The sequence below is a fragment of the Cupressus sempervirens genome, chromosome 1 (genome assembly GCF_028749045.1).
Source record: "Cupressus sempervirens isolate cs-2001-9-10 chromosome 1, ASM2874904v1, whole genome shotgun sequence".
Taxonomy (NCBI): Eukaryota; Viridiplantae; Streptophyta; class Pinopsida; order Cupressales; family Cupressaceae; genus Cupressus; species Cupressus sempervirens.
The window spans coordinates 160,208,716-160,785,431 of NC_143118.1; the positions used below are offsets into that span (position 1 = coordinate 160,208,716).

General features: G+C 35.5%; 1 protein-coding gene across 2 annotated transcripts; it reads left to right on the forward strand.

The window, feature by feature from the left end:
- The first annotated feature begins 207,700 nt into the window (after positions 1-207,700).
- On the forward strand, positions 207,701-446,868 carry LOC149576641 (uncharacterized). 2 transcript variants are annotated; one of them, XM_089818690.1, is made up of 14 exons: positions 207,703-207,982; positions 208,128-208,190; positions 208,625-208,795; positions 241,621-241,755; positions 269,052-269,191; positions 314,561-314,647; positions 315,305-315,430; positions 319,238-319,390; positions 319,541-319,606; positions 365,656-365,757; positions 398,795-398,965; positions 410,265-410,297; positions 433,705-433,784; positions 446,283-446,868. In XM_089818690.1, the coding sequence occupies exons 1-14, from the start codon at positions 207,937-207,939 to the stop codon at positions 446,323-446,325; spliced, it is 1,416 nt and encodes a 471-aa protein (XP_089674816.1). In that variant the 5' UTR covers positions 207,703-207,936; the 3' UTR covers positions 446,326-446,868. The 2 variants fall into 2 exon arrangements, with proteins under 2 accessions (XP_089674825.1, XP_089674816.1); XM_089818699.1 differs by lacking the exon at positions 410,265-410,297 and having other exon boundaries at positions 207,701-207,982.
- Positions 446,869-576,716: the final 129,848 nt, after the last annotated feature.

Genomic DNA, 576,716 nt, shown 5'->3' on the forward strand with positions numbered 1-576,716 from the left:
CATGAATCTAGCCCATTGAAGATCTCTTAGATCAATTATCAGTGATGGGCTAAATGGGGGGCAAAAATGGCCAACATTCTTGGTGACTCAGAGGGGATGCTTGTCTACTAAGCATAGATCAATGGCCTTAAGTAGTCCATTAGGCATAAATTCACCAAAAATAATGAGACATCATTCCACCTGAAACTTCACAAAAAATCTATCTCTACAACTATCAAAATTACAAAAATTGTTATATTCAAGAAGGAATAGTTGTGCTCATGCACTTCTTGGAAAGTAGAAAATGCCTACTCTACCATGTATAGGTATTTAAAAATAAAAATGATCAAACAAATCCATTGACTATCTTATTGAAATAGTTTCCCTTCCTTATGAGTTGATTTCTCCTTCCATGTATGCGGGTAGCTTAAAATAGCAACAAGCACACTACTGCATGGAGTTCCTTTCCAATGCTGAAAACAAAGAAGCTCTCTAGTACTAGGACATCTTGAGCTTGAGAAAGGAAAACTTGCTCCTCCTTTTACTCTTCACCCTCATGCTCTAGAATGAGCATGATTGAGGAAAACATGTATTATTGTAGAGCTAGATGGCTAATTAGGCATCCTCTTGATGGCACTAGGTCTAAGGAATCATCCTTGATCACATTGTGCTCTACAACCTCCAAATCTTTATGGCCAATAGGGGTTGGCTCTAATGGTGTGACTAGTGGTGTCTATGTTTCTTCATGTTTTGGTTGCAACATATGTTCCTCCTCTAACCCATGTGAATCCTTGAAAACAAGGGGTTTCACCTCCTTCACTTGTGTAGGCTCTTGTGATGTGGAAGAAAGAGTTGGATGTGCCTCTTTTGATGTCTTTATTATAGAAGAAACATTCTCATTAGGTTAACTTGTAGTTCTTTCTCACACTTTTCTTTTTTATAGCCAACTCCCTTGCAAGAATTACTTCATGCTCTTGTTGTTGGGATTCCAACTGCTTTGCAAGCTCTCCTTCAAACTACCTTCATTTTTCTTCTAACTACTACAACAATATTTCTCCCTCTGGAGTATGTGTTGGCTCATGAGTAGCAACTTGTACTTCATGTACTTGGGGAAGTCTAGGAAATTTTTCTTTCTCTACCGTATCATGGGAGACCTCCTACTACAACACATGGTCTAACTTTTCTTCCTTTTGCAATAGGCCCTCAAGTTCCACCCTAGGCTCAAAAGCCAAATTTCATTCCTCAAGAATAGGAACAACCTCATTGTATTTTCCCTCCATGGCCCCTTATTGTAACACATGCTCCACAATTTTAAGCCTCTTTTGGTATCTCTAATGTGGGCAGAGGTATGTCCACTTCATCAATGATGAAGAAGGGACAATAATTATTTGGGGTCTCAATATCATTTACATGTGGAGGTGTCTAAAGCATAGGCTAAGGGTCAGAATAGCTTAAAGTAGAAATCCTAGGAGGGCTACTTTGTCTAAAGCTAGAAAATTTTCTCCTTTGAGGCTCTTGTGCTTCAACTTCTTGCATTTGGGAAAACATAATCCTTGCCTCCTCTTCATATTTATTTTTTCTTAACTCTTTCTCTTAATGCCAAATAATGAGGGCTTGGTGAGCCTCATTAAAAATATCAAGAGCTTCAAACACCATACTTCAAACATGAGGATCATTCTTCCAAATCTCCTTCTCATTATGTAAATCATTAAGTTAAGAAGTCATAATGAGCATAACATAAGTAGAATTTCCATAGTCTATATCCTCATAAGGATTATGAATATATGTGAAAATCTTATGTATATCAAAAAATCCAAGGCCCAAATTAATTATGTGATTAGAAATCTCTCCTACCTTGGCCTTGGGATCATTATAGGGTTCTATGGAAGACTCAGTAGGTTGATCGTTTGAAGTTGCAGGGGAGACTAGACCTAAGGAAGGACCAACATATGGGCTTGATTTATTTGTCCTCTCTTATTTCTCTTGAAACTCATGGACTAATATAAACTTGCAAGGGGGAATCTTAACAAATTCATATCCAAAAATAATATGAAGATTTGGGGTAAAACTAGCATCATGCTATAGGGGAAAGTGGGAGGGATTTCTATGAATTGGGTTTATGATAAAGCATTTAAACAAAAAACTTCATAGAAATTTGGAAGAAACATAAAAAACTTGAAAATCATACTAGCACTTGGTCTATTGAACTAGTGGATGCATAGAGTTGCCATCATGTTTGATGAATTACTCCAAAGGCTTATGATATTGAGAAAAACATGCAATCTCCCAATGAATAAATATCAATTGGCTAACCAACAGACTTATGAAGTTGAATCTATGTCCCACCGAGTCTACCAAAAACTATTGACATAAAAATCTACACCTTTTCTTGAGGTATGACCCTAAAGTGACCTTGTGTAACATGGAAAAAACTTCCAACCATGGGACTTGCACTCAAAGGTTGAATCTCTGGAGAAGGCTGGCTTTCTCACAATCTGGGGTGCACCTAACTAAGACTTAAGAGGAAAAGGGGGAGAGATACACAAAGTAAATGTTGAATAGAAAGGGGGGTGATGCACCAAGATTGAATTGCGATCACAAATCTCCCTAAAAATGCACAAAACATACATGCAAAGCCCAAATACATAGATCTCGACTCTATTTATCTCTCAAAACTCACACATGGGTCAAGATTGATGAGACGATACAAAGGGAAATGACTTTCACAATGTAACATTCATGGGAAAATTGACACAACATGTAAACTAGGAAGAAAAAAGGAGAGCATTCAACATAAGGTAAGATGTTTTTATATGCAATTGAATGTGAGAGAAGGTAAGAAACTGAGTTTTCCATTCATGAAAGGAAACAAATACAGAGCCTAGGGCTACTGTCATGAACTAGAGAAGACAAAGAAGAACCCAAGAAACATATTTACAACTACCTTTATAGAGTTTAGGCATAACTGTGATTTAATAGTAGAATTCAAACCCCAACCAAGACAAAATTTAGTTGTAGAGGAAGAAATAAATAATAATCAAAAGATAATCTAATCATGAAGTGCAATTGCTGATGGAAGTGATAGGAAGAGAAAAATGATGCATCCAGTCATAAGAGGTAAAATCCCCAAGGATTTGATCATTTCATGCATTAAAGAGGCATGGAGTGCATTTGCATCATGGAAGCAAGGCCCAATAAGTTATTTTTCATTGAGGAACTAGACCTGATGGCATTCCATAGATAAATAAAACCATAGGGAAGGATATTAGACGTGTTATCTACCTGCAACATCTAGGGTTGACTGTGGGGGGGATTTGGTTTTCCCCAAAAATGAACATTTCCCATCAATGAAGACCTTCCATTGAAATGGAAGATTGAGAAGCCATAGGAAATCTCCCAATGAGACAAATCTAATGGGTGTCATGCAATTTATGGCTTCAAAGCCTCACAAAGGCTTTACAATGTGAAGAAACATCGTAATGGTGATGTGTGGTAGCATAAGCCCACCCGAGACTGCACACTTGGAAACATCTCACACTTTGTCATTTGAAAAGATAGATGGTGATCTTTTAATCCTTCATTGAATCTTGGTCATAGATTTTTTCATGTGCATATTGGGTTAACTTAAACCCTAGAGGTGGAACCCTCCACCGCATGGCACAATTCTAGGTTCTGGAGCCTTGAAAAAGATTTGCAATATGAGAAAGCATTGGAATGGTAATGCGTAGAAACATCTTGTGTTATTCCAAGATTTAAAGCTTCATAAAGACTCCCTAGTGTCAAGAAATACTAGAATGGTGACATGCGGCAGCATCTTTGGATTTCGGGAAGATGGGCAGATAGCCCATGAAAACATGAGAGCTGTTAGATCTTCTCTGCATGGGTCAACCTAACCAAGAATAAATTGAGTACACTCAGTCAATAAAGAAATTATAATTTGGTTAATGAAGGGGTTGAGCTAACACAAAATGTTAGCCACCAATCTTAGTGGGTTAACCCAGAAGAAGAATCAAGCCCATTAAAGATCTCTCAGATTCATTATCAATGATGGGCTGAATGGGGGAAAAAATGGCCAATAGTCACCTAGAAAGCTAATAACCTTAGATGAGGTCATTTCATAACTAAATTTGATATTACTAATCTAATGTTTGAACATATGTAAATTTTCCAAGGTATGTTAGCAAGAAAGACTAAATAGGAATAAATGAGGAGAGAGATACAACAAAGGCAAGTGCTATGAGAGATAAAGGATATTTTCCTTAAATCATTTGATGTGGAAAATCTTTATGATAATGCTCCTATAATAGCTAAATTGATTCATATTATGGAGAAGATCAATAAAGATGATGTGGATGCAAATGAAAATTTGATTGACTAGAGTTCAAAAAAAATTGAGAAGTCATTGAAAAGGTCTCCACTAAGATTGTAATAAGACAAGTACATTTGTCAAGTTTAATAAATATTATGGAGGATGTTATATAGAACATTCTTTCTTTGTATAAAAATTTTTCTGATGTTGAATTATTTACAAAGGAGAATCAAGGTTTTATTGATAAACAATAAGAAAATTTGCAAGCATCACCAAATTCATTAAACATAGACCCAAGTTTTAGTTTAAATTATTTCAACAAATTAATGGTTTCCCAAGGTAGATTAGTCAAGCTAGTGGCTAATGATGGAAGAATAGGGGCTAAGCTTTTCTTTATTCAGATAATTGTGTTACCTCATTTAGAGGTTAGCAGAGAGAGTTTATACTAGCCAAGGAAGTAGTAGAGAGATCCAAACCTTTGAACCACTAAAATTTTAATTGATCTACCTATTATTAATCACATGACAAGATATATTGTCAATTAATGTCAAAATACTTGGTCATAATGAAAATATAGTTACAACTAAGTCACTAGTATGTAGTGTTAATAAAGCTCACAAAGGATCCAAGAAAAAAAGTTAACCTTGTAGAAAGTTTCAGTGTCAACCGAGTTGATAGTTCACACCAAGCTCTAGTGTCAACTGAGTTGAATGTGTCTACCAAGCTCCAATGTGAACTGAGATAGCATAGAAGTCTTGTTCCATGGTAATAATCAAGATGGCAGAATAGTACAAGACAAGTCAAAAGCATCTACTGAGTGATCAGTGTGAACCGATCACCCATCATCTACCAAGTGCTACAGCTAGCCAAGGAGATAGTGGTGACCAAGTGTTTCTAGTATAGCTTGAGTATGACATTGACTCAAGTTATTGCACAGAGCCAACCTAGTGATTATTTTTGGAACTATTCATATTGTAGCTGACCTATGTCACAACTATTTGGATGGATATAACTATGAGATATATTTTTTATCCACAGTGTATTATTCAATTATATCATCATTCAAGCATTAGTGAGTATGAAAGGGCAAATTGTCTAGAAGGCTTCAAGTGCCACAAAAAAAGGAAGAGAGTCAACTATCATATTTAAGTGATTAGTTTACATCAAAAGATCTACATCAGCAATCAAGCTTCATTTTAGAGATCAATCCACTAATTCATCCTAACAGGTGCACAAGTCCCAAATCCTTTAATAGGATGGACCTAACAGTCCTTGTAGAAACTCCTAACATAGTACATACTTTATTGTATTGTATAAATCCTTTCAAAAGGTGGACCTTTTAGTCCTTATTACTCCTAATAAGGTAAGATCACCAGAATTGATCATATGTAAGCCTTAACTAGAAAACTTTATTACTATAGTAGTGAAGCATTGTGGGTGTCATCAGAACCTAGTTATAACTTCTACTTGGAGGGTTTATGGGTTACTAAATATTATTTTACGGTGTTATTACTTTAATATTTTAATGTTTCATGCATGCAACTAGATTAGAAAATATAACATAGTGGTTGAAGTTTAAGAAGTTTATGTCAAAGGGGGAGATTTGTTATCCCTATATTTTTTTGTCTATTAGTGTCAAACACCTCTTCATTTATTTGGAAGTGTTTTTGAGTCATCACTATGACTGAGTCATCCTACTATGGTCAAGCAATGTATTTAGAATTGTTCATATTTTAATTAAGATGAAGAAATCATTATTGCTGAGAAAATTTTATGGTCATCAAGTCCTCCTATTCATGTCTAGTAAGATAGAAATTTGTTTGTGCCAAGCAACATAAAGTTAGTTCATGCTAGGTTATCCAATGAATGTCCAACATTCAAAAGCTAAGGGACAACATGAAGAACTAGTCATGACTGAGCATCAGAGTGTTGATGTGCTAAGTGAACCAATTTTGATATATTAGTTTAGAATTGCACAAATACTGAGGTAGATATATTTTGGCTAACTTATTGCATGATTTAATGATCAAGAAGTAATTTAAGGAGTTGATTATGCATTTTGAGATGGATCATTAATCCCTATGCAAGGTGTGTAACCAATCAAAAAAATAAAAATTTTAAGTGGAAAAAGGGAGAAATATGGATCATTGATCTTGATCTATAACCATCTCTTGTTGTTTATATAAGGTGGATCCAAACCCTAATTTAAGAAAGGAGAATATATGTCTGAGAAGCAAAGTTTGGATGCTTAAGAAAATTTTGAAGATGAAGAAAAGGAGAGTGACCATGAAAATAAGTGAAGTATAGAACAAGGTTATATCAGAACAAAGAAGGATTAGATAGTGAAAAGAGGAGATTTATAATCAAGTATTATAGTGCTAACCAAAGGATCAAGTACTGATGCATTTTAGCGGAGTGAAGAAGGCTAAATCTCTTAATAGATTTTTCTTAGCAAGCCTATGTAAATCTCCTAATGTAAGTTTTAAATCCTTTAATCAAGGTAGATTGAATAATCATTTTAAGCTCTTAGCAAGGTAAACCCCTCATAGGGTAGATCATCAAGAGTGATCAAAATTATAGCCCTAATAAACAAACTTTGTTACTGTAGTAGTGAAGATTTATGGGTCTCATCTCCACCCTATTTTTACCTTCACCTTGAAGGGTTTCTGAGAAACCAAATATTTGTGTTATGTGTTGATTATATACTTTTATGTTTATGGTTGTGATCAATAGAATAGATCTAATACATCATTGCAATATATGTTTATGTGATCTACGATATAAATGGGATAAGGTTTAGCATTGAAAAGATATTAGTTTGATCATTGTTAAGAAGGTTAAAATTTTATATATCCTAAGTCACCACACCCACCCCACCCCCCCCCCCCCCCCCCCCCCCGGCCCCTGCCCCCCCAACTCTCAATATCTCACTTTCCCAATAAACTTCCATCATATAATAATTTCATCTTTTGAATGACTACACCATGTTAAAATTATCTAATATGCTATTAGGATTATCTACAACCTTGTTGAAGACTACTCGATTAAGATATGTAATCCCACTTATATAGTGTTCACCCAATTAACAGATTTACAATAAGTTCTAACATAGAGCTCCTATGTCTTATTAAAGAATACCTTGTTAAAGGATTTGACAATCGTGTTGAGACACTCTTAAGGATAAAACAACAAGAGACTTCACCTATGATCACCTTTCTTTAAAGCTTGATAGGTCCTTTATACTCCCTTGTTGTTCTTCCACCTTAGTTTTACTACTCACTCCTTTCCAATAATAGCATTAGCTCATTTATTCCTCTACTCCAACTTCAATAACTTACTCCTATTTCTTCATTTATTTCATTTATAATCTTACTTAACATAATTTTTCTCTAGTTTCTTCACCTAATTAGGGTTTCATAAAACTTCATGAATATTTTATAAACCATTTTGGACTTTTTTCTTAGCATTTCCAATAATCATTTCTATATTCCAATAATTTTGTATTTGGCTAGATAGAGTGCTTCCTAGTTTCTAATAGTACCTCCTATTTATGATAGCTCCACTTGTTTGTCAATAACAACTCCACTAAGTTATTAACATTATTTTTCCAACAATGACAACCTTCAAAATGAAAACCAATTATGTGTGAGATTGATTTTTTCAAAAATGTCCCCCTTTGGGATTGATGTCAAAACCTTCAAAATGTCAAAAAAGTATTATGCTCACCCCTCATTCCCTTTGTTTGTATTTCTAAAATGATCCTCATATTTTCCACTTCTTCTCTAGTTACTGACTCTCTCCCGTTTGACTAACTTCTGCCCCTTTGACTAAACTTGTCCACCTTTGACAGAAATGCCAAAGGCAAGGAAAAATATATTATCTATTAGGGTATTAACTAGCATCTTCTCTTTGTTGACTATGTCTCTTTTTATTTCCAACCTTCACCAAATTTTTATTCCATTCTTCTCTTAATTTTTTTATGTTATTGATATGACCTTTGATTTGTATTATGTTGTCAATAGTGTCCTCTTGTCATGCCCAAAATATCGGGGAAAAAACACACAAAAAATTTCTTTTAAAAAGTTAATTAATCCACTATGTTATTACAAACTACACTAAATAGGTTATGGAAATTTGAAAAAGGATTAAAAGTGAATTTCATCTATTTTCAATAAGATGCAGAGTAGACATTCTGACCATAATATATAGGTTCAGAACACCCAAGTCAAGGTGTTATAGGAACATTGAGTTTGGGTTGGATAAACCATAATTATTGACTAATTCAACCTTAATTTGACTACTTATCATTTCACATTATTAATTTTATAAAGTATCATAAGTTCTATTAGGTTATCAAGTTCTTTCATATTCATTTGGTGTGTTGATTCAATCTACTTGCTGAACCGGTTTCATTATTTCAAAAAAAAATTCTAATTACCTTAATACTATGTTTCTATTATTTAAATAACTTTTAAACTAGTTAAAATCCTTAAATTTTGATTTATTAAATTATACATTACATTAGTTTCCTCCTTACATCATATTTCTAACCATTGTCAGGTTATCAACCTAAGGTTTTTTAAATGACCCTTTAGTTCGATAACCCTCAGAATTTGAATTAAAAAAACTATGGAATAAAAGTATAAAAAAATTAAAATTCCATATTTAATTACTTTTTGAACCTTATAATTTCATTTTATAAGTTATTCCAATGTGTTAAAACAAATCATCCTTGAGACACAATCACCTAGCAAAACTTTTGAGTTATATCAGTACCTCAATTTAACAAAGCTAATATTAACCCTAAGAACTAAAGTTTGCAATCCCTTAATAAATATATTATAATTAAGAATGTAAATTTCATCCCCAACACATTAAAAATATTTTTAATGGAATAATAAAACTAACTTAAAATATTTTACTTCCTATCCATTCACCTTTCAATATTAATCTAAACCTTACTTAAACCTAAACTTGATTTCTCTACTATGCCTTATTACTAAACAACTAAACTTAATTATTAAAGTTCTCACATTTACCTTTATGTAATTCTAAAACAACTATTAATTAAATCAACTAATCTAAATTAATATTAACATATTTAAATCATTTCCTAACTACTAAGTAACCCATCATGACCATCCCTATCACCTAAGGCCACTTGGCCACAAAACTCTTTCCCATGACATGGGTGGTCCCTAGTGTCTTGCACATGACCCTAGACCTATGTTTTGCAGCCAAAGGTATAGATTTGGTCTCCTTTTTTGAGGGTATGTATGGAACCATGAATTTGGTAGCTTTAAATTTCCATTGTTTCGATTGGAGGAAGGAGTTCAGTGTTCCATTTCAATGCATTCAAAAACCTTTATTCCCCCTTCCACACCTTCACATGCATCACATGGATTAAGAGGGGATGCTACCCCATGCTTTACATGCTATCCCAAAAATTTAATTCAGACTTACCCCTCCCTTCCACTTGTTTGAACATGACTTTAAGTTTGGAAGGAATACGGGATGTGGGAGTAAAAAGGTAAAGTTGGAGTTTGAAAAAATAAATCTATCAATCAATGCCTTGGTTTATTTTTAATTTAGTACATCCCACATCATCAAGATAGTATGCATGTGGAGGTGGAGTGCTCAAATGTCAAAATTACAAGTGGGAAGAGAGTAAACTTTTGAGAGGGGGGGTGAATCAGGAGTTTAAACGTGTACCCATAAAGCTTTCACCATTCATACATCACATGCATTAATATATTGAAATAATATGTAAAGAAAATGCATCTAAATCATATAAAAATGCAATCAAACACACACATAACACCAAATATGATCACCCAGAAACCCTTCAAGTGAGAAGGTAAAATTGGGGTGGGGATTACACCCACAAATCTTCACTACTACAATAATAAAGTGTATCCAATGAAGGTTATAATGATTTGATCATGAATCATGATCTTCCCTATGAAAGGCCTACCCTGTTAAAGGCTTACAAAGACTGTTAAGTCCCACCTTGTTAGAGGATTTTAACACCTTATTAGAAGTGTTCCTAGTTAGAGGACCTTAACTTACGATAAATATTTATGGACCTCCATCATGATTTTAAGAGTTGCATCCCAATTTTCACATGCAATATTTAATGACTTGATTTGGATAGCAATCTTGGCAGCAAGGTTTATTAGGCCATCTAAGGTAGAAATATTGGGGTCTTCCTTTAGTAGAGTCTCATCATAATGTAGTTCCTTATGTAGTATCTCCATATGTGGGATAAGGGATGCATGTATACATGTCAATTTAGCTCTTATGCTAGTCCCTTTTTTTGTTAACATAGCTAATTGAATTTGTGTCTAAAGCAATGTATGAAAATGCTTCTCACTCTAAGTAGGGTTTTGAGGTAACCTTATACCTAATATATTGAGATTTCTCTCCAGACTCAGAATATGATGTCTACTCTCCTGGGTGAAGAGTGTAGGGTCACACAATTTGGTGTACAATGAGAATATATTCTCAAGTACCTTCTTCACATCCTCAACCATTGTTGCCAATGCAACTTGAGTGAGTGTTATATCACCAGATATCGTTTCATTTACCTTGCTCTGGAATTTCTTTTCAAACCATTCTAAGAGTTCAACATTACTATTAATGTCTTCATTATTGACGTTTTTCATTATATATGATAGTTTTTCTAGTAGTGGCTTGGTCTCTTTAGGATTTGGTAGATTAAATGCATCCAAAAATATGTCTTTAATGTCTTGAAGTGCTTGCTTCTTCCTATGTTCTCTCTTAAGCATTTCTTGATGCTTTTTATTTTCTAAGGCTTGCTGAAAAATGCCTATTTGGTCTAATGTCATTGTATGATAATCAAAATTAGGTATACTATCTCTTCATCAAGAGTGATATGTCCATAGTGAGTTACCTTTTCAATGTTTGAAGAGCTAGAGCCTAGCACTGGTTGCAATGGTATAGCTTATGTGCTCAACTTCTAAAGAGTCTGTATAGGTAGAGTGCTAGATGTTGGTAGAGTTACCAATTCTTGGATGGATTCTTTCTCCTTTACCTTAGGTGCTTGCTCACTCTCTTCAAATTTGCTCATTTCTATCACAATGACATGACTAGCACATTGTCCTTGTGCTTTAGGTACAACTGAATCTATATGTCTTGCTTCCTATTATCTAGTAGTAGTGTCTTTCTCTTCTACAGTCTACTTCTGCTCAACTATATCAATTTTAACAAATGTATCAACCTTAGTAGATGTATCTATTGTTATTTGAGTCAAAGGTTGTGTTAGGATAAACCACGGACAGAAATAAAAACTACATACAAATATAACCAATAACAGAAAATAATAGAACACACAGAAATGAACACAAGGCACCAAGATTTAACATGGTTCACCCAATCCTTGGGCTACGTCCACCAAACAGCAAGTTTGACCTTATCAGTCACCACAATCTAACAATCTCCCACTTGGGGACTGATCAGACTCCACACTAAACAACAATCTCCCACTTGGAGACTGATCCTGTAGCAATACAACTACCACATAGGGCTCCCACTGGATCAAACCACTCTGGACTCTGTTGTTCTTTTATTCACATTTAGTCTAAAAGACCAACTGAAGCTGAAGAGGAGTTCAGCTTCTCTCGTGTTACAACCTTTGTCAACATATCTACTGGATTTTCATTGGTATGTATCTTCTCCAGCTTTAACTGGCCAACCTCCAAAACTGATCGAATGAAATGGTACCGCAACTATATGTGTTTGGTCTTAGAATGCAGAGCTGAATTCTTAGCAAGATGAATGGCACTCTGACTATCTGTGAACAAATAATTATCTTTCTGAGGATGTCCCAATTCTTCCAAGAAGAACTGAAGCCATATCATCTCTTTGGCTACCTCTGTAGTAGCAACATACTCTGCCTCTGTAGTGGAGAGAGCATTAATCTTCTGTAGCCTAGAAACCCAGCTCATGGCTGCCCCACCAACAGTAAAGACATAACCTGTAGTACTTCGCCTGGTATCAATATCCCCAGCCAAATCTGAGTCAACATAGCCCTGTAAATCAATAGTAGAGCCCCCAAAGTGTAAACACTTATTGGATGTTCCTCTCAAATATCTGAGAATCCACTTGACAGCATTCCAATAATCAAATCCTGGATGACTCATATACCTGCTAATGACTCCCACTGCATGTGCAATATCTGGCCTAGTGCATACCATAGCATACATCAAACTTCCTACAGCTGAAGCATAGGGTACCTTGGACATCTTATCCTCCTCTTCCTGTGTCTTGGGACACATCTCCTTAGTCAATTTCAAATGACCAGGTAAAGGTGTGCTGACAGCTTTAGCATTCTCCATAGAGAAACGTTGCAACACCTTCTCAACATAATCAGCTTGAGATAGCGTCAATGTTTTGTTCTTCCTATCTCTGCAAATCTTCATACCAAGGATTTTTTTTTTTGCCCCCAAATCCTTCATAGCAAATGCATGTGCTAATTGGCATTTCAGCCCCTTAATATGATCCATGTTAGACCCAGCTATAAGCATATCATCAACATATAAACATAAAATAATGTAGCTATCATCATCCAACCTCTTAAAATAAACACAGTAATATGAATGACACCTATTATATCCATGCTCATGCATAAAACTGTCAAATTTCAGATACCATTGCCGAGGTGCTTGCTTCAAGCCATATAAACTTTTCTTCAATTTGCACACTAAGTTCTCCTTACCTTTGACCTCAAAACCCTGTGGCTGAGCCATATATATTTCTTCATCCAAATCACCATGAAGAAAGGTTGTTTTAACATCCATCTGCTCTAAATGCAAATCTTTAGTAGCCACAAGACTTAAAACAGTACGAATAGAAGTCATTTTAACAACAGGAGAAAATATCTCATCAAAATCAATTCCCTTTTTCTGTGCAAATCCTTTTACAACTAACCTGGCCTTAAATATTTTCTTACCTCCTTCCTCTTCTTTCAACTTGTAAACCCATTTATTCTGTAAAGCCTTTTTACCTGCAGGAAACTTGCACAAATCCCATGTCTTATTTTTCAGCAAAGAGTCCATTTCATCTTTCATTGCAGACTCCCACTGAATCTTAGTATCCACCTGCACAACTTCATCATAACTTTCAGGTTCACCAACATCAGTAAGTAAAATAGAATACAAAGAGGGAGAAAACCTTTATGGAGGTCTAATTGGCATTGTTGACCATCTAACATTCACTAGTGTGTGTGGTATTTGTTGTTGCAGTTGTTGCACATCATGAGGAATCGCTGGAACATCAGCTTTTGGAGTATCATCCAGAACTACATAATCATCTTCTTTCTTCTCATGTTGCTGCAATAGATCTTTGTACAACACTTTTTCATTGAATATGACATCTCGGCTTCTTATAATTTTATGATTTTCAAAATCCCAAAGCCTATAGCCAAATTCATTAATGCCATATCCAACAAAGACACATTTCTTTGATTTAGCTTCTAGCTTGGTTCTATTTTCAGAGTCTATATGAACAAAAGCTTCACAACCAAAGGTCTTGAGAAAAGAATAACTCACCTTCTTACCAGTCCATGCTTCCTCTGGAATACCACAGCCCAAAGGAGTAGAGGGTACTCTATTAATCAAATATATTGCAATATTTACAGCCTCCGCCCACATGTGTAAGGGAAACCCAACATGCAACCTCATGCTCCTTGCGCGCTCCATTATACTCCTGTTCATGCGTTCAACCACTCCATTTTCCTGTGGAGTCCTTGGAACAGTTTTTTGTCTACAAATACCATTAGTGGAGCAATAACCTTCAAATTCATGATTGCAATACTCACCACCATTATCAGATCTGAGACATTTTAATTTCTTACCAGTCTCATTTTCAACCAAGCATTTCCATTTCTTAAAAGTTTGAAATACATCAGATTTTTGTCTAAGGAAATAAACCCATACTTTTCTAGTTGCATCATCAATAAATGTAACATAATAATGAGAGCCACCAAGGGAAGATACCTCAACCGGTCCCCATACATCTATATGCACAAGCTCTAATTTCTCCTTTTTGTTTTCCTTTCCAGTCTTTACAAAACTCACTCTCTTTTGTTTTCCATACACACAACTTTCACAGAAATCCATATTCACACATTTTAGACCTGGTAAAACTTTCCTTGAATGAAGTACTTTCATACCTTTCTCACTCATGTGCCCAAGTCTATTGTGCCACAACGTTGTATCAGAATCTACAGCAGCTATTTGTTCTCCCTGCTCAACTGTAGTAATTGTTCCTGAATATTCATTTTTCTCTGAATCAATCAAAGTAGAAGGAACAATATGACCTGTGCAAAGATATAAGGTGCCTACTTTCACACCTTTTGCTACTACAAGGGAACCTTTTGAAACCTTCCAATTTTTATCATTAAAAGTAACTACACAACCCTCATCACCAAGTTGCCCTACTAAAATTAAATTCCTACTCAGCTTTGGAACATGTCTTACCTCATGTAGTAGCCAATGATTCCCATTCTGCAACTTAATCTTAATTTTTCCCTTTCCAACAATCTGACAGGGTTCATTATCCCCCAAATAAACAAGCCCAAAATCCCCTTGGACATAATCAATGAAATAACCTCTATGAGGTGTAGCATGAAAAGAAGCACCAGAATCTAAAACCCATGAATCATCAACACTCTCTAAAGACAGAAGCAAAGCATCCTCTTTGGATTTGTTACTTACCACATTTGCCTCTTTGTCTCCATCTGATTTATCTCCTTCATTTTTCTTTCGAGTCCAGCAATCTTTCTTTTTGTGCCCTGGTTTCCCACAGTACCAGCAATCATTTGGTCCTCTCGATTGAGACCTCCTCCCCTTTGACTTTCCTCTTGATTTCCCATGATTTCCAGAGTTACTTCCTCTTTTAGTCATTCTGCCCTTGCTTTGTGCATTTAAAGCACTTCCTGATGTAGATCCACCTAAGGATTTTCTACGAGTTTCCTCACTTAAAATAACACCAATCACATCATCATATTTTAGGGTACTAGATCTAGGAATAGAATTACTCACCGCCATTACCAAGCCATTCCAGCTTTCAGGCAAAGAACACAAAATCAAGAGAGCCCTAATTTCTTCATCAAAATTGATACCCACAGAAGATAATTGACTAGTAATAGTATTAAACTCATTTAAATGATCTGCAACAGATCCACCTTCTGCCATTTTCATATTAAATAAATGCTTCATGAGAAATACCTTATTTGAAGCGGAGGGTATTTCATACAGTGTCGCTAGGGTTTTCATCAAATCTTCTGTCATCTTTTCTTTTGTAATATTAAATGCCACCGATGGTGCCAAGCATAACCAAATGCTTTCGAGTGCCTTTCTATCTAAAAGATCCCATTCAGCCTCTGACATAGTTCCCTGATTCTTGGCTTTTCCTTCCAACGGCTTCCATAAATCCTTCTGATATAAATAGTCTTCCATTTGCATCTTCCATAACTAGAAGTTCTACCCATTAAACCTATCAACCCTCAACTTACCCTCATCTGCCATTGCTCCCACTCAACTGTGAGACTCCCACTTAACCGTGAGACTTTCCTGCAGAGGATAACTGAAAGACAACCTTGCTCTGATACCACTTCTTAGGATAAACCACAGACAGAAATAAAAACTACATGCAAATATAACCAATAAAAAAAATAATAGAACACACAGAAATGAACACAAGGCACAAGATTTAATGTGGTTCACCCAATCCCTGGGCTACGTCCACCAAACAGCAAGTCCGACCTTATTACAATCCAGTGATTACAACCTGATTACAATTCGTAATCCCTTACAACTCAATACCGCCGCAAGAACCAATTTCATATCACCACATATGAAAAATACCCAACCCTAAGCCCTTTTTATACAAGTATTAAACCACTTTAGGGTTATAACATGTCGGCCATATGTCGGCCATAATATGTCGGCTACTTCCCAAAAATAAAATTACTATTTATGAAGTATGTACAGTACTTTCCTGATCAGTCACCACAATCTAACAGGTTGTACTTGAGTAACTAAAGGGATGACAAAAGGTGGTTCTTACATATTCACCTTGTCCCTTGTGATATCAGTTACTGCCTTTTGGAGCTCATATATACTAAACAAAATTGGATTATCACATAGCTTAGCTTGTAGTGTAGATTGGTCTAATATCTTCTTATATCTTCTTTAATTCTTCTACAGTCAAGGGATTTATGTTCTAATCTAAAACATCATAAACATCCCTAACAATAATAGTTTCAGTAGACTTAACTATGTCATGTGGGGGACTGACACTCAGCACTTGTGTGTCTTGCATACTCTATTCATCTTGTTGTTGTTCAGTTGTTTCCTTGTCATCAATTTATTTTTTAGTTTCCTCCCCAACTATATTTTAGTTTCCTCCCCAACTATATTATCTTTCTTATCATCTTCTTTCTTTTCATCATGCTTTTCCTCATCTTTACCTTCAAAGGGATCAACTTCTCCTTGTTTAACAATGGTTAACCCATAGATAATTTTCTATATTTGGGTTGATTTCTTGACCACATATTCAATAATATTTTGAAGAATGTTGAAGGCTCTATATTTAGGTGTAAACCTAACAACATATCTTTTGATAGCCTTAGAAATCTATCCCTTTGTTAGCTCTACCATCAGTTGAGCTAAAGTTGTTTCCCTAATCTACTTTTCTAAATTTAAATAGTAATGCCACTTTTTCTCAACAATGTCATATAAACCTTTTGGTATAATGTTTGCAAACTCTAGTGGAGTATTCTTAAACTTAGATATCATGGCATATAATGCCTCTTCTACTTGATTCTTTTCTTCTTTCCCAAGTTTCTCTAAATCAATATGCTTTAAACCAAATAAACCTACATTACTCTCGACATTTTTAGACAAATTTTCAAGATCAGGGAGTGGTTTGTGACTTACTACTTTGAATGGCTTATACCATTTGATTTTTTTCTTTCTTCATTTGAATCTAGTTGAGCCAAATTTTTTCTTCATTTTTTCTTTTGCACTTGGCCACCTTGCTCTATTTTCTTGGACTTCTCCTTGGCATTCTATGTTGTGGCTTGTGTGCTAGCTCAGGTGGTAGGTGCGTTTGGCTTGGCTTGGCTAGGTTTGATAATTTTCTTTTCCTTAGTCATTGGTTATGCCTTAGCCTTCATTTTCTTTGGCTTAGCATGAGTAGGTGCTTCCTTGGCTTATTCTCCCTCAGCACCTTCTATTTCCTCCTCTTCCTTATCCTCTCCCATGCCTTGAGTCAATGTAAGAGGTTCTTGAGTTTGTTCGTATTCTTCCTTTTCACCCTCTTCTTCCTCATCTACACCCTCATAAAATTTGGCCTTTAGCTTCTTTAATAGCTTATCTTTCTTCTTAAGTGTCGAGGTAGTTTTCAACTCCATGGTAATCTTTGATCTTACCATTTCATAGTTGCCAAATATCTTTGCATTTTTATCAATTTCTTGTACTAGGAGTGTAGTGATGGCTACTAAAGCTTCATCAACATTAATCTCATACCCAAGTGGCCTTAACCATCTAACCCTTGGTGTGGTAGCTTGCACAAAAGTGTAATCAACATCAACAAGAAAGCATATATCATTATAATGTTTCTCAACCAACGAAATGGGTATCCTCATTCTTTATTTCATTGATTTCTTAATGTCTTCAAAATAATGTGTAATCAATGATTCAAAATTTTCTCCCATCTGTTCAATATACTCATTGATCTATAATAGAATTAACCTTCTTTTTTTCCAATTTATAGTACCAAAAGAGGGAAATTTATTCTGCACATAAAAGAATATACAGACAAGTATTGAACCAAATTTTCATTGAGCACTCTTGGTCTTCCTGATTGCTCCAAGATTTTCCATTGATTGTTGTAGTTGAAGCTCAACTAGATCATAAGTATGATCTTTCTTCACAATCTTGTGGCTTTTTAACATAGGTTTCTCTGATGGCTTTTGAATATATAGGTACTTCCTTGATTGCATCAAGCAAGGGAATTTTTACCGTCATTTGCTTGAGTTTCTCAAGCAAATCTAGTGCAGCTTGATTTTCACTTGGCAGTATTTGCTCTGTTAACCTACTAGGAAATGGTGGTGTTTTGGCTATAGGAGAAATAGTGGTGGCAAGTTCTTGAACTGACTCAGCATTTGTATCATCTATTTCTATTATAATGTTCTAAGGTGAGGCAAGCATTATTCTAGATCTTAGATGGATATCATTCAGGGTGATGGAATAACTTTGTTGCTAGGCGGAAGGTTTTGCACTATTAGGATTAGGTACAGGTTGTGCAGGCAACTATGGTTGTTTTGGAAGGGCTATATTGGCTACAAGAGGCATTAAGGCTTGCTGTTGAGGAGATTGAGTAAAAGCTAGTTGATGCTAGTGTTGCTGCTAATTCTGGGTTTGTTGCCAACCCTGCTAAGGTTGGTGCCAACCTTGGTTAGGCTATTGCCATCCTTGGTTGGTCTGCGGCCAACCTTGGTTAGGCTACTGCCACCCTTGGTTAGGTTGCTGCCAATAATTATAATTACCATGTTGTTGTTGCCATTGACTATTACCACCATAATTATGGAGTGGGTCTTGAGGAATACTTGATCTTGGAGCCCATGGCCTTTGTTGAGCAACATAGAGGACTTCCCCATCTTCATCAATTTCCTTGAACTCAGTAGGCACATGCTGTTCCAAGCTATCAATAGGCTAACATTGGTAGTTGCATTTCTTTTCTTTGCAATGGGGGCAATATTCTGCCAACATACTATCAGCATCCTCCTTCTTCCTTAGTGCTTGCATGGTATCCAATTGTGTAGCAACATCATTAATGATGTCTTGCTTGAAATATAACAAGAGGTTTGACAATTCTGTCTTAGATACTCCTGCCCCAGGAGTCTTTTGGAGTAAATCCCTCAAACCTCATCTGTTGCTCTAGAATAGTTCAAACAGATATTCCAAATTCTAGCCCACATCTTCTGTGTAATGTCACCTCCAACCATTAAGTCTAAAGCTTCCATACTCATGTCATGTACTCCTTTTAGAAAGATATGCTTTTGAGACTCCTCATTCAGCTGATGTTGTGTGTTGCATTATAGGTTAAACATGAACTGGGCAATATAGTCCTCCAAAGTGTCATCCTCCTTTTGTGACATTTTAAAAATGCCATCTCCTTTCAAATCATGGCCTCTGCAATATTCCTTATATTTAATAAGGAATAGGTTACTCATAGTTGGCCAATCTGTCATAGCATTGGCACCTAAACTCATGAACCATCTCAAAGCAGCTTCTTTGAGAGTTGATGGAAACAATTTCAGCTTATGGTCATCAGTTGTGTAGTCATAACTTCGACAAAGGATGTCAAACTCAAAGAGAAAAGTTTTTGGATCTTCAATAATAAGGCCATAGAATTTAGGCAGGGCAGCTGAGGGTATATTTTTCAAATTTTGATTACCCTGCTAAGGAGGAATTGGAAAGGGAAAGGTAGGCTGAGTTGCTACCATTTGTAGATGTCCCAGTGGTGGCTAATAAATGACTAGAGCTAATGGATTATCTTGATATTCTAGCTCAGCAAAAAGATTATTCAAATGAAAAGATTCTTTAGATGTGGTCGATGATTGTACTTGTTTTGGTACTTCTACAAATATGTTCTCAAACAGTTCTTCTTCTCTCTCTTCCCTTTCTTCAAGGTCAGGATAAAAAGGATCTTCTTGATTGAAGTTGGGAAGAAATCTTCCAAGGTGATCTCTTCTTCTATGCATGCAAGAATGCTAAAAATGAAACTAAATGACTAAATAGTAAATACTCGACTGACACCATCCCCGGCAATGGCGCCAAAAATATGTCTAATCAATATAACACCCTTTTAGTTGTAGGATTGGACATCCCTTACCACCAAAGTACTATGCTGATTTTCATTAAATGTCAATCCGAGAGCGTGAACTTGAGATGATGTCTACAAAGTATATGCTCTAGTTTTCACTAAAAGTCACTACTACTTTGAATACAATAACCATTAAGAAAATCTAGTTTATCCAAAGGAAAGACAACTATCGAATACTTGGAAGGAAATTCTAATTATTTAGCCATACATCTATGCACCTACTGTTGTAGGAACAGTGACTAGTTCTATTTCCAGTGGTTGCAAGAACAGCAGTTCTAACCTTAATTTAGAAAACTGACTCTAACTCCTACTTACTAAAGAAAACTCCACCTTCTACGTGGGCCCCCATGGAAGAATGAAGGAAAGAAAAACTCAAATAAAAGTGTAGAAACTCAGCAAATTCATGTATTCATCCAATATGCATTATTACAATAAATTGGAAAAATGATAAGATGTCTATCAACTCTGTCTATCTACTCACTACTTAGCCTCATAGATATAGACGAGGTCTTATTTATAGAGAAGAACAACAAACTCCTAAAATTACGACTTCCTAATGAAGGAAAGTTAGTTACAACTTAAGACTACAAACATGCAATCTGAAAGACGTTAATTATCCCTTAAATTTCCCACAAATATAGATCATAGAAAATGCTAGATTTTCTCTTTTCTCTGTCTTCAAACAACTTTCCAAGAATCCAGGTATCGTGCGTTGCATGTTTAACTAATTGCTTTGATGCTTGCTTCCTTGCTCAGCCACTTTATCAAGTCCTTCTTTGTTATTCATTAAAATAGGTCCCTTCTAACTTTGCCACCAAGTCTTCTAGCTGCAACGGTGTCATAAGGCTTCTCCTTAATGTCATCAATGCCTTAGCGCTATTCCTTCATAGTTTGTTTAACTCCCGCTCAGCTTGTATCCTGCAATCAACATTTAATACACACAAGACTTCCCGTAAACATTTATTTAATTTATTATTTTTTTAGGAAAGCATGTTATTTCAATTTTCAAAATTTGCAATCTTTACAGTCTGGTGGAACCCAGTCTCTGCTAGTTTGGGGGGAGGGAAAATCAAAATCATGAATGCAAAATCAAGGAAATCTTAAGTTGGCATATAGGATGTACGGGGAAGGGTCATTTCAGTAATGAGTTGGCACACCTTTGTACTTTTGAAATGTGTGAAATAATGTAAAGAAGGCTAACTATTAAATCATGATTTTGCATAACTCCTCATTAATATGGTGTATACTTTTTAGCATGATCTTTATCCTCATTATGGTTTGGTGATTAAAATGTCATCATGAAGTACTAAAGGATCTAATGTTGGAAAGTATTGAAGTATTGTAATTTCCCTTTGTTGAAACCCATGTAGGTATCACTGCCCATACTCTCAAAATCATTTGTAGTGAATTTGCTTGTACTGGCATATATTTTTTTTCAAAAATATGAGTGGAGAACCTCAGCGGCATGAACCAGCAGATCATAGAGTCTTACTGGTAGACCCAATGACATGTAGTTTGTTTCAGCAATGAGGATGACTATCTTATTGTCTCAGTTTGAAGCAGTTTGATCAGGAAATTGTGCTCCAATTTCATAATACATTGAGGGATGGATGTGCAATTGTTAAGGGCATTCGGGTAGAATTCACCGAAGAAGTGGTGAAAAAAATTTTGGGTTACCCACAAATGGAGAACGTTGGATAGAGGACATGGTTGCATGACAAGCAAAAGAGAAATTCTCAGTACTGGGAGATCCTCAGCTAGAGGAAAACAAAAAGAAAGGTACATTACAGTTATCTCTCCCTCTGCAGTTCATCCACCTTGCCAAATTTATCATAAGATATTTTACCTGTGAAGGAAGATATTCCTATTTGCATGTTGTTCATTTCAAAATTCTAAGTGGTTTGCGGCATGGGGATTGTCCTATAAATCTTTCAAGTTTCCTTTATAATATTATCAAAAGGCAAGCTACCTATGTACAGCAAGGCAAAACCCAATTGGTATCCCACCATTGCTTGATTAGGGCTATAATTGAAAATAAATTGACTAGGCAGCACTTGGGAACATGGGATGATTTTGTAAAGCTAAGGTTAGAGGGACCTAAAATGGGTGGACCTAAAGGGCAAGGAGTAGGGACAAGAGAGAAAATTTTTGTAGGAGTCAAGAAAGTAGTATATAGAATGGCTCAAGAAGCTTCGGCTTCTGCTTCTACAACTACACAGAGGAAAACTTTGACCATAGAAGCCTCAACTTCTAGGAAGAGAAAATCACGCACAGTTGCCACAGAGGAAGGTTTAGAAGAAGTATCTCCAATATCACAAGAACCTGCACTTAACCCAAATAAAGGGAAATCTGTTGATAAGGGCAAGAAACCAATTTCTACTCCATGGAAAGTCACCAAAATGTCAGGGGTAAATTTAAGAACTGAACCTCCTGCACCACCTACTGAGCCTCCTATACCACCTATTGATATTGAAACTCTAATACCTACACCTGCATAGTCACCAAAGCACACAGCACCTACTCCTGAACATGAAAATGACCTTGAAGAAATTCTCACAAAACCAAATACCCCTATTAATGTTGATAGTGACATAGAATCCTCAAAAGAAATAGTGTCAGGATTTGAACAACCAGCAGAGGAAACTGATAATCTACCACCAGAGGAATATCCATCTGTTGCACAAGAAATGGTTTAGGAAATTGTTGAAACATTTCAAGTTAAAATGACTATTGTACCCTATCCTACAGTTGTTGCCCCTTCAGAAAAAGTTGATAACACTGTTGCCTGTCAAAATAAAAGCTTTGTTGAATGTCAACATTCTCAGGATGACAACAATGTTGACCACCATCATCCTGAGCACCACCTTGAAGATTATAGACCTATTGTCTATCATCATACACCATCAGACATTTACACTCCGTTAATAGCTAGCTTTAGTTTATACCAACAGTTTCAATGGGAAAAGCAAACTAGGATTTAGAAAGGAAACAATTGTTCAGAACTATCAGGGAACAAGCACAGCAAATTGAAGAAAAGGATAATGAAATTATGATCCTATAGCAATGTGTCACAAAAATTACAAAGCTCATTCTAGAGCTTGTAAATTGCAGGTCCCCATCTCCAGTTTACACACTATTCCTAAAGGAGAAAATGATTAATTTTTAGTTGTCTTGAATTACTCGAGGGTTGAACCCTTCCTTACACACTCCCCAAGAATTTTATGCAACATTTAATTCAGTCCTAATGACTCTACAGAATCTCCTCTGTGATTTATATGTTCATAATCTTGCTATATCAGGTGATAAAGATTGGAATTCATTGTTATATGTGGGAGATGTACAGTTTAGGGTCGCTATGTCATGGATGCAGAATGAGATCAGTCAAGAGAACCAGGCTACTCCCTATAGGTAAAAAGAAATGTTTGAACCATTTTACATTTAGCCAGAAGTACAAAACACTTGCAGAGTATTCTTCAATTGGCTATTCATTAACAATAATCGAAGTGCTACTGCCAAAATCCACCCTGTCCACAAATAGGCATTTCTGGATTGGGAGCAGCATTGTTCTGCAAATGCCTCTGATGCTATACAAGCCTCTCTTCAAAGATGGATTCGATTTCTAGAAGACCTAAAAACAAGGGATTTGCACTCTCCCTAAAATTTGGAATTAGTCATCAGCAGGATGCCAAAGTATCTGACGTTGGGAAGAAATCAAAAAAATTATTGGGTACCTCTTCGTTTCCAACCGCCAATACTCTTGCATCCTATGCTTGGAAAATATAATTTGTTTGTTGAACATAACATGACTGTTGAAGATAGAAATGGGAAAGGTTGAAACAAAATCATGGATATTTTAATTACAGAGCTCATGAATCAGGGGAGAAAATTGGTAATGACCTTAGACTGTGGATGAGGATCAGAAACCTATAGATGCTAAAGAGACTAGCCTCAGGACGGTTGGGGGGGAAAATGATGAAATGAAGAAATAGAAGTTTTATTAGCCGTTTTCGTGAACATTTTTCTATAACATACTAAACTTTATCATCCTTTAGTATAAATTTTTTGAACTTTTGATGTATAAAGTATGGACATAGGGCATAAAATGATAATCAAAATTATATTTAAAAAGGGGTTCATTTTGTGGTAAAAATCTTTCTTCATGAATGTTTGATATGGGTAGATCTTCCTACAGCTGAAGAGATTGCAAAAACTATTAGTTGAATAATTAATGCCTTTTCTTTATAAACTAATAAATGAAAATAAATGTTTGCAGGAAGTCTTGTGTGTATTAAATGTTGATCGTAGGATACAAGCTGAGTGGGAGTTAAACAAACTACAAAGGAATAGCTCTAAGGCATTGATGACATTAAGGAGAAGCGTTATGACACCGTTGCAGCTAGAAGACTTGGCGGTAAAGTCAGAAGGGACCTATTTTAATGAATAACAAAGTAAGACCTGATAAAGTGGCTGAGCAAGGAAGCAAGCATCAAAGCAATCAGTTAAACATGCAACGCACAATACCTGGATTCCTGGAAAGCTGTTTGAAGACAAATAAAATAGAAAATCTAACATTTGTTATGATCTATATTTGTGGGAAATTTAAGGGATAATTAATGTCTTTCAAATTGCATGTTTGCAGTCTTAAGTTGTAACTGAGTTTCCTTCATGAGAAAGTTGTAGTTTTAGGAGTTTTTTGTTCTTCCCTATAAAGAAGACATCATCTTTATCTATGAGGCTAAGTAGTGAGTAAACAGGCAGAGTTGATAGACATCTTATCATTTTTCCAAGTTATTGTAATACTGCATATTAGATGAATACATGCCTTTGCTGAGTTTCTACACTTTTATTTGAGTTTGTCTTTCCTTAATTCTTCCATGGGGGCCCATGCAAAAGGTGGATTTTTCTTTACTAAGTAGGAGTTAGACTCAATTTTCTAAGTTAAGGTTAGAACTATTGTTCCTGCAGCCACTGGAAATAGAACTAGTCATTGTTCCTGTAGTAGTAGGTGCATAGATGTATGGCTAAATAATTAGAATTTCCTTCCAAGTATTTGATAGTTGTCTTTCCTTTGGATAAACTAGATTTCCTTAATGGCTATTCCATTCAAAGTAGTAGTGACTTTTAGTGAAAACTAGAGCATATACTTTGTAGACATCATCTCAAGTTCACACTCCTGGATTGACATTTAATGAAAATTAGCATAGTACTTTGGTGGTAAGGGATGTCCAATCCTACAAGTAAAAGGGTGTTATATTGATTAGACACAAGGTACACTATTTGATCTACTAGATTGATAGAATTTATGAGAAATTACCTTTACGAAAAAGTTCAACAATGGATCATCAATAGTATCTATTGTCATGCCTCTCTTATTCCATTTTGCTCCAATGTGTTTCTCTATTACTTCCTTCGAATCACTCCTTGGAGTCTTGGGCCAATCTAGGGTTGGGTAGCTAGTAACCCTATGAATTATTTTTTTGGTAATCTTAATCGGTCCACCTTCCAACCATAATGATCCATCATGTATTCAACTTAACACAATTTTAATCCATTTAGTTTTAAATACAATAGGATAATATAAAGCATGTGTTAAACCCTTCTCAATGATTTTATACTCCTCCTTTAGAACACTATTCTCACACAATTTGTCATATACATATCTAATTTCCATGTCTCTTATACCTCCAATTTTATAATTGTAACATCTCCTTACATCTTGCACCATTATTACATTTGGCAGGATCATGGATAAAGTGCTAGAAGGATCTTGTTTGTAAGCTATGTTAGGAATAGCCTTAAACACAGGTTGTTTGAATTCATTACTGACAAGCTAAACATTTAAACCTCTTTCCCTTATCTATTCTTTGAACTAGATTATATATGTCAAACTAGGGTTTATGCAAAGTAAAACTATGTAGCTTGTCTTGTGATAAATACCTTGTGAAATTTGTTGCTGAAGTGAAATATTTGCTAGATTTTCTACAAATGCTTTGGATAGGTTTTTGAATCTCTGTCAACTTTTCTTTCTCTTTCTTGAATTTTTAATGATGAATAATGAATAGAAATTGATCATATACCCTTTAAAAACCTTGCATTTAATGCTTAGTGCTTGTATAGTTGTAAGCTTGGCATCAACTCAATTTTAGAATCACTTGGCATCTATAGATATTACCATCACTCGACAGCTACTATAGGCTCAACATCAAATGGCTAATCTAGTAGCTTGGCATCAACTAGCATTCTACTCAGCATACACAGAAAACATTTCATGCTCAAAAACAACATGAAAAACTTAAAGATTTAACTTGAATTTTTCAACATCTTGCATCTTTATTCATGCTAATGTAGTCTTTTCATTACTATCTCCTTTGGAATTGATGCATCTTTATTCATGCTAATGTAGTCTTTTCATTACTATCTCCTTTGGAATTGATGTATGATATAACACTTGAATATTAGTCCCACATACTTCTTATTTGTTCAGTTTGATGAGGTGTGATCACCTGACCTATTAGGTGAAGTGATCCATTCTTCATTTGATGTACTACAAGCATCTTTCTTTTTCCATTTCTTTTTCATCTCACCTCTGATGTGTTCAACATCTACCTTGCTTTTACCTTTATCAAATTCACAACTTGGTGCCTTTGACCTAGTTGGACAATGCTTGTTGATGTGGCCAGTCTTTAAATAGTTAATACATGTAGTTTGAATCAACTACCTTTTGTAGTTTCCATTGAAGTGTGTTCTAATACAATTCTTAGAAATATGTCCATATTCTTGACAATAGTGATAGCTATATCTTGTATTGTAATCCCAATTATAAAAGTTTACATAGCTTCTTACCTTTGCTAGCTTGTTTGATGACCACATGAATTTAGATCTACATTCAAAAGCTTTATGTCCATACTTCTAATCGTTGTAGAAATATCCTTCAAATCATTGTTTATGCATGGTCCTAGTTCTACATTCATGTGCCTGATGACCTTGCTTGTTGCACTTATGACAATGAGTCATGTTTTTAGGCTTGACATTTTCATTTGTATTCTTTCTCCTACACACATTAGCAGTATGTTCTTTCTTTCCAAAATTATGACAAGTAGGTTTGGAGTTCTTACCTTTGATGTTCCTTTCTTCAGCAAATTTGGTTGATTCTCCTTCTTTAGTGCTTGTGCAACCCAATGCTGATGTATCTTTGGTTGATCTAGGGGATCTCAATAATTGCTCAAAGTATTTAATGGCTCCATTTGGCTTGTTGAGACTTTCAACAAATTCCTTTTCTCTTTTTAGGTCACTCTACAATTTTTCATTATGGAACTTCAATGTAGTTATCTCAATGTCTTTAACATTTGGTTTATAGTTGGCATTCATCATTTTACTTAGAGTATCCAATTGCATGTTGGAAATATTGGTTAACTCTGTTGACTTCTCTTCTAATCTATTTGCCAAAATTATTTTGTCTTCTTCAATCATGGCTTTGTCTTCCATGGCTTTCTTCTTTTTTTTAGCCACCTCACATAGTAGTATAGCTTGTGATTCTTGCTCTAGCTTGAGATTTCCAATTTTCTCAGCTTGGATTATATTCTTTTCCATTAGATCTAAAACTACTACATCAAATTCATTGGTGTTACCATATACAAATAGCTTGGTGGTGTCTATCTATTTGTATAGTGTGTCATTCTCTACAATAGCAATTTCTTTCCTTCTCTTCAAGGATTTCTTTAGTTCCTCTCTTGCCTCATTCAATTGATGTAGTATGAGATGTATTTCAATCTCTTAGTTCTCAATATTCTTTCCCAGCTTATAGACTTCCATTTCAAGATCTTTGCTCTAAGTTGCAAAGCTTCTTTTTTAGAGAACAAGGCTCTGATACCAATTGTTCAAATTACAAGTGGGAAGAGAGTAAACTTTTTGTGGGGGTGAATTAGGAGTTTAAACTTGTACCCATAAAACTTTCACCATTCATACATCACATTCATTAATATACTGAAATAACATGTAAAGTAAATGCATCTAAATCATATAAACCTGTAATCAAACACACACATAACACTAGATATGATCACCCAGAAATCCTCCAAGTGAGAAGGTAAAATTGGGGTGGAGATGACACCCACAAATCTTCATTATTGTAGCAATAAAGTGTATCCATTGAAGGTTACAATGATTTGACCATCAATCATGATCTACCCTACGAAAGGCATGCCCTGTTAAAGGCTTACAAAGACTGTTAAGTCTCACCTTGTTAGAGGATTTCAACACCCTATTAGAAGTGTGTCTGGTTAGAGGACTTTAACTTACAATTAAGTAAGCACCCTGTTAAAGGATTTAATATAGCCTATTACGACTACTTTGTTAAGAGATTTAAATAAAATCACTATTAAAATGTCTTAGCATAGATCCTGCAATTGGCACTTTATTACCTAATAATAGATCACCTCTATACAATGTCCAATTGATAATTCATGATCTAATGTCTCTAATGTTGTATCATTTTCCATCCTTTGTTCTTCTCTAACTAATTTTGCAATTCAATCTTACTTTTGAGTCACCTTGAATGCTCTACAAACTATCTTGTTTGCTCTTCCAATTTGATCATTCACCCCTTGTACACTGTTAAAGAGTTTAGGGCTTCATCCTCCTTAAGAACACTCTAGTGCCTTAGGGTTAGGTATGAATTTGTAGCTAAGATTCATCCATTTTGTCACTTAAACCTTCCCATTTTCTGATTGGTTGCATGCAATTACATAAGGAATTTGCATATAGATTTTTCCTTATCTCCAAAAGATCATAATCTATCATTAAGTTGACTTAAAAATGGTTTACATAGTTGTTTGTGCTATTACAAACAAATATGTCAAAATTGTGTCACTTGGCATATGAAGTCATTGATGCTCATCATGCACTATATTTTTGCTTCTAACTCAACACCTGCACTACTCAACATCCATTATTTACTTAGCACTTGAATTCACTTGGTATGGTCTATCTGTTTGGCACTTGAATTCACTCAGCATGGTCTATCTATTCGGCACTTGAGTGACTCGACATATGAGTGACTCGGTACTCATTGCAACTTAGTATGGTCTAAAATGTACATGTTGTGCTCAGCATGTATTACTAGTTCAGCATGAACTAAGTAAATGGTTTAAGTGTGTTGACACTCACTTGTCAAAATCAATCTGAGATCAACATCAAACACATTGGTGAGTGAGTTATGTTTTAAAGTTTAATGGGTGAGGGGAGTAAGGTTAAGATAGGATAGACATAGCTTTTTTTTAATTTTTTTAATTTTAAAAACTTATATATTTCTTGTTTAAAAATGGTGTCAATAGGATTTTATTTAAAAATAATCTTTGAAGAATATCCCCTGTTATCAAAAGGGAATTAAAACTCTTCCCATATAAATTCTAGAGAGCATTTTTGCTCCAAAATAGATGAAATTTTTAAGGTTTATTTTTCTTGTCAAGTGTTAGGTTTCCTTATAGAATTTATAACATGACAAGGTATACTAGTGTTAAATTCATTATCTTGGATGGAATATAGGAACAGTTTTTTATGTTATATTTTACATTCAAATAGGAGTGTTTTTCAATAGTTACTAACAATGCAATATAAAGTAACATTCATTTGAATCAAATTTCCTCTAGTGCATAATCATAATTAAATCTAACAACTTTGTGTAACATAATTATATATAATTGCAATTGATCATTTGCATATGGAATGAACTTTCAGGAATGCAAGGAATGTCATAAGAAATGAATTGCTCTTTTTCTTTTTCTAAACATAATTGGGCTAGCTATGTCTTATATATTTTATTAAAAACTTGATTCAAAGACTCAATTGGGAAAGAATCAGGGAGAAAAACTCAATATTATTATCATTACAAATATAAAGTTAGCAATGAATTGTGAAACACTACATTTCTGCATTCATCCAAACCAATCTATTTTCAAGGGATTTATCATGAAATCTATTTAATAGGTTCTCATTTATAATATCAAATTTTATTATGACCATATTTCCCTAGGAGAAGTCTCCATAAAAATGGACTCAAGAACACCAAAAAACTTTGAATCTAGTTTTGCTCCATATCAAGGTATCAACTAAGCAATTTGCAAATTTACATAAAGACAATCATGGATAACCAAAATTGACTAGGTGACAATCAAATCCAATCACGTTGTCACACTCAAAAACTAATTCCATCCAATGCTTGCACAAAAAGTTCCATATTGAACAAAGACTAGGGAGAAGGTGGATTTTTCTAGGGTAGGAGATGTCAATCACAAACACCAAGCATATGCCTCTTTTGAGGCTAATAAGCACAAACAACTTTCATTCTTTCTCTCCTTATCTCCCCAAAAAAAAACCAATTTGTATTGACAAGTAAGGGACCATAACACCTTACTTTCTCCATCTCCTCATCATGAGGAGAGACTTTGCACTGACCTAGAGTCTAATTAAGGTTCTCCTCCCATACATGGCCATTTCTATCCTATCCATGGGTGAGTAATGTCAACACACCCTTAGTAGTTTTCCACACAAAGAAAAAAGGAAAAACATGATGGAAAAAAAATAGAAAACCCACAAATACCCATCTCTCACATGTTTTATCACAAACATGAAATACACACATGCAAGAGATTTACATAAGCAAACAAAGAACAATGCATGAAGAACAAGGTTGAAGAATCCTACCTTCATAAAGGTTATGGCAATGGATTTTTTGAGAAGAGATAATTATTCTTCCTCTTCAATTCCAAGCTTAACTCTCTCTAAATGTAGAGAATGGGTGAACACCCTTCAATCCTCAAAATGGAAACTAAATAGGCTTCTAAACTCACCCACCTAAAATGGCAATAACTCTATACTTGACTTAAGCCTTCTAGGTGTTGATCTAAGATTGATTTTGAAAAATGAGTGTCTATACACTTAAGTCATTTACTTAGTTTACACCAAACAAGTAACATATTCTCAACATAATATATAAGATAGAGCATGTTGAGTAAGCAGTGAGTGTTGCATCACTCAGATGCCAAGCATGTATTATGTGCCAAGTGATTCAAGTCTTGAGCAAGTAGTACATGTCAATTCATTCAAACGTCAAGTGACAACATCGACGTTATAGTTAGTTTCAAGCACCAAAGACTTTAGATTTCAAGTAATACAATTTTAACATAGTTATTTGTATTGGCACAAACTACTATGCAAATCATTTTTGAGCTCGCTTAAGTATTGTTTTATGATCTTTTGTTGATAAGGAAAAATATTAATTGTGAATCCCTATCCATTACATGCATATAATTAGAAAAAGGGAAGGTTTAAGTGGAAATATGGATGAATCACTACCATTGATTCATACCTAACACTAAATCACCTAGGTCTTCTTAAGGAAGATAAACCCTAAACTCTCTATGAAAAAAAAGAATGATAAGGAGAATTGAAGAGAATTTGCATGCACAAACAAAGAATTCATGTTGATTAAGGTGTTATGAATTTACTTACTTTGTAGAATCAATTGAAGGAGAATAGAGGAAAGGAATCAGATAATAGTAAAGGTACATCTAATTAGAAAGAATCAAGTACACATTAGTATAGAGGTGATCTAACATCAAGAAATAGAATGCTAATTGAAGGATCATTGCTAAGACATTTTAATAGTTGAATCAATTAAATCTCTTAATAGAATAGTCCTGGCAATATATTGTAAATTCTTTAATAGGGTGCTTACTTTATTGTAAGTTAAAGTCCTCTTACCAAGCACACTTTTAGTAGGGTGTTTATATCCTTTAATAAGGTAAGATATAACAATCTTGTAAGCCTTTAACAGGGAAGACCTTTCACATGGTAGATCATGTTTCATGGTCAAACATTGTAACCTTCATTTGATATACTTTATTACTACAGTAGTGAAGATTTGTGGGTGTCATCCCCACCCCAGTTTTACCTTCTCCTTGGAGGGTTTCTGGGTAACCAAATATCTTGTGTCATACATGTATTAAATATTTACTTTCATGCTATAGATGTATATGTTTAATTTGGTATTTCAGCTTATATGCATAGATTGTGAGATGGATGTGTGGTGAATAGTTTTAGAGGATAAAAGTTTTAAGTTTTGATTCACACCCCCCACCCCCACCCTGCTCTCATAGTTTACTTTCTTATTGTATTTCCAACACTAGGGTCTTCTTACTTGATCCTACCATTAAGATAACCTTTTAGGAGAAGTGTAAACTTGGCAAACCTCAAGGAGATGTTCATTTTCGCACTAAAGGGAAAATGGGATATTTAGGGGGTCATAAAAGTTAACAAAAGGATCTAGAAGGGTGGAAAATGTCCCCAACCCATACACATACCACTTAGGCACTTGTATTGCAATAATTTTAGTTGCTAGGATCATTTTAGGACCTATATAATTAGCTTAAAATATTTGAACTCGTTAAAACCCTAGGAATGAGAACTTTCTATTAAACCTTAATTAGGTTAATTATTTAGGCTACCAACTAATTAGTCTTAGATTAGTAACTTAATCAAGCTTTAGGTAATAGGTTACTCTACTGACTCTAATTAACATGTTGATACACATATATGAATTACGAGTGTCAAGTGACACCATAAGATTCATTGTTACGTAACATTCAACACCTTATTAAATACATAATGATACACACATTTAGATTATGATACAAATAAAATACAAAAAAATGAGGTTTACATCTTTTAATTAGACTGAACCTTAGTTTCACAGATTGAACATAGGGTCGATTATCGATTCTCTGATAAATTCCATGGTTAATAATCCTACACACTCAATTCGTACATCAGTAGTTCGATAACATCATATTCATATATTTCAACCAAATTGAAAAATCACATTGATCAAAATATCAAACTTCCATTTAAATAACCTTTTTCTCATTTATGGACACATATTTGATCATCACAAATTTCATAATTGAAGTGTTTAACATATCTATAATTTTGAATCATTTACTGTAATACACCATCATTATGCATGCTTATAAAATATCAAATAGCATGATTAAGCATTTTTAAAGTAAAGCATCAGAAGACATAAAATAATATAATAATGTCTAGTCCATTAGATAATGCCTCAACATATCAAGTCATAATGTGTCAAAATAAAATGTATTGGATGTGCTATGATGGATTGGGGTGAGGCCTCACACCTCTTCAACATTTGGTTCCAATGTAGTTAGTAAAACTATGTTTGTTTTATCTGCTTCTACATTATATCTATATACAATGATAACTGACATGATTTCTCTATTGATGTTGTACCTATTACAAAAAAAAATTATCTATTTTAGATTTTTCAATCAGTAATTCTCTTATTTCTTTCTATTTCTCTAATAATGTCCTAATATTGTCTACTAGTTTTCCATATGTAATCCTTTTTGTAGCTTTTCCTCTAACTATATATATATATATATATATATATATATATATATATATATATATATATATATATACACACACACACACACATGCACAATTATGTTATACTTTATTTTGACTTATCAATCTCAATTTCTAGTAGAAAAATTGAACATGCTTTAATAGTCTTATTTACAATATTTTCCCTTTGTTTCTCTTTCAACTATCTCTCAACTTATATTCTTTCCTTGAGTCTCTCTCCATATATTTTATGATCATCGTAACTCAATTTTGTCAGAATCTTCTTTAGTATTGAAAATTCATGTCTAGTGTCTAGATCTTCTTCATCATTGGTATTTGATTCTCTTTTTCTTTTATTTTGTGCTATTTTAATTAATTTCATGAATAGTAGTGTCCTTGCAACTTGAGTTTCTTCAAATTCTACACTAGGCTCCATAACCCATTTTGTGTCCTTAAGTTGCTCACTTATTATTGTTGTGTCTACTATTCCATTGATAGGGAAGTTCTTATCAATAGACTATTTATATTTTTCTATCTCAATTATAGTTTCTTGAACATATTTCTATTCTAATTTCTCTTCTTCCTTATCATTAGCATCTTCATTAAATCCATCATTTATGTCTATTTTTTGTCTATCATACTCCCTATCAGAACTTGTAGGGCTTTCTTCTCCAATCAAATCAATGGTCTACTTTGTTCTGATTTCTCATTCAATTCATACATTGCACCAACCTATATATTTTCTTTTGATTCTTATATTTCTACATTAGAAATTATTTTCTTCTTTCTCAAATCTTCAGTTTCAACATTTTCTTGCATGATTTCCATTATTCTAGCGGTTATGTTCTTAGTAGAAAATCTATTTTCATATTTCTTTATTAGTTGATTAACTTTTTCAACGCATATTTATGGATTTGTAAGTATTAGGAATCTTTCTCCTCCTTGTCTTTCTTGTTCCTCTTTTATTCGATCTCACTATGATTTTGTCAAGTAACTTCTCTACAATATTATTCTTTGGTTGACTTGGGAATGGTGATAATTTGTGAAGTGAGAATGCAATTTCATCTTAGATTACTTTCATTTCCTCTTCTAACCATTTTCTATATTTTGATTCATGTATATATATGATAGTGCCAAGATATCTTATACCTTTTTTATAGTAGTTGATGGACTTATAACCCTTGATCTCAATGGCTCCACTATTGGTTCAAGTTTTTCTCTCTTTCTTTGTATTCTTGAGCTTCCTTCTATTATATTTTGACTCCTTATTCTCCTTCTTGTAAATGATTGTGTTATTTTGGATCATGATTATTGTTAGATAACTAGGGGTGGATTAGTTATGTCTAGTTATCCTACAATCCCTTCAAACACTTTAGTACCAATTCAAAATTCATAAAAATAAATAGTAAACACTCAATGATCTCGTTCAAATTATCAATTAATTCTTTCAAATAATTTACCTTATACTATTAATTTACTATTCTTTGCATTACCAATTATCAGTATATTATCTTAGTTATAACCTAGCTTTTACCTTGCATTTACCAAGTTGTAGGAAAATATTAAAATATGTAAATTAACTTGCAATGAAAATAACATTCACATCTGACACCAATGTTTTTAACATGGAAACCCTATAAAGGGAAAAACCACCTAGGATTGAGAATCCAAAATTTTCACTATTCTAAAGTGAGCTCTTCTAGGAGCCAACCTTGTTAAAGGTTTACATACACATTGTTAATGTGACCTTCTAAGATGATTCTAACCAATAGATCATCTAGACCTTTATAACTCATTGATCATGTCTAAAGAGTGGCTTGATCTAAAGGACTTACAAACATCAATAATCAATGTTACCATATAGGACTTCACAAACTTGTTAGGTCTACTCAATTTTTGATATTTTCTACTAAAATGGTTAGAAATAAATAGAAAAAATGATCGATTAAATATAGAAACTGCCTTTTCTTGTTTAGATCTTTGTTCTTGCTCCTCCTTTCTGATCTCTTACTGGTTGATTTACACTTTCACTTTCACCAATTTTTCTTTGATCTTTCCTCTACTCTAGTTGGTTCACCTTTCTCTACTCTTCTTCTCAAACTCCTTCAATATTTTTCATTCATATCAATAACATTCAACCAGAAACCTCATCAGCAACATCAAAATCCAAAAAGTGTCTTGATAATCTCCTAAAATAGGAGTCTCCTTGCTTCCATATTCTTCCATTTATTGACACTTAATCAAAATCATCAATCTTAGATTCATAATACATACAATGAATTTAGTCAATTGGAAAATAGAACTTTCATAGAAATTTGTGATCATTTTTAAGTACTAGAATTTGCACCCTATACTAAACTGAAAGAGTTCAGTAATTTTGGCATAACATGGGAATCACTTCTTAGTGAGACATACAATCAAAGTGAAACCTTCGATTTCTAGGTCAGCTACTATTGAATGATAGGTGAAATTTCCATGAGTCTAGTCTAAACTTGTGGGAAAAAGGATAGAGATTACTAAAAATAATCCTAAAAACATACAGTCTAAACTAAAGAGATAGGTGATACACCAAAAGTGATATAAAAGTTTGAACATAAATGATAAAGAAGGATTATTCAATTACTTGAGTAGATACAAAATACTCCATTCCTGTAAATACTTGCATAAATAATTTGTAAGAAGGTTTGAAGAATGAACTTGCAAAATGAGGAATACAAATGCCTCTCTCCTATCAGTTTCACTTTCTAAAAACATAGATTACAACCTACAAATAAACTTACTCCTCTACAACCACGTGTTTGAGTGAGACAAAACAACAAGGAATAATAACAATTCACTAATTGTTCTTATCAAATCACTTTGACAATACACACAGAGTTGCAGAAAGAAAAGAAGGTTCAAAAATGGACTCAAATAACATAGACTCAACTGTTGTCACCTGTATTTAACTTTCAAAAATGAATTACTAATTTCTGAAAATAAAATGTTAAGGACTCAAAAGTCACAAAAACCTTTCTCTACATAATCAAAACCCCCTCTACAACCAGTTCAAAACTCACTAAATACAATTCCCAGCTCTTGGGTCGAATGCCAAAAAATAGCCTAGAAATGAGGACTTAATGACTCATGAAATAAAGTCTTATCCCTGAAAAAGCTCCACTAACTCATTATGAACCCCATGACTCACACAAAACTGCCCAAAAAATACTCTAACAATCAATAAAGAGCCCTTAAATGCCAGAGTAAAGTCAAATTTGACTTATGAGTCATATATCCTCTCCACATGTTTCCAAACCACTTCCAAAAAGCTCATAAAGACTTCTCCATCTTCTGACAAATGTTGCTTTTCACCAATAAGCATAGAGTTATGACTTTCTATACATATTTGTATTCTTATAATAATAATATAGCATAAAATAACTTATAAATGTTATTTTAGCTAATATTATTTTATAATGTTTAAAAAGAATACAAAAAACAAAAGGACTTGGAAACATTAAAACACAAACCTAGGAAATAAAAAAATACAAACCTAGGTAAAAACCCCTTAAATGACATAAATATTTACACTTCCAAAAGGAAATAAATCCCATGGAAAAGCATGAAGATTTCAAAAAAAAATGGAAAAGGAAATAGGGCATGATATAGTTTGATAACCCTAAAACAATTTTCATTCTACATTTTCATTGTGAACATTCCGCGGTGAAGGAAGAAATAGGGTTTGCTAGTTTTTGTTTGTTCCTATGGCTTCCATTGTGGACTCACTAGTTTTCAATGATGGAAGGTAGTAAAACTTTGGAGCCTCCATGGACTTTCATGAAAACTATGACTGGAAGCTGCCATTATATTGATATTCACTATGCCAAGAGCTAGGTTTTGTAATGGATATTTAGGTAAGTGTATTTGCTTGTCACAATAGTTGTTATTTTTCTGTAGTTACTCTTGCATTCTTCTAGGTTTTATGCAAATTTCCATTTCTAAATAGATACTATTTGAACCACCTACAAGGGTTTTTCTTTTCTTTTATTTTTTACAATTTCCCTCTAGTGCTCTTGGACCTTCAATGATGAGTACTTATACCATTCAGAGTCTACTGTATGAGGACACATAATGGCAAGGGAAATTCTAGTGCACTCAAAATGGTAACGATGTACCACCTATTCATTTTTCAAGATAGATGAATATACTTTCCCAATTTAGCTTAGTGCCATGGGTTCATTCTTTAAATCTTTTCCTCTACTCAGTATTTGATTCCTTACTTGAAAATGAGTTCAACATGTATGTTATAAAGAGAAGTTCTTAATTTCTATTTCCTTTGACAGCTGTTGGATTGCACATTTTCTAGCAACACATAGAGGTTAACCATTATGGGCTCAAACTACATATTGTGTTTAGAAATCTACTCCCATACCTACTCCAAGATTTTTGTTATGCTACTTTCTACCTACTTTAACCATGCATCTAGTTTACTACTATGGTGCTCTCCAAATTGAATGGCCAATAAAGAAAATTCAAGAGACTTTGATATATGATGTTTGGCAACCCATATGGCTTTTAAGGCTTCAGCCACCCTCTTTCAATTTATGATCTCACTATGTTGAACAAAGGTCATTTCCTTTGCAACTTTCACTGCCTTGTCTTTAGAATTCCATCGCAAAGAAGTCTTAAATAACTCCTGATGTCTTTTTTGCGTTCCACTCATAAAATCCTTAGTCTCTAATATGCAAAATTTAATCAAGTTTTGACACAAAAAATAATATGTATTGTTCCAATTATTGAGACCCTTCTCAAAAAAATCATTTGTCCAGAAAAATGGTTCACATCATTATGTTGTGTTCTCTATGCTTGAATTCTCTCTGTAGATTTTGCTCTAACTTTTTCAAAGAATCTCTTCTTTTCTAATAGTTACAAGGTTAGACCAGGCAATTTCGGGTTATATTCATTACTTATGTTATTGTTTGTCTCTCCTCCTTCCTATCCAAGACTCATGAGAAAATTATCAGGCTTTATATCTCGATGAAGGAAATTCTTGTTGTAGACATATTCCATCCTTTTAATTAGCTGATTAGAAGGCATCAATACGATTTTAAATGAGAGTTTTTTGTTACAGTAATTAAATTAGTCTTCAAGGCTTGGCCCAAGTAGATCAAGTACCATAACATTGTAATCACCATCAACACCAAACCATCTTATATTTGGTACTCCACCTTCTACTCCTCCACCGTGCAACATTCTGTACACTTTGGACTCATACAATAATTGAAGATACTTTGTCTTCACACTTTCTAGTTTAATGCCAACTTCCTCGTGATGACCATCAAGATTACTATTATTATCAACCATGCTAGATAAACCATTTTTGGGAGCTTAAATAATTGTTGAGTCACTCAAGCTTAGTTCATCTTGTTTTTCCTGTTGATTTGGACATTGATTTTTGTGTGAGTCACGGCAGTGATAATGATGTTTAATGTGATAATGATAATAATGATTGCATAGGTTGTTTCTTGATATTTGAAAAAATTATTTCATGAGGTTTGAACATGGGCTCATGACACTCATGAAACTACTCTCCTATGATCTGCACTTGTTTCTTGTGAAATCAACATGCTTGTTCTGGATTATAATGAAAGGTTTCATATCAAAATTAATATGTCCCTTTAACATTATATTTTCTATTTTTTGTCATTTGAGCACTTAGAATACACTTTATTTTTTTATATATATATTCAGAATAGGAAAAATATTGCATGTGTGGGTACATAGTTGTAGGTATTTAGTCATTTCTTAGATCTTTCAAGATCTAACCCTACTTTTTTCCTATGTAGGAGGATGAAGCCCTAGAACTGTCAAACCAAGAGCTCGACTAGGAGTGGCATCAAAGAATATCTAAACTAAAAGGCAATGACTGATTACCTCTAACTCTACCTTCCTATGTTATATTTTTCTTCATTCTCAATATGTATGAAAGACAGTAGTTAGACTCATAGCTTGTGTGAGATTCTTCATTTCCAACATTTTCTATACATTCCATACTTTGGAAAACTAAAAATTGTACATATCAGTTGATGACTTATACAATGAACATTGAACCTCCTTTTGCTCATGATTTCTATATGATTACAAAATTATGAAATGTAGATGAATAGAAAATGAATGATTTGAATGATTTCTTTTGCAATGTTACTATTAAGGTAAAATTCCAACATATGTAGAATTTTAGTAACATTTTTGGCGATCTCTATTGTATGTTTGCTTGCTAGATATTTGACTAGTTTGCTTTATCCATTGGGCATAGAGTCTAAAATTATGCATTTGTAGCACCTAGACCTGATGAAACTTATAAAGTTGTTGGTTTAGCTTTGAATGCATGCACATGAGCTTAATAGGACTCAAGACTCTTATTGGGTTGATGGATATGCATGATCAAACTCAAGTATCAACTTTTAGAAGTCAAAACCTTCATAGTCGACTATTTTGGTTATGTGTGGATGAATGAATGGATTTGAATGGATGCATGCACATGGTAAATATACGAAAATGCATATATGTATGGTTAGCAACCAGACCTATATAGCTACAATGGTATGTATATGCATATGTATGTGTATACTAGGTACAAGTAAATGTTCAAACACATACATTGATGCATGCATAAATGAGATGGGTGGAATATGATAGCTTAACAACATAAACCAGCAACTTGACTATCCTAAAACTACAAAACAAGACAAGAAACTAACCTAGGATAGAAGACAACACCTAAAAACTTAACTAAAATATAGACGCACTTATTGAAAACATGAAAACTAACCTAGTATATATAAGATAGGATTGAAACTCATACCTCAAAATAGGGTTTGAGGTGAATGCCATTTAGAAGGATTGGTAAAACGTCTCCTTCCATTGTGGTCAACTAGAAAGTATTATGTTCCTTACATTCAGCAATCAGAAATGGCCCAGCCCACATGTGATCAAACTTAGTATGATGGCCTAGCTTTATTTTAAGAACATCCCATTTCAGCACAATATCACCCACACTAAATTCTCTGGCTTTTGCCTTCCTATCAAAGCTTCACTTGACTTACATCTGCTAAAACTCCATAGTTTGCATAGCTTTTCTTCTACTTTCTTCTAACTCCATTAACTATACACATCGCACTAGAATAGGATCACCTTCTTCAAAAAGAACCAATTGAGTGGCAAGATCAAGTGCTAGCAACTCTATTTCAATAGACAATCGAGCTTCTTTTCCATACACTAACTGATAGGGTGAATTTCTAATAATCTATTTTGGAGTGATTCTATCTACCCATAAGGCAGCCTTCAATTCAGAGTGCCAATCTCATTGATTCTCCTACAGAGTTCTTTTAATAATCCTTATCAAATTCTTATTGGAGGATTTTGCTAACCCATTACCTTGTGCATAATAATTGGAACTAGTACTAAGATAAATTCCATGCTTGAATGCCCAATCAGTCACGTTTAATCCAATGAAAGCAAGTGCATTATCAAAAATGATAGAATTAGGTACCCCAAATCTATTCACAATATCATCATAAAAATTAAGGATTGTTGTCTCATTATCCTCTTTTAGTTCTACTGCTTCTATCCAACGTGTGAAGTAATCAGTAGTAGTAATTATCCATTTGTGTCCTACACTTGATGGAGGGTTGATAGGCCCTATAAAGTCAACACCCCATTTTTGAAAAGGTTGTTCTATTTTAATTGGCTATAAAGGCAAAGCTAGCAGCCTTTCTTTTCCTGCAAATATGGCACACTTGATACATTTTCTAACATATATATGGTTGTCTTTAAAAATATTAGGCCAATAATATCCACCTCAAATAATCTTATATGTTGTTGTTCTGGGGGGAAATGTCCTCTTGAATGACCATCATGGAATTCATGCAAAATATTTGTAACTTGATCTGAATCAACACATTTGAGAAGGACACCATTGTGATCTTTTCTATATAAAACATCATTAATTAGGATGAAGGGAATACATTGTAACCAATAATACCTCCATTTTTCCTTGTTCAAATTTGCTAGACACTCACTGGTCTTTAAGAAATGAACCATATCCTATAACCAGCTTTCTGGTCTGTCATTGTTTTCTACGGTACCAATCAACAAAAATGGTGTTTTCTTGCCCTCGAAGTTCTAAAACTTCTTTATCAAAAATTTTTTCACACAAGCCTTTGCCTCTCACCATCTTGGTTATCTAAATATCCACATCATACTCCATGACCCATGTTATCCAGCTAGCTCATTTTTCATTCAAATCTTTACCCAAAAGAAATTCCTTAACACTTGGATGAGCCACATGCAAAATTACTTTATTATGTGTCAACAAGTGCCAAAAATTTTTAAGGCTCTTAACAATAGAAAGTACATGTTTCTCAACAAAACAATACCTTTGCTCATAGTCTTCAAGTTCTTTGCTGAAAAAATTGATTGGCTATTCCAATCCTTCCAAATTATTTTGTACTAGCATAGCAAAAATAACATCAAAGCCACCATATGCATAAAGAATAAAATCTTTACTAAAATTGGGATCTATCAACACTGGGGCTGCTGCTAAAGCATCTTTAATTGCCTGAAATTTTTCCTTTGCCTCTTTAGTCCATGAAAAAATAGTTTTTTTCTTGAGCATAGTTGTTAGTGGCTTAAGCAATGCTGCAATATTAGGTAGAAACCTTCTCACAAAATTTATACAGCCAATGAAACTTTGAAGACCCTTTTTATGCTAAGGTAAAGGCAACTCCAAAATTGTTGCAACTTGTTCAAGATCCATAGTAATACCTTCTTTTGATACAACATATCCAAGAAATTTACCTTCATGGACAGAAAAAATGCACTTTTTTGGATTTAATGAGATACCAAATTCCCTACAATGCTCAAAGATCTACTTCAAGTGGTTAATATGATCTACCACTTTTTGAGAATAAATAGTGATGTCATCAGGATATACTAAAACAAACTTATACATCAAAATTGCTGAAAGCCATCTCCATTGCTTTCTAAAAAGTTGCTCCAGCATTGAACAGTCCAAATGGCATTCTTTTATATGCCATTGTTCCCCACTTCGTAGTAAATGTTGTTTTGAATTGGTCTTCTTTCTTCACCAAAATTTGATTATAGCCTAAATATCCATCTAGCAAGGAAAACCATTAAGCTCCTGATACGTACTATAACATTTTCTCCATTGATAGAAGTGGATGTTTATCTTTTAACAAAACTCTATTCAAGTTTCTAAAATCCACACACAATCTTAGTTCTCCATTCTTTTTCCTTACAGGGACCAAATTAGCAACCCAGCTTGTATGCTTAATGGGAAAAATTATTTTTCTTTCAATTAGTCTAAAAACCTCCTTTTTCATTAAAGGCTCCAATCTAGGATTAATTGGCCTTTGTTTCTATTGAACAGATTTAGCTGTTGATTCTAGCTCTATGGTGTGTTGTGCAAGCAGTAGATCAAAACCTTTCAAATCACTATATTCCCATGCAAAAACATTACTAAATTCCTGAAATAAATGAAGTAAAAATTATTTTTCTTCAATAGAATTAACTTTACCAAATTTAAGACATTTTTTAGGTGCAATTTCCAAGCCTTCATACTGATTTTGTTTTACCAATAGATTTGCTTTACAAGCTTTTACTTGGTCATCTGAATTAAAAACATTTTCCAGCATTAATAACCCTTTAGGAAACTTATTATTCTTTAGCTACAACACTTTATCTCCATATTGATCTTTATACCTCTGTTGGTTTGAATTAGCAAAAATATCCTCTTCAAACAAGAATTGCAAAATTTGTTCATCACTTTCAAAAACTTGCCAATTCACATTATTATCAGGTACTAAAGGCCTAGTAATAATTTTTATATGTTGTTGATAAAATTGTGCTTTAATGTTGTTTACAATATCATACTGAGCACCTACAGCTGCTAACCTATCAGCATGTTGATTTTTACTTCTGGAAATAGCAAGTATGTTAAAGGCATCAAAATTCTCAAGAAGATCCCACACTCTATGCCTATAAGATTTGAGAACATCATTTTTAACAACATTTAGGCCTCTTACTTGGTTTACTATTAATTCACTATCACCATATACCTTTAAACATTTGATGTCATGCTTTTGCGCCCATTCCAACCCATGAATCAAACCCTCATACTCAATTGTATTATTTGTGCATGAAAAATTGAATCTGAAAGTAGCATAATATTTTTCATTTTTAGGTGAAACTAATGTAACACCCCCACTAGCACCTTGTTTACCCCTTGAACTATCAAAAAACATACTCCATAACTGATTTTGTGATTCTTCCAACTGATTTTTTGGTTTAACTAAATTGGGAATAACTACATCTTTCTCATGTATGACATAAGTCTCTAAATCAGCATGTTTCAAATCATAAAAATGATTTTTAGAAGTTTGACTTAACCCCCATTCATCAAGGAGGATATCTGGAACATCATCTAGTTGGGTTCTAGCTTTAGTAGTTATATCATGCTCTTCTTCATCAAATGAAAGAAAATTTGCATTCAAGGCACTAGGTACATATGGCTCTATATGATTTCTTGCAAGTAATTTAGACTTAATTGTTACCTTAGTACCATATCTAGTCCTAAAAAGTATGTGAGACGAGTCAAATAATAAATAGCCCCCAATTTTTGTAGTAGAGTCTCTAGATGAATAGATGGAAAAATATGGAGGTAAGTCTATTACATAAATATCTTGTTGAATGGAAAAATTAGGACAGGCATGAAGAGTAAGATTTGCATCCTTGATTAGACCTGTAGTAACAATAGATGTTCCATCAAGTTGAATAACACCTCTTTCAATGGCCTAATATTTTAATCCTAACTGGTCAGCTACCTTTTTGGGCATAACCAAGCTTGTAGCCCCACTATTAATCATACAGTTATGAACTAAGTTATCACTAATAATTAATGAAAGATAGAAAGAAGGAGGTTTAATTATCTTACTTGATTCACTGGCAATTTTATCACTATCCTCTTACTTCTCATCATCATTCATCAATACAGCCTTTTCTAGTTCATCCATAGTTCCCTTAAGATCTCCCTCATCAAATAAATCTTTTTACAAAATATCAGTTTGGCCTGGAATAGCCAATGTCTCCCACATTGACATGGACACATTCATCTTCTTTATATTCTCCACAATATTAAAAGGTATAGTAACATGTGACTTTTGATGTGTTTTAGCAACAACATGTTATGCTTGCTTGTGAAAATTGTCCTTGGTGACAGGGACATGAGTATCTTCCATAGTATTTGTGGAACATAATGGTTTAACTGTATCAAGTGCTTTACTTTTATTTGCCATCTACTTTGTTTCAAGAGCCCTTTTCTTAGCTTGAGTATTGGCTGATATAGGTGAATCATTATTTGTTGTGCAAAACTAATCTCTTTTCCAGTTAAGGAAAGTAATTTCAGCAGTATGTGAATCATCTTGCTATTCAGGTGCATCATTCATTGCATTCTACTATCCTATAGCTATTTTTTGTACCATCAATGCCTGATTAATCACTCCATTGGTGCAAGTAGCCTAATTCTATGGTTCATTGTAGAGATAACACCATTCAAAATTGGTTGCAAGGTTATTTTGCATAGGCACAATGTCTTTCATTGGATTAACAACATTAAGAGGGGTCAGGTTATAAGGTCAAAAAGGTCTTTGATTGTTATTTTTCCTATAACCCATTGCATTACCCTGATATGGTTGTCTATTTTCATAGGCTTGGCCTTGGTTTTACTGGTGGTAAGATGGATTTACAACTTGATTTTGTTGTTGATAAGGTGGTCTAGCCTAAAATTGTTGTTTTTTCAAATTTACCAGCTCATTGCTAAATGTTTGCATCATATTCTCAATTTTGAGTTGACTATTTTTTATCTCCTATAGCTCTTGTGAAGGACTTGCTACAGAAATTTCTTAAATAGGAACAGTAGGTAAAGGATTAAAAGGTGGGATTGATAATGGCATATTTGACTAAATATCTGGAAAAATAGGCATTAGAGGCCTAGCAGCTATTTTTCCTGCTTGGATAAGGCTATTTTTAGCTCTAATAGAAATATCATATGCTTGAGGCAATCAAACACCTCCCATTGATTGAATCATTATAGAAATATCACTATTTAAGTTTTTCAAGAAATATAGAAAAGCATGGTCTACTAAAGGTCTTACCGAGATAGGTATTCTAGTCCAAGTCCTTTGAAACAAATTGTTGAAATCCATCATTTTCTCTTGGGGAGCACAATTTATAGTTGTGAGCTACTCTACTAGAGAAAAATAATCTGACTTATCTTCACAATGCCTTGTCAAAGCAAGACCCAAAGCATCCCATGAATTGATTGAACCAATACCCAAACTTCTAAACCATTGAAGCACCTTTCCTTTAAGAGATGTTGCAAGTAACTTGGAAATGACATCTTCCTTTGTAACATGATGAACACTACACAATGTAGCAACATCTCTAATATGTTCATATCCTATAGTTTGAGTCTCTCCAATGAAATCTGGTAAACTTTTTAAAGCAGCTAGAGGTATATCATGATGCTAGGCAAAATTTAAAGGGTTCCCGATTCCCCTAATTGAATGGCACAAAAGAAAATGCTCTTGCCATTAGAGGAGGTAATGATACTTGCTGTTGTGGTATTGAAATTTGGATAGGAATAGGTTGTGTAACTAATACACTATGTTTCAACAAAAAAATTGTATTTGTTATAGTTGTTGTTATGAAGCTAGTACTTGTTGTAGTTACAGTTAAAGCAGTAGAAATATTAGTTTCAAATGATTTAGTTCTCAATGTTGGACTTCTTGAATGCCTAAATTTTCCTTGACATGATTAATTTCTTCTACCATACACATGAATATCAAGGGCTAAAAGTTTCCTTCTTGATGTTGGCTTAGTTCTGGCAAGAGTTCTTTCATGCCTTTTTGGAGTTTCCAGCTATAAATATTCAAAAGAAGTACAACTTCTTGTCTAAATCTTTATCATAAATTTATTGAACTTTGTTGGCTAGTTGAAATATGGCTATCTATTGTATCAGTATAGTTGATATTTTTTTGAAAAATGTGCTCGTGTCCCATCGGGCATGCCAAAATTGTTAAGTACAAGAATTTGCACCCTATACTAAACTAAAGGAGTTTAGTAATTCTGGCATAACATGGGAATCACTTCTTGGTGAGACATACAATCAAAGTGAAACCTCTAGTTTCTAGGGTGGCTCCTATTTAATGATTAGTGAAATTTCAATGAATCTAATCTAAACTTGTGGGAAAAAGGATAGAGATTACTGAAAGTAATCCTAAAAACATACAGTCTAAACTAAAGAGACTGGTGATACACCAAAATTAATATGAAAGTTTGAACATAAATGATAAAGATGGATTATTTAGTTGAGTAGATACAAAACACTCCCTTCCTATAAAGACTTGCATAAATAATTTGTAATAAGGTTTAAAGAATGAACTTGCAAAATGAGGAATACAAATGCCTCTCTCCTATCAATTTCACTTTCTAAAAACATAGATTACAACCTACAAATAAACTTTCTCCTCTACAACTAGGTGTTTAAGTGAGACAAAACAACAAGGAATAATAACAGTTCACTAATTGTTCTTATCAAATCACTCTGACAATACACAGAGTTGTAGAAAGAAAACAAGGTTCAAAAATGGACTCAAATAACATGGACTCAACTATTGTCACCTATATTTAACTTTCAAAAATGAATTACTAATTTCTACAAACAAAATGCTAAGGACTCAAAAGTCACAAAAACCTTTCTCTGCATAATCAAAACCCCCTCTACAACCAGTTCAAAAATCATTAAATACAATGCCCAGCTCTTGGATCAAATGCCAAAAAATAGCCCAAAAATGAGGGCTTAATGACTCCTGAAATAAAGTCCTATCCCTAAAAAAACTCCACTAACTCATTATGAACCCCATCACTCACACAAAACTACCTAGAAAATACTCTAATAGTCAATAAAGAGCCCTTGAATGCCAAGGCAAATTCAAATTTGACTCATGAGTCCTATATTCTCTATGTTTCCAAACCACTTCTAAAAATCTCATAAAGACTTCTCCATCTTATGACAAATGTTTCTTTTCACCAATAAGCATAGAGTTATGACTTTCTATACATATTTGTATTCTTATAATAATAATATAATGTAAAATAACTTATAAATGTTAATTATTTTAGCAAATATTATTTTACAATGTTTAAAAAGAATACAAAAAACAAAAGGACTTGGAAACATTAAAACACAAACCTAGGTAAAAAACCCTTTCACGACATAAATACTTACACTTCCAAAAGGAAATAATCCCATGGAAAAGTATGCAGACTTCAAAAAAAATGAAAAAGCAAATAGGGCACGATATATTTTGATAACCCTAAAACAATTTTCATTCTGCATTTTTACAGTGAACATCTGTGGTGAAGGAAGAAATAGGGTTTGTTGGTTTTTGTTTGTTCCTGTGGCCACCATTGTGGACTCACTAGTCTTTGATGATGGAAGGTAGTAAAACTTTGGAACCACCATGGACTTTCATGAAAACTGTGACTAGAAGCTACTATTATATTGATATTCACTCTGTTGAGAGTTGGGTTTTGCAATGGATATTTAGGTAACTTTATTTGATTGTCACAATAGCTATTCTTTTTTTGTAGTTACTCTTGCATTCTTCTAGGGTTTTTGCAAATGTCCATTGTTGAATAGATACTATTTGAGCTAACTACAAGGGTTTTGCTCTTCTTTCTTTTTTTTTACAATTTCCCTCTAGTGCTCCTAGACCTTCAATGATGCGTACTTATACCATTCAAACTCTACTATAGGAGGACACATAATGGAAAGGGTAATTATTGTACACTCAAAATGGAAATGTTATACCCCTTATTCATTTTTCAAGATAGATGAATATACCTTCCCAATTCGGCTTAGTGCCATGGTTTCATTCTTTAAATCTTTTCCTCTACTCAGTATTTGATTCCTTTCTTGAAAATGAGTTCAACATGCATGTTATAAAGAGAAGTTCTTAATTTCTATTTCCTTTGATAGCTGTCAGACTACACATTTTCTAGCAATACATAGAGCTCAACCATTATGGGCTCAAACTACATATTGTGTTTAGAAATCTGCTCACTTACCTACTCAAAGATTTGTGTTATGTTGTCTTCTGACTGCTTTAACCATGTGTCTAGTTTACTACCTGTTAGTTATCCAATGAGTTGCCATATTTAAAAATCTTTCCTTAAATTTTTGCCCATACAGCTAACAGAGTCCTTCTTCTGTTGCTCCATGTATTTGTTATCATTCGAAGTGTTGTACAAAGTTCCTGAACACTTCCCATCATTTTCTCTTCATTTGAACCACTTTGAAAAACTTTGAACTCCAGTTTGAAGTAGTTCAAAGTAGTTCAATCAAAGGATTTTTGCTATAACAATTTTCTTGCAGGAAATGCATGCCAAAGCAATGAGGACTTCTTTTAAATCACTTTGAATCACTTTGAACCTCAGTTCAAAGTAGTTCAAAGTTGTTCAATCATAAAGGCTTCTTGGTGAAAGTGGACCATGTTGTACAAATGAGTTGTCATCTCAAAAGGAACTAATTACAGTGTCAAAGAATAATAATTAAAAAGGTGTTTTAATTCCCAATGTGAAGAATCATCATTATGATTGAAAGTAGAAAATATTTTTCTGAAAAGGGGATTGGATATCACAATGAGGCTAATCATTATTGATATAGCTGCAAAGGGAGTCATTAAATAAGATGGTTATGTAAGAAGGCCTTCAAATGTGTGAACCTTAATGTAAGTGATTTGTCATGAATACCTCATAATGAGGTTGTACTTTCACACATAAGTACTCTTTCCTTCTTAAAATGAGCTCAACTTTCCCTTTTTGTTTTTCATGTGAAGAATTAAGAATTTGAAGAAGAAGCTATTAAGGAGAAAAGAAAGGGAAAACTATTGTTTTTTTATAGATTACAGGTGAGAAACATAGAAATTCTTGTTTTTTTTATGTAATCTATGTGTTTTCAAAGATAATTAGTTTGAAGCCTTACTGTATTTGATTTAAAGATGAAATCTATGTTACATTTCTTTGGTAACATTTCAAGTTTAGAATGTAAGAAGCTTTTCATATGTGAAACCAACCTAAAGGGTGTTAAGTTGGAGAAATTGCAAAAAAAAATTCTTGAGCATGTTGATGAATCAAATGGGTGTATGGAAATTTTGACCAGTGGTCTAGTTGAAGCTGCAGCTTTTCCCCTAGCCCTTCTGAGTCCTGAATTGCTTCAAATTTGTATTGATCACTATGATGTAAGGAGTAAAAGTATTGTAAACAAGGATGGTGAACTAGTTTTATCAATTTCAATGGAAACTATTGCCTCTATAATGTGTCTACCTGATGCATGATGCTCTTGATGGGGACACAACAGAAAAACAGAATGGACACAATAGAAAAGGGAAATTATATTAACTGAGAAAATAAGCTAGTACAAATAGTACAAAGAAAATAAACTTCAAAACATGCCCTAAGGGCTTACAATAGCATAAATTTGGAGAATATTTCTCCTTTTAGCACCTCCTCTCAAACTCCACTCTAAACTGCCTTTTACAATGCTAGAAATCTCCTTAAATAGACCCCAGAGGGTTAAGGACTAGGAGTACATTCTAGAAAGTGCTAGTAGGCATCCACCGACCAAATAGAAGGTTCCAAAAGCTGTGTTAGAAGTCGGTGCAATTCTAGAAGAATCCAGAAACAGTAACCAAACTTTCGGGAGGCATAACTTTTGAACCGTAGCTCTGATTGACAAACCGTTTACATTTTTGGAAAGCTCTCAAAGTGCTCTATAGCCCTATGGACAAGCTTGGCTTGTCCCCCATTTTTTGTCCCTTTTCAAGGTCATTTAATTCCCCTAACCTAACTTTGAAGCATTCTCAGGGGGTCTCCAAAACTCAAAAAACTACAATAACTTTCAAACCGTGGGGCCTTTTGACCTGATTCTTTTTCTGGAATGCTCTAAATCACAATTACATTCATCTGGTCAATTCACACATTCTAGGTCACCAAAATGATGGCCAAATTGCATGCTCCTATTTTTTTAGGATTTTCAAATGCACTGATAGTGGAACTGTGAGAGTTGGAACCTTTATTTGACCCAAATGGGTATCCAAAAATGTAAAGACATGAAACAGAAACTAAGTCTAAGTACATTTTTTTGGGTGACACAGGATTGCCCTTATACCTCTGGATGCTCCTGCATCAGACACCCAGGGTAGATTGAAAAGTGACCCTGTCACTTTATGGATGGTAGAGGAAATCCCAAATGGAAAACCTCAGCTACTGAAATCCAAGTTGAGTCCTCGATCAATCATCCTTTCCATTTGACCAAATACTCTTCATACTGCCTATTTCTAGTACTCCTACCCACACGATGATCTAGAATGTCTTCTATCTCCTCCTTCTTAGAAGTAGGAATTGGACATGGCTCTAACACCAGCTCATCATCTGCACCATCATCATGATACTCTGTTAAATCTGCAATGTTGAAAATGGGAGAAATGTGAATACCATCTGGCAACTCCACTTCATATGCATTTCCTGAGTCATGTTTCTTCAGAATTTTGCAGGGGCCAAATTTCTTCATTTTCAGCTTGTTGTAAGTACCGGCTGGAAATCTTTCTTTTCGTAAGTGCACCATGACTAAATCTCCTACTTGGAATTCCTTATGTCTTCTCCTTTGATCAACCCTAGCTTTATACTCTTGATTCATCTTGGTAATGTGTGCTTGAACCTCCTCATGTAGACGCTTGATATGTTCAGCAAATTCCTCAACTTCAGCACTTGTCCTCTCCCCTTGTTCTATCTTCCTCAATTCTGGTGTAGTCCTTGGGCTATTCCCGTATACAATTTGGAATGGTGATTTTCTAGTACTCCTATTTATAGAGTTATTGTATGCAAACTCTGCTTGTGGTAGAATCAAATCCCATCCCTTGGGCTTATCCCCAACTAAACATCTTAGCAAATTACCCAGACTTCTGTTTACCACTTCTGTGTGGTCGTCAGTTTGTGGGTGATCCGTGGAACTGAATTTCAAGTCTGTTCTCAACTTTTTCCATAATGTCCTTCAGAAATACCCCACAAATTTAGTATCTCTATCAGAAACTATACTCCTTGGAAGACCATGTAGTCTTACCACCTCTTTGAAAAACAAGTCTGCAATATGGACAGCATCATGAGTTTTGTGGCATGGAATGAAATGTGCCATTTTGGAGAACCTATCAACCACCACAAATACTAAGTCATTACCCCTTTGTGTCCTTGGCAATCCAAGAACAAAATCCATACTTATGTCCTCCCATGGCCTTGATGGAACAGGCAATGGCTGATATAGACCAGTATTGTGACTAAACCCCTTGGCAACTTGACAAACCTGGCAACTTTTTATGAACTTCTTCACATCCTGTGAAATTTGAGGCCAAAAATAATATTCTCTAAGAATGGCAATGGTCTTATCTCAACCAAAATGTCCTGCCATCCCTCCACTGTGTTTCTCCTTAATCAGATTTTCCCTCATGGAACTCCTTGGAATGCACAATTGACTACCTTTGAACAACATGCCATCCTGAATCAAATAATCTAACCACTTGGTTCTATCTACAGCAACAGGCTCTTTACAAGCTTTCCATGCTTCAGCAAAATCAAGATCCTCGGGTTACAAATTCTTGAGTTCATCAAACCCAACTACTTCAACCTGCATTGTTGTAAGCAGTGACTGTCTCCTACTTAGTGCATCTGCAACCCTATTAGATATTCCACTTCTATGCTTCAACACAAATGTATAACTCTGCAAGAATTCTACCCACTTCATATGCCTCTGATTCAATTTACCTTGGCTATTTAGGTACTGCAATGCCTGATGATCAATATACAAAACAAATTCCTTTGCTAATAAATAGTGCCTCCATTTCTTTAAGGCCTAAACTATTGCATAGAACTCTTGATCATAAACAGAATACTTCTTCTTTGCATCATTCAATTTTTCACTAAAATATGCAATAGGCTTACCTTCTTGGCTTAATACAGCCCCAATAGCACTGCCACTAGCATCACAATCCACCTGGAACACTTTTCTAAAATCTGGAAGTGCCAACACAGGCTGTTCTGTCACCTTCTTCTTCAGCAATTCAAAACTTCTCACAGTTGTTGCAGTCCATTTGAACTCTTTTCTATCCCCTCTTATTGTATCAGTTAGGGGTGCACATATGCCACTGAAATTTTTAATAAACTTCCTGTAAAAACTAACCAGACCATGAAATGATCTTACCTCAGTAGCAGACCTCGGAGTAGGCCATTCCAAGATGGCTTTTACCTTCTTTGGATCCATTTTGAGACCTTCGGGTGATATAACAAACCCCAAATAGACTAACTCCCTTTTTGCAAAGACACACTTCTTTAGATTAATTAACAGTTTATCTTCCCTTAGCCTTTCAAGGACACTACGAATATGCAGTAAATGTTCTTCCAAAGTCTTGCTGAAAATTAAAATATCATCCAAATAGACAATAACAAATTTTCCCAAGAATTTCTTAAGTACCTCATTCATGAGCCGCATGAAGGTGCTTGGGGTGTTCATCAATCCAAAGGGCATGACTAACCACTCATAAAGACCCTCCTTGGTCTTGAAGGTTGTTTTCCACTCATATCCTTCTCAAATCCATATCTGATGATAGCCACTCTTCAGATCTATCTTTGTGAAGTACTGAGCTCCACTCAAGCAGTCCATAAGATCATCCATCCTTGGTAAAGGAAACCGGTACTTGATGGTTATCCTATTTATAGCTTGAGAATCTGTACACATCCTCCACTCTCCATCCTTTTTTGGTGCAAGTACTGAAGGTATTGCACATGGACTCAGGCTCTCTCGAATCAAGCCCTTCCTCAACAGCTCCTGAACCTGTCTATTTAGCTCCTCTGTTTCAGTAGGATTCATCCTGTGAGCAGCCTTGTTAGGCAAACTAGCTTCTGGAATCAGATCTATCTGATGATTGATTTTCCTTACTAGTGGCAATCCATCTGGAACATTATCAGAGATAATATCTCCAAATTCCCCTAGTAAATCTGAAACATCATGTATTGCATGTCTATCAAACTGCCATGGTCTACCCAACAATAGATGGCAAACATCCATCGAAATAACGTCACAGAGAACTTCATCATGGTAACTCCCAATTTTGAATTTTACTAAACATTGTTCACTTACCAGGACCTTATGATCATCTTTTACCAAAGAAATCCGATAGGGCTGGGGATGTTTCTCCCTCTTGAGCTTTAGCTTAGAGACCATCTCTTCTGATACCAAGTTATCAGTGCTACCACCATCAATGATCACATCACAACATTTATCCTCACACTTGCATCTGGTACGGAACAAACTCCTCCATTGTCCTAGTTCATTCTCACCACTTAGTAGGACTCTTTCATTTACCAAGGTCTCTCCTCTTTCTGCATCCTTTGAATGTGATGATTGTGCATCCTCATCCACATGAGCAACCCTAGCTTGGCCCTCAGCTCTCCTATCTGTCCTTCCTTGTCATTGAGGGCATTCAAAGGCACGATGACCTTCTTCATTGCAATGGAAATAGGTACCACGGAAGCCTCCTCTTCCTTGTCCACGTCCTCTACCTCTTCCTCTTTGATTTCCAAAGTCTTGATCATGGGAACGGTTGAAACCCTCATTCCTTTGGTTTCTGCTAGTACCCACATCTTCATTTTTCTTTTGGGTTTCATTACGGCCTCCAAATGATCTACCGCTTCCCCTTCCTCCTTGACCACGCCCTCTTTGTCTTCCTTCAAACCTTTTACTCAGCTTCTCTTCAACTCGTAGGGCAAACTGGTATGCTTCTTCAACGCTGGTCATTCTTACCAGACTTAATTCCTCCTGGATGCTAGGTCGCAACCCACTAATATAACGAGCAACCTTCTCCTTATTTGCTTCTACATGCCCCGCTCTAATCAAGAGTTGGTAAAACTCCTCTGTATATTCTTGGACTAATCTTCCTGCTTGCTTTAACCCATGCATCTTCTTAAACAGATCAAGCTCGTAGTCCACAGGAATGAACTGCTTCTTCAATTTGTCCACCATGCAATCCCATCTTGTGATCTTCTCCTTTCCTCTTCTAAGTCTTTCCAGTTGAACCTCTTGCCACCAGATTTTGGCATGGCCTTTCAGTTTGGCCTTTGCAAACTTAACTCTATCTGGGTCCCTTATATCCTCATACTCAAAGTATTCTTTTAGTTCATTGATCCAATCGATCAACTCATCTGGTTTTCGATTTCCTGAAAATATACCCACTTCAATTGTAGGTCTTTTCCCAAACTTAGTAATGGCCCTAAAAGGCCTTTCCTCTATAGGATTTAGAACTTCCCCATCAACTTCCTCTTCTGGTCCCATTACTTCCTCTTCATTGTCATCCTCACTATTGTCACCTACGGCAACATTTGCTCCTCTACAAAGCTCCTCTTGCAATGCTTGTACCTGCCTCTGGAGGGCTCTAACCTCCTCAGGATCAATAGCTCTGGCCCTTCCACCATGCTCTCTTCATGGAGGCATCTTCTAACTCAAACCCACAACCACACAGTCTTGGTGCAAACTACCTCACAGTCGGCGCTCTGTCTACACACTCAGGAAAACCCACTCTGATACCACTTGATGGGGACACAACAGAAGAACAGAATGGACACAACAGAAAAGGGAAATTATATTAACTGAGAAAATAAGCTAGTACAAATAGTACAGAGAAAATAAACTTTAGAACATGCCCTAAGGGCTTACAATAGCATAAATCTGGAGAATATTTCTCCTTTTAGCACCTCCTCTCAAACTCCACTCCGAACTACCTTTTACAATGCCAGAAATCTCCTTAAATAGACCCCAGAGGGTTAAGGACTAGGAGTACATTCTAGAAAGTGTTAGTAGGCATCCACTGACCAAATAGAAGGTTCTGGAAGCTGCATTAGAAGTCGGTGCAATTCTAGAAGAATCCAGAAATGGTAACCGAACTTTCGGGAGGCATAACTTTTGAACCGTAGCTCTGATTGACGAACCATTTACATTTTTGGAAAGCTCTCACAACCAAAATCACAACAAGATGGAGATAGAGAGATAACAAAAATGCTTCATAAAGCATCCATTAATACTGGAAATTCATTACAATATCCTCCAAATGAAAGGACTCCAAATTCTTACAATATAAGAGATATTTGCTCACTAAGAGCTTCTACTTCCCCAAACTTCTACTTCTCAAGCTTCCTTAAAAGAGATTACATTCGAAGAGCTTCTATTTCCCCAACTTGATTACAAATGATAATAAGCCTTGCTTAAATAGGCACTTCTAACCCAAGACATTACAAACACAACCAATGTGGGATAAAAGGTAAATACAACTACCTTTAAATAAATATTAAATTCCCACCCCAAATACAACTAAGCACCAAACAAATATTAAATACATGATTTAAGGAGCTTTCCACAAACTTCTAAATTGCCACCTATACACCTCGATTAATGGAATGACAACTATTTTTATTATTTTCTATTTATGCCACCCATGCACCTTGAAAATAGAAATTCCTCTTTTCTCCATTTTTCCTATTTTCTATTTTTTATTATTTTCCTTCCATTTTTGTCACTTTCTCTCTCCTCCACAAATTTATTTATTATTTTTTTTAAAAAAAATTTCTGATGCAGGAGCATCTTGCATGGGAAAACTAAATTATTAGAGAAAAAAAAAAGGAAAAAAAAAAAATTTGTGGAGAGAGAAAGTGACGAAAATAGAAAAATAATAATAAAAAAAGGAAAATAGGAAAAAACAAGAAAGAGGAATTTCTATTTTCAAGGTGCATGGGTGGCATAAAAAGAAAAATAATAAAAATAGTTATCATTCCATTAATCGAGGTGTGTACGTGGCATCTTAGACGTTTGTGGAAAGTTCCTTAAATCATGTATTTAATATTTGTTGGGTGCTTAGTTGTATTTGGGTGGGAATTTAATATTTATTTAAATGTAGTTGTATTTACCTTTTATCCCACATTGCTTGTGTTTGTAATGTCTTGGGTTAGAAGTGCCTATTTAAGCAAGGCTTATTATCATTTGTAATGAAGTTCGGAAATAGAAGCTCTTCGAATGTAATCTCTTGTAAGAAAGCTTGAGAAGTAGAAGTTTGGGAAGTAGAAGCTCTTAGTGAGGAATCTCTCTTATATTTGAAGAATTTGGAGTCCTTTCATTTGGAGGATATTGTAATGAATTTCCAGTATTAATGGATGCTTTATGAAGCATTTTTGTTATCTCTCTATCTCCATCTTGTTGTGATTTTGGTTGTGAGTTGGTAAGGGTGGTGTGGCCCTTCATCAGTGGTATCAGAGTAGGAGTTCCTGAGTGTGCAGATGGACAGATCGTCGAACCTGAGGCAGTTTGCACTAGGACCTTGAGTTGGGTGAAGTTTGTGAAGAAGTTCTTGATTGTGTAGACAGATCGCCGACTGTGAGGCAGTTTGCACAAGGTTCTTGTTTTGGATGAGATTTGTCTTCTGAAGACTTGATTATGGAGAAGAGAAAGAAGAAGATGAATTTTTTGATTGGATGGATTCTAAGGATTCCTCGACTTGAGAAATTTAGAGCAAGAAATCAACAATCATTGCTAGTTGATTTGCAGAAGCAAGTGAATGAATTAGAAGCTGAGTTGCGGAAATGAAGAGCATGTCACTAGAAAAGAGATGTTGATAATTCCTTGGATGTGGAAAAGGAAGATGATCCAGTGGAAGAGCAAGTGGATGAAGAGAAAATTATTTGCGAACCAAAAGTTGAAGAAGATGAAAGAGAAGAGGAAGAGCATGAAGATAACCAGATTTGTATGCCAAAAGTAGATGAAGGTGATTGGAAGACTAAAACAATGGAGGAAGAGTATAGTACCTTAGTTGGAGATCAAGCAAGTGGAGTAGTTATGTGCATTGTTGACAACATAAAAGAGGCAAGCGAAGATGAAGATGTCAAACAGGTAAATTCTTATGAATCATGGGATGTTGTCTTTGATATGAGTTTAAAAGATATTGATGATGGTTTGCATGAGGATCTTGTTAGTCATGTGTGGTATGCAAAGGAAGATTAGTATGGTGTTGCTAGGTTTATTACAGGTGTGATTAATTCAACAAGATTGGATGAGGATGAGAGTTATATTTGGATAGAGTTCATTGCGAAGGAGCATTTTCAGCAGCAAACAATTGTTCCAACTAAGTGTTGGAAAAGAAGAAAGAAGGAAATATATTGGCACCGGATACTTGTTTCAGCTATGTGTTGGAGGAAGAGAAAAAAAAATGTCAACAGTGCTACTTCATTTTGTGAATCCATACTCACAAAATTTTTCCTACCATGGGAGTCGGATGCAGGAGCATCATGCATCAGCAAAAAAAAAATGTGGAAGATTTGTATGTTGGTTTTCTTGTCCCTATTGACGTGGAAGCTTGTGGTGAAGATGAAGATGGTTCTATATCTTTCTTTTGACATCAAAGTGTGGGACACACTTTTCTATCTAACAAGGGAGTCTGATGCAGGAGCATCTTGCATGGGAAAACTAAATTATTAGAGGAAAAAAAAAAGGAAAAAAAAAAAAAAATTGTGGAGAGAGAAAGTGACAAAAATAGAAAAAAATAATAAAAAAAGGAAAATAGGAAAAAAAAAAAGAAAGAGGAATTTCTATTTTCAAGGTGCATGGGTGGCATAAAAAGAAAAATAATAAAAATAGTTGTCATTCCATTAATCAAGGTGTGTATGTGGCATCTTAGACGTTTGTGGAAAGTTCCTTAAATCATGTATTTAATATTTGTTGGGTGCTTAGTTGTATTTGGGTGGGAATTTAATATTTATTTAAATGTAGTTGTATTTACCTTTTATCCCACATTGCTTGTGTTTGTAATGTCTTGGGTTAGAAGTGCCTATTTAAGCAAGGCTTATTATCATTTGTAATGAAGTTCGGAAATAGAAGCTCTTCGAATGTAATCTCTTGTAAGAAAGCTTGAGAAGTAGAAGTTTGGGAAGTAGAAGCTCTTAGTGAGGAATCTCTCTTATATTTTAAGAATTTGGAGTCGTTTCATTTGGAGAATATTGTAATGAATTTTCAAGTATTAATGGATGCTTAATGAAGCATTTTTGTCATCTCTCTATCTCCATCTTGTTGTGATTTTGGTTGTGAGTTGGTAAGGGTGGTGTGGCCCTTCATCACTACCAAAAAATACATTTTCTGAATTTTCTCCCATTCAAGCCTTAGCTGAATACTAGAAAACTCCAAACCAATACTGCAATATTCTAGCTAGGAAATGGACTAAAACTAACTATGGTAGAGGTCCTAGGTTACATAAGATAGTCACCAAGGATAATCTTAAGCCTCATATTCACAACCTTGTAGTGTTGTTACATTGAGTTAAGGGTTTGGCTAGTGTTTTCCTCTTTGAAGAATGAATGTATCGTTATGTAGAAATCATTTTGAAAGGAGATCAATGGATGCACTAGGCTAAAATTATTGCTAATTCATTGAGGACGCAACTAAAACATGCCAAAGAATCTAGGGAAAGTTTCTACATGGCCTCATATTTGAAAAAATGCATTTCTTGCGTTAGTAATCTTTCTCCTCTCCCTCATGAAGTTTGGAATGAAGATATAATAGTATATCAATATTTCCCCTGCTGCAAAAAAATAGAGTGCTGGAGAATTTTAGAAAGGTTCATGATGTATTGATTGAAAACATGCATGTATTGTTGAACCAATCTCTGAGGAACCAATAAATCTTCCATGATATGCATTGGATTGTTTTGTTTTAGCTGAAACTTGCCGACATTTATTCTCTGTTATCAAAGATAACATACCACAGGAGAATTGCGAGATATTTTTCCCTATCAAACTTGGTTCCTTCATTTGCAATAGTATGATTAATGCTTTGATTATAGGAAGTAATTTTCTCGGGTTTAGTTTTGGTTCTTACCATAGAAGAAAAAAATTTGATAGGGAAGGCTTTGTAGTTCAAATTCTTGGTCTTAAAGGTCACCCATCAACAACTCCTCAATTAGAAGATTTATGACAAGACTATAAAGATGAGGAAGAAGTATTGCGAAGGGATCATTCAAGATTGAAATTGCAACAAATCAATTCCCTAAAACTAAAATTTCAAATAGAAGCGATAATTGAGGATGGCTTAGACATGATTGAACCAAGCTAGGAAGAATCTAATGAATTGAAATCACTGGAAGTAGACCGGAATCAAGATGAGGAAGAGGATATAAATCTAAGCGCTAGATTTATAGTCACTTACACAGATGATTTCCTAAAGAAATAGAGAAAGAAAGTTGTCAATGAACCCTCTTCAAGGGTGGTTTCTTTTCCTGAACCATCGACATCTAACACCCAACTTTCATCTCTTGTTGCAGGTAGTGTGTTGGCTCAAGGTAAGTAGAAGAGGATGCCAATCCATATACAAAATACGGCTCCTAAAACTAGGTTTAAAGCTAAATCTGAGGCCCTTAAGTAGCATGAGGTTCAAAAAGAAAGGATGTCAATTCAGGGACAAGATTCAACTGATGGTCTCAACCTCTCAGATGGTGCTAATGGTGATGTGCAATTCATCGAAGCCCCCAAAGTAGATTAGCCAAGGTTCATGACTCCCACCAAAGATGCTTAGGAAATCTCTATAAGCCTAGCTATCCTATCCTAGTTATCCAATACAATCAGTAAGAAAAGAAATTTGCAGCCACTTTCAACATCTATAAAGGATATTGTAACCAAGTATGCAACTCAAGGTTCAAAAGTTAAGAAATTGAAAACAAATGCCCATCTAACTAAAGATCCAGTGACTGGAAAGATAATAGCTGAAGTAGCCACTTACAAGTAGAAGATAGATTCCAAGGAAATTGATAGTGAGAGTTTCAAAGTCACTTCAATCAAACTGGGAACCATTAATAGGAGCACAAGCAATCACTTTTTCAAGTTTTCTGATAACCATATGTTAACTCAATCTGAAAAAGATAGCAGGGAGAAAAAGGAACATAAAGGTTTAGTGATGACTATGGCCACTTATATTGATTCTTTGATAAATCTTGGAGCTCTACCAATTGTTCAAGCCCCTCAATCCTTCAACCCAAACTCTATAGATAGCTAGCAATTGGTAAAGAAAATGCAAAGAGGGAAGTAGCTATCAGATGTTATGAAAGATTGGGTGGATGTTATCATCAAGGAGGGTAATAAGTTTATTCTAGAATTCACCACTGTATATGCTAAAGGAGAAACACTTTTGGGAGAAATTCAATCTCTGATTCTAGGATGGAAAACTGAACAGAGCTGGTGCCAAGCGGTTGTATTCCTGGTAACTAAAGTTGAGAAATTTGAAGTACTCAAGTTTCTAAATGAAAATCCAATGAAGAATGCAGATCCCTACATGTTATTCATCATGAAAAACAACATGGGTTGGAAAGAATTAGTTTATAAGGAAGAAATCAAAGAAATACAAGCCATCAAAAGAAAAATTGTTGGGATGCATGAGGAAATCCTTAAAGACATGAATATAGTAAACCTTACAGGGATTCTACAGTTTGATGATGGGAACGTGGATTCTAAAACATTGAATAAAAGCTTTAATAAAGCCATTGAGAAGATTAGGGATAATGAATCACCTATTGCTAATGATTTCACTACACTAGAAAATATCGAATCCATGCTATGTCTCAACAAAAACCTCATGCCATGTCAGACCCTGAAGATCAAGGAGTTCAAATGGAAAAAGGACACATGTAGGGATAGGTTACTGAGTTTAAAGAATCTACATTCCCATGAAATGCAAGAGTTCATGAATGCCTTCAGAAGCTGGAAGTTGGTGCGACAAACCGTGGGCGAAGAAGAAAAAATCAATGACAAGGCTTGAAAAAGATACTACTTTGGGTTATGTTTTGACACCTATTTTTGTAACTATTTTCTTGTTCATTATTGTTTCTTTTTTAAACCAAAATGGTTAGGTTTTGATGGAGGCCTTGTAGATCTATAATGAAACCATAAACACTAGGGCATTGAACTAATTAGGATATATAGAAATAGATAGATACAAATTTTGATAGATAGATACTTTAAAATAGTAATTGAAAGATAACATATAGATGTTTAATTTTTGAATGATTGTGTGCATGAAGGAAGTTTAACATATATATATATATATATATATATATATATATATATATATATATATATATATATATATATATATATATATATATATATATATATATATATATATATATATATATATATATATATATATACATATACGTATATTATATATATATATATATACATATATGTATATTATATATACATATACGTATATGTATATACATATACGTATATGTATATATACATATACGTATATGTATATATACATATACGTATATTATATATACATATACGTATATGTATATATATGTATATGTATATATATGCGTATATATATATATATATGTATATATGTATATGTATATATAAATGTATACATATATATATACATACATACATATATATACATACATAGATATACATATATATTTGTATATATATGTATGTATATATCTATATATCTATATATATGTATGTATATATGTATATATATGTATGTATATATGTATATATATGTATGTATATACATATATATACATACATATATATATAAATACATATATATACATATATATGTATATACATATATATATAAATACATATATATACATATATATGTATATACATATATATATATACATACATATATATACACATACATATGTATATATATGTATGTATATATATATATATGTATATATATATATATACATACATATATATATATACATACATATATATACACATACATATGTATATATATGTATGTATATATATATATGTATATACATATATACATACATATATATACATATATATGTATGTGTGTATATATATATATACATATATGTATGTGTGTGTATATATACATATATATATGTATATATACATATATATGTATATACATTTACATATATATATACATATATATACATATGTGTATATATATATATAGATATGTATACACATATGTATATATATCTATATCTATATATGTATGTATACATATGTGTATACATATCTATATATATACACATATGTATATATATATGTATATATATATCATCTTGGATTTGGCTTAGAAACTTGGCGTTTGAAGTATTTAAATCATGGTTACTTTGTGTGCTCTAATTTATTGATTCAAGATATCTATTGTTGTTCCTACTGTAAGTTCATTTAAATTAGGTTTCTTGAGTGGTTGATATCAAGTTGTGGTATTATTCATTTCTTTAAATAGATGTTTTGTGGAAGTAGAGTTTGATAAATTTCCTCTTTATTGTTTAAATGAATGCTTACCTCAGTACCTAGGACTATGTGAGACAACGTTATGTGCTTTCTGGTAAAATTGTGAAGATAATCTTTGAATTTATTGAAAATTCTACAAGGAAGTTGTACCTTTAAAATGTAGAGAGAAAACCAAATAATATGAAGTTTTCTCAATTGTTGTGAACATTTTTGTGTTTTCCAATACCTTGGGCATAGAGTGATTTTATTAAATAATTGAAAAGACAATCGGTTCACTAACAAATTTTTGGTGACTCTACTGGGGAAGAGTCCCTTTGGAAAAGAACCTGGTTTTTGAAAACTATGAATAAAAATGGTTCTTCCACATAATGATGTTTTCCCTGTGCTACAACCTAATCTCATATTTGAAGATACACAGGAAGATATAATCTCAGACTTGACTTCAACCGCCTAGACATTGCACTGAAGTAATCAACAATTTCAACAATTTTTGAATATTCTGGAAAGAGAAGAAGAAAGGGCAGAGTTATTAAGAGGGGTTCTCAAAGTTCAAGAAGAGGTAGTTGTTAATAGACTTGCTCAAGCACCTACAAGACCTTGAACCTAGAAGTGGGAAATAGAGTTGGCTGCTCGAAGATATATAAAGGGAGAAAGAGAAAAGGTGATCCTAGATGAAAATTTTGAGCCAGTAAAGAACCTAAAATTATTATTGGATTTCAATGATCCCAAAAAGAAGAAGATCAAGTCCTAAAGTAGACCTAGTTCACAACCAAAGCAATCCTCTCTTTCACCATTAGTACAATCCTTGCTTCCATTAAAAGCTCTTGTCCCTACTCATTTAAATATCCAACGTTTGCAAATTGTACCACTAAACATGGCTATTAACAAACCATTGGGAAAAACATAGGGCCATTAAATATAGGTGTTAACCTTATAGTATTACCAAACAGAGCCTCCAAAATTTTACCTAAGTTTAGTGGAGATGTAAAGTTTCAACAAATAATCATTTTAGTGCCTTTCATACAACTTGTGGTGTCATAAGTGTTCCCACTCAAGAAGTTGCTATGAGACTATTTGTCCAAACATTAATTGATGTTGCTACTAATTAGTTCAATCACCTACCCCATCATTCCATCACCGTTTGGAATGATATGAAAAATGCATTTGAAGATAGATTCAAAGCTTCTGAAAATGAATGTTCTCTATTACTTCAACTTAGTCAAATGAAAAAGAAAATGCACAAACCTATGAGAGAATTCATTGCTAAATTTAATAGGTTGGTTCAAAGAATTCTTGTAACATCTAGACCTAATGTAGAAAACCAAAAAACATTCTTTATCAATGTTGTCCCTCTAGATATAATTTTTCATCTCATTAAAGATGGATGTGTTGATTTGGCTACTACCCAGAGACTATCTATTCAATTAGAAGATGCCTTTATCAATGCTGGTAAATGGAAAAGAGAAGTTCAAACACTTGGAATTGCTTCATCCTCTGCCTCTACAGACCCTATTATATAGAAGTTGATGAATGACGTAACAATGATAAAAAGATAACAAAATAAAACCCACGGCCCTTATCAAACCCCTTATCAAGATATTCATAGGTGATAATAGCCTCAAAAAATTTCTAAAACTCCCACATTGACTGCCCCTCAAACAAGATTACTAATTGAAGAAGCCCCTAAAGAGGCAATGTGTTCTTTTCATATGACTTCAGATCATGATGAACAAACTTGTCCCAATTGGCTAAATTGTGTTCAACTAGTTAAAAATGCTCTTGCAGTAGAAAAAACACCTGAAAATGAGAAGGTAGAGGATGGAGATGCAGGTACTTATTTTCTTGAGTATGAACCTAATTCAAAAAGGGGAGGTAATGTTTTCATGACACTTCAAGACCCTACTTGCACAATGATGACCAGAGGTCAAAGAAATCAAAAACCTTATATAGGGGCTAGTCCAAACATGTCAACTCCTAAAGGAAAGGAACATATACATGTTGATTCAATAAAAACTATAGAATCAAGAATTCTATCCAGAACAGAATCAGTAGCTAGTACGTTAGCTTTTGATATTGTAGAATTTTGTAAATCTTCTTCTATATCTATTTCCCTAGCCAAATATTTGAGACTTAATCCTAAGAAATTAGACAAGTTAGTTCAATATGAAAAAGGAGGCTCTACTACTAATGCGCAATTTGCTGATGGTATCACTAAAAACTCAAAGGTTGTAAATGAACCTATTTTTGTGTCTAAAAAATGTAGAATAGATACCCTTTACAAAGAAATAGCTGCTAACTCTATTGAAAAGGAAATGGAAGATAAAAAGCCCAATTTGTTTTATATATCATAATTATTAAATGGATAGAAACTCAGAAACTATATCATTGATTCTGGAGCATCAGATAATATTCTGCCCATGCCTGTTGCAAAAGCCCTTGGTCTGGATCTCATAAAAACCTTTGGATGTTGCTATTTTATGGATAGGAAGCAACTAACTCTAGTTGGTCAAGTGAAATATGTACAGGCTATCCTCTATGCATGTCCAAAGAAAAGATTGAAGCTTACCATCCTTGTAGTTGATATACTAGCCAGCTATGGAATGTTGCTCAGTAGAACTTTATATAAGGATATGGGTGGGGAAATTAAAATGGATTGGTTTGAAGCCTATATTCTAGTAGGGAAGAAGAAGATAAAGTTGGAGCCTAAGCCAAAGAATAAATACGTAGTCATGCCATCAAATAATCCTAAAGCACAAATACTATATGAGGAATGTCAGTTTGGAAACTATGTTATATTGCCTGAGGAACAATGTAAGGGAAGTGAGATAGTAAGCTGTGAAAAAGCCCTTTGGACTTTAGAATTTGATTGAATTTTTTCTAATTCAAATTCAAGTGTGTGTGCTATTCTCATCTTACCTTCAAGAGACATTTTTCCCTTCTCTTTTAAATTAGATTTCCATAATACCAATAACACTATAGAGTATGAAGCATTGCTTCTCAGTCTGCAAGAAGCCAAAGCAAAAGGAGTGAAGCAGTTAAGGGTGAAAGGTGATACTAAACTTATTGTGAAGTAGGTAAGGAAGCAATTTTCCATAAAAAATGATAAGCTAAAGCATTATAGAAATTTGATTTGGGATGAAATTGAGTCTTTTGAAGCTTTTTCTATTGAATTCATACCTCGCTCTCAAAACACTAAAGCTGATTCTTTAGTTGTTTTAGCATCCTTTTTGTTACCACACGCTGAGTTTAAAAATGATACCTACAAGATTGAAATGATTTATAGGCCTAGAGTCCTAAATAATGTAAATCACTAGCAAGTTTTTAATGATGACAACACAATTGAAAGAGTTCATTGAATGTTCTAGCAATTTTGCTGAAACTTTCTTTGATGGGTCTAACCATGATGGTAAATCAATCGGAGAAGAAACAGATGAATTAGGAGAAATTGTTCAACTAAATGGTAATCAGATTCCTAAGGGATTGATTTCTTGGGAACACTTGTTTGGAAGAAAGAATGACGGTGCCTTAAAAAGAAAAGTTGATTCTGATAAAAATGTAGAAGAACATGATAAAATCAATATCAGAAATGAGGAAAATCCCATATGGATTTCTATTGGTAGTACCTATTCTGAGAGGGAGAAACATAAGCTAACTAAACTTCTTATTCAATATCAGGATGTCTTTGCTTGGGGGTATGAAGACTTAAAGAACTTCATAAATGGAGAATTTGTACATCATATACCTTTGAAACTAGAAGCAACTACTTTCAGTCAAAAGCTCAAAAATTATAATCCTAAGCTATCTGAGGCTATTTTTAGAGAAGTTGAGAAAATGCTAAAGTCTCACATAATATACCCAATTCATCATTCAATGTGGGTAGCGAACATTGTTCTTGTGAGAAAGAAAAATGGTGAAATAAGAATTTGTGTAGATTTTAGAAACTTGAACCAAGCAAGTCTCAAAAATAATTATGCACTTCCCACTATGGATCATATTTTGTAGACAGTTCTTGGATACAAGGTCATGTCAATGCTTGATGGATTTTCAGGATACAATCAAATCAATGTTGCACCAAAGGAACAACATAAAATAGTCTTCATTACTCCATGGGGTACCTTTACTTATAATTGGATGCCATTCAGTTTAATTAATGTAGGAGAAACCTTTCAAAGAGCAATGAATTCATCCTTTAAGGATTTGAGGGATAGAAAATTATGATATATCTTGATGATTTGACTATTTACTCTAAGAGAAGGAAAAACCACTAGAGGGATTTGGGAATGGTGTTGGACCAATGTAGGAAACATGGTATATCCCTCAACCCCAAAAAAATTGTGTTCTTCATTGAAGAAGGCAAATTTCTCAAACATATCATTTCTAAGGATGGCATAAAGATTGATCTAGAAAGAGTGAAGGAAATACAAAAACTAACTTTACCCACCAACAGAAGTGATTTGAAGTCCTTTTTTGGTCAAATCAACTTCTTAAGAAGTTTTGTTCCTGAATTCTCTTAAAAGGTGAGACATATGTTAAATATGATGAGTGAAAAATATCCCTTCAAATGGAAAGAGGAAGGTTGAAAAGCTTTTGAAGATATTAAAATAGTTATTTCAAATGCTCCCATGCTAGTGAGCCCAAATTTTGAAAAAGACTTCATCATTTACTACTATGCTTCAAAGCATTCTTTGTCTAGCATTTTGAATCAAAAGGATGATTAGGATAATGAAGCTCCAATTACCTTCATGAGTGTCCCACTAAAGAAGCATGACTTAAATTATACTCAAACAGAGAAACATGCATTTTTTGTGGTGAAAGCATTGAAGCAATTTAGGTATTACATTCTAATTCCCATTCAGTTGTATATGTGCCAAAGAATGTAGTTAAAAGTATATTAACTTAGCAAGAAGTTGAGATGAATAAAAGAGTTGTATGGGTAACTAAAGTTTAGGAATATGACTTAACCATTAAGCCTACTTCTTTGGTGAGAGGGCATGGTTTATGCAAATTGATAGCTAAAAGAAAAGATTCATCTCTTGACAATGCTAAAGAAACACCTACTATTTTGTTAGTTAGCCTTACAAACCCCTGGTTCTCTAATATCACATATCCTTTAACATATGGTGAATTCCCCCCAAACATGAGCTATAAGGAAAAGTGAAATCTTAGACTAAAGGCTACTAAATATATGATTTCTAATGGTATCTTATATAAGAGAGGGATAGACAGAACCTTTTTGAGGTGTGTAGATGCAAAGCAGCAAGAAAAGTTGCTAAAGGAATATCATTCAAAGGTATGTGGAGGAAATTTTTCATCTACCATGACAGCCTTTAAAATCCTAAGGAATTTCTTCTATTGGCCAGGTATGTTCAAAGATGCCTACAAGTTTGTAAAGAATTGTGAGAAATGTCAACTTTTTACTCGGTGTCCTCAATCAGCAGCATTACCCTTCAGACCAGTAGTGATTGATGAACCCTTTTGTCAATAGGGAAATGATTTTATTGGACCTATGAGTCCCCCATCTAGCATTGGGCATTTATACATATTAATGGCTACTGATTACTTCACCAAATGGGTGGAGGCTATCACAACCAAGAAGGCCAATTCCCAAGTGGTATGTGACTTCTTATTGGAATATATTTTTGTTAGGTTTGGAATTCCCCGAAAGATAGTCTTAGACAATGCAACTTATTTTTCATTTAAGGAAATATCTCTCTTTAGCTATGAATGTGGCATATCACTAGCCCATTCCTTAGATTATTTTCCCCAAGGGAATGGATAGGTAAAGTCCAACAACAAGAACCTGATTGCCATAATTAAAAAATTGGTTTCTAATAATCCCTAGGATTGGCATAAGAAATTGTATGAAGCATTATGGGCCAACAGGATTACCCCTAAGAGAGCTATAGGCATGGCTCCATTTGAATTGGTGTATGGAATTGGCACTCAAGTGTCCTTGCCTCTAGAGATATCCACTACCAAATTACAATATATAATTGAAGATAATTTTTTTAAAGATTCTCTGGAGAAAAGGATAATGTATTTACAAAAGCTGGAAGATGAAAGGGATAAACTTGTTGACCATATTACTGGACATTAGATGAAAGTGAAATAAATCTTTGACATGAGAGCCAGACCTCGTGGTTTCTTTAAAAATGATGAAGTTCTTTTGTGGGACAAAAGAAAAGAACCAAAGGGAGCACATGGTAAATTGGATTCTCTCTGGAAGGGTCCATTTATCATTTCAAAAGTCATTGGCCCAAATACCTTTCATCTGAGTTACTCGGATGGCACAGTTCTGCCCTTTACCTACAATTGGTAGGATTTGAAGTTAACCAAGGTCTGAGTATCTTGAAGTTCCCAATCATGTACATATCTTTTTGTTTTGTGTGTGTGTGTGTGTTTCCTATTTTCCTTTCTTGATGTTTTCCTTTTGTGTTAGGTTAATTCCTATTTTTAGCTTTCTAAGTTCTCTGTGTACTCCACATACCCAATCCCTAGTCAGAGCCCATGTTAGTTATCTAATGAGTTGCCATATTTAAAAATCTTTCCTTAAATTTTTGTCCATCCAACTGCCAAAGTCCTTCTGTCGCTCCATGTATTTTTTATCATTCAAAGTGTTGTACAAAGTTCCCAAACACTTCTCTTCATTTGAACCACTTTGAACAACTTTATACTCCAGTTCAAAGTAGTTCAAAGTAGTTCAATCAAAGGATTTTTTCTCTAATTATTTTATTGCAAGAAACACATGCCAAAGTAATGAGGTGTTCTTTTGAATCACTTTGACTCACTTTGAACCTCGTTTCAAAGTAGTTCAAAGTCATTCAATGATAAAGGCTTCTTGGTGAAAGTGGATCATGTTGTACAAATGAGCTGTCATCTCACAAGGAATTAATTGCAGTGTCAGAGAATAATAATTAAAAAGGTTTTTTAATTCCCAATGCAAGGAATCTTCATTATGATTGAAAGTGGAAATTCTTTTGCCGAAAAGGGGATTGGATATCACAATGAGAATAATCATTATTGATATAGCCATAAAGGGATTCATTAAATAAGAGAGTTATGTTATAAGGCCTTCAAAAATGTGAACCTTAATGTAAGTGATTTTTCATGAATGCCTCATAATGAGGCTATACTTTTGCATAGAAGTACTCTTTCCTTCTTAAAATGAGCTCAACTTTCCCTTTTTATTTTTCATGCAAAGAATTAAAAATTTGAAGAAGAAGTTGTTAAGGAGGAAAGAAAGGGAAAACTATTGTGTTTCGACAGATTATAGGTGAGAAACATAGAAATTCTTGTTTCTGTTCTACAATCTCTGTGTTTTCCAAGATAATCAATTTGAAGCCTTGCTGTATTTGATTTAAAGATGAAATCTATGTTACATTTCTTTGGTAACATTTAAAGTTTAGAATGTAAGAAGCCTATCATATGTGATACCAACCTAAAGGGTGTTAAGTTGGAGAAATTGCAAACAAATTTTCTTGAGCATGCTGATGAATCAAATGGGTGTATGAAAATTCTAATCGGCGGTCTAGTTGAAGCCATTGCTTTTCCCCCAGCCCTTCTGAGTCTTGAATTGCTTCAAATTTGTATTGATCACTATGATGTAAGGAGTAAAAGTATTATAAACAAGGATGGTGAACCAATGTTATCAATTTCAAGGGAGACTATTGCCTCTATACTGTGTCTACCAGAAAATACATTTGTCGCATTTTTTCCCATTCAAGGTCTGGCTGAATACCTAGAAACTCCAAACCAATACCATAGTATTCTAGCTAGGAAATGGACTAAAAATAACTGTGGTGGAAGTTCTAGGTTACCTAAGATAGTCACCAAGGATCATTGTAAGTTTCATATTCATGACCTTATAGTGTTGTTACATTGAGTTAAGGGTTTGGCTAGTGTTTTCCTCTTTGAAGAATGGATGTATCGTTATGTAGAAATCATTTTAAAGGGAGAACAATGGATGGACTAGGCTGAAATTATTGCTAATTCATTGAGGACGTAGCTAAAACATGCCAAAGAATCTAGGGAAAGTTTCTACATGGCCTCATATTTGACATACTACATTGCCTACGTTAGTAATCTTTCTCCTCTCCCTCATAAAGTCTAAAATGAAGAAATAATAGTATATCAATATTACCCCCTACTGCAAAAAGACAGAATGCTAGAGAATTTTAGAAAGGTTCGTGATATATTGATTGAAAACATACATGTATCTTTAAAAAAAAACCCATGTCCAGATTGTCTGATGAAGCTCAGAGATTGGTTCAACAATATGGAAGCTATTTCATACAATTTCCCAAATTCAACTATTTGAGAATAGGTGGATTCGAAAAGGAACCAATAAAGCTTCCACGATATGCATTTGATTATTTTTTTTTTAGCTAAAACTTTCATATAGTTATTCTCTGTTATCAAAGATAACATACCACAGGAGATTTGGGAGACATTTTTCCCTATCAAACTTGGTTCCTTAGTTTGCAATAGTATGATTAATGCTTTTGTGATGCAAGAGCATCCAGAGGTATAAGGGCAATCCTGTGTCACCAAAAAAAATGTACTTAGACTTAGTTTTTGTTTCATGTTTTTTCATTTTTGGATACCCATTTGGGTCAAATAAAGGTTCCAACTATCATAGTTCCACTATTAGTGTTCTGGGTTAGCATTTTTAATCACCTTGGGATATGTGTAAATGTCAGAAAAATAGGAGTATGTAACTAAGCCATCATTTTGGTGAACTAGAAGGTGTAAATTGGTCGGATAATTGTAATTATAATTTAGAGCATTCTAGAAAAAGAATTAGGTCAAAAGGCCCCATGGTTTGAAAGTTATTGTAGTTTTTCAGTTTTTGGAGACCTCCTAAGAATGCTTCAAAGTCAGGTTAGGGGCATTAAATGACCTTGAATAGGACCAAAAAATGGGGGACAAAAAATCTGGTCCATAGGGCTATAGATCCCTTCGAGAGCTTTCCAAAAATGTAAATTGTTTGTCAATCGGAGCTACTGTTCAAAAGTTATGCCTCTCAAAAGTTCGGTTACCATTTTTGGATTCTTCTAATTTTGTGCCGACTTCTAATGTGACTTCTAGAACCTTCTATTTGGTCAATGAATGCCAACTAGCACTTTATAGAATATATTCCTAATCCTTAACCCTTCGGGGTCTATTTAAGAACATGTTTGGCATTGTAAAAGGCAGTTCAGAGTGGAGTTTGAGAGAAGGTACTGGAAGAAGAATTTATCTCCAGATTTATGCTATTGTAAGCCCATAGGGCATGTTTTGGAGTCTGTTTCTCTACACTAAGTGTACTAGCATATTTTTACAGTTAATAAAATTTTCCCTTTCCTATTGAGTCCATTCTATGCTTGGGTTGTGTCCCCATCATTTTGTTATCAAATCCATGCTATGTCTCAACAAAAGCCTCATGCCATGTCAAAGCCTGAAGATCAAGGAGTTCAAATGGAAAAAGGACATGTGTAGGGCTAGGCTATTGAGTTTAAAGAATCTACATTCCCATGCAATGCAAGAGTTCATGAATGCCTTCAAAAGCTAGAAGTTGGTGTGACAGAGCGTGGGCAAAGAAGAGAAAACCAGCGATGAGGCTTGAAAGAGATAGTTACTTGGGGTTATGTTTTGACACCTATTTTTGTAACTATTTTCTTGTTCATTACTATTTATTGTTCAAATTGAAATGGTTGGGTTTTGATGGAGGCTTTTTGGATCTGCAATGAAACTATAAATGTTGGGGCATTGAACTAATTAGGATATATAGAAATAGATAGCTAGAAATTCTGATAGATAGATGCTTTAAAATAGTAATCGAAAGATAACATATAGTTGTTTACTTTTTGAATGACTATGTGCATGAAGGAAGTTTTACATATGTATATATGTATATATATATATATATGTATATATATATGTATATATGTATATGTATATATATATATATATGTATATGTATATATATATGTATATGTATATGTATATATATGTATATGCATATGTATGTATATATGTATATGTATATGTATATATGTATATGTATATATATATACATATACATATACATATATACATACATATGCATATACATATATATACATATACATATACATATATATATATACATATATATGTATATGTATATATATATATGTATATATATATATATATGTATATATATATGTACATATATATATATATGTACATATACATATTTATGTACATATAGATATACATATATATCTATATGTATATATATACATATATATGTATATATATGTACATATATATATACATATACATATATGTATATGTACATATATATATATATATATATCATCTTGGATTTGGCTTAGAAACTTGGTGTTTGAAGTATTTAAATCATGGTTACTTTGTGAGCTCTGATTTATTGATTCAAGATATCTATTCCTGTTCCTACTGTAAGTTTGTTTAAATTAGGTTTCTTGAGTGGTTAATATCAAGTTGTGGTATTATTCATTTCTTTGAATAGATATTCTGCAGAAGTAGAGTTTGATAAATTTCCTCTTTATTGTTTAAATGAATTCTTACCTCACTACCTAGGAGTATGTGAGAGAACATTATGTGCTTTCTAGTAAAAGTGTGAAGATAATCTTTGAATTCATTGAAAATTTGACAACAAAGTTGTACCTTTAAAATGCAAAGAGAAAACTAAATTATATGAAGTTTTCTCAACTGTTGTGAACATTTTTGGGTTTTCCAATACCTTGGGCATAGAGTGATTTTTTAAAATAATTGAAAAGACAATCTGTTCACTAACACTATCGTGGTGCTCTCCAAATTGAATGGCCAATATAAAAAATTCAAGAGGCTTTGATATATGATTTTTGGTAGCCCATATGGCTTTTAAGGTTTAGCCCCCCTCTTTTAATTTATGATCTCACTATGTTGAACAAATGCCATTTCCTTTGCAACTTTCACTACCTTGTCTTTAGAATTCCATATCAAAGAAGTCTTAAACAACTCTTGATGTCATTTTTGCCTTCCACTCATAAAATCTTTAGTCTCTAATATGCAAGATTTAATCAAGTTTAGACTCAACAAATAATATGTGTTGTTCCTGTTATTGGGACCCTTCTCAGAAAATTTCATTTTTCCAGAAAGATGGTTCACATCATTGTGTTGTGTTCTTTATGCTTGCATTATCTCTGTAGATTTTGCTCTGACTTTTTCAAAGAATCTCTTATTTGCTAATAGTTACAAGGTTAGACCCAACAATTTTGGGTTATATTCACTACTTATTATGTTGTTTGTCTCTCCTCCTTCCTATCCAAGACTCATGAGAAAATTGTCGGGCTTTATATGTCGATGAAGGAAATTCTTGCTTTGGACATTCAATCCTTTTAATTAGATGATCGACAATCATCAATACAGTTTTTAATGAGAGCTTTCTGTTATAGTAATTAAATAAGTCTTCAAGACTTGGCCCAAGTAGATCAAGTACCATAACATTGCAATCATCTTCAACACCAAACCATCTTATATTTGGTACTACACCTTCTACTCCTCCACCTTGCAGTACTGTGTACACTTTGGACTCATAGAATAATTGAAGATGCTTAGCCTTCACACTCTCTAGTTTGATGCCAACTTCCTCATGATGACCATCAAGAGTACCATTATTATCAACCAGGCTAGACAAACCATTTATGGGAGCATCAATAATTTTTGAGTCATTCAAGTTGTCATGCCCAAATTTTACAAGATAAAACTCAACCAACAATTTTTTTTTCTTTTTTTGTCAGGTGAACTTAATGGTAAAATATATAAATCTATACTTGTTATGAACATTCTAATGACTGGTGAGAAAATCACTTTAACCTATTTTAACGAATTTTAGCTTAACCTTAGATCTATCATTTAACATGTACCCACATATTAGACTTAGACACTTCCTTGATATAATTACAATAAAATAAAAATAAAATAAAACTTAAGTCATCATTCATAATTCAAAAAAATATAAAATTTACAAAGGAACAAATCTTAATATTATCCCACATAATTTGATAGTTTAAAACTTTTAAGTTAAAACTTGAATTTATTTGACATTATGACATACTAATTTTATTATTATTATTTATTCATTTTTTTAAAACATTTTAAAATTAGATTAATGTTACTTGTTTTATAAAAGTATTACAATGTTTATTATATCATGATTATTAATCAACACACCTCTCTCAAATTCTAACTGCAATATTTAATCTTCTAGTTAATAATAACATCATTACCTTATAGTAATTAAGATTGCCTTTTAAAATTTATAACTTATAGAAAATCAACCCACTTAATATTACTTGCTAATCTACTGCAACTATTTAACCCACATTTTAAAATTTAATATTTCCCTTCAATATCACCCCATCTTACTATATTTTAGAAGTTTCTATATTTTAAGTGACCTTTTGGGAGAAAACTTGTTAGAAACATTCTAAAAGCATTCTCAATGATCTTCAAGAAAACAAAAGTGTGAAGGGCAACTCTATTTCATAATCTTCATTAAGATATAGAAAACCTACAACCTAATTAGTGTTAGAATTCTTTAGAATAAGGGGGGGGTGGGGTGAATCAGTTATCCAAGGTCCAAATGCCCTATTAATACTTTTTCACTACTTTTAATGAATCCATACACTTTTCATCCATCCAAACTTTAAATCAACCATATTAGCAAGTTACAGTAAATCAACATGCAAAGATAAAACATGCAAGATCAACACATGACATAATGATTTACGTGGAAACCCAATTTGGGAAAAACCACCAGTAACATGCTACTTGATTCTCACTCTTCTGAAGTGATGCCCTGTTAAAAGCTTGCCCTGTTAAAGGCTTACAGCACACTGTTAAATGTGACCTTGTTATATGATTTCACCAAACTATTAGGAATGGGCCTCGTTAAAGGACTTTAGAACATTCACTTGGAATGTCACCCTGTTAAAGGATTTATCTCATGGCTATTAAACCAACCTAAGTCCATAGGATTTAAACTTTACTGTTACAATTGCTAGAAAGTAACGATAATGGTCTTTTGATCTGATATAACTTACAACATACTTTGCATATTTTAGATCACACTTTCAGTTCAATCCTAATGCTTGGCTTCAATCACTTCAACTCTGACTGTTTGACTTCTTCTCAAGCTTCATCTCCTTGAGTCTTCTAACTCATTGTACCAATGCATCCATATCAGGGGTCTTCTTACTGAAACAGAGTCACTATGCTCTCTTATCTCCTTAGCACCTCCTTCAGCATTTCATGCTTTCATGCTTGACCGCCTCTCTCTCTGTTTTCATTAACTTATGACTCCTTAAATAGAAATCTGATTTGCCTTTGCCACTCATTTCTTGCTTTCCAATTTTAGGTTTTCGAATGGATTAGGTAGGATACAATGCATCTACCTCATATCTTGTTCTTATCTTCAAACTTCGTCAGTTGTATCCTTAAAATGTTTTACATGGTGTTCTGTGCCACCAGCTCATCATTCTTATCTTTCATTTTAATTCACAAACTTCTAGATAACAACCTTGTTGGCTTAGATTTGGTGAATCTTCAATTTTCAAAATAATGCAGCAACTCGGCATTATTGATTTACTGGTTCTCGGCATCTCTGTGTTACTCAGCACTATTGGTTTTACTAGTGCTCGGCATCTCTGTGTTACTCGACACTCAATATCACTCGACACTTGAACTTTCTCGGCACTTGAAGTTTACTCAGCACTTGAACTTTCTCGGCATTTGAAGTTTACTCGAAACTTGAACTTGCTCGGCACTTGAAGTTTACTCGGCACTTACTAGGAATTTTCTCGGCACATACTAGCTTGCTTGGCTCCTTCTCTCTAATGAACTTAGTTGAGCTTTACAAATGTCTTAGCTAAAACCTTACATCTTTGATATGTTTCAGTGTGTCCATTCTCTATATCTTATAGTATGTCATCAAATACACTTTTTCATCAATGGCTTAGTTGATCCTTGTACTTCATTACAACATCATAACTTCAACCTTTCTCTAGGTGTTCTAGTTACATCTTATTGATTTCCTCCTCCTTGACAATAAACTAATTGATAGTATTTGGATCACTAAAGCAATTGTAATTCCTGCAAGTAGCAAGTTTGACATCAATGATAAAACAATGATTGAGAACATTCTTTACCAGTTCCATATATCATTCCAACAACTTTTCTTATGATCATTTCAATCATTTCCAACAATTAGGTTTCTTTTTCAATTTGTTTTTTTGAAAGTTTCTTATTTCTCTTCTCATCTTTTTTTATGTGCTTAATAGCTAGCCTGATATTTTTTTTTTCTTGTATGTTCTTTCTTATTTGGTTTGCCTTGTGTTGCAGATTTTATAGAGTGCTAGAAAGTGGAGGATGCAACCCTTATTTTTTGTTTTGTTCTTCTTCTTTTTTCTTTTAAATAGGATCTTAAATCATTATGGCTTTCCTTCTGTTACTTGATGCAGGTTGAAAGTGGGGCTTTAATGGAGGATTAATGGTATTGAACATCTATATTAGAGAGCCATGCTTGTCCATGCATGCACTCTCTTTTACCCCCCTTTTTAAAAAAAATTCATGGCATCATGATGCCTATATTTTTATTGCTGATTGGTATGCATGTTTGTAGGAGGGATTTTAATGGTTAAAATGTAAGGTTATTTATTTATTTATTTATTTGATTTTGTTTTCAATTAATTTTCTATTAATTAATTAATTATTCATTATTACCAATATCCCCAATGAAAGAATAAGTCGATATATTTAAATAAATTTTTTTAAAATTTAGTATGACATGTCATAAAAAGGACACAAAATTTAAGGTTTAGCATTGCTAACTATCATTTTTTTATTCATTTAATTAAAATCTTAACCATCCTAATTAAAATAAATACATTCCCATTTAATAAAAAAAATCCTCTCTTAACACAACAAATTACTACTACCTACCACTATATTACCTACCCTTAATAATCACCTACACATACCAACATCCCAAATAATCTCTATTCCCAAAGTTTGCCCCTTTCGACATCGAATTCCTATGTTGTGGCACCATGTGCCCACTCTGTCTTCCCACTAATGGTGAATAGTCATAGGTCCCATTGACCTTTCCCAATGCACTAGTTTCTTAAAATAAATTTACAAGTGTGATCCCAAAGCACATCACTGACATGTGTTCCCATCATCCACCTATACCTCATGTTTCCCTAAACTCCTATCTCCTCCCTAGGTGTGGAGTGTTGGTTATATGTGCCTTACCATATTTCTTTTCAAGTGTGTTTAGGCATCCAAAGCAAGAGTATGCTTTCTGACTTTTGTCAGAACTATGACTAGGTTTGCTTTTTTTAATCCTTTTTAACTTTACTTACTCCTAGGAAGATGAGCGCCTTGTTATGTAGTGGGTAAATATACATTTTTTTTAAAGCTTGATTCTTTTATTATTATTAGTTTATCACCCTAAGATATACCCTCTATGTTTATAGGTTGCCCTCTAGTAGCTTCAAGGATATCCTCCTAATATTTTATTGCTCTGTATTCTTGGCAAAACTTTATTTCTTCCTTCCACACATTTTCCAGAGAGAAAATGTGCACATTCAGGTTTAGAGCTCTAGTGGTGAGTTTCATCATAAAGTTATTAGATTTAATTTTCTTTCCATTTAAATCATAATTTGGTAATTAGCTTAATATCATTATCAACCACGCATGTGAATATACTAAGTTAACAATTCTGTTAAGATTACTTGAAAACATGGAAGCATAAGCTTGCATCCTAAGTTTATTTATACATGAAAATTTCAAGACTACATCTATCCTATCTATTACTTTTAAATAAGATCCATTTAAAACACATCTGTTAGATCAATTCCTTATATTAAAACTTTAGATGAATTTACTTGACCAACTTATCTACACAATGGAGCTTTATTTTTTTTGTAGAGCAATCATAATTGAGTGCATTTTTCATCTGTGACTCAAGAATGAACATTATTTAACAATACCTAACATTTTCTAGGAGGATTATACAGTAAACTACTTATTGAAATGGATTAACTTGTAATGCAATTATGTCATCAAATACATTCATCTCTTCATGTCATTACATATGAATTATCATCTTAACATAATGACCCAAGATATACTTTCACAAGCTTTACATTTCTAATATGAAATAATACTTCAACGAAACAAATAAGATGTAGGTTTCTCCTTACAATGAAAAGCACAATGTCAACTTTTCTTTTCTCCTTCAAGCACAAGTTCAACAAGATGATCATTCCAAGCTCTTTTCCATTTCTCCCTTGAACACAAATCTGTAAATGCATCACAACTAAACAAGGACCATGGGTGCTTTCCACCCAACCATAGGCCTCCAAAGAGACCACCCCCATGCTAGGGGAACAAGGATTGAACTAGGTTACACACATACATCACAAAATTTTGCATGAATACACAACACAAAACACAATCAACACCCTCCCATGGCTTGTACAATGATTCACCATTGGAATCATAAAACGTTGGGTGAAGGTGGGCTCTTCAAAGAGGAGATATTATAACAACATAAATAACATTTTTCCAAGACATTTTGCCTCTCAAGGCCAACATATAACAACATATTGCCATTGTAATTGCCTCTCAAGGCCTTCAACAAATCATCTCCTCCTCATTCACCAAAACCTCCTTGTACCTCCCAACAACACCTCTTTGTACCTCCCAAACAAACAAGATTCATGGCCTTAATGGAGCCCATACTCCATGATATTAAAAATCCTCATCATGAGGTAATTTTTTTCTCAATTGCAATGTCAAGCCCAACTTATGCCCTTCACCCAAGGCTTCTCTTCCCTCCCAAGGGTGAGTGAAGCCTTCACACCCATAAGCACATTCAACACTTACATTCAATCAAGAAATAAAAGAGAAGTAACAAGAAAAGAAAAAACCAAGAAGAAATCTCCAAGATCATATCACATTCTCATAATGCCACATCAAAATATCAAAATCCATAATGCAACAAGAACACGACATATTCTCACAATCCACAACACAACATCAATCCAAGATGCAAGACTCCCACTATAATGCATACTCCCTTGACACATTACTCATACTTGCAGATCTACTTTACAATACTAAAGAATGAGAATGAAACATGGATTTGGAACACTAACCTTGGTCCAAGCTAGGGTAAATATAGTTGTAGTAGAGCTCCCTTTTTCCTTCCAAAGTCTAGCTGTCTCTAAAATTACAGAGTGGGTGAACACCCCACTAGTTTGTCCAAAACCCTCTAATAAAGCCTTCTCACTAACTTATTTTAGCAAAAACACTAAGCCACTACTTCTTACAAACTTGTCTCCTCTAACTTTTCTATTTTTGACTAAGTGGGAACATGGAAGGAACACATGTGACAAGTCCATTTTCGAATTGGTGGAAGAATGTATGGATAAAGGGGCCCTCTAGGCTATCTGGGCACTCACATGGTCAAAATAGGTTCCTAACTTGATATACTATCACATGGCTATCTCATTTTCACATAAAAGACACTTTGGGACCACCTAATGACCCCTAAAAACCTAGCCAAGTCTAGATTCGAATTTCCTTTGATTGAGACTCCTCATGGCATTTTTCTATGTGAGGTTAACTTGGGTACTACATTGGGGTTAGGTTTAGGTTAGGTTACTTCTTGCCAAACCCTCAATGACATGGCATTTCCACATGGACAACACAAGTGTCAAGTGACACACACAACACAACATATTACATTAAAAATGACTTGTCTACAATAATACATGAACTAGACTACTACATACAAATTCACATATACGAAGTAAAACACATTACAATGAGGTTTGAATCTTTTCCACTGATTCAACCTTGGCTATGTCATGTTTGTAGTAGTTTGAGCCTTAATTCCCCTTTAAACCCATGGTCAAATTCCTACACACTAAACTCGAGCATCAGTAGTCCAAGAAAATCATATAAGCATATGTAAAATAAATCATTATCTCATTCAACATTAGGCTTGCATACATTTCATCATCTCAAATTAACTTTCCCTTTCTTAATCATTTCAAATATAACCTTCAAATATTAAAATATCAAAACTTAAATATGACATTCGACATTTGAGTTCCATACTTCATTCTTTTTAATTTAAATTACTTTTTCTAATGATTTCCATGTAAAATGCTCAAAATACTATAACATCAAACTTTACTTGTCAACATAACATGGTCAAATTAATATTCTGAATAATTTCATAGTCTATTTTTTTTTATCATTGCAACAAGATGCTGAATTTCACAACTATTGAATCCCTAGATATGTGGGTTAGGTCTTAACACATAACACAATCTATCTTTTAACTCTAATTTCCACTTAAACATTACATTCTTACATTACAAGCATTTCTACCATTCAATTTTTATTAAAGCAATGTCAATAATTTAGAACATGGAACAGAATCATTAAATACATCAATTAGGTCATTATATGCAGAGGTAAGTGTAGATAATCAAAATGCATATATTAAAATAACATAACCCTACAATCTCAAAAGTGTATTAAAACATCAAATTAGAAGTGCCATATTGCAATTATGCCATCTATACCATGGCAGATCAGGTGAGGCCTCACACAAGCTTAGTTCATCTTGTTTTGTCTGTTGATTTGGACATTGATTTTTGTGTGAGTTACAGCAGTGATAATGATATTCAATGTGATAATGATAATGATGATTGCATAGGTTGTTACTTGATATTTGAAAAAAGTATTTCATGAGGTTTGAGCATGGGCTTGTGACACTCATGAAACTACTCTCATGTGATCTACACATATTTCTTGTGAAATCAACATACTTGTTATTGATTATAATGAAAAGGTTTCATATAAGAATTAAAATGTCCCTTTAACATTATATTTTCTACTTTTTGTCATTTGAGCAATTAGAATACACTTTATTTTTTTTTTTTATGTATTTAGAATAGGAAAAACATTGCATGTGTGGGTAAACAGTTGTAGGTATTTAGTCATTGCTTAGATCTTTCAAGATCGAACTCTACTTTTTCCTATGCAGGAGGATGAAGACCTAGAACTGTCAGACTAAGAGCTAGACCAAAAGTGGCATCAAAGAATATCTAACCATTCAAACGCTAAAAAGGCAATGACTAGTTGCCTCTAACTCTACCTTCCTATGTTATATTTTTCTTCATTCTCAATATGTATGAAAGACAGTAGTTAGACTCACGGCTTGTGTGAGATTCTTCATTTCCAACATCTTTTATTCATTCCATACTTTATAAAACTAACAATTGTACATATCAGTTGATGACTTATACAATGAACATTTGATGCAGGAGCATCCAGAGGTATAAGGGCAATCCTATGTCACCCGAAAAAGAAAAAGAAAAAAAAGTACTTAGACTTAGTTTTTGTTTCATGTGTTTTCATTTCTGGATACCCATTTGGGTCAAATAAAGGTTCCAACTCTTACAGTTCCACTATTAGTGTTCTAGGATAGAGTATTTGAACACCTTGGAATACATGTAAATGCTAAAAAAAATAGGAGTATGTAATTGAGCCATCATTTTGGTGAACAAGAAGGTCTAAATTGGTTGGATGAATGTAATTGTAATTTAGAGCATTCCAAAAAAAGAATCAGGTCAAAAGGCCCCACAATTTGAAAGTTATTACAATTTTTCAATTTTTGGAGACCTCCTAAGAATGCTTCAAAGTCATGTTAGGGGCATTAAATGACCTCAAAAAGGGCCAAAAAATGGGGGATGAGAAAATCTGGTCCAGAGGGCTATAGAGCGCTCTGAGAACTTTTTGAAAATGTAAACGGTTTGTTAATCGGAGATACAATTAAAAAGTTATGCCTCTCAAAAGTTCGGTTACCATTTTTGGATTCATCTAGATTTGTACCAACTTCTAACATGGTTTCTGGAGCCTTCTACTTGGCCATTGGATGCCTACTAGCACTTTCTAGAATGTACTCCTAGTCCTTAACCCTCTGGGGTCTATTTAAGGACATTACTGGCATTGTAAAAGGCAGTTTGGAGTGGAGTTTGAGAGGAGGTACCAAAAGGAGAAATTATCTCTAGTTTTCTGCTATTGTAAGCCCTTAGGGCATGTTTTGAAGTCTATTATCTCTATACTAAATGTACTAGCTTATTTTCACAGTTAATACAATTTCCCTTTTCCCATTGTGTTCATTCTATGCTTGGGTTGTGTCCCCATCAAGTGGTATCAGAGCTGGTTTTCCTGAGTGTGTAGACAGAGCACCGACTATGAGGCAGTTTGCACTAGGACTGTGTGGTTGTGGGTTTGAGTTAAGAAGATGCCTCCACGAAGAGAGCGTGATGGAAGGGTCAAAGATGTTAATCTTGAGGAGGCTGGAGCCCTCCAAAGGCAGGTACAAGCATTGCAGGAGGAGCTCCGTAGAGGAACAAATGTTACCGCAGGTGACAACAGTGAGGATGACAATGAAGAAGAAGAAATTGGACCAGAAGAGGAATTTGACTGGGAAGTTCTAAATCAGGTAGAGGAAAGGCTTTTTAGGGCCATTACTAAATTTGGGAAAAGATCTACAATTGATGTGGATGTATTTTCAAGAAATCTAAAACCAGATGAGTTCATCGACTGGATCAATGAAATGAAAGAATATTTTGAGTATGAGGATATTAGGGACCCAGATAGGGTTAAGTTTGCAAAGGCCAAACTGAAAGGCCATGCCAAAATCTAGTGGCAAGAGGTTCAATTAGAAAGAAATAGAAGAGGAAAGGAGAAGATCACAAGGTGGGATTGCATGGTGGACAAATTGAAGAAGCAGTTCATTCCTGTGGACTACGAGCTTGATTTGTTTAAGAAGATGCATGGGCTAAAGCAAGCAGGAAGATCAGTCCAAGAATATATAGAGGAGTTTTATCAACTTTTGATTAGAGCAGGACATGTAGAAGCAAATAAGGAGAAGGTTGCTCATTATATCAGTGGGTTGCGACCTAACATCCAAGAGGAATTAAGTCTGGTAAGAATGACCAACATTGAAGAGGCATCCTACGAGTTGAAGAGAAGCTAAATAAGAGGTTTGAAGGGAGACAAAGAGGGCATGGTCAAGGAGGAAGAGGAAGCTGTAGGTCATCTGGAGGCCGAAATGAAACCCAAAAGAAAAATGAAGATGTGTGTACTAGCAGGAACCAGAGGAATGAGGGTTTCAACCACTCCCATGATCAAGAATTTGGAAATTAGAGAGGAAGAGGTAGAGGACATGGACAAGGAAGAGGAGGCTTCCATGGTACCTATTTCCATTGCAATGAAGAAGGTCATCATGCCTTTGAATTCCCTCAACAATAAGGAAGGATAGATAGGAGAGCTGAGGTTCAAGCTAGGGTTGCTCATGTGGATGAGGATGCACAGTCATCACATTCAGAGGATGCAGAGAGAGGAGAGACCTTAGTAAATGAAAGGGTCCTACTAAGTGGTGAGATTGAACTAGGACAAAGGAGGAGTTTGTTCCATACTAGATTCAAGTGTGAGGATAAATGTTGTGATGTGATCATTGATGGTGGTAGCACTAATAACTTGGTATCAGAGGAGATGGTCTCTAAGCTGAAGCTCAAGAGGGAGAAACATCCCCAGCCCTATCGGATTGCTTGGGTGAAAGATGATCATAAGGTCCTGGTAAGTGAACAATGTCTCGTGAAATTCAAAATTGGGAGTTAACATGATGAAGTTCTCTATGATGTTATTCCAATGGATGTTTGCCATCTATTGTTGGGTAGACTGTGGCAGTTTGATAGGCATGTAGTACATGATGGTCATGCAAACACATACTCTCTAACAAAAGATGGAGTTCGCCACAAACTAAAGCCCATGAAAAAGAAAGGTGAAAAGGTATGTAGCAGTGCTAGGATTTGTCTTGTTGATGGAAGAAAGTTTTTAGATGGAATGAAACATCAGCGTATGTGCTATGCTTTGATTCCTAGGAAAGATAAAGAAGGTAGTAGTGAAATACCACTTGAAGTTTCAGATTTACTAGGTGAGTTTGGAGATATTATCTCTGATAATGTTCTAGAAGGATTGCCACCAGTAAGGCAAATTAGTCATCAAATAGATTTAATCCCAAAAGCTAGTTTTCCTAATAAGGCTACTCACAAGATGACTCCTACTGAAATTGAGGAGCTAAATAGACAGGTTCAGGAACTATTGAGGAAGGGCTTGATTCAAAAGAGCCTGAGTCCATGTGCAATACCTGCAGTACTAGCACCAAAGAAGGATGAAGAGTGGAGGATGTGTACAGACTCTTGAGCTATAAATAGGATAACCATCAAATATTGATTTCCTTTGCCAAGAATGGATGATCTTATGGACTGCTTGAGTGGAGCTCAGTACTCCACAAAGATAGATCTCAATTGTGGTTATCACCAGATATAGATTCGAGAAGGAGATGAGTGGAAAATAGCCTTCAAGACCAAGGAGGGTATTTATGAGTGGTTAGTCATGCCCTTTGGATTGACAAACGCCCCAAGCACCTTCATGCGGCTTATGAATGAGGTACTTAAGAAGTTCTTGGGAAAATTTGTTATTTTCTATTTGGATGATATTTTAATTTTTAGCAAGACTTTGGAAGAACATTTATTGCATATTCGTAGTGTCCTTGAAAGGTTAAGGGAAGAGAAACTGTTAATTAATTTGAAGAAGTGTATCTTTGCAAAAAGGGAGTTAGTCTATTTGGGGTTTGTTATATCACTTGAAGGTCTCAATATGGATCCAGAGAAGGTAAAAGCCATCTTGGAATGGCCTACTCCAAGGTTTACTACAGAGGTAAGATCATTTCATGGTCTGGTTAGTTTTTATAGGAAGTTTATTAAGAATTTCAGTGGTATATGTGCACCCCTAACTGACACAATAAGAGGGGATAGAAAACAGTTCAAATGGACTGCAGCAAATGTGAGAAGTTTTGAATTGCTGAAGAAGAAGGTGATAGAACAACCTGTGTTGGCACTTCCAAATTTTAGAAAGGTGTTCCAGGTGGATTGTGATGCTAGTGGTAGTGCTATTGGGGTTGTATTAAGCCAAGAAGGTAAGCCTATTGCATATTTTAGTGAAAAATTGAATGATGCAAAGAAGAAGTATTCTATTTATGATCAAGAGTTCTATGCAATAGTTCAGGCCTTAAAGAAATGGAGGCATTATTTATTACCAAAGGAATTTGTTTTGTATACTGATCATCAAGCATTACAGTACCTAAATAGCCAAGGTAAATTGAATCAGAGGCATATGAAGAGGGTAAAGTTCTTGCAGAGATATACATTATTGTTGAAACATAGAAGTGGAAAATCTAACAGGGTTGCAGATGCACTAAACAGGAGACAGTTGTTGCTTACAGTAATGCAGGTTGAACTAGTTGGGTTTGATGAACTCAAGAATCTATACCCTGAAGATCCTGATTTTGTTGAAGTGTGGAAAGCTTGTAAAGAGCCTATTGCTGTAGATAGAACTAAGTGGTTAGACTATCTAATTCAGGATGGTATGTTATTCAAGGGTAGCCAATTGTGAATTCCAAGGAGTTCCATGAGGGAAAATCTAATTAAAGAGAAACACAGTGGAGGGATGGCAGGATATTTTGGTTGAGATAAGACCATTTCCATTCTTAGAGAACATTATTTTTGGCCTTAGATTTCACAAGATGTGAAGAAGTTTGTACAGAGTTGCCAGGTTTGTCAAGTTGCCAAGGGATTTAGCCACAATACTAGACTATATCAGCCATTGCCTATTCCATCAAAGCCATGGGAGGACATAAGTATGGATTTTGTTCTTGGATTGCCGAGGACACAAAGGGGTAGTGACTTAGTATTTGTGGTGGTTGATAGGTTCTCCAAAATGGCACATTTCATTCCATGCCACAAAACTCATGATGCTATCCATATTGCAGACTTGTTTTTTAGAGAGGTGGTAAGACTACATGGTCTTCCAAGGAGTATAGTTTTTGATAGAGACACTAAATTTGTGGGGCATTTCTAGAGAACATTGTGGAAAATTTTGAGAATAGATTTGAAATTCAGTTCCACACATCACCCACAAACTGATGGCCAAACAGAAGTGGTAAACAGAAGTTTGGGCAATTTGTTGAGATGTTTAGTTGGGGATAAGCCCAAGGGGTGGGATTATATTCTACCACAAGTCAAGTTTTCTTACAATAACTCTGTAAATAGGAGTACTGGTAGATCACCATTCCAAATTGTATATGGAAGTAGCCCAAGGACTGCACCAGAATTGAGGAAGATAGAGCAAGGGGAGAGGACAAGTGTTGAAGCTGAAGAATTTGCTAAACATATCAAGCATCTACATGAGGAGGTTCAAACACACATTACCAAGATGAATCAAGAGTATAAAGCTAGGGCTGATCAAAGGAGAAGACATAAGGAATTCCAAGTAGGGTATCTAGTCATGGTACACTTACGAAAAGAAAGATTTCCAGACGACACTTACAACAAGCTGAAAATGAAGAAATTTGGCCCCTGCAAAATTCTGAAGAAACATGACTCAGGAAATGCATATGAAGTGGTGTTGCCAGATGGTATTCACATTTCTCTCATTTTCAACATTGTAGATTTAACAGAGTATCATGATGATGGTGTAGATGATGAGCTGGTGTTAGAGCCATGTCCAATTCTTGCTTCTAAGAAGGAGGAGATAGAAGACATTCTAGATCATCGTGTGGGTAGGAGTACTAGAAATAGGCAGTATGAAGAGTATTTGGTCAAATGGAAAGGACGACTGATCGAGGACTCAACTTGGATTTCAGCAGCTGAGGTTTCCCATTTGGGATATTGAAATATCCCTTACTATAAAGGGCACTAAATCCCAATATTGTACTGTGGCAATTCGTCAAATAATTTGCAAACACGCTCTGATACCACTGAGATAACCCTTACTAGTAATCAATTAAAATGAACTCAAAAACTTTTCAAATACTAGGGATGTCACTGTGAAATAGACTTATCATGGTCCAAACAATTTATCACCTAAAATGTAATGATAACAGAAACACCAAGACTTGTCATAATTTTGTATTCCGAGCTTTAACAATATTGATAATGGTTTAAGAAAATGCATAATAATTCACTAAATGAAATATACTGCCTCCTTGAACAAGAGCATATAATAATCCTTCATTACCACTCTCCAACATGGGCCTCATTAGTCATAGAAAATGAATGTAATTGTAAAACTTTCACTCATACTCACCTTATAAGGTGTAGGGTTTAACTCACACATGTGATTAGGACGTATTTCAGCTAATTGTTCTGAACACCATTTTCTAATCGACTACAATGTTGGCAATGGTTCGCTTCTGTACCTGAAATGCCCGAACAGTAGTTCTTGTAAAGTTCCTCCACTTTTTTTGGTACAATATATGCTCTTAGATTCTACACAAAATCCATTCTCCTTCCTGGAGTTACTGCCGCTCCCATAATTGCCATAGTATGAAGATGGCATTTCTCCTACTGATAAGTTTGGTGGAGACGAATCTACTTTTTGTCTGTAGACTTAAGCTAGCTGAGTCTTCATGCTATCATGGTCTCTGCCCATCCTGGATCTGATTGCTATTATTGCGGCGAGTTGGAATGGATGGTTACTTCCAGACTAAAACCCGAATCAGAATCAAACTAGCCGAATATCCACCTTAAATTGTGTAGGGTTCGGAACCGTGGTAAGCTGCGCGATACAGTTGCCACCGTGTGGAGTCACCCGTGCGAAATGTCCCAACTGTGGTCGGAAAGAATGATGGCGAGAATGTCGGCTTAAACAATCCAGTCGCATAAGTATTACCCAAGTCGTGTGACAGGTTAATTCTCGTTCTGGCCCTAAATCTCCTTTGATCCTCCGCAAGGAAACGATACATACACTATTTTAAAATCCCTGCGATAGTCTCTGACCTTTGATCAATGACTGAAATGTATGAGAAGTAAGGCGCCTGAATTATACATGGCAAGAATGCTCTTCCGCTCATTTTCTCTCAATCCCGTGTGATGCAGATTGATGGATACGAGTTACCTCTATCTGCTACCTTTCCCAAGATCGCCCTCTAGCGTTGATACCTGTTGCCGACTGTAGGAGATAACTTAATCCAAGTCTGTTGTAGTCAGAGCCGTCTAGGTTCAGGAATGACCTTGCAACAAATTGGCTGCCACTCCAGCCGGATATGGAAATTAGTGATCACCAACGTATTTCTAATCCCCTTCGAGTTTTTCCTCAATTAGACAATAGTTAGCTGCCTCCTCCAATGTCAAAAAATCATATAATTCGGCTTAAAGCCACAGATCGCCCCGGATGAAATGACTGAATGTCACCTCCAATCTGCAATAATTTGGATGATATTTCACACCCTCAAAATTGCGTACCAATTGAGAGTTATCGTTCTCAATGGCCAACTGTGACAATTGCGAAAACCCTAGGTTCCACAATGCACCTGTGATTAAATCACAATCTGAAATCAGAGAGATAAAAAAACTGCTTGATTCGAATGGAGCCCCGGGGTGCCTATTTATTCTTTTCTCTCCATCCTCTCCAGAGGCTTCTAGAACATTTTTGATCTTATCCCTCAAGTGACTTTATTAAATATTTTTATAATCCAAGTCACTTTATTAAATATAAAGTTATCTTTTAATATTTATTTATTTAATTAAAATAATTAATTAGTCGTCCTTGGACAACCAGATTAATTAAATTAATTAAATCGAACTGTCACCAAAAATTGGGGACATGACAGTCCGCCCTTCCTGAAATTGCTTGTCCCCAAGCAATGGCTGAACCATAAACCAATCAGTATGCCTGGGTCCCAAATGTAAATCTGTATGTCATCCCAATCCTCATCATACTCCCGTGGAGAAATCATCAATACCAGTATCTGAGAAATTGTACTCAACATCCAAACAACTAACAACTCTGATGAAATCATCTGAAAACCAACTGTAAATGTCGGTAGAAGAAAACATTCTGCGAAACTCAAGCCAACTGAAACATCAACTCTATCAAAACTCAAACCCCTGTCAAAATGACACCTGCACCCAACTGCACTATAGATATGACAACAGCCATAGGTACTTGAATCACTGCCATCAAATCCAATCTCTGAAAAACTGCTCCGGGTGTGTCGATGCTGCAGGCTAAGTAACTTGCTACTACCAATTTTATTTTCAAAAGATGGTGCCAATCTATCCCTTAATGGATGGTAAGAAACTGGAGCCAATCTACATCTGCATGAAATAAAATCTTCTATCTCTATGTCAAAATAAAAATGATGAGCGTACCCTACCGCATAACGCTAATAAGAACCTCCAACCTCTGCTGTTGGCTCATCTTCACTAGATTGGGAATCAACAGATGGCTCCATTTTCTGACTTCGAGTGACTGTAGGCTGGATAGGATCCCATGCATTCTACTCAACAAACCCTTCCTCGAGATCCTTGTGAGGTAGCATAGTAGCAAGGACCCCTATAATCTTCTCAACCAATCTGCAAATAACACTAATATCTTGGATGAGAACACCTTCTATCACTTTATGCGAGTCCAAATGAACACATGCACTATCCAACAAATACTCCATGAATGGTTCAGTGTAGTAAAAATTATATGAGAAAACATTAACATACTCCCCTTTACACCACAATTGACCCTCCTGCAAGGGTGGCATTTTCAACTGAACCACACTGTCATCTATCTGAGAAGAATCAATCGACTCTACTGATATCCCGAACTCATTAGGCCTAGCTACTACCAAATCTTGAATATGTGTGTCATCCTCAACAATATGCTCCTTAGTAGCAACTGTGGTAGTGCACTTACCATCGTCCACCTCAATAGTCAAATGAACTGGATCTGGGGCTGGTTTTGACCGCAAATGCTCCAACTCCACAGTCACCTTCTTTAACTGAAGTTGCGACTTTTGTAGATCTCGTTGTGTGTCCTCTAAAGCCTCAGTAGTCACTATGAGCTCTTGGGAAAGCTCGCTCACCTCTTCTTCACGATCCAAGAGTGCCTCATAGGTTGTACTCCCCCACTCAACCAAGTGATCACGGTCGGCTACCAATCGTAAGTAATCCTGCTTCAAAATCCGAACAGCTTCACGCAAGGCATGAATCTCTGCCAAGGAAAAATAACCACCGCTGGACTCATCTATCATAGAAGTACCCCAACCAGTAACGGCCAACAACTGATGAGCAGTATCAAAATGCTCACAAGTGATAGCAATGTCTCGCTTACTAACTTTCAACTGCCTAGTCACATGATGGCTCTGGCTAGACTGTCTTCTATAAACTCCCTCTAACGCATTGCCTAAAGGATTATCTTCAAAGATACTGGTCTCTGGATTATTACCATCCATATTTTTCGAATCAACTTCAAAACTCATATCAACATCTAGAGTGTCAAAATCTGTAGTTCTGCTGTCAAGCTCTTCTGTACCCCAAGAAATCGTCAAAGAAGCTGTGTCTTCAAAACTGTCCATTTCATCCTCCTAGATGTCATCAAGGCCAAAATGATCCTGGGGCTCATCCGTACACATTGCCAAATATGAAAAATCTTCAACACCTTCTAGCAAGAACGGTCGTCTACATATATAAACCAAGCCCAATACCGGTGTATAAAAACTAATACCAACATCGGATGTTCTATTGGCACAAGGAAAGACAACACCGTATACTCTGCTAATCAAATCCATGATAGCACTCAGACAATCATTGCTACCATTAAGTGTTAAAGATCTCCAGTTAACTGAATCCCAAATGCTGCTGAAACGTTCTCGAGTCCATATTTGTAAACAAGAAACAGCTGGTAACTCAAGCAAACTCCTTACCTGAGTAATGTGACCAATACCAACTAACTTCACATACCTGTCTGCCATTGTCCTTGTATCTTGGATGTGAAAGCAAGATGAACTCGTAACATTATCAGGTACCATATATGATCCGTTTGCTGCAGGGAGCTGAATTTCAGGCATGTAAGATGAAACTAAGCCCAACTCCATGCCATGCTCATTTCCATGTCTCTCCCAATCTTGTAATGCCAAAGTTGCTCGAGTGTCCTCAAGCTCACAAGAAAGCTTGACAACTTCCTCCTCCTTCCTCCTCAAGGCATCTGAATAGTCTTTGGCAAGGCTTAGAAGATGGTCACGATCTGATAGAAGATGTAAATAGCTCAACTTCATCGTCCCCATTCCTTCACCAATTGCATGTAAGTCACAGCAGGAAGAATTTGCCTGAACTCCCTTATATCTTCCTCGTAACTGAATCATCTGGATGTGCTTTTCTAACATCTCCCGCATCCTTTCATGATGAGATAAAGAAGCCACAATACTATCTTTGCTTACCTTCAACTGGCTGGACAAATCATGTGAAGTACTGCCATTCTCATCCTCATGTGACGAAGCATCTAACTGAGCCTGGTACTCTCTCTCAGAAAAATCATGAATACTCAGTGTACCTGGTACCTCACCATCAACATCCTTATCATCATCTGAACTCACTTCACTGTAAACATTGACTGTCGGAGCCAAACCACTTTGAGTATCTGAGACATCACCCTTGGGAAACCTATATACAACTGTCTCAATTGAAGTATCAAGTTGACAGTTACTATCCATCAGCGTAATATCCTTCACCACTTCTTCCTGTGACCGAACTGAAGCCTCTGACTAGTTGCACACTTGTTTCTCGAACTCCTCATTAGGGTTCCTAGTAACATCACCCACTGTATCAGCTAGTGCTTTGCGAGAAGATTTTCTGAATTGAAATCCAGTTGACTTATTCACCTTAGTTGGGTCGGATAGCCTGTCAATCATACGGCGGTGCTTAACCATCAGTTCAGACATGTTATGTCTGATTTTTCTGAGCTCATCCTGAATGCTTGAATAGTCCTCCTTTCCACAATTTTGACTCTGAATACTGTGTTTATTACTTGTCCGAGATTGTGTCCTTGGAGACTTTGTGCTGTACTTGTACATCTTGGTTGAAGTCGAGTGCTAATTGCTCATGTAAGTCGATTCTCACCCCACAGGATGGCAAGAAAACCGCTCTGATACCACTGAAATATCCCTTACTATAAAGGGCACTAAATCCCAATATTGTACTATGGCAATTCGTCAAATAATTTGCAAACACGCTCTGATACCACTGAGATAACCCTTACTAGTAATCAATTAAAATGAACTCAAAAACTTTTCAAATACTAGGGATGTCACTGTGAAATAGACTTATCATGGTCCAAACAATTTATCACCTAAAATGTAATGATAACAGAAACACCAAGACTTGTCGTAATTTTGTATTCCGAGCTTTAACAATATTGATAATGGTTTAAGAAAATGCATAATAATTCACTAAATGAAATATACTACCTCCTTGAACAAGAGCATATAATAATCCTTCATTACCACTCTCCAACATGGGCCTCATTAGTCACAGAAAATGAATGTAATTGTAAAACTTTCACTCATACTCACCTTATAAGGTGTAGGGTTTAACTCATGCATGTGATTAGGACGTATTTCAGCCAATTATTCTGAACACCATTTTCTAATCGACTACAATGTTGGCAATGGTTCGCTTCTATACCTGAAATGCCCGAACAGTAGTTCTTGTAAAGTTCCTCCACTTGTTTTGGAACAATATATGCTCTTAGATTCTGCACAAAATCCATTCTCCTTCCTGGAGTTACTGCCGCTCCCATAATTGCCATAGTATGAAGATGGCGTTTCTCCTGCTGATAAGTTTGGTGGAGACGAATCTACTTTTTGTCTGTAGACTTAAGCTAGCTGAGTCTTCATGCTATCATGGTCTCTGCCCATCCTGGATCTGATTGCTATTACTGCGGCGAGTTGGAATGGATGGTTACTTCCAGACTAAAACCCGAATCAAAATCAAACTAGCCGAATATCCACCTTAAATTGTGTAGGGTTCAGAACCGTGGTAAGCTGCGCGATACAGTTGCCACCGTGTGGAGTCACCCGTGCGAAATGTCCCAACTGTGGTCGGAAAGAATGATGGCGAGAATGTCAGCTTAAACAATCCAGTCGCATAAGTATTACCCAAGTCGCGTGACAGGTTAATTCTCGTTCTGGCCCTAAATCTCCTTTGATCCTCCGCAAGGAAACGATACATACACTTTTTTAAAATCCCTGCGATAGTCTCTGACCTTCGATCAATGACTGAAATGTATGAGAAGTAAGGTGCCTGAATTATACATGGCAAGAATGCTCTTCCGCCCATTTTCTCTCAATCCCGTGTGATGCAAATTGATGGATACGAGTTACCTCTATCTGCTACCTTTCCCAAGACCGCCCTCTAGCGTTGATACCTGTTGCCGACTGTAGGAGATAACTTAATCCAAGTCTGCTGTAGTCAGAGCCGTCTAGGTTCAGGAATGACCTTGCAACAAATTGGCTGCCACTCCAGCCAGATATGGAAATTAGTGATCACCAACGTATTTCTAATCCCCTTCGAGTTTTTCCTCAATTCGACAATAGTTAGCTGCCTCCTCCAATGTCAACAAATCATATAATTCGGCTTAAAGCCACAGATCGCCCCGGATGAAATGACTGAATGTCACCTCCAATCTACAATAATTCAGATGATATTTCACACCCTCAAAATTGCGTACCAATTGAGAGTTATCGTTCTCAATGGCCAACTGTGACAATTGTGAAAACCCTAGGTTTCACAATGCACCTGTGATTAAATCACAATCTGAAATCAGAGAGATAAAAAAACTGCTTGATTCGAATGGAGCCCCGGGGTGCCTATTTATTCTTTCCTCTCCATCCTCTCCAGAGGCTTCTAGAAAATTTTTGATCTTATCCCTCAAGTGACTTTATTAAATATTTTTATAATCCAAGTCACTTTATTAAATATAAAGTTATCTTTTAATATTTATTTATTTAATTAAAATAATTAATTAGTCGTCCTTGGACAACCAGATTAATTAAATTAATTAAATCGAACTATCACCAAAAATTGGGGACATGACAGATATCCTCTACCATCCATAAAGTGACAGGGTCACTTTTCAATCTACCCTGGGTGTCTGATGCAGGAGCATCCAGAGGTATAAGGGCAATCCTGTGTCACCCAAAAAAAAAATTTACTTAGACTTAGTTTCTGTTTCATGTGTTTTCATTTTTGGATACCCATTTGGGTCAAATAAAGGTTCCAACTCTCACAGTTCCACTATCAGTGTTCTAGGATAGAGTATTTGAACACCTTGGGATACGTGTAAATGTGAAAAAAATAGGAGTATGTAATTGAGCCATCATTTTGGTGAACTAGAAGGTGTAAATTGGTTGGATGAATGTAATTGTAATTTAGAGCATTCCAGAAAAAGAATCAGGTCAAAAGGCCCCACGGTTTGAAAGTTATTGCAGTTTTTCAGTTTTTGGAGACCTCCTAAGAATGCTTTAAAGTCAGGTTAAGGGCATTAAATGACCTCAAAAAGGGCTAAAAAATGGGGGACGAGCGAAGCTGGTCCATAAGGCTAGAGAGCGCTTTGAGATCTTTTCAAAAATGTAAATGATTCGTCAGTCAGAGCTACAGCTCAAAAGTTATGCCTCCCAAAAGTTCGGTTACCATTTTTGGATTTTTCTAGATTTGTACCAACTTCTAACATAGCTTCTAGAGCCTTCTACTTGGCCGGTGGATGCCTACTAGCACTTTCTAAAATGTACTCCTAGTCCTTAACCCTCCGAGGTCTATTTAAGGACATTACTAGCATTGTAAAAGGCAGTTCCGAGTGGAGTTTGAGAGGAGGTACCAAAAGGAGAAATTATCTCCAGTTTTGTGCTATTGTAAGCCCTTAGGGCATGTTTTGAAGTCTATTATCTCTGTACTGAATGTACTAGCTTATTTTCACAGTTAATACAATTTCCCTTTTCCCATTGTGTCCATTCTATGCTTGGGTTGTGTCCCCATCAACATTGTACCTCCTTTTGCTCATGATTTCTATATGATTACAAAATTATGAAATTTAGATAAATAGAAAATGAAAATTTTGGATGATTTCTTCTACAGTGTTACTATTAAGGTAAAATTACAGCATGTGTAGAATTTTAGTAACAATCATCCTTATCATTCCTTAATCTTCATCATTAGATCTTCATTATATTTCCCCACCCTTGGATCTTGCAACAAACTTTGACTTTAGCCTTTGAACATCTTAAATATTCATAATTTCTATCATAAGTTGGCCTTAGATTCTATTTTCTAAAGTTGTTATTCCAATTTTTACTTGTTGAACATAACATTTCACTTTGGAAATACATCAGGCAATACATCACTCGAGTAACACTAGACTTGCTTAGGTAACACTAAACTTTAACTACTCAGTAACAACTACAGTCACTCAATAAATAATTTTTTCCTTCTTTTAGCTAGTTACTCAATATATCTTGTATAGATCATTTCATTACAAGATTACATGATTGTAAAACAATAAAACCAAAATTACACTATTAATGTCCAACTCATTCAAGTTTCCATTGAATACCATACATATCCACTATGTAACTCATCAACATACTTTCTTGAAGTCCTCTTCATCAATTCCATGGTATGGCACTCTACTAAATTATCATAATATCTAATCAACTAATACTTCACATCATTGATAACATTGTTAGAAACAATAGTCCACCAAGATAACTGGGGGGGTGAATCAGTTATCCAATAATTAAAACATTTATCTTCCTTAGATAAACTTAACCATTCAACCAAAGTAAACAACAACCATAATAAGATTCACATATACAATTACACCAAATATGTTAACTAGGGAAACCCTTGATCAAAGGGAAAACCCTAGTGGGAATGATGCCCACAAGATGATGTACTAACATAAATATTCCTTGTTAGAGGATGGACCCTATTAGGAATCTATTACAAAATTTAGTACATATGAGTCCCTATTAGGAGACGCGTTAGGAGATTCCAACCCTATTAGGAGTTGTGGTACAATGAATGTAAGAAGAACCACTACCCAAACATGCAATTTCAATTACAAGAAGAGCTCACTGCCCAAACAAGTAATTTACTATTAATTTCCTCTTTCCACTATTCTATCAATCAAACCAATCACTAGTAGACCTTGTAGACTAAGTCATGAACCTGGATCCAAATATCAAACCCTGGATCACACAATAGAACCTTAGCAATGAAGTTTTCTTCACTTCTACTCTACTCTTCTCAACTTCACTTTCCGCTGTACTCTACTACTTAAAATTACTTTGTATTCACACAATTCCATTTCATATGATAGAAGAAAATTTCCTTCCTTTATGCCAAGTTCATAAAACAATTTCTTGAGTTGGTATTCAAACCTTCTCAATTAATTATTATAGGATCACATTAAGAACATGTTACACTTAGCAATACCATTAAACTTCCACCTTGTAACTTGAATATCATTTTGTATACATAACATTATAATAGGAAAACTTAGTCACATCATCACCAACATGTTTTCTTCACATCCTCAACCTCAATTCTTAGAATAACAACTATGTTAAGAGATATAACAAGTTTACCATAAGATGCCTCTGTAAACTCTACCTCAGAACAAACATCACCAAAACTTGCATAACTTCTTCCAGAATTAACATTTCTTCATCTGACATTAACTGCATATACTAGATACTCAAAATTATCTCTCATAACCTTGGATAGTGAGAATACTCAACTAGCCATCTGTACCAACTTAATCTTTCCACTATTATTATGTCAGATACCATAGAAAACTACTATGTTGACATCAATGACAAACACAGTCATGAATGTAGCATATCATGATAGTAACATATCTACAATACTCCCCCATAGGAATATCATGAAAATTTATGCTTCTAACAATCTCCCCCTTTGGCATTGATGGGAACATAGATGGAAAACATCTAGTTCCAAGAATACCAACAAAAGCTTGTAAAACTTTCTTTTCAAATCCTCTTCATCAATCATTCACCCCCATTGATATACCTCAATGTGCTTTCTATTTTTTCATGTTGTACTTCTCTTGAATATGTTGTACTTGTTGTTGCTTATTTTTGCTTCTCCCCATGATGTTTTTCCTCATAATTTTTTACTTCTTCCCCATGATGTTTTTCATGTCATACTTCTCCCCCATTGACATCAATGTCAAAGGTTTTAGCAATCATCAAACTCTACAACAATTGTTTCTTACTAGCTCACGTGTCCAAATACAATATTGAAAACAACATCCAACAAGATTCCTAGATGACTTTGTCCATCACAGATACTCCCCCATACATGAAGCATCAACATTTAGTCTAGAAAACAATAGTTCTATGTTACACTAAATAGATGCACTCTTGCATCATCTACTCTGATGTAGGAAGGGGCATAACCCCTAGCATACCTCACAAGTAATCAAAAGTCTCTTTGGGAAGAGGCTTAGTGAAGATATCTACAATCTTCTCTTTAGTACTTACATACTCCAATCTAATTTCATTTTCTACAACTTTTTCTCTCAACATGTGATACTTAATAGAAATATCCTTGGTCTTAGAATGCAACACTATATTCTTAGAAATATTTATTGTGCTTGTGTTGTCACAATGTATGACAACAAGTTTACTAAATTTTATCCTTATATCCTTTAGCATCTACTTCATCCAAATAACTTGATTACAATTGTTTGTTGATGCAATATATTTTGCTTCCATTGTACTTTGTGAGCTATAATCCTACTTCTTAAGTTTAACCAAGAAACTAATATTCCTCCAAGAAATAATACTCCACCACTAGTGTTTTTCCTATCATCCATATTACCTGCCCAATCAGTATTACTATAAGCACTTAGTGTGAAATCATTAGACTTATCATACCACAATCTAAACTCGGGTGTTCCTTTTAGGTATCTAAATATCCTTTTGACTACTCCATAATGTGTTTCTCTAGGATCAACTTGAAATCTTGCAACAATTCTAATTGCATTTTTTATATTGGGCCTTGTGTGAATCAGATATTGCAATCCTCTAATCATAGATTTGTACTTCTTTTTCTCAATAGCAGGTGTCTCATCCTTTGTAAATAACTTATGTCCAATTACCATAGATGTTCCAATAGGTTTACATGTTTCTAAACCAAACCTTTTTATTAAATCTTTCAAATAATTAGTCTAAGAAATAAAGATTCCTTCTTTATCCTACACAATTTGTAATCCTAGAAAATATTTCAACTCTCCTATCATGCTCATTTCAAATTTTTTCTTCATTTCTATTGCAAACTTATCACTTTCATCATCATTTCCTCCAAATATGATATCATCAACAAATATTACCAAAATCATCAATCCATCATCAATTTCTTTCCAATAGAGATTAATATTTCCATACCTTTGCTATATCCAAGCTTTGTCAAATGCTTGTCCAACCTTGCATACTAGGTTTTGGGTGCTTGCTTCAAGCCATGCAATACTTTCTTCAATCTACATACTATGTCCTTGTCATCTATCAAAGAACAACCTTTAGGTTGTTCTATGTACACCTCTTGTTCAAATTCTCTATTCAAAAATACTAACTTGACATCCATCTAATACACTTTGAATTTATTATATGTTGCATATGCTAAGAATACCTTACTACTTATATTCTTGCCACAAGAGCATATGTCTCATCATAGCCTATTCCTTCTTACTGTGAGTAGCCTTTACATACTAGTTTTGCTTTGTTCCTTACAACTTCACCTTGCTCATTCATCTTATTTCTGAATACCCATTTGGTTCCTATCACATTCTTTTCTGTTGGTTTGGGAACTAATTCCCATGTCTCATTCTTTACTATCTAATCCAATTCCTCTTTTATCGCTTGTTTCCAATAGTCATCTTTACATGCTTCATCTACATTCTTAGGTTCAACTTGAGATATCAAGCCTAGTTCTTCATTGACTCTACTTCTTTTCATCACACCTTTATCTATGATTTTGATGATCTATTTAGGTGGATGATTCTTTATCATATTCTTAATTGAAGTAGGAGTTGCTATCTCAACTCTTAGCTTTGCTAAAAGTTATGATCTTTGTTCGTACCTTGGCTCTCCTTCATTCTACAAATCATTGTTAGTCTTAAAGAATACTTCATCATTCCTTGGTTTAGTAACAACATTCTCATCATCTAAATTGTAATGAACTATTCTTTCTTGTATCCTAAATTTCTCATCAACTCTCACATTAGCACTTTTCATAATAGTCTCCAAAATTGTTTCTTCTATTACTTGCTCTTCATTGACCAATCTAGACTTATTATCATAGTCCTTCAAGGATCTTTCCATTCTCTAAATTCTTCAACATTATCAAAAAGTAATTTATTTCTATTTTTTCTTTCTCTCTTAGGAAATCTAGTTGAAAAATGATCAAATTCTTTACATTTCCAACAAACAAAAATTTTTATATCTTCTGGCTCTCTCTTTATAAGTAGGTCAATAACTTCCTTTATCTTTATGTCTTCTTTAGATTTGAATCTATCCTTGCTTTTACTTATGTTCCCTTGTATACAATAGAAGGATTCTAGATCTAAAAACTCAATACTCTACTCTTTACACAAATCTAATAACTCACCAAGAATTTCTATTATTTGAGTGTCAAAATTTCCTCTATCGAATGTAGGACTTGTTGACATTTCAGTCAAGTTTGTTTATTAGTGACACACACACTTATTTGGATGGTTGGTATCTACCAAGCTTATTGTACATTTAACAATGTTAACCAAGTAATTCAGGCTCTACCAAGTTCTACAATTAATACTGAGTATCAAGAATAAGTATTCAATTTGTGTCGAGCAGTTTCTACCAAGTTGGTAATTATCACAGTAAACTGAGCTTCTTAGTGTTTACCAAGTTTCTTAGTGCAAACTAAGTTGTGTAGTTCTTACTAAGTTCATATCTTCAATGATGTAAATCTAGTATTGACTGAGTTACACAATGTCAACCAAGTGATTCAGTTTATACCGAGCTCATAGTAATAGCATTGATAGAGCTATGCAATGTGAATCAAGTGATTCAATTTATATGTTCAATTTCATAGTATTAACCAAGTCACTAGATTAGACTAAGTTTAGACTACTTGGAAGTGATCACTATGGACTAAGCTTCTATGTCTACCAGGTGCATGACGATGCCAAGCATTGACAATGGTTGTTGAGTGTCAGAACCCGAGTTCCTATAGTTGGGCTAACATTGTATATTTTGTGAAAACTTGTATTATAGTCAACTTTGTTGAATTATAATTTGGATTGGGTAATGTATTGTATCACATCCAAATATGTAATGTAAATAAAAAAAAAAGAGCAAAAGTGTGGAGTACAAGGCTATAGTAGTATAAAGAGTAGTAGAGATTTATCTATCACAGCAAGATGATCATTACACTCAAAGGTATCTCATTTAGAAAACTAATTTGTAGATCAGAGATCAGCCACTAGTTCATCCTAATAGGTGGAACAGTTAAATCCTTTCACAAGGTGGACTTAACAGTCTTTTGTAAATCTCTTTATCGAGTGCATACTTCATTGTATGTTTTAAAATCCTTTTACAAGGTAGACCTAGCAGTCCTTATTGCTCCTAATAGAGCAGATCATTAGAAGTGATCATTGTAAGTCTGAATAGGTCAATTTTATACTACAATACTAAAGCTTGTGGTTATCATCACCACCCTAGTTTTACTTTCTATTTGGAAGGTTTTTGGGTCACCATATTGTGTCTCAAAGTGTTATGAATTTTTTAATGCTTTCAATTTTTCATGCATGCAATTAGATCAAAATACACATGAAGGATTAATTGGTAAATAAAGATTAATTTTTAGTAGTTACTAATTCACCCTTCCCCTCTTAGTAACTTAGCCTATCATATATTTCCAACAATTGGTATCAGAGCTTTGTGGTTCTTAGGAAAGAATTTGAATAGCTTGAGAAAAGATTAGTAGCAATGGATGTATTCAGACTTGATAAGGTTGTTGACAATCATAAGCTAGATTTAGAATTGGTTATTGGACAACTCAAGAAAGAAAAGGAGAAACTCTCTCAAAATCCCTAAAAAGAAGAAAAGATCTTGCAGTATAGATGAATGAAAAACTCTACATTAAAGAAATATTTGAAGACATTCATTCAAAAAGTAATTTAGATGAAGCTAATGAAGCAATCAAAGAACTATTAGAAAAGAATGGTACATTTCAAGAAGAAATTAGGAAGCTAAAAAGAGAACAAAGAATTCAATCAGTAAGAATTTGTGAAGTCATGGAAGAGAAAAACAAAATAAAAGAAGAGTTAGAAGGTAAGAGTAATGAAATTCAGCATCTATCCCTTCAACAGGAAAACTTCATTAATCAACTTACCAATGCAAATAAAGAAACCATGAATTTAAGATCAGAAAATGAAAGATTGTAGAATGATCTAAACACTAAAAAGAAAACTAATGAATGGATGATGAAATCTCAAGCAGACATGGATCAACTAAATGAGAAAATCAAATACACACAAAAGGGAAAATCAGGAATTGGATATACAAAAGAAGGTGAATCATCTAAGCAAGGAGCTCAAAAGAATTAAAGACCTACTTGCAATCACTGTGGTAAGATAGGTCATACATTAAACAAATGTTGGAGCAATGGAAAAGATAAATTCAATGGAAAATGCTACAATTGTAATCAGCATGGTCATAGAGAAAATGAATGCAAAGAGAAACATAAATTTGAGGTCAAATGTCACAAATGCAAAAAGCATGGGCGCAAATCCTCTAAATGCAAAAGTAAGATATTGAATCTAGTAGAATAGATTGTAAAAGCTATATTTGGTTGGGACTACAACACTTGGTGAAAATGTCACTACTGTTGAGAATTTAGACACATTAGAATGAATTGTGTAAAACATCACATGAGGACAAGAGATACCACTAGAAGATGTTTTACTTGTACAGAACTTGGACACCTTGCCAAGAACTATATGAATACTAGAAGAATTGAAGATGAAAAGAAAGCCAAGGCTAACAACATCAGAAAGCAAATGAGATAGAGATGGATTTTGAAATCTTCTGAGAATGCAAGTCTGAGCAATGAAGCTCATGTCACTCAAGAATTGGGTGACTCAAGCATTTCTACTTGATTTCTCACAAGAAGAACTAGAACTAGGATTTTGAAGTAGACATCTTACATTAGTTCCAGTTAGCTAGAAGGAAAGATCCATATCAGCATTTAAGATGCAAATGGATCACCGAGAATCAAAGAAAATGCTAGTCATTATCGAGCTAGGTCAAGTTGTAAGACCCTATCGAGCAAGTTCGGGAGTTACTAAGTTATTATGTGGACACTGAGCCATGGATGTTCCTACCAAGAATTTAATTAAATTTGAGTGGTAGATATTTTTCCATTGAGAAAGTGATCATACCAAGCATTTATGGCAATTAAAAGGCAAAAATTTGATAAAAAGGGCAAATTCAAATTCATTTATCAACGTAAATTTTCAAGAGCTATTTGTGCAAAGTGATTTTAGTGCATCTAAATGATCTGTGTGAATTATTATTAAAGTTTTCATGCCTTCTTAAACCCTACCAAGCAATGGCATCCTCCAACAGCAAGACAAAGAAAGGGTCAAAAAATTTGGTTTGAGGCATTGAATGGAAAGCAACTAATTTCAAGCTTAGTCCAGCTGTTGCAGAAACCCTTGATCCCACTAGAGCACAATCTTATATTCCACCAAAGGTACTTCTCATAAATGATATTCATTCACATTTTTGATGTTCTATTCAAGATATAATAACCCTAGAAATGGATGAAACTTTGGAGAAGTTGTGTGTGAATGGTGTGTTAAAACTGGAACATCAACACCTAGAAGTGAAGGGTTTAACCCATATTCTTCACATGCCCTAAGATTTTTAGATTAAGTGGATAAGGTTTATACTTATCCATGTACACAATGGGTAGTTATGTTGGAGCAGCCTATTCCTATAATGAAGAAAATGATTCATTGAGTCGCATGGCTTCCAATGCTAGCCAAGGCTAAAACAACCAAACCCCTAAGTTAGGTGGAACTAGAGAAGAAAACCCTTGTCAAATGGGATGGAAGGGGTATGAAGATTAGTTGTGGTACTAATATGGAGCTAAAGTTAGGAATACATATAATTTCATATAAGATATACAACTCTAGTAGACTCAACAGCGTGTCATGTGAAGTAGTGGATCTCACATTTAAAGTGGTCAAGAACAACATGTCATTTGACCTTACTGAGTTGATGTTGAATTAGTTCAACAAAAATATGGAAAGTGTCAGAACTTCAAAGAATAACCCTTGTAAATTCTATTCACTCTTAACCTTTTCTTTTCTTTTGTGCAAAAATTTTTCCCATCAAAAGGTATAGTTGTATGGAGAAAAGATGTACTTATTCTTTATCAAATCAATGAGTATATAGTAGAAATGGGAGAAAACTATGTTTGTATCATGGACAATAATTTTGATGCATTCAAGGATAAGATGAATAATAGATTTAGAATCCCAAAGAAACTTGTTGAAGATATAAAGATGATTTTTTTTTTATGGTTGATTGTGATAAAGTGTATATACAAGTATTTAGACCAAGAATTGTATGGGTCAAGTCTCTAGGTTATGAGGTTAATATAGATGAAACCAAAGACATCATTGAAGCATTGTTAAATGAACCTGTTGATCCAAAGGCTACATATTTTGGAACATATGAGGAAACCAAAGCTAGAATTGAATTAGAGATAAAACTCCCTCGGGTGGTCAACAAAGGAAAGAAAAGAATAGCAAAATTGAAACAAACTAGTTCTACTCTCCTATTGACATAAGGTAAAGGAAATGACATAGAAGAAGATGATGCAAAAGATGAAGAAAAATTAGAAGAAGAAGAACTAGTAAAGAAGAAAGATAAGGTTATTATAACCAAACCTGCTAAGACATCTACTGCAATGTTTACAAGAAAGGCATCTAGGAAGAAACTAAAATTGGGTGAAGAAGTAGGAGATGTGATTTTCAAACGATCTCCACCCACATTTCAAGAAAGATTGAAGGAAATTGATTTTGGAGCTGGCATAACAAATTTCATATCATTGAAATATGAAATCAAAAATATAGAGGAGAAGAAGCAAGTTGAAGACATGGTCATAGCAAAGCTAGGAAAATGGAAATACTCTCCAGATCAATTTGTATAGAAGATTCCCAATGAATTAATGGAGAAAATTAAGCCAAGATGGAAGCATGCAAATAAAACTACTAAGGACAACTCATGTCAAGTTTGAGTGACAAAGAAGTTAAGGAATCTATCAAGAAGAATGAAGAGAAACTTACTTTGAAGTTTAACACTTGCTTGATATTGATCAATGGGATTGAACATGTGTTAAGGAATGCCACCGACACATGGAAAAACATCTATAATCTTCATAATTAGAGTGGTTTTATTGTTAATTTTAGTGACAAGGATGATGATGAAAATGACAACGAAGGGGACAAATAGGATGAAGAAGAAACAAATGATGAGAATGTAGATGATGAGGAACAAGAATAGGAAGCTACTGAGGAAAATCTCCCTGAGATTTAGAACATTGAGGAGACTGACCCTAAGAAGATTGTAGTAGTAGTGATAGCCTCACTTCCTCACTCTCTAAGAAAAGCATTAAAGACATCAAGCTTAGAGAAAACTACTACTAAGTTGGTTGTGTCAAACACTAAAAATCCATACACTCAACCAATCTTTGCACCTATTCAGCTCAGTATTTCATTGATAGAAGTGACAAGCACTTCATCTACCAAGCAGTCAATACTTCCTCCTCCATCAATTTTGGCTACTCAACAACAAGGTATTTCCTCAATGAGTGCAATATCTACTTTTATTACTAGTCCTACCATTTCTACAATTATTTCTATTCCAAGCATGCAAATAATAAGTATGAAGATAGTTGAAACCAAGCCTCAACTGAGTGCAAAAGTTTTCAGCAAAGGCAAAGATAAGGAAGAAGACATTGATCTTGATGAGGATATAGTTATCCCAAATTGGGATATCTCCAATCTAAATCCTAGTCAAGTACATATAGTAGGAGAGATGCTATAGAAGAAAGCTAAGCAATAGAGGCTTAGAGAAGAAAGAAATAGAGAATTTAAAGTGTCTAAAGATGCAAAAAACATTCTTGAAGAGGCACTTAGCATAGAGGTTGACACTTCTCAACCAATTTTGGCTCAGTTAGTAGAAGTGGTCCAAAAATTCAATGAATATTTGAATGGACAAGAGAAATTACTACAAAGAGTAGAAAATAAATTTGAAAATAAAGTATTGGAGCTAGTTGCACAAAAGATTGCAATACATCAAGTAGACTTGTCTACTATTCTAGGCTCATTGGAAACCTCTTACAACAATGCAACTTCTCTATTTGGTAAAATCTATGACACATCAAAGTTTCACATAGGAAATTAAAGGTAAACTCTCCAAGATTGATGAAGCTCTAAAGGCAAGTGCACACCGATTGTCACTTGACCCAAGCTACAATTTTTCTCACTATACAAATATCAAATTTCTAACTAATATGTAGGCAAAATAGTTAAGAGAAGAAGCCAAGATAAGGACTATAGTTATAGATATACAAGGCATGATTCTCCCTAACATGGATGCATTGCAGAAACATATTGCACATGCTAAAACTCTTATCCATGATAACAACTTCTCTATTGTTGATCACATGATAGAATTATCAATAGAAGTTTAGATTGTATTACACACAATCAAGGTGTTGCAACTAAACTAGGACAAGACAATGGCACTAATTCTTAAGGTACATTCTAATTTCTTGTCACATTTTGGTATTACCATATAAAATACACCTTTGGCATTTATGTCAAAAAGGGGGAGAAGATGTATATAACATATCATAAAGGGAGAGAACATATAATATAAGATGTGGTATACAAAGAGGGAGAAGATGTAAGATAAGAAATGAGAAGATATATATATAATGCAAAGTATATTGAATATATATATGGGGGAGCACCATCATATTATATACATGATAATCATCTCTTAAAAAATCAATTTTGAAAAATATCAAAAACGGAGTATGCTACCGAGTTGAAGACACAAGTTGAAGACTAAGGATTGTTTGAAACTTTTTGAGAATTTAGTTTTGATTTATAAGTGTTTTTGTCACTAATGCCAGAGGGGGATATTGTTGACATTTCAGTCAAGTTTTTTTATTAGTGACACACACACACACACTTATTCATATGGTTAGTATCTACCAAGCTTATTGTATAGTTAACAATGTTAACCAAGTAATTCAAGCTCTACTGAGTTCTACAGTTGCTACCTAGTATTAGAAATAGTATTCAGTTTGTGCCAAGCAGTTTCTATGAGGTTGGTGATTATCAGCGTAAATTGAGCTTCTTAGTGTTTACTAAGTTTCTTAGTAAAAACTGAGTTGTGTAGTGCTTACCGAGTTTGTATCTTTAGTGATGTGAATCTAGTGTTAACCGAGTTACATGGTATCAACCAATGATTTAGTTTATATCAAGCTCACAATAATAGCATTGACCAAGCTATGCATTGTGAATCAAGTGATTCAATTTATATGTTGAGTTTCATAGTATTCACATAGTTACCAACTACTTGTAAGTGATCAATATGTACCGAGCTTCTAAATCTACTAAGTGCATGATGATTCTGAGTGTTGACAATGGTTGTCGAGTGTCAAAACCTCATTGAGTTAGTCTTTAGCACCTGAGTTCTTGTAGTTGGGATGAGTTTGTGTATTTTGTGGAAACTTGTATTGTAGCCAACTTTTTTGAATTGTAATTTGGATTAGTATATATGTAATATATTGTAGCACATCCAAATATGAAATTTAACAAGCAAAAAAAGAGTAGAAGTGAAAAGTACAAGGCTCAGTAGTATAAGGAGAAACAAAGATTTAGCTATCACAACAAGGTGATCATTACACTCAAAGGTATCTCATTCAGCAAACCAAGTTGCAGATCAGAAATCAAACATTGGTTCATCCTAATAGGTAAAACAATTAAATCCTTTCACAAGGTGGACTTAATAGTCTTTTGTAAATCTCTTTACTGAGTGCATACTTCATTGTATGTTTGTAAATCCTTTTACAAGGTGGACCTAGTAGTCCTTATTGCTCCTAATAGGGTAGATCATTAGAAGTGATCAGTATAAGCCTTAACAAGCCAACTTTATACCGTAGTACTAAAGCTTGTGCATATCATCCCCACCCCTATTTTACTTTCTATTTGTAAGGTTTAGAGATCACCATATTGTGTGTCAAAGTGTTTTGAATGTTTTAATGCTTTCAATTTTGTATGCATGCAATCATATCAGAATACACATGAAGGATTAATTGGTAAATAAAGATTAAGTTTTATTAGTTACTGATTCACCCCTCCCCTCTCAATAACTTAGCCTATCATATATTTCTAATAAGGACTATCTTTCATGAACATGTTTTCCATGAATCTCCCAAAGTTGTTAAAATTTATCTTCAAGGACTTGATGCTCTGATACTAATTGTTAGAAACAATAGTCCACCAAGATAATTGGGGGAGGGGGGATGAATCAATTATCCAACAATTAAAATAGTTATCTTCCTTAAATAAACTTAACCATTCAACCAAAGTGAATAAAAACCATAATAAGATGCACATAGGAAATTATATCAGATATGTTAACTAGGAAAACCCTTGATCAGAGGGAAAACATTGGTGGGAATAATGCCCACAAGATGATGTACTAATATAAATATTCCTTATTAAGGATGGACCCTGTCAGGAGTCTATTACAACATTTAGTACATATGAGTCATTGCTAAGAGACTTTAACTCCATGTTAGTAGATTCCAACTCTGTTAGGAGTTGTGCCAACCCTATTAGGAGTTGTGCTACAATGTATGCAAGAATAGACCACTGTGCAAACAAGCAATTTCAATTACAAGAAGAGCTCACTACCCAAACAAGTAATTTACTATTAAGTTCCACTTTCCTCTATTTTGTTAACCAAACCAATCACTTTTAGACCTTATGGACCAGGTCACGAACCTCATATCCAAATTTCAAACCATAGATCATACAATAGAACCTCGACAATGAAGTTTCCTTCACTTTCATTTTGCTCTGCTCAACTTCGCATTCTACTCTACTCTACTACTTACAATTACTTTGTATTCATACAATTCCATGCCATATGATAAAGGAAAATTCCCTTCCTTTATTCTAAGACCATAAAAAAATTCCCTAAGTCAGCTATTAAACTTCTCAATTAATTATTATAAGATCACATTAAGAACATGTTACACTTAGTGATAACATTAATCTTTTGCATTGCAACTTGAATTTCTTTCTGTACATGTAACATTCTGACAAGAAAACTTAGCCCCATCATCACCAACATGTCTTCTTCACATCCTCAACCTTGATTCTTAGAATAACAACTTTTCTAAGAGATATAACAAGTTTACCAGAACATGCCTCTGTAAACTCTATCTCATAACAAACATCACCAAAACTTGCATAACTTCTTCCAAACTTAACATTTTTTCATCCAACATTAACTACATATACTAGATACTCAAAAGTATCTCCCATAATCTTAGATAGTTAGAATACTCAACTAGTCATTCATACCATCTTCATCTTTCCATTGTTCTTTGATTAGATACCACAAAAAACTGCTATGTTGACATCAATGACAAACACAATCATGAATGTAACATATCATCATAGTAACATATCTATAATACTCCTCCATAGGAATATCATCAACATTCATGCTTCCAACAAACATAACTATTAGAAACTTACAATTAGGACAATTGTTGTTTTGTTATTGATGTCAAATCTATTGGTAAAATATATTGCTACCCAATCTAAATGTTATATCCATTTGATTAATGAAGAGGATTTGAGAAATTGCTCATAACAATAACACCTAGAGAAAAGGTTCAATTTTGAAAAGGAAGCTATAATGGACATTTGATTAGAAAGACTTTAATGAGACAAAGTGATTGTTTATATCAAGAAAGCTAAGCTGATTCGAGCAATAGAGTACAGGCTAAGGAATGTCGAGTAATGCTAGTGTCAATTGAGCCATAGTAAGCATTGAGAAAATCTAGTGTTGACCGAGCATTAATATCGACTGAGCAAGTTAGTCGATGTTGAGCTAGAAGTTTTATAGTGACTGAATATTAAGTGATGACCGAGTGTCAAAACTTAGTGATTGTTGAGTAATAGTGTTGAGAATGAATTTTGAGGAAATCATGATTTCTAGCCAACTTAGTTGATTTCTTAGGAGATGTAACCATGGTGAAGATAAGATTCATGAGTTGGGTCATTCAATTCAAGATGAGGATTACTTAAAGACCTAATAGACAAATTCTAGAGGAAGATCAAGAAGTTGGATATATATAATGAATTGTGTTGAGTTTGATCATAAAACCTAAGATCTACGATGATCATGGAAAATGGTAAACAGAGAATTTCCTATATAAAGAGGTATAGAGTTGAATTGCAAGTGTGTGAGTATGAGTTCCACTACATATACAAGTGTGTGTGAGGTAAGTACATAAGAAGGTTGATCAGAGACACACAAGTGTATGAGTAAATGAGAAGCTAAAGGAGATTTCTTATACAAATTTTGTTGATATTGAATAGTGAATCTAAGCAAGGGCTTAAGTTTTTTTGAAGGAGGAAGAATAATTTCTTGAAGGGTTGCCAAGTGAATAAAGAATAGAGATGAAAATGGAAAGCTTATCAATGACTCAACACATGAACTGAATAGTGATCTGAACTTGCAAAGTGAGTTGAAATCATACAGATCAAAACCTACTAATTTCTTTCTAATCATTATAAATATTTTGTATTGAAATCCTTTTAATAGAGATTGACTTAACAGTCATTTGGAAGACTTAATAGTCTATGTAAATCCTTTACGAGTTGACATTCTAAATGGAATGAACAAAGTCCTCTAACAAGGCTACTCCTAATAGGGTGATTAAATCCTCTAACTAGGTCACATTTAATAGTGTGTATTGTAAACCTTTAATAGGGTTGACTCCTAACAAAGCTCACTTCAAAAGAGTAAAAAAGTGGTGACTTGTTGCTAGTGGTTTTTCCCAAATTCAGTTTCCATGTAAAATCCTAGTGTTAAATGTGTGTTGAATTATTTTTATGTTTTAACATTTGATGATGTTTTCATTAAGTAGACCATATTATGTTTAAGACAATAATTTTATCATTATAGTAGAGACCAAGTAACAACGAGATAAGAAGAATAGCGAATGTTTATGTTTAATTATTGAAATGGTACTTGTGGACTTTGAGTAACTGATTCACACCCCCCCCCCCCCCCCCCACACCCACACCCCTCCCCCTTCTCATGTATTCTAAATATTTCTAACAATAATAACTAATATGACTCTTTTACATACATTCATAACATTATCAGTTTAGGATAACAATACCCCATTTGGCATTGATGGCAACACATAACATGTGATTTTATTTTACAAAACATTACCTAAGATAATCAAATGTATAACAATATCGCCCTTTATCAATACATACATTTATAGCTCTTTGTTTTCATCTGGTTCTCTATAATAGATTTCTTCATCATATGCACTCAGTTTGTGTCTTCAATATTAATAATCTTCAACATTTCTTCCCCTTAGGATATGATCTCTTTCAGTTAAGCTCTAGCCTCCTCATGTCTCTATTTGTATTAGATGTACACCTCCTTTGCATTCTCCAGATTCTTTCTCTCCATTTTGTTCATTCTCTCCTTTTTAGTCATCCACGTCCTTATGCTTATCCTCCCCAATACATATTCTCTCTACCTTATGCTTATTCTTCTTCTTTGACAATAATGCCATAGGTGACTATAACTTTCAATATAAAATTGTATATAACATTGTAGTTATACCATGTACCTTGCATGTAATGTTTATATTAGTTTCATCACAATCATCTTCACAACTTTAGGATACTCCTATTGAGTGAACTTCATGCATCAACTCCACAAAGATATTATAATTCACCCATGAATTTATGTAGCATGCATCTTCTCTTAGTGAAGTTTGGATACATGATGGACCCCTAGTTTACCTCTTAGATACTCAAAAAAATCCATAGGTAGTGGCTTGGTAAAAATATCTACTATTTTCTCCTTAGACTTCACATATTCAATCCTTACCTATTTCTCTTGCACTTGCTCCCTCAAGTAGTGATACTTGATTGATATATGATTTGTCTTTGCATACATAATCAACTTTTTTGATATATTAATTGCACTTGTGTTATCACAATAAATAGTAATAGGATCAATTCTCTCTTCTTGCATACCTTCCAATAGTTTCTTAATCCATACAATTTTAGAGCAATTTATTGTAACAACATCATATTCAACGTCGGTAATAGATTGTGAAATACAAGATTATTTCTTGCTTAGCCATGTTATTAACCTTTCTCTTAAAAAGAAAGCTCATCCACTTGTGTTTTGTCTATACTCCACATTACCATCCCAATTAGTATTTGTATAGACTTTAAATGTAAATTAATCATCCTATTTATAGCATAGTTCAAAATATTCATTTTCCTTAAGATATATAAATATCCTCTTAATAGTTGTCATCTGAGTTTCATTTGGATTACATGAAAATCTAGCAATAATACCAACAACATGCGCAATATCTGATCTCCTATGCACAACATAATATAACTTGTCAATCATTGATTTTTATTGTATCTCATTTTACATGTGCAATAGTATCTTCCTTTGATAATTTCTCTAGTCACCATAGGTGTACCGACTAGTTTTGACTTGTCTGTTCTAATTACTTTCAATATTTATTTTGCATATTTAGATTGAATCACATATATTCCATTCTTTGATTCATTAACTTTTAAGTTAATGAAAATTTAGATTTCACCAAACATAGACATCCCAAATTCCTTACTCATTTGATCATAAAATGTCCTACACAACATGTCATTTCCACCAAATGTTATGTTATCCAAAAGTATTTCAACAATCAACACCATATTTTTAGATTCACATTTTAGAAACATATTAAAATTTTCACTTGTTCTAGAAAATCCAATATTAATCAAATGAGAATGTAGCCTTTCATACCAAGCTCTTAGTCTTTGCTTCATTACATATAGAGCCTTTTTTAGTTTGTAAACCATTTTTATTTGATCAATTTCAATGAATCCTTATAGTTGTTCAATGTGGACTTCTTCTTTGAGTATTCCATTCAAAAATGCAGATTTGAAATCCATTTGATATACTTTGATCTTCTTGTAGGTAGCATCGACCAACAATATTCTAACTCCTTATAATCTTGCCATAGGTGTAAAGTATCACCATAACCTATCCCTTCTTCTTGTGCGTAACCTTTGTAAACTAGTTTTTCCTTGTTTGTTATGACTTCTCCATTCTCATTAAGCTTATTTCTGAATATTCATTTAGTTCCTATCACATTCTTGTCTACAAATCTTCCTACTAGAGACCATGTGTTGTTCTTCTCTATCTAATCAATTTCTTCATTCATAGCATTTACCCAATTTTCATTTTCGAGTACAGCCTTAACTATACTTGGATCAAAATCAAGTATCAAACATGTAATGTCTCTTACCCTACTTCTTTTCATTTATCTAGCACTTAAATCTCCAATTATTTATTCTATTGAATTATTATTCCTTACATGTTTTTCCAATATAGGTTCATATATTCAACTTTTATGATTTCCTTCACTTGGTTGAGGTGAAAATTCTTGATCAGGTTGTTCTATCTGGTGCTTGGGAAAACTGTCATGTGACTGGGATTCTATTGTCTAGTTCTCAATAACTCTATGTTGTAACTTGAATATTGTGTTAGGTTCCTCATACACATACGAAAACTTTTTGTAATCTCCAAGTTCCTTCTTTCTTTCCACATCATTCCTTTCGGCAAACTCATCAATTCTTACATTTGCACTCTCAATCGTAGTATTAGTTTCTTTGTTAAAACATTTATAAGCCTTGCTCTTAGATGAATATTCAAGGAATATACCTTCATCTCCTTTTGAATAAAATTTACCATTCATTGTATCCTTATGAATGTAACACCTACTTCCATTTTTTTTAAATAACCTACATTAGGTGTGTGACTATATTAGATTTCATAAGGTATTCTATTTGTTCCTTTCTTTAGCTAAACACAATTGAGAGTATAGATAGAAGTGTTAATTTCTTCTCTCCAAAATCTTTGTACAACATCTTTTTCAATCATCAGCATCCTTGCACAATCCATGATTGATTTTTTCCTCCTTTCAGAAATACCATATTGTTGTGGTGTTCTCTGAGTAGACAATTGTCTGTTAATACCATTCTCAACACAAAATTTAGTGAATTCAATAGACATAAAATCACCTTCTCTATAAGATCTTAAGCATTTTAATGGTTTACCAATTTCTTTCTCTACTCTAGTATTATACCATTTGAACATATAAAAAGCATGTGATTTAACCTTCATGAACATAACAGTCTTCATCCTAGAATAGTAATCAACAAACAACATGAAATATCTATCACCATAATAACTTTTAACACCAATAGGACCACATATATTAGTATGTACTAGTTAAAATATATCATTATAAGTGTATGATTTACTTCAAAATATTTACTTTTTCATCTTACCAAGATGACATTCTTTACACATAGCATTCTCAGGTTTTTACAAATTTGGTAAGCCTCTTACTCTCTTCTTTTTGCTAACTTTCACCATGTTCTCAATGTTTGCATTACACAACCTCTTATGCCATAACCATATATCCTCAGTTTTATCAAATAAGAACATATCAATACTAAAATCAAGATACAATAAGTTATCTTTTGTTTGCACTCTTGTTCCAATCCAATTTCCCTCATCATCATAAGTCTTGACCTATCTTTTCTCAAATTATAGCTTGTGACTTGAATTGTTCAACTAGGAAACACTCAAAAGATTATAATTTAGTCCATGTACCCAATAAGTATCTATTATCCATTCTCCCCCCTGCCAAAATTCAAATTTTGAATGTAGGCCCACCCAATGATCTTCCAATATTTTATATTATTTAAATGCCCTAGAAATGTCAAAAAAATAAAGCATTTAAAACCTTATGTTATTTCCTTCTGCTGGCCTACAACTTTTTGCGCCGTCAAATCTCTGGTGATCTACGGTGGGCCCTTTCTCACATCTTCAAAACAAACAACCTTTACATAATGTGGGGAAGCCCCTTTGCAATGCATGGCAGGTGGGACCATGTTCTCTTATGGGCCGTAGAGGGTAGACAAGGTGACTGTCGATTGGCAGTTTGATTGGCGCCTGCTTTCCCACATTTTGAGCTTCGTCAGACTTTTTGACAATGTGGGAAAGCGCCCTAGTGACAAAAAATCCATGTGAGATCATGGAGGATATTTATGTAGGTTCAGAGAGCATGTGTTATGAGCACCTTCAGATCTCCCAGGATCAGTGGCTAGCGCATGCTCGCAATATGAAGATGCGAGGAGATTAAAGATTGTAGGCAAGCCCCTTCGTGAAATGTAGCTAATAATGACATCATGCATCCATTCTTCCCAAAGCAAGATCCATTATCTGATGCAAGTTGATCGAGGGCTGGCGCTTGCCCCCAATATGAAGTTGCAAGAAGACTAAGTAACGCGAGAAAGCACCCTGATGACACCTGTCCCACAACATCACATGTTCCCAATTATACCTTCCACCATCAAATCTTCAAGGATCAACGGCTGGTGCATGCTCGCAATAACGAGTTGCGAGGAAATTAAAGAATGTGGGTATGCGCCCTTGCGATGTGTGGCTGATGTGACATCATGGGCCCACTTTTCTTAGAAGGTAATGACAGCTCATCTTCTATGGCCATTGTTAGGTGAGTCAGAGTACAAAGAGGGAATTTCATTTGTCCATTCAGTTGAATAGGCATGCAGTCATATAGGATTCTGATCGTTGTAGATTCAAATGGGATCAAGGGCTAGCACTTTCCTGCATTATGAAGTTGCAAGGAAATTAAGGAATGTGGGCAAGTGCCTTGTTTCCACATGTCCTCATGGGGCCAGGGTTGTTTCATAGGCCGTAGAGTGGTGCCAATTGGATGCTAGGTCAGATGTTGAGTATTTTGTGGGCCTAGAATTTTGAAGAGCAAGCGTAATAATATGGGGATCCTTCACGATCGTTGATCTCACAGAGATCAATGATCAAGGCTTTCCTACATTATGAAGTTATGAGGAAGTTAATAAATGCGGGGAAGTGCCTAAGGGACACGTTTCTTTGCGGGACCAAGGAGATACATTATGGCTAGGGTATTAACAGAAAGGCTAACGATTATGAGACATCATGGTTAGGATTTTGAGGAGGTGGTGTAGTTAGTAAAGAAGATGTTGGTCAACCGCGTGGAGACTTGCAGGGTGGAAAAATAAAATGAAATTATTGGCCCATGTGGCCTAATTTGGGTTCAATATTCAATTGACTATTTGACCCTACTAATTCACAAGCTAGAAACAGGGGAAATCGAGTTTTCCTACGCGATCTAATCCCTGTGATGAATTCCAACCACCCTCGAATGAATGCTAATCCTAGGAAAACACTCCACCACCCTAGTTGATCTATCTACTTGGTTAGAACTATTTAATGGCACCATTTTTGTCTTCGCAGGGCCTTGTTTTAACAGAGATCAAATATCATTGCATTTGGATCTGTGCTTAGGTTAGATTTTCCCTAGATCTACATGATTGTTCTCTATAAGACTTAATGGTAGTGGTTGTGGAGTAACTTCAGTAAGAGGACATCTCAATTATGCCTGAACTATAAAGGCATTTTTTGTAGATTTTTTTATGGTCAACTCTTCTCTAACTTCTTTGATATTGCTCTGCAACTTTAGTGTAAATTCCCTTTGCCTCTGAACTGTATGGCAATCTGCCTTATCTCCTTTAGCCATTGATGTAAAGTGCAAGTACTATTTTCCTCCCATTGGTGTATTGTGGATATCTACAATCTTACATGGTTGTATCTCTTTTGGCCTATGAATGGTATATAAGTGAATCCTCTCTTTCCTTGTGTTATTCATTGGGTTTTCTGATCTGCATGTGATTGTTAGATTAAAGCAATTCTAGATGTGTATATATTTTGGTGTCATGATGGTTCAATAGTGCATGTATGGGTAGAGATTGGTTTGAACACTCTATTTTGGTGCATCACCCCCTTAGGTTAGAGTAGGTAGATTTTCTTTCATGCATTCCTTCTTCGTTTACCTCTCCAAGACTAGTTAGGTGCACCCTGATAGTAAAGGAAGTCGGCCTTCTTCGGAGACTCAACCTCATAGTTCAAGTCCCACAGCTTGGAGGTTGTTTCCATGTTTCACAAGGTTGTCCTTAGGTAAAAACTTTGGACAAGGGTGCAAACCTTTGTGACAATAGTATCCTCACACCTTATTCTATCATTTAATATTTGATATCCTCTTGTTGGAAATATAAGAGGAGCAACTAAGAGGGGAAAGGTGAATCATTTACTACAAAAATAATTCCAAATCCCTTAGATGTCAATACAAACTTCTTACTATGCCAAATCCTTGCACTGCTTGGTTAGAAACTAGATATACACTATAAATTAGTTTACAAAGAAGTTTAAGATATTAATGTGTATTAACCTTAAGTCACTTAGTTACAGAAACATAAAGCAGTAAGAAAATAATATGAACACATGAGATGCCAAGATTTAACATGGAAACCCAATATAGGAAAACCACTAATGCAACTAGTTACAAATTTTAACCTTCTGAAGTGAGCCCTATTAGGAGCTGACCCTATTAAAGGTTAGAAAATACATTATTAAGTGTGACCCTATTAAAGGATTTAAATCACCCTATTAGGAGTGGCCTTGTTAGAGGTCTTAAGACACTTCAATCTAGAAATTCCACCTTGTAAGAGGATTTACAAAATGACTATTAAGTCAACCTTGTTGAGAGATTTCATCATTGCTACAATTGTTAGAGAGTAACAATGATTGACCTAATTAATGAAGCAACCAATTTGAAGATTCAGATCACTATTCTAGTTTATCCTCTGGATCCTACCTGATTAGAATATACTTTGTAGTTCCTTGGATGTTCTTCCTTTAATCATATATACTTCTTTATTCACATCATATCATCTTCTACTTCCTTAATATTTCATTCCACAACTAGACCTTTCATATATATGAAACCCAATGTCAAGTTGGTTTGAATATTCTTTTAAACAATTATTTAAGATCTGCTAGGTCTGATTTCATTAACCATTAAACTAACAAAAGTATTCTATTGTAAGTTAGATGACACTAAAAATGAATAACTTGGTTATTACTAAAATCCTTTGGTAACTGACCTGACTTGGTTTAAACTAAATTTCCTTTGGTAATTGACCTAACTCATTTTACACTAACTATCCTTTTCTAACCAACCTGATTCAGTTTATACTGTCCAACTAAACTTGGTTCCTTTTGAATTCTACTCATTTGATACTCAAATCTTTTTCAATGCCCAATTGAGCTTGGTTAATACTAGCTTTTCTCAATTAGAGTCTAACATTTTTGTAACATCAATGACAATATACAATTGAATAATTGATTTCAACAATCTCCCTCTTTAGCATTGATGGCAACACAACATGTCATTAACAAAAGAAATTCTAGAGCAATAGAATGATTTACAAGATTTTATAATATCTTTAGTTTCATTATGATTCTTCATCCATGAGAAACCCCTCTTAGATTCTCCTTTTGACATCTTAACTTTAGATTTTGTCTAATCAAATTCTCCCTCTTGCTCTTATACAAATGTCTTCCTTTGATTCATGTAATAAATCAAACTCTCTCTCAATTCTTTTGATATAAACATGACATGTTTCAATCTCTCCCTCTTTGACATCAAATGCCAAAGACTTTAAACAATGAATTTGCAATGTTCCTGATGTATTGATTCATATGCATGTGCTCTAAAATTATTACATCAACTTGATAGATTTTCAATATAGCTTGGTTGATGCATCACTAGTCTGTACACTAGTGAGGATCAGATAGAGGAATTACCCCTAGCTTACCTCTTAGATACAAAAATGCATCCTTAGGTAATGGCTTGGTGAATATGTCAACAACCTACTCCTTTGTAATCACACATTTCATTCTTACCTCTTTATCTTGAACTAATTCTCTCAAAAAATGATACTTGATTACAATGTGTTTTATCTTAGTGTGCATCACTAGATTCTTGGATATTTTAATTGTACTTATGTTATCACAGTATATGGTCATTGGATCCTTGATTTCCTCCTTCATTCTTGACAATAGGTGATCCAAACTATGTTGGAAAAATTAAATGTTGCAGGAACATATTATACCTCTATTGTAGACTAAGAAATGCAATTATGCTTCGTGCTTGTCCATAATACTAACTTTTTCCAAGAAAGACTGCTCCACCACTAGTGCTTTTCCTATCATCAATGCTTCCAACTCAATCTGCATTAGTAAAGGAATTTTAAGTCAAATTTTCCTCATTTCTTCTACCGTAGACCATAGTCTTGAGTACCTTTTAGATATCTCGTAATTTTTTTGACTATCATCATATGATTTTCTTTAGGATTTGTAGAAAATCTTGTAACTATATCAACTACTAATGCAATATCACACCTTGTGTGTACCACATACTAAAGTTTCCCAATAATAGATCTATTGGTAGTCTAATTTACCTCCTTTGAATCATCATTCTTGGATAGTTTGTATCCAGTAGACATAGGTGTTCCAACTAGTTTGGAATCTTCCATTCCAAAGGTCTTTAATATCTCCTTGATGTATTTTGACTGAGTAATGTAGATGTCATCCTTCATTTGATGAACTTGTAAACCAACAAAGAATTTTATCTCTCCAAACATTGACATTTCAAATTCTTTCCTCATTTCTTCTTCAACTCTAGCTAGAAACCATTTAAACTTTTGAAATGCTTCAAATTTGTCTTTTAAGTACATCATTATCATCATCCTATAATAATCATGAACAAAAAAAATGAAATATTTATCTCTGTTGTAGCTCTCTATACCTATTGGTCCACAAAGATATGTGTGAACTAGTTCCAAAACTTCTTCAGAATTGTAGTTTTTACTTTTGAAACTATTTTTGCCCATTTTTCCAATTGACATTGTTTTTATATGGCCATTTTAAGTTTCTTCATATTTAAAATACCTCCTTTTCTTTTGTTCTTGCTTATGGTAACAGATTATTAAATTTTACATGACACATTCTTTTATGCCATAGCCAACTATCCTCTACTTGTGCTAAGAAACATGAACTTTTAGTAAGATCTAGATAGAGTAAATTACCTTTAGCCTAATTTCTAGTCCCAATTAGGTTTCCTTTACCATCCAGCAATTTAGCTTTTCCATTCATGAATTCTACCTTGTATCCAATGTTGTTTAGTTGTGCCACACTTAGAAGATTATGTCTTAGTCCTTCAACCCAGTAAGTATTATTAGATTTGATTCCATCAGTCAATGCAATGCATCCAATTCCTTTCACATAACATGGTTCATTATTGCCAAATCTAACACTTCCACCATCATAGTGCTCCAACTATTCAAATTTATTTTTATCACCAATCATGTGATGAGTGAAACCACTATCTATTATCCATATGTCATTCTTGCTAACATGAGATATAAGTGCCATCTTTTCATTTTCCTTGTCATCAGATTCATCTTTAATAGCAACATATACTATTTCATCTTCATCATCAATGTTAGAATATTTAGCAATATAACAAGATTTCTTACCTTTATCTTTCTAGTCTTTGTATTCTTTGTAGCTCTTGAAAACTTTATTGCCTTTGAACTTGCTGAATTTTTTGCCATCTTTGTTTTCTTTATTTGGACACCTTGTAGCAATGTGACCAACTTTTTCACAAGAGAAACAAATCAATGTAATTTTTTCTTTATATTTACCTTTTCCTTTTCAGCTTCCTCCCTTTCTATGAAGAGTTATTTTATCTTTGAATGTTTATTCTATGTTGCTGGTGTTAGGAAGATAGTTATCAAATTTATCCAACTCAAAAATAGGCAATCTTCCCACTAGTGCATCTAGGGTTATATCATTTTTGGGATCACATCTCATCTCTTGAATAGCTAAAACTCTAATTGCATAAATAGGAAGAACAATTCTTAATACCTTGCTGACTATTGTTGTATCATCTATTTTTCCTCCTGCAGCTTTGATTGCACTTACACTTGCTTTGATTCTTTCACTATATTTTGCAATGTTCTCACCTTCTTTCATCTTCATCTGATCAAACTAGCCTCTTAGACTTTTTGATTTGGCTATTTTCACATTATCATCTCCTTAATAGATATTTTCTAGTTTGTTACACATGTCATGGGTAGTAGGATAATCTTTGACTTCATTAAATTCAAAATACTTGAGAGAGGAAGCAATATCAATCATCATTATGTTGTGATTCTTCATGTCCACCATTCGATCATAATTAAAGACACCTTTAGAGGTGCCACATATTGGTTCTCTAAGAAGTGTAGACTTTTATCTCCAATGGTTCCTATGTGTAGCTTCATCAATTCCTTCCATGCTGAAGAGTTATATCTTTTAAGCTTAGGGGTCCCTCTTCTGTAAGACATCTTGGTATTTAGCTTAGGTCTTTGAAACCTTTCCTACAAGAACCAATGGCTCTAATACCAATTGTTGGAAATATAAGAGGAGTAACTGAGAGGGGAGGGGTGAATCAATTAATACAAAAATAATTCCAAATCCCTTAGATGTCAATACAAACTTCTTACTATGTAAAATTCTTGCACTACTTGTTGAAATTTGATTGAAAAGATCACTATTCAAGAAGGGAGATTGTTGAGAAGAAATGATATTGCTGATAAAGAATGTTTTCAATCATTGTTTTGTCACTAATGTCAAACCTGCTATTTGTTAGAATGACAATTTCTTATAAGATCCAAGTACTATCACTTAGTTGATTGATGAAGAGGATTTAATCAATAAGATGTAACAAAAGCACCTAAGGGAAAGGTTGAGTTATGGTTTTGTAATAGAGTACAAGGATTAGTTAAGACAATGGTAAAATGATGTATTGATAATACACTTGAAGGTATAGAGGTTGGCCATACTTAGAAACTCTAGAAGAATAAGTTGTAACAAAGCTCTTTGCAAAGCTTGACTAAATTCATTAGTGGGTGTCAAGCAAGCTAGTTCATGTCGAGCAGATTATCAATAAGTGACAAGAAAATGAAAAATCTAGTGTGTTGAGTGAAACAAAAGGTGTTCAGCTAGACAAAATGTAATAGGTGTCGAGCATCGCTAAAATTTAGTTGATGCTGAGTGAATCAGAGTAGGTGCTAAGTAACACAGTATGTGTCGAGCATTAGAAAGTTAATAGTGTCGAGCTGTTACATTATTTGGATAGTCAAAGATTAACCAAATTTAAGCTAACAAAGTTTGTTACCTTGAATTTTGTGAACCATATGGAAGATAAGGATGTTGATCTGGTGGCATAGAATTTTAGGCTAACCATTTTTAGGTGAATACAAGTGGATTCTACATGATGTTTCTAGAAGAAACAAGATAAGGGGTAGATACATCGTATCTTACCTAATTCATTCAAACCAAAGATTAGAGTGGGAAAATTATTCTAGACTTCTATTTAAGGAGTTACAAGTCAAGAAGCAAAGAGTGTGTGGTTGGAGAGAGTGTGCGGTGTCAAGGAGAAGGTATCAAGAGAGAAGAATAGAGTATAGTGACTTTGCTTCTATAGGTGACCTTAGAGGTGATTACATTGGCACAACAAGCATGGAGACTCAAGGAGACAAAGCTTGAAATGAGGACAAGCTCTCAGAGCTGCAGAGACTGAAAGCTAGGCAATTTTGTGAACTGAATTGAGATCTGAAATCTGCAAGTTATGTTGTGAGTTATATTAGATCAAAATCCCTTATTGTTACTCTCTAGAAATTGTATCAATTAGAGAAAAATCCTATGGACTTAGGTTGATTTAACAACCATTTTGTAAATCCTTTAATAGGGTGGTATTCCAAGTGAATGTTATAAAGTCCTTTAACTATGCCACATTTAATTGTGTGTTTTGTAGCCTTTAATAGGGTAGGCCTTTCATAGGGCATCACTTTAAAAGAGTGAGAAAGGAGTAGCATGTTACTGGTGGTTTTTCTAAATTGGGTTTCCATGTAAATCACTGTGTTATGTGTTGATCTTTCATGTCTTATTTCTAGATGTTGATTTTTCAGTAACTTGCTAAGATAAATGTTTAGCTTGGATGCATGGTTAGTTTAGATGAACTCACTATACTTAGTGAAAATGTTTTATTAGGACATTTGGACCTTGAATAACTAATTCACACCCCCCCCCCCCCAGTTATTGTAAGGCATTTCTAACAACTGGTATTGGAGTCATCTGTTGATTTGGTTTAAAGGTACTAGAAGCAGAAAGATCAAGATGTCTAAGAGAGAAGTTCCCAAGCTCAACAGAGATAACTTTGTTGCATGGAAAAGTTTAATGAAGTTGAAACTTGGATCAATAGGTGATTATGCACAAACCTCAGTTGAAGTGAAACATGTTGATATAGCTGGTATCCCTACTACAGAAGATATGAAGAAAATGAAGGAGCACAATCAAGCAATACTAGAGATTACTTTTGCCCTCAACTATGCTGAATTTGATGACATCAAAGTATGTAACTCTACATTAAAGATGTATAAATCCTTGTCAAATATCTATGGGTGAGATCAGAATATCCAAAGAGCAAAAAGAGAGCCTTAGAGGAAAGTTTGATTGCATGAGAATGGAGGAAGGTGAGAACATTTCTCAATATGCCTCTAGAATAAAGGAAGTACTAAATGCAATAAGAAGTTTGGGTGGTCATTTAGATGATGAAACTATTAATAGAAAATTTTTAAGAACCTTGCTCCCCATCTATGCTATTAGAGTATGAGCCATCCAAGAGTTAAGATGCATACCAGGAAACAAGCTAACTCTTGAAGGTATAATGGGAAAACTTACTATATTTGAGTTATCCAAATTTGATAACTATAAACCTGATAATCTTGAATCTACTTTCAAGGCCAAGCTGTTATTGAAAGACACTAAAGAGGTGAAACCAAAGAAGAAGAAAAGAAAGATAAAATATGCATCTAGTGATAGCAGCACAAATGAAGAAGATGTGGAACAATTGGAAGCATTGTTGGCCAGAAGATTTTATAGAGGCAAAGGTAAATTCAAAGGTAAGTTGCCTATCATTTTTTTAATTGCAATAAAGTAGGACATATTGCAGCAAGGTGTACATAGAAAAAGAACTACAAAGAAGGCAACAAGCACAAGAACAGAACAGAAGATGATAGCGGAGATTATAAAGACAAAGGAAAAAGGTGCTACATTATTGAAGAAGAGGATTCTAATGAAACTAATGATGAGGTAGTCCATGTAGCCATAAAGGATGAGTTAGATGAAGATGAGGCAATAGCACTGGTAACCTATGTAAACAAGAATGATAGATGGATCATAGATAGTGGGTGCTCACATCACATGATAGGAGACAAAAGTAAGTTTGTTACCTTTACTTAGTATGATGGAAATAGTGTTAGATTTGGAAATGATGCTCCATGTCTAATCAAAGGAAAAGGTTCTATTAAGCTTATAGAGAAAATTTCATGTGATAATGCATATTATGTTGAAGGATTGAACTACAATCTATCAATGTAGGATGCAAAGTAGAATTTGGAAACAACACTGCCAAAATCTATGGCACTGATGGAAATCTAATAGGAAAAGGAGACCAAACTAGGAGTAATCTATTTTACATAGATATAGAGGATGCAGCCTATCTCATTGTAATATTTGATGATGTGTGGCCATGGCATAAAAGGCTATGTCATGTCAACTTTGATAATATGATTAGCATCAGCAAAATGAGGAAAGTTAGAGGTTTACCTAAACTAAAGAAGCCTAACAATACAATGTGTAAACAGTATTAGCTAGGAAATATGACCAAGTCAAGTTTCGAAAGAAAAACCTATTCTTCCAAAGAAGCACTAGAGTTAGTCCATACATATTTATGTGGCCCAATAGAAGTGAAAAGTTACAAAGGAGATAGATATATAATTTTGTTTGTTGATAACTACTCTAGGATGATGACTATCATGTTCTTAAAGCAAAAATATGATGCATTTCAAATGTTTAAGTCGTATTTGGCCAAGGTTGAGAAGGAAACAAGGAAGAGTCTAAAGTGCCTAAGATTAGACAGAGGAGGAGAGTTCACATCAAAAGAATTTGAGACATTTTGCAATAATAAAGGAATTAAGAGAAAAATGTCAGCATCTAGAACCCCCACACATAATGGAATTTCAGAGAGAAGGAATAGATCAGTGATGGACTATGCCAGAACATTAATGATGGAGAAGAATGTTGCTCTAAAGTACTGGAGAGAAGCTATAAGTATAGTTGTTTACACCCTAAATTGAGTACAAAACAAGAAAGAAGAATCCATCAAGAAACCAAAAGATTATAGATCCTTTGTATACTTCTATGAAGGAATGCCTGTTGAAGAAGAAGCTACCAATCAAGTTGGGAATTAGCAACAAGTTTCAGTATCAGTCGAGTCACAACTAGTGAATGTCAAGCTGCATTCAAAAGCTGATTTATAGGATGAAGATAATACCCATTCTGATTCTAAAATTAGTAGACATGAAAGAGATGTTGAACTACCTAAAAGAGATGTGCATAGTGACTCTGAAGTTGAAAGATCAAACATGAAAACAAGGATAGAACCATGGCTATCCAAGTATGTGAGAAGACATCACCCTATAGAACAAATTATTGGTGACAAGGAAGCGAGACCAATGACAAGGAATAGACTAAGAAATGAATCATGTCTGTTGAGCAAGATTGAACCCAAAATAATGAAAGATGCACTACATGATGAAAATTTTTGCAAAGCTATGGAAGAAGAGATTGAGCAGATAGAGAAGAAAAAAACTTGGACTTTAGTTCCAAGACTAGTTGATAAGAATGTGATTGGTACCAAGTGGGTATTTAGGAACAAGCTAGATAAGAATGGTGAGATCACAAGAAATAAGGCCAGACTAGTTTGTAAAGGTTATGCACAAGAAGAAGGACTAGACTATGGGGAAACATTTTCCCCTGTTGCAAGGATAGAAGGAGTAAGAACTCTACTTGCATATGCTGCCTACAAAGGTTTCAAAGTCTAACAAATGGATGTAAAGTCTACTTTTTTGAATGGCATACTGGAAGAGGAAGTATACATAAAACAACCAGAGGTATTTTTTGATGAAAACAACAAGGATATAGTTTACAAACTGCATAAAGAAATCTATGGTTTGAAACAAGTGCCTAGAGCTTAGTATGAGAGACTTTACAAATATCTTGTGAAGATAGGATTTGAGAGAACAAATGACAACAGCAACCTATATATCAAGGCAAAAAAAAGATATTATGATATCTGGAATCTTTGTTGATGATATAATATTTGGAGGAAAAGATTTACTATGCAAAGATTTTGCTGATCAAATGAAGCATGAGTTTGAGATGTCAATGTTTGGGGAAAACAATTTCTTTGTTGAATTGCAAGTACATCAACTAAAACATGGCTTATTTGTCACTTGATCAAAATATATTAAGGAGATACTCAAAACATTTGGCTTAGAGGATTCAAAAATAGTCAGTACACCAATAGTAACATGACATAAGTTATCCAAAAATGATGAGTGAGTTGAAGTAAATTAGATAATTTAGAGATCAATGATTGGAAAGTTACAGTATGTTGTACACAATAGACTAGAGATTGCATTGTCTATTGGAATAGTGGTAGGAGTTTTTGCAAACCCAAGAGAAAATCATCTTATGGTAGTAAAAAGAATAATGAGGTACCTAAAAGGAACAAATGACTTTGTCTTATACTACAAGAGGACTAAAAATTTTTGAGTTGAATGCCTACACTAATGCAAATTTGGGAGGTAATATAGATGACAGAAAAAGCATCAGTGGAGGAGCACTCTTCTTAGGTAAAATATTAGTAACTTGGACTAGCAAAAAGAAAAGTTGCACCTCACAGTCCATAGCTAAAGTTGAGCACGTTATTGCTACTATCAACTGCACCAATAATGTATGGATCAAACACCTATTGAAAGGTATGAAGGAAGAGATAATTGAACCTATGATACTATATTATGATAACACAAGTGCCATCAACATATCAAAAAAATTTATAATGCATGCCAAAACAAAGCACATTGCAATTAAGTATCACTATGTAAGAGAATTGGTGGAAGACAAACAAGTGAAGATGGAATATGTCAACTCAAAGGAACAAATTGCTAACATCTTCACAAAACCATTACCTAAAGATGCATTTGAGTATCTTAGAGGTACATTAGGGGTGATACCCCTATCCAAGGTTGCTTGAGTAATAGCAAGATTACCTTGCATCAAATGAGTTAATTGTTGAAATGTTATAAATTGATGTAGAGGATACTTACTTTGGGTTTATGCCTGAAGTAATTGAAGTACTAAAATTTTGAAAAAGTCATAAGCAAGGTGATAGAGGGATAAATTGGAGTTCCTACAAATGCTACACTTGCATGATAAGATGCTTGAATAATATGTATTTGGCATTGTTGTCAAAGAGGGAGAAATAGCAAAAATTGATCAAATCTACAAGATCAAATGTGTAGAGGGAGAAATAGAAAAAAGGAAGGAAAAGGGAGAAATAGTAGCCAAGAGAGAGAAAATAGCACAAACAAGAATCAATCAGGATGACAAGATCAGAGAGGGAGTAGAACAAAAAAGGAGAAAATAGTGTATCAGGAAAAGAGAGATCCCTAATACTTTAACAGAGGGAGGCTTATAGAATTTAGAGGGAGAAATTCAAAGTTGCTGATAGAATGAATAATTTTGGATACAAAGTTTTCTTTTCAGCATTTGACTTATTATTTTAAATTATTTAGCATATTGATAACTTGGTTGATCAGTTTGGTTTGCCATCAATGCCAAAGAGGGAGATTGTTGAAATTTGATTAAAAAGATAACTATTCAAGAAGGGAGATTGTTGAGAAGAAGGGAGATTATTGATAAAGAATGTTTTCAATCATTCTTTTGTCACTAATGTTAAACCTACTATTTGTTGGAATGACAATTGCTTATAAGATCCAAGTACTATCACTTAGTTGATTGATGAAGAGAATTTAATCAATAAGATGTAACAAAAGCACCTAAGGGAAAGGTTGAGTTATGGTTTTGTAATGGAGTACAATGATTAGTTAAGACAATGGTAAAATGATGTATTGATAATACACTTGAAGGTACAGAGGTTGGTCACACTTAGAAACTCTAGAAGAATAAGTTGTAACAAAGTTGTCTATGAAGCTTGACTAAATTCATTAGTGGGTGCCAAGCAAGCTAGTTCATGTCGAGAAGATTATCAATAAGTGCCTGAAAAAATGCAAAATCTAGTGTGTGTTGAGTGAAATAGAAGGTGTCAAGCATGTTCAGGTGCTGAGCTAGACAAAATATAATAGGTGCCAAGCATCACTAAAACTTAGTTGATGCCAAGTGAATCCACAGTAGCTATCGAGTAACACAGTATGTGTCGAGCATCAGAAAAATAATGGTGTCGAGCTACTGCATTATTTGAACAATCAAAGATTCACCAAATTTGAGTTCACAAAGTTTGTTACCTTGAATTTTGTGAACGAGATGGAAGATAAGGATGTTGAGTTGGTGGCACAAAATTTTAGGTTAACCATTTTTAGGTGAATACAGGTGGATTCTACATGATGTTTCTAGAAGAAATAAGATAAGGGGTAGTTACATCGTATCTTACCTAATTCATTTCAACCAAATATTAGAGTAGGAAAAGTATTCCAGACTTCTATTTAAGGAGTTACAGGTCAAGAAGTAAAGAGTATGTGGTTGGAGAGAGTGTGTGGTGTCAAGGAGAAGGCATCAAGAGGGAAGAGCAGAGTATAGAGACTTTGCTTTGATAGGTGACCTCAAAGGTGATTGCATTGGCACAACAAGCATGGAGACTCAAGGAGAAAAAGCTTGAAAGGAGGATAAGCTATCAAAGCTACAAAGATTGAAAGCCAAGTAATTTTGTGAACTGAATTGAGATCTAAAATCTGCAAGTTATGTTGTGACTTATATCAGATCAAAAGCCCTTATTGTTACTTTCTAGCAATTGTATCAGTTAGGAAAAAATCCTATGGACTTAGTTTGGTTTAAAAATCATTTTTTAAATCCTCTAACATGGTGGCATTCCAAGTGAATGTTCTAAAGTCTTTTAACTAGGACCACTTCTAATAGGGTGGTTGAAATCCTTTAACTAGGTCACATTTAACAGTGTGTTTTGTACCCTTTAACAAGGTATGCCTTTCACAGGGCATCACTTCACAAGAGTGAGAAAGGAGTAACATGTTAATGGTGGTTTTTTCCCAAATTGGGTTTCTACATAAATCATTGTGTTATGTGTTGATCTTTCATGTCTTATTCCTGCATGTTGATTTTTCAATAACTTGCTAAGATGAATGTTTAGCTTGGATGCATGGTTAGTTTAGATGGGCTCACTATACTTAGTGAAAAAAAATTATTAGGACATGTGGACCTTGAATAACTGATTCACCCCCCCTCTTAGTTATTCTAAAGCATTTCTAACACTACTCGATTAGAATTAGATATACATTATAACTTGGTTAACAAAGTAGTTTATGATATTAATGTGTATTAACCTTTACAACTTAGTTGTAGAAACATAAAGCATTAAGAAAATAATATGAACACATGAGACACCAAGATTTAACATGAAAACCCAATTTGGGAAAACCACTAATGCAACTAGTTACAACTTGTCACTCTTCTGAAGTGACCCTTGTTAGGAGCCAACCCTAGTAAAGGTTACAAAATACACTATTAAGTGTGACCTTGTTAAAGGATTTAAATCACCTTGTTAAGAGTGGCCTTGTTAGAGGTCTTAAGAAACTTCGTTCTAGAAATGCCACCTTGTTAGAGGATTTACAAAATGACTGTTAAGTCAACTCTATTAACAGATTTCTTCACTACTACAATTGTTAGAGAGTAACAAGATTGACCTAATTGATGAAGTAACTAATTTGTAGATTTAGATCATTGTTCTGATTTATCCTTTGAATCCTCCCTAATAAAAATATACTTTTATTTCCTTGTATGTTCTACCTTTAATCAGATATACTTCTTTATTCTCATCTTATCATCTTCTACTTCCTTCATATTTCATTCCACAACTTGACCTTTCATATATATGAAACCCAATGTCAATTTGTCTTGAATACTCTTTCAAACAATCATTTAATATCCACTAGGTCAACTTGCATTAACCATTAAATTGAAAAAAGTATTCTTTTGTAATTCAGTTGACACTAAAAATGAATCACTTGATTATCACTGAAATCCTTTGGTAATCGACTTGACTTGGTTTACACTGAATTTCCTCTCGTAACTAACCTAACTTGGTTTACACTAAATTTCCTTTAGTAACTGACCTGACTTGATTTAGAATAACTAACTAAGCTTGGTTCCTTCTGAATTCTACTTGGCTAATATTGGAGCCTTCTTGAGTGCTTAACTAAGCTTGGTTAATACCAAATTTTTCTCGATTAGAGTGTGACATTTGTGTAACATCAATGACAATATATAATTGAATAATTGATTTCAACACCTCCACCTTTCAATGGACATAGAATATCATTACCTAACTTTCTAGTTGTACCGTCATCAATCTTCTTGAGTTTATCAAACTTACTTATATCACCAGTCATATGATGTCAGAATCCACTATCTATGATAGTGTATCATTTTTTCTTACATGTAAAATAAGGGATTTCTCATCTTCATATTGCTCTTTATTGGGATCTTCTTTTACTCCAATTTACACCATCTCAATTATTTCTTTTTCATCATCATAATTAGACTCGATATAGTTTTCCTCAACAATGTAGAATAGCTTTTTTCCTTTGTCTTTATAATCTCTTTTCTTTTTGTGCTTGTGATATTTCTTATCATAATTTCTATTGGTCTTACTTTTGTTAGGACACTCATCTTTCTTACTTTTGTTACTTTATTATCTTTCGTATGTGAACATCCACTATCTATGATCAATGTATCATTTTGCTTACATGTGAAATAAGGAAATCTTCATCTTCATACCTCTTCTTTGGGATCTTCCTTCCCTATAACATACACCATCTCAACTATTTCTTTGCCATTGTCATAACCCAACTTAGTATGCTCTTCTTCAGTAATGTAGCATGACTTCTTGCCTTTGTCTTTATAGTCTCTATTCTTTTTGTACTTGTGATCTTTCTTATCATTTCTATTTCTCTTACTTATGTTAGGATACTTAGCAACAAAATGAATGACTTCATTACACTTGAAAAAAATCAAGGGAATTTTACCTTTGTATTTATCTTTAGCTTTTGAAAACCTTCTTGCAAGAAATTCTTCAAGCTCATCCAAATCATCTTCAATTTCAGACTCACTTTCTTCTTTACTTTTTTTTTCTCTTTCTTTGAGTTGCTAATGGTTAGTGAAAACTTAAATGTATTTCCCATTGTAATCATATTGTTATCATAATTGTTCAGCTCAAATGCAGTCAATTTTTTAGGAGGAATGTTGTTGGTATTGCTTTGGGGGAGTATCCTAAGCATTTCCAGAGATTGTTAGCATGAATGACATGTTGCATTCATGAACGTGTTTGTCATTGATGTCAACATAGTATGGTTTCTATGAAAACTAGTAGAGTAGCAGACAAAGAACGATGTCATACGAATAGAGAATTGATTATCAGGTCAAGCATAGTTAAGAACATGTTCTACATTGTGTCTTAATGATGTCATAAAATATGCATGAAGAAATTCAAAGATATGCAAAAGATCTGGTAGACTTACAAAGAGCAATATAAAGACAAAGTTCTTGAGAAGCAGTTTCTCATTAATGGACTGTATCTCTTAACAGAGATGGAATCATAATATTCAAGGTTAGAAAGTAACATTAGATAGTCTAATGGTGATGTTAGCAAGTGCACAAGGTCTGAGGTCAAACGCGTGAGAAGTTGTAAAGACTATGAGCTGACAGTATTGTGTAATTGAAAAATAATAAATTATTTTAATGAGGCCCTATTATAATTAATTAGGAAAGCCTCAAGGCAAAGTCAAGGAATTTTTTTGAGGAAATGGTATAAAGGAAGGATATATTCCTTTTTTGGAAGTGTATCAAGTGTGTGGATTATGCGAACAAGAGCAAAGTATTGGGTAAATGTGAATAAGTGATCCAAGGGATTATTGGTTGTGAAGTTGGTGATTTAGTATCGAGATTAGAAGAAGAGAAGTCTAGTTGGCAAGATAGAGTAAGAGTAAGTACAAGTACAATTCACTTGTATTAATTTGAAAGGAATAATATAAAGATCAGTTGGATAGTGAGTTCAATGGTCTTACCCCTGAAGCTATTAAGATAGTGGGTCCATCTACCTTCCACAACTCCTAATAGGGTTGGAATCTCGTAATAGGAATTCAAAGTCTCCTGACAAGGATTGATATGTAATGAATATATTTCATTGGTTCCTAATAGAGTCCATCCTCTAACAAGGAAATTTTATATTAATACATCTTTTTGTGGGTATTGTTGGCTATTTTTGCCCCTTTTAACCCATCACATATAACTAATCTGAGATATATTTAATGGGTTGGATTCTTTGGTGGTTTAACATGTCATTTGGTGGTTGGTCTTTCATTTTATCTCATTACACTATTTTTTAGGGGTCATCTTTGGGTGGCCTATAAAATAATGAAAGTATTTTACTATTTCTTCCACCATACATTTGAAAATGTGTCGACCATCAGATTAAAAAGTTTCTTCATCTACGGTTGTATTTTAATCATGTATTGGGAGATTTTTTGCAACATTTGGGCCATCCATTTTAAATGGAAATATCTACATAGATGATCATCTCTTTTTGGGGGTGGATTAAATCTTTTTCCACATAGGTCAACTCTACATTTTACACAAGTGGGTTAACAGTGAAGATTATCCTTTCCTAAATTTTGTGACAATGGTGTGATTTAATCTTTTGTGTCTAGCATGCATCTCCAAGGTTGGTTCTTTAATGCAAAGTGACATTTTGGACACTGTTACATAACACCAATGCACTCTATGCCTCTTTATTGCTTGTAAAGATTTGATTTTGTTAGATTGAATCACTCTTATAGTTGTGTGTATTTACTTGTGTTTTTTCCTATCACTTCCAACAACAAATTGCACTTTATGGTCAAAATTCTTTCTAATTCATTTATTGCTTTCTCTGCAACTCAACTCTAGTAGTTGGAGTTTGAAATTCAATGCTTCTTCTAAGCTATGCCTAATCTATAAAGGCAATTTTGTAATTATTTTTCTAAGTTCTTCTCTGGTTCTTTTACAATAGCATTATGCTCTATGACTATAAATTTCTTGTTTTTGCCTTGCATTAATAGAAACCGATGTTTCCTCTTATTACCATTTAACTATCTTGTGCATGTTTTTCCTTGGGTTGAATGTTTATATTTTATCTTTAAAATTTGTATGTTGTGTTAGTCTTCTCATGGACATTGCATTATGAATATCTCTTCCTTGCAACATCTCATTTGTTCTAACCTACATACAAATACTTGAAGTGTGAATTAGAGTTAATATTTGTGTAGTTTCAAGCCTTTTATTAATGGCATGTGTATCTACAAGTAGAGATTAACCAAAATTTCAATCTGGTGCATCACCCCCTTTCCCCTTCAGCAATCCTTCTCCCTTTTCCCTCAAAGCAATACTTTAGATGCATCATGATTGTAAGGAAGTTGACCTTCTCTAGAGATTCAACCTCAAAGCCCAAGTCCTATACTTGGAGGTTGTTTCCATGTTACACAAGGTCATTTGAGGGTCATACCTCAAGCAAGGGTGTAGACTTTTGTGTCAATAATTTTTGGTATGCCCAGTGGGACAAGATTTCAATTTTATAAGTTCACTGGTTAGCTAGTTGATTTCCATTCATTGAGAAATTGGATGTTTTTCTCAATGCAATCAACAGTTAGAGGAATTCTATCTAACATCATGGTGACTCTATGCATCTACTAGTTTCAATAGACCAAGTGTTGATATGTGTAAAGATCTTTTGATCTTTTGTGTTTCTTCAAACTTTCTATGAAGTCTTGTGTTTTAATTCTTTAACATGGAGATGACTTTTCCTACCCTCCATACTACGAGAATGAAAGCAAGTTTTTGGCCCTCATCTACTCTCCAAAATGGGAGGTTCTTAAGGATCAATTAGAAGAGGACCTTGAAAAAAAAATTGTTGAAATAGAGGAAGATACAAGGCTCAAACTTGCCTAATTGCAATTAGCTAAAGTGCAGGAGCCCCCAAAGAAAAAATTTGCTAGCTTCAAGAAGAGCAGTGCTCCCCTTTTGCAACATGATGAGGAGGCACACACATTATCATCCATACCATTAGATCCAACCCCTATTATCTTAGGATACAAGTGTTATAGAACACAACAACATGGTCAAGGTTGATTTCCTAGACCTGGAGCCATCAAGAGGATTCCCCATAAGGAATCTAGATCTGAAAATACAAGTTTCCCCTGGTCATGCTCATTCTAGAGCATGAGGGTCAAGATCACAAGGAAGAGAAAGTATGTTTGGATCCAAATGACAATGTTCTAGTGCTAGAAAGCTTCATTATTTTTAGCATTGGGAAGAAGGAATTCCATGCAACAACATGTTTGTTATGCTTGCCACTATTTTCAATTGCCCATGTGCATGGAAGAAGAAATCAACTTGTTAGGAAGGGTAGTTATTTCAACAAGCCAGTTAATGGCTTTGTTTGATTTTTTTAATTGTAAATATTTGTACATACTAGAGTAGGTCTTTTCATACTTCTAAGAAGTGCATGTGCACAGTTTCCTCACTCCTAAAATCTTCTAGAGATTTCTAGAGATGTCAAGAGCCCTTTTATTTTTTGATTGTTGTAGATTTTGTGAAGTTATAGGTGGGCTAATGTGTCATTCTCTATTGGTGACTCTATACCCAATAGATTTCTTAAGGCCACTGATCTTATTCTTAGTAGGAAAGCATCTCATTGACTCACCAAGAATATTGGCTATTTTTGCCCCCATTCAACCCATCACATATAACCAATCTGAGAGATCTTCAATGGGATAGATTCTTTGGTGGGTTAACACATCAGTTTGCAATTGGTCTTTCATGATATCCAATTGCACTATTTTGTAGGGGTCATCTTTGGTGGCCTACAAAATAATGAAAATCTTTTGTTGTTTCTTCCACCATAGATTTGGAAATGTGTCAACCCTCAAATTAAAAAGGTTCTTCATCTATGGTTGTGTTTTAATCGTGTATTGGGAGATTTTTTGTAGCATCTAGGCCATCCATTTTAAATGGAAAGATCTACATCGATGGTCATCTCTTTTTGGGGCAGATCAGATCTTTTTCCACTTAGGTCAACTCTACATTTTATGCAGTTGGGTTAAAACTATAGGTTTTCCCTTCTTGCATTTTGTGATAGTAGTGTAATTTGATCTTTTGCATCTAGCACACATCTTCAAGGTCAATTCTTTAATTGAAAAGTGATTTTTTGGGCCTTTTATGCCACTTTATTGCTTGTAAAGATATGATTTTGTCAAATCGAATGTCTATTACAACTGGTTGCATTAACTTGGGGTTTTTTCCTATCACTTCCAACAGAAAATTACACTTCATGATTATAATTACACTTCATGATTATATTTCTTTCTAATCATTTCTTTCTTTTTCTGCAACTCAACTCCAGTGGTTGGAGTTTTAACTTCAATGCTTCATCTAAGTTATTGTTGATCTATAAAGGCAAGTTTGTAATTATTTTTTTGGGTTCTTCTCCAGTTCTTTTACAGTAGCATTATGCTTTGTGATTGTAAATTTCTTGTTTTTGCCTTGCATTAATAAAGACTTGTGTTTCCTCTTCTTACCATTTAATTATCTTGTGCATGTTTTGCCTTGAGTTTAATGTTTCTATTTTATTTTTTAAATCGGTATGTTGTGTTAATCTTCTCAAGGGCATTGTATTATGAATATCTCTTCATTGCAATGTCTCTTTTGTTTTAACCTGCATATGAATCCTTGAAGCATGAATCAGAGTTAAGATATTTTTAGTTTGGGACCTTTTATTAATGTCATGTGCATTTACAGAAAGAGATGAACCAAAATCTTAATCTAGTACATCACCCCCTTTACACTTCAGCAATTTAATTTCATGCAATCCTTCTCCCTTTTCCCTCAAAGTAGGAGTTTAGATGCATCCTAATTTTAAGGAAGTTGGCCTTCCCTTGATTAAACCTTAGAGTGCAAGTCCCACATTTAGAATTTGTTTCCATGTTACACAAGGTTTCTTGAGGCTCATGCCTCAAGAAAGGGTGCAAACTTTTGTGTCAATAGTTTTCGGCATGAATGGTGGGACAAGATTTTAGTTTCATAAGTTTTTTGGGTATCTAGTTGATCTCCATTCATTGAAAAATTGGGTTTTTTTCTTAGCACAATCAACCTTTAGAGGCATTCTAGCTATCACCATGGTGACTCCATGCATCTATTGGTTTGACCAAACCAAGTGTTGATATGTGTAAAGATCTTTTGATCTTTTGTGTTTCTTCAAAATTTCTATGAAGTCTTTTGTTGTAATGCTTCAACATGGAATTACTTCATGGAGATGACTTTTTTTGCCCTCCATACTATGAGAATGAAAGAAATTTTTTGGCCCTCATCTACTCTCCAAAGTGGGAGGTTCTTAAGGCTTGATTAAAGGAGGACCATGACATAAGGTTTGTAGTAGTAGAGGAAGAGACAAGGCTCAAGCTTGCCTAATTGCAAGCAATTGAAGTGCAAGAGCCCCCAAAGCTTAAAATTTCTAGCTTTAGATAGAGTGGTCCTCCTCTTTTGCAACATGCGGAGGAGGCACACACATTACCAACCATACCATTAGAGCCAACCCTTGTTGGCCTAGAGGATACAAGTGTTGTAGAACACAACAACTTCATCAAGGCTAATTGCCTAGACCTAGAGCCATCAAGAGGATGCCCCATAAGGATTCTAGCTTTGTAATAATGCAAGTTGGCCCCAGACATGCTCATTCTAGAGAATGAGGGTGAAGACCACAAGGAAGACCAAGTACATTTTGCTCAAAATGACAGTGTCTTAGTGCTATAAAGCTTCATTATTTTCAGCATTGGAAAGAAGGAATTCCATGTAGTAGTGTGTTTCTTATGCTTCATGCTATTTTTAGTTACCCATGTGCATGGAAGAAGAAATCAACTTGCTAGGAAGGGTAGCTATTACAACAAGCTAGTTAATGGCTTTGTTTGATTTTTTGTAACTGTAAATATTTGTACATAGTAGAGTAAATGTTTCTAGCTTTCCAAGAAGTGCACATGCACAATGAATATATCTTCCTTGCATTGTCTCATTTGTTCTAACTTGCATATGAATCCTTGAAGGGTAAATTAGAGTTAAGATATATGTAGTTTTGGGATTTTTATTAATGTCATGTGCATATACAAGTAGAGATCAACCAAAATTTCAATCCAATGCATCACCTCCTTCCCCTTCAACAATATAATTTCATTTAATCCTTCTCTCTTTTCCCTCAAAGTAGTAGTTTACATGCATCCTAATTGTAAGGAAGCCAACCTTCTTTAGAGATTCAACCTTAAAGTGTAAGTCCCATACTTGGAGGTTGTTTGCATATTACATGAGGTAGGGTCATACCTCAAGAAAGGGTGTAGACTTTTGCGTCAATAGGTACCATCCCCACTGGGGTTTTCTCTCTGATCAAGGGTTCCCCTAGTTAACAAATATGGTGTTACTATGTATGAATATCTTATTATGGTTGTTGATTATATTGCTCATATGATTAAGGATTAATAAAGTTGATAATTCTTATAATAGTTGTATAACTCATTCACCCCCCACCCCCCTCTTAGTTATATTGGTGGACTTTACATTTTAACAATTGGCATTAGAGAATTATATCCTTGAAGAGAAATCTTAATAGTGGGAGATCAATGATGGGTCACTTCATAAAAGAAAGTCCTAAGTTTGATGGAGTTAACTATGACAACTAGAAAGAGAAGATGAAGACTCATTTTCTATGTGAAGAAAATAAGCTTGAGGAATGTAGTGAAATAGAAATATATATATGTTTATGTGTAATATGCAAGCCAGAAAAGCATTATTAACAGCTCTTCCTAAAACTGAATACAGTCAAGTAATATCTTTAGTAACATCTCATAAGATTTGGAAGGCTTTATCAAATAATTTTGAAGGAGATAAGCATGCTAAAAGAGTAAGACTATAGAATTGGATATATTTCTTTCAAGATGCTAAAATGATGGAAGATGAATCTATAAGAAGCTATGTTGGTAGGATATCTAATATTGTTGTAGGAATTAAGTCTTGTGAAGGATCTAAAGAGAAAGATGAGATTTTATGGAAGATTCTGAAAACTTTGACACCATGATTCAAAAAAGTAGCACATATGATTGAAATTTTGATACCCTATACTGAGAAATTTATTAGGGAGACTTTTCTTGGAAGACACAAAGCAGCAAAATCAAGCTTGAGGTAGTCTAGAGAATTGACAAGAGTGGAGACAACCTTTAGTTCATTAAGTGTTTGTCCTTGTTTCACAAGAAGTGTAAGCACTAATGGAGATTATGCTAGTAGCAACAGATATAGATCTAAAGAGGAAAGGAAGATTGAAGAAGGAATAACCCTTCTTGTAAGGAGAGAACTAGAAAAAAAATTAAATATTGGACTTGTGATGAATTTGGTCATTATGCTTCTAAGTGTCCTAAAAGTTAGAAAAATTATAAGATAAATTTCAAGTCTAGAAGACCTAGAGATTGTTTGTATGCAATTGAAGATGATGAATTGGAGGAAAGAATTTAGAGTGAAAGTGATGATGAGTTAGGATTTGTGGCTATAAAAGAAGAGGGTTATGAAATTGAAATTAGAGAAGAAAAATCCCTACCTTCTCAAGTTGAAAAGAAATTTGAATGAATTATAGATAGTGGATGTTCACATCATATGACTAGTGATATGAATAAGTTTTTTAAGTTCAAAAATCATGATGGAGAAATTATTAGAGTGGGAAACACTGTAGATTGTCACATCACAGGAATAGGATCTATTACTCTTGATGGAAAGACTAATATTGATGATGTTTATTTTATTGATAGATTAAAACATAACTTGTTGAGGATTGGATAGTTGGTTGATAAAGGCTATTAGTCATAGTTAATAAAGAAGACTTGCATTATCAAAAATAAGGATGGTAAGATGATTGGAGCAGGTACAAGATCCAGAGGTAATATGTTTCAATTGAATCCTACTAAGATGAATTGTTTGGTTATGAAAGTGGACAATAGTTAGTTGTGGCATATAAGGTTTTGTCATATAAACTTTGATAACATTGTGAATGCTAATAGTACATTTGCAGTCAGAGATTTTCCTAGAATCATGAAGCCTGCTAATGTTGTTTGCAAAGAAGGTATCATGGCTAAGTAGAATAAGGTTTCATTTCCCAACAAGTAGTTTACTATTATAGAGAAGTTGGAGATTGTTCATATAGAATTGAATGGTCCTACCAGAACAAGAGGATTCTATGGAGAAATGTATTTAATGATTTTTGTTGATGATTTCACTAGAATGATGTGGGTAGCATTTCTTAAAGAAAATTCTAAGTCATTTGAAAAGTTTAAGATATTTAAGAATAGAGTTGAGAATGAATGTGGTGTAAAGATTAAATGTTTGAGTTCAAATAGACATGTAGAGTTTACTTCTAAAGAGTTTAACATGTTTTGTGAAGAAAATGGAATCAAAAGACAATTATCATCACCCAAGAGTCCTAAGAAAAATTGGATAGTAGAAAGAAGAAAAATATATGTATCAGAGGCAGCAAGAGTAGTGATGTTTGAGAATGGTGTATCTAAGACATTTTGGAGGGAAACAATCAATACTATAGTATACACCATGAAAAGAGTGCAGATCAAAAAAGGTACAAACAAGACTCCTTATGAATTATGGTTTGTTCATACACCCTCAATAAATTATTTCAGAATTTTTGGAAGTAAATGTTACATAAAGAGAGATGATGATATTGATAAGTCTGATCCAAGAAGTGATGAAGGTATGTTCCTTAGTTATTCATTGCAAAGCAAAGCTTATAGATGCTTTAATAAGAGAACTAAGAAAATTGTTGAGTGTGCAAATGTGAAAGTAAATGAAAAGTTTGCAGCTAAAGAGAGAATGTTGGATTATATTTCTGATGATGAGTAACATAATCCTAAATTTGTTAGAGAGAATGTTAATTTTTTCTTTGAGACTAACAATGACTTGTAGAATGATGTACAAATTGTTGAGCAAAGAGGAGAATAGAGAACTAAACCAAGAGAAGAGATAAGAGTTGAGATAACAACTCCTAGAACAAACAAGAATTTGGCAAAGAATCACCCTACAAAGTACATTATTGGAAGTAAAGAAAAAGGAGTAATGACAAGAAATAAAGTACATGAGGAATAATGTCTGATTTCTCAAGTTAAACCCAAAAGCGCAGATGAGGCATGTAAGGATGATCATTAGATTCAAGCAATGAAGGAAGAACTAGATTGGATCATGAAGAATGAGACATGGGAATTGGTTCCTAGGCCTAGAGACAAGAATGTTATAGGAACTAAATGGCTATTCAGAAACAAGATGAATGAACAAGGTGAAGTTGTGAGGAACAAAGATATATTGGTATGCAAAGGATATTCATAGCAAGAAGATGTATATTATAAAGAAACATAAGCCCCTATAGCCATAATGGAAGCAATAAGACTATTTTTGGCCTACGGAGAAAATAATGAGTTTAAAGTGTATCAAATGGATGTAAAGTCAACATTTTTAATGCAAAACTTGAAGAAGAAGTTTACATTGAGCAACCTAAAGGATGTCTTTTGACAGAAGAAAAATATATGGTATGTAAATTTAAGAAAGCGATGTATGGTATAAAGCAAGCTCTTAGAACCTGGTATGCAAGGTTGGACAAATAATTGGCAAAATTAGGATTTGCTAAAGGTATGATAGATAGTAATTTGTATTTGAAAGAAATTGAGAATGGTTTGTTGATCATTGTGATATTTTTTGATAACATAATCTTTGGAGGTAATGAAGAAGCAAGTGATAAGTTTGTTGAAGAGATGAAGCTTTTCTTGGCTTTATAGATTGTGCAAAATAGAGATGGTATTTTCGTATCACAAGCTAAGTACTTAAAATACTTGTTGAAAAGATTTGGTTTGGAAAATTGTAAGCCTATTGGTACCCCTATGATAATTGGTCACAAGTTATCTATTGAAGATGAGATAGCTATAGTTTAATAGAAGAAGTCTAGATCTATGATTAGAGGTTTGCAATATTTGACTCACAGACCAGATATAGAAAATGTAGTTGGGATAGTAGCAAGATTATGGATTATGGTATGATAGATTAGGTGATTTCACTTTGTATGCTTACACTAATCTGTATTGGGAAGGCATGCACTAGTGCATTTTGGAAAATATGTGACTATGTGACTAAAACTTTTAGTCACACCACTAAAACTTTTTGTCATGTGACTAAAACATATCACATTCCACTATTTCTTTGCAATTTACAGCTATAGGTGACTAAATAAGTGACTCATTTGGTCACCAAGTAACATCACAAGATCAACCAAATAGAAATGACTAAATAATTAGTCACTAACAATTAGTCATATAACACAAATAGGTAATTAAACTACCAAATAAATGACTAAATGAGTGACTAGATAATTAGTCATGTGTACTTCCTCTCTTTACTTCCTCTAAGATGTATTTATTAATGGATTAGGTTGATTTTACTTTCCATAACTCATTCATGGCCCTTGGACATTATTTTTCTCACACTAATCTTGGTTTTACTTTGTTAAATGGATTGAGAGATTTTAGTCACCATTTTGGGCTCTTTGATTAATATTGGAAATTGATTCAATTTTCTTCTAAGAGGTATATCAATAAATGCCTAGGTTAATCATTTTTTCCTTAATTGAGTTCTCTTCTATTTATATTACTAATTTAGATTCTCCATTATTTATTCCAATATTCATAATTAAAGTAATTAATAATTGATAACTAGTAGTTTATAAAAACATAAAACATATTGACGATTTATTACTAATTTTAAAAAAATTAACAATAAAGACACAAAGAGATAGAGGGATAGTCAAAAGGAGTGACATAGAAAGAGATGACTAGCGAGATATATCACCATGAATATGTATTATATCTACATTATTAACATATTTTCTCTCTTTCTTATACTCTCTCTCCATTTACATATTAACATTTCTAGGTTACATGGACTTTACTATTAATATAATGAACAAAATTGTATATAACCAAGTTGCAAGAAAGAGGAATCATTTCTTTTGAACCTACTATCATGATTATGACTTTCCTAAAAATTTATTTGGTATAAGTGATTTGTAAACTTTACACAGTAATTACTTTAGTAAATATATAAAGCCACCAAACAACTAATTTACTATACTCAAAACTAGGCAGAAAAATAATACCAATTTTTTCATGTTGGTGGCCTAATTTTTCACCTACTTATAAACTTGTTAAAATTTGTGAAAAATAGGAAGAATCATGTCTAAATGCTTAGGGTTTCTGAGTATTTTGTTAACCTTCATGAAAAAACCCTAGGTAAGTCTTGTCTTTATTATGTCATTGAAGTTCATTTGAAATACATTTTCCATTTTAAAAGGAAATATATGGAAACCTTGCTATATCTTTATATCCTAAGGTTTTAAGATAATGTTTTATATCTGTATTTTGTGATCTTTCATATCTTTTAAGTCATGATGTTGCAAAATCTCAATAATCACAAAATTTCTCTACTCTACTAACTAACCATTCTTAAGGTGGCAAAAGGGAAAAATAGTTTATTCCAAGCTCAACACAGCTTCGCAACGATCAGTGATAACATCAAGGTTGGAGGTGCGATTGAGAGAAATAAGCAAGAGTGCATGATCACAAATCATTTTTTACTTTAGGCATTTCAAGAGGTGATGTTGCAATAGAAGGAAAATGATCAAGCCCAAACCTTCATTGCAAGGTCACAAGTTAAAAAGTATCCAAGGTATCTTAAGTTGCAATCATGTGAATGAAAGGAAATGGTCAATAAAGATGTCAATGCAACATCCCAAGTGACCAAATAAAAAGAGAAAATGAAGTTCTAAAGTTGTGAAAAGATTTTGATGGTTAAGAATTATATGGAGGCACATCCTTGAAACTGAGTTAAGATAACCTCAGGTTAGTGGAGTGAGGTAGTGAAAGTTCTAGTCACATGTTTGTAAGGTTACATGTTGGATTAAGGTATTAAGTGGCGACAATGCGAAGCAAGGAAAGCAATAAGCATAAAGACTAATTGCATGTTCACAAGGATTTGTGTAACAATTTAAGTTCAAGTGGCAAAGCTATGAGGAGAAGATAATGGTCAATTAAAACAATGAAGCGCATCTTCACAGTTAAAGGGTGAAGATTTAAAAAAATGGTGTAAAGCTGCGAACAAAGGAACTATTGTAGTTAAAAGGTATATTTCACATCCTCACATAGTTTATTAAGATTTTAAGATATTAAGTTGTGATGTTGTGAGATTTTTAAAAAAAATGTCAAAGGAAAATGCTTGGCACAGCATCGCATGGTTAAAATGCACATCTTGTCTAATAGTCATGAAGGGGCAATAAGGTAAAATTGTAAAGTAGCAAATCATCATAGGCATTAAAGGTGTTGAGTGATAAATAGAAAGGGCTCATTTCTAGATCGCGGTGGTTATGAAGTTAAAGTAAAATAGAGTTTTGAATGAGAAAATAAGGGCATTCATAGCATCGCAAGCCAAACTCAGTAGTTAGAAAGATAAGATGTGAGGGTGCAAAATACTAGAAAGAAAACCCTAGTTGCATGGTCATAGATGGAATCAAAAGGAACATAAAATTTGTGGTGAAGGGGTGATGAGTTGTTGTGTGCATCATCGCAACCATTAGTTTTAAGGCATGAAAGTAATTTTAATAGCCATGCCTGAGATAGAAGAAAGAACATGAACTAGATGTACAAAGATATGAAAAAAGCATAGATTTTGTTAGCTTTTTTAGAATTGATATATTTTTCAAGTGCATTGATCTTAAATATCATTAATGCCACACTCTCATTATAGAAGAAAATAAATTCTAAAAGATAAGGAAACTTTCATTACTATTTTCATAATTGCCTAAGTTTCTTGACTGAATTTCAAGTGGCAGAGTGATTTCTAGTGATTTTTAACATTTAGTATATAGAGTTAATAGAATCATTTGCAGAGATGGCTCAAAGAGAAGGAGAACTAATTGCACAAGTAGTAATTGAAGACCAAGATGAACCAACAAAGGTTCTTATCACATTCGTACAAGAATGGATACATATTCTTCCTAGTTCCACTAATGCCCAGAATGGAAATGATTTGGCTTTCAAAGACCCATATGCATCATGTAAAGATGTAGAGGTTCTTGATAAGAATGGATATGAATCGTTCTAGTATTTCTACAAGAATAGAGTAGTAGAGGTTCCAGTATGCAACCCTTGGGTAAGGAATTTGGGTAAATTGGTTATGCCAAAAGTATTTATAGACATGGACTTAGTGAAAGCATTGATCAAATGCTACAATCATATTGATAAGTCATTCCATAGGAGAGATAGAAGTAGTTTCCTATCTTTAGATAAAGAAACATTCATAGAGGCATTCAACTTGGGTGGACCTATCTCACTATCGATTGAGATAGAGAAATTGAATTAGAATTTCAAAAATCAAAAGAGTTTCTACATGGGCAAGAATATGACCAGGCATATTCCTTCAGTAAAGAAGAATGTGGGAGAAATTCCAAAAAAGAGAGATATTGAAGAGATTATGCCCTTGGAATTTTTCCAAAGATCTTTCAAAATACTATCTTTGGAATCAACAAAGCCCTATGTTTAGATGGAACCATGAATGCCATAGGAGCACATTATATTATGGCTTTGAATATCCAAGACCCAAATCATAATGTTGGGTATCATTTTGTGGAATATATCATTGAGAGTATCCATAAGGAGATCATTTTTGCTCAACAAGGAGAATTGAAGGGTTTCAAATTCCATCACTATTCCCTAATCATGCACCTGATCCTATTCAAGAATGTTGATATATTTGATCATATTTTCTTTGAGTCTACACAAGAATAGGGAGAAAGGTTGCCAGTACAAAGATGGACAAGGGTATGGAAAATTTTTTACCCCTATTCTAATGTTATTACTTTTTATAATGATTTTGTTTATCCAATTTTGAAAATGATAGGGCTATTACTTGAAAGAATCCCTAGGAGTGTTAGAAATGTTGTTAAACCTAAAATATGCTATGATGTTGGAAAGTAATTGACACATGATTGGGGAAATATTTTCTTGTTTGAAGAATATATTGTTATAAGAATCTTTGGATGCCCTCAACCCCTCATATCCTACCCCAGTATGTCCTTGAGAGGTTAGTTTTTGTAGAAATATTTTGGCAATTGATTTCCTTAAATAGAGAATACTTAGGCAAAGGTGTCAAGAAGGGAACCTTTATGTGTAGATACACTAGGGTAGGAGACTTTGAAATTGACAAAAATGTCATTAAAGAAACCAATGCATTCTTGAAAAATTATAAACTACCAACTAGGCCAACCATAACTTACAACCTATTTAATGTAGTTAGACATGCCTTGAAAAATATGAGGGGATACAATTTGCCTCCTACAAAGCCTATGTGGGAAGAAGATATTATTATGGATAGGATAAATGTGGACATCTACAGTAATAGAATGGTCAAGTATAGGGATATTGTCAATTTTGAGTATGAAACGAAAAAGGAAAATCTATCATTCAAAGGGTTTTATCCTAATGAAGACTACTAGTTAAGATTGGACAAATGTATGGAAAATTTTGACAAATTGGTATCTTAGGTCCTAGAGGCAATTAGAAAAAAAGGTTGACCCTGACTAATTAGATGATGAGATTATGGTTGAAGTCTTTGATGATGAGGAGCAGCCTGAAGAAGACCAGCCTAAGGAAGATGTTCCTAAAAGTTCTGAGTGGACAGAACAGAGAAATAAAAGGCAAAAGATGGTTGAATTTTTAGAGAAAGCCCAGAAAAAAGCCCTCCAAATTCTACCAAGGGCCAGTAAGTATTTTGATGATATAAGGAGAAAGAATTTGATATCTCATGCATCTAAAGATGAGCAAAGAGCAAAGAAATTACAACTAGAGATTCGGATGATTGATGACAGAATTATTGAAGCTCATGAGTTCATGAGTGATGATAATTTTATAAAATCTGAGGAATTTAAGATATTTTTGTTCAAAATAAAGAAGAATGAACTATCCCTACAAATGAAGCTAGGTGATTAAGATGAAGTAGTTGTTGGACTTGTGAAAAAACTACAAGAATATGATCCTGCAAGTAAAACCCTCACTGTTGAAGAGGCCAAAGACTTGATAACAAGAAGTGGCATGACTATATTCCCAAGATGGGATATTAGCTCATCCTTTCTATTGGATCAAATGAGGAGACAAGAGAGATCAATCTCATATGAAGATGAGAATCAATATGGAGAGCTAAGAGGGTTAGGGTATAACATAGATGCTCAAACAATGGCAATATGGAGTTTAGCTCTAGAGCATGATAAACCTACCATTATGGAAATTAAATAATCACCTAAGGGGAATGTTATTTCATGGCATGCATAGTCTACTTCTAGAAACCAACTATATGGGATGCATACTACAATAGCATTAATGAGCAAAAATAAGATGGATACTCTTCAGGTCCAACAAGGAAAAACATATTAAAAAAAATCAAAACAAGAAGAAACTATGAAGAGGAAATGAAGAAAATATTCATCTTGGAATAGAGGACTATCAAATTAGAGATGGAAGTAGCATCATTGAAGAAGAATCTTAGAACTACTACAGAACTCCAAGACAAAAGTGTGAAAATAGAAGGCCAAGTACCTAAAATAGGGGAGACATCAGGCCATGCAATGGATATTGATGAAGGAAATTTAGAAGCAAGCAAGGATTGAGAGATCAGAGCAATGAAGAACTTGCTAATTCATAAGATCAATTCACTAAAGGTAACTTCTCAAAATGTGCATAGTAGCTACCTTGCATTAGAAGGAGCATAATATAGATCTTTAGAGGCTATTGCCCTGTTATCTCCACTTTTTAGTACTTGGGACCCTTACATACAATTTTTTGATAGTTTAGTCACTCTGTTGCCTCATAAGAAAGACTTGTCAAAAGAAACTATTATAAACACTAGAAAAGTTATCCATAAGGTGAAATACTTGAATGGTTTCTTTGGTGGCAAGATGCACCTAATCCAAAACAAAATGAAGTGAATTGCTACAAGTACACCTAATTTTGTACCTACAATTTTGGATAGAGAAGGTAAAATAAATGACTGGGTAGAGTGGTTGTCCTCTTTTGAAAACATTCTTGATCATCCCAGGTTTTTGTCTTTTTGCAATAATGAAGCAAGTCCTACTACAATTTATGATATGGTTGATATGCTTTATAAACTAGAGGTAAAAATGTCTAAAGTAACTACTAAGGTTAAGGCCATAATGGATGTCAAGTGGACCAAATGCTTAGATGAATTAGAGGTATTTAGAGATGCCACTTGGCCAAATGTGGATACAAATATTACCATATGGGAATTGATTGCAAACATCAAAGCCTTATCATTCGGTGACAATGACTAGTGCAGTTAAAGGATGCTATTATTATATAGATAAAGGTTTAAAGAATAGAGGAAAAGGTCATGGATGGTGACATAAGCTAAAGAAAAACCAAATTTTCCAAAAGAGTACTTGCCAAAAAATGCCACCTACCAGTCTTATAACTACATCTTAGAATTTTGGCCAAGTACAAAGAATGTTTTGTATTCTAACAAAACATAAATATCTTTGTATTTGTTTTTGAATAGTTTTTTGACAAGTGTCCTCCTATTTGAAGCTTGTTGCAGTCCTTTCTATAAAAGGATTTCCAAGATGTGGAGTTGAGGTTTGAATTTTGTAGAATTTTAGTACTATGCTAGTTTTGCACTTGGTCTAGTAAGTCTTTGTGTTAACTTTGTTATGCATCTATCTTTGCAAATCTAAGAATACATTGAACATTGAAGGAACATGTTGTCTTGTCTTGAAGTTATGACGAGTTTACATCAGTATTATATGATTTTCAAGGGGAATTAATACAAGAATAGTATTCTACCATATCTTTTTCTCTAAACTTTGCCTCCATTGTTATGTGTTGGTTACCTTGAGATTGTATGAGCAAGGTTTATACAATTTAATGCAACTAGGATAGGTTGTATATCAATTTGATGTTGCTTTTAATTCAAGGAATTAAGTAAATGCTTTAATAAAGTGATAGGATTTCTAGTCATATAAGAAGGATATTCATAAGAATGGGGTTTAGGGTTAACTGTTGATATAATTGATTGTAAAGCAATTAATTAGGTCAAAATTGATAGGTAGACTCTGAATGCCAATGAATAGGGAACTGATCATTTATTTAGTTACATGTTGAAGAAATCATGGAATTGCATGAAGCAAAATTTAAAAATCAAATCAATTTTTACTTTGTTGTATGAATAATTTAACTATTGATCAACACTTATTTGCAATAATCCCTTGTATGTCATTGTTAGCTATTGTTGTCAAGGATTATTTGTAAAATTTAGAAGAATTATGACCATTTTCTACTATAAAGGATAGAAGTGAAATAGAAAGATGATATTAATAGGCATATATTGAAGTCAAGAACCTTAAAATAGTCATATATCCATATATCCCTGAGGTGCACCCACCTTGGTTAGCAAAACCAAAAGAATAGAGAATCCCTGTGATTCTATTGAAGTTGGATCCAGATTTGAAGATTTCTTAGTTGAATATAGGAGGTAGCTAACACTTAGATTAAGTTTTCTCCTTAGAACCCTAGTATCAAGTACTTTGTTGCTTGGTAGTTTTGAAACTCCAACACATGCCTCTCAACATATGTAACTCATCTAAGAGGGAAAAGTAAAAATGTAATTAAAATAACTTAATGGGAAGGAAATTTCATTAGATAATTAATAAAAATATTGAAATAAAGCATACATTTTTTAATTTAGTGGTGAGGGCTTTGAATATGAAAGGGGCAAGGTTTATTTCTATCATTTTGAAAGTGCATACGAATCCTTCAAATTTATGATAATGCCATCTCTAATCCTTCAAACTAGACAAAGTTCATCCAAAATTTAATTTTGTATTGATACAAGAAGGTTCAATACTCAAAAACCATATCAAAACTATTAACTTAGTCTTTGGGAGAAGGCGGATAGGCCCTTCCATCAAGGTGTTGGCTTCAAATATTATACATTCATGAGGTAGCATATTCAACAACATGGGCTACATATTTTTTTATCTGTTAAGCTCATTGTGTCTAATTGATCTTTACTCTAGGTATGTATTGATTTTTTTCATCACAACAATTAATTATGATTTAATCAATTAAATTTTCATAGGTATTTTCTTTTATGTGGATTTGTTTCAAATACATCATCATTATTCTTATAATGGAAATGATAGTGGAGTGTATTGTGAATAATTTACATATAATGTTCATCAAACAAATTCTTGAGGCTGCAAAAGTTTGCAAGAGTTTTGTTTTGGGCTTGTAGCCAGTTTTGGTTAAGATGTCATATAATCCTTTTTAAAATTATGATAATTAGTAAATCAAAACAAAAGGTAAGGGATTGTGAAATGAAGAAGTTGATGGAATTTTAGGTTAGAGGTTAAAACATATTGAGGTGTCCCAATGAGAAAATGTATGGATTTTCTCTTCAAAAGTATGTTTTAAAGTCAAGAGGTGTAAGATTAAATCAAACCATGTATTATTGAGACAGTGGACCACTAAATGAATCTTTTTTTCTTGGAAGGAAGGAGAGTGAGATGCTGACCAAACTAAATAAAGTAAAATATTTAAAATTGAAATAGAATGCAATTTTTCATTAATTATTAATAATAACAAGTGTCAATTTATGGTGTGGTAAAGATTAGTTATATTTCTATAAGCGCATTTTTTGGTGGCAAAGTAGAATGAGAGTTGAATAAGAAATAGGGCTTGAGTAGTGAAAAGGGAGATGATAATTTTTTTAGGTTGTCAAGCTTGGACACGGATGTAGAGCAAGGGAGATCATTGAATTCAAATATGGTGAAAGTGAAAAGCATTGTGATTCCTTAGTACTTGGCAGGTGATGGTGGGTATCATCTGCTTCCATGGCTCATGGTACCTTTTGTGTATCCTTAGAAGCTCCCTCCCAAGAGGACTTCAATGCTAAACTCTTGATCATGAGGATGCCTACCTTGAGGATCATTGTTTATCTCTCTACCTGGGGGATTTTGAGTAACCCTATTAAGGACAAGGATATTGGAGTGAAGTTGCATGCATTGGAGTTTGTTCTATGCTCCATAATCTTCTTCTGCTTATAGAAGATGGTTTTAAAACTTCAATTCAAGATTATAACTTGTGCAATAATAGTTTGCAATATTATAGGGATTCCAATAGAAAGGAGTCTTTGATTTAACATAAGGTGCCTCTCATAAGGAATGCTTTGACTCTACATGCTAGGGACATTGCTACTATTGAAAACAATTGGTTAATTATGTATTGTCTTTGATGTTACACAAAATTCCATATCTTTACCAATCAGTGTATGTCAAGCTCACTCAGGAAATAAAGATAATTTCTTGTGTCTACTAAGCATTCTAGAGTTTGTCAATTTTAGAAGACAGTGACTACCCATTTCACTCAAGTGTTAAAGAAAGATCATAGAAGTTGAGTGTTAACTAAGCTCACTTAGTTAATGAAGGAAAAGTTAGATATAACTAGTATTAACCAAGATCACTCGATTACCAAACAAACTTTGTGAAGATGTAGTGTTAACTAGATTCACTTGGTTAACATAGGAAAAAATTTTCTAATTTAGTGTTTGCTGAGCAGGATCGACTGACAAAGGATTTTCTTGTTTTGGCATATTGAGTTTAATAGATTTGTTTGTTGGTTGTAGCTGACTAAAGAGATGAATATTAATTATTCTAAATTATATTCAAGCTGACTTGACAATGCATAAGGTATAAATATAAGGTCAAGTTAAGGATTGAAATTATGTAAGTGAATGGAGAATAGAAGATTCTTAGAGGAAGAGAATTTGAAGGATAAGAAGAATATCCTTGAGGAGCTGAACAGATACATTTGATTGAGAAGGATAAACTATACAAGAAAGAATTGAGATCTATAATTAGCAATTTAGTTGCATCAAAAATAAATTCATCTCATTGTTACTCTCTAACCATTGTAACAGTGATCTAAATCTCTTAACAGAGTTGGCTTAACAGTTATTTGTAAATCCTCTAACAAGGTGACATTTCTAAATTGAAGTGTCTAAAGACCTCTAACAAGGCCACTCCTAATAGGGTGATTAAATCCTTTGATAGGGTCACACCTAACAGTGTGTTTTATAACCTTTAACAAGGTTGGATCCTAATAGAACTCACTTCAGAAGAGTAAAAATTAGTAACTAGTCGCAATTGGTGGTTTTTCCCAAATTTGGTTTCCACGTTAAATCTTGGTGTCACTTATGTCCATGTTATTTCTTTCATGTGTATGGAACTAAGTTTACTAATGTTAATCATAGAAAACATCTTAAGATTTTTATGTTAACCATTTTTTGAGTTACAATTATTATGTCAGTGCTTACTAAGTTATAGCATAAATCGAGTGCCTATGTGTTTACTGAGTATTAGTATTTTCAATAATTTTTATGTTTTGAGCTGACATCTAAGGGATATATGATTTATTTTAGTGGCAATTGAATCACCCCTCCCCTCTTAGTTACTCCTCTTATATTTCCAACAATTGGTATCAGAGCTTCTTGGTGCTTGTAGAGAAGGTTTCGAGGACCTAAGCAAAAGATCAAGATGTCTTATAGAAGAGAGATCCCCAAGTTGAACAAAGATAACTTCAAGGCATGGTACAAACTCATGAGTCTACACTTGGAAACCATTGGAGATTCGGGCCTAAAGTACCTAGACACCAAATATATGACACCTGTTGGAACTATGATTGTTGAAGAAATTGCAAAGAAGAAGAGTCATAACATTATGATGATTGATATTGCTTCATCTCTCAACTATGTCGAATTTGATGAAGTCAAAGATTGCGAAACTTCTTATGAAATGTGGATCAAGCTAAAAGTCATCTATGGAGGAGATGATAATGTAAGAAGAGCTAAAGTTGAAAGTCTCAGAGGACAATTTGATAAAATAAAGATGATAGAAGATGAGAACATTGCAAAGTACAGTGACAAAATCAAAGCTAGTGTTTTTGAAATCAAAGCTTCAAGAGGAAAGATTGAAGATGAGACATCAGTAAGTAAGTTTCTCAAGACACTTCTTCCTATATATGTAATTGAAGTATTTGCAATTTAAGAAATGAGATGAAATCCAAAGAATGATATAACATTGGATGTAAGATTTGGAAGATTGGCAGCATTTGAGCTAGATAACTATGATAATTGTGTTCCTAGTTCTAGCAATCTTGAGTCTATATTTGAAGCCAAGTTATCACTCAAGAAGAAAGCTAAAAATTCAAAAGCCAAACAATCTAAAAGTAAAGAGGAAGATAATTCTAATAGTGATCTTGAAACTATTGAGGTATTGATAAGGAAAGTACAAAGGTAAAATTGCTTTGATCTATTTCTCTTGTGAAGAATTTGGACACATTATTGCAAGATGTCCAAATAGAGAAGACAAAGATGAAAAGAAGAACAATAAGTACAATGGCAAGAAGGATTTCAAGAACTTCAAGGGCTACAAGGACAAAGGTAAGAAATCTTATTTTATAACTAAAGATTTAGATAGTACTAATGATGAAATGGTGTATATTGCTATAAAAGATGAATCAAATGATGAAGGAGATAAAATAGAACTTGTCTCTCATGTTAGCAAAAATGATACATGGATTATTGATAGTGGTTGCTCACATCATATGACTGGTGACAAAACAAAGTTTGAATATATGGAACACTATGATGGTGGAAGTGTGAGATTTAGAAACAATGAACCATGTTGCATGAAGGTAAAAGGTTGTATCTCACTAACCAATGAACTTAGATGTGATAATGATCATTGGGTTGAAGGACTACAGCATAATCTATTGAGTATGGCACAATTTAATAACATTTGATTCAAGATAGAAGTCATGAATGGGAAGGGTAAGCTGCTAGATGGAAAAGGAAATTTGGTTGGGTCTGGAAACCAAACAAAAGGTAACTTATTCTACCTAGATCTTAGTGAAGGTTCTTGTTTCATTGCTCAAGTAGAAGAAAGATGGTTATGGCCCAAAAGGTTATGTCATGTGAACTTTGATAACCTAATCAAGATAAGAAAAAAAAAAAAAGAGTGATAGGTATCCTAGTCTGAGGAAACCTGATATGGGCCTATGCAAAAATTGTCATATTGGTAAGATGGGCAAGACAAGTTTCAAAAGAAAAAACTATCATTTTGAAGAAGTCTTGGAGTTGGTTCATACTAACTTATTTGGACCTATTTGAATTGAGAGCTACAGTGGAGATAAGTATTTTATTCTTTTTTTTATGATTATTCTAGAATGATGATTGTAATGTATCCAAAAGACAAGTCTGAAGCATTTCAAAACTTTAAATGGTATTTGGCAAGAGTGGAGAAGAAAATTGGAAAGAAGCTGAAGTATTTGAGATCAAACAAAGGTGGTGAATTAATTTCCAATGAATTCAATGAATTCTACATTGAAAGAGGAATTAAAAGACAAGTATCAGCCCCTGGTACACTAAAAAAATGGTATAGCTGAAAGAAGGAACATATCCATCATGGATTGTGCAAGAACTTTGATGATAGAAAAGAATGTTGCAATCAGTACTATAGTGCATACCTTGAACAAAGTATAATTGAAGAAATATTAAAATCAAACTCCTTATGAACTATGGCATGGCTACAAACCCAATGTAAGCTACTTGAAAGTATTTGATAGAAAATGTTATATCTTAAAGGAATCTAGCAAAGGTGATGAAGGCATATTCCTAGGATATTCTTGTAGAAGTAAAGCATATAAATGTTTGAATTTGTCAACTCATAAGATCATAGAAAGTGCACATGTGAGAATTGATGAGTTTATAGAAAAGATTGAAGAAGAAAGTAGCAAAGAAGCTAAGGAGTACAAAAATTTTATCTATTATGAAATTGATACATTGCCAAATCTAATTAGAAGTTAGCAAACTTCACCTCCCAAGTCCCTAAAATCTCCAGAGGCTACCAAGTTGCAACTAGTGCAACCTGAGTCCCAATCAGAAGCTATCGAGTTGTTGCCAAAAAAAATCAAGTTTGAAGGACCCAAGGCATAGGCAATGGGACCCGAGCTTGATACAAAAGATCATGGCGAGGCTAGTGGAACAAGTTATAAATCCAAAGTACCTATGTTAGCAAGATATATCAAAGTGCACCATGCACTTGATCAAATCATTAGAGACAAGTCATATGGAACAATGACAAGAAACAAATTGAAAGGTACATGTTTGCTTACTAAATTTAAGCCTAGATTAGTTAAAGATGCTTTGGATAATGAAGTTGGATTGAAGCTATAAATGAAGAGATAGAATAGATGAAAGGAACAAGACCTAGATTCTTGTCCCTATACCCAAGGATAAGAATGTAATTGGCACAAAGTGAGTTTTCAGAAATAAGTTGAATGAAGATGGGGAAGTTTCCAAAAACAAAGCAAGGTTAGTATGCAAAGGCTATTCTCAAGAAGAAGGTATTGGTTATGGTGAAACTTTTTCTCTCATTGCAAGATTAGAAGGTGTTAGAACTTTACTTGATTATGTTGCACATAAAGCATTTAAAGTCTATCAAATAGATGTGTAAACTACATTCTTGAATGGAATTCTTTAAGAGGAAGTTTACATAGAACAACTAGAAGGTTTTGTAGATCCTAGCAAAAAGGATATGGTTTGTAAAGTGCACAAGGCATTGTATAGACTCAAGCAAGCTCCTTGAGCTTGGTATGAAAGACTTCATAGCTACTTGATAAATATTGGTTTCCAAAGAACAAATAATAATAACAGCCTGCATATCAAACAAGGACTAGACAAGAAAATTGTATTGAAAAAAATCTTTGTGGATGACACATTGTTTACTAGAAATGATGACTTTTGTGAAGCTTTTTTAGAAGAGATGAGTAAAGAATTTGAGATTTTCATGTTTGGAGAGATAAAATTCTTTGTTGGATTGTAGATCTAGTGGAGCAAGATGGTATCTACATTACTCAATCTAAGTATATCAAGGAGATACTAAAGAAATTTGGAATGGAAGATAAAAGACCAATTAGAACACCTATGTCTACTGGACATAAGCTTTTCAATAATGATGATTCCAAAGAGGTAGATCAAATCACATGTAGATCAATGATTAGAAAATTACAATATGTAGTGCACACAAGGCCTGATATTGCATTAGTAGTTGGTATGGTGGCAAGATTCTCAGAAAATCCTAAAGGAAATCACATGATGGAAATCAAGAGAATCATGAGGTATCTGAGAGGTATTGAAGACTATGGATTATAGTGCAAGATAGGAGGCAATTTAGATTTAAAGGCCTTCAGAGATGTTGATTGGGCAGGAAGTGTTGATCATAAGAAGAGCACTAGTGGGGGAGCATTCTTTCTTCATAAAATACTACTGTCTTGGACAAGCAAGAAGCAAAAAAAAATTTCTCATTCTACAATAGAGGAAAAGTATTTTGTAGTAGTAGTTAATTGCTCCAATGTTGTTTGGTTCAAGCAATTGTTGGCAAGTTTGAAGATATAAATCAATGATCCAGTGGTTATCTTTTGTGATAGCACCAGTAAAATTAATATATCAAAGAATCATGTGATGCATACCAAGACAAAGCACATTGCTATAAAATATCATTTTCTAAGAGAATTACTGCAAGATAAAGAGGTAAGATTGGAACATGTGAGTACTAAAGAAAAAATTGTAGACATATTCACTAAGCCTTTACCTAAGGATGCATTTTTGTATATAAGAGGTAAGTTAGGGGTTATTCCCCTATTTGAAGCTCACTAAAATGAAGTTTAGTGATGCATCAACTAGAGCATGTTGAAGATCAGCCAGATGATGTAGTATTGTAAAGGGCAGAATGCATATGAATCAGTACATGAGGTACATCTCTATTTACTAAAATATTTTCTTTGGCATAAGATGTCAAAGAGGGAGAGTTTTTTGTTTGTTTTCATATCACATAAATTTTCTTGAAGATGTCAAAGAGAGAGAGAGAATGAACTTGGTCTGATATCAAAGAAGGAGAGTTTGCTATCAGAAGAAGATGTTAAAGACAAAGTTTACTGATAGAGGGAGTTCATACTAATAGAGGGAGTTCTCAAATATGAGAATTAGAATGAAACTAAGGATATGTTCCTTACTTTATTTTTATTTTATTTTTTAAAAATCATTGTATTATGACATGTTGTGTTGCCATCAATGCCAAAGAGGGAGATTTTTTAAAATAATTGGTTAATTGTGTATTATCTTTGATGTTACAAAAATTTTCATATCTATACCAGTTAGCGTATGTCGAACTCACTCAAGCAATGAAGATAGTTTCCTGTGTCTACCAAGCATTCCAAATTTTGCCAAGTTTAGAAGGCAGTCACTACCAAGTTCACTTGAGCATCAAAGAAAAGATCACAGAAGTTGAGTGTTAACCGAGCTATCTCAGTTAATGAAGGAAAAATTGGATGGAACCAATGTTAACCAAGCTCACTCAGTTACAAAGGAACTTTTTGAAGATGTAGTGTTAACTAAGTTCACTTGGTTAACATAGGAAAATTGTTTCTAAGTTAGTGTCTACCAAGCAGGGTCATCTAACAAAGGATTTTCTTGCTTTGACATATTGGTTTAATAGATTTGTTTGTTGGTTCTAGCCAATTGAGGAGATGAATATTAATTATTCTAAGTTATATTCAAACTGACTTGATAATGCATAAGGTATTAATATAAGGTCAAGTTGAGGATTGAAAGTGTACAAGTGAATGGAAGAATAGAAGATGCTTAGAGGAAGCAAATGTGAAGGCTAAGCAAAATATCCTTGAGGAGCTACAAAGATACATTCAATTAGGAAGGATCAAGTATATAGGCCAAAATTGAGATCTCTAATCAAAAATTTAGCTGTATCAAAAATCAGGTCATCTCATTGTTATTCTCTAACCCTTGTAATAGTGATCTAAATCTCTTAATAGAGTTGGCTTAACAACTATTTGTAAATCCTCTAACAAGGTGATATTTCTAGATTGAAGTGTCTAAATACCTCTAACAAGGCCACTCCTAATAGGGTGATTAAATCTTCTAATAGGATCACACCTAACAATGTGTTTTGTAACCTTTAATAGGGTTGTCTCCTAATAGGGCTCACTTTAGAAGAGTGAAAATCAGTAACTAGTTGCAATTGGTGGTTTTTCTCAAATTGGGTTTCCACGTTAAATCTTGGTGTCACTTGTGTTCATGTTATTTATTTCATGTGTATGAAACTAATTTTACTAAGGTTAATCATAGAAAACATCTTAAGATTTGCATGTTAAGAATTTTTTGACTTACAGTTATTGTTTCAGTGCTTACTGAGTTACAACATAAATAGAGTGCCTATATGTTTATCGAGTATTAATATTTTCAATAGTGTTTATGTTTTGAGCTAACATCTAAGGGATCAGGGATTTATTTTAGTGGTAATTGATTCACCTCTCCCCTCTCAATTACTCTTCTTATATTTCTAACAACTACTTCATTTCATTAAAGACCTAGGGCACTATCAAGTGGTTTATATAGATTCATTTAGATGTCTTGGCAGGTGTGCTCAATTTTTTGTATTTTTACCAGTATAATGCTTCCTTTTGGTAAATACCAAATCCTTTATTTGTGATTCAATTTTTGTGGCTTGAGACTATTTGAATAGTGTAGAATCCACTATTTTTTATTGTGAACTTAAAGACCTTAAGAAACATAAGAGTGGGATAATGCAATGCTTTCTTTCAGTGTTTAATGTTGATAGATCTTTTAGTGTTTAAGGACATGTTAAGAATTTTATTTTCTAGATCATGACAACACCAAAAGTGAGGTTTTTAATAACTTTATGGGTGGAAGCATGGTGGATTATAGAATCCCAATAAAAAAAATTGAGTAATGAGTGTACTATGTTTAATTTATTCCCTAACAAAGGAGGTGGTAATTCAGAAATGTTAGATCATTAACTACAAAGTAAATGCCAAAAGGATCTGAGATAATTATGACATAAGATTTTTTCATTCAATTTGTTATTTTTAAATTTAATATCTAAAAATGGGTTAATTTTGAGTTGCTTGGTCCTTTAGATAGTATTAGATTATTTCATCTCGCAAACTTCATTAAAAAAATATTTCTTTAATCATTCATTATCTAAAGGAATAGTCATTTGGATGTAGTTGAGATTGATAAACAACCTTAGTATTCTCATCAAATTTATTAGTTTTGTAATAGACCATTTAGATTATGGAGTTCTCTAATTAATTTTTTTGCAACATCACATTAGATAGTACAAAAAAATAGTTAAATTTGTCCAACCAAAAGTAATCTTCATTATTTTCTAGAATATTAATGATTTGGAACATCTTTTTTTCATGCTCGTTAATAGTCGCCAAAAAGAGATATATATATATATATATATATATATATATATATATATATATATATATATATATATATATATATATATATGATATTTGTGCTATAATAGTTACATTGCCATTATTGACTAAGATTAAATAATGAATTCCTTTCTTAATTCATCAACACCTAAATTAAAATAATATAAATTCCTCTCCAATCCTTCTCCCACTTTCTTCAATTTATTATAGAGCAATAGACAAAACACCTCTAGAAATACCATTGCTCCTTTCAATTTTGGGATTTCCTCTAATTAATCCAAAATAACTATGAGGAAATGAAGGTTTGGAAACTTTCCTAACTCTCTAAATGATCTTATCATTACCCAAGAACAACTTGACTAGATTGGGTAGTCTTTGTAACATGGTTATAAATTACTGTAATCACAATATATAAGTAAATCAAATTCTTTTAGATTTGAGAGAGTGTAGTTCCAACTTGACATTTCCCAAATAATCTAACATCATGAAATCATCCTCTTCAATAGAGAGTTCCAACATATTCCTCATGATCGTATATTTCAAACCATATTGCTCATGGTCGTAGATTTCTCAAAGAGGGCATCTTTGAGATTCCTATGGCATGAATTCAAAATGATAGAAATGGCATTCTAAATGTTTAAGTCAATTAATTTTACTTATCCATTCTAGATAACTAAGCATAGACCAAAAAAGGAACAATGGACCTTTGAGATGTCTCACACACCCTAATAAGGCAACTATCACTCTCCCTTAAATTTAAGACATTAATAAGTTTCATCTCTCCAATGCTTTTAGGCAAGTCCATAGTTGTAGTGCAACACTAAAATTGAGAACCCATAGTCCTTTCATAGAATCAAACAATTTTGATGAAATTTGTGTGATCCAAATCTAAGATATTGAGAATATATGGTGATAAAAAGGATAGCTATTTGAGATGAAACTATTATTTATATGCTTCTTACCAACAAACTTTGGTAGAAGCCATTCCCAAAGCTTGTATGTGTCAATGCTTCTTCAACAGAAAAGGTATGTTTATTTTATATGGATATTTGTACTACTAAATCAAGAGAAAATCATGAATATTGTAGTATCTAGTTAGACAATCATCACCATTTAATATTTCTCATACTTGAAGCAAACACAGATTAGCAAGTTGGTGTTAACAATCCTGGGTTGTATCTCATGGCAACTCTCCTTTCAAAATAAAGCCTTTTTTGTTTGAAATATGGTTAGTTAGATGTCTTGATGATTGTCATTTATGGAACATATACTCAGCATTTCATTTATGCATTCAGAGATAGAAATTTGTCTAAGTATTAGACATTTTGTAGGAGTACTATGAATAGATCTTAACAGTATAGATGATGCACAGAGAGTTAGCTTATGCGCAATTGAGAAAAGTTTTGTGAAACCTTCATGATGATGTGTACCAGTGTGCATGTGTGTATGGTTAGTACAATGCAAGTTATAGTAAGTTTAATTGTGTTGGTATTTAATAGTGCAGAGCATAGCATAGCAGAAAATAGAGTTGTACTGCTTTAGGAATTATTTTGGTTTCAAAATAATTACTAAGTCATGCTAAGCCAACTATATGGATATTATTTTATATTATTTTAAGTATGTGAAGACATGGAAGCTTACTAAGCAATAATTTGTGAATGCACAAGATATAATCAAAGATCTTGTGTTGCACAGATAGTGGGAAAGTGAGTTGCGTAATGAATGTGTCTGATGCGTAGATATTGTGGAAGTTGCATTATTAGATGTGACATGTGAACTATTATGAGAACCATATGTGAGTCTTATGTGATGTGAAATCTGATGTTAGATCAAATCAAGTATGAGTTACAACAAAAAGCTAGTATTGTATGTATATCTATTTTTGTGAAGGAACTGAACTGTATAATTGCATGTTACGGCAATGGGCTCCTCTTGCATACATTGTAATTGATCTACCAACTCCTAATAGGGTTGAAGCAACTCCTAATAGGGTTGAGGCTTCTAATAAGGCTTAGTGCTCTAACAAATACTTGAGACACTATATGTACTTCATAGACTCCTAATAGGGTCAATATCCTTAACCGAATCCTATTGTTTAGTGAATCATCTAGTGGGTATCATCCCCACCGGGGTTTTCCCTTGCCTAGGGTTTCCTACTTAAAAAATAATGATTTTATGACTTCTCTATGTGTATGGTTATATTTTTTTTTTATCATTGTTGGTTTACTTTCATATGCAGTTTATAAAATAATTAACAATATTCAATTGTGGGAAAAAGTTTGTAGAATACTGATTCACACCCCCCCCCCCCCTTCTCAGTATTATCTATTTCTAACAATTAGTATTAGAACACAGTTACTTTGAAGAGGCTTAATAGCTTAAGTAAGATCCCATTGAATATGGAAAAATTGAAGAAGAATCTTGAAGAAGCTCTTGAACATATTGATCTTCTTACCAAAGAGAGAGATAACTTGAAAGATAGATACAATGATGCAAAAGTTTACATTGGAAAACTAAAAGATGAAACTGATGATTCAAAATTTAGAAAAGAACCTTTTGCACAAATCAATGTTAATAATGATGTATATAATGTCAAGAAAGAGAATGAGACCTTGAAACATGAGTTTAAAATTGTTGAACTGAAGTTGAGTCTTAAGACTAATAGCAATAAGAGTGAGCCTAATCTAAAATCTAAGAATGCAAACCTTAGATCCTATTTGAGTCAAGTAACATATTAATTAGATTCTATTAATATAGAGCATGAAAAGTTGGAAAAATACAACATCATTGTGAAAGGAGAATTGACCGAAGCAAAACAATAGTTAGAGAAACTTTATACAAGTTTTGAGAAAATTGATGAACATATATTTCATCAAAGACCTTCTTATGATAAGATAAGTGTTGGATATCTTCTTGGAGAGAAGTCAACAAAGAAAGATGAGATTAGGATGGAACTAGATTCTATAGAATAAATCCCTAAAGAAAATTTCAAGTGATCTGATGAACTTGAGAAAATTGAATTCATACAGAAATTTGATGAACTTAGAACAACAAAGCAAGTTGAAGAACCTAAGCAAGATTATTCATCCAAAGAGGTAAGACATGAATTCAGAGGTAGATGTTATATATGTAATGAAGTTGGACATATGAAGAGAGATTTTATAGGTAAGTCTTTTAAACCTATTACTAATTTCTATTGTTATAATTATCATGGTTATAGGCATAAGGCAGTAGAATATAAGAAACCTAAGTTTGTTGATGATAATAAGAATAGTAGAATGTGTAGAAATACTAACCCTATAGGTAATGGAAGAAGTAGATCATAGAGTAGATCTAATGATGGAGAGAAACCTAATGGTGAGAAAAAGCATTTTATTTTTTACAAATGTAATAATATTGGACATATTGCAAGGAATTGCAGAGCACCTGAAAGTCAGAATGAGAACAATCAAAAAAGAAATGCACCTGTATGTCAGTTATGCAATAACTTTGTACACATAGCAACATTCTATAGAATGGACAGAGAGAACTTTAACAGGAACCCTAATCATAGAAGGAACAATAACAAGAATAATAGAAGGAATGAAAATGGAGGCAACAACAGTTAGAAAGAAGCAGTCAAGGAACATACTGAGGAATTAAAAGAATCATTTGTAAAGGCTTGTAATCTAGAGATTTCACATATAGTATTGGAAGAGAAATTCCTTGATGCACATGATGGAAAGTTGAAGTCACAAATTTTTTGTGGCTCAACCTATCTAAATTAAGCTATTGGAGAAGCAGTAGAGCATCAGTGGTCAAAACTAATGTTAGAGAGTGTGTTAGAGATTGTGTAGTTAACAAAAGGTAGAAGAGATAGAGAGAAAGCTTTGATTTAGTATGCAAGTCTTGATGTGATCATAGTAAGTGGGAATTGTAAGATCAAGTTCATTGGTAAATAGAGATAGTATTCAGAGTTTGTGGTAGATATGCATTTATTGTGCAGTGCGATTTGAAATGATTTAAAGATTGTGAACAAGATTTGAATATGAGGATCACATCCATAAATAATTTATGTGATGTTAGATCAAAAGAGGAATTTGAGAAAAAATTGAATGGTATTGAGCCCTTGCAAAGGAACAAAAGAAGAGAAATTCTTCTTATGGGAGGCAATTATGAGGAGGTAAGGCAAGAAATAGAGGAGGCTATAGTGAAATATATGTACTTAGTGACTAAGGAGAGTGCACAAGAAAAGGCTGATAGTCCAGTATATGTATAGGTAGATACACCTTCCAGTGAAGAGGAAGATGTTAATCTCAGATTGGTTTTGACAAATGAGTGTCTATACACTTAAGTCATTTACTTAGTTCATGTCAAACAAGTAGTCCATGCCGAGCACAACATGTATATAATCGAGCATGCCAAGTTCATAGTGAGTATCGAGCCACTCATGTGTCGAGTCACTCAAGTCTCAAGCAGATAGTGTATGCTGAGTGATATAGGAACCAAGTAAGTAGTGCATGCTAAGTCATTCAGATGTTGATTCATAGTATAGAAATCAGTATGTGGCAAGCATCAGAGACTTCACATGCTGAGTAAAATAATTTTTCATAGTTTTTTGTAATGGCACAAACAACTATGTAAACCATTTTTGAGACAACTTATAGATTGAATTATGATATTTTAGAGATAAGGATGATCTTAAGTTGGAATCCCTATGAATTACAAGTAGCCAATCAAGAAAAGGTAAGGTTTAAGTGGAAAAATGGATGAATCACAATTGTTGATTCATACCTAACCCTAAGTCACCAATGTCTTCTTAAGGAGGACAAACCCTAAACTTCATATGTCTATGGAAGGAGCAAAGAGAGAAGTTTTGCATGTGCAAATAGAGAATTCATGGTGGCTAAGGAGTTATGTTCTGAGATTACATTACATAATCATTTAAAGGAGAATAGAAAAAGGGAATAAGCATATAGCAAAGAGACATCAGATCAAGAAGGATCAAGAATACATCAATTTAGAAGTGATCTATCATCAAGAAACCAAGTGTTAATCATAGGATCATTGCTGAATCATTCTAATAGGAGAATCAGTTAAATCTCTTACCAGAGTAGTCCTAACAGGCTGTATTGAAATTCTCTAACAAGGTGCTTACTTAATTATGAGTTGAAGTCCTTTAACAATGCACACTTCTAATAGGGTGTTGAAATCCTTTAACAGGGTAAGACCTAAGAGTCTTTGTAAGCCTTTAATAAGGCATACCTTTCACAGGGTAGAATATGTCTCATGATCAAAATATTGTAACCTTCATTGGAACACTTTATTACTACAATATTGAAGATTTGTGGGTGTCATCCCCGCCCCAATTTTACCTTCTCATTAGAGGGTTTCTAAGTAATCATATCTGGTGTCATATATGTGTGAATGTTTACTTATGTTTACATGATTTAGATGTGCATGATTTACATGGTATTTTAGTTTAATAAGTGAATGTATGAGATGGATGTGTGGTGAATGTTTTATTGGTTAAAGTTTAAACTATTGATTCACCCACCCCACCCCCCCACCCCCCTCAAAGTTTACCTCTCCTATTGTAATTCCAACAATTGGTATTAGAACCTTGTTCTCTAAAAGAGAAGCTTTGCACCTTTGAGGAAAGATCTTGAAAATGGAAGTCTACAAGTGGGGAAAGATCATTCAGAATCAGAGAATTGAAATAAAACTCATTCTACATCAACTGAATGATGCAAGAGAAGAACTAAAGAAATCTTTGAAGAGAAGGAAATTGCTATTGAGGATAATGACACACAATACAGAGAGATGGACACCACTAAGCTATTTGCTAATGGAGACTCCAATGAATTTGATGCAGTAGTTGCAGATCTAATGGAAAATAATAGAGCCCAAGCTGAGGAAACCAAAAATCTCAAGTTAGAGCAAGAATCACAAGCCATACTACTATGTGAGGTGACTATGTAACACCTTGCCAAGGGATCCAAAAGAACTAACCTAAAGTTTTACTAAGTTTGCCAAATATTTTTTTTAAGATAAAATATAACAAAAATCATAAAGTAGCGGATGCAATAACATAAAACCATACATAAGAAAATATAACAGATTACATTCCTTAAGGATCCCAAGAAGTTGAATCACATTTAATTTTGATTAATACTAAGACAAATAAATAACACATCCACGTGAAAGAATAATTATAAGTCCAAGTCCAATTAAATAATATACATTTTTTCTAAATGCTACTTGGCAATAAATTTGGAATGCACAATCATCCACTATACATGTTACAGGGTATGAAAGGTTGAAAGAATATGCATTTATAAAAATAGATTACATCATCCCTTTCAGATCCACGAAACAAAGTACAATACAATAGTGAAATCATCTATCATAAAGATATAACCATCCATCATAATACACAAAGATAGAATGGAAGGAAATGCAAACAAGGAACTCCAACCATGGCATCAATAGACAAATCTCAATGGTAAAAGTAATAAGCACTACCACCTGACCTCATGGCAACCCAAAAAGGTCCATTCCCACCACGTTGAGGAGATAATCTCAAGTCCTAAATAGGACATCAATCCCAAAATCAAAAGTAATATCTATGTCAAGTGAAACCCTAAAAGTTATCTAATTCAAAGGTTTTAAGATAATACGACATCTAGACCTAGAGGCAAACAAAGACACGTAGGAAATCTATATTGCTAGTGGGCAAGTGTCATCACACAAACCAACTCTAGGGTTACTCATCTAGTTTTTTAATCCTCCAACCCCCTAGTGACTCTATGTGGCACTAGTATCCTTTCATACTGACAAAGCATACTAACAATGCATGGTTGCAATCAAGCATCCTCTCTACTCCCATCTGAGTTTGTACTAGCACTCGAGGCATAGGTGAGGAAAACAAAGACTCTTATTAGGTTCATTTTACTCTCACTTAGTGTAGTGTTTTCACTTATGAACTACTCACAATGGGTTACCATGGCAACCACTTTGGGCCCCGGCCTCCATTGGAAGCCACTTCCTAGCTTAACATACATATTACCTACCCTAGGCTCATAAAACTACAAATCAAAGAATCATAGTTTTCACCTTAGTCTTATACAAGTGACTGGAAAGCATCAAAAAAAAATTCACAATAACCCCTCAGTCCTGTACAAGCAATTGGAAAGCATCCCAAAAATAACTGATCAAAGACTCAAAGGTTATGTCAAATATGTCATACTATTCACCTTAGTTTCACACAACAACAATGAAAGCAATAATGAACAATAAATCCAAACTCATCATAGAGCATACCAAACACATTACCATGCTTGAGTTTAAAAAGATCAAGATCAAGACATCATCGTGACATCACAAACATAGAACTCCTGAGCCTCTGGTAACACAACCTAATTGGTCAACACTCTAGTCCATCCCCAAAACTTGACATACAAGAAAGCACTTAACAAACAGTGTAATTCATAGTTTTATTCGATTTTGAAGACACATGATCTAAGTTTATAGCTTATGTTTTTGGTCTGACAAAGTTTACTATGTTCCTGTATAACTCAACCCATTTTCTCATTCAAATATGAATTCCTTATTACCATAAACTCTTAAAACAAGCATTATCTCTATAAAGATTTTCTTAAATTTTAAATAATAATTATTAAATAATTAGTTGGCAATTATTTAAAATTATTAAATTTTAAATAGAAAATCCCCATCATCAATTTATAACATTCTATCAACAAATAATTAATTAATAATTAAATTATACTTTAATAATAATCCTTTTTAATTTATTTATCCTAGATTAATAAATATATTAATAAAATCTTATAAAAATTAACTTTTAATTAAATCATCTTAAAACTAAATTAAATTAAAATTTTAATAAATTTATTATAATTAAATTTAAAACTTTTAAATAATTTAATTTTAAAAAATTGAATAATAATAATAAAATTTGTTTATTTTAAAAAGGCTCGCCAACCTTTGACCCCTACGGCTACATGTGTTACTATTGTTGTTGCGTGCAGCAGTACCACCTACCGTACACAAGCTTTAATGGTCGCGGTAGGGAGGTTGGGGTGTGGGGATTAATGGCCCACCCCTACCTCAATCAATTATAGTATTATTTTTTCTTAAATTTTTCTTTAAAAACAAAACAAGCCCCCCCTCCTAATAACATTTTTAAAATTATTTTTTTTAATAAACATTTCAAATTTAACCTGATAGGGAAAATACGACAAACCATCCAAATTTATATTCTAAAATTTCAATTTCATTTCAAACCCCTTCCTAGTTTAATTAACAACTTTTAAATCTACAAAATGAGGGTTTTACCCATTTTTAATCCTCACATATACGGAAGAAATTGATATGAATACTAGTAATTTCAAATGAAAGATTGAAAGGTTCATCACAACGCAATTTGGAAAACAATTAAACAATCATGATGAAGACAAGAATATTAAATTACAAAATTCACTGGGTGATTAAAACACGAAGCTCTACCTGGTTCTGATGCTAATTTGCAATCACCTAAAGATTGCGAGAGAAATCTCTTCTCTCAAAACCTTCTCTCTGAAAATTCCCTTCTCCAAAATTCCTAGTCCCTACTAAAAGAACTCTCAATCATTGATATGGAGTTCTTCCCTAAAATCGGGGCACTGATTGTGCAATCACATGAGGGAACTTGTTGATCATAGTCTTTTAACTCTTTATTAACTTTTTTGAAACTTCATGCATACTTTATGAAATTTGAAATATCTTTAATAAATTTATTTTCTTTCTCTTTTTAATTAATTTATTATATTTTAATCTCATACATAAGATTTATGCAATTTAATTAGAATAAACTTTATTAAATAATTGTTTACTCTCTCTTATTAATTTTTGAAGAGCTTTTAATATAATACTTATTAACTTAAGTAATAATAATATTTAGCGTTTATTTAAAAATGATCTCCTAAATATATTATTATTAAATTAATTAAATATTATTACGCTCTCAAATTAGAACTATAATTTCTTCTTTAAATTTAATTCTTTTTATTTAATTAATTTCCCAATTAATTAAATATTGAAAATATCATAATAATTTTCTATTAAATTAAATCATTAATTAATCTTTTTAATTTGACTTAATTAACAAAAAAATATAAAAGACTTACAATACAAAATATGAAAACCCATCATAAAATACCACATACAAAATCAAACTCAAGGGTTAAAATCACAAATTTACATCATACAACGAATTTAGAAGGGTAATCATCCTATATACTTGTCCTACTTTTCTAGAACAATTAGTTTAAAGGTTAGGATTTGGACTCAAGAATTTATCTCCCCTCTCTTACTATTGAGATATTGCGATAGGTATGCTCATCCTAGCAAATCAGGGAAATCGATACCCTGTACTTGCAATCTACATAAAATTCATGCATGTACAAACACAAATATACCAAGTTAAACAGGCATTGGCAGGAAGTGGTGCATCATGTAGATCTCGACTAGCAGGTGACTACGACTCCCTTCCTTAACCACATCAGAAATGTCATACATAAAGAAAACATACACACACACCATACATATGCAGTATGGGGTAAGTATCCATATAAAAACATGTACAACTAATCCATCTAACAAACATTTTCAAATAATTAAAATCATTATAATTAATCATCATCAAAGTATAATCATGCATACATAAAGTAACTAGTACCAAAGTAGTCTCATCATATAATCAACTGAGTATGAAAACAATATCTGATAATCTGAAGGATAATGATATTAATCATCAAGCATCAACATAAACTGGCCTAAAAGAGTTCAGCAATAAAATCATAAAAGTTGACTAGGGGTAGGCACTACAGACTAAATAGAAGAAGAAAGCTATGGAAGAAAAAATCATGATTGAAGAAGAAAAAAGAGTTTTTACCAATAGATTGGAAGAGAAATCATCAGAGCTAACCAAGATTTCCAAAATGCAATTGGATACTTTAAGTAAAATGATGAATGCCAACTATGAATTGAATGTCAAGGACATTGAGATAACAACATTGAAGTTGCAGAATGAGAAATTGAAAAGTGACCTAAAAGGGGAAAAGGAATTTGCTGAAAGTTTCAATAAACCTAATGAAGCCATCAAATACTTTGAGAAATTATTGAGATCCCCTAGGTCTAATAATGATACATCCAGACTGGGATCCACAAGTATTAAAGAAGGAGAGTCATCCAAAAGTGTAGAAGAAAGGAGTAATAAAGGTAAGGATTCTAAACCTATTTGTCATAATTGTGGTAAGAAAGGACATACTACTAATGTGTGTAGAAGCAAGACTACAAATTAGAATGTCAAGCATAAGAGCATGGTTCACTACCATACATGCAACAAACAAGGTCATTAGGCACATGAATGTAGAACCAGTACCATGCACACTCAAAGATTTTTAGGATATTGTTATAATTGTTAGAAGTATGGACATAGAGCTTTTGAGTGCAAATCCAAACCCATGTGGTCATCAAACAAGTAAACAAATGTAAGGAACAATCTTATGACTAGGATTATAATACAAGATATAGTTGTTATTATTGTAAAGAATGTGGACATGTTCCTGAGAATTTTATTAGAAGACACCTTAGAAGTGACTACAAAAGGTGGTTAAGTCAAACCACATGTTTTAGCTATTTAAAGATTGGTCACATCAGTTAATATTGTCCAACAAGATCAAAGGCACCAAGTTGTGAGTTTGATAAAGGCTAAGGCAAAGTAGATGTTGAAAATGTTAGGAATGAAATGAACAAGACATGGAAGAAAAAGGATGATTGTAGCACATCAAGCAGAGAAGGGATCACTTCACCCAATGGGTTAGGTGATCACATCTCATCAAACTAAGAAATCAAGAGTTATGTGGGATTGATATTTAAAAGATATATCATACATCAGTTCCAAAGGTTTTAGTAATGAAAAGATTACATTAGCATGAACAAAGATACAAGATGCTACTAGGAATCATAGAAAAGTCTTTAAATTTTTCATACCGTTGCTGAGCATGAAAAGTTTCCTATGATTGCTAAGTGAAATACTAGAGGATGTCGAGCTAACAAACTAGCTAGTTGATGTCAAGCTTGCAATGGTTTCCAAACAAGTGAAATCATAATGGATGTTGAGTGAGCTTGAAATTGGTTAATGTCAAGCTTACAACTATGTAAGCACACAACATTAATTGCAGAACTTCAAAAGGGTATTTGATTGATTTTCAACTCATTTTACATCATTTTAAAATTAAGAAAGAGCAAGGAGAGTAAGAGGCAACTTGGACATCCATCCAAAGTGATTGCAGAAGATTTGAGCCTTAATTCTACACCATTTTGTCAAGTCTTACAAGGTATTTATCAAGTGTTGAGTTACATTGTTTATATTTTCATAAACCCTAGTTTCACATAATGGCATCTAGTTCAAAGGGTATAGAGGGTAAGGAGGTTTTGAATGTTTAATTGGTTAGTAATAAGGTCAAGCAACTAATATGCAAAGCCACTCCAGACATTGCTTACAAACAAGACCCCTCCGGTGTGTTATCCATGATACCACTGAATGTTCTAATGGTTCAAGATATCAGGAAATGTTGCAACTGTAAAATTGGAAGTATTGGGGATATGGAGATTAGACAATTATATGATAAACTTTGTGAGAATGGTGTATTGGGGGAAGAATTTAAAATTCTAGAGAAGAAAGGGTTAACTCGTGCCCTAGATTTCCTAAATGTATTCAAAACTAAATGGATAAGGATTATACTGAGGAGGATACATGATAGTTCACTGTGGTTAAATAATGGATCTATCAAAATAACCAAAAGGATAATCCATAGGGTAATAGGGTATCCAACCCTAGATCAGCCTAAGACACTAAGGACCAATTCAAACGAGGTTATTGAGAAAAACATAGGAGTTGTAAGGAATAAGAGAGAAATGACAATTGATACCATCATACATCCATTGATAAACTTTGTAGTAAGGGTAATTGCACACAAGTTTTACCAATCCAATAGATTGAACAATGTGCCCTATATTGCAGTGGATGTGGGTTATAAGACTATAAAGAAATATCACACATATGATCATGTAGAGCTACAACTATAGAAATTGACTGAGAACCTAGGAGCAATAATGAAGACTAAGAGTGCTCAATACAAATTTGGTTCTATTTTGATATGTATTTTCTTTTATGTTCAAAACACATTTCCTACATTTGGCACGATGGCATGGAAAAAAAATAGGTCAGTGGCAATACAGATAGGTGAGTTCATTGAACAATTAGGTGAGAATTTTGAGTCAGTTATGACTAGTTACTTTGAGGATTTTAAGAAATCAATTAAGAAAAGATTGAGAATTTCAATATCTTTGGAAAAACATTATGATATTGTTTGTTTCCTAGTGGATGTTGATTATACATTTGTTCACGTAGCAACTCCAAGGGTAAGATGGCTAAGACCATTAGGATATGAAATAAATGTAGATGAAGTCTCTATAGCTATAAGTGTATTACTTGCAAAAGATGTAGATAAAAATACAAAAGCATTTGGAAACTATGAAATGGCACAATCTAAGATTACCATGGAACTAAAGACTGCCTCTGTTATAAAGAAGAAGGAGAATTTGGTGAAGAAATTGAAAGCTAAATTTCGTGAAGGTGTCGAGTAGGAAGAGGATGAAGAAGAAGAGGATGAAGTGGAAGAAGACACCCAGACCCAAGAATCACTTGCACTAACACAAGGAATGGGAGGAAATCAACATGAGGAAGAGATAGAAGTTGATTAAGGTGCTAAGGAGTTGGGGAAGCACCTACTCCTATTGATCAAAAGAAGAGGAAGGCTAAGGCTCAGCCAGTAACAAGATCCAAGAAAACTATCAAACCAAGCCAGCCCAAACTTGTTGCAACTACTACAAGGGCTAGTGCATGTGTCACTATACAAAAGGCTAAAGAGAAAGCCAAACCTACAAAGCAGGGAGGAGGAGTGCATAAAAGACCAAGGAGGAAATACATTACACAAGCTGAATCTAATGAGGAGAAAATAGAATTAGATGACACTACCCAATTCCAAGTGGTGAGTCACAATTCAGCTTTAGATTTAGAAAACCTATGTGAGAATGTTAAGAATAGTGCAGGTTTGTCAGGATTTTCTCATGTTGATTTTGATAATCTTGGTAAAGTTGAAAAGAATCAAGTGGAGGAGGCTATATATGCCATGATGGAATTTTTTAAGAAAGCCCCACTATAAATTGCTAACTCTAAGCCTAAAATTTTATATGAAAGAGTCGATCAGAAATAGCATTGTTGTCTAAATTTAAAAAATCAAATAAGGGAGTCATCACTTGCATAAGTTATGCCTGAACTCGATAAGGCACAAATTGCTAAGGCTATGAAGAAATATGCAGTTATATTTGTACCTAAAGGCTATGAAGAAATATGCAGTTATATTTGTACCTAAATATAGAGCCTTCAGCATATTGTAAAAAAATATTAAAGATGTTGTGAAGAAGTCCACATAGATGTGGAAAGTCACATATGGACTAGAAATAGTAAACGCAGGTGATAGAGGTTATGGATGATGAAGAGGATGATAACGATGAAGACATAATTGAGGGAGGTACATAAATGAAAATAGATGACAAGGCAATAGTTGAGGTAGAACAACAAGAAGAATAGACCGTATAAGATACACAATTTCCAAATGTTAGCCCTCAACAAACACCAAGAGTAAACATTGAAATAGTAACAATTAAAGGTGTTTCTTGTTGGATACAATTGTTCAATTGTGTGTTGTCTTTGATGTTACACAAATGTCTTATCAGTTATTAGTTAGAGTCTACCAAGCTCAGATGGTCAACAAGGCAAAAGACAAATTTTACCAAGTTCAAAAGGTTTACAGTGTCTACCGAGCATTCTCAGGCTTTACCTTGCATAGGCAGTTGTTACCGAGCTTTCAAGGTTAGCAAAGGAAATTTAGTTGTTACCAAGCTCACTCGATCATCAAGAGAAAATAGTACAAGAAACAGTTCTAACCAAGCTTTCATGGACAGTGAAGGAAATATAGGTCTTAGCGAGTTTAGTCAGCAGCCAAAGGATTTCACAAAAATTGCAATGTTAATCGAGTTGAGACAATTAACTCAGGAAGTTGTTTCTGGATGCAATATTTACTGAGTAGGGTCGACCAATGAAGGATTCCATTATTTTGTGAAATAAAGTTTATTTGATATTTATAGCTAACTGATATATGGTTTATTGGTAAATGTGACTTGTGAATGAGCCAACTTGATTATCTGAATGGTATATACAAGAGGTCAAGTTGTGAATTCTAAGTGTAGTGATGGATTTGATGGAATGCAAATAAGAAGGAAGACTGATTAATGTGAAAGCGAATTTTGAAGGATGATCAGAGATCATTGAGGAGTAGCAAAGCTATACTTAATCGAAAGGATCTAATAGTGCAGAATAGAGATCTATAATTAGCCAATCCAGTTGCATCTTATTCAGGTCAATTCATAGTTACTTTCTAACCATTGTAGTAGTGGTTTCAAAATCTCTTAACAGAGTTGGTTTAACAGCCATTTTGTAAATCCTCTAACAAGGTGACAGTTCAGTTGAATTGTTCTAAAGACCTCTAGCAAGGCCACTCCTAACAGGGTGATTAAATCCTCTAACAGGGTCACACCTAATAGTGTGTATTGTAACTTTTAACAAGGTTGGCTCCTAATACAGCTCACTTTAGAAGAGTGAAAATTGGTAGCTAGTTACTTGGTGGGTTTTCCCATATTGGGTTTCCACGTTAAATTTGGTGTCTCTTATGTTCATTTTATTTACTTTTGCATGCATATTAATAATTATAAATGCTAGATGATTAGTAACAAGTTAATCAACCAAGTTAAAGCATTCTTACAGTGTTTACCGAGTATCAATAGTAACTAGTTGTTTAAGACATCTAAGGGATTTGTGGATTTATTTTTGTGGTAACTAATTCACACCTGCCCCCCCCCCTCTCAGTTACTCCATCTATAATTCCAACAATTGGTATCAGAGCATTTGGTGCTTGCAGGAAAAGATTTCAAGGATCTAAGCCAAAGGTCAGGATGTCTTATAAGAGGAAAATTCCAAGACTTAACAGGGACAACTTCTTAGCATGGCAAGGGTTGATGAGACTTCATATAGCTTGTATTGGTGATACAAAATTGAAGTACCTTGATGAAAAATATGCAGAACCTACTGGTACATTATATGTCAATTATATTGCTAAAAAGAAGACCCACAACAACATGATGATAGATATAGCATCTGCTCTGAGTTATGAGGAATTTGATGACATCAAGGATTGCAAAACTGCCTTTGAAATGTGGAACAAGATAAAAGAGATCTATGGAGGAGATGATAATGTGAGAAGAGCCAAAGCAGAAAGTTTGAGAGGACAATTTGATCAAATGAGGATGAGAGAGGATGAAAGCATTGCAAAATATGTTGAAAGAGTTAAAGCATGTATTAGTGCAATCAAAGCATCTGGAGGAGATATCAAGGAGGAGACAGTTATAAGCAAAGTTCTTAGAACTCTACTTCCTATTTATGCAATTAGAGTCTCTGCAATTCAAGAAAGAAGATGTGAAGCAAATCATAAGATAAATTTAGAGGCAATAGTCAGAAGATTGACTGCATTTGAGCTAGACAACTATGATAATTATGTTCTAGCTGCCAAGAACATTGAATTAGCATTCGAAGCCAAGCTTTCACTCAAAGAAAAAGGCAAGAAGATAAAAGATCCTCAATTAGATAGTGATGAAGAATCAGAATAGAGTTCACACAGTGATCTTGAGGTGGTTGAAGCTCTGCTAGCAAGGAAATATTCAAGAGGTAAAGGAAAATACAAAGGTAACGTTTCTCTAATCTATTTTTCTTGTGAAGAAATTGGACATATTTCTACTAGGTGCCCAAATAAATAGAACAAGGATGAGAAGAAAGGTCACAAGCGCAATGGCAAGAAAAACTTCAAATCATTAAAGGATAAAGGTAAGAAAAAATGTTTCATGGCTAAAGATTCTAATGATTCTGATGATGAAGAAGAAGATGAAATTGTTTACATAGCTATAAAGGGTGAATCTGATAATGATGAAGAAATGGAACTCATTTCTCATGTGAGCAAAAATGATACATGGATTATAGATAGTGGTTGTTCTCATCGCATGACTGGTGATAAAACTAAGTTTGAACACTTTGAAAACTGTGATGGTGGCAGTGTAAGATTTGGTAACAATGAACCTTGTTGTATAAGAGGAAAAGGAAGAATCTCACTGACTAAGGAACTTGTATGTGATAATGCATATTGGGTAGAAGGACTAAAGCATAATTTTTTGAGTGTGGCACAGCTACTCAATAACGGATTCAAAGTGGAATTTATGAATGGAAAAGCAAGACTGTTGGATGGCAAAGGAAAGCTGATTGGATCAGGCACTCAAACAAAAGGTAACTTGTTTTATCTTGAACTTGGTGAATATTCATGTTTTGTTGCGCAAGTTGAAGAAATTTGGTTATGGCATAGGAGGTTATGTCATGTAAACTTTGACAACTTGGTAAAGATAAGTAAATTCAAGAAAGTAAGAGGCATTTCTAACATCAAGAAACCTGAGGTTGGTCTATGCAAGAATTGTCAAATTGGCAAGATGTTAAAAACTAGTTTTAAAAGCAAGAACTATCAGTCTGAATAAATTTTAGAAATTATGCATACTGATTTATGTGGACCTATTGGCATTGAAAGTTATATTGGTGAAAAATTCATCATTCTTTTTGTTGATGATTATTCAAGAATGATGACTGTCATGTACCTAAGAGAAAAATTAGAAGCATTTGAAAAATTCAAATGGTATTTGGCCAGAATAGAAAAGGAAATAGGCAAAAGACTGAAATGTTTAAGGTCTGACAAAGGTGGTGAATTCATTTCACATGAGTTCAATAACTTTTGCATTGAAAGGGGAATCAAAAGACAGGCTTCAGCACCTGGAACTCCTAAAAAAAATGGAATAGCTGAAAGAAGGAATATAGTTTTAATTTGTGAATGTTTTCCTAATTGTTAATGTTCTTTACACACTAAATCTTGTTCTACATTTTGGCACACTCGGTGGGACCCCCACAATCACAAGTTGAAATTTATTTATTTTTTAAATTTTATTTTATTAAAAAAATATAAAATCTCCCCTTCTCTTTTCTTCAAATTTTCTTATATATTTATATATATATATATAAAGAAAAAAAATCTCATCTTCTCTCTTCTTCAAATTTTCATTAAATATATATATATATATAATTTTTTATTTTTTTTAAAAAAAATTTTTGTTGTACACCTTTTTTTGTGAAAGTTTGGTAAAAATATGCATATTCATATATACATGTTTTAAACAAAATAAAAAATTCAAAAAAGTGTAAAATACGTGCCATTTTAGCAGGTCATTTTTTTTTGCCTATGACAGTCATATGGCCATGAAATTTAAACTTGCACTTTGATGATGTCAGCACGACATCATTTCTACATGCCTTTTTAAGCCTTGAGAAGCAACATTTGGTGTTTTGCTCATAACTTGAGCATACAGACTCCATTTTCAAAAAATGAAATATCGTCGAAAAGCTGGTTTCGAGCCCGTCATGATGGTATTGGTTTTTATCATATTTTGCAGCCTTTTAGATACTTATTTTCACTATCAATGACTAAACTTTGGTGATTTTTGCAGAGATATTTGCTAACTCATGCATTGTCGGTTGAAGACTTCTATGAAACCACTAACCATGTTTCTTGCAGGTTATCTTTACATGGTTTAATGCTCTTGGAAAATGAACTTGAATGTTTAAACACTTGTCTTTAAATGCATGTTGCTAAAATCAAATCTTGAATGTTTAAACACTTGTAATTGAATGCATGTTGCTAAAAACAAATCTTGAATGCCATGGATTAAAATATAACATTTTCATTGGAATGCATGATCAAACACACTCTTGGATGCTAAAGGTTAAAAAGAATGAATGCGATGAACATTTGATTTTGGGTATTAAAGAACATTGCAAATTAGCACACTTCAACTTTGGTGTTTAAAATGAACTTCATTCAATCTTGAATGCTCTAAAGTAAAAAATTTCTTATTCTCTCTTTTTCAAGCTTTCACGTGCAAAAATTTCTTATGTTGATGAACTCTTGATTTCCATTATGCTAATGATTTTGTCAAGTTGGAATGAATATTGTATGCCATAATCACAAGTGTCTTCAATCATAGATTACAAAATCTAAATCATCAATTGGAAATGAACGAGTGTTTTTTAAACCCAAGATCACTTATGTGGTCTTGTTTTACACTTTTTAAGAGGCCTGCTTGGGGATTTCATCACCCCTTGGGATGACCTCAACTCTAGCATTCTAGCGAAGTATAAATATTGGGAGGCGAATCAAAAGACACCTCTCTTGGAAGCATAATCTTGTCACTCTTGGCTAAGCCCCAAAGAACTTTATACCTTTGGGAAGTGAAGGTGGAGATTTGGGTTACCATCTCCTCCTAGATAAGTGGCATTATTTTCTTTCATCTACAAATTTTGGCCTTATGTACCTTGCGTATATCGAGGACACCCCTAGCTAAGCTTGTATATCCTAGCAAAAACATTATAGGGTTATTGATGTTTTGATGTACTTGAGTGTTCAAAATCCTCCCCATGTTTCAAAAACAATAAAGTCCTTTTGCTAAAGAGATCACTTATACACCATTTGTAACGGTTGTTAGCAAGTCCATTCGCAACAAATATACTTCTAGTTTTCGCTACTTTATAAAATGATAAATCATTCAACCCAAATGAAAGGCATACTTAGCGTAGTCATTGTCTCATCCAAGATTCATCCAAAACTTCCACAATATTGTCATCTTGCTCACATCCTTTCTTACATCATTCTATGTCTTCCATCAAGTCTTCCTTATCCTAAGATAGCTAAGTCTTCTTAGTCATTCCCCTTTGGAGTTAGTCTTTCCTTATATCAATAGCTTAATCCAAATCCAAATCTAAGCTTACCAACTTATCCTAATCTAAATTATCAAATCCATCCATATACATCCTTCATCCCCATCCAACTCATCATCAAAACATGTTATCACAATCCTATTATGATGATTTTGGTCATCCCACCTTTTCTTCCACTCCATCTTATTCTAATGATGATGAAGATCTTGTTGATTATGACGGGTATATTGAAAGCCTTACAGATATTACTCCCAAGATCCTCCCAAATCCAAACATTCCTCCAAACATACCCGCAAGTACTTCTTATCATGCCTTTGACAAGGGAAATCCATTATTACCCTCATCCTCACCTCCTTCCTATATTGTGCCCACATATTCCTCTTATACATCAGTCATATATCCATCTTCCTCCACCTTCATATCCTAGTCTCCACTATTCCATAACAATGCTAGTAGCTACATCCCTCGTCCACACCCACCATCTCAATATCTTCCAAACCACTTTCCAAATCCTCCAACCATTCCTAGATATACAACACATCACCCCAATTCCCTTACTCCCCCCGGTCCAACACACACATCTCCAAGGCATTTTACAAGGAAACCCAAAGAAAATCCATCTCCTACACCCATCATTCCTCTTACATCATCCTATCGCTATCATCCCTATTTCATCCACCCCACTTATCAAACCCCTTCCATCTCCTACCTCCCATCCATCAAATCCCTCTAAATCCCATCCACATCCCCTCCTCCTAGCATTATCCAAATCCCATGTAATAAACCTAATGATTCCATCCCCCATCAACCCATCTCCATTGAAGAACCTCTCACCCATCCATCTACCTCACTTAAAGAAACCATCCATACTTCTCCTATCATACCATCCACTCCCATCCATCCCTATTAGGATCTTGTCCAAAAGCATGTTGAAATATCCTACAACACAAAAGAAGATCTCACCATCCCACTTATTCCCCTACATGATCCACTTTTACCATTCACTCCATCCAACAAGCAATCACCATCCCCTCCATATCCAAATCCTACCATCATACCTAATCCATCTCAAGATCCATTTCCATTCACCCATCCAAATCAAGATCCTCTCCTTCCATCACCTTTGCTTCATGAGTATACATCTCCTATACTTCTTGGTGATAAATCTACAAAATAAACACTAACTATCATACCTGGAGCTTTGACTCCTTCAGCTAGTAATGGACTCACATCTTGTGTTTCAAATAATGAACATCATCTTGAAGAAATAAATAAAAGTGTATCTCTAGATGTTGGTATCCCTTCTATCCCTACATGGTCCCAAGTCCTTCCATCTTTACCCCAAAGTTCCCATCCATCTTGTTCTACATCTATTTTGGGCCCTTATCCTACTACTTATTTCCAACCATCCATTTTGGGTCCGTATATCCCTTATCTCAATCCCCCACCCTTTCCATCCATTTTGGGTCCTTATATACTTAATATGAATCCTTTAACTCCATCTATTTTGGGACCTGCTCCTTCCCCATTTCCATCTATTTTAGGCCCATATCTTTCATTCCCTCCATCCATCTTGGGCAATTATACCCATCCATATCGTATATTCCAATCCATCATTCTATCCCCTCATATCCATAAGCTAGATCATCAAAGGCACTCATCCTTGAATCCCTTCTAACCTTCAAATTCTATCATTCCATCCATAATCCCTCCATATCCCCCATGCTCTTGTTCCCATACCATGGCTAATAGAAGCAAATTGGATGTCAAAATTAAAAATCATAAATCCAAAAATCCAATTTTCAACATGTCCCTTCTAAAATACATGTTCCAAAAGCGAAACATTTACTCCCAATCAAAGAAAAAGTCAAGAGGCCATAAAGGCCCAAGCTGCAAAAGTCAGAAATCATGTGGATAACTAAGATGCTCATAAAAGAATTGCATCTCGAAGAAAAATCTCAATTGGCATCCATTCATGCTACTCAAAGAGTCTCATCCATTCATCATTTATCCAAATCTCCATATATACATCCTTCATCCCCCCAATCCACTATTAGACCATATGCTTCTTATCCTAAATTTCCCATCCTCCATCTTCCAACTTTACTTGTAGTCCTTATATTTGTCTTTCTCCATTTTCTCCTTCACCTCATTCAATACTATCTTTCCCATTACTTCATCACCTTTCATAGTGTGTTTAGATGATGATCCTTCCATTTTCCTCATCCATTTACCCACAAGCCTCATATCTTTCCATCCCTTACCAGCCAACTCTCAACTATCATTCTGCTTGTATAATCCAATCCTTTTCAACTCCCTCCCTTCCTACCAACATCTATGAGTCAAAATGCATCAAAAATTTCAAAAATAAAAAATCATCCACTGGTGAAAACTTGGCAATTCAAGCGCCATGGATAAGTACCATGATGAAAACTTGGCAAACAAGCGTCATGTGTAATCCCTTTATCCAAATGCTCTATACACTTGGGGGCATCTTCCATCACCCACCATACCCATCTCATCCCACCATACCCACCATATCTTATTCATTTCACCCTCCATCCTCCTTCGGATCTTGATAAAAATAAAGTCCACCACTAGATACATGCTTTTGATCATCCTTTTGACATCCATTCCCCATTGAAGTTTGTCTCCACCTATCCTTTCTCCACCCCCCTTTTCATCCATATAAATCCTCCCTCATCCTCATCCACTGAATATTATTATTCCCTATCTTCCTTGCTCCTTCACCTTTTCTATCCTAGCTTCCCTCTACACCATCCAAACCTCTATCCTATCACACCCCTCATAAAAAACTCCTCCTAGCTTCCATATATCTCCCTTATCCTCTTATTGACCAATCTTCCATCCTATCACTTTCCTCATAAACCCTCCCCTTGAATCACATGGGGGCACTATATTCCTTGGAGATCATGTTGTGTTCATCCTTCTATTCCCCCCATCCTAGCCCTATTTTTTCTCGTGTCATTCCCAAAACCACTCGTTACCCCCGTATTCCACCAAATCTCGCTCACATCCTCCGTTTCACCCCCACAAACCCAAAAATCATCCAAAATTACCAAAAACATTCAAAAATCACTCAACATTACCAAAAACATTCAAAAATAACTCAACATTATGAAAACCATTTCAAAAATTACTCAAAAATACCAAAAAAAATCATAAACTACCCAAAAATACCAAAAAAATTCATAAACAGCCCAAAAATACGAAAAAAATTCAAAAATCACCCAAACTTACCAAAAAAAAAAATCAAAAACTACCCAAAACTACCAAAAAAAATTCATAAATCATCCAAACTTAACCAAAAAAATACAAAAATCACCCAAAATACCTAAAAAATTCAAAAATTGCGCAAACAATATAAAAAAAAATTCAAAAAATTGTCCAAAAATATCAAAAAAAACAAAACAAAAAGAATTCCAAAGCATTCAAAAGGGGTTCATAATTGCCAAATATGGCCATAAAAGCTTGAAACATTAAAACGCCACCCCAAAATTCCTCTCAATTTCTGATATTAAGAAATTGATATTAAGAAGAAGCATGGTAATGTCCTAAAACATAATTCCAAGCTTAGAAAAATCCAACACAACTCGAATAGTGAAAGAGATGTCGCAAAGCTAACTGTCGCCTTCCTTCCATGCAACCATTATTAATGTGAATCAAGAGGGATTTTTAGTCTTATTTAAGTTGCAGTGGCCACGATTAGTCTACCCACCTTCAACAAATATATCAATACTGTCTCGAAAGCTCAAGTGTCCTTTTTGGACCACTCTAGCGCTTTTTTAGGCCTTAAAAGCCTTTTTCAAGGCCCAAGTGTCCTTTTTGGACCCTTCTAGCAGCTTTTTAGGCCTTAAAGTCTTTTTCAAGGCCCAAGTGTTCTTTTTGGACCCCTCAAGCACATTTTTTTTTTCAAGGCCTAAGTGTCCTTTTTTGACCCCTCTAATGCCTTTTTAGGCCCAAATGCCTTTTTCAAGGCCTTATTTTGACCTTTTCAAGCCCCAAAAATGCCTTTATAGGCCCAAGAGCCTTTTTCAGGCCCCCGAACTGCCTTTTTAGGCCCAAACACCTTTTTCAAGGCCCTATTTTGACCTTTTCAAGCCCCAAAAATGCCTTTATAGGCCCAAGCATCTTTTTTAGGCCCCCAAAATGCCTTTTTAGGCCCAAAAATTTTTTTCCTAGGCCCTATTTTGACCTTTTTAGGCCCTGGGGACGCCTTTTTAGGCTCAAGCGCCTTTTTCAGGCCCTTGAGACATCTTTTTCAGCCCAAACACCTTTTTCAAGGCCTTTCTTGACCTCTTTTGGCCATCACAAGCCTTACGTAGGTCCCAATGCCTTTTCCACGCCTCATAAACATCAGTCTCATCACACACCTAGACAAATGTCCCCACATTTTGTCTTATTATTGTCTGTCATACTTGCTAAATCTACATAGACATTCTCGCCTACGATTCATGGTTACCCTTACTCTACAGATTGTATTGTTCCCACTTTTACAAGAGTCAAAACTATTTCATTATTTATCACAAAAACACAAAATCATTCAAATATATATCAAACATCCCAAAAACATTTAAATATTTGACAAAAATACAAAAACATCCATATATCTTCCATAAAATCCCAACAACAAAACATGAGATTGCATTACAAATAACATCCGTTGTCCCTTTGATTGCCACAACAACAAGCACAAACTTTTTATTCTCCTATGACAACAACAACAACATTCCATTTAACTAATAATGTTTGGTAGATTTTTTATTTTGGCCTCCTTGGGGGAGGTGGCAAGACAGGGTGTCCAATCAATGGCATTCCTTCAGACCTAGTCCTAGATGATAATGCCCTTGGAGTCATCCTCACACCTGCCCAAAGTGTATCCATGGGGATCAGGATGTTACCATGCCTCAAGAGTGTGTTTATTTGCTCCATAAAATGTTTTTCAGAGTATACAACTCCTCTCCTTTGCTCCAAAGCGACCACTTGGTGATATAATCCCATGTAGTATGCCGCCCCTTGCGCAACCCTCACTAATTGCTCCATGACATCTTTCATTTCTGCCCGTAGTCTTTCTGCTCCTAGAATAGTTGTTGTCCTCTACACAATATCACGTTCTCTTTCATATCTATTTGCCAGCATTTTCATTGACTCCCTCTCATATTTCATTGTATTCAATTGCTTTTGGTACCACATAATGCGCACATTACTTGCATTCAGCTGCTCTTGTGACCTTCGCACTAAACTATTGGTCTGCACTGCTGACTCCCTAAACGCTTCTACTTGCGACCGCAGGAGCACTAATTCATTTTCACATCTCTCCATTGTCGCTCTCTCAGTTGCCAAAGTTGCCTCCACAGTCTCCACTCTTGTTTGCTCCATCATTAACATCATCCCTAGGCGCTCAGCTTCTGTCTGTGCACCATCCTCTCGCACTCTTTCAATCAGGCCTTGAAAGAAATTTGCATCTTTCCCCGCCTAGTCAGCTCATTCTTTTTCCACTGCCAATGCTTTCTCCATCACCACCGCTGCATCATGAGCCACTTGTACTACAGCATCAGATTCCAATGAGTGCAATGGCTGAAATGTAGACAACACTAGGTCACCCTTTTGTTCCCCAGAGCTCTGCATCATATCCCCTAAACTGCTTTTTCCCTTCTTCCATATGACCGTTGTTGGTCGCATCACAGATCTTTGTTCCTCTTCTGGAAGAGTCTCTTCTATACATGGCTAATATTTTGCACTTGCTCCCTCTAACAACACTCCCACACTTGGTAATTTTGTCTCCTTCTCTTTTTCCCTCAACTCTGTTTGTTGCATCGCACCTTCTGCTAATAGTTGCAGCAAGGTCGAATCTTCTTCCTCTTCTGGCTGATTTTGAGCTGGATTAATTTTGCTAGTCTCCACCAGTCCCCAATCACAATGTCGCACACTTCGACATGGCAAGGTTTCTCTTCCTTCTTGTTGGCTTTTCTTTACGCCCTGCTTCTACCCCCGCAACTGTTTCCTTTCTCCTTGGCTTTCATTTTCCTCTTCACTCCATCCCCCTGTTCCTCCTTCTATCGCCTATGGCATTTTCTGCCTCTGCTCTTACAAATCAGCCATTGATATTTCACTCACAACTTAATTCTTCACTCACACTTTTCTTATGCTTTAGCTAACACTTCTTGTTGTTGGGCTTTCATCAAATTCACTCAGCTTTTGTAGAACCAACAACATTCTCCATCGCTTCCATTACACGCTATCCATATCTTCGGTAACAAGCTTCAATACCCGCCATCATAATAGTCAAGTCGATAGCCACCTCCATCCTTTCCACACCTCCCCTCCCCTACAATCATAGTATGCTATATCCTATCTCTTTCCACTAGCTTCTCATCCCATGCTTTTCATCGCACTATCTCCTCATCCCTAGATTTTCTTCTGCTAACCTTCTCATCTTCATCTTTCCCACCACTATCCTATCACACTAAGCTTTTGTATGGTAATCCTTTGTAAATACTTTGATTTGTCCATAGTATGTTCCTTGCATGCTAGTGCTTCACTGGGTATCATTGTATATCTCTCCTCTCTTTGTGTTAGTTCATGCTTGATCATAACTTGTAGTTCTCTTGGTTAGGTGCTTTAGCGAATCCTCATACAAGATCCCTTGTCATCAAAATGTTTTCCTAAAAAGTTCTGATTGCCCAACTCATCCTAGTCCTCAATATTATCGATAGATCCTTGTAGGATGCATCCTTCCTCTCATTTGATCTTGGTCTATCAGTATCCAGTCCTACCGATCTCTTTGGCAAAAGGTTACTTTTTCATGGATTTACATTTTCTTTCGATTTTTTTTTTTTTTGGGATTTCAAAGTTTGGTTCTTAAAACTATCTCTTCAAAGTTATTTGGGTTGTTCCCTCCTCAAAGTCGCCATGATCTTTTATATCATGGTGTGTTGTGAATGGGGCAATTCAAGAGCAAGGTTTTGACCAGGTCTTTTTCATTTTCTTTTCTACTTGTGAGTCAGTTGAATATGACCCTTGCATAGTCCAAACATGTGATCACTTGTGGTTACATGGTGCACTTGGGAAATATTTTTTCCTTGTGGGTTACCCAGTATCATTTCCACTTTGATTCTTTTGAGATTCATGTGTGATGTTGGGGCAATCCTTGCGTGTTTGTTTCGCATCAGTCTTATGTAATATTGGTAAAAAGGCCCTGATGTTCTTAGTAACCTTGGCATATTCCCAATATTCCTATATCAAAATAAGTGCTCAACTATATGGTGGTGCTCCCCTTTGGAACACCCACACACTCAAGCTTCAATGGAATACTTAATACTCCCATCTTATCAAAACATTCCATCCTATCCAAGCATCTCATCCAATCAGTCTTACAATCATAATCTTGGCTCCTTCATCAATCATAGTCATATCTCCTTCATCAATCATAATCATAGCTCCTTCATCAATCATAATCTTAGCTCCTTCATCAATCATAATCATAGTTCCTTTATTAATCATAATCATAGCTCCTTCATCAATCATAATCATAGCTCCTTTATCACTCATAATCATAGCTCCTACATCAATCATAATCATAGCTCCTGCATCAATCAAAATCTTAGTCATCACCAATCATAAATCCTCGAATCATAAATCTCCCCAAATCTCCCATCTTCCAAATCACTTCCCTGGGTTCAATTTAGAAAACCACTCACCCTTCCCCCTCTCCCTATAGCTAGTGTTCTTCCCCATTGGTTATTCTTACACCCAAGGTTTTCCTCTATATCATTCTCCCATAGTGAGAGTATGTGCTTCCTTGAACCACCTCTCTTTGCCACTCTCAGTCCTCCTGCTCACCCTAGATTCTTGTACTTTTCAAGAAGCTATTGGGCCTCACCTTCTCTCCCTACCATCTTCTTGAGGGGGCATCACAAAGTCCATTCTCTCCTCTTCTATTCAAGACTGGGGCAATCATGTTACTTTCAAAATTTTCTTCATGTCGTCTATCTTCAAACTTTTTTGAAATAGTATTGTTCCAACACTATCTCAAAGAGGGGCAAAATGTAGACACCTAAATCTGATTACATCACTTAAGTAATCCTATTTAGTCATCTCCTAAGGCATCATTAATTAATTATTCAATATTTAATTAATCTATTGTCATCCCCTAGTTAATTAGTTAATTTAATTAACTATAGTCCAATTGATAAAATTAAAAGATCACCCAAAATCAATTTATCAATTAAATCCTTATTCCTCTATTAAATTGAATAAATCCTCAAATCTATTCAATTTGATTCTATATCCCCATTTTATTAAATAAATCATTTAATAAAATATCTAAAAAACCTAAAAGCCTCCCTAAACCCTATCTGAACCCCTAATTCAACCCATTCACACATACTAACCTCACTTAGCCACCTAACTAACCCATCCCATCAAATCTAAGCCACTTACCCCCTAATCCCCCTCTAATCCAAGCCTAATCCTCTTCTAATCATGTGCACAATCATAAACATGGGTTAAGACTTGCTAACCCAAGCCAAAGTCAACAATTTCATTCTCCCCTCACCCTCCAACATTTATGACCCAAGCCAAAGTCAATAGTCTCATTCTCCCCTCACCCTCCAACATTTATGACCCAAACCAAAGTCAACAATCTCATTCTCCCCCCAATAATCTCCATTTATGACCCAACCATCCCCATTTATGGCTCAACCTCCCTCATTACTCCTTTGACCAACCCATATCCTACCCTCTCACATCCAATCATCCTGTGACATATGTCACCTCCTAATTGGCTTCAAACAAACACAATCAATGTGCTCCCCTTTGAGTGCATCCTAGCCCTCCCTCACCATCTTGCCATCCTTGCATCTCGATTGTAATTATTAAATTACTTGCATCTTGAAAGTAATTATTAAATTAGAAGTAAAAAAAAGTGGTTATTTAAAACATGTAATTGCTTTCTCTTTTATTGCAAAATGTGTCATTCTTTCTCCATAACTTGTCATTGATTTCACAATTTGAGCATTCCTCTTCTCTAATTGTGTGTGTGGTCCAATCAATTTTCTGTTAAGGCTGATAACCATAATTTGTAGAGTTGGAGATTGTGCTAAGAACCAAGATAATGTAGAAAGTTACACATTGTATGATCATTCTTTAAAGGGTGCTAGCTCAATGGAAGAGCACCTACTTTACAAGCAGATGGATGGTGGTTTGATTCCATCATGCCCTAGTATGACTGAATACACTATTAAATATACTGTTAAATATTTGATCAAATATACTACTAGATATGCTACTAAATATACCACTAAATATACTAAATATGTGACCAAATATATGATTAAATATGCTACTAAATCAACTATCAAATATACAACTAAATATGTGCTTAAATATACTACTAAATATGTGACTAGCAACATAATTAAAGATACTACCAAATCAACTATAAATAAATTACTAAATATACCACTATATATACTACTAAATATACAACTGAATCAATGATCAAATAAATCACTAAAATTGCTTAGTAGTAAATTTAGTAGTGTTATAAATGATTGGATATCAACTACTATTAGTCATGTAACTAAGTTTAGTGACATATATACAAAGTGGTTTTTTAAGTCACATATTGTTATTTTTGTACTAGTGGCAGCATGGATGACAGAAAGAGCACTAGTGGTGAAGCATTTTTTTCTTGGAGGAAGATTAGTTTCTTGGTTGAGCAAGAAACAAGACTGTATCTCATAAAGTATAGCTGAAGTAGAGTATATAGCATCAACAAACAATTGTAATAAGATCATGTGGATGAAATAGATGTTGAAGGATATTGGAATATAATTTTTAGAACATGTTATCATACATTGTGATAACACAAGTACAATAAGTATGTCTAAGAATCATTTAATGCATTCTAAGACTAATCATATATCCATTAAGTATCATGTTTTGAGAGAGAGTTGCAGAGAAAGAGATAGAATTGGAGTATATCAACTCAAAATATTAGATTGTAGATATGTTTACAAAGCCCTTACCTAAAGATACATTTGAGTACTTGCGAGGTATGCTTGGGGTTATGCCCCTACATACTTTTGAGTAGATGATGTAGAGATTACATCAGTCTAGTGGTACAAATCATTGTTGTTTGAATGGACTAAATGTCGATGCTTCCTATATGGGGGAATATCTGAGATGAGTAAATTCATCTAGGACTCTTGTTAGTTGGTCTAGAACAGTGTCTTTAGACACTCGAGCTGATTGAAGACTTGGAGTAGATGATTGACATAATGAAGCCTTTGCCATTGATGTCAATGGGGGAGAGAATGCATAAAAAAAATCTCCTTAGTACTATGGGGGAGATATTGTATAGGGAAGTATCATGAATGAGGGAGAAGATCCTCTAAGCACAATGGGGGAGAGATTACAAGAGAGAAGTTGTAGACAATTGATGTCGTGCATGTAAGAGTGAGAGTTGTTGCTGAGAGTCAAATTGTGAAAAATTGATCCTAATCTTAAAGAAGATAGATGAAGATAGAGTAATATTCTAGGAAGTTTCAGAATTGATTTATGAAGAGGATTTGAAAAGAAGAGAGTGGCAACAACAAAGTTTGGTTTGGTATTCTTGGAACTTAGATGTTTTTCATCTATGTTGTCATCAATGTCGAAGGGGGTAGTTGTAAGCATAAATGTTGATGGTATTCTTTTGGGGGAGTGTCCTAAGCATTCCCAAAGAATGTGGAAGATTGTTAGCATGATTGACATGTTGCATTCATGATTATGTTTGTCATTGATGTCAACATTGTATGGTTTTTGTGAAGATTGGCAAAGTAGCAGACAGAGAATGAGGTTGTACGGATAGAGAATTGATGGTTAGGTCAAGAAAAATTAAGGACATGTTCTATGTTGTGTCCTAATGACGTGGTAAAGTGCACATAAAGAAAGTTGAAGATATGCAAAAGATATGGTTGATTTACAGAGAGCAATTTACAAATAGAGTTCTTGAGAAACAATTTCTAAGGAATGGATTATATATCTTAATAGAGAGGGAATCATGATATGCGATGTTAGACAATGATAATAGATAACTTGACAATGGTATCTGTATGTGCGCAAGGTCTAAGGTTACACATGCGAGAAGTTGTAAAGACTATGAGCTAATAGTATTGCATAATTGAAAAATAATTAATTATTTTAATGAGGTCCTATTATAATTAATTGGGGAAGCCTCAAGGCCAACTGACGGTATTGTTTTGAGGATATGGTATAAAGGAAGGATATTTTCCTTATTTAGAACTATATCAAGTGTGTGGATAGTGCAAACAAGAGTAGAGTATTTGGTACATGCGAGGAAGAGATCCAAGGGATTATTGGATGTGAAGTTGGTGATCTGGTATCGAGATCATTAGAAGAGAAGTTTGATTGATAGGACAGAGAAAAAGGAAGTAAAAGTACATCTCACTTCTATTATTATGAAAGGAATAATACAAAGATCAATTAGATGGTGAGTTCAATGGTCTTTCCCATGGAGTTGCTTGGATAGTGGGTCCATCTACCTTCTGCAACTCCTAAAAGGGATTCAAAGTCTCCTAATAGGGATTGATATGTACTAAATGTTTTCATTGGATCCTAACAAAGTCCATCTTCTAACAAGGAATATTTATATTAGTACATCTTTTTGTGGGTACCATCCCCACCAGGGTTTTCCCTCTCATCAAGGGTTTCCCTAGTTAACACATATGGTGTTATTGTGTATGAATATAATGTTATGGTTTCTGATTATATTTCTCATATGGTTAAGGATTAATAAGGTTGATAATTGTTATAATAGTTGTATAACTGATTCACACACACCCCCCCACCTCAGTTATATTGGTGGACTTTACATTATAACAAAACTAACCAACTAAACCATCAAAAGTCTCAACACTAGGAATAACTATAATTTCTTAAATTGCATAAATGTTTATAACATATATGGGAAAAAGAGTTTTAGAACTTTACTTACACAAGTTTCACCAACATTTCCTGATTCACATAGCCTGACTTCTATTTCAGAGTATATTAATCATAACTTTTGTTTATAAAACTTTCTTGCCAAACCCTTTGGAGGAATTTTTCCAAACTAGGAATATTAAAATATGTCAAAATGTGAGCCCAATCCAATTAATAAATTACAAGTTATAGTCTCTGCACCAAGACCTGTGTTTACTGTCATAAACTAGAAACAAAACCTATAACACTTCCTAGGGAATCCAATATCTTTCTCAATATAAATCCAAATGACACCAAACCAATTTTAAATACACCATTTATAAGTCTAGTTTCATAATATGGAATCTATTAATTATTCTAATCCATTAATTATTATACAATAATAAATCATTAACTGTAACTCCATTGAATGTATTGAAAAACTTATTTTCACTAAATTGTCTAAAACTTTCACAAATATAAATGAACACAACTCAAACAAAAAGGGAATGAAAGATAATTCATGTATATTTCCAATGGATATATTTATAGTCCTTGGTTATTCCAAGTGTGTTTTTACCAAACCCTTCAATATGACTATTTTCAAGGATTCTCAAATCTACAAACAACCACTTTCACCAAAATACGCATGACTTCCTCAAAACTTAATGAAATTACTTCAAACCAAAAGGATAAGGTAGATTATTCATCATACCATAAAACATACAAATTATGCATGGTTTCTAGGTTGTACATGGTTGTAAAAGGCCTAGAAATAACACAAACATTGAAAACCTAATCGAAATAGCAATATAGGAAATCTCCAAAATGATTCCTTCTTCTTCTTAATTAATTTGGAACGACCAATAAAATGATTTTATAGTGATTTTGGTGTTTTATAAGTTACCAACCATCTTTTAAACCAACTCCTTGCATTCTTTTAACCCTTTACAACATTATACATTTGTTTTGACAACATTTTAAGCATTTTATGCTTTTTTGCATTACAACTCATGTATAAACCCAACCTAGACCAAAACTATAACTAAAATAAATTTATATGGATATAAATATGTCCATTTACATATAAAATAATCATTTTGACACTATTGACCATATTAAGAGCTCCTTGCACAATTTTAACTAACTTGTTACAAATGGCTTCTCCAACCTTTGCATATTGACTTAATGGACTCAAATACATCATAAATAACTCAAATAAATTTTAGTATCTCATATAAGGAATCTTAACCTCCCTGTGTTCTTTTACTTTAGGTGCTCCTATACCATACTCCCAACCTTAAATAATTTCCAAGTCTCTTGGAAACATGGACCTTATAACTTGCAAGAAAACAATTAGACCAAAAATCTTCATCTTTACCTTCATTTGCCTTTGTCCCTTCATGCCTTTCTCACCATCATCTTTTCCTTTAAGGACATGGGACTATCCTCAAAATTATCTTCTCAAACACTCTCATTAATAGAGCATTTCATGGTTGCAAACCCAAGTTCTTTATCAGTCACAAATCCACCTCTCCTCATTGCTTCACCGCATCAACAAACCATCCATCTCACCCAAAAGAAGATCCTGGAAGATGCCTCTCTCTTTTCACATTGCACCTTCTACCCAACTTTATCTCCATTGTAATATGGTCATGACACACCCCTTCTTGTCTACCCACACACAAAACCTCAAAAAAATTTCTTATAGCTAGATGGACAAGCTCCTGTAGCCAAAAACTCATCAACAAATCAAAACCAAATCTTCAAGGTCCTAGTGTGGATTGCCTCCTTAACGCTTTATCCACACACTTAAGATCTTCAAGCTTTGATACCAATTTGATGCAGAGCATCCTATAAACCAAAAACTCATTAGGATTCATGCTAATCCTTTCAACATCTATTAAATGATTCCATTAATGAGAAGCATCTCACGAGCCAAAAAAATCAACACAAATTTCATCAACATGTCTTGATTCACATAGTCTAACTTTTATTCTAGAGTATATTAATCATGACTTTTGTTTTTGGAACTTTCTTGCCAAACCATTTTGAGAAATTGTTCCAAACTAAGCCTACTAAAATATATCCAAATGCGATCCCAATCCAATAAATAAATTACAAGTTATAGTCTCTACACCAGAACCCATTTTTACTATCATAAAATAGAAACAAAACCTATAACCCTGCTTAGGGAATCTAATATCTCTCTTAGTATAAATGCAAATGATATCAAACCAATTTCAAATTGTTGAAGTTGATGAAAGATCAACCCCACAACTCCCAAGAATCACCTTCATGCAAACACCTATCACAGAAAGAGAAGCAAAAAGCTATGGAGGTAGGAATTGACAAATCCATAGATGAGACATTCTTGATGAGCAAAAAAAGAGATTGCTATTATCAAAACTGAATGAAATTAATTTACAAAGAGAGATCATCCTTATCAAGGAGATCAAAACCCTAAAAAGGTCTAACCTAGGTTGCATCAAAATAATTAATAAAATAAATAAATTATTAGATGCCTAAAGTTTAGCTTAAGCAACTAGAGTTAATTAGGAAATATCTAATTGCTCTAACACCCCCCCCCTTAAGATAAACTTAGGGAGTAGCTAAAAACTTAGAAACTACTACTAAAAGTAGAAATGGGTCCCGACAAACAAAGCCTGATGAGGTACCCAAGCACAACCAAATCTCTGTAAATATGAGAAATAGAGAAAAACACATGGGAAAAACCTCTACTCCAAAAAGAGATGGAAAACATGTTGAAAGAAACTAGTGAAGGACTGAAGAAGCCTCCAAACTAGGGAATGTCCTAGAAGATAGGAACAAAGATGATCATGTAGAACACCACTGAAGCATGTAGAAGTTGTGAAACTTTATCAAAAGTAATTGCTGATCTAAAGAACCTCCACTAAAATAGAACCTAACCAGGTAGAGAAGATTGTAATCTGTATCAAATTAGGAGGCACACAAAGGCAAACAACTAAACTCGAAGATATAGATGGCATCAAACACCATAGCATGAAGAGCTAATCAATCAAACCAAGGAAGCATGAGAAACAATAGAAGAACCCCCCTAATGCAGACAAGGGTGAGGTGACAGACAACTAGAAAAGTGGGCCAAAAAGAACTGCAAGTCAAGGAACCACAATCAAGATGCACAAAAAAGTACAAAAATGTGTACTAAGGTGATCAATCATAGACACGTCATGAGGCTAATGTCACAGAAGGGACACTCACTTAGACAAAGGAAGATGGTAAAAAAAGGCAAAACATCAACCCCCCATGACACTTTATCAGAATAGTGCATGTAAAATAAGGCACAAGATACAATGAATCCAAAGAATATAGTAATCTATATGAGTGTCCTCAGATGACACTACTCGAATCAGAAGGCAAACAAAGGCAAACAACTGAAATGAAAATACATATGCAGTATGGCACTTTATCTTAATGTGTTTGCAAGAATGCATACAAATGATGTCTAAATAGACTAGAAAAGACATAAGACTAATACAATAGATAGCACAAGTCATAACGAATCATCTGAAGCAAAGAAATCGATCCTCAGACCTAAAACAACCAAGTTATCCACCATAAATAAAAAATGTAGAAGACTGAATAGAATGTACTTGGAGTATAATTTGGAAAAATAACTAGCATTATGGGAAAGAGCTCGAAAAGAGCTTTCCAATGATCTAAAGAATCCCCAAATCAGAGATAGGATGCTCAAGATATGCCTCCAAAAGCACAAAATGTACCCTTGACTTTGACAGCAAGAAAAGTCATCAAAACTGAAAACTACCTATACCACTATGATGGGCTTAGAACCAGCTTTTCAGTGATATCTCATTTGCAAAAAATGAAGTCTGTATGCCTGAGATATGAGCAAAAAATTGAAGATAGGTCCGAATAGAGGCCGAGGAGGTGACAGGAAGTAGTGATGCAGTGCTGACATGGTGCTGACAATAGTAAAGGACAAGCCCAAAGGTAACAGTCAAATGGCCATCGAGGCAAAAAATGCCATAAAAATGATCCCTATTGGAGAAAAAGTCCAACCGCCAAAAATAAGAGCTGGAAAGCAAAGGGCTAGTGCTAGATTAAAAATCGGTGGACGTAAATAGCTCCAAAAATTAGTAACCCCCTAGTTTTCTCAAAAAATACCCAAAAAAACATTAGATCTTATCTGCCAAACCCTCATTCTTTCTTTTCTCCAAATATCAAACAAGCTACAATAGATCTGGCTCTGATACCATGAAGGATTTGAACAACACAAATCCATAAAGGCTTCAAATACCTACATGCAAAAACCTATCATAGAAGAAAAAGACAAGAGGAGGTAAGGGTTTTGCTCTAAAAAATATGCTAATGTATTTTCAGAAATGGAAAATATAGTGAAATACAAAGAGATCAATCCTTATAAAAGGAGATCAAAACCCAAAAGGGTAACCTAATAAGTTACTAAAGGTAACCTAAAGGTGAAAGCTATTTAATTATTACTAATTAATTATTGAATAGAGAAAGCTAAAAAATGCATAAAGCGAAATCTTAAGAAGCAAGAAAAGGTAATTTAATAAAAAAAATTAAATTAACCTTATTCTCTAACATAAATACCCCATTTGTGAGTCTAGTTTCAAGTCTATAAGCTATTAATTCTTCCAATTCATTAATCATCATACAAGAACAAATCATTGCATGTAACTCCATTGAATGTATTCAAAAACTTGTTTTCACTAAACTATCTATAAATTTCACAAATATAGATGAAAACAACTAAAACCAAAAGGGAATGAATGGATATACTTAGAGTCCCTAATTCTTCCAAGTGTGTTTGTACCAAACCCTACAATATGACAGTTCTTAAGGATTCTCAAATCTGTAAACAACCACTTTCACCAAAATACTCATAGCTTCCTCAAAACTTAATTAAATCACTCCAAACCAAAAAAAAGAAGGAATATTATTCATCCTTGTAAGGAAACTCAAGTGTGGAAACAACTTCCTACACTAATCCCTTAAGGAAAGTATTGTGCAAATTCTTATTAAATCCTTACAATTTAAAATTCAATATTATGTAAACAATAATATTGTAGTCAACCATGGATACAAAAAATAGATAGAGAAAGAAAACACATAAACACAAAGATATTTCAATGGGGAAAAAACTTTCGGCAAAATAACCCCACCCCTCCAAAACCTACACAATGTATTATCTTCAACACAAAAGGTTACAACACACTTGCAATGCAAGTTCTTTTAGGAGAACAACGATACAAAAGACCAATCTAGTAGAAACATATCATACCAACAATACACTATCTCACTCTCTAATTTGCAACCCTAAAAATTCTTATTTCATGCGCTTTCCCTTTTAGGGCAACTTCCAAAGAACAACTGTATTAGGGTTTTACCACATGATCAATTGCCACATTTCTTCACATCTTCACCCATCATCAAATCTTCTAGAGATAGCTCTTACGTGTCATAGGAATCTGTCATAACCATTTCAGCCATGGTCTCCTTACACATAATTCAAGATGCCAACACATACAAGTGGAGTGACACATCAACATGCCAACTAGACATGTACACTCACACTTAATTACATTATTTGTAAAAAACACATTTATAAAACAAATAATAAGAATAGGAATTATCCAAGGTTGAAACACCTTATTCCTAACAATCCTACCATCAAAATATATAGATTGTACATGGTTTCATGCCATACATAGCTATGAAAAACCTGAAAACAACACAAAAACTGAAAACCTAATCAAAACAATAATATAGAAAATCTCAAAAATAGATCCAAAATGTTTCCTCCTTCTTCTTAATTGATTTTGAATGACCAATACAATGATTTTATAGTGGTTGTGGTGGTGTATAACTTACCAACCACCTTTTAAACCAAATCCTTACACTCTTTTGACCCTTTACAACATTATGCACTTGTTTTGACAACATTTTAAGCATTTTTTGCTCTTTTGCATTACAACTTATGTATAAACCCAACCTACACCAAACCTATGACCCAAATGAATTTATATGGATATAAATAGGTGTAGTTACATATGAAATAATCATTTTGACATTATTGACCACATTAAGACCTCCTTGTACAATTTTAACAACTTGCTACAAATGGCTTCTCTAAAGATGGAATCAAATACATCACAAATGAATAAAATGAATTTCAATATATCATATAAGAAATATTAACCTCTTTGTGCTCTTCTACTTTAGGTGCTTCTATACCACAAAAGTTTTCTAGTAGTCTTGGAGTGAACTTTGGAAACAATAATTTTATAACAAGTCATTCAAATAAGTTTTAAATGATCTCATATTTGGATTATAGTACCTTCTATATTTCCTTGGTCAACTATTCATCTTAAAAGAAAATATCAAAGTGAAAGATAAATGCAGTTCAAATCCTAACTTCATTAAAAAAAATCCTCTTCCCCATCTTTTGTATATCAAAATCATGTTCTAATACCACTTGTATTAAAATATCTCACACAATAGAATAAATAAAAAATTAATATTTATAAACATTGTCAAAATAATTATTATGTTTGATGATAATAAGATACTTTGAGGGGCTAAACCTCCAAATTCTTCAACTAGCATGGAGTTTGCAATACTTTATATATATGTATCATTGTTATGCATTACATGCCACCTAGACCAAATTCATTACTATAGATGACTCTATAAATGATTATACTGTAGGACAATCAATAGGTTGAAGATGTAGCATTCTCTTAGGTCAAACCTCTTGAAGGATTAGATTGATGACAATGAGAAATATCAAAGACAACATTCATTAACATGAAGATGACTAACATGATTTTTCAGCCTCTTTATAAATCAAAGTATATTTTAATCATTCTTTTTTTCATCTTAAGCTTCACTTTTCTAAATGATCATTAATACCTCACAAACATAACATCCTCTTAAGCTTCACATTTCTAAATGATTATAAATACCTCACAAACATAGTTAAGTTGGCTCAAGATAATATACAAAAAGAAGTACAAAAGTAAAAATTTAAATTTTAGAGTTCATTCATAATAAGATCCATCTTGAATTATGTCAAAATAAAGGAAAAATAAAATAACAATTTCAAGCTAGAAATCAAATATATAGAAATAAATATCGGTACAATGAATTACAAAAACACAAAAATACATGTAATGTAATGTGATCAAACAAAAACAAAGATTAAACTCAAAGCAAATTTACAGTAACAATATACCACTTACCAATATATTATGATATGAAAAATAATAATGACAAATTTTCCACTAAAATAAACATAAAATGACACACACAAGACAATTTTCTAAAATTTTGATTGTGTTTGAATTTTTAACATCAATGTTTCGGATCACACACAACTACCATCATCAACCATCATCAGGATGAAGGAGAGTACAAGAGAATAGAAAAATAAGTAGCTAACTAGAGCCCACTTGGAGATATAAGGAGACAGTGAAAAAGAGACCACAAAAAATGAGAGGAAATAACACAAGATCTAGACCCACAAAGCTAAATAGAGGGAACCTGACAATAAGAATGTGTTCTCTCTATTTACCTATCAATGTACTTTCTTATTGTTTGGGTCTTATGTTCTTTCCTCTCATTTTTCATGCTCTTTTTCTCACTCTACTTATATCTTTGAGTGGGTTCTAGGGGGAAGGACCTAATACTTGAATGTGTTCCAATGGTTGTGATAGGAGTTGTTTATTTGATATCCATATTTTTGATCTTAATGTCCATTTTTTTGACAATATTACACCAACAACTATGACTTTAAAGTTGTTAGTGCAATGATGACTATATAATTGAATGAAATGTATCCTTAGTTGTAAAAAAAAACCAATGATGTGATGCCACATCAATTGTGTAAGTATGAGTACCTTTTTTGCATGATCCTTGGTCTCACTTTTTATTTGGGCTCCGTTGGGTGGATATTTTGTAACCGACAGTTTTGGGTAAAAATCTAGTCACAAAATAGGATCACCAACCACATTGTGTGAGACAGAGTCTCTCCTACCTTAAAGGGAAGGCTCCCCCTTCTCACTATTCCTTGGATCAATTTAAGGTAAGCAAGAAGTCGAGAGATTTTTGTAAAAAGGGTGTTATTGATATCCTTTCTTCTTATCTTTCAAGAAAGAATCCATTTACTCGTGGTGCGAGTAATGGGCAAAGTGAATCTCTAACTACACTTCTATCTAAAGCTAGAAACAATTATACCAATAAACTAACACTAACTCAAAGGCTAGCCAAAAGTGTACTAGTTTGGCTCTAAGTCTGATTGTACTTCTATATGAAAAAGCTTTACAATTAGGGCACAAAGACTCCTAAAAGTAAAAAGAACTTAACTATTTTACAAATTAAGAAAGAATTATAAGCTATAGACAAAGCTTCTAGCTATATATTTCCATAATTGCTCCTAGTCAAAGCTCCACTCCAATTGCTTCTTAACTCTTTTCTATTCAATTACCAAGAACACAAGATAACATGACTCAAAGATAACTTAGAAGAATTATAGACAAAGCTTATAATTCACACAAGTAACAATCTTACTTAATCAAAGTTAAGTCTCAAATGCTCCTTTGTATTCACTTTTCTCTCAAAATAGTGCTACACAAACAAAGTTCTACTTGAACAATTTCTCCAGAGCTCTCTTGCATACAATAAAAGATGATTTTTACAATGAGGGGTCACTCTTTTATATAGGCACATGAGTTGAAAAAAAGATAGAGGAAAAAGTGGGAGCAACTCAACCAATTTTGATCTAGTCTAACTAAAATAGAAATTATAGGGTTACATGCAACTACACATGCAACTTGCATTACATCTTTTCATGCACATGTAACTTCTATTTCATGTAATGCATCCTCTTAGACCTATAAATAGAAATAAAAACAAAAACAACAATCTCAAAGATTGTTTCTTAGTGCCTTGAACTTGACAATGATATCACACATTGTAGGAAGATCAACAATATCCATAGTCTTTGACATAGCTTCAATCCTCACTGCATCTGCATATGTTGATTGTACAACCTTGGAATTTGTTGTTAGAGAATCTAACAAGTGCTTTGTCAAGGATTTATACAAAATAAACTTCTTCATCCTGTACGAACAAAAGTATTTAGAATTCACATGAACATTTATCCTAATTGTATATTATGTACTTACCCTTTCAACCGCAATGAGATTACCATGTTCATCAAGAACTTGGCATCCCATTTGTTCCAAATTACAAGTGACAACTATCTCAACTACTTGATAATCTCCAAGGGCTGCCTACAACTTTGTAAATCAACTTCCTCAATGTTTCTTCTTTGTAGCCAATAAGTCCTTGAAATCTGAAGAACATTTCACATGACAAAAGAATGTCACATGAGACCAAAATATCTAGATCAAACCTTGCCATTTCATCTCAATCATTCAGGATTTTCTTAAAATCATCTGCTTCTCGAGTAAAAGAAGAGATCAAGTTTCACTCCATTCATCTCTTTGACACACCTAAGAAGTACAAATGTCTCTATGATGGCTTGAACTCCTTCAAAGATGATTTCTCCTATCCAAGACTTGGTGGCTTCAATCAGATTCCTCTCCTTGGATGTTTGAGACATAAAAACAACACTTTGAGAAATTGTTTCCGAATGACCTTGTTTAGGTGAGAAACCTCCTATTTTAGTTGATTTTTCTTATCCTATAGCTCATGATTACTTTTTGATACATTAGCTAATGCATCTTGAGAATCTTGTAAACATCTCAGATGTGATTGTTTCCTGATTTCAACCATAGTGAACTTGTAATCAAAATGAGTAAGTTCTTCCATAGGTTTGTCCACCAAGGGCTCAACAACTTCAACAAATTTGGTTTTATCTGAATCAACCAAAATCCTTGAAACAATCTTATTGTTCAAAGATTTGGATTTGGTTTTCTTGATAGGTAGATTATCCGGAGGTATAACCACTTTTCTTCTCTTTGTTGTTATTCTACTCAACATTGCAGGTAAATTGAAATCTTCATCTGTAGAAGTAGGTAAAGTGGAGACCATCGACATTGATCCAAATTGTATCTCTGTCATGACTGAACAAGATTCAGTTTGCACTGTTGAATTCATGGTGCATGTTGTGAGGACTTCATCATAAAAAGCTCAAAACCCATCAAAGATTTATCAAGTTGGGAAACTTGACCACTTGTAAGAGTTGGAAAATCCTTAAACACATTTGCAAAATGCTCACATTGTTCATTTGTCCAGATGAGAGGAGCAGTAGAAGAAATAAAAAGAGCTATAAAATCTGAGACTGGAATAGAAGGTGCAAAAATAGTGGAGAATGAATCCACATCATCATCTACTTCATCCAGAAAGGATGCCTCATGTATGGATAGTGCACGAGTTTGTGCAGGCCTTGGGGGAGATATGATCATGACTTCCCCTTCTTCATCTGATTTTGTCTCTAATTCTTCCTTTGATTCTTGAAATGGTTTAGAGATCTGAGATGACTTAGATCCCTTTCCACCATTTAATTTGAATTTGAGGGAATCTTTAGCATCAAAAGAGGAAGCACCATCTTTCCCTGTAATTTCCAGCTGTGACTTCTTGCCAGGAGGGCCAACGCTTCCACAATCCAAACCCATCTTAGGATTCAATCTTTTTAGGCCTTTAATCTTCAACCATTTATTAGTGTTTACCAAAATGGATTGAAATCTATCCATGATAACCATACCTTCTTTTTGTTGTCACTGAATAGGAAAAGGACACCTTTTATCGAAACTAACTTGATGAAACTCTGGATCAAGGATGTTGTCGTCATCTTCAACTTGGAAATCTGAAGGAATCTCCAACATGTTAAGATCAATTATCTGTTGCAAAGTCAATTTGCAGTAGTCCATCTTCATTATGTCTAGCTCTATTCTCATATCAATCCGGATGTCCTTGATGTGATGAATATGCATGTAAGCTCTTTTCATTTGAGAATTCATTTCTTGGTAATCAAAGTTGAGTCTATCTTTAAACTTCTTCAAGGTGATCAACTACAACTCTGCTTCATATGCTTTTCTTTGTGCACAAAGTTGATCGAATAGTTGCCAATCACCAAGAGTTTGGCTAAAGTAATATCGAAACTATGCATAATATGCTGATCACTTTGCACTTCCATGAGTTGTCTAGGTAACTATATCAAGATGATTCAATCTATAACATACATAGGTAAGGTATACATTTTGCCTTTAACATACCCAACTCTCAAGTATGTAAAAGTTGGAAACTAAATGAAAATACAATCATATTGATTCACCTTTTCCTATGTTGCATCATATACCCTCTTGATGGATAACTATCTATCAAATAAGCACTAGAAATGCCTAAATGAAGCATCTTAGACTCTTTTGTAATAGAATTTACTATTAGCTAGAGTGATCTAGTCATAGTAATCCCAAACTAGAATCTGAAGATGACCCCCTTTGGTTGAGAGATCAGAGAAAGATCCCATAGCAACAATAATGTAGACAAGGTAGGAGTTCATGTAAAAAGGCACTAAAGTTCCTATGTTGAGCAACTGATGGCAAAGTGCAGTGCTAATCAACTCTCCTTGTTCTTTGTTTGTATATGAATAAATAGTTATATGCAGAAACAATAGAAGAAAACACAAAGAACGCAGATAACACACAAATTTAACGTGGTTCACCCAAATCTTGGGCTACATCCACCTACATAGCCTTCAACCTTTCTATTATCCAACAAAAATGTTCACCAACATTATAATGCATTATGCATCTTAACCTCTTATAACAACATTTAGGGAAACCTCTAAAATCGGCCATTTTAGGGTTTTTCTAGTGTTATCAGTTTTCTTTTCATGAAAAAGCACAAATTTTTTTAACATTGCGCGCTGGCTGGAGGTTCAGGGCTACCACCACTCACCTTTAGCAACTACTATAGAAAACGCCACAACATCAACCCCCACTACATGATCAGTCACTATAATATCAACAATTTCCCACTTGGAGACTGATCAGGCTCCACACCAAATATTTATATAGTTTGAAAGATGAACTTGTACATCCATGGCTCAAAATTAGTAGAATCTTTGAGACCACAAACTCTGCTGAGTAGAATGATGAGATCTTTAGATTCTTGTTTGAAGTTAGACTGATGAATGATCTTTGGCCATCGTGAGAAGTTATTACTTTTATTGTCTGACTAGTATTGATTAACATACTTATGATAATCACCTTCCTTCTCATTCCATCTTGCCAAAGATGATTCTTTGGTTAGATCTGCACACTTTGCATTATGTGGTACCTTGAAGATTTGCTCAATGACCTCTGGATCAAGACTAATTACAACCTTGTTGTCAATGTCCTTGATTGTCTTTGATTTTGGATTGAAACGTTTTGCACATCCAATAACAAAATTAGGTTCCATGGTAGCCATAAGAAATGCAGACACCAAGTAAATGTGACTTCTTTTGATGCACTTCATCTCATGGCCAATAGGAGTCTCTACTCTCCACAAAAAATAAGCCACAACCACATGACCAATCTTTGTGTCCATCACGTTATCAAGAACAAATGCAATTGATGATGAAGTTGTATGAACCAACTCTTTATCGAATTGATATTTTATCTTTCCTTGGATTTTGATTTTGATGGTGAGGGCATCTCTTGCACTTGTGCTGCAACACAAAAATCTCAAAACATAAACACATCATTAGAGGGAATCACCACATAAGTTGATTCACAATCAACAACAAAGATTCAAAAATGGATTGGAGACTTTGTAGATCCAATGAAATGATCTAAAAAAGAAATCATATATGTATGTAGTTAATGGAGATGAAATACATAATGGGTACAAAATGCAGAATGAAGTGTTATTAAGGTGGAAAATGGAAGATGGAATAAAATGAAATGAAAATGTGTGAAAGTGGAATGCATGCGAATGAAGATTGCTGATTTTCAAACATGATTTATGGTTTTCAAGGTGTTATTGCATGAAAAATGATTACATGTAAGTGCAACATGTAACAAGGAATGAAGGATGAAATGAAATGCAGAGGCAAGTGGAGAATGAACTCTTACATGTAAGTGTAGATGGAGGATGAGATGCGAAGCATGAAAAGATGCAAAAACATGTATTTTCTCATGAAGGCATGAATGCATATGGAGAGATGGGAATGGAAAATGGAAGAGGGACAACAAACTTTACAGTCATTTTTGGTGAAAAAGGTGAAGTCAAAGTACATGGAAGATGAAAATGACATCTCCTTGACTTCTCAAAAAGAGACTTTAAGTAAATAATGGGGTTTTGAGATGAAATTACATGTAAGAATTTTCGTGTAATCGTGTCATGCGAATGAATGCAGAAAGTGAGATGAGTCAAATTGAAGTAGAAAATGGGATTACATGCATGTGCAAATGGTGAATGAGATAAAAAACATGTAATCACATTTATTGGATGAGATGCGAAGTTTTGTGACATGGAAGATGGAAGTGAAACGCGATGATGCTTTCACATGAAGTGAAACAGGAACAAGTTCTTGGGAAAGAACTTGTAAGTTCTCCAAAGTGGAGAAAATCGAAAAGCAAACACACAAAACACAAAAACTTCAAAAGAAAAAACATACCTTTGGAAAATGACTCAAACATGTCAATATGCAAAGCACTTCAACACATAATTTCAAATTTGGAGTTTGGGGAAAAACCAAAAATATGAAAATGAATAATTTCTTTATTTTTAAAGGAAAAATGCACTTTCCATGGTATCAATTTCAACAAGTGGCTATCATCAAGCACTAATGTGCATAAAATCAAGATGATAAACACAAATTAAATAGCAAGGAAGAAATTGTCCACTTACATGAAGATTAAGTGCCAAAAATGGTGGAGGGAAATGCTCCAATGTTGAAAATTTCTTCAAAAAACACTTTCAATCTTTGAAACTTTGCAAATTTGAATGGGAGAAGGCAGAAAATGAGGCGTTTTTAGTGTTAGATGCCAAAAACGTGCCCTATCATTACTCTAATATCCAACATTTTTGGTTGCACATGCTATTGGATGTTTTTGACCAAAAATGAATTTCTCCAAGGCATGTAACAAAAATATTTTGGTTGTTAAACAATAAAACATGAATCACAATGCAATGTAAAACACCTCAAAAGCTAAATCGATTCATCCTTGGGCAAAAATGTGAGCTAAAAATGGATTTATTTGGAGTTTTAAACAAAAATGTACCCTTGGATGGAGCTTGGAAAAACTTTTTTGAGCAAGATAAATCAATTTCAATTGTTTGGAAATCCATGGCTAAGTAAAAATGACCTCGATATAGGAAAATTTGCGAAAAAAAATTAAGTAAATCTCCCACAATCTTCAAAATCGGGTTCTTGTAGGTTCTTTGCATGTGTTCTTCCAAAATTGGGTTTCTTGAGAACAAATACATGAGCTTTAGTGCAAATCAGATCTTTTAGGAAGTAATGCATGTTTTCAAATATGCATAAGATACAAATCACACCTTTTGGGATGGATTGCAGGTTTTAAAATCCTCCTCATGATGCAAATCACACCTTTTGGGAGGCATTACATGTTTTAAAATATGCATTTGATGAAAATCACACCTATTGAGATGGATTGCATATTTTAAGTGAGCTCATGTTTTGGGTGTAATAGCACATTTAAGTCATAAAATTCATCTTTAGATGCAATGTCACAAAAAAGGTCCACTTTTGAGGATGTTATGTTTCCAAGTTGAACTTCATATGCAATGACATGTAAAATGTCCACTTTTGATGAATTTTACATGTAATGACATATAAAATGTCCACTTTTGACAACTTACAATGATTAAATAAACATATATCAATTTAATTTCATTAAAATGTTACTTAAATGAGACATAAATCATATTTACATGTCATATTAAAAATATAACATATAAATATCATTTAAAAAGTAACCTTTAAATGAACATTTAATTTAAAGGTCAAAAAATTAAATTGAACTATATAGTTAATATAGTCACTTTAAGTGAAAATTCAAAAAGTAACTCAACTTAAAATTTTAACATAAAGTGCATTATAGTTACTTTAAGTGAAAATTTAAATGATAAAGTAACTTAAAAATGTAACATAAAGTGAATTTAAGTTATATTTTTCAAAAAATGAATGTCAAATTTAAAATACAACATGATATTTTTAATTTGTGTTGTTGCATCAAAATTGTCCACTTTTGAGGAATTAAAATGACCACATCTCTTGACTGACAACTTCGATTACACTCTAGGTTAGATCAAGTTGAAGGGGAAACCGAAAGCCATGACTTGAGCAAGATCAAAGGATGAGATATGCATCTTTTGGATTCAATTGTGTGTCATATTTTTGCATCAATTTTTTGAATCACACTTTGTGATCCATCATCAGGATTAGAAGAGCTGTAGGAGATGGATTGTGTGCCATTTATCTCCTTTAGCTCTTCTAATCCTAACAATGGATCACAGAGTGTGATTCAAAATGTTGATGCAAAAATATGACACACAATCGAATCCAGAATATGCATCTCTCAACTATAATTGATTGTAGAAATTTGTTCTTGTTAAGGTCAAAAGACTAAAAACCAACAAATGCAAACTCAAAAGCAAAGAAAATGATAATGAATGCCTCAAAAATCAAGCAAATATTCGACATAATGAAAAATGGAAAAGACTCGACAAAAGTCTTTAGTAAAACAATTTGATATACGAATTGGAGTTGATTGATCAATCAATTAAATATCAAATTAAACTTACATAAATACAAAACTAATTAAAAAAAGTTTCATACTGTTACCTGCATTTTGTGCAAGACAATAGACTCTTTAGATAGATTGACCAAAAAGATGTTGATGTGACATTATAATTGATGCTGCAGACTTGAAACCTTAGTTAAACATTTCCACATAAGATTTTGATAAGCACAAAACTAAGATGTTCTCATATATTCTTATCTTCTCTTATAATGAGCTACTTATTAGTTCCTGCCAACAGGAAAGTATTGGAATCATTCAATTCAATTGACCAATCAATTCATAGAATTTAAAAGATTAAAAGAAATTTCAAATATTTATATCTTTTTTCTAATTCTTCATTATTTTTTAAATCACATTTTTCATTCATTCTATTGGACCATACTATTTTTGGTAGGAAGAAAATTGAATTTTCTCTCACAAAAATACAAATATTTTTTAACAAGTCTATCATGCAATAATGAATAAACTAATTACAACTTTATCTTTTTCACATTTGTGACAAGTGGATTAACTTTTGAAGTTTTATATTGATGTTTATTTTTGTTATTTTTAAGAAAATACAAATATTTTCTAACAAGTCTATCATACGTTAATGAATGCATTAATTATAATTTTACATTTTTCACATTTGCGACAAGTGGATTAACTTTTCAAAAAAAAAGTCATTTTTATCTTCCACCTCACAAATGAATGTCTAATCAATATTAATTATCTCTATCTATTTTTTTAAATATAGAGTTAAATGTTTTATATTTTTTATTTTAAATATATTGATTAGTCTTACATTGATATTCATTTTTGTCATTTGTAAAATATTATTTTTTAAAGTTTACACTATATTTTACTAGCTACTATTTCAAAATCTTATTCTAATTTTTTTAATACTATTTTACAAATTGTAAAACTACTACTAACCCTCAAACTAATTAGATATTTTGATAATTTGAATTAAGTAATTAACAATTTATTTTTTTAAATCAAATATTTCAACTTATAATTGAATTGGTAAATATTACATTAAAGAATTTAATTCCACTTCTAGTCATGATGAAAAGGCCTATATAAGGGCACCTATTAACTGGAAAGCAAAAATGTTGATGGCACAAATTAGAACTAGTTCACATTAGCTGTGATGTGAAACTGGTAGATGGCAAGTTCCAAAGGAAGAGTGAGCAGACAGAACATGTTTATTCTGCAATATGGGAACAGTGGAGACAGAGCAACACTTTGTCATGGCATGCTTGGCTTACAACGACATCATATCTGATTATACAAAAATTCTGCAGAACAAGGACTTCAACTATTTATTTGAGGAAGATCAAGTGAAGAGAACAACGGAGTTGATTATCAAAATTCAGAAAAGAAGAGACAAGTTAACCAAAACTTTGCAACTGACTAGTTTGGCTCTTGACTCGGGAGGGCGATTGCATGGGTCCCATAGACTACTTTAGTCTCGTAGACGTCATTAAAATCTATCATATCATATCATATCCATATAATATAATTTCTATTATTATTTATATATTTATTAAAATAATATAATTATTAATATTTTTAAAATTCTATTCAACTGTCTCTATCATTCTAGCTTTAGTTTTTTAACCTGTAAATCTCCATTTTCCTCTTACATTCCTTTACACATTAAAAATTCAAACACAATCAAAATTCCAGAAAACTCGAGCACTGATTGTAGACAGTCGACTAAGGAAAATGTTGTCAAACATTTGCTGCATTTTATTGTAGAACACAGGAGAGAGACTTTAAACATATGTCGCATTTGCTGTATTTTATTGTAGAGCACAGAAGAGAGACGTTAAACATAAGTCGCAGAAAAAGGGCTTGACGATTGGTCTGACTGCACCATGAGCTCCACAGCACGTTCTTCAGATCCCGCTGAAGCAATGTCAGGTCATTCATTTACTTTTATTCTTCAAATAGAGTAAATAGCTTTGGGATGATTTGTGGGCTGACCAGAAGCTACTAAAATAAATCGTAGGGTTTAGAGTTTTTCTGTTGTTTATTTATCATAAATGTTTGCTTACTCATTTTCCAGCGAGAGACAAAGTAAATGCGCTGCTGAACGCCGGACGTGAAGGAAATCTTGAACTTTTTAAAAGTAAGGGAAGGACTTTCTGCAAGTAATGTTTTTCAACGGCTATATTATTAAGTAGGAGAAACGGATTTGGGTTTACGGACATTTGCTTGTAACTTTGTTATATTATTTGTCGACAATTACATTCCCTCAAAGTAGTTTATTTTACAAAATTATTTGAACATACGAATTTTTAATGTCAGACGGACCAATTGAGCTCCACGAACATCTGTGCTTTATTATACTTAGCAGTATTTATTGACAATTATATGCAACCCACATAATTTTTTCCCGAGATTTTTTCGAGAACTAGTAACAAATCATTTTAAAAGCACTGTGAGAAGCTCAGAAGGATGTTTATGGATATCTTCCTATAATATATTATAGTCTCTGCAGGCGACTATGTTTGAGAAGACGAATTCAATTCTAAGAATTAATAAATTTACACATTTTCACAGAGAGAGCGCAAGTGCTTAATGAAGGGCACGGCCTATCTGAGACTATAGCTGCAGTCAAAGATGCAAATGGACGTGGTGCACTGCATTTTGCTGCAAGAGATGGGAAAACTCAGATTTGCAAATATCTGCTGGAAGAGTTAAACTTAAGCGTAGATTCCAAGGATGATGATGGTATGTGCATTAACTGTTCTTTATTTATTTTTGCTTTACGAGTAGGGGCTTCTGGATAATAACTGCATAAACATTTTTTGGCAAGCTTTCTCGAGACTTTTTTGATATTTCTCTTCGTCAAGAATGATATCAGATGGGATGTCATTTACAGGGAATCTGGAGTTTTCATTTTGACAGGTGTTAAACATTCTTTTGTTAGCCCTCTTATACAAGGGTAGAACTTGAGATAGTAAGACCGCAGCTGTAATTTTTTATATTTACCCTTATTTGTCTTTTAAATTGTATTCCCGAGCTCGCATCCACCTAAATCCAGTCCTAAGTTGACTCCAAATTTGCCATGATTTGTCCGAGTTAGCTCCGTTTTGGTGAATTCCCAACCAGACTTTTACGTTTGGTTATCATTATGGCAATTCCTCCATTTTAATGCTGGATCATGACCCGCTGGACTTGATCTAAGCATTTTTTTTGAACTTTTTGCTCTCCCCGTTCCTGTTAGTGCAATAAAACTAGCAAGCTTTGTTTTCTTATTCCCACCTTCAAGGAAAGTTGTTATTTAGAACTTGTTTTTATCCTTGATTTATGGATAAACTTTTACTTGCTCAGTTTGTAAGCTAAGGAATATTTCTGTTTTTCCTCTGCTTTTTTCTTTGAGGAAGTCTATATATTGTAATTCTATTCATATGTAAATCAATAAGAAATAGCTTATTATTCATATTCTTGTTCTAGTTTTTCCTCTTTTAATGCATGTTTGTTTTTTCATTTCTAGCTAGATCTTACTTTTGAAAGTTAGCTAAAATTCTACATGCTAACAGAGCACAAAATTTTACATGGTATCAGAGCTCATGGTTGCTAGAAAGGAGAATAAATTTGTTTGTTGCAGGTACTAAAGAAATTTAGAGTTTTAAAGAATGGAATCTCCAGCCTTTGCAAGTTCAACCTCTGTTGCCATTACTATTCCATACAAGTCTTCACTTCCAAAATGAAGTAGAATCTTTAGCTTCCATTTAAAATACCAATATAGCATCAAACTTGCAAAAGCTGGAAATTCCATTCTTTAAAAGTTCCAAATTTCTTTAGTAATTACAACAAACAAATTTATTCTCTTTTCTAGCAACCATGAGCTTTGATACCATGTAAAACTTATAGCTAACTTTCAAACATTAGATCTAGCTAGAAAAGAAAGAACAACAACTAGCAACTTCTTTTTGCATGGTTGACTAGTGTTGTTAGGGTCACTCGCACAAATTTATGTGTCATCTGCATCCTTGATTGATAGATATTTTGCCTTTGTTTGCCATCAATTCATTGTGTGGGGTCTTTTATGCAGATTATTGTCTTCTGTATCTTTCGGTTGACAAACGTTTTCCCTTTTTTGCCATCTGCTCATTGTTCCGGTAGTGTCGTTGGGGACACTAATGCAAATTGATCCTGATTTCATCCTGGTTTCAAAGGAGGTTCTTGATTCAACACTATGACAATTATCATTCAATGGTCGTCCACACTTTTCTTGTGTCTCTAAAAATGCTTTTCTAATACATATTTTGAGGGGGGCTTTTATTCCTATTGGGTTTTCTTTCTTTCCTATTTTCCTTCTTTATGCTTTTGTCTCCTTAGTTGCGCTTAAGGGGGGGTTTTGGTGCAATAAAACCAGCAAGATTTGTTTTCTTATTCCTACCTTCAAGGAAAGTTGTTTTTTGGAAATTGTTTTATCCTTGATTTATGGATAAGCTTTTAGTTGCTTAGTTTGTAAGCTAACTAAGGAATATTTCTGTTATTTCAGTTTTATTCTGTGTTTCCTCCGCTTTTTTCTTTGAGGAAGTCTATATGTTGTAATTCTATTCATATCTAAATCAGTAAGAAAGAGTTTATTGTTCTTATTCTTGCTCTAATTTTTCCTCTTTTACTGCATGTTTGTTCTTTCTTTCTAGCTAGATCTAATGTTTGAAAGTTAGCTAAAATTCTACAGGCTAACAAGCACAAAATTTTACATTCCCTACCATTATCTGGAAATTATGTATTGGTGGTGGACTAATTCTAAAACCAGAGTTTAAGGGCTTTAAAATTCAGAGGCATTGATTAAGAAGCATCTAATGTTCACTAAAGGAAAACCTACTGCATAAACTAAGCTTTGTCTGAAATATTAGTAATTTGTTTTATTTTACGACACAACATTTTGTTTGCTTCCTCATCTTCATCTTTTGTAATGCATTTTCAATTTTACTGTCTTGATTCGAAGCACATTATACCACTTAGAAGGTTTGAGCTTATTTCTTCAAGAAGAATCTTATGCCACTTAGTTCGGCCTTCTAATCCTTATTTATTTTGTCTAATTTCAAACCACAATGTTTGTCTTGTGACAACTTTTGTCCACACTCTTCTCCACATTCAACTTTTGGTACTTCTTTGTTTATAACCTATCAAGAGCCACAAGTAAGAAGTAAGAAAATCAAATTCTGCTAGTGTAGAATATAAATTCCTTCAATTTGTATTGCCAAATACAAGATTGCTATTGACTACTTCTGTGCTTTTCCTATAGTCTGAATGTTTTGTTTTCCTAATCAGTGCTGATCATCAGCACCTTCTTAACTTTTTAATACGCCAGATGTATCCCAACGCCTAGCCTGCCTTACCTTGGTCTTACTTTCTACCAAGTGGGGGTTAGGAAGGGGCAAGCTGAGGTGAAACTAATCCTCTATGGATTTACCGAGCTGCCTTTGATGTGAGTTTTGTTCCATTAAAACATGCAGGATACAACACTCATTGTTTCAGGATGAAACACCAAATATTGAATCTTCTTTTGAATAAAGACACTCTTCTTATGCTAAGACTGCAATGAAAGATCACATCTTATGCTAAGACTGCAATGAAAGATGAAAAGATAACTTCAAGGTTCCTTTAAGTGATGAATACTCGGTTATAATAATGTGTTTTTCTGGTAACACAAGGGGACTTACGTTGTTCGCTAAGACTTGTCAACTTCATTTTATTCATATGGATTCACAATGTGCAATGGAATTATACTTTTGACTTCTAGCTTGTGAAATGTTAATGAAGTTAAACTTGCAAATCTAAACTACTACTTCTATCTAATGCTGCAGGAAAGAGTGAATACCCTTGAACACTACCTTGCAGTCTTGTCATGGACTCCACTCACCTAGTGTAAGCTTCTAAGGCGTGTGGTAATGATATTCAAATCTTTACCATTTCCTTAATCCCATATATGGATTCAAATCAAAGAGCAAGTAAGGATTGAATTTAAGTGCATTTAAATGCCATTCGACCATGCAAGGTAAACTTACAATCAATAAGCAGCTAGTGGTTTGATTAAAGATTGAACCAAGCAAAGGTGCATTTACAACTACTCTTATCCACCTATATTACTTAAATATAATCTCAATTAACAACTTGAAATCAAATCTATTTTAAGTGAGGAACGTAGATCACCCTGCAATACTTTCATATAGATCACAACTACCCACCATGCAAGACACAATGATGAACAATAGAGCGAATTTGGTGATATATTGTAACAATTTTCAAATGATTCTTTGTTATAGATGAAAAGAGCAAGCCTTATAAATGGAGCTCAATTACAATGAATGACCAAGATTGAATTATAATCAATTACTTAGATTAATCCACATAAGTTGTAATTAGGATTTCCAAAACCACAACTAACAGATATTAAATAACTACCCAATTATAATTAGACACCACTATGTGGGCAATGGAAAAGTTACATTGCTTTTCAAAGGATAAATGAGTAAATAGAATAGGCATAACTACTAGATAAGATTCACTAACAAATAGACCAATAAGAAGAGAGAGCTTGTAGTGTCATGTCCCCTTTCTAATGACATAATTTTAACAGAGAATTTGCCTATCATCGACTCTCGTAGGCAAATGATTGTGGAAAGAGGGTCATTTTATTTCCAAATGATTACATTTGTGCTTCCGGAGAATAATAATTCAGTAAGTGGGCCTACTTGTTCTATTATTAAATTAAGGTTGTACTTTAACTTTATAAAGTTACTTATTTAATTTTATAAAGTTTAATAATAAAAGTACATCATAAAGGATAATTCCGGAAAACTTCCAGTAACTTCTCAGCGAGTGAATAAATAGAGGACATAAGGCACCCATTTGGACAAGCGGTTTTGTGGATTCGATTTCTATTCTATTGGAGTGATTTGTAGCCATTTGGACTACAAATTCTCAGACTATCTTTGGGAACGATAACTCCCATTGATAAGCAATTTTGAGGGTGTGGGATATCACCCGAATTATTGCAAAAATTTGAAAGGGACACCACAGTCATTTCATTGGAGCAGAGTTTTGTGGCCTAAGGCCAAATTTCGTGGATGGGTTGACATTGGAAGAAGGAATTTTACCAGTGACAAATTGGAGGGTTCGAAGGAAGTTAAAACCCTTGCGCTTTTTCATCAAGTGGCAAGCAAACTGCCTGGTATCACCCGCGTGTAGATAGCTCAACCCGCGTTAGCAAAGGAATCAGTTATCACTGTGGCTCGCGTTGTATTCCGACTATATGTGGTAGCGTCGGAATACTTACAGGCTTTGGTTCGTTGAGACACGGCAAGAAATTCACACAAGGCCGAAGACAGACAGGCGTCCGCATTGAACCCTTGCCATAAAACATCTTCCGCAGTCGGCATCAGCTAAATTCATTCTGTTCACTCGGTGGGAAGAATCGGGTGGAAGAAACGACTTTTCTTATATGATTCACGCGATTACTTCCAGCATTCGTAAATAACACTGAAAATCGCGTGGAGTTTGGAAAGATTAATGCCAAATCGCAGGGAACGATGACACGGGTTTGAACCGGTTAGATATTGAAGCAATTTCTTCTAACACACACAAAGGTCGAAGTCTGAAGGCAAACGATCCAGTCTGGACCCGCCTCGAGTGCAGTATCTGCCATCAGTTTTTAAAAAAAAAGGAGGTTCGGACTCAGGTTCTTTATGTTAATTGGTTGTAAAAGAAATATATTCTTAGCAAACCAAATTTGTGTTAAATCAGACTTGATAATTATTTCTATTAAATGGTTATCATCTACCCTGTTATAGAATATTGTCAGCATTATTAATGGACTTGCTATTGTTAGCAAATTATTACATTTTTCTTCTTCATGTGGATTCCAAATACATTTGAAAATTTCAGTCCAGTATTGTTTTTCAGAGGTCTCAGGGTAAGGGTCATCACAGTTCGCTCACAAAGTGTTTGACGAAATGTCAAACCATCGAAGTATAGAGATTTTTGTTGTTTGAAGAATTTATAACCTGTCAGGGTTATTTCAGTGGTATCAGAGTAGTTTTCCTGCCATCCTGTTGGGTAGGACATCTTATGCAATCATATTCTAGATATTATATTCGTAGGAGGACTAGACATAAAGGCAGAGATATGGGGGAAAGACAATCACAGAGTCCACCGAGATTTCCCAGAATTGATGATGATGAAACCAGAGAGTTTTACAGAATCATAACTACAGGACAGCAAGAAATAGCTCAGTCACTACAGGCTTTGACTACCATAATGGAAAGAGTTGTTCAGCCCAGGATTCAGGAACAAGGAAGAGGTACATTTGATCATGATAATAGAAGTGTGGCAGGCTCACAGGGTGCTCCTAGGCGCAGATCATGGACTGCAAATAGGCCTACTTATCCCACTTTCCTAAGGGAAGAGGCTCAGGAGATGGGAGAAGATGATTTACCGGATGATTTCCAGGATGATCTTAGGGCCGCTACTGCAGAATGGCAGGCATTACCCCCGCATGTGCGTGAACTATTGAACTTTGATCGCTATCTAAAACAAAGGAGAGAACATATGAGGAGCAGCCGCCAGAATAGGAGGCCTAGAGGAGGTCATGATAGTGAGTTACAGCGAGCTGTTAGCAAACTCACTTTACCATTTTTCGATGGTAGTGGTCAAATGACAGCGCAAGCTTGGATTCATAAGTTGGACACCTTCCTAGCATTAAGGCCTATGTCTGAAATAAATGCCATCAGGTATGCCACCTTGCATCTGGAAGGCGCAACTCATGATTGGTGGTCACATGGAATGGTTACTTTGTAGCACAATCAGGTAACATCGTACCAGGACTTTGTGGATAGATTGGTTGAGCGTTTTGATAAGAAGGATCCAAAGATTTATTTTCGTGACCTTGCACAATTAAGACAGTCTGGTAATTTGGAGGTTTATATTAGTGAATTTCAAAGGTTGTCAGTCATGGTACAGGATGTGTCTGAGAGAAGGTTAGTTATCTTATTTACAGAAGGATTGTCTGAACCTCTCAAGGGATGGATTAAGGCATTCGACCCACCAACACTGCAGGAAGCTATGAGGAAAGCACGGAGTATGGAGCTTACAACACCTTCTAGCAGGTTCAACTCTCGGAGTACTACCTCTTTCAGAGACAATAAGAAGTTTGATAAGAATAAAGAAAAGAGCATTGAAACCAAAGGAAAATCTATTACACCCCTGGATGCAGAAACATTAAACGACTTGCGCAGGAAGAAATTATGTTTCTATTGCAAAGGCCCATATGACAGGGATCACGATTGTCCTTTGAGACCTAAAGGAAAAGCCAATAGAGTTATGTGGGCATATTATGAAGGATCAGATTCCGACAGTACAACACATGAAGATGATCACAGTGATTCAGAGCCTAAGGGCGAAACAGGGAATTCAGAGCAAAAAGAGGAACCTGAATTGCACTTACAGCAGGGGCGTTTGTCTAGCATTCAGCAGGAGGGATCTTTTAGATTACGTGGTGTTCTAGCAGGACAGAAGGTGAGCACATTGGTTGATACAGGAGCTACACACAATTTCATCGATGCACGACTGGTTGAGCGCTGTGGTATTAAGACAGAAGAATTCGAGGGTCTCCGAGTACAGGTTGCTGATGGATATACTATTAAGTGTACAGGATGGTTAGAGACATGCTGTTACGCCTGAATAATTATGAGTTCAAAGCAGATTATCATGTGGTTAATATGGGTGACTTGGATATCATTTTAGGTATGACATGGCTACGTTTGTTGGGTGAGGTCACTTTTCGACTCAAGGACATGGAGATCAAGTTTGAAGTAGATGGGAAACAACATGTGTTGAGAGCTATCCGGAATAGTGATATCCGAACGATTTCTCTCAGACGATTAGAAAAATTGGTGAGACATGAGGATATTGAATGGGCAGCCATGTGTACACTCATGCCTACACAGGAGGAACAACAAAAGACAGAATATCATCCTGACATACAGATATTAAGGGAAAAGTATAGTAAGGTATTTAGCGATATTCCACCTGGTACACCTCCTGATAGAGGGATTGAGCACATCATCAAATTAGAAGAAGGTGCTAAACTAGTCATGATCACTCCATACAGGCATCCAAAGAGGCTTAAAGATGAAATAGAGAAGACCATCAAGGAGCTTCTCGCGATGGGACACATCAGACCTAGTAAGTCTCCTTTTGCTTCTTCAGTAGTTTTGGTTAAGAAGAAAGATGGTTCGTTACGGATGTGTATAGATTACAGGATGCTGAATAAAAAAACCATTAAGAATAGATATCCTATTCCACGGATTGATGAGCTAATAGATGAACTACATGGGGCATGCTACTTTAGTAAGATTGACTTGAGATCAGGCTACCATCAGATTAGAGTAAGAGAACAGGACATAGAGAAGACTGCATTTAGATGTCACTGTGGGTATTTTGAGTTTGTAGTAATGCCATTCGGGTTGACCAATGCACCAGCTACTTTTCAGTCCACCATGAATAAGGTCTTCCATCATTAGCTGAGAAAATTCGTGTTGGTTTTCTTTGATGATATCTTGGTATATAGTCGAACATGGCATGGGCACATGGCGCATCTAGAGACAGTATTGGAGACCTTGCAAGCAGAGTCCTTGTATGTAAAAGAGTCTAAATGTGATTTAGGCATGACCAAATTGTTATACTTGGGACATATTATCAGTAAAGAAGGAGTACGGATGGATCCTGATAAGATTCGTGCTATTGTGGAGTGGCCTACTCTTGAGAACCTGACACAGCTGAGAGGGTTCCTTGGTTTATGTGGCTTCTACCGCAGATTTGTTTGTGGATATTTGTGACACACGGCTCCTATGACCGATTTATTGAAAAAAGGAGCTTTCGTTTGGACAGCGAAGGCACAGGCTTGTTTCGCCAAATTTAAGGAGATCATGACTTCATGTTCGGTACTAGCATTGCCTGATTTCTCGAAACCATTTGAACTCCAGTGTGATGCTTCAGGAGATGGTATTGGGGCTGTTTTGATGCAGGACAAATGCCCAATTGTATATGAGAGCAGGAAGCTCCGTGGGCCAGAGAAAACATTCAGCATTTATGACAAGGAGATGTTAGCTATCATGCATGCATTAGCTAAGTTCAGGCAGTACTTAGTAGGTGGTAAGTTTTGTATAAAAACTGACCACAACAGTTTGAGACATTTCCTTGGGCAAAGGGATCTCAATGATAGACAGCAGAAATGGGTGAGTAAGCTACAAGCATATGATTTTGATATATCTTATGTTAAGGGCACGCAGAATGTGGTAGCAGATGCCTTGTCACGCAGACCACATCTTAGTTCGATGATTGAGATCTCTGAGGACTGGAAGCATCTGATTATTGTAGAATATGTTAGAGACCCATGGGCATCTGAGATAGTTGATGGGACAATTGTTGATACCAGGTATACGCTTGTGGATGAATTGATTATTTACAAGAGCAGGATATTTTTAGTCCCAGGATCGAAGGTGAAGCAGTCTATTATGCGAGCTCTTCATGATGCACCTATAGCTGGTCACCCCGGATACTTCAAAACATATAGGCAGGTGCGAGAACGATTCACTTGGAAAGGACTCAAGGCAAATGTATTGCAGTATGTCCGCGAGTGTCCTGTTTGTCAGCAAAATAAGCAAGAACACACCTTCCCAGCAAGACTTCTATAGCCACTTCCTATTCCAGATCGGAAGTGGGAATGCATATCCATGGATTTCATTACCAGGTTGCCCAAGGCTCAGGGTCGTGATTGCATTTATGTAGTGGTAGATAGACTAACGAAATATGCTCATTTCTTTCCCATCACCACTACCTATACCGCAGTTCAGGTAGCCGAGGTATTCTTCAGAGAGGTTTTCAGGTTACATGGGATACCCCTCAGTATTGTCAGTGACAGGGATAGTAGATTCTTGAGTCATTTTTGGCGAGAGGTGTCCGATTATGTGGCACTGAGCTCACACCCAGTACCAGTTATCATCCGCAAACTGATGGATAGACAGAGAGAGTAAACAAATGGGTGGAAGGCTATTTGAGGAATTACGTGGCTGATCAGCAGAAGGCTTGGGTAAGATGGATTTATTTGTGTGAATATTGTTATAACACCACTTTTCACATATCTATTCAGATGACACCTTTTCGAGCATTGTATGGGTATAATGCACTGAGTTTCATTGATTTGTTAATGGGTGATGTTCGGGTTCCACGTGCCGGGGATTTGGTTCAAGAAAGTAAAGACATTATTAGCACTCTACGAGATAACATAGCTCGGGCACAGAATCAGTATAAGCAATATGCAGATCAAAAGAGGACGGAAAGGAGCTTTGAGGTAGGTGACATGGTTTACCTAATGCTTCAGCCATTTCAACAATCTACTCTCAAAGAGAGTGGGTCGGAGAAACTTAAGCCTAGGTATTATGGGCCTTTCAGGATCACCAGGCGAATAGGGGAATTGGCTTATGAGCTTGAGCTTCCAATAGATAGCAAAGTATATAATGTGTTTCATGTATCGCGCCTCAAAAGGGCATTGGGACAGAATGTGGTACCTTCTACCATATTACCGCCTTTGGATGATGAAGGGAAATTGATCTTAGTGTCGGAATTCATTTTAGAAAGCAGGGAAAAGCAGCTCCGCAGAAGGGTAATCAGAGAATATTTGGTTAAATGGAGAGATCTACCAGTTGAAGATGCTACTTGGGAAAATGAAACAATTTTGCAGCATCCAGCTTTGAGATTGCTTGAGGGCAAGCAATTTCAGGAAGGGCGGACTGTCATGTCCCCTTTCTAATGACATAATTTTAACAGAGAATTTGCCTATCATCGACTCTCGTAGGCAAATGATTGTGGAAAGAGGGTCATTTTATTTCCAGATGATTACATTTGTGCTTCCGGAGAATAATAATTTAGTAAGTGGGGCCTACTTGTTCTATTATTAAATTAAGGTTGTACTTTAACTTTATAAAGTTACTTATTTAATTTTATAAAGTTTAATAATAAAAGTACATCATAAAGGATAATTCCGGAAAACTTCCAGTAACTTCTCAGCGAGTGAATAAATAGAGGACATAAGGCACCCATTTGGACAAGCGGTTTTGTGGATTCGATTTCTATTCTATTGGAGTGATTTGTAGCCATTTGGACTGCAAATTCTCAGACTATCTTTGGGAACGATAACTCCCATTGATAAGCAATTTTGAGGGTGTGGGATATCACCCGAATTATTGCAAAAATTTGAAAGGGACACCACAGTCATTTCATTGGAGCAGAGTTTTGTGGCCTAAGGCCAAATTTCGTGGATGGGTTGACATTGGAAGAAGGAATTTTACCAGTGACAAATTGGAGGGTTCGAAGGAAGTTAAAACCCTTGCGCTTTTTCATCAAGTGGCAAGCAAACTACCTGGTATCATCTGCGTGCAGATAGCTCAACCCGCGCTAGCAAAGGAATCAGTTATCACTGTGGTTCGCATTGTGTTCCGACTGTATGTGGTAGCGTCGGAATACTTACAGGCTTCGGTTTGTTGAGACACGACAAGAAATTCACACAAGGCCGAAGACAGACAGGTGTCTGCATTGAACCCTTGCCATAAAACATCTTCCGCAGTCGGCATCAACTAAATTCATTCCGTTCACTCGGTGGGAAGAATCGGGTGGAAGAAACGACTTTTCTTATATGATTCACGCGATTACTTCCAGCATTCGTAAATAACACTGAAAATCGCGTGGAGTTTGGAAAGATTAATGCCAAATCGCAGGGAACGATGACACGGGTTTGAACCGGTTAGATATTGAAGCAATTTCTTCTAACACACACAAAGGTCGAAGTCTGAAGGCAAACGATCCAGTCTGGACCCGCCTCGAGTGCAGTATCTGCCATCAGTTTTTTTTAAAAAATGAGGTTCGGACTCAGGTTCTTTATGTTAATTGGTTGTAAAAGAAATATATTCTTAGCAAACCAAATTTGCGTTAAATCAGACCTGATAATTATTTCTATTAAATGGTTATCATCTACCCTGTTATAGAATATTGTCAGCATTATTAATGGACTTGCTATTGTTAGCAAATTATTACATTTTTCTTCTTCATGTGGATTCCAAATACATTTGAAAATTTCAGTCTAGTATTGTTTTTCAGAGGTCTCAGGGTAAGGGTCATCACAGTTCACTCACAAAGTGTTTGACGAAATGTCAAACCATCGAAGTATAGAGATTTTTGTTGTTTGAAGAATTTATAACCTGTCAGGGTTATTTCATGTAGAAATCACCAACTAATAGACCCATAAGACAATTTAACAATTTCCAAGAACCAATCAAGATGAAGGCCATGTGGACCTATTGAAGTGAGTTTTGTTTCACTACAACATACATAATCAAATACTTAGTATTTCAAGATGAAACACCAAATCTCCAAAGCTCTCTCGAATAAGAATGCTCATATGTTAAATAGTGTAGATGAAGTGTGTGATCAAATGAGGCAACCTCAAGGCTTTTTCTTTTTGGGGACTTCTACTTAGTTTTATGATGTAATATGCTAGTTATTAGAAAGGGACTTACACTGTTCATTCAGTGGATATCAATCTGACTTTATCTTCAATTGATGCAGGAGCATCTTGGGTTGCCTTGTTATCTTGCTCATTTTGTTTCTTTTTGCATGTTGATGCCAAGTTACTGTAGCTTCAGTGTATGCCAAGTGACTTTTCATGTGCCGAGTTACCCAGTGTATGCCAAGTGACTCGTCATGCGCTGAGTTACCCAGTGTATGCCAAGTGACTCTTCATTTGCCAAGTAAACTAGTGTATGCCAAGTGACTCTTCATGCACTGAGTTACCCAGTGTATGCCAAGTGACTCTTCATGCGCCGAGTTACCTAGTGTATGCCAAGTGACTCTTCATGCGTTGAGTTACCCCGTGTATGCCAAGTGACTCTTCATGCGCTGAGTTACCCAATGTATGCCAAGTGACTCTTCATGCGCCGAGTTACCCGATGTATGCCAAGTGACTCTTCATTTGCTGAGTTACCCAGTGTATGCCAAGTGTCAGCATTTGGATGTGATTTCTGCAAGCCGACTTGCGGGATTTATTTTAATCGTGACATTTATGTGAAGATCTTTTCTTGGGATGTGTCTAGACCGTTGTTGGGTCGGCCTTCCTCTTATGTAATGTTCTAGAATAATCTGTAAGCCATTTTGGCAAGTATAAATAGAGTGTTTAGGCTTAGAGTTAGGTAAGTTTTTGAGAAGATTAGAGAGCAGAACTGAAAGTGCGAATTTGTAGTTGGATTTTTGAATGTGAATGTATTTGTAATTGGCCGTAACCTAGAAGGCCTTACAACTGGGCATGTATGAAGATGTTTTGATGAATCAATAAAAGTATTTCACTCTTCTTCCTTCTTTTGGTTGCTGTTCTTTGTGTTTGCTTCCATTGTGTTAACTCTTGCAAGGTGGTTTGGATAGTTGGGTGAGCCTTTGGCCCTAGTTATTCATCCTTTGCCTATGTAAGTTGGTATCAGAGCTCGAGGTTCGTCCTTGTGGAGATTGGATTGTGTAGAACCTTGATTTGGATTTGGTTGTAGGGTGGTAGATCTACGGATTTGACCTATTGTTGCCTCACTTTTTCACCATGTACCAATTTTGCAAAGTGGAGATTAGCTTTTGTTGTGTTTAGTTTAGTCGAGTCGGTTGCCCCTTTTTCTTCCTCAAGTGATAAGTATCTCCATCAGATTTTCATCTTTTCCTTCTCTCGCATTGTATGGCCGGGTGGGTTTTGTTTATCATCATGAGTCTTTGGGGTAGTTTAGGACCTTGCTCGATGGAGATTTTTAAATTATTTTACTTCAGATGAACTTACTTACAAGTCATTTTGTTCCGAACTTATAGACAATTGAACTGGTAGAAAATCCAGTTTCATCTTCTCCTTGGCAGGTTTTGCAGCCCGAAGGTGAAACTCCGTCGAGATTCCCAAATGCGATTCTTGAGCTTAAATGAAGAGAAGCAAATTATGTTATGGATAGATCATTCAAGTGTTGCCATGTTTTTGCTACGGGAATCTTTCAAAACTCACTAAGATGATTAAAAAGGGCATCGGTGGAAAACTCAGAAACAGCTTCTCCTCGGCGGGTTTCGAACCAAGAAGTTAGTTTTTCGAAAAGGCATTTGTAAAAGAATAAAGTGAGCCAGTGGGTCCCACCTTTCACTTGCAAAGTTAGTTTTATATTTTCCGAAGGCTTAAAGTAAAGTGGTTAGGGCAGAGAAGGTAAAACGAGGGCAAAGGCGGAAAAGTGGAAATCATCTTCTCCTCTGCGGGGTTTCTACCCTTAAAGGCAGTTTTCCGCATCCAGCAGAAGATCACTATTGCAAGCATGGTTATTTGACAAATCGGTTACATGAGGCTAAAAAAAGGTAAGGGAAGCATGTTGATCACTTTGAGGAAGGTATTCTGTTCAAATTCTGGCTGAGCGGAATTTTACTCATGGAGTACTCTGTTCTTAATTCTCCACAGCTTGGTGGAAAACGGGAAAGTAAGCTGTAATAAAGGAAAATAACTGTTGGGCCAATGGAAACAATGAAAAGACAAGAAAGAATCCGTTGTAACCTCCACATTTACTAATCTAACGGATTTATCATTTATTTCATTTGTGTGGCGTAGATTTTAAAGATTAACGGGTGGATTGGAGTCTCTATATAGAGATGAACATAATGGATTTTCAAACTATTGCTTACTTATTTGAACTGTTATGTTGTTAAGTTGATTATTGATTCCGAAATCCCCACAGTTACAAAGTTCTACTCTCTATCTTATTTTGAGCTTTAAGATTTCTGATTTATCTCTACCTCAATCGAAATGGCAACAAGATTTGCTGGATTTGATGGATTGGGCGGAATCAAGTCTACATGGCAGAATATCACAGACACTTCACTCTGTTTCTTTGACATGCAAGATTTCCAAAGAAGATTGAGGGCGGAGCCAATCCATCCCATAACGGAGAAACTCCAAAGAAGTGGGTTGGTAGAAGCAACAGGATTTCCCGTAGCAGTACAAGCCCCGGAGCTAATTATTGAATGTATCAATCACTATAACCTAGATACGAAGCAAATTTTATTGCCTGATCAAACGATGTTAATCTCAATCGATAGGCAAGCAGTAGTCAATTGTCTGCAGATTCCAGAAAGGGAGGAGTTCTCTGAATTAACAATTGGAGGAGCTATGTCCGAATTCTCTTTGAAGAAGATGGTGTGGCGAAAGGAGATCATGAGTTCTTGGTTCCAAAAGCCAAGAGTAGCTAAAAGTAAAGTTCCTAAAACCCTTTTTGGCACTGATCTCAAGCCCGAGATCGTGGACATTCTAGTTCTTTTGCATTGATTGAAAGGTGAGGTCGAAGCCCTTAACTTTGTAGAACAATATTTCTTTTTGGTGCAAATTATTTGCTCGGATACACAATATGTTGATTGGGCGTATGAGGTAAGTGAGCATCTGTCTAGGGCTCTCAGTGCAGCCAAGTTCTACAATTCATTTTATATGTCTTCTTTCTTGATATATATGTTGGCTTCCCTATAATTATGGCCAGGCCTTCCCAGAATAGAGAATTTTCTAAATGATGTAAAGAGTTATGAGTTTTACCCATGCTTGCAATTACAAAATAGTTATGCAGAGTATATCAGAGTTAATGATGCATTTACAATGAGGCTTTTCAAGGAACTCCAAGGGTGTCTGGAGAGGAGATTCAGCCCAAAAGCGATGGCAGCCATTAGTTAGTTGGGTAGTTATTTCATCCAATTCTCATCCTTTTCATATTTGCGTCTTGCAGCTTTCGATGGATTTCCCTTGAAGCCGCCTAGATATCCGGATGACATGATCATGCTCATTGAGATCGTGAGACAAGCAATCCAAGTGAATGTGCTGAGCGCCAGTTCGAAGAAAAAGGGATACGAATTTCCCATAAAAGTTGGGGCATACAGTTGTGAGTCCCGATCAGATGCCAAAAACATGCTCAAGGTATTCGAGAACAAGTTCAAATTAGAAGAATATGAAGTGGTGAGGCCTATGTTTGACCCAAATGGGTATGCCAGAGATGTGCTTCAAATTGGAAGCGTGATTAAGCATGTTACTACTATGGAAGATTATTGGGCGGATTGTCAAAATGAGTTGGAAAGCCGAGATCGAGCTTTTGCAAGATTGACAATAGAACAAATAAAGACATATGGCATTAACTTAGAGGTGGAAGGGCTAGAGGATGATGGGAAAAATATGTATAGTAATACATATTTGACCAAATTGAGAAGTACTTCAATCAGTTCTGAGCCATATGTTGATGTGGAAGAAGACCTTGATGTTATGATGGCCCGGATTGTCAAAAGAACCGGAAAATGGGTTGAGTGGACAGCGAAAAAGGGCCGAAGTAGGAGTAAGACTACTCAAGCTTCTCTAGCTGCTGCTACTCCCACTTCTTCTCAAAGTGCCACACCTAGTGTTACAACCACGGCTGCTCAAGGACCTGCTCAATCTGTAGGAGGAGGTGACCAACCACATTTCAATAGCTCCAACTTGCCAAGGTGGTCCTCTACCAGTTATTGAAGCCCAAGCTAGCATCGAAGAAAAGAGAACCGAAGAGCCGAAAGATGGTGTTACTGCTCCAGTTTCATCTCCTCATGTTATTGCTCCAGTTTCACCTCCTCATGTGGCTGCTACTCCATCTCCTCATCATAGCCCTAGTCCATCTGCAAGCACTCCCCTTTTGAAGCCAACTGGTTCCGCCATTCAGATAGTAGAGATCGAGGATGAATAGAGTAGCAGCAGCGAATCCACTGAATTTGATGAAGCCGCAAGGAAAGCTCATGAGCAAGAGAGCCCCGAGTCTTTCTAGGCTTCTATTTCAGGATCCTAAGAATCCTTTTTCTGCAACTTCAACGCCAGTGACTCCGGTGAGGAAGAAGATGTTCAGTATAGAGTCACTGGGGGCTGCTTCTAAAGTGATTAGCACAGAGTCCTGGCTAGAAGATACCTTAGAAAGGAAGAGAAAGAGGAAAGAGGAGAGTATCCTTGCAAAGGATACTGTCTCTCAAGCAGTTCGCTCTGGATCTACAGTAGTGAAAGCTAAGAAGCAGAAGACTTTATCAATACTTGGGCAAGATCCAGAAACAAGACACTTAATAATGGAGGTAGCAAAGCCAAACAAAGCAGGGAGAATTGAGGACATGACACCTGATGTTTTCACTCTGGATTCGATTGATCTTGGAGAGGCTAGGCATGATACAAAGGTGGGCATATGGAGATCAAGTAACGAGGTGATAGAAGAACAATTAGAGAACCTCAAATTGTCAAAAATCAGAATGAAGGCCGAGATTGAAGAATTGAAAAAATTTATCAGGCAATTGGTTGTTCCATTGGCAACCATTATTGGTGTGCCTGCTACTGAGAACCCTACAGCAGAAGAAGTGCAAGCCGTCATCTCATAGCTTCAAAAGGATAGACATTTTGGCCAGATTGGAAGAGAATGGATTGAGAAACTCAATGTAGATGGAACTACTCTGATTGACCAAATTGGAAATGTTATCCTTCGATTGGAAATTGAGAAGGATAATATCATATCTAATCACATCACTTTGGCCATAGAGAAGGCAAGGTGTGATGAATGTATTTCTCTCCTGAATATGGTCATCCAAATGAAAGCAAAAGAGGTAGTTGAAGCGAATATTTTGAAGAAAGGGACTGAGCCTCCGTTCGAATGGCTTCAAAACATGCAATTTAAGCAAGAGATGATTCAAGAGGCTAAAGAAGGACTCAAAGCAACAAGGGAAAAGGTGAAGAAGATCCAAGACAGAGCATTTGAACTCATGCGAGGATTACACACTGACCCACAAACCAGTGGGCAAGGGAAAACTCTCATCAGAGTAGAAGTAATGAAGAACAATTTCTCCACATACTTGAGTAGTCTATTTGGAATGACTTCAAGTAGTCAAGACAGAGTGGTAGAGTTGCAGATGCTTGGTGGATACGTGCATGTGGTTGTTGGAGAATTGACAAGTCAGCTAAATGCGGTAAAGGAGTTGGCTCGAGAGCATTCAAAGTGGCTCTTAAGATTCACTAATGTACATGTGTCTAGTCACGAAGAAATGATTCCAATTATAGTAGCTGCTAAGGCATATAGAACGAAAACTGAAAATGGAAAGAAGTCTAAGTGATTCAGTTGACACTCCCTTTTCGTTCTCTGATATAAATTTTGCAGATTTTGTAAATTTTGTAATACGACAAACTGGCATCTTGCCATTTTTCATCCTCAGAAGATGAACCGATTAAAATTCCTATTGTAACGGTCATCTCTCAACTCTATATGTATGAAGTTGAATGATTAATGAAAGGTCGGCAAATTTTTGATGTGAAGTACTTTTTGTTGCAGAGTAAATTAAATGGTATTTTATGTCAATCATTTTCTGTTCTAGTAGGTATTGTGTTCAGTCCATGTTTCCTTTTCGTTTTACAGAGAATTAAGGAGGAACAGAGCTTCTTTCCCCTGTTTTCAAGATCATGAATGGATGTGATAAGTATTGTTATGATTCATTCGGCTAAAAGATTTTGTTAACGTCCCTGATTTATCAGTTATAGTTTAGATTTGAATTTCGGCTTATTCGAGCCTTATGCGAATAGATTTATGGATTCATAAGACGTGTGGGTACGTGAATCTGTTTCAATATTGAGAAGTTTTTCTTGCCTGAATTTAGTTTTAGTTAGGCTTAATTTGGTTTGCCTCTTCTGCTCTCAAGTTAAGAGCATACCCCGCATTAGTTTTAGGAACAAAACATAATTCCTTGAGCATCATTCACATAAGGAGCTGTACCTACCAATTCAGAGAGAAGCCAATAATCACAGAGCGGCTTTTCAACTATTGTATTCAGATATTATTTCTAATTTGAGGCATTAAGAGTCATATTTTCACAAGAAACAAGAAAGGACTAATCTGTTTACCAACAGATTTTTGGCGACTCTGCTGGGGAAACCAAAAGTTGCTTGACCAGAAAGCCTGTCATGAGTGAAAATGGTACTACCTCATGAAAACATAATCCCAATGCTCTAACCTAACCTTGGTTTTCAAGACAACCAAGAGGACATAATTTCATCCCTTAACACATTCGTTTGGAGGCACAGAAGGAACACCGAACATTATTGGAATGCTAGCCAGGTATTAGAAGAAGAAGAAAGAAGAGCTGAAGCCTTTGAAAGAGCTGTTCAAAGGAGAGATATTTGGAGACCAGAAAGACAATTAAGACAATAACCTCAGAGATAAACTAGACCTAGCATCCTGGAACAATTTAGGTTCCTCAGAAGTACCAAGCAACAGGGTGGGCAAGATTCCACTTTTGATAAACTTGCAGAGCTCGGCTTTCCTATTTTAGACGTCCCAAAGCGGAAAGGTGAAGGTAAAAGTCGGAGTAGACCCCCTTCCCCTGTTAGAAATCAGGACGCCAACACTTCACATTCCACTTGTCAGGTGTTAGCACTTCACCGAGTTACTATGCCTCCAGTTGTTAATTTTCCACCATATACTGCTAGAACAATCATGGCTGCTCCATGGGCCGCGACAACAGGACCGTTAGCGCTAAATGCTTACCACCCACTTCCGGCTGGCTCAAGGAAGAATTTTCCTAAATTCTCGGGTGATGGAAAAGTCACTACAGATGAACACATTAAGGCTTTCTTTGCGGCTACTCATATCTTAGGAGTGGGACATGAAGATGTTGCTGTAAGATTGTTCGTAGAAACCCTCACAGATAGCGCAGTAGATTGGTTTTATCATCTACCTGATGGCTCAATAACTGATTGGGACACAATGAGAACTGAATTTGAGGCCAGATTCAAAACTGCAGAAGATGAACATGCCTTGCTAACACAGTTGACTTCAATTAAGAAGCAACCAACTATGAGCATGAGGGATTTTGTTGCCAATTTCAATAAGATTAATAGCAGAATTCCTACTGCTGATAGACCCACACCTGGTAATCTAAAAACTTTCTTTATTAGTGCTATGCCTCCAGATATCAATTATGATCTGAGAAGAGCACGTCCCATTGATCTGGCTGACGCACAGAAGAAAGCTATTGAATGTGAGGATGATTTAATTTCCACGGGAAAATGGAAACGAGAACTTCAAACTAAAGGGAGTTCTAGTAATACCACATCATCAGAAGTTGTCTAATGAACTAGTAGCGATGAAAAGGCAATTACTCGGATTCAATAGCTCTTATTAGCGGAATTACCAAAACTCACCAGGAAGAAGCAATGAAAGTAGATTTCTGCAGCTTACAAGTTCACAACCTAGGTTGCAAATCGAAGTAACACCGAAAAAAGGAAATATATGCGTCTTTCATTTGACCACAGATCATGATAGTGAAAATTGTTCGGAGACCGTTCGTAGGATGCAGTTGTTATCTACTAATGAATTAAATACTGCAGCTCCGTGTTTAGAACCTGATTCTTATTCGAATGGCGACTTTGGAAATTTATTTTTGGAATACGAATCGGATTCTGAATCAAAAGGTGAGTGTTATGCAACTATTGATGGAACTTCATACACAGTGCTTACCTGTGGACAAAGGTTAAAGAACCAAACCTCTAGTCACACCCACAGGAATGACTTCGGTCCTTCAACAAGCAATGCACATACTAATCAAGGAGGATCTACTTCACAAACAGGTAAGGACAGGACATCCTTTGTTTTCATTCAGTTTTGTGAGGAGTCAACAATTCAAATTTCCACTATTGATTATTTAAAATCACACCCTTCCGAGTTAAAAACGCTGGTAGACCATTGTAGAGGAAGCTCATCAGATGCTGATTGTAACATAATGGTTGAAAAAGAAGATGAAACCTTAACATCTGGTTTGTTTAATCAAGAAGATTCCACAGTCTTAGTAACCTCTCCTGGGCAAAAGCCTGAACCTTTTTATATCTCATTGTACATCAATGGGTGTAAACTCAGTAATTGTATAATAGATTCAGGTGTGTCGGATAATGTTATGCCTTATTTTGTAGCTAAAGCTTTGGGTCTCAATCTTACTAAAGTGAATGGAAGATGCTATTCAATGGATGCCAAACAAGTTCCCTTACTTGGACAGATTAAAGATGCTCAGGTAGCTTTAGCTTCACATCCAAAAAAGAAGCTCCTATTGACTATCCTAGTAGCTGATATCCCAGCAAGCTATGGACTTCTGTTAAGTAGAAGTTTCTGTCGTGACTTAGGAGGAGAAATAAAACTAGATTGGTCCCAAGCAGTAATACCTATTGGGAATAAGAAAGTGAAACTAGAACCTGAAGAAAAAGAAAAGTTCACAGTTTTGAAGTCAGATGATCCTAAAGCTCAAATTCTATATCAAGAACTGGAATTCGGTAACTATATGTTGTTTACTGAAGAAGGCATAAATGGACAAACAGATGAAAATTGAGGTGATAGAATTTCCAATATATCAGATATTTGGATGCTTGAATTCGATGGAAGTTGTGCTTCTTCAAGATCCGGAGCAGGTGTGGTATTGATATCCCTAGAAGGAGAACCAAAACCTATGGCTTTTAAATTGGAATTTGGGAATACAAATAATATTGTAGAATATGAAGCCTTATTACTGGGGATAATGTCAGCAAAAGAGAGAGGGATAAAGATTTTAAAAGCTCAAGGTGATGCCGAGTTGATTCAAAAGCAAGTAAAAGGACAGTATTCTGTTAAAAACCACAAGCTAAAAAATTACAAGAACAAAGTCTGGGATGAGATTGAAGGTCTAGATGCTTTTTCTATTGTAAGCAGTTCCAAGGGAGATGAATACCATAGCTGACTCCTTAGCGGTCTCTGCCTCTTTATTACTCCCTCATCCAGATTTCAAAGACAAAAAGTATCAGATTGAAATTGTATATCGATCCGCTGTCCCAGATAACACAGAATCTTGGCAAGTCTTCAGTGATGATAAGAGTTTGCAGATGTTTTTAGAAAATGACAAGTCTAGTTTTGAACACGAGTTCAGTGGAAGTGATCATGAAAGCTCTGATGCAATTGAGAAAATGGGTCAAAATGGAGAAGTTCAGTTGAAAGGCAATATTATTCCCCCATATTTCGTGGCCTTAGAAAAATTGTTTAATAGACATGATGCTTACATAAAGCAAAAGAGAGCAGAAAAGGGACCAACAATGGGTGAATATGGAGGAGTTAACATTGGAGATATTCATAATCTCAAACTGATTAACATTGGGAAGTGCTGTTCAAACGAAGAGAAAGAGGCCGCGAAGAATCTATTTATAGAATATAGAGATGTTTTCGCTTGGAGCTATGAAGATTTGAAAAGTTATAAAAATGGGAAGGTAAAACATGAAATTCCACTGAAGCCTGATGCAGCCCCTTTCCGGCAGAAACAAAGGAACTATAATCCTAAAGTCGCTGATGCCATCTTCCGAGAAGTAGATAAGATGTTAAAAGCAAGAATTATTTATCCCATTCATCATTCCACCTGGATAGCCAATATGGTACTCGTCAGAAAAAAGAATGGAGAAATAAGAATTTGTGTTGATTTTCGCAATCTAAATCAGGCATCTCTGAAAGATAACTTTGCTCTTCCTAATATGGACCATTTATTGCAAATGGTGGCGGGCTCTGAAATGATGTCTATGCTTGATGGCTTATCGGGTTATAATCAGATTGAAGTAGAGGAGAAAGACCAACATAAGACGGCGTTCACTACCCCTTGGGGTACATTTGCATATCGCATAATGCCTTTTGGACTTATCAACGCTGGTGCTACATTCCAAAGATGCATGAGTAACACATTCGCTGATTTGAAAGACCGAATCATAGTCATATACCTGGATGACCTCACCGTGTTCTCAAGAAAAAGAAAAGATCATATAGGAGATTTGAGGAGGGTGTTACAAAGGTGTCGAGAACATGGAATATCTCTCAACCCAAAGAAGTTAGTTTTCTGTGTGACAGAAGGAAAGCTCTTTGGCCATATAGTGCCCCAGGAAGGCATTATAGTCGACCCTGAAAGAGTGGAAGCTATTCAGAGACTAAGCCTACCCTCAAATAAAACAGGGGTTAAATCTTTCTTTGGGTAGGTGAATTTTCTCAGAAGATTTTTGCCTGATTTCGTGGAAACTACTAAACATATAGTGGTTATGATGAAAGGGAATTCAAATTTCAAATGGAATGAGGTGAGGAAGCGAGCGTTTCATAATATAAAAACTGCTATTGCTAATGCTCCAGTACTGTGTCATCCAAATTATAAGCGGGACTTTATCATTTATTGCTATGCTTCTGAACACACATTGTCAGCTATTCTTATGCAGGAGAATGATGAAGGAGTACAAGCTCCTATTGCTTTTATGAGCATACCTTTAAAGAACCATGAACTCAAATATTCGCAAATTGAAAAGCATGCTTTCTCAGTAGTCAAGGCTCTTAAACATTTTCGGTTCTATATCTTGCATTCACATTTAATAGTTTTTGTCCTAGATGTAGCAGTAAAGTGTGTATTGACACAACAGGATATAGGTTGCAATGTTAGAGGAGCGTGGGTAGGAAAAATACAAGAATACAATATAGAGATTAAACCTACCAAGTTGATAAGAGGAAATGCTCTATGCAAGGCAATTGCAGAAAACAAAATCACTGGAAGGTCAGAAGAATCGGGTGAAAAACAATTGGTGTTAGCCGTAGGTCTCTGCGATCCATGGTTTGAAAACATCTCTTACCTGTTAACTTATGGTGAATGTCCAGAGGGCCTAAATGCAAAGCAAAGAAGAGATCTAAAACTAAAAGCGGCTAAGTATGTCATCTGGGATGATAAGCTTTGCAAAAGGGCTATTGATGGTACTTTCCTTAGATGTGTAGATAAATAACAACAAGAAAGGCTGTTGAAGACATTCCATGATGAAGCTTGTGGGGGACATTTCTCTTCTTCAGTCATAGCATTTAAAATATTAAGGCAGTGTTATTACTGGCCTGGGATGTTTAAAGACGCATATGCATGGGTAGCAAAGTGTGAAAAGTGCAAGATGTTCTCCGGACGTCGTCAATTAGCTGCTTTACCTTTGAGACCTGTTATCATCAAAGGGCCTTTTCAATAGTGGGGCCTTGACTTTGTTGGTCCTATTAGCCCTACATCTAGTGCTGGTCATTAGTATATAATAACTGCAACTGATTACTTCACTAAATGGGTAGAAGCTAAGGCTACAAAGAAGACTACTTCCGAGGTGGTGTGTGAATTCATAAAAGAAAACATTTTGGTCAGGTTTGGTGTTCCTATTAAATTAGTAATGTATAATGCATCTTATTTTTCTTCAATCGAAATTACTGATTTCTGTTTTGAGTATGGGATCACCATTGGTCATTCATCTGATTATTTCCCTCAGGGGAATGGACAGGTAGAGTCTAGCAATAAGAATTTAATTAATATTGTTAAGAAGCTAGTCTCAGATAATCAGAAAACTTGGCACAAAAAGATTCATGAGGCACTCTGGGCAGATAGAGTGACACCCAAGAGGGCAATTGGTATATCCCCTTTTGAACTGGTTTATGGAACTGAAGCCAACCTGCCCCTACCTTTGGAGTTAGCCACGAACAAACTCAGAGAAGTAATTGAGGATGATGTCTATAAGGATGGTCTGGAGAAGAGGATCTTATATCTAAGCAAACTCGAAGAAGAAAGGAGAGAGATTGTAGACCACATTATACAGCATTAGATGCAAGTGAAAGAGCTTTTTGATAAAAGAACGAGACCCAGAAAGTTTATGGTAGGAGATATGATGTTGCTTTGGGACAAAAGAAAGGCTTCAAAAGGAATGCATAAAAAGTTTGATGCTCTATGAAAGGGTCCATTCAGAATTCAACAGGGATTCGAAAACAATTCTTTCAAGTCGGCAAATTTTTGGTGTGAAGTACTTTTTGTTGCAGAGTTAATTAAATGGTATTTTATGTCAATTATTTTTTGTTCCAGTAGGTATTGTGTTCAGTCCATGTTTCCTTTTCGTTTTACAGAGAATTAAGGAGGAATAGAGCTTCTTTCCCTTGTTTTCAAGATCATGAATGGATGTGATAAGTATTGTTATGATTCATTCGGCTAAAAGATTTTGTTAACGTTCCTGATTTATCAGTTATAGTTTAGATTTGAATTTCGGCTTATTCGAGCCTTATGCGAATAGATTTATGGATTCATAAGACGTGTGGGTACGTGAATGTTTCAGTATTGAGAAGTTTTTCTTGCCTGAATTAAGTTTTAGTTAGGCTTAATTTGGTTTGCCTCTTCTGCTCTCAAGTTAAGAGCATACCCCACATTAGTTTTAGGAACAAAACATAATTCCTTGAACATCATTCACAAAGGAGCTGTACCTACCAATTCAGAGAGAAGCCAGTAATCACAGAGTGGTTTTTCAACTGTTGTATTCAGATATTATTCCTAATTTGAGGCATTAAGAGTCATATTTTCACAAGAAACAAGAAAGGACTAATCTGTTTACCAACACCTATAACTTGCAGAGGGTTAGAATTTTGCAGGAACCTGATTTGTAAAGATGGGTGTGGTAGAGGAAATAATGTTGATAATGCTATATTGGATCAGTTGAGACAAATTGCAGCCAGATTAGATGCTGTTGAGACAACCCAGAGGAGAGGAGCACATCTTGATGATGTAAGTGATGATGAAGTAGCAATACCAAACCATAATCCAAAACCTGAAGAAGATCAAGATGAAGAAAGATTGTTGCAAATATTGTCTAGGGCAAATTCAAAGTCTGTTGTAGAAGCTGTTCCTTATGATGGAAAATTGGATACCATTGTTGTGTTGGATTGGATCTCTGATATGGAGAAGTTCTTTGAGTATGAAAACACTCTTGATAATAGAAAGGTGAAGATTGCAGTCACTAGGTTGAAAGGTCATGCATCACTATGGTGGGAGCACTTGCAAACTGATAGACAAAGGAGAGGAAAGGAGAAGATGAGAACTTGGCCAAAGATGGTGAACAAGGTAAAGAACAAATTCCTTCCTGTTGATTACCAAGTTAGCTTGTTGAGAAAGATGCAAAATTTGAAACAAAAGGACATGACTGTGAATGAATATACTGAGGAATTCTATAGATTGGACATGAGATCTGGACATGTGGATGATGATGTTGAGAAAATTGCAAGTTACATTAATGGATTGAGATGTGGAAGTCAGGATGAAATAAATTTTGCGAAGTTGGAAAGTGTAGAAGAAGCATATCAATATGCCTTGAAAGTTGAGGAGATCTTGACAAAGAAGCATGAACAAAGACTAAGAGGTAGAGGTGGTAGATTCCAGAGAGGCAGAGATAGATCTTATGGAGAAATTGGCAGATCTGACAGTTCTATGTAGGATAAAGGCAAATCTGAATGGAAGAATGATGACAAAGGCAAAACCGAATGGAAAAGTGGTAATTCTTATCGAGGAGGCGCTAATTCTTACTGAGGAAGAGGTATTCCATATTCTTGAGGTGGATTTCATGGTAATTGTTTTAGATGTGGTAAAGAGGGACATAGATCTTTTGAATGTAGATCCTCTGAAAGTAGGCAAGGTAATAGAAATGCTATGATTTAAGAAGATGATGAGGGTTCACCAAGTGGACCTGAGGCTGGAGAAAATCTGATGGTGAGAAGAACCTAATGTAATAAGGGAAGTCATGAGGAACCTGGTTTAAGGAGAAGTCTTTTCAAGACTAGATGTAAGAGGGCTAGAAAATGCTGCAAGGTGATCATTGACAGTGGAAATTCTACAAATTTGGCATCAGAAGAGCTGGCTACCAAGTTGCAATTGCAGAGGCTGAAACATTCCAAACCTTATCATGTTTCATGGATCAAAGATGAGGATAAGATATTGGTAAGTGGACAATGCCTTGTGAAGTTCAAAATTGGACATTACTTTGATGAAGTTTTGTGTGATATTATGCCCATGGATTGGTGTCATATTTTGTTGGGTAGACCTTGGCAATATGATAGATATGCTTTACATGATGGAAGATTGAATCAATATACTTTTTGGGTAAATGAGAAGAAACAAACATTGCTGCCTTTGATCGAAAGTCTAGATGAGGTTAATTGTACTGTTGTAAAAATTTGCATGGTTAATGCGAAACAATTTGAAAAGGAAATGAAAAAGAATCAATTCTGTTTTGCCATAGTTCCTAGAAGACCGTGTTGGTAGTAATGACCGAGCAGTAGAAGCTAGTAATGACAGAGTGACAATAGATAGTGATAGTCAAGTACCAGTAGAAATTATAGAATTGCTGAATGAGTATAAAGATATTATTGTTGATGATATTCCTGATGGTTTACCTCCAGTAATAAATATAAGTCATTGTATGGATTTGATTCTTGGAGCTAGTTTGCCAAACAAAGCACCATATAAATTGACACCTATAGAGAATGAAGAGCTTAATGGACAAGTGCATGAGTTGTTGCAGGAAGGTTTGATCAGAGAAAGCTTGAGTCCATGTGCTGTACCTGCTGTATTAACACCTAAAAAGAATGGAGAATGGAGAATGTGTATTGATTATAGAGCTATTAACAAAATCACAGTGAAATATAGGTTTCCTATGCCGAGGATGGATGACATAATGGATTGTTTGAGTGGAGCAAAGTATTTTACCAAGATTGATTTGAAGAGTGGCTATCATCAGATCAGAATCGGAGAAGGTGATGAATGGAAGACTACTTGCAAGACAAAAGATGGTTTGTATGAATGGTTGGTTATGTCTTTTGGTTTGACTAATGCACTTAGTACTTTCATGAGGTTGATGAATGGAGTTCTGAAAAGATTCTTGGGTAAGTTTGTGATTGCTTATTTGGATGATATTCTGATATTCAGCAAGACTAAGGAAGAACATCTTGAGCATATTAGACAAGTATTGTAGAGGTTGAAAGAGGAAAAGTTGCTAATTAATTTGAAAAGTGTTCTTTTATACAAGAAGAGATTGTGTATTTGGGATTTGTGATTTTAGCTGATGGTTTGAAGATGGATCTTGAGAAGGTTAAAGCAATTTTGGAATGGCCTACACCTGAGAATGTGGGTGAGGTAAGATTATTTCATGGTTTGGCTAGTTTTTACAGAAAGTTTATAAAGAATTTCAGTCCAGTTTGTATTGCTATGACTGAAACAACGAGGGGAGATAAAAATGAATTTAAGTGGACACATGGAGTTGATAAGAGTTTTGAGACTTTGAAACAAAAGGTTGCTGAATTACCTGTATTGGCTTTACTTGATTTCAACAAAGTATTTCAAGTTGAATGTGATGCAAGTGGTAATGCAATAGGAGTTGTGTTAAGTCAAGAAGCTAAGCCTGTTGCTTTCTTTAGTGAAAAGTTGAATGATGTTAAAAGGAAGTATTCTGTGTATGATCAAGAATTTTATGCGATTGTTCAAGCATTGAAGAAGTGAAGACATTATTTGATTCCTAAGGAGCTTGTGCTGTATACTGATCATAAAGCTTTACAATACTTGGGAAGTCAACATAAATTGAATCAAAGACATATGAAGTGGGTTGAGTACTTGCAGAGTTTTACTTTTGTGATCAAGCATAAGAGTGGAGTTACTAACAGAGTTGCTGATGCATTGAGTAGAAGATGTTCTTTGTTGACTGAAATGAAGGTTGAAGTTCTTGGTTTTGATGAAATGAAAGAGTTGTATTATGCTGATCCTAATTTTTTTGAGGCGTGGAGAGAGTGCAGAGCACCAAATTTGATAGACCACATAAGTAAGTATGATGAATATTTCATTCAAGAAGGTATGTTGTTCAAAGGTATTCAGTTGTGTATTCCTAGAAGTCCTATGAGGTTGAATTTGATTAAGGAAAAGCATAGTGGTGAATTGACTGGACATTTTGGAATTGATAAGACATTGAGTTTGCGAAAAGAGAAGTATTATTGGCCACAAATGTATAAGGATGTTCAAAATTTTGTAAAGAGTTGTGGAGTTTGTCAAGTTGCAAAAGGGGTGAGTCAAAATACTGGTTTGTATACATCTATTACTGTTCCTGAGAAAACTTGGAATGACTTTAGGATGGATTTTGTTCTTGGTTTGCCTAAGACAGTGAAGGGGTATGATTCTATATTTGTTGTAGTGGATAGATTTTCTAAGATGGCTCATTTCATACCATGTAAGAAGACATCAAATGTTGAGCATGTTTCTGAACTTTTCTTTAAAGAGATTGTGAGATTGCATGGATTACCAAAAAGTATTATTTCAGACGGAGACAGTAAGTTTGTTGGTTATTTTTGGAAGACTTTGTGGAAGAAGATAGGTTTTGAGCTGAAGTTTAGTTCTGCATTCCATCCACAGACAGATGGATAGATAGAGGTTGTGAATAGAAGCTTGGGTAATTTGTTGAGATGTTTAGTTGGGAATAAGCCAAGTGATTGGGAGATAGTATTGGTACAAGTTGAATTTGCATATAACAATTCTGTGAATAGGAGTACAGGGAAGACACCTTTTGAGATTGTTACTGGAATGCATCCTAGAGGTATATCAGATTTGAGAGATGTTGCTGGTGAAGAAAATAAAAACACTGTAGGAGAAAAATTTATTGATTTTACGGAGTCTTTGCATAAGGAAGTGAAGTTGAGGTTGGAACAAAATAATCAAAAGTATAAGGAGAATGCTGATCAGTCCAGAAGACACCATAATTTTCAAGTTGGTGATGAGGTGATGGTTCATTTAAAGAAAGGAAGATTCCTAGTTGTAACATACAGTAAGTTGAAGATGAAGAAATTTGGACCTTGTAAAATCTTGAAGAAGTTTGACAGTGACAATGCTTATGAAGTTGAGTTATCTGATGACATGGATATATCTCTTATATTCAATATTGCTGATTTGTATAAGTATCATGAGTTAGATGATGAAGTTATTGTATTAGAAGATTATCCTAAGAAGCAAATTGAAGAAGTTGAACAGATATTGGATCAGAGAGTTGGCAGGAGCACAAGAGGAAAATATTACTATGAATATTTGGTAAAGTGGAAGAACGGGCCTATTGAAGATGCTTCATGGATTTCTCAATCTGAGTTGGATTTCGCTTAGATTGTGATATCTCAATGATTTAGGAGAATCATTTCTTTCAACTCCAGTTGTCTGATATAGGAGCATCCTGGGTTGCCTTGTTATTCTGCTCATTTTGTTTCTTTCTGCATGTTGATGCCAAGTTACTGTAGCTCCACTGTATGCCAAGTGATTCTTCATTTGCTGAGTTACCCAGTATATGCCAAGTGACTTTTCATGTGCCAAGTTATCCAGTGTATGCCAAGTAACCTAGTGTATGCCAAGTGACTCTTCATGTGCCAAGTTACCCAGTGTATGCCAAGCGACTCTTCATTTGCTGAGTTACCTAGTGTATGCCAAGTGACTCTTCATGTGTCGAGTTACCCAGTGTATGCCAAGTGACTCTTCATGTGTCGAGTTACCCAGTGTATGCCAAGTGACTCTTCATTTGTCGAGTTACCTAGTATATGCCGAGTGTCAACATTTGGACGTGATTTTTGCGAGCCGACTTGCGAGATTTATTTTGATCACTACATTTATGTTAAGATCTTTTCTTGGGATGCGTCCAGACCGTTGTTGGGTCGGCCTTCCTCTTATGTAATGTTCTAGTATAATCTGTAAGCCATTTTGGAAAGTATAAATAAAGTGTTTAGGTTTAGAGTTAGGTAAGTTTTTAGGAAGAAGATTAGAGAGCAAAACTAAAAGTGCGAATTTGCAGTTGGATCTTTGAATGTGAATGTATTTGTAATTGGCTGTAACTTAGAAGGCCTTACAGTTGGGCATGTATGAAGATATTTTGATGAATCAATAAAAGTATTTTACTCTTCTTCCTCCTTTTGGTTGCTGTTCTTTGTGTTTGCTTCTGTTGTGTTAACTCTTGCAGGGTGGTTTGGATAGCTGGGTGAGCCTTTGGCCCTAGTTATTCATCCTTTGCCTACGTCATCAATCCCTTCCAAGCAAATAAACTACAAAAGAAAGGCTTTTAGAGAATCTAATACACTCATAGAATGGAATAAACTATGGATGTCTTTATGGCTCTACTAGACTTAGGTTAGCTATCAACATCAACCAAACTAGTGCAATCTCCTAAGGTAAATGTAAGACGTTTAAACTACTATGATTTCATTAAACACCATCCATCAATGCATATCAATTTGCAAGCAATAATCAAAGTTAAGTTCATATAAATGCCATTTAATGACGCAAGACAAACTTACAATTAGCAAGTAGATAGTGGTTTGGTCTAAGTGTGTTCACCAAGGATACATACAAAATCTCACTTCCATTCAATTAAACAATGCATCTAATTAACATGAAGTAAAAGCCTAAATGAGGAATTGAAGAAAGCACGCAATACGCCAAAGCAACACAAGTAATCCACCAGGTAGACCAACAATGAATCACCAATTACTTTGATAGCATTACGGAAACAACTTCAACAAGTCTCATACTCTAATCTTATTCCTTTCCAATAAATCTAAAAGTTAACTCCCTACAAATGATAAGGCCTTGGCCTTTTATAGTTGTTAAATTACAATGAAGGGCCAAGATCAATTCAAGATCAAGGGGTAAGATTCATCCATTACAAATCCTAGTTAGAGTTGCCACACTATCATCCTATTACATGAAGGCACCACACAATGGGCCGATAAGAAAATTACAATGCTTTTGAGAAACAATGATAAAATAGATAAGGTAGAGGCACGAGATACCTTCCACATGTACACTTGGCATAATATAGTTGAGTGTGCTTGAACATGTGTAACTGGGGCCTTATGATTGGTCGAGGGCAAGCGGACACCATCTCAACATTCTCATCTTATAGACTTGATCAAGGCTATAAACAAACTTTAGTCCTCTTTTTTGCTTTCTGCCTCTTGTGGGCCTCACTGAGTTACTGTGCCATATCAATCATTATAAATTTACAGGTCAAAACCCAGAAGATTTTGCCATTCTTCAAATATGAGCCTTACAATGCTGAAAATCATCTTTTGGGGCTATCAGCTTGCATGTTAGGTTCTCCTCTATGGGGGATTTTTGGCTATTCAGATCGTGTAAAAAATAAAAATCTTAAGTGTATTATCTTCAATCTTTCAAGTCTCTCTTTTACCATATCAGAATAGGTTGGATTGGATTTTCTTTGAGACCATCTCTGATTTTACTATCTGAACCTTCATGAGCTGTGAAATTTATCTCTAGATAAATCTCTGATTTTCTAGGTCGAAGAAGAGTGTCATACTGTTGAGGGTATTATTATTTCAATTCTCATCTTCTACCATCTGAAACTTCATGAATGGTGGAATTTATCTCTTGGTCGAGTGAGACAAATCTCTGATTTGTTTGGTTGAAGGAGATTATCATACTATTGAGGGCATTATTATTATTTCAATTTTGACATGAAACTGAGTTCTAGTTTTTGACTTCTCCCTTGATTTGTCTTTCTATAATCTCCAAAGAAGAATAGAAAAAGACAAGATGGAAGGGTTATGGGGGAGGTTGTTACTCATTCTTCTTGTCTGAATTGATGAAACAGATGTTGATTAGGTAGATATAGAATCTCACCATATTCCACTTTTTAAGTATTTAGATAGAAGAAAAGGAAATTGAAAGATCTGTTTTGTAGTTATCTGACTTTATTAATCTATATCGCGGTTTAGTCAGTCTCTTCAGGCATTTGTATCCCAAGATGCAACACACAGAAGCTCTAGATTTCCATCTATCCTGTCATACTGCATAGTATTTGTTCTTGTCCGCCTTTCTTATTCCTTTTCCTCTTTAGTATCCTGAGAAGTCGGTCCTTGTTTATCTTTCTGGCATTTTGATTCCCATTTTAATTTTGAGAGTGATATTGTGCTGGACAGTGCTTGAAATAGGTTATTAGAGGTGTGTTTCAGCTTGTTACTTGCATAATTTATTCAACCATTATTTGAATAAGCTATACTGAAGATTAATTTGCTTATATAAGGAGTAATTTACAACACAAGTAATTCTTTTTTATGTGCTACTTTATTGTTGTTTGCAACTTTGCCGTATCAATATAAATTTTCAAACTAATTCATGAAGACTTTTGGGACCAAGTATTTTCAAGGTTTTGTTTGGATTTTTTTTAAATTAACAAAAGTTGCTCTTAAGTTTGATCTAAGGAGATCAACATATTTATTGTTGTAAATACCCTTATCCTCAGTGGTTAAAGTTTTAAAGAATTCATCAGCATGCTTATAAATTTAATGATCAACACATTTAACTGTAGGTGACGTATGCTTTGTTTTTGAGTCTATCTTTTGAATAAAACGTACACCGAAATGATGCAAAGGTAAGGAATCTGAATTAAGATGTTTTTATGATATACAAAATTTCTGATGCATAGGAATGGGATGTTGAATTTATCTTTGTATCCAAATTACCTTATAGTATCAAAATGCTTTCATTAATCTGGCTGCATTTGTAAGGATCATCAATCTAATATGATGAAGTGTTTAATGTTTGTCTGTTTTCCATAGGCGAGACTCCTCTTATCCATGCTGCTCGAATGGGGCATTTAGATACAGCTAAATACCTTTTGGAGCATGGTGCAGATCCCGCAGTAACTTCCAATCAATTGGGAACAACAGCTTTGCATCATGCAGCAGGGACAGGTTCATCCTTTGCACTTTATCTGTATTTTTTCTTCACGTGAAAGTTGAAATTGTGCTATTATACTAAATTAATATTACAAATGGTGGGTCCTTTGACATGGATACTTTCATTGATAAACCGAGTCATTTTCTTGTACTGGAATACACGATACCATGTTACCAATATATTTTAGTCAAATGCTTTTTTCAACATAAGGTAACATGAAATATCTTTTGAAATCCAGTCCAAATAGAGATTGTAGTGGTAATGTAAGATTAGATTCTCAAAGCTAATTGCAAAGAAGATAGGTGATGGTAATACTTCCAAGGGCTTTAAAACAGGATAGTGTTTAAGCATCTTGCTTTGTCCATGGGTAGAAGGCAAAATACAATTTGACCTGAAATGTTGATATATGTCTTCTAATAAGCTGGGATCTGTGATTTTTGAGACCTTTGATCAAAGATGTGAGGCACATTACTTACCGAAATGGAACAATAAGGGTCTTTATTACTACAATATGTTTTCACAAACCTCAGGTAGGCCTGACAAGTCAATACATGTTGTCTTTCCTGATATATGTGGGATATACTGTGAGATCAGAGATTATTACTGCTGCATTGTCCTTTTGAACCTTTACGAACCAGCATTTCTCTTGGGAAATATGAACATTCAAGAGGAAGTACCAAAATGGAACAAGAAGAGTCCTTGTTTCTACATATGTTTTCACAAACCTTAGTTAGACCTGATAAGTTAATAAACCTTGTCCTTCCCAGCTCTGAAGCCTTTGCTCCTTTACATTTGGGATAGACTGTGAGATCAGTGTTTGTTACCTGTGCACTGTCCTTTTGAACCTTTAGGGCCCGTTTGGCTTCGGGAATAGGAATAGGGGAATAATAATAGCTATTCTGGAATAGAAAATGGGGCTACATATTCCTGTTCTCTGTTTGGTTCAGCCAATATTTGATGGGGCATTCGTGGACCCTAAAATTAATGTTTTCTAAAATAAATAAAAGTGGAATAGGAATACGTATTCCAATAACACCTATTTGGGTGGAATTGCAAAACCTCATTTTTGGGCCAAAATTGGAATACGTATTCCTATTTTACTTCGTATTCCAATTCCGATTTGGTGCATCCAAACGAAGAATTCAAAATTTTAAGAATTTACATATATGCCTATTCTGCTTGTATTCCCGTTGCCAAACAGGCCCTTAGGAACTGGCAGTTCTCTTGGGAAATAGGAGTATTCCAGAGGAGGCCAGTGTTCACTTCGATGTCCAAATGGCAGGCCATTTGTTTATCAGAAAATATTTCAATGATCAGAAAGGATTCGGCCAAGTTTATGCATAACCAAGCACAAAAAAGCATATCCAAGCTGCAACTCTATTTGGAAAAATGGAAAATAGACTACAGTCAAGGAGAGAAGGTGCTGATCTGTATCTTTGTGTGGGCTTCCTGGGAATCCAGAACACCAGATACAAGGGTACAAGAGAACTGGAAGCCCTTACACCCTGTAGATCTAGTGAATGATGCCTAAAGTGTACTTCGTTGCTATATTCTCCACAATATGAGACTGGGGTTGTCAAGTAAGACCTTGGTTTATGATGAAATTAGACCTTATCATGAAACCCTTGTTGCTAGTTTTTAAACATCACAAAAGATCTCCCTAGTATTACATCCGTTTCAGTTCGACTGCTCTTGTTCCTCAAGGAGCAGTAGTAGGAATACTTACTTCAAAGACTAGCCAATGCTATTGGAGTATAGATTATGGCTTCTGAATTCACCAGGTAGTCAGATATGCTCAGTTATGCTCTGGTTGAGTTAGCTAAAACCCAGAAAAATTGTTCCTAAATTCACTTTTTCTATAAATGAGAGAGATCATAAGGGAGCAGTTAATTGACTATGTATGTATATAAACTTAAAGTATACACTATTCAGGTTTAGTCATGAACATGCACTTTTAGCAAGGTTATCACCAACACAGCAACATTTAGAGATCATTTAGAGGGGAACCATTGAGGAACACAATAAGCTGAACAAGGAGATCTAGACATTCAAGGAAATAGCAGCCCTAAAAAGGCAACATGAATGTCGGGTATAAACTTAACAAACAAGGAGAGCTTCCTAGAAAACAGATAAAACTCAAATAACTATACTCAACTGGGGAAAGCCAGTACCGAAACATAGAAAGAATAAGAATGCAGAGCATATTTCAGAGGGAAGTTGGACAATTTATCATATTAAGGAGGGAAAGACTGCATAGAAAACAGATAAAACTCAAAGCACCCCAGAGCCAAATGGGAAAGCCAATACTTAGAACATAGAAATTATAAGAATGCTGGATCTTCCATATCCTCAAAGCAAAAGAGCATATTTGAGAGGGAAATCCGATAACTTATTAGATTAGGAAGGGCAAATACACAACTCAGACCCAATATGCCGTTCAAAACACAGAGGAATTTCAGCTAAGCAAACACTGAGACAACAACAAGTCCCATTTACCTCCAGTGCAAAATTCATCTAGAATAAGCACTCACATAAGAAATGTGAGGGACAAGAACAGAAGCTTCATCTGGTAAACCTTGGATGTCCACTTGTTCCTTATTCCTATTAGTTTTGCTTCTACGAAGTTTTTTAATACTGTAATGGAAGATCATATTGATTACTTAGTCTAATTTACTTTTGCAAACCCTCAGATTTTCCCGGGCTTCTTCTTTCTCTGCCAGAGTTTTTTCAATAATGATTCTTATCTTGGGATCTTCCATCTCTTCCGATTTGGTTTTGCAAACCTTTGCATCTAATTGGTCCCCTTCTTTCTCCACCTGAGTCTTTTTCAATAATGATTCCAATTCATTTATTCATTTTCCAATTTATTGTCTTTCGGTGCTGTAGATGGCAATTGATGTGCACTAGGTGTCTTTTGTGTAAGAAGTGAATTTGAACCCAATGGTTGTCATTCAATAAATTAGTTTTTTTCAATGCTGTATTTAATATCAAGTTTGCATCTTCAAGCTTAACATATTCTTCATGCAACCTTCTATTAGTAGCCTAATTGAATTGGGAAGTATAAGCTAACCATATAATTGCATATGGTATTGAGACATCCTCCTACATTCCTACCCTCCTGTGACATTCTCTACCAGATGCTTGTAATGTGTTGGAGCTGCTGCCAGATGGCTTATCTTGGAGATCTTGGTTCAAAGCAGATCTAGGGAAAAACTTGCTTGCTTCTTCTTGATCTTTGATTAAATCATTCACTCCCTCCCTTTTTCTGATGGTGTGAAAGCCATTCTCATGCCATCTCAGGATTACATCCTTGCTGTTGTACCCCCAGCTCTAGACATGTTCATCATCAGTAAATATTCACAGAAAATTGTCTTACTCTGTAAGATTTCACAATTTTCTGAGACGACAAAGACTAACAACAATGGAAGGGGGCAATCATTAATAAGTTGTTTCTGATCTTTAGAGCAATGACTTCAAGACCATTGATCAAAATATGCACCTTCAATATGAGATGTCTTATGTGATATATGGCAGGCTTGCACTATTACAATAATAGATAAGACGTCTATTATTAGTTAATGGTTATCTTGTAAATATCTTTAGCTTTAGTTTGCTTTCGTTTTTTGCTTTCTCTGGAATAGAATGTTTCTATTCTTTACGATCGTTTCCTAAGGAAACATCGTCCCATTCTTTTGTATAAATTGACCTTTCGGTCTCTGTTATTAACAAGCAAGTATTTACCAATTACCTCGTAATATGGTATCAGAGCTAAATACTTAAATTTTTTTGTTAAAATTTATAATTTCTTCTTGAAATTATTTGTTTAAATTTTTCCAAAATTATTTCAGCTATTTTCTCCAAAAACCCGCCTAGGTTTTTCTGTCTAGAGAAATTCTGAACTCGGGTCTGCAAATTGCATGAAAATCGTGGTCGTTTTGTACCATTCTCAGCTGGTATCTGAAAATCGCGATTTCTTTTGCCTAACATCTTCTGCAAATTGCGGTTTTTTTTATTGGTATTTTTTACCACGGATTGTCTGGTCCTTCAGACTCACGGCTCTGTGTTTGGTGAAAATCGTGGCTTCTCTCTTCAGCAAGCTCACGTGGTATCAGTCGCGGCTCTGCGTTTTTTTCACAAACCTTTGCAAATCCGCCATCATTTGGAGGTCACACTCTGTCTTGCAACGTCTTAGTCTCTAATCATTTGCTGGGAAGCAGATTTGACCATTTTTTATCAAGAAATCTGAAGTTTTTTCAAGCCTTTTTCAGCTAGGGCCGTTTTTTTCGAAACCCTAATTTTTGGGGTCGAAAAAATATTTTGTTTGCAAATTCTTGGTGGGTTTTTTGAGAGCTCAATTGGGTTGTTGTCCGTTTTTTTTTGGGTGCCTCGATTTTTGTGCCTTGATTTTCGAGCCAGCGGATTCAAAAAATGACAGCAGATTCCTTCTGGGTTTTTCGAGCTCTCTTTTGGGTCATTCTCTGATTCTTCTGGGTCTTCCGTATTTTTGCCTCGAAGAATGTGCCTTCACAGATTTTCACAGTTTTTTATTGAAAAACGTGCCATGGCATCTCTGACAAATATTCTGCTCGAGCATAATTCCAAATTCAATGGTCGCAATTATGGAACTTGGAAGCAGCGCATCATCACAATCTTCGAATATTGAAACACCGATTAACTTGTTCTGGGTGTTACGCAGTGTCCGACTTCTTCGGGTCCTGATCAAGATACATGGGATCTGAATAATCGAGAGGCAGTAATGCTTCTCAAACTATCTGTAGCTGATGACCAACTTTCTCAGATTCCATCCGGCAAAACAGCTGCCGAAATCTGGACACATCTCAAAGGTCTTCATGAGACTTCCGACAAGAGCAGAGTCTTCTTTCTGAAAAACACTCTGTTTTCTATTGTCATGGATGAGCGCACCTCGCTCCAGGCACACCTGAATCGGATTCAGGAAATCCGTGATCAATTACTTGCCATCGGTCGCAAGATGGAGGAAGAGGATATTGTGGTAATCACTCTTTGGAGTTTACCAAATTCCTAAGAGCATTTTATCGAGACTCTCAACATCACATCTACTGGTGTTGATCTAAAGTTCACTGATCTCTGCACCTTGCTACTTCAGCAGGATCGGTGGAAACAACAGTTCGGTGGTAGCTCCAGTTCCACCTCCACTGAGCAAGCCTTTGCTGCGAAATCCTTTCAGAAGGATAAGGGCAAATTTCAGCAACTATCTCAGCAGAAGTCTTCTGCTCCAGCATCCGATGGTACTAAAAAGAAGAACATTCAATGCAACTATTGCCACAAGTATGGTCACATGAAGGTTGCATGTCGGAAACGCTTAGCTGCCCAGTCTAAGCAATCAGGTTCGCAACCCAAAGAGAACAATGCAGAGCACACTGAGCAGGCGGAATTTGCCTTTTACGCCTTCATGGCTAAAAGACCCGCAGATCATGTGCAGTCATCTGCCTGGTACATTGATTCAGGTGCCTCTCGACATTTCACTCACCGCAGAGACTGGTTTACTGACTACCAGCCTTATTCAGATTCTGTTATCTTTGGTGGTGGAGAAGAGTACACAGTTGTTGGTAAAGGCAACATTCAAATTCAGTCTGTTGGGAGGAAGCTCATATTCCTTGATGTGTACTACATTCCAGGGATGGAACTAAATCTACTCTCGGTCAGTCAGTTGCTGCGACTTTCTCCACACTTGGCAGTCACCTTCAGTTCACATCAATGCAACATCACTGATCGGGCGACTAAGTCTACTGTTGCAGTTGGTCTTGAGGATCATGGTCTTTTCAGACTTACTGATTCTGGTGATTCTTAGGACTTAGCTATGGCTGCTTGGCGATCTTCCATCGGCACACTTTGGCATCAGCAATATGGGCACTTAAATGTGCATTATCTCTCACAACTTGCTCGGGATGAGCTTGTTCTTGGTTTGCCAGAGATTCAAACCCAACAGCTTGGAGTTTGTGACGCATGTCAGGCTGGGAAGCAACATCACACACCTTTCCCCAGTGGTGATTCTTGGCGAGCTTCCCAAGTACTTCAGCTTGTTCATGCTGATATTTGCGGCCCTATGGCCACTCCTTCTGTTCTTGGGTACAGGTATTTTCTGTTGTTTGTAGATGATTTCAGTAGAAAAATGTGGGTGTATTTCCTTAAAAAGAAATCCAATGCATTTACTGTATTTCAGAAGTTTAAACCCTTAGTTGAAAGAGTCTGGGAAATCTATTATTACTCTTAGATTAGACAATGGGGGGGAATTTTGTTCTAATGTTTTCTCTAGCTTCTTGGATACACATGGCATCCAACGCCAGTTCACCACACCCCACACGCCACAACAGAACAGTGTAGTTGAACGTCGGAACAGGACAATCACCGAGATGGCTCGTTCCATGCTCAAATACAGACATGTTCCGAAGCGTTTTTGGGCAGAAGCAGTTAACACTGCAGTTTATCTGTTGAACCGGTCACCCACAGTGGCGGTCAAAGGTAAAACTCCGGAAGAGGCCTGGTAAGGTCGCAAGCCCAGAATCAGTCACCTGAAGGTTTTTGGCTCTCTTGCTTTTGTTTGGATCCCTGATGCTTCACGCACCAAGTTGGATGCCAAAAGTCAAAAACTGATGCTTGCTGGATATAGTAGTCTTCACAAAGCCTACCGCCTTATTGATGTTGAGACATCTTGTCTCATATACAGCCGCAATGTAGTCTTTGATGAGCAGCAAGGACCATTCATGCCCGTTTCTCCTATTCCTGATCCAGCAGACCAGCCTATGCAGGTTCATGATTTGGGAGTTCGGCTTCCATTAGGTCCACCTGATGGGAGGGCTCCAGTAGCTCCTATAGCTCCAGTCTTGCCAGTGATACCTGTACAGACACCTCCGGCTTCTCCTGCAGGATCACCTCGTTTTGAAGATGCTTCACCTGAGTTTTGATCCAGATTCTTCTGATGAGGATCCTGCTGATCAAGCATCTCCTAGTACTACAGTTGGTCATTCTCCTCTCCGGCCTAAGTGGTGGGCTAAGACACTTGCTGATCTTCATGATGATGAGCTCATTGATGGGAGAACTGCTTGGAAAAAGAGCAAAACTACAGATTCTGTTAACTTTGCTCTTATGGCCAACATTCACAGTGTGTTTGAACCTCAAACATATTCCGAGGCTAAAGGAATTCCAGAGTGGGAACAGGCCATGCAATTTGAACACCAAAGCCTGCTAAAGAACAACACTTGGGTCCTTTTTGATCTTCCCCCAGGGAAGAAACCCATTAGCTGCAAATGGGTCTACAAAATCAAATACAAATCAGATGGTACTTTGGATAAGTACAAAGCTCGTTTAGTGACAAAGGGCTTTTCTCAACGTCAGGGCATTGATTATGAGGAGACCTTTGCTCCTACTGTAAAGATGAGCACCATCAGATTAGTCCTAGCCATGGCAGCACAGTTTGGCTGGAAGGTCCATCAGATGGACGTAAAGAGTGCTTTCCTGAATGGTGATCTCCATGAAGAGGTCTACATGACGCAACCTCCTGGTTTCAAGGTTGCTGGTAAAGACCATCAGGTTCTCAGATTGGTAAAAGCTCTCTATGGTTTGAAGTAGGCCCCTCGGGCATGGTACATCAAGATTGATATGTACCTCAGTGATCAAGGCTTCAAGAGGAGTTCTTCAGACTCAAATCTGTACATCAAGACTACTGACAGTGACATCATCCTTCTGGTTATCTATGTGGATGATCTGATCATCACTGGCAGTTCGGCATCTTTGATTCAGGGAATCAAACAACACTTATGCTAGTCTTTTGGTATGACTGACCTTGGGCTCATGCATTATTGCTTAGGTGTTGAAGTTTGGCAACAGTCTTCTGGTATATTCATCTCTCAGTCCAAATATGCCAGGGCCTTGTTAGACAAATTCCGAATGCAGGATTGTGAACCTGCATCTACACCTGTAATGTCCCCTCTTTAGTTCGACATGACATTGATCATGGATTTTGCCTATTCCAGACTCTCGTAGGCAAATGGTGTGGAGAGAGAGTCAATTCTGCGGATCAGATGGTCATATCTTGCTCTTGAAGAAGTGTTAAGAGGTTATATTTTATTATTATGTGTTATTGGGGCCTACATGTTATAATTTTAAGTTGAGTTGCACTTTTTATTTTATAAAATTACTTTATTATAAAAAGTGCATTATAATGAGATTTTATAAAGGATGTTTCTAGAAGTTCTAGCAACTTCTTAGAAAAGTGAATAAATAGAGGGCTGGGCCTCTCATTTTGGACATGCTTGGATTTGAGATTTCTTCTACTTCTTCCATTGTGGAGCAAATTTGTAGTCTCTTGGGTCTGCAAATTATTATTTGATCTTTGGGAACGAATCACTCCCTTGGATTGGCGACTTTGAGGGTGTGAAATATCACTTGAATTGTTGCATTTGAGGAGTTGGTAATTCAACCATCTCATTTGGACTTCATTGAGATTCAGTTATAAAGGTTTACTTTGGTTGGAATAAGGGTTTCAGTTGTGCCCTAGCATTTGTGGATTGATTAACAGGGTTTGAAGACACAGTTGTGCATTATTTTCAGACTGCCAGTCCAGGGTTTGGACCCACGTTTTTGCTCATAACTCCTAATTGGTTTGACGGATGAATTTCATATTTTAGGGGGTTATTCAGCAACCCTAGGCTCCCAGATTTGTTGCTTTTGGAGTGACAAAAAACGCTGCAATATTTTTATCTAGCAGCTGTACCAGGCCGTACCTGTACGACCCTGTCAGTTGGGCAGCAGCAGCAATTTTGTGAGTCGGTTTGGGGCAGATTGTGAGGTCTTTGTGTGGCATCAATTCAGTATTTATATCCGGCAAAATTGGAGCTATTCCAGGTGCACAAACTGAAGTTTTGATTGCCAAAATATTGCATGTTATGGATTAGAACAGTCAGCACTGTCATTGCATAAATAGTTATTTCCAGTCATTAATAACTGTTGTAAAAGTTTCGTCATTTGCATTCCAAATCTGAACTGGGTTATTGTTCATGTCATAACATTGCATTGTCAAGAGCTTGATGTATTAGAAGTGCATAGTTGTGACAGTCTCTCATTGTAATCAGTTCTATTTGCTGTCATAAAATCAGAATTGCATTGGACTTCATATTTGAGTTTCATATTGTCATCTATCTCTTAGATTGGTAGTGTTATAATCTGGAATTGTTGTTCATACATTATTGGCATCATATATTGAGGTTTCGTTGTACAACAATTAGTAATATTGCAGCCTTATTCGGTTACATGCCAACTGTTTGACAAAATTCCTAAGTCCAATTTGAGGGTTTCAGTGGCCTTTATAGTAAGGGTCATTACAACACCTATGGAGAAAGGTCTCAAGTTATCAGCCAAGTCTGATTCTCCTTCCGTTGATGATACTACGTATAGGCAACTAGTAGGCAGCCTCATCTACCTATCTGCTACTAGGCCTGATATCAGCTTCGCAGTCAGCTATATTTCACGCTTTATGACAGCTCCTAAGGCTGATCATTGGATGGCAGCAAAGCGTGTGCTTCGTTATGTGAAGGGCACTTCTGATTATGGACTTCTGTATTCTCGGAGTTCTAATCCTAAACTCAGTGGGTTCACAGATTTAGTTTGGGCAGGCTTTGTTGATGATAAAAAGTCAACATCTGGATGTGTTCAGTTTGGGATCCGGTGCAGTCACATGGACCAGCAAGAAGCAGCAAGCAGTTTCTCTCTCTTCTACAGAGGCTGAATACAGAGGGACTGTTAAGGCAGGATGTGAAGCTGTCTGGCTTCGTCGTATGCTTGGGGATATGCAGATGTCACCAGCAGGACTGACTACTCTGTTTGTTGATAACGAAGGCGTTATCAAGTTAGCACGGAATCCAGTCTTCCATGAACGAACCAAGCATGTGGATGTTCATTGTCATTACATACGACAGTTGGTTGAAGACAGGACTAGAGATCTGTAGTATGTTCCTACCACAGATCAGACTGCAGACATTCTCACCAAGCCTCTTGGTCCTGATAAGTTTGTCAAATTCCGAGGACAGCTTGGTGTGTTAGATAGATTAACCATTAAGGGAGGGTATTACAATAATAGATAAGACGTCTATTATTAGTTAATGGTTATCTTGTAAATATCTTTAGCTTTAGTTTGCTTTCGTTTTTTGCTTTCTCTGGAATAGAATGTTTCTATTCTTTACGATCGTTTCTTAAGGAAACATCGTCCCATTCTTTTGTATAAATTGACCTTTCGGTCTCTGTTATTAACAAGCAAGTATTTACCAATTACCTCGTAATATGCACAGCAGCGATCGTACCATGGAGGGTCAACTACCTAAGAAATGATCAGCAACAGGGAAATAAAAACTGTATGTGACAGTAATTCTCAGAAAGATGACAGCAGCACCGTCCCATGAATAAGACGGCGATGTTAACATTGAAGTGTCAAGGCTGCATCAACAGTTTACTAATCATCTTGACTAAGACTTGGCTGAGATATCACAATATGCATTCACATGTTGTTGATGTTCTGAAGGCACAACGACAGTTGCAATCTTTTCTAATCACTGTCGACTGTAAGAGGTAAATCACAGAGACTATAATTGCCATTATTAAAGAATGGAGCCTTGGTCATGTTGACACAAGTTTTGTTCCACTATAACATGCAGAATCAAATACTTAATGTTTCAAGGAGAAACAACAAACCCTCAATCCGCTCTTGATATAAGGTCATCTTTCATGCTGAGCTTGCAAAAGTAAGATTATGAAATGACTTAAAGGTTCCTTCTTAATCGTGGACTTATACTCAGTTTTATGATGTGATATGCTGGTTGTCATAGATGGACCTATGCCATTCATTCAATGGGTATCAACTCCTGCACTCTTAAAGATTTAGCTTCACAATGTACAATGAAAATATAGCTTCTGATTTTCTAATTTGTCAATTCAATTTAATCTTAGACTTATAACTTCTATTTCTACTTCTACTTCCGCTTCTACTTCTAACTGCGAATGGAATGAATCATGGATGGACCTGGACTCTACTAGATGTAATCCAACGGCTCCACCCACCTAGTGCAAGCTTCTAAGGAATGCACAAATGATTTTCTCATCAATATCCTCCCTCCAAACTGTTAAGAATGTTAGCATTTAAAGTATTGAAACATATGCTCAGTAGTTGGTAAATACACACACACACACACACACATGCGCAAATGATTATAATATAATTACCGTCAATTTAATATCACAGTATCCCCATCGTAAATACATTATCATAATATTCTTAACATCTGGATATATCGATTACTTCAGAAAACTGTCTACTATAGATTAACCTCATATTATGATAACGACAGGCAGTAAAACTGTTGTCATTGAGTAGTTTATATCTCTGTCACATTGCCTGGATTATTGGGTGACATCTTGTGACTAATATTATGTTATTGCATTGTTATTGGGTCTCCCATATTGTAGCATATATTGTTTCTGTTTTAGGCTCACTGATCTCTATGAACCGATGCTAGTCTATATGTATATTGAGGCATGACCATGTAGGGTCATGCCCCTACTTGGTTGTGCTTCAAATATGTATATATATTAACTCCTATCTCATATCTGAAAATCATATCAATAAAGTGGCATACTGATCTCAGGTAAGAATAGGATATTATCACAATAAGAATATAGAGAGTCTGACACTGTATAAGGAAGACACCAGTTTGCTATAATATAGAATACAAACTGAAACACTTTGATAAGTCTACACCAACTAAGATCTATTAAAACTTACATGGTATTAGAGCCAGGTTGGTAGAGAGACTATTAAAAGTGCTGCAAACATGTCAAATAGTGTAAGAGTAGAAGACAGACTTGAAGGTGCTGTAAAACTTCTTTTCATGGAAAATTCGGATTACCATGATCCTTGAAGAACTAGAACTAGATTCCTTCATTGAATTTGATAATCTGATTCTTGAAGATGGAACCGAAAAAACCACTTTTAAAAGGCGAAACAATAAAGCCAAGAAAATCATAGTAGACTCCATAAAGGATCACATACCTCCTTCCATATCAAATCTGAAGAAAGTCTTTGAAGTATTCACAACAATCAAAAATGCGTTTGAAATCAACAACTCAAATAGATTGATTACTTTGAACAATCAACTGATGAATACTAAAATGAATAAGAGAGAAACAATCTCATCTTATTTTGGAAGGATCTCTGAAATTAAAAATCACCTAAATTCCATTGGAAACAAAGTAGACGATCAAGAACTCTCTATATTAGCACTTAGAGGATTACCACTATCATGGGAAGCATTCATTCAAGTTGTCAGTGGACCTTCAATTCCTTCATTTGATCAACTAGAAACTGATTGTACATCAGAAGAGTCAAGATTAATTTCCAGAGGTATTGTATCAAATCAAGAGGGAGAAAATCAAGCTCTTTTCTCAGCTCCAAATCATCAAGGGAAAAAGAGGAAATTTAAAAGAAAGAAACATGACTATAAGAAAAAGAATAATAAGTTCAATAGAATTGATCTTTCCAAAGTTAAATGCTATAAGTGTGAGAAATTCAGACATATCTTTAGTAAATTGCCATAGAAGGAAAAGAATCTTAGTCTCCGTAACCGAAAGTAAGAAAGATGAAAATCTAGTTTTTTACTCTGGTTTATCAAGTGAGATAAACTCTAATGAAAATGTGTGGATAATAGATAGTGGTGCTTCTCGACATATAATAGGATTCAGGGACAAATTTGAAACACTCGAAATTATAGATCCGAAGGAGTTACTATTCGAGACAACTCCACTCATCCAGTCATAGGTATTAGGACCTGCTCTATTCAATTAAGGGCTGGAATTACATTAAGGTTGAAAGATGTTCTATTTGTACCTGAAATAAAAAGAAATTTAATTTCAATCTTTGGATTAACGAATGAAGGATTTCAAGTTACATTCAATGAAGACAAAGTTTTGTACTGGCCTAAAAACTCAAGTCTAAGAAATGCTATCACCATAGGGACAAGAGATGGGACCTTATATAAACTATGCAACATTCAAAACCAAGCTCTTAATCATGAAAAAACAAACTCTAATGAAATTTGGCATAGAAGACTTGGGCATATTGGTTTCAGTTCACTATCAAAGATAGAAAAAATCACCTTTGGAATTGCAAACCTAAATTCTAAACATAAAAGCATATGTAAAGGTTGTGCTCTAGGAAAGAACATTAAAAAACCTTTCCCTCCTACTGAACACAAGTCTAAATCAATCCTGGAACTCATTCACTTTGATCTATGTGGGCCCATGCCAACTCTTTCTCTAGGGGGTTACTCCTATTACATAACCTTCATCGATGATTACTTTAGGAAGACTTGAATCTTCTTTCTAAAAGTTAAAGAATCAAATGAGGTGTTATCAAGATTCAAAGAATTCAAAGAATTGGTGGAAAATCAAGTGTCAAAGAAAATTAAAACTCTAAGATCTGACAATGGGGGAGAATATACCTCTGAAAATTTCAAAGCCTTTTGTACATCTGTTGGGATTAAGAGGTAATATACAGTACCTTATATCCTCAACAAAATGGGGTAGCAAAAAGAAAAAATTGAACTATTGTTGAAGTAGCAAAAGCTATTCTTCATGATCAAAACCTACACTTTTCATTCTGGGTGGAAGCCACAAATACTGCTGTATACATACAAAACAGATTTCCACACTCCATTATAGAAAATATAACACCTGAAGAAGTCTTTACAAGAAATAAACCTGACTTAAGGCATCTTAGGATCTTTGGTTGTCCTGTATATATACATATACCTAAAGAAAGAAGAACTAAGTTAGAACCATCTGAAATTCAAAGGGAGAATATATCAGAAGAAACTAGATCAATACAAGATGCAAAAAATAGAAACATCTCAAATATGAAAAAGAGGACTTTGTGGGCAAGAAAAATGCTTGAAGAAAATAATATTGAACTAGATGAAATTGCTAAGGAAGTCAAGAGAACCAGAATTAAATCATGTTATATTGCACTAGTAATTGAGCTCACTAAATCTGAACCTACATTTGTTGAAGAAGCTCTAACTTGTTAAGTGTGGAAAGATGCTATGGTTGAAGAATATCAATCAATACTACAAAATGATGTTTGGGATATTATACCTAGACCTAAAGTCAGATTTGTTGTCTCTTCTATATGGCTCTATAAAATCAAATATGTAGCAGATGGGAGCATTGAGAAACATAAAGCAATGTTTGTTGCTCGAGGTTTTTCATAGAAGGCCGCTATTGATTATGAAGAAACTTTTTGCCCGGTTGCTCCTTTCACTTCAGTTAGGGCAATTCTTGCATTAGCAGCAGCAAAAGGATGGAAGGTGCATCAAATGGATGTGAAAATTGCATTCTTAAATGGAGTCATAAATGAAGAATTTTATATTGAACAGCCTAAAGATTTTGTGATAAAAAATGAAAACCTTTATGTATGTAAACCAAAGAAAGCGTTGTATGGCCTGAAACAAGCACCTCGAGCTTGGTATGAAAGAATTAACAACTATCTTATCAAATTAGGGTACTCTAAAAATGAAGCTGATCCTAATATCTATTTTAAAATTTCTAATGGAGATATGTTCATAGTGGTTCTTTATGTTGATGATCTCTTGATAACAGGTGAAGATCATCTTATTGCTAAATGCAAACAGGATCTTGTTGCTGAATTTGACATGAAAGACCTATGTTTACTACATTATTTTTTGGGTCTAGAAGTATGTCAACAGGAAGATTACATCTTAAATCAAGGAAAATATACTTAGGATATTTTGAATAGATTTGGGATGATGGACAGCAAGCCACTTGCAATTTCAATGGAAACTAATCTACACAAGCTAAAAGAGGAAGCAACACATTTAGAATCTATTGATCCTACCCTCTATAGACAAATTATTGGATCACTCATGTTTTTGGTAAACACCAGGTCTGATATCTGTTATTCCACAAATGTACTAAGTCACTTTATGTGTGAACCTAAGAAAATACCCCTGATGGCTGCTAAACATGTTTTGAGATATCTACGTGGCACTATTGGTCTTGGACTAAAGTACAGAAATGTTGAAATCAAACTTGAAGGCTATACTGATTCTGATTGGGCTGGTTGTTCCATAAATTGTAAGAGTACCACCGGATGTTGCTTCAATCTTGGATCAACAATGATATCATGGTTTAGTAGAAAACAACCTACAGTTGCTTTGAGTTCTACTGAAGCATAATATATGGCAACCTCCATGGGAGCACATGAAACAGTTTGGTTAAGGAAACTATTATTTGGATTATTTGGAAAGAAGTTAGATTCCACTGTGATCCATTGTGACAATCAGAGTTGCATCAAACTTTCTGCAAATCCAGTGTTTCACAATCGGTCAAAGCACATTGAGACTCCTTACCACTATATCAGAGACATTGTTGACAGGAATGTGATCAAGCTGCTCTATGTTAACACAAATGATCAAAATGCTGATATTTTCATGAAACCTCTTGCAAGAGTGAAAACAAAGTATTTTAGATCTAAACATGGTATGACAAATACGCAATTACATTTTTTGTAAATTTATTCATGAATATGATATTAAATTATATTGTTTGCAAACTTGTTAAATGGAAGGTGACAATCTTTCATTTGTGTTTAAAGGTCTCTATTGTAAGGTGACGATCTTATCAATAGATGACCAACCTTTTAATACCAAAAGTATTGAAGGTTATTGGTGTCATTTTTATTAGGCTAGATTCTACTAGACACATTGATATCAATCATGATTATAGGCCGGATCTTGCCGCACATCTTGAAAATTATTGGTGTCATTGTTATTAGGTCGAATTCTGCGGGACACATTGATATCCGTCATGATTATAGGCTGGATCTTGCCGGACATAATGGAAATTATTCGTGTCTTTGTTATTAGGCCGGATTCTGCCGGACACATTGATATCCATCATTATTATAGGTCAGATCTTGCCGGACATCATGAAAATTATTGGTGTCTTTGTTATTAGGCTGGATTCTGCTGGACACATTGATATCCATCATAGTTATTAGGCCAGATTTTGCCGGACACCATGAAAATCAAGTATTATGGTTCTTTAGACCAGATTTTGCCAAATGCCATATTCTATCAGATATAATTGAGTCATGCTTAAGTGTATGAAGAAGTTTCAATCCATCATTGCTAAAGAGGGAGTGTTAAGAATGTTAGCATTTAAAGTATTGAAACATATGCTCAGTAGTTGGTAATTATACACACACACACACACACACACACAAATAATTATAATATAATTACTGTCAATTTAATATCATAGTATCCCCATCGTAAATACATTATCATAATATTCTTAACATCCAGATATATGATTACTTCAAAAAACTGTTTACTATCGATTAACCCCATATTATGATAATGATAGGCAGTAAAATTGTTGTCATTGAATAGGTTATATCTCTGTCACACTGCTTGGATTATCGGGTGACATCTTGTGACTAGTATTATGTTATTGCATTGTTATCGGGTCTCCCATATTGTAGGATATATTGTTTTTATTTTAGGCTAACTAATCTTTATGAACCGGTGCTAGTCTATATGCATATTGAGGCATGACCATGTAGGGTCATGCCCCTACTTGGTTGTGCTTCAAATATATATATATATAAATTCCTATCTCATATCTGAAAATCATATCAATAAAGTGGCATACTAATCTTAGGTAAGAATTGGATATTATCACAATAAGAATAGAGAGTCTAACATTGTATAAGGAAGACAGCAATCTGCTATAACATAGAATATAGACTGAAACACTTTGATAAGTCTACACCAACTAAGATCTTTTAAAACTTACACAGACTCATCATCTAGACGCAAACCAAAGATTGAACATCAATTGAAGTTAAGTGTTTTCATCGGCTTACTACGCAAGGCACCCTTACCATCAGCAAGAGGCTAGTGGCTCGGATTTGTTTGAGTCAAAAAAGAAAACATCCACAATAACTTCCATTCAACTAAACTACTTTAACATGAAAAGAAATATACTCCAAGTGAAAGATTGAGGAAACTATGCAATACTCCAAAGCAATATTAAGTAATCCACCATGAAGAACCAATCAATTACTTTGACAAGCATTGCAACAACAATTTGATCAAGTCTTTCCCTTAGCTATCCTACTCTACTCTAGCTCTCTAATCTTTCCTCCTACCTCTAATCTAATCTTGTCTCATCTAATCTCTTACAAATGAGAAGGCCTTAGTCTTTTATAGTAGTTCCATTACAACGAAGGGCCAAGGTTGATTCAAGATCAAGGGTTGAGATTTCTTCCCAAAAACTCTAATTAGGGTTGCCAAATATATAACCAATTTCATGAAGGCACCAATTCATGGGCCAGTTAGAAAATTACAATGGTTTTGATAGCCAATGAGAAAATAGGACGCTTGGCATGATTTGATTGACTGTGCTTGAAACTATAATTTTCTAATTGGAGGAGACAAACAATTGCCACCCCATCATCCAATGTTGTGCTTGGAGTCTTAGCTCGTAGAGTATCCCCAACATTTGTGATTTTTTCCATTCTTCAAAATTACCTCATGGAATCGACTTGAACTACTTGCATCTTCGTGAACTTGTGAACTTGATCTTTCTTGATTCTCCTTGGATATGTTCTCATGTAGTTGGATCCTCTGTGCTTTCTTGAACTTCCTCTTGATTCCGACTTGAGTTTGTGGGTTGATAGCTTGACCACGAATCCTTCCTTCTCACTTGAGTCCTTGGGCTTGAGCCATCTTTGTGTAGTATCCACTTGAAGTTTCAAGGCTTTGATCACCACCTTGCCCTCTAGCTTCTCCTTCTTGAATTCACCTTGCTAAACAAAGGAGAAAGCTTGTGAAATAAATATGGAAATAAAATCACATCAATAATAAACAAAATTCCTCCCAATTTAAAACCAACCATTTTGCAAAGTTGAGGCAAATTGTAATCTTATCACAATCCAAAACTATTTATTATTATTTTTTATTTCTAATTTTTCGTCACTTTCTCAATTATTTTTAATGGTGAGGAGAGGTTTAGGATGGTTTTGGTGATTAACAAAGAATGATAGTTGGCTCAGGAAATTTGCGAAGATGTGAAATTTTCCCAAAAGGGAAATTTCAAAAAATGCGAAATTTCCCCAAGAGGGAAATTTCCAAAGATATAAAATTTCCCTAAGATGGAAAATCTTGAAGATGCAAAATTTCCCCAAGACATGGTATCCTTAAAATTTCCTCATTTGAATGTTCCTTGGTGATTCCTTGTTCTATTCTTGTTCATGGTGTTGTTCTCATGCCATAAATCGATCTTCTAATACCTTAGCAGATGTTAAAACTTGGGACACTCAATGTGGGGAAATTTTCGAAGATGCTAAATTTCCCCTAGAGTAAAATCCTTTGGAAAATTATCGATGTCTTCCCCTCATCATTCTAAAATTGCAATGCTTAAGTTGCTACACAATAAAAGCCTCCTAAAGTGTTAACTTTTTATTTTGCCCAAGGAGGGAATGTTAAGATATTTGGGAGAAATGAGAAGGTAGGGGAATTTCTGAGGGTGAGAAATTTCCCTAGGAGGGAGAAATCGAAGATGCAAAGTTTTGATAGGAGGGGGATTTTAGAAGATGGGAAATCTCCCTAGGAGGGAGATTTTCGAAGATGCAAAATTTCCCTAGGAGGGAGATTTCTGAAGATTCAAAATTTCCCCAGGACATGGTTCTCTCACAAACTTTGTCAATCATGCAAACCCTTCTCTCTCAGACTAAAATTTCACTTTCCACTTGGACTTAAGCTATGGAAATTTCTTTAACTGGGATCAAAGTGTTGGCACATTTCTGAGACCAAAATTGCTCAAACTCACCCCAGACTTGGGAGACTTGAAAAGATGTTGCCAATCAAAATCGCCAAAGGCAAAGACTCCTACCTGCTAAAACCAAAAGAGGGGGTCTCCATTTGCAGTGGGGTGATGGTGTGAAAACCACACAACAGGTCATATGGAGATTGCTGAGGATCTGTTAAAGAATATTCATTGAAGTTTTATCAATTGGTATTTAGGAAGGATGAATGAATATTGCTAAAGATTTTTTATCTCAACACAATTAGTAAATTGCCAGTTATCAAGAGTCCCATATTTTGGGAAGCAATGATCTATTGGAAGTGATGCCTCACTTGACATAACTTTTCACTTCTCCTAAAGGGATATAAAAGTGACAAAACCATCATTGATTAAGGGCAGAGGATAGAAGAACATTGAATTACAAATTGAATGGAATAGCCTTTAGCAGTTTGAATTCTTGGTACCAGGTAAAGAATAACTGTAATCCGATGTGAACCTAAGGAGTTAATATTGTTCTATTTTTGGTAATGCAGAAATAATGAATAATTTATCTATGTGATTTTATGATGCATCTATTAATTTTAGAACCAGAATATACACACACGTGTGTGTGTGTGTGTGTGTGTGTGTGTGTGTGCACTGAACTTAAAACATAAAGCACAAAATAACAGAGAACACAAACAACTTATCTTGGACTCCACTCGAGAGTGAAAAACACATCGCACAAAAAACGAATCCTTTATTGAGTTCTTCAACAAAGTACAGTAAAATTCTTGCTTATGATTGACATTTCTGATCAATCAATCAATCAATAAGCTTTTAACCCCTTGAATACATAATAATGATAAAGGAAAATATTTGCATCTCTCTGATGCAAATGCAACATAAAGACTTACAAAACTATATTGATCTTATACAAATAAATTGCAATCAATAATAAAATGTTCTTAGAGAAAACAATCTCAGAGTTATTTCTCACCGAGAAAACAAAGACTCACAAGAAATCAGAATTGAAGACATGATCCCAAGAGACTTCACAAACTTTGCTAAAAAATGTTGCTCAATAGAAAAATCACAATATTGCACATCTTGGATAGACTCTTGAAGAATTCGAAGAATCTCCACTTGAGCCCATGGAGAGACAAGGATTATCATAGTAATTGACGACATCAATGCATCTATGGTAGAAAGTAATGTTGATATCGGAGTGAGACTATGATGTCCTGCTTCTAGATTGTAACCTGCAATAATTTGTTAGTTTTATATATAAACAAATCATATAAATAAACTTTTTTATGGTGTTAGTCTATAGAAATATTAAATTAAATTCTACCCAAGCTACCCTTTCTAATCCTTCGGAAGAGCCCCTACTCAAATTACCTAACCCTCTGGTGAGAACTATATCTCGGTTAGGTGATTATCATAGCAAGGAACATCTTCGTTAGGCCTCTTGGGATCTCTGGTAATCACTACTTGGTAGAGATCACACCTCTAACCAAGTCTCTTATCTTTGACATATGCATATGTTTGACCACTACAATATATATTGTCCCTAAAGGATTCTCTATAAATCCCCTCTCTATAATCCAATTTAGAATATCAACATTCGATTACGAAAACCCTCTAGTCTCTAAGTTCACTATATGTTCATAATTGCTTATTACCAAGTTTATTTTGCCTCTAAGATATAATCTCTTACTATAGCATGCATCATACCTTTGCGCGGAAAGATTGTACGCCTATAACCTTTCTTATATTGTCTTGTCCTTCAATTATTATTTAATGTTCTTATTAATACCGTTGCTATATTCAGATGAGAGTTTTAAGATTAATTGGTAATGTTGCCCTTTGTTTTCTATTACCCACAATGGATGTGTAGTTCAGGTTCTTGGTTGGAGATATCATCTAAGCACTACAACAACTGACTGTAGATGGCTTCCTTCAAGTATGATCATTTCTTCCTCTCCTGTAGTATGGTATGGTGACATATATTTACTGGGTTTTAGGAACTCTTCCAATGAATCGATATCTGACTCTTCACTTCGTAATTCTGGTATTCGCAATTTCTCCTTCCCGTGTTTGTAGTATGAATGACGTACTTACTAGTCTGTGCTACAACTGGTGCTCCTCACTCTTCCTGTCCGTGGTAGTAGCGCTTATACTGTTCGGGTATCTTCTCCGGCTGGATGTGCTTTGTTCTCCTACTTGATGCCTTCCTTTTCTCCCATGATGGCAACGGTTATTTGTAGACAGATGCCTTCATTCGATGAGACGGGGGGTGATAGAGTCTGATGCGTGACGATATAGTTCCTTGAGCGCTTGTCGACTCCGACTTACATTTGTTCTCTTTGGATGTTAATCGATGAATCTCTTCCTATTTTGCCTCTCGATAGGTATTGGAACCTATACATATATGCACACACCATTGCGTTTGAATAGTCACACCCTTTGCATATGTCAATTTGATTTATTAAGTCTGGGCCAAAAAATAGATTAATTTGATAATTTGGTTAGCATAAGTTTCATTTATAATTTCCCTATTAAAATAATTAAAGGAAAAAAAACACTTAATAATTATAACTCATTGTAATAATATACATTTATGTCTCTTATTAGGATTTGATTATCAAAATGCTTTTTAGTTATAATTATAGTAGTATACATTTATGTACATGTCTCTTATTAGGATCTCATTTTGGGTTTATTACAGAGACCACGTTAGATAATAAACATGAGCCACATCATCACACACTCAATGCCATGTCATGCTAGCTTGACAATGAGGGAGGTAAAAATAAAATACAAAATAAACAGCTCCCGAATAGAACAAGATGAATTCCATAGTCACAAAATGGAATGATAAGAGCATGATATAGCTGTTACAAGATTCAAGAAGAGTTGACAGATTAACGGATTTCCAGATGATTGATTGATTAATAGAGGAACAAATGTGTTCCTTATAAAGAATTACAAGGACCTTGTTTCTAAAAGAAACTACGTAGATTGAAGACGGAATTAAAAACAAAACTAGAGACATGATAGGAAACATTCCTATCTGGACTGAAGACAAAAGAGATAGGATAGGAAACATTCCTATCTAGACCGAAAGACGGACTACAGACAAGTAGTTGACTATTATAGAAAGTATAAGATATTATCTTAATACCCTCCCTTAATGGTCAACGTATGGATGTCGGAACATTCTGTGATAATTGAGACCCTCCCTGGATCTACAGAATGCTGAAACTAAGAAGCTTTTCCAGAAGAGTGCTATGACTCAAAATAGGTTGCAATTACAAAACTTCATTTTTTTGGAAAAAACGGTAAAACCTAGAATCTCACGCAACCTTGTGTATTACAGGCAACTTGAAATGATTTTTGAGGAGAAAATCAACAAACCCAGAAAAAACAGAAACAGATTCCGAAGGCGAAAAATGCAGCTTTGCCTTGATCAAGAAGCTCGAGAACTTGTGCTGTTGGCTGGGAAGCATTTTGCCTTGCTTGGGCAGCCAAACGTTTCCGACACTCGAATTTCATATGGCCGAACTTGTGACAGTAATTACACTGTACATTTTGCTTCGTAGAGCCATCCAAGGATTGAGCAGAAGGTTGATGCTGGGAAAGCTGAGAAGACTGATGGTTGCCAATGTTCTGTTGAAAGGATTTTGCAGCAAATGCCTGCTCTGAGGAGGCTGTAGAAGCACTGCTGCCAAATTGTTGTTTCCAATGATCCTGCTGCAAAAGTTTGGTGCATAATTTTGGAAACTTCAGATCAACATTAGTTGACGTAATGTTGAGTGTTTCTATGAAGTGCTCATAGGATGCTGGTAGACTTTTTAGAGTGATGACTACCATATCCTCTTCCTCCATTTTCCGACCAATAGCTTCGAGCCGATCGCGGATGTCCTTAATCTTTGTCAAATGCTCTTGTAAGGACATACGTTCATCCATCATAATGGAGAACAATTGATTCTTTAGAAAGAATGCTCGACTTTTGTCAGATGTTTCATGCAGCTCCTTCAGATATTTTCAAATTTCTGCAGCTGACTTGCCAGAAGGAATTTGCGGTAGCTGATCATTGATAATAGAGAGCTTAAGAAGCATAACAGCCTCTCGATTGCGATCATCAAACTTGTCCTGTTCTGCTTGGTCGGAGATTGGACGAGTCTTTGTGCCCAGAACAAGCTCATCCAAACAACGATATTTGAAGATTGTCAACATGCGTTGCTTCCGGTGATTATAATTGTGGCCATTGAATTGTAGACTGCCCTCCAACATCAGATTAGTCAAAGATGCCATTTGCACGAAGTTCGAGGCAATGCTAAGGCTGACCCAAAAAAAAGACAAGTGCCCAGAAGAGTAGACAAAAAACCCAGAAAGAATCTGCAGTCACAATGTAAATCCGTCGGCTTGAAAATTGAGGCATGGAAAATGAGGTACCCAAAAAATTTTGATGAAGACCCAGATGACGTCCCGAAAAACCCACCAAGAATCTGCAAACAAAAAAATTTTTCGACTCGAAAAATTAGGGTTTCGAAAAAAAATAGCCCTGGCTGAAAAAAGTTTGAAAAAACTTCAGATTTCTTGATAAAAATGGCGTATTTTTTTCAGGGAGAGTGCAAACGATGAAGAATGCAGACAAAATGAACTAATCCTTGACCCTACAATCGCGATTTTTCCGTCAAATGAACTTGAAAATATATGGACGCGAGTTGCTTCAAACGCGTGTGATTTGGACGCAATTTGTAGAAAAAATTGCGAGCTTTCCCAAGGATACAGGCACGGATTTTGTAGACCAGGAGGCTGTGAGCAGAGACGATTGTCGTGGTGTGCAGAACTCAAAAAAAAACACTAGCTATTGTGAACACGACTTACAGACCAAACAAAAACTCTAGGCCGCAAACAAAATAATATCAGACGTGATTTGCTAAGCACGATTTTACCAATCGTGAGCAAATAAAAACGGCTTTCGTTTTGCATGGACACGATTTTCAGATTCATAAACCCTAGCTGAAACTTAGATGGGCACAGATAAATTTCTCAAAAAAGTAGAAATCTTGGACAGGCTAAAAGAGAAATCCCTAGAAATAATTTCAAAAAATTTAGCAAATATTTTCAAAAGAAATTATAAATTTTTCGAAAAATTCCTTATCATGGCTCTGATACCATGTTACAAGATTCAAGAAGAGTTGACAGATTTCTGGATGATTGATTGATTAACAGAGGAACAAATCTGTTCCTTATAAAGAATTACAAGGACGTTGTTTCTAAAAGAAACAATGTAGACTGAAGAGGGAATTAGAAACAAAACTAGAGACAGGATGGGAAACATTCCTATTTGGACTGAAGACAAAAGAGATAGGATAGGAAACATTCCTATCTAGACCGAAAGACGGACTATAGACAAGTAGTTGACTATTATAGAAAGTATAAGATATTATCTTAATAATAGTTGTGGTTCGAACATGACATAGAAGCTTTGAACACAAAGAAGCAAAGTTGCTGGAAACTCCTCTGCCCCTCCTTGGGTGTGCGTATCCCCGTATCCAATTTGGAAATGTATCTGATATTGCCCAGATACACGTCGAATATTGTACCCATGTCTGCCTAAAAGAACTTGATTTCCCAACCATGCCAAATACTATGGGATTTGATTTTTTAAAAGATTTGATGTAAATCTTCCCAAATTTGATATAAAAAAAACTTTTTAAAAGTAGTTTTAAAAAATGGTTTAAACAAAACCTGCACCCAATGAGAAAGACAAATAAAATGTTTTCTATTTCAGCAACCCATTTGTTGTGTTATCTTCTAATGCAACTCTACTATGTTTACATACTGTGAAGTGATAAATTAACTTGTAAATATTTATGTGTCAATATTGCTTTTGAAGTAATGAAAACCTCCTATTATAAGTAAAAGACTATGTTAAATATATGTGTATGTGTTATTTATTAATGTTGTGTCCAGTGGTATCCATATTGGTGGTCTTAAAAAATGGTCGTATCCATCTGTACCCAATATTATATCTGTATCTGTATCCATGCAACTTTGGAAAGAAGGCATGACATGAGCATGAAGCCAGAGACACACAATGGCTGGCAAGAACAGTAATAGATGAATGATGAACTTCACTCAATAAGAATGAACAATAGAAATAGTTTCATCTCTGCAACTCTAGAACAAAACAGAGAAAATAGGAAGCATCAAGTATGAAGGAGCTCTATCGTAGCTACTTCGTCTTTAACAGCATTTTGGTCAGCTGTTAATACACATTTAGATGTGACTTAGTTTGACAATACTCTGTTACAAGGGAATGCGAGAGAGTTTGCAATTAAAGGAGAACTGCGAAGTGTGTCCTATTGTAGTGACAGTTAAGGGAGAACAGCTATGAGGGCACCCTACTGCACCGTGAGTAAGGGAGAGAACTACTAAGGGCACTCTATTGTAGTGACAGCTAAGGGTGAACAGCTATGAGGGCACCTTATTGCAAGTACTTCTCAACTTCCATGTTGGGGAACCATTGGTGAATCATAGTTAACATCAACCATATAGAATGGAGGACTCTATGGAGGGAGAATGGTGATCTTAGGGCATCCTTCTATGCTTCCTTACTCCATATCTTCTATTATTGGAATTCGCATATAATTTAGATTCCACTTAATGATGAATATATATATTTTTTACTCTTAACCCTTGATTTGTTTATGAATAACGTTTTTATTTTTAAATATCTACATACACATGTATGTATGTATGTATACACACACACATATATGCATGTATGTATACACACACACACACATACATAGGTACTCATTTTTATGTTGACATTGTTTCATATTGTGAGTGCAGGATTCAAGTTTTGGATCACACAACTAAAGAAAGCATTTATTTGATAAACCCTAACCCTTATTTGTTGCGATTGTGGTTTGGGGCAACTTCTAGAGTAAATTAGGAAGGGGGCATTACAATTGGTACATGAGCTTCTTGTTGATGCATGTTTAATGACTGTAACAACAATAGAATCAAATACTGAAGTATCTTATCCTCTCTTGAACAAAGCCCACTGCATGCATTAGATTGTGAAAGATTATACATGTGATTCGAAGGTTCCTTTTATTAATGGATAAGCTCAATGGACATTGTGATATGGTAGTAATCCAAGGGGCCTTATGTTTGATTCATTCTTCTCCTCTGTTGGTTGGAACTTCTTCACTGGATATTGCAGTCTCATGATGCTTCTTCGTCGAACAGACACGACTGAAATTAGCTGAAATTAAAGGGGAAAGGGTTAGAAGGATTTAAATCCACTTCTAAAGAGAATGATATCTATGGATAGTGCTCTAGTGGACAAACTTCAAATAACCAAGTTTTGCTTTGCCAAAATCAACTACAACTGCACATGAGTTGGTGCAATCTTCTTAGGGTTATGCAAAGAATTTTTATATCACAATGAACACCATCATAATTAAAAATGCACATTTAATGTTAGAAGATAAGCATCCATAAAACAGGTGCTAGTCTAACTTTACACGATAGCCTACAATCAACAAACTGATCAATATTATGAGCGTGGAAATTCATTAGACACCATTAGTTTTCTCCAATGAAATCAAAACATTTTATTTAACAAATGAGAAATTAGAAAGACACCATGCAACGAGTTGAAATAAACATGAGTCCACCATATCTTCAATGAAAACAATTTTTATTTCCCCAAGTCTTACAACAATGCCTTCCCCTTCTCCTCCACTTCTACTCTAAGGAGCAAGAGATAATATATGTCTATTTGCCTATCTATCTATGAGTTTATCTCATCTATTCTAAAGAATTACATATGAGAAGGCAGGGCCGTTATATAGATTTTCAAATTACAAGGTGTGACTCGGATTAAAACAGAGTGCAGAATCTGCATGCTATATGTTGAATTTTAATAGCAATGGAGTCAGTCACCTTGTGACAACTCCCAAATGACTTTGAATCTTTTAGAAGGGTCAGATTAATCTCATCTTTGATAGGCTGTATAATTCAAACATTTTACTGTCCTATCCTTTTCATCTGATTTCTGTGGCCCTTGGTATTAGTAATGTTTGGCATATTATGTTCAAAGGCGTGGTGAACCCTCTTTGCTCTTACTATGTTTGTGATATGTGGCTGTATTGTGCTATTATGGTATCATGTGTCTGCCTAATTAGGCTGCAAAGAGTGCCTTCTTTTGTTTGTATCAGACTCTCAGCAGATGCTGACTTGTGATTTTTGAAGAATTACTTATTGTAGTAAATTACCATAGATGCATATCATAAGCATTAAATAAATGTTCTACGAGAATGATTTCTTCATCTTTGGCTCGACATTGTGCGCTACACCTTTTTCTGATTTTAATATTTACATAGTGCAGGTTGTGTGGAGTTGATAAATTTATTATTGTCAAAGGGGCTGCCAGTAGATACTCCTAGTGATGCTGGTTCACCACTAATATGGGCTGCTGGCAGTGATAGATTAGAAGCAGTGAAAGCATTATTGGACAATGGAGCAAATGTAAGTGACGTATATGATTTATGATGACTTTTGGATTATGAGTACTTTGAAAGTACTTTCAACTTAATGAACAATGCTTGATTATGCTAATCTGGAAATCATTGGTTGGTAGTTTTGGAGAAAATTATATCTATATTATTCATGTCAGTTTCTGAATAAGAATCTACTTTGTAAAAGGCTTTCCATTGAACATAAATTGTCTGTTTATGCTAATTTAGAAGTTCTTGCTGGGCAACAATGTAGAGGATTTATGTTCTTTGTCTATTGCCTTATAAATTCTAGTCAAAAGAACTTTGTGGTTTTATGATTAGCAATTTGTCAAATGAAGAATTTTCATCCACTCGCTCAATTGTATGTTGATCACTTTGATAAGGAACCTTGTGTGGGTCGTCATATTTTTTCTAAGTTAGTGGTTCATTCCCTATTATGCTTGGATCCAGGTCTGGTTTGTTTTTACTCCCGATATGGGGTCAATTTGCTAGTAGATTATGTTAGTGTGCATGCAGATGACAATGGGTTTGTCTTGAAAAATCCTTTAACCAGTGATTAACCCAATATGTGTCATGTCCCCAATTTCTGCCCTTCCTTAGTGACAACATTTCTAGCAAGGTTGGTTTATTATCTGGTTCCCATAGGCCAACAGAGTATAGAGGGAACCAACCCAGGGGCTTTGAGAGTCATGCATGAGCTTCCCAAGTAGTTTGGAGCAGTAGACAACAGTTTCCTACAATTTAGGAGGGATTCCTAATTTGTAAGGATTGACTAGGAGTGGTCTAGGAGGCATTTGGAGACCTCGGCGGACGTTTTGGAGACTTAGAGTGCATCTCCTATTTTTTAGGAGGAACTCCCAGTTCAGTGACAGTTCTCTCAGAGGTGCACACAGTAGGGGAGTCATTGGGACTCAATTTTGGTTGATTGGGGCTGTCTCCTACTTTTTAGGAGCATCCCTAGATTTTAGGGATGGACTGCCAGTTGACCCATCTTGTCTGGCATCAGTCATAGACAAGTGACAAGGTCAGATTCATGTTTGATTGGTCATTTTGGGCCTTTTGGAACCATTTGGAAAATATTTTAATATATTTAAATATTTCCTAAGTTGGTGATTAAATAAATTAAAATAAGGTTAATAATATAACCATTTTGGAGTAATAAGGGGATTTTGGCTTCAGTTGATCAAGTACACCTATGTGTTATAGCTCGTTGGAAAGGTTTCGAATTATTATACATGATTTTTACTATCTGTAGACTTTTTGGTGCCTTTAGCTATGGAATTTTAATTAAGTAATGTTTTTCCTATAGAGTGGGGAATGGGGAGATTGGTAGGGTAGTAGGATGGATGGTTAGTGGTTAGAGTAGGTAGGTTAGTTGAGTATTAAGTTTTATTTTTATTTTTTTTAGTTTAGTTTTTATTTAATAATATTAATTCATTGCTAGTTTATGTTTTACTTAGTGGTTAATTAATTTAATTAAATTTAAGATTATGTAGGTTTGTTTAAGTTATAGGTGTTAGTGGATATTTACTTTAGTTTTAATATAAGTTAGTTTTTGATCTATAGTTTTAGGAGTTAATTTTAGTTAGATTTAGTTAGGGTTTAGAATTAAGTTAGTTTAGTATCAAAATTATATTAAATGTAATATAGTTTAGATTTTAATTTAGTTAGTATTTCTTTTAAATAAATTTATCTTTTTAATATAGTTTAGTTGCAATCATAGTTTTAATTTAGCATAAATCGAATTGGTATTTGAATGGTGATTTTATTTGAATTACAAGGTTAAGTTAATTTTGATATAAGCATCATGATAAATTAATACTAAATTTTAGGTTCTATCATCATGCAAATTTAGTAAGATTAGATAGTTAATTTTTATGTTAAAATAGTTGAAATGTTTAAAGTTAATAAATTATATATATATAATATGTTTTAATTCTAGTTAAATTGTTTTTCCTTAAAGTGACTTTTCAATATCACTTAGTTTGTAAATTGATTATTGTCTAAGAGTTTTATAGTTGATTTTGATTATACATTCTCAATGAATCTAAACTCGAATACATTTGCTTTGTCTTTTAAATAATTGTTTTCTTATTATTAAAAGTTAATGTAAGAACATAAGTTTATCGATATAAATCTTATAACTAAAGTTTCAAATCTTAATAATATAACCATCCTCTTGTTTATAATCTTAAGACGTAATGTAGAGAAACTGACTTAAACTGTAATCACAATCATTTTCAAACTTAGAGTAATTTTATCGTTATTCAAAAAAAACAAATTGTGTGTTTTTGGCTTCGAGTTTTTGGGCATGACATATAGCATGGACAACTTTAATTGAAAAAATGTTATTTTATTATATTTTATTTAAAGGGCAAAGTGTAATTTCCCTTTAGGGTTCAATTTACAATTGGAAGGGGATATAAGGAGATGGAGACCTAATTTCTTATTATCTTTTGCATATTGAAAAACTTGTTTTTGTGAATTGGCTCTGAGAGAGCAATTCTTCATCTGGAATGCAAACCCCAGGTTTTGGATTGGCTGGGATGTAGCCCTCAGCAATTATTGGCATTGGATTCTTCAGATAGTGTGCGTTGCTATCAGGGATAGAGTACACCATTCTTTATTGTGGATTCAGGTTGCAGATTTATGGTTTCAGTGTTACAGATTGATTCTTTCAGCTGGGATGTGATTCCTTGCAGTCTTACGGCTGCCATTTGCAGCAGTTTGGCATCATTGTTGGATGTAAGCTCTTTGGAATTGCATTGGATTTATTATTTGGCTTTATAAATCAGAAATCTGCTTGGTACGATTTATAGCAATTTTGATTTGGCTCTATGTTCTTATTTATTTTCAGTCTCCTCTCATGTTTATTGTTCATTATTCATTACTATTGTGAAAACTATCAAAAAACACAAAACAAAAACAAAACCTTCTGCAACTTCTGTCTATTCTCAAAGACCATCAAAGAAATCACAGGAAAATATAGTTTATTAATTTAAAAACTACAGCAGATCAGCAAGGGCATCTATCAGGGATCTTTCAATATGCCTCAACAGACTTACCAGGTTAATCTAAGCCACAAATAACGTGCCCTGCTCAAACCCTCCCCAAATTTTTATTAGAATTTAAAAGCCCTTATGTTTTTTGTTTTTGTCTTGACATCTCACTAAAGAATAATGACATTAATTTTCTCCTTTCTTCCATCCTCTTACACCACATCAACTAGTTGCTTTGAATTCACAGCACTGAGCTGGGCAGGCAAGTGGTGGATGCAGGCTGTGCAGTGGCTTTTAATTGGTTGAGCTTCAACCTTTTCTCCACTCCCATAAGCTGCCAGCTCTATCACCCTTATTGTCTCTATTTACTAAAAAATCCATTCAACCTATTTAACTTTATCATGAGAAACTATAAAATTATCATCTCATATATATTATTTGGCTATCCCATCACCCTTATTGTATTTTTTTACCCTAATTAAAAACCCATTCAACCTATTAACTTTATCATGCAAAACTAAATGTATCATCTAAAAAATGTTCTTTGGTTATAAGACCACAAAAAATACCATGAAAATTGGAAACCTAATAAAGAATGAATATAGACAATGGAAACAAGAGACTATTGAAAGCTACTAGAGAAACTCAGAAATGTGATAAATTTGTGCCTTGATGATCTTGTCTTTCGATCCTCTAATTTATTATTACATTTATTTATTTTTTAATTAATTTTAGCTGTTGTCAATTAATAATAGGCTTTTGTAAGAAAGATCATTTATTACAGAAGGCTTTAACTATTAAATTAAAAAAATTAAATATACATGTTTCAAGGATGTAATGGAAATTTGAATATAGTGAGCCATACCACACACACCCCATCGAGGGACTATACATCGTATTATAATCTCTCCTTGTATTTTGGGATTAATAATGTAGGAGCATCCTTGGGTAGTTGATATATCTTGCATCACCCAACAATATTTCCTTTTGGTTTTTCTGTTTCTAATCCACTTGGGCAGTTTCCTGTGTTATAGGTAGTGATCATTTTAGTTGGTTTGTTATTTTATACAATCCTTATGGTGTGTTCTAGATATCTTGAAGGTCCTTTGTCTAGCTTCGTAGCTTGATCTGATGTATCTAGATAAAGATATTTTATGATTGGTCCTGTCCTATATAATGTTTCCTATGCTTACGACCAGGTTGGCAAGATTGGGCTTGCAATGGAGATTCACACTGTGCGAAGCTAAATGGCACATTGATCTATGTTCTTATACATGTGACCGACCTCCATGTCTGTTCGCACGTCATGGTTTATCTATTTGGTGGCGTTCTTTTGAATTTGGGTCTTGACCTATTGGATGTAATACATTTTCTTTATCTTGGATATTGTTTGTTGGATAAGCCGATTTGTGGCTGCCAATCATGTATATAAGTAGGTCAGTAGTTCATGTATAGGGGGTAACTTGGTAGTAAGAAGATTAGCCAACATATCTGCTAGTGAAGATCGATAATAAGGCTTATGTCCTTAGTAATGAGGCACGCCTATTGAAAATCTGTATCTGCACTTGCAGGCCTACTTGATGATAATTGAAAGACATTGTACTTTTTGTGCTGGTGTTATTTATTGTCTTGTTTTGCCATTTCTGCTACATAATTTCTAGCTGCAAGGGTAAACATCTCCATAGGGAATTTCTATTGCCTTCACTGCATCAATTATGGTTCAAATGATGTCTTGGGAAAGTAGACTAGCAATGCCACAATTAGGAATGTTGTATTTGGATTGGGTGATGGAATCGAGTTGTTGAAAGATCAAACACTTCGGGCAAGGTTATAAATGGATTCTTTGGTGGGTAAATTGGTATTGGACATATTTGGTAGTGATGGATCTGGAACATAATGTGAAATGGATGAAGCATTGGATTATGTAGGCTGGATTGTGCGATATTATGATTAGTGGGTCTAGGTGATGTTTGGGAAATACATGGAACGCTCACAAAAGGAGGTACGGAAGAACTAGAGATTTTTCCAAGACTATCATGTATAGGACTAATGTTTTAGATAGATGTAGCTATAATAGGGGGGGGTATAAGTTGACACATTAGGTAATGGTATTAGAATGTGAATGGAATTCTCAACACTATTAGTGGGATTAGAAAGATTAAGAGCTTTGGCACAACTTTCAAATCCTCCTCCTCAACCGTTCAATCAAGGGGATTGCCTCACTATTAGAATATTGTTTACCTGACCAATGTTTGAGCTTTTCCAAGTCATTGACAAGCTTTACTACTTGGCTAGGAGATATTATTGCTAAGGAGTCATCCTTATCATGAGAAGTAAGGGAAGAATTATTCTCAACAATGTTAGGTATGTTGTGTAGGAATAAAAGTCTCACCTAAATTTCCATGGAAGATGTTAGTTGACTTAGGATTTCCATCCTTTAGGGAACCCATAAGTTTACAACTTCTGACAAGGATATTATTTGTAGGGCCCAAGGTCATAAGACTCATACACAAAGCTATAGAAAAAGAAGTGTTTAAAGAATGCAAATAAATTAGATCTAGATACTCCAATTAGAATTTAGATGTAAGGAATTGTGGTCATCAAAATATAATGATGCAAATAGGATGCAAGACTATTCACAAGTTTATGCATGCAAACAAGGAATCAATTGTGTACTTATTCCACCATCTCTTACATTGAAAGGAAGATGATCTCCTAGGCCTCAAGATGGATGAAGCTCTAGATGGATGTAGTGATATGTTGCTGATGGGACACTATGACTATGCCAATGTAATTGAGAAATGCAAGATCTAGGGATGAAGAGGAAGAAAAGTAGTTCTGTGCATGTAGAGGGAGATTGAGAAGTGTTTGACCAATTGTGAGACCAAATTTGGCAACTAGAGATTACATCCAACTCATAGTTCAACTTTTAGGCCTTTTTCTGGACTAAGGCAACTTGGCGGCCTTGTTCCTAGACTAGGGCAATTGAGTTGCCTTGTTTCTAGCACTTTTCGAGAAAATTAGTTGTAGACTATAGCCCTTCTCTACATATGTTTGTACCCTTTCTGTGTGTTCACCACTTGTTCCTACATAAGGGAAAGAGAGAGAATGTTGTTCAGGTTGGTGTTTGCCTAAGTCGAACCTTGATTTAGGAATCAACCTTGAATTAGAAATGAAACATGCTTGAATGAAAGCACGTTAATAAATAGCAAAGGCGTAATTTGAAAATAAAATGCTTATATACTAATAAACCTTCTTGATGTTGAAATGTTCATAACGATGCTTGGTATTCTCTTGATGTTGAAATGTTCACAAAGATTCTTGGTATTGTCTTGATGTTGATTTGAAGAGAAGATTACATTTCTGTACAAATGCTTAGATTTGCAAATTACTTCTAGTCTTCAATGCGTTGAATGCTAGTCTTCAATGCGTTGAATGCTTGATGTCTTGCCTTAGGACTTGAAATGCAAAATTGTAGTGGAGTTCCTTTTCGAATGTAATAAGAGATTTCAAAATGGGGGAGGGTGGCTTGTTTAAATTTTATATATCTTTCCTAACCATATTTTTGTGCAAAACTTGAAGGAGGTTGATGAGGGTCTATAATCTTTGCCCAAACAAAATGACCATTGCATGGTTCAAATTTGGGGCCAAACCTTGGGAACAGGGCAGCTTTTGGGAATGGGGCAACCGAGTTGCCATTATTCTCCAAGTCACCTTGGTCCACCCAAGACGGACCCACATTTGGACTAGAGGTCCTATTTAGAGAGAGGATGTTGAAGTATATGCAAAATTAGGGCTTGATCAAGCATATTGGGCATGGAAAGCAAGGAATGTAATGTCCTTATCTTCAAAGATTTAGGAATATAATTCAGATTTTACAGTTTTATGTATAACACAAACCAAACTATGTCTTTGTACAATAAACTCCTTTACACAAACCACCAAACTATACTAAAAAATAATATTATCATTCTACTCCAAAATTATCCAACAGTAATTTTTTCTTCATCAAATGAAGATGACAATTCGTAGGACTGCTTAACTGTAACACATTCGTAAAGCTCACTCACTTCAAAAACACTCTGAGCAACACCTAAAATAAACCTGGAAACTATAAAAGCAGCAACAAATGAGTCATCAATTCTTCTTTGGCCCTAATACAATCTCAGAGTGAGAATGTTGTCAAAGGGTTTTTGTCATTGCTCGCACAATGTGTTAGCCAACTGGATGGTTCCGGCGGTATTTTGTATTCTGTAGCCGACGGTTCGACGATGTTTCTATAGCCAACGGTCCGACGGTGTTCCTGTAGCCGATGGTCCGACGATGTTTCTGTAGCCGACGGTCCGGCGGTGTTTCTGTATTCTGTAGCCGACGGTTCGGCGGTGTTTCGGTATTCCGTAGCCGACGGTCCGGCAGTAAATAGTTTGTAACGGATAGAATAATTGTGGCCGACGGACTCCTTCGGGAAGGTTTGGCAGTAGTATTTATATCCCGTCTGGGATCATTGTAAATCATCATTCATGATTCATCTACTATTGCGAATATTATTCTGCTATTTTGCTATTATTGTCTGTATGTGTTGACTTCTTTACCTGTACGGTAAACATTTGGCGCCGTTGCCTTATGAATCTGGAAGGTGGGAGGAATGAGGATTAATCCCAAATCAGCTTAACAAGGATCGGAATAAGGCGAAGGGAAAAGATGGAATCCGTATTGCGCAAGAGAATTTAATTCTAGCACAGCAAGCCGAATGCCGACGAAGATTTTAGAGGATTGCCGACGGAAACCGAAGTGCGGAGGAATTGTTGGAGGAGACTCGGCAACGGGTGGAATTGGTGGAAGAAGCACGGGAGGAGTTCTTGAATTTGTGTTCGCCGAGGGAAGAAAATTCAGACGGGAGAGCATCAACTCGCACGGCTCGCAGTGCCGACGGAGCACGAGCGTGGAGTGACCTCTTCGTCCAGGATAGACTTCTGCGGGAAACAATTTCGGAGGATCCTTTGTCTTCACCAAGGTTTGCAGCTGTCGACACCTTCGGTGTGGGAGACCAGTTCGCCGGTGTGGGAGTTCAGACTGCCGGTGTGGGAGTGACGACTGCTGGTGTAGGAGTGCAGACCTCCAGAGTTATGGCAGGACCCAAAGAAAAATTATCGAAATTTGAAGGCGATGGTACAGCCGACCCTCTCCGACATTGTAAGACATGTGAGACAATCTGGCGGGCAAATGGAATCACAGATACCGACGAATGGGCCAGGCAATTTCCGGCAATCCTACGGGGTGTCGCGATTGATTGGTTTTCAGATATGGATCCGCAGAAGCTGGATACATGGGATAACATTAAAAAGGAGTTCTTGGCGGAATTTAAACTTTTGCGAGATGATAATGAAATTGTAGCGGAAATTTTCAATACCAAGCAAGGGAAGCACGAAACTGTCCGTGTCTACGCCAGGAGATTGAAAGACTTAATAAACAAAATGGAAAGCAAGCCAGCGGACGGATTGCAGAAAAGGTGGTTTGTGGACGGCCTACGCTCACAGCTGTAGAGGAAAATGAAAATTGTACCACCGTCGTCATATGCGGATGCTTATAACAGAGCACTGGACCTTGAAAGTGAACAGAAGACAAAGAAGAAGAAAACTAGCTTCTTTGATTCTGATGACGACGAGCCTGCCGGAGATGATAGTAGTGACGACGAAGGTAGTAGCAAAAAGGTTCGTGCCTTACAAAAGGATATGGTTCGAATGATGAAGGAGTTTAAAAACATGCAGAAGGAGCCAAAAGGCAGTGAACTGTGGTGCACGGAGTGTAAGACAGACGGGCATACTAAGGGATCGTGTCCGAAGAACCAATTCTGTGACATCTGTCAGATCATGGGCCATTCGACAAAGGACTGTCCTTTTAACATGAAGAAAAGAGGATCTCCGCAGGTGTTTCTCACACAAGAGGCTTTCCCGTCGGGTAGTAGCGGAAACACGAATACTACCGGTGCTACATCTGGAGGATACAGGAATAATAGCAGAGGGCAAAATAACAACAATGCAACCAATAACAATAATAATGGGAGCCGAAGTCGAACTCAGTATGATGCAAACGGACGGCCGATCGTTCAATGCCGGGCATGTAATTTGTGGGGTCATTTTGCGCAGGATTGTACAGCGGCAAACACACCGAAATTATTATGCAGATGGTGCGGACCCGGCGATCACGAAGATTCCAAGTGTCCAAAGGCTGGAGTAAACTTGATCACTGTTGGCACGGATGTAGAGGAGGTTCTGGCAATTACACGGAGGCAAGCGAAGGAAAAGAGGAAAGTGGGGGAAGCGCAAGCGGACATTGCAAAGGCATCGACGGCGCGGACATCTCAGTTGAAGGATATCACGGGCACCTTGGCAAGGAACTTCAAAACAAAACCTTGTACGACAGATCTTACAAACGGAGATACCGGTCAAGATAAGTGACCTCCTTCTCACAATGCCCCAGTTACGGACGGCCATTCTGAATCATACACCGTTTCCGAAAGCACCGGAGGACACAGGAAGGGATAGTAGGGAAGCGACGACAATAGACCCAATGCTGCTGGCACTCACATCCGGACGGTATCCAACGGTCGTCGAGATGGGGATTTTGGGAAATGTTTTGACAGAGACAATTGTTGACGGAGGGTCCGGCGTGAATGTGTTGCCGAAGGATACTTGGAAGAAGCTGGGAAAGCCGACATTGTGGCCACCTGCATTTCAGTTGCTCATGGCAGACCAACATGGAATCAAACTGTTGGGAAATTTGAAAGCGCAACCGGTAACAATTGGTACGCAACCATTTTTATTGGATTTTGTGGTCATTCCATTAAAAAGAAAAGGCTATGATGCTATTCTGGGACGGGATTGGTTGGTGCAAGCAAAAGTAAAACATGATTGGAAACGCAATACCCTATCAATGGAGCGCGGAGGCAAAAGATTCATAATTGACTTGCACACGCAAATGGTTGGCGAGGAGGCAGCATTGTCAGATTCTGACAGTGAAGGCGAGAGTGATGACGAAGGAAAGAGGAGAATGGAACCGGATGAAGGAGTATTGAGACTTGACGGAGGATCGAATGACGACGACTTGAACTCGGTGAATGGCCTTTACCACTGGCAGATAGAAGACTACGAACTCTTTCCGAGCTGCAATATGTTAACGGTTGACGAAGATGAGAAAAAGGAGGAAAACGAATGTCCGGAGGAATGCAGGGAAGCAGAACAAGGAAAAGCTGCCAAGGCTGAAGCTGAGGGAAAGAACATACAGTTTGAACTCAGAAAAACGAAAAATCCCATTCTCCGGTACATGGTGAATGGACCGCGCGGAAGGAAAAGGTTACACCGCAACATAAATTTAGTGGAAGGGCACCGACAGCAAGGAAACAATCCAGTTGCACGACGACCACAGGCACAGTGGGCAATGGGGGTGGCACAGAACAAACGTAAGGCGTACGACGGTCAGAATGAAATCAAAGTGGAAAAGTTCAAGGGCAAATGGGTTGGACCATATCAAATTCGGAAGGTCGGCGACAATGGAGCGATCAGATTATCAACTTTGGACGGGCAAAAAGTACCTCCGGCAGTCAACAAATCCAAATTCAAAATATATGGTGCCAAGAAGACTCCGTCGCTGTCACAAGATGGCCAGCTGACTCCGTCGTCGTTGCAGAATGGTGACCCCTGGAGGCAAAATGGAGGTACCTTTGTTATTTGATTTCTTTTAGGAGGGGAAAAAAAAAAAATTTAGAAAAAAAAATAAAAAATAAAAAAAAGAAAAATGAAAAAATTTTTTGAAAAAAAAAAAAAAGAAAAAAAAGAAAAAGAAAATTAAAAACAAAAAAAAAAAGAAAAAGAAAAATGAAAAAAATTTTTGAAAAAAAAAAAAAAAAAAAATTGAAGCCGCGGGCAAGTCAGACCTCGCGGGCAACACCTGCCGGAGGTCCCGCGGGCAAGTCTACCCGCGGACAACACCAAACAGAGGCCCCGCGGGCAACAGCTTCCGCGAAGAAAATAAAGCCTCGCGGGCGACGAAGAAGAAATAAAGCTCCGCGGGCGTTTGAGAAGACGGAAAAGCTTCCGCTGAAGAAACGCCTGAAGCAAATGTTGTCTCAGGGGACGCAATCATTGTCAGATTTGCAGGGTTCAGCTTTGGAAATTTTTAAGCAAATGCAGCAAGCAAGTGATCTCCAAGCCAATGGTAAATTTAGAGCCATGAAACAGGTGCACAGGAGATTATGAGTGGGTAGTGGCGGTCAGCGAAAATTTGATCACGAAGGAAGAGAGAGGAATTGAAACTAATGATCCGCGGGGAGAACAGGAAGGCCGCGGGCGCCAATCAAAGGTTCAGTACCTAAAAAAAAAAAACGTCGACAGAATCAAGTTGTTCAGAATGAGTGATAGATGATGCCAAAGGGAAGGGGACGCATCCGTGGTTGCCAGAAAGAGTGTAGAATTGGCAGATAATGACAGAAATGGTGTGATCCGTGCATTTCTATGTGGGTTGCGAAGTGTTAATCTGGTCTTGGCGGCGACCGCCCTGTACTACGACAGGGAGTGCACCCGGGGCGTTGCCCCAGGACCCCGCGAGGGCGCTGCCCCTTGACCCCGCCGGGGGCGTTGCTCCTTGGACCCCCAGTCGTGGCGGATATCAGTCGTGGGAGTCTGACCAGTTGAGAAGAGTTGAAGTTGCTGCAGGCATGGACTTTCTGTGTACTAGAGGCAGTGGGAGCAAGTGTTGGCTGTGAGGCTGTCTTGGTGGATGCGTAGAGAGCTCGGGAGGAGCTGATCATCCAGTTGGAGGTAGTGCAGCGACACTTGGCTCAGGGTACCGAGGAATTGAAAACAGAGAAAGCAGCACAGGTGGCTATCAAGGTCAGCTTGAGGAGATAGTATTGTGTTAGCAGAGGCTATAGATGTAACGGGATGAATGTGGAAGTGATGTGACAGAAGCAGATTTCTCTTGTTGTAGTCACTCTGTTAATGTATTTTGTTTGTTAATTTGTCTCAGATATTTTGTCAGTCGTCAGGAGACGACTTTTCTTTTTGGGGGGGATGGTGTTAGCCGAATGGATGGTTCCGGCGGTATTTTGTATTCTGTAGCCGACGGTCCGGCGATGTTTCTGTAGCCAACGGTCCGGCGGTGTTCTTGTAGCCGACGATCCGGCGATGTTTCTGCAGCCGACGGTCCGGCGGTGTTTCTGTATTCTGTAGCTGACGGTCCGACGGTGTTTCGGTATTCCGTAGCCGACGGTCCGGCGGTAAATAGTTTGTAACGGATAGAATAATTGTGGCCGACGGACTCATTCGGGAAGGTTCGGCAGTAGTATTTATATCCCGTCTGGGACCATTGTAAATCATCATTCATGATTCATCTACTATTGCGAATATTATTCTGCTATTCTGCTATTATTGTCTGTATGTGTTGACTTCTTTACCTGTACGGTAAACACAATGCACATGGGTTTCCAGCCACAAGCTCTCCTTCAATGGGGCTTTGTCGACTGAAGAAGCTTATTGTAAATCTGCAAATGTAGAGAAGAAAGTGATAATCAACAACACTCCAATTTACCAAAATCCCAATATTTATATCCATCATGTACGCAAGATTTGGGTGCTGAAATTTAAATTCCCTCCTTTATAATTCCTGCTCATAAAATTATGATAGTTGCCAAAAGTTGTTTTTCTCTACTTGTAATAGTAGAAACTTTAGCAAAATGACACAAACTCAAATTCAAACTCCTTTAGAGTTTCTACTAATCTAATTATGACAATTGCCAAACATATTCAGAGTTATCAAAGATTATCCTCCTCTTGTAATGATGGAAACTTTCAATAAATTTTTTTGCAAAAACTTTCCAAAATGACATAAATTCCAACACCCAATTGAGTGTTTCTATTTAATATTTAATATTTAATGTCCTCTTGATTTGAGGATGTTTAGACTATTCTAAATATTAAATTAATTATTCTGTAAAGGGGACATGACAAGTCCTCCCTCTTCGAAATTGCTTGTTCCCAGCACTGACAATTTGGATGCTCAAAAATTGCTGGACCTTACCATGTCACATCCTCTATTGGTGAACTCTTCCATTTACTCAAGTATTTAGTAATGCTTCTGTTTCTCAATCTTTTCTCACTAGTTTTCAAAACTTCTTTAGGAATCAAGATTAAGTTTCCTTCATCATCCAAGGGTGGCAAATCAAGTGAAGGCACTATCTGTAATCCATGGACTTTCTTCAAACAAGAAACATGGCATACATTGTGGATCCAATTGTTTGAAGGACACTCCAATTCATATGCTACCTCATCTTCTCTTCTGATGATCCTGTATGGTCCATAGAATTTGGGCTTCTGCTTTTCAGCCCCAGTCTTTTTTATAGAGCTGTCTATATGGCTGCAATCTAAGGAAAACTATGTCCCCCATCTCAAAAGATCTGTTTCTTCTTCCTTAGCTGCATACACGTTTTGTTGGTTCTGTGCTTACCTTAAGTTATCCCATAGTGACCATAATATATTTTGACTCTGTTAAGAAAATCAGTAGCTGCGGGTACTCTACTGTCTGAAATGAATAAACTCAGTAAATGAAAGTGCATCATACCCATAAAATGCTCGAAAGGGTAGCATGCCAATGGACATGTGGTGAGTTGTGTTGTAGCAGTACTCTCCCAAGTGCAACCATTAAGCCATGTAGTTTGCTGATTTGAATCACGATTTCTCAAGTAGCTTTCTATCCACTTATTAAGAGTTTCTGTTTGGCCATTTGTTGGTGGATGATAACTTGTGCTAGTAGTGAGTTCTATACCTATCAAATGGAAAGCCTCCTTCCAAAAAGAACACATGAATTTACTATCTTTGTTACTAAAAATGTGTTAGCCCCAATATTTTTCAGTCACCTAGAGTTTATATTCCTCTATTCAATGTCTGAGATCTTAAAGTTTTAAGTGTCTTCCCCCCATGGGAGGTCGATGTCATCAAGACTGCTTGTCTTGTCAAAATAGAGTCTCAAATCAGGTTTGTGTTAGTTAAAGTCATTTGCTCACCAAACAGTTGAACTTTTGAACCTTTTGAACTCTTGAACCTATTTGAACCTCTGAACCACTTTGTACCATTTGAACCACTTAGAACCTTGATTTAAAATGTTTCAAACCGGTTCAATAACATATGTAGTTTAAAGCAAGCAGGTGGCAGGTACCGAGGCTGACGTATTGCAGTGTGCTCTCATCATCGGCCTAGTAAAATTAATGATGACTTCTAAAAGGTATAATCTTCTTTTTGGGGTACAACATGGCCGAGGTGACACCAAAATAGAAATTAATCTCTCTGTACATGTCATGCACGACAATCATTAAGTGGTAATTTTAAATGAGAGGGTACACAACAAGAGGCAAGATGTCACATGTGAAAGTTATCACGATGCAATAAGAATCATAAAAACCGAAAAGACTATTATTAATTAGACATACCGTGGGTTGTTAAATTGAGCGGTACTTTGAGCAAGCAAAATCTTTCTAAATTTGCACCTCAAGATTTGTCTTAAGTGCCATTATTATTTAAGGGTCTTTTTTGAAAAAGTTAAGTAATTATTCAAGTGCTTGCAGCAGAGGTGGAGTTCAGGCCATTCAAGGAATATTTGTTGGTGTTTTTACTGTTGATTCAAGGTTATTTTTGACACTTCACTCAGTTTCTTTTTCTGTATAAGCTTTCCATTGCATATATTCTGGGTGTCTGTGCTCATAATTGTGCCAGTAAAAGCATGTAGTCATCTCTCCATCTGTTTGGTAGTCATACCAGCATGAATTGTAAGGGACCCATACTTGCAGATACAGATTTGCGAGGGTTAGATGTGGTATCCATTTCAGAGAAGTTATCTACTGTATTAGAGGAACTTGGCATGACTGAAATCCTTATTAGTGGTTTAATAAAGGCCGTTGCTTTTCCTTCTGCTGCAATAAGCTCTGAACTTGTACAGGAATGCATGAATCATTACGATGTCAAGGCCAAGTGCATTAGAAGGAATGATGGGGCTGGGTGATGTCTGTTCTAAAGATACCTGATGAATCCTTTGTGAATTTTTCTCCAACCTAGTCTCTTGCCAAGTTCAAGGAAGAATCTGATAAATGCCGTAGCATAATAGCCATGCATTGGGCTAAGAAGAATTATAAAGGTGGTTCTAGGTTACCTGTAAGTCTAAACAAAGAAGAATTAAAGCCCCATATACATGACCTGGTGGTTCTATTACACAGAGTTAGAGGTTCCCCAGATGCCTACTTGTGGGAAGATTGGATGTTTTATTATATAGAAATCATAGTGGAAGGCAAGCAATACCTTGATTGGGCCGAAATGATTGCTAGTTCAATATGATCACAAATGAAATGGACTCAAATCATCAAAAAAGGCTTTTTCATGTCCTCATATCATATGTACCTGTCCGGCCTTTACACAAGACCTTTCATCCTTGCCCCATGAACCTTTTGATGATCAAATTACTATTTATGATTATTGCCCCCTGTTACAAAAGAACCGTGCTTTAGAAGATTACAAAATGTGCATGATGTCTTCATGGGTAGATTGTGTTTTGAATTGGCAGCAGTGTTTGAATAGAGAATGTCAATTGAAGCCCTACAATTAGTATAGACCTATGGTAGTGTATTCATCCAATTTCCCAGATTCACTTTCATTAGAGTTGGGGGTTTTGATGAAGAACCCGTGAAACTACCCAAGTATGCCCTAGATTGTTTTGTATTGGCTGAACTCTATAGGTACTTGGGAGTTGTGGTTAAGAAGTTCCTTACTGAAGATAAATGGGATAATGTCTTTCCCTTCAAGATAGGCAAATTCTCGTATGAAAATATGGAAAATGCTTTAAGTGTTGGCTTTGATCTTTGCACCTTTGACTTCAAGTTCTACAAGGAGAGAAAAGGCTTTGATAACAAAGGATTTGCAAAAGCCGCATTGGAATTGGAAGACAAGATTGTGCTGCTGCCCTATATCGAAGATTTCTGGGAAGATTGTGCTAATGAAAAGGAAGTTTTGAAAAGAGATCACTCTAGGATGCTGGTGTCACAAATTGCCTCTTTCCAGCTGAAGTTGAATGTTAAGGGAGTTCATGTGATGAATCAAGCTTTTTGCGATGTCTCTAAATTGTTTTTGATTTTTTAAAATTGAATGATAATATGTCTTCAATGTTCTCCTATGTTGAGAATTATATATCTTGTATTTTGAAAGTTTACGTCCTTTAGATTTTGAAAGATATTTTATTTCATATATTTAACATTATTTTATTATATAATAATGTTTAATATTATTTAATAAAGGTTACACATCTCATTTGATATTTTAACAATTTAATAATTTATAATAAATATAACGTGATTCATATTATATCTTATTGTATTAATTAATTTTATAAATTGTTAATTTATAATTAATACTACTATTACCATGATAAACATTGTATTTATTAATTTGATATTTAAATAATGTGTGTATTTAAATATTATTGTAGATATTAATTAGGGCTCATGACATCGTTTCCCACCTTTGTTTGCGCATTTCTCATATACTGTTATGCCCTTCTGGTGGTTACATAGAGGTTATTGGGAGTATGTGGCTTTTTCCTTTCTATTTGCAATGCTAAATATCCCCACCTTGCTTTTTTGTGTTACATAGCAGCATTAAAGTCAGTGAAGCAAAGTGGATTTAACCACAGAGAAAACTTTGTAGTTAAGCGCACTCAAACTAGAGTAGTACTGGGATGGATGACCTAGGAAATCTCGATGCTTCATTACCTCTGTGAGCATCACCTAGATCCAATGAGTGCCAAGTGCTTCATTCATTCTCATGTGAGATTGGTTCATGTGAACCACTACTCATGAAACATGGTCAATGAGTTTGGCTCAAAAATTAAACAGTTGAATCTTGATAGCAATATCACTATTCACTTGTTTTACAAGTCAGTATAATATAATTGGTGATCAATTTTCAATTGGGCTTAAAATAGACCTTGTTTAGATTGTATTGAGGATGAACTTGTCTCAAATTGGCAACCGTGGACAATGGTCTAGTCTTACCCTGCGAGGTCCTTGAACGTGGTCTAGACTCTCATGTGGTAGCTTGAACGTGACCAACCATTCTTGTTAAGTGATTGGGTTGTCTTGGAACCTTCATAAGTGAACTTAAGCCTTTCGCTTGTGCACAATCATTTGAGGATTGTTGTTATTCCATTTTCCATATCCCATAACTTTCTTTACTTGAACTTGTTGATGGTTTAGCATCATCTCTTGCCAAGATAACACAATTTCCAAATTGGCATTCCTTATACAAAATTTGAGCTTTAGGGTTGTTGGAAGGAAAAACGGTGTACTTATTTTTTGGTCCAGGTTCAAGTTTTATCTTGTTTTTCCTTGCGAGTATAATGGCTTCAAACCAGTCCATTTTTATTTCCCCTTCCATTTCTTCACAGAAGGTTCAACTAAGCAACATCCCATAACTTGTTGGAATGTCTGCAACTAGAATGGTCAATTTCACCCTCTTGTCATGGCAAGCAGCCAAAACTGCCTGTGTATCTTTTACTTGACCCATCAAAGGTACTTGCATCCCATCCAACAAGTAACGCCTACTAGAGGTTTTGGTAAGGGCGAGTCCTAAAGCTTTGGCAACAAAGGGGAGCATAATATTATTTGATGCCCTTGAATCTATTATACAATTGCTTAGCTTTCTACTATTCAACAACAAGGACACATCAAATGGATTTGGTTTACCCTCTCCCCCATCGGCTTCTAAAACATCTAAGACTTTGAGACTTTCAAGTGGTTCAGGAGGATCTTCAGACATGGGTTTGAGTAGGGGTTGAAGTTTCTTCAAAATGATTAGTTTGGGATTTTGAACCAGTCTCGCCTTTGACATATCTAACCGGTTTATCCAATTCTTTGGGGTTTGGTTTTTAGTATTTAGCAATGGAAATGGTTATTGTAGGTGTTTTACAAAATTCTATAATTTCGAATGTGGAAGGACTTACCACATTTTCTTGTTGAACCTTGGCATCAACTGTCGCCATTACATTAGGAGGAGATATTTTTTGCCTGTTCCTTTCCTTTAGGTGTCACATTTGGTGAGTTGTCCCGAGTGAGAATCTAGGAGTTTTTTGGTTCTTGGTCAAAACCACACGAACAAGATCATTCAGAGTAGCCAAAATATCTCTCCTTCCATCAAAATAAATACGTCATGGCTTCCTGAACCTTCTGGATTTTCCTCTTCAATGCGTGGCTCTCCAAGTTCATCCTTCGTAGCATTCATTTGTAAGTATCTAAGCCAATTAAAAAAGGTTTCCCTATTGTGATTAGTAGTCAAATGGAAAGAGCACATGACTTCTTTACATGACGCGACTTCAATTTGCAAGCAAGGCTGCAGGTATGTTATGTCTTTTAAATAATTTGAATTGTTTTGCTTATGACCCACATCCTGATATGGAGTTTGGTAAGAAGGATTATATTGTCTTTATTTTTTCAGAGTAATCATGTCATTTACCAGTCTCTGAACGAATGGGTGAGTAGCGACTGAAGACGAAGCACCTAGCGTTGGAGCATCCTCTTCCATTTTCAAGTTGTAATAAGCACATCTTCGAGCTGAATAGTAGACGTCTGAGTTGTTGCCAAAGCTTGAACTCCATCCTTTCGCAGATGAAAATAGATGTCAGGGGGCATTGCATTGAGAATAACCCTTTTTGATTTTCACCATTTGGTTTGGATGTCACACGAATCTTCAGTATAGTTTTATTGAACTTTGCCACAATCTCCCTCCTGGGCTCTTGTATTTCCTTCTTTAGTTGAGCTAATTGAAAAAGAAAAGTATGTTTATCTCCTGTTGTTTTGAACGTTGCTACCATTTCATTCCAAGTGGTTATGGATGCATGAGGAAGGTGATGAAACCATTTGACTGCAACATCAATAAGAGTTTGAATGAAAGGTCAAATAACCACATCTTCGGTGGGAACATCCAAGATCCCACAAGCCGAATGCGAAGCGCTCAAATGGTCTTCAACAAACACCTTATCATCGCCATTGAACTTCGACAATGCATCTCGAGTTCCTTTAGGTAAAGCTCCAAGGTTCGCCCCTAGGTTCAAAGGGCCTTTTGTTTGTCCCCAAGAGTTTAGGGCCATATTTGGTAACGCAAAGTTCAGAGGTTGAATATTTATATAGAGAGGTGTGAATTGTTCTTGATATGGTGAGTGCCTACATTGTTGGCAAGGGATGAGAAACAAGAGGTGGGGAAGGATCTACTGACACATTTTACTTTCTTCTTTCTCCTCTAAGTATGATTAGGAGCGAAATTCAAACTTCTTACAACCTCAAAATCTTTATCTGTAACTCCTTCGTACCTCTTAATTTTAGTGTACCTGGGTTCAAATGGCTTATCACACAGTTATGAAATTCAATTCCTCCTAGGACTCTGAGCGATCCTATCCATTACTGCTCTTTCTTGAACAATAGGGATCCCTCTTAATCTTTCACCCATCTTCTCTTCTTGTTGGAGGAATCTCGAACACTTGTTGATAATGATGGTTACTTGTTCGTAAGTTCCAAGCTACTAGATTCAAATAAGAAACAACATCTTCCTATGTATCATGAAACCCTAAATTCGGTTGCAATACAGGAAAGATGTGATCATATGGTAGAACCATGGATAATCATTATATAAACGTTAAAAACAAACTAGGTCATCAATTATTCGACTCCCTTGTAGAGTTGCCAAAAATCTGTTAGCAAACATATTTGTCTTTTCAAAGATATTTCATTGATAAACTCTGTTACCCTATGCCTGAAGACAAAATAAGTTCACAAGATTTGGGTAGGTTCAATAGTTCACCTTCCTGTGAATTCTTATGAGGTTTATTTCCCTTTATTGATTTTTCAATGAATCAACTAACCTAATACATTCAATTGCTTTTAACCCGAAAGCATAAAGGCTGCACGCCTTATTCTTAGATAAGGGGCTGAATTAGATTGAACAATGTAAATATCACCAAAATAAGAAAGAATCAAAGTCTTTCACATTCCTATGAATTAAGATCATTAAAAATGTACACAATAGCAAATGAATCTATCACAACCGAATACTCTAGAGAATAAAACAGCACATGAAAAGAAAACGACCATTTGCAAAGAAATCCTTTTTCCAAAATCCAAATGACACAGATTCAGATCTTTCCCATAAACTAGATTTTATTATCTTGATCCAAAGTTCAAAACGAAAACCATCTTAACCCTTTAGCCAAAAAGTAATTAGTTTAGGTGCTATCAAAAACTCACTAATTCTTCTTTTCTACCTTTTTCTTCTAACCCCTGTTCTTTCTAACAGTTTCATGCTTCAGTTTTAGATCACTAGAGGGTCTCCCTAAAAACTTGACCCTCCAGCAGTTTGTTGACTTGGTGGTCATCATCTCCTTCGGGGTTCGCGATATGGCTTAATCGCCTCTCGTGGATCTGGGTAAGTCTGGTGTTTGTGATGTTCGTTGATAGCTCGAGCTTTTGGCGGAATGACAAACATACCAACAATTGGTATCAGAGCCTTGGGTCATGGGAGGTCTCCTTAATTCCGTCGGTGTGGAATCCTCAGTCGGTGTTGAGGGGGAGATTGTTGACTAGGTGGTCAGCACCTCCTTCGGGGTTTGTGACATGGCTTAATTGCCTCTCGTGGATCTGGGTAAGTCTGGTGTTTGTGACATTCGTTGATAGCTTAAGCTTTTGGCGCAATGACAAACATACCAACACAGTTATCAAAAAAAAAAAATTACAACTGAGCCATTTAAAGGGGAACATGTGTCTCATATGTCTTGCATAACACAAGAGGAACTTAAAATAAACTAAAACTAAGCAGAAGAACTGCTCGTGGGATCTTGTTCTCCCTCCTCTTCATCACGTGCTAGCTTCCAATTGTGAAAAGCACCACGAATTCCTGCATAGCATTAGAGGTAGGATTTTTGAAGCTCAAGAGCTTAATCTTCCATGTGTCCTTGTTCCACTTCATCTTTGCATACCTTGGCAAACGATCCACGAATAGGGCAAACATAGCCTCAATCTGGGCAATTTTAGTGAAATCCACGACAATGGTATTCATTTCCTCCTTTACCTTTCTCATATCTTCTTTAAATGTCTTGATTAGTGGCTCCAAGTCAAGACAAACTTCACTGTACTGCAGAGCACAAGCAGGGTTTATGATTTTCATGTTTTTTGTGAGGTTGCTATACACATCTTTGATTTCCCTCTCTCTATATCTCGTGCCTTCATGATGGCAGACTCATTCAGAGAGCATTTCCAAGCCAGGTTTTCTTTAAGAATGAACAACATGCTAGGATTTACAGTCATGAAGGGATTCTTGGTTATAAATTTATTAACGCCATACTGTTCCACTTCAAGGATCTGAGCAACCACAGCTAACCATTTGGCTCCTTTGGCCTCCCATGCCAGAAATTGAGTTTGAACTTCCCCAACTAAGGCTTCGGTGTCATAATCACCATGCTGGATTTTTGGATGAACTGTTTCCCATTTTTAATTATGCTATCAATCCAGTCATCCATTGCCAAAGCCACTGATTTACCTTTCTGTAATTGGTTCAATAGTTTCTTGCTTTCAACAAAATTCGGATCAAAGTTTTGTGGGGCTTGAACCAGGGGAATTGCTCCTAACCTACTAAGAGAATCAATATATTCCTCCATGGCATTGATTATTTGCTTCAATTTTCTTTTCTCTGTAGCATCTTTCTGGGGTTGGGCCAGCATTTCCTGAGTGGAATACGATAACACGTATTACTTAGTTCCGTGGTTTAGGACTCCAAGAGCAACTTTGGTCACTTTAAAGTCACCAACGCTCAAATCAGAGGAACCTTCTTTCAGTTTTTAGAGAGTGACCTCTGCAGTAACTCCCCCTGTATTGGGATCTGTGATCATATGTGCAGTATTTTTCATCTTCTTTGCATTAGGAGTCCTGGAACTGTATTTAATGGTCATGTCTTGAACAGGCACAACTACAGAAACCAGGCTCCTTTTCTTGCTGACTGAGTTAGTGAGCCAATTAGGAACTAATGACGATGACTCAGTTTTGTCTGAATCCTTTGTCAGGGTTGTTAGTTGACTTACAACCTGAGAAACACTATCCATGACTACTTGAACCTGTTGATCACCATCATTAGGTTTTGTGCCTTGTTCTTTGTCCAAGTTTACTTTACCTGCCTCTTGAGTATGTGATCTGGTTCTCTGTACAATAGGCTGGCTTTTTGCTAGTTCGGCGATTGGTTGATTCAAGCCCCTTGTAGTCCCTGCTTGATCAACGGAAACAAAAGTATTAGAAATTGGGGAAGTTACATCTTGGTTCAGTTTTTCTGATTGAACTTGGACTGCCCCTTGTTTCCTCTTTGATTTTGGCCATGGTTTGGTACGTTCAAAATACAAGATATATAATTCAAAATCTAAAGGACATAACCTTTCAAAATACAAGATATATAATTCTGAAGACAGGAGAACATTGAATATATATTATCACTCGATTTAAAAAATCAAAATCAATTAAGAGAAATCGCAGAAAGCTTGGTTCATCACAGTGTTATCAGAGCATGTTCCTGCCAGCCTGAAGAAATCTCTGACAACTTGCGGACATCATGAAATTATGGTCATAGTGCTCACAGTTCATGACCGCATACAAAGTATTTGGAAGGGAGAATCAAGGTCTTTCAGGGTGAAGTTTTATTGGAACAAGATCAAACAACATAATTTGATCCAGTCAGCTATACCTGCACTGAACACTATATGTGCAGAAGATCCCTAGCAGCTATTCTAATTCAAACAGTGTCAGGCCATTTTATCACCATACATAGCGACACACACACACACACACACACACACACATATTTATATTGTGAGCACATACAAAGTATTTGGAATGGAGAACCAATGTCTTTCAGCTTGAAGTTTTATTGGAACAAGATCAAACAACATAATCTGATCTAGTCAGCTATACCCATACTGAACACTGTATGTGCAGAAGATCCCTAGCAGCTATTCTAATTCAAACAGTGTCAGGCCATTTTATCACCATACTTAGCCACACACACACACACACACACATATAGATATATAAAACATCTGCATATAGATGACTGGGAAGATAGGAAAGCATATAATAATATGACAATAATTTCATACTGAAACAAAGTGTTGGCCACTTTGCCCTTGAATACTAGTTTCGATTCTTACTGGTAGAGCCAATTTAGATAATTTTGAGGTAGTCCAAAATATAAGGCATTACCTAAATAATACTTGAATACATCAAAGCCATCTGCTAGTGAGCTAATCATGAGTAAATGAAAAATTTATTGCTTCCCAATATCCTCAGTGCTCCAGCCACCTTTTCCTGCAACCAATGCTAAAATTGTTATATACTGAAATCCATTAATTTTGCAAACAATATTGTAACAATTAATTTTGCTCCAGCCATCTTCAGTTACCCTTGACTACAATTCAATGTTTATAGAGATATACTATCTGGTTCAAATAATGTAAGTCATGATGGTTTGAGGATATGAGCCACGATAGCATGGAGGGAAATTAACCATGGCATCTCCTTATGGTTAGTGGTGTTGGTAGATAAATGTGGAGAAAAATTAGATAACATAATGAGAGTTGAAGTAAAACAAAGACATAAAGAGTTCATATTCAATTTAAAAAGGATATTAAAAGGGAAAAAAGGAAAAAACCAATGAAATATGATGAGAGATTTTTTGTTGTTGGAAGAATGCTTACCATGAAAGTAGAAAGCAAGTATACCATGGAAGTAACAGAAATTACAAAACAAAGGATATAAAATGAACAGTAAGGATGGGATTGGAAAATTCTAATCTTAAACAATTGGATCGCCAAGACGAGTAGAATGAAAAGAGCCCTTCCTTGCCTTCAGCGCTGAATGTATCTTCAACATCTATATTCATCTTTGAATATAAAGAATTTACTTGCAGTGATGAAAACTAATATATCTATATAATTGAACAATGTGATGAGAGTGGAAGAAACTATAAATTGATTTAGTGTTTGCGAATGGAAATCAAAATTAACTTGTATGTGACATCAATTGAATTCTATTAAATCCGATTCCTAACACAATATAGAAAACTGATAGAAAAAGATTCATGCAAATAGATACAATAGAAACGTTGTGTTACATCATAACACTTTAAAACTAGGATACCAAATTGTCCTAGTCTGGGCTGGTTTCTGTATCCGAAGCGGACAGATGCGTGATGCTTGTGGAAGCCCTGTGGAAGCTGGCTCCACAGGGCTTCCTCATGTATCCAGGAGCACCCATGGGCCCAGGGGCCAAAAACATAAAAATGCTTAAGTTCCCCATTATGCATGTGCCTAAATTGATTTTTTAAGGTTATTTTTTCCTATGAAACCCTAGAACAATCAAAAAGGTGAATTTTGAAGCATTCACAACTTATTTTGGAACTTTTTTGCACCTACAACCACTTCTCATTTGGTCTCTAGTTTGCTTTGCCATTGTGAAGCCAAGTTCAACATTTTCGAAGAGGATTGATCGAAGGGAGAGAGATAGCTTTCTCAAAGGAGTTTAAATCATTTAAGATAAGTGATAGATCCCATTCTTGAGTGTTTTGATGATTTTATTTTGAGTTTTTGATGATTTTTTTCAAGATCCTGAAGATTATTTTCAAGTTTTTAATGTTTTTTTTCAAAAAAAGATTTAAAAAAGAAAGTTTGGGTCTATTTTAGAATTTTTTTTCACTTCTTTCCACTTTTATGCATGATGTTCATAGTTGTTAGGACCTAATTAAAAGTTATTTATTTTCTTATAGAATAGATTGCAAAAAACTAGGCTAGAATGGAGGCTTGTGGTAATGTGAGTCAAAGTTCAATGGGGGATCAAGGAGGGCAAGGGACAGATAATTTCAAAACTGATATAGGTTCTCCTTTGTGGAGACATACAACATAGATATCAAAGGTTGCAGGAGGTGGCTCATACTATTGGAGGTGCAATTATTGTCAAAGCAACAAAGGAAAAAATTTCAATAGCTCATATTCCTAGGTGAAGCTACATTTTATGGGTCCCTGGCAAAGGATTTGAAATGTGCAAAGGCAAAAATGGTAATGGGATGACTAGTGCATAAATACTTTCATTTGTAATAGAACAAGAAGTTGCTGATGCATTGGTCAATAGATAAGAAAAAAACTACTATCAAGGTCCATCCTCAAAGAGCAAGATACATGCACGCATTGAACCAACTATATCCTCCCAACACCCCTTCTTGCAAGTACCTGTGTTGGGAGGGGATGCGGAAGAAGTGGGAATTCCAACTCGAAAAAGAGGTCCATTGCACACTACATTTAAAATGGAGGCAAGAGATTGTGTTGATGAAGTTATTGCACATTGCCTCTATGCTAATGGGCTTCCTTTCAACTTGGTGAGATCACCATATTGGAAGGAAATGGTGGCAGTAATCAAAGAATCACCAGCTGACTACACAAGCCTAGGTATGACTGTAATGTCCTCTCTTCCAGACTAAATTTGACTGTTGTAACTTCCTTAGCAAATGTAAAAAAATCATATGTGAAACACTTTTTTTTTCCGATTAGAATAGTATAAAAATTGATTACAATAGGTTCATCTTGAACTGTTCAACATAGAAAAACTTTCAGAGTAATATACTTTAAGCTATAGGATCACCACTATACATGACTTACAGAGTAGTCAACCCATTTAATCCACTTGAGAGTGTAGCTAAAATGATATAAGATTTACAATGTTTATCAAAAAAATTATATAAGGCTGATTATCAGGTTCAAGACATGCTATTCATTTGTAGTTGGGCCCCATCCATCATTAGAATCTAGTGCTTGTATGAAAGCTGCATCAAACAATTTATCATTCCATCCTGCTAAAACATAATCATTATTCAGCTTAGTCTCATCACCATCAATAACAAGTGGAACAAGCTGCTGGGTACTAGTGGAAATGTGCAGATCCTCCATTCTTTCAATTTGCTTAATATCATTCGGGTCCATCATATCTTTGAACTGAACAAGATATTGGAAAGCCTTGACCTCATCTTTATGAATAAGCAGCATGCCATCCCTGACCAACATCATAAATTGGACCATAGAAATTTCTAGAGAAAGTGACACCTGAGATATAGTGGAAAAATGTGCGAGTAAACTCAGTACATCCTATCTTTCTATTGAAAGACTTCTTCATTTCTCGCTTTCCACAGGAACCATAAGATCTCACATGTAAGAACAGACCAAAAAGAATTAAGCTTAGAATCAAAAGCTTCAACATATCTAGCTAAAATTGCACTCCAGGAAAGACCTAGTTTTGAATTCCATACAGTAGGATTACCCCAAAAAATTGACCAGATCATGATAGCAAAGTCACAGTGAAAAAAAACATGTTCAAAAGACTCAACTGCATCACAGAATTTGCAATGGCCAGGAATGAGAACTAAAGATTCCATATTAGATACTAAAGCAAGTTTTTTAAGTAACAGAAGTCATTTAAAACATAATTTTTTGGGTTCCACTTTTGACTGCCAAAATTACTGAAAAAAAGAAAGACCATTAAGGAAAAGGGGAACACAATCCCCACCCTTGGATCACTCTTTGAAAGATTTCTTTATCGGAAATATGCATATTATATAATTGCTTTGATGTTACTTCATTAATCACTGTTCCATCACATGACATCAATTGTTTGAAAAAACTGTAAGAATCAATAACCTTTGAGAAATTACCATAGTTACACCGCCCTACGAGACGGTGGGACGAGGGGACAAGTTTCTGAGACGAGGGAATAGAGGGGCCTTGATTTGGGGATGATAGGGGGACGGGGGGGAGCAGGGGTGTATATACTATACATATGGTACTTAAAATGCTAGTTATGAAAAGATGTACTACATTTATACAATATAAGATATAAAGATGTAAAAAACTTAAACATTGAACATTGCATTGAAGTTTTGAACTGGAACATCATGATTCATGATCAAATGAGAAACAATGAACATTGAACATCAGCAAATGAAAGTGTCAAATTATATAATTTTAAATTTATAATATATATCAATCTTCAAATATAGAAATGCAAATAAATGTGAATAAAAATGAAGAATAGAGGGATTTTGAACAAAGGAGGAGGAAGGAATGGCCCCCATATCCCATTATAACAAAAATAGAACCAAAAAAGTATTAAAATAATGCCTTATTTTAATTTTTTTTCAATGTTCCCCATCTTGTTGCCGCATGAGATGTCTCGACATCCTCCCGCACCAATAGAGGACACGAAGTTGTCTTGTTGTCTCTAACAAAGGTGGCGCTTTGAGTGGTGCTGCTTGAGACGCTAAGATGCTGTCCCTCCGTCTCGGGTGCATCCTTGTCTTAGGTGCGGCCCGATTTTGGTGGTGGGATGCGTCCTCGTGTTACACTGGAAATTACATATACCAAGTGCCTTGCAAATTAGTGTATAGGTTTTCTTTTGAGTCTGTGTGATACCATATCTAGTTCTAATTTCATCCCAAGTGCCCATCCTGTTGTCAGTCATTAAGTCACTAATTAAAGACACCCAACACATTGCAGTGTTTTGCTGAGCAACTTTGTGTAAGTGCCAAAGGTTTTCCATTTGAATACGCTCCAATTACATATTCCCTATTCGAGGCATTTTCTGATTTGATGCATATGGATTTTCATTGGAGATATTAGTATCAAGGATGTTGATGTACAAATAAGTATTTAATGTTCTTAAGTATTACATTTTATCCATTCATTATAGTCTCTCTCTTATTTGTATTTCTATACATACTATAAGGGTTATTTGCTTTGATTTTTTCCTTTATGTTTGAAGATGTTCTTACAAGAAAAGAAAGTTGGTACTTTACACATGCTACCAAATATTGTGCAGACTCAATCTAATGATAGTAGCTCCAAAGACCCTAATGATCAAGATGGATAAAGTGAGGCTCTTGAAGCAAACATCTTTGATGATTGAGATTACAAGATCCTTCTACATTAAGAGGGAGTATGATACTTCTTCTTAAGCAACACAGGAGCTTAGAAGATTGATACTCAGAGGGAGTCTAGAAATACATGTGTGACTGCATGATGTTGATGGGCCTACTCCTATGTATATCACGAGGAAGTGATGACTTATCACCAAGAAATCAAAAAATTGATATCAGATTTAGAGTGAATCTGACAAGAATCCTTGGGGGAAGAGAGCCTCTAAGGGAGTGACTACTAGACTTGACTTCCCAGGATCATTTTTCAGAGGTAAATTTTTTGAGGTGCAATCCTTTGTGAATGATATCTTCTTTATGAGAAGAAGTTCTAAGTGAAATTTATTGTAATGTGTTCTTCTCTGAGAGAGAATTGAGGTGAAAACCCTTATACCACTGTCTTACTTGGTTCATGGTGGTTACTATATCGCATATGATATGTAATGAAGGTGACAATCTTTCATTGACATATATAAATAGAAGGTAATCATTGTAAGATGGCAAATTTATAAATGGTAGACCTGTTGTCATGACAAACTTCATTAAGTTGTTCCAAAGTGCTGAAAGTCATGATAATGAATGTATTATAACAAACTTCATTAAGTTGTTGTCATAAAAAGATTACATTTTTGCAATCGTGTTATGAAAGGTGACGATCTTTCATGTGTGAGGTCACTATTGTAAGGTGACGACCTTATCAATAGTTGATCTATCTCGTAACACCAAAATGTGTTGGAGCAAGTGTTATCATGGTTCTTCGGGTCAGATTTTGCCGGACACCTTGATAACCAACTTATCATGGTTCTTTGGGCCGGATTTTGTTGTACCTTGATAACCAACTTATCACGATTCTTTGGGCCGGATTGCCAGAGACCTTCATAATCAACTCATCATGGTTCTTTGGGCTGGATTTTGTTGGACACCATGAAAATCAATTGTTATGGTTCTTCAGGCCGGATCTTGCTAGACATTGTAACTTAAATTTGTCATAGACCACACTTAAAGTGGTGTTCAAATCTTGTATTATAATTATTTCAATTCTCTTTTTTGCTAAAAAGGGAGTGTTGAGAAATTTAGCCTAATAGTGAATTGGATATCATACATGAAAACATAATGTGCTCTACAAATCCTCTGTAGCTAAGAGAGAGTGTTAAAGTTGTAGCTTCAGTCCGATTGATTCGATCTGATATACATTATTGTTATTGGTAATCATCATTCGCTATATATACTTATCCATGTTAAATAATAAATATATTTGTATATAATATATGTAATATATTATATATATATATTGTTATACATAATATATATATATATTATATATGGTTATTTATATTACTAATATATTAATATGTTAACTAGTGATGATTAACCGTAGAGACATGTCTCCTCTCTTATTTATAAGCCTTCATTTGCATTTGGAACACAATCAATAAAAAATGGCAATTGTTAGTACATTTGTAGTGATCTTAGAAACCCAACATATATAACATGATGAAGAATAATGATGAGATTATGAAGTTTATAAACCAGAGTTGGGATCTTAACTAGTCTACTTTTGTATGACAATCATTGTTTGATTGGGTTTGGCAATCTTCAGCTGAACCAATTTTTTTTTGTTTTATATGGATTTTTACATTAAGGAAACTTGCTGTTGGGTTTGAGTTATTTGCTGTTAGGCTGCCACCCATTGTATGCTCTATCTGTAATTGTCCAGAATCTCTTGAGCATGTGTGTTTTGAATGTAGATTTACAAACCAAGTATGGGTTTTGAATTTTGGTAATCTTACATCATGGAAAGGTCATGTGGGGCTGTCTTGGAAGCACATCCTTGCTGGTCAAGTGGAGTCTTTTGGCTTTGTTCTTAACAAATTCTGGTTTGTTTTGTCTACTGAAGTGCTTTGATTTCTTTGTAAAAAGAAAAACAAGAATGTCTTTCAAAATTGCAGGAGGGAACTTACTACGTTTATGCTTAAACTCACCTTCTACAATATAATGTCACATGTTTTTGCTGTGCTTGAGATCCGAAAGGACTGATTTATGATACTGATTAGAGAAGGAGCATGATCATCTATAAAGAAGATATCCAGTCCTGTATCGTCCCCACTTTAATAGTTGTCTAGTTGTGTAACCGTTAGCCTATTTCTGCATGATCCCAGAGGCTAACGAAGTGGTCAGTGGGATCCTAAGATGTTTTAGCCTAGTTATATCCAGTTTAGGCGAGAACGAAGTTGATTTACATGGTGTTGGGCAAACTTACTATTTTTAGTAAGTTTGCAGGGCATGGGCGATTTCAGAATTAGTGATTGGGTTTGATGATCCTCGATGAGAGCTTTCTGACGAGCTATAACTCATATTATTCCGAGTCCAATTACTATTTTATTTTAATGCCTGAAGGTTATTAAAGTATCATTTAAATTAAATATGAAAATAATAAAGTGTTACTTTAATATTATTCATGTTGGATTGTGTGTTGGAAAAGGGAAGCCCAAGGGAGACACCGGGTGTTATTTTATTTTAGAACACTTTATCCCACATTGCTTGTGAAAAGTCGGTCAACCCTATGAAGTAGAAATAAAAAGGACAGCTTATGGCCCTTGTTCAATGGGTTGAAAATGAGAAGAAAATGGATTTGTGAGTTGCAGATTTGTTCTTGGCATTAGAGGACGTCTATCCTCTCGTGTGACATTCTATTCTAGACATCATCACCTTGGGGTTTGGCCTTTGGAATTCATTGCTATCTGCTTTATATTTGGCAGATTGAGTGTATTTCCAGCTACAACCAAGTTCCTATAGGTGCTGAGTTACTGTAGCAGTGCATTACTGTAGCAACCATATCACTGTAGTAGCTACGCCATTGTAGAAGCGTGTCACTGTGGCAGCCGCATCACTATAGCAAGTTACTGTAGCAGCCGAGTTATTGTAGCAGTTGCATATTTTTTGCAGCAGGTCAATGCAAGGGCCATGCCCTCAACTATTTGATGTAAAAAATGTTTGTTCCGATTTAATGCTGGAGTATTTAGTGAGTCAGCCTTGCACTTGTTATTAAATTTTGGAAATCGATATAAATATATTGTGCTGGTTATTTCTGCAATATATGTTATGCTTTTTCAATTCCTATATTTATGTTACATGCCAAACACAACACGATACAAACAACCTTTTAGAGCTATAAGGGTTGTAGCACATAATGGAGACTGCAAGCTAAATGTTTGATAAAACTACAATATGGTTGTGAATACTTGTAAGTAGATTTTGGGGGTATCCATTATAGTGGTATTAGGGCTATAACTTCTGACATCCCATGGAGGTCTTATAGGGAATTTGGAACAACCGGATAGAGGGAAAAATGTTTGACAAATGTCAAAACACTAAAATCAAAAATTAAAAAAACACTAGCATTTATGTTTGAGCATGCGACAGGGGCCTTATAATTTCCGCAATACTAGAGCAAGAAAAAATAGGATTTTAGGCTTGTAGAGTGAACAGTCTAGTTCATCCAGTCATACAGACATAGAGGAGATATTCTTTGATCAAGACAGCAATATGGGTGATTGAGATGACGAGAATATAGGATTAGGTGGAGGTGGGAATACTCGTCTAGATTAGGGGGAGGTAATGTTCAGACAGTTACTGGATACATTAGAGTAGGGGCAGCGTATGCAGCAGGAGCAGAATAGGTGAATGGACACGATGTTGCAACTTATGGCTAGACAGATGGGCGCCAGTATTAATCTAGGTGATGCTAACAATGGAAACAATAATAATGGGGGAAATGATAACAATAGGGGCAATGATAATAATGGAGGTTGAGGCAACAACAACGGTCCTGAGAATAACATTAATGGTAAAAATGGATATGGCAACAACGGGAATGAGGCTGATAACTTTAGACACATTGTACACCTAGCTCGAACAACGAGCTCGAGACCTTTTCTACCCACCTTACCACCTAGAGATTCAGTTCAACTAGTAAATGAACTGCAGATTATCGAGTTACAAGATCAGTTCAAGAGGGATTGGGAGGTTAGTGGATCGGAGTTTCAGGCAGACATTTCCCTTAGAGATTATATGGACTTGAGGATAAGACACATGCCTTGAGCAGGAGGGAGGAATCAAAACTTTGAGTTGAGAAAGAAAGTTGGAAAACTTTCTTTACCTTATTACGATGCTTCAGGGAATATGATTGCACAAGCTTGGGTGTAGAAGGTACATGCATACTTGCAGCTGAATCCTATACTTGAGGAGGAGGCTATAAAGTATGCGGCTATTCGTTTAGATGGCCCAGTGCATGAGTGGTGGCACCATGGCATGGTAACCTTGGGGCATAATCAGATCACATCTTATGAGTTCACTAAGAGGCTCATAGAGGGATTTGATAGTAGGGATCCTGAGTTAGACTTTAAGGAGTTGGCACAGCTGAAGCAGTGGGGATCAATTGAGACATATATCAGTGAATTTCAGAGGTTAGCTGTGTTGGTCACAGCTATTTTAGAGAGGAGGTTAGTAGTGTTGTTTATGGACGGACTCTTAGATCCTTTGAGGGGCATGACCCAACTACATTACAGGAGGCTACTAAGAAGGCTCGTGACTTAGCACCTTCTTCTTTTAGGAGTAGATTTCAGCCTAGGGATTCACATACGAAGAAGGACAAGAAGGACAAAAAAACATTTTCATTGGGATGCTCAGCCAAAAAGAGATAATAAGTTGGATAATGACACCTTGAATGAGTTGAGGAGGAAGAAGCTATGTTCTCATTGCAAAGAGCCTTGGGACTTATAAGTGTCCTCTCAAGGCTAAGGCAAATCAAATAGAGTATTTCTTAGCAGAGGAGTCATAGCCAGAGAGGGAGGATCAACACTCTGATTCAGACGAGCGTGGCACTACAGAGGAGAGCATCATTCTTGAGGATGAGAAGTCATTGGCAAGATTAACGAGGGCTCAAAAGGCAATCACATTTAAGGTTAGGGGTACTATCTTCTCGTGTGACATTCTAGACGTCATTCCCTTGGGGTTTGGCTTTTGGAATTCATTGCTATCAGCTTTATATCCGGCAGATTGGGTGTATTTCCAGCTACAACCAAGTTCCTGTAGCTACCAAGTTATTGTAGCAGCCGTATCACTGTAGTAGCTGCGTCACTGTAGCAATGTGTTACTGTAGCAGTTTCACTGTAGCAAGTTATTGTAGCAGTTGCATATTATTTGTAGCAGGTCAATGCAAGGGCCATGCCCTCAACTATTTGATGTAAACAATCTTTGTTCTGATTTAATGTTGGAGTATTCAGTTAGTCAGCCTTGCACTTTTTATTAAATTTTGGAAATCAATATAAATATAGTGTGCTGGTTATTTCTGCGATATATGTTATGCTTTTTCAATTCCTATATTTATGTTACATGCCAAACACAACACGGTACAGACAACCTTTTAGAGCCATAAAGGTTGTAGCACATAACGAAGACTGCAAGCTAAGTGTTTGATAACATTACCATATAGCTGCGAATACTTGTAAGCAAATTTTGGGGGTATCCATTACAAGTCTGCTCATTTCTTTGACACCTATAAGGATATGTTGAACCAGAAGGAGTTGGATGCTTTGAAACATTTCACCAAGGATAAAGGCTTTGATATTCAGAAAGAAAATGAGGCTATTAAAGAAAATAGAGACCGTGCTGGCCTGAGTTGGGCTGTCACCCATACACCCTTCAAGGTGTTGATCCACCTCTTGGAGCATTTGACATAGACCAGGTTGAGTGCAATAACAATGTTGTTGGTGCATGGGACTAGTTGATACCTGAAGTCTTCCGTGACAATATGCTGTTACTCCTTTTTTGATACAACTGTTTGGGCTAGTATTTCTTTGCTGATATATATGTAAATGCCTTTGATATGCAGAAACAGTGCCTTCAATTATTCTCTGATCTAACTAGTAAGACTTTGTCGACAATATGTTTTCATGCCAAACTTGAGATTCTCATGATATGTAGTTCAGTTTATTATCTATCTTAATATATATTATTTTTTTTTCTCCATGTTAGTCTTTGTATGTCTGAATGTTCAAAGAATTCTTTGTTCTCTATCTGAATCTATTGAAAGAAGTTCAACATTTTAGGTTGAGGTGCAAAAGGGAGATAGTTTAAATTTATTCAGGAAGTTGAAATTGAAGGAAGGGTTTGAAGTGAAGTTTGTGTTGAAATTTTGATAGTAAGCTAAGTTGCAGAGTGCAAATTCAGAATTGGAGGCCAGACTATCAGGCACGAGCCAACATACCACTGTGCCCTATTACAAGACGCGCAAAATTTTGCAACATTCAGACAGTTTGGGTGGCTTGACTATTTCCTCAAGCTGGTTACATTTGATGATGATATAGCAGAGGAGTTTACTAGAACATTTAACAATGGGAAGGTCAATGTCAAAGGAGTAAAAATTATGCCACAATAGATAGAATTGCATAGGTAATAGGGCTACTTTAGAATGGAGAGTTATTCCCCCAAACAAAGGATGCACAGAGTGCTAGGGTAGAGGGAAACACATTCACCTTGTGTGGACCAATATTATTGTCATAACTCCTACAAAGTGTGTCAAACTCAAACAATAAGGTAGCAGGGTTTTCAATAATAAGTCCATAGAACTTTGGGAGTACTGAGGCAGGGATATTCTTGAGATTGTTATTGTCATGTGGATCAGGGATAGGAAAGGGAAAAGTAGGCATTTCCATCCTTGGTGGTCTTCTTGGGTTGACTTTTGGCTGATAAACTACAAGGGCAAGCTGGTTATTATCTGGGTCTTGGTTGTTGAAAGCTTGCAAATTCTTCAGATGTCGAATAAGTGGATCAAGGTCTTCTGGCTCATCAAACAGGTTCAGATTTAACTCTGAGGAAGAAGATGAGGTCAATAAGCTCTGGTCAGCATCCACATTTGGTTCTTCTTTAGGGAAAAAGCGGTTCTGGTCAGCATCCACATTTGGTTTCTTGGGTATCTATTCTTTGAGGAAGGAATCTTCCAAATTGATCTCTTCTTTTTTGCGTACAACATAAGTAAATCTAAGCTACAGAAAGTGCTAGAATGCTGAATTCTAAGCTAAATGCTAGGAATAAAATTCAAACTCCTACTGCAGTTTGACACTGTCTCCGACGATGACACCAAAAATGTAGTGTCCTTAATTAGGATGATAACTAGGAACATATATTCCTCTACTCAGGGATTGGACTTTGCAACTGGCAGCTATAATCTACTCAAGGACATCATTTGATTGTCAACCCAGGGACATTAAACTTGAAATGGGTTTGTGCAGTATATGCACTAACCTTCTATTTCAGACATGAGTTCTACCTTAAAATTAACCTCTTAGAATTGAAAATGCTGCAAATGACTTTCTACTAACATGTATTGCACAAATGAATACTATCCCCAGTTTTGAGGAAATGATTTACTTTGTCCCTAGTGGCTGCAGGAACAGTTGACAACTCTATGATTCTGTTAGTTGCCAGAATAGTCATGCTGGAGTTCTAAGAAAATAAAGTATACCTACTCTAACTTGCAGAAATGAAAAGATAGACAGCTTCTCTAAGTGGCCCACCTTAGATAGTGTCTATAAAACACAATGGATTAAACTTCAAACTCTATAAAAACTTTAATTGAACGGAAGTTGTGAAGTACATTGCTCACTTAGCAACTTGCAACTACAACTAGTATAATGGTAAACTATCAGCCCTGTTTCTCTGAAGGAGAACGTGGCTATTTATTCAAATCTAAAACCTAAACACTGCAACTTGCAACTACAACTATTATAATGGGAAATTATCAGCCCTGTTTCTCTGAGGGAGAACATGGTTATTTATTCAAATCTGAAACCTAAACACTAACATCTATCCCAAATTAATGGGAAGTCTTTATTACATTTTTGACTATTACAATAAAGAAGTGGACATGAGAGAGAACTGAGTCAAATTAGTTGAAGAAGTTAATTATCCACTATCCTAGATATATGTGTCATGAAGACTCCTGCTGGATCCATGGAATGCTCCCCCAGGTGCTGGATGATTTCCCAGCTATCTCCTTATTTCCTGCTGCTGATTCGGTCTTGTTTGAATCGGTCCTGCAGCAACCTAGTGGCAGTTGCATATTTTCCTTGAAACTTGGCACCTCCCATAACTAGCAGCTATATCTGCGCCAAAGGGTCAGCTTAACACATTCAACTCCTTATATGATTCATTATCTCATTCATATGTTCGTTAGGCATTAATTATAATCAAACAACAGTTTTCATATGGCTGCAAGAAGGTTAACTGTAGGGGCTGCAGAAAGGGTATTTCATTGCATGGACATAAAGCGCACATCTTTCATAAAACTGATATAACAATTAGCAATAACCATAGGAATTCTATCAAAGACTTATCATAATAGATTGCCATACTAAACATAAAAGTCCATGTATTACTTCCATAATTGCTTCTTAATGTTTGTTTTAGCAACAAAAAAGATATAAAAGTACTTCCAAAGATGGGCCCAAAACGTGCCAAAAACGGGGCTCATCACTGGCCAAGTAATACAACAATTGCAAGAAATCAGAGACCGCTGCAAATTCATGAAACAAACCAGACAACAGAGGAAACCTACTTTAGATCCACGTTTCTTCCTGGAGAAGAATGGATGCATGCTGAGCAAGCAGAGGAAGATTATAAACAATGAAACAGAAGTTGAAATTGTTTACCGTATGGATTAATTAAGCAACGCACACAGGAAATCGATACGAACACCGAACAGCAAATAGCAGAACTTCTATTTATTATTCGCATATGCCAACAGTACATTATGCTTTTCTCATATGATATATCTCCTATGATCATGATAAGATATCTACAATGCTTCCCGAAGGGGTTATAAATACTTTCCGACGAACCTTCCCGAAGGTATCCGTCGGCCAAGTACATTATACCCGCTACAAACTGTTTTACACGTCGGCTACATAACAAGACTTCTACCGAAGGGACCCATCGGCCGATACACAATTTCCCTTCCAAAGGGACCCGTCGGCCGATACACAATTTCTACCGACGACATCATTCCCCCCAAAAAAGAAAAGTCGTCTCCTGACGACTACAAAACAAAACTCAAACAAGTAATACAACAATATTGATCTGCCATATTACTTTCACATTCATCCTGTTGCATCTATAGCCTTTGTTAACACAATACTGACTCTTCAAGCTGACCTTGATAGCCACCTGTGCTGCTTTCTCTGCTTCCAACTCCTCGGTACCCCGAGCCAAGTGTCGCTGCACTGCCTCCAACTGGATGATCAGCTCCTCCCGAGCTCTCTACGCATCCACCAAGATAGCCTCACAGCCAACACCTGCTCCCACTGCCTCTGGTACACAGAAGTTCCATGCCTGCAGCAACTTCAATTCTTCTCAACTGGTCAGACTGCCACGACTGATATCCGCAACGACTGGGGGTCCAGGGGGCAACGCCCTCGCGGGGTCCTGGGGCAGCCTCGCCGCCAAGACCAAATTAGCACATCAAAACCCACACAAAAATGCACGAAACACACCATTTCTGTCATTATCTGCCGATTCTGCACTTTTTTTGGCAACCACGGATGCGTCCCCTTCCCTTTGGCATCATCTGTCACTCATTCTGAACAACTTGATTCTGTCGTCGTTTTTTTATTTTTTTTTTAGAAAACCTCCTGTCATCCTTCTGTGATGAAATCCGTACGGCTTCCAACTTGACACAATCTAGATTCCAATCTGCTTAAAAAAACCGTTCTGCAATATCCCACCATCTTGAAAAATTCGTACAATGAAAATAAACAAATTTTTGCTCTAGAAACCGTACGTTAATCTTCTGAGGCTATCAAATTTTGTACATTACCCTTCTGAGGCTGTCAAAATCCGTACGGTGGTTTCAATGTAACTTTTAAAACCGTACAATGCAAGAAAAATCCGTGCCACAGCAAAACCGTACACCAACTTGATGATGGAACCCGTACATTGTCTTTAAAAACCGTACAGCAAGCATGAAATCCGTATGTTGCTCGATCACAAAAATCCGTACGCTGTCTCCACAATCCGTACGGCAACCATGAAAATAATCGTACAAGAACTGGCTTTAAAATCCGTACGGTAACTTTGCTGCTAAAAACCGTACAGTATCTGCAACTTAAAAACCGTGCATTGATTTCTTATAAAAATCCGTACGGTGAACCAATAAATTTCGTACATTGCATCATCATTTTAAAATCCGTACATTGAGCTGGAAAATCCATACACTTCCTCCAAAACCGTACGGTGAATAAGTTAAATCCGTACGATGTTGTCTCCTGCAAATATGGAACCGTACGGTGCCATATGGTACTTTCCAAAATCCGTACGGTTCTTCCCCGAAACCGTACGGTGCTTCCCAAAACCGTACGGTGCTTTCTTCTTTATTAAAAAAAAAAAAATTTATGATAATCTCACTTCTGGAACAATTATCTACAATATTTACTTATATACAGTACTTACAGTCTTCTCTCAGTTATTCGTCCACGAGGGTGCGTTACTTCTTTCATTGCAGACATTCAACTTCGACCTCTTCACTACATTGAATACTTCCTTTCGGTCTAGCATCCACTGTTTTATTGCTCCGTTATTGCTTACTTCCCGCATCTGGTACGGCCCGACCCTTTTAATTTTGAACTTGCCTGGTTTGATCTCATTCCGATCGTCGTACTTCAACACCCACTGTCCGAGTTGAAACTTGCTACGCCTATTCTGTGTCATCTCCATATTGCCCAGTTTGTTCCCGAAGCTTGCTATCATGGACTCCGTCGGCTGCCCCTTCTGTCTGTCAATAACACATTCACTCTGTAATGCTCCGACTTTTATTGAACCCTTCCTCTTTGTTGCCTGTGCAAACCGTATCGTGTGTCGTCCTTGCCACTGGTACCTTTTTGCTATATCTGTGGTTCGACATAATACTTTCTTCCTGCGCAGTCGTACAGTAGAAACTTTCCTTCTTTTGGGTTCGTACTGTATGTTCTGTCCTTTAGCTTCAGTCATGCTCGCATTTCCTTCTTCGGCTTCTCTATGTTGCTTCGAACATTCTTTTCCTCCTTCCACTTCTCCATGTTCCTTCAGACATTCATTTCCTCTGTCGGCTTCTCTGTGTTCTTTCGGACATTCATTTCCTCCTTCTACTTCTCTGTGTTCCTTCGGACATTCATATCCTTCTTCTTTCTTACCTTCGTCGATCCTTAGCATATTACAACTCGGAAAGAGCTCATAATCCTCTATCTGCCAGTGGTAAAGACCATTTACTGAATCCAGATCGTCATCTCCTTCCAATCGTAGGACTCCCTCCTGATTGGGTTCCATACTCTGCCTCCTCTCATCATCTTCTCCTTTGGAATCTGACGATAGAGCTTCTTCTCCAACCATCTGAGTGTATAGATCGATGACATATTTCCGGCCTTTGCTTTCGAGTGATAAAGTATTTTTCTTCCAATCGTGCTTTGCCTTGGCTTGTATCAGCCACCCCCGGCCCAGAATGGCATCATATCCTCTCCGCTTCAGTGGGATCACGACAAAGTCCAACAGGAACGGTTGTGTTCCAATCGTCCCTGGTTGTGCTGTCAGGACTCCCAATGGCTTGATTCCATGTTGATCGGCCGTTAGCAGCTGGAATGTAGGCGGCCATAATGTCGGTTGTCCCAACTTTTTCCAAGTGTCTTCAGGCAAAACATTGACACCGGACCCTCCGTCCACAATTGTTTCCGTCAATACAGTCCCGAGAATTCCCATTTCGACGACTGCTGGATGGCATCCGGATGAGAGGGCTAACAACATCGGATCTTCTGCACTTGCGCCACTTTCCTTCTTTTTGTGCACTATACTTGCTCCACTTTCTTGCTTCCTTCCATGTTCTCCTGGTAGTTGAGCAGCGGGAACAATGTTTGTGAGTGTTGATCGGAGCTGAGGCATAGTGAGCAACAGATCACTTATCCTGACAGGTATCTCAGCTTGCAAAATTTGCCGGACAATGTTCTGTTCTGCGCAGTTCCATACGGAAGTACTCGGTGTGTCCTTCAGGTGTGCCGTTTCTGCTTGTGTTGCTTTCTGGATCTCTACCCGTGCTTCTTCCAGTCTCTTCTTTTCTTCTGCGGGGTCAGGGTACACTTTTGCTTGCTTCCGTGTGATGGCCAAAACCTCTTCTTCGTTTGTCCCCACGGTGATCAAGTTTACTCCCGACTTCGGACACCTAGCATCTTCATGATCACCAGGTCCACACCATTTGCATAACAACTTCGGTGTGTTCGCTGTTGTACACTCTCGGGCGAAATGACCCCACAGATTGCATGCGCGGCATTGAACTATCGGCCGACCATTCGCATCATACTGAATTCGACTCCTTCCGCCATTATTATTGTTGCTGGTATTGTTGTTATTTTGACTGTGCCGGTTGTTTCTGTATCCCCTCGATGTGGCACCTTCTGTACTGGTGTTCCCGTTCCCTCCGGACGGGGAGGCCTCCTGTGTCAGGAACACTTGCTGGGGTGTTCTTGTTTTCAAATTGAAAGGGCATTCGTTTATTGAGTGTCCCATAATCTGGCAGATCTCGCAAAATTGCTCTTTTGGGCAGGATCCCTTCGTATGGCCTTCCTTCTTGCACTCCGTGCACCATAGTTCATTGCCCTTAGTTTCCTTGTTCATGTTCTTGAATTCCTTCATCATCCGAATCATGTCTTTCTGAAGGGCACGAACCTTCTTGTTGCTTCCTTTGTCATCGCTGTTGCTATCTTCTCCTGAAGGCTCATCGTCATCTGAATCCGACGAGCTGGTCTTCTTCTTCTTCTTTGTCTTCTGGTCACTTTCGAGGTTCATTGCTCGGTTGTAAGCTTCAATGTATGTCGATGGTGGCACAATCTTCATCTTCTTCTGCAGCTTCGGGTGAAGGCCTTCAATGAACCATCATTTCTGTAACCCGTCAGTTGGCTTATTCTCCATCTTACTGATTAAGTCCTTCAACCTCCTGGCAAAGACCCGTACAGTTTCATTCTTCTTTTGCTTGGTATTGAATATCTCTGCGACAATTTCATTGTCATCACGCAAAAGTTGAAATTCTGCGATGAACTCCTTCTTAATGTTATCCCAACTATTCAATTTCTGTGGATCAGCATCAGTAAACCAATCAATGGCAACACCCCGTAGGGTTGCGGGAAGTTGTCGGATCCATTCGTTTGTATCTGTTATGCCATTCGCCCTCCAGATCGTTTCACATGTTTTACAATGTCGAATGGGATCAGCTGCTTCATCACCATCAAATTTAGGCAATTTTTCCTTCGGACCTGCCATTATTACTGTATGTCGAGGGTTTTGTTGTGTACTTGCGTTGTTTTGCACTCTCGCGCTGTTTTGAGCACCCGCACTGTTCTGAACACCCGCGCTGTTCTGGACACCCGCGCTGTTCTGTACACTTGCGCAGTTTTCTGCTTCCGCGCTGTTTGGTGAAGAAGAGGGTTTGTCAACCGTAGCTGTCTGTTCCGGAAGTATATCTCGGACGAAGAGGTCACTCCACGCTCGTGCTCCTTCTGCACTCCGAGCCGTGCGAGTCGATCTGCTTCCGTCAGGATTCTCTTCCCGTGGCGTATGTAGGTTCAGAAACTCCTCCCTCGCTTCTTCCACCAAATTAAGCTGTTGTCGAGTCTCCTTCAACAATCCTTCCGCACTCTTACTTCCGTCGGAAATCTTCTGAAACCTCCTTCGACGCTCTATCTGCTGAGCCAAAATTAAATTTTCCTGCGCAACGCGTATGTCATCTTTTTCCTTTAGCTTACTCTTGTCTTTGTTCAACTGATTCGGCATTTAATTCATCTCCGCCTGCTTGCGTGCTAGATCCATCGGGCGACGGCGCCAAATGTTTACCGTATGGATTAATTAATCAACGCACACAGGAAATCGATACGAACACCGAACAACAAATAGCAGAACTTCTATTATTATTCGCATATGCCAACAGAACATTATGCTTTTCTCATATGATATATCTCCTATGATCATGATAAGATATCTACAATGCTTCCCGAAGGGGTTATAAATACTTTCCGACGAACCTTCCCGAAGGTATCCGTCGGCCAAGTACATTATACCCGCTACAAACTGTTTTACCCGTCGGCTACATAACAAGACTTCTACCGAAGGGACCCGTCGGCCAATACACAATTTCCTTTCCGAAGGGACCCGTCGGCCGATACACAATTTCTACCGACGACAGAAATTAGTGTTAATTTTCAGTTTGGGAGCAGTAATACACTCCACCTTTCTCATAAAATTGCCACTAATAGTTATGAAGAAAGTAATGGTACCATTCGTAGTAATGATTGACTACAAGAGACAAGTATGGTATAGGATAATTTTGATGATGTCTTTGTGCAAGGACCGAGTATATGCAATTTGATGCGGCTGATGTTGTGGGACATGTATTGCTAATGCAGAGTTTCCAGTTGAGGTAGTTGATCATTCTCATGATGATGATAGTGATTTGATAGATGTCTCTATTAGTAGGCCAGTCACTCTAGAGTCAACCTTGTTGAGCATTGATGTCATACACACTTCTTTTTTGAGTTTGTCATCTATATCCATTGATATAACAATGATATGCTTGTTGATTTTTGATTTCATAGTCTTTGATTCCTTATGGACCAGTGGCTGTCCAAGTTGGAATCATATAGCACTTCCTGAGTTGGCATTGACTACATCAACAGTTCAGTATGAGAATGTTGAGGGGTATTTCTTTTGGACATTCTTTGATTGACATTGGTTTGATGACATTTATAATTGTTAGAGTTTTAGGTGATTCCAAAAAAACCCAGGATCAAATGAAAGACCACTATTGTTGTTGGCCTATAGGCTTTTGTAACAACTCTTACAGATGTCACCACATATCCAAGCGTTGAATTAGATATCTTTTGTTTTCAAATATTGCCAACTACATATGTAGGGCTACATAGGTTGTATTATATGCAAGGAATCTTTTGTCAACACTTGTGCCACATACTACTGAGTGAGTTGTGTGGACTGATGATTGTTCGTATTTTGTACACATGTATTTGCAGATTTCTTGATAGTTTCATTTGAAGTTTAAAAAATTATAAATTTTCATTCGACTCCAAAATATATTTAGTTTTATATGGATCCATAGAGTTGTCAATTTTTGTGAGATTCCATCATAGAGACTACAGTAGAAAGGGGATGCTCCAGAATTCCTAGTTCCCTGGAAGCCTATATTGCAGTTATAAAATTTCCATTCCAGTGATACTATTTATGTTAAAGCAAAGAATTGGCTTCTTCCTTGCTTAATTTAGTTTCTTTCAACAAATTACATCAGTTTCTTGCTCTAATAACTGACAATTGAGAAAATGATATTTGTTAGGGGCATTCATAGCCAGAACATTCCAAGAAAAAAAGACCATGGTTGGGTGGGGGGAGAGATTACTGTCACTAATTTTCGGAAGTATATAATCCCTTGTTTTTAATTTTCCTGCCAGAGCTGATCCCTGAATCTTTTATCTGCCCGATTTCCATCCCCTTCTATCCTTAGGACTACAATCAGGTTTAATGTTGGAACTATTGGAGTGGGATATGGTTAAAACTGCCTTAGAGAACAGATCTTGCTAATACTCCATTCCTCTCAAACGACATTCTGCCTCCCTAGACAGAAAATCCACTATTGATTCCCTTTCAGCTTTCCGAAAAGAAATCTGTATTTGGTTATTGCCTTCCTAACTAACTGTAATTTTTAGAATCAAAGCTATTTGCTAAGATTTCTTGACAAGGAGCTCCATGGCATGAACCCATTTACAATTGATTCCCTTCTTGAAAAGGAAAGGAAAGGTCCTTTTATGGTCCATAATACCAGCCATATGTTTTTAGGTTTACATATGGTGACAACAACATAGAACTCTACTTCGTACTCCTTTCAGAGTCACCTAACTGTGCTACAAACGAGGTGTATATACCCTACCCCCTTTGGGATTTGTACTTGTGACCTCTCTTTTCAGGAGTCTGTATTTTAGTCATTACATTTCTAACTAACTGTATTTTTGAGAATCAAGGCTATTTTCTGAGATTTCTTGACAAGGAGCTCCATGGCATGAACCCTCAATATAGAGACTGATTGAGAGGTTCTGTGGTTTCTACCTATGTAGAAGCAAGAGTATTCCTCAAATTGTTGTAATGGATAGACTTATAAGAGTCTTTTGAGCTCCTAATGGGGAAGGTTTTATTGAAATCACCGCTAAAATATCTGAGGCTAAATCTTGGCAAATGACGGGATATGAAGGCTTCCTCTGAGCTAAGATACCAATGTTGTTGCATCCTGGAGGCTGGAGGCAGAAGTGGATACAGATGGGTGTTGGAGGCAGATGGGTGCCCGGTTGGTGCTACGTGGGAGAATCCACAGGCATCTTCAACTAAAATCCTTATTTCTTATCCTTTGATATAACTAAAGTCCTTCATTCTTCCCCTACGCCCTTCAACAGTATTACGGAACGCATCTTCTAGAGGTGGTCTTATTCATATTGATTATCTTGATTAGGAGTATTTTCAGTATTGTGCTAGAAGCAGTGTGAGGATATATTCTTCCTTTTAATTGTACAAAAGAGCTCCTGTATCATTAGATGAAGATGCCCTGAGTGTTCTTTTAATGCATTGTTTCAAGATAGCACTCTTCATGATGATTAATAGTGCTGATCTGTGCTGTTTACTCTAGTATGCCATTCACTTCCATTGCATTTGCAATTTAAACTGAGTTAAGTGTGCTGAAATGTTGAACTTTTATCAAGATTTATATCAGAGGAATCCAAACTCAGCGGTAGGATTGTAGATACCTATATGTGAAGAAGACATGCTGCATTTAACTGAAATGTACACTAGCCTCCTTCCAAACCTGACACTAGTTTACTGTCTTATTATTTATAAGATTAGATAATCAACTGATTACTTATGTTGCTTAGATAGCTGCTGCTATTCAGTTGATATCAATTGCTTGCCTGTCATACGTCAAAGCTTGTCTTACAAAGCAATTTTAAGTCACCCTTTGCTAATTCTGACTGTTTTTAACTTGGTAATTTGTATCATCTTCACGGCTTAGCATATAGTCCCACTTACATTTTGTATAGTTTGGCATAGTTGAGTTGATTGATTTAGTTGACAGATTTGATCATTGAATGCGACCATTGATATGAATTTTTTTTCTGGCCTCGTTATTTTGACTGTCAATTGCATTGTTCAGCTATGTGTAAATTAATTGATTGTACTTCCTTTGTGCTGCAGCCAAATGCAGAGACCGATGATAATGTCACTGCATTGTTATCAGCAGTCGCTGCTGGTTCACTTGATTGTGTTGAACTTCTTGTGAAGGTACACATGTTTCTTATTTTTCTTTTTTCATCTTTAAATTATTCAGCCAGTCATATCTCTTCCCTTAAAATTAAAACTATGGAGGTTCTTGCATTTTGAAATCAGTAAAGGGAGTTAAAGTGGGTTAAGGATAACTTAATAGTAGCTTTTAAGCTTCCTTACCTGGGATGTTAATTTGAAGTAAATTGTCAGGACAGGCATGGCCGCTGCGATTATTGATTAATTACTAAACACTTGTAAGAAACAGAAAAAGATAATTTCTGTTTTAGAGGGTACAATTTCTTTCAGCGGGCAGGCATGCATCAGATTTATAATACAATGAATCTGGTGAAATTGCAATGGCTATGATAAATGCTTTGAGAAGTAAAAAAAATTTGTCCCAAGTTGATTAAGTTTTTGGTATGGCTGTTATTGTTTCAGCATTGTCTATCACTTAAGTAATCAAGGTTGATCTCAGGGCTTAGTAATTGGTCTCGCTTTTTTGTTTGAAAGATATGTCTCTTTGCTAATTTTGTTTTGTTTTGTTTCTTTTTTTCATTTATGCCATGCTTTTGTTGAAATCAAAATCTTTAATATATGACAAATACTGCTAGTCCTAGACTTCCTATATTGGTTACTTATTAGTTTGTTTGATTGTTCATGTTGATGGTTGTCCAGAGAGGTGCTGATGTCAATGTTACTGCGGGTGGAGCCACACCCTTGCACATTGCAGCAGACAATGGAAATGAAAAATTGATAACTTGCTTGCTTGAGGCTGGAGCCGATGCAAATGCTAGAGATGATGTATTATTCTTGGTGGCACAACTTTTTTTTGCAAACATTTTGGTTTTTTAAAGTATTGCTGGGTGCAACATTCAATGCGTAGAAAATGGGAAAATGTGGAATCCATCTGTTTAATACTTCTTTTGTTTTCAATGTGGGATAGCTGCATAACTAAAGAAAAGCAGCAAGAGTTATCAAGGACTAAAGCACATATAAAGTATATACAATAAAAAAATAAGAGGACCTGGAAATGAGTTTTTTGTCTGTATCTTTATTAGATGTGGTAAGGGGCTAATTTTTTTCAAACTGGATTTTACCATTTCCATAGACTGAATTAATAATGAAGAATACATAATCAGATCCTATTACCTTGAACTCTTACTGAGTTTGATGCTCAAAGGAGCAACTTAGTACCTCTTTTTTAAGCTGCATATTGAGTATTTTAACAGTTTATCAGGATAAGGAGCTAATGAATGTTTATCTAAAAGAACCTCAGAAGTACTGTTTTACCTTGAAGCTAATAAAGCTTCTATATCTCGCAGTCTCCCAGCTCAATTTTATTAGTTCCAATGTTTTCTGATAAATAATCAATCTAGGTCTGCAAAATTGAGTGCTTTGTAATTTTTTTTTGGGATAAATGTTTTGGATTGTACTCTACCATTAGGATGAAAGCTGTGAAAATAGGTCAATATCAAGAACAGCCAATGCAAAAGGAACCATCCTATGAACAGTTAAAGGAAAAAAAGAGTTAAATGTGCGATCTTAATCAAAACTGAAGCCACCTACCCAGCAATTATAAAATGCTACCGTAATTTGTTTTTAACCTGAAAATACAAGAGATAATAGAAAAATCCACAAAATACATCAGCCAGATAAATCTGCACGCCATGAATGGTCTGTAACGGGCAACTGCATACCATACCAAAAACCTCTATACTGACAGGAGCAGGGCCTAACAGCCCTATAACAGACTCCGCATAAACAAAAATTGCTTACTAAACTAAAATTCACCACCCTAGAGGTGCCATGCAAACAATCATGCGCAAACTGAATGGTTGGCCTTGTCACAAGTTTTGAGTTTGAGTTAAATTTCAGCAATAATGGAATTTGACAAGGAGAAAAAATAAAAAAGAAATTATTAAGTTCAAATTTGCTGCATATAATTTAAAAGAAAAGTAACGTATATACACAAAAGTAAGCAAACCTATATTTGTTTAGTATAAACTAAAATTATCAAAAAGTAAGCAAACCTATATTTGTTTAGTATAAACTAAAATTAAACTATATCTAAAATTTAAATCTGTAAAATTTAATAAATCAATAATTTGAAATCTAAATTAAATTTCTCAAATATTAAAATTAAATTTATTAAATGTGAATGTTAAAGATACAATTAGAAGAGAAAGTAAAACACTGAAATAAAATAGTGTTATACTAAGTAAATGTATAAAATAAATTTTATTAATAGAAACCTATCATAAATTATAAGTTTTTTATTAAAAAAAGAAAAAGAAAACCTTAAATGGACTAATTGCAACTCACTATGCAGATGGAGATAAAGGTGAACTAGAAGGTCACGAGGCAAAGCTTGCAATATGTTAGGATCACAACTTCCTTAAGAACCCTAAGCGCCACACCTCTGTTTGATCACGATATTGTTTTGTTGTATGTTATATACTCTCTTATAAATGCAGGCACTTGGGTCTCGCTCTATTTAGAAGCACCTTGTGTCCAGCTAACGGCACGTAGCCCGCCTGAACAAGACAGTTGACATAACCACACTAGCTCCATTCTCCTCTCTGCTTGTGCATAAACAATTCTTTCACTCTCGTTGTTTGGATCAGATCTCTAGATTATCAAGGAATGGAAGTAATTGAGTGTATTTATTATCTAATAGAAAAAAATAAAAAACCTAGGATAAAAATGATTTCTAAACACATTTTAATAAAAACCTTCGCAAACTTCCACAAGTTTTTATACATTTTTAAAAATAAATTTGTTAAATTCCAAACTTGAAGCTGAAAATCTGGTGAATCCTATGACAGAGGGCTTATCCATATTTGTGATTTGCAGATGGCAACAAAACTACCCCTAGGGTTGTCTAGTTTGCACTTTGCACAACCACCCTACTCCATTTTCCTATCTTATTATCTGGTAGGAATTTGAACACCTGGCACTAAAATAATTCGTCTTATTCAATGGATTATATTATGAGAAAAATTGATTATATTATTAAGGTCTTGTGGCTGAGTGAGTGATGAGGTCTGAGAAATAAAGTGGCTTGTCAATGAATGAATAGCCAATATCCTCTGTGAGGCTGCCTCTGCAAGAACATCTAGATGTTGTATTCAAGATGGGTGAGCAATAGGAGAGGGAGAAGGTGGAGGACATAGGGGCCTTTTACTACTCGAAGTGCCCAGGTCTATCCTGGGGCATATTTCTACCCACACCCTACAAATATCTCATGTCAAAGTTGTTCACATGCCTTCAATGGACAAATCCAGCATGTTTGCAAAGGAGATATAGAGGGACATCGAGTTTATTATTGGGTAGTTTATCAAAGATTGTTCACCAATGATCGTAGAAGTTATCGACTATACCCTAACGCTGTCACCATTTGACATAATATTATGGTTTTTGCACATCAACAATTTGTCCAGTTCTAGTATTGACAAATAATGTGACTAGTTCGGCTTTTCTAATGTCAAGGTCCTTGACCTCATCATATAACAACCCAACAACAGTGTTGCCTCATGGCTTTTCCCCACAATAGAATCAAATTGTATTGGATTGTGAGGATTTCAACATTAGAATTTATCGACTCTAATGTGGCATTATTAATTGCATTATTATAACAATAATTTTTGGGAATAATGGTTGTAACTTGTAATAATCTCCCAAAAAATATTGTTATGGTAGTTTTTGCTATTTTTACGAATGTTACAGGGACCTTTTGGTTTGAAGATATTTTCAATTAACTCCAATGATTAGTTTTGAATTTTCAGTTCTAAACAGCTTTCAAAAAAGTTGTTATTAGTGTTTCAAACTTTGATGTTTGTTATTTACTATTAAGAACTGAAGATCTTCAGGTCATTTGACCTTTTTACCCATAATGCCATTATAGTAATAAGTTTTTATTAAATGCATAATTTTTTTCATTTTGATTTTTATGCACAACAAATATATAAAATTTATACTATATCTTACAAATGTTATGAAGACTCGAGTTTTCAGTTTTTTCAAAAAACAATTGTGATTTCAAAACGCTACATTTAATTGTTATTTTCAAATAAATAATGGCATTTCCAATTTTTTGGTTATAAATGACTGCCAGTGGTTGATGTTTAAAACTTTGATAGTGTCTAGAACTTAAGATTTCTAAGTTGTTTTTTGCTTACTGACAACTTCATTATTAAAATAACTTTTTGATCTAATGCTTGCTATTATTTATTTTAAAGTCTTTGTGCAGTACATTTGATATCAAATAATAAAATCAATTTATGCTATTTTCTCAAATGTTATCATTAATTTAGGCAACAACCTACAACACAACAGTATACTGTGAGCCTTTTGGTTAGCTTTTCACTCATCTTCAAACGTGTAGTAGGCTAGTGGTTGTTTAGGCCCTTATGCTGCTCAAGACTCTGGTGTCATTGAGCATCCCTTCTGCAGTTGAGGATCCAAACCATGTAATTAACTGCATCTTATTAGAAGTTATAGCTGATGTTTAAACTAGGTTCTCTGTGCTTTTTGTGTTTCACTGCTTTGAACTGCATGCCTAATAGTGTTGAGTGCACTCTTGCAAAATAATTTATTGGTATATTGTAGGAAGATACAACACCTATTCTTGTTGCTGCTAGTAAGGGAAATCGCGTAGCTGTAGAAATCCTCTTTACTGTAACATCTCCCAACCCAGCTGTACCGGAGTGGACTGTCGATGGACTTCTTTCATATGCACAACATGAAACTACACAGAAGCAGGTTCTTTGCACTGTTGTAATCTATTTTTAGTATTTTCCAACTTACAAGAATATCAAGTCTATGTTTATGGATATTCTTATTATAATTCGTCTTATTGCTCTGGAAGTAGATCTTTAACTTTTAAAATTTTCTTTTTGGATTCTGATGCAGGAGCTGCATGAAGGATTTGATCAGGAGTCTAAAAGGGCTGGTGAACTAAAAGCAAAAGCTGCAGAGGTTCTCTCTTTATCTGCATAATGTGTATTAAATTTTTTCCCATTTTTAATTTAATTTTCGTAAACAGCAGGGGGGTCCCACAATCCATTCATAAAGGAACATAACTGATGATTCCAAGTTGGGGAGGACTTGGCACCGAGATTCAACAAAAGGCTCAAAAGTTTCAAGAATCATAACCATAAGATTTTTCTCGAAGTATTTAACTTTATAAATACTAACAGTATAACAGATCCTTTCCATCATATGCAGAAACTTGCAAGAGGTAATATTTCACTTACATGAGAATCTATGTCCTTCTTGCTTGGCTATTAATTGCAGAATATCAAGAAAAAGAACACAAGAAAAACATGTCATTTACGTGGAAACCCTTATAGGAGAAATCCATGAAAACATATTGCTTATATAAAATTTCTCTTTCAATTTTCATAGGCGTCAACCCACTGGAGACAGAAATCCCCATAACTTAGCACCAATTCAGCAAGAGACACCAATTTCTTTTGATAGAAGGCACCAACCTCAATAACAATAAAGTTTTTGTCTTTGTCAAAAACTGCTCTAACCAATCTGCTTAAATTTTCTTTGAAATCTGATATAAATTATTTTGAAATGTCTGATATAATTTATCCTTAAATCACCTTCACAATCTGCTTTAAATCATCCATAAGTCTGCTCACAAGATCCTCATATGCCTGCCCATAAGATTATCATAAATCTGCCCATAAAGTCTGTACAAGGCCTTCATAAATCTGCTTTATTGTCCTTAAATCTACTCAATTATTCTCTCTAATATGCTTCATAACACTCTTTCGAAATCTGCGCTTAGGTTTGCTCCAAATATGCTACAGATCACCTCCAAAATCTGCTATGAGATAAGTATTAGAATATTGTAATATTTATTTAATGATCATATTAGTTGTCTAGTAGTTTAGGTAGTTCCTGTTTTTGTTTTCAGTTCTTGATTTTTTCATTTAGAAACATTGTTTTTGTAAATCTATTTAAGGAGCCTTTATCCTCTCTGTTTAATATAACATCAATTTACCTTAAAAGGTATCAGTGAGGGTCGATGTGTTTTTAAAATTTTGGCAAATTTTTTAAATAGAAATTTGTAGCCCTTTTTTTGGATTTTTTTCTAAAAATTTGTTTTTTTAGAAGGTTTTTCTTTAATCAGCTTTTGTCCCTCAAACTTTTTGTGGAGTTTTTTGGTGCAATGTGCCTGTCCGTTGGACCTTTTTTTTGCGTCATTTCTCTATGGTTTTGTTGTGCACTTGCATGTTCATTCCTGGTTCTATAATGCACATGATCTTCAGCCCACATGTTTTTAATGATTTTTCCTTGTGCAATTTTTCAGCACCGATTTTTTATTTATTTCCTGTAACTGGTTTGCTGCTTGTGCTCTCGTCTGTTTTTGCTGGATGGTGTCATTTTTAGGTTCCTTTCTTTGTGCTATGATCTGCTATTGTTCAATGACTTAACAACTTGATTGCTCATATTCTCTTCCAACCCGTGTTTTGGCAGTTTCAACCCACGTTTTGGTGGTTCCAGTTTTGTCTCAGTATCTGGATTGTGGCTTTCTTCCCTCATTGGAGCAACATTATATTTTTTCAGTCATTGTTCAGCCACACAGCCAGAGTACTGGAGCTTTTTTGCAGTATTTTGCTTGATGTTTACAAGGACTTTCACAATTTTGTGTTTTCTGATGGACGATTTTTTTAATACCAACGGCTAGGACACATAATCTGCCCTTTTGTTTGGCCACCTAGAGATGTTCCGCTTTGGGTTTTCATAATTTTTTCCTTCAATTTTTTGCATGGTTTTATAATTTTTTCCTTAAACTTTTGGAAGGGGTTTAAATAAAATTTGCCCTCAATTTTAATGGTAGTTTTAATATTTTTTCGCTTAAATTATTTGTTGTGGTGTTTTAATAATTTTCTCTTCTAGAAGTTTTGGGAGGTTCCTATAATTTATTTCCTTCAAAACTTATTCTGGGTTTTGTGCAACTCTTTGCCCTAAATATTGTTTGTAAAAGGGTTTTACTGTTTTTTATCAAAAGCAATTTTTTTATTATGATGTGTCTTGGGTTTTGATCAATTTTTCCCTTCAAAATCGTGTTTTTTTCTTCCGATTATACCCTAAAAAATTGTTTCAATAAATCGTGATTGGTATTGTTGGTCTTAGGGTGGTATCATTGAAGGGTTTTACATTTTTTTTCTAAAAAAATCATGGTTTGTTGTAGTCTGTTTTGGGTCGTAATGCATATTTGCAAAAAGGTTTAGCGATTTTTCTCAAAATCGTGGTTTCAATTTCATCTCAGTGTCTTTGGCTATAGGGAATTGATAGCTTTGTTTCCGAATATTAGGTTGGCAAGCTTTTTGATTATCTCAGTCATTTGCAAAATCAGAGAGTGTTTTAGTAGCAGGCTCATTTTGTACAACATTTTGACGAGAAGTGGGCAACCTTATCTTTGCATCTGTGCCTAGATGGAGGAAGGGGCAACCTTCTATACATTTGTGACCAAAAGACCTGCAGTTTGTCCTTTGTAGAGTTGTTAGAATGGTGATAATTAAGGGAGGGTACTAAAGTATTGTGCTATTTCTTTAATGATGATCTTAGTTGTTTTAGTTTAGGTAGTTTCTATTTTTGTCTTTAGTTTACACATTTTTAATTTAGAAACATGTTCTTCCTCTTTCTCCGCTTTCATTGCCTCTTTAGTTGCCTTATCTCGCTCCTTCTGCTTGCCTGTTCCCTTGCTCGCTTTCGTTTTTTGGACGGTGACAATGAGCTCTTTTCCTTTCATCTTTCGAGACTCCTTAATCCTGCTTGTTTTGCCGATTCTTGTGAGGCCTCCTCCATGTTTGACTTGCTTGCGACGACCATTTGGAAGTCCGCCATCCTTTCCATTCCGCACCGTCCTTTCCTCTCCCTTCGTTGCAAATGTCGTAACACATGCCCTATGAACCAATGGTTTGATGTTGACTGCAAAGCCTTTCATCGCTCTGTTCGTTCTGCTTTTGAGTTTCACTCTCTTGATTATGCTCACCTTCGGTTGTCCTACCTTCGTTTTCTTCACCGCAAGAAACAATCCTTTACCACTTCTTAGTGTAAATCTCTTTGCTCCACATTGATCCATAATCCATAGCTTTTTTGGTGAACTCTTTTCCCTCACTCTACCCCTCCATCTTCCATCCTCGACTTTCGGACCCTCACCACTCACACCATGGCTCTCTATGACATTCCCCGGCAGCCTTCTGTTCATCCACTCCGCCTCCTTTCTCTCACCTGTTGACACCCGCTTGCATTTACAAGGCCATGAGATCCATGAGATGCAAGACAACGACACATGATGAGGGGTTCCAAGCTGAACTCTTCAAGTTTGGTGTCTCCATTCTAGGCCCCTATCTCTCTACACTATTTAATAAGGTGGTTTGTATTGGTTTCCGGATTTCTTGGTCCAGACATTTGATTTATCCAATCCATAAGACTGGTCCTGGATCTTATCCAGGGAATTACATGACTATTATGATCAGACATGTTGGTTCCCAAAACCACAAACTGGAAATCCAAGAGCCTGCCACTTCTTTGATAAGATTCCACAACTAGTTCTGGCCAACGAAGGAGAATCACCTTGATTCTCCTGCACTTTAGGCTCCGCTACACCTAGGCGGGTAGACCACCTCCTCGAACCTGATTACTTGGTTCAAAGCTTTTCTAAAGCGAATTTAAGCTTTGGGAGTTCTTCGGCTGGCAAGGTCCTCAAACTCAATTAAAATGAAAATTGGATGCTGGATAATGGTTGAATGTTTTGTATAATTGAATAATAGTAAATTTGATGCTTGTAGGAAGGAAGTTATAGATCTTTTGACTTCAATAATAAAAAGACCAGTTCCTCTTCTCATCTGGGCAATAGAGTCAACTTTAGTGAATTTTCACGTACAAGTTTATAATGTTCCGCGCACTTATACTATCAACAATTAAATAATCAAGATGCGACAGACCAAATATTACACAATCTTAAATTAGTCCAAAATGAATTTTAACTCTTTTGGTAGGGAGACAAACTAGACACAGATATAGAAACAATTCAATATTTCACAATATCTGTGATGATCAAATTTAAAATGCTAAATGACCATGTCCACTTATTTGACATTAAAATTGTATACAGAATTCCGAAAAATAATTACAAAGGATGATTCATCTGCACTTTAAATCGCCATGCCTTTAATAATAAACAAAGAACATTTTATTTTATTATTAAAATAAAATAATAGAATTTATAATACAAAGTCATAATGTTGCTCCCTATTCCTCCATACAAATAAATATAAAATACTTGTTGAAAATATGTCAATTTGAATGTTTTCAAATATGTCTTGTTTCCTCCTTTGCATCTTTATATTTATATGCAAATGAAAGTCCTAACTTTAAACAACATGATTAAGTCATATCTTTAATATTCGATAATCTCCATTATTATAACCACAGCCCTTTGAAGAATCAAATGACCTTAATCGATAATATGAAGCCCTTATTCATTTTGCCGATATGTTTGCTGCCAATATTTATATCTTTTATAAGGCCCTTCGAAGTTACAAGACTCCCAATGACGTTGAAACCTCAAAAAATTCTGCTTTGTCCACTCGCGTGGCTCCTTGATGCAATACTGGATTAATGGGTTGAATCTCCATGGACGCATTCCAAGCATAAAATTTGAAGCCGTCATTCTACACGTGGAATTCCTCGTGTATTCTAGTAAAAAAAAATTTGGACGATAAACACCGTTTACCATTCCAAACTATTCAAATTGTACTCGAAGATCCTCTGGCCCATTTCCACGGGCAATATTTCACACAAGGAGAGTGGTGGGAAAAAGCAAGCCTTGATTTCTGAACCTGTCTCTGCTTCCATAGCTGTGTTTGTGACAAGACGGGCTTAGGCTCAGACCATAACTCATGTCCCCGCTTCTACTTTTACTTTTCTTTCTCATTGACAGATGCTGAATAGATTTAGTCTTCTACAAACTGGATGCATCCAACGATTTGGGTAGTCACACTATGGTATTCGTGTGATAAGACCTGGAGAATATTCACAAAAACATGTCTTCTATTGGCATCATATTCAAGGGTTCATCTTCAGCGATATGTTTGGCTTCATTATTATCAGGCCTTCAAATTTATCGTTTCTTTTGAAAATGCAGACTCCTCATTCATTCAAACATTTCTACCTTATCGTTGCATAGAGCAGGCTTTGATCTTGTCACAGTTTCATTCAATTCTCTAATAAACTTCATGTGCAGGCCTGATCTTGTTCATTTAGCTTATAACTACTTCATAAAAATGTTGGAATCTGGATTTGTTCCTAATAACTTATGGGTTACTTGTTGACGGTCTGTGTACAACAGGCAGATTAGATGATGCTTATAAACTGTTTAGAGTGTTACATAATCCAGTACTGTAACTTCGGTTCAAATGACAAACAACTCAATTTGCAGCATTATGCTATACAGCACAAAGAAAGGATTTTCTAGTAAGCTTTTCCTAAACAATAGGCATATTGCAAAGACTGTTTGAAAGGATATAGATTTCTGATAAGCTCCATGAAACTAATATTCCATCTCAGATTTCTAAAACTATAGTGGATGACAAAGGATGTATTGGTTCTGCTTGTTTGCTCTATTCACTCCTCTTATTAGCCTTCACATCAGTATTATTACTTTTCTTCGTATTAATTTAATCATGGACTTGAATATATATATTTCAAACATAGGCATCTCCTGGCTATATCTTTTTGATTAACCATAATAACCCTAACGCTTCCATTGGCTGACATGACATGGATAACGAAGTGATAGGAGAGTGTGCAAAAATGTAGACTAGAATTTGGGCTCCATCAGGGTACACATTTGCCAAACTGTATGCCACAACACTCAATGCTATGTTATCTAGTGAGCTTGACAGGAAAGGTTGTAGGGCCAGAGGTTAGGTTGGTTTCCGGGCTGATTACTAGACTATGGATCAAATTTTCACTTTACGAGCTATTATTGAGGAGGCTAGATACAGATCGGAGAAAGTTTACTGCTGCTTTGTTGATTTTCGCAAGGATTTTGATTCTGTTCCTAGGATGGCTTTATTTCGGAGGCTTCAGGATATTGAGATTTCAGAGATGTTACTAACGGCTATCATGAGATTATATGAAACTGTTGTGGGTAGATTCAAGACTCTTGATGGTTTCTTTGTCCCGATCAATAGCACCATTGGGGTTAAACAAGGCTGCCCTCTCTCTCCCAATTTGTTTGGTTTGTATGTTGACGAGCTTGAGGACTTCCTTTTGAAGTCTTCGCTCTTAGGCGACGGTTGCTACTTGCACTAAGTTAAGATCTTCATTTTTCTTTTTGCGGATGAATGTGATTCTTCTTGCTTCTTCTCCAAAGAGTTTACAAAGGCTTTTGGATGGTTTGGCTTCCTTTTGTGTTCAGAGACAACTAGCAGTTAAGCTGGGCAGACTCGGGTTATGATCTTTAATTGCCTAAAGACGTCTCATCTTCATTTCTTTTTCCAAGGTCAAGAGATTGAGATTACTTCATCTTATATGTATCTGGGTGTTAAGTTTTCTGGGCTTCGCTTTAGTATGGGATTGACGATACAGTCCAGAGTTTGTAAGGGTATGGGTTCTCTTGTTATGCTTGAGAAATAGTGCTTTAGACACCATTTCCGGAATATCCTGTCCAAGTTATCCCTCTTGGACTTCCTTGTTCGGCCGACTGTTCTTTATGGCTCAGTCGTGTGGTGGCCTTCTCTCCTTAGTTTTGATTGGGCCTCGATTGAGCGAGTTCAAACATTGCTTTTACGACACATCATTAGATGTCACAAATTCACTCTTCACAGTATCATTGTGGCCAAGTTTGGCACTCATCCCTTTAGTCTCGCAGCTATTTTTGATCTGATTTGGTTCCTTCATCGTCTGCGTGGTTTTACGGATTCGGTGAGTGACCATGATAGATATTCCTATTTGGTTATTGTTCTTCTACAACTATTGCACGTTCCGATACTAGCTTTCGTATTCATTGCTGGTATGCACAGGTTTCTTCTCTTTTGAGCTCAATTGAGATTGATATTGATTGTCTTTCTCCTTATTAGTTCTCATTGAATGCCTCTTCTCATCTCCTCCCTTCTAGACAAGAGTTAAATGAGCATGTCAGACTTGATATTTACAGGGAGTATTATTACTATTTGACTAACCCACATGGTGGCTTACGTTCGAGGATGGCCTTTTATGCGGAGTACTTTTGGGAGATCAGTGATGGGATTATTGTGCGCCCTAGTTACCTTTCTCGGCGGTGGAATCATGCCCTTTGTATCTCTTTGCAGTCTTTCAAAGTTGGTTCTCACCGTCTTCGTGCTCAGACAGATCATCATATTGACAAAGGAGAACGGATTTGTAAGCTGTGTACTTTAGCTGAGGGTGAGACGGAGACTCGCTTTATTTTTCGGTGCCCTATCTTCTATGGGATCCGTGGGAGATTTTATTGTCTGTTTTGGGATTGCTTTTCTCTTTTTGCTTTCTTTAGTTATTGTGACCAACGGTGTCTAGTGCTCTATCTTCAGGAGGTCACTCTTCTTCGTGATAGTACTTTGTAGTCACTACTTCCTTACCAACATTGTTCCGATCAGCCTATTACTGCCTTTTTTGCACCTTTATCTCTTTTGTGGGGTGTGAAAAGGCCGGCTTGTTGTACCAATTCTGTTGGTCATTCAAGATCTGTCAAACCTCGCAGGGGTTTCTTACGCCAGCGACGCTCTTCCATGAGTTCACAGTGATAGTTCAGGACTCTTGTTCACTCACAGCCTTATCCTTTGGTGGCTATTTCTTCTTGCCAAGAAAGGACTCAATCTTTTCTTGTCCTCTCTCTTCTTGTTTCTTGTTATTTTTTGTTGTTCGCTTTTCTCGGACACCATTTGGTGCTCCTGTTGCTGTCAGCTATCTGTTTGTAATTCTTAGTCCCATAGACCTTTTGTGGTCTTTAGTTGGACAATAATTTTATCTTATCTTGTCTTGTAAATTTATTTGAGCCTTCTTCTTTGTTTAAATAAAACAACATCAATTTACCATAACATTAAGTCTGCTGCGAATTTGGTCCAAAGCTAACACAATCATGGAATTTGCAACGCTTGTCGGGCTAGGAAGTAGCATCAGACTCTTTTTTTTGACAGTAACATTTGGAGGGCATCCAATGCCTTGCAGTTGGTTCATACAAAATATCTGCAAACCACGAGCACTCCATCAATCACTGGATATTGACATTTTCTGCTATTTGTTGATGATTCTTGTAGGAAAATGTGGGCGTATTTTCTTTAGCATAAATTAAAGGTGCTCAACATGCTCTAAAGGTTTAAGGCCTCAATTGAAAAAGAGTCTGATTGTCGGATAGTTACTCTTTAGTCTGACAGTGGTGGACAATTTTCTTCATTTTGATTTCTTTAGCTACTATGTGTCACATGTCATTAAGCATCAACTTACCACACAGTACATGCAACAACAAAATGGTGTTTTTGAGTATAGGAATCGTACAATCTTTGAGATTGCTCGATTCATCTTGGGGCATAGAAATGCTCCAAAGAAGTTTTTGATAGAGGCAGTTTATAATGCAATTTATCATCTAAATTGGCTTCTCAAACATGCCATTAAGAAGATGACTCTAGATGAAGCATGGTTTGGACGAAAGCCCAAAATGGGTTATTTGAAGGTTTTTGGCTCTACAGCTTATGTTTGGATCCTAGATGCCAAGCGTAAGACTAAAAATTGATGTTCATAGGGTACTATGATTATCACAAAGCTTATTGGCCAACTGACAATGATTAATCATCTCATATTCAATTGAAATGTGGCGTTTGATGAAGAACGAACATCTTTCTATCCTTATTCTCTAGTTTTGAGCCATGAGGATCAGCCTCACAAGCTACAATTTTGGATGTTTGTCTTCCATTAGGTTCACTTGACTAGAGGGACTCAAATGGCATCGTGCCACCCATTGTAGTTGCTTACATTTGTTAATGTAATAAAACGTTGTTCTGAAGGGGTGTCAATTGTGTTGTAAGTTGGTGACTGTTGGAGACTTAACGAAATGTATGGAGTCTATTTGTATAGAGTTTGGAACAAGTAAAAGGGGTGGTTAATGTTGGTATGGATGTTAATGTAAGACTTTGTTACAATCAATAAAGTAACATTTTGCCATTTAAATGTGTTGTGTGGGTGGTATTACATTCCATATTGTTCTTTTGTTATTAATATATCTTGTTGCATACCATTAGCAAATGAGTACGTTGGTAATAACACTTTTGTATTTGGCATATAACATTTTTGGAATTGTTGCTTAGTATGAGCTTTGAGGTCTCAAGGTGACAAGTGAAAGGATGAAGGTATAATGGGTCGTACTTTTGACCAACAAGTATAGTGACATCAAGGAAAACAAAGTGAACGGGGGGGATCAATTGACACCGGACCTTGTTTAGGCATGGTACATAGATGTAGACCAATATGTATAGTAGGAGGTAGAGTAGAGGGCTTTCCTCGTTGGTATGGTATGGGTCTAACTCATGGTGAATGAGGCGATGTATGATCTCTTGGGAAGCCTTTTGAGGTTACTGGCATGTAGGTTGGTGGAAGTAGGACAGCAGGAAGTAGCCCAAAGAGAACAATGAAGAGAACAAATACTACAATGATACCAAGAATGGAACTAGTGGGAGTAGGAACCGTATGATACAAACATGCACTGTAAACTAGGTAATCCAAACAATTAAAGCCCCTCTTGTCGAATAAGGACAAAAGGCGTCATAAGAAGGAGACACAATTGGAGGAAAACAAAGCAGGAGTGAGACAATCCCTACAAATCCAGCAACAAATAGAAAGTCGACCTAGGTTGCAACATCTTGCCAAAGGGTACCTGGGTACCTCAGCCCTGACAAACCAAGTGAGAACCATATAGAGGAGTGACCACTTGGTATTGTTGCTAAGGAAAAATTACAATTAGGTAGTACGCCAAACGAGGGAGACACAAATAGTTGGGGAAGTGAGTTTGGTGCAACAAAAACATCCGTGCACTCAATAGAAAGACAACTTACTTTGCAACATCCTGCCAAAGGGTACCTTAACCCTGACAAACCAAGTGAGAACCATATAGAGGAGTGGCCACTTGGTATTGTTGCCAATGCATAATTGCAATTAGGTACTGCTCTGAACGAGGGAGACACAAATAGTTGGGGAAGTGAGTCTGGTACAACAAAAACATCCGTGCACTCAATAGAAGATAGTGACCAAGAAAGAAGTTTGGAAGGAGAGGAAACTGACCTATTTGAGAATAGTGTATGCTGTATAAAAGTGTTGGCCATATCGAACAAAGTAAGGATAGGGTAAACACAATCGAAGACCCCGGGATGGAGGTAGTATTAGTACTACCAAGGTATATATAGTGATGGTGAGAGAAGTGAAGACTTATGCTAGTTTGAACGTATCAAAGAAGTATTGGGGGGTGGGAGGCACAAAGGAATAGATGACCCAATTAACTTCCCGAATGCATAAGGTACTGTTAGGCCCTATCTTAGAGTCACCCTTTTTTTCATTGAAAATCCTGCTTTGTATATGTCCTTGTGATTTGACTCCAAATTCGAATGTCTTGAATCCTTGTTATGTTGATTGGTCTTCTCCTCTCAATTTTCCTTTAGGGTCCATTTGGTTCGTGGAAGTAGACTGGAATTAACATTTGCATATTCTAGATTTGATTTTTTTGCTTTTGTGTCAAAAATGGCAAAATGGAATTAGAATTTTGGAATTCTAATTTTGCCTCAAAATCAAATTACTATTCTTCCCTCTATATACCTGGAATTGAAAATTGTATTTGGGTTACACTTTTTTGAGGAGTGTAAAAAATTATATTTTATTCTTTTTTGAAGTCCGCCCATAACAGAAGTGCACAAAAACATGATACTTTAATAATTTTCTGTAACAATTTGTGCTCATATTTACATATGTTAACTTTGTTAAATTTCTGATACCCTTGGAAATGCTTCCCGTGTATATGTTCCTACCGAGATCTAAGTGGATTAGCTAGGTTATATTGAAAATGAAATCTGGAATTGTCCCATCTAAATAGTTAAAAATGAAATCAAGGGTAGGGAGAGGAAGCGTGGCAATGCTTCTGGGCAGTGATACGTCAATACGTTGGAAGCCTACATCAAGCCACTTGAAATTGCTACAATTTCCTATTTGTGGCGATATCGAGTTTATAATATTTTGTGGGCTATACAATGATAATTGATGAAGTTTTTTCAAATTTCTTAGTTCAGCTGGTATACTACCATATAGTTGGGCATAACCCCCAATAAACAATATTTCCAACGAGGAACAATTACCCAGGGTCTCAGGGATTTGGGATTTCTACTTGTTATTGTTCATGGAAATGTACTGCAATTTATCGAGCCTCTCAAATTCGTGTGCAATACTTCCTATCAATAGTATATTTCACAAGTATTATTTAGAAGAGAAGGGCTATGAGATGTATAGTTCAAGTTCAAAGCATGAAAATGAGAATGTGTACCTTTGAGATTGGTAATTCCAAGCACCAAGCCAGGAAGAGAGGTGCAGTTGCTCAGAGAAACATGAGTGCTTCTGCTAAGTTCATTGTAGGACAGGCGTAGATGCTGTAAACTGTACAGAAAACTGAATTGTCCAGGTATGTTCCCCTGTCAAGTTTTTACCTGAAAGTCTTATGTACTCAAGATGTGTGGAATTAGAAAGAGATGCAAAGATGGAACCTTTGAGCTAATTTGATTTGAGATCATGAAGCCTCAACACTCTGAGCACAAACAACTTAACATTACAATTCCAATTTGAGGAACCAAATGCAGAAAATGTAGTTTCCTACTCATCTTCTAGGTGAACCAAACGATTCTACTAAAATTCCAAAAATCATTTTGAAGATTTGCAACTTCGTGATTTGGCTAATTCAAGATTTGTACAAATCAAGATTTCTACAATTCCACTAACCAAACATACCCTATTGTCTTATGTGGGTCATATTTGTAGACTCATGTTAGTCCTTGTCAAGTATTTGGTCATGTTTTCCTAAGTTAATAAATTTTGAATCTCTTGAACCACTCTAAACCATTTGAACCGATTTGTACCAAGTTCATTGAGGTTCAAATAGATTCAATCAAAGAAAAAGCAGTTCGTGAAATGTTCGAAGGTGGGTTTCATTGCCAGGATTTTAAAGCTTCCAGTTTCTAAAGTACTCGACATCATTAGACGAAACAAAATGAGGGGGGGTGAATTGCATCAATTATAGTACAACATGTGTTAAAGACTAAGGGCTTGGAAGAAAGTGTACATGGGAGGTGACATGAGCAAAAAGACAACTCACACAAGTGTGGTAATAATGACATGGTAAGGCTGAAGGTAGGATTTGACAATTATTAATAGTTCGTGCCGAAAATCATCAAATCCAAAATCTATTGCCACATTCAAATCTTTTCATAATCAACCCTCAGGATATGTTTCTTTTCATCCACCAGTTTGAGTGTGTCATATAATGATGTGGGGCTGGTAATTTTTCTCTGTAACTGCAAATTGCAGAGGTTAGCTGAAAGGGTACGAAGAAGTGTTCGTAGTGTCTGCGAGCTCAAGGTAAATCTTGGTTATTTTCTAATCTGTGCTTTTGGAATTTCTTTTACAAAGGCTTTAAAGCTTGTTTGTTTGAAAAGAAGTTGTGAAAACTAATTTACATTTCTTTGGTAATACTACAAGTATGAACTGCAAGGGTCCTATTATAACGGATACTGATTTGATGGAGGCAGATGTAGAAAGGATAAATGATAGAGTTTCCGATCAATTAGTTAAAGACTTTTCTCTTGAAATTCTATCAAGTGGTCTATTACAAGCTGCAAACTTTCCACCTACAGTTGTGAGTGCTGAATTTATTCAAGAATGTACCAATCATTATGATGTTAGGGCCAAATTTATAAGGAAAAAGAACGGTGAAAGTCTAATTCCCATTACCAAAGAGACAATAATGTCTTTGTTAAAAATCCTCGAACATGCCTTTTCGGAATTTACCCCTTCCAAGTTCTTGGCAAAGTTCAGTTAATTTGCTGAGAAGTATCGCAATGTAATTGCAAGAAACTGGACTGAGAAGTTTTTAAAGGAGGTTCTCAACTACCAAAAAGCCTCAATAAAGATCACAATAAGCCGTATGTTCACAACTTGGTAGTGTTATTACATAGGGTGAAGGGTCCCCTGAAGCTTTCTTGTTCGAAGATTGGATGTATGTTTATATAGAGATAATAATGGAGGGTAAACAACACATGGATTCGGCAGAACTCATAGTAGGCTCATTGAGGGAGCAACTCAAGTTGTCTCAAGTAGTCAAGAAAGACTTCTTCACGTCTTCTTACTTAATGTATAGTTTGGCCTGTACCCTGAATTTAACTCGTATCCCTCAAGAACCTTGGGACAAGAACACCACTATTTATGAATACTGTCATATGCTGCAGAAGAACAAAGCCCTTGAGAATTATAGGAAGATTCATGACTTGTTTATGGGAAGATTATGTCTTGAGCTAGGTGGAACTCAAGGAAGGTCGTCACAAGAAGCCCAAAATTTAGTTCAATGTGTATAAAAGCTTTTACATGTAATTCCCTAGGTTCACCTTTATCAGGGTGTGTGGATTTGAAGAACTTGTGAAATTACCAAGGTATGCATTAGATTGGTTTGTGCTTGAGAGATATGCAAACAGGTTGCTTGTGTAGTTAGGAAGTATATCCACTAGGAAAAGTGGGACATGTTTTTCTCTATTCACTTGGGCCACCTTGCATTCAAAACCATGAAAGATGCAGTAAGTATATATTTTGATTTATGCAACTTTGACCTCAAGTACTATTATGAGAAAAAAGGGTTCGATAACAAAGGGTTCGCTAGATGAGCCCTGGAACAACTAGAAGATCAAATACTACTAATTCCCAATTTGGAGGACATATGGGAAGATTGTCGAGACAAAAGAGAAAATGATAAGATAGGTCATTCTAGGCTTCAACTTTGCCAGGTTGCCATCCTCAGTTGAGAATAAATATTGAAAGAGTACAAGATGATGGTTCAGATATTATTGAACCAGGGTATCAAAGTTCAGAAGATATACGATTGCTTGTAGTTGACTGGACTTGAGAGGAAGAAGATAATAGTCACCAGAGGGCTAGAGCTATTATCAAATATAGAGAGTTGGTACTGATGATTCAAACAAAAGGATCAGATAAAAGGCCCCTATATTCCCCTCTTTGTGATTCTAAAGTGTCTCTCTTCATTGATGATGCAGGTAGAATACATCTTCTAGGAAAAAGGGCTAGTTCTGGCGAACAATACTTTGAACCTGGCTCAGATCATTTAATCATATAGGAAACCAGGTCAAGAACTAGGTCTCAAATACTTAACAAAATGACATCACAGGTGGCAGCTTTCGTGGACTTAGACAAGGACAAATAACTTAGTTCTCCCTTGGTGAACAATGAACAACAGAGTATGGAGATGTTGGATGTCGCTCCTATAGTAGATACTTTGGTGACCCCCGTCAAACCAGTGGGAGAGGAAACAACCTCTGGTTTAGGGCTCTAATGGCTGATTAATTTTGTTAGTAAGAAGTGTAACCAGATGCCTATTTCTATTCCTATTAAGGATATGGTGAGCAAGTATACATTGACAACTCCTAAACATAAGAGGGTAAATAACACTACAAGAATGACAACAAACCCAAAAGCCGACAAAGTAATCACAGAAGTTGCTGTTTATAACCCAAAAGGAGCTCCAAACTTTGATGTTAGCCATTTCAAAGTGAATAAGTTAGATTTAGGGATTTTGAATAGGGGTGTAAAAGACCATTTGTTTGAGTCTTCCGCGCAACACATGCTGATATAGTCTCAAAAAGATAGTCAAGATAAAAGACTACTCAAACAAATCATAAATGCTATAGAAAATTACATAGATTCCTTCTGTAGTTTCGGACCATTGCCACTGGCTTAGGCACCATAAGCCTTTGACACAAACTCTCTAGACAACAAGAAATTGTTAAGTCAAATCCAAAGGGGAAAAGCACTAGCGGCAATAATGGATAGTTGGATTGACGGAATCACTAGAGACAGAAACAAGTTCATGCAATAATTTTTTTATATTTTTAACAATGCAGAAGTACTGTTGGTTGAGATTTAAACGAAGATTTTGAGTTGGGAGGCTAAAGAAGGGTAGTTGGCCACTGTGGTCATGCAAACCTTAGAAGTTGAGAAGTATGGAGCACCCAAATTGCTTGCCAAGAAGTTTCTATATGAAGTTGATGAATGCATGCTTTATATTCTTAAAAAGAATATAGGATGGAGAATTTTCCTATTCAAGGTTGCCTTTTAGGGGGTTCAAGCCATTGAAAAAGAAGTTAAAGAAATTCATGAAAGCATGGTTAAGGACATGAAGATTATTAACCCTGAATGCATCTTGCAATACAAGGAAGGGAATCAAGATACAAAGGCTTTGATGAAAGCCTTTGAAATGACCATATCAGCTATCAAAGAAGAGGGGAATCCTACAATTGAAGAGTTAACTAAAGTGGCACGAGTTGAAGCTATGTTGTTCCTCTGTGCTGATTAGTTGCCTAAGTATGCTGATCGAATTATGAAACTCAAGTTGGCGGACATGTGAAGAGTGCGGCTATTGAGTCTAAAGAATCCTAATACAACTGTGGTCCAGGAATTTGTGAGTGGATATAGATGTAGGAAGCTCGCTCACAATGCCACATTGGAAGACCAAGTGGAGGAAGGAGAACCTGATACGTCTCTCTAATTAGTTTTTAGAATTATCATTTGTTATTGAACGTTAAAGACATGTGCCTTCAGACAACGTTTACTTTTATCAATTGTTTGTTTTAATTGCTAGGAGGTTGGGTTTTCAGGGAGACCTCTTGGCTATCTCAAAACTATATATGTTGGAGCATAAACATAAGTAGGGGTTAGAAATATTTGTAGTGAATGTCGATAAGTATAGAATTGTGGTTAGTTAAGTGGTTTCTTTTTGTGTTGGATGGAATGAAATGAACTAGCATACTTTGAACTTGAAATGTTTCTATCTTTGAACATCGACAATATAAATTCATATATTGAAAGCAAATTTGGATCTTTGGGTTTTGATTTATGAGATGAATGTTTCCTTTGTGAATGTTACATTTCATGGTTTGTGTTATTATGATCAGTTTAGACTGGATAGACATTTCGTATCTAATTGAACTTTTTGTTGCATGTAATATCAGTTTAATTCATGAGATGTAATTAACTTTGGCTTTCTGAAAATGTGATTGATTCTATGTTATTATTGAATTTAGCTGCTTTCCTAAGTGTAACGTAAGCCACCTTACATAATTTCTGGTCAAGAGCACGTGTATGTTTAGATTAGCATAGATTTATTGAAAATCTGTTTGAGGGAGTAGTACCTTTTAAAAATTCAAAGGGAAGTTACCATCGCGTGCTTACCTAATTGTTGGAAGAGCGAATTTGTTTCCAAAAGAGGGCCATAGAGCTAACATTGTAGACTGATAAAACTGGGAGACAAGTCTTTTGGCGAATAGATTTTTGGTGACTCTATAGGGGATCATATAAATGATGACTTGGTGAAATAATTTTATCGATCTTGTAATGAAAAACCACGGTCTTGCCACACAGTGATATTTATCCTGTATTGCAACTGAAATTAGGCTTCTTGAATACTCAAGAAGATTTGATTGGAGAACACCTAAGAGGAATACTTGTGGCTCAAGAAGCAGTATTGGTGAATAGAATTGCTTGCGCCCCGATAAGAAACTGATCAAGGAGTTCAATTGATAAGATGGTCGAGAGAAGGTACACTAGAACTGATCAGAATAAGGGGCTAGTAGATGAAGATTTCGAAGCATTGAAGAGGCTGAACTTTGCTCCTGACCATACCTTGAGGAGAAAGAGGAAGATCAAATCTAGTAGTAGACTTCTTCCCCACCCCAAACCCCACTCTCTTCAATTGCTGTTTAAGACTTGACTATTCCTAGCACTGCCACAACTCTCTGTATTAAAATTCAACCATTGAACTTTGTCCTGCCAAATATGGCTCAGAACCAACCTTGGGGACAAGTAGAGGGTCCTTTGAACCTTGGTCCTAATTTTGGTGCCTTACCTAAAGGAGCCCGAGATGTTTTGTTGAAATTCAATGGGGATGGCAAGACAATGACTAAAGATCATATGAGTGCCTTCCATTTTGCCTATGGTGTCTTCGATGTTCCGACAAAAGATGTGGTGGTTAGACTTTTTGTACAAACTTTTATAGATTTTGTAGTAGATTGCTTCCACCATTTCCCGTGTGCTTCATTCACAAGCTAGAATGTTATTAGGGCAGCCTTCGAAGCCAGGTTCAAGACGCCTGGTGATGGACATACTTTGTTGCTCCAATTATGCCAACTCAAGGAGATACATGAACCCATGAAGGAGTTTGTAGTTAAGTTTAATAGAATCTTGGAAAAGATCCCTGTTGCTTCAAGGTCGAATGATGAAAACAAGAAAGGTTTCTTTTTGAACACTATGCCACCGAATGTTAGTTTCCATCTCAGATGAGGTAGAGTAGTGGATCTCAAAGTTCAAAAGGTTGGCCATTTAATTGGAGGATGATCTAATCACCAACAAGAGGTGGAACAAAGAAGTACAAACTCAACGTGCCCAATCTTCTGTCAGAACTAATCCTATCATGCAAAGATTAGTAAATGACATGGCAGTTATCAAGAGACATCAACATAAGCTTGCACCATCTTACCAACTACCTAATCAAGATATTCCCTGCAAACAGTTCAACCAATCTTATGGGAAGGCTCCTCAATTACCCTAATCTCATCGTAGAGTGCAAATTGAAGCAAATCCGAAAAAAGCCATCTCTGTTTTCATCTGACCATGGATCATGATGGAGATACTTGTCCGAACATGTTGAGATATCTTCAAATGGAGGCTACAAAGGATGTTATGGGAGAAATCACTATCGAAGAAAATGTTCAAGGAGGGTTTGGTGATTTTGGTTCCTTCTACCTCGAGTACATATCAGACTTTGACAAAGGGGGAGACATTTTGGTTACCCTTCAAGACCTAATATGCACAATTCTCACCCAGAATCAGAGAAATCCTAAATTTACCCTCAGTACCAATTCATCAAGCCTAACAAAATTTTGCAAAGAGACAATGTAAGTCTCCCTTCCCCTATGTTTGATATAGTTGAATTTTGTAAATGATCCACCATATCGATCTCTTCTGTTGAATACACTAAAAATGAACCCGAAGGAGTTGGATAAATTAATTATGTCAGAGGAGACCCAAACCAACAAACCAAGCTAATCAGCTTCTAGTAGGAGAAGCATCAACCTCACAAGACTCCCTTGTTTTTGTCTTTGATACAACTTCGTATCAACTAGAAGACTCTAATTCTCCCCACATCTTAGAGACTGATGGAAAAGATAAGAAACCAAACCCATTTTAGATATCTCCTCTTAAATAGCCAAAAACTGAGCAATTGTATTATAGATTTAAGAGTGTCATATAATATCATGCCCTCATCAGTTGCCAAAGCTTTGGGCTTGACTCTTACTAAAATTTTTGGGAGATGCTACTCTATGGATGGAAATAGGTTCCATTGATGGGTCAAGTGAAGGATGACCAAGTAGTCCTATCAGGATGCCTCAATAAAAAGAGTGAAGTTAACTATCCTTGTTGCAAATATCTCGGCTAGTTATGGTATGTTGCTTAGTAGAACCATTTGTAAAGACAGGGGTAGAGAAATCAAAATGGACTGGTCGAAGGCTATTATAGTGGTGAGAAAGAATGTAAAGCTTGAACTTGAACCTTCAAATAAGTACACTGTCTTTCCTTCTGATGACCTAAGGCACAAATACTTTATGAGGAATGCCATTTTGGTAATAAGTTATTCTGTGCAGAGAAAAGGATGAGTTCATTGCAAAGAATTCAAATGGAGAGGAAGGCAAGTGGAATATGGAGTTCGACGGGAGTTGTTCGAATTTAGGTTCTGATGCTGGAGTAGTATTGATATCTCCTTCAGGTGATTGCACCCTTTTTTCATTCAAGTTGGATTCTAAGAAGACAACCAACACCGCAGAGTACGAGGCCGTTCTGTTAGGACTACAAGAAGCACAACACAAAGGAGTGAAAGTGCTGGTCATGAAAGGTGATGTAGAATTAATTGTAAAGCAAGTGAGAGGCCTATTTGTAGTAAAAAACGAAAGCCTCAAACATTATAGTAATATAGTTTGGGATGAGATCGGATACTTTGATGATTTCTCGATTGAGTCCATTCCTAGGAGTAAGAACACTCAAGCTGATTCCTTGGTGGTATCTATCTTATTACTTTTACCTCATCCTGATTTTAAGATAGATACCTATAGAGTAGAAATGATTTATGGGCCAAGTGTCTCGGATAATTTAGAACCCTTGCAAGTATTTAATGATGATTCCTAAGAAAGGACCTTTTGGCTTGCACTCAATTGTTTTCCATACAGTACTTTGCATGCTAAAAAAATGAAAGTAAGGATATTTCTATTGACTCTTAAGCTAGTGTTCATGTACTACAATTGAAGGGAAACACAATTCATAAAGGCCTTGTTTCTTTGGAACATTTGTTCTCGAGAAAAAATGATATTATAGTTAAGGAAAGAATTTCACATTTTGAAGCTTTGAAGAAGTATGATAAAAGTACTGTGGAGAATGACACAGAGCCTAAGTGGATTTCAATGGGTAAATCATGTTCTCCATGTGAGAAAGACAGGTTAAAAGAACTATTGTTGAACTATAAACATGTGTTTGCTTGGGGTTTTGACAATCTGAAGAATTTTAGGAATGATTAGTTCAGAGTCTTCAGACACTGCATTCCTTACGACTGGATGACCTACCCTTCAGACAAAAGCTCCATAATCACAATCCCAAAGTATCTGAAGCCATACTCAAATAAGTTGACAAGATGTTAAAGGAAACAATTATATATCCTATACACTATTCCTCATGGATAGCGAATATTGTACCAGTAAGGAAAAGAACAGAGCGATTAGGATCTATGTCAGTTTCAAAAATATAAATCAAGCCAGTTTAAAGGACAATTATGCCTTGCTTGTGATGGAACATGTGCTTCAAAGAGTGGCGAGATCTGAGATGATGTCTATGTTAGATGGATTCTCTGGGTGCAATAACAAAGTGTAGTGGAGGAAGAAAAACACAAATTTGCTTTTGTAACACCATGGGGCACCTTTGCTTATAATAAAATGTCGTTTGGGTTAATCAGTGCCAAAGACACTTTCTGGAGGGCCATGAACTCTTCTTTCAGAGACTTGAGGAATATAATTATTGTGGTCTATCTGGATAACCTAACAGTCTTCTCTAAAAGAAGAAAACACCATTTGAGGCACTTAAAGGTCGTGTTGCAGAGGTGTTGGGAACATGGCATATCATTGAACCAGAAGAAATCAGTTTTCTTTATTGAGGAAGGAAAACTCCTGGGTCACATTGTTTCAAAGAAAGAAATCAGGATACATCCAGATAGGGTAAAGGCCATTCAACAACTTAGTTTACCTTCTTGGAGAAGTGAAGTTAAATCTTTTTTTGGTCAGATAAATTTCGTCAGAGCCTTCATTTTGGAATTTTCTGAAATAACAAAGTATCTTATAGACATGATGACGGAAAAATAAGCTTTTAAGTGGAAAGAAGGACATAAAGCTTTTAATAATATTAAATTTTCTATAGCCCAAGCACCAGTCTCTAAATTTTAGAATAGATTTCATTATCTATTGTTATGCCTCTGAGCATACTCTCTTTGGTCTCCTAACTCAAAAGAATGAGGGTGGAGAAGAGGCACCAATTGCGTTCATGAGTACTCCATTGAAGAAACAAGAAACTTAAATATTTATCTGTGGAAAAACAAGCTTTTGCTGTGGTAAAAGCAATACAACACTTCGGGTACTATATTCTTCATTCACATTCAATTGTATATGTACTTGAAGTTGCAGTGAAAAGCATTCTGACGCAACAAGAAGTGAGGGTAAACAAAAGAACAATATGGGTAGCTAGAATCTAGGAGTATGATTTCACAATCAAACTAACCAAGTTAGTTCTGGGATGTGGCTTGTGTAAATTAATGGCAGAAGATGGAGGTTCATTAGGAACAAACACGGACGAAATACATACAGCTCTATTAGTAAGTCTTAGGAACTTTTGGTTTTCAAAGGTGGCCTATTATCTTACATATGGAGAGTGCCCAGAACGCTTGACACCGTGAGAGAAACACAACTTGAGGTTTAAAGTAACTAAATATGTAATCACACAAGGAGTTTAATATAAAAGGGAAGTGGATGAAACCTTCTTAAGGTGTGTGGATGAAAACTAGTAAAAATAACTTTTGAAGGCACTTCATGAAGATGTATGTGGATGACTCTTTTTATCAACAACTAATGCTTTCAAAATTCTCAAAAATTGTTTCTATATGCCTGGCATGTTCGAAGATGCCTATTATTTTGTTAGATATTGCGTTAAGCGTAAACTCTTTGTTGGGAAGCCACAATTAGCAGTGTTACCCTTGAAACTAGTGTTGGTTGATGAATCTTTCAAACAATGGGGTTTAGAATTCATAGGTCCATTAAACCATCACTCAAGCGCATGGCATATGTATATTTTGATTGCAACAGAATATTTTATTAAATGGATGGAGGCAATCCCTACTAAGAAAGCTGACTAATAGGTAGTTTGTGATTTCCTAAAAGATTACGAATTGGTTTGTTTCGATTGTTAAAGCTGTAAACTTGATCACCATACTAATCTGATTGTGTAGATCACACAGATCTTACCTTTCATGTAATACCTTATGAAGGCTTCTATATATATATATATATATATATATATATATATATATATATATTGCTCCTTGTCTAGGCATGATCGGCGACTTCTTGAGGTGATTGTGTTTTAGTATCAACCTCATCTAATCTTAGTTAAATCTGTTTACTAACCAATACCTCCTTTGAGCGCCGATTATGAGAATGCAGTTGTGGGCCGACTGAGATATGGTCATGTCCCCTCAAGAGACATGCCCTTTGGTTACAATATTTATATAGGGTGTGGTTGTAGTTAAAGGACACACAAATTAGATACAATTTGCTCCTTTAAGTAATTCTGCCTTATACGAATACTTGCAGAGGCAAAAACATTTCAGAATAATATTTATATTATTGGCATTACTTCATACAAGTCTGAATCACAAAGATCATCTTAAGCAAGCATCATAGAAGTTATTATCTTAGTCTGATTAAACATAATTTGTAGAAACTTTACATGGTATTAGAGCTCTGGTTGTCGAACCTAGGCTCTACAAATTGACAACCAGACTTTGAATATCTAGCAACTTCCTTCTATCTTCAATGGCAAGCACAATCAAACCCAAGGACAGGTTTGATTGGAAAGAACATTTCGTTGCTTGGAAATTCAGAATCATGATGATTCTCGAAAACAATGATGTGAAACAGTTCGTTGACCCAACATCCAAGAAACCTGCTGTTGAACCTAATAGAACTATCTGGAGTAACAAAAATAGGAAAGCCATGCAGATCATATTAGATGGAGTGAAAAATGAAATAGTACCTATGCTAATGAAACATCAAACAACATTTGGTATGATGAATGCATTATTAAATGCATATGAGGTTAACAATGCAACTAGAACCCTTGCACTAAAAAGGCAACTAAATTATATACAGATAAAGAAGGGAGAATCTATGAATTTGTACTTCCTAAGGGTTGCTAGTCTCTAGTCTAAGAGATGATCTTGCAAGTATAGGGATCATAATCGAAGACAAGGAACTAATACTCATGGCTATAGATGGGTTACCAGATTCATGGGAAACATTCGCACCAAGAGTAAGTGCTAGAGACAATTGTCCTGACTTCAATTGACTTAACGGAGATTGCCTTCAAGAGGAATCTAGAAAACGTAAGAGAAGAGGAAAGTTGAAAATTGAAGATGAAGAACTTCATGTTCTCAACACAAATTCATATAAAGGTAAGAAGAAGCACTTCAAGAAGCAGAAGGGTAATCAAAAGAATGACAAACCTAAGAAAGATCTATACAAAATAAAATGCTTCAAATGTGAAAAATTTGGACACTACAGATCTAATTGCTCTGATAATACAAAGCAACAAGTAAATTGTACAAACATTACTAGGAAAGAAGATAACTGTGATCCTAAGAATCTTGTATTGTATTCTGCACTATCAAATGAAGTATCTAGTAAAGCATGGGTGATTGATAGTGGATCATCTCAACACATTACAAGATACAAAGAGGCACTACTCTATATTAGAAGAAGTTGATGGTGAAGTTACCATTAGTAATAATTCAGCTCATTCCGTCAAAGGAATTGGGAATTGCACCTTGAAATTGAAGTCGGATATTGCTCTACAACTCAAAGGAGTACTCTATGTACCAGGAATAGAAGGAATCTAATCTCTGTTACAACACTTCAAGATAATGGACATAATGTTTCATTCATGGACGGTAAAGTAGTGACATGGTCCAAGAACTCCTCATTTAAGAAATCAAAATTGATTGTTCAAAGAAAAGGATACTTGTATGAAGTAAATACAGAATCTAGTCAACCTATTCAAGCCTTAATTCATGAAGCTGCTGATATAAACGAAATATGGCACAAAAGGTTAGGGCATCTAAATTTCAAAATCTTATCGGCTATGGAGAAGATGGTTACTGGTTTACCTAATAAATAAAGATTATTCAACTATATGCAAAGGATGTGCTCTAGGTAAGAAGACCAAAAACCCATTTCATGATAGCACTAGAAAAGCTAACAATGTTTTGGAATTAGTCCACTTAGATTTATGTGGACCTATGTCTGTTCCTTCTCTTGGAGGATTTTGGTACTATATGCTTTTTATAGATGACTTCTCTAGGAAAACCTGGATTTACTTCTTAAAAGGTAAAGAATCAGAAGAAATCCTTAAGAGATTTAAAGAACTTAAAAACCTTAATTGAATACTTATCAGGACACAAAATTAAAACTCTTAGTATAGAAGCAACAAGATCTATGATATTTGATCAAAATTTAGATTATTATCTTTAGGCAGAAGTCTCTTGTACTGTAGTTTATATTCAAAACAAGAGTCCTCATTCCTACCTTAAATATAAAAGTCCTGAAGAAGTCTTTACTAAGGCTAAACCTAATATAAGTCATCTTAGGATATTTGGATGCTCAGTATACATACAATTTCCAAAGGAAAAGAGAACTAAGTTAGAATCCTCCGGGAAGAAAGGTACTTTTGTCGGGTATAGTGAAACATCTAAAGCATATAGGATTTTCATACGTGATCAGAAAAATATTGAACTCAGTAGGGATGTAATACTTGAAGAAGATTTAACATTCGAAAGAGCTCTAATTTTGAAGATCCCTCTCCCTTAGTTTTAAAAAAAATCTTGAATCTGAATTTCAGAGGGAGAACATTGAAGAAATTGAAGATGAAATTCAAAATCTTAATCTTGAGGAAACTCAAAATTCTAAGAAAAAACCACTTTGGGGCCATTAAGATTGTACAGGAAGCACAAAACTTTGCTGCACCATTTGGAATCTTCAAAGAAAACAAAAGACCCAAAAGATTTTCTAAATATGCAGCAAACATGAGTGATTTTTCTAAATCAGAACCTGCCAATGTTTCAAATGCGATTAAACTTACAGCTTGGAAGAATGCTATGACAAAAGAATACCAATCCATTATTAAGAATGACTTTTGGGAAATTGTTCCAAGGCCTGAAGGAAAATTTGTTTATTCTTCTAAATGGATATTTAAAATCAAGCATGCTACTAATAGTAGCATTGCAAAATAAAAAGCCAGATTTGACTGTTATGGGCTTCACCATTTGTATTCATTATCGAAGAGGTGACGATCTCTGAGATAATGAACTCTTTTATAAAAGACATTATGAGAGATGACAATCTCTTACATAATGTGCTGAATTGTAGAGATTTACTTTCAAGATCTAGATGACTTCAAGATTACATTGTGATGTAGACATCTCCATGCTTGTGAGTCACAACTTGAATAAAGCAAAAATTTTCCAGGTTTACCCTGTATATTGCATCTCATGCAAACTTATTATCAGTAGTATGAGTGATAAGTCATATCACAGGTTTAGTAATATGACTTAGTATCATATGTTCAATGATATATAATGACCCTCCTCAAATTTGCTCTCAAAAATTCTGATAAAAGCTCAAGGAATTTCACCAAACAATTCACATGCAAGAGACATATGACTGATATAGTATTTCAGCTTGCTTTAAATGACTCTTTCTTCAATTTGCATCAATGAGAATCTTGTGCTAGAAGACTCAAAATGGACTACACAATGACCTATCATGAGTGTGCAACTAATTTTGACAATATTCAGTGCATATATATGATCTAAGCATGAGAAATGAACACTTACAACCAACTGACATTTTTACAAACAGTTGGTATGCAAACTAACTAGCTGATAAATAATGATATTGAATTGCTTAAATGACACCAACAACTATTATCTTCTTAATTGCAATGAAATTTCTAATACAATGCTCATGAAATATGGCCAAGACTTTTGGCATTTACATGAATTACAAAAAATGGTAATGTTGGTATAATGCACACCTACAGCTGAAACTTATACACCTAAAAAGCAATACTAACAAAGAAACCTGGTTGTAGATGGCTGTATTAATTTTCTTCAACGCTACCCCTTCTGCTTTGCTTTTTCCGATTTGCTTTTTCAAATTGCTTTTTCGGATTTGCTTTTTCGAATTGCTTTTTCGGACTGCTTTTTTCGGACTGCTTTTTCGGCCTGCCTTTTCGATTTTGCTTTTTCGGACTACTTTTTCGGCCTGCTTTTTTCGGTTCTGCTTTTAAAAAAATCAAACCTTCAATCAAATCTCTGTCCAAACTGAATATACCAATGAAGATCAACATGAAATGGCTAAGTACCACTTCCAATGTGCAACCCTTCAGAAGGTCTTTCACTTTCGGCCTGCTTTTTTCGGTTCTGCTTTTTAAAAAATCAAACCTTCAATCAAATCTCTGTCCAAACTGAATATACCAATGAAGATCAACATGAAATGGCTAAGTACCACTTCCAATGTGCAACCCTTCAGAAGGTCTTTCACTTGCTCATTTATGCAACCTCTTGAGAGGTATCATTCTCAAGGATTATGCTGAATATTTGCAGACTATCAAGCTCCACAAATGCTCATAGAAGATGTAGTTGAGTTACCAAATCTCGTATATGCAAATGAGAGGCCAAGCCCTCTATTTATTCACTTTTCTAAGAAGTTACTAAGAACTTTTAGAAGCATCCATTATAAAATCTCATTATAATGCACTTTTATAATTAAATAGCTTTATTAAATAAAAAGTGCAACTCAACTTAGAATTATAACATGTAGGCTCCATATGATAAAATATAAATAAAATAATATCTCCAAGAGCATTATAAGCCATCCAAATACCAAATAAATGCCAAAATGACTCTCTCATCACTCCCATCTGCCTACGAGAGTCTATAATAGGCAAATCCACGAACAATGCCATGTCATACTAAAGAGGGGACATTACATGATACCATATGCTTAGAAGATTTAGATAGATATAGAGTATCAATTTATACTTAATCGTAATTGATGATGCTAGATATGTTATCTTTCAGTATGATTATCAAGTTAAGAGGGAGTGTTAAGCCTGTAACTTTGATCACCATACTGATGTGACTGTGCAGATCGCACAGATCTTATCTTTCATGTAATACCTTATGAAGGCTTATATATATATATATTGCTCCTTGTCTAGGTATGATCGACTTCTTGAGATGATTGTGTTTTAGTATTAACCTTAACTAATCTTAGTTAAATTTGTTTACTAACCAACACCTCCTTGAGCGCCGATTATGAGAATGCAGTTATGGGCCAACCTAGATAGGGTCATGTCCTTTCAAGGGACATGCCCTTTGGGTACGATATTTATATAGGGTGTGGTTGTAGTTAAATGACACATAAATTAGATACAATTTGCTCCTTTAAGCAATATTGCCTTATACGAATACTGGCAGAGATAAAAACATTTCAAAATAATATTTATATGATTGGCATTACTTCATACAAGTCTGAATCACAAAGATCATCTTCACAAGCATCATAGAAGTTATTATCTCAATCTGATCACACAAAATTTGTAGAAATTTTACATCGATGTACCCCAGAAGATTGTTGCTGACAATGTCACCTATTTTTCATCTTATGTTTTGCTATGAACATATCATTTCTTTGGTGCATTCATCTGATTATTTCCCACACGGCAACAGACAAGTGAAGTCAGGCAACAACAACCTAGTCATAATTATGAGGAAGTTAGTGACCGACGGTGCTCGTGATTGACACAAAATGCTATATGAAGCCCTATGGTTCGACAATATAACTCCTAAGAAGGTAATAGGAATGACCTTGTTTGAACTCGTATATGGTGTCTTGTATAAGGATAGGAAATAAGGAGGCATGTGATGGGGCAATTGATATTGAAAGTGAGAGGAAGACATCAAGAAATAAAATGATTAAGAGACAATTACAAGGCTGAAGACGACAAAGGGGAATCCTGAACAATCCAAGCATCACACTAAGACATGATGCGAATATTGAAGTAAATGAGGGGGAGAAGAGGTTAAAGAAAACTAAGATTTATGGTGTATGAAATACACAAATGAGGGGCATACAAAAGCCAATTGTCCTAAGAAGCCATTTTGCAACATCTATTAAGTACTAGGGCACTCCATAAGGCAGTGCTTGTAGAATATAAAGGCAAGGAGCACTCAAGTGCTCTTTACCGAGGGGGAGCAAGCATGTTTTCCTACCACACCTTGGAGAAATACAAATAAAGATGCATTGCCGTGTGGTTATTGCAAGAACTCTGAGGAAGAAATAACAATAGCAACAACAATACACCATGAAACCACATCCACTACGATGCAAAGATATACCTTGTGATACAATGCCGAAGGTTGGACGAGTGGGGTCACTTTGAGCACAACTGTTAGAGCGAGGAACAAGGTGGAATTAATTTATGTAAATGGTGTGGAATAAGCAGCCATAAGGATGTTGATTGCCCAAGACAAAAGGGCAAACATGATATAAGTCACAAAACCTGAGGGGAGGTCCATGCCATCACCGAATTGTAAACAAGAAAACTTGCATACTTTGATGCAAGTATGGTGGAGAGGTTGAAGGAATTGAGAGTAGATGTGGAACATGCAATGGAAGAAGAGCGACAAGTATTGCATAGTAGCATGAGTACCTCTTTATGGTCAAAATCAGAGGCAAATATCATAGAACAAATGCTGCAAGCTACCATACTAGTACGAGTGATAGACCTATTAGATATTATGCCACAGTTTAGGGTAGTCATCACCAAGGTGGCCAACAAGGAAGCACAAAGAAAACCTCCCTTCATTGAAGGAATGCCAAAAGGCAAGACAAAGAATGGTACTAGTGAGGAAGACAACAACTCTATGTTGCTAATGGTAGGAGTTGGAAGGACGTCCACAATAGTGGAAATGGAGATCATGGGTTACAAATTAACAAACACCATTGTGGATTGGGGTCTAGAGTGTACATATTATTGAAGGAAACATGGAAGGCCCTTGGCAAACCAATTCTATGGCCGTCGACATTCCTTTTAGGATTAGATCAACATGTAACCAAACCTATTGGAACCTTGATGGGGCAAAAAGTGGTCATTGGCATGCAACAATTCATGCTTGACTTTTTAGTCATCTCTTTCTAGAAGGGGTACGATGCCTTCCTGGGTAGAGGTTGGCTCATTAAAGCGAAAGCTTATCATAATTGGAAGAAGAATACCATGTCCATTAAAAGTGAGGGAAAAGATACATGATTGATCTCCGGAATCATACAATTAGTCACGAGTTGGCAATGCATTCCAAGTTGGAAGGAGAAGACTTGGATAGAGGAGGGTTGGAACCTATTGATGAAGGCATCCTGAGGTGAGGGAAGTGTTCTTGGGACACGACTAGTTCCCTTAATGGGTTGTTCCATTGACAAATAGAAGATTATGAAGTTTGGTACCCTTACTGCAACATGGTGGCAATCAAGGAATGAGACACATTCCCTCCATAGTATAGCAAGTACAAGGAAGGTGCAAATGATATGGACATATCAACAAAGTTCAGGAGAAACCAAGCATTTTTGTAAGCAAGAAGTTGAGCAAACCACCCGAGGGAGAAAAGGAAGTTCATGATAGTAGCTAAAAGGAAGACTAAATGCAGTGACAAGAAGGGAAAGTTGTAGGCCATACATCATACAATCAAGACATTCTAAGTGTTTGTACACTATACAGTCAAATGGTGAGGAGAAGAAACCACTACATTGTACATCATATGAGACTCCACATCATGGATTGTGTGGACGATAACAATATGGAAGGCAAAAGTACAAAAGGTACTAGACATGAGTACATACAAATGACAACAAACGTGCCATATGAAAGGCGACAAGTGTAGGTCATACGCCGTACATATATCAGGAGTACAAAATGTAGACCATATGAACAAACATTCGACAACAAACGATACTTAGTACAACACACACCATGCAAATAACATCTTACAATAGGAGAGACACACCATATGAACACACACTGTATGGACAACACCAGTTCAAGGAGCTTGTATGGTTGGCAAATCATGTACGGTAGTAGCCTGCCCAATAAGTACAATTCGTATGGCGCAAAGGAAGGCTTGCATATTTGAAGCTTGTGCATTCAAGACGAAAGTTCGACAATTAATAGAAAAGGATGCTACACTTGGAAGGAAGCAAAGGGAGATGGTAGTTGGTAGAGGAGAGATGGCATTAGAAAAAATTAGGAAAATGATGTACGCCATGGAGTTTTGAATGGTTGTGAAGGTGCAGATTTGGTGATGGAGGTAGGACGCTACCTCTCAACCCTGCCCTGTATCATGAAGGGGAACGTGCCTGGGGTGCCTCCATTGGACCCCGCAAGGGGTGTTGCCCCTCTACCTCGTTGAGGGTGCTACTTGTTGACCCCATTGGGGGTGTTGCCCTAGAATCCCCTTTTATTTTTTAAACTACGCTACAACTTTTAGTTTTGTGTAGTACAAGTGATTATCTACACTCTTGTCATCAGTTTTCCTTGATATTACTTGATGTGTACTTGTCATCTGGAAGATGACTTTTATTTTTATTTTTTGGTAGGGGGGAGATGATGTAGTCGAAAATTATGCTAGATATAGTTAAATAAGAAGTTTATTTGTTAGTTGTGTGGTCAGTTGGTGAGAGTTGGAGACTTAACCCACTGCGTTGAGTCTATTAGTATAGAGTCTGGAACAAGTGAAATGAGTGGTTAATGTTGGTATGTATGTTAATGTAAGACTTTGGTACTATCCATAAAGTAACATTTTTCCATTTGAAAGTGTTATGTAGTTATCGTGGAATTGTGTTCCATATTGTTCTTTTATTAATATATCTTGTTACATAACATTATTAAATTATTACGTTGGTAATAACACTTCTGTACTTTGCATTGAACACACCCTATTCCTTACGACATTACAGATCCACATCCATAAATCGTAGGTGATATCGTTCCTCCTATAGCTGATGGTTAAACTCTTTAGCTTAATTGGTGGGCTAAGACCATTAGTGGCCTTCTTGATGATGAACTTATTAAGGATTGATCAACTCAAAACAAGAGCAAGCAACATACTACAATCAAGTTTTCGCTTATGGAAAATATTCATACTATCTATGAGCCTCAAACATATCCAGAGGCTAAAGGTTCACTAGAACAGGAACAAGCTATCGCAATTGAACATCAAAGTCTCTTGAAAAATAACACTTCAGTTTTGTCAGATCTTCCACCAGGGAAGAAGCCCATTATTCACAATTGGTTGTATAATGTCAAATATAAGGATTAGGGAACTCTTGATAAGTACAAGGTTTGATTAGTAGCTAAAGGGTTTTCACAAGTTGAGGGCATTGACTATGAGGAGACATTTGCCCCCACAACCAAAATGAGCACCATTCGTCTTGTCCTTGCCCTTTCAGTTGAGTTTCGATGAGAGCTCATTAGATGGATGTGAAGAGTTCTTTTCTCAATGGTGATTTGTAGGAAGAGGTCTACGTGACATAACCTCTAGGTTTCCAAGTTGCTAGTAAAGAACACTAGGTTCCAAATTGGTAGAAGCTCTTGATGGTCTTGTTACTAAAATTTTGCACATGCGTAAAATTTTAAGTATACATGCAATGAAAGTACAAAAGTGTCATTCATTTCATTTCAAAAATTGAAAACGTCCTTCTGTTATTCATTTTCAAATATACATTTGATGTTTTCAAACAATGAAATGAACTGACATGAATAGAAAAGATCTCACACAAGCTGTGAGTATAGCTCATTTTACTAAGTTTCTTTCATAAGGAAATACACCAACAGATACATATGAATGAAAGAAATAAGAGTAGAGATAACTAGTCATTGCTTGTTGCTTTGACTGGTTATGGATTCCCTGCCGTACTCATCCAGCTCCAAGCTCCATGTTCTCCAACAGCTGCAAAAAAGAGAGAAAACTGATGTTAGATCCTGAAGGATCTAAGCAATGACTGCCTATCTCTACAACTACACATGTTCTTTGTTGATGCATTTCATTACAAAATAAAATAAGCTGAAAGAAGTTATTTGTGAGTGTCACGAGCCGGTGCTCGAACCTCACAGAATACTATGCTAACAGGATTACAGCAAATAAATAATGATTAACATCGCAGATGGCGAATGTGTACTTACTGCAAGAAAGCATGAATGATAATCAAGGGAAAATACTTCAAGTTATACTAAGGAATTTCATCGCAAATTAAGTACATGCTACTGGAAAATGTGTTTACAAAACTTCAAATTGGCTGGTCCATCGATTATGGTAATATAGACCAACCAAGCTATTGGTGCCTCAAAGATGGTTAATGTGGAATGTAAAATATGGATGACTTTATGTACAAAATCATTTGAAACAAAACAAAACCATTAGCAATGCAGATCTTCCTCTCAGAATATTTTCATCCTTCACAATACTTATGCCATAATTCAAAAGGATTGTAAACAGAACCACCCATGGAAACTTGTACTATTCATATTGAACCAGAATCTTAATACTGATGAAGTATTTCAAATTGCTCGAAAAGAAGTTTCCACATTTTATATATGTGCAAATCAGATTCAAACTTCACATGATTCAACCAGTGTTCCTTTTTGCTTTCCTTATATGTTGCACAACAGCTACGATGGGGCTAGAAACACAAAGAAAAGTGTAATGTCCCTGTTTTGGTTGACATCGTTTTGCGTGCCGAATTAGTCTATCACGGACTCTCGTAGATTGGTGGTTGTGATGAGAGGGTCATTCTGGCATTTATTTGAGGATTGGATGGCTTATTATGCTATTGGAGATATTATTTTATCATTACTTTTTTATAGGTGGCCTACATGTTATAATTTTAAGTTGAGTTGCACTTTTTATTTTATAAAGTTATTTAATTATAAAAGTGCATTATAATGAGTTTTTATAATGGATGCTTCTAGAAGTTCTTAGTAACTTCTTAGAAAAGTGAATAAATAGAGGGCTTGGCCTCTCATTTGCATGGACGGGATTTGATAATTCAACTACATTCTCTTTGAGCATTTGTGGCACCATCTAGGTCTGCAAATATTCATCATAATCCTTGAGAAGATACCTCTCAAGAGATTGCATAACTGAGGAAGTGAAAGACCTTCTGAAGGGTTGCACTTTGGAAGTGGTATTCAACCATTTCAAGTTGAGCTTAATTTGTATACTCAGACTACCTGAGGGTTTGATTCCTTCGAAAAAAGCAGAACCGAAAAAAAAAGCAAATCGAAAAAGCAAATTAAAAAAAAAGCAAGTAGAAAAACATAGAATCGAAAAAGCAGTCTGAAAAAACAAGTCCGAAAAAGCAGATATGAAAAAGCAGATCAGAAAAAGATCGAAAAAGCATTTCAAGTTGAGCTTCATTGAGTTTTCAGACTAGGGTTGAAAGTGAACATCTCTGGAGTCATTTTGGTGAAAAGATTGCATCATATTTGTTAGAAGGGTTTTGTAAAGTCTGGGACAATATTTATGCACAAATCTGATGCAGAACTGGTCATTTTCAAAGATCAGATTGGGAGCATATTTGGAGTCATAAATTCATCATACCTGGTTTGAAATTCAAGTTGCTAATTTCTTTGCATTCCTAAGACCTGGGCAATTCAGACTATGCTTGATTTAGCACCATTTGGGGAAGGAAACAATTTATACTAAAATCAAACAGGACCGTACAGGTACGACTGTACTTGCAAACTGTATAGTTGCTGGATTTGGGACAGATTAAGGTTGCAGCCTAATCACTGTATCTTCAACATATTGACAACATTGTTGCATCATTTCCTGGTTCTTCTTTTAATTACAATTATTTGAATATATGTTGTATATGAGAGTTTAATGGATAAAGTCACTGCTGTATATGCGAGATGCATTTCTAAATGTCAATTGTTGTTCATGTGACAAGAAAGACTATGAATTTTGTCTCTGTTTGTACCTAGCTGCATAGGACATTGGTATATCTTGGATAGTGACACAAAAAGCATGTTTAATCCTTTGTAATCAGTCATGACAGTGCACTGCTAATTTAGTAGAAGACCATAAATTACTGGTAATCTAAAGTTGTAATTGATTGTAAGAGCAGCAACATCTTAATTGAATGCATATATATATATATATATATATATATATATATATATATATATATATATATATATATATATATATTGGCACTGTTTGGGTATCATGGAGTAGGGTGGAATTATAATTTAACAAATATTTCTTTCAGCATTTTATATCTCAGCAGTGTAGTTGATTGCTTGCCAAGTGTTTGATGAAATTGCTTAGCATATATTCAGTATGTTACATTGCACAGTTCAGACTACATGCCAAGTGTTTGACGTAATTGCATAGTTCAGTGTTAGTAGTTTTTAGTGACCTTTGAGTAAGGGTCATTACAGCGGTATGAGAACTATAAGTCTTGTCATCCTGTGGAGGTCTTATAGGGAATTTGGAACAGCCGGATAGAGGAGAAAGTGTTTGACGAAATGTCAAAACACTAAAATCAGAGCATTTATGTTTGAGCATGCGACAGGGGCTTTATAATTTTCACAATACCAGAGCAAGACAAAATAGGATTTCAGACCTGCAGAGGGAACAATCTAGTTCATCCGTGCAGGTGGACATACAATCCAGTCATACAGACACAGAGGAGGTATTCTTTGATCAAAACATCAATATGGGTGACCGAGATGAAAGGAATACAGGATTAGGCAGAGGCGGGAATGCCAATCCAGATCAGGGAGAGGAAAGATTCTATGATAACCCTTAAAATGCAACCCATTCGAGTTCTTTTCAAAAAACAACTGTCAAATCCATTGCAATCAATATGTTATGGATGTTTACTGTACTGGTAAATTAAATGAACACATACAGATAATGAACTCTAACAGCAGAATTATATTCGCAATAGTAGATTAATGATGAATGATCCTTTACATTGATCCCAGACGGGATATAAATACTACTATCGAACCTTCCCAAAGGAGTCCGTCGGCCACAATTATTCTATCAGTTAGAAACTATTTACCACCGGACCGTCGGCTACAGAATACCGGAACACCGCCGGACCGTCGGCTACAGAATACAGAAACACTGCCGGACCGTCGGCTACAAAAACACCGCCGGACCGTCGGCTACAAAAACACCGCCGGACCGTCGGCTACAGAAACATCGCCAGACCGTCGGCTACAGAAACACCGTCGGACCGTCGGCTATAGGAACATCGCCAGACCGTCGGCTACAGAATACAAAATACCGCCGGAACCATCCAGTCGGCTAACACCATCGCCCCCAAAAAGAAAAGTCGTCTCCTGACGACTGACAAAATATCTGAGACAAATTAACAAATAAAATACATTAATAGAGTGACTACAACAAGAGAAATCTGCTTCTGTCACATCACTTCCACATTCATCCCGTTACATTTGTAGCCTCTGCTAACACAATACTGTCTCCTCAAGCTGACCTTGATAGCCACCTGTGTTGCTTTCTTTGTTTTCAATTCCTCGGTACCCTAAGCCAAGTGTCGCTGCACTGCCTCCAACTGGATGATCAGCTCCTCCTGAGCTCTCTACGCATCCACCAAGACAGCCTTACAGCCAACACCTGCTCCCACTGCCTCTGGTACACAGAAAGTCCATGCCTGCAGCAACTTCAACTCTTCTCAACTGGTCAGACTCCCACGACTGATATCCGCCACGACTGGGGGGTCCAAGGGGCAATGCCCCCGGCGGGGTCCTGGGGCAACCCACACAGAAATGCACGGATCACACCATTTCTGTCATTATCTGCCGATTCTGCACTCTTTCTGGCAACCACGGATGCGTCCCCTTCCCTTTGGCATCCTCTATCACTCATTCTGAACAACTTGATTCTGTCGACGTTTTTTTTTTTCTTTTTTAGGTACTGAACCTCTGACTGGCGCCCGCGGCCTTTTTGTTCTCTCCGCGGATTCCTGCGTCACCCGCGGCCTTCCTGTTCTCCCTGCGGCCTTTCTTTTCTCCCCGCGGCCTTTCTTTTCTCCCCGCGGTCTCTCTTTTTCTACTCGCGGCTCATTCTGTCGCCGGCGGCTAACTAGGCGAGGATTCTATAAAATTTTACGCCCGCGGGAGCTTTTTTCCCTCTCCGTCGGAGCAATATTATCCCCGCGGGGGCTCTTACTTTTCTTGCCGGAACCTTCGTTCTCTGTCAAAGCAATCATTATGCCCCGAGGCTTCACACTCCGCGGGGGTCTCTTGCCCACGGACCCACGGAACTTCCAACTTCGCTGGCCGCGGACAGCTGTTGCCCGCGGGGCCTCCAACTTCGACGCCCGCTGGTATGCTTGCCCGCGGGGCCTATCTGTCCGCGGCTTCCTTTTTTTTTTTTTTCCAATTTTTTTTTTTTTTTTTAAATTTTTTTTATTTCCTTCCCTCCTAAAAGAAATCAAATAACAAAGGTACCTCCATTTTGCTTCCAGGCGTCGCCATTCTGCAACGACGATGGAATCAGCTGGCCATCTTGTGACAGCGACGGAGTCTTCCTGGCCCCATATATTTTGAATTTGGATCTGTTGACTGTCGGAGGTACTTTCTGCCCGTCCAAAGTTGATAATCTGATCGCTCCATTGTCGCCGACCTTCCGAATCTGATATGGTCCAACCCATCTGCCCCTAAACTTTTCCACTTTGATTCCATTCTGACCGTCGTACACCTTACGTTTGTTCTGTGCCACCCCCGTCGTCCACTGTGCCTGTGCTCGTCGCGCAACTGGATTATTTCTTTGTTGTCGGTGCCCTTCCACTAATCTTACGCTGCGGTGTAACCTTTTCTTTTCACGCGGTCCATTCACCATGTACCGGACAGTGGGATTTTTCGTTTTTCTGTGTTCAGACTGTATGTTCTTCCCCTCAGCTTCAACCATGGCAACTTTTCCTTCTTCCACTTCCCTGCATTCCTCCGGACATTCATTTTCCTCCTTTTTCTCATCTTCGTCGACCCTTAGCATATTGCAACTCGGAAAGAGTTCGTAGTCTTCTATCTGCCAGTGGTAAAGGCCATTAACTGAGTCCAGGTCATCGTCATTCGATCCTCCGTCAAGTCTCAATACTCCTTCATCCAGTTCCATTCTCCTCTTTCCTTCGTCATCACTTTCGCCTTCACTGTCAGAATCTGACAATGCTGCCTCCTCGCCCACCATTTGCGTGTGCAGGTCAATTATGAATCTTTTGCCTCCGCGCTCCATTGATAGGGTATTTTGTTTCCAGTCATGCTTTACTTTTGCTTGCACCAACCAATCCCGTCCCAGAATAGCATCATATCCTTTTCTTTTCAATGGAATAACCACAAAATTCAATAAAAATGGTTGTGTACCAATTGTTACCGGTTGCGCTTTCAGAATTCCCAACGGTTTGATTCCATGTTGGTCTGCCGTGAGCAGCTGAAATGCAGGTGGCCACAGCGTCGGCTTTCCCAACCTCTTCCAAGTATCCTCCGGACCCTCCGGACCCTCCGTCAACAATTGTCTCTATCAAAACATTTCCCAAAATCCCTATCTCGACGACTGTCGGATGCCGTCCGAAGGTGAGTGCCAGCAGCATTGGGTCTGTTGTCATTACTTCCCTACTATTCCTTCCTGTGTCCTCCGGTGCTTTCGAAAACGGTGTATGATTCAGAATAGCCGTCCGTAACTGGGGCATTGTGAGAAGGAGGTCACTTATCTTGACCGGTATCTCCGTTTGTAAGATCTGCCGTACAATGCTTTGTTCTGCGAAGTTCTTTGCCAAGGTGCTGGTGATGTCCTTCAACTGAGATGTTTTCGCCGACGATGCCTTTGCAATGTCCGCCTGCACTTCCCCCACTTTTCTCTTTTCCTCCGCTTGCCTCCGTGTAATTGCCAGAACCTCCTCTACATCCGTGCCGACAGTGATCAAGTTTACTCTAGCCTTTGGACACTTGGAATCTTTGTGATCGCCGAGTCCGCACCATCTGCATAATAATTTGGGTGTGTTTGCCGCTGTACAATCTCGCACAAAATGACCCCACAAATTACATGCTCGGCATTGAACGATTGGCCGTCCGTTTGCATCATACTGAATTCGACTTCGGCTCCCATTTTTATTGTTATTGTTCACATTGTTATTATTTTGCCCTCTATTATTATTCCTGTATCCTCCGGATGTAGCACCGGTGGTATTCGTGTTTCCGTTACTACCTGACGGGGAGGCCTCCTATGTGAGAAGCACCTGCGGAGATCCTCTTGTTTTCATGTTAAAGGGGCAGTCTTTTGTCGAGTGTCCCATAATCTGACAGATGTCACAGAATTGGTTTTTCGGACACGATCCTTTAATATGACCGTCGGTCTTACATTCCGTGCACCACAATTCATTACCTTTTGGCTCTTTCTGCATATTTTTAAACTCCATCATTCGAACCATATCCTTCTGTAAGGCACAAACCTTTTTGTTACTACCTTCGTCGTCACTGCTATCATCTCCAGCAGATTCGTCGTCATCAGAGTCAAAGGAGCTGGTTTTCTTCTTCTTTGTCTTTTGCGCACTTTCAAGGTCCAGTGCTCTGTTATAAGCATCGGCATATGATGAGGGTGGCACAATTTTCATTTTCCTCCGCAATTTCGATCGTAGTCCGTCCACGAACCATCTTTTTTGCAACCCGTCCACTGGCTTGCTTTCCATTTTGTTTATTAAGTCTTTCAATCTCCTGGCGTAGACACGGACAGTTTCGTGCTTCCCTTGCTTGGTATTGAAAATTTCCGCTACGATTTTATTATCATCCCGTAAGAGTTTAAATTCCGCCAAGAACTCCTTTTTAATGTTATCCCATGTATCCAGCTTCCGCGAATCCATATCCGAAAACCAATCAATCGCGACACCCCGTAGGGTTGCTGGAAATTGCCTGGCCCATTCGTTGGCATCTGTGATTCCATTTGCCCGCCAGATTGTCTCACATGTCTTACAATGTCGGAGGGGGTCGGCTGTACCATCGCCTTCAAATTTTGGCAGCTTTTCTTTGGGTCCCGCCATAACTATGGAGGTCTGCACTCCTACACCGGTCGGCACTCCCACACTGGCGGTCGACACTCCCACACCGACAGTCTGTACTCCCACACCGACGGACTGGTCTCCCACAGCGACGGTCTGCACTCTCACATTGGAGGTGTCGACAACTGCGAACCTTGGTGAAGGCGAAGGATCCTCCGAAATTGTTTCCCGCAGAAGTCTATCCTGGACGAAAAGGTCACTCCACGCTCGTGCTCTGTTGGCACTGCGAGCCGTGCGAGTGGATGCTCTCCCGTCTGAATTTTCTTCCCTCGGCGAACACAAATTCAAGAACTCCTCCCGTGCTTCTTCCACCAATTCCACCCGCTGCCGAGTCTCCTCCAACAATTCCTCCGCACTTCGATTTCCGTCAGCAATCTTTTGGAATCTCCGTCGGCGTTCGGCTTGCTGTGCCAGAATTAAATTCTCTTGCGCAATACGGATGCCATCTTTTCCCTTCGTTTTATTCCGATCCTTGTTAAGCTGATTTGGCATTAATCTTCATTCCTCCCACCTTGCAGATTCATAAGGCAACGGCGCCAAATGTTTACCGTACTGGTAAAGTAAATGAACACATACAGACAATGAACTCTAACAGCAGAATTATATTCGCAATAGTAGATTAATGATGAATGATCCTTTACAATGATCCCAGACGGGATATAAATACTACTATCGAACCTTCCCGAAGGAGTCCGTCGGCCACAATTATTCTATCCGTTACAAACTATTTACCGCCGGACCGTCGGCTACAGAATACCGAAACATCGCCGGACCGTCGGCTACAGAATACAAAATACCGCCGGAACCATCCAGTCGACTAACAATGGAAACAAGCTAAAACCCAAATAGCAGCTACAGACTTCATTATCATTCATGGCGGCATCAAAAAAACAGTAATGACAATGGAGAATATAGAGATTTAGATTCAGGAAGGTCTAATTTCTTACCTCCACATGCAATGTAAGCACTAGTGTATTCCACGACTACAATGGAGGGTGCATATCACAGCAAAATGATATATGATTTGAAGACCGAGCAAAGAACCAGATGCAACAATGGCGGCACACAACCTAGAAACCCTTCATTTCTCGAAACTTCCAAGATACGAATGCCAACAATAAATAGCACTTAAGGTATACAAGCCATAATAACCCTTTCCATTATTTCATAAGTTTTGAAGTCCGCGGGTTCCTGTATGGGATTTTAATCCCTTTTATTTGTCTTGCTTTGAACTTAATGTGACGGGGTGTTTCCTTGTAATTGAAATGATATCTTATTATTTTTTGCATAAATGTTCCATTGTAAAACAAAAATAATATTAAAGTTATACATTGAAATCATTAATATTATTTTTTGTTGAAAATGCAAAAAAAAATAAGAGTATATGAGCTGTTTGTTTTTGGATTAATGTTTTATTGTAAAGGGCAAAATATTTAAATGATAACGTTATAAATCATTTAATATTTTTCCTTTATATTTTAAGTGCAAAAGATGAGTCATCTTATTCCCTTGTCATGGTCTTTAAGTCTAAAAGCAGTTGGGAACATTGAGAGGAAGAATAGGCTTTCTGGGGTAGTCAGTTAGAAGATATTTTGTAATCAGTTGGACTGTTTGGGGACACATTTTGATGAGTCATAGGCCTTATGATGGATTAGTAAAGTCTTAGGCATCATGGGACTTCATTTAGGAAGTTTCTAAGCCCTATTTTGGAGGCTTGATTTCTGCATTCGACCCAAAGTTGTTTTGGGGGTACTTATTGAGTTTTGTAACTCATTATTGAGAGTTCTGATTTTATGATAGAGTTTTTGAGATTTCTTCTCTAAGTCCTAAGCTTTGTTACAGAGTCTGTAATTCATCAGTTTGGAGACTTAATACAAGTGACAGCAGTGTGATAATGTTTTGTGGAGTTCATTGTTAAGCCTTTTTCCTTTCTGCAAATTTTGTGTGCATCTTTTTGAATGATTTGATGGGTTAACTTGAGAATGTTTCACTATTCCTTGTTTTTCTGTATCATTCCAGCACTTGTTTGTAGAAAAGTAAGTTTATTTGCAGGTTATGGTATGTGTTTAAAGATGAAATTAATTAAAGTGAGGTGTTAATTTGTCCTTCTTTTGTTGTTTCAGTATTGAAACCTTAACATAAATTATTTGTGCAAATCTTTATAGGAAGATGTGCTTTATTTGCATTGCATATAGCTATATAATCCTCTTTGTCAAGTGTTTCTTAAGTCTTCATAATCACTTTTGGTGTATCACCTCCCTTTCTTAGTTTAAGCTTTAGGTTTTAGGTTTACTTTCAGCAGTTTCTTACCTTTTTCCCTGCAAGTTTTCATTAAGTTTTAAAGATTTTCACTGAAAGATCCAATAGGAGCCGGCCTAGAACCCGAAGGTTTCATTTCATTAGCAAGTCTCACATAGTGAAATGACTCCCAGGTTAAGTAAAGATTACTAAACTTTTATCAGTTCAGTATTGGGTGCAAATCCTGAAACTTAACAGGTCTCAAATAGGCTCCTCGTGCATGGTACATGAAGACTGATAATTATTTGATTGATCAAGAGTTTCAGCTAAGTTCTCCTGATTCTAGTCTTTATGTCAAGCATGATAGTGGTGAGATTCTTATTCTTATTATTTATGTTGATGATCTGATCATTATTTGACATTTGTAGTGCAACACATTTGGTTGGGCATGTCAAGCAAAATCCATACCAGATTTTTGATATTACCCTAAACCCTAATCCCATGTAGGATTTTTCCATTATTGTTTTGGTGTAGAGGTTTGGCAGACCTATAACAACATCTTTATTTCCCAGTCAAAAGTATGCCAAAAGTCTGTTGCATAAGTTTTGGATGTATGATTGCAAGCTGCATCTACACCTGTGTATAAAGGGTTGAGACTTTCAGCCAAATGGGATTCCTCAATGGAGGATGGATCAACGTTCGAGAACCTAGTGGGCAGCCTCATCTATTTCACTGCCACTAGACCTGACATCAACTATGCTGTAAGCTATAACTCTCTCTTCATGAAAACTTCAAAAGCTGAAGCATTGTGTTGCCGCAAAGAACGCATTGAGAAATGTGAAGGGAGCTCCTGATTTTGGCATTATGTACAACAGAAGCACAGGTCCTAAGCTTGTTGGCTTTATTGAATTAGCTTGGGCAGGTTGTGTGATGACAATGTGTCTAATTCTGGTATATTTTAATTTTGGGCACAAGTACAGTCACATGGACTAGTAAGAAGCAACAGCCAATACTTTTCTCCTTCATCAAAGTTGAATATCGGGGTACTGTTAAGGTAACTTGTGATGCAGTTTGGCTTCAAAGGATGTTTGTAGACATGCACATATGTCTAGCAGGGTCTACCTTCTTGTTTTGTGCTAATCATAGACTTTCGAAATTTGCTAAAAGTAGTCTTCAATGAGCACACAAAGTATGTTGAGCTCAAGTATTATTTCATCTCGAAGCTTGTCAAAGATGGATCAGTGATGTTGCATTGTGTTCCCACTGTGTACCAGACTGCAGATATACTTACGAAGTCTCTCACTCCAAAAAAGGTTCTCGAGTTTATGGCGCAACTATGTGTAGTTGATAGATTGCCCAGTAAGGGAGGGTATTAGAATACTTTAGATTCTTGCTTTTTTAACCTTGTTGGAGGTTATTAGAATATTTTAGATTCTTGCTTTTTTAACCTTGTTGTATAGAATCTTAGTTTAATGGTCATTTAGGACTTCATTGTTTGTTTTAATCTGTTTTTTTTTCAGCACTGCTTTTCGGTTAAAGCTTTTAATAGCTTTATGGTTTATTCTTATTTGAGAACACCATCCTTGGAAACTCTATATATAGGCTGTATATTGTTAATACAATCAAGTCATTTAGAGTTTCAGACATCAAATTGCTTACATATAAAATCCACTTACAACTTTGTAGGCACCATCCCATCAGAGACACCAATCCCCTTAATTTGTGGGCACCAACCTCTTTCCACAGTTTTGCTATAAATCTGTTTCCGAATCTGATAAAATATCACCCATAAATATGCTTTAATCTCTGCCTTTAAATTGACTCTTACCACTCGTCGCGATTCCTTCATAAAATCTATAAATATACTCCTTAAGTTCTGCTCTTCATATGCTTGGATCTGCTGGTGTATTCATAATATAACTCTTGCTCAACCCACACATTCTATCACTCACAAAATGCTCCCTTTATATCTTTGAAACAGAGACAATTTCATTTAGAGACGTCTCCTTTCACTTTGAGAAACATAACCCTTCATTTCACATGCTAATAAAACCTCTTCATTAATAAATTTGATTGTGTTTGAATGATATATCTTTTTTTCCTCTCACATCCCTTATTTCATTCTTATTAATTCTTCAATGGTCATAGCACTTCAGTGTGTTCTTTACTATTCTTAACCAAATATTCATTTCACTTAATTTATATATATATATCCTTTTATCTCTCCATGTATTCCTCTTATAGTTGCATATATCTCTTTGTATCTGTATATGCTTTTCTTAGAATTCTGCCATAGATGTATGTACCTCTCTCATATCAATTCTCCTTTTTATACAAGGCTTCTAGTGTACATATGATATAATCCTAAGTTATCGGACCCCTGTGTATAGGCGTGGATTCTGATTCTGGTACTGCTCTGGTAGTGATTCCGCCCGGATTCTGGCAGGATTCCTCAGGGGTGGTCAGATTCCTCGTGGGTCTTGCTGTGAGGAACTTGGCCAGAACCTGGTATAATTTAGTGAAACTCACGGCCGTGGGTGCCCAAAAATGGGTCCCACATTCTATTTTTATTTATTTCTAAATCTAAAAAAATCTAAAATCCTAAATTTGACCATAGAGCATTTATTTGGTGTGACATAAGATAGTGGACTACTGTGAGGGTATGGAAAGGAATTCGGATCTAGTGTCTGAGTGTACTATTAGATAAACCACAGTTGCACAACTTGTCCATTGCTCCGTGATGAACAAGAGACAGTTGTTTCATATGACATTGACATAGCAAGTAGCATGGCTGTTGGTTCAAACAAATTGAAGTGAAACCAAATGTTGACCCTGATTCATTATAATGACAATGAAGACGATTTTGGATATTAAATATGAAATATGACTTGTAATTAAATTTTTAATGTATAATGACATTTGAGACATTTGTAAGGTATGAATATGATTTATGAGGTATTTTATTAATAATTTTATTGGCAATTATGCATTTATGAGTATTATGCTTCTAACTTATTATCATATGATTGAAGTTTTGAACCAATGATAAATGAAATGTTACATGTATGAATCTATTAACATACATACATAAATATATACAAATGCTCATATACACAGACACAGACACACACACACACACACACACACACAGGGAATATCTATATATATACCCACAGTACTGGAACCCACCCAATTTCTTTTTGGATGAATCCAGAAATTCAAATCTAAACCCAAATCTCTATCAAAACCAAGATTGACAACTTAGATATAATATTTTAATCTCCACACTATACTTCTTCACAAGTCATACCAATCTTATATCTCAATGTTTTCAAAAAAAGATGCAACTCTTTGGAAAATACAACTGTTTGAATGGGAGTGTTTTTTGAATCAAACTTCTAAATAATTGCTTCTTTTGAACATTTTATTTATCTTCAAATATTTATTGCAGTCTTATACACACGCACAAAAATTTGCTGCTGTATATATGGTTTATCTTATTACTCCACATTCGCACTTCTCTCCATTTTACTATCACCTTTTATATCTATATATCCGTATTACTCTTCACGAAGAGGCATATCATTGAATCCAGGTCACACGGGGACGTGGGTAATGGGATACTTAGGGTATAGGTACGGGTATACCTATTTTTCGAAATGGGGGACAGGGTACTTGGGTATGTCAGTTTTTTTTAATATTGTTCGATATTTTATAGAAAATTTGAAAATATGAGTCGTGACAATTAGTTTTCAAAAAAAGAACAGTGATAAAGTTTGCAGATGTTATGTATTGTTTTCAGTTTCAGAGGTGCAATATTTTGTAATAATAATATATGCTAAATGTTTAGATGCATACCAGAGAAGACAATCTTTAAACATGAACAAGAAGATCATAAAACATGTAACAATGACATATTGCAAAGATGAAACTTTTGACATGAACAGTGATGAGGTTTACTGTTAATTAGTAATATATCAAAGTTTTGAAATGATTGCATATTTAATTAAGCTTGATAAACAACAAGCTGATACACAAACAAAAAACCAAAACCAAATAAAAAATCAGAAATCTTAATCATGGTCTCTAGCTGTGATGCTCTCGACTGAGTATCCAATTAGTACCTGGTACTTGGGTATGTATACTTTGTACTTGGGTACATGTACCAGTACCTACTGTGTATCCTAGGGGTATAGGTATGAGTACTCATGCAACATAGCTTTGAATAGGGTGACAATTTTGAAAAGTCATCACCTTATGTTAACAATTTTTTTATGTTGATTGGCCTTTTAAAAATGCTTTTATTTACTTTAAAATCAATCTGATTTTATATCTTCTTCAATTTGAATAATCTTCATTGCAAAACATAACTTGTTTTATTTCTCATCCATCTTCTATTTATACCATTGCATTGCCTTATGAAGAAAGGTGTTCCATTTATGTAGAAATTCAAGGGAGACATCCTTTGTTAATTAATCCCTGCCTACTCTTTTAAATTGTTATTTTGTTTTTTGCCTGAACATGGTTGCTACCTTTAAAGTTAACAGATGTCCTCGTAATTGGACTTATATTTATAATTTTATAGTAACTTTGGTGATCATACCCAAAATAAAAGGTGCTCAGCCATCTTGCATAAATTAAATGCCATGCCAAGATGAAATTAATATGTTTTCCTTAAATGAGATCTAAAACTGATTTGGATTAGTCTTTGAACTTCAATTAGTTGCCTTATCAATGACAAGACTTCTATCAAAAACTTCGTTCGACATCAATGACAATTTCAACATCACCTCTGACTGTAATGATAGCTTCCAACAGTCTTGAGGAGAAGCTCAGATATTAGCTACTGCTTGTAGTAGTATAATATACAATTAATGTGTATTGTAATCTATAAAATTGCCGTATCAATATAATTTTTCTTATTAAGGTATGGTTTTTCAGGTTTCACCAGAGAATAAGCAGAAGTCTTTGGAGGCAAAATCTAGAGGGGAATATGCATTCAAGAATAAGGATTATCTTATGGCAGTAGATGCATACACACAGGTAATTTTCTTCTTCTACAGCATGAACCCTGATAAATAAAAGAAAGAAATGGGGTGTGAGAAGAGTGCGTATGTATATTTGTAAACCTGCAAAACTCAAACCGCAACCCAAAAACATATGAAGAATGGACATCTAAACTAGGAATTAAGAATGTGTATCACGACATCATTCAAGATCTTATTTATCTGCTTACTAGCTGTAATCTTATAACAATCTTCTGAATATTGCAGAATAGTAATATTATCTGAAGAGTAGATGTAAAGAAATTTATGATTAAAAATAAAGAAGCGTGTATTGAAGAGAAAACTTATTTCTTATAAAGGAGTAATTGAAAATCAACCAGTTGCCTTGCTTAGTGGTAATATAAGACAACTTCAATGACTTCTTTGCTGATTTGCAGAGATGGTCCCAAAGTTGCTGTTGTTTGTGTTTCTTCTATAGTGCACCCTCATTAATTGTAACTAAGTGTTAGAAAAAGACAATTCAGTGTACATGAAGAAATGGTATTCCATCCTGAAGATTTGTCATATGATTATTATGTTGACTGAGGGTGATAAATGTGGCAGTCAAATTTTGTGATACATTAATTGCTGTTTAAGGGTATTTGTAGATGTTGGAAAACATCAAGTGAAAGGAATGCTGTGCTTACAGATATCTTCAAAGGTGTTCTCAAACAAAAATCTTGGTGTGGGTTCTTTTGCAGCAAGGGATTCAACATAGAAACTTCTCTTTGACAATGATTCTAAATTTCTAAGCAGAAATGTTTGAAAGTGTTTATTAAAAGATGAAGGTAAGGGTAATTTTTAATGTCACCACCAAGCAAGACACCATCGTCATGAATGTTAAATCAGGTGTACAAAACTACATTACTCTGGACTGGAACTTATGAGCTCTGTATTAGAATGCATAAGCTTTCAGTACCAGGCCAAATTAGGTTTTTTACAAAGCAATGTATTGCTTGAAATAGAAGATGTTTCACCTCGCAAAATATTGAACTAGATCCATGTAGACTAGCCTTTTATTATCATTAAATATTTTCAAGTTTGACTGCTTGCTGTTGTTTGGAAACAAAGGCAGGTTGATACAATGGATTTGGATGAGCTAGGAAATCAAATAAATAATTACCATGCTACCCTCACTTTTGGCTGATGGAAGGAAATGCTAAAGAAATATTTTTGTTGTTCTGCTTGCAAGGATTCAAATTAGAAGTTCAAGAAACACATTATAGATGCATTTTGTTTCCTTAAGGATGGACTTAGGTAAACTTCGGAGTGAAATAGATAGGTATATTAGTTGTGGAATAGCCAAATTTTTCATATTCCAATTGGCTATAACTAGAACACCTAGGGAAATTATCTTTTTGTATAGATACTTTTTTTAGCTTCTGGTTATTGTGGTTTAAGGAAAATTTGGCTATTGTTTTTGCGCTGTGGCATGATTCAGATCTGCGAGGAGCTTGTGTCAGAAACTTTGAACATCTACTTTTTAGAATTCTAAGAAATACTAGCAACAATAATGGATTTGCTGAGCTCCACGGCTACCAAGATTTGATCTTTTAACACCATTTTTTGCAGGTCTTTTTTGTCTAATTAATGTAAAGAACATTAACAAAGTTATTAATAAATATATAGATAAGTATTTTAAATAATATTTCATATATATTTTTCACCGCTGGTCCCTGCTCTCCACCCTGTTTTGAACTCTATGGAACTATGCATTTCAGTCAGGAATGAAGAAATTTAGGAAATGTGAAGTTTAACAGGAAAAGTGAGTGTTAGAGATATGTAGCCTCAATTGGATTACTTTAACCGATGTTATCAAATGTATAAGTGGCCTATTGGTCTTGAACAGTTGATCTCTAGCCTTTAGAGGGTATTGCTCTGATTATCTGCTATGATTATGTTTATCATAATTAATCTCTACTGTGCATGATTAATAATCAGTGACTTAATAATCACCGATCATATATATAGATATATATTTATGATCGGTAACAGACTTTTAGGCCAAGATTATTAATATTAAAATTTACAATTACAGAAACCATCTCAATAGGACACCTACGATAGGAGATGGGAGAGGTATCCTTGGTATTGTCCTTACACTCTTCCTATGTGAAATAACCTTTTTTGTTCACCATGATTGTTTACTCGTTGATAACCATGTTAAACATTTTAATCCTTCCCTGCTTAACCTGTATCACAATCTTGACTAACATCCTTGTTAGATCTCTCAAGTTGAATGAAAACTTTTTTATCATTACTAAATGTAGGATTGTTTGAGTAAATGAATAATATTTATTATATATTGCGTCAAATCAGTTATATGTATTCTATATTGTTTACCGTACAGGTAAAGGAAATGAACACATACAGACAATGAACACGACAGCAGAATTATATTCGCAATAGTAGATGAATGATGCTTTACAATGATCCCAGACGGGATATAAATACTACCACCGAACCTTCCCGAAGGAGTCCGTTGGCCACAATTATTCTATCCGCTACAAACTATTTACCGACGATGTCGGCTACAACATACAAAAACACCGCCGGACCGTCGGCTAAACACCACCGGACTAAAACACGCCGGACCGCCGGACTGTCAGCTAAACACCGCTGGACTAAAACACCGCCGGACCGCCGGACTGTCAGCTACAGAATACAGAATACCGCTAGAACTATCCAGTCGGCTAACACCATCCCCCCCAAAAAAAATAGTGGTCTCCTAATGACTAACAAAATTAGGAGACAACTTACAGACCACAGAAGGAACTAGAGAGAAGGGGGCGTCCCCGAAGTGTGCTGCTGGCGATGTAACTCATACACTTGCTCTGTTCTGATGCGGAGATCTGTCTGAATCTGAGAATTAACTTCGACGGCCTCCTTTAGAAGAAGTGCAGCGTCCATGGCCTGCGTCCTGGCTAACTGCATCTCGTGCTCAGCCGCATCCTTATCTTGAACCGATGCCTCCGTACCCTGCTTAGCCACGTCCTTCTCCTGCACTACTGCTGCCAAATCTGCTAGTAGTGCTGCCCGCTCTGTGGCCCAAGCTGCCTGCTGGTGGGCCAAGTCGGCGGCTAGCTTCTGTCTAGCCTCAGTCTCTATTGCCAATGATCTCTCTGCTGCAACCCTGTTAGCCTCCGCCTGCTGACGTCCATAGTAAACATCTTTGTACAGTCCCACAATCTCATGTGCCAACTTCATCATAGGGGTGTCACTGGGTCCCAACTCCGGCTCAGTGGGCCAATCTTCCAACATCTCAGCTATCTCCGTTGCCGGCCAGCCCCTGTCTATAAAGCAAGTCTGAAATCGCCGAGGACAAATCCCACGGATATATGCTCTGATCAAGTGCCACTCCCGCCGCCGAGTCAGGGCCTGAATTGCCACATCGTGGCCCTTCTTCAATCTAGACTTCATAGTCCTGATGTAATCCCGGCACCAGTCTTCATCTAACCCATAGTCCTCCTTGGCGAAGGCCTCCAATGACCATTCCGCATCACTGTTTTCCTCCTCATTAGCGGGAGCCATGCCCACATTCGGTGCCGCCTTCTCGGCTGTTGGCGCAACCATGGCATGTGGCATTCCCTCCTTCTGAAGCTGAGGCTCTGGTACCACTGGCCATGTTCCTGAATGCCTAGGAGACTGAATGGACGGACCCCGCTTGGTAGGAGTGAGTTGGAACTGCTGCCTCAGAAACTCACTAGCTCTATCCATCACCTCCGGTTGGTCGACCTGCACAAGTTCCATGTTCATCTCCGGTACTGGCTGGGCTAACTCGACCTCTGCTAAAAAAGATGATGAAACGGTGACCATAGCATCACAATCAATGACCTCCAACCAAACCTGCGGCTCGGATTGTGGCGGTGGCAGCTGTGCTCTCGGTGTAACTGCGACGGTGACATCTGCTGGTGTAGCTGGAATTACCTCTGCTATAGCCGTCGGTAATGACTCGGCAACTATCCGGGGGACGGCATCCGTCACTATCTGTGGAACCACCTCCGTCATTGCCCGTGGGACATCTGCCTCCGCTGGAGGAGTCATAAGAACCAGGGCATGGCGCTGACCAAAGGCCGGAATGACTGTCGAAGAGATAGTCAAATGCGCTGAAGTTGACAGCTGAGGCAGGGAAAAAAATGTGGGCCCACCACCTGCTGTCTCACCGTCAACTTCAGCCGATGTACTCTCCTCTTCTACGGATTCAGCCCCGTCACTCATCGAAGTGCCCTCCCGTCCGCTATCTGTCTCTCCGGAAGGGACCAATTCGCGGAGTACTTTCTTGTGACCTGCTACTGGCCCTCCTGTATCTAAGTGTCGCCAGTAGAATATGGAAGGCTCCTCGTTTGCCAACTTGCCCCTTGGAGGAGCCTCAAAGCCATCCATTGGAATCTAGCTAGCTGCAGTCTCTAGAAACAACCCAATGGCATGGTGTGGCATGAAAAATGTTTCGTGCTAAAGCGTCATGAATTCCTCCATCCTGTCGGCAAGTACTGAGGCCCAATCATATACCACTCCTTGCATGATACCATTCATGAACACAATCTGCGGCAATGCGATATCTGAGGCTCAGGTGGCACCTATCAACCTGCTCTTGATGACGTCCATAATACAACGCCAATGACCCTCTCGAATAAAGTCTCTGCGAAGCCCTCTGCACTTTGTCCCCTGAACTACTGTCTCCCTCTCTACGGGTGTGAGATCTCTGCACACTAGAGCTATCCAATGCCCCTTCCGTTCTTGTGACAGTTTATGATTCTTGATTTCCACTTTCTTCCTGTCGGGGCTAGGGATGCCAAAAACTCTAGTGAAATCCCTCGGTTTGAAAGATACTGACATCTGCTATTCCTTGTACAGGAAAGTACTTGTTTTGCTCCGGGTGTTATATGTTTTTTCATAGTGCGCAATACTGATTCAAACAACCGGATGAAAAAAGTGGGAAGCTGAATAGCCCAATGTACCTATGCCCGTCGCAAAATCTGTTTAATTTGGTCTGCCTCAGAGGTCTCCTGCCACCACTTCCGGCATTCGCTTCCACTAAGACTCTCAAACTGTACAGTGAGATAGGTGAGTTCCTCCTTGGTTTTCTGTTTCTTGCTACTGGAACCGGAAAGGCCTGCAACCGGAATTCCCGATGCCAAAATTCTTGAATTCTTTTCCATGCTAGCTGTCAACTGACTCTTCCACTGCTTCCGCTTGCCTGCGGATTCCATATGAAGGTGGCCTCTTATTTTCTATTTCTTATATATTTCTGCTTACCCTGCAGCTACCCAATGAAATTTTGCGGAAGGTTACCTGTCCAATATCCACAGGCCGAGAAGAAGAGAAATAATACAACAGTGTATTTAGAGTATCCGGCAAGGAATCCCGTCTGGAGGAGAATGTGGGTTTCACAATTTTATTGCTGTTGTGGTGAGCGCACCAAATCTCCGTGCGTTGTCACAAAACCGCTCGCACGAGAAACAACCATACCTTGCAATCTTGATGCCGCTATCGCTGACTCGTATTAGCAGGAGCCCATGAGCAGAACGATATTGAATCAATGGCTTGCCTTCTGTGGAACAGCTACGGCAAGTATCTCATCACAAGCAGGCGGTCACAGCCATGGCCATCACGTCCACAAGCCTCGCCTTAGGATCTGTAGATCACTCTGTCAGACTCTACTCTAACTCTTAACTCTTGCGAAATTTTCACACCCGTAAAGACTGATTTCAATGTGCGATTCCTGCCTTAGATATATATGTCATTGTCGTCAAGTCCTACTGCCGCCCGCGGAGTCTTGTTCTGGCCGTGGAACTTTGTCTGCCCGCGGAGTCCTTTTCTGGGCGCAGGATTATCTCAGTCGGCGAAGTCTTTTTTTCTGCCCGCGGGAACTTTTGCCGTTAGCCTTTCTTTGCCGGAGTAAGGTTATCCGACGGGGCTTTACCCTCCACGGGAGTTTCTTGCCCGCGGACCCGCGGGACTTTAAGTGCTCGCGGACAGGTAGTTGCCCGTGGGACTTTCAGTTCGCGGGCCTTCCTGTCCGCGGGGCTCGCGGGACTTTTAGTCCTCTAATTTTATTTTATTTTATTTTTTCAAATTTTTTTTTTTGTTTCTGTTTTTTTTTTTTTTTTTAATTTTGAAAATCGAATACATCAATCAACAGCGGTACCTCTGTATGACGTCGCCGCCAGGGAACGCTGTACTGACGACGATGGCGGATTCAATGACGGCGAGAATTGCCTTGCACGATATGGTTTCAACTTGGATCCGTTAACTGACTGTGTCACCTCCTGTCCGTCCAAGGTTGTCAGTTTGATTGCTCCAGTGTCGCCAATTTCTCGGATCTGATATGGTCGAACCCATCGCACTTTGAATTTGCCCGGCTTGATTTCATTACGGTCGTCATACTTCAGTACTAACTGTCCTGGCTGAAATCCGCTACATTTCAGATGCTTATCATGCCAGAGTTTGCATCTGTTCTGCGCCACTTCTGTTGCCCATCGTGCCAACAACCGTTTCTCCTCTAGTTTATTCAAATTATTCAATCGCTCTTGTAGGCTTTCGTCATCATCCAGTTTGTTTTCCAATGCTATTCGGAGACTTGGAATCATGAATTCTGTGGGGACCACTGCTTCCTGTCCAAACATTAACTGGAATGGTGTGTGCCCGGTCGTCACTTTGTATGCCGTACGGTACGCCCAGAGGGCAGCAGGTAAGTTCTCTTCCCAATCCGCACCTTCCACCACGCAGGATTTGTAGATGATGGATACCAAAATTTTATTGGTGGCCTCTGCCTGCCCGTTTGCTCTTGGATAGTACGGACTCGACAGTGAATGATAAATCTTGAACTGAGTGGTGAGCAGTCGAATAATATGATTAACAAAATGACCTCCCTTATCACTTGTTAATTGTAATGGGATTCCATACCTTGTGATGATCGATTCATAAATAAATTTCGCGGTACTGACAGCCGAGTTATCTGGTAGCGCGTGGGCCTCCACCCACTTGGTCAAGTACTCTGTTGCAACAATGATGTAGCGACACCTTCGAGTCTTGCTCACCCTCAGTGGTCCAATAAAATCAAGTCCCCATCGCTCAAAAAGTTCCTGCGCATGAGAGGGTTGAACTGGCATGAAATCTCTCTTCAGCGGCTTCCCAGCCCGTTGGCAAGTGTCACATCCGACGACCCATTCCCGTGCATCATTGTACACCATCGGCCACCAGAGTCCTGCGAGCAATATCTTCCGTGCAGTGGTGTCAGGCCCCATGTGTCCTCCTGCGGGACCCTCATGTGCTTCTTTTAACACTTGCGGTATCTCTTCTTCCAACACACACCGTCGAAGAACATGATCCGGCCCCATTTTGTAGAGCAACCCATTGATTAATTGAAATGTACGACTCCTGATTATCAACTTGCGCCTATCATTTGGTGACATCCCCATGGGAAACTGTCCTGTTGAGAGGTATTCACCAATATTCCTGTACCATTCCGGCAGTACCCCAATTTGAAACAGCTGTGCGTTAGGGAAGTCGTCATTCACACCATCCGCTGGTTCCCCTGTTTTGATCCGTGATAGGTGGTCGGCATTGACGTGTTTCTTTCTTGGTCGGACAATGATTTTGAAAGTAAATTCCTGCAACAATAGCAACCATCGGCTGATCCTCCCTTGGATGACGGGTTTGTTAATCATGTACAACAGGGCCTGGTGATCAACATAAAACACAAACGGTGTAGCAAGCAAATAATGATGGAATTTTTGCACAGCATAAACCATTCCCAAAGCTTCTCTTTCAGTCGTGCTGTAGTTCTGCTCGGCCTTTGATAGCAATCGGCTGGCAAAGTATATTGGATGATCCAATCCGTGATTACCAGTCTGTGCCAGGGTTGCGCCGATCGCATAATTGGAGGCATCCACATGAACATGAAATTCTTTATTCCAATCCGGATACGCCAGAATGGGTGCCGTAGCCAGTCGTACCTTTAGCCCTTCAAATGCCTCATCCTGGTCTTTCTCCCATCTAAATGCTTCTTCCTTGCACGTTAGCTTATCTAACGGTTGGGACACCTTGGCAAAATTTTTAATAAATCTCCGATAATAACCTATATGCCCGAGAAAAGATTTTACTTCCATGACATTAGTAGATGGCTGCATTTCCAGAATGACCCTCACCTTGTCGGGATCTGTCTTTAATCCTTCCTTACAGACAATGTGTCCGAGCAGTCTGCCGTGTGGAACCATGAATCGGCACTTCTTGGGGTTCAATGCTAGCCGGGCCCTGCGACATCTCTCCATACACTCACCAAGTGTTGCGAGGTGTCCGTCCTCTGTGCTAAATATTGACCAATCATCCAAGAAGGCCTTGAAATTTCCCACAGACATCTTGTCGAAGATATGCAGTATAATCTGTTGGAATGTGGCTGGTGCATTACACAACCCAAAAGGCATCCGATTGTACGCGTAGACCCCATCTTCAACAACAAACGTTGTCTTCAACTTATCCTCCTCCGCTATAGAAATCTGATTATATCCAGAGAACCCGTCCGTAAAAGAGTAGATTTCATGTCCCGTGACCTCCTCCAGAATGCTATCTGTGAATGGAATCGGAAAAGGATCTTTGATTGTTACTGCATTCAGGCATCTGAAATCAACGCATATCCGGATCTGAACAGTATCCTTCTTCAAGGAAATGACTATTGGTGACACCCATTCGCTGGTCTGTACCTTGAAGATAATGTCGGCTTCCAGCATCCGGTTGATTTCCTCCGTAACCCATGTGGCATAGTTCTTATTCATCCTGTAGGATCGCTTCCGTACAGGTACAGCTCCGTCTACCAGCGGGATGTGGTGCACACACAATTCCGGCGGTACTCCCTTGAGGTCCTTGTATGTCCATGCAAACACAACCTTGTAGTCCATAAATATCTTGAATGCCGTAGCCTTGAGTACTGGATCCCAATTATCTCCGACTAGTATGTTCTTCGGCTCTGCCTCGTCCCCCAAATTCATTGTTTGCAGTGGAGCTTCGTTGTACTTGATTGTCTGTCCTTTACTGAATGCATGGGCGCGTGTAACATCCAACGGTGCCTCCCCCTCCTTTACTTCAGTAAACTCCTTTGGATATTCTTTCTCAATTGACAGAACATTACAGTTGTGAAATAATTCATAGTCCCCCATTTGCCAGTGATAGAGACCGTTGACGGAATCCAAGTCGTCATCCGTTGTTGCTCCGTCCAATCGGAGGACACCCTCCCGATCCGGTTCCATCCGTCATCTACCTTCATCCTCCTCTCCCTCAGAATCTGACGACAGAGCCTCTTCCCCTACCATTTGGGTATGCAGATCAATGACGAATCGGCGGCCTTTACTTTCTAGGGATAAAGTGTTCTTCCAGTCGTGTCGAGCTCTTGCTTCGATAAGCCACCCGCGGCCCAGGATGGCATCATAGCCTTTCTTTTTCAATGGAATCACTACGAAATCCATGAGGAACGGCTGGGTGCCAATGGTTATCGGCTGTGCCATGAGGATACCCAGTGGTTTAATTCCATGTTGATTGGCGGTCAGTAGCTGAAACCTTGGAGGCCACAATGTCGACTGTCCAAGTTTCCTCCAAGTTTCTTCTAGCAATACATTTACGCCGAACCCTCCGTCCACTATGGTGTCTGTGAGAACATGTCCAAGTATCCCCATCTCGACAACTGCAGGGTGCCGTCCGGCTGTCAGCGCCAACAACATCTGATCTTCTCCTCCCGTAACAATTTCCTTTTCTTTTCGTCGACTCGGTTCTCCTGGTAACTTTCCCTTCTCTAGGCTTGATTCCCCTGCCATATTTGAAAGAGCAGAATGAAGTTGGGGCATGGTGAAAAGAAAATCACTTACCTTTACTTGCACCTCCGTTTGCAAAATTTGTCGTACTATGTTTTGTTCTGCGAAATTTCTTGCTGAAGTGGCGGCGATGTCCGGAGGAGTTATTGCTTGAGATACTTTTCCAACCTCCGCCCGTGCTGCCGCAAATTTCTTCTTTTCTTCGGCGGGATCCGAGTATTCTTTTGCTTGTTGTTGCGTAATTGCCAGAACTTCTTCCTCATCGGCTCCAACAGTGATCAAGTTCACTTCGGATTTCGGACATTTTGAGTCATCGTGATCGCCGGGTCCGCACCATCGGCACAATAGTTGAGGTGTATTTGCTGTTGGACATTCCCGTGCAAAATGTTCCCATAAGTTACATGCTCTGCACTGAATAATTGGTCGTCCGTTTGCATCATACTGAATCCGGCTTCTGCTTGTATTGGTATTATTATTGTTGTTGTTATTTTGTCCACGCCGATTATTCTTGTATCCTCCAGATGTAGCGCCAACGGCATTCAGGTTTCCATTACTATCTGATGGGGAGGCCTCCTGTGTAAGAAGCACCTGTGGAGAGCCTCTTGTTTTCATGTTAAAGGGGCAGTCTTTTGTCGAGTGTCCCATGATCTGACAGATGTCACAGAATTGGTTCTTCGGACACGATCCTTTAGTATGACCGTCGGTCTTACATTCCGTGCACCACAATTCATTACCTTTTGGCTCTTTTTGCATATTTTTAAACTCCTTCATCATTCGAACCATATCCTTCTGTAAGGCACGAACCTTTTTGTTACCACCTTCGTCGTCGCTGCTATCATCTCCAGCGGATTCGTCATCATCAGAGTCAGAGGAGCTGGTTTTCTTCTTCTTTGTCTTCTGCGCACTTTCAAGGTCTAGTGCTCTGTTATAAGCATCGGCATATGATGACGGTGGCACAATTTTCATTTTCCTCCGCAACTTCGAGCGTAGGCCGTCCACAAACCACCTTTTCTGCAATCCATCCGCTAGCTTGCTTTCCATTTTGTTTATTAAGTCTTTCAATCTCCTAGCGTAGACACAGACAGTTTCGTGCTTCCCTTGCTTGGTATTGAAAATCTCCGCTATGATTTCATTATCATCCCGCAAGAGTTTAAATTCTGCCAAGAACTGCTTTTTAATGTTATACCATGTATCCAGCTTTTGCGGATCCATATCCGAAAACCAATCAATCGCGACACCCCGTAGGGTTGCTGGAAATTGCCTGACCCATTCGTCAGCATCTGTGATTCCATTTGTCCGCCAGATCGTCTCACATGTCTTACAATGTCGGAGGGGGTCGGCTGTACCATCGCCTTCAAATTTCGGGAATTTTTCTTTGGGTCCCGCCATAAGTCTGGAGGTTTGCACTCCTACAGTGGTCGGCACTCCCACACCGGTAGTCTGGACTCCCACACCGGCGGTCTGCAATCTCACACCGGCAGTCTGAACTCCCACACCGGCGGTCTGCACTCCCACACCGGCGGTCTGCACTCCCACACTGGAGGTGTCGACAGCTGCGAACCTTGGTGAAGACGAAGGATCCTCCGAAATTGTTTCCCGCAGAAGTCTATCCTGGACGAAGAGGTCACTCCACGCTCGTGCTCCGTCGGCACTGCGAGCCGTGCGAGTTGATGCTCTCCCATCTGAATTTTCTTCCCTCGGCGAACACAAATTCAAGAACTCCTCCCGTGCTTCTTCCACCAATTCCACCCGCTGCCGAGTCTCCTCCAACAATTCCTCCACACTTCGGTTTCCGTCAACAATCTTCTGGAATCTCCGTCGGCGTTCGGCTTGCTGTGCCAGAATCAAATTCTCGTGCGCAATATGGATTCCATCTTTTCCCTTCGCCTTATTCCGATCCTTGTTAAGCTGATTTGGCATTAATCTTCATTCCTCCCACCTTCCAGATTCATAAGGCAATGGCGCCAAATGTTTACCGTACAGGTAAAGGAAATGAACGCATACAGACAATGAACACGATAGCAGAATTATATTCGCAATAGTAGATGAATGATGCTTTACAATGATCCCAGACGGGATATAAATACTACCGCCGAACCTTCCTGAAGGAGTCTGTCGGCCACAATTATTCTATCCGCTACAAACTATTTACCGACGATGTCGGCTACAACATACAAAAACACCGCCGGACCGTCGGCTAAACACCGCCGGACTAAAACACGCCGGACCGCTGGACTGTCAGCTAAATACCGCCGGACTAAAACACCGCCGGACCGTCGGACTGTCAGCTATAGAATACAGAATACCGCCAGAACTATCCAGTCGGCTAACACCTATTTCCAAAATAAAAGATTATAAAGAATTTCCAGAATTATTACCAGTTTAATCTTACTACGAAAAATATCCTGATCAATACATATCTCCAATTCTGAATAAAGAAAACATCACAATAATCAATAACAAAATTCAGTATATGCACGACATCACCTTTCTGTATAATTTGAGCCAAAGGAATAACACCTGTTGCATCATTAATCTACATTTATCAAAATGAGGTCACTACAGAGAAGTAGTGACATCCGAATCAGACAGCTCATTGTAGGGATCATTAGGCTTGATGAACTCTAGATTTATGTTGTTGATATCCTCCCACAAACTGACCTGGTCTTCTCTCATAAATTGGTCAATCCAACCAAAAGAGGGAAGGTATCTAACATGGAGAAAATGCATCAAAAAGTCCACATTCCGTCTCATGACAGATTTCCATTTCCTAAATATCTTCTGGTCCAAAATGAACACTATAGAAATCGAGGGAACATTATTCTTTTGAGACAGATTAAAATTGTAGTTGCAAGCTCTGGGAATTATTCGAGCTTCGTTGATGTTAATCATTACTGCAATGTCCCTCTCTAAGTATGTAACGCAGAATAGAATTTATCAAATGCTTTTAACCCCTTCTTTGGGTTTGATAAATCAATAAATCAATGTATATGTTATTGGGTTTTGTCATTAGTCACTTCATATAAACATATATATTTAAAAAAGAAGTGGGAGGGAAAAAGATAAATAAGAGGTAAGCCAGACGGTGAATCAGATGAGCATGGCATGTTTGCCAATGTGGCCTGGGAAACCAAGAAGACCAAGCGTTACCGGGATGGAATAAGTACTGGAAGAATGCCCAGTCGATATGGGGAGAAAGCAAAAAAAATTGATGAAAGCAAATCTGTTAGGTGCAGTGCAGAACTGAATGACCTCTGCAAAAAACAGAGCTCACTAAAATTAGCCTTTCAATACCTAAAGGTATCCAGAGACCTAGCGGGAATATGCAGAACTGTGCAGGAAAGAAGGTTGGAAACAAATCTTTGGCCTGACGTTTGAGCATTCAGAGTCTCGCCAAAGTATCAAGTCTATCTTCAGTAATGAATTGCTCAGGATAGATAGAACACAAAACTGTAAGAAATATCCATGCATTATTTTTAAGGAGCCTTCGAACTGTGAAGTAAATCACACCAGCAGGGAGTTGGGTTTCAGTAGCACTCAGGAGAAGGGACAACCATAAGCAGTCGTGAGTATAGTCAACACTAGTTTGGGAGCCTCAACATCACCACAGGGCCATCAGGTGTGAGCTTGGGAACTGAAGTTTAATCGAGCAATATAGAGGAAGCCGCAGTATTGATCTGGGAGTTGGTCGGGAGTTCTAAGACCAGTCGCTCAACTCGGGATGCATTCACAACAAATGGAGTGCAACCAAGGGCAAGAGACCTGACCATGATGCATTAAGTTTCTCAATGAAGGACATAGTGAAGGGAAGTCCCAGTCTAAAGAGAGCAGTAATACTCCAAAATCGTCAGGTGACACCAAAGAGAACAGTCATATCCCAGACAGAACCGGTTAGTGACAACAGAGCTTGTGGGTGAAGAGAAGAGGGAGCCTTTGGCAAGAACCAGATCATTGGCACGCTGAAAGAAAGGTTCTTTCCAAATCGCATCTTTGTGTTTGATATTGAACGTTATTGATTTAATATCAAAGTTCTATGGGAGTAAAGTCCTCTTGGGTAACCATATATGTCACGTTGAATAGTGTTTGATAGTCAAATTGTACTGATTTGTATGCGCTGTAGTAGTTCTCCTAAACCTTTTGGAAATTTGTTATTTAGAAGAAATATTTTGAAAGAATTTTCACGGGGTGGATTCTTACAGTGGTATCAGAGCCTAACAATTCTCCAGCTTGTGGAGTTCATTGTGGGCAGATTATGACAATGTGGTTGAAGAATGAACATGACTAATTACAATTTTTGGAATACACCAGCATGACAGGTTACAAGCCAAAGTGATCGAGATTCTGAAAGTGAAAAGTCATTGCAGATTGAGATTGAACCTAGTGATACAGATTCCGAGGAGGTGATATTTAAGCATATGGGAAACGAAATGCGGAGGATAATGAGGCACACACATTCAGGCAACTGATAGAAACCATCAACCAAGGACATGTGTTGGCTTAACAAAGAACGCAATGGCAAGATCAGCGAATGAAATTCATTATGCAAAGAATGGCAAGACAAATGGGGATAAATGTGAATATTGATAACAATAATGCAGCAAACAACATTGGGGATAATGGTGCAGCAAATGAGAATGGGAGAGTCAATGGAGGTCAAAATATGGGTAATAATGGTTGGGTTAGTGCACTTAACAATGTAGACCAGCAGGTTGACCAAAATAGAGGAATACAGATGGCTGCTAATTTTGTTTGAGTGCCCAGACCAGCAAGGACCACTTATTCCTGGCCAAGCATTCCAAACTTTTCTCCTAGAGTTCAAGTCCTCCAAGGGCAAGAGATACAACTACAGGATCTACAGAGCCAATTAATGAGAGAATGGGCAACAGAAGGAGATGAATTCTAAGCAGCTATCTCCTTACGTGACTACATGGACCTCATGATGAGAAGACACATGCCAAGGCATGGTGGCAACAGAGTCCCACAGACAGAGTTGTTGAGGAAGATTAACAAATTCTTTCTCCCTTCTTATGATGGAAGGGGTGAAAGGCTAGCAGCCCTAGTGACTGATATAACACCAAATAGGCTCTTAATGCTCTTTATGGAGGGCCTGACAGACCTATTAAGAGGATGGATAAAAAAGACAGTCGACCTACTTTGCAGCAGGCTTATAAGAAAGCGAGGGAAATGGAAGCCTCAACTTCAAGGAGTAGGTACTTCTAAAGAAACTCTCACCATAAGAAAGATAAGGACAAGAAACACTCCTACAAAGGCACTGATCAATCAAAAAAATCACAAACAAGGTTGGATGATGAACAATTAAATGAGCTGAAAAAGAAGAAATAATGCTTTCAGTGTAGGGAGCGTTGGGAACTACTCATTAGTGTCCATTGATGTAGTAACACTTCCCTGTTATTTGTCTCAAACACTGACGTAAAACTGAGATATTAATTTCATCGAGCAAATCACAGTCCCTCCAGAGTATATTTAAAATTGAAATAACAGTCACTGTTTATAAGATTTAACAAGCTTTAAAATATTAAGGAGGAATTACAGCAAACAATTGGCTTCCGTCCACAGCTGGGAATTATTGAATTGATTTAGTTCTGGCACTAGCAGCAGTTTAATTCAAACACTTGGAATTGTTATCCAGCACCCAAAAGGTTTCTTATTCACAGTTTGAAAATAATGTAGCTTCAACATAGATACAACGTTCACAACAATAAAATTTAATTGCTCAGTTCATAAGATTTACACAGATAGGTAACAGACCTCTTCCACCCAAAGCTGCCGACAGGCATCCTATATGTGCCTCCTGCTGGAACTCTCCTGAGACTGATGATACTTGTGCCGTATCTGCAAAGGGAAAACCCCAGATTTCCCCCAACCTCTGATGGTCCCTGCTCGACTTCTTAATCTTCCCGTGAAGGGTGAATCCGACTACAGTAAAGACAATATCTTCTGCCGCTTCACCAAAAGAGGTTACTGGATGCTATCACCATTCACGTGTCCAGACGTTGTTACATTTGGGTGCTTTAAGTCTGCATATGAAGCCCGTAGCCCTGGCGGCCAGCAGTTGGTTCCTCTTCCACATTAAACACAATACTGGTCCATGATGGTATCCAAATCAACCCGTTAAACAACCTTCAAAATCCTTTGGAATACCCGTCTGCCTGCACCACGGTTACACGACCCTGCCATGAGTTTCCAATCACTGGTGAGTGAATGTGTGTTCCATCTGTATTTCAACGCTGGAGTTTTGGTGCCTTTCAAGTCAAACTGCCTGTTCTGTACCACGATGGAAACTCAAACCGACACAGAATTCACCTTGCCTGCTGTTCGTCCAGTGGTAAAGCCTGAACCCTCAGTCGCATTGATGTTAACTCCCTTTTGCAGTCCGACTGTAACTTCCTGTAACGCTGAGGTTCTGAGGGCTTAATGTCACGTTAAGGGTAGGATATGGAAATCCTGTGGTTACTGAAAACTGTGATTTAAACTCCAACCGATCCGACTCCTCCTGATAATGAAAGAACTTCTGACAATCTGAACTTGGAAAGAATGCAGCAAGAAGTTCGTACGTACCTCCAGAGACTTTGACTATTACCCATCAAAAACAACCTCCATTAAAACTATTCATAAGATAAGTGATCAAGAGAAGCTGGGGCTACGTCCAAAGTCTCTTATTTGCTCCAAGGGTTTTCGTCCTCAAAGCGACCAGTCACATTTAAGCAACCAGGAATATAAAAATACTGAGTTTCATAAATTCTTCTTGTATGTTAATCCCAATGCAAGCACGTGCATATATAGCCTCAGAATGAGGGAAAGTACAAAGTACAAAGAATGTGGGATTAAACGACATTTTCGCCCTGTAGTCACTTAAAGCTATTATAAAGTAAATAACTTTAAAAACATTAAAGTGACTTAGCTCTGCTTCATTTAATAAAGTTCTGGAATAAATTAAATTAAATTCCTCATTGTGACTGGAAAGCATCCCGCAGAAAAAATGATATTAATCTATTCGGATGTGGAGATAGATTAATTCTATCTCCCAGAACTAACATCGAGAAGGGGACATGACAATTGAAGGCAAAGGTGAAGCAATTGGAGTACTTTACAACCCCTGCATCTAGTTCTGAAAATTCAGAACATTCTGATTCAAGCTCAAGTGAAGAGGATTCTACTTCGGATGAATCAGCAAGTGAACAAAGGGGAAAGAGTTGTATATAGCAATTAATTAGTTTGCAGAAAATTGGATTTTTTAGAGTTATAGGAGTGTTATGTGGGCAACAAATAATCACATTGACAGATACAAGTGCAACGCACAACTTCATAGATGGGGGTGTGGTGGCATGAAGAGGCTTGATCATCAAAGAATGCCAGTGATTTAGAGTCATGGTTGCTAGTGGATTTACAACCACATGCATGTGCAAGATATCTAACTTATGCATTCAGCTGGGAGAATATGAGTTAAAGGACAAATTTTATGTGGTTAGCATCCAATGACTATATTCACTTGGAGAATTTAGAATGAATTTGAAGACCATGGAGATGAAGTTTGAATTTGAAGGGAACAAGTTTCTCTTTAGGGGAATGACAAGTGGCAGCCCCGGAATTGTTTCTTTTAAAAGGATGGAAAGATTTTTAAGGCATGATCAAGTGGAGTGCGTAGCAGAGTGTAGTTTAACACTACCTGATTTAGGACAGAAAGCTAAGAGCTGTCAGCCTGAAATAAAGGTGTTGTTGGATAAGTACAAGGTCTTTAGTGACATTCCTCATAGTATTCCACCATATAGAGGCATCAAACACATAATAGAGATAGAAGAAGGGGCTAAACTAGTCATAACTACACCTTATAGGCACTTCAAAAGACATAAAGATGAGATAGAGAAGGCAATCCAGGAATTTGTTGGATATGGGTCATAAAAGGCCAAGCAAGAGTCCCTTTGTATCTTCCATGGCTCTGGTAAATAGGAAAGATGGCACCATACGTATGTGCAGAGACTACCGGGCTTTGAACAAGAGAACCATCAAGAATCGCTATCCTATTCCACATATTGATGAGCTGATAGATGAAATACACAGAGCTTGCTTCTTCTTCAAGATAGACTTGAGATCCGGGTACCATCAAATCAGAGTTGGGGAAGAAGATGTGAAAATGATTGAAATATCCCTTTCCGGATATTTTACAAAAACCCTTGATATAAATTTGCGGATTTAAACCAAACCAAGAAGCCAATATTTGATATAAATTCCAGAATGTTAATCGATTTATAACCAGCAGATATGCATACGAGAAAACCCAGAAAAGTGTGTTTATTTCCTCCAATATTTAGAAGTACATATTTAAACCAACAATTAACACAAATAGTTGCCAAATAAGGTTACTGTATTATACAATAGCAATACAATAACATGCAACAATCCAGAAAATCCAATCTTATAAATAGAAATAATAGTCAGATTGGAAATATAAATTAAACCTGTAAGAAGGCTAAGTTTGTGCCCAACCTCCAAAAGCTTTTTGAAGGGTTTGCGTCCTCGAAGAGATAACCGGTCACTATTTCCAGTTCCCAGATTAATATTTGTTTATAAATATTATCCTCTTCATAACTTCCTATGTGGAGCTTGTCATCACTTTTCCCAATGTGATGCACGCTCTTTTAAGCAATGTGGGATAAAACACCTTTTTGTCCTTTAGTCACTTAAGTGAACATAGTACATTTTTAAAAATAAAGTGTCAAGTTAAATGAACTTTAATAGTCACTTAGTCAGTAAACCATATAATCATCAGGCATTAAAATAACTGATCAAACAAACTCGGATAAGCACGTGCAATAGTTCGTTGGAAAGCTCTCGGCGAGACCCTTCCAAACCAACACTTGGCCATCAAGAATACTGAGCTCTGTTTACTTACTAAAAATAGTAAGTATCCAAACAACTTGCCAAAACTGCTCTGATGGGTCTAAAATTGGAAATGTCTAGGCTAAACCTTGAATTGAACCCCGTAAAGAACCTTTTTGCCCTCAAAACTTAGGAAAAGTGAGCCGGCAACACAAAATTATAATGTCCTAGAAAAAGGGGACATCACAAAGCCTCCCTTCTCAAAGATTGCCTTGAGAATGAGATTCTACTCCTCAGCTGATGTAACCCGGCATGCATCTTCCCAAATCCAGAATGGTGAAATAATACAATAGGAGTTGATGTGCCAAATAACTGAATGCCAGGATCCCAAGGCTCACCATTAAGGGACACCAATTGCCATATGTTGCTGCCCTGTGTACCAACACCCTCAGTCAGAATGAATGTCTCACTCCATGAGTGACCCTGCGAGTCTCTATTGTCAAGTGAAGATGGGAGCTCGGCAACATACCAATATCCACCACAAGATGATAACAACCAAACTCTCCTCCTAGCTCCCCGATTAAAGGCAATACATAGGGATGCTCCCCCTGGATCGCAAGTGAGAACTCGTGCGTTGTCTGAGATACCATTGACCAGCTCCTGTAATATCTGCACCACTGTACCACTATACCACTCCTGCAGTAGTTGTACCGATGACAATGGCAGATCCAACCAATCTAACTCCACCACTATATCACCCTGGTGGAAACAGAGTAATCCTAATCTTTGGAACTCTGATGTGTCAGAAGGCTGAAACACACAGATCATAATCCTGTGACTGTGTAACAACACAGCATAATCCACCAAATGTAAGATACTATTAACACCTGGATCCCCGATCACCCAATATATCATGTCAAACCTGTCGAGACCTAGATCCCAAAACAACCAAACCCCACATCCAATCGCCATATAGAGATAAAAATATCTGGGAGTCTCTATAACACAACATCTCTCTATAGCTCCCATTAAACTCCCATGGATGTGATAACTAACCAAACCATCATGCCAACCGACACCATAGTCGTCCTGTAACCATGTACCCATAAGAAAACTTTGAGACATAGAAGTAGCAGACCATGTTGGATACATATCAGCATGATGTATAGCTGATAGCTTTCCCTACAAGTAATTCCCCACAAACAGCTGAGTCGGACGCTTGTAGCCGCTAATCCCATCTTCCAAGGATGGTGAATACCCATCTCACAAAGGATGGTATAATTCTGGAACCAATCCATACTGATGCGTCATCAAGTTCTCCGTAAGTGGGTCAAAAGAAAAGTGATGAGCACTCCTCCCTATGTATTCGCGGTAAAATGCTCCAACCTTTGTCAATGGCTCATCACTAAAAACACTTGATTCAAGCAGCTAATCCCTTTGACTCTAAAAAACAAGCTAGCATCCAAAATCAGCTGCATGGAATGAAGTGACAGATTTGCTTCAAGGAGATGGAAACAAATCAACATGAGAGCTATACTCCCAACCAGATGACACTCTGTGAATGCCCTGTGTGGATGACGGAGTAGCGTCATGTACTACCACACAACTCTCAGGAGAATCCACCATTGTGACACGAGCTACCAGTAAACTGTCCTGAATCAACTGTCATGGACTAACCTGAGGAGAACTCGATACAACTAGTGGTCCTCTACTGTTTTCAACCAAGGTACTCATCCCAGCTGAAACTTTTGTACCTGTATCTGTGATAGATGTAACCACATCCCCACTACAACCCGTGGATATATGATCCTTATCAACTATCACTGTATGTAACTGTACTATATCTGCAGTTGGTTGAGACTGTGCCAAACTCAACTCCTCTGTAAGCTTCTCAATCTGTAATTGTGACTCTTGAAGGGCCAACTGGGCACTTTGCAACGAGTCCATAGTCACCTCAAACTCATGAGTGAGCTTATCAACCTTCTCCTCGTTTCCCTGCAATGCAACATAACAAATGCAATCCCACTCGAGAAGAAAATCTCTATCTACAAGTAGTTGTAGGTAATTTTGCTTCATCATTCCAATCGCTTCATAGAGTGCATGTATCTCTACAAGGGAAAAAACACTATCACCATTTTCATTTGTCAAAGGAGTACTCCAACCTTAGGTGGCCAACATTTGATGAGCAACATCAAAATGCTTAACAATTGTGGCAACCATCCTGTCATTAACGTTTAGTTGGCTTGCTAAATGATGATCCCCTTGTGACGAAACATTCCCACACAAATCGTCCAATTTGTCATCCGCACTACGATATGAGGCTAAATCAATGTCAATCACCATACGATCAGCAACATTGTGTATGCTATCATCTAGGCACACCTCAATATCTAGGGTTCTGTTGCTATGCACCTCATAGGATGGCTCAACTAGCAAGCTAGAAGCTGCTGATATAGTAGTATCTTCACACACTTCCACTTCGAAGGTGACTGCGTGTCCATCCACATCATGATCTTGGGATGTATTGTCATCAAATGAACTTTCTTATTCGTTTTCTAAGGTCTGATTTTTGCTCTCCTTAAGGTCAGCTGTATGGTGGTCACTAACTACTGAGAATTCATCATAGAGGCTTCTAGATACTATAGAGACCTCTTGTTCCTCTTTCTCTTTGTTCTGTGATGTATTCCTCTTAAAAATGGAGACCATACATCCTACCACTTTGTCTAGTTTTGCAGGGTCTAAAATCAATTCATTCATCCTTTTCTAATTTTCATCCAACCTTTTCAAACTTTGTTTAAGCTTCTCCATATTCTTGTCCCGCTGCTTCTGGATACTTGAAGTAAACATGATTAACTAACTGATTCAATGTCCAAGGCTTTTCAACTCCAAGAAACTTTCTCAAATGACTATCAAAATCTTGCCACTTTCTCCAGTTCCATTCATCTGCATTGTCACCAATACTAAATCCATGCACTTTTTGACTTAATAACATCCCGACTAAGGTCTTCTTTGTTTAAAATATGGGCAGTAATCTTCTTTTCCTTTAGTAGACATACATTTTGAAAAAACTGAACTACTGCTTAACGATTCAAATGCTGTAATGATCTCTGACTGTTCTGATTAAAGAGTTCAAATCTTGAAATATTCTCTGCAAGCTCTGCCCAATGGGTTCAAGTCCGTACTCCAAGGTATCTTGTCAAACAGTTGTTGTGAGACCAATTCCTTAAGTAGATTGCTTCTAATTGGTCACTGTACTGATTATTAACAGAGAGGATATGAAGTAGTTTCTTAAGCTATGAAATAAAACGTGTTCTTTCATGCCAGTTTTAGATGTTGATTCAATTGACAAATTGTCAAGCACTTTGCATACGGTCTGATGTAAATCACACGATGCTTTGTAGAACACAAAGTAGTTTATAACTAATAGTTTAATTTCCACGTTCAACAGTGAGTTTGCATTTAATTACAAAGAATTGCAATAAGTTGAATACAGAAATGCAGACTAGAATTGGCAAGTTAAACCACACAATATGTGCTAGGATGGGAACCTAACAATGATAATCATCAACATTGGAACCTTGCTGATCATGAATGAATGAAAGATTGGTCTTTAGCAACAAATGTTGGCCTAGTAATGAGGACATTGCTTCTGTATTTGTCTCCCAACTAATTGCAGTCCTGCTATATGTATGCTACTCCTCAAGTTTGAGAGCAACCAATGGGAACCCCACACTGCCTCTAAAATTTGAACGCCACCCCTGCTAAAGTCGCCAAAATCACCAAACACGGGTTTGTCATTGCAGAATCAAACCTTCAACCACACATCCACTGTTGTTACTCCTTTAAAACACTGTATGCTACACCACAAAGTGTCGTATTTCCTCCTGTCTGCAACGTTTTACAGGGGTTATAATGGTACTCCCAAAAATATGAGAAAGAAGACTCATTTACCTCCTTCATTGAACATTCTATCTTGTGGCCATGATAAAAGTCTTCAAAAATGAATCGACTTTCCAAGGTATCCTGTCTTGTTGGAGCTGTCTGAAGTGGAATTGATCCAAAATTGACCACCTCGTATACTGGTGCGATGAGCTAGAAAAAAGGCTGCCTCGACTATTAAACCTGACTCTATTTGTCACTACTCCCCAATTTTCGTAATGTTGAAGACTGATATAACATTCATTCCCATTTAGCTACACTTCGTTTCCAATACGTGACTGGTGAAATCATGGGCTTTCATTCTGGTCTCAAACTGCTTGAATGTCGACTGAATTTGCCTGACTGTACTATTGGTTAACCCGTAATCACTACATTCACATGACATTAGAGGTGGAATAGAGTTGGGCGGAGGAGTAGACACACACCTTGACGTCTAACACTTTCCAACGCATGATACCTTGTCTTGGATGCCGTAACTTCAAACATACAAACTTGTAGTTGTTCCACCTTCTCCTATCAGTAAAGACCTTATTCACGCCATAGACGTGTTTGTTTGCTGCCGACTATCACATACCCAGTATCTGCTACGCATTCCTTATGTCAATCTCAGTCATGTTCTGATGTCTAGACCGGAGAGTATGTTTCACGAGATTGCTACCTTACGAAATGCAGTAGATTTGATACTCTCACCTAGCCGTCCCAATGCCAACTAATAATATCGAGTTTCTAGTACTGCTATTTCGACTGCCCTCACTTCAAATAAACTGTAACTCCTGTAGCCGACTAAGAAAATCAAGTTTGTGTCTGATTTCGTAAGAAGTATACCTTTTTCCTTCAAGGATTTTTCATCCCTCAGGAAGATTGCCAAGTCACTGTTAAGTAACTATGAAGCTGATTAATATCATAAACTCTTTTGTGTTGAGAAATGTTTCCAACTAAATACGAGTTCCTGCTCTTGATCAAAATCCATCTGCAAATACTTTGTCTCTGATAGATTCTCTATTAACGAATTCCTGATTAAAAATCCCCAGGCTATAACTCTAATTAAAGTTTTTGAATAAGCTTCATAGGCTGGTAGGAAAACCAGCTCTGATACCACTGAAATATTCCTTTTCGGATATTTTACTAAAATTCTTGATATAAATTTGTGGATTTAAAACCGAACCAAGAAGCCAATATTCTATATAAATTCCAAAACGTTAATCGATTTATAACCAGCAGATATGCATACGAGAAAACCCAGAAAAGTGTGTTTATTTCCTCCAATATTCAGAAGTACATATTTAAACCAGCAATCAACACAAATAGTTGCCAAATAATGTTACTGTATTATACAACAACAATACAATAACATGCAACAATTCAGAAAATCCAATCTTATAAACAAAAATAACAGTCAGATTGGAAATATAAATCAAACCTGTAAGTAGGCTAGGTTTGCGTCCAACCTCCAAAAGCTTCTTTAAGGGTTTGCATCCTCGAAGAGATAACCTGTCACTGTTTCCAACGCTCAGATTAATATTTGTTTAGTAATATTATCCTCTTCATAACTTTCCTTGTGGAGCTTGTACCTTTATCACTTTTCCCAATGTGATGCACGCTCTTTTAAGCAATGTGGGATAAAACACCTTTTTGTCCTTAGTCACTTAAGTGAACATAGTACCTTTTTAAAAATAAAGTGTCAAGTTAAATGAACTTCAATAGTCACTTAGTCAGTAAACCATATAATCATTAGGCATTAGAATAATTGATCAAATGAACTTGGATAAGCACATGCAATAGCTCATTGGAAAGCTCTCGGCGAGTTGCTTCCAGACCAACACTGGGACATCAAGAATACTGAGCTCTATTTACTTACTAAAAATAGTAAGTATCCGAACAACCTGCCAAAATTGCTTTGATGGGTTTGAAATTGGAAATGTCTAGGCCAAACCTCGAACTGAAACACGTAAAGAACCTTTTCACCCCCAAAACTTAGGCGAAGTGAGCCGACAACATAGAATTATAATGTCCCAAAAAAAGGGGACATTACAAAGATAGCGTTTAGGTGTCATTATGGGCACTATGAGTTTCTAGTCATGCCCTTTGGGCAAACTAATGTTCCAACTACCTTCCAATCTTGCATGAACCGAATCTGATGTAGGAGCATCCTAAGGAAGTCAACAATTTTATATGTAGGGGCTTTGAGCTCAAATTTGTGGAGTTATGGTTCGTGCGGCTGGGGATATGTTTGAGGCTCATTGGGGAACCTTGTCCTAAGTACGCATGACGTTTGGAGTGTGTAATTTTGGATGACACATGGACCTATGTCTAAGTGCACATACTCTTATGATGTCATTCATATGAGCTAGTTATGCTTTTTAAACTTGGGGCCTATCCTAAATATTTAATTATTGCTGCCATGTTGACTTGTGGCTTGAGGGTGTATTTAATTTGTGAGTGTTTATTTAATGTAGCTTGTTGCGCCAACCTATGGCTTGGTTTAGTATAAGTAGAGGGTCTTGTGATGTCTTGAGTCACGATCATTCAGCATGAAGAAGATAGAATAGCTGATGAGTAAAGTTTAGTAGAGCTAATAGCTAAGTGTGGCTTGGAGAACAAGGTTGCTCGGTGGCGTGCAACCACAATTTTAGATTCTTGTTGTGGTTTCTACCAGATTGTGGATCTAGGCTAGCTAGAGTTTGGATCTTGAGAGTTCTTGCAGAATTATTATTGTAATTGTTGATATATTTGGCCGTAACCCGAAAGGCCGTACAACCTGGCATGTTGGATGTAAATCTTATGATTATATTATGATAATTGGCACTGTTGTGGATCTAAATCTCTGTGTTATTGTTTATATTCTACTGTGTGGTTATTTACTGGGGACTAGGACATCTCCTTTGGGGATTCTCTTGCCTTGTACTACATCCGGTGGTATGAGAGCGAAGATTCATCTTGTGGTGCTGGTTGAACTTGTGGAGCCGGTTGATTGGTTGCTTTCAATTATCGAAGATCTTGGAAGATGTCTCCGAGAAGATTGGACCCTAAAGCAATTGATGATCTCTGTGATGCTGTGGAGACTAGGATTTTAGAAGTTAGATCCGATTTCAAATCTGAGATGGAGCTGATGAAGAATGAGATCTTGAGAGTTATTGCTGATGTACCGAGGAATGTGGGTACTCAAGATGGATATGAAGAAGCTCCTATAGACTTTGAAGTTGCTGGACCTAGTGGTGAAGACAGAACTGATTGCATGGAGATACCTATGGAAGATAGGGCTGGTCGGTTGGATAGATTGGGATCTCAGTTGAAGCTGAAGCACAAGATGGATGTTTCTGATTTTTCAGGTACTTTGAATCTTGAAGACTTGATTGATTGGATTGGCAAATTGGAAGATTAATTTGAGTTAGACGATATTGGTGATCTGCTCAGAGTGAGGTTGGCACAAAGTAAGCTGAAAGGACATTCTGCTTTATGGTGGAAAGAATTGTAAAGAGATAGAGAAAAAGAAGGTTAAATGAAGATCACTCATTCGAGGTTGATGGTGACTAAATTGAAGGCTATGTTCATTCTTGCTAATTATTAACTAGAATTGTTTAAGAGATTGCAAAATTTGAAACAAAAGGATGACTGTGAAGTATTAGACTAAGGCGTTCTACAAGATGATTATTTGGTCTAGGCATAGAGAGTTGTCAAAATAAAAGGTGGCTAGAAATATCAATGGTTTGAGATTCAATATTGAAGATGAGATTGGTATGTTAAATATTGCTTTAGTTGAGGATGCTTATAAGTATGCTATGAGGGTAGAAGAGAAATTGGAAAGAAGACATCAAGGTAATTCTCGAGGGAAGGAAAATAATAGTGTTACACCGACTTGGGGGTGCGACAGTGTGGGGGGATGTCGAGATGAGCTTCGGGTGCGAGAAGAAAAAGGGCCTTAAATTAGGGATGGTGGGGGTGTGGCGGCAGGGGTGCGGAGGGGGGGAAGGGGGGGACGTTGCATAGGATATATATATGACTGAAAATGCTAATTATGAATGATACTTCAATTTAACATACCAAATATAGTTGAATATAGAAAATTGAAATGTGATTAACGAACCATAAATTCAAACTTGAAACTTGAAACTTCATTACCATTACCAATGACCATTGAACTTGTAAAATACTAAATTTTTTAAACATAATAATGATAATGATAAATGAAAAATATAAACCATACATAGTACCATGAAAGTCGACCATTGACTGTCAATTTATCAAATGACAAAGATGAAAGATTCAGATATTATATATCATAAAGATGTTCATGATGACAGCGAGTCGAGTAGCATGAAACAATGAAGTAAAATAATGTATCATGGCCATATGAAACGGAGTACAATCAACAAAATGGCAAAATCTCAATAATGAGAATGTAATCATCCCAAGCAAAAGAGTATTTTTTAAAAACTTTTCATGCAACATATCGGCCACACCTCGCTCACACCTGCGCACCCTCGCAACTCGGACGCACCTGTGTGCCACCCGTGTGTGCCGACCGGTGTGGCTTTGTTTGATCTGTGGTAGGGGTACTCAGGTGTGCATCGGGGATGTTGCGCACTTGATGCGTGGGGTTTTTGACCTGGATGCACGCACTCGGGTTACACTACCAAAGAAGGAACATTTTGAGAAGAATAAACAGATTGTTGAACTTGAACCAAAATTTGTTGAATGAAGGAAGAGGACAAACAGAGGTGCATTTAAGGGTGCTTACTACAGATGTGGTGAAGGACATAGATCTCTTGAACATCACAATACTGACAGAAAAGTTGGTGATAAAAGAACTTCTTTGGTGGATGGGGTTGACCATTTGGTGAATGAACTCGAGTAGGATGGGGAGAACTTGTTGATTCAGAGAGTGTTGCTTGGAAAGGTGTTGGAACCTTGTAAAAGGAGGAATTTGTTCAAGACTCGTTTTTAAGTCTGGAGGTAAATGGTGGAATGTGATTGTGGGTGATGGTAGTTTTGATAACCTAGTTACTGAAGAGATGGTTGAAAAACATGGTTTGAAGAGGGTAAGACATCCTTGTCCTTATAGGATCAGTTGGTTGCAAGATGAGCATGATTTCGAGGTGATGGAGCAATGTCTTGTTAATTTTGAGATTGGACAGTATGTTGATCAGGTGTTATGTGATATTGTGGACATAAGTAGTTGTCACATATTACTTGGAAGACCTTTGTAGTATATTTGTAGGGCAGTGCATGATTGTGTCAAGAATGTGTTTATTGTTTAGAAGAGTGGCAAGAAACATTCCCTGATTACTTTGCAGAATGCATAACTTGGTAGAAGGAACCTAAGTTTTGGTAGCCGAGTTGAGTTGAAGGATTTTGAAAGGGATAGATGAGAGTGGAAAACAGATTTGTTGCACATCGAAGATAGTTATGAAGATGACCGTTGGAAGAAAAGATTTGTAGAAGTGGAATGAAGGTAAGAGCATACAAGTTGATCACTTGGCGGATATGTATGTGAAGAACCAGTTTGGGGTTTATGTGTTGAACCTTGAAAGATGTTCTTCCTAACGTTAAGAACTTAAATTCCAGCAGGGCCCCTAAAATTCTATGGGCATTGTCGCCCTTTTATTATATTATTCAGGGAGTATTCTAGTTGTAGTTGCAGGCAGCAGGCTTAGCCCATGGGAGGCAAGACAAATAAATTTGACCGTACTTTTTTTTTGTTCATCTTTTCTTTGCACCTAGGGTGTCTAATGTAGGAGCATCCTAAGGAAGTCAGCAATCTTGTATGCAGGAGTTCAAGCTCGAATTTGTGGAGTTATGATTCACATGGTTGGGGATATGTTTGAGGCACATTGGGGAACTTTGTCCTAAGTGCGCATGATGTTTGGAGTAATCATCTTCAAGTTAGAGCCATTTTGGTGATTGTTGGACGTGTGTTCTTGATTTACTGGCAGACTTTGGAGATTGTATTCGTGAGCTCCAATCCAAGGGAGTTGATGTGTGTGCTCTTGGATTTGGATTGTTGAATGGCACATGGACCTATTTCTAAGTACACATGATGTGTGGAGTAACCATCTTCAAGTTAGAGCCATTTTGGTGACTGCTGGGCGGAGTTCTTGATCTACTGGCAGACTTTGGAGATTGTATTCGCAGGCTCCAATCCGAGGGAGTTGATGTGTGTGCTCTTGGATTTGGATCATTGAATGACACGTGGACCTGTGTCTAGGTGCACATACTCTAGGGCCTGTCCTAAGTATTTAATTATTTCCTCTATTTAATGTTTTTTGTCAAGTCGACTTGTGGCTTGAGGGTGTATTTAGTGTGTGAGTATTTATTTAATGTAGCTTGCTTGGCCAACCCATGGCTTAGGATAGTATAAGTAAAGGGTCTTGTGATGTCTTGAGTCATGATCATTGAGCGTGGAGAAGAAAGAGTACTTGAGGAGGAGTAAAGTTTTTCAGAACTAGTAGCTAAGTTTGGCTTGGAGAACAAGAAGGTTGCTTGGTGGCTTGCGAGCACAAGTTTAAATTCTTCTTGGGGTTTCTACTAGATTGTGGATTTGGGCTAGCTAGAGTTTGGATTTTGAGAGTTCTTGCAAAATTGTTATTGTAATTGCTGATATATTTGGCCGTAACCTGGAAGGCCTTACAGCCGGGCATGTTGGATGTAAGTCTTATGATTCTGTTATGAGAATTGACATTGTCGTGGATCTAAATTTCTGTGTTATTGTTTATATTCAGCTCTGTGGTTATTTGCTGGAGGCTAGGACATCTCCTTTGGGGATTCTCCTGTGTTGTAATGCATCAAAATCTTCAACCGGCAGCTTCGTAACTTTGTTTTGATAGTTTTTGATAACATTTTGATTTATAGAAAAACTTGTGATGAGTATTTGAAACATTTAGAAGAGGCACTTAGTATTTTGGAGGAGTCTTTGTATGTTGAGGAATCTAAATTTGAATTTGGGTTAACAAAATTGTTGTACCTTGGTCACATTATTAGTTCCAAAGGAGTTATTGTCAATCTGGTAAAAATCAAGGCAATCATTGATTGGCTTCCTCCCAGAAATTTATCGCAGCTCAAAAGGTATTTTTGGCTTGTGTGGTTTCTATTGAAGTGTTGTAAGAGGATTTTCACAACTGGCTGCCTCATGGACTGATTTGACAAAGAAGGGAGCTTTTACATGGTCAAATGGAGCAGAAAAAAGTTTTGATCAGTTCAAGGAGCTTGGAAGTTCATGTCCCATATTTGCAATACGTGATTATACAAAACCATTTGAGGTGGAGTGTGAGGCATCAGTTGAAGGGGTAGGTGCTGTCCTAACTCAGAATAAACACCCAATTGCATTTGACAGTTGGAAGTTGGGGAATGTTGACTTCTGGGGATATTGTTATGTTTGGGGAATGTTGACTTCTGGGGATATCATTATGTTTGGGGAATGTTGACTTCTCAAACATACGATATCACTAAAAACCTCTTTTCCTTAAGAGGATCAATTACTCTGAAATAAGACCAGAAATATGAAGCCGAAGACTACAAAGAATACTAAACCCTAGCCAGGATTACCCTATTGGACAAAGGGAATCAAACAGACCGAATAATGTTTATTTTTTCTGACAAGAATACTGCTGCCTGGGATTCTAAATAAGAGAGACATAAAAAGGAAAAACTTTGATTTAAGAGAATTAAGTATAAAATGCTTGAGTTTAAAGAAACTGGTAAGAGGAACCAAGTAGCAAAAAGACCAAATTATATCGAATAATATTAGTTGGAGAAAGGGATATCGTTGCAAAACTGGTTTCAGAAAAGACTATGAATGTTTAATCAATTCCAAGGGGAATAAGTTATACGATTTATCTTTATGAGGAGATAATTCGAGGCAATAATGATCAGTTTAATTATACATTTTACCGAGATCTTTGTATCGATATAGTTAAATGGAATAATCCGACTCATCTGTAATACTTTTAGAAGGTATTAATGCTTATTGAAATTTGAATAATAGTAATGGTTACCCTTGTTTGAAACTATATTTCTGAATGAACATACCCAACTTACTGATAATCGATTATTTTGTACGAAGCTCCCTGAAAAATAAATATTGCTTTGACACCTATTGCTGTAGAAACTAAATTATTCTAAAATTTAAATCTTAAATCTATTATAAATATTTGAAGCCCATGATTTCTTTGACTATAGAGACTAGTTGACAAATCAAAGGAATAAAATCTGATAACATCAAGAAATGTAACTTATTTAAAATTGTTATCTAATTCCAAATGCAGCAAAACAAGGAGAATCAAAACTTGCAACCTTTTTGAATTTTGATTACTGTCACAAAGAACAAATATGATTATTCAGAAGTTAATTTCTTGAATTTAAACCATTTTCCGAACATCCCTGAAAATCTAACTGATATAAACTAGTCCGTAGCTTATAAAATCTTATAACAATGGTCATGTATATATATTTAATAATAGTCATATTATTAAATATTTATACATGATTGATTGATTATATTGCAATGATTAATAATCGTATTATTGCAGAGTGAATCAATAATTTATATTGATTAAAAATTATGAGTATGGCAGCGAATATATCGGTCATGTATTTGTTAATGATATCATTGTAGACTTGTTAATCACTGAATTACATTTGTTAATAGAAAGACATGTCTCACATAGAGATATGTCTACATGACACATGTAGTTTCTCGTAGAACCATGTCTCTATGTGAAGCAGAACTATTTGCAATCATATGTATGAGACTGTTCACATACTTTAAAAAGTACAGAAATCATTTAGTGCAGAGCATTATAAGTATACAACATTTGATTAACCTGTCTCACTGATATAGAGCAACAATAGGTCGATATTGATTCACAACATATTGATATTGATTGACAGCAGATCAATATTGTTAAATATATCTGTGGATTGAAAAAGGCGATCCTTCAAGATCACCAAACTGTGTAGGTTTTGATCATTATTGATTATATATTCACCTCTGCATAACAGCAAACAAAAAATACCTTCATGTAAACCTGATCAAATTTAACATGGTACTAGAGCTAGTTTAAGGAAAATCCAATCAGATTTATAAGCAGAGATCATCTAACTACAATTAAATTTTCTAGAATCCTTTACATTCAGCAAAATAGTGAATGGTGTTAGATTTGAGGACCAACTTAAAGGGGCTTCAAATTTTGTATCTTGGAAATTCAGGATCAAGCTTATTGTCTAGCAAAATGGGTAGTTAGGCTGTTACCGGTGCGGACATGGTTGTGTCGTTTCATAAGCACCATATCAGAAATTATAAAGGTAGCTTTCACTTGTGTATTTGGCATCAATCATTGGATGGAACACTGTTATGTATGAAAAGCATTTGATGAATGAATAGTATGTTACTTTGTTAAATCATTATATGTTTCTTTCTTGTTCACCCACGGGCTGAACATTTGGCGCCGTTGCGAGTTCGAATCCAGAGTAGTATGGAAGGCTGAGGATAAATGGGAATAACTGTACTAGACAACTGGAAAACGAATGAGGACAATGAAACAAAAATTCTGGAAGGTGAGCACGAAGCAGCCTAGAACTTTCACATCCTATATTGTGTAAGCCTTGAAACCTTCGTACAAAGAGAAGTTGTGGAGAACAAGGTTACACTAGACAATGTGTGGGATGCTATGCATGCAAGCCCAACCACGAACATAGTTTTAGACCAACTCCCTCGTCTGATTGCACAAGCATACCCGACACAAAAGAGACGTAGGGAGGAAATAGAATGTGAGGTACAGCAGTAAGAGACCACCAAGAATTTCTATGAGGAGAGAGATGCACGGTGTCGCAAAACGAAATCATGAGCTTTTGAGCCATAGAACCAAAGAGCACTCGAGTCTATAAGTGTGGCTTGAGTCAACACATGATGTATACAGATATAATAAATAAAAAAGTGTTCTGTTTTGGTTTTATATAATGGTATATGTCAAATGCCCAATCTTTTAAACGGAATTGAGGCTCAAGGCAATTTTGGATTCTCATTATTGCTTATTTTCTTTGTTGTTGAGTATAAGAAAGTTGAATGCTCAATAAAGTCTGAATTACCTAGAACTTGTAGTTTGATGTTCATATCTTTGTTGTTCTTCAATATGGCATGCTTTCTCTTTATACATGTACATGTTCTTCAGCATTGATGCTATTGAACATGGCATTTTCTGATTTCCCTTTCAATTTTGTATGTTTTCTACATTGCTCATTTCATGTAGCTTAGAATGTTAAAGCGAGTTTTCGTTGTGTAGATGGTTTAAGCCTTTGATTGTACTTTTGAAACAATAACTAAGTGTTGAATGCCTAACTACTACATTCCTTGGTTTCTATTCATTCTCTTTCTCAAAAATGAATTGAAGCGTGCTGTTCTAAATTTTTAATGAAGATTTCTTGTCACTGATTGAGGAAAATGTTGATTGCTTGGTTTAGGCCATTGATTTGGATCCCAACAATGCAACATTGTTGTCAAATAGAAGTCTTTGCTGGATTAGATTGGGACAAGCTGAACAGGCATTAGTTGATGCAAAAGCCTGCAGGGAATTGCGTCCTGATTGGTCAAAAGCATGCTACAGAGAAGGAGCAGCATTGCGTCTATTGCAGGTTTGTGATATGCAGGGTCATAAAAGAGCTGAAGTTTCTTCAAAAGGATAAGTCTTTTCTTCATAATGTTTGAGATTGATAGTAAACTGTTTGTTGTCTTCCTCTTTCATTCAGGCTGTATCATTATGAATCTCAAATGAACTGGTATCTTTGGAACATATCACATGCCATAAATAATAGAGAAATTCTCCACAGAAATTCATGTGCACTTCAGATTTACATGCCTCTAGTTACTTTCTGTAAACATGAATTATTAGTGCCTCCAATGTTCTTTAAGGGGAGGCCATATGATAAGTGTAAGAAAAATTGTACTAATCTACAAATGAACAAGCTAGATCAGTGAGACTTAAATGCACAGAATGTTACAGTAACAAGACCATTCTAAAGAACTACAAGAATAAAAAACTTGAACTTGATTCCGACCATCTTCTCATTGATGAACTTAGAATCTGTTGTTGTTTTGCATTTGTAGATTCCTAGTTGCGTTGAGAAACAGACTCTAGGCTTATGCTTCCAGCTCAAGAGAAAAATGAATCTTGGAGAAGATAACTTCATCAATGTGTACTTTAGCATCATGTAAGGGTGGCACGTGAATCCATACACTTGAGTTATGTGAATTCGAAGAACTAAATAAACCAATCCACCAAATTAGATACGGCACCTTATACACTCGAGTTTAGATGAATTGGAAGAACTAAATGAACCAGTCCACCAAAATAGATATGGCACCTTTTGCCTTCTTGGAAATTCATTAAAGAACAAGAAGAAGTTGATGATAGGGGTTCCCAAAAGAAAGATAAATGGCATTCAATAAAGAACAAGGAAGAATTGATGCTGTGAGTGACAGAAAAAAACTAAAAATTCATCCTTCAACAAGGTAAACATCAAATAAAAAGACCTACAAATTTAGTACTGGCTTCCCGACATCCTTTCTTGGAGATGCTCTCTATTCAGGAAAATCTCTCCTTTTCTTCTGAGACATTGGTTAAGACATTTCAAAATGAAACAAGACATTACATTATGCTAAGAGCCTTTCATTCAACTTGGTGACATTACCTTATCTGTGGGAATTGATTGTAATAATTAATCAACCTGGCATGAAACCACACTCAACTTTTGGATGCTTATAAATAAATAGACGTTTGTGAACTCATTCAATAGAAATCTGGTTCCAACCAATTCTAACTTTCCAATCACAGCTAACTAAAAAAACTTGACATTTAATCACTAATCAAGAATGAACTGACACTTTGAATAAACTTCCATTGTTTTAGTTCTGGGACAGAACCCACAATCATAATATATTCGAACAAAAATATATGTATCGTATTCTGCTACCTTAAAAAAATGTTTTCATGTTCCGATTATAAGAGTAAAATATTATTCAGCTCCATCGTAGAGATTTATCAGCACTTTTCTGCTATCTTGGATGTCCAATAAAGACAAAAAATGAAGTCTCTAGAGCGACCAGTCTTATTACGTGTAGGCCCAGTAAAACTTTCACCGTTTCCATTTTACTGTCATCATTCATCATCTAATATTGAGGACACACCACCATTAAATACCTGACCATCCAATATGCGTCCCAAATATTTGCTTATCATATTTGTCATCAGATGTCTAGCGCTTGAAATTGTCGTAGCGTGGAAGACATCGTAACAATCACTGTGTAGATATCATGAGTGGAAGACATCATGTCGAACAGAGATATCAGAAATGAATGTTATTGATACCTTTCACCACTACCATTTCTGATCATTTTTTTTCTTACATTTACAGTGTGGCTTTGATACCATGTTGAGTAACCAGAATCGCTTCTGCAAATGTAATAACATTGCCATCGTATTAATGTGTTCCATTTGCAGATCCAAATGACTTATAAATATGAGAGGAGGAGACATGTCTCTATGATTAATCATCAATAAATAATATATATTAGCAATAACATATATATATATATATATATATATATAAGAGTATATTCTAAATGATGATTTACCAATAACCATAATGTTTTTATCTCTAGGTCAATTTAATCTGAGTAAAGCTTCAACCTATACAATGAGAAGACAGTATGACAAGTATTTTACATGTTCATATGAAAGAGATTAACGGTTAGAAAAAGTTTAACTAAATTATCTTAACTAACAATAGAAGAAGTATTCAATCAATAATTATGATGAATATAACTGCCATCGTAACCAACCGTTCCTTAATGGTAAGAGAGACCTTTTCTGCTAATAAAGATACATACATTTTGTAATCATGCGAAAACAATTTTAGAACCAACAACTATTACTGAATAACTGTTAATAGAAGATATTTAACTGTAGATCATATCGTTGTCTTGTGCAAGTCTTGACATCTCGTGGAGAGGCCTTAACCTCCGAAGCGCAGACCCTTAAATATCCTCACACAATCTCTATTGAGAAAGGCCCTCTATACTGTGAGATTAGGCTTGGGACACCACTGTCCAATGACTGAGCATCTTTGTGTTAGAATGTCCATTCACTGCTCAACTTGGAAACAAGACCTATACAATGAACTACCATGAGCAGACATAGTTAATCTAGATTGATTACATTCATTTCTTGTTTACTGATTTCATTCTCTTTTTCATGCAGGGTTAGCCCACTTTTAATGATTACCAATTCACTCCCTTCATCTAAACCTTATTGGTCATCTTGGATGAATCTCTGGTGTGAAGTTCTAAACATTGTTTTACCACAACCATTTACATCTGCCAAATCTGGCTTAAGGCTTATCAAAAAGATTCATGCTACTTGCATCTTAATTACTAATCCTCCTTGAGGGTGCCGCTCTTGTCTCAGAGACACATGAAGGGATGCCCCTATTTAAGCTGGCACTAGAATGGAATTCTTTTAAAACATAGTTCTGTTGTAAAGTCTATATTATGATATGTTAATACTTCAAATATGAGATTAGCATTCTGTTATGAAAACAATATTCCATTATGATTTCCATGTTGTGTTATGGCTTCAACATGATATACAATCAATATTCTGCTATGAATTAGCAGTCTGATATGATATCAAAATTCAATTATGGAATCAATGTTTAACTTGCTCTTTCGGACTGTAACTTGATCTTCAAGACTTATACTAATACACAACCATTATGAAATATAAAGACACGTCTTTCAAATTTACGATTTTCCTTTCTTTCTTCCAAATTCAAAAAAAACTCTTATTCAAATAGAAAAACATTTAAAAAAAAGATTGCATAACATGGCAATGGATTCCACCTCTTCTCTAGCAATCAGTTTCTTTGCACTTGCAGACTTTAACGCTTTCTCAGCAATGGAGATTCACAACACTTGCAGTCAATAAATACGCTTTAGAGCAGTGGTCTTGCACAATGATACTATGGTGCGGATGATAAAATCCATAGAGTTGTCATGGCTAAAAATTGTTGCAAATTTAGAGCTATTGTATTGAGAAATGATGCCAAAATTACAGGGCTATCGTGGTTGAGAAGATAGCAATTCAGAGAGCTTCAAATACTTGGTAACTCTCTATAGTATCAGGTGCCTAGAATCTCCCATATAAGCTACTTCATCTACAATTAAGAAAGGACAAGAGAAGGGTGACTATGAAAGAGCTACAAGAAATCAAGAGCTATTGGTACATGTGGCACACATCCAAAATTAAAGAGGTCACCGAATTGACATAAAGCCCGGTAAAATAATTAGCAAGGTGGCCACCCAAGCTGAAATAATAAAACTATTGTTAAGGAATAAAATTAACTCTTGAAAATAACTGTATACAATAACATCATATCCTTCCTGCCTATACACACATACATAGATATGCGTGATATTTTTATCAACGTATCCAGCGTATACATCTTATATCAAGTGGCGTGTACATACATCTTATTTTATTTCACGCATACATACATTTATGGGTACATATATGTGCAAGCATATGCAAATATTATGGTACTATTGTAGTAAGGCATGAGAATATTACAGGAAGCTCTTAGATCATCCGCTTTACAAGGTAATGCATTTTAATTTATTGCTCAATGATCTTTTTTTTCATAATGTATTATTATTGACCAGTAGCTCATGGTAGTCCCTTGGTATACCCTTGCTTGCCTAGTTGTTTTCCCTTAGCTATGGTGGTCAGGACTCATACCTGTTGGCTCAATGGTAGATGGTGTCCCTGTGCCCAGTTCCTTCTCTGACAATGCTTCCCCCCTTTGCCACGTTAATTGTAAGAAATAAATTCTCCACAATAATATCATATTCGTCAAAACATAATTTCTATAACAAGTTATTGTTCATAAAGCATCATAACGGCTAACTACCATTTCACTTCCTATGAATGAATAGTGAACTTTCTAAGATTTCAAGATAACAATATAATAACATCATAACGATTAATTAACATGTCATCTTCACATTAAATCATAAAGATTATCCATCTTACCATTTCACAAGATCATAACTAATTTTAACTGTCAGCTGATTTCAAATGAAAACTCAATGGCTATATGAGCAATTTTAAAGTAGGCAAAAATTAGGATGTAACATACCCTCCCCCTCGTTATTTATCATCCTCAACGAACTTTGAAATTTTAAACACTAAAGAATATTTAAAGTACTATATATATATATATATATATAACATCATGAATTCATCTCATTCCATTTCGAATCAAAATGAAGGTCTGTCATTCTCTTATCTCAATGCTTTTAGAAAAATGCTTACATGATACCATAACATCAAAAGGGAAACACAAGCATATCTGTGTTTACTTTGCCATACCTGTGCTCACTTCAGCATCACTTGAATTGATTATGTTTTAGGATATTCCATTTCATGTTCCTGTTTCACTCATGTAGACACTTCCATGTTTTTAGTTCATTTCTCATACCAATAGCTTGTGTAAGAGAATTTTTCAATGTTCAATATTCAAGAGTAAGATAATCATTCAAAATCTTGTAATCCCTTATCTATCATACTCTAGTTTATAACTTGATCACATAAATTAAATCACTCATACATACCATTTGGTATGTGGTACTCACTAAATGAGTAGATCATCCTTGTAGGCTCACAGATTGCCTTGGTACTCACTAAATGGTTAGTGGATCTTATTTTTCCTTTTATGTAACCTGGGCCTTCATGCCCATCTTGTCACAATAATATTTTAGGAGAAATTTAAATCATTACCTGATAGAAATGTACCTGATCTCTATAACAATATAGGTTCTATGAGTCTTTAATCTAAATATGATTGAGCATTAACATTTCATCAATGTATTACAAGTGTGCTTAATATAAACATAAGAATTCCAATACATCATGTTAACTCATTACCATATAAAATCAATATAGCATGTGTATGATTCATCTATAACAATGCATCAACAAGCATAACCATAATACACCACAAAAGATCGTAATACATCTAATCAATACCATCGAGGTCATAACATGGTACCGCACTATCTGCATCCTAATCTCCTAAGCCATTCGACTACACATTCACATGCAAATCTTTTAGATGGGAGTGTGGTCTAGATGCTTGTATGATCTATCCACAAAACATTCCAATTGTGGCTCATACCCTAGGTCCGATCTTTCCACAAGACTATATTTCCTTGGCATTCTACCTAGAAATCCCAACCATAGCGTGGCTCCCCTTGTTTATCCATAATCAAGCTCATAATGATATGCTTTAAATAGGTTTCATGCAATGTCTCATGTCATAAAAAGATCCATATAGATGTATTTCCACAACTTCAAAAATAGAGTTACAAGAAATCAAGAGCCATTGTTACATGTGGCACACATCCACAATTGAAGAGGTCACCAAATTGACGTAAAGGCTGATAAAATAATCAGCAAGGTGGCGACTCAAGATGAAATAATAAAACTATTGGCAAGGAATACCATTAACTCATGAAAATACCTTAATGTAATAATATCATAGCCTTCCTACCTATACTTGTGTATGTGTATACACATACATACATATGTGTACACACATGCGTACATGTGTGATAATTTTACCAAGGTATATGGCGTATACACCTTATATCTTCTTCTATTTCATGCATACATACATATATGTGTACATATATATACAAACATATGCAGATTCTATGGTACTATTGTAACAAGGCATGACAATATCACAAGAAGCCCTGAGATCATCCGCTTTACATGGTAATACATTTAAATTTATTGCATAGTGATTTTTTTTTCATAATGTATAATTATTGACCAGTGGCTCATAGTGGTCCCTCGGTATACCCTTTCTTTCCTAGCTGTTTTGCCTTAGCCATGGTGGTTAAGACTCATACCTATTGGCTCAATGGTAGTTGGTGCCCCCGTGCCAATTCCTTCTCTAGTAATGCTTCACCCCTTCGCCACGTTAGTACAAGAAATAAATTCTCTACGATAATATCATATTCCTCAAATCATAATTTCTATAATAAGTTATTATTCATAAAGCATCACAACGGCTAACTACCATTTCACTTCCTATGAATGAATAACCATCTTTCTAAGATTTTAAGATAACAATATAATAACATCGTAACAATTAACTAACATATCATCTTCACATGAAATCATAAAGATTAACCATCTTGCAATTTCACGTGATCATAACTAATTTTAACTGTGAATTGACTTTCACGTGATCGTAATCTCATATGGCTTTCACCATGTACTCTTTGAGCAATGGCCTCCTGAGTGTCGAGTTGCAATATATTCACCAAACTCTGTGAGTAATGACCTACATGTCATCTCATATGATTTTTCACCAAGTACTTTGTTTAGTGGACTGCTGAACATCAATTTGCATAACATTCACCATGTACTCAAAATGTTCATAAGGTATGTGCATGTCCATTCTTATAATGCTTACCATATGAACATCCACCATGCAAAGTATGATCTATCATGATCTACATAGACATCGTAAGATATCCATCATAATAGAGAATTAAGTTATTGTAAGATTGTCACCTTTAAATAACTTCCGCAAATACAAGTGATAATCATTTGGAAGTCGTCACCTCCTCATGATGTACACACGGTTTAGGCCCAAATAGTCATGAAGTATATTCATGAATCACAGTCCTCTCGACTTCTAAAATTTATTGATTATTGGAGAATCCATCTTAACAAAGTTTACTTCCTCTGAATTAATATGACCGAGATCACCGAAGGTGGACTGAACCATATCCTCTATCTGCTTCCTCTCTTTCAAGGTTTCTTTTGAAGAAATGCTAGATTCCCTCTTGAATCTGATACCAAACTCCCTTTTCTTGCAATAACATTTCCGGAGGAAAAGATCATGGCACATTGTTCTTCTAGTATGTATTTAAATATAAAAATATTTTTACATAATAATAATATGATTCCAATATAGATAATATCTAATTTAAATATATGTTTTAATATATATTTTTAACATATTATGTCCTTATTAATGATGCATATGATAATCTAAAGTGACCAATTTCCCAATCTATATTTACTTATATTCATAAGAAATTATTTAGTAAACATATTTACTTTATACATATATAAGCACCATATCTCTTTCTTAGCTTATTCATACTAATAAAATGTATTCCTTAACATTGAAATGTAATACTATATATACTTACCTTTAAGGCTACAGTATTTGGTATGTTCTTATTTATTGCATACAATCACTATTGATCGGATGACATCTGTAATCAAGGTTTATAATACAAGGTTGTTGACTGGTCAAGGCTCATTGCCTTGCCTTATCCAGTACATGGGGTGACAGTCTGACATACCTTGTAATAATGGTTGTCTTCTCCCCAATGTCTTAGATGGTCAACATCCCTGCTAATATACTCTGTAAATATGATCTCCCTTTGTCACCCCAGATCTTGTTTAATTACATAGGATGCCAACAAGGAACTTGCACTTGTCGATTTGTACAATCCCTTCACTTGGGTGCCCACCTTGGGAATTGCTGTGTTAATTTTTGCCAGGGTTATATCACATGCCACAGTCATTGCTAAATATGTATTGAGCTTATGGACCCAAGCTCGAGTTATCACCTTGCCACTGCCATCAAAGTGGGCTAAGGTCATTTTGCTGGCCACCTGAAGCAAGTTTGACCATCTAGGCCTTTGTCTCTCAAGTGCAGGCCCACCTTATTGTGCTACCATTTTTGTGTAAGGAATATATCAAAGTTAAGATTCTCTTTGATAACTTGTAGAGGAGCACCCCACTCAGCAAAGTGTGCCACAACATCATTCACAAAAGGTCCGACCTCAGTTCTCAGAAAAGAAAGCTGTTGCAGCCTATTATTTGCACCAATATAACGTGCACTATCAATTCCTTCATTAATCCTAATCCGATCCTCAACTCTAATCCTGCCTCTAACTCTAGACCTGTCATCAACCCAGGACTTGTGTGAATTGACGAAGTCATCCCTGGTACCTCAATCCTACTATGGCCTCTAGGGAATGCAATAGGCTGCAACTTGGTAGACAACTGCTGCAGCACGTTGGCAACATGTTGCTGACCATGTGTGAGATCTCTTAGTGTCTCCCTAGCCTCTCTATCAATGTCTGAACCTGTGCATATTTGTATGCAATACCACCAGAACCCATGATCCACAAACACCTCTGTCACCAATACTGCCAAACTGAATCTCAGGCTCTCCATCATCAGGTGGAGAGGTATGTCCTTTGCAAGTGTAGTGTCTAACCGAAATAAACCTCTTAAGCCATGTTGTAACCCGATTCCTTGTAGGCTGGTAAGAATCTGCTCTGATACCACTGTAAGAGCCCTGTTGGCTCACACTACCAATGGCTGAAGAATATATGTTTTTTCTAGTGTTTTTGTCTTTTTCTATTATTTTTCGTTTTTTGAATTTCCAAATATTAAATGCTGTAAAAATACTGAAACGAATTACAAATAATAATTATGTGAAAACCATAATTGACTGGTAAACTAATGCTGCAATTCCATTGTCTTTCAAACTCAAAAAATTAGAAATAGACCTCGTATATGATGGTTGAATTTCGACTTGCAGCAGGGCAGTGACCATGAACGATCAATGCACATGAATTTCCACACTCACCTCCTTGCAAGGTAGAAAATCATAGGTGTCAAATGTGAAACACTGCCTAACTTGGGGACGCCAATCTCCCTCTCTAATGCAAATTGCAGGCACTATGAATGGATGTGGCTGACCTGGAGTCCTTATGCGGGTGGGGCAGAGAATGGACGCCTGATAATGACATTGAAAACTGCAGGCCACGGGCTAGATATTGATGCCCAGTTTGCATGACAACTTCCAAACAATAGTACCACCCTATATGAGGTAATACCAGAGATGACGATGCATATATTTGCAGCAATTAACTCACCTTTCAGACACAATGATTACAGTATAGAAGGCTGGGACAATTTCAGCTTATAACCCTCATGTTGACACCAAAAATCAGATTGGAAAAACTCAGTTCAATGCACTATACCACAACAGTGAATAGATTGCACAATTTAAAATCAGAATACTGATTCAACTTTCTATACAACAACAACAAATTGAATGCACAAGTCAGGAGATATTGGCCCTCAAGAAAGTCACTAATTTTAAACCCTCACCTAAAAATATATCAAAAGCAATAGGCAAAATAGATATTGAATTCCTCTCGTGGAGTCATATTTATAATTCAATCTGCAAATCAGCTTCTCCAATACACTTCTCCATTGGATGGGTTACTTTCAATTGGCATTGGAAACATATCACCTTATGGCAGGGAAATGTAGCTCAATTTAATTAGTCTTCCACTTATTTAATGGGATGGTTAAGAGATTATCTTTGGTTAAATTCTTCACAACTAATTAATGGATACAATCCTTTTGGTGTGAACAATTTATCTGTTTGGGTGTAGATGTTCTGATTTGGACATCTTGTTTGGGCTATTGGATTTATCTTTCTCATTTCTTGGCGTGGATATTGGCAAGAACTAATTGAAACTCTTGCATGGGCTCATGAATGCACACCTCTGGCTAATTTAGTTAATTGGAGAGATAAGCCAATAGATCTTTCCATTGTTCAAGCACATTTAGCTGGATTCGCTCAATTTTCTGTAGGCTATATATTCACCTATGTAGCTTTCTTAATCGCCTCTACATCAAGTAAATTCGATTAGCTCTCTCTCTCTCTCTCTCTCTCTCTCTCTCTCTCTCTCTCGCGGGGTCTGTTATTTGCTATTCTTTGGCATCAACCGTTCTCTCTCTCTTTTTCTCCCTGTGATTGTTGTTTTGGCCTTCATTTCTCCTCCATAGCTGATTTGTTCCAGCCCTTGTTTCTCCTCTATCTTGTCTTGTCTCCTCTTCTTTTCCTTTCTTTTCTTTGTGTGCGACCTTTATCTCTTTCACATTGCTCGAGGGTAAACTTTCGATTGTCTCAGGTTTTGGTTACATTGTGAAGATGAGTTTTAGTGGAGATGTATGTTCATCACAAACCCAACCTCTGACCTACCAGAGGCTTGTTGTGAGGTTCTCACACCATTGCCCCAAAAACTTTGGGGACCCCCCTTTTTCATTCGCCTTGCCAAATTTCTCGAAGTTGTCCCAAAAAAATTTTTGATTTGATTTTTTCTCAAACTTTAAATCTTGGACACCTTCAGGCCAAAAGGGAGAGGGCTTAGGTTTAGTTTCATCCGGTTTCAACTTGATTTTCCAAAACGACCAATTTCATCCTTAGGGCGGACAAAATTCAAAGAGCAACACTTGGCAGGATAAAATTGTAAATTTTGTTTGAAAATTTGGATAATTTTCAAAAAATGAAATTTTGTTAGATTTGAGTTTATTTTGGAAAATCTTGAATTTTTCTTCGATGAGAAAATTAATTTTGTGATGATGAAATCAAATTGCAAAATCGATTTTAGACTCTAGAGAAATGATTTTATTTTTGTCAAAAATTTAAATTGCTTAGCAAAATCAATTTGAATTGAATTGCAAAAATTGGCTTAAAATGGATTAAAATTGCCTTGGAATTTTTTGAGTCTTTAATGAAATTAGTAATTTAATATTGAAAAAATGGCTAGCCAGAATCCAATTTTAATGTCATATTAATTACTAAATCATCATTAATGGAAGCATTTAGCATCTCCAAGGCATTATGTACTTTCTTTTTGCAATTTTGGTCTAATTGGCAATTTAAAATAGTAAATTTCATCTTATCAAAATTAATTTTGGCTAAGCATTTAATTGGGGGCCAGTTTTGGTGTTCTAATTAATTTATTTTTTGCTCCCAGGGTCACAGTCGGCCAGCTAGGGAGGATGAGCAAGTAAGGCATAAGAGGAAACTCTTCCCCCTAATTTCTTCATTCCTCACTCCTCTTTGGCTCTTTGGTGCTTGGGGTGCTTTTTGCTAAGGGCAGATTTTTCTCTTCTTTGAGCGATTTTCCTAAGGCAGATTGGCATCTTCTCTGGTTGATTTTTTCCAGCTAGGGCAGATTGGCATTGTGTTGGCAATTTTTAAAGATAGTTTTGAGCTGCTTCCCCATGTTTGGCGATTTTTAGAGGGCAGATCTGCACTTTTTCTTGGTGATTTTTAGTATCCAAATGCAGCAAGATCCATCATATTTAAGCAACCTCATTTTTGTGATTTTCGTAGGGCAAAATTCTCGTGCATGGTGGCTTCTCTAGGGTAGATCTGAAGCTTCTCTTTGCTAGGTGATTTTTGCAAATTCTGATTTTTGCTAAGGAGCTGCAATTTTTGCCCTAATTCGGGCGATTTTATTTGGAGGAGGTTATTGTGATCAAAGGTCTGATTTTTTGGGCAAATGGTGGACAATTCCAAGAGCACTAAATTCTGATTTTTTCTAGCTAGGGCCTCAAGATTTGCAAGAGATTTGAAATTCTTTAAGTCTGATCTAAATTCCAAAAAGAAGACTCGGCTATTGGTAAAGATAACTTCAAATCATTTAGAGTTGAAAGGGGTCCTTAAGCTAATTTCTCTCTTTCGTTCTTGTCTAAATATTGTCTCCCTTGGTTCTTCTCGCATTCATCGTCCACCACTTCATCATCCCATCATAGGTTGAAGTTTGGAGATCGATAAGTGTAGAATCCATGATAGGACATTTGAAGAGGTAGAAATAAGCTAGACCACCGTAGGTATTGGAGAGGGAGATATAAGTGTAGTCCATCCTAAGGCAAAGGCGAGGTAGAAATAAGTGGTAGTCTCACCCCTAGGTTGAAGATTGGAGATTGATAAGTGTATAGATAGGGCATTTGGCGAGGCAGAAATAAGTGTAGAATCCATTGATAGAAAGAAGGTTGGAGATCGATAAGGGTAGTCCATATCACTTAGAACGAAGGGCAGAAATAAGTGTTTAGAATGGTAGATGTTAGTGCAAGCAAGAACCTTAAGGGAACAAACACTAAGAAAGACAAAGAGGATATGATGTCCAAAACAACTTTCTTCTCGAAAATGAGGCAAATAACCGATACCAATGTCGAAATAGAAAATATGCTACAAGTAAAGGACAGACTAAGGGAAGGACAATCCCCCTTGGCAAAGAAGATATACAGGAGCGGAATTGTACATGCAGCAACTTTCCTCCCACATTGCCTTGTCCAGAGTTGGTTATGGAGTGCGCATCCAGGTTTGATCTTATCAGTAAATCCATCATCTTTGATGAAGCGAAGAGGATGTTGGCCAACATTGGCGAACAAACTATTGAAGAAACATTTAACATTCACTAGTACAAGAGCATGACAGTGGTGATGATGGATCAGGCAACCAAATCATTTCAGGATAACCAGGAAACTTATATCACACATCTAAAACATGATTGGCTACACAAGGGAAAGAAAGGAGTAACCAGATCATTGAGGCTCACAGTGGTAGATTTCAAATCAGAATATGGTGATCCCATCATGCTTCTCAGCCAAATCATGGGCCTAGCTCAAGGTATGCAATTCAAAAATTGGATGTACTTCTTTATTGATGAAATTGAAAGGGAAAAGAAGATTTGATTGGGCTAGAATCATAAGCATGAATCTAGAGTTGCAACTTAGAACCGTACAAAACCAAAAGCAATTCTACATGGGATCCTATCTATTTTACCTAATTGCTAGATTGTATAAGAGTCGGAGACTTAGGGCCTTAGGAGAAGTTGGCAATGGGCCAGGGCAATATTTGGTGCATGAATGTTATCCACAGTTTCATTTGCACAACAATAAGGATTATAGAATGTTTTGTGATGCCTTCACCATGAAGACAGTAAGGGTATTACAAAGGACACCTGCTAAGAGACTTTCATCGGAAGCAAAAGCAAAGATAAAGAAGTATGGGAGTAGGTTTATCCAATTTCCGTAATTCACCTACATTAGAGTGGGAGGAAGTACGGTTTGTCCCAAGAGGCTTCCAAGATACCCACTTGACAAGATAGTTTTGATGGAGTTGGCTAGGCAACTTGAGCACTGTGATAGAACAATGAGAAACGAAGGTAAAATAGGGATTACCTTCTCATTCAGAATTGGCAATGATAGTTGTCCCAATCGGGTCACCTTCGCAGCTGTGGAGAAGGAATTGAAATGGTATCATCTAGGGTGGTACAGAGCAAGGCAAGGATTCACCCCTAATGGTCTTATCAAGGTATCTCATGGAAATGAATTTAAGCATGTTCCCACTATAAAAGACTTTTGGGCCAATGCCAAGGATGACTTTCATGTGAGAAAGCTAGCTTTCTCAAGATTGTCGGTGAACATGATGAGAGATATCAAATGGAGAGGCCTTGATATTCCCGATCAACTAGAAGATGATGGAAAGTCGTTGAGAGAAAATTATAATACAGTAGAAGGAACAAAGTTGAATCCAGTAGATTGGGATGATCATCAGGATCCTTCCTTGGAAGCGATCACAAGGGCAGTTAATTTGAATACCGAGTCGTGGTATAATAAAAGATTAAGGAAGCTACAAAGTCAAAGGATTCCCCTTACTTATGAGAAGATGAAGCCAAAAGAAGGTCTAGCAGAATTAGTTGGATAGAAGGGTGAAGGAAGTAGCCGACAACAAGAAATAGTTAAAAGCAAGAAAAGGGCTTTGGAGGTTGAGAAGAGCAAAGAACATTCAGAACCTCTAGCCAAGAGACAGCATACAACTCCATCAAGAGAAAGGATAATTGAGGCTAGAAGCGAAGAGGTCAATTCAAGTGATAAAGGGGCCGCGATAGAGGTGAGCTCTAATTTAGAATCAAGTGGTTACAGTGAGAGCACCAAGTACTCGCCTCTCTCAGAAAACGAACAAGGAGATGATATGGCAGTAACTAGTCGAGAAGAAGATGTGCCGATTGACATCGAGGAAATAAGTCAGGCATCTGAGGCTGTTGGTGATGCTTTGTTAGTCGAACCGAATCCAGATTTGGGGAGATGCACCGCACCACTATGGTTAAGGCAAATGCTTATGCCAAGAGGCGGGGTAGTAACTTCTCGAACAGTTGAAGACATCCAAAGATTAATAGAAAAGGGTGATAGGGAGAACCAGAAATATATTGCAAAAACAGTGGTGAAGGTAATCAAGAGCGACAATGATGGTCACCGAAAGGTTCAAATTGCTATACCAACAGTCAACAAAGCAGTGGATGAGATTGCGGCCCAAGAATATGAGATAGTGGAACACAACTTGGGAAGAAACACAGATGATATGGAATGTGAAGAGGTCTAGGAGGGTATAGCTTCAATCAGAGAAAGGTTGAGGAAGACAAATGAAAGGATCATAAAGTTGGAGGCCGAAAACAAATATTGGAGAGATTGCTAGCCTATCCAACAATTGCACCGGGCAGCCCTTCCTCAAGACAGTGGGAGCAACCTAGAAGAAATATCAGCTCAGCTACATGAAGTCAGCGATTGGATCCATGATACAATCCAGCTGGGCAAAATTTCTTGCCTTCCTTTGTCTCGACACTCTGGTCATTAGTCACTGTTAGAAACAAATTCAGAATATTTGAAGAGGAGTGGAAGGATTTCCTTCCAGTCAAGGATTTGGCTATTCCCAGGCTACAAATGTTCATTGGGCTACCGGAGGCATATTTGGAAAGGGCCAAGTTGGTTGATGAAAGAAGATTGAGTACGGTTGAATCTTGGTTTGTCACCTTGACCACCAGATTGAGAACACTTGAGGAGATACAGATGGCACTTGCACAGCATAGCCCAAACATCAACACTTCCATTTCAACCATGATGAGCGACATTGGAATGGCGCTTGAGTTTGAAGACATCAGAGAAGAGGGCATTGGTGAGACAAGACTTGGATCAAGATTGGATGAGTTAGGAAAGGTTGCTATCAAGAAGAAACATTTGGGCACTCTTTCCTCCCTCAATGCCTTTATCGGATTTGCAAAAGAGTATGAGAAGGACCATAAGAAGACACTACAAGCAACAAGCAGCGTGATGAAATCGGCTGAGCTCAAGATAAAGCATACACCTTGTCCTCCCATGGAAGAAGTCAACGAAAGCCTAGCTAAGTTCATTGCCTTAGCTAAAAGAATGAAAGAAAAAGGGAGATTTATATTAGAAGATCATTTGATGTAAGCCCAAGTGGCAATTTCTGTTTCTTCTAGAATAGGACAAGTGTCTAATTCTGATTGGCCACCATTTTGGTGCCTTCTCATTAGTTGCTACTTTTCCACTTTTTTTATTGGTCCATTGACGAGGTGGCATCTTCTCATTGGCCGATAGGGTGGTAACCTGAATTAAGGTTTCTAGGATTCAATCTGGATCGTTGGTTTTGCCTCTTTATCTCTACTATCAGTTGTACATTTTGGCCTCTATATAAGGCCATTTGCTCTCATTTGTAAGGGTCGAAGAAAATTGTTGCAAAGATAATGCCAAAATTTGCTATTTCTTTCTCATTGTTGTGACTTGCATGGTGATTAAGAGCCTTTGGTATTATTGCATAGTTTCTACTTCCAAATAGTTAGAATAAAATTTATTTTCAAATTGTTAAAGTTGGTTGCATTTCAAGTTGTTAAGTAAGGAGTAAAGTAGATAAATAGTTGCATGGTAGCATTGGTAGATGTTTGATAGGAATCAATACTAGGCCACTAGCATCCTAGCGGCTTGTTGGGAAGCCTTGTGTGGTAAACTAGTGTCATGTCCCCTTTCTAGCGACATAACTTTAACAGGGAATTTGCCTATCATCGACTGTCGTAGGCAAGTGATTATGGAAAGAGGGTCATTTTTGTCTCCCGATGATTACATGTTTTGCTCTCGGAGAATAATAATTCAGTAAGTGGGGCCTACTCGTTCTAATATTAAATTAAGGTTGTACTTTAACTTTATAAAGTTATTTATTTAATTTTATAAAGTTCAATAATTAAAGTACATCATAAAAGATGATTCCAGAAAACTTCCAGTAACTTCTCAACGAAGTGAATAAATAGAGGACATAAGGCACCCATTTGGACAAGCGGGTTTTGTGGATTCTACTTCTTCTTTAGTTGGAGCAATTTGTAGTCATTTGGTCTGCAAATTCTCAATTTTTATCTTTGGGAACGAAAACTCCCATTGATAAGCAATTTTGAGGGTGTGAGATATCACCCAAATCATTGCAAATCGGGAGGTGGCGCTTCAGTCATCTCATTAGGGCAGAAATTTGGACGAAAGGCTTTCTCAAGGTTCTTTGAAGGCAGTTAACAGTAAGGACTATTTTGAATAAGAAAACCGGGTCTTACAGTGGGAAAATCTTCCATTACTATTCGAAAATTGCAAAGGCACCCCTAGACATTGTTTTTGATGGGAAGCACTTATGAGCGCCGAATTACTCTGAGTATGGAGACACATCTTTCCTGAAGGTCGGCCGGGGCATTGAGGAGGACCAACGAAATCGGTGGATCCACAGTACAGGGTTACCGTCAGCACTGGTGCCAGCTCTTGAAAGCCAATGAAATCTCAGGTATGGCCGAGGGTTGAGAAACCGAGGATTTCGAACTGAGACCGCGCGGCCTGATTTGAATACCAGAGACGGAAGCGTAGGGAAAGAATCTTGGGCAAACTCAAGATTGTTACCAAGCGAATGCTGTTATAAACATTTCGAGTTCCATTGGAGGCGGATAGAATAAACTTAAACCGTCCAACGGCATCACTCGGGATTGGGAGGAACTCAGGGTGAGAAGCGATTTTCTATCTTAATTCCGACGACTTCCTTCAACACATGTGAATATCGCTGGCAAACGCGTGGAGTAAATTACCGCAGGAAACGAAGGAAAGGATTTGAACCAGATGCGACTTCATTGAACAAGACGCGGGTTTGAACCAGCGAAATGTTGATGCGATTTTCTTGAACAAACAAGGACATATTTGAAGCTCAAAACGATCCAGTCTGGACCTGCCTCAAGAATCGAAACCTGCCGACAGTCTTTAATATGGAGACAGTCGCACCAGGCTCCGATTACATTAAAACGCACAAACATCAGTGTTGATAGGCGGTCAGGGAAGGTCTCAAATACGAATTGGATTATCAACATTTTTTGATCGGGGTAGAACAGAACAGATCTAGCAATTTCATGATAACACTCGAAGATGGTAAATTCAGGTTTTGATTTAGTTTTAACTATCTACATTCAAATCAGACTCTGTCATTCGACTATTGTAAGGGTTTGTTTTGCAATAAGATTCTTTCTTAAATATTGTTGTTATATGATCTATTTGCACTTTGATGGTAATAATATTAACTGAAGGTTACATGATAAGTATTTGACGAATTGTCCCAACCCAGTATCAAATTTTTGGTAACCCATATAGAGTGGGTCATTTCAGTGGTATCAGAGCAGTAGTCCTGCCATCCTATCGGGTAGAAATATTTTATGCAACCATATTCCAAGTATTATATTCGCAGGAGAACAATATTTAAGGACAGAGATATGGGTGAAAGACAATCATAGAGTCCACCGAGATTTCCCAGAATCGATGATGATGAAACCAGAGAGTTTTACAGAATCATGACTACCGGACAGCAAGAAATAGCTCAGTCACTACAGGCTTTGACTACCATAATGGAAAGAGTTGTTCAGCCCAGGATTCACGAACAAGGAAGAGGCACATCTGATCATGATAATAGAAGTGTGGCAGGATCACAGGGTGCTCCTAGGCGCAGATCATGGACAGCTAATAGGCCTACTCGTCCCACTTTCCTAAGGGAAGAGGCTCAGGAGATGGGAGAAGATGATGTACCGAATGATTTCCAGGATGATCTTAGGGCTGCTACTGCAGAATGGCAGGCATTACCCCCGCATGTGCGTGAACTATTGAACTTTGATCGCTATTTAAACCAAAGAAGAGAACATATGAGGAGCAACCGCCAGAATAGAAGGCCTAGAGGAGGTCATGATAGTGAGTTACAGCGAGCTGTTAGCAAACTCACTTTACCATTTTTTGATGGTAGTGGTCAGATGACAGCACAAGCTTGGATTCATAAGTTGGACACCTTCCTAGCATTAAGGCCTATGTCTGAAATAGATGCCATCAGGTATGCCACCTTGCATCTGGAAGGCGCAACTCATGATTGGTGGTCACATGGAATGGTTACTTTGCAACACAATCAGGTAACATCGTACCAGGACTTTGTGGATAGATTGGTTGAACGTTTTGATAAGAAGGATCCAGAAATTTATTTTCGCGACCTTGCACAGTTAAGACAGTCTGGCAATTTGGAGGTTTATATTAGTGAATTTCAAAGGTTGTCAGTCATGGTACAAGATGTGTCTGAAAGGAGGTTAGTTATTTTATTTACAGAAGGATTGTCTGAACCGCTCAAGGGATGGATTAAGGCATTTGATCCACCAACACTGCAGGAAGCCATGAGGAAAGCACGGAGTATGGAGCTTACAACACCTTCTAGCAGGTTCACTTCCAGGATTTCTACCTCTTTCAGAGACAATAAGAAGTTTGATAAGAGTAAAGGGAAGAGCATTGAAACCAAAGGAAAATCTACTACACCCCTGGATGCAGAAGCATTAAACGACTTGCGCAGGAAGAAATTATGCTTCTATTGCAAAGGTCCATATAACAGGGATCATGATTGTCCTTTGAGACCTAAAGGAAAAGCCAATAGGGTTATGTGGGCATATTACGAAGGACCAGATTCCGACAGTACAGCAAAAGAGGATGAACACAGTGGTTCAGAGTCTAAGGAAGAGACAGGAAATTCAGAACAAAAAGAAGAACCTGAATTGCATTTACAGCAAGGGCGTTTGTCTAGCATTCAGCAGGAAGGATCTTTTAGATTACGTGGTGTTCTAGCAGGACAGAAGGTGATCACATTGGTTGATACAGGAGCTACACACAATTTCATCGATGCACGATTGGTCGAGCGCCGTGGTATTAAGACAGAAGAATTTGAAGGTCTTCGAGTACAGGTTGCTGATGGTTACACTCTTAAGTGTAACAGGATGGTTAAAGACATGTTGTTACGCCTGAACAATTATGAGTTCAAGGCAGATTACCATGTGGTCAATATGGGTGACTTGGATATCGTTTTGGGGATGACATGGTTACGTTTATTAGGTGAGGTCACTTTTCGACTCCAGGACATGGAGATCAAGTTTGAAGTGGATGGGAAACAACATGTGTTGAGAGCTATCCGAAATAGCGACATCGAAACAATTTCTCTTAGACGATTAGAAAGATTGGTCAGACATGAGGAAATTGAATGGGCAACCATGTGTACTCTCATGCCTACACAGGAGGAACAACAAAAGACAGAATATCATCCTGACATATGAACATTGAGGGAAAAATATAGTAAGGTATTTAGTGATATTCCACCTGGTACACCACCTGATAGAGGGATTGAGCACATCATTGAATTAGAAGAAGGTGCTAAACCAGTCATGATCACTCCATACAGGCATCCAAAAAGGCTCAAAGATGAAATAGAGAAAACCATCAAGGAGCTTTTGGCGATGGGACACATCAGACCTAGTAAGTCTCCTTTTGCTTCTTCAGTAGTCTTGGTTAAGAAGAAAGATGGTTCGTTGCGGTTGTGTATAGATTACAGGATGCTGAATAAAAAAACCATTAAGAATAGATATCCTATTCCACGGAATGATGAGCTAATAGATGAACTGCATGGGGCATGCTACTTTAGGAAGATTGATTTGAGATCAGGTTACCGCCAGATTAGAGTCAGAGAACAGGACATTGAGAAGACTGCATTCAGGTGTCACTGTGGGCATTTTGAGTTTGTAGTAATGCCATTCGGATTGACCAATGCACCAGCTACTTTCCAGTCTACCATGAATAAGGTTTTCCATCATCAGCTGAGGAAGTTTGTATTAGTTTTTTTTTATGATATCTTGGTATACAGCCGAACATGGCATGAGCATATGGAGCACCTAGAGACAGTACTGAAGACCTTGCAAGCAGAGTCCTTGTATGCAAAAGAGTCTAAATGTGATTTAGGCATTATCGAATTATTATACTTGGGACATACTATCAGTAAAGGAGTACGGATGGACCCTGATAAGATTCGCGCTATTGTGGAGTAGCCTACTCCTGAGAACCTGACACAGTTGAGAGGGTTCCTTGGTTTATGTGGCTTCTACCGCAGATTTGTTTGCAGATATTCGCGACACGCAGCTCCTATGACAGATTTGCTTAAAAAGGGAGCTTTCGTTTGGACAGCAAAGGCACAGGCTTGTTTTGACAGATTTAAGGAGATCATGACTTCATGTCCGGTACTAGCATTGCCTGATTTCTCGAAGCCATTTGAACTCCAGTGTGATGCTTCAGGAGATGGTATTGGGGCTGTTTTGATGCAGGATAAACACCCAATTGCATATGAAAGCAGAAAACTCCGTGGGCCAGAGAAAACATTCAACATTTACGACAAGGAGATGTTAGCTATCATGCATGCATTAGCTAAGTTCAGGCAGTACTTAGTAGGTGGCAAGTTTTGCATAAAAACTAACCACAACAGTTTAAGACATTTCCTTGGGCAAAGGGATCTCAATGATAGGCAGCAGAAATGGGTCAGTAAGTTACAGGCATATGACTTTGATATATCTTATGTTAAGGGCACGCAGAATGTGGTAGCGGATGCCTTGTCACGCAGACCACATCTTAGTTCGATGATTGAGATCTCTGAGGACTGGAAGCATTTGATTATTGCAGAATATGCTAGAGACCCATGGGCATCTGGGATAGGTGATGGGACAATTGTTGATACCAGGCATACACTTGTGGATGAGTTGATTGTTTACAAGAACAAGATATTTTTAGTCCCAGGATCGAAGGTGAAGCAGTTTATTATGCGAGCTCTTCATGATTCACCTATAGCTGGTCACCCCGGATACTTTAAAACATATAGACAGGTGCGAGAACGGTTTACATGGAAAGGACTCAAGAAGGATGTTTTGCAGTATGTTCGTGAGTGTTCTGTTTGTCAACAGAATAAACAGGAGCACACCTTTCCAGCAGGACTTCTACAGCCACTTCCCATTCCGCGTCAGAAGTGGGAATGCATATCCATGGATTTCATTACCGGGTTGCCCAAGGCTCAGGGTCGTGATTGCATTTATGTGGTGGTAGATAGGCTAACGAAATATGCTCATTTTTTTCCCATCACCACTACTTATACTGCAGTACAGGTAGCCGAGGTATTCTTCAGAGAGGTTTTCAGGTTACATGGGATACCCCGCAGTGTTGTCAGTGACAGGGATAGTAGATTCTTGAGTCATTTTTGGCGAGAGGTGTTCTGATTATGTGGCACTGAGCTCACACCCAGTACCAGTTATCATCCGCAAACCGATGGACAGACAGAGATAGTAAACAAATGGGTGGAAGGCTACTTGAGGAATTACGTGGCTGATCAGCAGAAGGCTTGGGTAAGATGGATTTATTTGTGTGAGTATTGCTATAACACAACGTTCCACATGTCTATCCAGATGACTCCTTTCCGAGCATTATATGGCTATGATACACCGAGTTTCATCGACTTGTTAATGGGTGATGTTCGAGTTCCACGTGCCGGGGATTTGATGCAAGAAAGTAAAGACATTATTAGCTCTCTACAGGATAACATAGCTCGGGCACAGAATCAGTATAAGCAATATACAGATCAAAAGAGGACGGAGAGGAGCTTTGTGGTAGGTGACATGGTTTACTTAATGCTTCAGCCATTTCGACAATCTACTCTCAAAAAGAGTGGGTCAGAGAAGCTTAAGCCTAAGTATTATGGACCTTTCAGGATCACCAGGTGAATAGGGGAATTGGCTTATGAGCTTGAGCTTCCAGCAGATAGCAGAGTATATAATGTGTTTCATGTATCACGCCTCAAAAAGGCGTTGGGACAGAATGTGATACCTTCTACAGTATTACCTCCCTTGGATGATGAAGGGAAATTGAGCCTAGTGCCGGAATTCATTTTAGAAAGCAGAGAAAAACAGCTCCGCAGAAGGGTAATCAGAGAATATTTGGTTAAATGGAAGGATCTACCAGTCGAAGATGCTACTTGGGAAAATGAAACAATTTTGCAGCATCCAGCTTTGAGATTGCTTGAGGGCAAGCAATTTCAGGAAGGGCGGACTGTCATGTCCCCTTTCTAGCGACATAACTTTAACAGGGAATTTGCCTATCATCGACTCTCGTAGGCAAGTGATTATGGAAAGAGGGTCATTTTTGTCTCCCGATGATTACATTTTTTGCTCTCGGAGAATAATAATTCAGTAAGTGGGGCCTACTCATTCTAATATTAAATTAAAGTTGTACTTTAACTTTATAAAGTTATTTATTTAATTTTATAAAGTTTAATAATTAAAGTACATCATAAAAGATGATTCCAAAAAACTTCCAGTAATTTCTCAGCGAAGTGAATAAATAGAGGACATAAGGCACCCATTTGGACAAGCGGGTTTTGTGGATTCTACTTCTTCTTTAGTTGGAGCAATTTGTAGTCATTTGGTCTGCAAATTCTCAATTTTTATCTTTGAGAACGAAAACTCCCATTGATAAGCAATTTTGAGGGTGTGAGATATCACCCGAATCATTGCAAATCAGGAGGTGGTGCTTCAGTCATCTCATTAGGGCAGAAATCTGGACGAAAGGCTTTCTCAAGGTTCTTTGAAGGCAGTTAACAGTAAGGACTGTTTTGAATAAGAAAACCGGGTCTTACAGTGGGAAAATCTTCCATTCCTATTCGAAAATTGCAAAGGCACCCCTAGACATTATTTTTGATGGGAAGCACTTATGAGCGCCGAATTACTTTGAGTATGGAGACGCATCTTTCCTGAAGGTCGGCCGGGGCATTGAGGAGGACCAACGAAATCGGCTGATCCACAGTACAAGGTTACCGTCAGCACTGGTGCCAGCTCTTGAAAGCCAATGAAATCTCAGGTATGGCCGAGGGTTGAGAAACCGAGGATTTCGAACTAAGACCGCGCGGCCTGATTTGAATACCAGAGACGGAAGCGTAGGGAAAGAATCTTGGGCAAACTCAAGATTGTTACCAAGCGAATGCTGTTATAAACATTTCGAGTTCCATTGAAGGCGGATAGAATAAACTTAAACCGTCCAACGACATCACTCGGGATTGGGAGGAACTGGGGGTGAGAAGTGATTTTCTATCTTAATTCCAACGACTTCCTTCAACACATGTGAATATCGCTGGCAAACGCGTGGAGTAAATAACTGCAGGAAACGAAGGAAAGGATCTGAACCAGATGCGACTTCATTGAACAAGACGCGGGTTTGAACCAGCTAAATGTTGATGCGATTTTCTTGAACAAACAAGGACGTATCTGAAGCTCAAAATGATCCAGTCTGGACCCGCCTCAAGAATCGAAACCTGCCAACAGTCTTTAATATGGAGACAGTCGCACCAGGCTCCGATTACATTAAAACGCACAAACAACAGTGTTGATAGGCGGTCAGGGAAGGTCTCAAATACGAATTGGATTATCAACATTTTTTGATTGGGGTAGAACAGAACAGATCTAGCAATTTCATGATAACACTCGAAGACGGCAAATTCAGGTTTTGATTTAGTTTTAACTATCTACATTCAAATCAAACTCTGTCATTCGACTATTTTAAGGGTTTGTTTTGCAATAAGATTCTTTCTTAAATATTGCTGTTATATGATCTATTTGCACTTTGATGGTAATAATATTAACTGAAGGTTACATGATAAGTATTTGACGAATTGTCCCAACCCAGTATCAAATTTTTGGTAACCCATATAGAGTGGGTCATTTCAACTAGTTCATTTTCCTTTGAATCATTGCATCTATGGAGGTGGAGCCGCTGGTTAACTTTCATTAGATTCGATCTGAGTCCATTTGCTAATCTTCCATTCATAGTAGGAGTAGAATAGCAAGTAGTTAGGAGTTAGAATTTTGAAGAGGAAAGTTAGAAGAGCATAAGTCATAATAACCATTCACCCTCCACCACCATCACCTTCTCCACCAACATCATCTAGCATTCACACCGAATCACCATCTCCATCATCCCACCGAAGTCCAAGTCATCCTCAACAATTAGTGTAAGGCCGCCTACGTGATTACCAGCAAATCACATCGATATATTGAGTTAGTATCCACAGGTGTAAGGAACATTGGAGTTATTCTCATGTCCCATGAGTATTAACTTTTCAAGAGAGGAATTGTGTGTTTGATACCCCGTATTAGATATTCAATTGCTATATGTTATGTAGTGGTACAAAAACTAACATCAACAAGGTTCTACGACCAAGTTACTAAGCTAGAAACGGACAATCAAATGCTCAACGAGAAAATACTCTCACTAACTAAGACAATTATGGAACTCAAACATGCCACATGCTCGAATACTTCTCAAATCAAAGGATTTTTTGTTACCTTCACCTCCGAGGCTATAGGCTTAAAATCCCATCTGGAATCCATTATCAAACAGCTTGATGGGTTAGATACCATCAAAGAACAACAATCTGAAATTGCGGCAAAACACTCCTCTAATTTCTGAAATTGAATAGAAAGTGAAATCACGGGCCTCTCTCTACAATAACACAACTGCTAGTGCAACTTTATCGAGTTTGGATAAGATTGTTCAAGGGAAGATAGAGGATGAGCATGTGAGACGTGTTTGTGAGCTCAGCCTACGAGTTCATGGTCTCCCTCTCACTTTTGACCCTCTTTGTTGGACGTTCTTTCCTTATTGATTAGCTTGGTATCTCTGACATCATACTGGATAAATGTTGGATTGGTCAAGGGAACACCCTTTTCATCTAGTTTCTCACCTTTTCAGATAGGCTTCGTGCTTTTAGAGCGAAGAGGAAGTTGTTCTCTCTCCCCTCTAAGATTTTTCTAGATGAAGATCCCATGAAGGCACAGGTAATAGGGCTGAAACACGCCTGAAGTCTCGTGGCGGAGGCTAGACGTGTTTGGAAGTAGGCAGTTATCAAGAATCTTAAAGCAATCATTTGTGATTCCCCCCTAGTGGATGGGAAAGAAGGCAGGCCCCCAAGACCAAATAACAGTCTTGCTAGTAGTCGGACAAGAGGGAGCCCTCCACTTTCTCTCTTCTTGTTAATTGTTGGAATGGTAATGATTCTTTATGGTCATTACTAGGTCTCTTCCACGATGTAGTGGGATCCGCTGATATACTGGTCATCACTGAGACCCATTCGTGGGTCCTCTTTTGGGATATGCTGGTTATCAGTGGTTATCTATTTGTAGAGAGGAGGCTTGTGCTTTTGGTGGGTCCGTGGTTCTTGAGGCGTTGCTTGTTTGATTAGAGATTATATTTTCAGCCTTACTTCTGTTGTCCACTTTGACACGTATGCTAGATTCATGTGGGTTCATATTGACCGTAAGAGTCACTATCAAAGAGAGATTTTCATTGTTGTGTTACTTCCCACCAACTTCTTCTCCTTATCCTATCATCGTACTGACGACGGAGACCCATTTTCTGACCTTTGTGAGTGTGTCTCCCAGTTTGCCGCTTTGGGGCACATAATCATTTTCGGGGATTTCAATGCACGGACCAGAGAGCTCCAGACTCCGCTTTATGACCAATATTCTGATTCAATCTACACCTCAGAGATTGATTCGACCTGTTTGGGACTTCATATTTTTGATGGGTGGGCCAATTTCCTACTATGGTTTCCATCTACTCCATCTTTATGAGTCCTTTGGACTTGCGATTTTGAACGGTCTCTCATGCTTTTTCGGTTCCGAGCTCTTTACTCGTTGGCCTCACTATGGGGGCGTGAGCATTGTGGACTATTGTTAAAGCATATAGCTTTGGTCTGACAAATTTGTGACCGACATACATATGTATATATGTACAACAGTATGTTGCACATACAGTTGTATATATATGCATACGTATTCTTGTTGTATGAGAATCAATACACAATTGGAACCGACCATCACATACATATTTTTTGAGATCATTCAAGGCATGATCGAAACCTATTTCTGATTCCTTTGATTTAGATCACCATCGATCTATATTTTATATCAGGTTGCAGTCATTATGATTAGTAATACAATGTTATACTTGTGTTAAGTTTGTAAACTAATCAGGCATGATTAGTTACATCAACTTGGTGTGACTGTGAATGTTCATGTCTCCATTTAGAGACATGACCATTCACCATCACAACCTTTCGTATGATATTTATACTTGATCCGCTCGAGTAAACAAGGCATCAAAATCAATTAATGCAAGCACATCAAAGGATCGAAGGACATTTTGACTTAAAAAATATTATATTATCTCTACACTAGCTTCTATAGATTTTGGAGCGAATCTATCCTTTGTCAATAGTGATCATACCTGCAATAAATTTGTGCATCAATCTGCCATCAAATTTGAAATCTAGTAAGAAACTTTACATGGTATCAGAGCTTTGTTAAGGAGATCTCATTAAGTTTAAGAGATCGGATTTCACAGTAAATTATAGTCTCTCTTTTCTCTACAAGATGACAAACATGTTAAGATTCGAACACCACCTTACAATCGCTTATAACTTCGAATCTTGGAAACTTCTTATAATGATATTATTAAAAGAAAACAAATTGGAATCTTTCGTAAGAGAAGCTAATGAAGAACCTAAAGATGATCCAGAGAAAACATTATGGATCAAGAATAATGAGAAGGCCATGAAGATAATTGTGGATGTTGTTTGAGATCACATAGGGCCTATTGTGGCAAAACATGCAACAACATATCGCATGTTTATAGCTCTTGAAAATGCATTCATAATAAATAACACTAGCAGAAAACTTGCTCTTAAAACACCTATGAATAATATCAGCATGAATAAAGGAGAAACTGTAAATGCCTTCTTCATGAGAATCACAGATTTGAGAGATCAATTATTTGTAGTCAATTATGAGATTGACAACCAAGAATTATCCCTTATAGTGTTAGAAGGACTTCCAAATTCTTGGGAATCCTTTGTACAAAGTATAAGTGCAAGATCTAAAATCCCAAAACTAGATCGATTAACATCTGATTGTCTTCAAGAAGAAACGACATTAATGATTAAAGGAAAACATAAAACCTTAGATGAAGACATTTGTGTCCCTAACACCAACTCTCATAAGAAGGGAAAGAAGAACAACAAAAGGAAAAGAAACTTTCATGGAAAAGGACAATCAAAACAGAAGAAAGACTTGTCCAAAAGTCAATGTTTCAGATGTGATCAATATGGACATTATGCAATAAATTGTCCTCATCGACCTAAACCTCAAGCGTCATTTCTCAAATCTGATAAATCAAATTAAGGTCATGAATCCGAGAAATATGCCTTCTATTCAGCATTGTAGAGTCAAATATCAACCAAATCAAATACTTGAATATTTGACGACGGATCTTCAAGACAAATCACTGGATATCAGGATAACCTAGAAAGCATGCAAATAGAAACAGATGAAGAAGTTACAATTAGTGATGATTCTACATATTCTGTAAAAGGAATTGGGACCTACACCATCAAATTGAAATCTAGAAATTCTATTAAGCTTTCTGGAGTTCTTTATGTACCAAGTATTAAAATGAATTTAATATCTATATCTGCACTTGAAGATGATGGTTATAGAATTGTATTCATGGAAGGTAAGGTACTAGCATGGCCTAAGAATTCAACCATAACGAAGGTTCTAACAATAGGAGTATGACAAGGACTATTAAATGAGCTACGCACTGTCAGTCGTTGCATTTATGCGTGAGACTTCAGATTCAAATGAAATATGGCATAGAATATTAGTTCATATCAACTTTCGTGCCCTAACATCTACGAAGAAGTTAGTAACTGCAATGCCCAAATTAAGCCATATTCACAATGAATCATGCAAAGGTTGTGCCTTGGGGAAGAACACTAAAAAATCATTTCCTCATAGGGCGAGCAAAACTAAAAATGTGTTGGAACTAGTGCACTCTGACCTATGTGGACCCATGTCTTTACCATCCATAGGAGGGTTCTTGTACTATGTGATATTTGGTGATGATTTTTCAAGGAAGACATGGATATACTTCCTTAAGTGCAAAGAATCTGAATAGATTCTAAGTTTAAAGAATTCAAAACAATCACTGAAAACTCCTCAGGAAAGAAAATTAAAGTTATGAGAATAGATAATGGGAAAGAGTACACTTCTGAAATATTTTAAGAGTTCTGCAAACTTGCTGGGATTAAGAGGGAGTTCACAATCCTCTACAATTCTCAACAAAATGGAGTTGTTGAAAGGTAAAACAAAACTATTGTAGAAGCTGCTAGGGCTATGATTTTTGATCAAAACTTGAACATGTCATTTTGGGTTGAAGCATCTAATACAACAGTCTATATTCAGAATAGATGTCCTCACTCATATTTGGACAATAAGACCCTTGAAGAAGCATTTTCAGGAAAGGAACCTGACAATAGTCATTTAAGGATATTTGGATGTCCTATGTATGTTCATGTACCTAAGGAGAAGAGGACAAAGTTAGAACCTACTAGAAGAAAAGGAATTCTTATTGGTTTTAATGAAACAGTAAAAGGATACAGAGTTTACATACCTAGATAGAAACAAATAGAACTCAACAAAGATGTCATTTTTGAAGAATATATTGCTTTCAAAAGAGCCAGAACTTCAGATGAACTAGATACAGATGACTTATCCCAAGAAGAGGCTCCTACTCTTGAGATTCAGAGGGAGTATGCTGAAGAGACTTCAAATTAAATTGAGACCCTTCTTGAGACTCAAGAAGAGAGTCTTGATCATTCTAAAAAGCCACTTTGGGCAAGGAAAATTATAAGGAGATGGATTTGCAGCACCTTCAAGGACTATCCGAGAAAGCAAAAGACCAAGAAAATTGGCAAACAACACATTCATGTGTGAGTCCAAACCCTAAACCTTCAAGTGCTGCAGAAGCATTTAAACATCAAGCTTGGAAAAATGCAATGGTGGAAGAATATCAGTTGATACTAAAATATGATGCTTGGGATATAGTTCCTAGACGTAAAGGAAAATCTATTGTTTCTTCAAAATGACTCTTCAAAGTTAAGTATGCTACAGATGGTAGCATTGAAAAGCATAAAGCTCGTTTTGTGGCTTTCTTAAAAGGAAGGAATCGACTTTAAAGAAACTATTGCACTAGTTGCCAAGTATACCTCAGTTAGACTTGTAATAGCCATGATGCTGCCTGTTATGTATGTGAATTAAAGAGGGCTCTATATGGATTTTCCAACCTTATGTATGTCACAAATCCTTTTGTATGTATTCAACAAGATGTGTTGGAGCTTGGTATGAAAGGATTCATAAATACCTTCTAAGTCTTGGATTCACCAAGAATGTAGCTGATCCAAATCTTTACTTTAAGATAACTAAAGGTGATATGCTAATTCTAATTCTTTATGTTGACGGCTTTCTGATTACAGGGGAAGAACATCTCATTAATCAGTGTAAGAAAGATTTGGCTTCGGAGTTTGAAATGAAGGACATAGGAATTCTTCATTACTTCGTTGGTTTGGAAGTGCGTCAGAAGTCTGGAAATATCTTACTAAATCAAAAGAAGTATACAGTTGATATTCTGAAAAGATTTGGAATGTGGGACTGTTGACCTATGTCAAGACCAATGGAAACCAACTTACACACGCTAAAGGAAGCAAGTGTTGGATCCAAACTAGTTGATCCCACTTTATACAAACACATGATTGGGTCCTTGATGTATCTTGTAAATACTCGACCTGATATCTGCTATGCTGTGAATGCATTAAGTCAGTTTATGTGTGAACTTAGTGAGATTCATCTTGTTGCGTTGAAGCATATATTAAGGCATCTCCAAGGTACTATTGGGTATGAATTTAAATATGAGAATAACAACTTGGAGTTACATGGATATACTAATTCTGATTGAGCCGAAAGTGTAAAAGACCAGAAAAGCACATCAAGATGTTTCAGCTTAGGATCAGCCATGATCTCTTGGATCTGCAAAAAGCAAGCTTTAGTTGCTCAGAGCTCTATTGAGACAGAGAATATTGTAGGAGCAATGGGAGCTAGAGAATCAGTGTGGCTTCAAAAAAAAATTTCTAACTTGTTTTGTGAGCCTACGAAACCTACCATTATTCACTACGATAAACAAAGTTGTATCAAGTTCTCTGTGAATCCGGTATTTCATGATAGATCCAAGCATATAGAAATACCTTACCACTACGTAAGAGACATGGTGGAAAGAAGAGCTATTCAGTTGGAATATATTAATACAGGTGATCTAATAGCTGACATTCTCACCAAGGCTCTTCCTAAAGTGAAGGTTGATAATTTCAGAAAGAAACTTGGTATGGTTGAAATGTAAGCTTATGAGATTGAGTCTCAACTCTGTAAATTTGTATTATTTTAATAAAGATGTTTAAAGTGTAAACGCTTTCGTCTTATGTCTAATTCTATGACTTATGGGCCTACCTTATGGACATTATTAAAAGGTGAATCTTTTATAATGAAATGTTTATTATAATAATATAAGGTGACGACTTTATAATTATTGGATTACTATCATGATGAATATCCTGCGACTTGATATTCATGGAAAAATCATGATAATTAAAAGAGCATGTTGATGGATATCATGTGACTTGATATCTGTTGAAGATCAATATGTTCAAACTCATGTTGGATATTATGTGACATAATATTATGGATATACCATGATCTTTTATGGTAGATATCTGAGACTTGATCTCTGTGTACATACCATAATTGGAAAGAATATCGTGAGACTTGATTTTCTTCAATATATCTAGAGGATATTACTTTTCAAATAAGGAGAACTTATATATATGCACTTTGTCTTCCCTAGCTAAGAGGGAATGTTCAAGCATATAACCTCAGTCTGACAAATCTGTGACCAGCATACATATGTATATATGTACAACAGTATGTTGCACATACTATTGTATATATATGCATACATATCCTTGTTGTATGAGAATCAATACACAGTTGGATCTGACGATCATATATTTTTTTTGAGATCATTCAACCATGATCGAAACTTATTTCTGATTCCTTTGATTTAGATCACCATCGATCTATATTTTATATCGGGCTGTAGTCATTATGATTAGTAATACATTGTTATGCTTGTGTTAAGATTGTAAACTAATCGGGCATGATTAGTTACACCGAACTAGTGTGATTGTGAATGTCCATGTCTCCATTCGGAGACATGACCATTCACCATCACAACCTTTCGTATGATATGTATACTTGATCTGCCCGAGTAAAGAAGGCATTGAAATCAATTTTAATGCAAGCACAACAAAGGATCGAAGGACATTCTGAGTTCAAGAATATTATATTATCTATGCACTAACTTCTATATATTCTAGAGCGAATCTATCCTTTATCAACAGTGATCATGCTTGTAATAAATTTGTGCATCAGTCTGCCATCAAATTTGAAATCTGGTAAGAAACTTTACAATTATGCCCTCACCTCTTCCTCCTTCATCCCCTCCATTCATAGCTTCCCCATCTCGCGCCTCTCCCTTGTAGACCATGCTCTCCTCAGTATTGCTTTTCACATTTCTCCTCACTCGTCATCTTCTCTCTAGTCTCCACACCTCTTGTCTGTTGCTAACCACCCCCGTTTCAAGTTTCACTTCCTCAATGGCGACAGTGAGCTCTTTTCCTCTCATCTTAAGAGGCTTGTTCACCCTATTTTTTTTAGTGACTCTTGTGAGGCCTCCTCCATGTTTGATTTACTTGCTACTGCCATTTGGAAGTTCACCATCCTCTCCATCCCTCACCACTCTTCGCTCTCCCTTAGAAGCAAACATCATAATACATGCCCTATGAACCAATGGTTCGATGCTGATTGCAAATCCTTCCATTGCTCTATGCGTTCCGCTTTTGAGGCCCATTCCCCCACCTATGCTCACCTACGTTTTTCTTACCTATGTTTTCTTTGCTATAATAAATGATCTTTTATTGCGTGTCAGTGTAAATCCCTATACTTTGCACTTATCCGCCATCCCTAGCTCTTCTTACACACCCTGTTCCCTTGCTGTCCCTTGTCCCCCGCCCCCACCACCACCACCACCACCACCCTCCACCCTTCACTGTCACTCCCTAACCTCTCAGATCATTGCTCTTTATGACATTCCCGGGCAACCATCTACCCACCCCACTTCACCTCCTCACTATCACGTGTCTACCCCCTCCAACATTTAGGAGGCCATTAGATCCATGAGATGCAACAGAGCGGCTGATAAGGAGGGATTGTAGGCTGAACTCTTCAAGTTTGGTATCCTAGTCCTTGGCTGCTATCTCCCTATACTCTTTAATAGAGTGGTTTGTACGAGTTTCCTTGATTCTTGGTTAAGGCAATGTGTGAGTTTCTTTCATATGCATTAGATATTGTTCTCTAATCTCCAAGTTAGGGTATTATATCTTTTGTATTATCAGTTTATGATGCTTGAGGCAGATTATATTACACTAACAATATAGTTAGTTGTTTATGTGCACTTGGCTGTATTTAGTGATTACAAAACCTAAATCAGAATTGGTAAGGCTATATCTCTATCCATCTCACAATTCTTTTTTGAAGGAATTGGTAATTATAGTGTAAAAATTAGGGCAATCTCAAAAGGCAGACATTATAGTTGCTAATAATTTCCTTGACTAAGTTTGTCCATAATTTAGTTATTTATTCTTTGTTGGCAATTTGGCTAGGAGGATATGTAAGGACGATATAGGGTTGTCATTTATGGCAACATATACTTGCAATGAAGAAGACAAAACATAATACTAAGTTTTGGATGATTGGACTTAGAAAATTGTCGAAGTATTTTTCAGGAAAACAGTGAACAATTATACATTTTTCTTTAGCGCAATTAACATGAAGCAATTGCAGTTATGCGCAGTTGAGGAAAGGAAGTACATGATGTAATGAGCACGTGGTTAAAAGCGCTCAAGAATATTCGTTGTATGGACAAAGTTATAGACAGGATTCCTGATATAGGTTATAACAGGCTGAACATAGCAGATGACAAAATAATTTGGTCAAGGGATTGTTTTGGTTTACCAAATCAATGACTTAACAAGGTTGGGACGACATCCTAGATGTTGACCCTTAGCAAAAAGTAATTGTAGGTTTTGGAAAGCGTGCAAGGAATTGAAGGCCGACTGGTTAAGCAGTTGGGTATAGAGCAAGACACTTTTTGTTTCTAAAAGGTGTGGGATTGCATTGTAATGATATAATGTTTGAATGTGCACTTTGTAATATAAGTATTGATGCGAACCTGATGATAGTACAGTACAGTACGGATGCATGATCAGTTTTGTGAAGGGAGCTTCAGTGGACAAATCAGATATTGAAGATATCAGCAGTGCCAAAATGGTTTTTGTATGTATACCTTTTGTATACAGATTATATCATTATATATGCATTTTTGAGTATTGGGTTCAGCTTGCTACTTTTGTAATTGAAACACCAACTCCTAACAAGGACATGTACACTATATGGATGTAATAGACTTATAACAGGGTCAATATCTTTCACAAGATGCTTTTGATTAGTGGATCATTTTGTGGTTACCATCCCCAACAGGGATTTCCCTAGTTAACAAATAATTGTGTTATAAGTTGTATTGTGTTATTGTTATGTTTACTTTCCAGTTTGATCATATATGGATGCTTAAAGATTGTTAAAGATATCCATAGTCGCCGCCCCCCACGCCCCCACCCCCAGTATTCCCTATTTCTAACATTCTTTGAAATCAGTTTGCGCCAGCTTACTTGCTATAAAGACTGTGAAGACTGTAGTTATATCTAACCAAGGATGCAAACTCATACACTGGCAAGGATATGCCAATAAATTCCACGTGTTATCTTATAGAGGCTGATGGCACACTCTCAAATGAATTTCTTTAAGCTCTTTTTAGGAAGAGGAACTCCACAAGACCTTCGTTAGATTGAAGAAAATTTGTTTTCCCTGATGTGATAAAGGATTAAAAAGATTTCCATATCAGCTGGGTTATTTATTTAGGGATGTGTCAATCAAATTAGTCCTTGGTAGACGCTCTAGGTTTGCTCCATTTATTTAGTCTTAGTAAAAGATAATAATGTCTTTAATGCTCTGTATGGGATTTTTTAAAATCATTTCATGCTCACATGAATGCTGAAGATCAATTTTTATTTATTTTACATTATTAATCTATGAGAATCTGTTCCATCACATAAATCTGAATTCTTATTCAACATACGTATTTATTTGTTTTATCTTTCAGCATTATGATGAAGCTGCAAATGCATTCTATGAAGGAGTGAAGCTTGATCCTGAAAATAAAGAGCTTGTTGATGCTTTTAGGTACTCAGGAGCACCTTACTACCTTACTTTTACTTGGACAATGAGATTTTACTGTTCTCTTTTTCTCTCTTTAATATTGTAGGATTGCAATATATGATTAGCTTACTGATCTTTCCACGACACATATTTCACTTAATTCACATAATCCAGTCAAAATTAGATGCCTTGAGAATTGTACTGTCGTTTATATAGGTTTTTCTAGAAATGTGTATGCTAATTTTACTTCAGAACTATTTTATTTACTTAAAAAGATACGATTCTTTTAGAAGATAAAACTAGCAGTTGCACGAAAAGTATGTGCAATGGATAAGCCGATAGTAAAATATATTCTAAATAATGTTTTGAAGTTTACATAATTGATAAAAGGGAAAGTTTCTTCTGTTCTAGTGAATCTAATAGTTTGTAATGTAATTAAACTGATTTTAAGATAATATGTATCTTATACACATAAATAAGAGAAGATTTAGATGTAACTTTTACCATCACCCGTACTTATAATAAGGAATTTTATATGCAAATATTTCAATTTTAAACTTTTTTATATTAAATTTATATATTTCATTTGGAAAAAAATTTAAATCATCACTTAAGTATTCTCTAAAAATTACATATAAATTACTAATATATGTGCAAAAATTTCATTATTTCTATAAATATTTTTAAGTTCAATTGAAAAAGATTTTAAATTAATAATAATATACATTACATATTATAGAAACCTTTATTTAGGAGATAAAATCAATATAACATTGAAAATTAGTTATAAATTAATAATTTGTATAAAAATATCAAATTATTATAGAAAGTTTCTACATGAACTAATATAAATATACAATAAACAATACAAAAACATATATATTGCGTACTAAAGTTTCTAAAATTCGTATATAACAAACCAAATAACCCATTTTACACATTATGTCAATTGGTTAACATGCATTGTTTATCCTTTCCATAGTTTACATACATATTGTAATGTTCCATTCCCCTACGTTTCAAATGATGGAACAATTGTGGAGGTTGTGCGATCTCAGTGGGAGGTTGTACTGTTGGAGTAGGATGCCGTACAGTCAGAACCAAAGGCTGTATAGTGCGATGTTGGAAATCTAGTGGTGGTAGAGGATGTCCATACGGTAGACTCAGAAAGTTGTATGATGGTTAAGTTGGGGAAGTAGATTTGTTCGTACGGTGTGTGGGTAGTGATGTATAGTTTGGGTAGGCCGTACGGTGGAGGCAAGGGTCCGTACGGTGCAAGTTGTGGGTGACGGTACATTGGAGACTGTAGGTGACAGATTGCCAATTCCTCCTACACCAATGAACATATGAGAACGCTGTAAATTGCTAGAACAAGATAATTGCCAATAGAATTGTTGGAGCTTCATCAAACAATATTTATAATTGCAAACAATGATAGTGCACAGATTTGCCAGATCGAAGCAAGTAATAAAAGATGGAATAGGGTGAGGATTGAATCTCACTAAAATCAAAATAGCCAACTAGGGAAGATCTTTCACTTCCAAAATGACGAACAATAGAGAATCCCAACTGGATTCTACAGTACAAAGAAGAATAATCCAAATTGCGTACCAACTACTCCCTACATGTTGTGCTTAAATACTCTTCGGAGGAACTCCTGAGGGTTTACAAAGATAGCCAACGGCAAGCCCTACGAAAAGAATAAAAATAAAAATGGGTCTGAGTTATACTAAATTAAGCGGCCCATAAACAAAGCTTTAATTATTTATTTATTTTATGATGTGAACATTACAGTCCTCCTGTCCCAAAATTTGCTTGTCCTCAAACAAATGCAATGCCGTATGCTGAAGAATTTGTTCACCATCCAAAGTCATGTCGTCTAGTAGCAAGTGTTTCCAGCGTAACAAGTATTCCCTCAAGGTACGGTTCCGCAGAGTCTTATCGCATACATCAATGATGTCGGTCGGTTCTAACACAAGCTTCCCTTCTTCATTGAGTGGCAGAAGATCTGTGGTTACTACGATGTTTTGTCCCATAACTTTCTTCGGACAAGAGACATGAAAGACGTTATGGATGCGACTCTTCTAGAAGTTCGAGTTCATAGGCAACTTCACCAATATGATGAGTTATCGGGTACAGACCATCGATAAGTGGCTCCAATTTTTCTTTGCCTTTTGCCTTCAACAAGGATTGCCTATACAACTGGAGCTAGAGATAGACCTAGTCTCCCACTTCGAAACTTCTCTCGATTCGATGTCTGTCGGTGTAGATCTTTTGTTGATTCTGCGCCCTTTGTAAGTTCTCCTTCAAGAATCTTAGGATGTCATGTCCTTCCTAAAGCCAGTCCCTCGCGTTTGGTGCATGGTTGTCACCCAACACCATGTCGATAAATGAAAAAGGTTTATACCCATATAGTTTTTTGAAGGTTGCCATCCCAATAGACATGTGATAAGTTGTATTGTAATGGTATTCCCCCAAGTGCATCCATTTGACCCATGCCTATTGTGTCAAAACGTAATTTCGAACGTAGCCTTCCAGCCACTTGTTCATAATCTCTGTATGTCTGAGGGTAGTAGCTAATACTTGGCGACAATTCTGTTCTTGCCAATCAAAACAATTTTGTCCAGAAAATATTAAGAAACCGACCATCCCAATTACTAATAATGTTTTGGGATAACCCATGCAAATTAAAAACTTCTCTAAAAAATAAGTCAACAACCTATGCGGCCTGGAAATCTAAGGAGATGGCGAAGAAGTGTGCATACTTCGTCAATCTGTCAACCACCACAAAGATGCAATCATTTCCATTTACTTGAGGAAGTCCTGTGATGAAGTCCATAGAGATATTTTCCCACTTCCGTTCTAGTGTCAGCGAGGGTAGCAATAGCCCGATAGGTAAAGTGTGTTCAGTTTTTTTTTGCTGGTAGATTGCTCATTCCTGTACATATTGCAAAACATCGCGTTTAAGTTCCTTCTACGTAAACCTCTCCCTGAGCTATCTATAGGTTTTGAGAAACCTTGGGTGCCCGACCAAGGGTGAGGCATCTATTTCCTTCAGGATTTTGTACTTTAGTTTGGATTCAGGCACCAAGTATAACCATTACTTATGGTAAATGATGTCATCCACCACCTTGTATTGGTCATCCTGAGTGCCGCTATCCATTAGCTTACATGTGAATGTGTTTTTGGAATCTTACACCAATAAGTGTGCTTTCCAGTCAGCTAAAATTTGAGATAGTAAGTAGATGGTGATTTTTCTTGACAAAGCATCCGCAACCACATTGTTCTTTCCCTTCACATATTCAATGTCAAAATCAAAAGCCTGAATCTTACTTAGCCATTTTTGTTGCCTCTCGTTCAGATCCCATTGCTCCAAAAAATATCTCAAACTATTATGATCAGTACGGACGACAAACTTGGCATCCACCAAATATTGTCGGAACTTAGTCAGTGCATGCACGATGGCCAACATCTCTTTGTCATAACTAGAATATAGACACTCGCCTTGTGTAAGCTTCTAACTCACATAAGCTATAGGGTGTCTATCTTGCATCAATACTACACCAATGCTCTCTTCAGATGCGTCACACTCCAGAATGAATGGTTGAGTGAAGTCAGGTAAGGTGAGAATAGGGCAAGTGCTCATTGCTTCTTTTAACTTATGAAAAGTGTGTTGCACCTTTTCATTCCACTAGAAGGAGCCTTTCTTTGTTAGATCTGTTAATGGTGCACTGAGCCGAGAGAATGTTTTTGCAAACCTTTGGTAATAACTACACAATCCAAAGAACCCTTGCAACTCAAAGAGCGATTTTGTTGGGGGCCAATCAAGGATAACTTGAATCTTCTCCTGGTGGACTTGCACTCCATATTTACTAACAATGTGCCCTAGGTACAATATTTCTATCTTTCTGAATTCACACTTGGATTGCTTGGCGAACAAGAACTGAGCCTTTATGATCCCTAGAACTTCATCCAAATGTCTCAGGTGTTCTTCCCAAGTTTTGTTGTAAATAAGGATATCATCAAAGAATACCAGCAAGTACTTACGCAGTTGTTTGTTGAAGATATGATTCATGCAAGATTGGAAAGTAGTTGGTGAATTTGTTAATTCGAACAACATGACCAAGAACTCATAATACCTGTAGTGACAACGAAATGCCGTCTTCTTCCCGCATGTGGACCTAATGGTATCTGAAATGGAGATCGATTTTAGAAAAATAAACCGCAACATGCAGCTCATCCAACAATTCATTGATCCTAGGAATAGGGTATCTATTTTTTATTGTTTTCTTATTTAATGCCCGGCAGTCCACACACATGCGCATCGTCTCATCCTTTGTTTTTACCAATACTACTAATGATGCAAAAGGGCTACAGTTGGGATGGATCCATCCTTTGTCGAGGAGTTCTTGAATCGTCTTCTCGATCTCATCTTTGATTTTTTGGGATGACGGTATCATGTGGTGATAACTAGTTTGGCACTAGCTTTAAACTCGATCGTATGCTCCAACTCACGACGGGGAGGTATGCCAGGAGGAATGTCTTTAAAAGCTTTATCATGGGTACTCAAGATATTCTAAAGATCATATCTCGGTGGGGTGTTTGTTGTCTTTTTATAGGTTTTGCCGAAACAAAACAATGTGCAGCCAATGCAATGTCATCATGCCAAAAAATGGCCTCCATCCACTATGTTGAAACTTTCTTCAGTCCCTCATTGGCCATCCCATGGAGAACAACCTTCTTTCCATCGACAAAAAAAGTGAAGTCCATTCACTTGAAACTCTGTGTATTCATCTAGTGTCTCCATCCACTGTATGCCCAGAATAACCTCCATATCATCTAGGTCCACTATAAAGAAATCGTCTGTCATAGTGTGATTAGCTATGGTGATACTCAGTTGGGGAACAAGGTGCGTGCAGGGTAAAAGTGTTCCTCCGACGACCTTGACGTGGAATCCTACATGAGTCTCTGTAGGTAGACCTCTTCTTTTCACCAAAGATGAGTTTATGAAGTTTAGAGTGGCTCCGCCATCGAGCATCACAATGACCCTCTGTCCTTGAAAGGTTCTCGATACTCGAAATATCGTACATTTCAGACTCCGAACTAGGGCAATCGTTCCTCCATAGCATACCAATGTAGCGATCCTCTCCGTATGGTTCAAATTTAGCATTTTGGAGTCTTCATAGGCATGATCGTCCTTTGTGGATAGATTCTCTTGATCGTCCTTGTCATTAGACACGACTTCAATGTAGTGTATTTTCCCTTTACCAAGGCATCTGTGTCGAGGTTCCTTACAATTGAAACATAATTTCTTCCTTTGGAGCTCTTGTCAGGTAGCTTTGTCCAACGAAGGCTTCTTCAACAGTGGTTTGTTATCTTTGCCCCTTGGAAATTTTGGCAGTTTGGAGTGGGAGTAACCTTGAGAGGATGATGTTGATGATGATGCCATGCTTTGCGCCTTTTCTATAGCCTCCAAAAGGGTGGCAAGATTGAAACCTTTTACCCAACCCCTGAGTGGTTCTGTCAATGCATCCATGAAGAGCACTATCTGCCTCCTTTCGGAAATGTCTGTAACCAAAACGGAGAGTTTTTGGAATTCCGTAATGTACTGGTTGACCGATCCAGCTTGCCTCAATAGTGCCAGCTCTTTGAAATTAAGTTTCAGATCTTTACCATTAAACCGATCTGTCAATCTTTCAGTGAATTTTGCATAAGTATTTACTTGGTCATGCCCCAGTGTAATAGTGCCATGATGCCACCATTCATGTGCCACTCCCTCCAAAGTGTAATGCTAGAAATTTAATTGCTTCTTTCGGCATTCGATTAAGCTAGAAGTAAGTATCATCATTCATTAACTATGCTTGGGCAAATATGGATCCGGATCTATCAAATGGTGACAGATTTACTTTACTCAACTTTCTTCTGAGATCATTGTTAAAACATCCTCAGTTTCTGCCTCCAGAATATCACATTCTCAATTTTGCGTAATCTTTGTAGAAAATATTCTCTTCCAAGTTTGCATTCTTCCAGTCTTCTTTCAATTGTTCTTGAATTTTTTCTCAAAGGTTGGTTTCTTTCCTCCGTGTGGTACCTCTACCTATGTAGGAAAGGTTGGCACGGAAAGTCAAGAGTGTGCCAAATGAGGGTTAGGCTTTCCTGAAATCGAGCTGGAACTGACCATTTTTTCCCCCAGACATCTTATTGTCTACCAATTTGTAGAGAGTTTCTTCCATAAGTCGTTGAGTATCATTGATTTGTGTTTGATTCCTCAAAAGATCACTTAATAGTGCCATGACTTCCACAGGAGTGGGTTCTTGATCTGCCATTCTATTAACTAAGTGGCATCTCCTTCTTTTCCAGCTATAAACTTTCATTCATTGTTCACAGGCTGATAGGATCCTTGGCTCTGATACCACTATAATGTTCCCATTCCTCTACGTTTAGAATGATGGAACAATTGTGGAGGCCGTACAGTCTGAGTGGAAAGCTGTACGATTGGAGTAGGATGTCGTACGGTCAGAACCAAAGGCCATATGGTAAGATGTTGGAAATCTGGAGGTGGACGGAGGATGTTTGTATGGTAGACTTAGAAAGTCGTATGGTGGTCATGTTGGGAAAGTAGATTTGTCTGTACGGTATGTGGGCAGTGATGTACAGTTTGTGTAGGCCTTACATTGGAGGCAAGGGTCCATACGGTGCAGGCTATGGGTGACAGTATAGTGGAGATTGTGGGTGACGGATTGCTAATTCCTCCTACGCCAATGAACAGATGAGAACGTTGTAAATTGTTAGAACAAGATAGTTGCCAATAGAATTGATGGAGCTTCATTGAACAATATTTATAATTGCAAAAAGAGAGTGCATGGATTTGCCAAACCGAAGCAAGTAATACAAAGACGGAATAGGGTGAGGGTTGAATCCTTACGGAAATCAGAATAGCCAATTAGGGAAGATCTTTCACTTCCAAAATGATGGATAACAAAGAATCCCAATTGGAATTCATAGTACAGAGAAGAATAATTCAAATCGCGTACCACTACTACCTACATGTCGTGCTTAAATACTCTTCAAAGGAACTCCCAAGGGTTTACAAAGACAGCTGACGACAACACCTATGAAAACAATTAAAATAAAAATGAGTTCGAGATATGCTAGTTCAATCGGCCCATAAACAAAGCTTTAATTATTTATTTATTTTATGACGAGAATATAACACTTATCTGTTAAATAGTTGTAACTACACCATCTATCAAAAATTTCTTGATCATTTATGTTTGATGCATGGCTATACATAATTCAAAAGCCACCATTTTGGCATAGGTTGTGGAATTTGGCTTTGCACTTGCCAATTGCATTTGTTTGAAAGTTTACTAAGTTTTTTCAATAAATATATTTTGCACATATTCCAACACCATTGCAGTCTATTAGCTCTGTGACAGTTCACACGTCTTGTCAATACTTTCACATTTTACATACATGTCTATCAAAGTATTACTAAGTGTAATATCTGATATATCTTTTCCTGGATATCTATACTACATTCCAAAAGCCATGGCAAAGATTGTCCAAGTGTAGCTTTACACTTGTTGGTTCCCAAAAACCGCAGATTGGAAATCCAAGAGCCTACCACTTCTCTGGTAGGACTTCTCAATCAATTTTGTCCAACGAATGGGAATACTTCTCAATTCCCTTGCACTTCAAGCTCCGCTATACCCAAACGAGTAAACCTGAACCTCAAACACTAACTATATGGTTCAAGGCTTTTCTATAGCAAATTTAAACTTCTGGAGTTCTCCGACTAGCAAGGTCCTCGAACTCGATGAAACTGAAACTGGATGCTGAGTGTTTGAATGTTTTGTATAAGGTTTTAAATAATTGATTTGATGTTTGCAGGAAGGAAATTATAGATTTTCTGACTTAAATAAAAAGACCTATGCCTCTACTCATCCGGGCAATAGAGTCAACTTCAGTGAATTATCATGTACAACTTTATAATGTTTTACACACTTTACTGTCAACAATTAAATAATCGAGATGCAACGGATCAAATATTATGCCATCTTAACTTAGTCCAGATTGAATTTTAACTCCTCGGCAGGCATACAAATATGGATATGATTTAATATTCCATAGTATTTGTAATGATCAAATTTAAAATGCTAAATGACCTTGTCCACTTATCCGATATTTAAATTGTATGCAAAATTCCAGAAGATAATTATAAAGGACAATTCGCCTTCAGTTTAAATCTCTATGCCATTTAAAAATAAACAAAAGACATTTTATTTTATTTTAAAAATAATATAATAGAATTTAAATTATAAAGTCATATTAAAGCCCTCGTTCCTCCGTCAAAAAAAATAAAATCTTTTAAAATGCTTCCCCCCAATATATATTATCGAATTCTTGTCAGTCCCTATTCTAACATTTTTCATCCCATACTTATATCTTAAATATAAGGGGACATAACCTTTAGGAGTGAAGAATATCTCTTTCTCAATAAACAAAACAAAGGTTTGTAATTAAACCGTATACAAACTATCGAAAACATTCTTTTGTAAAGCTTTGAACATTTATTAAAATGTTTTATTTAATCGATATTTTAATTGATCTTATCCCTGAGTCTTCATAGTTATGATATCTGTGGCAAATATTTTGTGATTTCCACGAAACTTCATTATCGTTGGCGAGTTTCAAATAATTGATCTTTATTATCTCTATTATCTCTGATCTCCGTTTCCATCATTTCCGTTCATAGTTATCGCTTGAATCAATCTCATCGAATTTGATATTTGCCGTTATCACTGCTTGATACTTGGTAACAGGAGGTATTTAGTCTCATCGCTCACTGAAAATGCATGCTCCAAGGTTATTGGTTGTGCCCTGTGCGAGTGAAATGTCCAGAGCTATTCAGCGTTTTCTTCTTGCCGCGAATCTCCATGGCATAATACTGTCTCATTCTGATGTGGATGATACCTCTAGTTGTGTGGCTCAGCGCTTTCTTTGGCTTTTGTCTCAGATTTTACCATCCGACTCCTGAAGAAATTCATGACCTTGCTCCAGTGCCTTATCTTTGTTCAATGCTTTTGTGCTCCGGTTTATATATCAGGCTTTCTGTGACTTTGCCAATTCATGACACAGAAATAAATCAAATACTCTGAGCAAAATTATTTCTGAGGGCTGCGTAATTCTGGCAGGTCATCTGAATATAGAGCAACGATCCTGTGTTCTTTCAAATACTTATATCTTCATTGGAACTATTATTTTGTTCGAATCCCTGTACACCGGCATCCATTGATTATTGTCTAGCTTGAGTCCTCTCAATCTCTTCTCTTCCTTGGTTTGTGTCTTTAGTTTAAGCTTTATCTGATGAAATACAATTTGCTAGTAATAGGAAACAACTGGTCTGTAAAATGTGAATTTCTGGGTCATTTGTTGTGCAACAGCCACTCCAATACAAATGCCACAGTGTCTCCTACGGCACTGGTAATGCAAACTGCTTACAATGGAGGAAAGAAATAGACAAAAACATCATATTGCAGCATCCATTGTTCTCTATCAATACTACTAGAATCTTCCCAGACAATGTTACAGTATTTCTCTGAAAGATTGATATCAAAGGTAGATTTGATACAAATGTTGCACCCTTTCAGCAGAAATCCGATATCAAAGGTGTCTTAGATAACGAAGGCTTCATCCACATTAGCTTTGACTGGATATCAAAATTCTCGAAGCCAGTTGTTTCAAACACAACCGATCTTCTTTCAACAAAGTCAACATAACATAAGCCATCTGGAGGAGGGAGCTGAGCATGTGTAAAGACCACCTGACTCCTCTGCCAAATCCATCGTCTTTCTTTGGTTGTTGAGCCCCTTATAATTTATTTTGTCTTATATCCCACAAACTAGCTTAGTAAATCTCTCAGACTCCCGTGATCCTTGTTTTGTAGACTTCTATTGAACGCTGTAAATAGCATAGTAAGAATCATCATTACTGCATCTTTGAACTTTCTTTTCTTCAGCAAACCAACATTGCTTTCAATTTTTTATCGAGTCTTTGACATTATTTCAAAAATGGAGGTCCTAAATTTTGCCAAAATTTTGAGTCCCGTCAACACCTACCAATTGTATTTGCTTGAACATTTCTAAAACTTTTTCAACTAATTCATTTTACTCAAATCCTCCAATCATTGCAGTTGATGGAATCACATTTATCAAACACTTCATGTATCTTGTATATAGTTTCACATTCTTAAACTGAAATCTCCCTTACATTATATTATGGAATATCCATACCATGGTTCAAAGCTTCGATATTGGCATAGCTAGTAAGGACTCTGACAACGGTTTTGGAATTTGATTTTATTCTAGCCAATTACTCTCACTTTAAAGTTTCTTAAAGCTTTATTAACAAATCTGTTTTCTGCATATCCCACAATCATTTCATTCATCAGATATCAAATTGAGGCATCTGTCAAACAGTTCACATACCTTTATCTATTATTCCACATTAATTATCATTCCACATTCAACATCCAGGAATGCAATAATTGCCTGTGAGCGAGGAAATGGGAGGAAAGAGTGGACATTTTTTACTTGTAAAAGGGTGTTCTTTGTACTACAGGAATGCAATAATTGGGGATCTGTAGAATAGACCTCTGGGCCTTTGTGTGTGTGTAGTAAACATGCTCTGCAGCCTGTCCTTCATTTGGCCCGCTTTAAATAAGTGGTATGTTGTAAGATATAGATTAGGAGTTGCCCAAACCATTTATTGATTGTAAAATGTGCTAAAATTATATAGCCTCTATTTATCCCATTGACATTACCAGTGGAAAGCTTGAGGTTTTCATTTTGCAGCGTGTGCAATTAGGTGGGGTTATTTACCGATGTGAGAAACTGGCGTGATGGAAAATTAGCTACTTAAAATGGTTTATCTTAGCAAGAAATCATTTTCAGGCACTAGAGAAACTGTTTACAAGAATGACACAACTTTCCGGTTGTGAATCAAGCTACCACTATCATACTATGAGTCCGGGATGGGAGATATTCTTTTTCAGGAGCTGTTTTGCCTCTGACTAGAATTTCAGTCTGAGTTTCCTACCTGACCAAATCCACTCTTCCATTATGCTATTATGGATATCTATACGCTGGTCAAAAGCTTCGATTTTGGCACAGACAGTGAGGACGCTGGCAAAGGTTTCGGTTTTATTCTGGCCAATTGCACTTGCTGAAATATTTATAAAGCGTTATTGAATAAGATTTGTGCATATCCTGCAATTATTTCTTTACACAAGACATCTCTTTGAAGTGTTCTGTCAAACAGTTCACAAACCTTGTCAATGTTATTATTCAGCGTACATATCCACCAAGGCAGTCGAAACTGTAATGTCTGATAAAAATCGCCCTTCCCGTAGGCTTTAATGGATGCCATACCCTGTTCCAAAACTCTGAATTTGGCACAGACAGGGAGGACACTGAAAAAGTTGTGGAATTCGGCTTTACACATATCAATTGCTTTTAATTAAAATCGTCATCATCATCGACCTTAATGCAGTCGTCCACTGGCATTTTTATGCTGGATTTTCCAGTTTAGAGTCTGACAGGCCCTTGAACAGTGGTTCAAGTGCCGCACACAGAGCACTCCTGAAACTCGCGTTTTCTTGTTTCTGGCCTCCCACATCCTCCATATGAGCACAATCTCAGGTTGAACCCAGTGGATGAAGGTTAAACCACTCCACCATGAATTTAACTGCGTGGTACGATTCCAACTGGGGAATATTGTTTCTGAAATCAGCCCAGCAAATGGAAAACACGACTCAAAAATTGGTCTGTATCAATAAAGAGCGTGAGACAGGAGGAATTCCCCGCTGGAAGTCATTCGCACATAAAATAGCCTATCGGCTAATAAATCTCGAGATAAATGTATATGCAATTAATTTGTATCCTTATAACTTTTTGAATATTTGGACATGGTTTTTATGATTTATTGCCATATTATTGGAAAATAAAATGGTTTTATAATTAAAATAAAACTATATAGATTCGTGAACAGAAATTATCAGTCTTATTACTATTTTATTTTACTTTTGAACTATTTAAGAATTATATGCATTTTATTTACATTGTTCGCTTCATTTTTATTTGAAGTTGAACAATTATGTCTATACTAGAGAGTTAATTTTTTTAATTCTATTTAAATAACTAGAATTTAGGTCATCTTGCTAGTTTAGATACACCTTTCTGTCTAACGTGTCCCACATATGTAAGACCCTTTGTTTGGTCCCTTTTCCTCAATTTTCATGTATGCTGTGATGTAAGATATGGTCTATCAAAATGATAGTATAAGATTAGAGTTTGCAAGGCAATAGAGTGGGGGTCTTGTGCAATGAATTCAACAATTTAAACTTACATATTTATTTTTCTTCTTAACGTTCATGTTTTTTCATTTGTTTACGTTGTTCTTCATAGTTTTTGTATTTTATTTTGTTGTCTAATGTTTTTCAACATTGATCACTGCCAACAGGGAAGCAGTTGAAGCTGGGAGAAAATTTCATGGAAAAAAGTAATTTGGGATTCTTATCCTTTCTTGAGCGTTTGGAAGAGATTCATTTTATAGATTGACACTGCAAGGTGAATCAAAGGAGACTACACTGTAGGGTGGAGATGCAACTCATTTAAATGTCTTTATCTGCATAAAACTGGTCTCGGTTCACCAAGTCAAGGCTGGAAACGGCATCTCACGTGTCCTATCGATTGAGGGTTTATCAATTGCTTTCCCGTTATTTTTGCGAGTATTTGATCTTAAACTGCGAGTATTTGATTTTAAAAGCTGATGCACTGCTTACATTTTCTTTATTTTCAAGATTTGTAATTTTAGTCAGACTCAGTGTATTGTAAATTTGTCCTGTTACTGAAATCTTGTTTTGTGTACCATTACCTATTTCTTCTTTGTAGTTGCGGGCTTCTTATCAGCTTAGACTGACACTACTATTCCAACACAAGGTTAAGTCACATTTTGATGCCTGTGATTCACTGCCTTCTAACTCTGATACTATGCTGTCTAACATGTAATGGCTAAGATTCAAACATGGGACCTCCCATTTAAATCACTGTGCTGCTAAGATTCGAACATGGGTTTCTTCATGGTCATTCGAATTGTTTGCAAATTGTGCAACACTCAGATGAGCAATACTGGGAGCTTTTGTGGGCATTTAAGTTTTTTGACCAGCTTCGAATCAAACTCCGAACCTTCCATTTGCATGCCATCTAAGCTTGTGATTACTACATTCTTATTGGTCGTTCATTCTTTTCTTATATAGAGTTTCCTCCATGGTTAAACCCACTCTACTTGCAACCTTATTTGCAAAACCTTCACCAAGTGTTGTGCCTTATGAATCATTTATTAGAAAGCCCCTTAAGCTCATCAATTGATAAGTAGGAGACAATTTGCATAGCAATTCAAATTGTGATATTGCTATCAGGATTTAGTTGTGTGATTTTGAGTCGAACTCATTGACCCATGCTTCATGAGTAGTGATTCAACATGAATCCATCTCTCATGAGAATAAATGGAACACTTAGCACTCATTAGATCTAGGTGATGCTCACGAAGGTGAAGCATCAAGACTTCTCGAGAGATCACTCATCCCAATACTAGTCTAGCTTGAGTGTGCTAAACTTCAGAGTTTCCTCCAAGGTTAAACCCACTTTGCTTGCAACCCCATTCGGAAAACCTTCACAAAGTGTTGTGCCTTATGAACCATTCATTAGAAGGCCCCTTAAGCTCATCAATTGATAAGTAGGAGATAATTTCCACAAGTCAAATTATGATATTGTTGTAAATATTTTTTGCAAATTCCTTATCTTTGAATCAAACTTTTAATCCAGTCTTTAAATGTTGAGAATGGTCTTCTAAGAATTTTGAATATTGATGGAGTTAATTCCTAATTTTATGCAGATCCAATAATGAATATTCGACTTTTGATTGTGAGAAAGTGTCTCTAATATTATTTGCAGGATATAGATACTTAGAGGAGCAGACTTTGTTGTAGTTGTGTGTCCTTAATCTGCATCTATAACCTCCCTATATATCCTTCCTAAAGGGTATGTCCCTCAAAGGGACATAACCCTTCCTAAACTAGCACTAACTAAACTCCCTCTAAGTCGGCGATTAGAGAAGACAAATTAATAACACGTAACTAGCTATGTGTTAGTTTAGTTAAGCACCATACTATTGCTTCCTAAAAAGTCACTAACTCCTAGGAACAATTACACACACAACCATTTTAGAGATATATAATAAGAAGATAAAGTACACTCTGTAGTATCAAACCTTTAGGTTATTTGGTTAATATTCTTAACACTCCCTCTTAACCTGATAATCCTACAAAGAGATATTATATCTAGCAACACTAATACAAATGAATAAGCAAGAATTAATACTCTATATTTGTCTATTTCTTTTTAGTATGTGTTAGCATAGAACACATAATACAAAGTCATATATATACTGCCAATTTAGAGATATATAATAAGAAGAGAAAGTACAGTCTGTAGTATTAGACCTGTAGGTTATCTGGTTAATATTCTTAACACTCCCTCTTAACCTGATAATCCTACAGAGAGATATTATATCTAGCAACACCAATATAGATGAATAAACAAGAATTAATACTCTATCTATCTGTTTCTTCTTAGTATGTGTTATTCTAGAACACATGATACAAAGTCATATTACTAAACCTGTGATATGACAAATCACTGCTACTCGTGATATTATACAAGATAAATTTAAAGAGTAATCTCTTCATTTATCCAAGGTGTGATTTCATAGAAACTGGTATTTCTATATCACAACAAGATCCTGAGTTTTAAGATCTACCAGAATACAGGATAAACCTGGAGAATACTAAGATTCTTCCTTTATCCAATTTGTGACCCATGAACATAGCAATGTCAATATCACAATATGATCTAAAAGTCATCTAGATCTTACTGTAAAATATATTGTTTAGAACATTATTTAAGAGATCGTCATCTCTCATAATGCCTTTTATACAAGTGTTCATTATTTCAGAGACCGTCACCTCTTTAAATAATGAATATAAATTGTGGAGCCCATAATAGTCAATAGCTTGACAAAATAAAATTATTTTATTAATAATCAAAAGAGTACAAATAGATTACAATTTAACCATACCAAATTCCTCCTAAAATGTTCTATCTTCACTCTAAATAGAGGTTTGGTGAGTATGTCTGTTATTTGATCTGTAGTGCAAATATATTCCAATTTTACAGAATTCCTATCTATCATATCTCTTACATAATGGTAAGGAATTTCAATATGCTTGGACCTTTCATGGAAAACTGGATTCACTAAGAGCTTGATGGAACTCTGATTATCACAATGAATAATTGTAAGATTCATGGCTTGCCCAAATAATCTCACAAGTAACTTCCTCAGCCAGACTGCTTCTTGAGAGGCTATCGCTACTGCAATGTATTCGGCTTCTATGGAGCTCTGAACTATTGAAAACTACTTTATGAAAATCCAAGATATCATAGCTAATCTTAAACTGAAATAACATCTTGAAGTATTTTTTCTGTCTTTAAACACTTCCACCCCAATTTGAGTCAGTAAATCCATGCAAGTCTAAAGCAACTTTCTCATATTTGAGTCCAAAATTAAAAGTGCCTTGTAGGTATTTCATTATGTGTTTAACCGCAATTAGGTGAATCTCCTTCGGTTCACACATAAATTGACTTGAGGCATTAATTGCATAGCAAATATCCGGCCTTATATTTACTAAGTATATAAGAGACCCAATCATCTGTCTGTAAAGAGTAGAATCTATGGAAGGTGATTCTGCTACTGCTTCCTTAAGTTTATGTAGATTAGTTTCCATTGGAGAAGACATAAGTTTGCAATTCCACTTTTCAAATCTCTTCAAAATGTCTGATGTATACTTTCCTTGATTAAGTATGATACTGTCAGAATTTTGTCATACTTCCAATCCTAGGAAGTAATGAAGGAGTCCCAAATCTTTCATTTTGAATTCTCTAGTTAGATCTTTCTTGCACTGATCTATGAGATGATCATGACTAATTATTAGTAAATCATTAACATACAGTATCAGAATTACCATATCACCTTTATCTCTTTTATAATATAAATTTGGACCAGTTTCATTTTTGGAGAATCCTAAGCTAGTGAGATGCTTATCAATTCTTTCATACTAGGCTCTAGGAACATGTTTAAGCCCATAGAGAGCTTTCTTGAGCCTGCAAACAAATGCGTTGGGATCATGAGTTTCAAATCCTTCTAATTGCTCTAGATATACTTCTTTTGAAATCTTTCCATTTAAGAATGTTGATTTTACATCCATTTGATGCACCTTCCATCCCTTTGATGAACAATTGCTAAGACTGCTCTTACAAAGGTATATTTAGCAACAGGAGCAAATGTTTGTTCATAATCAATCCCTTCTTTTTGAGAAACTCCTCCGACTACAAATCTAGCTTTATACTTCTCAATACTACCGTCAACAGCATGCTTTATTTTAAATATCCATTTGGAAGAAACAACATATTTTCCTTTAGGTCTTGGAACAATTTCTCAAACATAATTTTTCATAATAAATTGGTATTCTTCTATCATAGCTTCTTTCCAAGTTGTGTGTTTAATAGCATCAGAAGGATTGTTTGGCTCTATTTTGGATAAATCACTCATGTTTGTTGTATAACCAAAGAATCTTTTAGGTCTTTTTCTTTCTCTAATTGTTCTAGAAGGTGCAACAAAGTCTTGAGTTGCTTCAACTGTTTTAATGGCCTAAATTGGTTTTTTCTTTGAGTTTTCTTCAAGGTTCATATTTTGAATTTTATCTTCAATTTCTTCTAAGTTCTCTCTCTGGGACCTGGGTTGACTATTTCTTTCAGAACTAGATAAAGGAGAAGGTTCATTATAACGTATGGCTCTTTTGAATGCAAGATCTTCTTCAAAAATTACATCTTTGCTAAGTTTAGTATTTTTCTATCTAGGTATGAAAATCCTATATGCCTTAGATGTTTCACTATACCCTACAAAAATACCTTTCCTCTCAGAGGGTTCTAACTTGGTTTTTTTTTTTTTTTTGAACATGGATATATATAGGACACCCAAAAATTCTAAGATGACTTATATTGGGTTTTATTTCAGTAAATAATTCTTCAAGGGTTTTATCTTTAAGATAGGAGTGAGGACTTCTGTTTTGAATATATACATCAGTACAAGAGGCTTTTGCCCAAAGATAATATTCTAGATTTTGATCAAAAATCATATCTCTAGCAGCTTCTATAATTGTCCTATTCTTTCTTTCAGCTACCCTATTTTTCTCTGGATTATAAAGAACAATCTACTCCCTCTTAATCCCCGATTCTTTACAAAACCTTTTAAACAAATCTGAGGTATATTCTACTCCATTATTAGTTCTGAGGGTTTTAATTTTATGCCCTTAAAAGTTTTCAATTAATGTTTTGAATTCTTTAAACCTTTGTCTAGAATTACATTATCGGATTCCCTCGGATTTCTTCTGATTCCTTGCATTTAAAAAAATAATCCATGTTTTCCTAGAGAAGTCATCTATGAACAAGATATAATACCTGAATCCTCCAAGAGAAGGAGTAGACATGGATCCACATAAATTAGCATGAATTAATTCTAGTACATTATTTTTTTTCCTAGTACTATCATGAAAGGGACTTCTGGTGTTCTTACCCAGAGCACACCCTTTGCAAATACTTGAGTGGTCTTTATTTAGTTTAGGTAATCTAGTAACCATCTTCTCCATAGTTAATAAAGTTTTGAAATTTAGATATCCTAATCTCCTATTCCATCATTCATTTGTATTTGCAGTTTTGTGAACTAGGGCTTGAATAGAACGACTAGGTTTTGTATTCAATTCATAGAAATATCTTTTTCTTTGACGAATTAGCATTGCTTTCTTGATAGAGTTCTTAGCCCAAGTCAATACTTTTCCATCTACGAAAGCAACATTGTGCCCATCATCTTCAAGTTGTGTAATTGAGATTAAGTTTCTTTTAATTCCTGGTACATAGAGTACACCTTTAAGAAGAAAAGTATTTCCTGATTTTAGTTTCAAAGTACAATTTCCAATTCCTTCAATAGAGTGTGTTGAGTTATCATCAATGGTAACTTCACCATTAACCTTCTTTGATAAAGAATCTAGAGTTTCTTTGTATCCTGTTATATGTCTAGAAGATCCACTATCAATTACCCATGCTTTATTTGAAATTTCATTTGATAGAGAGGAATAGAATTTACCTCTTTTAAGTGCAGAACCCTTTGCTCCACGCTTATCCAGAATCCCCAGATCTTCTGGCGTACCCTTTTCCCTCGTTGTTCCCCCCCATCCTCCACTCTCAACTATCGTTCTCTGACCTCCCATATCACGACGCTTTATGACATTCCTTGGCAGCCTTCTCTCTACTCCACTCCACCTCCCCACTACCATGTGTTCACCTATTCTAGCATTATGGAGGCCATCAGATCTTTGAGATGCGGCAGAGCAGCTGATGAAGAGGGTTTTCAGGCAGAACTTTTAACTTTTCAAACTTGGTGCTTCAGTTCTTGGATCTTACTTTCCTACACTCTTTAATAGAGTGGTTTGTACTGGGTTTCCTGATTTCTGGACTAGACATGTTATTTACCCTATTCGCAAGTCAGGGCCTGTTTCTGATCTAGGAAATTACAGAACTATTATGATTGGCCATACTTTTGCCAAATTTTATGCCATTGCTCTGAACACCATGTTATCCAATGAGCTTGATAGACGGGGATGTAGGGCGAGAGGTCGGGCTGGCTTTCGGGCAAACTCCCAGACTATGGATCATGTTTTTACACTGCAGGCTATCTTTGAGGAGGCTAGACACCGCTCTCAGAAGGTCTATTGTTGTTTTGTGGACTTCCATAAGGCTTTTGATTTTGTTCCTAGGTTGGCTTTATTTCAACAGCTTCAAGAGATTGAGATTTCAGATATGTTACAGACTACTATTTTGAGACTTTATGAGAAGGTTAGTAGTAGGCTCAGAACTTCGGAGGGCTTTTCTGATCCGATTCAGAGCACCATTGGCGTGAAGCAGGGTTGTCCTCTTTACCCTACACTATTTGGCTTGTATATTGATGAGTTAGAGGATTTCCTTATGAAATCCTCTCAACCAGGAGATGGGTGTTATTTACATCAAGTTCTGATCTCTATTCTCCTCTTTGATGATGATGTTGTTCTCTTGGCCTCTTTTCTCGATAGCTTACAGAGACTCCTTGATAGTCTTGCTTCTTTTTGTATTCAACGACAACTTGTGGTCAATTTATCTTAGACACGGGTTATGGTCTTTAATTGTTTAAAGACCTCTCATCTCCATTTCTTCTTCTAGGGGAAGGAGGTTGAGATTACTCCCTCTTACATGTATCTTGGTGTGAAGTTCTCAGGACCACGTTTCAATTTGAGACTTGCTATTCAGTCCATAGTTAGTAAGGGTATGGGCTCCCTGGCTTTGCTGGAGAGACAATGCTCCAGACATCATTTTCAGGATATTTCGTCCAAGTTGTCCCTTTTTGACTCCTTGGTTCGTCTGACAGTCCTCTATGGTTCTGTGGTTTGGGGACCTTCTCTTATTGCTTCTGATTGGGCTTCTATTGAGCGGGTCCAGACACTGTTGTTGCGTCATATCATTAGGTGTCATAGATTCACCCCTCACAGCATTGTTTTAGCGAAGTTTGGTGCTCATCCTCTCAAACTTGTTATTTTTTACTTGATTTGATTTCGTCATCGACTTCGTGGTTTTATGGAGACAGGTGCTGACCGACATAGATACTCTTTTTTGGCATATTGTTTTTCGATGGAGATTATGAGATCTGACACTTCTGCTAGATCAAGATGCTGGTACGCTTAAGCCACCTCTTTGTTGGGTTCGATCATGATTGAGATTGATCATCTTCCTCCCTATCAGTTTTCGCAGGATGCCCCGGCTCATCTTCTTCCCTCTCATCAGGAGTTGAATGAGCATGTCAGATAGGATATCTATAGGCAGTATATTACCACTACTTGGTGTCATCCCCTGGGTGGTTTTCAACCTAAGATGGCCTTTTATGCTGAGCATTTTCTTGTTATTCAGGATGGTATTGTTGTTCGCCCTGCCTATCTTTACCAGCATTGGAATCATGCATTACGGTTCTCTTTGGGCTCTTTTAGGGTGGTTCTCATCCTCTCAGGGCTCGGATTGATCACCATATGGATCAGGGTGATCGATTATGCCAGTTATGCACTCTGATGGAGGCTAAGACCAAGACTCACTTCATATTTAGTTGTCCTCATTACTATGAGATTAGAGGGAGATTCTATTGCCTTTTCAGAGACTGTTCTTCTCTCTCGATGTTCTTCAGTTATATTGATCAGCGGTGTTTAGCACTTTATCTTCAGGAGGCCACCCATCTTCGAGAGAATACCCTGTAGTCCTTTCATCAGAGACGGACTTGTGATCAACTCATTACCACCTTTTTCTCTCCCTTGTCTCCTCCGCAGGGTTTGAAAAGGCCTTCCACTACTTCACATTCCAGATCTGTCAGACATTGTACTAGTCTCTATAGGCAGCATCAGTCCTATAGGGGTTCTTCACAGCATCTAAAGACTATGGATTGTCCACAAATGTACCTCTCTATTACGGATTTCTTTGTGACAATGAAGGACCCTTAGTCCTTACCTTGTCTTTCTTCTTGTTGCTTTGTTCCTTTTCAGTCACCGTTTGGTGCCTTTGCTTGGTTGGCTCTTCTGTTTGTATGCTCAGTCCCATAAACCGTTGTGGTTTTTTGTGGACATTAATAATTTTATCCTATCTTATCTTATCTTCTCTAATGACATTTGTACAATTTGCTTGTTGTTTGGAATTTTCAGGACAATTAGATCTATAGTGTCCAATTTTTCACATTTGAAACACTTTATTTTAGATAGATTATTTTAGATAGATCTTTCTTGGGTTTTCCATTTTTTTGATTTCCCTTTTTCTTCTTGAAATGCTTCTTCTTGCCCTTAGAGGAGTTTGTATTAAGAATGTGAAGTTCTTCATCTTCTACTTTTGGTTTCCCTCCTTTCCTTAGTTTTTTGGATTCCTCTTGAAGACAATCATTCTTGAGTTTGTTAAAGTCCGAAAGCTTATCTCTAGCACTTATTCCTTGTGCAAATGTCTCCCATGAATCTGGCAATCCATCTATAGCCATAAGTGTTAATCCTGTGTCACTAATGATGGTTCCTATGCTTGATAGTTCATCTCTAATGCCTGCAACTCATAGGAAATAAGAATTTATCAGTTCTCCTTTCTTTATATGAATGTGATTCAGTTGTCTTTTTAGTACAAGAACCCTAGTTGCATTGTTTACTTCATAGGCATTTCGTAAAGCATTCATCATATCAAACGTAGTTTGATGTTTTGTAAGCATAGGTACAATATCATTTTTTACTCCATCCAAGATGATTTAAATAGCTTTTCTATTTCCTCTACTCTAGATAGATTTGTAAGGTTCAACTGGGGGTTGTTTGGATGCTCCATCAACGAATTGTTTTACATCATTCTCTTCAAGAATCATCATGATTCTAAATGTCTAAGCTTCAAAGTACTCTTTCCCATCAAACATGCCCTCGAGTCTGATTTTGTATGCCATTGAAGACAGAAGATAGTTGCGAGATATATATAGAGTCTAATGATTGAATTTTTCAAAGCCTAGGTTCAACTACCAAAGCTCTGATACCATGTAAAGATTCTGCAAATTCCTTATCTCTGAATCAGACTTTTAATCCAGTCTTTCAATACTGAGAATGGTCTTTTAAGAATTCTGAATATTGATGGAGTTAATTCCTAATTTTATGCAAATCCAATAATGAATATTCGACTTTTGATTGTGAGGAAGTATCTCTGATTTTGTTTGCAAAATATAGATACTTAGAGGAATAGACTTTGTTGTAGTTGTGTGTCCTTAATCTGCATCTATAACCTCCCTATATATCCTTCCTAAAGGGTATGTTCCTCAAAGGGACATAACCCTTCCTAAACTAGAACTAACTAAACTCCCTCTAAGTTGGTGATTAGAGAAGACAAATTAATAACTCCTAACTAACTATGTGTTAGTTTAGTTAATCATCATACTATTGCTTCCTAAAAAGTTGTTGGCTCTTAGGAAGAGTTATACACTACCAATTTAGAGATATATAATAAGAAGAGAAAGTACAGTCTGTACTATCAGACCTGTAGGTTATTTGGTTAATATTCTTTACAATTGCTATCAAGATTTAATTGTATGATTTTGAATCAAACTCGTTGACCCATGCTTCATGACTAGTAATTCAACATGAATCCATCTCTCATGAGAATAAATGGAACACTAAGCACTCTTTAGATCTAGGTGATGCTCACTAAATAAATGTTATACACAATAAAATTCAAAAATTCCTAAACAATAATTTGTTCCATGAATCTAAGAACTTATCTTTGTTATAAGATAGATGAAATATATGATCATATCATCCAACCCATCTTTTCAGAAGACAAAATAACAAAATCCCAATTGTTGTTTTTATCTCTCATATTTTAAGCAAAAGCATTGCTTATTTGTATCTTCATTTTCCAACAAAATTATTTTTATCCATAAGCTCTCAATTAAGACTTTTATGCTGCCACAAAGATCAACACTCTTGGATTAAAAAAGTAAGAAAAGAATATACTCAACAAAATCTTAGTAAAAAAATCTCTGCAAAATTACTCATCAGACTAAAGTAGCATGGCTCCCAAAGCAAATAAGAAACCCTAATATCACCTGCATCAAAAGGGCAATCCTCACATGGAAATGAAGGCATCTTATCCAAATTAATCTTGGAAAAACCTTCAATTGAAAACACAAGCCAAAAAGGCAACAAGAGATCCAACAAGAACAATTGCCAAAGAAGGCAACAATGCAATGTAAGTTGTACCTGTGATCGAAGATGGACTAAGCACCTCTGCCTCTACACAAAATACTATTGAAATCATCACCATTATCACTATTACGACCAAATTGAGGGCTACTCCGGTCATTTTCACAACCTCTATAGTGCTAATTAACAAAATGACTTAAAGAATATGTGCAAGCAGCGATGCTTGTTTTTTGTGCAGAAAAACCAGAAGAGCGAGAATGGAATGAGGAAAATGAGGCGAGAAGAGTGTATTTATGTTGTGTTTTACCATCCTTGGCCAACGGAGAGGAAGTAAAAAGGAGAATAAAGTGGAAAGAGGTGGTTGTGGGACAAAGTCTTGTAATGCCCCCAAGGAAAGAGCACTGATAATGTGTGCTACTTTTTAATCCTTCCATAATGATTATCTTTGCTATTCAGAAGCTAAAATAATAGCTTTAAAAATTAAATTGAATAAGAAAACAAGTTTTAAGAAAATCCTTTATATACCACTTAAAACTTAAGATCTGATAAGACTTTTAACCTTTTTACCTAAATACTAATGGCCAATTTGTATGATCTAATTAATTTTATGAAGAGAGAGAATAAATTTATTTTTAACTATCACATGCAACACCATGTAACCTGCAAGCAAAATTTTTCAAATAAGAAGAAAACTTATAATATATGCTAATGAACAATTTATTTTTTAAGGGTTCAAAGTATTTTTAACTATCACAAGTAGTGTCTTGTAACTTGCAAGCAAACTTTGCCAAATAAGCCAAGAAAAACTCTTATTGCTCATTTGGTTGTTGGAGTTGAGAATTAGGATTTGGAATGGAAATTGGGAATTACAATTTGAGACTTGTTTGGTTCGACAAAACTAAAATTAGAATTGGAGGTGAAATTGAAATTTTAAAAAATCTCTACCAGATGAACATAGATGATCTGTACACATAAACTTTCAGCCTTCTGCCCAATGTCAAAGTTTCAGTGCGAGCGCTCGAGCTCGCTTGGCTTCCATCTCCAATGTACTATTGAGGATCGGGAGTCTCCAAGATACTGTCACTAGTTTCCAATATCGCAAGGAAGCTCGGATCAGAGGAAGAGATCAGATTGTTTATGCGGGAGGATATTGAATCAACTAAAATCGGGCTTGGATGATCAAATTGTCACTGGTGGGAAGTGACTAAACCTGCGCGTGATTATTGAAGAATCTACGATGTTTGGAGAACTCGGGTTTTGGTCTGCAACAAATCTATGAAAGAAAATGCAACTAGATCGATCACAATGAACTTGAACTTCAGGGCAAAACTAGTCTCGGACTCACGTGGCCTCAGATTGAGTGCTCGATGTCCAGGTTGAGTTGGGCGTGTGACAAAAATTGCCTCTCTATTTGCTAGATCGAACTTGTGCAGGATAAAGGAAATGTCGCAGGAATTTGTCAAATAGAGCACAGATCAGGCTCAGGGCTTAGAGTTTCCTTTCCTGAAAAAGTTCATCTCATTAATTAGACCTAAAAATTCATCAAATAAGAAAAAGTTAAAATGGAAATTGGAACTGCAATTCTAATTATAGTTATTTTTGTGGAATTCTTATGGAAAACAAATTCCAATTCCCAATTTCTATTCCAATTGAATTCCTACAAGTTCCTACAAGCCTTATAGAACATAAGACCACCGGATTATCTGCTTTGAATCAGCTAGCAGTCAACCCTCGTATTGGAGTGTCTTACGCTCTAGAGGGTTTACCAAATTGAATTTAGCTGGGTCTTTCTTAGTGTTATAATTACCAAACCCTAACCCAACAATGAAAAAATTGAAACCATGGAGATGGATTGAATGATTATCCACTGTAAGAATGTTGGTGTCCTGAAGCACCAACTGCATTGTTGAACTATATGTCAAACTAGTAACTCTTGTCCCTCTTGATTGAAGAGATTCTTAGTCAACATGCCTGTGTAATTGAAGGTCGTGGGAGGATTATCTGGAAAATAGTTTGTGAAAACTCTCTAATATTGTTATAATTTGCCTGCAATGGAGCAATTGTAACATACAAAGCTTCCATTGTTTCTTGATGCCAACCATTAATGAAAGTTGGGCATGAATACAATGCAAGTCCTACTGTGAACAACAAATTACGTTCTACTGTCTGTGGGAATTCTACAAGGAATGTTGTATAATTCAAGCTTTTGAATTTGTTACTGAACTTAGTATAGAAAGCAATATCATTTATGGTAGGGATTAGAGGGATTATGGGATTTGAAGTATTGGGTGTTGATGAATGGTGCTCCTCATAATACCATAAACACATAACAGAAACAAAGAAATAACAACAATTTGCGAGAACAAAATATGGGCTTCTTATTATTGTCATAAATGCGGAATTACAAAATTCAGAATTACAATATACTAACCCACATGGGCGCCTATTATAGTAATTTGCAAGACAAAGCTGCGAGCTATTACCCAGAGTTGTCCTAGACAATGTATGGGCATTTCTTAAATAGGTAAATTAATGCTACCCAAGAAGGTTCTAGACACTCAAACTTAATACATAGGGCCAACAGACCCTAACAACACATATAGAGTCAACCAAATACATTTTTGACATTTATTTTAGAAGTTTTGGTTGGCTCAACTTCAAAAGGCCATAACTCTCGAAATGTTGCTTTGATTGGCTATCATAACCGCTTTTCAGAATCCTCATTTTTTGATCTATAGGCTCAGATCCACGCAAGCGCCCATCTGTCAAGTTTTTGGGCCTCATCTAGGCACATTTTGGCCTTCAACGTTGAACTTGAAGTTTTTATATTGAAATTGCACATCAAACATCCACAATAGATCCATGAATACACATGATATGGCACTGAGTCTCAACTGGTAGGCTAATATATCATAGATGAGCATCCACCTCTAAAATTAGGACACTCTAAGCTTGTTTGACTGACTTACTAGGTAGCAAGCCTCCGCAGACAACAACTCTGCATTAAGACAACCCTTATTCAAACAATTGAACTAAAATATTTTTGGTTGATGCAAGATTGCTCTTACATCCAAGATGCTCCTACATCAAGCATTCTAATGTATTGAAGTATGCATGCTGATAGTTGTCCACTATGATTAGGGCATCCATGAATTCTCTTACTACCATGTAACATCTTCCTGCTTTCTTACTTGTGTTCATTAGAAGATCATTACCCTTGGATAATGTTATTAAATAAGAATTTTATGCCATGAGAAGATCAATACTCTTGGATAAAGAATATATTATCAACCCCCTAAAAAACCTAAAAATACAACTAATACATTTGATACATTAGACGATTCCATGTTCAGCACCCAAAATATACCAGACATCGACATCGAAAAGATTATTTGAACTAAAATAATTTAATAGTTGCACCGAGATTTTACATAATTAATTTTGTCATATCAAAAAATAGGGTTGTAAGGCACGAATCTACGAAGTCTAACACCAACATATGTTATTTCCTAATTGTCTAAACAATAAAATCTAAGAAAATATCTTGTGTACAAAAGCATGCAACAAACTAAAGCAACATGGCCACCAAAGTGAATAAGAAACCCTAATATCACCTCAATCAAAAGGATAATCCTTGAACAAAAAGGAAGGCATCTAATAGATTAATCCTGGAAAAAAACTTCAATGAAAAACAGAAGCCAGAAAGGCAACAAGAGATCCAACAAGAACAACTGCTAAAGATGGCAACGTTGCCATGGAAGTTGTGCCTGTGATCGGAGATGGAGTGGGCGCCTCTGCCTCCACACAAAATATAACTGAAATCATCACAATTATCACTATTACAAGCAAATTTAGGGCAAGTCTGGCCATTTCCACAATCGCTAGATTGCAAATAAACAAAACGACTTCAAGATGTACAACAAGCAATGCTTGTTTTCTATGGAAAAAGCCAAAAGAGCAGGAATGGAATGAGGGAAATGAGCGGAGAAGAGGGTATCTACGTTGTGTTTTTCCATCCTTTACCAGTGGAGAGGAAGTCAAAAGGACAATAAAGTGGAAAGAGGTGGTTGTGAGGACCAAGTCTTGTAATGTCCCGTTGGGGCCTTATGATGGTGGGACAAGCTAATCTCTAGACAAAATGCACTAAAGATAAAACAAAGTCAAACTTTTTATTTTCCAGATTCACAAAAACGTAGTGATTTTTTTCTAAATTTTTTGTTGTTTTTTACTACCAACTATGCAGATCATGAAGATCAAATGTTAAAATCTTCAGAAAAATCCATGATGTTTTCAATTTTTTGAAAATTGGTCAACTATAAAGTTTGTAGGGAGTATAGTCGTGTCCTATGATTTCCAACTAATATGATTTGTGGCATGACAAGGATTTATTCCCATGGTCATATAGGGAAGGGGAAATGTTGTGCAACGGTCAATTGTAAAAGTATTGTGCTTGATTCGAATGGGAATTAGGTGTACATTGTGTTTGTAGTACAATTAAGCTTTCTAGAAGGAGTTTTGGGTAGTTTTGTGTAATGAAATAACTTGCACAATAGAAGAAATAATAGGAAATATTTTATGAATACTTGATAATAACTAAGAGTAATATGTCACTTCAAGGGGGCAACCTCCAAATATCTCCAATGAGAACACACTTCACGATATGATCTTGAAATAAGACTCACAACCTCCTATATATACCCAATTATACTTAGGTTGATCAGACACAACCCTATGTAACACCTAGGTCGGCCTACCTACCTAAATAATAATATAATAATGATAAGATGACTCAATTAAGGATTAAGATAGCCACAAGTTGACTATTCATAACCCTATATGCACCAATATTAAGGGTGTAGCATGTCCCCTCTCTTGAAAGAAGCATTGCCCTCAATGCTAACCAAGTTTGGATTCTTTTCAATGAACTCCTCATCCACCCATGTGGCCTCTTCAATTTAGTAAGTTCTTCCATTGAATGAGATACTGTGTGAGGGTTCTATTCCTCAGCCTCTTCATGCGTGTTTGAAGAATGCACTCTAGTTCCAAAATTATTCTTCCTTGTTCATCAAGCTCTGGTAGTACTGTTTGGATAGGATTATTTTGCCCAATTACCTTCTTCAAGCAAGAAACATAAAAAAATGATTGTATCTTTGTTGTTTGTGGCAACTCAAGCTTGTAGGCAACACTACCAATCTTTTGCATGATTTGGTATGGTCTGTAATATCTTGGAGACAACTTATTATTCTTTTTTTGTTGCTTCATTGAGATTTGTGTATAAGGCTACAATCTCAAGAAGACCCAGTCCCCAACTTCAAAATGTCTTTCACTACGATGTTGGTCTGCTTATTGTTTCATTCAATTCTATGCCATAGTTAAATTCTCCTTGAGTCTTGAAAGTACCTGTTCTTGATGAAGCAAGTAGTCCTTTGCTGCCTGAACTCTTGGTGACACCTTTAATGATGATGTGATGGAAGAAGGATGATATCCATAAAGTGCCAAAAATGGAGACATTTTTTATGAGCTATGAAAATAAGTATTGTACCACCATTCTGCAAGAGGTAGCCAATCTACCCATTGAGATTGTGTTTCTGAAGTGAAACAACGTAGATATCCTTCCAAACACTTATCAACAACCTCAGTTTGCCCATCTGATTGAGGATGATATGAAGAACTATGAGCCAATTGAGTACCCAAACATGAGAATAAATCTTTCCAAAAGTGACTAGTAAAGATAGGATCATGATCACCAACAATAACCTTAGGCATACCATGTAGCTTTTGGATATTCTCTAAGAGAACATTTGCCACTATACTTGTTTAAAAGGATGTGATAATGCAATGAAATGTGCATATTTAGTGAGGCGATCAACTACTACCATGATGAAATCATGACCTTTAGATTTGGTAAGCCCTGTGATGAAGTCCATGGATACCTCTTCCCAATATTGGCTAGGAATAGACAAAGGCTGCAAGAGACCTGGTATCTTAATTGTTTCCCCCTCATTTCTTTGACAAACGAAACATTCAGCCACAAATTTTTGAACGTCACGTTTTACCCCTTCCCAAAAAAAATCTTGCTTGACCCAATGATATGTCTTCAAAAGTCTTGAATGACCACCAATTGGGGACTCATGTAGTTCTTTGAGAATCTTGTGTTTAGGAGTGGAATTCTTGCAGAGATACAAGTGCTTTTTATACCAAAGAATATCCCCCTTTAAACAAAACTTATCTAAACTACTAGGGTCACTTTTTATTTGTTGGATGAGATTACTTGTTGCAACATCATTTTTCCACTCTTCTTTGGCTTCTACCACCCAATTTTATTGTAATATTGAAAGGGCACACAATAAGACTTCATCTTTTTCATGCTTCCTAGAAAGTGCATCGACCACAATATTTCCCTTCCCTTTCTTCTATACAATTTCAAAGTCATATCCCTACATCTTAGTGACCCATTTTTGTTGCTCTTCTAAAGATAGTCTTCATTCAAAAAAATATTTTAGGCTATCATGATCTGTCTTAACCTTGAAGTGTCAACCCATTAAATAAGACCTCCATTTTTTAACTGCATGAAGGATTGGTAGCATTTCCTTCTCATAAAGAGGTTTGAGTTGACTTTTACCTTTTAATTGATGACTCTCAAAAGCAATTAGTTGAACTTCTTGCATGAGAACTACTCCTATCCCATTTCCAGAAGCATCACATTCCACAATGAATTCCTTCGTGAAGTCTGGAGTGGCAAGCACTAGAGTTGTAGACATAGCCTTCTTCAATTTCTCAAATGCCACATTAGCAGATTCATTCCAATGAAAAGAATCCTTCTTTAATAGAGTGGTAAGGGGTGTTGCTATACGACCATAATTCTTCACAAATCTTCTATAGTATCCTGTCAATCCCAAGAAACCCCTCAGCTTCTTAATGTTTTTTTCCATGGTAGCCTTAATATTGTTAGGGTCCACCTTTACTCCATGTGAAACTATGTGTCCCAAATAATCCACCTCCTTAAAGACCAAAAGCACACTTGAATGGCTTAGCATAGAGTTGATGATCTTCTAGTAATTGCAATGCTTGATCTATATGTTGCAAATGTTCTTCCCAAGTCTTTCTATCAATTAATATATCATAAAAAACACGAACACTAACTTTCTCAAGAACTTAAAAATGGAATTCATCAAACTTTGGAGATTTCTGCAATTTCTCATGCTATTCTGAATACATCAACTATGTTGAAAGATGAAGAAGACTTGGGAGAAGACCAATTCTGGGATGCTCTAGAAAAGTTCTATTTAAAACTAGATGCAAAGCCATCCTCAACAAGAGCAATGGTGTATGAACAAATTGACAAGGTACCAGATCAGATACTATTGCAACTTGAAATAGTTGTTTTAAATCAACAACAAGATGTTGTAGTAGCAGGCCATCGTCCTCAAACAATTAATCATCAGCAACCAATCAGCAAACAAAGCTCCAAGTTTGTTTGTTCTAGAGGCTGTCCTATCAGACATTTGGCGGATATAAAGTCCATTGAAGGAGGAGCAGGTGCACACACACCTGATATCAACTTTTCATCAGATGATGTTGTTGTAGGATTACTGCAGATTCATCCAACAACGATGATGTTTTTGATCAGCTTGGTCAAGTAAGTACAAGTCTTATCAAGTTAAAGGTGTTTCAGAAAATGATCAAGATTTTATCATGGTTCCATCACGTCATGGTTATCAACATGCATATTTATCATTGCAAATTAAGAAGGAAAGGCCAATATTTCTGTCAACCAGTTAATGGTTTTGTTTAGCTCCTCATTGTTGGTTAGGCTAGGATAGGTCAGTTTTCGGTTTTCCCTAAAGTGTTGTTATGCACAGTTAAGTAGGTTTTTTCCAAATTTTCTCAGTTTTCAATAAGCCTCCAAGAGCTATCAATCTATTTACAGCTACAACTATGAGTTTGCTACTGCTGCCCACTCCTTATTCATTCAAAATACACCTAAAATTCATGACAACAAAATTGCTTTTACTATCACAAATCCTACATCTATGCTTGGTAAACAAGGAGTGAAAGAAAAAATTGAAGTAGGTTGCTTTTGAGAAATGAGTGACTCCATGCCCAATGGACTTTTCAAGGCTACTAGTTTCCCAAAGTCTAGCAAGCAGACTTCGAGTAGATGTCACCAAGAATGTTATCCAAATTTTCACCAAGGCTCAATTCAAATGCAAATCACGGAAAGATAGTTTATGAGTGTCACGAGCCCGTGCTCGAACCTCATAAAATGTTCTTTTGAATATTATAGAAATAGATAACTCAACATTCAGGGGTTGTTTCAGCTTGCTGCAGTAAGGCTGTGACTTGCTGTAGGAAAGTTATGACTTGCTGTAGGAAGGCTGTGACTTGTTGCAGGAAAGTTACGACTTGTTGCAGGAAGGTTGTGACACGCTGCAGGAAAGTTACAACTCGTTGCAGGAAGGTTTTATGACTTGCTGCAGGAAGGTTATACGTGGAAAGCAAAAACACTTTTTTCACCTTTTGCTCAATACTTAGTGTTTTTTTTTTAATTTTTTGCAAAGATTATATTTTTATTTAATTCTTTTAAAGGGTTTAAAATTAAACATTTTTTCTTGCAAAAATAATTTATTATAATATAATTTATTTTTGGTATTTTAAGTAAATATTAATTATTCTGATAAAATGTGGAGTGATTAAATATTATCACTTAATATTTTATATAAAATAATTAATATTTATAAAACAAAAAGAATAAACTATATTATAATAAATTATTATTTAATAAATATTAAATGCCTTATATTTTGTTTACGGAATATAAATCATTTAATAATTATTATTGTGCAAAGAAATAAATGTTTAATTTTCTTTTAAAAGGTTAAAAACAGATATTTTGCAAATCATTATGACTAAGTGTTGAGTCAAAAAGGTTAAAACAGATATTTTGCTGAGTCAAAAAGTTAAAAGCAGATATTTTGCAAATCATTATGACTGAGTGTTGAGTCATAAGGGTGAGGATTTTTGTCTTTAAAGTGAAGTTATTGCCATTTGGAGATTTTTTGGAGTCTGCTGGGAGATGTGACTGCATTTATGAGGGGCAGTTGTGAAGATATTTCAGGCCATGCCTTTTGGGAGATTTTGTACACCTTTTGGGGTCTTTTCAAAGATTGAATTTTGGCCTTTGGGGCTTAATCCGACCCAGCATTTATGGCTTTCAAAATGCAGTTGGGTAAAAGGTGGATAAGTATGAGTTGAAGGCTCATTTTGTAGAGGTTCTTCTTTTTCTCTGTCTTGCTATTTTGTAAGTTTTCAGACTTCCTGACAGTAGTAGAGATCCTTTTGTAACCCATTATTCAGAGAGATATACAGATTTGCAACACTTTTGGAGAGTGATTTTAGCTTGTACCTTATCTTTTTTCTGTGTTTGTGTGTCATGTTGATGCCTTCTACAGGATTTTTTCAGTCTTTTGCAGGTTAAAAGTTGTGTTACAGAGCAGTTTTAGAGACTAATTTATTCTCCTTTAGAAATTGTTATTTTAGCCTTCTTATCAGTTATTGCTGCATGGATTCTGATTATTGAGTTGTGCAAAGGAGTTTTGTTGTTACCGTTTTACTATGTGCTGGTTATATGTTAGATCTCAAAGGATACTTTTCTGGTGCATCACCCTTAGGATTTAGAATTTTATTTACTGTTATCCTTCTTCCCTTTTCCTCCATAAAAAGAATTAATTTCAGGCAGTGTAAAGTGATCTACCAGATAGGAAGTCGGCCTAAAATCCGAAGATTCATTCCATCCACAGTTCACCCACAACCTTGGAATGTTTCCATGTTACTCCAAAAGGTTAAGTTTTATGCAAACTTGATGGGGTGCAATTTTGGTAGATAACAGTTTTGGCATGCCCAGTGGGACAGTTTTATTGACTAAGCTCTTTTAGAATTGGTCTTTACAACAGTATTTTCAAATTTTGTTCTGATTTTGATATGCTGTCAGCATAGAACAGACCTGTGAGAGGTCATTATTTTGCATATCTGGCGACTCAGCAACCATATCTACTGGTTTTAAGTAGATTCAATGTTTACAATGGATTATCATCCTCCATTTCATGAAATTCTTCCTCCATTCTCTGAATTTCAGCCACCTCAAAATGACTATATTGCTAGTTTCATGCCAGAATTTAAAGCACAGTATTCATCTTATGCTCGTTGCCCACCCACCCTGTTGAAGGATGGTGGAAGCATCAACTGGCATACCAGCAGCCTCATCAAGAGATGCATCAACAAAGATTTGATATGCAGCAACAAGAGCCTATTTTTCAAGATCATACCCAACAACAAGAGATGTTGGTCGGTCAGAAGCAACATCATCAAGAGATGGACGAGCAAAGAAAATACTATGAAGAGCTGTTGCAGACCCAAAAAAAGCATATGTGAACAGAAGCAAAGAAGCAATTTGATGCCAGATGGCAGTAGTATAAAGAGGTCATTATAGGATAGCAATAGAATCAGGCAGAGCTTACAAGAAATCTGACAACATTACAGAAGGTTTATAAGGAAGAGATGGGAATGATTTTTGCTGCTGCAGCTGCAAAAGAAGATAATTTGCAAAGAACATTAAGAGTTAATGAAGAATTTCATGATAAAAAGCTAGAGGAGTATAGCGAAAAAATGGAACTCCTACTAAATGAATTCATGAAGAACAAGGACGCTCAAGCTCATCATGAAGAAGTACTTGCTCAACAAATTCGAGAGAAGGAGAAGCAAATTAATTTGCTACTTGCACAAGTACAACAACTAGAGGCTCAATCAGAAGTCCATCTTCCCATTCATCCTCAAACAGGGCAGTTTTCATGGACCAGGTATCCTAGTTATGAAATGCCTAATATTGTCAAAGATACCCCATGGGAGCCAATTCAAAGTCAAGAGACTAAAGATGAGGTCACTACAACTCATTCTGAACTATGGAATGAAGAAATAACCATAGAAGCCCAGTTGGGACAAAACGTTTTTGAACAACAAGGTTCTGAACAACATGATGAAGGGGCTCTATTAGTTGTAGGAAAAGACACAGGTGAAGAAGAAACCATTGTGTGTTTCTTTGAAGAGTTACCCTTATTTGTTGAGCAAGAGGGGAGTATGGATGTTCAAAGTATATCCATCCAAGCTTTGCAATAGCAGGACATAAATGATGAAGTTATACGTGACAAAGTATCCACTCAAGATACGGAAGATCAAGAATTAGTTCAGTATGATACCAATTTGTTGCCTTTATTTTAGGAGATTTCTGCAACTTCTCATGCTATTCTGAATACATCAACTGTGCTGAAAGATGAAGAAGACTTCGAAGAAGACCAATTCTGGGATGATCTAGAAAAGTTCTGTTTAAAACTAGATGCAAAGCCATCCTCAACAAGAGCAATGGTGTATGAACAAACTGACAATGTACCAGATCAGATACTATTGCAACCTGAAACACTTGTTTTAAATCAACAACAAGATGTTGTAGCAGCAGGCCATCGTCCTTAAACAATTAATCATGAGCAACCAATCAGCAAACAAAGCTCCAAGTTTGTTTGTTCTAGAGGCTGTCCTATCAGACATCTGGCGGATATAAAGTCCATTGAAGGAGGAGTAGGTGCACACACACCTAATATCAACTTTTCATCAAATGATGTTGTTGTAGGATTACTGCAGATTCATCCAACAACGATGATGTTTTTTATCAGCTTGGTCAAGTAAGTACAAGTCTTATCAAGCTAAAGGTGTTTCAGAAAATGATCAAGATTTTATTATGGTTCCATCTCGTCATGGTTATCAACATGCATATTTATCATTACAAATTAAAAAGGAAAGGCCAATATTTCTGTCAACCAGTTAATGGTTTTGTTTAGCTCCTCATTGTTGGTTAGGCTAGGATAGGTCAGTTTTCAGTTTTCCCTAAAGTGTTGTTATGCACAGTTAAGTAGGTGTTTTCCCAGTTTTCAATAAGCCTCCAAGAGCTATCAATCTGTTTACAGCTACAACTATGAGTTTGCTATTGCTACCCACTCCTTATTCATTTAGAATACACCTAAAATTCATGACAGCAAAATTGCTTTTACTGTCACAAATCCTACATCTATGCTCGATAAACAAGGAGTGAAAGACAAAATTGAAGTAGGTTTCTTTTGAGAAATGAGTGACTCCATGCCCAATGGAGTTTTCAAGGCTACTGGTTTCCCAAAGTCTAGCAGGCAGACTTCCAGCAGATGTCGCCAAGAATGTTATCCAAATTTTCACCAAGGCTCAATTCAAATGCAAATCACGGAAAGATAGTTTATGAGTGTCACGAGCCCGTGCTCGAACCTCATAAAATGTTCTTTTGAATATTATAGAAAGAGATAACTCAACATTCAAGGATTGTTTCAGCTTGCTGCAGTAAGGCGGTGACTTGCTGCAGGAAAGTTACGACTTGCTGTAGGAAGGTTGTGACTTGCTGCAGGAAAGTTATGACTTGCTGCAAGAAGGCTGTGACACGCTGCAGGAAAGTTACAACTCATTGCAAGAAGGTTTTATGAATTGCTGCAAGAAGGTTATACGTGGAAAGCAAAAACACTTTTTTCACCTTTTGCTCAATACTTAGTGTTTTTTTAAATTTTTTGCAAAGATTATATTTTTGTTTAATTCTTTTAAAGGGTTTAAAATTAAACATTTTTTCTTGCAAAAATAATTTATTATAATATTATTTATTTATTTTTATTTTAAGTAAATATTAATTATTCTGATAAAATGTTGAGTGATTAAATATTATCACTTAATATTTTATATAAAATAACTAATATTTATAAAACAAAAAGAATAAATTATATTATAATAAATTATTATTTAATAAATATTAAATGCCTTATATTTTGTTTACAGAATATAAATCATTTAATAATTATTATTGTGTAAATAAATAAATTTTTAATTTTCTTTTAAAAGGTTAAAAACAGATATTTTGCAAATCATTATGACTAAGTGTTGAGTCAAAAAGGTTAAAACAGATATTTTGTTGAGTCAAAAAGGTTAAAATAGATATTTTTGCTGAGTCAAAAAGTTAAAAGCAGATATTTTGCAAATCATTATGATTGAGTGTTGAGTCATAAGGGTGAGGATTTTTGTCTTTAAAGTGAAGTTATTGCCATTTGGAGATTTTTTGGAGTCTGTTGGGAGATGTGACTGCATTTATGAGGGGTAGTTGTGAAGATATTTTAGGCCATGCCTTTTGGGGGATTTTGTACACCTTTTGGAGTCTTTTCAAAGATTGAATTTTGGCCTTTGGGGCTTAATTCGACCTAGCATTTATGGCTTTCAAAATGCAGTTGGGTAAAAGGTAGATAAGTATGAGTTGAAGGTTCATTTTGTAGAGGTTCTTCTTTTTCTCTGTCTTGCTGTTTTGTAAGTTTTCAGACTTCTTGACAGTAGTAGAGATCCTTTTGTAACCCATTAGTCAGAGAGATATATAGATTTGCAACACTTTTGGACAGTGATTTTAGCTTGTGCCTTCTCTTTTTTCTGTGTTTGTGTGTCATGTTGATGCCTTCTACAGGATTTTTTCAGTCTTTTGCAGGTTGAAAGTTGTGTTATAGAGCAGTTTTAGATCGTGAGTAATTTATTCTCCTTTAGAAACTATTATTTTAGCCTTCGTATCAGTTATTGCTACATGGATTATGATTATTGAGTCATGCAAAGGAGTTTCATTGTTACCGTTTTACTATGTGTTGGTTATATGTTAGATCTCAAAGAATATTTTTCTGGTGCATCACCCTTAGGATTTAGAATTGTATTTATTGTTATCCTTCTTCCCTTTTCCTCCATAAAAAGAATTAATTTTAGGCAGTGTAAAGTGATTTACCAGATAGGAAGTCGGCCTAGAATCCGGAGATTCATTCCATCCACGGTTCACCCACAACCTTGGAATGTTTCCATGTTATTCCAAAAGGTTAAGTTTTCTGCAAACTTAACAGGTTGCAATTTTGGTAGATAACAGTTGTGTTGCAAATATCTTCCTCCTTAATCCAAATTTGGTGATAGCCTGATCTAAGATCTAACTTGGTAAAATACAAAGCTCCATTTAATTCATGTAGAAGATCATCAATGAATAGAATAGGAAACTTATATTTAATGGTGTACTTGTTGAGCACTCTATAATCTGGACACATGCACCAAATTTCATCCTTCTTACACACCATCATAATAGGTGAGGAGTAAGCACTTTGACTATGCCTAATAATTCTTGCATCTAGCATCTCCTCAACAATTTTTTCTATCTCACTTTTTGGTATGTGTGGGTACCTATAAGGCCTGATGTTTAGTGGTTGGCTGCCTGGAACTAGTTGTATGGCATCGTCATGATCCCTCTTAAGAGGAAGTCCTTTAGGCATATCTCCAAGAATCATTGAGTGATGATCAATTATTGCTTGTAAATTTGGGTGAGTCAGAGCATTAGATTGAGAGACTTATAATGAACATAGCTGGGCCACAAATCCATCCGCTCCTTTCTTAAGAAACTTTTGCACTTGATGAGAGCTTACCATCTATGAGGATTTTTCCTTCAATCCCCTTAGCTCAACTACCTTTCCTTTTCATTGAAATTGCATGAATAGTTCTTGGAAGTTCATCTCAATTGTTCCCAATGTAATAAGCCCTTGTACTCCCAAAATAATAGCTGCCGCACCCATGGATATCACATACATTGGGGTATCAAGGTGATAATCTCCCATGGATAATGTGATGCTATGACACTTCCCTAAACAACTAACTATGCCTCCATTTGCAATCAAAACTTGAAACTCTACGGCTAGATATATAAACTAATTTAGAAGAGTTGCCTACTTTTTGTTGATGAAATTATGAGTACTACCTAAGTCGATCAACAATGTTACTTTTTGCTTCTCTAAGAAACCCACTACCTTGAGAGTTGTGGTGTACTAAAATTTGAAAGTGCGTGACAAGAAATGATTAGTTGAGAATCATGTGATTCCTCACCTAACTCCCTATCCTACTCTAATATGGGCTCATCCTTTTCTTCCTCACTTGGACCTTCAATATAGAACAATTTCTTTCCAATACATTTATGTCCTCGACTGTATTTGCTATCAGAATTGAAACACAATCCTTTTTCTCTTTTCTCCTCAATTTGTTGTGGAGTCAACCTAGTACGTTGAGGAAGATAAGGTGTTGAATAACCTTTTTCTCTTGTCACATTAGCCCCTTCCTTTCTAGGAATCAAGAACTTCTCCTCTACCCTGTGTGCCAATCATTTATTGAGCCAGGACTAAACATGCGTACCTCATGTTGAATGTGATCCTTGAGACCACCCAAGAATAAATAATTCAAGTTCTCCTCTGTAATTATATCCACTCTTAAGGATAGATTTTGGAATTTTTGAATATAATCCATAACTAATCTTATTTTTCGAAGCTTAGCAAGTTGGCTAAAGAAGTTTTATGTCACACTATTGCGATATTGTGCTTGGAGTTCTTCTGTAAAAATTGACCATGATACAGTGATACCCTTTTTCCTCCTATGAGTACAAAGCCAACGATACCAAATGAATTGATTTGGTTCTAGATATAAGGAAGCCATAATGACCTTTTGTCCATATGGGGTTTGATGTACCTCAAAAAAAATCTCCATTTGATTTATCCATGTTAGAGGATCCTTGCCATCGAATTTGCGCATATCCTCCTTCGGGAAAAAAATCCTAGATCCCGTAGGAGCATGAAAATTTGTGACATTATTAGTCGACTTGAAGGTTTCACCTTGATTGCTTGACAACTCCTTCCCTGTTTCATTCATGTAGGGGCTTAACATGCTTCGTATATCTAATATATCTCCTTGTAGGTCACACATATCCCTCTTAACTTCTTCCTTGAACTTATTTCCTCGTTGAGATTACTATCATCTGTTGTTTCCCAATCTTGATCAGAAGATTTCCTTGGCGTGGTAGCATTCTGTTTGCCTCTTGTTGGAGGCGTTGTCATGATGGAAACCAATATTTTTGAAATAAATCACACATATGAAATATAAATTCTCTGTTTTTATTTTTTATTTTTTACTTTAATTTACTAGGGCCAAGATACCCTTAGGAAAAATCCAAAAAAAAATGGCAAATTTGCTGCCTTGAAAGAGAATTTTACTAATTTTCTAATAACTTTCTTATTTTTTCTTCAATTTCTCCAAGCTTTGAAATGTAGCCTCCTCTACTATGTATTCAAAAACCCAATACAAGTTATACTCCAATTCGGCAGGATGTGAGAGATATGAAGATCTCAATAAATTGTGTAGAAATAGTAATTCTGCAATAATTTGCTCAAATTTGCTCCAATTCCTCTGGATTTTGGACTATAGCTTGTTTAATATAGTCTTCAAAAAACGTTTAAAAATCTTTGAAAAATTCGCTAAAATCTGAAAGTTATGCTCTTTCCAAAATCGCCTCAATGTTGAGAAAAAATCTTGCCTCTATGGTGCCAAGATCATGCTCTAATACCACTTGTGATGAAATAACTTGCACGATAGAAGAATTAATATGAAATAGTATATGAATAGTTGATAATAACTGATATTTTTATGCCACTTCGAGGGGGCAACCTCCAAATATCTCCAATGAGAACACACTTCACAATATGATCTTGAAATAAGACTCACAACCTCATATGTATACCTAATTATGCTTAGGTTGAATAGACACAACCCTACATAACACCTAGGCCAACCTACCTACCTAAAAATAATATATAAATGATAACATGACTTAATTAAGGATTAAGATAGCCACAAGTTGATTCATAATGCTATATACACCAATATTAAGGGTGTAGCATTTTATTTGTAATATAATTAAATTTTTACAACAAGTTTGGAATAGGGGAGACAATCTAGTAGTCCTCCATGTTTCAATGACTACTACATCTATTGTTATAGATTCCTTTAATTACCATTCATAAAAAGTTCCATGATTGCTAGTTAATGTAATGGTAGCATGGTGACAATATAACCCCATGGTCATATGGGGAAGTGGGGGTGTTGTGTAATGGTTAGTTGTAAACATATTGTATAGCACAATTAGGCTAGTAGTCTTTGTTTGTAGTAACACTAGCAATCACACCTTAGGGTGCGATAGGTGTGCTAAAGTAATTAATAGTGATTTCTAATTGAATTAGAGTGGTGTATGAATAAATCTAGAGATCTACAATTCTATCTAGATCCTATTAAGTAAGAGTTGTGGAAAATAAATGGGACAATAGCTAATTCTTGTCAACTCAACTACCAAATAAAGTGTAATTTGCAAAAAGAAAGGTTAAACTGATGATTGCTCATACAATGTTTGAAACCTCACATTTTGGTATAGGTTGAAAGTATGTTGGTAATTTTGTAAGCATAAATTGATCTGCTTGGAGACATATCCCTTGCACAAAGTGGAAAATGCAGGGGTTATAATCTTGTTCTTCCCAAAGACCAAGAGGACACTTTTGCAACTATGGTAGAAATTAAAGTTTGTTTGGTTAGGGTATCTTGTAGAACTCCTCAAAAAGTGATGAGTTGGTGCTAGAGTATGAGTACCTTTCGTTGAAGAGTTGATATGGGTCTCTATATTTTGTAGAGATGTTATAGGATACCACATATATAGTAAGTAGCTCCATAACTAAGGCAAGTCACATGTGAATTACTTTGGTGTTACCTCAGCTACTTTGGTTGGGAACTCTCCTTTGATTAATTGTCCTTCCTTATGAAACAAGTCTTGATTATGTGGAGTCTGGGAGACATCTAAAGCCTTGACTTATAGAAACTTTTATTTCAATGGAGTTTAAATGCATAAAATAATTTTAAGTAAATGCAATTTCTAAAATTTGATGTCTTTTATGATTTTGTTGTTCTTTTAAGTGGAGGCAAGATTTGTAATGTTTGCGAATAGATGCATGCCACAACCTTCATTAGAGTTGTATTAGGTGTTAATCAAGAATTCACTCTTGGAATCTAGTGCTTTTTGTTTTAGGAACAAATTTGATGTGAGGGTTCGGATGGTGTATGCAAATATGGATATACATGAAAGGATGCTCAAGAGTATTTTGCTATATTTTTATAGAAAATCATGACTATAATATCTAAGGAAGGTTCCTTTATACCTTATTTTTTGTAGATTTGAAAAATCATAGTTTATAGGGCTAGGATTGAGGATGGAACATGATTATTAACTTCAATATCTCAAGTGTTGTAAAGAGACAGATTCTTTGTCATCATTGATTATGAAGTTTGGTGGTTGCCCATTGATGCACGAGAATCACATGAAATTAAAACCAATGAAGACACATTAATTGTCATTCCAAATTGGATCCTACTTAGTGTTCTCAAACTCAATTTGCCATGGAAAAAAAAGGTCATGCTACTTCCTTTAGTGAGGCAATTAGGCCTACCATCCCTATCCTGTTAAGCTTCGACATTCTAATCCAAATCAAAGACCTTAGAGACCAATGGATAACCTTTTTGGACATATTGACTTGTCATTAAAAAAAATTCAAATATTAAACCTTGACCATTTGAAACTATTGATAAAAAAAGTTGACTCTCACAAGGTTTTTAAGGCCTCATTAGGCCATTACTACATAATAACCATTACTAAATTGCATAAAATAACCTCACGAACAAAATGGGAAGGTAGAGGAAAAGTCTTAACCCTCAAATCTACAAAATTAAAATAAGAAATCAAAAAATTAATATGGTAGAGGGAAGGCAGACACAGTAATAAGAAATCACAAAATTATATGGTAGTTGCAGACTTAGGGCATCAAACCATTTCTTCTAACAACATATCTCGCTCCAAAATACACAATATTTTAGAGAGGCTTCTTATCTTCCACTCCGTCCATTCCTACATTTTTCCATGGTGACAAGAGGAGAAATCACAACTTTTGTAACAATATGTTCAAGACAATTTTTAGAAATGTCCTTGTTTGACCCTTTAAAAGACATTATAAAAATTAATGATAAAAATAAAGTTTTTTCAAAACATCAAGCTCTTTACACCCGTCTAAGGTTTGTATATGGTTGTACTAACACATTTTATGACCTCTAATTTATAGAAAATGTTTCTAGGACTAACCACCTTCACAAAAATGGATATAACTTCTTCAAAACTCAACAAAAATAATGCAAACCAAATTCACTTGAAAGTATACTATCTCCTCTTCCCTTTCATGTAAGTATTAGGGTGTGGGAATGTAATACAAGAAGATATCAATTAGACATCATAAATAAACTTACAACAAAAATTTTTAAATTTTTTTCAAATATTTTTCAAACTAAATGAATATTTTTTCTTAATAACAATATTCCTTGCACATTTGCAAGATTGCAAGATTCAACTTTTTTCAATTTTATAATTTTTTCAATATTTACCTTTAAATAAAGCTCTAAGACTTTAAAACATCATGAATGGCCTTCTCATGGCCTTATTACATCAATAAAAAAAAAAACCCAAACATTTGACTTTATTTTCAAGACTTGAATTTCATGATCTTCCACCACCCATTCACCCACATTTGATAGTACTAGATACATCACTTATTTGTAACTACAAGATTTTGCGTTAATGATTCAATCCAATGGCTTGATGTCAACATATCTAACTTCCTCCTTTGTTAGCATAGGAATGATTGCAAAAGTTTTTTCTTTTTGCACACTTTTGATATTTATTGGAAATATGTTTTTATTTGAAATTAGTGTCTTCCTTAGGTTTTTTGTTGGTCACACTCCACCTTCTACTTGAAATTCTTAGTAGTTTCCTCATAGTGCAAGCCACCCCCATTGTCTTGATCTTGACCAACGTTATTTTGGGATTTTTTTAAGGTTATTGTAATATTTGAGGATTTTTTGTTGCTTTGACTCAAATGAGCCCAATCTCACATTAGAAGTGTAAAAGGTGTCAATAATGATACAAACAAATTGGTTGTGTACCTTCTTTCTACAGGTTTTATTTTGGAAATTATTTTATTATATACATCCTTAAAATAAAACTCACCCTTGAAGGCTTTGATAAATTTCTTCTAGATTAGTTTAGAGTTATTTCCATTTTAGTCTTATAGCATTAAAGCTTGTTTCCATTTCTTGATACATGAGAACACCTTAAAGATGAAAAACTATTTTGATTTGATCTTCCCAATTCTCATGTTTTAAATTATATCCTCATACAATTTCACACTCATCTAGGGCTTGCTTTGGTGGTTTTCCTTAATTCCCTTAATAAATGATTGAATATGATCATTCCATAGCCAAATATAAAATCCTAGCATAATTTTGACCTCACTTACTAATTTTAAGATTAAAAAACTAGGACTATGGTGCTAGACACCATAAACTCTTTAAATTATGGCACCATTTTGGGCTCAAATTTGAACCACATTGATCATAAAATTGTTGAGTGGGAAATGTTTTCCTCGCTAAAATTATCAATGTATTTTATGAGATTGTGTATAAATACAACTCTCACCCCTTCATTTGAAAATATCACAATTTTAGTTACATATCTCATCAAGCAAATCAATTATAATTCACCCTCCAATTGAGAAAATCAAGTCAAGCATATTTACGGAAACAAATGAGAGGTTTGAAGTCAAGAATTCAAGTTAGCATCCATGATCAAGTTTTTTTTTTTATCCATGAAAAAAGGAAGGCATGAATCAAGAAACATTGACCTTTCATGAAGTTACAAGGTAATGAGATTATGGTAAAAGTATCATTTATTGATTCAATATTTTCTTTTAAAATTTTATCTTTGTCCCATCAAGAGCTCACTATTGCTTATAATAATTATAATTCCTACTTATCTAATTGAGAAAACCTCCTATACAACCAAATACTTTCCTCCTCTTTTATGTGTGTAGATTCACAATCCTAAAATAAAGAGTTACAAATTCTAAAAAATCAAATTGAGACATAATTCCAAAATTTGAAGAATCAAAAAACCCTATCATTGTCAATCCACTTTAGAAACTAAAAACATTTCATTGAAATTCATCGAGGATTATCAACAAAACATCCAATCCAGAACTTACACTTCAAAATTAAATTAGATACATCTTATCAAGGGTGCGTTGTTGCCTAGACCAACATTCGCAACCTCAAAATTCTGACACAAGTTCATTTTTGCATATCATTTCCAAAATTGGTCTTGGAATTTGTATTATAGTTTTTTATCTTTCTATTTATGATGTTCTTGGTTAATTTACTAGTAGTTTACCTAGTTATATCATCTTTTCTTTTCTTCTTCATTCCTAACAATAATAAACTCTTAACAAGAGGACATTTAATACAATTGCCCAACTCTCCTAAAGGATTGAAGTTGGGCATAATTGATTATTCTTCAACGAAGTTAAGATGGATTAGAAATTATTCATATTTTGAATTTTGACTTGTGATATTACTAAGTTCTCATCCATTTCACCAATTATTTACAAAATTCATATGAATATACCCTCTTAAATTGACGCATCTCGCTTCACTTAGAACTTGGGACAAGGTGGGGGCTAATTGGACCACCTATTTAACAACCTCTACAAATTGAATAAATTGGAAATTTTGTTGATTCATAAGTGCTATAATTACTCTCTTGAATATTACAAGTATGTCGTCTTACATTGGTTTGGCCATCTTGTAATGGGTTGGCAAAGGTCATCAAGTACTCTAGTGGTTCTTGATGTTCAATGTTAAAGGTATGGTACTCTATTTATGTATGGAATGATATGTTGATTGCAAGAAATTTGTTTTATTATTGTTGATCTAAGACTCAATGTTAGAATCCTAGTGGGCAACTTTGTATATGATCATTTAGACAAGTTGTGATGTATGTGATGTTTATTAACCTAATTATAGAGGATCACAACATAGAGATATGAAACTAAATTGAGAATTTGTTTAATTCAAATATATGCTTTTAAAAATTAAAAACATTGGGAAATGTTGTTATGCAAAGCCTAATCAAACTCAACAATTAATTTTACCCCACTTAATTTGACATTGTTTCTCCCATACTTTTATATGAGAACTTGGTGGCAATGCCCCATGTTATGGGTCAAGGAGCAACACCCGTTGCGAGGTCTTAGGGTCCATGACCCCAGTCGCATCCCCTATTGTGATACAAGGTAGGTTCAAGGGTCAGCACCCCTAAAGCTAAAATGAAATTTACTATTTTAAAACGTGTCGAGAGTTTATTTTTCTATTGGACAACATATTCTAGCCCTAATTTTGTAAGCATAAAAAGTCTTGTATAAAATGGATTAGGGTTAGGGATTTTATAATGTATGATGATTTGGTGGCTTCTTTTGACGATATTGAGTTGCAAGGGATTGCATATTGTAATCAGGTTGAAAACATTGGATAGTAGGAATATTGGACTTACTATTTCGTTGATGGGGCCTAGGGATTGGGAGAACCACGCTAAATTTGTGCCTTATGTTCTTTTCTGTGTACTTCATTACTTTCTAATATTGGCTATATTTGCATGTAATTTTTATTTGTCTCTTTAATCCTAATATGAAATATTTATTATTGTCTATTCTTTTCTTGAATAAATTCCTATTGGTATCTAAACTACTATGTTAGAATATATGTATATATAAGTTGCAATTCCTTGATTTCCTCATAATCCCCCTCACTTTTATGAGTACAATCACTTTCTAGGATGTTCTTAATGAGTTGAGGGATGGCTTGGTTCATATATTATGGGCCTCGTAGGTGCCACCTTGATCATTACATTAGTTGTTTGTTTTGAAAATTATATTATAATTCTCAATATTAAATAATAAGTAGGTTTTGATTTAGATGTTTTATTTTTCTATAAGTTTCATTGAAACTTGTTGGGGCTATAGTAGAAATTGTATGTTATTTTATTAAGACATGTTTTCTTTATTAGTGCTTATTTTCACAAAGTGTTCCATAGTATGCAAGATGATTTGGTTTATTGTATGCCTAAGAAGAAGCTCAGTAGTTTCCACAATCCATGTGATTGAATTACTATAAATATTGTTCTTTCATATGATTATTGGAATAAGGAGAGGGATTACACTTATTTGTGGAGTGTGTTTAAGAATATACTATACACAATGCAATTTAGAGTTCCATTAACACAAATCTAATTCATAAACTATCCATGTAGATTGAATCTTCATAAAAAATATCAAATACAAAATAAAAAGTAATAATTATACAAAATTAGATGCATGTTGAAGGAAATTGAGAAAAATCAAACAACGTCATTGTTGACATTTGGCATTGACAAGAGGAGATTGATTGTAAACACCCAACCGATTAGGGACATGTTGTCATTGATGGCAACTAAGAGAAGGAATAATCAACGAGACAAGGTAGATTATCGATGATAGTTAGTCATGATTTGTGTATCAAGAAGACATGAGAAAGCACAAATCAAGAGGAGTGATCATAGGAGGATATTATATGATGTCTATACATATCAATTTTCTGATAGAAGCTCAAAACAATAAGAGGTAAACAAGAATCTATGTGTCAGAACATGATTGGTTAATATGTTCATATATTACATATGATAGAAGAATGATCATATGATTGGTATGATCGATGTGATCAAAGACAAATAAGTGATGATGAATTTTATTGAATGTGATCAAAGACATGTGAGAAGATTTGAGATTAAGCAAGTGTAGGTGAAACATGTTTTGAATATTCTATGGAATTGCACAATAAGACTTAGTGACAATTAAGGAAGAGATTAAAAAATGTGTTAAGGTTGTATGGATATGTGATGTGAACAAGGTATTGTCGTGTCCCCCAATTATTACAATATAGGTCAAAAAAAAAAGGCAATAAAATACTTTATATATAATAATTATTATTACATACTAAGTGATTGAAGTAAATAATGATATATAAATTGTATAAGTTCATTATAAATCATAAATTTAATTTAATTTAATAAATATTGAAGAATAAATAATAATATATTATTGAGATGATAAATAAGCTAATAAGGTCAAGTAATAAATAAGGATATAATACCAATAAAATATACTTATATATAAATTTGAATAGCACAATAATTAATGTTTATAAAGGGACATTATATTAATAAATATATATATTAATGAGATTAATTAGTAATCTATATAAATATTAGGAGGAAAGTCATTTGAAGGGATAGAAAAAATATATATGAATAAATTTTATAAAGATTTGAATGAAGAAATCTTAAATATTTCATGTAAGAACATTCCAATTGGTATCAGAGCTTATGATCCTGACATCTTGTTGGATAAGAACAAAACAAGCTTGAAATGACAAAATTGAAACAATGGAAGAAATTGAAATAGGAAACTATTTATCATGGAAAACAATATATGCACAACCAATAATCAATTGCACTGGACATCAGCCATCCAATCAGCGCAGCTTATATCTTATGGAGAATACACTATAGAAGAAATGTTGGTAATTGAAACAATTGCTAAAGGAGTACAATGGAATCTATACCTTACTTCCCTTTTATAAGCGCATAAATTTGTTGTATGGAAACTGAAAATGCACGAGGAGATACTGGAAAGGAACAAAATATTTTAACACTAGGATATATCATTGCATAGATCGACAACTTGTAATGTAAAGTGCTGACTTGAACAAAAAACATAGAAAGTGAAAACAAAACAGAATGAAGCCTCCATTACTTCAAATATTGTTTCATGTCTACGCAATTTTTGAAACACAATTAACATAAAAGATTCAAAGCATGGAAAAGATACCGGTGCGTGATACACATTTCATATTATGCAAGATTAATGGCTTGAATAACAGAGGTGATCTACAGTTCACCTTGTCCTCAAGCTGGTAAAAAGTTACAATACATTCATTTGACTTAATTGCCCACGAATTCAACAAACCATCAACACCTGGGAACATCGTCAAATCAACTTCCCAATTATCATGAACTAATAATCATCGAATGAACTTCTCAAAGGGGAAAACCCACAACTTGCGCCAAGGTAGTGCAATGAGGACATTGATCCATTTTATTATTGAATAACACCCAAGACCAATAGAGGATTAATCAGGGATATGTAGATCCTTGAACCCCAATAAGGTAAAGTGATGTGAGTGGGCAAAACATTGAAATCGACCATTTACATCCATCATAGGAGGTAAACCACACATTACACTTCCACGTGGACTTACCATTTAAGTAGTACTAAAGTGGGTTGCACAGTTAACAAGGAGATAATACGCAAGGATTATAATCCATCCTCTGCCAATCAAAGCATATACCAATCAGTAATGGGGAATATATAATATAAAATAAATCCATCGACTAGGAAAACTCATATTCGAAGAGAAAATTTATGGCAGAGAAACAATACTCGGATGAGTACATACTCCACATCGGACCCATCGGTGGCTTTATCACCATCAACTGAAAAATAACGAGTGATATGGAAATACGAAGGAAGCAAGTTGAAAAAACTTCACAAAGGAACATATGGAATAGGCGATCGAAAAGAAACATTAAAAATAATAAAAATTGATATAGTCAAAGAAATTTGAAACAAAGAAAGTATTGGTGAATGTAAGAGATTAGGTTAATTAAGGCTCTCTATCGGCACGACAGGGAAGATGAAAGGGCAAAACAAATCATAATTAGGTGTGTGGTAAGATTCTCCGTACCACCGCGAGGGGTGATATATATATATATATATATTTCAACATGAAAGAAATTAATAAAAAAAAAAAAATTAAATATAATTGGTTGACTTGACTCACTATTGCATCAATTATATAAACACTTGTCAAGTGCCATGTAGGATGGGCATGGGAAGGAAATACAACTGAGTCGATAAATGGATCAACATTTGATAATTCAAATATCTTGTGCTATTTGAATGATGAGACACTTGTAATACCCATTGATTAATATTAAATTGGAATGAATTTACAAACATGAATAGCTATTGGGAAGATATTCTAACAAAGTGATAAGAATAAAGGTACAAAGTTATACGTTTGTAATGGAGGATCAAATTAAAGGGAGATCTCAAGTAGATCCAACACCGAAGTTGGAAAGGAAGGTTATAATTGCAACTACGAGGAAAAAAATTGGAATTATAAAGAAATGTTTGAATAAAACATTAAAGGTAAAGTAAGACAAGGTTTTGATGAGAATGAGGAGCTTGACACAATATGGGAAAGGAAGAGATATGAAGCCCAATAAAACATAAAAATAGATTGAAAGACAAGGAGAATCATCTGTAAATAAGGGTGAATCCCGATCAGACATCACTTGTATGGACATCCATGTCATTGGTTAAAGAAGTAAAAAAAAATGCAACAGGAGGTAAGTAGGATAGGACATCACTCATGTATATGATATTTTTATTGTTAGTCAACTAATATATGTCTCGTAAATAATGATACACACACACACACACACACACACACACACACACACACACACACACACACACACACATACATATATATATGGACACGCACGCACGCGTGCACACACACACACACACACATAATTGAATGGTATTTTATTAAAAATCATAAATTGAATAGTTTTATATGTAATGATATAAATAAATGGATTATAAAGTAATTCACATTTAATGATAGCTTGTTAATGGAAATTAAGAAGTATCACATAAAGGAAGGATTATAACTTCATATATTTGTATCAGAGGTGGGTGAACTCCCACTTGGCAAATATGATGAAGTAAATGGAAATCTATTGATGTCAAAATTAAGATAGGTATAGCTACCTGTTTGGCCGACACAATAGAGATGATTTATGTGTTGGTATTAAAGATAGGTAGTATACCTATTTGGCCAACTATTAAGGAATGGTTTATGTATTGGTATCAGAGATAGGTACTATACCTATTTGACCAATTATTAAGGAAGGAATCATGTGTTGGTATTAGAGATAGATGGTATACCTATTTGGCTAACTATTAAGGAATGGTTTATGTATTGATATTAGAGATAGGTACTATACTTATTTGACCAATTATTAAGGAAGGATTTATGTGTTGGTATCAGAGATAGGTAGTATACCTATTTGGCCAACTATTAAGGAATGGTTTATGTATTGGTATCAGAGATAGGTATTATACCTATTTGACCAATTATTAAGGAAAGATTTATGTGTTGGTATCAGAGATAGGTATCACACCTATTTGGCTAACCTTTAAGGAAAGATATGTGTGTTGGTAACAGAGATAGGTATCACACCTATTTGGCCAACTTTTCGATTTCGAGATAAGGGAAAGGAGCATGACATTCACGATCAAAGTGGTAAAACATTTCCTTACCTTTTCTTGTTTCAAATTGTAAGTAGGATTCTAACATGTATACTATGTGTTTACATTGTGTCTTCCTACATTAATATGTTTGCTTTGTGTCTTCTTTGTGTCTTCCTACATTCATGTGTCTACCGCATGTTTGCATTTTGTTTTCATGCATTAATGTGTCTACTTTGTGTCTTCATTCATAGACTATCATAGACTAACATGTGTACTTTGCAAGTTTTTAACTTATGCAAGGAAAAGAATGAATTCGGGTTATGAACCACATTAGTTGCTCGAGGACAAGAAAATTTGAGGGGGGTGGACTTGTCATGTCCCCCAATTATGACAATATAGGTCAAAAAAAAATTACAATAAAATACTTTAATAAATAAATGAAAAGGTTATATATAATTATTATTATTACATACTAAGTAATTGAAGTAAATAATGATATATAAATTGTATAAGTTCATTAGAAATAATTAATTTAGTTTAATTTAATAAAATATTGAAGAATAAATAATAATCTATTATTGAGATGATAAATAAGCTAATAAGGTCACGTAATAAATAAGGATATAATACCAATAAAATATACTTATATATAAATTGATATAACACATTATTTATTGTTTATAAAGGGACATTATATATATATATATATATATATATATATATATATATATATATATATATATATATATATATATATATATATATATATATATATATATATATATATATATATATATATATATATATATATATATATATATATATATATATATAATGAGATTAATTAATAATCAATATAAATTATTAAATTATGAAGAGTCTTGGTTGATGGGAAATAATCTATATAAGTATTAGGAGGAAAGTCATTCGAGGGGATAGAAAATATATATATGAATAGAGTTTGTAAGGATTTGAATGAAAAAATCTTAAATGTTTCATGTAAGAACATTCTAGGTATGAGGGTGACAAGCTTTAATTTGAATCAAGGGCAAAGATTAAGTGACAAAAGAGTTAGTACATATTAAAGAAGAAGAACAGTTAGTATGAGAACTAATGAGAACAACGATCAAGAGAAGAGAGTAACAAACTGCCAAACAATTGTTTTTATACTTACAAGCCTCTCATGATTTAGCTATCACTAGTTCCATTTAATGTAGTCACAATTAAAGAGTACAACAATGACAGTCCAACTACACATCCATTATAAATAAAAACACATATAAGAAAAGAGTCTTAGTAAATGATACAAGATCTCTCTCTCTCTCTCTCTCTCTCTCTCTCTCTCTCTCTCTCTCTCTCTCTCTCTCTCTCTCTCTCTCTCTATTGAAACTTTTTGCATACCCACTTCTTACAAACTACTAGACAATTGTTTCTCAATTACAAGCCTCCCATGATCTAGTTAGCACTAGTTATATTTAAAGTAATCACAATTAGAGACTGCAACAAGGACACTCCAACTATGTAGATCCATTATAAATAAAGAAAACACATAAGAAAAGAGTTGTAATAAGTGACACAAGATAAACCCAAAGAAAAACCTCACTAAAGGAAAAAAAAAAAAAAGGCCAAATGGGTATCCCCAAACACCTTATTATTGACAACATAGTCTCTATCCACATGCATATAGTTAAGTACCTTATTCAAATTATATTACACAAAAGAACAACTACAACATAAGGGTTAACATAATCAAAGTTTTAATTGTGGAAGTATTACTTTTAGTCTTACAACAAATCATCATGTAGTTTTAAGTATTGCTACATATGCATTGCCAAAGAAAAGTTTTGATAAGCTAGTAATCTAATCTTCTTAATTTTTTTAATTATTTCTTCATAATAGATACAAGGGGTGTAATATATTGAGATATAAGTGCTAGAATACATGTATGATGATAGTATCATGACTAGAGGATACTATTTTGATGTGAAATAACCTTATGTTAGAATACATATAATAATATTTACAAACTGGTCAACAATTGTGTCTCTATTTACAAGCCTCCCATGATCTATCTAGCACTAGTTCCATTTAATGTAGTCACAATTAGAGAGTGCAACAAGGACAGTCCAACTACACATCCATTATAAATAAAAACACACATAAGAAAAGAGTTGTAGTAAATTAATCAAGATCTATGTGTGTGTGTCTGTGTGTGTGTGCACGCATGCTGAAAAGTTTTTCATACTCACTACAAGGGTCATCAAGTACCCTGGTGGGTCATGATGTTTGATGTCAAAGCTATGGTACTCTAATTATGTATATTTTTATTGAGATAATTTTTCTTTATTATTGTTGATCTAAGGCTCAATGTTAGAATCCTAGTGGGACACTCTATATTTGATCATTTAGACAAGTTGTGATATATGTGATGTTTATTACCCTAATTATAAAGAATCACAACATAGTGATATGAAACTAAATAGTGAATATGTTTGATTCAAATATATGCTTTTAAAAATAGATAACCTTGGAAAATGTTGTTATGTGGAGCCTAATCGGAATTAGCAATTAATTTTACCCCACTTTAGGGTGAACCCACAATAATGGGTTCTACTTTAGTGGGACAAAGGAAGGGAAAAGAAATTGCAAAAAACGGAAGTTGGATTTTACGTACGTTGCACGAACACTTAAAATATGTTTGCAACAAACATATTTTAAAAAGAGTTCACAGCGAACACAATCAACAAATTTAAGGAATGTTCGTGCAAACATATTAAAGCCAAATTTCGGCATTAAAAATGTCGTTTTTACCCCATCACTGTTCATTTTTACAGCATTGAACAATGGTTGGAGCGAACGTGTGATATTGGTGAGTGCCCCCCCCCCCCCATTGTTTTCCTTCAAATTCTCATCCTTGCACTATTCATGTATGTTTATATATTATTATTTTAATATTTTTTACATTTTTAGTGTTTTCAAAGCATATTTTAATGTTAATTTAATATTTTTATTGTTTATTTATGTTAAACTTAATTATATTAGTTTAGAAAACAATAGAAAAAAATTAGAAAAACATTATAAAAATTATTAGAAAACATTAGAAAAAACATTAGAAAAATATTAGAAAATTTATAATAATATAAATTTTAGAAAAAAAGTTTTAGAAAAAATATTAGAAAAACATTAGAAATTTTATAATAATATAAAATTTAGAAAAACATTAGAAAATTTATAATAATATAAAATTTAGAAAACAAATTTAGAAAAACATTAGAAAAAACATTAGAAAAACATTAGAAAATTTATAATAATATAACATTAGAAAAACATTAGGAAAAACATTACATTTAAATATTAAAAAAACATTAGAAATTTTTTTTTTTTTTAAATAGTTTAGAAAATATTAGAAAACTATGAGAAAATATTAGGATTTAAACATTAGAAAAATATTAGAAAAAACATTAGAATTTTTTTTTTAAATGTTATTCTTGAAAATTAGAAAACATTAGAAAAATATTTTAAAATATTAAAAAATAATAGTGTAGAAAATAAAATTTAGAAAAACAATAGTTTAATTAGAAAGAAATTTTTAGAAAAATATTAGTTTTATTTATAAAAACATTAGAAAAAAATAAATTTAGGAAAATATTAGCTAATTATTAGAAAAAAACATTACATTTTTAAATATTAGAAAATATATTTAAAAATATTAGTTTGAAAAATATTAGAAAATAGTGAGAAAATATTAGAAAAAACATCAGAAAATATTAGAAACATATTTTCAATATTCATATAAATTTATTAATGTTTATGTACATGTTATTAATCTTTTAATGTCTTAATCTTTTATGTTTACGTATATGTTTTATTCATGTTTATGTATACATGTTATTCATCTTAATGCCTTACATTCATCTTAATCTAAACTGTGTAATTAACTATATTTAATGACATACATCTTAAGGGAAGATCCTAAATTATACATAAGAATGCAGATTAAAATGTACATATTTTATTTCATAGATATATGTATATATGTTCATGTTAAATGTAGATATCAGAAGTATTCCAATTTATCCAATAAAACTTTTATCTGAAAGTAAATTACATGCATGTAAATACATCATGAAAATATGAAACTAAAACATGCATCAACAACACATAACACTGGAATTTGGTAACCCAGAAACCCTCCAGAAATAAGAAGGTAAAACTGGGGTGTGGATGATACCCACAAAAATTCACTGCAGTAATATTGTTCAACCACTTCTGATGGTCTGCCTTGTTAAAGGCTTTACACTATGTCAATAGTGACCTAGTTAGAGGATTTACAAACACTTAACATGAAGTGTCACCCCGTTAAAGGATTTAAACACCTTTTGATAAGGATCTACAAATAGCTGTTAAGCCAACCTATCTACATAGGATTTCCTTTCTAATACAATGGTAAGAGAGTATTAGGTATTATAAACCTAATAGTTTGTGATCCTTGATTGCTGAATGCAGGCACTTGTTCTGGCTCTCTCTCTGTTTTTGATCCTCTGAGATCTGATTTCTGATCGTCTCCTTTGCTTTGTTCTGATCAATTGAATATTGAATTGTTGTTCTTACTCTCTATGTCTTCATTCACTGAATTCCATTATGTTTTTCCTTTAACACTATTCTCCTTCTCTCATCATTATTACAGTGAATCTTTTGTCTTCCTTAAAAAGACTTCGAAGACTTAGAGTTAGATATGGATCTACGATCCACATTGAATCTCAATTTCTCGCTCAATACTTCACTTTTTGTTGATTGGTTGCATGCCTTTCCAATTTTCCAATTGGTTGCATGCAGATTGCATAGAAAATGTAAAAGATTCGTTCTTATCTCTAGATCATTCAAGATTTACCTTATGTCGGCTACAAAAATGGTTTACATCATAGTTTGTGCAATTACAAACTCTTATGCTGATATCCTGAGTTACTCGACTCCTAAAGCATTACTAATGCTCGGCACATGTTGTTTCCTGGATAGCTCGGCACCTAAACAAAACTGTATCACTCGGCACCTTATGTTACTCGACACTTGATATTAGTCGACACTTGAATAACTCGGCACTTGGCATTACTCGGCACTTGATATCACTCGGCATGTACTCTTTTCTCGGCATGTATAGTGAAAAATGGTTAAGTGTATTGACATTCAGCTGTCAAAATTATTCTTTAAACCAACAATCTCCCCCTTTGACATGAGTGGCAAAAACACTTAACTAAGATCCTGTGATCTAGACATTATTTCATGCATCCTCTTATTTGCTTCAAAAATTTTAGAAACAAATAACAATATACCTTATGACTCCCTGTGAGTTGATTATGCCTTGTAAACTCAGTGACTTCTGTCCTATTTCTGCATTCTGACTAATATGTTATATCAAAATTTGTCAAAAATTCTCTATCTCCCCCTTTCATCATACTTACCGTTTCATTATGTACTTAACTCCCCCATACTTAATTTCTACTTAACACTTGAACTACTTACTTAGTCTCCCCCTTTTTGACACTTATGTCAAAGGTCTTATAGGGAAATGTCATACTTGTCCAAAAATGTACTATTTACTTCAAGGAGTACCTTCAGATCTGCATCCCAATTTGCTAGTGCAACATCCAATGACTTATGCTGGATGGAAATCTCTGCTGCTAGGTGTACAAGTCCATCAGTAGTAGAAAGATTGGGGTCTTTCTTGAGGATTGCCTCTGCATTCATCTACTCCTTATGAAGTATTTCCAAATGAGGAGTGATAGAGGATTGAATTTGCATCAATTTAGCTTTTTTGGTTGCCTCCTCTGCTACTAAGACAATTAACTCTCTTTGTGTGTGAAGCAATTGGGCAAAATGTTTCTCACTCTGAGCTGAATTTGTGGGGAGTTGCATGCTAGAAATCTTCAGATTTTTCTCCAAGCTTAGTATCTTCTGGCTAGTGTCCTGTGTGAATGTGGAAAAGTCACACAACTTGTTGTATAGGGAAAATATGATTCCAAGTATAGTTTTGACTGTTTCAATTTTCTTAGCCAGTTATACTTGTGATAGTGCTATATCACCGAATATTTTCTTGTTTACCTTGCCTTGGAATTTTCTTTTTGACCATTCCAGTAGTTTGGCATTTGTTTCCTGGTCTTCACTAGTCACCTAGTCAACTATATCAGATAGTTGCTCTACAATTGGCTTTGACTCATCTAGAGACTGTAAGCAAAAAGCTTCTGTGAATATGTCTTTGATCTCATTCAAGGTAAGCTTGTGCTTGTGTTCTCTTCTAAGTGCTTCGTGTCTCCTTCTTCTGTCCAATGCACTATGAATTTCATTGATCTTCTCTTCAATGAGAGTGTTGGATTCATAATATGGAATCTTTATTTCTTCATCAAGCTCAAGAATTCCAGAGTGAAGTTTCCTGACTACCTTTGATGAGCTCGAGCCTGATGTCCTGATTTGCAATTGTAACCTATCGGTGCTCGGCTACTGAAGAGTCTATGTTGGAGTACCAAATTTGGGTAATGCAACCAATGTTTGTATTGCAGACTCCTCCTTCTTTCTTGTCTCATCTTTTTCTTCAGCTTATATATCCTTTTGATGATCACTAGGTGGGGTTGAACTTGCTGGCTGTTCAAATGTTTCTTTAATTTCCCCTACTGCTATACTCGGCATTTGAAGTGTGTCAGTGACTACACTTGGTGGAGGTGGTGGAGGAAGAAATAGAATACTAGTAGGTTGTATGATCGAAGGTGGTTCTTGTGTTTTCATCTTGACTGCCTTTGTTTTGACTACTGGATTCTGCAATTCATCAACACTGACCAATACAGGGTTTGAACATAATTTTGCTACTAGTGTTGATTGGTCAAGGATTTCTAAATCCTCTATAGTTAATCGATTGATGTTTGGACTTGAAGTGTCTATAACATCCTTGATTTTGATAATCTCTGTAGGTGTGATGGTGGCATGAGGAGGATTAGGAGGGGATACCTGTGTGTCTTGCACACTTTCAACTTGTTGCACAACTATATCTTTCTCTTCCTCTTTCTCCTCTGTATGTGCCTTTTCATCTTCCTTTTCTTCTTCAACCTTCTTCTCCACTTGTTCCTTTTCTTTTTCTTTGATTCCTGATGCCTTCTTCTTGTTTATCTTAACACTTGCTTCTGCTTTATATTCTTCATTATACACATCTTCTATTTTCTTGTATACTATCTTCCACAATCTTGTGGATTTTGTGACTACCGCCTCTATTTTGTTCTGTAAAATGCTGAAAGCTCTATGTTTGGGAGTGAATCTATTGTTATGCCTTTTGACTGCATTTGTTACTTGATCCTTAGTCAAATCAGGCAACAATCTAGCTAATGTTGATTCCCTTATCTCCCTTTCCATTTGTAAACAAAAATTCCATTTATCCTCTACAATTTGGTACAAATCTTTAGGCATTGATTCATCTATTCTAGAGGTGTGTGCTTATACTCAGCCATCATAGCATTCACTAATTCCTCTGATTTATTTTGTTCTTCTTTGGTGAGCTTAGAAAAAGTTAGGTTCTTTAAACCTTTCAAATCATCATTCTTGATCTTTGAACATAATTTATCAATAGTAGTTTGAGGTTTGTGCCTTACCACTTGAAATTGGTTGTTGTCCTCTGACTCAGTCTTCTCCTCATCTGTTTTAGGTTGGGCAACTAATTTTCTTTTCTTCTTTGGCTCGGCAACAGTCTTCTTTGAACTTTTCTTCTTCTCTCTTGCCTCCTCTTGGGCTTTTTGTGCTGCAGCCCTTGTAGTAGGTCTGTTTGGTGCTAGAGCAGCTACTTTCTTTCCCTTGGGTTGAGGAGCAGGAGGAGTTGTGGCCTTTCTTTTTGTGACCTTGGTTTCAACTTGTGCTTCCTTAGCTTCTTCTTCCTCATCACTTTCTTTTTTGCCTTCTCCTAACCCTTGAGTCAGACCTTGTGGTTCATCTTCCTCATCTTCAATGTCTTCTTCTTTCTCTTCTGCTATTCCTTCTTCTTCAACACCAAATTTTCGTTTGATTTTCCTCACCAATTTTTCTTTCTTCTTTACTACTAAGGCAGTTTTCAAATCTGTTATCACCCTTGATTTTACAACATCATAGGTTCAAAAGGCTTTTGCATCTTTATCAACTTCTTCTGCAAGGAGGGTTGTTATTGCTGCAGAGCCTTGATCAATGTCAAGTTCATAGCCTAGTGGCCTAAGCCATCTTACTCTAGGTATGACTGCTTGTATATAGGTATAATCAATATCTACAAGAAAACAAATGTCTTTTTCATATTTTTCAATCAATGAAATTGGAATCCTCATTCTTTGTTTCATAAACTATTTGAAGTTCTCAAAGTAACTAGTCATTTGGGCATCAAAATTATCACCCATCTGTTCAATATATCCATTGATTTGTTAAACAATTGTTTTGTCTAGACTCCATCTCACCTTACCCACAGAAGGGAATTCTTTCATCAAATAGAAAAACATGCATACCAAAACTGATCCAAATTTGCACTGAGCTCCCTTGCTCTTCCTTATAGCTCCCAGATTCTTGTTAATCTGTTGAAACATGAGCTCCGCTAGATCATAGGTATGATCCTTTTTAATCAATTTGTATGGAACATCAACTGCTATACAAGGCACATTGTTTAACCTGCTTGACTAATAGAATTTGTGTGAAATGATTCTCACAAAAAAATCTAGTAGAGGTTTTGTGATTGCATCAATAGTCATTCCCCTATTATTCTATTTAGCACCCGTGTTTCTCTCTATTACTTCCCTTTTATCACTATGTAGGGTCTTTGGCCAATCTAAGGTTGGAATACCAGTAACCCTATGAACAGTTCTCTTGTTGAATTTCACTGGCCCTGTTTCTAACCAAAAGGTTCCATCATGTATTCTGCTCAAAACTATGCGTACCCATTCAACTTTGAAAATAATCAAAAATTCTAGGGTTTTGGTCAATCCTTTTCTCTTGACTATTGAGAACTCATCTTTCAGTATCTTGTTCTCACATAGTTTGTCATATGATTGTGAATTTCTAAATCTCCTATGGCTCCAATTTTGCAGTTATAGTATCTACGAACATCTTGGACCATAACAACTTTATCAGGAATAATTGATAATGCACCTGCGGGATCATTCTTATATGCAACTTCTGGAATGGGCTTGAATTCTGGTTGCTTAACTTCATTACTAATCAACTGTATCTCATGACTCTCTTTGCTCTTAGTGGTTCCAGACCCAGATGCCATTGTTTGCCAAACTAGGGTTTACAGTTTAAACAAGTTTATAAACACTACGTAGCTCGGCACTTAAGTAAAATACCTCAAATCAATGAGACTCATGTTGAATTGTTGTGGAAATCTTCACAAATGGCTTCTAAGCTGGCCTTGATCTTATGCGCTCTTCTTGTCTTTGCTTTGTGTTTGAATGGTAAGAAATGATCGAAAATCGAACTATGTACTCTTCAAAGCAGACTAATTAATGCTTAGTGCGCTGACAACTATCTACTTGGCACCTGAAGGATTTCGACATGACTTGACACTCATTGTGTTTCACTTTTCTCGGCTCCCATTGATATTTCACAGCTCGGCATCATTTATCAACTCGGTTGTTGTTAGCAACTCGGCACCTGAAGATAATTTTGGCAAATTTTGCAAGACTCTTAATTTTGACTTGGCATCTTTGCTTATGCTGATTTCTTCTTTGCAGTTCTTCTATGTTTTGGGATTGATGTATGATGTAACTTAGTTTATCAATCCCACACACTCATTCTTGCTTAATTTGATGAAGTGTGATCACTTGACCTATTAGGTGAAGTGATCTCTGCACTTGATGTGCTACACTCATCTATCTTCTTCCATGTCATATTCATCTCACTTTTGATGTGTTCAACGTCTATCTTTGCCTTTCCATTGTTGAACTTAGAACTTGGTGCCTTTGACCTTGTTGGGCAATTCCTACTAATATGACCAGTTTTTAAGTAACTGAAACATGTGATTTGACTCAACCATCTTTTATAGTTTCCCCTAAAATGTGTTCTTATGCAATTTTGGGGTATATGTCCATATTCTTGACAATAGTGACAACTGTACTTGGTGTTGTAATCCCAAAATTCATGGTTTGATGTCTTTGTTGGTTGATTTGATGTCTACATAGGCTTTGATCTGCATTCAAAAGCTCTATGTCCATATTTCTTGCAATTATGACAGTGACCCTCAAATCTTGATGTCTTAATAGTCTTGGTTCTACATTCATATGCTTGATGACCTTGCTTCTTGCACTTATGACAATAGTTTACATTCTTAGGCTTATCATGCTGATGGGCATTCTTGCTTCTACATACATTAGATGTATGTCCTTTCTTTCCACAGAAATGATATGTAAGCGTGACATTTTTACCTTTGTCGCTTCTTTGTTCAGCACTCTTTGATGATTTTCCAACTTCAGTGCTATTGTATCCAAGTCCTGATGTATCATGGGTTGATCTTGGGGATTTCAGTAATTGCTCAAAATACTTGATGGCTTCATTGGGTTTGTTGAAGCTTTCTGAAATTTGCTTTTCTCTTCTTAAGTCATTCTGCAATTGTTCATTCTGCATCTTTAGTGTAGAGATCTCAATGTCTTTCACATTAAGTTCATGATGAAGGTTCATCATTTGGGCAAGTGTATACATCTGCATGTTTGAGATCTTTGTTAATTCAGTACATTTTTCTTCAAGTCTGTTTGCAAGATTCCTTTTGTCATTTTCCATCATAGCTTTATCTTCAACTGCTCTTTTCTTTTGTTCAGTGATTTCACATAACATTATGGCTTGTGATTCATGTTCCATCTTGAGAGATCTTATCTCATCTGTTTGAACTTTTTTTTCCTCCATCAATTCTGCAATTGCTGCATCAAACTCTTTAGTATCTCCATTGGAAAATATATTTTTGGTATCAATTTCCTTGTAGTTTATCTCATTTTTGGCTATGGCTAAATCCTTCCTTCTTTTCAATGAGTTTCTCAACTTATCTCTAGATTCCTCCAAGCTATGCAGAGCAAGTTGCACATCTATCACCTGATTTTCAATGATCTTTCCAAGTTTGAAAACTTCCATCTTTAGATCTTTTCCTCCAAGTTGTTAGGCTTTTTCCTATGAGAACCTAATCTACTCTGATACCAATTGTTGGAATATTCAAATATGGAAAGAATACTGATGAGAGAGGGGGGGGTGAATCAGAAGTATTCCAATTTATCCAATAAAACTTTTATCTGAAAGTAAATTACATGCATGTAAATACATCATGAAAATATGAAACTAAAACATGCATCAACAACACATAACACTGGAATTTGGTAACCCAGAAACCCTCCAGAAATAAGAAAGTAAACTGGAGTGTGGATGATACCCACAAAAATTCCCTACAGTAATATTGTTCAACCACTTCTAATGGTCTGCCCTGTTAAAGGCCTTACACTATGTCAATAGTGACCTGGTTAGAGGATTTACAAAAACTTAACATGAAGTGTCACCCTATTAAAGGATTTAAACACCTTTTGATAAGGATCTACAAATAGCTGTTAAGCCAACCTATCTACATAGGATTTCCTTTCTAATACAATGGTAAGAGAGTATTAGGTATTATAAACTTGATAGTTTGCAATCTTTGATTGCTGAATGCAGGCACTTGTTCTGGCTCTCTCTCTATTTTTGATCCTCTGAGATCTAATTTCTAATTGTCTCCTTTGCTGTGTTCTGATCAACTGAATATTGAATTTCTGTTCTTACTCTCTATGTCTTCATTCACTAAATTCCATTATGTTTTTCCCTTAACACTATTCTCCTTCTCTCATCATCATTACAGTGAATCTTTTTGTCTTCCTTAAAAAGACTTCGAAGACTTAGGGTTAGATATGGATCTACGATCCACATTGAATCTCAATTTCTCGCTCAATACTTCCCTTTTTGCTGATTGGTTGCATGCCTTTCCAATTTTCCAATTGGCTGCATGCAGATTGCATAGAAAATGTAAAAGATTCGTTCTTATCTCTAGATCTTTCGAGATTTACCTTATGTCGGCTACAAAAATGGTTTACATCATAGTCTGTGCAATTACAAACTCTTATGCTGATATCTTGAGTTAATCAGCTCCTGAAGCATTATTGATGCTCGGCACATGTTGTTTCCTGGATAGCTCGGCACCTTATGTTACTCGGCACTTGAATAACTCGGCACTTGAAGAACTCGATACTTGATACTACTCGACACTTGACATTACTAAGCACTTGATATTACTCGGCACTTGAATAACTCGGCACTTGATATCACTCGGCACCTACTCTTTGCTCGGCATGTATAGTGAAAAATGGTTAAGTGTATTGACACTCAGCTGTCAAAATTATTCTTTAAACCAACAAGAATGTACATCATATAAGAACATAAATACATAACAACATTAACAATCATAGAAAACATAAAAAATGTCTGCACATAACCCTAAAACTAACTATAACCAAGCTAAAAGATAACACTAACCATAACCCTAACCCTAACTCAAACTCTTTAACCCTAATTTATAACCCTAACTTGAAAACTCTAACACTAATTTCTAACGCTAACCCTAATTTGAAACTCCTACATATATTTACAATTTCTTAAGACCAATTATATATACATCCACACTAGTAGCTCGAAAACAAAGAGAGGTACCTAGATCTACTTCTATTAAATATGTTAACAAAGAGAAGGAAGATATTAAATAGAAGAAGTTCATGCAAGGTTCACAACATTATCTACACATTTTAATTCTTTTGTATCTACCTAACTTAGTCATCACCATCATACCCATGGCTTTGAATGATCTAATTGTAAAGTTACCAGTGTTATGTTGCCCCCATAAAAATAATAGTCAAAATGGAATATGCACATGAGTTGTATTTGATATACCTGATCATTCACCAAAGACCATAATTCACAATTCCTTACTATAAGTTTCTTCAATCCTCAACTAGATTCAATAAACATGCTAAATGATACCAAATGAGAGAGCTATAGAAATGTTTTGAATTACACTTCTTAGAAAATTATAAAAACGTATTACTTAAATAGAATAAGATGAACCCTTTATATTTCTTATACAATTAGTAATCAAACTAGACAAAATAGGGAAACTATATATATTTTAGAATTTAACTACTCCAAATATTTGATCTAGGCCTGATAAAATAAGATCTAATATCCTTAGATCATTCTTATTTTATATATATTTTAAATGATGGGTTATGGACCAATGTGTTCAAATTAATAATTAATTACATGTTTAGACTAAATTTAGAAGGATGACCAAATTCAAGTCATGAAAATTACAAACATAAATAATCCCCCAAGATTTTGGGAGTGTATAATTTCTCCTAGTCAGTAATAAATAACCTCTTCTCAAGAATCTTTAACTCCTAGCTAAAGGAATATCCTTTTTATTCCCTCGAGTTTTTTGAACCACATGTCGAGTATATGTAAGAGATACATGATATAGATAGCTAGGTAATTTTAATTAACCTTATGAGTATTTTGAGTTACTTGCATTACTAAGAAGATACCATATCTAGGCTTACATAAGGCTCTAGAGTCTAGAACAAATAAAATTTTTGACTTTACCAATAAAAAAGGGCATACCTAGAGATAAGAAGAAGTCCAAGATTGGAAATGTGGCTATGCGAGCTCCTAAAATGTTAGCACCCATTATTAGAGGCTCTAATAACTATTAGACCCCATTTTGGTGATTTCAAGGTGTGGATGTCTTTAATGTGTGTTTCTTGAATATATCTTTCAATTTCACTCCCTTCTTTTTATAACAATGCCAAGACTTGGCTGACTAGGTCTGCATTTAGGTAATATTTGAGCCCAATGTGAGGGATCTTCTTCCTAGTCTTTATGTTCTATCATGCTAACAATGTTGAATCCAAAATTTATATAAAAGGGGTTTTCCTCCTTTCAATTTCGATAACATGAAATCAATCAATCAATAAATTTAAATCTTCCATGAATTATTCAAGTTTTTGTGTAATTGAAGACTTGTACTCAACATTTGAAGGAAAACGCCCAATTAAAGAACTCGAAGTCTTCATTTTTTTAAGATCCATTCAAAATATAGAAATATTCTACATCTGATATACATTTTTCTTCATACATGATTACCAATTAGAATAATTCTCAAGAAATAAAGAAGATCCAAATTTATCCATTCTTCTTATCTCTTCTTTTCCATTGACAACCATAAAGAACACCAATTTATTCTAGATCTAAGATTGGAAAGTGTATATATAAACATGCATTTAAAAAATAATCCTTGATTCAAAAATACATTTCAAGCACATATATTCAACCATACTTATGGATTCTAGTATTTATTTCTTGTTACTAAGAAGATACAATTTCTAGGTTCAAATCATGAAATTACTACGAAACTATCTATACCAAATTTCTAGGTTGAAATCATGAAATTTTTATTAGGACTATGTTGACTAGATGCACATCCATCTCAAGGTAAGTTTACTCTTTCTATCTCACCTCTTGTGCCTACTTTTATACATTAGATGTAATATCATACCTTGCTATTTTCCAATTTCCTTTGTAGTATCACAAAATACTTTAATAATTTTATATATCATAAGCACATATTTATCTTTGTGACAAAATTCACAAGTAGGATAACCAACCTTTGTGACACCACACGTGATGTCTCAATAAAATGAAAGTAGATTATCATGAAATCGAGCAATATTTTGAATTGTTCAAACTTTTAATTGCATATTAGCAAGTTTTGATGAACCACTCACTAGCTACTTTGAATCTTCATTAAAAATGACAAGTCTTGAAAACAATTTCTTTGCATGCAATTACTTTGAACCCTAATCTAACTCATGTTGAACCATTTAACTCATTTACCTAGGTACTAATCTTTAATTCCTAAAGTTCTAAAAACCCAAGAACTCCCTAAATAACTCTAACTCTAACTCTAATGTATGTATATGTGATCATATTTAAATTTTATCAGATATGTACATGTTACAGATTATCCAAACATGTGACATACGTTCAATTACATGTATAATTTTTAATTTTTAAATAAAAAATTACACAGTAGACTTAGCTCTTGATACATTTGTACAAATATGACTTCACACGATCAGCTTGTTGTGGCTCCTGCTGCAGCTCCTGTTGCGCCTCTTGTTCCAGATCCTATTGTGGCACCTGATGCAGTTCCTATTTTGGCTCCTTGTGCAGCTCATCGTGTTACTTGTGGTGGGGCTCGTGGTGTACCTCGTTCTCAGGCTCATCATGTGGCTCATGTTGTGGCTCCTGGTGTGGCTCCAAGTGGTGTAGGTCCTGGCATGGCTCTTGGTGCAGCTCCTGTTGGAGGTTAGGCTACACCTGTAGCTCCTACTGGAGATCCTATTGTATCACCTCCACGCATTGATATCGATGCATTATTTGCATTTTCAGAGCAGGAGGTTGCTAAACTACAACAGTCTATATTGTCCTCTGATGATGGTCTTTATAAAGACATATGTGCTACTATATGTAGAAGTTTATAGGATTTCACTGGTAGATTTATAGCTCACCATTCATTTACTCTTGACATATTAGCTTCCATATCTAGGGAGCTTAGGGCTGAGATTTCAAGAGATGCATCTTTTGATGATGTCAAGAGGGTGGCCCCCAAAGATGTCATCAAAAGATATCTCTTTCCATCATATGAGGGAGCACAGGGTAGGGTGAGAGGCTACCAAGTCACATGATGCATAGATCCTATTATTGCTAGCATGATCTATCCTCATTTTTTAGCTGCACATGATCGTTATCCTAATATTGACCAGATACCTCTTTATTTTGCATAGCAGTTGTAGGTTGAGTTCCACATGGGGCTCAATGTCAACTACTTGGACATTCCAGATTATTGCAGACAGGGGCATGGTTGGATCACAGATCGTGACCAATATTTCAGTGCACAACGTTTGTCACCTCTAAATGTCAAACACTTTGTTGGAGCAATTGACACTATTGGACACATTGCATCTGCGGCTGCTAGTATCACATCTGATTCTCTTGGTCATTATATTCATAGTTGACATCCTCGTCCACTTGGTGGACCATCTTCAGAGGCATCTAGTAGCACTTCAGGCACCTCCTCTGATGATGCATATAGAGCTATTGGGCTACCACTACTAGGTGATGTTCATGCTCTTTCAGGACATCACACACATATGGATTTAGCACTATATTTTTTGGAGGATCTGTTGCAGAGTATCAATTATATTTTTGATACACAGGAGATGCCAGTTCACTTAGTGATGGATGCCATTTGATAGCATTAGAGCCCCATAGTTCAATAGACACAGGCCGCCACACCAGTGGCAGATGATACACTTGTGTGTAGCTCACAACATTTGGCACTAGGCTCATGGCACTCTACAGATGACTTGGGCATACGAGTTGGAGATGTCAGGATCACAACTGAGGATCTTGATGATTTTGGTGAGCAGTTACGAGGCCTGTCTCAGATTGATACTAGTTTGAGCATGGGTATTTCATCATACATGGAGATGTTATTCCAACCTGACAGCCATGATTCTATACCATTACCCAACTAGTTACACAGTCCACTTCAGTCATCATTACTAGCAGTTGGACATGGTGCTGAGGGTGGTTCAGTAGGTGTCAGAGTTTCAGGAGGTGCATTGATAGACGATACGATGGAGTCTGTTGATCATCCTCCACCTCCGGAGACCCAGGTGTGTGTGTATATATATATATATATATATAATTTATTTTTAAATTTAAATATACATGAAATTAAAAAATATGAATTTATTTAAAAATTCAATTCAAATAGATATTTAATTTAATCTTTAACTATAATAAATTATGCAAGCATAGGTCATTGAGCACATGGTTACATCTAGTGTTGGTTCAGGCATCATGTATGTGAGAGAGATGATTCTATTCAAGCACCGGTAGTGCTCAGGTACAAGTTTTAAATAGTTTGTTTAAAGTTATTTATGTTTCAGACTAGATATATATATGCACTCGTATTTAATTTTAATGTACACACATGTATATATATGTTTAGATAGAACTCTAGTGTGTGTGTGTGTGTGTGTGTGTGTGTGTGTGTGTGTGTGTGTGTGTGTGTGTGTGTGTATGTGTGTGTGTATTTGCAGGGCTCAGTTGATGTGCCTCAGTGAGAGGATGTATAGAAGACTCTATTAGAGGGTCGTCCTATTCGTATGCATCTTGAGGGGTCCCTCTAGTAGTAGTAGATCTTTATATATTTTTTGATGCATTTATATATTGGAGGCAGTTTACATACACATATATGTGTATTTTAGTACCTTGACATGATTCATGTATACATATGTTTCACTATTTATTTGATTATTTAGTACTTCAATAGTTAGATGGTCACATGTATATATGACTTTTTATATTTTGCTACGTACATGTATTTATTTGAGATTTACAACTTGCATATGTATGCATTTCAGTTGTAGAGATATATTAGATGTAGATGTTTATTCTTGAGATGTGTATATGTGTATCTGTATTTTTTTTGTATTATAGCTATAAAATGTTCATGTTCTTGAGACATGTACATGTGTATATACATGTGTTATTTTTTTTGTATTATAGTAGAACATTTTTCATGAATTAGATTATAGCTTTTAAACTTTAGATTTTATTGTCATCATTATAAAATAATCAAATTAACTTCTCTAAATACCTACTTCAATAGTTAAATAGTCAAAGAAGTTCCAAATTGATCTCTATGAACCTTATTTAAATTTTTGAAAAATAATAATAATTTATAAGGTGATTGAATTGAATTAATATAGGTGCTTAAAACTTAAATTAACCCAAATGATTTAGATTATAAATTTAAAACATTATATTTATTTGTAATCATTATATGAAATAAATAATTAGTAGGGCTAAAGATACGTAAATTTGGTAAATCAATTAGTAGGAATAAAGATACAAATTTGTTAAATCAATTAGTAGGAAGTTAGAAAGATACATATTTCTTAAATTATCAATTACTAACCTACTAAAGATAAATATTAGTTTCATGTGGATAAAAATATGTTAATTAGGTAAGCCAATACATTATTTTAGAAAAAAATTACAAAATATAATATTTAAAAACATATTAGTTTAAACTAATTTAAACTAAGAGTATGACTGTAGATGTGATAAATTAACATTAAAATATATAGTTTTTTAATAAACTAATGATCTAACTATGAACTTATTAATCTTACAATTTTAAAAACACATTTAATTCACTTATCAAATTCAATAGTTTGAAAAAAAAGTTGATAAATGAATTTTTTTTTAAATATTAAATTATCTTTGGTATATACATATCTATCTTTAATTATTGTGTAAGTTCGAAGTAACTTGTATTGCCTATTTATATCAAGTTGTTAAATTATTAAATTCATCCATTGTACAATTAATTTATTATTAAATTATATAGTTTTTTAATAAACTAATGATAATTAAAAACTTATGATCGTACAATTAAAAACATATTTAATTCAAGATGAAATTCAATAGTTTGAAAAGAAGTTCATATTTAAGAATTCTAACATATTAAATTATCTTTGATACATGTATCTATAGATAATGATTTTGTAAGTTCAAACTAAATTAGCCTATTCATATATCAAGTTGTTAAATTATTAAATTCATCCATGGTACAATTAATATTATTAATTTATATAGTTTTTTAATAAACTAATGATAACTAATCTAGTATGATCGTACAATTAAAAACACATTTAATTCAAGATGAAATTCAATAGTTTGAAAAGATGTCAATATTTAAGAATTAACATATTAAATTATCTTTGATACATATCTATCTAATGATCAAGTGTAAGTTCGAACTAACTTGTATTGCCTATTTATATCAAGTTGTTAAATTATTAAATTCATCCATGGTACTATTTATATTATTAATTTATATAGTTTCTTAATAAACTAATGATAACTAAGAGTATGATCGTACAATTAAAAACACATTTAATTCAAGATGAAATTCAATAGTTTGAAAAGAAGTTGATATTCAAATTATTATAAAATAAATATCAAATGTCAGTTCAACCATGATGTACACTTATAACATGTAATATCTTCTCATGATCTTCATTGTCTAGTCTCCACTTGTGACGTGCACACTTAACTTTGACTGGATGTAGACAAAGCCCGGTAGCAATGACTAGGTGGTTGTATTTGTTAGGTTGATAATCAAAAAAGTGTATTCCATGTTGGATTATTTTGTCTTGCTTCAAATATGTTCCCTCTATCACAATAGAACATGCACCACAAATTTAAGTATTTTAAAATTTGATAAATATATATTCATATAAAGTTACCTATGGGGAACAACATTCCATCACTTTCTTCAGGGTCATATAACTTTTTCCTCTCTGCAGTACATCACAATAAATAATAACTGACACCTTCATGATTTACAGGTTGAACAATCACTGCAAAGACATATCTTGCATAACAAGTATACGTGTGTATGTGTACAGTACATATATAAGACAATTCAATTTGATAATTAAATAACACTTGTTGAGATTAATTTTTATGATACTTACCCACTTTTACCAATCTAGAGATATGATTATAATCATCAAAAATCAATGGAATATCATCAAAATTTTCATCATCTTTATAAAATATATCAGTAACATCAAGTGGTACCGAAATCCATGCACCTGTATATCGACATGCTTGATTGATGCATTCTTCATAATCTTCATCAATGCAACTGTCACAAAAACATGAATATTCTCTTGTCTTCAATGTCCAATTGCAATTATCTATACTCATGACTGAATGTAAGGAATGTGTCTTTTCTATCCTCTTGTAACCATGCATATTTTTTCCGTTAACACCTAAAAGTACATTAAATTGAAAATATGGACAAATTAAATTTAAACCTCAACGAGTTGAAAAATAAAACTTAACAATAAAATTTTATAACTTAATTACATAAAAATGAAACAAATGTACACATCCATACCTATTATCTCCCAAAAGACTCTATATGGTATCTGTCAACTCGTTGTTGATGATGTCCTAGCCTCATCTAATGCAAAATGTGTCTTACACCATTCAACAATATCATGTGCAGTATTTACACGAACTCCCTAATAATTCATTTGATACTTTTGCAGAGCACATTTGATGCAAGCTCAAGCACCATCATGTTCACCTTTTCCATGGTCACTCTCGAAAAAATTCCATATGTGTTTTATATTCTCATTGTGATGATATCTACATAATGCATCATGGTCTAGATGATTTGAACTGTGCGGCACATCCATCAAACCAAACATAATGTTTATCAACATTTATGTTTCTTTCTTTCAAATAAGAAAAGATATTGAAGCAATGTTTGAAATAGTGAATGTCATGTTCTTTATCATCACTTATATATAAATTATATTCCTTTTTAATTACTCATGCTTGAATTGTACTTTGAACACCATCCAAATCTAACTGTGCATATCTATAACAAACATGTACCATAATAGTGACCTTCTTAGAAAAGTAATAATCTGATTGAATTGCTTTCTGATGAACAAAGGAATAGTTCTCTGCAAAATCAACAACTGATATAGTCATTCCAAGTGGGAAATCATCTCTCAAAGTTTGAAACTGTCGTGTTTGCCACTTTGCAAAAAATGTGCGACGAATATAAGGTTGAATCAAATTCATAAATCTGTCCATAAATTTTAGAATAGGTAACTCATCTTCAACATATTCCAACCTTTTTGTCTCTTTCCCCAACTTTGTTTCATTCTTGACATACTTGTAACTTTTGCAATTCAATTTTTTTGTTACATCAATATTTTCAATTTTCAAAGGAAATAGAGCCAATTCACCACATGTTTCACATAATCCTTTGATGCAATTTATTTATTAGATCATCTATTTTGTCACATAGAATGGATGATATAAACTCACTTCTTCTACTAGGAGGAGTAGCACGAAAACCATATGTGTCTTCTACAAACTTTTGAAATACTTGATAGTGGAGATCAAACTCAATATGATGACGACAACAACATGTTTCAAACACTTTGTTTGACCTCATAAATTATGGCTTCAATTTTTCAAACAACGTTTACCCAACTTTTACATTAGGATGTTCACTACAAAATGACACATATAACTCATGTTGTGTTGTGTCCAACCAATGTTTTATATGATGTTCATATTGACCAGATGCAATCCTATGCCTGATAACATCTCTACCATTTGATGAAGGACGAGTGTTATCAATCAAAAATGATATGACTAAATTTTTTAATGACTCTTCAATCCTATCAGAATAAGGTACTCTATACATGATTTCCCAACTGCCCTCCATAGTATTATCATCCACAATTAATCTTCTCTTAACATATTTTCTCATTATTTTCCTACTAAAACCCATTTCAGATGAAATTGAAGATATTTGTCTATTTTGGGTCACATTCTTATTTACTACAAACATCAACATCACTTTTCCTTCCATGGACTTATCTTTAGTTCGAGAGTATTTTCCTATGTTTCCCAAACCTTGTTTAACATTTTCAATCAGATCAATTTGCATGCTAGAAAATCTTCTCTTCTTTGATGTTGTGTCTACACCTAACAATTTCAATGCCTCTTGCAACTTCTTTTGTGTAAAAAAAAAGTGAAAGTAATTGAGCTTGTTCAAGTGTTTCAATGTTATCAAATTGAGTCATAATTTATCTTATCTTCTTATTCATTGACCTTTTCTTAGACAAACTTAATGGTTGAACAATAGCTGCAAGTCTTCTCAATTTATCCACATCCATTTTAAGTAAATGATCTAATTTTTTTGGAGAAATAGCATTCTTTACAGATTGGGCAATATTTAGTTCATACATACCAGTTCTTGCACCTGATCCTAACCCTTCTCTGACTTTTGTTACTGAAATTTCTACAGAGAGCAATCTTGAGCCTTCTCCAACATTCATTGTTTGAGATTATGCAAGGAAAGATTCTAACCCTTCTCCAACTTTTGTTATTTGAACCTCTGTAGGGATTGATCTTGAACCTTCTTCAACATTCATTGTTTGAGATTCCGTAGGGGGTGTTCCTGACCTCTCTCTCATATCCACTTCTTCTACTTCTGTCAAACTTTCTTCAACATTTCCTTCACCTTGTTGATTGGCTACAAAAAATTTATAAATAAATCAAATTAGATTAAAAAATAAGATTGAAACATAATTAAATTCAAAATCATAATAAATAAATAAAACTAGTATATATAATTACATACCTTGTTTAATTCGATGATAACATGCCATAGTTTTTTGAAGATTTCTTTGTTCTGCTTCATCAGATATCTTCCTTGCATATTTTTTTTTCCTTCCTTTCTTATTTCCCATTATAAAATCATTAAAAAAAAAACTTTACTCCTTGCCTCAAGATAAATTTCACACAATAACTATATGAAAATATCGTTGTACAAATTCACAGTACAGCTTCACTATTTTTAAGCTGACCTATCTGAAGCCGACATCAGCATTTTTGATTTTTTATATGTTCATGCAAACGTAAAGAACTAAACATGTTCATGTGAACATGTCTAGTTCAATTTCTGGCGGCCAAAATTTTTTGGGCCACATGTTCGCTACGAACATGTCTTTGTAGCAAACATGCATTATATGTTCGCAATGAACAATGTGTTCGTGTGAACATGTAAAATTAAAGTTTTTTGGGCCCTTTTTTCTTTTTTTTTTTTTTTTTTTGCTCTTTTGACACCCATAATTGCAGATGAATGATCTCCTACTATAAAACTAAAAATGTCAAAATATGTTCTTCAAATCAAGCTTTCCAATGACTATAATTGTAATACATATTTTAATCATTAAGACTTTCAAATATGAGTTTAACTCATCATAGGTTCATTATCAATTGAACATCAACTGACTTCGACACTTCGAAAAAATTAGTAAATCAGGTTCGAAAAAAATTGAAAAATATCTAGGAAATAGCTTGTTGAGATAGCTTTCTATTAAAAAAAAAAGATTTATGATAAATTGACTTCAAGTTATCTGTGTCAAAACGAACGTATGTCTGAATTATGATTGGTGTCACTTCAAAACTTCATAAACTATATAAACGCATCCTCTAGATATTGACGTTACAAATCCAACGTCGAAAGAATTACCTCATTATCTTTTCTAAAAAAAAGTTATGTGTGTCAAGCATATTGTCACTCTTTAAAAATATTGAATTTTATTATGTACCACTTTTTGGAGGAACAGAGTACTAAAAATCACTAGTTTATGTCATCTTAAAATTATTTATAGTTTTAGAGATATAGTGACATGAACATGAGGTTTGTTTCAAAAATATTGATTTCAGTGTCAAAATTGATCAAAAAGTGGAACCCATTATTGTGGTATCACCCTTTATTCGACGTAGTTTCTCTTCATATTTTTCTTTGAGGACTTTATGGAAGTGGCCCCATGTTAAGGGTCAAGGGGACAGTGCCCCTTGTGGGGTCTTCGGGTCCATGGGCCCAGTTGTGTCTTCTATTGTTATACAAGGTAGGGTCAAGAGGCGATGCCCCTAAAGCCAAAAATGAATTTACTATTGTAAAAGGCGTTAGGAGTTAATTTTTCTATTGGATGACATATTCTAGCTCTAACTTTGTAAGTGGAAAAAGTCTTGTATAAAATGGATTAACATTAGGGATTTTATAATCTATGATGATTTAGTGGCTTCTTGCAGTGGTTTTTGGCTGCAAGGGATTGCAGATTGTAATCAGGTTGAAATCACTGGATAATGAGAATATTGGACTTACTTTTTCATTGATGTAGCCCAGGGATTGAGATAACTACGCTAAATCTTTGTGTTTTGTGTTCTCTTCTATGTACTTCATTACTTTATAATATTGATTATATTTGCATGTAATTTTAATTTATGTCTCTTTAATCCTAATATAAAATATTTATTGGTGCTTGTTCACTGTGGTGCCATTTAGCCTCACGAATGCTCTAGTTGTATTCATGAGTCTCATGAATGGGGTATTTCGTACGTATTTGAATAAGTTTTTGGTGGTGTTACTAGATGACATATTGATATATTGATATATTCTCATGATAAGAAAGAGCATGAGGAGCAACTAAGATAGGAGTTGCAGCTTTTGAGGGAGCATCAGTTGTATGGTAGTTTGAAGAAGTGTGACTTTTACATATATGAGATTCATTATTTAGTTCATGTTATCATAAGTGATGGGATCTTAGTAGACCCATCAAAGACTAGAGACATTATGGATTAGCCTACACCTACTAGTGTCACTAAGGTGAGGATTTTTATGGGATTAGCAGGTTAATATTGACACTTTCTAGTGGGATTTTCTAGGTTGGCTCATCCCATCATGTCTCTTCAGAGGAAGGGAAAGAAGTTCGAATGGATAGAAAAATGTGATAGAGCCTTTGAGGAGCTCAACAGAGCACTTACTAGTGCACCTATTATTGCAGTGCCTATCCATCATAGGATTTTTTTGTGTGCACAGATGCTTCTTTGGATGGCATAGGAGCAGTCCTTATGTAGGATGGACAAGTTATAGCATATGAGTCTAGGAAGCTAAAGACTCATGGGCTTAACTATCCTAATCATGACCTAGAGCTCGTTGCAGTAGTTCATTCCTTGATGAGATGGCAACATTTCCTCTTAGGTCACTATTTTGAGCTTCATTCATACCATCAAAGCTTACAATATATCTTTTCTCAGCCAAACCTTAATGTTAGGCAGAGGTGATAGATGGAGTTCTTATGCGAGTATGATTTTGATGTTCATTACATCAAGGGAAAGGAGAATGTGGTTGTGGATGCTTTGAGTAGCAGATAACATATGATATCATACATGACTACTACCATGGAATTGAGAGAGTGTATCTTGCACCAATTGTATGAAGATAAGTTATATGCAAAGGTTAGTTAGATTGGTCATTCTCAGAGACCCCTAATAGGGAAGTATGCAAATTATTCCTTGGAGTCCAATGTAATTTTGCAATATAAAGGATACATTTATGTACCTTCTTCCAATTATCTGCATGAGTTTATTGTATTAGAGGCTTTATTGTATTAGAGGCTCATTGAGCACCATATGCAGCACATCCTGGTGTTAAGAAGTTACATGTAGATTTGAGGTACTTGTATCATTGGCCAAGCATGAGATTGTAGATTACCAGTATAGTAGCTAGATGTCTTGAGTGCCAGAGAGTGAAGGCAAAGTATAGTCATCCAAGAGGAATTTTACAACCACATGAGATACCTGAGTGGAAGTGGGATTTGATTTTGATGGACTTCAATTTTAGTCTCCCTATGTCTTCTCCTTACCATGATGTTATTTTGGTGATGTTGATACATTGACCAAGGTTGCCCATTTTTCACCTTTTCATACTACCATTACAAAACCAACAATAGAATAGGTGTTTTTTCCATATGTTTTTAGACATCATGGCATTCCTTGTAAGATCATTTTTTATCAAAACTCAATGTTCACATCTTCATTTTGGAGTGAGCTTTAGAAAACTTTTGGTACTAGTCTTAACTTTAGTACAACATATCACCCTTAGGCAAATTGAGGAGCTGAGAGAATCATTCAATTTTTGGAAGATATGTTACGAATATATGTTATGGATCATTAGATCAAATGGGAAAAGTATCTTCATCTTGTGGATTTTTCTTATAATAATAGGCATCACTCATCCATTGGTATGCCACCTTATCAGACATTATATGGCAAACCTTGTAGGACTACTTTGAGTTCAGATAAGATTCAGGACAAAGTGTCTATTAGACCACAACTAGTTGAGGATATGGAGGCTCAAGATAAACAAAAGAAGTATGTTAATGCAAAGAGGGTAGAAAGAGAGTACATGGTTGGTGATAGAATTTTTCTAACAGAGTGTCTGCATAAAATTCTGATCCATTTTGGAAAGGGTTCTAAGTTGGTGCCTCATTTTGTTGGACCATTTGAGATATTGGAGAGGATATGACCAGTTGCCTACTATTTAGCCTTGCCACCTAGGATGTCATGCATCCATGATGTGTTTCATGTTTTAGTATTAAGAAAGCATATTTATGATGAGTCTCACATTATAGATTGGGATACCTTGTAGGTGGAGTCAGACGAGAAGCTTGCACTGGAGCCCAATCACATTTTGGGCCGATTAACCCTAACACTTAGAGACAGAAAGCTTGACTAGGTTAGAGTCCAGTGGGACTATTATGATGAGGTCACAACTTCATGGGAGGATGCAACATAGATGAAATCATGATACCCATACCTCTTTGATGAACTCTAGGAGGATGTTCATGCCTAGTGGGGGAGGATGTGAGGCCTCACCCTAGCCCATCAAAGCATATCATAATAGTTTATATACATTTAAGATACTTCCTATTTTGAGACCTTATTTCATGTCAAATTATTTGAGACTATTATTCAAACTATTTGATACTATGGGGTGCTTTATTTTTATGATGCTAGAACTTATTGATGATGCTTGGTTATTATTAATATTCATGTACTTGGTTGGGTATTTTATTGAGAAGTATGAAATTGTGTTTTAATGAAAAGTTTAGATGGATCATAAATTTTAAAATCATGAAATTTTTCAAATGGTCATATCATGTTTAGTTTGATTATGTTAATATTATATATGTACAATGCTTAGAAATAGAAAAATATTATTTGAAATTGTGCGAAAGGAAATCTTGTGGATATCACTCTCCATAATCCTCAACTAATGATAACCTATCTTAATTTCTATCTTTAAGAAGACATGTTCACCCTTTAGTTGATCAAAAAGGTCATCAATTCTAGGTATTGGGTATTGGTTCTTAATGGTTGTTTTGTTTAGTTGTCGATAGTCAATACACAACCTAAATGACCCATCCTTCTTCTTCACGAAGATGACTGGTGCACCCCAAGGTGACATGCTAGCATGAACATTCGATTTCTCCAAAAACTCTTCTAACTAAATCTGGAGCTCATTGAGCTCTTGTGTGGACATCCTATATGGTACCCTAGAAAAAGGCTCGACTCTTGACAAAAGATCAATGTGGAAATCAACTACTCTAGGTGGAGGCTATTGGAAATATAAGAGGATTAACTAAGAGGGGAGGAGTGAATTAGTTACTACTAAAATAAATCCTAGATCCCTTAGATGTTAGTACAAAATAAAACTCTAAAAACTTAATTCTGCTGAAAATTGGTAAACACACTAAAAAACGTTGTAACTCGATAAATATTGAGATTGCTCGGTAAACACTTAACATGAAAATCTTAAGATGTTATTTGTGATTACTTATTACTTTAACTTAGTTACAAGCACATAAAATAAATAGCATGAACATATTTGACACCTAGATTTAACATTGAAACCCAATTTGGGAAAAACCACTAATTGCAACTAGTTATTATTTTTCACTCTCCTAAAGTGAGCCCTGTTAGTATCCAAGCCTGTTAAAGGTTACAAAACACACTATTACTTGTGACCCTATTAGAGGATTTAATCATCCTATTAGGAGTGGCCTTGTTAGAGGTCTTTAAACAATTCAATAAAACTGCCACCTTGTTAGAGGATTTACAACTATATGTTAAGCAAACTTTGTTAAGAGATTTAGATCGCTACTACAATGGTTAGAGAGTAATAATGACATGACCTGATTTGGATGCAACTGAATTTTTGATTACAGATCACAATTCTAGCTTGTATACTTGATCCTTCCTAATTGAATATATCTTTCCATCTTCTCAAGGATATTATGTGTATCCTTCTAATTCACTTCCTCTTAGCATCATCAAATCTTCAATTATCTTCCATAAATTATTTCTTCTCATCCTTGACCTTTTTATTTATATCCTTCATATTGTCAAGTCAGTTCAAATAAAACTCAGCATAACTAATATTCATCTTCTCAGTTGGGTAGAACCAACAGATAAATCAATTAAACTCAATATGCCAAAATAAGAAAATCCTTCACTAGCGACCCTTCCTTGTAGATACTAACTTAGAAATAATTTTCTTGTGTTAACCCAGTGAACTCGGTCAACACTGCATATTCGCAAAGTTCCTTTGGTAACCAAGTGAGCTTGGTTAACACTAGTTCCATCCAACATTCCTTCATTAACCGAGTGAGCTTCGTTAACACTCATTTTCTATAAATTTTCCTTTGACGCCCAAGTGAACTTGGTAGACACTACCTTCTAAACTAAACAAACTCTAGAATGCTCGATAGCCACAAAAAATTGTCTTCAATTCTTGAGTGAGCTCGGCATACATTGACTGATAATGATAAGACATTTTGGGTAACATCAAAGATAATACACAATTAATCAATTGTTTCAACAATCTCTCTCTTTGGAATTGATGGCAACACAACATGTCATAATACAATGAAATTTTGGAGTAAGAATAAAATGAGGAACACATCCTTAGTATCATTATGATTCTAATCCATGAGAACTCCCTCTATCAATGTGAACTCTATCTCCAGTTTCTCCCTCTGTCAGAAAGCTTAGATCTTCTGCCAAGTTCACTTTCCCTCTTTGAAAATTCTTTATATGACAGCAAACTTCTCCCTCTTTTCAACAAAAATTTCTAGGAGATATGATAGTAAACTTCTCCCTCTTTGACATCTCATGCCAAAGACAATTTTTAGTTAATATCTATGTACCTCAAGTATTGATTCATTTGCAATATCCCCTTTCTAATATTGCACCAACTGATTGATCTTCAATAATGCTCTGGTTGATGCATCACTAAACTTTATTTAGTGAGCTTTAGATAAGGGAATGACCCCTAGCTTACCTCTTAGATATAGCAATGCATCCTTAGGTAATGGCCTGGTGAATATGTCTACAATTTGTTCTTTTGTATTTACATATTCCAATCTAACTTTTTTATCTTGCACCAACTCTCTTAAGAAATGATATTTTATGGTAATGTGCTTTGTTTTGGTATGCATCACTAGATTCTTTAATTTATTGATTGCACTAGTTGTTATCATAGTATATAACTAATGGATCCTTGATCTCTATCTTCATACTTGTCATCAGTTATTTGAACCAAACAATGTTAGAACAATTTACTACTAATGCCACATATTCTACCTTTGTTGTGCACTAAGAGATATAATTTTGTTTCTTGCTTGTCCAAGACACTAGTCTTTTACCAAGAAAGAATGCTCCACCACTAGTGTTTTTTCTGTCATCAATACTTCCTGCCCAGTCAGCATCTATGAATACTTTTAAGTCCAAATTGCCTCTTAATTTATACCATAAACCATATTCTTTAGTACCTTTCAATTTACTTCTTGTCATTTTTCCATGTAATTTGTCTCCAATTATCTAATTAGGTGCATGATGCCTTCTAACATATCTTGCTAACACATGTTCTTTGGATTTGGAATGAGTTTCACTGATTTCATCATGAATTTCAATATCAAGCTCAGGTCTCATTGTCTATAACTCGGGTCCATTGGACTTATTTTTCTATAGCTTAGTAGCCTTTGACTCAAGTCCTTCAGACTGTGACTCAGGTTGCACTATCTGCAACTAGGTAGTTGTTGGAGATTTTGGGGACTCAGGAGGTGAAGCCTCCTTTCTTTTAGATAGATTTGGTAGGATATCAAGTTCATAGTAAAAAAATCTTCTATAATCCTTAGGCTCTTTGTTGCTTTCTTCTTTGCTCTTTTCTGCAAACTCATCAATTCTGACATTTGCACTTTCTATGATTTTATGAGTATAAAAATTAAAACACTTGTATGCTTTACTTCTGCATGAGTATCCTAAGAATATGCCTTCATCACCTTTGACATCAAGTTTTCCTTTTTTAGATTCTTTAAAAAAATAACATTTGCTACAAAATACTTTCAAGTAACTTATATTAGGTTTGTATCCATACCATAGTTCATAAGGAGTTTGATTTGACTCTTTCTTGAGTTGTACTCTGTTCAAGGTATGAACTGCAATGTTGATTGCTTCCTTCCAGTATTTGATTGCAATATTCTTTTCTATCATCAATGTTCTTGCACAATCCATGATGGATTTTTTCCTTCTTTTAGTTATTTCATTTTGCTGAGGTGTAACAAGAGCTTATACTTGTCTTTTAATTCCCTTTTCTATGTAGAATTCATTGAATTCATGGGAGATGAATTCACTACCTCTGTCTAATATCAAACATTTTAACTTTTTTCCAATTTCATTTTCTACTCTTGCCATATACCACTTGAATTTTTGAAAATCTTTTGATTTTTCTTTTAGATACATTACAATCATCATTCTAGAATAGTCATCAACAAAAAGCATGAAAAAATGTTCTCCACTATAACTCTCTATTCCAATAGTTCCACATAAATTTGTATGCACAAGCTCTAATACTTCTTCAGAATGATAGTTCTTGCTTTTGAAACTAGTCTTTCCCATCTTACCAATTTGGCAATTTTTTCATAGACCCTTATCAGGTTTCTTCAATCTAGGAATGCCTCTTGCTCTTTTATATTTGCTTATCTTAACCAAATTATCAAAGTTTATATGATATAGTCTTTTGTGCCATAACCAGCTTTCTTCTACTTGAGCAATAAAACATGAACTTTCACTGAGATCAAGATAAAATAGATTACCTTTTGTTTACTTTTCAGATCCAACCAAATTTCATTTTCCATCCAATAGTTTGGCCTTTCCATCCATAAATTCTACCTTGAATCCAATGTTATTCAACTATGTCACACTTAGTAGATTATGCTTTAGTCCTTCAAGCCAATAAGCATTATCACATATAAGTTCATTGGTCAAAGAGATGCATCCTCTTCCTTTTATGCAACAAGGTTCATTGTTTTCAAATCTCACACTACCACCATCATAATATTTCATGTGCTCAAATTTTGTTTTGTCTCTAATCATATGATGTGAGCAGCCACTATCAATAATCCAATTATCATTTTTGCTAACATGAGAGATAAGTGCCATCTCATCTCCTTCATCATCAAATTCATCTTTTACAACAATATATACCATTTCATCTTCACTATTATCAGAAACTTTAGCCATAAAACAAGATTTCTTACCTTTGTCCTTAAAGTTCTTGAATTTTTTCTTTCCTTTATACTTATTTCTTTTCTTCTCATCCTTTTTTTCTCTATTCGAACACCTAGCAACAATGTGACCAATTTCTTCACAAGAAAAATAGATTAGAGGAATCTTGCCTTTGTACTTTCCTCTACCTTTGGAGTATTTCTTTACAAGTAGGGCTTTAACAACTTCAAGATCACTGTTAGAACTTTGTTTTGTTTCTCCTTCACTTCCTGATTGATTGGCCTTTGATTTCTTTCTCTTTTTCTTGAGTGAGAGTTTGGCTTCAAATGCAGACTCAATACTTGTGGAACTAGGAACTAGAGCATCTAAAGATATTTTGTTATTTTGATCACATTTCATTTCTTGAATAGAAGACACTCTAATTGCATAGATAGGAAGAAGAGTTCTGAGTACCTTGCTTACAATTGTTTTATCATCAACATCTCCTCCAGATGCTTTGATTTCACTCACACTTGCTTTGATTCTTTCCACATATCTTGCAATGTTTTCATCTTCTCTCATTTTCATCTGATCAAAATGACCTCTAAGACTTTCTACTTTAGCTCTTCTTGCATTGTCATCTCCTCCATAAATGTCTTTTAGTTTGATCCACATTTCATGAGTTGTTTTGCAGTCTTTTACTTCATCAAATTCAACATAACTAAGAGCAAATGCAATATCAATCATCATGATATTATAATTCTTCTTTTCTACAATATCTCCAATTGATGATGTTCCAAGAGGAGTCTTGTATTCATTATCAAGATACTTACAACCTAAATCACTGATAGTTTCTAGATGTAATCTCATAAATCCTTGCCATGCTGCAAAGTTGTCTCGGTTCAACTTGGGAATCTCTCTTTTGTAAGACATCACGATCTTTAGCTTAGGACCTTGAAACCTTCTTTGCAAGCACCAAAAGCTTTAATACCAATTTTTGGAAATATAAGAGGAGTATCTGAGAGGTGAGGGGTGAATTAGTTACTACTAAAATAAATCCCAAATCTCTTATATGTTAGTACAAAAAAAAAGTTGAAAACTAAATTTTGTTGATGCTCGGTAAACACACTGAAAAATGTTGTAACTCGATAAATATTGAGATTTCTTGATAAACACTTAACATGAAAATATTAACATGTTATTTTTTATTACTTATTACTTTAATTTAGTTTCAAGCACATAAAAGAAATAGCATGAACACATTTGATACCAAGATTGAACGTGGAAACCCAATTTGGGAAAAACCACCAATTGAAACTAGTTACTATTTTTCACTCTTCTAAAGTGAGCTCTGTTAGGAGCCAATCCTATTAAAGGTTACAAAACACACTATTAGGTGTGACCCTGTTAGAAGATTTAATCACCTTGTTAGGGTGGCCTTGTTAAATGTCTTTAGACAATTCAATAGAACTACCACCTTGTTAAAGGATTTACAAATAATTATTAAGCCAACTCTGTTAAGAGATTTAGATCACTACTACAATGGCTACAGTGACATGACCTAATTTGGATGCAACTGAATTGCTGATTACAAATCTCAATTCTAGCTTATATACTTGATCCTTCCTAGTTGAAAATATAGTTTCATCTTCGCAAGGATATTTTTCTTATGCTTCTAATTCGCTTCCTCTTAGCATCATCAAATCTTAAATTATCTTGTATGCATTATTTCTTCTCATCCTCAACTTAGCCTTTTTATTTATATCTTTCATATTGTCAATTCAACTCAAATACAACTTAGAATAACTAATATTCATCTTCTCAGTCAGCTAGAACCAATAGATAAATCAATTAAACTCAATATGTCAAAACATGAAAATCCTTCATTGGTCGACCCTGCTCAGTAAACACTAACTTGTAAACAATATTCCTATGTTAACCAAGTGAACTTGGTCAACACTACATATTCACATAGTTCCTTTGGTAACCAAGTGAGCTCAATTAACACTGATTCCATCCAACATTCCTTCATTAACCGAGTGAGCTCAGTTAACACTCATTTTCTGCAAACTTTCCTTTGACGCCTGAGTGAACTCGATAGACACTACCTTCTAAACTAAACAAACTCTAAAACACTCGATAGCCACAAAAAACTATCTTCAATACCTAAGTGAGCTCAGCATACACTAACTGATAATGATATGGCATTTTGTGTAACATCAAAGACAATACACAATTAATCAATTGTTTCAACAGAGGCATACTGGGAAGGTCCGAGGGAAACACATTTGCAAACTCTTGTAAGATAGGAAACTCATCAAGGGAAGTTTCCTTCTCAAAATCCTCGTCCATATCACTGATAGTGATGGAAAATAATAGACACCCCTTTTGCATGCACCACTTAAGCTACATAGTAGAAATCATACGAAGAGATACAAGCTTCACAACACCTTTGACGATTGTGGGTGTATCATGACTATCCACACACTCTATCATCTTTTGTCGATAATCCATCTTGGCACTGTGGGCATAAAGCCAATCCATGCCAAGGACTAAGTCATATGTACGTAAAGAGGTAATGCAAAGCTCAAACATGGTAGTCATATCTCCAATCTGAAACTCACAATCTAGAATGAAGGAATCAACTAACACTCTAGCTCTTGAGGCTAACTCTACCTCCAAATTGACACCTTGTCTAACTACCACTACACCACAATTCTCCACCACAAATGGAGCTATAAAAAAATTGATAGCTCCATAATCAAATAGAATAGAAACTATACTATCTTGTATCATACCTATTGCTTCGATAACTGTGGCTTGATGATCTGCATGGCGGTTAGCAACCGTTGCAAAGACTCTGTGGGATCTTCTCATGTCACCTATTGTGGGCTTTGAAGTAGCCCCTCTCTAATATCCTAATGTTGGACCCTATGGAAAATCTCTACCAATGTGACCCATACCATCATAAGTGTAACATGGTCCTTTAGCCAAAATCTGAACACCCTATGACCTAGTCTACTATGAACCTACTACAAACCTCCCGTCTAACTAAATCCAATGAACCCACCCCTATTGGACTGTTGAGTCCTACCTAGATATGTGTAATGGGTTTGTGTCTTCTAATCCCATTTAGGACGCTAAGACTACCATTGTTGCTTAGGCTTAGAACCCGTATATCCTTGTGATGATCCATGTTTATAATCTTGTTGTGGCTGAGGAACCTTAAAGGATCCTCCTATCTGATTCCTATTCCCTTTCCAAGAGGACCTCTATTGACCTGAAAATTGACTTGATTTATTTTGGTTTTGAAATTGATTTTGTCCCCTTTTATGAATATCCTCTACCACTAGGGTTGTCTTAACTGCCTCTCTTAAGGTAGATGGAAAAGCTAACCGAATTGAATCCTAAAGAGATATATTAAGTCCCTTAATAAAGTTTTGAGTGTGTAGCTTCTTGTCCCTCATATACTTAAAATAAGGAAGGAGCTCAAGAAACCTATGCTCATATTGTGCTACTATAAAACCTCTTTGTTGAAAGTCATGAAAAGCCTCTAGTTGTCTCTGTCTAAAATGCTCATAAACATACCTATCCATTAACCTACTCAGAAAAGATTTCCATGTGAGAGTGTCAACATGCACCTTACCTAAAGCCTCTTCCTACTTCCACCAAGAAGAAGTTGACTCACAAAGGAGATGTATTGCAAGTCATGCCTTTAGATTGCTTCTATAAGGACACAATCCAAAGCATCATTGTAAATTATGTAACCATGCCTCTACACTCACAACATTGGTGTCTCCCTTGAATATAGGAGGTTGGAGTTGAATCAACTCCCTAATCTTGTCCCTAATGTCTCTAGGAGCTCTCTCCACTATGTGTGCCACTAGGTTAGGATGTGGCAATACTTACTGAATTGACTCAACCCCGTGATTATCATAACCCTTGACATGACTAGGTGGAGGACTCCTAGTCCTCTCCCTGGTAACTATCCTGTGGTTGTATGAATTCATTTTCTGTAACTGTGGTAGAACAAGTGGTAATCATTGTTGAAAAACTCCAATCAAGTTATGTAGTGCATCCAGAATGTCCTAATTAGGGTTCAAAAGTGAGTTAGGTGGGGATACATGATCCCTTCTAGAAACATCAACCTCCTGCTCTATCTCAATATTTGTCAAACGAGAGGCTCTAGGAGCCCTAACCTCATCGAACACCTTGACCACCCCATCCAGCTTGACTGGCTTGAGTAACAACTAGCATCCTACACAAAGGTCAATGTTTTTCATAAGTTGAAACACAAAAGGGTTCAACTAAGTAAACTATACACTTAACTAAGTTGATTAATAAATTCATTGATAAATAAATTGTATGTTTATATAGAGAAAGTTGCATGTTTAGATATAATTTTACTTTTGTTTCTTGTTTCCTAAAAATCATAGATTTCAAATTAATTGTCTCAGTTGAGGTTCTATATTGTTAAATTGTTCTCTTGTTTTCAGTTGATTGAAGTCATATTCATGTATAATGCCATTGTGAAAAACTTTGTAATATATTCATTTATAGATTCTAGATGTTCTCAAAGTTCCCAAATCAATGTTATAATCGCATAATATGAAATAGTAATAAATCTCATATATCCAAATTATTTATTTTAAATTTTAAATTATATTTATAATATGCATGTTATATAATTAATGAATTATATCCATAAAACAAATACCCATTAAATAACATACATTTATTCAAAAATTAAATAAATCCAATACTTTAATTTCACATCTTATATATATAACTTATATATAATGTGATTTCTCTTTTTTTTTTTAAATTATTAACTTCTATAAATATTAAATATACATCAAACATTATTTTTAATAACTAAATATATATAACATTATATTTATTAGATTTTAAAATACATATAATACATTATAAAATATAATATACTAGCAGTTCCAAGTTTTAGTGCTTGCAATAATCAACCGATAGGTTTTTACTAATATTTTTTAAAACTATAATCTAATGTGAATAAATTAAATTAAATTAAATTTTAATTTAAGTAAAATAAAATTTAATTCTTTCAATAAACTAAATAAATATTATCAAAAAATAAGAGGATGGCGTGCAGAGAAAAATGCGAAAAAGTGAAATATGCAAAGGCATTAAACACGAAATTAGACTCACAATGAAATAGCCAGCATTGGTACCCTAAAAAACTAGGGATTTTGGTGACTCATACAAAATCTCCATCAAAAGCAATTAGATTATCCAACAAAACCAGTTTTAGGAGCAAATCTGAATCGAGACTTCCCTCTCGTAAGATTCAATCAAATCTTAATTTTGCAGTCAATACCTCAAATTTGTTTGCCACTCTAAATGGCTCGCAAGATATGGATGTACTCAATATTCAGGAAAAATTCTCCAAAGTGGGGATTAATGTGGAAATTAATCAGACCAACAGCATGGGGAGATTTAGGTTTTCACCTCTAAAGAACACCCGCAACACCTGGTTTGATCATCATCCTTATCAGTATTTAGACAAATTTTGACCTTTTATCCATTCCACTCTTAGTTTAGATAAGAAAATCCATTTCTTTAACCTTACCAAATATGTAGGATCTAACCTAAACCCTTTATATGCCCAGCAAATAGGTTTTGCCATTAAACCCTTTGTAGCCCCTTCAAATTCTGATAAGAAGCAATTTGGGAATGGTGTCAATTTTGTTACTATCCCAACTCCATCCACCCCCAAATCTTATATTCCTCCTCACCACAAGTCATCTCCCCCTAACCTTCTTTTTCATTCTATTGCCTTGTCTCCCCCACACCCTAGTCATTCTTCAACCAAGTTTGAAGATAAGGTCCTCATTATCAGTGACCAAAATAGCAAAAATCATTAGCAAGAATGCTTAATGGTTGGACTGTTTATTTTCGGGAACGGGCCAAGAGTAGAACTACATAACCTTATTAATTGGCTTGAGGACTACTACTACAATCAAGTAAGCATTTCTAACCATACTGATAGATTAATTTATATTCATTGTAGTGATGAGTCTATGAAAAAGACTTTCTGTATGCTTCATATTTTTTTTTAAAGCGCATGCGATCAAATTTTTTGAATGGTTACCAGATTGCAAGGAAGATAACTTAAATTTCTTAATCCCAACTTGGTTTTCCATTAACCCTATCCCTGCAGAGTTAAAATAGATAGATATCATTAAGAAAATAGGTTGTTCAATGGAAGATCTGATTGGATTAGATGCCTCCTTTGAATCTTGCAATAATATAAAACTCCTAATTAAATGTAAGGCTAATAATATGAATCTCAAACCAATCAAAATTATTACAAATAGATCTGTTTACAAACTAAACTTTTAGAGGTGTAGAGGAAAAATTTCAGAAATAATCAAGCTAGATGATGAGAGGAAAATTACCTTCAAAATTCTACAAGATATAATCAGGCTAGATGATGAGAGGAAAATTACCTTCAAAATTCTACAAGATACATCGGATCTCAATGCTTCCTTCCCCATGATTAGAATAAGGAATCAAGGAATGAATTAAAAGAAGTGTATACCTAAGAAAAACTACTTGATGGTCACCAAAAATATCTCAGGGGAAGAAGTGCTAGAGAATGGAATGGTTGAAAAGGCAAGCAAGACAAATCCAAAGAGTGATAACAACCTACCTTTCCCAAACAAACAATATCATAAGGGAGAAATTAAGGCAGCACAGGGGAACAAAAAAGGAAGTCTTCAAATTATGAACATGGATAAGTCACCAAGAACATATAAGAATAAAGACATATTGAATTTTCTAGACATGTTCAAACTTGAAGGCATCAACCCTAGCTCAAAGATTCATTCTAAGCCAAATAAGAAAATCTACAAAATCCCAAACAAAATAATAAATGAACACATCCAAGATGGGACTAACTTTAGAAGGCAAAGCATAATAGTTTGCAGAAAAAAATCCAAAAGGAAAGAAAATAAAGCTAAGAACGGAAATAGCCTAAGAGAATTAAATGAAGTATAAACTACAATGGAGTCTGAATCTAGAATTTAGGACACTAAGAGTTCAGTCAAATCACTCAGCAATATAGAAGAAATGGAAAACTTACTCTTATTCTTTGATGAAGATCCAAATTATGAAAAGATTAATGATACAAAAGATAAATTGAAGGTCTCGAAGCAGCAGATTGAAGAATCTACAAAGGATACCCAAATATCTAATAATAAGGCCACAAATTTGCTCACCAAGTTTTGGCAGACCCCCCTTACAAGGAAAGATTATCCTAAACATAGAACCAATGCAAGCAACACAGAGGGAAACAGGATAAAAGACATCTAGTACAAGATTTTTAGGATTTTTTGAAGGACTTGGAGGAGAATGAAGACATAGAAGTAGTGGCATTAAATGAGGATGAAAAGGAAAATTTAGAACTGCTTTCAGAGGAACTAATCCAAGTATTTGACTTTGAGAATTTAGGCAAGAGCAGTAATTCACAGAAAGAAGAACTTATGCAACGAGTATTACAGTTAGGTGGAGACAATTACACTTATGAATATCTTAAAAGGGATCTATTATCTTTTGAAGTTAGAAATAAGGAAAGTGAAATACACCAAAGAATAGATAATAAAGCATTAGCAATCCAATCCGATGATCCTGATGAAGATAATTTTAACAAAGAGTATCCTCCAAAGGATCTTCCTTTCATAACAGAGTAGCTCATGAAGCAACTAATCAATGATGATAAAGACAAAGTAGAAGGCAATCAACCTAATATTGCATTGAATATGCTTAGAAATACAGATCAATTAGGTATCTAGAAGAATCAAGAAGGACTAATATCACCTAACTATGGTAAAGTTAAAGCCAAAAGGGGAAGGAAATCCCTTAAGGAACTCAAAGAAGTAGATGGGAAGGCAAAAGAATAGCAAAAGATCAGCTACCTACTTAATGCAGGGAAGGGAAAGATCTTTCCCAAGGCAACATGAAGATCACAACTTGGAATGCTAGGAGCCTAAATGCCCCTAGTAAGAAATGGATATTAAAAAAAAATTAAAACAATTTGAATCAAAAATTATCATGCTACAAGAAACAAAGTTAAATATAGAAGAAGGATCTAAACTAGAAAAGAAACTAGGTAGTTGGAATAGTTATTTCTATAAATCTAGAGGATCCTCAGGTGGTTTAGGTATGATTTGGAACCCTAGGAAAGTCTCATTTAATAATTTAAGTTCGAATAATCCATGGCTGAGCAACAGAATCAGTAGCATCAAAACTAACTTATAGTTTATTCTAGTGAATATCTATGGTCCCACCACTAATTATGCTAAAAAAAAATTATGGGATGAAAGTAGCATCTTCATTAATAGTCACAGTAATGAGCTCATTCTTCTTGGTGGTGATTTTAACACTATTTTAAATTTAGATGAAAAATATGGAGGTATTCAACATACTTCCCAAGCTACTAAGGAGTTTAAGATTTGGACAAATCTGAACAACCTAATAGATATCACATTTAACAATGGGAAGTATACATGGAACAACAAAAGGAAAGACTTCACTTATATAGTAAAGAAACTTGATAGGTTTTTTATTAAAGGTGATCTCAGTGAACTAAAAATTGAGATCCAAGTTTCAGTTCCTCCTATAGTAGGATCAGATCATTTTCCTGTTCGGCTTACATTTTTTGAACCTTCTAAACCAGCTAGAAACCCATTTAAGTGTGAAAAAATGTGGTTTTTAGACAAAAATTTCATCGAACTCATCAAAGATTAGTGGAAGCGAGATAATTTCAAAGGTTTCAAAATGTTCATTTTTTTATCCAAACTAAAAATGATCAAAGAAAAGATTCTTAAGTGGAATAATGCTCACTTCAATAACATATTTAAAGAAAAAATAGAAATAGAAGAGAAACTAAAAGAATTAAATATAGCAGTAATTAAAAATGGAATGATTAGTGACAGCTACAACTTAGAAAAAGAACTACTAGCCAAGAAAGAAGCTATCTTGGCCAAAGAAGAATTCTTCTGGAGACAAAAGTTAAGAGAAAAATGGCTAGAAGAATGTGATAGAAACACAAAATACTTTCACTACAACACCCTTGAATAGAGCTTAGAGAAAGATAACTAAAATCAAGGACTCTTTAGGCTCAACCATAGACAACCTGGATAAAATAGTCGAGGTCTTTGTTAGTCATTTTTAGAACTTACTAAATAATTATGAACATTTGAATTTAACAGCTCAATCAAAGATGTTGAAGGCTATTCAGAGAGTGGTGTCCTATGAAGATAATAAATTATTAAATAAACCAATAACCTTGGAAAAAGTTAGATGTATGGTGTTTGACATGAATCTGGACAAATTCCCAAGCCTAAATGGCTTCCAAGCCTTTTTCTTTCAAAAGTGTTGAGATTTCATTGGAATTGATATGTGGAAAGCATTTGAAGCTTCAAGAAATGGGGTTTTGATACTATTAGAAATTAATAACACTTTTCTCACTCTGATTCCTAAAAAGGATGACCCTAAAAACCTAGGTGAATTTAGACCAATAGCCCTTTGTAACACCATCTATAAAATCTTATCTAAAATTCTTGTCAATCATCTTAAACCTATTCTTCCTAAAATTATATTAGAAGAAAAAACTAGGTTTGTTCTAGGTAGATCCATCTTAGATGGTCTACTAATTATCTAAGAAACTCTGCATTCAGCTAACAAAAACAAATTAGCTAACATGTTTTTGAAACTAGATATCCAAAAAGCATATGATATGGTTGACTGGAGATTTTTATGAAAATTCTTAGAAACTTTCAAATTCTCTCATCAATGGATAAACTACATTTATCAATGCATCTCCACAACCAAAATATTAGTTCTCATTAATGGAACCCCTGAAGGTTTCTTTGAGACCGCAAGAGGCATTAGGAAAGGTGATCTGTTATCCCCCTCTTTATACATTATCATGGCAGAAGCCTTTGGAAGGGCATTAACCAAAGCTCACTTAGAAGGGAAAATTAATGGTATCAAGGTCATGAAAAATGTTCCTAATATCACTCATCAACAGTATGCAAATGATACTATCCTACCTTGTGAAAGTTCAACAACGAAGGCCCTAAATATTAAATCTATCATCCAATAGTATATGGTAGGTTCAGGCCAAAAAATGAATGCCTTGAAATCTAAATTTTTTTTCATCAACACTAGGTCTGATAAGGAATCCCAAATTTTTAACATCATGGGTTATAAAAAAAGATCTTTTCTGTGCAAACATTTAGAAATAGAGTTAGAAAAAGGAAGTAAATCAAATAAGGCATGCCTTAATGTTCTCAATAAATTAGACTCTCAGATAGGAGGCTGGAAAGATAAATGGCTCACTAAAGAAGGTAAAACTACTAAGATTAAGGTTGTCCTATCTTCCCTACCAACCTATCCTCTTTCTTGCCTTCCTTTGGCTAAAAATATGTATAAGAAGTTTGAGGACAAATTTAGGAAATTTATTTGGAATGATTCGGTAGATTTGAATAAGTTGGCCCTTATGAAATGGGAGAGCATATGTAAACCAAAGGATTTAGGGGGTTTAGGCATTAAAAACTTATGTTGGCAAAATGAAGCTCTTGGGGCTAAACTTGCTTGGTGTATTTTTATTGAAAGAGAGCAAAAATGGACCAAAATTCTGTACAACAAATATCTTAATGCAGTTGATCCCTATTCTATTTTTAGAATGAAGTCTCTACCCAAAGGCTCAGAGAGTTGGAATTTCATTGCTAAAACTCGAGGCCTTATTTGTAGATACCTTACCTAGGATGTAGGGATGGGGGACAAGCCCTCTTTTGGGAAGACTCCTAGGATGGGTATCCCCAAGTAGATAGTTTGGGGATCCCAGAAAGCATCAAGCATTATCTAACTAATGATTGGGGGCATAAGGTCAGTGACTACAAAACTAAATCTTGTTTGGATAGAGTCTTTAGATAGGAATAGAAGTCAATAGATAATCTAGATATAGACCCAATTGCAAAAAAGGCTTTCAAAGAACTCCTCCAGAATAGGAAAATCAAGCAATTAGAATGAAAGGACAACCTCATATGGGCTACTTCTAAAGATGGGACATATAGTGTCAAGTATTTTTATAGAGTTATTATTAACTCCTTTGACTGGGGAGAAGTAGACATCCCATTGAATCTATGTTGGGATGTATCATGTCTGCCCAAGGCTGGCTTCTTTCTTTGGCTAGCTTCTCACAATAGAATTCTAACAATTGATTATTTAAAAAACATAGGTATCAAGGGTTCATCATGATGTGAGTTATGTAGACAAGAGAGTGAAGATACTAACCACATTTTTTATAAATGTTCATATTCCCAACTTTGTTGGGAGTGGCTTCAACAAAGCTTAGGCTAGACAAATCCTTTCCATAATTCCCTCTCTGAAGTCCTTAAGGGATGGCCTACTAGGCCTTGCAACGATGTTTATAGAAAAATTTGGAATATTAGCCCTTCTATTTTGATGCAGGAATTGTGGAAAGAAAGGAATCAAAGAATTTTCATAACATGGATATGTGGTTAGAGGAGATTCTCAAAAAAATTGAAGTTTGCATAGTTGAAACCTTAAATTCCTATCTTTGGAAAACTCAGAATGAGGAAGGTTCTTTTTCAAATTGGGATGGTTTTATAAAAAATAACTAGTTGAATCTTATTAATCCCAATCTCACCTATAAAAAAAGAACAAAGAAGCAAAGGAACTCTGCAAATGGACTCTACCTTCGATGGGGTGGACCAAGTTAAACTTTGACGAGGCTTCTAGAGGTAATCCCAATATCACCAATTGTTAGAAATGCTTTAGAATAACTAAGAGGGGGGGGGGTTGAATCAGTTATTCAATGTCCAACATGTCTAATTCAAACTTTTTAGCAAGTAAATTGTGCCCATTTAACTATTTGTTCATTCAAGCTTTAACTTTCCTATTCAACAAGTTACCGTAAATCAACATGCAATCATAACACATAAAAAGATCAACACATAACACAGTGATTTATGTGAAAACCCAATTTGGGAAAAACCACCAATAACATGCTACTCAGTTCTCACTCTTCTGAAGTGATTCCCTATAAAAGGCTTTCCCTGTTAAAGGCCGCAACACATTTTTAAATGTGACCTGGTTAAAGGATTTAACCACCCTATTAGAAGTGGGCCTGGTTAGAGGACTTTAGAACATTCACTTGGAATGCCACCCTGTTAAAGGATTTACAAATGGCTATTAAACCAACCTAAGTCCATAGGACTTTCTTCTACCCTAACTGATTCAATTACTAGAGAGTAACAATAAGGGGTTTTGACTTGATTACAGAATACAACTCAACTTGTAGATCTCATATCACTTCTCAGCTCATTACATTGCCTAGTTTTTAGTCTCTACAACTCTTGATAGTTTTCCTTCCTTTCAAGCTTAGTCTGCTTGAGTCTCCATGCTCAATGTACTAGTGCAATCATCTCTCTCTAACCAGTTATCAAAGCAGAGTCTATGTGCTCTATTCTTCCTTCTCCTAGATGTCTTCTCTTTCACACCCTTCTAACCACTTTGCAATTTAGCACTCCAGCAACTCTTGCTTCTTGGTTTGTGAATTCTTAAATAGAAGTTTGGAATTCCTTTTATTGCTTGATTCTTCCCTCCTTTGATTTCAATTCATATGGATTAGGTAGGATTCATTAAATCTAACCCATAGTTTGTTTCTTCTAGAAACATCATGAAGAATCCTCTTGAATTCGCTCAAAAATGGTTTACATGGAATTCTATGCCACCAACTCATCATCCTTATCCTCCAACTAGTTCACAAAATTTAAGGTAACAACTTTTTCGACTCAGATTTGGTGAATCTTCATTTTTTAAAATAATGCAACAGCTCGGCACTATTGAAATTTTGATGCTCGACACAAACTGTGTTATTCGGCATCAACTATGTTTTTACTGATGCTCGACACCTAAAATTCACTCCACAACTACTAAGATTTTCTGATGCTTGGAACTTGTTACTTTGCTCAACACTTGACCTTCACTCAGCACCTAAAGTCTACTTGGCACACACTAGATTTTCTATCTACTTGGCTCCTACTAAAAAATTGCTCGGCTTCAACTAGCTTGCTCGGCACCCACTAATGAACTTGGTTTAAGCTTTGCAATCAACCTTGTTACAACTTATACTTCTAGTTTTTCTTAGTGTGGCCAACCTCTATATCTTCAAGTATGTTACCAATACATCATTTAACCATTGTCTTAGCTGATCCTTGCACTTCATTGCAATATCATAACTCAACCTTTCTCTTAGGTGCTCTTGTTACATCTTGTTGATCAAATCCTCTTCATCAATCAACTAAGTGATAGTACTTGGATCTTGTAAGAAATTGTCATTCCTACAAATAGCAGGTTTGACATCAATGAAAAAACAATGATTGAAAACATTCTTTTAACAATAATCTCCCTCTTTGACAGAAAACCTTCTTCATCAAAGATCTTTTTAATTAGATTTCCAACAATCTCCCTCTTTGGTTTTTATGGCAAACCAAACAAATCAACCATCAAACTAAACTATTTAACCAAGTGCTAACTAGGTTAGAATAGTAAGTCATATGCCAAAAAGCAATTGTGTTACCATCAATTTTCACATCTCCCTCTTTTGATCTACTATCCTAATTGCTTCATTTCTTCTTCTCCCTCTTAGCTGTTGTATCATTTTTCTTTTCTTTCTTCCTTCCTACATTTTCTCCCTCTGTATGCATTTCTCATCTTCTACTATTCTCTGTTCTGATCAGCTTTTTCATCTTCTCCCTCACCTGTTGGTCAAATATTGTTGATCAGTTTCTTATTACTTCTCCCTCTTTGACAACAATGCCAAAGACATATCATTCAGCATCTTATCATGCAAGTATAGTATTTGTAGGTTCTCTCAATTTTCTCCCTCTGTCAGCTTGCTTGTGACTGATTTAAAATTTCAACACTTTAATTACTTTAGGCATGAGTCCTAAAGTATATATCCTCTGCATCAGTGTCTAATATTTCAACAATCAATTCTTCTGATACAGGGCAGTCTTACTTTTGCTTCAAGTAGCCTTGGCTAGGGGTATCACCCCTAACTTACCTCTAAGATACTCAAAAGCATCTTTAGGTAGTCTTTTTGTGAAGATGTTCATAATCTATTCCTTTGATCTAACATACTCCATCTTCACTTTTTTTTCTTCCACCAATTCTCTTACATAGTGATACTTAATTGCAATGTGCTTGGTTTTGGCATGCAGAATAGGGCTCTTTGATATGTTGATAGCACTTGTATTATCACAATAAGTATCACAAGCTCATTCACTTATTCCTTCATACCTTGTAGCAAATATTTGATCCGTACAATATTGGTGCAATTGATAGCAGCTGCAACATATTCAGCTTCTGCAATGGATTGTGAGGTACAACTTTGCTTTTTGCTAGTCCATGTAATCAAGCTTTTTCCCAAGAAAAGTGCTCCTCCACTGGTGCTTTTTTTGTCATCAATATTACCTCCCCAATCTATATCAGTGTAGGCTCTTAGTTTAAAATTTTCACTCCTCTTGTAGTAAAAACCAAAGTCATCAATTCCTTTTAGGTACCTCAATATTCTCGTTACTGTCATTAGGTGATTTTCTCTTAGATCTGCAAAAATCTTTCCACTATTCCAATAGCTAATGTAATGTCTAGTCTACTATGTACAACATATTGTAACTTTTCAATTATTGATCTATACATTATTTGATTCACTTCAGCTAACTCATCATTCTTGGATAACTTGTGTCCTGTTACCTTTGGTGTGCTAACTAGTTTTGAGTCTTCTAATCCAAATGTCTTAAGTATCTCCTTGATGTATTTTGATTGGGTCACAAATATTTCATGCTTCAATTGATGTACTTGCAATCCAACAAAGAATTTCATTTCTCAAAATATTGACATTTCAAACTCATGCTTCATTTGATCAGCAAAATCTTTGCATAGAACATCTTTTCCTCCAAATATTATATCATCAACAATGATTTTAGATATCAAAAGGTCTTTACTTTTTTAAAATTTGATGTACAAGTTGTTGTTGTCATCTGTTCTTTCAAATCCTATCTTCACAAGATATTTGTGCAGTCTCTCATACCATGTTCTAAGTGCTTGCTTCAAACCATAAAGTGCTTTATGTAGTTTGTAAACCATATCCTTGTTTTTGTCATCAACAAATCCCTCAAGTTGTTCTATGTAGACTTCCTCTTCCAATACACCATTCATAAAAGTAGACTTCACATCCATTTGGTAGACTTTGAAACCTTTGTAATCAGCATATGCAAGTAGTGTTCTTACTCCTTCCATTCTTGCAACATGGGAAAATGGTTCCCCATAATTCAGTCCTTCTTCTTGTGCATAGCCTTTGCAAACTAATCTGGCTTTGTTTCTGGTTATCTCACCATTCTCATTAATTTTTTTCCTAAACACCCATTTGGTACCAATTACATTCTTATCAGCTGGTCTAGGAACTAGGGTCCAAGTTTTGTTCTTCTCAATTTGATCTATATCTTCTTCCATATCTTTATACCAGTCATCATCTTGTACTGCATCTTTCACTATTTTGGGCTCAACCTTGCTCAATAGACATAATTCATTCCTTAGTCTAATCCTTGTCATTGGTTTGGCATCCTTGTCACCAATGATTTGATCGGCAGGGTGATGTCTTCTCATATACTTGGCTAACCTTGGTTTTATCCTTCTTTCCATGTTTAATCATTTAGCTTTAGAATATTTTTTTTCTTCTTCACCTAGTACTTCATCATCTCTTTCATGTATATTATTTTCAGAGTTAGAATGTGCATTTTCTTCATTGTACAACTCGGCTTCTAAATATAGCTCGGCATTCACTGGATGTGACTCAGCTGATACTGAGATTTTATGTTGATTCCCAACTTGATTGGTAGCATTTTTTTCAACAATCATTCCTTCATAGAAGTATACAAAGGATTTATAATCCTCTGATTACTTGGACTCATCAACTTGGACTTCTGCATGTTCATCAAAATTTACATTTGCTCTCTCCACAATCTTGTTAGTGTTAGTGTTCAAACACTTATATGCCTTGCTTCTAGTGGAGTATCCAAGAAATATGCCTTCATCACTCTTTACATCAAACTTTCCATTTCTAGTATCTTTAAGAATATAGCATTTACAACCAAATACTTTGAAATGTTTTACATTAGATGAGTGACCATACCACAATTCAAAAGGTGTTGTATTTGTACCTTTCTTGACTTGGATTTTATTCAGGGTGTAAACAGCAGTACTTATAGCTTCTCTCCAGTACTTTAGAGCAACATTTTTCTCCACCATCAAAGTCCTTGCATAGTCTATCACTTATCTATTTCTTCTTTCAACAATTCTATTCTATGGTGGAGTTCTTGGTGCTGATGTTTGCCTTTTGATATTTTTATCATTGCAAAATACCTCAAACTCTTTTGATGTAAACTCATCTCCTCTACTTGATCTTAGGCACTTTGGACTCTTCCTTGTTTCCTTCTCAGCTATGGCCAAATACCACTAGAACATTTGAAATGCATCATATTTTTTCTTCAAAAACATAGCAGTCATCATCCTGGAATAGTCATCTACAAATAGCATTATGCATCTATCTCCTAGGTAGCTTTGCACTTCTATTGGACCACATAAGCCTGTATGGACTAACTCTAGTACTTCTTTGGAAGTATATGTTTTACTTTTGAAACTAGACCTAGTCATCTTCCCTTTTTGACATTGTTTGCACATTGTGTTCTCAGGTTTCTTTAGTTTAGGCAAACCTCTAACTTTCTTCTTTTTGTTGATGCTAATCAGATTGTTAAAGTTAACATGACACAACCTTTTATGCCATAACCACACATCATTAAGTCTAACAACAAAACAAGTTGCATCTTCCATATCTAGATAGAATAAGTTATTCCTAGTTTGTTCACTTTTACCTATCAGATTTCCATCAGTGTCATAGATCTTGGTAGTTTTGTTTCCAAATTTTACTTTACAACCTACATTGTCTAACTATGATACACTCAACAAATTTGTAGTTTAGTCCTTCAACATAGTGTGCATTATCACATGAAATTTTTTCTATATGTTTAATTGAGCCTTTTTCTTTGATTTGACATGGAGCATCATTACCAAATCTAACACTATTTCCATCATATTGAGTAAAGGTAATAAACTTACTTTTATCTCCTGTCATGTGATGTGAGCAACCACTGTCTATGATCCACTTATCATTCTTGTTCACACAAGTTACTAATATTGTTGCTTCATCTTCATCTGATCATCCTTCATGGCCACATAGACTACTTCATCATCATTCTCATCAGAATCTTCTTCAACAATGTAGCATCTTTTGCCTTTGTCCTTATAATCTCTACTATCATCTTCTCTCTTGTTCTTGTACTTGTTTTCTTCTTTGTAGTTTTTCTTTTGTGTACACCTTACAAAAAAGTTATCTTTGTTGAGCTTGGGAACTTCTCTCTTGGACATCTTGATCTTCCTACTTCTAGTACCTTGAAACTAAATCAATAGATGGCTCTAATACCAATTGTTAGAAATATTTTAGAATAATTGAGAGGGGGGGGGTGTGAATCAGTTATTCAAAGTCCAACATGTCCAATTCAAATTTTTTAGCAAGTAAAGTATGCCCATTTAACTATTTTTTCATCCAAGCTTTAACTTTCCTATTCAGCAAGTTACTATAAATCAACATGCAAGTATAACACATAAAAAGATCAACACATAACACAATGATTTATGTGGAAACCTAATTTGGAAAAAACCACTAGTAACATGCTACTCAATTCTCACTCTTCTGAAGTGATGCCCTATGAAAGGCCTACCCTATTAAAGGCTACAACACATTGTTAAATGTCACCTAGTTAAAGGATTTAACCACCCTATTAGAAGTAGGCCTAGTTAGAGGACTTTAGAATATTCACTTGGAATGCCACCCTGTTAAAGGATTTACAAATGGTTATCAAAACAACCTAAGTCCATAGGATTTTCTTCTACCCTAACTAATACAATTGCTAGAGAGTAACAATAAGGGGTTTTGACATGATTATAGAATACAACTCAACTTGCAGATCTTAAATCACTTCTCAGCTCATGACATTGCATGGTTTTCAATCTCTGCAACTCTTGATAGCTTGCCCTCCTTTCAAGCTTAACCTCCTTGAGTCTCCATGCTCAATGTACTAGTGCAATCATCTCTCTCTAACCACTTATCGAAGCAGTCTCTATGCTCTATTCTTCCTACTCCTAGATGTCTTCTCTTTGACACTCTTCTAACCACTTCACAATTTGGCACTCCAGTGGCTCTTGCTTCTTAGTCTATGACTTCTTAAATATAAGTTTGGAATTCCTTTTCCCACTCGATTCTTCCCTCTTTTGATTTCAATTCATATGGATTAGGTAGGATTCATTAAATCTAACCCATATTTTGTTTCTTCTAAAAAAATCATGACGAATCCTCTTCAATTCACTCAAAAATGGTTTACATAGAATTTTATGCCACCAACTCATCATCTTTATCCTCCAACTAGTTCACAAAATTCAAGGTAACAACTTTTTTGACTCAGATTTGGAAAATCTTTGACTTTTAAAATAATGCAGTAGCTTGGCACTATTGAAATTCTAATGCTCAGTACAAACTGTGTACTTGGCATCAACTGTGTTTTTACTGATGCTCGACACCTAAAGTTCACTTGGCACCTACTAAGATTTTTTGATACTCAACACCTGTTACTTTGATTGGCACTTGAACTTCACTCGACACCTAAGGTCTACTCGGCACATGCTAGATTTTCTATTTGCTTGGCTCCTACTAAAAATTTGCTTAGCTTCAACTAGCTTTCTCGACACCCTCTGATGAATTTGGTTTAAGATTTGTAGTCGACCTTGTTACAACTTATACTTCTAGTGTTTCTTAGTGTAGCCAACCTCTATATCTTCAAGTATGTTACCAATGCATCATTTAACCATTGTCTTAGTTGATCCTTGCACTTCATTCCAATATCATAACTCAACCTTTCTCTTAGGTGCTCTTGTTACATCTTGTTGATCAAATCCTCTTCATCAATCAACTAAGTGATAGTACTTGGATCTTGTAAGAAATTATCATTCCTACAAATAGAAAGTTTGACATCAATGACAAAACAATGATTAAAAACATTCTTTTAACAACAATCTCCCTCTTTGACAATAAACCTTCTTCATCAATGATTTTTTTAATCAGATTTCCAACACCAGTATCGAGTGTATCATCAATAATGCATCTAGTAGGTGGATCACTAAAAGAGCTAAACCTTTAGGCCTTGCTACTAATAATCTTGCAGAATTAGAAGCTTTGCAAGCAGGTCTGTAAATATGTCTAGATTTAGGATATACTAATATCATCATCGAAGGTGACTCCCAGATTTTTCTTAATGCTATCAAGAAGTGCTCGATGCCAAATTGGGTCCTCAACTCCAAATTAGAAGAAGTACTTAATATTATGGACCTCTTCCCAGATATACAAATATGAAAAAAATTTAGGGAAGGTAACAAAAAGGTAGATCAATTGGCTAATAAAGGCACTGATGGAGAAGACTTTCTAATTTTTAATAATATATAGTCCTAAGTGGTTGATTGGATAATTTTGGTTTTCCTTCTTTTCTTCCTCCCTCTGTTGTATTTATTTTAAGTCTAATTTTATATACTCTATCTGCATAATTAGCCCAACAAATCAGCTCAAGCTCCATTTAGTTTTTCTTTTATTTGCACTCCCTTGACTAGTCGGAGTCTTCTTTCCCTTTAAATTTAGGCTTATTAATTTCATAAGGGAGCTAGTCCTTCTATTATTTTCCTACATTGTTCATTTTTTTCTATATTGTCTGTCCCTCTTTGTACTTGTGCCCATCCTATCATCTTTTTATCATATTTTTTTTTTGTTTTTCCCTGTTGGTTTCATCATTAGTATGTCGTTTTTTTCCTTCGTGCCTCTACCCAAGCTAGTACCATCCTTAGATGATTTCATGGCTTCTAGTTGTTTCTAGGTCCTTCCTTTTGTCCCTTTCTATTTATTCGATGGCTATCGCTATCTTTCGATGTCCTTGGGTTCAATCTTTTCCTTTAGATGGACTCAAACATTAGTTTCTTTCACATTTTGGAAGTAAGAACCATGGCTTTCTAGGGGAAGGTTAAACCAAAGAGCTGGAGTAGAATTCTAAAGCCAGTCGATGATATAACAAGGATAGCAGTTAGCAAGGCCATCAATGAAGGTGTTTTCAACTACAAATACACATGGTGGACCAATAGCGACATCATTCGGACATTTATCAACTATTTGGCTAGAGCAAGGGTGGAGCTGTGGGCCATGATCAGGCTATGTTGTAACATTTTTAACCTAATCTGGCAAAAGGGGGTGGAAGAAGTAGTTAAAATCATTGATGGAAAGCTTTGGATTCCCCTCTTGTAAAAGTATATGGTTCTCACTCCGAGCAGCCCTAACCTAGATGTAGTATTCTATCACCCCTCCTTAGTCATTTGTGAGAACTTGGCCTTCTACCAAGAATGGCCAAGGATGGAGGCTAGTTTACAGTTCCTCCTTCGTTGAAGAGGGATTGTAGAGGATGAGAGAAAGGAATGGATTTTTAATTACCTCAACATGTTTAACTCCTACATCCATCATGGAGTGTTTTTCAATAATATAGAGGCTCTAAAATTTTGCACCCTGAACTCAAAGAAGTCCAGCAAGGAGAAGTTTGACTTCGAATTCTTGCCCAACTTTTAGTCGATGAAACCCAATGACATATCAAAAGTCATCATGGTCTACTAGAAATAGGCAGTCTCTCAAGTGTTTTGCTAGCATCTTGTCCTCATTCTTGTTTCCTATTTGGTTGATTGTGAGTGTCCCTTATTTGTGTCCTATGTTCTCAGCTTGGTGATATGTTTGTTCTCTATTCTTATCCTAGTCTGGTTGGTTGTTTTTCATTTTCCTAAGTATTTTGGGGCCTTTATCCAATTTTTCTTTTTCCTCCTCCCATTTTGTACTTATTATATATAGTATGGGAGGTATATAGTTTGGTTTTATAATTCTTTGTCTTCTTCCCCTCACTACTTTAGGTTGCAGTTAGGGTGATCTTCTCATATTTTTTCCTTTATACATGTATCTATCCTACTTAATAGATAAAGAAATTTGTTATATTTACGGCTTGTTTTTCTAAATTTATGGTCTCTTGTGTCTTGGATGCTTGGGAGGTTTTGTTCTCTCACTAATTCAAATATATGAGGAGTTATTTCTAGCAATACAGATATTACAAGTTTAGTTTATAGTAATGTTTTGCTTAATCATATAACTCGTAACTATTTTCTGTCTTTCTTCATTGAGTTGAATAGAGTAGACTGGTGAGCTAGACAGTAGTAGCAATGATTATTTAAAGATGGGAAGACCATGGCTGGAGTCAATAATCTGATCTACGTATTTTGTAAGATGCATAACAATTTTAATCGCTCGGGTCCCTTACAGATTCTTAACTCTTTGTAAAGAATGAGGTGGAATGTATCTTAAATATTTAGTTTGCCAAGAAATTCCCACTATAATTTTTCATTACAAGACTAATTTAGTTTGTCCTTTTGGTTGGTATTTATTGATTTGTCTGTCTTAAGAATGAGCAGATAGAAATTGATGTTGAAGATAGTTTTTTTCAGATTAGAGTAAATGTTAAGTTATATTTAGTATCCTCTATAATAAGGTACTAGCCAAGAAACTCATTTTTGAATAATAGAAGGATGATTAAAAGTAATAAGGTTAATCTTTTGAATGGAATAAAACTAAAATTTATCAATTCTATTTAGAGAGTTTGACCTAATATTAATCGTTAACAATTCATTTCTAAAAGCATAATTAGAATAAACATAGAATTATCAAAATTATTGGTTTATGAGGATTAAGAAATATGTATCAATTGTCTCTCAATAGGAATTTCAATATGAACATATATATTTTGCATCTTTGATTCGAAAAATAGATAGGAAAATCATATAAAATGATAGGTATTTCACCATTCTCTTCCACATGTTTCATCTTGATCCAAAATGTGAGGATTATTTTTTACCTTATTTGATCCTAACCATACTAATGTGTGCCTTAAGTGTGTTTCAGAATAACAAGTCTATAATTAAAAATGGAATCCAATTCAAGGATTGTGACATGATCCAAACTATTTGTATCATGATTCTACTCAAAGATTAAAAGATCAAATGTATTTCGTATATTTCTGACTTCAATTATTTCATAACTTTTAAAACTGGGGTATGCCCATTTTAATATGTAATTATATAGGACTAAGGTCCCGAGCAAGATTGGAGGTTTTCTTCTCTATTCTTTCCTACCAATGCCCATTTGAACAAAGCTACTTTATTGTAAAATTTTGTATTATTAATATATATAAGGCCTTGGTCATTTACTAATCAAAAATAAATAAATAAATAAATATTATCTATTTATTTAATTAGTCATATAATAAATTATTGTATAAAAAAATAGCACGTATAAAGTGAATAGTAAAAAATAAACTAAAATAACTATAAATACTAAACACTAAACTAATTTAAAGTCAGTCGAATTAAATATATAGATAAAATCTCCATCAAAAAATTTATTATGAAAATTTAATATGAGAAATATAAAAATATATTTTAAAAATAGCAACTCCTCCCACAAATATCATATTAACTAAACTAATTTAAAAAATCAATTAATTTCATTTAAAAACTAAAACTTCAATCAATTTTAAAAATCAAAGTTAAATAAAAGGAAGAAAAATGTGAGTTAAAAGTGAAGATAGCAACTAATTAAATTTCTAAATAAATAGGAAAAAAGAGAGTTAAAATTAGAGATAAATTATAAATAAAATAAAATCTCATCTCAATAAATTAACTTAATAGCATACCTAAAAATTTAATTCAATTTTTTTCAAAAATAAGCCGAAAGGTATCCAATTTCAACATAATTAGTATAAGTTTATTATATATATATATATATATATATATATATATATATATATATATATATATATATATATATATATATATATATATATACACTATCCCTTAATACATAGAAATCTTAAATCTATCCAAAAAAATACATAGAAAAAATCCCAACAAATCAAATTTAGAAAATGATCTACTTCATCACATCCAAACATAAAATATAGAAATTTGTAAGAACCAAATTCTCCAACATTGCCACATACGCAAAAGAACAATAAAATGCAGACATTTGCATAAGCACTTATTTCCATTTCATTAAAGTTGAAAAATTAATTACAACAACATCAAACGAGTCACAAAGATGAAACATATCATCATAAATATCATAATTTTGGACATAATTAATGTAGTTTAAATCCAATACAAAACCGACCACATGTCAATACTACAAATGCATAAGATGTTGAAATATACATATAACGCATCGATCTTATGCCACAAACTATGTTGACCTACACGCTGAACATAAGCATAGTATCAGTACATCATATGGTATAAATCGCATGATAACATAAAACATATAAATAACATGCCATTGAACCTTAGTGTCTATCTTCATGTAGTCTTGTCTCCGAGTTGTCAGATCTCTATCCATGTGCTATCATGAGATGGAAGAGTGGTCCAAGTGCTTTTATCACCTAACCATGGAGTGGTCAACTCCCCAAGATTCTCTACTTAAGAAGAAGTACCCGACCCTAACACGAGAAGGCTGGCAACTTGGCACAATTGGATAAGAAGGATCTGGTGCAGCCAAGTGATCTAATCTACTTACACATATGTCTAGTAGATACATTCACAAGGATATGGAAGAGGGAAAACAAAATAAAATAACCAATGCATTTTAATCATATGCATAAATATTTTACCGAGCTTGGCCAATTATCATGAATTAGTTTAGTGTAAAAGACTAGCAGCTAATTTATAAGGAACACTAACACAAGTTTTCAATAATTACCTTCCTCTTTGTTCCCACATTCAGCACCCTTCTCAAGAGTCAAAAATCCACTTTGAAATATAAATTTATAAGAGAAAAACTACGATTTCAATTTCAAATGACAAATTGATCCAACCTTGAAACATTTCTTGAGTGAAAACTATGATATTCATCTATACAAATTAGGAACATGAACACACATTTCCCAAATACTCAATTGCCTGCACAAAGTTGATCAAAACCTACCCAAACATTATGTAAACACACATTCCTTAAATATGTACACATCTTTCAAAAACATATACAATCACTAAACTAATACTAAAATATAATATTGATTTGTCTAAAAGATAATAGCATCAATTTATATGGAAGTACATCACATGTTTCATATACTTTAAGAAATTCTTTTTTTAACTACTGATTATTTGACATTTGATTTCCACAATCCATTGATTATATTATGGAGTTTTTCTGGAATTTGATTGTGTACAATTTTTTAGCATCAACATTTCGGATCACACACAGTGATCCATCATCAGGATGAACAGCAAGAGAATAAAAACAAAACAATGTACAATTTTTTAGCATCAACGTTTCAGATCACACACAGTGATCCATCATCAGGTTACTAATTATTTACCAAATAACCAAAATTAATTAATATTCTACAAAAAATCAACTTTAAAAATGATTTAAAAGATATAAATTGCGTTTACTTAAATTGGGTGTATTCAGACATAGTCCCATTCTATAAATCGATAGACAAAAACTGTCAGGTGCATAACCGAGGCATAACTCCATACGTCTCAACCAAATCACCTTGCAACTACACCTCTAATGTTTTCATGGTTTTTAAAACTTTGATGAGAATCGATGACTCAACGAAAAATGAACTTAAATTGTATCAATAAAGCTATCAATCCCAAACAAATTTTAATATATTAAATAGTATTCCCTTTCTTTCATAGAGTGACAGAAACATAAACATGCAATATGTTTTACCTCTTCCTAAAGAGAGACTATCCTATTTACAGAGTTTGATCAAATCTCAATGTAATGGTTTCTACATTAATCAACATTGATATATATATTTTAAAATAAAATAGTCTCAGCTTAACGTATTCCTAAATCTTGGATAGTCAATGGTACTGTGGCTTCAATGTCTTAGCAATTTAAAACTATAGATGTAGATTATCTAGCACAGGTTGAAACCATGGCCCATCTCCTTCTCTCAATTTTACTACGATTGTTTATCTAGATAATTAGATTTGACTGAGTAGGCTAAGAATACACAATGAGAGCTTACAGGACTGCATTTTTTTTTATTTTTTTTATTTAAGTAATCAGAAGCTTTTGGAAAAAAAACAAATCGTTCCATAGTAACCAAGTCTCATAGTGATCATATAAAAGAAAATGACGGTTGCTAGTAGCATTCCTTTGGATGCACAAAGTCACATCTTAATGATTTGGGACTTAGTAGCTAACGTTGGTATTTCTATAACAAAGCCTGGCATCACTTTAATTTACTAGCTAAGGGAAAAGAGTTATGTTCAAAAACACTATCATATATGATTGTAGAAACTAAGGCTTGAATTCTTCTAAAGTTGGGTACTTGAGCAAGCCCAAATTCCAAACTGTTCTCCCTATTAAAAGACTTTTAAAACCCCAAACAACACCAACTAAAGATAATGGAAATAGTTTCCCATATTTAATAAATTTAGTTTTTAAAATAGCAAAATAATTGGAAAGATATATCACATCTAAGAACTCATGTAGTCACAAGTTAAAAACATAGATCTCTTAATCAAATTTTTTTTTTATTTTTTTTTTCTTTATTCTATTATTTGGAAAAGAAACTTGGAATCTGATTCTCTTTTCTTCCAATTCAATTCTATCCAACAAGAAAAAACAAATGTGAGATGGTTGCCTCCACCAAGCAGCTCTTCCTTAAACTCAAATCAACTCCTTTTCTCCTGTGGCTTCCTTTCTATCCTTCCACCATTTTTTTTTCTTCCTTCCTCTTTCCTTTTCAACGGCTCCCTCCTTAATTATTCAAAAAAAATCTCTCCCTCTTGAAACTGTTGTTCCTCTTCCTATGTGATTACCATCATGCTCATTAACTTTAAAATTGTTAGCAATCAATTAATTTTCCACTCATTTGGATCTACGGCTACCACTTGGCCCAAGAACTTTAAATAAAATTTAAGTTCTATTAATGCTTCCACATCTAATTCAAATCCACAATTTTCAAAATAGAAAAACTATTAATTACCATTTAATTTTCAAACTAACTATTATCGTTTCAAATTCAGGCTTTTAATTACTAAGGAAAAATAAATTGAGAGTATAACACTTATTTTAAAAGCTAAATTATAATATTTTAAAATTACTAGAAAATTTATGAATTCATTACCACTATATACATATGTACAAATCCATATAATTAAACTAGATGTAAAAACCAAGCATATAACTTATTTGAAATAAAATACATTAAGTGTGTGTGTGTGTGTGTGCGCGCGCGCGCACGCACGTGTCTGTGCAATTCCACCCTACAAATTATGAGCCAACCCTGCCGAGGAGCTAAACTCCTCTACCTCAACCACTCTTCCGCCTTCAATACATGCACACTCACAACTCAGCATCATCCATTGAGTTAGTAACGCATCGCCATGATAAATAAATAACATCTTAAATACGAACATTTTAAATACTCATCATACATCATCAAATATAAATATATAAAAACAATGATAATTTTATCCATCATATCAAAACCTCATTTGATCAAATTATGTAACAAAATCACTATATCAACAGCAAGTAAAATTTATCCATCTAATCGACTAATAAAGTATAAAGAAAAATATAAAGGTATTCTACTCAGGTCGAGTCATACGTAGTCTTAGTCAAAAAGTCAATCAACATAATAAGTCCAAATAAAAAGCATGTCAAAATTTGAGTCGTGACAAAATTAAAGAAAATTATAGTAATAAAGGAAATCATATCAATAAAATAAGAAATGGTAATAAATGTAAGAAATGGTAATAAATGTTTTGAATTTATTTTTATTTTATGCTCTAATTCATAGCATAATCATAAGAAGATTGTAAACCATATTTTGGAAAGTGGAACAAATACACCCTACATTGAGGAGGAACTGGTTGTAAATTAAAAAACGTTCACATTGAGTTAAACTATCCATTGCATGCAACTTTCAAGATTTTAATTATATTTAGTCTCTGTAACTGTTAAGATTCTATTTTATTTATGTGACAAGTAAATGAACATCAATTTCTTTTAAATGAAAAATGTTTACATTGAAGATTGCTACCACTATAGAAAGCCTCTCGGCTTAATAAATAATTTCTAATTAAAATAAAATAATATTTATTTATTTTAAATAAACAACCAATAATAATTAATTAAGTTAAATAAATAAATTTAAAAATAAGAGTTAATAGTAGAGATAATAACTAATTAAGTGAAATAAATAGAAATATTTAAATAATGTATGAAATATATTTTTGTTTTATAGTTATAATTTTTAAGTTAAATAAATAACAACAAAAAATAGTTAATGGTGTAGATGATAGCTAATTAAATTAAATAAATAGAAAAAACAAGAGTTAGAAATGGAATGAAATAAAAATTGGTCGAAAAATTATTAATAGCAAGGTTAACAATATACCGATCAAATGACAATTTTTTGGCCAAAAAAATAACTTCACGAGTTCCCACATATAGCCTATCGGCTAAATTATATATTATTTAATATGTCTATAAAATAAAAATCAACATTTAATAAACAAACTACAAAAAGAACATAATAATAAAATATGACCAAAAAAAATTAACATAAAATAAATTTAAATTAAAACCACTTACCTAAAACCTTCATCCGCATTAGGTCAACTTAAAACCCCAACGCACTTTTCGTGGGTTCTAATTTTCTTTTGAAAAAAACATAAAAACATGTACATCGGTACCCTTTAATCTAGGAAGGGTATTTTTATTTATTTTTAAAGAAAAATAATAACTTATGGTTACTAATCATAGAAATGTGAATAGTGTTTGCTTCAATATTCAATTGTATTATGATCATGTATTAATCCTATTGATTACAAACCATATATTTTAACGTGTATAATTATGAAAGTTAGCAATTCATATAAAATTAAATTCACTTTAATTACTATTCTTGTTATTGGAGATACAAACATTTAAAGTAATACAAATTCATCTAGTAAAGAATTGGGCATAAAAAGTATTTAACTAATATGTTAATTTAATTTTGAATTTTGAATTATAAAAATTTAAATTTATTATTTAATAATACTATATTCAAAATATTCAAATACCATCTTTTTCATAAAAAAATTATATTGACTACTGTATAAATGAGATTTATTTACATTAAAAAAAAAATTATTCGTATAAAACTAATTTTTAAAAAATTACATTTAATACATTATATATATATATATATATATATATATATATACAAAATACTAATAATTTAATCCTAAAACAATTTAACTAAAATCAAATAGAAAAAAAAATACAAACTAAACCTACCTTTGACGTATCCTCCCGCACCCTTACGAAGGTGACGGTAGTGTGTCATGCGTGCATCTAGGGCCACGGAATGACTAGCATCTCCCTCCAAAAAAATGCAATTAATAATTCGCGCATGATGGAAAAAGAAAAGGAGAGGGAGAGTGGATCTATGGGGGCCACGATTAATAATACATTAAAGAGATTTTAAAAATTATAAAACAAGTGTGATATAACTGTAGTTTTATATCTATGTTTCTATGGATGTCTATTAGTTGATAGGCTATTATAGGAGGGCATTTCATACTAAACCTGTTCGTTCCTAAAAAAAACCACTTACCATATATTATATTCCATGAGAACTATTCATCAACAATAATAATTGGTTTACTCATTGGTTTACTCTGAGATCTCCACCAACCATATTAATTGGATTGCTTTGATATTTTTTATCTCCACCAACCATATTAATTGATTTACTTTGATATTTGAGATATCTCTAGATCTTCATATATTTGAAAAGATCTTGTAATGATCTGCTGAAATCTAGCTCATTCCCCATTAATAATATTTAATAAGTTTCTGGCTACTTGTGTCTTCTATAAATATCCTTTAGAACTGACTTAAACGGTATTGTCACCATCATCATTTTGAACAACAAGTGGAATCTTGAAAAGAAAAATTATTTTTTGAATTAACTTTTTCATAAGTAACTCCACAAATCAACCTCTCTTTGTTGAATATAAGAAGGATTATCATTTACCTCCAATTAGCTAGGGTTTGGAGAGTTTCTCTTTTTCTTTCATTGCTACAAGAATATAATTTTCCTTTCTTGAAAATTGCAAGTTGCTCTTGGGAGGAAATTTATGGATTTATGCCTTAATTTCTTGATCATTTTAGATATTGGGGCCAAATTTGTACGATTCATAGGATCAAGATCTATACTACACATTTCAATCGGACATAAGAGAGAAATCACAAATCTTGAAAATGGACTAAGTGACCCAAACATTTCCAACACATAAAACATCCCATTAATGTAATCCCTCGCTAAATCTATAGAGCCTAGCATTTTGGGAAGAAGCGCAACATTCATGTTGCTAGCTAAAGAATACAAAAACACAAACAAACAAAAAAACCAAAACAAAAAAAAACAAAAAACTATTCACGAAATCAATGATTTCAACTCAAAAAAACTACATAGTAAAATTCTAATAATCTCCTACTTATGAAGCAATAAATCCATTATGGAAGCTGCAAAATGATGTAGAAATTAAAATTGACGAAATTTGCAATATTAACAATACTTGAATACCAGAAAAAAGAAGGCAATGTTTTTGTTCAAGGTAGAATTCAGTTAGATCCTTTAGTTAATTAAACATTAATAGGTTACATAATTCACGCATATAGAATCTCCATAGTTTTTCAAATTTAATAAGTCAAGCTACCCCGCAGTCTCTTGTTATTGATTTGTTACTATTAGTTATCCCTTTGTTTAGCATAGTTTTTTAAAAATTTCTCCATGCATTCAAATGCATGTTGAACAGTTGACAGTGGTGGACTTTTGTTCTCAACGGTAGTTTTATTTTTTCGTAAATATACTACCTCATGTAATATTGAATAAGCAATTTTATAAGTTCTGAAATAAAATAGCATTTTGCTCCAAAAATAGAGTTTTTTCCTTGTCATCATTTGTTTTTTTGGTATATCATATTTTTTTGTTAATTTCATTTATATGTTGTTGTAGTTCAAGTTTTTGCAAATTCTGCAGCTTATTAAATTACTTGTATATCAGAAAAAAGAAGGCACAAAAACATTGTGTAGGTCACAACATAACTTTGTTTCTTTTTAACGATTGTCTTGTTTGTTTTAAATTAGTACTCTACAATTTACAATATTCTTTTATTTTCTATATAAGTATACATTTGCAAAAATCTAGTTGTTTGTTGACTATATCTTATGTTGTTATTCATTTCATCAAAGTTAAGCAATATTCTCCTATCTTCAAAATTAAGCTCTCAAGTTAGATAGCATATATCATGCCTTTTCTTTTTTGAACTATATAGGAATATACATCGTGTCACTTTGTTCATGAAAATGCAAGTCTCTTCACTTTCTCATATGTTCTCTATAGTTTCACTAAGCTTGCAGCAGGTTGGATACACATGTATGACTTTAATATTTTATGAATCAGACACTTTAGAATATGTCATCACTTAGCATTCTTTGTCAGGAAGCTCTAGTAGCAAATTGGATCTCCTATCTCTTCTTGCTTGACATGATAGTCTCCTTGCCGCTACTGGAGATATGGATGTTGATGTCTGTGGAGGAGAAGATATTGAACCTTGAACTCATTCTCCCTAGATGAAAACATTTAAAAACTAAATATCAAATTCATAAAATAGTTTGTTGGCTTGGAAAGTTTATTGTAGTGAAATCTATGCTTGCATATAGTCTAGGTCCTAATCTTATGACCAATAGTACCACTGCTGTAAAATACACAGTTGGTGTCTCAGCGATAGAAAAGATTTCTGGAACATGGTGTTCAATATCTTTGACTTAAAATTGTAGCTTTTTTATTTTTCACTTTTCAAGTTTTGACTCAAATATTTAGCTTTTCTTTAATTAAGTAGATGATGTACTTATTTTTTCATTGTAGAGTACATGAAAAAAACATCAAGTGATTGGGATTTATTTCAACAAGTTAGACTAAAATGGTATAATTGTGATCAAAATTCTATATAGAAAAAGTTGTTGTAGTAGTTAACTAGAGGAGATGAAGGATTAGGATCAGGGGTTTCATTATAACTTGGTTTCTCAAGGCATAGAATTTTATTTTTTGTGTTGAAAATAAATACTTTTACAGGCTTTTTTAATGATTTACTTTTTAAATTTGAAGTTTGTATTTATTTTTGTAATGTTTCTAGTAATGCTTTGTAAATAGTCTAATTATTTTCTAGGCTTCATTATTTCCATGGGCTTTTTTAATGTTTTATCTATAAGTGGCTTACATGGGTTTCATTATAAGATTTTATAGTTGCAATTTATAAATAAATAAGAGGTACAATGGTGATTTTAGTTATTGCCTATCAATTATTTTGTAAGGTTTACTTTTATATAAAACAAAAAAGCTTTTTGGGGATTTTCAATGGTAATTTATTTAATTAAATTTTATATTATTTTATTTTATTTGAAGTTTGGCTGCTTTGTGTTGCTATTATCTACTGGACGAATGTTGTGGTTATTGCTCTATAATATTTGTCACTTGAACCTCATGATTGCCTGGTGATTGCAGTTGCACTATAATCCTTGATTATGTAAAGAAAATAGTCATGAAGCATGAAAAATTCAAATATGGGTCGTGAACATCAAGATTGTTTGGTCAATGCATTTGTGCTCAATGATGGTACATTTTATAAAATACGACTTTAACTATTGCTAGATTGATGTGTTTTCCATGAAATTAATTAAACTTTGTAGTTTGTGTTCCTCTATAAACTATAGAGACAAAAGGGTGTTTGTGATTATATACAAATAGATACATATAAAGGCCAAAAACCCTTTCAGAATTGTAAAGAAGAGATATATTTATTCTTGAAGAAATCTATTGATAGTGTGCAACAATATATAAATGACATCTTTTTTATAAGTATTTTAAGCCTACTAAGAATAATGTGGCTTATTTATGCAAATTTGTCTAATCTAGTTGGTTCAACAATTAACAGCATAACAGTTCTCAACTAATTTTTTAGTGTTTGTTTATTTTTCGCAAATCTAACAATTGAATCTATACTTGTAGGAAAAAATTAAAGGAAATTTATTCTACAAATTAAAGTCCTTTGAGAGTACTATAATTGCTAACTTGTTTTACTATGTTTTCCATTTGTTTTTTGTCAGCTTGTGGAAATTGGTGCCTCTCCCATCATTTCAAGAGTAGCAATTTGCGGCATCCAGTAAATCACTCCACCATCCATGGTGTCCACTGACAACAAAAACCTTCTACTATCTTCCTCAACAATAGCCAAGAGTGTTACTTTCCATAAACAATCCATCTACTTTGCCAAAAAAAAGGCTATATTTTCCCAACCGCTTTCCCAACACTACAAAAAATTCCTCATTATTCATTGGTGTAATAGCTTGGATGATGAAATTGGGAAATAGCCTCCAAACATAATGTTTAAACTAATTTCTAATCCATCTTAACTTCATCGTGCAAGGGAAGACCAATTACTTGTGTGCTTCCTTTCCTTTCCTAGTAATAGATAGTCCATTAAGTCTCTATTTATTCAGCTTGAGAATCTCCTTACCCCATTGGTAGTTATTTTTAGTGGAAGCATTATATATTTCATTTAAATCTATATAATATTGTGTGATTTGAATTATCCATTATAATATTATTTGGTCGAACATTAAAACTTAGATATTGGAAGATTTATCCTTTGCCAACACTATTCTAACCCAAAAGTACCTTTTGTGATGTGCAAAGAATGGGGATTTGAGATATTAAGCGTTTGAAGATGTGAAGGGAATTAAGGGGGATAAAAAATATCGTATTCAAGAAATAAATATGGATGCAACCCAACAATTTATTATTTTACTATACCAATTTAACTGTGTTTATTTTTTCTTTCATCTTTTACATTTTCTTTCGTATTATACCAAAAATAATATATAAGGCTTACACTATCTTATATAGACTTGGACTTTTTGTCACTATCAGCATACCCCTTGCTCCTCCAGGTGCAAGTGCTAGTATATATTTAGAAAGAACTACTACTTTACCCTATAAGTTAGGAAAGTTACTTGTAAAAAGGAATATTTATTGTTTCTTACTACTAAAATGTGAGTCACAGATTTTCATTGATTTTGAAATTCTATTTACCTACTTTTGATCTCCTCTTATCCTAAAGTTTGTTTCCTTTATTGACTTCCTTCATAATAGGTAATTATAGGAGTTGTTTTAGGAAGTCTATCTTAACTCTCTAATTTTATTTACACTAGGTTAATTTATTCTCCCATACAATAACCAGAATCCTATAGGTGTCTATAGGAAATTTTCACATACAATTTTTTTTGTGTTTTTCTCTTCATGACTATATGCATTTTATTAGCTTGTTTGATTTTCTAAAACATGGGTTTTAAAGCTAGTAAAAGGAATACTTAATTGCATTTGTATTTAACTATACACATTACTATTGAATTTAATATTTAGCTATGAAGATGATGTAAAATAATTTTTTTTTAAAAAATTTCTACATGGAACTAAAAATATTGAAATAAGAAAATTGTTATATTTTTACATTCAACATGAACCCATTGTTTCCCAAAGTTTCTTAAACCTGGTTGTGATACCTAAATGTCATGCTCAAAATTTGAACAAGACACACACAATACATACTAACTAAATTTTCTAAAACATTATAATTATTCATATAGAAACAATTTTATATCTTTGCTATAATTTTCAAACCCATTTTAGAAGCATCCTCAATTATCATTTGAATACAAGAAAATAATATTATAACAACTTTTAAGCCTATTCCATAAATCATTCAAAAGGAAAATGCATATACAATATTTAATTTTAAGTCTAATATTGTAATTTCCTTTTGAGACATCACATCAAATCACAATTACAACAATGAAGATCACCATATGATCTTTTACAATACAATAGTTTTGCAGGGACTCATTATATCACATCTGGAAAATATCAACATAGTATGCAATCTACCAAGCTTTTTCTTTAACACAAATTCATCTTGAGACCTGTAGAAACAACAATAAAACCATGGAGAGAGAGAGAGAGAGAGAGAGAGAGAGAGAGAGAGAGAGAGAGAGAGAGAGAGAGAGAGAGAGAGAGCTTGACTCCCAACCTAGGCCTCTATGAGACCACCCACCAAGCATGGAGAACCAAGACCAACCAGGTAAGAATCAAGCATAGACACATACACAATAGGTTACCATAATAACCAATAGAATGGATGAAGGTGTGCCTAAATCCCCGAGGAGAAGCCAATTACAAAAAAAATCAAATTTATCTTCACAAGGCATACAAAATAAATACCAACTCTCATAAAAATTCTCCCTTTACCACCCCCAAAGTGCACAATAATGTATTGGCACATGCAACCCATACTACATGCTTATCCCTCTTCCTTCTAGGGAAGAGACTCTGCTGAGAATGGATTGAAGAAGCTAATAAAAGAAGAAGATTGTTGATTGAAAGAAGGAGATTGTTGAAGAAGACTATGTGTTTCAATCATTGTTTTGTCACTAATGTCAAACCTGCTATTTTTTGGTAAGACAACTACTTATATGATTTAAATACTATCACTTAGATGATTGATGAAGAGGATTTGATCAAAAGATGTAACAATAGCACCAAGAGGAAATGTTGAGTTATGATTATGTAATGAAGTACAAGAATCAGTTAAGACAGTAATGACATGATGTATTGATAATCTACTTAAGGTTACAAAGGTTAGTCACACTAAGAAAGTTTAGAAGAATAAGTTACATAAAGTTTGTTTTCCAAGCTTGACTGAGTGGATAGTAGGTGTCGAATAAAGACAGCACAAGCCAAGCAGAAAATTAGTTGGAGCCAAGTAAAAGTTCATTCTAGTGTATGTCGAGTAGAATAGTGGATGCCAAGTAAAGTTCAATTGATGTCAAGCACCAATAAACTTTAGTTTGTGCTGATTAATTTCATAGTGGATGCCAAACAATGCAATATGTGTCGAGCATCAGAAGGTTGATAATGTTGAGTTGTTGCATTATTTAAAAGATCGTGAATTCAATGGATCTAAGCCAACAAGTTTATTTTCTTGGATTATGTAAACCAGGCAGAAGATAAGGTTGATGAGCTAGTGGCATAGACTTTAAGGTAAACCATTTTTAGGCAAATTCAAAGTAGATTCTAAGAGAAGTTTCTAGAAGAGACATGGAATGTGGGATAGATACATTGTATCCTACCTAACCCATCCTAACCCTAAATTGAATGATGGAGAATGAGTGGAAAAAGATCTTAATTTCCTATTTATAGGAATGGTTGGTCATGAAGCAAGTTTGTCATGTGCAAGAACCTAAGGAAGACAAGGAGTCAAGGGTTTTCCTTCATCAAGTGACCTAAGAGAAGAGTCTACAATGGCATGTTAAGCAAGAAGACTTAAGGGTATGAATGTTTGAAGGGTGAACAAGCTATCAAAGTTGAAAAGTATGAAGGCCAATCAAAATTGAGGACTGAACAGTGATCTATAATCTACAAATAAAGTTTTAAGTTATATTAGATCAATCCTTATTGTTACTCTCTAACAATTGTATTAGTCTAGGGTAAATCCTTTGGATTAAGGTTGACCTAATAGTCATTTGTAAATCCTTTAATCGGGTGACATTCCAAGTGAATGGTAAAGTTCTCTAACAAGGCTCACTCCTAATAGGGTGATTGAAATCCTTTAATATGTTCACATTTAACAGTGTGTATTGTAATGTTTAATAGGGTTGGCCTTTCATAGAGCATCACTTTAGAAGAGTGAAAAGAGTAGCATGTTACTGGTGGTTTTTTCCAAATTGGGTTTCCACATAAATCATTGTGTCAAGCATGTTGATGAATCTATTATGTTTCATGCTTTACATTTTTGCAAGTTGATTTGATAGTAACCTACAAGTTTTAAGTGATTGCATAATCTTATGGATGCATACATGATGAATAATAATTTATGGGTTCACTAAGCTGTGAAAAGTTTTATTTATACATCTGGACCTTGGATAATTAATTCACCCCCCCCACCCCCCCCACCCCGCCTCAGTTATTCTAAAGTATTCCAACAATTGGTATCAGAGTCATTTGCTTAAGAGGACTAGTTTGAAGGTTCTAGAAGCACAAAGATCAAGATGTCAAAAAGAGAATTACCCAAGCTTAATAGATATAACTTTCATAGATGGAAAAGTTTAATGAAGCTACACCTCGAAGGACTTGGAGATCATGCACAATCTATCATTTTTGTTCAGCATGTTGATCCTATCGAAGCCCCAACTACTGAAGATATGAAGAAGAAGAAAGAACACAACCAAGAAATGTTGGAGATTGCCTATACCCTAAGCTATACTAAATTTGATGATATCAAAAGTCTTGACAGTGAAAAGAAAATGTGGGATGCCCCAACCACTATCTTTGGAGGAGATGCAAATATTCTAAGAGCTAAAGTTGAAAGTCTCAAAGTTAAGTTTGATGATATGAGAATGCAAGAAGGTGAGAATATTGCTCAGTATGTTGAAAGGATAAAATAATTTATCAATGAAATAAGAGGAGCTACTGGTAATATAAATGATGATATTGTATTAAGAAAAGTTTTAAGGACTCTATTGCCTATATATGCTATTAGATTTTATGCAATTCAAGAACTAAGATGTATTCCAAGGAATAAACTATCACTTGAAGGTTTGGGAGGTAGACTCACTAGTTTTGAGCTATCTAACTTTGATAATTACAAACCTAAAAAGATTGAATCTACTTTCAAAGCTAAAGTGGCATTGAAGGAACTTGATGAGAAGAAGAAAAAGAAAAAGAAGAAGTATGTGTCCCGTGACCATGATACAGATGAGGAGGATGTTGAAAAACTTGAAGCACTACTGGCAAGAAGATTCCACAAAGGTAAAGGAAAGTTCAAAGGTAAATTACTTATCATTTGTTTCAATTGCAATGAAGTTGGTTATATTGCTGCTAGATGTCTAGAGAAGAGGTGGTGACAAATACAAGAGTAGAAGAGATGAAGTCAGCAAGGATTACAAAGACAAAGGAAAGAAGTCTTGCTATATTTCTGAAGAGGAAACAAAGGATGAATTTGATGAATATGATGATGAAGTGGTGTATGTTGTAATGAAGGAAGAATCTGATGAAGATGAGGCAACTACACTTGTCACTTGTGTGAAAAAAGAATGATAGATGGATCATTGACAGTGGGTGTTCACATCACATGACTAGAGATAAAAGTAAGTTCATTACCCTAAATTTTATGATGGAAATAGTATAAGATTTGGTAATGATGCACCATGTTTGATAAAAGGAAAAGGTTCTATCAAACTCATGGATGAGATTTTGTGTGACAATGCTTACTATGTTGAAGGACTTAACTATAATTTGTTGAGTGTGTCACAAATGAATAATTTGGGATGCAAGGTTGAGTTTGAAAAAAAGATTGCTAAGATATATGACACTAATGGGAAATTGATTGGAAAGGGTGATCAAACTAGAAGTAATCTATTCTATCTTGACATAGAGGATGCTACTTGTCTTGTTGTAAAATTTGATGATGTATGGCTATGGCACAAGACATTATGTCATGTTAATTTTGATAAAAAAAATTGTATCAGTAACATGAAGAAAGTTAGAGGTTTTCCTAAGTTAAAGGAAGCTTGATAATGTAATGTGCAAACAATGTCAGTTAGGAAAAATGACAAAGTCAAGTTTTAAGAGTAAAACTTATACCTCTAAAGGAATACTAGAGATTGTTCATACTGACTTGTGTGAACTAATTGATGTGCAAAGCTACAAAGGACATAAGTACATTATGTTTTTATTTTATGACTATTCAACGATGATGACGGTTATGTTTTTGAAATAGAAATTTGATGCTTTTCAAATGTTTAAGTGGTACTTAGCAAGAGTTGAGAAGGAAATAGGTAAAATTTTGAAGTGTTTGAGATCTAATAGAGGAGGAGAATTCACATCAAATGAGTTTGAGATGTTATATAATGCCAGAGGAATCAAAAGATAGACATCTGCACCTAGAACCCCTCCACAAAATGGAATTTCTGAAAGGAGGAATAAATCTATAATGGACTATGCTAGAACAATCGTGATGGAGAAGAATGTTGCTTTGAAATACTGGAGAGAAGTTGTAAGTACAACTATCTATACTTTGAACCATGTACAAGTCAGGAAAGGTACTCATTCAACACCTTTTGAACTATGGTATGGATACTCACCTAATGTAAAATATTTTAAGGTATTTGGAAGCAAATGTTACATTTTTAAAGATTACAAGAATGGTAAACTTGATCCAAAAAGTGAAGAAGGTATATTCCTATGATGTTCCACAAGAATTAAAGCTTATAAGTATTTGAATTCTAACACTAAGAAAGTTGTGGAAAGTGCAAATGTAGATTTTAATAAATATACAGAAGTATATGAGGCTGAACCTATGAAAGAACTAGAAGAATAAAAATCATTTGTATACTTTTACAAAGGTATGCCTATTGAATAATATGTTGCAAATCAAGCTACAAAACAACATCAAGTTTCAATGACTGCCAAGTGACACCCCATGAATGCCAAGTTGCATTTAGGAACTAAGCCACATTTAGATGCCAAGTTACAAAATGAAGTGTAAAAATATTCTGATTATGGGATTAGTGTACATGAAAGAGATGTTGAGTTACCTAACAGAGATGCACACAATGATTTTGAAGCCGAAAGACAAAATGAAAAAACTAGACTTGAGCTAAGATTGTCTAAATATGTTAAAAGACATCATCATGTTGCTCAAATCATTGAAAATAAAGATGCTAGACCAATGACAAGAAATAGATTAAGAAGTGATACATGCTTTTTGAGCATGAAGGAACCCAAATCAGTAAGAGATGCATTAGAAAAAGTTGACTGGAGTAAAGCCATGAAAGAAAAGATTGAACAAATAGAGAAGAACAAAACATGGAGTCTAGTTCCTAGGCTAGAAGACAAAAATGTGATTGGTACCAAGTGGGTATTCAGAAACAAGTTAGATGAAAATAGTGAAGTCACAAGGAACAAAGCAAGACTAGTTTGCAAAGGATATGCACAAGAAGAAGAAATTGACTATGGAGAAACATTTGCCCCTGTTGCTAGATTGGAAGGAGTAAGAACTCTACTTGCTTACTCTACATACAAAGGTTTCAAAGTTTATCAAATGGATGTTAAATCTGCATTTCTAAATGGCATATTAGAAGAAGAAGTTTACATAGAACATCTAGAAGGTTTTGTTGATCTTAACAATAAGAACATGGTATATAGACTACGTAAGGCTCTATATGGTTTGAAACAAGCACCAAAAGCATGGTATGAGAGACTTCATAATTATCTTGTGAAGATTGGATTTGAAAGGACTAATGAGAACAACAATCTATTCATGAAGACAAAGAAAGGCAAAGGTATTTTGCTATCTAAAATATTTTTTGATGATATCATATTTGGAGGTCAAGATGCTTTATGTAAGGATTTTGCAAATCAGATGAAGCAGGAATTTGAGATGTCTATGTTTGGAGAGATCAATTTTTTTGTGGGTTTGCAAGTATATCAAATGAAATATGGTATTTACATCACTTAGTCAAAGTATGTTAAGGAAATACTAAAAACTTTTGGACTGGAGGATTGCAAACTAGTAAGTACACCTATGGTTAGAAGACACAAGTTGTCAAAGAATGATGATTCAGCTAAGGTGAATCAAACAGGGTATAGATCTATGAATGAAAAATTGCAATATATAGTACATAGCAGACTAACATTACATTATCTATAGGGATAGTTGTAAGATTCTCTGCTAATCCCAAGGAGAATTATTTAATGGTTGTAAAGAGAATAATGAGATATCTAAAAAGAGTAGAAGAGCTTGGTCTATACTATAAGAAGAATGAGAAATATGAATTAAGAGCCTACACTAATGTTTATTGGGCTAGAAACATTGATGACAGGTTGAGCACCAGTGAAGGAACATTTTTCTTAGGCAAGAGGCTAGTAACATGGACTAGCAAGACACAAAACTACACCTGACAATCTACTGCTAAAGCTGAAAATGTTGTTATTGTTGTAAATTGTACAAATAGTGTATAGATCAAATAGCTACTCAAAGGAATGAAGGAAGAGATCACAGAACTAGTGATACTTTATTGTAATAATACAAGTGCTATCAATATATTAAAGAATCCAATGATGCACACAAAGACTAAGCACATTGCAATCAAGTATCATTACTTGAGAGAGTTAGTTCATGATAAAGAGGTGAAGATGGAATATGTCAATACAAAGGAACAAATTGTTGATATCTTTACAAAATAATTACCTAAGGATGCTCATGAGTATCTAAGAGGTAAACTAGGGTGATACCCCTATTTAAGGCTATCTAAGTAACAAGAGGAGTGTCCTGCATCAAACAAGTTGATGTTCATATGTTACGAATTGATGCAGAGGATCTTACTTTAGGATCTACCTAAAGTAATCAAAGAGTTGAAACTTCAAATCAATCACAAGCAAGGTAATAAAGGGAGAAACTGAAGAAACTGGAAAGCTTATATTTGCATGCTTAATATGACAAGTATTTGGCATTGTTTTCAAAGAGGGAGAGATTCACTAATCAAAGTCAAGGAGAGATTATTGACCAAGAGAGATAACAACATGGAGAGATTTACTGATTAGAAAATGTAAGAAAGAAAAGAGGGAGAAATCCTAATCTACCTAGTAAGAGGGAGATATAAGATCAAACTCAGAGGGAGTTATAAGAAAGATTTTTGTAACCTATTCAGAAGATAGAAGTTGCTGATAGAGGGAGAGATTTCAATACAAGGAATTATTTTCTTTTTGGTGTCATCTTACTATTTTAACCTAGTCAATTTGGTTGAACAAGGCATTTACCATTTGGTTGATCTGGTTGATCAGTTTGGTTTACCATCAATTCCAAAGAGGGAGATTTTTGAGAATGGATTGAAGAAGCTAATAAAAGAGGGAGATTGTTGATTGAAAGAGGGAGATTGTTGAAGAAGACTATGTGTTTCAATCATTTTTTTATCACTGATCTCAAACCTACTATTTCCTAGTAAGACAACTACTTATATGATTTAAATACTATCACTTAGATGATTGGTGAAGAGGATTTGATCAAAAGATGTAACAATAGCACCTAGAGGAAAGGTTGAGTTATGATTATGTAATGAAGTACAAGAATCAGTTAAGACAGTGATGACATGATATATTGATAATCTTCTTTAGGTTACAAAGGTTGGTTACACTAAGAAAGTTTAGAAGAACAAGTTACAAAAAGTTTGTCTCTCAAGCTTGACTGAGTGGATAGTAGGTGTCGAGAAAAGATAGTGAAAGCTGAGCAAAAAATTAGTTGGAGCCAAGTAAAATTTCATTCTAGTGTATGCCAAGCAGAACAATAGATGTTGAGTAAAATTTAGTTGATGTCGAGCACCAATAAACTTTAGTTTGTGTTGAGTAATTTCACAATTGATACCGAGCAATGCAGTATGTGTTGAGTATCAGAAGGTTGATAATGTTGAGATGTTGCATTATTTAAAAGATCGTGAGTTCGATGGATCTAAGTGACAAGTTTGTTTTCTTGGATTATGTGAACTAGGTGGAAGATAAGGTTGATGAAATGGTGGCGTAGACTTCAAGGTAAACTATTTTTAGGTGAATTCAAAGTGAATTCTAGGAGAAGTTTCTAGAAGAGACATGGAATGTGGGATAGATACATTATATCCTACCTAACCCCATCCTAACCCTAAATTGAACAATGGAGAATGAGCAAAAAAATATCTTAATTTCCTATTTATAGGAATGGTTGGTCATGAAGCAAGTTTTTCATGTGCGAGAACCTAAGGAAGACAAGGAGTCAAGGGTTTTTCTTCATTAAGTGACCTAAGAGAAGAGTTTGTAATGGCATGTTAAGCAAGAAGGCTTAAGGGCATGAATGCTTGAAGGGTGAACAAGCTATTAGAGTTGCAAAGTATGAAGACCAAGCAGAATTGAGGACTAAAAAGTGATTTGTAATCTACAAATGATGTTGTAAGTTGTATCAGATCGAGCCTTACTGTTACTCTCTAACAGTTGTATCAGTCTAGGGTAAATCCTTTGGATTAAGGTTGACCTAATAGTCATTTGTAAATCCTTTAACCGGGTGACATTCCAAGTGAATGGTCTAAATTCATCTAACAAGGCTCACTCCTAACAGGGTGATTGAAATCCTTTAACAAGGTTACATTTAATAGTGTGTATTGGAACCTGTAACAGGATTAGCCTTTCATAGGGCATCACTTCAGAAGAGTGAAAAGAGTTGCATATTACTGTTGGGTTTTCCCAAATTGGGTTTCCATGTAAATCATTGTGTCAAGTGTATTGGTGAATCTATTATGTTTCATGCTTTACATTTCTACAAGTTAATTTGGTAGTAACCTACAAGTTTTAAGTGATTGCATAATATTATGGATGCATGCAAGATGAATAATGTTGCACGGGTTCACTAAGCTGTGAAAATTTTTATTTATACATTTGGATCTTGGATAACTAATTCACCCCCCCTCCCCCTCTTAGTTGTTCTAAAGTATTCCAACAGACTCTAAACTCAAGGGTAAGGCCCAACTAACCCCTTCACCTAAATGCCATTGCTTCCCTTCCAAGAGTGATTGATGTCCTTCCACACCCATAACATCATACTCTCAAAATTGAAGTTAAAAAAAGGCAATAGAAATTCATCCACACTCAACAATTCAACATGGACAATGAACAATACACATATGCAACTGTAGTGAAATTTACACAACTTTTATTCAGAAAAACAATAAAATAAATAATTCCTAAAACATGACAGAAGCTTCAACCTTTCTCCAAAATATAAAATTTCTAAAACTAGAGAGTGGGCGAATGAAAATCCATATTTTCAAAATCCCCTTTTTATAAAAAAAAATCAACTTCTTTTTCTCCATTGTGAAATGGAAAATCATTTTAACTCCACCTAAGTTTCCCTATTCGATTGAAACTCCAATTCACTAAAGATAAGGTGAGAAGTTGGGTAAGATTTCTTCCATTTTTGCAATACTTGAAAATGAGATTTTAAAATGGTTAGTGATTTAAACTAAAATAAAGTCAAAAGTAAAACCCTAACATATAAGTAGTATTAACATTTAGGTAACTTAATTTCACTAGAAAAACACCCTAGGACTCTAATAAAGCCCTCTAAAGTCACCCTAGACTTGAAATCCGAATTTCATCTAATTAAAGCCTTCATATGATAATTTTATACAAGTGGATATAACTTAAACATTTCTAATTGGTTAGAAATGAGGTTGGATGTCTTTTACCAATATCTAAATCTAGCTTATCACTTATACACATAGCAATACAAGTGTCAAGTGACACAATAAAATATACACTTAACATTATGAGTGGCAAATCATTTTTCAGAAAAAGAGTCTAATCTAACATACTCATTCACATTACATTCACAAATTAAAATGCATAACAATGAGGTTAATATCTCTTCATTAGATCTAACCTTGGCATTTCTTATTTAATACAAAGGTATAGTCTTTGTTCTCCAGTTTACCATGGTTATTTTTTGAACACTCAAACCCCATATCAGTAGTCCAAGATAAATAAATCATATGCATATATAAATCCTAAATCATTTTTATCTTCATAATTGAATCAAAACATAAAATATATCTCAATCAAATTTCAAATAACATTTTTCCATTTCTAAACATTGTGCATAAATAATATTATCATAATCAAACTAAACATGATATGACCATTTATGACATTTCATGATTTTCAAATATATGATCCATCTAAACTTTACATTAAAACACAATTTCATACTCCTCAATATAATACCCAACCAATTACATGAATATGAATAATCATTAAGGATCATCAATAAGTTCTAACATCATAAATAATCATCATCAAATAAAGCACCCCATAGTATCAAATAGTCTAAATAATAGTCCCAAATAATTCAACATAAAACAAGGTCTCAAAAAAGTAAGTATCTGAAATGTATATAAATTGCTATGCTATGCTATGATATGATGGATCAAGCTGAGGCCTCACAAGAAGTCAAGATAGAGAATTAGAATCCATCAACCTTAGGTGTGGTGGATTCTTCATCAAACTAAGTTAGTACTTGGCTTAGGGGGATTACTTAAAAGAATGTCATTAATTGATCCTCTAAGGTATGGAAAGTCATTTAAAATTTGCATAGAGAGATGAAATGTGATGAATAGACCATAGAGTGATAAGAGTGATGGTTTTTATGCAATTATAAAGTGGTAGCATTGAAAGGTTAACACTTTAATTGGTGTAAGAGAAAGGTTATAAAAACTAATAGATTTAAGTGATAAAAATTATCATTTACTATTGAAAGAGGTCTAATCACTACTTTTGTGAATAAATAAGGGTAAAATGAATTTATTTGTCACATTTTTTTCTAGAAACACTCTTTAGAAGATATCTATTGAAACATTGTGATCGTTATTTTGTTTGGTGCAAATTTTAAAATTTTAAAAAGGATTTAGTTATGAAGACCACAACCAACAATGCTAGAAATATCGTTGTGGATAGTGATAAGATCATTTAGAGTGGTCCATGGAGCACAATGTGGATAGTCCTATCCTAATCAAAATAACAAGATACATCCTTTTAAGATAAGCAAGATCAATAATACTTACTTGAGCACTATGACCTAAAAATTTCCACTCATACAAACATTACAAGATTGAAGATCTAGGAGTGAAAGAAATAAATGATGTATTTGGAGAACTATGCATGAATAATAGATTGAATAATGATAAAAAACATTTGGAAGTGAAAGGTTTCACTTACGTTGTTAAAATTCCAAAAAACTTCCAACACAAATGGGTTTGATATGCATTAAGAAGACTTCATGAGGAAATGTTGTAGTTAGATAGACCACATGTAATGATCAAGGAGATAATTCATATAGTAACTGGGTTATGCAGAACCACTCAATTACCTTCCATAGGAATTAAAGCCATTTTTGGAGCTTGGATGAGTATATGAGATGTTGTATCAATGACTAGGTTTGTCATTATGATAACATATGTTTGTAAATTCATGACATACACAAATTTTGTATGTATTGCAAGTTGATTATCAATTTAATGTAGTTATTTAGTGATAGTGTTATGTATTCAAGCTTAAATTTTTATAGAATAATCAGTATAGATATCATATCTATGTTTTCTACTCTTTATTTTGTGTTATGGATGAGTTAGAGTTTTTTTGGTAAAGACTATTAGCATACCAGTGACTAGGGAACAATGATAAGGATAGTTAGTAACATTTTTTCTATACGTTGTTGGTGATCAGGAAGTAATATTAGAGAGCTTGGGATAGAAAAAAATTTAATGTTCATATGTTCAAGAGTGAGAAACATTTGGGTTATTCTAGAAAGGTTATTGTTTTGTAATATATGGTATATTTTATTCACAAATGATTGTTGAGGAAGTGTGTATTTTATCATTAGAAAATGTAGTTTTAATATTGTAACATGTGGGAGTCTTATTGCAATAGTTTTAATAAATTATTATAAAGGTTTATATGCCTTAATTTGGTTCTATGTAATTAAATCTACATTGGGAAAGCTCTAACATGTTGACCAAATTAATTAATTGTAAAGGATATTTTTTAAAAAAATTATTGGATGGGTATTACTATGTATGGAATAAAAAAATGTGAGCTTTTATGCTAGATGGTTAGATTAGAGAAGTGATGATGTAGATTGATTGATGTGAGCTTCAAAGGAACTACTTTGGTAGATTTGTCAATCCATCACTTCATGTTTTTGGATATGCTATCTTGGAGGTTTATCTTTTACAGTTGCAGCTACATTTAGGCAATGGGTCTATTTATTACCTATCAACCTTTAACAATGTTGGAACCTTCTAACAAGGGTTCAAAGTCTCTTGACATGGATCTTTCCTCTAACATGTGTTGTTATACTAAATGAATTATAATTGACTCCTAACAAGGTCACATCCTTTCACAAGGAACTTATATTAGTACATATATTGTGAGTTTTATCCCTACTTAGATTTTTCCTTTGATCAAGAACTTCACTAATCAAAAATCATTGTGTTATGGTATATGGTTTCTTGTTGTTTTGAATAATTAGTGATCAGATTTAAGTATGGGTTTTATTATATGGTCACAACTAATTCACCCCCCTCTCAATTGTGTATGGGGTTTACTTCTTAACAATTGGTATAAGATGAATGGGTCCTCTTTGATAAGAAATCTTAATAGCTTGAGGAGATATATTATGGCTTACAAGAATAGGAGTCCTAAGTTTGATGGTGATAACTACTACAATTGGAATAACAAAATGCTAACACATATGATTTGTATGGAAATTGACTACTAGTTGAATACAAATAATAAGGATAATGTCAAGACACAAAGTGAGATATCTTCAAGCACAAATGTGAAAAAAAAGATATTCTAGTACAATATGATTACATGGGAGACATTGATTAGCACCCTATCTAAATCATAATTTATTGAGTTAAAGGAAATTTACCTAGCACATGATATTTGGATTAAGTTAGAAAAAATTATATGAAGGTGATGATTTTACAAAGAAAGAAAAGTTGTAGAACTAGAAAACTAAGTTAGAAAATGCTAGAATGTAAGAAATGTAAGTGTTAGAGTATATGTACATAGAATTGCTTAAATTACCACATGGATATGTTATAATATAGGTTGTTGTTGCACCAAACAATTGACCTATTAATGCCTGATACAACCACTATACTTCTAGAACACAAGAGGAAGTTCAACCATGTCATGAATTCATAAGAGGAATGTTGTCGGTTAGTCCAACTATCCCCCTCCCCCCTCAAAATTACTAGAGGATATTCCAACCTAATGAATGATACAACCACTATACTTTTAGAACACAAGATAAAGTTCAACCATGTCATGAATTCAGAAGAGGAATGTTGGTGGTTAATCCAACAATCCTCCTCCCCCCTCAACATTATCGAGGAGATTCCAACCTATGGCCAAGCTCTAATAGAACTTGTGACAAGTTGGGGTTTCTATTACACCAAAAGATCAACATTTCAATGCTCAATACAACCTATAGACTTATATAACACATGAGATAGTTAATTTATGGCATGAATCCAAAAGGGGAATTTTTGTAGTTCTTCAAAAATGATAAAGAACACAAGAGAAACCATAATAGAAGATGAAGCTATTCAGAAGATTCTCATATCCTTAACACTAGCCTATGAATAAGGTAAATGCAATTAAAGAAGTCATTCCATGCCATGAATCTTGAAGAGGAATGTTGGTGGTTAGTCCAACAATCCAACCCCCCTCCTCCCCACCCCCCACCATTACTAGAGGATATTTGAACCTATAGCCAAGTTCTTATAGCACTTGTTACAAGTGAGGGTTGTCATTGCACCAAAAGATCAACTTGTCAATGCTTGACACAACCAATAGATTTAGATAATACATGAGGAAGTTATGTCATAAATCCAAAAGGGGAATGTTGGTAGTTTGTCCAATAGGATATAGAGCACAAGAGGAACCATAATAGAAGATGAATCTATTCAGAAGATTCTCATATCCTTAACATCATCCTATAAGAACAAGGTAAATGGAATTGAAGAAGTCTTTCTTCTTATTAAATATTTTAATAGGGAAACTTTAATTAGTAAATTACAAGATTTTGAAATTGGAAGATAGAGAGATTTTTTTCCTAGAGTTGATACTTAATTTAGAGCTAGTATACATAAAGATAAAATAATACTAAATAAGAGTGCAAGTACTAGTAGCAGAATATGCAAGTGATTGGGGAAAAGTTCAAGAATATTAAAGCAAGATTGATGAATTTGAAGCTTTGATTGCAACAAGAGATCCTAAAGGTAAGGGAATTTTTTTTTTTAAAGTTACCTTTTGTTTTCTATAATTGTGAGAAGATTGGTCCTAAGGTAAAGCCTAGACCATATAGATCGAAATTTCCTAAAGAATGTCTCTATGTAGTGATGAAGAAATTAAGATCAAGTATATCAATTTTATGGATATTGATGATGAAAATGAGATAGGATTTTTTTCTATTAAAGAAGAAAGACATGTTATAGAAGAAAAAGAATGTGTTTCGCATGTTGAAAATAGAGAATAGATTGGTTTATAGATAGTAGTTTTTCACATCACATGGTGGGAGGAAAAGATAATTTTATGGAATAGAAGAGCTACAATGGAGGTGTTGTTAGAGTTGGTAAGAATGCACCTTGTTTAATAAAATGAAAAGGTTATATAAATTTAGATGGATTTAAGACTAACAATGATAATGTATTATTTTTGATGGGTCAAAACATTATTTTTTAAGTGTTGGACAACTTGTTGACAAGGGTTATCACTTGTAATTCACTGATAATAAATGTTTAATTAAGGATAAGAATGGTAATGAGATTTCCATAGGAAAAAAAGACTAAAACTAATGTATTTGAGTTGAAACCTACTAAGATAAGTTTCTTTATTGCAAAAGTTGATGATAGTTGGCTATGTCATTGGATATTTTGTCATATAAAATTTGATAAGATAGTAAAGGTGGGTAATTCTAATGCACTCAAAGATCTAAATAAGATTGTGAAACATTATAACATGATGTGTAAGGAGTATGTAATGGAAAAACATAAAATGAGCACATTTCAAAGAGAGAAATTTTCTACTTCAGAGAAATTGGAGATTATTCACACATACTTTTGTGGAGATATTGAGACAAATAATTCATTGATGATTTTACTAAGATGATGTGGGTTTCCTTGCTAAGAGAAAATTCTAGAGAATTTGAAAATTTTGAGATCCTTAAGGAAAAAAATTGACCATGAATCTAGAAAGAGGATAAAATATTTAAGATATAACAAAGGTGGAAAATTTATATGTAATCAGTCCAATGCATGTTGTGAGGAAAATGGCATTTGCAAACAAACTTCTATACCTAAAACAACATAATAGAATGAGTAGTAAAAAGATGAAATAAAATAGTTTGTGAGTTGCAAGGGCGATGTTCTTGAAGGTAAGGTACCACATGTACATGAGAGAGAAGATGTTAATACTGTAGTATACACCATATGTTAATACTGTAGTATACACCATATGTTAGGATTAACAAGAGATAAATAATAATTACATGCAAATATAACCAATATTAGAAAATAATAAATCACATAGAAGAGAATACAAGACACAAATATTTAACGTGGCTCACAATCTAGGCCACATCCGCCAAATAACGAGTCCAATATTCTTGTTATCTAGTGACTACAACCTAATTACAATCTATAATTCTTTACAAGTCTAAGTTATTTTATACAAGTTTTTTATCACTTACAAAATTAGGGCTAGAATAGCTCTACCCCAGGACCCCACAAGGGGTGTTTCCCCTTGACTCTATCTTAAGGGCACTACCACCAAACCCCCCTAAAAATAATCTAGCAGGAAACCACACTAAATAAAGTGGGAAAATTTAACCTCTAAGTCTAATTAGGCTCCACATCACAATAATCTCCCACTTGGAGACTGATCATACTTTGCAATAAAAACTTCCCACTTGAAGACTAATTATAGCAATGCTAAACCTATAGCTCCCACTAGAATGTAAAACCACCCTAAACTCTACTTTTCTTTATTCTATTCATTCTAGATGATGCAGGAGCATCCAAAGGTATAAGGGCAATCCTGTGTCACCCAAAAAAAGTACCTAGACTTAGTTTCTGTTTAATGTGTTTTCATTTTTGGATACCCATTTGGGTCAAATAAAGGTTCCAACTCTCACAATTCCACTATCAGTGTGCTAAAAAATCTTGAAAAAATAGGAGTATGTAATTGAGCCATCATTTTGGTGAACTAGGAGGTGTAAATTGGCTAGATGAATGTAATTTTGATTTAGAGCATTCCAGAGAAAGAATCAAGTCAAAAGGCCCCACGGTTTGAAAGTTATTGAAGTTTTTCGAGTTGTGGAGACCTCCTAAGAATTCTTCAAAGTCAAGTTAGGGGCATTAAATGACCTCAAAAAGGGCCAAAAATGGGGGATGAGTGAAGTTGTTCCATAGGACTATAGAGAGCTTTGAGAGCTTTCTGAAAATGTAAATGGTTCATCAATCGGAGCTACGGTTCAAAAGTTATGCCTCCCGAAAGTTTGGTTACCATTTCTGGATTCTTCTAGATTTGCCTCAACTTCTAACGCAACTTTTGGAACCCTCTATTTGGTTGGTGGATGCCTACTAGCACTTTCTAGAATGTACTCCTAGTCCTTAACCCTCTAAGGTCTATTTAAGGAGATTTTTGGCATTGTAAAAGGCAGTTCGGAGTGGAGTTTGAGAGGAGGCACTGATAGGAGAAATTATCTCCATATTTATGCTATTGTAAGCCCTTAGGGCATGTTTTGAAGTTTATTTTCTCTGTACTGAATGTACTAGCTTATTTTTCAGTTAATACAATTCCCTTTTTTCTGTTGTGTCCATTCTATTCTTGGGTTGTCTCCATCAAGTGGTATCAGAGCTAGTTTTCCTGAGTGTGTAGACAAAGTGCCGACTATGAGGCACTTTGCACCAGGATTGTGTGGTTGTGGGTTCAAGTTAGAAGATGCCTCCACAAAGAGAGTGTGGTAGAAGGGCCAGAGCTATTAATCTTGAGGAGGTTAGAGCCCTCCAAAGGCAGGTACAGGCATTGCAAGAGGAGCTCCGTAGAGGAGCAAATGTTGCCGCAAGTGATGACAGTGAGGTTGACAATGAAGAAGAAGAAATGGGACCAGAAGGGGAATTTGATCGGGAAGTTTTGAATCATGCAGAGGAAAGGCTTTTTAGGGCCATTACTAAGTTTGGAAAAAGACCTACAATTGAAGTGGGTGTATTTTCAGGAAATTTGAAACCAGATGAGTTGATCGATTGGATCAATCCACTAGAAGAATACTTTGAGTATGAGGATATCAAGGACCCAGATAAGATTAAGTTTGCAAAGGCCATGACAAAATCTGGTGGCAAGAGGTCCAATTGGAAAGAAATAGAAGAGGAAAGGAGAAGATCACAAGATGGGATCGCATGGTGGACAAATTGAAGAAGCAGTTCATTCCTGTGGACTACGAGCTTGATTTGTTTAAGAAGATGCATGGGTTAAAGCAAGCAGGAAGATCAGTCCAAGAATATACAGAAGAATTTTATCGACTCTTGATTAGAGTAGGGCATGCAGAAGCAAATAAGGAGAAGGTTGCTCGTTATATCAATGGGTTGCGACCTATCATCCAGGAGGAATTAAGTCTAGTAAGAATGACCAGTGTTGAAGAGGCATACCAGTTTTCCCTACGAGTTGAAGAGAAGCTGAATAAAAGGTTTGAAGGAAGACAAAGAGGGCACGGTCAAGGAGGAAGGGGAAGTGGTAGATCATCTGGAAGCTGCAATGAAACCCAAAAGAAAAATGAAGGTGTGGGTACTAGCAGGAACCAGAGGAATGAGGGTTTCAACCGCTCCCATGATCATGACTTTGGAAATCAGAGAGGAAGAGGTAGAGGACGTGGACAAGGAAGAGGAGGCTTCTGTGGTACCTATTTCCATTGCAATGAAGAAGGTCATTGTGCCTTTGAATGCCCTCAATGACAAGGAAGGACAGATAGGAGAGCTGAGGGCCAAGCTAGGGTTGCTCATTTGGATGAGGATGCACAATCATCACATTCAGATGATGCAGAAAGAGGAGAGACCTTGGTAAATAAAAGAGTCCTACTAAGTGGTGAGATTGAACCAGGACAACGGAGGAGTTTTTTCCATACCAGATGCAAGTGTGACGATAAATGTTGTGACGTGATCATTGATGGTGGTAGCACGGATAACTTGGTATCAGAAGAGATGGTCTCTAAGCTGAAGTTCAAGAGGGAGAAACATCCCCGGCCTTATCGGATTGCTTGGGTAAAATATGATCATAAGGTCCTGGTAAGTGAACAATGTTTAGTGAAATTCAAAATTGGGAGTTACCATGATGAAGTTCTCTATGATGTTATTTCGATGGATTTTTGCCATCTATTATTGGGTAAACCATGGCAGTTTGATAGACATGCACTACATGATGGACATGCAAACACATACTCTCTGACAAAGGATGGAGTTCACCACAAATTGAAGCCCATGAAAAAGGAAGGTGAAAAGGTATGTAGCAGTGCTAGGATTTGTCTTGTTGATGGAAGCAAGTTTTTAGATGGCATGAAACATCAACATATGTGCTATGCTTTGATTCCTAGGAAAGATAAAGAAGGTAGTAGTGAAATACCACTTGAAGTTTTAGATTTACTAGGTGAGTTTGGAGATATTATCTCTGATAATGTTCTAGATGGATTGTCACCAGTAAGGCAAATCAGTCATTAGATAGATTTAATCCCAGGAGCTAGTTTTCCTAACAAGGCTGCTCATAAGATGACTCCTATTGAATCAGAGGAGCTAAACAGACAGGTTCAGGAGCTGTTAAGGAAGGGCTTGATTCGAGAGAGCCTAAGTCCATGTGCAGTACCTACAGTACTCGCACCAAAGAAGGATGGAGAGTGGAGGATGTGTACAGATTCTCAAGCTATAAATAGGATAACCATCAAGTACCGATTTCCTTTGCCAAGGATGGATGATCTTATGGACTGCTTGAGTGGAGCTTAGTACTTCACAAAGATAGATCTGAAGAGTGGCTATCATCAGGTACGAATTCGAGAAGGAGATGAGTGGAAAATAGCCTTCAAGACCAAGGAGGGTCTTTATGAGTGAAGCACCTTCATGCGGCTCATGAATGAGGTACTTAAGAAGTTCTTGGGAAAATTTGTTATTGTCTATTTGGATGATATTTTAATTTTCAGCAAGACTTTGGAAGAACATTTACTGCATATTCATAGTGTCCTTGAAAGGCTAAGGGAAGAGAAACTGTTAATTAATATGAAGAAGTGTATCTTTGTAAAAAGGGAGTTAGTCTATTTGGGGTTTGTTATATCACTTGAAGGTCTCAAAATGGATCCAGAGAAGGTAAAAGCCATCTTGGAATGGCCTACTCCAAGGTCTGCTACTGAGGTAAGATCATTTTATGGTCTGGTTAGTTTTTATAGGAAGTTTATTAAGAATTTCACTGGCATATGTGCACCCCTAACTGATACAATAAGAGGGGATAGAAAAGAGTTAAAATGGACTGTAGCAGCTGCAAGAAGTTTTGAATTGCTGAAGAAGAAGGTGACAAAACAGCCTGTGTTGGCACTTCCAAATTTTAGAAAAGTGTTCCAGGTGGATTGTGATTCCAGTGGTAGCGCTATTGGGGCTGTATTAAGCCAAGAAGGTAAGCCTATTGCATATTTTAGTGAAAAATTGAATGATGCAAAGAAGAAGTATTTTGTTTATGATCAAGAGTTCTATGCAATAGTTCAGGCCTTAAAGAAATGGAGGCATTATTTATTGCCAAAGGAATTTTTTTTGTATACTGATCATCAGGCATTACAGTACCTAAATAGCCAAGGTAAATTGAATCAGAGGCATATAAAGTGGGTAGAGTTCTTGCAGAGCTATACATTTGTGTTGAAGCATAGAAGTGGAAAATCTAATAGGGTTGCAGATGCACTAAGTAGGAGATAGTTGTTGCTTACAGTAATGCAGGTTGAAGTAGTTGGGTTTGATGAACTCAAAAAAATTGTACCGTGAGGATCTTGATTTTGCTGAAGCATGGAAAGCTTGTAAAGAACCTATTTCTGTAGATAGAACCAAGTGGTTAGACTATTTGATTCAGGATGGCATGTTGTTCAAGGGTAGTCAATTGTGCATTCCAAGGAGTTCCATGAGCGAAAAATTGATTAAGGAGAAACACAATGGAGGGATGGTAGGACATTTTGGTCGAGATAAGACCATTTCCATTCTTAGAGAACATTATTTTTGGCCTCAAATTTCACAAGATGTGAAGAAGTTTGTACAGAGTTGCCAGGTTTGTCAAGTTGCCAAGGGGTTTAGTCACAATACTGGCCTATATCAGCCATTGCCTGTTCCATCAAGGCCATGGGAGGACATAAGTATGGATTTTGTTCTTGGATTTCCAAGGACACAAAGGGGTAATGACTCAGTATTCGTGGTGGTTGATAGGTTCTCCAAAATGGCACATTTCATTCCATGCCACAAAACTCATGATGCTGTCCATATTGCAGACTTGTTTTTCAAAGAGGTGGTAAGACTACATGGTCTTCCAAGGAGTATAGTTTCTGACAGAGATACTAAATTTGTGGGGTATTTCTGGAGGACATTGTGGAAAAAGTTGAGAACAGACTTAAAATTCAGTTCCACGCATCACCCACAAACTGATGGCCAAACAGAATTGGTAAACAGAAGTCTGGGCAATTTGCTGAGATGTTTAGTTGGGGATAAGCCCAAGGGATGGGATTTGATTCTACCACAAGATGAGTTTTCTTACAATAACTCTATAAATAGGAGTACTAGAAAATCACCATTCCAAATTGTATATGGGAATAGCCCAAGGAATGCACCAAAATTGAGGAAGATAGAGCAAGGGGAGAGGACAAGTGCTGAAGCAGAAGAATTTGCTGAACATATCAAGCGTCTACATGAGGAGGTTCAAGCACACATTACCAAGATGAATCAAGAGTATAAAGCTAGGGCTGATCAAAGGAAAAGACATAAGGAATTCCAAGTAGTGGATCTAGTCATGGTGCACTTACGAAAAGAAAGATTTCTAGTTGGTACTTACAACAAGCTAAAAATGAAGAAATTTGGCCCATGCAAAATTTTGAAGAAACATGACTCAGGAAATGCATATGAAGTGGAGCTGCCAGATGGTATCCACATTTCTCCCATTTTCAACATTGTAGATTTAACAGAGTATCATGATGATGGTGCAGATGAGGAGCTGGTGTTAGAGCCATGTCCAATTCCTGTTTCTAAGAAGGAGGAGATAGAAAACATTCTAGATCATCGTGTGGGTAGGAGTACCAGAAACAAGCAGTATGAAGAGTATTTGGTCAAATGGAAAGGATGACCGATGGAGGACTCAACTTGGATTTCAGCAACTGAGGTTTCTCATTTGGCATTTCCTCTACCATTCATAAAGTGACAGGGTCACTTTTCAATCTACCCTGGGCGTCTGATGCAGAAGCATCTAGAGGTATAAGGGCAATCCTGTGTCACCTAGAACAATGTACCTAGACTTAGTTTCTGTTTAATGTGTTTTCATTTTTGGATACCCATTTGGGTCAAATAAAGGTTCCAACTCTCACAAGTCTACTATTAGTGTGCTAGAAAATCTCAAAAAAATAGGAGTATGTAATTGAGCCATTATTTTGGTGAACTAGGAGGTGTAAATTGGCTAGATGAATGTAATTGTGATTTAGAGCATTCTGGAAAAAGAATCAAGTCAAAAGGCCCCATGGTTTGAAAGTTATTGCAGTTTTTCGGGTTGTGGAGACCTCCTAAGAATGCTTCAAAGTTAGGTTAGGGGCATTAAATGACCTTGAAAAAGGCCAAAAATGGGGGATGAGCAAAATTGGTCCATAGGGCTATAGAGCGCTTTAAAAGCTTTTCGTAAATGTAAACGGTTCGTCAATCGGAGCTATGGTTCAAAAGTTATGCCTCCCGAAAGTTCGGTTACCATTTCTGGATTCTTCTAGATTTGCGTCGACTTCTAACCCAGCTTCTGGAACCTTCTATTTGGTAGGTGGATGCCTACTAGCACTTTCTAGAATGTACTCCTAGTCCTTAACCCTTCGGGGTCTATTTAAGGAGATTTCTGGCATTGTAAAAGGCAGTTCGGAGTGGAGTTTGAGAGGAGGTACTGACAGGAGAAATTATCTCCAGATTTATGCTATTGTAAGCCCTTAGGGCATGTTTTGAAGTTTATTTTCTCTGTACTGAATGTACTAGCTTATTTTTCAGTTAATACAATTCCATTTTTTTCTGTTGTGTCCATTTTGTTCTTGGGTTGTCCCCATCACTAGAAGACCAACTAAAGACAAAGAGGAGTTCAACTTCTCCCTTGTCACTCCCTTTGTAAACATATCTATTGAACTACATCTGTATGTATCTTTTCTAGCTTTAACTGTTCATCATCAAGAACTGAGTGAATGGAATGGTAGCACAACTATATGTGTTTTGTCTATTGATGTAGAGTAGAATCTTTGCAAGATAAATGACACTCTTGTTAGGACTAAACCACAGATAGAAAATAACAATTACATGCAAATATAACCAATAATAGAAAATAATAGATCACACAAAAAAGAACACAAGGCACCAAAATTTAACGTGGTTCATCCAATCCCTAGGCTATGTCCACCAAACAACAAATCCGATATTATTACAATCCAGTGATTACAACCTAATTACAATCCTTAATTCCTTACCACTCAATACCACCGCAAGAACATATTTCACATCACCACTATGAAACAACCCTAACCCTAAGCCCTTTTATACAAGTATTAAATCGCTTTAGGGTTACTACATGTCAACCATAAATTAGCCATTACTTTAGTGACAAATCTACAAATAGTACCCAAAAAAAATTTGGAGCCCCAAAGAATGTATGAAGTATGTACAGTACTTTCCTAATCAGTCACCACAAACTAACAACTCTACCTATTTATAAACAAATAAGTATCCATTTGTGGGTGTCTCAATTCTTCCATGAAGAACTAAATCCATATCATCTTTTTGGCTACCTCTGTAGTAGCAACATACTCTGCCTCAATAGTGGATAAATAATTTACCTTCTACAACCAAGAAATCCAACCCACTACTGACCCACCAATAGTAAATACATATCATGTAGTACTTCATTTGGTGTCAAGATCCCCTGCAAAATTGGATTCAACATAGTTGTGTAAATTAGTGGTAGAGCCCCCAAAGTGTAAATATTTACTAGATGCTCCTTTCAAATATCTGAGAATCTACTTGACTACATTCCAATGCTCAATTCTAGGATGACTCATATACATGTTAACCACTCTCACTACATGTGCAATATCTAGCCTGGTACATACCATAGCATAAATTAAGCTCCCTATAGCTGAAGCATAAGGTACCTTGAACATCTTATTTTCCTCTTCTTATGTCTTTGCACACATTTCCTTAGTCAATTTCAACTTGATAGCTTTTGCATTCTCCATAGAGAAATGTTGCAACGCCTTCTCAATATAATCAGCCTAAGATAATGTCAATCTTCTATTCTTTCTATCTCTACAATTTTTCATACCAAGGATTTTTTTGTTGTCCCCAAATCCTTTATAGAAAATGAATGTATTAAATGTTGTTTGAACCCCTTAATGTGATCCATGTTAGACCCAGCGATAAGCATATAATCAACATATAAACATGAAATTATGTATTTCTCATCATTCAACATTTTAAAATAAATATAATAGTCTGAATGACACTACTATATCCATGCTCAAGCATAAGACTCTCAAATTTGAGATATCATTATCGAGGTGTTTGCTTCAAGCCATATAAATTGTTCTTCAATTTGCACACTAAACTCTCCTTATCTTTGACCTTAAATCCCTATGGTTGTACCATATGTATTTCTTCATCCAAATCACCATGAAGACAGAATGTTTTAAAATTAATATAAATTTTCCTTACCTTTGACCTCAAATCCCTGTGGTTGTACCATATATATTTCTTCATCCAAATCACCACGAAGAAAGATTATTTTAACATCAAGTTGCTTCAAATGCAAATCTTCAATAGCCATAATAATTAAAACAATGTGAATAGAAGTTATTTTAACAACAAGAGTAAAATCTCATCAAAATTAATGCTCTTTTTCTATGCAAATCCATTACAACTAACCTGGCTTTAAATATTTTCTTACCTCCATTCTCTTCTTTCAACCTATAAACCCATTTATCCTCTAAAACAACTTTACTTGCAGGTAACTTACATAAATTCCAAGTCTGATTTTTCAGCAAAGAGTCCATTTCTTGTTTCATTATAGACTTCACTGAAGCTTTGTATCCACTGTATGCACCCTAAAATGGTCGCCTAGACTATTGGTCCCAATTCTTTAATTTATCAATTTCCTGAATCAATGCATCACAATATTTTATTGAATCAATTCAAATCATTTCCTTGATCAAATTACAATTAATTTAATTATTTCAATATTTTTAAGGTTTGATCATTTCATCAATAATATTATTTAATTGAAAGAAAATATCCTTTTAATTAAATAAAATAATCTTATTTAATTAAAATAAAATCTTTCTTTTAATTAAATAGTTTTATCTTATTTAATTAAAATTTATCTTTTTATTAAATTATCTTATCTTATTTAATCAAAAGAAAACATCCTTTTAAATAAATAAAATAATCTTATTTAATTAAAAGAAAATCTTTATTTTAATTAAATAGTTTTATCTTATTTAATTAAAATCTCTATTTTTATTAAATAATCTTATCTTATTTAATTAAAAGAAAACATCCCTTTTAAATAAATAAAATAATCTTATTTAATTAAAAGAAAATCTCTTTTTTATTTAAATAATTTTATCTTATTTAATTAAAATTTCTCTTTTAATTAAATAATCTTATCTTATTCAATTTGAAAAAAAATCTGTCTTTTAATTAAATAAATAAATCCCCACTTAAAGCTCACTTTTTGACGAAAATATAAAAATAAGTTTACAAAAATCTTATAAAGATTCCTTTTTTTTTGCACATATCTCTAAGTGGTGGACTTTTTCCTCTTACTTGCCTTTTTAGGGATTTATCCCACATTTCTCTTGTCAAAAGCCTCTCACATCCACACTTCTCTTTATAAGGAGCCCTCTCCTTCTTATTTTGATAGATGTTAGTTGCTATAGTATTGTTATGCTACAGATTTGGAGAGCGATTTTGGAGAAGGAGTTTGAGCTTTAAGAATTGGACATTGGAGCTTCATTGCAACTTCTCTCTTCTTGTCTTCTTCTCTCATGTATCCATGGCTTCCATCATCATGCTTCATCCTTGGATTTTCACATTAGCTTAGAGTCATATTTGCTACATAGATTAATTTTGCATTATTATTTATTTTCATAGATTAGATTTCCTTTCTTGCATTACTTTGCATTGTTACCATTTAAATTAACTTGCATATTCATTTGCATGCATATTTTGATCTTCAAATCTCTCATTTTATGGTGTACTTGCATGGGCACAAACTAGGTCAAATTGAAGGCCTCCATTATAAACTCTTGCACTTCATGAATAGAGTTATGAGTCATCATTTGAGATCTCATTCTTAAGCAATCTTGGATATAATGATTCATAGAAGTGTGTCAACATTTTAGCACACATCCACCTGCACAACTTCATCATAAAATTTAAGTTCACTAACATCTATTAATAAAATAGAATACAAAGAGGGAGAAAATCTATCTGGAGGTCTACTTAGTCTTGTTGGCCATCTAACATTCATTGGGGTGTGCCATATTTTTTGTTGTAGTTGTTGCAGAGTATGAGGGACTATTGGAACATCATCCTATTGATTATCATCCATCATCACATAATCATTTTACTTCTTCTCATTTTGTTGCAAAAAATATTTGTACATCACTTTCTCATTGAATATGATGTCCTTGTTTCTCACAATTTTATAATTTTTAAACTCCCACAAAACCTATAACCAAATTCATCAATGTCATATCCAAAAAATACACATTTCTTTGACTTAGCTTCTAAATTGGTTCTATTTTTAGAATATATCTATGCAAATGCTTCACAACCAAAGGTTCTAAGAAAATAATAACTCACCTTCTTACCAATCCATGCTTCCTATAGAGTGCCACAACCCAAAAGAGTAGAGTGACCTCTATTGATCAAATATATGATAGTATTGAGAACCTCTACCCACATGTTTAAGGGTAGTCCAACATGCAACCTTGTGCTCCTTGCATGTTGCATTATTGTTATGTCCATGCATTCAACACCACCATTTTCCTATGTAGTCTTTGGAACAATTTTCTTTCTATGAATACCATTAGTAGAACAACAATCTTCAAATTCTTTATTAAAATATTCACCACCATTATCAGATCAAAGACATTTTAGCTTTTTATTAGTCTCATTTTGAACCAGGCATTTTCATTTCTTAAAAGTTTGAACTACATCATATTTATGTCTAAGAAAATAAATCCATATTTTTCTAGTTGCATCATCAATAAATGTAACATAATAATAAAAGTCACTAAGAGAAGATACCTAAGCTAGTCCCCATACATCTGTATGCATAAGCTCTAATTTCTTGTCTTCATTTTCTTTCTCACTCTTCACAAAAATCACTCTCTCTTTTTTCCATACACAGCTTTCACATAAATCCATATTGACACATTTTAGACCTAGTAAAACTTTTTTTGAATGAAGTATTTCCATACCTGTCTCACTCATGTGCCCAAGTCTATTGTACCATAGTGTTGTATAAAAATCCACAACATTTGTGTGTTCTCCTTTCCCAAGTGTAGAAAGTGTTCCTAAACATTCTTTTTTCTCTGAAATAAATAAAGTAGAAGGAACAAAATTAATTGTACAAATATATAAGATGCCTACTTTCACACCTTTTTCTACCACTAAGGAATCTTTTGAAACCTTCCATATTTTATCATTAAAAGTAATTGTGCAACCCTCATCACCCAACTGCCTTGCTGAAATTAAATTCTTCCTCAGCCTTGGAACATGTCTTACCTATTGTAGTAGCTAGTGATTTCTATTTCACAACCTAATTATAATGTTGTCATTTCCAAAAATCTTATAGGTTTCATTATCCCCCAAATAAACAAACCCAAAACCCCTTTGGACATAATAAATAAAATAACCTATATGTGGTGTAGCATGAAATGAAGCCCCTGAATCCAAAACACATGAATCATCAAAATTTTCTAGGGAAAGGAGCAAAGAATCCTCTTTAGATTTGTTACTTACCATATTTTCCTCTTTCTATCCCTTCTTGTTTGTCTCCTTCATTGTCCTTTAAGGTCCAAAAATCTTTCTTCTTATGCCCTTATTTTCCACAGTACCAACAATTTGTTGGTCCTCTGGATTGAGACCTCTTCCCCTTTGATTTTCCTCTTAATTTCCCATGATTTCTAGAATTGTTTTCTCTCTCATTCATTTTTCCTTTGTTTTATGTGTTCAAAGTACTCCTTGATATAGATCAACCTAATCTTTTCCTATAAGTT

Coding starts and splice junctions, on each gene's coding strand:
- LOC149576641 (XM_089818690.1), top strand. CDS start 207,937: ATGAGCTCCACAGCACGTTCTTCAGATCCCGCTGAAGCAATGTCAG. Junction 208,191..208,624: donor AAATCTTGAACTTTTTAAAA/GTAAGGGAAGGA, acceptor ACATTTTCACAG/AGAGAGCGCAAGTGCTTAAT. Junction 315,431..319,237: donor ATGCAAATGCTAGAGATGAT/GTATTATTCTTG, acceptor GGTATATTGTAG/GAAGATACAACACCTATTCT.